Genomic DNA, 576,716 nt, shown 5'->3' on the forward strand with positions numbered 1-576,716 from the left:
GGAGGATGTTTTCCCTGGTTGGGGAATCTCGAACCATTGGACACAGTCTCAGGATACGAGGTCTGGGGACTGAGATGAGGAAACATTTCCTCACTCAAAGGTTAGTGAACCTGTAACATTTTCCACCAGAGAAGGCTGTGGAGGCCAGAGGCCAGGCCACTGAATATATTCAAGAAAGAAATAGATTTCTTTTAGATTTTAATGGCATCAAGCATTATGGGGAGAAAGCAGGAAAATAGCCCTGTTCGTAACTAGCATTAGTGATCTGTCCTGTCGTGGATTTGGTGGAGCAGCTAACGTTCTCTTTGGCAGATTCAGATGTGACATCATGGCCAGAAGGTTTATCGGCTAATGGTGTCTCTATCCCTCTCTTTCAGATGAAAAAAACGACCCATAGATTACATGCAGCTTGTCAAGAAAGAGTGTGAATCAACTTAGTAGAAAGGGAAGGTGAATTGGGGCTAATATACCTAGGGCACGCTGACCAGTTTATTGCCTCATGTGGTCATACTGAACACTGCATAGAGAATATGTATTTCATTTCAGAAAAAAAAGGTCAGGGAATCTTTACAAAATCGATTTTGGTGACCCATTTTTATAAACATCCCATGACTTACTCGAGGGTCGGTCGCAACCACCACTTTGAAAAAGAATGAGATAGCGGATTGGCCATGATCATAATGAATGGCAGAGCAGGCTCGAAGGACCAAATGGCCTACTCATCCTACTCTGATTATCTTTTTCCATACAGCGGCACGGTAGCACAGTGGTTAGCTCTGCTGCTTCACTGCTCCAGGGACCTGGGTTCAATTCCCAGCTTAGGTCACTGTCTGTGTGGAGTTTGCACATTATATAGAATAGAATAGAACAGTACAGTACAGAACAGGCCCTTCGGCCCACGATGTTGTGCCAAGCTTTATCTGAAACCAAAATCAAGCTATCCCACTCCCTATCATCCTGGTGTGCTCCATGTGCCTATCCAATAACTGCTTAAATGTTCCTAAAGTGTCTGACTCCACTATCACTGCAGGCAGTCCATTCCACACCCCAACCACTCTCTGCGTAAAGAACCTACCTCTGATATCCTTCCTATATCTCCCACCATGAACCCTATAGTTATGCCCCCTTGTAATAGCTCCATCCACCCAAGAAAATAGTCTTTGAACGTTCACTCTATCTATCCCCTTCATCATTTTATAAACCTCTATTAAGTCTCCCCTCAGCCTCCTCCGCTCCAGAGAGAACAGCCCTAGCTCCCTCAACCTTTCCTCATAAGACCTACCCTCCAAACCAGGCAGCATCCTGGTAAATCTCCTCTGCACTCTTTCCAACGCTTCCACATCCTTCTTATAGAGAGGTGACCAGAACTGCACACAATATTCCAAATGTGGTCTCACCAAGGTCCTGTACAGTTGCAGCATAACCCCACGGCTCTTAAACTCCAACCCTCTGTTAATAAAAGCTAACACACTATAGGCCTTCTTCACAGCTCTATCCACTTGAGTGGCAACCTTTAGAGATCTGTGGATATAGACCCCAAGATCTCTCTGTTCCTCCACAGTCTTCAGAACCCTACCTTTGACCCTGTAATCTACATTTAAATTAGTCCTGCCAAAATGCATCACCTCACATTTATCAGGGTTAAACTCCATTTGCCATTTTTCAGCCCAGCTTTGCATCCTATCTATGTCTCTTTGCAGCCTTCTTCCTTGGATCTTATACTATCTCTATACCTTCTTCCTTGGATCGGATATTATCTCTAATTTCCTTTGTAAGCCATGGATTGGCCCTCTTACCCATTTTGCTTTTGTGCCAGACAGGAATAAACAGTTGTTGCAGTTCCCCCATGCGTCCTTGAATGTTTGCCATTGCCTATCCACTGTCATCCTTCTAAGTAACTCTCCCCAATCTATCAAGGCCAACTCACGCCTTATATCTTCATAGATTACTTTATTAATATTCAGCACCCCAGTCTCTGAATCAACTACTTCACTCTCCATCTTGATAAAAAAAACGGTAGCACAGTGGTTAGCACTGCTGCTTCACAGCTCCAGGGTCCTGGGTTCGATTCCCGGCTCGGGTCACTGTCTGTGTGGAGTTTGCACATTCTCCTCGTGTCTGCGTGGGTTTCCTCCGGGTGCTCCGGTTTCCTCCCACAGTCCAAAGATGTGCGGGTTAGGTTGATTGGCCAGGTTAAAAAAAAAAAATTGCCCCTTAGAGTCCTGAGATGCGTAGGTTAGAGGGATTAGTGGGTAAAAATATGTGGGGGTAGGGCCTGGGTGGGATTGTGGTCGGTGCAGACTCGATGGGCCGAATGGCCTCCTTCTGCACTGTAGGGTTTCTATGATTCTATGTTATGGTCGCTCATACTCAAGGGGTCTCGCACAGCTAGATTGGCAATGATTCCCTCCTTATTACACAGTATGCAGTCTAAGATAGCCTGCTCTCTAGTTGGTTCCTCCACATTTTGGTCAAGAAAACCATCCCTCTACACTCCAGGAATTCCTCCTCCATGGCACTGTGGCTAACATGATTGGCCCAATCTATGTGCAGATTAAAATCACCCTTGATCACTGATATTCCCTTGTCACATGCATCTCTAAGTTCATGTTTAATGCCTTTCCCAACATCACTGTAGTTTGATACCCACTAATGTTTTTTTGCCCCTTGGTAGTTCTCAGCTCTACCCATACAGACTCCACATTGTCAGAGCTAACATCATTTCTCACTATTGTGTTAATTTCCTCTTTAACCAGTAATGCCACTCCACCATCTTTTCCTTTATGCCTGTCCTTCCTAAATACCTTGGCACATTCAGTTCCCATCCCTGATCACCCTGCAGCCATGTCTCCATAATCCCAATTATATCGTACCTGTTTATTTCTTTTATAGTGGTTTTTAAATAATGAGGGGCTCGATCAGACTTTATATGATGAATAGATCAGCTCGATAGTCAACATGTTTTCCCAAAGGTAAAGGAGTCTAAAACTAGAGGACATAGGTTTAACTTGAGAGGGGAGAGATATAAAAGGGTTCAGAGGGGCAATTTTTTCCCCAGATGGTGCTGTCTGGAACAAGTTGCCAGAGGTAGTAGTAGAGGCGGGTACAATTTTGTCTTTTAAAAAGCATTTAGACAGTTACATGGGTAAGATGGATATAGAGGGACATGGGCCAAGTGCGGGCAATTGGGGCTAGCTTAATGGATTAAAAAAGAGAATGGACAAGTTCGGCCGAAGGGCCTGTTTCCATGCTGTAAACCTCTATTATGATAAACCCACAGTATTATTTACAATATGATACATTCCTTCCTTTAGCTCCCACTCACATGTACATACTATATTGACGTGGTCAATCTGTCAGGGAGAACAACGGTGCCATGGAGATTACTTTCTGGGAACTGGAACTCACCTTTGGTTCATTTTTGGTGATCATGGCTTTGGCAAAACCACCAATGGTGACCCCCTTCTTGCACACCGTTGGTTGCCAATACCGGACCCCCAGTTTCGTCTGTAGAAGGAGGAGCTATTGGTTCCACGCCTCCCTTTCCTGGTACCCCCCGCTGATGCCATCCGTAAGGACTCCAAAGTTGCTGATGTGACTCACCCCCTGGTGTGGGGCACCAGCAGTTGGTCTGCCAAACTAATACATCCTGTGTTTCCACCATATAGGACAAAGGCCCTGTCTTGGCTACAATCGTGGCTGGAACCCACTTCTCCCCCGAAGAATGGTTCCTGGCAAGTATCAACTCACCCTTCTGGAATACCCTCAGATTGGCATGTTCAGCTCGACAGCCCATCTATGCCTCCTGGTTCCTCTCCACCACTCGTCTCATCAGGCCTCAGTAGGTAAAACATTGTACATATCTCTCAAACATCAATGCCACCAGGATGCATTTAGTTGTTGCATAGGGAGTGTTCCTGTACACACTGAAGAACTGGTTTAATCTTTGCATCAATGATCCCTCTCTCCCATGTATCTTCCAGGGGGTATTTAACAGACTGTATAAAGCACTGTGCTAAGTCATTCGTCTCTGGGTGGTAGGGTGCAGACTTTATATGATGAATTCCAAGCAGTTCCATGTACTCCACAAAGTCCCACTACATGAACTGTGGTCTGTTGTCACTTACAACCTGGTCTGGATATCCAAACCTAGCAAACATTCATCAAGCTTGCAAAGGGTCGATTCTGTGGTCGCCAACTTCATACATTTCACTTACAGCCACTTTGAGTGTGCGTCGATAGCCACCAGCAACACCTGGCCTTCCACTGGCCCTGCAAATCGATGTGGACCTGCTCTCAAGGCCCCTTTGGTCATTCCCATGGGTGCAATGGCGACGTAGGTGGTGCCTTCCGAATTTTTGAACACGATACACAAGAGCCTGCTTTCTCTTCAATGCTCGTATGGACTTTTGGTCACCACACAACTGCAGTCCACCTCTTTCATGCGCACCACCCTTGGGTGCCCTTGTTCCAAAACTTTTCTCCACAAGGAAGGGGGAATGACAATCCCCACATGCCCCACAACAAACAACCGTCTTGCACTGACAATTGCCACTGCTGGCTTAAATGTGGCCTTAGTTCTGGATTCTTCTGTCGGCTTGTTCTTCCATTGCAGAAGAGATCTACCACTTGTGGGATCCTTTCGTGTGGCATGTTTTACCTTAGCAGCTTATGATCTTGTGAAATGTACATGATCTGGATAATCTTGTCCAGGACCTTTTTATTACTAGGCAACAACAGCCTGGAAAAACTTCCGCATTCGCATGATCCGATTGGTGGTAGCAGATTTCATACAAGTGTTCTGATAATATCAACGCCCACCTTTGCAATCGAACTGCGGCCATGGATGGAACCCCTGAATGAGGTCCCAAAATCGTAGTCAGCGGTCTGTCAGCAAGACAAACATCCTATCATACAGACAGAGGTGAAACTTAGCAACCCGAAAAATGATGCCTAGTGCCTCCTTCTTTATTTGCACTTGGTTTTCTTCCACTTTAGAAAGTGATGCAAATGCAAAGGGCTTGTCTTCTCTATTTGCCATCAAATGGAATAGCGTCACACATTCTCCTCGTGTCTACATGGGTTTCCTCCGGGTGCTCCGGTTTCCTCCCACAGTCCAAAGATGTGCAGGTTAGGTTGATTGGCTATGCTAAAAGTTGCCCCTTAGAGTCCTGCGATGCGTAGGTTAGAGGGATTAGTGGATAAATATATAGGGATATGGGGGTAGGGCCTGGGTGGGATTGTGGTCGGTGCAGACTCGAAGGGCCAAATGGCCTCTTTCTGCACTGCAGCGTTTCTATGATAGCTCCTGTGTGTAACATCCTCATGCATGTATTAAACCTCCTCTTATATGTATCAGCGCTATGTAAATCAATCGTTCCATTTGACAGCCAGTCCCGCACTCTGTAAGGAAATTTGTCCTGAGTCCTTCATTTGATCTATTAGACAGTATTGACGATCCCTTGTTTTGGTCTCCCCCATGGCTAATAACTGTCTTCCACATCCTATCAAACCTCTTCATAATTTTAAAGGATCACCTATTACTTTTTATCTTTTCTGTACACGTGCTCAGCCTACCCAATCTTTCAAACAGAACTTCATTATTTACCTTATTTACCTCCTTTCATAACCTCAGGATGTCCCATAACGTGTTCCAATACTTTTGAGTCTTGTCAATAATAGGCAAGTGCAGCAGTTTATTTGTGCAGCAAAACCCACAAACATCAATGAGATAAATAATCAGATTAAGTTTTTAAACATTTTATTCCATCCTTCAAGTTACAAAGTCAATGCTCAGAATGGATCGGGCAGGTCAAAATCCATTCCTTGTTTGCTCCAAAAACCAAATTCAAAATCCAACTGAAGGCTGGTGTTCCTCTGCTCTTCTGGATAGTACATTGGAATCTTCAGTGACATCTCACCCTAAAGATAGCGTCGCCAAGAGGCCAACATTCCCTCAGTATTGGATTAGCCTTGATTCCGTCCTGCAATCTGGCATGGGGCTTCCGTATGAAATCCTCTGATCCCGGTGAATGGAGTCTGCAGTTTGCAATGCGGTTTAACTCTAATCGTATTTTTACACAATGCCAAATGGGTTGCACCCATGAAAGCAGACATTTGAATATGTTGTGAAACGAGTTGGAATTCTGGAAGAGGAGGGAAGCGCAATTTTTAAATAGAAATATGTATACAAAACAATTTTAAAAATGGAAAGAGTTGGTGCGACAAAAAAAAATCCCGCTGGCTCTGATTGACGAATGTGAAACACATTTGTTTAGTAGCAGAAGACCATTACTTCATTTGCGCTGCTCCTTTTATTTGTTGCAGGACACTAAAAAGTTTGATCAATCAATGTATGCTGCCATGCAGCTTCGGTAGTTTGCTGCTGGGACTGGGCGCTCGCTCGCGCGTGTCTCGCGGCGCTGCCGCCGCCGGGAAGCGGAGCGGCTCGAGCTGCGCCCAGCCGCGATTACCAGGCGATTTGGAGCCTGCGTCAGCACGGGAGCGGCGTCAGTGCGAGCTCGAGCCCACAGCCCGAGCCCAGCGGCCGCCGTCCTCAATCCGAGCTCGAGCCCACAGCAAGGCCCCGCCCCGCCTGCCCGCTCGAGTCCCGCGGCGTCTCTCCTCATTCCTGCACTTTTACTGCCAGTTCGCAGATGGCGTCGAGGCGGCGGTGGATCCGAGTGAGGCTGTAAACCGGCTACCGGGGAGAGAAACATACCCGGGAGGGAAACAGACCCGGGAGAGTGAGGGAGGGGAGAGGACAGACCCGGGAGAGTGAGGGAGGGGAGAGGACGGACCCGGGAGAGTGAGGGAGGGGAGAGCGGACAGACCCGGGAGAGTGAGGGAGGGGAGAGCGGACAGACCCGGGAGTGTGAGGGAGGGGAGAGCGGACAGACCCGGGAGTGTGAGGGAGGGGAGAGCGGACAGACCCGGGAGTGTGAGGGAGGGGAGAGCGGACAGACCCGAGAGTGTGAGGGAGGGGAGAGCGGACAGACCCGGGAGTGTGAGGGAGGGGAGAGCGGACAGACCCGGGAGTGTGAGGGAGGGGAGAGGACAGACCCGGGAGTGTGAGGGAGGTAAACCCCGGCTAAGACATTCAGAGATGACGGAGCCAAGGAGGAGAAAAGCAGAGAAGGAGCCGGAGAACCTGAGCGACAAGGTAAGGAATTACCTGTATCGCAAATAGGAATTGCTGTTTGTGTGCGACCAGGTATGAAACCTGATGTAGTTCTTCGTTAACCCTGCTGTACATAAGGAGTTACTGAGAAAATGTGTTTAAAACAGACCTCTAGCCTTACTAATGTAAGTAATTACCGAGGCAGAACAACTATAAGCAAATGAGCGTGTTTGGAACAAGAGGAAACCTTTGCTGTATGTGTTAAATACTGACAATGTCTAAAATCAGTGTTTAACCTACTGTGTATGATGATTAAACAGTCATTCAGCCAATTGTGTCAGTACTGTGAAACTAACAAGAATATCAGCAGACCTATAAATCACTAAGCAATCCAACTAAAAAACAATCTTGGTTGTGCTGTACATTTCGGTAATAACAAGACCGAAAGATAATACAGGGTTCTAGTCTCTGCACTTAGCAACTACCAGGTCACATTTCATGAGACGTTTGTATTCATTACACTTATTGTCACCTGCATTTATAATTTTATATATAAACCACATTAACTTATAGAGTTCCAAGTGAGGGAATGAATTATAGAATATTAAGTATAATTATATTTGTTAAACTTGAGTGGAAAATGATCAACCGTATTCTCTAAAAAGAAACTATTTTCTGATCTGCAGTAAACTTGCAGTGATTATGTTACAGTCTTTAAATGCGATTTGTGAATGTGATTGCCACACTTAGTCATTTTGGACATCTTTAATGTTAATGTTGGTCTTCAAACTTGTCAATGCCTTGAGTAAACATATTGCAGCTGAGGTATCACATTGGACTGGACTTGAAAACTGTGATTCTTAGATAATCAAATGTGATCATAAAACTTGAGTGATTTTTCAATGTTACATGACCCCAATGTGTTGAGTTCTTGAAATACTAGTTTGGTTCACTGGGCTGACCTCTATCACGCTTGGGTTTGTGGTCCCTCAAACTGTTGTTGTTTAGTATTTTGCTGTTTTACTGTTGTCGTGCTGTCTGATTTGATATTAAATTATGGATGAGATGGAACTTTCTGCAACTCATCATTGCAAGACTGATATAAAAGCAAACTTTTGTGGATGCTGGAAATCTGAAATTAAACCAGGAAGTGTTGGAACAACTCAGCATGTCTGGCAGCATCTTCAAAGAAGGAGCAGAGTTAACATTTCAAGTCCAATATGACTTCTCTGAATGGAGTAGAGTCATTTTGACTCTGAGCATTTCCAACTTTTGATCAGTGAGCATGTCTTTCTCTCGGGTTTGATGCTACTTACAGCTATGTTGGAGGAAAAAATGAGTGATAAAAGTATTTGTGATATCCAAATATTCAGTAAGATTATAATGAGTATAATAGCTATTGGTGAGCTGGAGTTATGAGGTGACAAAATTACAAATTAAGTTTATAATGGTAGGGGCTGAGGTAAGGATTGAGACAAACAAAATGATAGAGATGACGGTGGTCAATTTTAGTGAAAGATTGGAACTGGGATTTTAAGCTCTACACAATTGAGCATGTCTCCAAGTGCATTTAGTTAAACCATGACCAAGGATGAAATCGAAATAAATCTGAGAGCTTCTGGGCAGAACCAGCCAACTTCAGTCTTACAATAAAAATAGGAAGTGCTGGAAAAATTCAGCAGGTCCAGCAGCATCTGTGGAGAGAGAAAACAAAATTAATGTTTTGTGTTTCATAAGACACTTCTTGAAAAAGAGTAATTTTCAACTCGGAAAGTTAAGTCTATTTCTTATTACATGGAAGTGTGGTACTATATTGATTTATAAAAGTGAAATACTGTACTGGGAGTCTGAACTAAAAACAGACAATGCTGGAAATGCTCAGCAAATCGAGCTGTGGAGCGAGAAACAGTTACCGTTTCAGATCAATGCCCTTTCATTAGAACCCATGGTCATCGACCTGAAATGTTAACTCCGTTCCTTTCTCCACAGATGCCGCCTAACTTGCGTAGTATTTTCAACACGTTGCGTTTTTATATCAGTTTATATTCATGGTTGTTCTGTCATTAAAAGTCTAATGATGACCATGAAACCATTGTCGGTTGTTGTAAAAACTATCTGGTTCGCCTAATATCCTTTAGGAAAGGAAATCTGTCGTCCTTACCTGGTATGGCCTACATGTGAACTCAGATCCACAGCAATGTGGTTGACTCTTAAGTGCCCTGAAGTATGGGCAATAAATGCTGGACCAGCCGGTGATGCCCACATCCCATGAACAAATTTAAAAAATGCAAAAATTCTTTATTTTCTTAACTTCACTCTGAAAACAATTAAGTAAGGAATATGCTAATTTGTACATCTTCACATTCAACTGTGACTAGTTACCTTCCACGAGTGACATTTTCTTGATCATAGCAGCACAGGAGCCATTCTGTTTCATAATATATTTGCGATTTCAACTTAGACGTATTTTTATGTAGAATCACGTTATTTTAATACATTTTGAAAGAACTTGTGTTCTTCTCGATTTGCTGAGCATTTCCAGCACTGTCTGTTTTTAGTTCAGACTCCCAGTACAGTATTTCACTTTTATAAATTGATATAGTACCACACTTCCATGTAATAAGAATGTGATAATATAAAGACAACATTGCTAATTTCAATAACCATATGGACATTGAAAAAGGATTGATAAGCTGAGGAGTTAAATGTTAATGTAAGTAACTAATAGAGAAAATGTCAAGAGACAGGAACAATGTCTAATGCTATTGTGTCAGAGAAGAAACAAGTGATAAGTATTAGTGATGTCCAAATTATCAGTGAGATTATAATATGATTAAGACTAGGATTTAGGACAATTCTAGCAATGCTCGTAAGCATGTTTATATAGGGAGCATATATGTAGGGAAAAAAAATCAAAATCATATTAACAGTTCTGTTTAGAACGAGAATCTGAGTTTATGTAATAAAAATAATAATACTCTAATATAAAGTATGGGCTATGACACTTGTGGTCAAAATGAATACAATAAGTGAAGCATAAAGATCTTTCTCAGTAATAGAAAAGGTTTCTAGCTTGCTGAGGTGTTTATTACAATTACATACTCTTCATTTCCAATAAAATTATCAAAATTATCTGATTATTAGGGTAATTATATAAGCATTGATACACTTTGATACTTTGATCATTCAAGTTGCTGCTTACCTTTTTTAGATATGAATAATCTTTGCATCAAAAGAATTATTAGCCCTATAAAACGGTAAATCACACCAGAGTCAAGAGAAAGTGAAACTTCAGCACTTTGGAAGTTATAAAAAAATTTTTTTTAACTTTACAATTTTATGAAAGCAAAGTGGAAACAATACAAGTCCATGCAGCAAAATTGTTTTTAAAATTATATTTTGGATTAATAAAATTGATTTTTACTATTTACAAATTAATAAATTGCCAGGTAATGACCATCACCAATAAGAGACACACTAACCAGCGCCCCATGACATTCAATGGTGTTACCATCGCTGAATACCCCACTGTCAACATCCTTGGGGTTGCCATTCACCAGAAACTCAACTGGACTCACCATATAAACACAGTGACTACAAGAGCAGGTCAGAGGCTGGGAATATTGTGGCATGTAACTCGCCTTCTGACTTCCCAAAGCCTATCCACTATCTACAAGGCACAAGTCAGGAGGGTGATGGAATACTCCCCACTTGCCTGGATGGGTGCAGCTCCAACAACACTCAAGAAGCTTGACACCATCCAGCACAAAGCAGCCTGCTTGATTGGCATCACATCTACAAACATCCACTCCCTCCACCACCGACGCTCAGTAGCAGCAGTGTGTACTATCTACAAGATACACTGCAACAATTCACCAAGATCCTTAGACACCACCTTCCAAACCCACGACCATTTCCATCTAGAAGGACAAGGGCAGCATATACATGGGAGCGCATGTTCCCCTCCAAGTCACTCACTGTCCTGACTTGGAAATATATCGTCATTCCTTCACAGTCACTGGGTCAAAAATCCTGGAATTCCCTCCCTAATGGCATTATGGATCAACACATTGCATGTGCCTGCAGTGATTCAAGAAGGCAGCTCACCACCACCTTCTCAAGGGCAATTAGGGATGGGCAATAAATGCTGGCCAGCCAGCGACACCCATGTCCCACAAATGAATAAACAAAAAATAGTTTTCAAGTAGCAAATTGGTTTTTTAAAAATCCTCCTGAATTTGAGAGGGAAATTTCCATATTTTCTCATTATTTTCCTATCAAAATTACAGGTAAGGCCAGTATTTATTGTACATCCCTAGTTGCCCTCAAGAAGGTAAGCTGCCTTCTTGAACCACAACAGTTCATGTGATTTAGAAACACCTGCAGTGCTGGGAGGGCAGGACTTCCAAAATGTTGACCAAGTAAGATTGAAGGAATGGCTTGCAGATGTTATACATTGTTGTCAAGGTGCGCTGATGGTATATGAAATGAATGTTTGAGGTGTTAATGGGGTGCTGATCAAGTGGATTGCTATGTCTTTGATGGTGTTGAGCTGTTTGAATGCTGTTAGAGCTGCATTCCAATCATCCAGTCAACTGGTGAGTATTCACATTCCTGTTTCACCTTGTAGATGGTGGGCAGACTTTGAGGAGTCAAAGGTGAATTACTCACTGTGGAATTTCCAGCCTCTAACTTGTTGTTGTAGCCACTATTTATATGGTTGGCTCAGTTAAATTTCTGTAAATGGTAACCCCAGGATGTTGCTGATGGGGCACTCAGAGATGATCGTGTCATTGAACGTCAGGGGACAATGGGTTAGATTCTCCCTTGTTGGAGATGGTCGTTGCCTGATACTTGTGTGGCGCAAATGTTATTTGTAATTTCTCGGCGCAAACCTGAATGCTGCCCAGCTCTTGCTGTATGCAGATTCAGGTCTGGAGCTGAGGGATCAGCTACCAGGTTATTTGTAAGTGTCACTTAATAGCGGTGGTGATGTGCCTTCTGTCACTTTACTAATGATTGAGAGAAGGCTTTTTGGGTAGTTGGTGGGCAGATTGGATTTGTCCTGGTTTTTGGGCTGTGAATAGCTCACTCATGCTTTCAGCATTGCATTACGTGTTGTGCATGCCATGTTGATGTCATAAATGTGGATTTGATTTTTTCAACAGTGAAAGAAGTGTAAAAAAAAATGTAACTTTTTTTTAAGGAAGACCTGGCTGCGGGAGGGGGGCGTGGTCGGTGAAGCCTGTTTTCAAGCCTACACCAGTACTGCTATAAATCAGCAACCCTAGGAGAATTATGACTGGCGCCTCCATTTCCACACTGATATACCTGAAATGTCAAACTTTGGTCAGTTGGAAATTGAACTTGAATCCCATCAAAATATAGTGCTTGTGCTCCGTGTTCCATGCCATTGTAATGTCTTGAGCATAATTTAATATTAAAGGAGCTACAAAACCTCTTTAAAACTATATATACGTGTTGTACTTTTTAATGATCAATTTCTATTTAAAAAAATTCAAGTAATCTCATTTTATAATGGCAGAAGCCATAATATAGCCTTCTGTCTAGCACGTTCTAACTGTTCTTTTTTGTGGATTGTCTGCCCAAAGTCAGGTCTGACCCATAGCACCGGGACCTCCACCACGGGTAGGACAAGAAGGCAGGATCCGAATCCACCTCAGCCACGACCCCATGCTGTTGGCATTAATCTGATCTACACCAGCTGTCCTGCCAATTGAGATCGATCTGTTTGTAGCCTCAACTCTATGTTTCATCTAACCCTGATAACCGTTGATTCCATCTTTATATTCATTCATGTAATGTGAGCACCACTGGCATGACCAGCATAGATTGCCCATTCCTAATTGCCCTTAACATGGCCTTCTTGAACTGTTGTAGTGCATGGTACACTCACTGCATAGTGATGTTGTTCTCTTGTGCTTATTACCCTGATTCTTCTAGCTAGTAGAGGTCATAGGTTTGGAAGGTTATTGAAGGAGTCTTGGCAAGTTGCTGTAGTTCATCTTGTAGATGGTACACACTACTGCCACTGTATGCCAGTGCTAGGGGAGTGAATGTTTACTATAAATGGGGTGCCGATCAAGTGTGCTGTTTTATCCTAGCTAGTATTAAGCTTCTTGTATAAAATTGGAGCTACACTCATCCAGGCAAGTAGTGAGTATCCTACCACTCTCCCTAGTTGAATTATGCCTTGTAGATGGTGCAGCCAGTTTTTGGGGAGTCAGGAGATGAGTTACTTTCTGCAAAACTTCCAGCCTCTGACTTGCTTTTGTAGCCACATAATTTATGTGACTAGTCCAGTTAAGTTTCTGATCAAGGGTTACTCCCAGGAGATTGGTTCCGAGATGGGTTCCTAGGTTACATCACTAGTTATGTTCCACCAAAGCAAGACATCCTTATGCCCTTACTCTCTGCTTTCTGTCCTTTAGCTAATGCTGTATCCATGTCGCTACTTTACCTTTAATACCCATGCTTTACTGTTTATAAATAGTGGTACTGTATCAAATTTAGTTTCAAAGTATACTACATCTTCTACATTCCTTTATCTATAAGCTTGGCAATTTCCTCAGAGTTGAATTCAATTAGGCAATTAGGATATAAGTAACATTCCAGAAATAGCTGTAAATCAGGAATTGGGAGGGAGGAACACAAGAAAATTACAATCACCAGGCAAGTGGCACTTAGGAAATTTTTGGAACTGCAGGTTGACAAGTCCCTGCGTTCTGATGGATTTTACCCTAGGGTCTTTAAATAAGTGGTTAGTGAGATAGTTGATGACTTGGTTTTAATGTTCCAAAATTCATGAGATTCAGGACAGATTCCATGAGATTGGAAAATAACTAATGTAACTCCTTTCTTCAAAAGGTAGAGAGACAGAAAGCAGAAAACTATAGGCCAGTTAGCTTTTAGTTTGTTTTATTAGTTACAAGTAGGCTTGTATTAACACTGCAATGAAGTTACTCTGAAAGTCCCCTAGTAGCCACACTGCGGTGCCTGTTCGGGTACACTGAGGGAGAATTTAGCATGGCCGATGCACCTAACCTTTTGGACTGTGGGAGAAACTGGAGCACCCGGAGGAAACCGACACGGGGAGAACGTGCTGACTCCGCACAAACAGTGACCCAAGGCCGGAATCAAAACTGGGTCCCTGGTGTTGTGAGGCAGCCATGCTAACCACTGTGCCACCGTGCCATTCTGTCACGGAAAATGCAGAAGCTATTATTAAAGATGATATAACAGGGCAGTTAGATAAATTCATGGTAATGAGACAGAGTCAATATGCTTTTGTGAAAGCAAAATTACATTTAAGCAATATTGGAGCGCTTTGAAAAAGTAACAGGTCCTGTGGATAAAGGGGATCTGGTGGATGTACTATACTTGGATTTCCGGGAAGCATTTGATAAAGTGCCAAATCAAAGGCTATTGTGGAAAACAAAATCTCCTGGTGTAGGGGCTATTATACAGTGGCATGAATAGAAGATTGACTAACTCAGGAAGCAGAGTATAGGCGTAAATAGATCATTCTCTGCTTGGCAGGATATGACAACTGGTGCACCACAGGAATAAGTGCTGGGTCCTCGACCATTTTTACAATTTATATAAATGATTTGGATGACCATTAATTGTGAAATCTATTGATGATACAAAGGTAGGAAAGTAAGTTGTGAAAAGAAATAAGGAGGCTACCAAACTATATAGAGGTTAGGTGAGTGGGCAAAGATCTGGCATTTGGAGTATAATGTGGGCAAATGTGAGGTTATCCATTTTGGTAGGATGGATTTTTTAAAAAGCATATTAACTAATGGTGAGAGATTGCAGTGGGATCTGATGCGTGAATTGCAAAAGGTTCGTATGCAGGTACAGCAAGTAATTAGCAAAACTAATAGGATGTTATCGGTTATTGCAAGACGGATTGAATACAAGAGTAAGGAAGTTATGCTTCCATTATACAGGGCATTGGTGAGACCACATCTGGAGTACTACATACAGTGCTGGTCTCCTTATTTAAGGAAGGATGTAAATGCATTGGAAGCAGTTCAGCGAAGGTTTATTCGTTTAATACTTGGAATGGGGAGTTGTATTTCGAGGAAAGGCTTGAATGATGTGACTTGATTAAAATACCAATGATCTTGAGGGGGTGAATGTGGAAACGGTGTTTCTTCTTGTGGGAGAATCTAGAATTAGGTTCTCTCACAAGAAGAGTTTGAGACAGAGATGAGGGAGACAAAATTATCTGAGAGTTGTGAAACTTTGGAATTGTTTTCCCTAAAAGGTAGCTGAGGCAGAGTTTTACCTACTTCAGGTACTTGATAATCTTTCACCCCCTTGCTGATTGGGAGTAGGCAAGAATGTGAAGTAGATCAGCCATGATCTTACTGAATGGTGAAGCAGGTGGGGCCGAGTGGCCTACTCCTACTCTTCGTATGTTTGTATTTAAAATTAGAATAAATAGTTCTATAGCGTAGTTTGCTGCTGCTTTTATGTTTACTGCATAGGCTTGTTCAAAGATCATGAGAGGTTAGTCTAGTTAACTGTAAATGAGAGAAAGGTGAAAATAGTTGTGGGTAAATTTTAGAAACCAGACAGCCATGGACAGTGTATTGTGCATTGACCCTTACTGAAGTTGTAATAAGAGAATTGTGGTCTGAATATCCTCCTCAGATGTGGCTCCCCTCAGGGTGTCCTTCACCATTCCTTCCCCATCCTCTTTTAGCAGCTTGTCCTGCTCTGTCTCTTTTGTTCATCCTCAGTCATATTCAGTTCCCAGTGAAGCTCTACCTGAATATTCATTATTGGAAGCAACTTATTTTAGTATATGCAAATAACCAAATAATTACTTCAAAACCTATTAGCCATACCTATAAGCTATTCGAACTTTAGACCTGTGTAAGTTATCTCCCAAAACACATGCAATTGCTTCAGCAGCCAGAAGAAATAACACAGCATCTAACCCAGAAGTATACTGTTCACGATCCCTGTAAATATTGGTGAAGGGATGTACTTCATTCTGTTTGATGTAGTGGTCAGCATTCTGAGTTTATGACAGGTTGCTGGCTGGATTATTAAGTTTGAAAGAGATAACACACAAGTACACTCAGCACTTCTCACTGCTTTCATGTTGATGGCAGCTGTTAGGCTTGCACACACATACAAAGCCCTTTACTAAAACCACATGCTGCTCACTCTCATCAAAAGTGTGCAAGTGTTTCTTGGACCCCATTTTCAATTGTTATATGGTCATGTAGCAGCATCTTTAAAAATATGGGAATTACGCAGCCCAATTATCTACTCAATTTATTTGAAAAGCTTAAAATAATAGAGTTGTGAGGTGAATTGGGAAAGACTCTTCCCTTTGGTAAGAGAATGTGAAATGTGGGAGGGAGAAATACCCTTTAGATTTATGCGCTGGTTTTGTATTGTACCAAAAGATTCAATAAAAACTTCCTATTTTTTGCTACTGTCAGAGCTCTCATTTGCTATAATTGCTCACTAATTGAGGAACATCCTGAAAGGGTTGGTAGGAAAGTAAGTTGTGAACAGGACATAGGAATCTGCAAAGGAACATGGGTTAAATGATGGGTGGAGTATAATGTGGGAAAATGTGAACTTGTCAACTTTGGCAGGAAGATTAAAAAAGCAATGTATTATTTAAATGCTAGATAGATTGCAGAACTCTTGAGGTACGAGGGGATCTGGGTGTCCTAGTACATGAATCAGGAAAAGTTAATATGCAAGTACAACACGTGATTAGGAAGGCAAGTGGAAGGTTGGCGTTCATTCTACAGGGAATGGAATATAAAAGTAGGGAAGTTTTGCCTCAGCTGTACAGGGCATTGGTGAGATCAGATCTAGAGTACTGTGTATAGTTTTGGTCTCCTTTTAAGAAAGAATATAAATTCTTTAGAAGCAGTTGAGAGAAGATTTACTTGACTGATATCTGGGATTGGGGGGGGCGGGGGGGGGGATGTTATCTTATGAGGAGAGGTTGGAAAGGCTGGGCCTTATTTAAATTGGAGTTTAGAAGAATAAGATGTGATCTTATTGAAACATATAAGAGGGAGCTTGATGGGGTAGATCCTGAAAGGATGTTTTCCCTCGTGAGAGAGACTAGAACTAGGGGATGCGGTTTAAAAATAAGGGGGGTCTCATTTAAGATGGAGATGAGAAGAGATGATTTTCCCTCTGAGTATTGAGGGTCTTTGGAACACAGGGTAGAGGCAGGGTAATTGAATATTTTTAAGGCAGAGGTGGATAAGTTTATTGGGGTAGGTGGAATGTGGAGTTGAGGCCACAGTCATATCAGGTATGATATTGAATGGCGAAGCAGGGACCAAATGGCCTATTCCTCCTCATTTGTATGGTTGTGTAAACTGCAGACAATCTTCTTCAATCCCATCCCTTTCCCTGTCTTTGCCTCCAGTGATAACTGTGAGGAGCTCATGGATTTCTTTATAATTCAGATCAAGACTAAGCGATCAGCTGTCTCTGGTGCATCCTTCCTACTAACACACAGAGGCCAAACCTCCTTTATAATTCCCACTGCCCTAACCCTGAATGCGCCAGTTTCTCTTGTGTATCTCCTCATGCCATCTCTGAGCTTGTCTTGACTCTGAGGCCCGCAGCTTCTCTCCTGACACTTTCCCACTCAACTTTTCCCCCCAGTCCACACATTAGTTGATATTGTTAATGAGTCGTTCTCTCTTCATGTGCTGCCCCTCTCTCTTTTCAGTCTGTCATCATCACTCCTCTCCTCAAAAAAATACCCGACTGTCCTTGCAAACTACTGGTCCATCTCCAACCTGCCTTTCCTCTCCAAAGAGCTTGAACTTAGCATCGTCTTCCAAATCCTTAACTGGAATGTACTGAAGTGGCTCCAATGACAGTTGTAAATGACACCCTATATGACTGTGACAAAGGGAAATTACCCTCCTTATCCTTCTCAAACTCTGTGGTCTTTGACATAGTTGACCATACCACCCTTCTCCAACAGGTCTTCATTGTCATCCAGTTGCGAAGGAATGTTTTCACCTGGTTTCATTTTTTTTTCCTGATCGTAGTCAGAATATTACTTGCAATGGCTTCTTGCGCCTGCAACATTACCTCTGGTGTCCTCCAAGAGTTTAACCTGGTGTTGTTAAAACTCTTACCGTGTCCTCCAAGAGTCCAGCTTTTGTCCCCTTTTCTCATTGATATGCTGTTACTTGGTGACATTATCTGAAAGCGCAGCAGTAGTTTTCATATGCACACTGAAGCCACCTGCCTCTACCTAAGTACTCCTTCTACAACTCCTCCACTATTGCAAAGCTTCTCTGACATCCAGTACTAGGTAAGCAAAAATTTCCTTCAATTAAATATTGGGAAGTCTGATAGTAAGTAGTGTTTCACTTGCCCCTCTTTCAATTTGGTGTATTGCATTCATTGCTCCCAATGTGATCTCTATGTCGGAGATACTAAACTTAGACTGGGTGATCGCTTTGCTGAGCACCTTTGGTCTGTGCGCAGTCAGGTCCCTGACCTTCCCGTTGCTTGCCATTTTAACACACGATCTTGCTCCCATGCCCACATCTCTCCTTGGCGTGCTGCAATGTTCCAGTGAAGCTCAATGCAAACTGGAGGAACAGCATCTCCTCTTCAGCTAGACATGTTACAGCCGGCCTCAACATCCAATTCAACAACTTAAGATGTTTAGCTCTACCACACCTTGACCCCTTTGTTTTCATTTTATTTAATTTTAACTGTTCTCTATCTTTTATTTCTTTGTCTTTGTTTTTCTTTCCCCCACTCTTCCCCTCTTTTTTATCCCTCTTTTCTTACCTTTTCTCCCCCTTTGCTTCCCTTTCCCCCTTCTCAATTTTACCCCTCTCCCACCGATCTTCCCCCCCCTCCCCCCACATCTTCATCTGTCACAGCTCACCCTCTGATTTCAGCTTCTCTGCCATTTGGCCATTCACATCTTCTATTCTCTTTAGAACCTCTTTACTCTTGTATTTATGGCTATGACTCAGCTTTTGTTCCCTCACACTATAGTATATGTATCTCCCATTTTCTATGCCTTTTAGCTTTGGCACAGGGTCATCTGGACTTGAAATGTCAGCTCTTTTCTCTCCTTACGGATGCTGCCAGACCGGCTGAAATTTTCTAGCATTTTTTCTCTTTTGGAGTGGAGATGCTTCATTTCCATTCTGTCAAATTTGTGCTTCTAGTTTATTGATGACTTCTATATACATTCATAAACATAACACTTTTTTGGGTAGCTATTCCCCCTCGCCTCTTGCACATACAGGCAGGAATTTTACCAGCAGCCTGCCACTGGAATCGGAGTGGTCGAGGAGTGGACAGTGGGAAGTTCAGTTGACCTCAGGTGGGATTTTACGGTTTTGGGATGAGCGAGGCCGTAAACTCCTGCCCATATTGTAGTTCTCTACTTTTTGATTGACAATCATTTGATTGTCTTTGTTCTGCACATTGTTATACAGGTATTATAATATTTTTATTTTTCTTCACTCTTGCTTTTAACAGGTATTTTGTTACTTCTGAAACATTTTCTGTTCCAAAGTATTTAGATTTTAACTTTTCTACCCTGATCTTTGTCCTTGTGCTCAAGATAAGGGGCTATTATTTTTTTTCCACCCCCGACTTCTTTGGGTTTATTGTATTTTTCTACAAATGCTATTTTTTATTTTATTTAGAAATTCAGCCCCTGCCTGTTTCTAGTGTGGCCTGTCCCATTACTGGTGCCAGTTTCTCTTTAAAATAAACTCTCCTTCGAACATCAATCAACCAGAATTACTTTCCTGATCTGTTTATCCTTTTGCCAATTGGTATGTAGTTCAGGTAGCAATCTGGTCATTACCATTGTCAAGGTTCTGCTTTTTCATTTAATATCCAGCTTCAATATTCCATTAGCAGTCGCTCCTCCCCTGTCTGATTCTGATATGGATCTCAATAATTGACTTTTCTCCATTCTTTTTCAGATAATTTGACACATCTCTTGGCACGGAACAGTGTAACCAACATACCCTCCAAGGCACTTATTTGCAATTGCAGAGGATATCCTCAAATGATTAAATCCTCTAACTGCAATTTTTCTTTAATGCTGTTTCTTCCCCTCCTGGCCTGCCTCCTGCTCCATACTGCCTAGGTTAGCATTCTGACTGTCCTCCTCACAACCTTTTCCTTTATCCCATAGGTACCAAGTAAATTGTGATTTCTCCTTTCTTGACCTCACTAAGTTTTTTTTATCCTATTGACTGTAAGTCTTGCACTCATTCCTGTCCCTAACTCTCTGTGGTGTGTCTGTGTTCTGTAATTATTATCCAGACGTTGCTCTCTTTCTTTATATGTTGGAGTGTCCCTAACTTGCATTCAAACTCTGACTGAGCTGGAGACACTCAAGACATAGGCATTTTCCACAGCTGTGGTTATCTAGGATAGCCTTTCCATCTGTGAGTTCACACAATCTGAAGCCCTGACACACTGCTTTTGCTGCCTTTACCCATATATTGATTTAATTATATCAAAGTGTTCATTTGCTTTTACATTAATTATAGTTATTAGATTAATTTAACTTGATTTCTAATTGTTACTCATTGTTCAGTTTAATGTATAAAGAAGCAATGTATAAGAGGTAAGCACAAAAAGCATTTTACCAGCTTTAAGTAATTCCTTAAGCTATTATATGGTTAAATGTTAAAGCTTGAAGGAATAATTGAATCCTTGGCTTTTATTCCTTGGGCACCGCTACTGCTTCCTTCACTTTTCAGATTCTTTGTTGCAGTACTGCCACTGCTACTTTTCTTGCACACTGTTTTAAAATGTTCATTCCAAGTATCGATCACCCCTTGTGTGAAGAAGAAGGGTTTACTGCCCATCAGGAACAGGAGGAGAATGGTCTAGTCTGGTCCAGAAATCTGAAATTTTGTAAAATGAGAATGATCCAGTGAAGGTGGAAATAAATGGGAAGGAAGGGGTAGAGAAAGGGAAAGGGATGATGTCTAGAAAGGTGAAGGATTTTAAGGCTGGACTCTGAGGAAAGGAAGCATAAAGGGGAGTGGACTGAGGGGGTGGTCAGATGTTCTGACAAATGTTGCAAATTGAACCGCTGGGATGTTTATGTTAGAGTGCAGTAGGTGTCTGTTGGGAGGCTGGTGTTTTGTCAGGTTGAATGGAGGGTCTGAACTGGGGAGGGGGTGGTTGGAGGAGGAGGTGAGGATTGGAGTTTCTGTGTACTTGGGTGTGCATTGAGTGGAATGGCACTTGAGAAGTGATAGTTTTGGCTGTGTTTTTTAAAACAAATCTGGATACCATTGTTTTACATGATTTGAAAAATTAAAAATTATCTATTATGAAGTGTAAAATTGAATAGAATTAACAACATTTCCCCAGCTCACCATCATCACCAATTTTTTGCTTGCACCAATGTGCTTTTGTTTCAGTCATTCGTGTATTTTTCTTCTGCAACATTAGAAATGTTGGGCATATCTACAGCTTAAGCTACAAAATGTGTGTAACAATGTGCTTTTGTCAGGGCTGCTGATCAGGTTTTTCTTGATTTCCAGATTGGTATGTATACTTCTGGGATTGCTGATGTCGCTTTCCTCCCTCGGCTCCTGTGCACAGTACCATGGTGCTGATTGAACCTGCAGGTTTAAATAATGGTTGAGTTTAGTTTACTCCTCAGCAAGCAGGCTTTCTCTTGGACTTATAAGCAGGCTTTCATTTTTATAGCGCTTTTCATGACTATTGGACATCTCAAAGCGCTTTACAGCCAATTAAGTACATTTTGAAGTGCTGTTGTCAGTGTTGTAATGTAGAAAACATGGCAGCCAACATTGACGCAGCAAGCTCCCACTGGTGTGACGAACAAAACTATATTGTCAATGAAAAGTTATTTTATCAAAAGGGATTTTAAATACTGCAGTTAAGAACAGAAGTAAATTTGGGCGGCACGATGGCGCAGCTGCCTCACAACACCAGGGACCCAGGTTCAATTCCTGGCTTGGGTCACTGTCAGAGTGGAGTTTGCACGTTCTCCCCATGTCTGCGTGGGTTTCCTCCGGGTGCTCCGGCTTCCTCCCACAGTCCAAAGATGTGCGGGTTAGGTTTATTGGCCATGCTAAATTGTCCCTTGGTGTCAGGGGAATGAGCAGGGTAAATATGTGGGGTTATGGGGATGGAGCTTGGGTGGGATTGTTGGTGCAGGCTTGATGGGCTGAACGAACTCCTTCTGCACTGTAGGGATTCTATGATAATGAAGCAGCAGACACAAGATTGTACCTCACTCCCAGAAAATTCTCAGTTTGGACACCTCATTAGGTGTATTTTACAACAGCACATATTACATTCTATAGTGACATTTGTAAAGATATACTTTAAACTGCACATCATTTTCAATACTTGACGTAGTTTGCAAGTTTTGCTACCCAGGACCAGTTGTACTGTATTGATGAGCAATATTCTTGCATTGGAAAGGCAGAAACTACATTTGGCAAATAGACAGACTATGTGGAACAATGGGAAATTACCAGTCAGCAACAAGATACAGGTCTACCAAACCCATATTTTGCATATGTCACTGTATGGTAATGAGACCTGGACCACCAAAAGCAACCATGAGCAATGACTGAGCTTTTTCCACAGCTGTTTTTGTCATATTCTAAATATCAGTGTTAAGTTAAAGTTCCTGACCAAAGTACTTGAGAAAACTAAGGTGGATTGTCTAATAACTCTTCTCAAACATTGCTGCTTCCAATGGTTGGGTCATCTATATCAGAAGGAAGATAGGAATATTCCAAAGGAAGCCTTGTATGGAGATTTTGTGCGTGCTTCAAAACCAGTGGGCTGATGTGAGAGGAACTCAGCTTAATTTATCCAATTTATGGCTCACAACCAGTCACTTTTGAAGCATTGTGTTGCATCAGGGAATTGAAGAGGCTGAAGAGAAGTGGAAGAGACAGGAAAGCATATTGTTTTTCAAGAGTCAATATTGCACAGACTTATCATAGAGCCTGACTTATACTTGCACCATCGGTGGATTATCACTTGAGATATGACTCAGCTGCTCACATTGTAGCATTGCAAAATAACTGAACTGCTTTGGCACATAGATCATTGTCTTTCAAAATTGATGCCTGCCATATATTCTGGATGAGCTGTTAATTTTTATTCTGAGATAAATCTAACGATGTTATATTGCATCTGCAAAATCTAGTACTAGCAGTTTTTGATTATCACTGTTTTCAGAAATTGCTGCTTGCGTGCATTATTGGTGGCGTTAGGTGTGGTGCATTGTGGCAGATCTCTTGCATGTTCCCTTAAATTCCTCCAGTTGTGCAGGTTTTTTTAACTAAGTTATTCAACTGTCAACTCTGTTTAGTTGAGTAAACTGAAAGTACTGGATGGTTTTTACTTCAATTCTCCTATGTTCTATTTTCTGAAAGCATCTTGGGGTGCATTTCCACAAATACCAGTATTCCTCCACTAACCTGAATTTAAATATTCTAGATTGTTGGCACAGTAAAGTATTAAGCATAATACTGGCTAGGAATTGATGCTTTTCTGCTAATACAAAAAGGCAGTAAAGGCTAAAGGTTTGAAGAATGTAGATAAATAGCTCTTTTCTACCTCCTATGTGTAACAGTTAATGTTAATGGTACTATGACACAATTATCTTGCTAGATAAGGAATACTGTAGATTGCAGTGTCTAAGTCCACTTGGTGTATAAGGTGATCCAATTTTTCTGGCCCCAAAAATCACATTTTTGCATATACTCAGCTTGTATATTCAACCCACCATTTCAGCATTAGTGGTCAGCCTCAATTTTTCATGCCACAAATGGATGTTTTACTTATCATTTCCTTATAACTAGGTGCAAGTGATCAGTCAGGTGACACGGTTGTGTTGAGAAGATGCACAGGAGTGGAGACAGAACGGCCCCTGGGTGCTGAATGAAAAAGATGGCAACCACGCACCCATGCTGGCAATTCATTTTTAAACTCTGTGAATAAGTTGACCTCTGTTTATGGAGTTTTTTTTTCAAGGCTTCAAAGGTTGTCTTATATTTTTGATTTTGATTTGATTTATTATTGTCACGTATTAGCATACAGTGAAATGTATTGTTTCTTGCGCGCTATACAGACAAAGCATACAATTCATAGAGAAGGAAACGAGAGGGTGCAGAATGTAGTGTTACAGTCATATCTAGGGTGTAGAGAAAGATCAACTTAATGTAAGGTAAGTCCATTCAAAAGTCTGACAGCAGCAGGGAAGAAGCTGTTCTTGAGTCGGTTGGTATGTGACCTCAGACTTTTGTATCTTTTAGTGTAAGGAGTTATCAGAATTTAATGCGACTACAGGTCGAATAACCTTTATCCCTAAATCTGAAAACCCAAAACAACTTTCCTTGAACCTAATCCACCTTTAGTGTGGAAAGGTTTAGTTGTTTGGCTTCACCGTTTACTTTGTGATTTTTGTGGTGAACATGTCAAAAAGTAACTTACTGCAGGTACTTTATTATTCAGTGATTCATCTTACTTTTCTAGCCTTTTTACTTCTTTGGACTATTGCTAGCCTCGGCTTAGGCAAGTTTATATGCAGTACACAAAAATCAAAATGTCCTGAATTCCGCAATGTAATTGGCCCTGAGAACTTTGAATAAAGGATACTCTGTTTTGTAGCTTCTTTCCTATGAAGTCCAATGGTTGTAGTTTACACTAAATTTGTGCGTCTTGGCTTCTGTGGTATAGTGCTAGCTTTACTAAGTTTAGAGACCATGAAGATACACCATGAGGGTTCCATGCCAAGGCTCAGTGGGTGGCTCTTTGCCTGAATGTTAGAATGTTGTTGGTTTAAGTCCCATTCTATAGACTGAAGCCCAAAAATCTAGTGTACATCAGTGTTGTGCTACTGTCTTTTGGATGAGATGTTAAACGGACACACCCATTTGTTCCTGTCAGGTGGATGTCAAATCTCCCTTGGCATTATTTAAAAAAAAGAGAAGTTGTCCCTGCCGTCTTTGTCAATATTTATACTTATTGACAAATCTGTGGGGTTTGGATGAAGGGGGAAGATACTGTTCAAAGTACCATATTTGAGAAATACTTAATGTTGAAATAGTAACCTATATGACTATTTCCCTATTGAATATAATTATCTCTTTTATATTCAGTCAATCACAGTTCTTTATCCATGAAGGGATACTGTGGCTTCTCATGGAAGAGCACCAATCTAAAAAGAAAACAAAGCTTTAAAAGAAACTTAAACCAAAATAAAATGACATTCTCTGATGCAATGATCCATTCCAGTAACTAGGGAGTTGTTTGTCACTAAGGTCTTTATTCAGCTAGCAGTTTTGTCAGTTAAACATTTTGCATATAGTAATTACAAATACAAATTCCTAGAGAGCAGGCAACATAAAGACCATTAATCTTGCTCCATTTTTGTTTCTCCCGTGTTCTGCTCTATTTTCAGATTTTTGCTGCTGATGCTTTTGGATTTCCTTTTTCCATAGTCGCTCTTCAGTTCACCCTCCTTGTCAGTTGCAACGTTGATCCTCCTGTTTGTACATTGAACTGTTTGTTTTCTTGGAGGGTAAATGCCAACATGGTTGGGCCAAATGGCTTCAATCTATGATGTATCCTCTATGCATTTTCATGTTACTAGAATTTCTCACTCTTGCCTCTTGAGCTGCATTATTAAGTCCTTAATGACTATATGCTTGAAATTTATATTTTCATCTGTTTGAGTTTTTTGTTTTGAAATTTCCAAACCTGGTGAATTAGAAAAGGGCACTGATTTTTCATGAGTGACATATCAACTTGTTAGCTTCTTGGCAATCCTGACAGTTGATATATTGAAACAGACAATAGAGCATATCTTCTGGCTCCCCAGCATTGTATTTGCGGGGGTACCGCAATGATGGTCTGGGGCATCCCTCTTGGAAGGTCCCAAGTAAGGGTTTACCCAGCAATTGTCCAGAAGGGCTCACATCCCCTGGACAGTTCTGCAGGGCTGGGAACCATTCAGCAAAGCAATATAAATTGCTAACTTTGGATGGTTTTGCCAGTTTTACCCTCATAGTTAATGTGAAAGCGTTAAGAGAAAAAGCACTTCTGACTTCAGAATAACTTTTAAACACCCAGACCAAGCCCCACTCCTCCTGGTCCGAGTGCGCCTCTGGCCCCATTGTGACTCAACTAGTGCTGTAAAAACTAAAACTTGTGACATTCTGATGCATTAGGTGCGCTTCGCTGCATGTACCTCATCTGGTTTGAGTGAAGAAGGTTGGGCGAGACGGGGGCTTTGGAATTTCAACAAGGGTAAACCCCTCCGGAGTTGTGGGTCAATATCAATTTAGATTAGCACCTCCTGGACCTTCTCCCAAACCAGATTTGGACAGTGGTCTTTAGTTTGACCATAATATTTCATAAAGGAATGCAGAGAACTTTTTTTTTACAAATTTAGCAGACAATAATTGTTAAATCTTGGAGATTAGTCAATTACAGGTTGTTGGTGAAAACTGCATACACAATTACAGCTCGGCAAAAACTTCGCCCATGTTACAGTTTTTACATTAGTTGTTGCACAGTAATTGGGTTATTATTGAACATTTAAGATAACAGAATAGCTAATACAAGATTGCAGATTTTTGTTTACAAAAGTGAAGTAGCTGAATACACCAGCTTATTATTGTGTTTTAGAATTTTAAATTTTCATCTGGCAGTGAGGTTTATGCTAAGCTATTCAATTTGGATTATATCTAAATAAAGCTTTAATTGAGACTAATGCAGAGCAACTTAATTAAGATGAATTGCAATTCATGAAGGATAAGAAAAATTGCAAGTTTTCTATTCCACATTTATTTTAAAATCTTGGTTTTAAGGAAGAAATCATGCATTCGCCAAGTTATACATTGATTTGCAATATTTTGATGGAGCTTAATTTATGTAGAACATAGGTGTGTAAGGGAAGTGAATGAACTAATTAGGCTGCAAATGAATGTTTTTGAATATAGTATTGTAACTATTTCCAATGCTTACCAATCAAAATTGAAATTAATTTGTTGAGAGATTCAACAGGAAGAGCAAGTAAATCAAGTAAGGTAGTATAAGAGGATGTGTATATTAATTGACTAAGTGGCAACTTTTGAATCCCTCAATTTATATCTGTACTCCTTGTTGGGACAGAGTAGGGGAAACAAGATGACTGAAACAGGAATATGTTAAAGCTACCCCAGTTCTTCTAATATCACCTTGATGAGCCCTTTCCAAAAGAAAATCCCAAAAAAGTGAAAATTACGTCCAAATACCTAATTTGTTATCCTACAACTAGCTAAGAATACAAATATCCAAATGGTATTTCTGTGGCAATGCTTTCATATTGTGCAGCATTTAGATATAATTCTCATGTCTGTGTTTTGGTTACTGCAATCTGTAATAGTGCATTTGTGCAAGTACTCTTTATATGCTGTCTAGAGCAGGGTTGTCATTTGATTGCCAAAGTTTTGGGAATCCAGATGCGGCTAAAGGCATTTTTGATTAAATGAGCATTGGACATCTTTGGATATGTGATCTCCGTACTCATTCATTTAATGTATGTATATGTACTTAGCATTTTACCAACTAATGTATAAAAGGTTACATTCAAGCGCATTCAAGAGTGGAAACGTTAGCATTGTGTGGAAAGACAAGGTGACGTGGTCAGATTGAACAATTCAAATGACCCTGCCAAGCCAGCAGAAGAAAGCTAACCCAATCAGCAAACAAGTCCAATAGTACATGTGGTAGGGAAGGATAAGAAACATTCAGTTGAATTCTGGATAGAGAGCAGGGACTGACCCTGGGTGAGTCAGCATTCTTAATTACTCTGAGGAAGTCCCAAGTTCTGGTCACAATTGCTGGATGGAAACCTAGAAATTGCACCAAGATTTGCTTCATCTTATAAATAAATAACAAAATTCTTTCACTTTGAAAGAACAAAATTGCAAAACTTTGGACAGGTGAGGTCCATTACTTGCAGTAGTAAACATAATTTGTCTATGAATGAAAAATATGTTCCATGTTGATATTAAGTAAAGAAATAAAAACTTTTGTTTGTACAGTTTTTTCTTTAATGACTTAATGCTATCATGATGGAGCATCTCGACATTTATGTAGTTTACTGCTACAGGACATCGCAAAGTGTTCAGAATAAATGACAGATTTTTAAAGTGTAGCCACTATTGTAATGTCGCAAAATGTGGCAGCCAGTGTATATATAAGCAAGCCTCACAAACGTCAGTGAGATAGAGTCATAGGGATTTACAGCATGGAAACAGGCCCTTCGGACCCAATTTGTCCATGTTGCCCAGCTTTTGCCACTAAGCTAGTCCCAGTTGCCTGCATTTGGCCCATATCCCTCTATACCCATCTTACCCATTTAACTGTCTAAATGCTTTTCAAAAGACAAAATTGTACCCGCCTCTAAAACTGCCCCTGGCAGTTTATTCCAGACAGTCGTCACCCTCTGAGTGAAAAAATTGCCCCTTTGGGCCCTTTTGTATCTCTCCCCTCAAACCTTATGTCCTCTAGTTTTAGACTCCCCTACCTTTGGGAAAAGATGTTGACTATCTACCTTATCTATGCCCCTCATTATTTTATAGACCTCTATAAGATCACCCCTAAGTCCCCTATGCTCCAGGAAAAAGAGTCCCAGTCTATCCAGCCTCTCCTTATAACTCAAACCATCAAGTCCCGAAAGCATCCTAGTAAATCTTTTCTGCACTCTTTCTAGTTTAATAATACCCTTTCTATAATAGGGTGACCAGAACTATACACAGTATTCCAAGTGTGGCCTTACCATTGTCTGTACAACATCAACAGGACGTCCTAACTCCTGTATTCAATGTTCTGACCAATGAAACCAAGCATGCCAAATGCCTTCTTCATCACTCTATCCATCTGTGACTCCACTTTCAAGGAGCTATGAACCTGTACTCCCAAATCTTTGTTCTGTCACTCTTCCCAATGCCCTACCATTAACTGAGTAGGTCCTGCCCTGATTCGATCTACCAAAATGCTTCACCTCACATTTATCTAAATTAAACTCCATCTGCCATTCATCGGCCCACTAGTTCAATTGATCGAGATCCCATTGCAATCCTAGATAACCTTCTTCACTGTCCACTCTGCCGCCAATCTTGGTGTCATCTGCAAATTTACTAACCATGCCTCCTAAATTTTCATCCAAATTATTAACATAAATAACAAATAACAATGGATCCAGCACCGATCCCTGAGGCACATCACTGGTCATAGGCCTCCAGTTTATAACACAACCCTCTGCAACCATCTTCTATCGTCAAGCCAATTTTGTATCCAGTTGGCTACCTCACCCTGGAGCCCGTGAGATTTAACCTTATGCAACAACCTACCATGCGGTACCTTGTCAAAGGCCTTGCTAAAGTCATGTAGACAACATTGAGTGCACTGCCCTCATCTACCACCTTGGTTACCCCTTTAAAAACTCAATAAATTCGTAAGATATGATTTTCCACTGCAAAGCCAAGCTGACTGTCCCTAATCATTCCTTGCCTTTCTAAATGCCTGTAGATCCTGTCTCTCAGAATACTTTCTAACAACTTACCCACCATTGATGTTGGGCTCACTGGTCTGTAGTTCCCAGGCTTTTCCCTGCAGCCCTTAAACAAAGGCACAACATTTGCTACCCTCCAATCTTCAGGCACCTCACCTGTGGCTTTTAATGATTAAAATATCTTTGCTAGGGAACCCACAATTTCCTCCCTAGCCTTCCACAATGTCCTGGGATACTTTAATCAGATCCTGGGGATTTATCTACCTTGATGCACTTTAAGACTTCCAGCATCATCACCTCTGTGTAGTATATACACTTCTCAAGACATCACTGTTTATTTCCCCAAGTTCCCTGACATTCGACGCTTTCTCAACAGTAAATGCCGATGAGAAATATTCATTTAGGATCTCACCCATCTCTTGTGGATTCACACACAGATGACCTTGTTGATCCTTAAGAGGCCCAACTCTCTCCCTCGTTACTCTTTTGCTCTTTATGTATTTGTAGAAGTTCTTTGGATTCTCCTTTGCCTTATCTGCCAAAGCAATCTCATGTCCCCTTTTTGCCCTCCTGATTTCTCTCAACTCTACTCTGACAATCTCTATATACTCATCAAGGGATCCACCTGATCCCAGCTGCCTATGCATGTCATATGCCTCCTTTTTTTGACCAGTGCCTCAATATACCCTATCAAGCAGGGTTCCTTACTTCTATCAGTCTTATCCTTCGCTCTAAAAAGAATGTGCTTTACCCTGAATCCCGGTTAGTATACTTTTGAAAGCTTCCACTTGCTAGGCGTCCCTTTGCCTGCCAACAGACTCCCCCAGTCAACTTGAAAGTTCCTGCCTGATACCATCAAAATTGACCTTATCCCAATTTAGAATTTTAACTTTTGGGCCAGATCTATCATTCTCCATAGCTATCTTAAAACTAATTCAATTATGGTCACTGGTCCCAAAGTGATCCCTCATAACGAGTCTGTCACCTGCCCTCCCTTATTTCCCAAGAGGCGGTCAAGTTTTGTCCCCCCTCTATCCGGGCCATCCACATACTAAATGAGAAATTCCTCCTGAATGCACTCAACAAATTTCTCTCCATCCAAGCCCCTAATACTATGGCTGTCCCAGTCAATGTTGGGGAAGTTAAAGTCTCGTGCTATTATCTCCCTATTTTTTCATGGAGCTATCTGTAATCTCCTTACATATTTGCTCCTCAATTTCCCACTGATTATTTGGGGGCCTGTAGTACAATCCTATCAAAGTGATCTCCCTTCATATTTCTCAGTTCTACCCATAGCGACTCAGTAGGCAAACCCATGGATATATCCCCTCTCAGTACTGCCATGATGTTCTCCCTAATCAAAAATGCAACTCCCCCTCCTCCTCTTACCTCCTGTTCTATCTTTCCTATAGCATCTGTACCCTGGAACATTGAACTGCCAGTCCTGTCCCTCAGCCATGTTTTAGTAATACCTATAATATCCTAATCCCATGTACCCATCCATGCCCTGAGTATATCTGCCTTGCCCGTCGGGCCTCTTGCATTGAAATAAATGCAGTTTAATCTGGACTTCCTTTGTTCTTTGCCCTGCTTTCTTGGACCATCTGTTCTGTCATGTTTTGTACATTGTGTTTTATTTCACTTGGCTTTAATGGACCAATTCACTGAGTTCTCCACAGTCTCTGTACTCTTGTCCTTTTTAATTTTTGTCTTTGGTTTCTCTGCCTTCCCCTTTTCCCCTTACTGCCTTTTGTTTCTGTCCCTGCTTTACTTTCCTCTGACTTCCTGCATCGGTTCACCCTGTCACATTAGTTTAAACTCTACCCAACAGCACTAGCACATACTCCCTCTAAGGCATTGGTTCCAGTCCTGTCCGGATGCAGACCATCCGATTTGTACCTGGTCCCACATGCCCCAGAACCGGTTCCAATCTCCCAGGAATTTGAATCCTCCCTCCTTGCATCATATCTCAAGCCATGTTTTCATCTTAGCTATCCTGACATTCCTACTCTGACTAGCACATGGCAATCCTGAGACTACTACCTTTGAGGTCCTACTTTTTAGTTTAACTCTTAACTCCATAACTTCAGCTTGTAGGACCTCATCCTGTTTTTTTTTACCAATATCGTTGGTGCCTATATGCACCAAGACAGCTGGCTGTTCACCCTCTCTCTCCAGAACGTCCTACAGCCACTCCGAGATATCCTTGACCCTTGCACCAGAGAGGCAACATACCATCCTGGAGTCTCATTTGTGTCAGCAGAAACACCTATCTATTCCCCTTACAATTGAGTCCCCTATTACTATAGCTCTGCCACTCTTTTTCTTGCCCTCCTGTGTAGCAGAGCCACCCATGGTGCAATGAATCTGGCTGCTGCCACCTTCCCCTGGTGAGCCATCTCCCCCAGTAGTATGCAAAACAATATTTCTGGTTTGGAGGGAGATGACCGCAGGGGACCCCTGCACTGCCTTTTTACTTTTCCTTTGTCTGGTGGTCACCCATTCCCTATCTCCCTCAGTAATTTTTAATCTGAGGTGTGACCAACTCACTGAATGTGCTATCCACGACGACTTCTTCATCGTGGACGTTCCAAAGTGAATCCATCCACAGCTCCAGAGCTGTCAAGCGCTCTAACAGGAGCCGCAGTTGGATACACTTCTTGCACTTGAAGGAGCCAAGGATACTGGAAGAATCTCTGAATTCCCACATCGCACAAGAGGAACACGACACAGGTCTGGGATCTCCTGCCATGACTTAACCCTTAAGTTAACTTACAACAACTACAATGCCAAAACGAAAAAAAAAGAAAAGTTACTTATGAGTCACCAGCCAATCACTTACTTACTGGCTGTGACGGCACAGTTCGATCTCTTTCTACCTCTCACTTGCCCTTGTCTCCCTCGCAGGTCCGCCTCTCTGCTCCTCCTGAAGATGAGCACCTCTTTCCCCTCAGCACGAATTCCCACTCCGTTCCAAATTCCCGATACCCTCACTCTGGCTGAATCTCACTCGGGTGCAGTGGGTGCAAGCCCACTGGATAAATGACATTGTATTTTTTAACTGCACTGTATACTTAGTGGCTGTTAACCAGCTACATCCTGCTTGCATTTTAAGCCAAATAATTTTCATTGAACTTAAAATCCAGGAAAATCATTTTGTTTCTGATTATTCAACATTTTGGAATGAAAAGAACAGGACACAACTGGATAGATTTCTATTTTTTGCTGCAGTGTTTTGATTTGTATTTACTTATGGTGATATGATTTTATATTTCACTTGGGACTGTTTAGTTTTTATTTATCATGCAAAAGGCTTGTACTAATATAGCTTTGTTGGAAAAACAGATTCTTCAGGTACCATCTGTCCAATTCTGCTTTCTCCCAGAAGTATGTCCTGTAATACGAATTCTTGTGGTAACTGTTTTTCTTCTGTAATGTACTTTGTGTATAATTAATTTACCTATACATAGAACAAATTTTTTTTTACAACAAACTGTGGAAGTATCCAATTGCACTGTCCATTATCTTATTCTATGTTTGGGTATGTGAGTGTACTCAGCTTGCATATGACCCTATTTAATGAGTAGCCTGTAGGAATGTCAGAAATTGGATATTAAAATGAAATGAATTGCATCCACGATGAACATCAGCAGAGCCCCTGATATTATACAATCCTTGGGGAGGGAGCGGGGGCAGGTGGGAACGCAAATTAAAATAACCAGATTTGCCAGATGAAGAGATTACATCAAGATTTCACTTTTTGTAACTTTTATTTTAAAATACATCAGAACTAATGCAAATTCATCATGAATTAACAAGTAAATGATACTTCAAATAAAAAGGTAAATTTCACTTTTAAATAGTTGGCACAACAAATTTATATCTTGCACATCCATAAACATTCCCTTTTATCATGTATGACATTACGTGGTTACACAGTTGTACAATATGCAATTCTTTATTCACACAGGGTAGGCCAGGAGTCCAATCCAACAGCAGCTATCATCAAGTTTCACGGGTATGATCTTCATCAAGGCATGCTTTTGTGAACCCTCGCTACCTCAGGTCACGACTGTCTAGCTTTCCAGAGTTCTTTTCAACTGACCAACCAATGACACCTTGGTTCAAGATTTGGCCACTCCTTGGAAAACACCCAGCTGTTTAATGCCTCTGAGCTATTCACAGTTTTCCAGGTTTTAGACCTTTTTAGCCAGCTCATGCAGTGCCTCCAAGAGTCGTCTTTTCTGCCAAATCACAAAAAAAACTTCCTGAGAGATATCTGCTGCTTTTCCTCACAAAAACTCAATGTGTTCCTCTTTCTGTCTGCCTGCTTTTTCTTTGTCTGCATATGTGCCCTCCAGCTCTTCTGCTTGCCTTTGTGTCTTCTTTCTTCTGTTGACATTGCTTCCAGGTCATGGTTGCAAGGTCACAAGAACCAGTCTTCTTATCCAAGAAAATTACAATTGATTCCTTTACAATGGATACAAACTCTTCAAACGTTCTTAAAAATAATTAAAGATTCCACAGACTTTATAAAGATATGACAGATTTTCTATTGCTTCTGGGTCAAAAAGTCATCTTGCTGGTTTCAGATGGAAATAACAACTGTCTCAATCTATGAATGTAGCATGTTAGTTCATGGAATGCAAAGTCTAAAATCTGTAAATTTAATTCTACGAGCAAACCTCTAGTTCGTTGTAAACATTTAACTAGTGCAGAATGTTGGAATACTAGTGTAGCATCATGGAGTGGAAGAACTCAGCAATTCAGAACATTGAATTTCTATGTTCATTGCCCTCCTGTGGGGGACCCCAAGTGATGAAAACTGGTGTTTCATTAAACTGCTTTTGCGCAGTCATCAAGGAGTAGGTTATTGGTCTGCATATGGCCTTGGGTGGTGCATTGCCTTCGAATATTGGAAAAGAAGGAAGGTGAAAGGGAATTAACTTGGAATATAAAGAATTTCAAAGATACAAATTTGCATTGTAATTAAGAAAGATTTGGGTTGCACCACATATTGGAAATATTTTAATCATTATTTCTTCTAGTACCTTGATGCAGGTTTCAACACTATCTCTGGTTTGGGTTCAGTGTTTTTTTCTAATTGCACACAACAGTGCAGCTGAGTTTATGTACGCAGAAATTCCAATTGTGGTTAAAAGCTAAAATAAAATTGGCTCAAAAGTCCCCTGTTTGGATAAGATGTGTTCCCTAACATTTTAAGTAGTTAATAAAGTGGAAAAGGAAGAGAAGACGCTGAATCTTCATTGTGGATGTCATTGGTATGGTACAGGTACAGTGTCCCAAATCTGGCACGTTCGGAACCAAGAGCAGAATTTTCTCTGATTTTGGAACCAACTCCTTCAGACAGACTGTCCCTGTAGTACACTCTGTACTGATGATTAATGTCATAAAAATAAGTGGGTTGTAGGTTATGGGACAGGGAGCACTTGTGGGCAAAAACATTGACGATTTAAAAATCTGTTAATCTTACAGTGCAGTGAGTCTTGCAGGCAAAGAGCATTTGCTTGAATTCTAATAATAATGGAATGGCTGATTTCTAATCCTCTTGCTTGAAAGCAACTGGGAATGTTGCAATCAGAATGTTCCCGTCTGAGGAACAGGCAGCTCTGTTGCTCGGGGAATAGATGGCCTGGAAGGAGGCAGCAATAAAGAGCTGCAATGAACTCTGGTCCTGCGTGTGCATAACTCTTGCTGATACCTCTCTCTGATACTCTCTTCATTCCCTTGCACACTCTGTTCCAGGACTGATGCCTGAGAGAAAAATGTTCAGTTTTGGGAGAATTCTGGTTTTTCGATATCTGGGTTTGAGATACCGTATCTCTACAATGATTGCCTTTCCAATATCTTCCCCACCTGTAGGAATTTTATATTATAATTCATGAGGTTTTCAATTTCTTAGCCAGTGTTCTGTGTAAATTGGGTGGATTTATACAATCCTTTCTTTGGTCTTCATGTTGGGTTTTTATAAACATATATTGTTACAGAATTAACAATTAAATAATTGGTAGCTTTTAACAATGCAGTGTATCATGTGACTGTCCATGTGTTGAAATATTTTTCTTCTGCTGTGTTCAATTAAATCTACAAGTTATTTGTTTTCCACATCAGCCAGTGGAGAACATCCTTGAATGAAACTGACAATTTGTTATCTTGATAGTAGTGACCTGGGAACTGAGTTGGTGATTTGCCAGAGCCCTTTCAGAATTGACCATTACATACGCTAGAGTAAAAACCTTGTGTTTTCAAACTCGTGTTCCAGAAATGAATGATTTATCCATTGTGCTAATCTACTGTGCTACCTCGTTCCCATGATGAAACATAGTATTCTCTTGGACCATGCATAACCAATTTTTAAATATACTAAGTTTCTTTAGTTCTAAGAATAATGTAGGATCCTTGAATTGCATGAATATGTGATCATATGCATTGTTTTATTTTAATCTACCTTAAGATAGCTAATGTCACCCAACATTATTGACCTGTTCTTGAACACCTCTCTGAATTGCGTGCAGATTTCATTTGTTTGTTGACTTGTAATGTGTACCATAATGTTGTGCTATTTCCTAAACTGTATGCAGTTGGATTCTGTTAATACAGCTCTCCACTTTTAGTGCTGTATGAGTCATTCTTCCTTAATTTTTTTATCTTTTGCTTCTCCAGTATCATCATTAATGTTTGCTGCTTCATTGTATCTTCTTTTCTCATTAGTTTATTTTTTCTTTCTGCTTCTATTCCAATAACCATGTTAATTAAACTCTCCTCTAGCCTCAACATGTTATCACCTTCTGCCATGTTAGTTTAATCTTCCTATGCTGCTCAGTTTGATTTCTTCGCAAGGACATCCTGCTTTTTGGTGCAGGAGAAAACCATCCCTTTACTGTAACCTTTTAATATTCCACAATTCAGAATCACAGAGTACTACAGTGCAGAAGAGGGCCTTTTGGCCCATTGAGTTGCACCGACGCATGAAAGGCCCTAACCTGTCCACCTAATCCCACTTGCCTGCACTTGGCCCATAACCTTGAATGTTATGGCGTGCCAAGTACTCATCCAGGTACTTTTTCACTCCAAGAATGTGCGCCTTTGCATCATCATTCCTAATTTTCATCTCTTTAAACTTGTGCTTTGTTCACAGATCATTAGAGGCTCTGGCTGTTTTTTTTACAAATTTCCTCATGGCTTCACATTCACACAAGAAATGTAGATAATAAAAAGAAAGACATGCATTTGCATGGCTACCAGAAGTTCAAAGTGCTTTGCTGATATTTGAAATGCAGTTCCTGTATTGTAATATGGAATACGCTTGAACCAATGTGTGTACAACAGACCTCCCCAAACATGCCAAATATATGATAATCAGGCAATCTGTTTTTATGATAATTGAGCAATAGATACTTGCCAGGTAACTGAGGATTACTCCCTACTCTTCGAAATAGTACTGTACCATAGATTCTTTTACATCCACCTGAGTAGGCAAATGGAGCCTGCATTTAATATCTCTTCCAAAAGATGGCACTTTATGCAGTCCAGCACTCCCTCAATTCTGTACTAGACAGATGGCCTTGATTTTTGTGAACAATTTTTGGAATGAGTCCTAAACTCAGACCAACTGGGCCATGGCTGACGGTCTCCAAGATGTGAGGAATTTTGAATTGTTCTATATGCCATGTTTTAAAAAAACTTTTGATTCCTTAAGCAATACATTGCCAATGAATTTATTTGGTTTTGTAATCTAGGAGGTTGATGTTGATGATAAAGCAGGGCTGGAAGTTGATGGCGATCTAGATTTGAAACCTGATTCGGATATTCCTGATGTTCCGGCCTCAAATGACAGCACTCCAGAAGTTTTCAATAAGGCCCTATCAGGGTTATCTTCAAGGTACCATTTTAGTTTGGAGTTTATTAAATGTATTAATATGTATTTAAAACCCTCTTTTATGGAGAGCCATAAAATTTAATTGCTTCTTCTTAACAGTGTGGCAGGAATTCAAAGGGTGAGGAATAGATCATCCCCAAACTATTTTACATAGTGAATCTGTAATCATCTCCTTTGCATTAGTCAGGACTAGGCTATTCAATTTTTCCTCCATTGATACATTGAGCTGGTCACTCAACCCATATATACCTCCAAGTGGCAGAAGTAGTTTGCCTATCACCCGGTCTGTCCCCGAGCATCGCCACCACCCCCATCCCAGCTCCAGTTAGAGTTGTTGTGTGATATAAGGAAGCTAAAAGAGGGAGTACGGTAAGAAAAAGTGGATTTCATAGTGCAATGATTTTAGCTGTTATAACAAAAGTCTTTTTGGTAATTGGAATTCTGGAAACTAGACAGAACTGTAATCCTTTTTCATCTATAGATATTTTGGCATCTATGTCTTCTCTCGCCTTCATTATTAAAGCTACTCCCAAATGTTCCTAAAGTCAAAGGTCATCCAGGATTTGAATTCTACCATCTGTTAGAAAGCTCTTCTATAAAGAAAAAGCTTGTTGCCTGATGGCTAATTCCCCTCGTCTGTTTCTTTGAGTGTTGAACCTCTGTTTCTCCATCCAATCTTTCTTCATATCACTATGATCAATGCTTCTCTAATATTGACCATTTTGCCTTTGTAAATTCCTCCCTACAACCATATGTAAAATTTACATCCTTGTTTTCAGAACACTCCACAGTTTGGCCTTTCTTTATCTCCATAACCTCCACTTTGGCAATGCTTTGACGAAGGGTCATCCAAACTCAAAACATTAGCTCTGTTCTCCTTCCACAGATCTTGTTTCAGATTCCAGCATCTGCAGTGTAATTTGCTTTTAATCCTCTGATATAGTTGTGCTCCTTTACTTAGGCCTCTTTTCAAAAATATTTTAATTGTTCCATTGAAGACTATGCCTTCAGCTGCCTAGGCCCTAAGCTTTGGAATATCTTCCTTAATCCTCTCCTCCTCCCTACTTCCCTTTCCTCTTATTACGCACCTCTTAACCCCAAGCTTTTGATCATCTGTCCCAATATCACCTAAGGTGACTTGGTATCGTGTTTTGTTTCATAATGCCTCTGAAACGCTTTGAAATGTTCTATTACACTTATATATGTGTTGTGTAAGCACCAACATTCATTTCACAATATCCTACTCTGGTTCTTTACTGGATGTATTGCTTCCTCTTGTAATTGTCAGGTTTTTAAAACTCTAGGCTTGTATTACCTAATCCCTGCTTCCTAATTACCCTCCATTGTAGGTGTCCAAAAATATGGCCTTGACTCTTGCATGTTCACCTTACTGTACTCAATTTAAAAAGAATAGTTGCAACCCATGTCCCAATAGAAACTGCTTGTAAGCTACTAGCACTAAAGTATTATGAGAGGTAACCACAAATTTGGCTGGCATGAAAAAATTGAAAAATTATTTCTGGTGCAATAAGAGATCCTATTCTGAGGTTACAGTCAATTAATGCTGCGCAGACAAAGTTGAGGGGCTCTTGATCAACAAGGCATTGCCATGCTGAGTGCTTAATGCTGAAAATGGTGGTGTTTCACAATTCCAGTTGAAAGCCCTGCCTGCTCAGAACCTTCGTTGCAAATTTAAGAGTATAAAGGATATCAGAGGTAGGTTCTTTACGCAGAGAGTGGTTGGGGTGTGGAATGGACTGTCTGCAGTGATAGTGGAGTCAGACACTTTAGGAACATTTAAGCGGTTATTGGATAGGCACATGGAGCACACCAGGATGATGGGGAGTGGGATAGCTTGATCATGGTTTCAGATAAAGCTCGGCACAACATCGTGGGCCGAAGGGCCTGTTCTGTGCTGTACTGTTCTATGTTCTATGATTTTTATGACCATTTGGTCAGGAGATTGTGCAACATGCACTTTGCATTATAGATTGTGCTTCTGGCTGATGAAACTCCTTGCCAATAGAGCAGTGTTGGGAAATAACTTTATTGTCTAAATTCCATTGTTTTCACTGACATCTTTCTTCTTGGGTATGAAAATTTCAGCAGGAATAAAAAATGCTACTACTTCAATTTTTCGTAATAGATGGACATTTCACCCATTTAAGTCCTAGGACTAGGATTTAAATTTATAATCCACACTTAATTGGCCATCTATAAACAACATGGTTGATGTGGCAGTTGCTGTAATGTGGTAGAGCAAAGGTTCATGGAGTTTAGTTAATTGTATCCTGTTCTAGACCTACCAGTTGCCTGTGTATCCCTACCAGCTTACAGGTTTAATATTTTATTCCTTTAATGTCCAAGCATTTTACAAAACTTACAAATTATAATTCATATGTACAACATAAGCAATGTCAAAATAGTAGTATTTGCCAGTAGAAGTGACATGAGATTTTTAGTTTGAACATAAGCACATGTTTGGAGTGAGAGTTTGAGTCAGGAGTTGCTCACTAAATTGGACACTGAAGTTTAGGACAGGATTTTAGCCCCTGATAGGGGTGAGCACAGGGGTGCAAAAATCTTTTTGGCAGGCTTTGAAGTCCTCCTGCCTGCCTGGCCACAGCGGCAGTCACATGCTGCCCCCTTCATAATCTTGACCCAGCTACTGAGAGGATTTTCTAATTAAAAGATTTCTAAAGTTAGAGAGATGCGTCTCAAGACCGAGGTGTCCTCTCTCTCCCTTACCTGAATTGAAGCTTTATGTCTTTCATTACTGGAGGGCTTTCTATTTGCATGTCCCATGTCCTTAGTTGGTAGGCAAACCTCATCTCCGGCCAGGATTTGGTCAGTTCAAGGAAAACTATTGCCAAATGACTGTTCCCCACAAAATGCATGATTATGACCTCCATTCAACTGTAACATGTGCTCCCCAAACAAAATTCTGCTCTTAATGGCAAATCTTTGTGCACTCCAGTTCGGTGAACAAAATCCCATATCCTCACCAAAACCACATTTTTTCACTTCTGTCGAAACTGTCAGCGATTCTTCATCACCGAAGGCTCAAATTATTCCAATCCCAAACACTTCAAACTCCCATTTGTCCAGAGCCCATAGTCAGCACTTGAGGTCAGTGGGCTGGAACAGTTGAGGCTGCTGCTCTGGCAGATCCAGTGAAACCATCCTCTGCCAGGAGTGTCTATTTTTAGAAAACTGCCAGCAGTTGGCAGCTTGGCTCAGTTCTCCAGGTATAAAGCCAAGCAAGTATTGGTCCCCTCCTGGAAAGAGGGTTGCTCCAGGTAGTTTGATAGAGATAGAGCCCTCTGTGGATGCCTTCAATCTGCCGTAGGAAGTTCAGAGTAAGCAGAAGGTTCGCTGGCGACCAAAAGGCCTTTGCCCTTGGGCAAACCTATGCCACATGACCTTGCATCCGGGAGAATAGAACAGGCAGAGAAAACATCCAATGGGAAGCATCCTTTCTTCATTACGTAACACAAGCAATGGAAAAGTAATAAATTAAAAATTGAGAGGAATAAAGTTAAATCTGCCATTAGCTAATTTGTCTTGCACAGCCCAGAGAAGTCTTGTGTACCCTCTCCCTCACTTGAAGTTGAGTTAAGATATTTTTAAAAAGTAAAGAGCTTTAGTTTGCATGTAATTTGTCTTGTGCTTAGTTTGGTGTTGGTTGTGTCTAATGACACCATCCATCATAATTAAAAACATTTTATATTGATACCAGGAAGTAACAAGACAATGATCACCCAACACTTTGCCTGGAATTTGTAATTAGTCTCACATTCAAATTGCACGACATGATTAAGTTTAATGTGTAATTTCATTGAATCATTGTCAGGCAAGGACTAGTGCCAATGCTCCTGAGTTCAGGTAGTGCGCATTGTCAGTGCTCCTGGATTCAAGTAACACACGGTATCAATATTCCTGAGTTCGGGTAAAAATCATGGCTCTCATCCACATATAACTTTCTGACCACAGCGAGAGCCCTAATAAATTAAAAATTATGCATGATCATCTGAAAACTTCTGACATTTAACTGTATTGTTTAGTCTGCTTCCATTAGATGCATCACCAAATACACATCTATAAGCTTTTCAAAGTCATTGCTGGTGTGAAAACTTCCAACTAAGCCAATCACAGTTATGCTTCATAGAAATCATAGAAACCCTACAGTGCAGAAGGAGGCCATTCGGCCCATCGAGTCTGCACCGACCACAATCCCACCCAGGCCCTACCCCCACATATTTTACCTGCTAATCCCTCTAACCTACGCATCCCAGGACTCTAAGGGGCAATTTTTTTAACCTGGCCAATCAACCTAACCCGCACATCTTTGGACTGTGGGAGGAAACCGGAGCACCCGGAGGAAATCCACGCAGACACGAGGAGAATGTGCAAACTCCACACAGACAGTGACCCGAGCCGGGAATCGAACCCGGGACCCTGGAGCTGTGAAGCAGCAGTGCTAACCACTGTGCTACTGTGCCGCCCTTCATATGTCGCAATCATCATGAGTCTGTTCATTCTGCAAGAAACAAGATCAGAAGGCCGTTAAGCCCCTCCAAGCCCAATCTATCAGCCATTTATTGAGACCATGGCTGACCTCTGACCGTTTAGTTAACAAAAAACTTGTCAATCTCAAGAATTAAAATTAACAATTGATCCAGCACCAATTGCTGTTTGCAAAAGGAGATTTCAGACTTCTACAACTGTTGTATGTACAAATGATTCCTAATGTTGTAATATTAGGTTGTTTGAGACTGTAAGGTTTAATGTGGGACTGGGGAAAAATTACCATCCGCATTATGAAAAGGAGAGAGTCACGTGGGAGTAGTAGAATGTAGTGGTTAGTCTAGTAGAAGTCGGCTGTATTCTGTATATATGCATAAAGTTATGTTATTTATAAACCGTTATTGTTCAACCATACAAACCTCTAAACCTCTTCATGAGACAACATACAACCTTACAACAAGTGTCACTTCTGAAAGGTCTGGCTCTTATTTTTAATGATGTTCCCTACATCTAAACTGTTCAACTAGCAGAGATAGTTGTCTATCTATTCCCTTTAATGTTTTGAAAATTTCAATCAAATCCTCTTTTTAACATTCTAAATTCCAGGGGATACAAGCCTTTTAAAAGTTTAAAGTTTATTTATTAGTCACAAGTAAGGTTTACATTAACATTGCAGTGAAGTTACTGTGAAATTTTTATACGTCTTCTAATTTCACCCGTTGAATCAGGAATTGTTCTAGTAATTCTACATTGAAGTCCCTCCAAGGCCAATATATCCTCCTTAAGGTGGTTAGAGAAGGCTGTAAGTCTTCCTTCTCCAATTGTGGTTGAAGACCATTTTCATTTCAAGTGCTTACCAATTCCCTTTTGACATCCACAGTTGAATCTGCCTTCACTACACTCCCAGGAAGTGTCTTCCAGCTCTTAAACATTTGCTATGATTTTTTAAAAAAAGCTTATCTTCATCTCACCTTTGGACCTTTCGTCATCACCCTAAACCTGTATTCTTTGTTTCTGCCAATAAGAACAACTGTTTTTTAACTGCTCGGTTTAGACACTTCAGGATTTTGAACAGTTTTATCAAATCTTATCTCAACCGTCTTCTCTCCAAGGAGAATAACCCCAGCTTCTGCAATCTGTCCATATGACTGAAATCACTCATCCCTGGAACATTTCCTAAATTCTGGTGTCCAGAATTGGACACAGTACTCCAGTTAAGGCTAAACCAGTGTTTTATAAAGGCTCATCAGAACCTCTTTGTTTTTATTCTCTCTGCCTCTGTTTATAAAACTCAGAATCCCATATATCTTTTTAACCATTTTCTCAATCTGCCCTGTCACCGTCAATGATTCGTGTACATATACTTCTCTGTTTTTGCACACTTTTGTTATATTTTATTTGTTTTACATTATATTGCCTGCCTTCATTCTTCCAATCAAAATATACCAGTTTGCATTTCTCTACATTAAATCTGATGTGCTCTGTGTCCATCCATTTCACTAGTCTTCGCCCTCTTGATGTCTATTACTATCCTCCTTGATGTTCCCAGCATATCTTCAGGCAAGACAGAGGAGGAGGCATTGCAGTATTAGTTAAGGAGTCAATTACTGCAGTAAGGAGAGATGATACCTGGGGGAGGGGGGGCATCAAATTAAGCTTTGTGAATAGAGTTTAGGAATAAAAAAGGGGCAGCCACATTGTTAGGTGTTTATTATAGATCCCCAAATAGGCAGATATTGAGGAGCAAATATGTGCTCCGTTTGTGGAGGTGTGTAAAAACAATAACAATAGGGTTATTATATTAGGTGATTTCAACTTTCTCAACGTTAACAGGGCTATACATAGTGTTAAGGGCTTGGATGGAGTAGATTTCTTGAAATGCGTACAGGAGAATTTTTTAGATCAATACGTCGCGGGTCCAACAAGGGAGGGAGCTGTGCTGGACCTAATTCTGGGGAATGAAGCCGGATAGGTGGTGGTGGGGGAACATTTTAGTGGTAGTGATCACAATATGGTACAATTTAAGCTTGTTATGGACAAGGAAATAGACAAGCTGTGAAAAAGGTTTTGGATGGGAGAAAGCGGAATTTAGTAAAATAAGACAGGATCTGGCCAAGGTAGACTGGGAACAGCTACTAATGGGGAAATCTACAGAGAAGCAGTGGGGGGGCATTCAAAAAGGAAATGGGGAGGGTGCAAGCCCAGCATGTTCCCTCTAGAGTGATGGGTGGGAATAACAAGCCCAGAGAACCATGGATGACCAGAGATACTCAGGATACAATGAGAAGGAAAAGAAAGGCTTTTAAAAAGTACAAGGAGAGCAAATCAGTGGAAGCATTAGTGAGGTATAGAAAGTGCAGGGTGGAGCTTAAGTAGGCAATTAGGAAAACAAAGAGGTGATATGAGAGGGCTCCGGCTGGTAAAAGCAGGGAAAATCCCAAGATAATCTGTAAGTATGTCAATTGGAAGTGGATAACCAGGGAAAGAGTAGGGACCAAGGGGGCAATCTGAGGGTGGAGCCAGAGGACATTGATAGTGTTGAATGAATACTTTACATCTGTCTTCACCCAAGAGAATGAGGACAATGGTATGGAATTCGGGGAGAGAGATGGTGGCATAGTGGTTAGCACTGCTGCCCCACTGCTCCAGGGACCTTAGTTCAATTCTGGTCTCCGGTGACTGTCTGTGTGGAGTTTGCATGTTCTCCCCGTGTCTGCATGGGGTTCCTCCAGGTGCTCCAGTTTCCTCCCACAGTCCAAAGAGATGCATGTTAGGTTGATTGGCCATGCTAAATTGTCCCTTATTGTCAGGGGAATTAGCAAGGTAAATACATAGGGATTACGGGGATAGGGTCTGGGTGGGATGGTTGTTGGTTCAGGCTTGATGGGCCAAATGACCTCCTTCACTGTAGTGATTGTATTATATTTAGACTGTGAGGTTCTTGGGAAATTGACATAGGGAAGGACAAGGTATTAGAGACGTTGGCAGCCTTAAAAGTGGATTATTCTCCAGGTCCAGATGAATTGTGCCCCAGCCTGCTGTGGGACACATGGGTGGGAGCTTTAGGGAAGATTTGAGGAAAAACTTCTTTAACCAGAGGGTGGTGACAGTCTGGGATGCACAGTCTGGGATGCACAGCCTGGGTGGGTGGTGGAGGCGGGATGTCTCACATCCTTTAAAAAGTACCTGGATGAATACTTGGCACGCCATAACATTCAAGGCGATGGGCCAAGTGCTGGCAAGTGGGATTAGTGGGCAGGTCAGGACCTTTCATGCTTCAGTGTAGACTCGACGGGCCAAAGAGCCTCTTCTGCACTGTAGTATTCTGTGATTCTGAGATTGCAGGGGCTCTGACCTAAATTTTCAATCCCTCTCTGGCCATGGGGGAGGTACCAGAAGACTGGAGAACAGCTGATGTGGTTCTCTTATTTAAGAAGAATTGTAGAGATAAACCAGGGAACTACAGACCAGTGAGTCTCATGTCAGTGGTAGGGAAACTATTGAGAAATTTTTGAAGGAGAAATTTCATTTGGTGAGGCAAAGCTTGATCAGGGATAGTCAGCATGGCTTCGTCAGAGGGAGGTTATGCCTAACAAATTTGATTGAATTTTTTTGAGGAGGTGACCAAGTGTGTTAACGCGGGTAGTGCAGTCGATGTAATTTGTATGGATTTCAGCAAAGCCTTTGACAAGGTCCCACATGAGAGGCTTGTAAAGAAGGTAAATTCACATGGGATTCAGGGTAACTTGATAAAATGGATTCAAAATTGGCTCAGTTGTAGGAGACAGAGCATGTTAGCAGAAGGCTTCTTTGGTGCTGTGAGCCAGTGTCCAGTGGCATACCATAGGGATCTGTGGGTCCCCTATTATTCATAATTTATATAAATGACATTGATGACTATGTAGGGGGTAGGATTAGTAAGTTTGCAGATGGCACAGATTGGCCGGGTGGTTAACAGTGAGGCAGTGAGTCTTCAGCCACAAGAAGATATAGACGGAATGATCAAATGGGCAGACAAGTGGCAGATGGAATTTAACCCTGAAACGTGTGAGGTGACAACACTTTGGAAGGAGTAATTTGACAAGGAAGTACTCAATGAATGGTAGGACATTAGGAAGTTCTGTGGAACCAAGGGATGTTAGAGTGTTTGCCAACAGATCTTTGAAGGTGGAAGGGTACGTTAGTCGGGTGGTGAAAAAGGCATATGAGGCACTTGCCTTTACCAATCGAGGATTAGGTTACAAAAGCAGGGAAGTCATGTTGGAGTTGTATATAACTTTGGTGAGGCCACAGCTAGAATACTGTGTGCAGTTCTGGTCGCCACATTATAGGAAAGATGTGATTGCACTGGAGGGAGTGCAGAAGAGATTCACCAGAATGTTGCCTGGGATGGAACATTTAAGTTATGAAGAGAGGTTGAGTAGCTTGGGTTGTTTTCGTTGGATCAGAGAAGACTGAGGGGCGACCTGATCGAGGTGTACAAGATTATGAGGGACATGGACAGGGTGGATAAAGAGCAGCTGTTCCCCTAAGTTGAAAGGTCAGGCACGAGGGGACATTGGTTCAAGGTGAGGGGCAGGAGGTTAGGGGGGATGTGGGGAAAAACGTTTTTATCCAGAGGGTGGTGACTGCCTGGGAGGGTGGGAGAGGCAGGTTGCCTCAGACCATTTAAAAATATGTGGATGAGCAATTGGCACATCATAACATTCAGAGCTATGTGCCAAGTACTGGCAGATGGGATTAGGTTGGAGTTCAGGTGTTTCTAACGTGTTGGTGTGGACACGGGCCAAAGGGCCTCTTCTGCACTGTATGATTCTATGATATCGAAGTTTTGTGTCATCTCCAAATTTTGAAATTGTACCCTGCACACCCAAGTCCAAATCATTAACATATATATCAGGAAAAGCAGTGGTCCTAGTAATAATCTCTTGTGGAAATCCACACCATACCTTCCTCCAGTCTGAGGAACTACTGTTTGTTTCCTATTCTTTAGCCAATTTTGTATCAGTGTTGCCATGATCCTTTTTATTCCATGAGCTTCAAATTTGTTGATGACCTTACTAAGTGACACTTTATCAAATTCCTTTTAGAAATCCACATTGACCACATTACTCATCTCCCTTCTCTCTTAACTTGTTAAGAAACTAAAATGAAGTTAATTGAAACAGAAAATGCTGGAAAATCTCAGCAGGTCTGACAGCATCTGTGGAGAGAGAATAGAGCTAATTTTTTATTTCAAAAATATACTTTATTCACAAAAAAAACCTCTCAAATAAGACATTTCAAATGACAGATCCAAAAGTTACAAACAGTCCAATAAATGAATCATTTTTACCCTACAATACAGTGCTTATTTACAAAAACATTACATTAAACTGATAAGAACAGATTTTTTTTTGTACTTTTCCAATTCAATCAAATCAAATCAAATCCAATTCAGAGTCTCAACAAGTTGAGACATTTCCGATCCAGGCTGACAAGACGGGGCGAGCGACCAAATCACCCTGTCCTGGGCCTGATCTACATGAGCCAAGCTGATTGGAGGAGGGAAAGTAATACCTCCTCCAAGACTTGAGCTCATTTGCATCTTAGCCAAAAGGCCGAGATGCCACTTTTAAAAATTGCTTCATATGAAACATATGAAGCTTCAGTGTAACCTAATGACCTCAACCAAGTGCAGCATCCTATCCATACTACACTTGATCTTAGCCAAAAGGCCGAGAAGCGATAGCCTGTAAACTTCCACTCGGCCCCCCCTCACTCCCTTCGACACCATCTTTCACATGCGTCTGGCTGGCCATGTCAAAACCGTCGCCCTGACTAAGTGGTGCAGTTGCAGTGAAAGTCAACAGGGGGCATGCTGTGCGTGCCTCGCCCTAGTCACCCTGACACCAGCTGACCAGCAGGCAGGTGCTGCCACATGTTCTGCTTTTGACATTCTTGTTCCCCCAAGAGGGATGGGCTGGGCTGGGCTGCACCATTCCTGGAGGCACTGCAAGACCAGGCCGATGCGTGGAGTGGAAGGAGCAAGCCCCTCTCCCACCGCCCTGTTCCAAAAATCCGCTTAATATTTGGCCCCCAGATAGGGGACGTATCAGATATTAAACTGATAAGAACAGATTTTTTTAAATTTCAAAAATATACTTTATTCAATAGAGCTATGTTTCGAGTCCAGATGATCCTTCGTCAGAGCTGAAGACAATAGAAAATAGGGTGATATTTATACTGTTAGGTGAGTGGAGGGAATTGACAAAGATGTCATAGACAAAAAAACAAAGGGAATATAAATAGTGGTGATCGTGGCTAAGGGTGTGGATAGTAGCCCACTAAGAGATCAGAATGTGTAAATGGCAGAGCAAAGATAAGCAGAGTGTCAAAGGACAGCCTGAGACATGTAACAAATGGCCCTAGACGAGTGGAGGGAGGAGGAGACCTTAATGGGGGAAAAAATGGAAAACGAGATTTTTAAAGTGGAAAAAATGGATGAAATAAAAATAATGTCTTGGCCTGTTCAGACTTTCTGGATAAATGTATTGTCCCATTTTTGGTTTTAAAATATTTTATAACAACACAACTTGTATTGACACAGCACTTGCCCACTTCCCACTACAATAAAACAGCCCAAAGTGCTTCACAGGAATGCTGCTAAACAAAATTTGACACTGAGCCATGAGACACTAGGACAGCGGACCAAACAACTGGTCAAAGATGCAAGTCCGTAGGAACATCCCAAAGGGGGAGAGATAAGCAGAGATGATGGGTTTATTTTATTGGAAAGTCAGCGTGATGGGGGATATAGGCATATAGGTCACGAAAGACATCACGTCAGGTTGATGAGGCTATTTAATAAAGTAAACTAAAGCTGATAGAATTTTAGGACTTACCATAAAAGATATAGAAATGCAAAAGATAGCCAACAGTAATACTGAGCAGTTATGAAACACAAGACTTCAGTTAGGAGTCTGCAGTGTTAGGCTCTACAGTGCAAGAACACACACATTCACCAGGTATGAGAAAATATAGATTGTGGATCTTTCTCATTAGAACAGTGGACATTAAGGAATGATGGATGTTTTAAATTATGAGACAAAGTAGACAGAAGCAGACTGTTTACAGTGGTTGATCAGTCTAGAGTGGGTTGTCCTGGGTGCAATATTAAATGTAGGAGATATGAAAAAACCGAATTGAGAGTCTGTGGCATTTACTTCCAGGATTAGTGGTTGAGACAAAAATTTCCAGAATTCAAAATTAGATTAGATATTGGGTGAAGGAAAAGTGCTTCAAAGGAATGGGAACAAGGTTGGTAAATAAATGAAAAATAGTTGGTCATGTGTAGGATAAACACTGATGTGTAATTATTTTCTGGATAGTCTGTTTATGTTGTAACTACTGTGTATTACTATGCATCTTTGATCCATTTCCTGAAAGTTTAGCTGATACTGAAAAAATGCATACTTTGCTATTTCATTATCCAAAGAATAAAAAGAGAAAAGGTGGAAATACGTGACATTTCAGATAGCAAATGTGGAGGGAGAAACAAAGTTAATGAGTGTAATCTTTGTAAAAAAAATTTTAAAGTGTCGTCAGAATCTGAAAACATTTTTTGGGCGAGTTCAGCACTGCAATCTTCACACACTCCTGTCAGTTTTTCTGACAGCTGGGAGACTTGCACCGGCGGAGGGTGGGGTGGCGGAGCTGAAGTACGCCAGTGAAGCCGGCTGCAGAGTGCTTGGGTGCCATTGTGCAAGGTGCCCCGATCTACCAGTGAACCAGAAAACCTGCCACTCGCGGACATCGGAACTCTCCACCATCGGCGGCATGTGTGTCCCCCCCCCCGCCACCACCACACCAAACAGGCCGCTGGCATCGGGGATCAGGACCATCCTGATGAGTCCACTGGCGGACCATCTATGCTCCCCCTCCCCTGTTTTTCCCCTCCCACACTGCCATGCCCCGGCCTTTAATGGCCTCTGATCCCCTAGTGTTCCTAAACACACTTTCCAGGGGAAGCAGAGGTATAGTTGTGTTTGCAATTTACAATATTGCACTCATTACTCACATTTGCTCTCCTCTACATTGGAGGGATCAAACACAGATGGGATGACTGTTTTGTTACAACTGTAACGTAATGAAGCTCATAAGCCCATGGCACAGCATCTTGTCTTCTGATTTGGCATTTTAAAGCCTTTGTTTTTATTTCTTTTGAGATTGCATTGGAGATGATTTAAAAATATCCTTCAGATTTTTTATTGCAAATTCAAAACCACCATTTTCGTTTTGTGATACTAATGATTACTAGGTATAGCTGGTATAGTTAATGGTTTAGATAAGGTTTACAGATTTTGTACATAGAGTTTGCTGTAAAGTGGGAACTTCTAAGAACATTGATTTTATTTTTTGTTTGTGTTTTAACTTGCCTCTTGCAATTCACTTTGTCTTTTTAATCATGCTTTGTTTTGCAGATGGAAGAACTGGTGGATTCGTGGGATCTTGTCACTCGCTATGATTTCATTTTTTTTCTTAATCATCTACCTGGGACCTATTGTACTCATGCTTGTGGTTAGTAGACTAATTTAATGGAAATAAATTCATTTTTAAGTTGGGAAAAATAAATTATAAAAAAAATCTTCACTTGCAGAAAACCATTAACCCCTGCATTAAGGGGCTAAATTTGAATTCCAGGTTTGATTATTGCTAAAACTCATCTGCTATCAATAGGTTAATTTTGCAGTTTTCAGCCAGATGAATAGAACATAAGTTGTAATTTAGGAACAATTTTATTTAAAACAAGAGGAACCAAAATAAATTGTATCTGATGAGACTCTTTTGAAAGGCTTAATGTGACATCTGGATTGTATTGGAAGTTAAGCATTGTGATGAGGAGAAGAGAAATAAACAAGATAATTGGCGAATAAAAATTATAAAGTTTTAATTTTTTTTCTGAAAATGTTGCTTCTAATTGAAAATCAATTCCAAATTTTCAGGAGCAATGCTTGTTTTGATTTTGTTATCCCTCATCTTGTTCATTACATTCCACTGCTTATTCTCCTGACTCTTCATCCACCTTCTTTAGGGGTTTGGTGATTTAGTCGTACTTGCAATTTAACATTTTGTATTCACTGTGTTTATTCCCCAGTTTTCTCTCAAAGCTCCAGCCACTATTTCCACCTTTTTATGACCCATCTATTGTAGTTGATTCTCTTAACTATTCTTCATCTGGATACTTAGAATGAATGGATTGTCTTAATGAAGACTGGACAGACTGGACTTGTTTCCACTGGAGTTTAGAAGGGGTGATTTGATTGGACCATGTAAGATCTTGAATGAGCTAGACAAGGTGGATGTGAAAAGGTTGTTTCTTCTTGTGAATGAGTCCAGAACTAGGGGCACTGTTATAAAATTGAGCGTTGCTCTTTTAGGATAGTGATGGAGAGAATTTTTATCAGAGGGTTGAGAGAGTTTGGAACTCTTTGCCTCAGAAGGCAGTGGAGGTGGGGGTCATTGATCATTTTCAAGACAGTGGTAGATAGGTCCTTGTTGGATGAGAGATTTGAACGTTATCGAGAGTAGCTGGGAATGTGGAATTCTAAACAAGCAGATCAGCCAAAATCTAATTGAATCGCAGAGGAGCTGAATGGCCCACTTTTGCTCCTAGTTTGCATGTTCACCTCTTCTTTCAAGACTTTGTCGTGAACAAACCATTCATAATTTCCAACTCCTGTTATTGCCTTGCTGCAGGACACATCTTCACTTTGAAGGTTTCAAATTTAATAGCATGCCTAACATGAAACTCGTCTCATCATGGTTTGCTGATTTAGCTCAGCCACATTTAGTTTTCTGTGCAACATTTTCCTGAGTCAATGTCAAATTCCTGGAGAGTGAGGAAAACCTGGAGCCAGGTTTCCATTTATGCTTTCTATCTTTATTGTGAATTTCTGCTGAGACGCATTTTCATATCTCTGCTGAAATACAGAATTCACTGTTTCTCATTGCTTGCACCTTACACCACTGCACACTTCCACTGGACCCCTGGACTGACTCCCTGTCACACATTTAATCATGGTTAAGATCAAGATAATTCCCCCAGCTATCTTGGCATACGTTTTGTGGGATGTGCCTCTCTGGCATTTTAATGTGCAAGTTCTTCTGCAGAGCTGTTTTATTGTACTACCATCTTCTCAATCCACTTTCCCTCATTTCCTTGATTCTCACCTATAACATCAAGTGCATTTAAGTTAATATCTTTGTCTTTATCACTGCACTTATCTCTCCTATTCCTCATGATTTTGATCTCCTGTATCTTTCTGATTTTAACTTTCTCTGCATCTTCCGCTTTCCTTTGCCGCTTGATGGCAGCATTATCAGTCACTTTGGCTCCATTCTCTGGAACGTGCTCACTCCATTTTTTCCAGTTCTCCTACTATAGCTTGACATTCTTGCATTTTAAATTTTCCCTCTGTTAAATGCCTTGAATTTTTTTTTGTGTTGTTTTGACGCCCATGGAAATCCATCAGTGGGGATGTTCGTCGATGATTGCACAATGTTCAGCACCATTTGCAATGACTCAGATACTGATACTGATGTTCAAATGCAGCAAGATCTTGACAATATCTGGGCTTGGGCTGACAAGTAACATTCATGTGACACAAATGCCAGGCAATGACTATCACCAATAAGAGACACACTAACCACTGCCCCATGACATTCAAATTGTGTTGCCATCACTGAATCCCCCACTGTCAATATCACTGGGGTTACCATTGACCAGAAACTCAGCTGGACTCACCACAGAAACACAGTGGCTACCAGAGCAAGTCAGAGGCTAGGAATACTGCGGCTTGTAACTCCCCTCCTGATTCCCCATCCAGGAAAAAGCAGCCCAATTGATTGACACCACATCTACAAACATCCACTCCCTCCAGCACTGATGTTCAGTAGTAGCAGCGTATACTATCTACAAGATTCCCATATCTACGAGATGCACTGCAGCGATTCACCACAGATCCTTAGACAGCACCTTCCAAGCCTATGACCATTTCCATCTAGAAGGACAAGCGCAGCAGATACATGGGAACACCAGCACCCGCAAATTTCCTTTCAAGCCACTCACTATCCCTATATTGGAAATATATTGCCATTCCTTCGCAATCACTGGGTCAAAATCCTGGAATTCCCTCCCGAGTGGCATTGTGGCTCAATCCACAGCACATGGACTGCAGCGATTCAAGAAGCCGCTTCACCACCACCTCTCAAGGGCAACTTGGGATGGGCAATAAATGCTGGCCAGCCAGTGATGCCCATGTCCCACAAATAAAAAAAAGATAGCATGATGGAAAAGTAATGTCTATGGACCAGATCTCTGCTAATGTTCTTAAAACCACTGTCCACAATTCTACCACTGAGAAAGAAGCCACTTGTATGGGAAGTGATTTTTGGGAATGGTCACTGGTGCACAGAAATTGATTTCCCATGATTTGTACCAAAAAATTGCGACTAAGAAAATATTCCATCTGTGAGACATTCCATTTGGCTGTATGTAGCAAGATGTTATTTATTGGTGCAAGCCAACAACCTGAAGAAGTCTATTTGTGCAATTACTTTGTGATATGAGACTTTCTGGATCATTATGTCGACTCTGTCTGTTGTAATGGAGCTGAATCAACATCAGTATGCCCTGAGTTTCCTGTTTCTCAGGACTCTGTTTCGGAACACATCATGGTGTTGATCCAAATAGAGCAGTTTCTTTGACAAATAGATCAGCTTTGACAAAGGGTCATCTGGACTCGAAACGTCAGCTCTTTTCTCGCCTTACAGATGCTGCCAGGCTGACTGAGATTTTCCAGTAATTTCCCTTTTGGTTGGAGAGCAGTTTCTTTGCTATTTATTGTTAGTTTGATGCTGAATTAATGTTGATGTAAATTCAGCACCAAACTGACATTGTAATAGCAGCAATAGGCAAATGTTTCTAATGTCAGCCAATCAATCTTTTACCCCATCCAGTTGAAGGTTAAGATTTTCAGACTGAAGGCAAGGATTATATGCCTGTTTTGTGATGTAAATTGATTTTTGGAACAGCAGAGACTGGTTCTTTTAGAATCTAATTTAGGTTGTAAACTAATTTATTTTATTATCTTTTAGGTTCTTTATGTTCAAATCAAGTGTTTTCATGAGATCATCACTATTGGTTACAGAGTGTATCATTCTTATGAACTACCTTGGTTCAGAACCTTGAGCTGGTGAGTGTGGTCAAACAGATGAAGGGCTTTTTTATTAATTTGGGGGGGCGGGTAACGGGGGACAGGGTTGGGTGGAACAGGAGACAGAAGCTGCAGAACATCCTCATTAAACATTCTCCGTAAACTAGTAAGAGGAAAACATCACTTAATTGATTCTGAGGAAGCCATGAAGATAGCATCCAAATGAAAATATATTGAAATGTAACAGTGCATTTTGTGTCACAGTTGCTGCTGTTGAATTGGCATAAATTCTCAGTCTGTTCATAGAAGAAAGTTTAAGTTAGAAAGATATAGTAACTTTCCCTGTAAGTAACTTTAAAAAAAAAAGTCCAATCTAGATGACGGGACTGGGAGCATTCTGGCCAAGTTTGCCGATGATACAAAGATAGGTGGAGGGGCAGGTAGTATTGAGGAGGTGGGGAGGCTGCAGAAAGATTTAGACAGTTTAGGAGAGTGGTCCAAGAAGTGGCTGATGAAATTCAACGTGGGCAAGTGCGAGGTCGTACACTTTGGAAAAAAGAATAGAGGCATGGACTATTTTCTAAACGGTGACAAAATTCATAATGCTAAAGTGCAAAGGGACTTGGGAGTCCTAGTCCAGGATTCTCTAAAGGTAAACTTGCAGGTTGAGTCCGTAATTAAGAAAGCAAATGTAATGTTGTCATTTATCTCAAGAGGCTTGGAATACAAAAGCAGGGATGTACTTCTGAGGCTTTATAAAGCACTGGTTAGGCCCCATTTGGAGTACTGTGAGCAATTTTGGGCCCCACACCTCAGGAAGGACATACTGGCACTGGAGCGGGTCCAGCGGAGATTCACACGGATGATCCCAGGAATGGTAGGCCTGACATACGATGAACGTCTGAGGATCGTGGGATTATATTCATTGGAGTTTAGGAGGTTGAGGGGAGATCTGATAGAAACTTACAAGATAATGAACGGCTTAGATAGGATGGACGTAGGGAAGTTGTTTCCATTAACAGGGGAGACTAGGACGCGGGGGCACAGCCTTAGAATAAAAGGGAGTCACTTTAGAACAGAGATGAGGAGAAATTTCTTCAGCCAGAGAGTGGTGGGTCTGTGGAATTCATTGCCACAGAGGGCTGTGGAGGCCGAGACGTTGAGCGTCTTCAAGACAGAAATTGATAAATTCTTGATTTCTCGAGGAATTAAGGGCTATGGGGAGAGAGCGGGTAAATGGAGTTGAAATCAACCATGATTGAATGGTGGAGTGGACTCGATGGGCCGAATGGCCTTACTTCCGCTCCTATGTCTTATGGTCTTATGGTCTTATGTATTCTCATCCTTTCAAGTTTGATTTCAAGATTTGGAGCCTTGGTTGATCTTGGTTGGTAGAAACTTAATCGTGTCTTTATTGCGGAGTGCATAAAATTTGGGTTCATGCTGTTACCAGATCGCATAACAGCTGTTAAACCAATCATGAGGTGCCCCAAGCCCCAGCACCTATGGGGGCAACCTGGGGGCAACCCACCCTCTTGCACCCTGGACATTGGTGCACAGTGGTACTCATCTCCTCGCTCTGCCTTGCAACTGTTGCGCCAGAACCACACTTTATCAGAGCAGTAGTGATTTGCGCAGGTGTGACATTGTGCCGGAGAAGTGGGTGCATTTCGAGGGGCTGTGGGTCGCACGCCAATTTCGCTAATGAGATTGATATGCAGCCAGCTCATGATAATCAGCCTCGCCCACTTTCTGGGTGAGAATTGGCACGAACTGGACTGGAGAAAGGGGCTGGGAGATTTGCAAACTGTTTAGTGCTGGGCGCAAAATGGACTTGTACGCTATTTTCTGGCATTGGCGTGATCTGCTAACGGCGCAGTGAGGTCAGAGATATTCCCCCCCACCCGATAACTGTTGGCTAGGAAATGCCATAGAATTTTGAGCTAGCCTAAGTAGGGACACAGGTCCTCATTTAATGTCCAACCCCAGCATAGCATCTGTAGTATTGTGGGTGTGTTACACTGAAGTGGAACTGCTATTACATGGTAAATAGATTATTTTGTTAAGCACTCTGTTGAATTTCATTACAAACTTCCACATTAAAAGTAAATAAAATAAATTTGTGTATTTGATAATTGAAAAAGGTTAACAGAATACACAGCCCATAGAAATGAAAAGGCAGCAATCAGAGTAGTGCACCAATAATTAGTATATGGCACAAAGAAATGCTCAGAAATTACAGTAGTAGTGTCATAGCTGAAAGTTAACCGAATGATTACACATGCCACAATCGTTTGCTTATTCAAATTTTAATTTTGATTTCTTCTCCCTAACCACTGTCTAATTAAACTGTCCAAAGAAGGACAAGGCACAACTTGGTAGGAATGTGTGGATTTGATTCTAATGTACAATATATATAAAGTCTGTGTGTTAAAATTCACATTTTCATTTAGCAGAATCGTAAATTTAGTGTGTCCTGTTATTGATGATTAGTGATGCACATTTGGACTGCCACAAAATGGCAAGATTCTGGTTTCTGGTCGTAATTCCCTACTGTAAATTGCTGTTACATTTTTTGATGGCAGATCAGATTCTATCTCATTGGGGATAGAGATAAAATTGGAGGGCTGTATCCTGAAGAGTGCCATTGCACTTACCCATTTGTTCAGGAGAAAAACTCCAGATAAAAAGAATCTTTTTATTTGGATTTGTATTTGATGTGAGGTTGTCAGCCCAAAATGCAAATCACTGTCAATCTGGTGGGAGTCATAAAATACAGTTAGTTTAATTTTTACAGTGTATGAAATTATAAAATCAAGCCAGAAATATTACCTAACAAGATAACTAAACATCAAACACTAAAATAATGAAACATCATAGATGAAGCATGTTTGCAAATTTATTGTCTAATTTAATTTTTTGACAGGTACTTTCTTCTCTGTGTAAATTATTTCTTTTATGGAGAAACAGTTGCTGATTATTTTGGTGGTCTGGTGCGAAGGGAAGTGCCACTTCAGTTCCTGGTCCGCTATCATCGCTTCATCTCTTTTGCTATGTATCTAGCAGGTGAGTAAAGGTTTAATTTACTTGGACATTCAATGTGTTGTAGGTCTTTTTGACTTCAATTATTTTTGCTGCACGTCGTAAATCCGACTTTGTTTCTTGTGAAGCACAACTTGGGTGAACTGCTTCCTCCAGTTGCAGAAGTTAATTTATGTTTGATAATCCTACATACTTGCTTTTATATGTCTCCACTTGTAGTAGTGTGAATAGGTCATTGACATTGAGCAGTTCTGCATATTTCTTTTTGATTTCTATTAATATTGGACTATGTTGAGTGGTCTGCAACAAGTCAAGAGTGCCAGAATATGTGGGAGGTCAATTAGCATGTGTAAAGAGAAAAGACCGGTTATAATATTTTGGGTTTTTTTTTAAACCTTTATCAAAATTGAATTTTTTAAAAAAAATCATTCTGCTATGGACTTTGTACCCACCCTCTCCCAGCCAGAGTTTATCCTTGGAATTATTCAATCATATAGAGTCATAGAGCAATACAACATAGAAATGGGCCCTTCGGCCCAACCAGTCCATACCTACCATGGTGCCTTCCCAGCTAGTCCAGATTGTCCGTGTTTGGCCCATATCCCTCTAATCTTTTCCTGTCCATGTACTTATCCAAATGCTTTTTAAATGTTGCTATTGAACCGGCCCCAGCCACTTTCTCTGGCAGCTCATTCCATGTACGCTGTACCCTCAGTGTGAAGAAGTTGCCCCTCGGGTCTTTTAAATCTTTCCTCCCTCAACTTAACCTATGCCCTCTAGTTTTCAATTCCCCTACTTTGGGAAAAAGACTCTGTGCGTTCGTCTTATCCATGCCCCTCATGATTTTTTACACCTCAATAAGATCACCCCCTCATTCTCCTACATTCCAAGGAATAAAACCCTAGCCTGGCCAACAGCTCCCTATAACTCAGGCTCACTAGTCCTGGCATCACCCTTGTAAATCTTCTTTGCACTCTTTCAAGTTTATCAATGTCTTTCCTATAACAGGGTGACCAAAACTGCACACAATACTCCAAGTGTGGCCTCACCAATAACTTATACAACTGTAATATAATGTCCCAATTCCTATACTCAGTGCCCTAACTGATGAAGGCCAGTGTGCTAAATGCTGCCTTCACCACTCTGTTTACCTTTGATGCCGCTTTTAATGAACTATGTACTTGCACTCCTAGGTCCCTCTGTTTCTCAACACTCCCCAGGCCCTACCATTCGCTGTATAAGTCCTACCCCTGGTTTTACTTTCCAAAATACAACACTTCACATTTACCTGTATTAAAATCCAGAGAGAGTTAGCTAATTGGATTTAAAATTGGCTCAATGGTAGGAAGCAGAGGGTGATGGTCGAAGGTTGTTCCTCAGACTAGCCTGCCATGCAGGACCTTGTCAAGGGCCTTGCTAAAGTCCATATGAACACATCTACTGCCCTACCCTCATCCATCGTGTTGGTTACCTCTTCGAAAAACTCTAAAAGATTCATCAGACATGACTTCCACGCACAAAGCTGTGCTGACTGTCCCTATCTTCACGACGCACGACAGCGCAGAGTCGCTGAGTAGAAACTGATAGCCAAGTTCCGCACACATGAGGACAGCCTAAACCGGGATGTTGGATTTATGTCACATTATCAGTAACCCCCACAGCTTTCCCCCTGGTCTTGCAGAATCTCACTAGCTGTTCTGTCTGGAGACAATACACATCTCTTTAACCTGTGTTGAATGCTCCCTCCACCCACATTGTCTGTACCTTTAAGACCTGGCTGGCTGTAGAGATTCGCAATCTAATTAGTATTCTGTAACTTGATTTCTGTGTCTGTGCCCTGTTTGAGAGCAGATATCCACTCCATCTGACGAAGGAGCAGTGCTCTGAAAGCTTATGGTATTTGCTACCAAATAAACCTGTTGGACTTTAACCTGGTGTTGTGAGATTTCTTACTGACTGTCCCTAATCAGACCTTGACTATCCAAAAGTTGGTAGATCCTGTCCCTCAGAATCCCCTCCAGTAACTGACCCTCACTGATGTCAGGCTCACCGGCCTGTAATTCTCTGGCTTGTCTTTGCTACCTTTCTTAAACAATAGAACAACATTAGCCACCTCCAGTCTTCTGGAACTTCGCCAATGAGATTTGATGATCTCCAGTTGATCCCTGTAGATACAGCAGTATGAAATTTCTGGTATAGGGAAAGGAAAATTGGTGACGATTTTTGGCCTCTTGAAAATAGTTGCATACAACATGGAACAAAGCTATATGGCCTATTGTGTTTGTTTGGATCTTAGCTACACCAACGCACAACTAATAATGTTGTGCTGCTGCCTCCCTCTTGTCCCCCTGTGCAGCACTCCATATTTTGTAACAAAACACGTCCCCAAATGGGAGGTATGACTGAAATGAGGCTCTTAATAATATGCAGGAATAAATTTTTCTTTAAAAAAGAAAAGTAATTGTCACCAGAAAATCTGGTCTGGGACTGAGAATTTCTAATTGGCATTTCCTATGAACTAATACGTCGGGTTTCATTGTCTGCTTACTTTTGGGACAATTCAGCAATTTATTCAACCTTGAACAAAAGCAATCAACAGAAATTGAAGTTCATCTAACCACCAAGCCTTTCATTTGTGTGCATGTGCATCTGTATATTACGTTAATCCATTTCATTGTTCAGCATTATATTTTAATAATCTGATAATTGTGGTTAAAAAGAAATCTGAGCCTATCCTTCCATTTGTATTAGAGCTAGTGTACACGTGCATTTGTTTGAATTTGTACTTCGGGTTGTCAAAATTTTGAGTTGCTGTGCAAGTTAATGCCCTCTAAAACTTTGATTTAATGTACTTTAGTTGACTTCTTTGCACCATGTCGAAGCATTTAAACTCTGGGGCACAATCCCTAAAGTCAAGGATTCCCAAACTAGATTCCGCTAGAGGTCGCCAGGGATTTTGCCGAAGACCAGGCTGGCACGTGACCGGGAGTCACACCCGAAATTAAAGAGCAACGCTTCAAAATCAGATGGGCCTATCAGAGCCCGGCCTCTCTGAACATTGTCTGCTGAAAGGCTGACCAGTCAATTAATTTATAAATCATGCATATTTTCCAGAAGGCAGGCATTGGCGATTGCCACCCAGTGTATTGTTTGCCAACAGAGTAGGTTCACAAGATCATGAAGATGAGAGGAAATTTTCAACCAATTTGGTCTTGCCCTTCCAGAATCCCATCCCAACCCAGATTGTTTGAAATCATCTTTTCTCTTATGTGTGTATCATTATTCCATTAGTTTTTGTATCAATATGTTGAATGAGGTTTTATTTTAAAGTAAGACTTATGCGAATTGTATTTTTAAAAAAAAAACACCAAATGGTAATTGCAGAGCAACAATTCAATTTGAAGATACCTTGTGATTATTGTAAATACTGAACTGAAACTTGATGGATGTGTCACTTTACTCTTGACTCTAGTATTCAACTCCAAACTTGAAAGTTTACTTCAGAATCTTTTCGTATAATCTGTTAATTATACAGGTGTTATGATGTTTTTTCCACTTCCATTTTTTATGATCTGCTTGTATTGTCCAAAGTTTAAGGATAGCCAAAATTGCAGCTATGCATCTACCAGCTCTGAAACTGCCATACATAACTTCTGAGCAACTTCCAGTGTTACTTTGAAGTTGGTATGTGAAAGCAGACCTGGCAGGTTCCTTTGCGCTTTATAGTTTGTTAATCTTCCTCTTTATTTGTGGAGAAAACACAAACCCCTAATGAGCATCTTCACATGAAAGTGCAACTGAGATTGCAGATTTGCTATTGAAAAGTTACACACGAAGCCATGTTCTAAAATTCCACAAAATATTCGTGCTTAATTAGATTTAAGTTTTGGTTCCGTTTTTGTCCATTGCAGTCATATTGCTGAACAAACAATTTATAACATAATTGCTGCATTTAAGTTATACAATTTGATCTTAGGATTTCCAGGGGGATCACGAAGAGAGATTTCCATTGCAATTTATGGTCACAAATGGTCAACATAAATAACGATCTTCCCCTTAAACATTCTGAGGGATCAGTAGTATATTATACTGCTATATGTTCTACAAAGTAAATAGTGTTACTAAAATTTTAATTACTGAATCATTTCACTTTACAAATGGAGACTTTTTAGGCAGAGCTGCCTTATTAGTTAGATATTAGGTTAAGATTGGCCAATAATAATGAGTAGTAAAATTGTGGAATTTGCCCAAAAGAGTTGCATGCAATGGTGCATTAGAATAGCTTTCATCATAACTCGTGTATATTTTTTGTCATTTATCGAGAAAGCTAATATATTTCCTGCTATCATTTTTCAGGCTTCTGCATGTATGTACTGAGTTTAGTGAAGAAACATTACCGACTGCAGTTTTACATGGTGTGTATGCAATATTTATTTTGTAGTTATTAACATAAGTAGGAAAATGCTACAAGTTTAAAAAATGTTTTCTGCAGTAAACGACCAACCGCATTTAGATGATCGAACTGGGGGTAGTGGCACAAGGCAAATCTTGGACTTTGGTTTAAGATTAGCACCGAAGAGTATCTTTCTGCCAACACCAAGACTCCTAACTAAAATAAATTGAACCATCTGATCCCTGTTCCTGACAGATGCAGAGTCACAGCACAAAAGTACTAGCAATTTGGCCCAAGTTAGTTCTAAAATTTGCAGCCAATTTTAGAGGTCATAAGAATCATGTGGAAACGGGGAAAGGTTCACTTTGGTGCAGTGCTGTCAGCATGCTTTATTAGGTTAAAGCTAAGACATTGTTGAAGAAAACAGTGTGTGTGGTTGTGTTATATATGCAGTAGTTACATTTTAGACTTGATTAATTGGAAATTTCTAAAATTTAAATCTGACAGTGGAAGTCTATTATTAAAGAGAAATGTTCCTTTTTTGTCTTTGAAAGCAATAGTTATTATTAAATTTCATGATGAAGGAAGCATGAGAATTAAAATTATGATCCCACCTCTTAATCCACTTTTATCCTTGTTCTGTGTCAAATGGCAAAATGTGGCGAATCTTGATCTGCCCTGTGGAAATGCTTCACTCTGGTCCACTTTGAAAGGGTTTCATTTTACAAGACTGACATCCTTGATCCCAATGAACACAGAAATTAGCAAAGTAATTTTAGAAATTAGTTCTAAAATTTGCAGCCAATTTTAGAGGTCATAAGAATCATGTGGAAACTGGAAAGGTTCACCTTGGTGCAGTGCTGTCAGCATGCAAATCATTTTTTAGAAATCAGACCACTGAGAATGATTGAAGTTAGTGGGAGGAGTTCAATCTGTCTCATATGCCTATCTTCTATTGTGAAGTTGTTGGGAGGGGTTCAGTCCTTGTATATCTGTCTGACATTGTGCAAGTGAATGGTTGGTTTGAACTTGGCATCCGGACAACTGGATCACTGAAATTACTGAATGCAAACTTGATCTTAATTGCTACTGTGTTGACTGTTAAACCCATCTAGTCAATTTATGACCTGGTCCTTAACTCATTTGAATCATTGTTAACTATGAAAAGTCATCAATTTATAAACAAGGAATATTGTGAGCCTGTTCACCATTTGAGATGCAAGTATCAGTTTAACTGTGGTGAGGGCTTTATTGTAAGGATGTAACAACCATAGAGTAAGACCTCGTTGGTATCATGTGCATCCACTTTCATCGGCAGCAAACTGATGCTCTGGACTCCCCTCATTTTTAAACTCTACATCCCTGTCCTCCTCACCAGATGCAGCTTGTGGCTCCACCTCTTCATTGAGGTTCTTACCCCTTTGCATCGCCAGGTTGTGCAGTGCACAGCACACGATGGTGATCTGTTGAATCCTCATTGGGTCATACTGCAGAGAACGGCCAGACTCATCAAGGCGTCAGAAACAGGCTGTCTTGCACTAGGCTGCAGAGGTCGCTGATTGTCTCCTCGGAAGTTGTGGGGAAATCTTACCAAAAAATGGCAGTGTTGTTTTTAGCAAGAAAAACAATGTGTTGCTCTACAGAGAAACCCACAAGAGGAAGAATCCTCTCAATGTCTACTTTGTCGGTACCTTTTATCATTTTATATAGCTCAATTAGAAATCTCATTCTTAAACTTTAGAGAGTATGGCCTAAACTGTTCAATCTCTCTTCATAAGGCAAACCCCTCAGAATCATAGAATCCCTACAGTGCAGGAGGAGGCTATTTAGCCCCTCGGGTCTGCATCAACTCTCCAATAGCACTCTCACCCAGGCCTTTCCCCTGTAACCCCACATATATACCCCGCTAATCTTAACATATACATCTTTGGACACTAAGAAGCAATTTAGCATGGCCAATTGGCCTAACCTGCACATCTTTAGACTGTGGGAAGAAACCGGAGCACCCGAAGGAAACCCACTCAGACACGGAGAGAACGTGCAAACTCCGCACAATCAACCAAGGCTGGAATTGAACCAGGTTCCTGGCGTTTTGAAGCAGCAGTGCTAACCACAGTGCCACCGTGCCACCCCTTTGATTCAATCTTGTGAGCTTCCTCTGAACTGCAACTACATCCTTCCTCAAATAAAGGGACCAAAACTGTACACAGTACCCCAGGTGTGGTGTCACCAATGCTTTATATAGTAACAACAACACTTCCTTACTTTTTATGCTCTCCTTTAGCTATAAATGCCAAAGTTCCATTTGCTTTACTTATTAGCTGCTGTACCTGCATACCAGTTTTCTGGGACACCCAGATCTCTCTGCACCCCGTAATCTCTCTCCATTTAGATAATAAGTTGTCTTTCGATTTTTCCAACCAAAATGGATAAGTGAGAGGTTAAAATTCATCTGCCACATTGTGGCCTACTCACCTATCCTATCTATGTCCATTTGTAAATTTCTTAATTCCTCATCGCAACTCACTCACCAATTTTAGTGTCATCTGCAAATTTGGTTATAGCACCTTCAATCCAAGTCATTAATATAAATTGTAAATAGTTGGGGTCAGGGGACCGAACCCTATGGCACCCCGCTAGTTACATCTTGCCAACCAGAAAAAGGCTCATTTATCCTGACTTTCTGCCTCCGTCAGTTAGCTAGTCTTCTATCCAAACTAATAAATTACCCCTTGTGATCTTACCTTGTGATGAACCTCCTGTGTGGCACCTTATCAACTGCCTTCCTGAAGTCAGATGTACTATATCTACAGGATCCCCATTATCCACTTGGCTTGAACTCTAAATTAGTCAACCACGGTTTACCCTTTCTACGACCACACTGACTCTGATGGACTGCGTTTTGACTTGTCCAAATGTCCTGTTATTACTTCCTTAATAATAGATTCTAACAGTTCCCAACAGCAGACTAGTCTATAGTTTATTGCTTTTTGCTTCCCTCCCTTTTTGAAAATGGAAAATTAGCACTTTCCCAATCCACTGGAATCTTTCCCACATCCAGGGAACTTTGGAATATTATAAACAATGGATCCACTATCTCTGTTGCCATTTCCTTTAATCACGGCAGTCACGGGCATTCAGCCTCTGATCTCCGGGTAAGCGTTCTCCAAGGCGGCCTTCACGACACACGACAGCGCAGAGTCGCTGAGCAGAAACTGCTAGCCAAGTTCCGCACACATGAGGACGGCCTAAACCGGGATGTTGGATTTATGTCACATTATCAGTAACCCCCACAGCTTGCCACCAGGGCTTGCAGAATCTCACTAGCTGTTCTGTCTGGAGACAATACACATCTCTTTAACCTGTGTTTAATGTTCCCTCCACCCACATTGTCTGTACCTTTAAGACCTGGCTGGCTGTAGGATTCGCATTCTAATCAGTATTCTGTAACTTGATTTTGTCTGTTTGCACTGTTTGAGAGCACATTTCCACTCCATCTGACGAAGGAGCAGTGCTCCGAAAGCTTATGGTATTTGCTTCCAAATAAACCTGTTGGACTTTAACCTGGTGTTGAGACATCTTACTGATTTCCTTTAATACCAGGGGGCACTGCTAGGAAAATACTGTGTTGGATGAAGTGAAATCCTATGTGCACAATAAATTGAAGCTATTTGAATAGCTTGATGGCAAATGAGTAAATCAAATCGGATGTTGAGATAAATTAAAAAAGTTATTTTTGAGCCAAAATATTTAGGCAAGCCTGCTGCTTTCCAAATCATTGGTGCAACTGCATTTTGAAAATTATCACGAATACGAGAAGAATATTACAGCTATTGAAAGGATGCAAAATATTATGACACTGGAAATATTGAGGGGTGCTATTATTAGGAGTGATTATATATTGAGCAGGTTTGCACTTGGAAAGAGAATGTTGAGAGGCCATATGATTTCTGTTTTTAGGAACTAAAGGGACTAGATAATGTAGACTACGATGAGCTGTTTAACCTTATTCAGGACAGTAAAACCAGTGGAAATGGCTAATGCACGAAGACAGAAATTCAAAACTAATGTGCAGAAATACTATTTCAGTGATAGTGAAAAACTATGGAATTGTCTTTTTGGGGAGACGATGGAAGCAAATGCTATTAATTCATTCAAATACCCATTTCTTTTCCTTGAGAAAATAATTTTGAGTGCATGAGTAATTTGACATATGATTGAAGCATACTTGGGAGGCACAGGTGGCTTTGTTCCTATGGCTTCCACAGCCTTTCACAGCTAAAGTGTTTGCCTGCCCCAACCCTTTGTAGGTTGTAGCCTAATTGACATGAATTACCAAGATATAGTCAACGGCTCCATTTTTGTCAGTGCAAATATCTGGATGGTAGAAGATGAATTGAAATTAATTTTGATCGTTATTCATTTAGCAATTACTTTGTTATTATGAATAAAAAACCAAAGGCTTGCATTTTATATAGTGCCTCTCATAGCCACAGAAGGTCCTAAAGTGCTTCGCAGTCAATGAAATACATGCAAACCATAATTATTGATGTAATGTAGGATATGTGGCAGGCAATGTATGCATAACACTTCCCACAATGTGCTAATGATCAGATCATCTGCTTTGGTGATGTTGATTTGAGGATAACTCTCATGCTGTTCTTCGAAATAGTGTCATGGAATCTTTTACATTCATCTGAGAGGGCAAACTGGGCCTCAGTTTAATGTCTCATTTAAAAGATGGACCGTCAACAGTACAGCACTCCATTTGCACGACTGGCATTTCAGCTTTGATTTTTGTACTCGGAGGTGGAAGGGTGCTGGGTGGGGTGAGGGAGGAGAATCCTGTGGGGAGAGTCCAGTGGGAGATGGCAGGGAACATGGGTGTGGGAGGGGGAGGAGTCCCAAAAGCTAGAAGTGGTTTTAATTCTGTGTAACTATTGCTGTATGACTGTCGGAACCATCCAAAGTTTGTGATTTAAATTGCATTATTGGATTGTTCCCAGTACAGGGCAATTTCCCAAAGAAAGTGCGATCTTTCTGGGTAATTGCCGTGTAGTTCTTTGGGCATTTCTATTGGATTCTCCTTTGCCCTCCATGCTTCAGTGAAAACAGCCCTGGGTTTTCAAGTCTCTCAAAATTTTATTTACTTAACCTTTCTGTCATCCTTTTGATTCTACATTGCACTTTTTTCATGCCTCCAGTATCTTTCTTTGAATTGTTGGCCGAACCAATGTCTTGCGCAGATTTGATTCTCACTACTGTATTTGTATGCAATGTCCTACTTTCCAAAGCTGTTTCTAGAAACCTGATAATTTGCACCTGACTCCTCCTATTCCTTCATTGAGAGTTTTATAGTTTGGGGTAGCCATGCTGAAATGTTTTGTCTTTTATGAGTTGTGTATTTACTTACATTTACAAAATGATGAACAGGGAAAGGTTAGCTGATCCACTGAATCTGCCCCAGGAAATCATGTTGCAGTTGAGCATCATGACCCCCGATGCTGCAAACCATCAGTAACCAAATAATTGCTGGACAAATCCACCCTCCCCTCCTGCCCCCCCCCCCCCCCCCCCCCCCACCCCCCGCTCTCTCTTTCTCGGAACACTTCTCAAAAGGTGATCAAAATGGGTCAAGATACTATAGAGGCTCTTGGGTTTGTCGTCTAACAATATACAAGCTTTGAATACAGAAGTGTCAGTCAGAAACTTGTCTAGTTGCCTTTTGAATGTTTGCAATAAATCTGCATTCACTAAACAGACTAACAACTTGTTTGAGGTCACCTTTGAAAAGAAAATCCTTCTGACATCTAACCTAGTTCTGCAGTTACATATCTCTTACTCATGTTCCCTTGTTTTTTCTGATCTATTTAATTTATCCAGTCTAATCCCTTCCCTTAGTTATTTTAAATACATCAATCACGTCTCGTCGTCTATGCTTTCCAGAAGCCAATAAACCTAGCTCTCTCAGGTTGTTGCGATAACTAAGGACTTTTAAACTTGATATCAATTTTGTGACACGGTGTTTTGAACTGTTTCTAGGGCTCCCATCATGTGGGAGGTTGGTATTGCAATTAGTGTTCAAGATATCATGGTGCTTTTTGTTTAATATTGGATTGCTCTCCCAATACATTTGAGTATTCTGTTAGCCTTTACTAGCAGTCTTTTGAGACTTGCATGTAAAGTTCAAATCAATGTTCACCTTAAATGGTACAAAGAAAAGGGCTGTAGAATTGGACCAAAAAAGGCATTTCTTTGAAGAGCCAGAGAGGCACGCTATGCTGAATCATCTTCTCAGGAACATAAACATGTATAGGATGGGCAAACTTGTATTTATTTAATGCCTTTACTTTAGAGAAATACTTCTGGGTGCTTCATGGGAGTGCAAGGCTGACAAACTAATAGTGTTTGTAGTTTAGAGAGGGAATTCCAGAGAGTAGGTGCAAGGCAGCAGAAGACAGCCCACCCATGGCAGGGTAAAATATAAAGCCATTGCATGAGGCAGGACTCCACTGAATGGACTGTTTTTGGGAAGGGTTGTAACACTGGAGAAAGATAGGAAGGAGGGAAGTTGAGGAAGAACTTAAATTTAAAATACTTGTTTAATAGTTTAATATTGGAGGACCAAGTGCCAAATTGGGTCAGTAAGGACATGAGTGGATTAGTGCTGGATATAGGCTAGGAAATGAGCAGCAAGATTTTGAATGAACTGGTGTTGTTGGAGGGTTGATGGAAGACTAGCATAGAGAATATTGGTGCATTTTGTATGGAGGTGACAAAAACAAGTCTGGTTTCATCAGCAAAATAAAGATGATCTCTGCATTGCTGAGATAGAAGTTAATTGTCTTTGTGATGAAGAGGATGTGGAGTTGGGTGCTCAGCTCAGGATCAGACAGGGCATTAAGGTTGCAAATGAACTAATTCAGCCTGAGACAGTGGCAAGGGTGTGAAGTTTGTAGTAGGGAGGAGTCAAAGTGGTAGCTCCATCCTTCCCAAGTTTTCGCTGGAGGAAATTTCAAATCTATTTCCATTCTTGTTCTTTTTCCTAAAATGTATGATTTTCTATTGATCTGCATCCGCATTTATCATACAGCAGGCCACTCCCCCAACCCAGTGTTTCCCAAACTACTTTCACATTTGAAACACTCTAAAATGACCCTAGCATGTCAACAAAAGCAAAACAATAATAGACCAGCGTAGCGACTTTCATATAAAATTATTAGTTTTCTCATTATTGATCAACATATACATCATATAAATATAAAAATCTATTCTTAACCTTTGTAAAAATGCTATTAGTCCATATAGGTTTTAATCAAGCTCTCCATATTTTCCGGTGACACTAGATTCAGTGAAGGCCCTCTCCTCCTGCTTCCAGGCCCAGAATGGCCGTACACACACCCTGCTGCATTTTGCCCTGTATAAAGATGATGGTCATGCACAGACCCTGCTTGCACCCATATGAAGATGGTGGCTGTAGTTCCCACTGTAAACATGGTGGGCACACATGTGTACTGCTGCACATTGTCCCCCATGAAGGTGATGGCTGTTAACCTGGGCCTGCCACCAGGAGAAACCCCACAGCTACTTTTTCTTTCTCCCACCCCTCGTCCCAGCAAAAAAGCAGAACCAACAGCAGTTTCTTCTGGGTTTGTAGCCAGCATGAGATGTTTATGTAGCCTCTCTGCCCACTTGCAAGGTTCATTAGTCTTTTCTGCCATGCCTCAGAGGGAAACAGTGCTGGTGCAGTCTCGGAGGGAGGGGTAGCACAAACCTATCCACTCTTTCTGCAATCGTTTGGGAAGCTCTGTCCTAACCTGACTATATATTCTCCAAAAATCTCCTGCATTCTTTAGTTTTCCATACTGCCTTAATTTAATACCCACAATTTAGGTTATGTTCCCTGATCTTTATTTCCAAATAAAATATGCATATAGAATGAAAAGGCACATCACAGGGCTTAGGGAATCAAAAAAGAGGGAATGTAAATGCAAGAGTACTTCTTCATTAGAGATAAACAGCTTCCTAAAATATGAACTAAAACATATCTAGATTGTATGGTAACAGAATTTTGACTGAGTTTTTTTTGTGCTTGAACCGACTAAATCAATAAATAGGATGGCAATGCTGTGAAATATTGGAGATTATGTTTTAATCACACATTTAGATTTTGGAAAACATTTTGGTTTGATTGTGTTTACAGTTTGGCTGGACTCATGTAACACTGCTAATTATTGTTACTCAATCTCACCTGGTGATCCAAAATTTATTTGAAGGCATGATCTGGTAAGTGTGATTATTCTACTTGCGTTTTTTATCACCCTAAAGTAAGGTGCAGTATTTTTAAATAACTTTTCTTTCTGTTTTCAATTTGTTATTTGCTCCCATTCCTTTTACTTCAAGTTAGTGTCCTGAATTCACTCTATTCCATTACAGAATAGCCTGGTACAATTGTACGAATCTTTTTCCCCTAATTCTTGACCAGTCTCAGATTATAGTTGATCAGTTTTGAAAGTACAGTTTTAGCTATGTGAATGTGGAAATCTGGCAGGGGGGACATTATTTCTTCTGTTACAATCTCATAAGAGACCAGTAATTTTTAAAGAAATCCTCGTTATTTGCTAAAAGAACAAACCACACGATTCTATGGAGTCAACAAAGCAAATGCTAAATATTCTCTATCCTACATTCTAACATTAAGAATTAACATGAGTTAAACATGAATTAACGGGCAAATTGTGGTTGCCTATAAACTATAAATGACACTAAGATGGATCTTGCAAATTGGCTCACCAGTCCACTCAGATTTTACTGATCACACTTTCTCCTGAGAAATTTCAGCTCCTCTCCTTCTAGGAGTTAGTCTGATCTCATGCTAAGAGCAACACACAAGTAACCTGAGTTCTGTGGGCACAGTCTTCATTATAAATGGCACTTGGTCGGCAAAACCTGCTCAACCCACTTGGATGGAGTAATCGCCAAAGTGTTATCTTCCAGGAACATAAACAGCTGCAGTAACTTGTTCTCGGCTTCTGCATCCATATTCTGCCGCTTTCAACTGGCCTGTTCTGTACCACAGGACTAATCAACTGCTATTGTCCAGCTTGGACTGATCTTTGTCCATATATATCTTTTAATTTGAGTCAGTTTATTCAGAAGTTTTCATTTCCAAACCTCAGTTTGTCTTTATTTCCTTAGAAACTTTGTGGGTCAGTTTTCTTTCTATGTTCACATGTTCTGTTTCACTTTCTTTACCCTCTTAGTTCAGTTTCTGTTTTAGTTAGGATCTACCTCAAAACAATACAAATTAAATTTATCTCACAGATTCCCTTACATTCCCATATCATAGACTCAAAATAAATTGTGCAACCTCCTTGTTTATGGTAATTGCCACTATCAATTAGAAAATAAATAAGAGCAAAATATATTGTGAAGTTCAAGCTGTTTTGTATTCAATGACTGAACCCAGTTTCATTTATTATTCCAGGTTTATTGTTCCAATCTCAATTGTAATTTGCAATGATATAATGGCATATCTATTTGGTTTCTTCTTTGGAAGAACTCCATTAATTAAGGTAAGTCATCCAGTAGAAAATGGTAAGTCAGTGATGCAATTGAACCAAGTAATTTTATTAATTCATGGGATGTGTTCCTCGGTCAATGCTGGTCAATTCAGACTACATCCAGTGCAGTGCTGAGGGAGTGCCACACTTCTGGCAGTGCTGTCTTTTATATGTGTGGTTAAGTCAAGGTACTGTCTGCTCTCTAAGATGGATAGTACAGATCCCCTGACACTAGTTTGAAGAACTGGGTTATCACTAATATCCTTGTAAATTTATCTTTCTCAATTAAATTGGCTGTCACGTTTCCTGCATTAGACATTTACTATACTTCAAATGTAATTAATTGGCTGTAAAGCACTTTGAGATGTCCTAAGGCCATGAAGGATGTAGGGGGTGATCTTGAACCCGCGTTCACTATCCTTGCGAATGTCGGCGGGGCCTTGAGATCTGGAAGTCATAGTTGTCGCCAGCGAAAATGTGATGGGATCTCTTCAACCCCCCCCCCCCACGTCAGCGATGTCGTCAGGTTCGTGCTTATGATGGTTGCGAACCTGCTTTTCATTTATTTGAATATATTTAAATGTTATTAACCCCCCTCCTTCTGGATGTTGAACCCACGCCGTGTATTGACACCGCACTGATGTGATGTTGCATCAGCGCAGTTTACAACAGGTTCACGCAGACGTGAACCTATTGTGGGTGTCTCCCAAGGGTGCAAAGATAAGGTTAGCCCTCCCCGGGAGTGAGGGACATGGCCAGGCAGATTATGTTCGGGTGACCTTTAAAGATGGTGCCCTGATCTTTGTGCAGCCACATTTCACCAGCGTGTTGAGGCACTGCCCCTCTGTGTGACAGTGTGAAACACATACCTTTGATTTTTTTTGGCAGGTATATTCAAGTGAATGTAAAACAGATTTATGATCATTTTCAGGAACTTTAATGAAATGCTACATTTTTAGCAGGTAGCCTAACCTGTCATTCTCTGCTGTTTTTCAGTTGTCCCCAAAGAAGACCTGGGAAGGTTTCATTGGTGGTTTCTTTGCTACTGTTGTGTTTGGATTTCTGGTATGTTGATTGCCTTTATTTTAATTTTTGTAGAAAGTGAGAGATGGTCAATTCGCACTACAATCATCTAACCAACATATAATCTCTTTGTTTTGTAGTGCACAAGCTCTTTAATTTTCCTTTGTGTGGTTGTGTATGCCCACTAAGTTAGAGGAATGACTTGCACGTGGTCAGGAAAGGAACTTTTAGTTGTTGCATAGCCATTCGGCTGTGCAGCTAAAAGAAAACATTGCAGTTGTTTTGTCCATGAGCTGCAGTTGATCTGTCCATGAGCTTGTCGCCTTACTAAGTCTTGAAACGTTTTATGATGAATGTGTGACATCCCTTTATTCTGTCACATGCTTGACCGCTAAGTGGGAAAGTTGAGAGGTGAGAGTGGATCCCCTTTAGGCAATTTTTGATCTTGCTTAGTTTGTCTGTAAGAATTTAACTGTGGGGAAATAGCCAAGTTGCTGAAGTGCAGCTCTGGATTACTAAATGACTGCCCATCTTCCAGCAGAGCATGATATGGATCTCTCCATTGATACTTTGTTTTTCAATCAAGCTGCCTATATTCGGGCAATGCAAAGTTGTACAGAAATCCCAATTTTTCTTTAATGGTCTTATCTAAATGGAATTAATGTTCCAATGCATTTGAGTCAGAGTAGCTTAACATTGCTGGACATTGAGATGCCTGCAGTAAATTAGAGGAATTTGCATTCATTGAGCCAGCTTTTGGAAGTTCAGTAATCATAGAATCCCTACAGTGCAGAAGCCCATTCGACCCATTGAGTCTACATTGACTCTTTTATGCAGCCTTACTCTGTAACCCCATGTATTTACTCCGCTAATCCCCCTAACCTATATATCTTGGGACACCAAGGGGCAATTTAACATGGCCAATCAACCTAACCTGCACATCTTTGGAATGTGGGAGGTAACCCATGGAAACACGGAGAATGTGCAAACTCCGCACAGTCACCCAAGGCTGGAATTGAACCAGGGTCCTTGGCACTAAGACACCAGTTCTAACCACTGTGCTACCCTGTGACCTGTGATTTCCTCTATCTGTACTGTCTCAGCCTTGTCACTCCCTCACTTGCCACTTCATTAGAAAATTATCTTTTCTTGCTTCCCTTGGATATATGGTCAGATCTGATTTGATTCCATTTCATTCATCGGAAACATGTCTGCATGATCTGCTTTAGAAAATCTTTGGATAAATAAAATAGTCAATTTTTCATACAAGCAAAATAATCTCTCGGGTTTTGTGTCTTGAATCAGCCTCCAAATTGGTGTCTTATAATCAGCATCTATTTGGAACATAGCACATGAACATAAGGTGCCTTTGTCTTGTTCCTGTGCATATATTAGGTTTGGTTTGTAATATTCCTCTTCTAACTCTTGGAACAAGCTTGGGTTTGCCTTTTTTTATTTTGATGCAATTACAGCAACTGTCCTTCCTTATAAAATTTTGGTGTCAGATTCAAAACACCAGTTTTAACTACACACAGGGACAGTTTATATCATTATTCCAGGGATAATTTGATTTCCTAAGTTGAGACTTTAATTCCAAAGTGTGTTCTGATCTCGGAAACTAGAAACTTTAAAAAAGAAAATCAAGACATCTCAGGGTGTCACTTTGCCATGGGGAATAGATTGTAGGGAAGTGATTTTTTAACTTTTTAAACAAAATTACTGTGTAAGAATTAGTAACTTAACACTTTCATAAATATTTATTCTTTAAGCCCAAAAATCTTAACAGGACACTTCCCCCATTCTACTTTTATTTCCACCCCTGTACTTTATAGATGATTGAGGGTTTCTTCTTGGGATCAAACCAAGGTGTGCCACAGCTGTTAAGAATTGACTTTGATTCTCCTCTGTATTCCTGTTATTCTCCTTTCACTAGCATCCAGCTGGTGACCCCCCCCCCCCCACCCGCCTCAAAAACTCTCTTTAAGCATTTCATGCTTGTGGACACCCCAGTTCAAGCACAGGCCTCACTGCATTCTTGCTCAGTAATTCCAAAATTGGAAAACATTCTTGGTTTCTGATAACCCTTTGCTTCTGGTCCACAGATCCTGGGAGATTGCACTCTCTTTGCTCGTGTCTGCTGCTGCCAGGTTCTAATTACCACCACCTATTGGAAAACAGTGATAAAATCCCAAACCAAGAAAACCACCTTCCTGCAATCTATTCCCCATGGCAAAGTGGCACCCTGAGATGTCTCAGCTAGAGATTGCAACTCATCTCCCATTCCCAAACATTCCCTCTGTTCTGAGAAACCAAATGAATAATCTAAACCTTTTATGAAGACAACTTAGTGGAGACTTTTTGTCTCCACTGAGAAACTCAAAGGGGTGTGTGTGCCCACTCTCCAACTCTTAACTTATTGAATAAACACAGGCTGTCCTTTGAATTGCAATCAATTCAGGTCAGTTTATTAGCCTCCCAAACCAGATGCTTCTATTGTCTTGTATTTAAATTTGGGGCGGAAAATAAATCAGATGATAGAAAAGGCAATATTACAATAATCATGGGGGACTTCAATATGCAGGTGGACTGGGAAAATCAGGTAGGTAGTGGATCCCAAGAAAAGGAATTTGTGGAATGTCTAAGAGATGGGATTTTTGGAGCAGCTTGTGACAGAGCCTACTAGGGAACAAGCTATTCTGGATTTGGTGATGTTTAATAAGGCAGACTTGATTAGGGAACTTAAGGTGAAAGAACCCTTCGGGAGCAGTGACCACAATATGATAGAATTTATCCTGCAGTTTGAGAAGGAGAAGCTGGAGTCAGATGTAACTGTATTACAATTAAATAAAGGTAACTACAAAGACATGAGGGAGGAACTGGCCAGAATTGATTGGAAAGGGAGCCTAGCAGGGAAGACAGTGGAACAGCAATGGCAGGAATTTTTGAGTTATTCGGGAGGCACAACAGAAATTCATCCCAAGGAGGAAGAAACATGCTAAGGGGAAGACGAGGCATCCATGGCTGATGAGGGAAGTCAAGGACAACATAAAAGCAAAAGAAAAAGCATACAAAGTGGCAAGGATAAGTGGGAAGCCAGAGGATTGGGAAACCTTTAAAAGCGAGCAGAGGACAACTAAAAAAGCAATAAGGGGAGGGGGGGTGGTGAAGATGAAATAGGAGTGTAAGCTAGTTAGTAATATAAAAGAAGATGGGAAGAGCTTTTTACAATATATAAAAGGTACGAGAGAGACAAAAATAGCCATTGGATCACTGGAAAATGAGGCTGGAAAAGTAATAATAGGAAACAAAGCAATGGCAGAGGAACTGAATAGTTACTTTGCATCAGTCTTCATGGTGAAAGACACCAGTGGGATGTCAGAGCTCCAGGAGAGTCAGGGGCACAGGTGAGTATAGTGGCCATCACTGAGGAGAAGGTTCTGGGGAAGCTGAAAGGTCTGAAGATGGATAAATCACCTGGACTGGATGGACTACACCCCAGGGTTCTAAAAGAGATAGCTGAGGAAATTGTGGAGGCATTGGTGGTGATCTTTCAGGAATCACTGGAGGCAGGGAGGTGACAGAGGACTGGAAAGTAGCAAATGTAACACCGCTGTTTAAGAAGGGAGGGAGGCAGCAGATGGGAAATTATAGGCCGGTTAGCCTGACTTCAGTCATTGGCAAGATTTTAGAGTCCATTGTTAAAGATGAGATCGCAGAGTACTTGGAAGTGCATGATAAAGTAGGACTGAGTCAGCATGGCTTTGTCAAGGGGAGGTCATGTCTGACAAATCTGTTAGAGTTCTTTGAGGAGGTAACAAGGAAGTTGGATAAAGAAGAGCCAGTGGACGTGATTTATTTAGATTTCCAAAAGCCTTTGACCAGGTGCCACATAGGAGACTGTTAAATAAGTTCAATGCCCATGGTGTTAAGGGTAAGATCCTGGCATGGATAGATGATTGGCTGACTGGCAGAAGGCAGAGAGTGGGGATAAAGGGGTCTTTCTCAGGATGGCAGCTGATGACTAGTGGTGTACCTCAGGGGTCAGTGCTGGGACCACAACTTTTCACAATATACGTTAATGATTTGCAGGAAGGAACTGAAGGCACTGTTGCTAAGTTTGCAGATGATACAAAGATAGTATTGAGGAAGCAGGGGGGCTGCAGAAGGACTTGGACAGGTTAGGAGAGTGGGCAAAGAAGTGGCAGATGGAATACAATGTGGAAAAGTGTGAGGTTATGCACTTTGGAAGGAGGAATGGAGGCACAGACTATTTTCTAAATGGGAAAATGCTTAGGAAATCAGAAGCACAAAGGGACTTGGGAGTCATTGTTCAAGATTCTCTTAAGGTTAACGTGCAGGTTCAGTTGGCAGTTAGGAAGGCAAATGCAATGTTAGCATTCATGTTAAGAGGGCTAGAATGCAAGAGCAAGGATGTACTTCTGTGGCTGTATAAGGCTCTGGTCAAACCCAATTTGGAGTATTGTGAGCAGTTTTGGGCCCCATATCTAAGGAAGGATGTGGTGGCCTTGAAAAGGGTCCAGAGGAGGATCACAAGAATGATCCCTGGAATCAAGAGCTCATCGTATGCGGAAAGGTTGAGGACTCTGGGTCTGTACTCGTTGGAGTTTAGAAGGATGAGGGGGGATCTTATTGAAACTTACAGGATACTGCGAGTCCTGGATAGAGTGGACGTGGAGAGGATGTTTCCACTAGTAGGAAAAACTAGAACCAGAGGGCACTACCTCAGGCTAAAGGGACGATCCTTTAGGACAGAGATGAGGAGGAATTTCTTCAGCCAGAGAGTGGTGAATCTGAGGAACTCTTTGCTGCAGAAGGCTATGGAGGCCAGGTCATTGAATGTCTTTAAGACACAGATAGATAGGTTCTTGATGAATAAGGGGATCAGGGGTTATGGGGAAAAGGCAGGAGAACAGGGTTGAGAAAAAAATCAGCCAAGATTGAATGGCAGAGCAGACTCGATGGGCTGAGTGGCCTAATTCTGCTCCTATGTCTTATGGTCTTGAATTTCAATCTCCAAACTAAAATTCATTTTCCTGAAACATGTTCACAAAAAGTGAAAGCTTTCTTAAATCTTTAAATGTCTTACAAAAATCAAGAATTTATGTTTGAATTATATCCGTACAATTTTTAGAAGAAAGGCAATTTTTGTCCAATTTTTAAGCGTAATGGTTCTTATTGAAACATATTTTGATCCGTTTTTTATTGATTCTTATCTATCTTCTAGTTTGCCTACACATTATCAAGCTACAATTACTTCGTGTGCCCAGTGGATTACAACAGTGAAACCAACAGCTTTATTGTTGACTGTGAACCTTCACTCTTGTTCCACCTGCAGGAATACATGCTTCCATCTGTACTGCAATCTGTCCTTGGATGGGTGAGGAGTGTATTTTTCATTAACGTTCATAGTATCTAGCAACATTCTAAATTTGTGCAGTTCTCTTCATAAAAAAATTACCAGAGTAATTTATGTGGAAGAGAAATGAATACCATGCATCAAAGGCTGAATTGTGGGTGTGGGTAATTAAGGGCATAATTAAATCAGCATTGAGCAAGGTAGAGGTGGGAGTGTATACTGTTTGAAAATTGGATTTTGGCCACAGATCATAGATAGATAAAAAGCTATTCTCAGTTAAACAGATTGCCGAGTTTCTGCTGCTACTGAATTTATCATGACCATGAAATCTGGAAGTTTGACGGAATGCAACTGAAAGGCACATGGAGGCAGGAACCAAACCAGGAAATATTGTTTATTGACATTACACAGGAATACATTTTGACTTCTCCAAGATTTGATGTTGAAAAGCCAGTTTGAATGTTACAGCAGTAACTTTGCATTCTTTGGTAATACAGAGGCACAGGGTTGGGTGCTATCAGAATATGTGTGGAACCTGACTGTGTGTTTGCAACTTATCTCAGTAAGAGGTACCATGGCAAATATGAATAAAAGGGGATCTGGAGCACTAAAAGTGACTTTCTGCCACAGGAGGAAATATATTTGAGATATATAGTGGTTATTTTGGAAAAGATAAGCGGAACAGTGAGAGAACTGTGTGCAGAAATGGACAATGGAGAAGAATGGAATCGTCATTCATATCACAGAAGGTAGACATGATAAAGAGACATGATGAACTGTTGGTCACAGTGAAACTAATTATCATTGAATCTGTTTTGGATGGATCATGACAGCATTGGAATCTATTCAACAATGGAAAATTGCCCAGGTATGACTTGTTCACAAGTAGTCATGATGTGGAGATGCCGGCGTTGGACTGGGGTAAGCACAGTAAGAAGTCTCACAACACCAGGTTAAAGTCCAACAGGTTTATTTGGTAGCTTATGGTGTTTGCTACCAAATAAACCTGTTGGACTTTAACCTGGTGTTGTGAGACTTCTTATTGTTCACAAGTAAGCAGGGCACATCCAGTCTGATTCAAAAGATGTGCTGGTTAGGTGCATTAGCCTTGCTAAGTTCCCCCTCAATGTACCCGAACAGACACTGGAGTGTGTTGACTAGGAGATTTTCACAGCAACTTCATTAGTGTTGATGTAAGGCAACTTGTGACACTAATAATAAATAAAATAAGTAAATGATCAATTATTGTCTCACCATTCTACTCTTAATCATTAGCAACGTCTATCAGCAGTACTATCAAGTGGCACTTGCACAACAGTAACTTGCTCAGTTTGGGTTCTACCAGGGAACTTGGCTCCAGGTTGCATTACAGCCTTGGCCCAAACGTGGATAAAAGAGCTGAATTCCAGAGCTGACTGTCCTTGACAGCAAGGCACCATCTGACTGTGTGTAGAATTAAGGAGTCTGAGCAGAACTGAAGTTACTGGAAATAAGGGGAACATTTGCCACAGTTGTACCACAGCAAAGAAAGGTGGTTGGGGTTGTTTGAGCCCGATCATCTCAGGCCCAAAAGATCGCTGTAGGAATTCCTCATGGCAGTGTCCTAAGCCCAACCATCTTCAGCTGCTCCCCTCCATTATAAGGACAGGTGGGGATGTTTGCTGATTATGGCACAGTCTTCATTCCCATTTGTGACTTCTCAAATGCTGAAGTAGTCTGCCATACCCGAACAACATTCAGGCTTTGCCTGATCAGGAGCATGTATCATTCATGTCAAGCAATGACCATCTCCAACTGAAGAGAATCTTAATCATCTCCTTTGCTGTTCAGTGGCATTGCCAATGCTGTATCTTTAGTCATTAGTAACCTGAGGGTTGCCATTGACCAGAAACTTAATTGGACCAGCCCTTTAAATACTGTGCCTAGAGTAAAGGTGGGAGGCTGGGAATTCTATGGCAAATAACTCCCCAAAGCCTGTTCACCATCACAAGGCACAAGTCAGGAGTATGATGAATAGGGAAGGTGATGGCCTAGTGGTATTATAGCTAGACTATTAATCCAGAGTTCGGCTCATGTTCTGGGGACCCGGGTTCGAATCCTGCTATGGCAGATGGTAGAATTTGAATGCAATAAAAACAAAACCTGGAATTAAGAATCTACTGATGACCATGAAACCATTGTCGATTGTCAGAAAAAACCCATCTGGTTCACCAGTGTCCTTTAGGGTAAGGCCAGAAGATGCATAGGAATAGCACCACCTGCAAGTGTCCCATTCTGACCAGGATCTGTATTGCTGTTTCTACAGTGTCACTGCATCAAAATTCTGGAAATCCCTCCCTAATGGCACTGTGGGTACCTCATGGACTGCAGTACAAGTGGCTCACTATCAGCTGCTCCAGGACCATTAGCGACGGGCAATAAAAGCAGGCTTTACCAGGGACACTCGCATCCTGTCAATGAGTTTTTTAAAAAAGAAATTGGATAAATTCAAAAGATTAGTGAGTGAGAGAAATATAAGTATGTAATTGGATGGCAGTGATATATTTATGGACCTCGAGAAGACTAATTGATCAGACATGAGACAACATTTTAAGAAAATAAGTGATACAAATGTGAACTTTTTAATAAGATGAATGTTAATTTTTGGATGAAAACAATAATGAGGGAAAGATTGACAGCATTGGTAAGTATGTTTGGAAGCTGGGTGAATTTTTGGTAAGAACTTGCGATCTAGGGAGATATGCTATGAGAATAGAAGCGGAGTTGAGTGTTGTAAGATGGATGTTGTGATTTTAATATTGGAGAACAAGATAGATGCTGGAAGAAAGATCGATCAGCGGCAGGGGGAATTTGTGAAAGTGAATTTGAGGTTGTTCAATGCTCTTGAGGAATGACCCTGGAGTAGTAAGAGGATTTTATACCAGAGAAGGAGTGTTATTGCTTGAGGTGATTAAGCTACTTCTCGCAATATGCATTCAAGCCTATCATCATGAGTACTGTAATCTGTGGCTCACAGGCTTAAGTCTGTGGAGATTACTGCTGGACTGGGAGAATGGTGCACCATAAAAGAACATGACATCTATGGATCAGGGCAACACTGTATTAGAAAAGTTGGAGAAATTTATTTATAATCAGCTTTGTTGATAGATATCTTACTACCATTCCCATTTTATGCAAAAGTTTATATTTTGCAGTAGTAGTGATGCACACAACTTGCCAATTAGTGCGAATAGCATTGTTCTCTGTGATGCATGAATTAAATAACTAGCTTTGAATTTTTTAAAAGCCTGGACAAAGGTGACTGGTGCAGTGGAATTTAAAAGCTGAAATTTGAAAATCTTTCAAAAAATTTTTGCTCACTTCTATATTTGTTTAACCAATGAATTATACTTGTACAATTCTCTTGATTTATTATGCACAGGAATTTAGTTTGACATTAGTTGGGGTTAAACGTAAAACCTTGCTTCCAGGGTACTTGCTTGATACCTTGGATACATTGAGGATTCAAGCTTCCATGAGTCATGCCACCAGCACTGAAGTATTGCATTGCTATACATTGTCACTGTAATGGTACAAGTTCATTTATACTGCTTAATTTAGGTTGGGGAACAATTAAAATTGAGACTGCACTCGAGAGTAGAATCGGAGGTCTATTTTGAGTGAATGATTTTGGCACTTGTGCAGTTTTCCTGTATAAATGAAATTACAGTGGCCTGGAGATGCAACACAACTCTGTTCTTCATCAAAACGCACCCAGAAATCCAAGGAAAATGGGTTCAAGGCAGAGGCCCAAGCATTCATATATGGCAAACCTGCAACTCGATGGTCATTTTAAACCTGAGACATTTTATTTTTCTAATTATTTAGTCTGGATTTTTTTTGTCTCCCCCACACAGGAAACTGTGCACCTATACCCATTTCAGATACACAGCATTGCTCTTTCTACATTTGCATCCTTAATTGGTCCTTTCGGAGGCTTTTTCGCCAGTGGATTCAAACGAGCTTTCAAAATCAAAGCAAGTATCACGATTAAATTAGTTCTTTATTTGTAGCTCAATATAATGTACAATATTTTACGACTATCACTTTTTAGAGGGGTGCACACTTGTAGGATCAACTGTTCTAAATTATTTGTGCATGCATTCAAGGCATTTCAAATGGTCATTATGTTTTGAAAATTATAGTGGTTAAGCATTTGTGCATATTTAGAAATCGGGAAGATGATTATGAAATATTGTCTAAAGATTCATTGTTTCATTTTAACAACTCTACAGCACCAGATTTGATAACGGGATGTGGCTGTCAGGAGTAAAACCTTTCCTGGCTAAAACTCTTGATTTGTGTTGATTATCTAAAGTAGAATTAAGCCATATCTGTACTTGACTGAGCTTTGAGAGTTTTTTTTTGTTTTCCCAATTTTTATCTTTGTGATTGGTTCATGTTTAATATATTTTTGCAAATTCACATATTCAATAATGGTAGTGTCCTAATTAAGAAATGTTTATGTACCAATGAGTGCAGAATTAAAACTATGAACCAGTACCTCATGATTTTCCAATAAGCTGGCTGGCTATGATAGAATAACGATGCTGAGTTAAAGCAAGATGTGTTCCCTGAAAGAGAAGCAAAGGAACATATTGACATTAATCTTCAAACAATAATTGGTAGAAGTTTAGCAACTGCCAAGCTACCTTCTGTCTTGACCTCATCATGGTTAATGCAATGGGGACTGGAGAGAGAAGAAGCTGTTTAAAAATTTAGCATAGAATCTTAGAAAATAATTGGATCAAAATAAGAAAGTAGAAACTAAGGAAAATTTGGACTCTATTGTCAAAATTAACAATTTTTTAAAATGAAGTGTTCACCCTTGTTGAATGTTTATTATTTTCTGTTTTGGTAAGCTTAACTTGTGTTTTCACTAGGATTTTGCTGACACTATTCCAGGACATGGTGGGATTATGGATCGCTTTGATTGTCAATATCTGATGGCTACCTTTGTTCATGTTTACATTACTAGTTTTATCAGGTAAATCAGTTTCCCTTCCATTCTTTTGTGCAGCTATCTATATACATACACAAAACATATTGTTCCCATTTTAAAGATTAATGGATAGAAGTATATATTAAAAAGTATCACTTCTGTTTATTTAGTTTACATAAAGACACTTCCAGCAATTTAGCACTGCCTCAGTACTGCACTGAACTGTCAATTTGGACATTTGTTTTCTTTCTTGGGATGTGGGCATCACTGGCAAGGCCAGCTCTTGTTGCTGATCCCTAATTGCCCTTGAACTGAGTGGCTTGGGCATTTAAGGGGGCAGTAAAGAGTCAGCCACATTGCTGTGGACCTGGAATCAAATGTATGTCAGGTCAGGTAAGGATTGCAGATTTTCTTCCCTTCAGGGCATAGTGAACCACATGGGTTTTTATGACATGCAGTGAGTTTCATGGTCATCGTCACTGTTACATGCTTTCAGTTCTAGACTTGTTATTGACTGAATTTAAACCCCACACCTTGGTGGGATTTGAACCCATGACCCCCGAGCTTTAGCCTGGGTTTTTCGAATACCAGTCCAGTAGTACCACAAGGCCACCATTTCCACGTACTCAAAACTGGCACTTCAGTGACATGAATGCAACCTGTCAATTATCAGTCCATACTTAGATGTTACCCAGATCTTCCTGTAAATTGATATAGGCTGCTTCATTATTGGAACAATTGTAAATAAAGCTGAGTAGGGTGGAATCACCAGAATACAATCCCACTTATAATGGGAGGAGGGTCATTAATAAAGCAGCTGAAAATGGTTGGGCCAGAATATTTTCTTGAGAATTGCTTTCTCCTGCAATAATATCCACAGCATGCATTTCCTAGTCTTCAAAAGCTACAGCATCTTTGTGTCTGAGCACAATAACACAAGAATTAGGAACCGCAGTAGGCCTTTCGGCCTCTCGAGCCTACTTTACCTTGAATTTAGTATAGTTATTTTTAAGTCATAGGTGTGCATAACTTTAGTTTGCTCAATATGATAATGGCACTGTAATTTTACATATAGTGAAATATCTTTGAGGCAGAAAGAAGTGAGTGAAATAATTTAATGGGGCTATAACTTTCTGGCTCTCCAGCGTAGGATTTGGGGTACCATGCGCTGGGGAATCCCTCTTGGAAGTTCCCATGTAAGGGTTTACCCAGCAATTGTCAAGAAAGGCTAATTTCCCCTGGATAATTGCACTGGGCTGGGAACCATCTGCCAAAACAATATAAATCATTAACTTTGGATGGTTTTGCCACTTACTCTTAGCTACCCTGAAAGAGTTAGAAGAAAGAAAGCACATCTTACTTCAGTGAAGCTACTTTAAAGACACCGACCAAGCAGTGTACGAGACACCCCCTACCCTACTGGTTTGACCCCACATGAGCATGACTGTCCTCTCTCTCCCACCAGCCCCCCCCCCCCACCACCACCACCAAGGTTGGTGTCAGAATCCCCACATACACCCCATTCACTTAGCTTTGAAACTTACCTTTCAATGGTCCCTTTAAACTCACCTACTTTATGGCAGTTAGTGGCATAAAAAAGGCGTATGGCCTCCTTCATTTAGCTCCTTTTACACTTCACTACTGAAGCCCATGAACTGCTTCTCCTCTTCAGTCTCACCCAGCCTGAGTTGGGAAGGTCTTACAAGACCGGCACTTTGGATTTCAAGAGAAGGTAAATCGCTACACATTGGCAACTGATTGTCATTTCAAGGAAGTTATGGGCCAAAACTTCAGGCATTCTTGCATCCCTGCTGTTGAAAGAAAAAGCTATATTGTAAAACACCTAACATATTCCATCTTCCTGTGGCACAAATCGAGCAGAGAAGGGCAGATAGGGAATACATCACAATCCCTTACTCTACTTTGCTCCCCTCGCCTGAGTATTCCCATTTGTATTTTCAAAACTAAATTGTAGTGCAATTATGAATATAGTAAAGTCTGTAGTTAATGTTCTTCTGTTTCATTCTGGTCTTTTGCAGAGGACCAAATCCCAGCAAAGTCTTACAGCAATTGTTAGTTCTTCAACCAGAACAACAATTATATATCTACAATATTCTGAAATCTCATTTAATAGAGAAAGGAGCACTTCAGCCAACAATAAGTGAACAATAGCATTTGGGCACCTTCTCTTCATCAGAGTGCTGAAAACTGCATGAGTTCCAAGTCAAGCATCGGTTGGGATTTCTGAAGCACCCAGTTTAAGGTTGTTCATGCTGGTCACAATGCCTAACACTTCTGTGACTGAGACTTGCTTATACTCTCTAACTGTAATGCTTTAAACTTCTGGTAGAAATGCAGAGTCAGAGTCATATGATTGGCAGTCTTTAGTTTGAAATGTACTCAGTAATGTAATCTCGATGAAATATCCTGCAATTGATTTTAATATCTTGGATCCAAACTAAATTCTTCAACGTTAAGGCTTGTATCCTTTCAATTTTGACAGTTGAGGTTGAACTTGAATGTATTATATACATGGAGTTTCACTGCTTTCGAGCATGAACTCTAATGGGAAAATTATAGACACTTCTATGGATCTAGCAATGTAACTGCATCAGAATTTATATTAGCAATGGTGTTAATGTCAAGAAACTTTAGAAGGTAAATTGATTTTAATGGCTGCAAAATAGCGGACTGGTTAACCTCTAGTCTGTTTTGCAAAATGTTGGGAAATTCACCTGCAGTTTGTGTTTTGGAATGAGATTTATAATGCATCTTTTATTTAAAAAAAGTAACTTGAGTTTTTGCAAGAGTGAGCTGATTAATGCCAATAATCTGTGAGGATTAACCTAGTGGCAGATGGCATGGCACTGAGTGTATATAATCTGTAAGTATATATGAATATAAATGCAAGTATGTAACTATTTGAAATGATTTATGAACATGAATGTATTTAAGAAAAAGAAAAACAGTTTAAGTTTGGATTGTGTTGTAAAGCTGAGAGGAATTTTAATTTTATATAGCATGTAGAAATTTGCCAAGTAATAGATGCAGGTGAATATCCACAAAGTGAAATTGGAATGCACAAAATAAGGAATGATTCTCCGATCCAGCAATTCCAAGGGAGAAACACTGCTTATAGGGTCCACATGTTGCGGATAGGGCTATAATATTATAGCCCTGATTCTCTGGCCTGCAACTCCTCGCTGGTAGCATAGAACCATGGATCATCCTTTGGTGAACTATTGCAGTAGTGTGCCTTTAGAAAACAGATTTTTTGATTACTAAAATATATTGTAGAATAGTCTGTGAAATATATTTGGACCACCATTGTTTGGTTTATAGTACTTTCAGCAAGGCAGTACATCTTTCATTGATCTATGTAGGCTGCATTCTAAAAGTATTCAGAATTTTTACTGTATGATGCATCTTTGTTAAACCCTCAATTAATTACTAATCCAGTTTGAATTATGAAGGAAGCTCTGATGGTTCAATTACTTTTGGAAGTTCCCTTTCATAGTTTTATTAGTTTTATCATTGCAGAATTTCTCAATTGTTTGTCTCTCTCTGAAGTATGTTCTCAAAATGCAGGTTTTAAATCCTAAGTGCAAAACAATAAGGTGATGTACTGCTGCAAAAAGAACAATAAATTGATGTAATTTAGAAGTCATTTAGCTTGACCTCACTACATGTCTGTGATGAGGCTTGCATGCACTGATCTCTTGATTTTAAAAAAACATTGTTGTATGGATGTGTATGTAATTGTCTTAAATAATTTAAGACATTTTGCAAGTTGTCTTTGAAACTTTAAGAAACTGTAAACCTGAGTTGGGAGACTTTGCTTAGTGAGGATCATATAATAAGTAAGATGAGCAATTTCCACCAGGGTGGATAAGTGGGTGACAGTTACATTTTTTGCAAGATATACTACCTAGCCCCTTGAGCCCGTTCCCCTATTCAGTTAGATCATGGCTGATCTGTAACTTGCCTTGCCTTGATTCCATAACCCTTAATATACATGTTTGACAAAATTCTAGCCTCAACAGCTTTTTGCAGGAAAAAGTTCCAGATTTCCACAATCTCTTGCTTGAAGAAATGCTCTTTGACGTCATCCCTGAATGGCCTAGCTCTAATTTTAAGGCCAAGTCCTCTTGCTTGAACTCCTTCTCTCCACCCCCCCCCCCCCCCCAATCCCACATCAAAGTAAATAGTTTCTACCCTATCAGCTCATTTGATCATAATCACTTTTACTGGATCACCCCTCCATCTTCTATGTTCGAGGAAAATGTAGAATGAAAGCAATGCAAGTAAATAGTAATGAAGGGTATACAATTTTGCAATGGAAAAGCAAAATACTGCAGATGCTGGGAATCTGAAATTTAAAACAAAAAATATGCTGAAAGTACTCAGCAGGTCAGACAGCATCTGTGGAGGGAAACGGTGTTTAAGTTTCAGGTCGTGATGACCCTTCAGCAGAATGGCCTTTTGTAATGGTTAGGACACTGAACTACAGGCCATTGTTTACTGCATTCTGCTTTTGATTTTTAAAAAAACTAGTCCGCTGTACATTTTGGTTGATTTGCATTTCCATGTTAATTTGTGCAACATTTTCTTAACCTGTTTTCTCTTCCAAAGACTTGAGCTCTTCAAGTTTCTGGGTAGTTTGTCCACTCCTGGAACTTGATGGCCATGTAAAGAAAGGTTTTTCTACTGACGATTTAAATATTTCTTTTTAAGGTGACCTTGTGAGAATGCGAGCAAGTCAAAATCAATATTTAATTTTTGATCCTTTAAATTAAACACAAAGAGAAACTTGCAACTTGGTATATTTTATATACACCAATCAAGGCAGTTTTGATTTTACGTTATTGAAGTTGGTTAACAATGCTTTTGATCTTTTGAGGTTAGAAGGAAAATCAACAAATAGAATTCTGAAGTAAAAATAGGAAATGTTGGCTGACGAGGTAGTTCACGTTTATCTTTTGGATGAGATGTAAACCAAAGTCTACCTGCTCAGGGTGATTGTAAGAGAAGAGCAGGGGACTTTTTCGGGTATCCAGCCAACATTTATTGCATAGCCAACCATGCTAGAATAGATTACCTAGTTATTTATCTTGATCTTTGTGCTATTTTGCTGCGCTTTGAAGAGATTTGGGACATCTTGAGGATGAAATGGTGCGGTATTTTAAAAAAATGTTTGATACAATTTCTTCAATGCAGTGTTTAAAATTCTTTTTGTAATTTGAGTTTTCAAGACTATTATTTAGTGCATTTACTTCTGGTAAAGTGTGACTGGAGAAATATTAGTAAATATGATCGGAGTAATTGTCTGATGTTATCCTGATTGAGGGGGAGGGGGGGGGGGGGGGGGGGGGAGAGCGTTGCCTGGTGGGAGTACATATTAGAAATTAGGTCGTGCACGATGCATGATTTTCAATGCCTGCTGCCAGTGAGTGAGTTTTCACAGCAAAATTGGAACCTAATCTGAAATTATTTGTTCAAGAAACATTTTCTTGGACTTGAAATAAAGCAACTCCATCTTAATTGCTTATAAAATGTTTTTGTTCCAGCAATATCTCCTTACAGAGATTTATGAATTGAGACCTGTAGCAATATGTTTGAGGTTACAGATAGGAGGTAGCCATAAACATCAACAAAAAAATGACATACTTTAGTAGCTGATTAACCAGTTAAAAATGTAAACATTACACCAAATACACAGCAAATATTTCACACTGCATTGAAATATAAATTTTGCATTGTGAAAGAATTAGCACATTAATTTACCAAATAAAATTACAATGTACCCTTGAGCAAAAGTTACACACTCATTAAAACCTGTCCCTCGAGCTCAGCAGTTCTGAGTCAATTCTATCACAATTATCTATTTGTGTTGTGCAGATTGGTGAACCTGTATTTGAATTTTATTTCTTTCTTTTGTGTTGTATGTTTAAACATTTTTAAAATTCTATTTAAAACTACTTATAGAAATCACTTACTGTACACATTTTACTTGTTTCTTTTGGTACAGAATTGTGTATGCCTATTAAGTTTTAAATGTTCGAGCGTATCAGGTTGGGGGAGATGTGGTGGGAGGGGTGTGGGATCCAATTAGGGAACAATAATGTTTTGTTTAAAGTAGGTGAAGTGTGCAATTCAAGACACTTACTAAGTGAAGAAAGCCACAAGATTCCACGGGTGTTGAACAAACAAAAATAAACTTTGCTACATTCAGTTCAGAAAAACAATTTACAATATCCATCTTATACTTTAAAGTTCAGGGTAGGTTTGAGGTGCATGTGAATTAACAGGTGAACTGTAGTCAGACACACCACGCTACAAAATAGATGACAGATGTGACCAAACAGATTTTGTGGATTTCTCAACAAGCCACCCAGTATTTGTAACACTGTGGTACATAATCTCATTGAAACTTTGCCTTTCTTGTGAGGGCTTCCAGTCTCGACGTTTGAAGATCTCGCCTTAAAATCTCTCCAAAAGACGCTCCCACTCAGCTTCAACCAAGACCCAACTTGCAGGGTCTCAATCTCACCTTCCAGGATTATTCTCCCCTGGATCTCCAAGAACATTTGAGCCTCACCTTCCAAGCACTATCTCCCATCTTTGGCCCATGCCAAGCAGAATATCACTGCTCCGAAGGGGTACCTTTGCTCAATAACCTGCAGCACAGAGTCGCAAATCTTGAGCTGCCTTCTCAGATGTTTAGGGCTTCTCATGCTCACTATGCTTAAAGTCTGCTCCCTGCAACTCTTCCTTTAATTAGAAGCCTATTTCTCTGTCCCTTAATTTTAACTTAATGGGACCTAATTCTATTCCCTGCCTTTGTCCTTTACCTAAGACATATTTCTAGGACCTCTCCCTGCCCCCCTCTTCCAGCCTCCCTCCTATGTCCTGCTCCCTGGGGCACCTCCCACAATGGTTCTGCATTCCAAGTCATCTGACCTTTTTTACATTCTCCTTCCTTCTTCTGACAAAGTCCCTCATGGTAGGCTAGTGAAAAAGGTTGGATCCCATGGGATAAAGGGGGAGGTGGCTAGATGGGTGGAGAACTGGCTTGGTCATAGAAGACAGAGGGTGGTAGTGGAAGGGTCTTTTTCCGGCTGGAGGCCTGTGACTAGTGGTGTACCGCAGGGCTCTGTATTGGGACCTCTGCTGTTTGTGATTTATATAAATGATCTGGAAGAAGGAGTAACTGGGGTGATCAGTAAGTTTGCGGACGACACAAAACTGGCAGGACTTGCAGATAGTGAGGAACATTGTCAGAGGCTACAGAAGGATATAGATAGGCTGGAAATTTGGGCAAGGAAATGGCAGATGGAGTTCAATCCTGATAAATGCGAAGTGATGCATTTTGGTGGGAATAATGTAAGGAGGAGCTACACGATAAATGGAAGAACCATAAAGGGTGTAGAGACGCAGAGGGACCTGGGTGTGCAAGTCCACAGATCTTTGAAGGTGACGTCACAGGTGGAGAAGGTGGTGAAGAAGGCATATGGCATGCTTGCCTTTATAGGACGGGGCATAGCGTATAAAAGTTGGGGTCTGATGTTGCAGATGTATAGAACGTTGGTTCGGCCGCATTTGGAATACTGCGTCCAGTTCTGGTCGCCACACTACCAGAAGGACGTGGAGGCTTTGGAGAGAGTACAGAGGAGGTTTACCAGGATGTTGCCTGGTATGGAGGGGCTTGGTTATGAGGAGAGATTGGGGAAACTGGGGTTGTTCTCCTTGGAAAGACGGAGGATGAGGGGAGACTTAATAGAGGTGTATAAAATTATGAAAGGCATAGATAGGGTGAACGGTGGGAAGCTTTTCCCCGGGTCGGTGGTGACGTTCACGAGGGGTCATAGGTTCAAGGTGAAGGGGGGGAGGTTTAACACAGATATCAGAAGGACATATTTCACACAGAGGGTCGTGGGGGCCTGGAATGTGTTGCCGGGCAAGGTGGTGGAGGCGGACACACTGGGAACGTTTAAGACTTATCTAGACAGCTATATGAACGGAGTGGGAATGGAGGGATACAAAAGAGTGGTCTAGTTTGGACCAGGGAGCGGCGCGGACTAATTGTTCCTTGTTTCTTGTGGAAGTGGAAATGACTAGGGTTGGGAAGCATTTTCCGATCAGGGCCATTGTGATCTCCTGGACTCGTTTCGATCGCCTCAGGGGGTCGGAGAGGAATTTCCCAGATTTTTTTTTTCCCCATATTGGCCCTGGGGTTTTTCACTCTGGGTTTTCGCCTCTCCCTGGAGATCACATGGTCTGGAATGGGGGGGTGGGGGTGAGTTAATAGGTTGTAATGAACAAAGCATCGTAGCTGTGGGGGACAGATCGGTGGATAGGATATTGGTATGTAGATAGGCTGGAAAATTGGGCGGGGATCCTGGATTCAGGATTCAATCCTGGACCGGGGAGCGGCGCGGGCTTGGAGGGCCGAAGGGCCTGTTCCTGTGCTGTATTGTTCTTTGTTCTGCACAGGCGTGAAGGGCCACTCCTGACCAGAGGAATGAAAAATACCCAGACTGCATGTGCAGTCAGTTCTGGGCCGGCACCACCGTGAGAGGGCTGAGGTTCATCAGGAATCAGAGTTCCAGACCTCTGAAGAGTAGTTGTCTTAACAAGTTTAAATTCCCTTTGTGTTGTTCATGAGACGTTTTCTATTCTGCTGTGACAAATTCCTTATTTTAGACAAGAAATTTGCACCTCTGTACTGTTGAAACACCTGCTATCTAATTGGAAGTGCATTTGAACAGGATCAGACTTAGCTGTGAAAGCTCTCATCATTGAGCTGTTCAAGATTACATAGAATTGTGTAGAAATTACGGCACAAACAGGCCATTTCCACCCTGCTTCATCTGACCTTAACAAAATAACATCTATTCCTTTCTTGCTTATGTACCTGTCTAACTTTTCCTTTAATTCATCTATGTTACTCATCAGATATCTAAATTATATCTTGCATCATTTTGATTTCATTAACGCAGCCAGTTTGGTTATGAAAATAAACAGCTATATATTTTCATTTAAAAATTATTGCAGGTTCTCATCTGTCCTATATATATGCCCAAGTATAAATCTTGCGACTTGTAATCTTGGCTACATATATCCATTTGCATATAGCACAATTCCCCCTCACCAAACACCTTAGCATTCTGGACTCCAGGGGCCACCTACCCTGGTGCATCCTCCCAAATTCACCGTCTCCACTTGGGCAATTGATTGCCAATGCTCTAAAGTTTGACACCTGTCTTTAATATGAAAGAGTACCTTCCCCAAAGTCATGAAATTTTTAATGCACGCCCAATAGTGGAGGCTGTTTTCAACAAGCGACAGCCTTGAAGTGTGTATTCACAGGAGTGAATCTGCAGTGAATGAACTCTTGATCTTATTACTGACACGCAGTCACATTATCTAATCTCACTGATTTTCAGCTCCAGCCTTTGTCCTTGTTGCTTCTCAGTTCGCAGTAGGTCTGGCTTATGCCTCACCCTTTCCAATCAACAATATATTACACACAATTCACAGTCATTGTAAATGTAGGTAAAAGTCCATCCTGCCACTGATGAAATAGAATTGTGAAATGAAACTTAATGTATAGTAAATTGCTGTACAATAAATATAGCACAACAATAATAATGCACCCAGAGTTTAATGCCTTTTTTCTCATCAGTCTCTGTTTCTGGTGTCCTCTCTGTAATGCCATGTTTGCTGTAACATTGGCCATAATGGGTTATTTCAGTCAGTGTTTGAGTTTATCTTTCACATCAGCAGTAGTCCCAATACCATGAGCCTGCTCTATTCTCTGTGTTTTTCAATCACCAATCTAACCAGTGGCTACAAGTCTTTTTCAGGTCCTAATCGTGAGCTTTCTTGTGCAAGTGTAACAGATAACACCAATACCAGAGTAGGTTATTTCTTTTGTTGTCAGAGGTTTAGAGCCTCTGCCTCCAGGTCTTGGATAGGTGAGCAGGCAAACAATATCAGACATGTAGAAAAAGAGAGAGGCAACAGTGATGAGAAAAAGTTTGTGCAATAAGTAGAGAAGATACCAGAAAAGCTGAAAAGGCAAGGAGGGTCTTGCATGAAGGGGAGAATGAGTGAAAAGTAAATAGATAAAAATAATTATCGGATAGATGAGCAGCAACAGTTAAAGGGATACTTATAAAAAGGAGTCTATTGTGGCATGAGTGGAACTCCAGAAACATTGCTCAAGATGGACGGATTTCTGTTCCCTCAGGAAATCCAGGGATATAGAGAGGAAGTAGGCAGTAGATCAGCCATGACTTTATTGAATGGCGGAGCAGATTCGAGAGGTTGAATGGTCTACTCCCTGGTCCTATTTCCTATGCTCTTAGAAGATGCCCAAGGCTTTAGCTGTCAACCGTGTCTTATTGGTAGCGCTCTTATGTCCGTGTCAGATGGTTGTGGGTTCAAGTTCCACTCTGGATAATATGCTGAACCTTCAGTGCAGTACTAAATAAATATTGCACTTAGATGGTTCCGTCTTTTGAATGAGACATTAAGTCAAATTCTCCTTCTGCCCTTTCAGATGAATTATTTCCCTAATAGCATTGTGGGTGTACCTACAGCAGATGGACTACAGCAGTTCAAGAAGGTGGCTCACTCTCGCCTCCAAGATGATTAGGGTCAGACAGTGTTGGTCTTGCCAGCAATGCTCAGATCCCATGGACACATTTTAAAAAGTAATTTTAAAATGTTAACTGCAGCACATTCATCAGGAGTGACTTTATAGGAAACCTTTGTAATTTCAAAATGTTAAGTAATATCTCATGCGAATGATTGTAAATCATTTTGTATTCATTACAAAGTTTGTAATTTATTTTATGGTCTAGTATATATTCAACCTCCGAAGTAAGACCCATAAACCATCACAAGGCTCATCTACCTGCTTTATTCCCACTGAACAGCAGGCTCAGGCTGCTGTTTTCTGACGTAGAATATCATGGATATACAGGCAGTCCGAATTTTGGGTCAATTCTTTTCTTGAGTTTGGGTCAAAGATGCATGCAAATGTATGAATGAGCTGTTTAATAATAAATGCAATACTTTTAATCAATTCGGCAAATGTAAAACAAAACTGCTCAGAACAGAAATTGAATTGATGAGCAAAAATTTTGTTTGTGAAGGGGAACATTGTGCCTTATTTGTTTATAGCACAGGATGTACAGTGTTCTCAAGATTGTGTTTGGCGTAAAGATTTATTTGCACGGGTTATTGAAGGTATACTTCGGACAAAAGACAGGTATGCAGGACTAAGCACTTCTGTTCTTTCAAGGAGCCAGCATAGGTATGATGGGCCAAATGGCCCCCATGCTCCAGTTTCTATGATTTCATTTTGCAACAGTAATGTTTCACTTTAGGACTGCCCTAATAGGAATGATTGAAAGTATTGAAGCAACAGTAATAAGCAATATTTGCACTGAATGAGATCTCCAGGGATTAGCCAAACCTCAGATGGATTACATCAGTAGTATCCAGGAATTAGGATGACTGTTTAAATTTTTATCCTGTCTATTTTTAGCACTAGTCATCTGCCCTTCTAAGCCCGTAGTGTTGAATACACTTCAGCTATGCAGTAAAAAAAAGCTTTGTCTATAAAATTGTCACCACATTTCTTATTGTCTATCGGTCATGGATGTTGCATTTTTGTTAAACCGATCAAAATTGAGAGGAAATAGAAAGTCCGTGCACAACGAACCCCATTCTACATTTTTTTACATATTTGAATAAACTTCAAAAATATATTTCTTTTGTCAAAGTATCCTGCTGATGTAAAATGAATGTCCTAATTGTAGTAATGGATATTATGATTATGAATTAGTGGGCGCACCCCATTTACCCCCCTCCCCAATCCAATCCCACTCCACCACCAAAAAATGTATCTTCATTCAAATGTACATAGTAGCCTTGACATTGACAGTTCTGCCTAGTGTGCTTACCTGCGTTCTATCCAGCATGTTGGTGTGATAGCATGGTTTGGATGACATAGCAAACAGTCTTATTCTGTAAATTGTTGCTGTAGCTTTTTAATGGTATTATGTTGATAGGGTGAGATAAGTTAAGGTGGGAGAAGGCTCACATTGAGTATAAACACCAGTATAGACCTGCTGGGCCAAATGACTTCTTTTTCTGTACTTGTAAATCCAATGTAACCTCTGCCTTGGACCTTCAAGTTTAGGTTTTCCACTGGTTGCTGCCTCATTTTTTTGATGGTAAGCCGATGCTCTCCAGCAGGGAGTGTACTGGATATTCAAAATGTCAAATTTCTGGCCACGTTAGATTCCACTGCATTTTCCACAACTATTATCAGTAGCCGGCAGAAATACCTGTTCCTTGGCCAGGAGCATGCAAAACAATCGTGTGGGGTTTCATCACATTCACCCATTTTCTGTCTCTTTTCTTTCTTCCTGCCAATAAAATATAGACATCCATGTTTAGTGGAAGGGAATTTAAAGGGCCTCAATTCAACATTAGCAGCTGCCGTTACTTCTGGGTCATGAATTATTTACTGTTGCTAACTATTTTGTCATCTGTCTTGGTGCTACTTGCATGAGAACAAAGAACAATACAGCACAGGAACAGGCACTTCGGCCCTCCAAGCCCGCGCCGCTCCCTGGTCCAAACTAGACCATTCTTTTGTATCCCTCCATTCCCACTCCGTTCATGTGGCTATCTAGATAAGTGTTAAACGTTCCCAGTGTGTCGGCCTCCACCACCTTGCCCGGCAGCGCATTCCAGGCCCCCACCACCCTCTGTGTAAAATACATCTTTCTGATATCTGTGTTAAACCTCCTTGAACCTATGACCCCTCGTGAATGTCACCACCGATCTGGGAAAAAGCTTCCCACCGATCTGGGAAAAAGCTTCCCACCGTTCACCCTATCTATGCCTTTCATAATTTTATACACCTCTATTAGGTCACCCCTCATCCTCCGTCTTTCCAGTGAGAACAACCCCAGTTTACCCAATCTCTCCTCATACCTAAGCCCTTCCATACCAGGCAACATCCTGCTAAACCTCTTCTGCACTCTCTCTAAAGCCTCCACGTCCTTCTGGTAGTGTGGCGACCAGAACTGGGCGCAGTATTCCAAATGCGGCCGAACCAACGTTCTATACAACTGCAACATCAGACCCCAACTTTTGTACTCTATGCCCCGTCCTATAAAGGCAAGCATGCCATATGCCTTATTCACTACCTTCTCCACCTGTGACGTCACCTTCAAGGATCTGTGGACTTGCACACCCAGGTCCCTCTGCGTATCTACACCCTTTATGGTTCTGCCATTTATCGTATAGCTCCCCCCTACGTTAGTTCTACCAAAATGCACCACATCACATTTATCTGGATTGAACTCCATCTGCCATTTCTTTGCCCAAATTTCCAGCCGATCTATATCCTTCTGTAGCCTCTGACAATATTCCTCACTATCTGCAAGTCCAGCCATTTTCATGTCGTCTGCAAGGTACTTACATTCTCTCACTTACCCTGCCCCAGATAGAACACAATACTTTTCCTTTGAGAATTCTTGTTACCTTTGCTTCTAGTGATGCCAGGCAAATGTGACTCTGGGGACATCTGCAACATTAGTGAACCAAAGCACAGATGCACTAAGTGTAGATTCATTATTCTCTGGAGCTAGCTCTTTCATCATCTCAATCCATAGCTAGCAATGTGACAAGACAATACATACAGTCTTAAGGGTAAGTTTTTCAATATTCATGGAGCTTTAGATTGCTCCAATGTGTTGCTATGTACTCCTTTTTCAGCATTGATGTCACTAGCAACACAAAAGGATTCCATTTTCTCAACGTGTAGCTTGTTTGTGAACAGCATCGTGTCATGACGCAAGTGAACACTCCCTTCTCCAGAAGCAGCTACAATGCTTTAATGTTATGGCAGTTCACATAACGCGCTAGCCCAGAAATAGAAATAATTGGGTGACTTCTGGTAGATCAAGATTTGATGGCATCTGTGTGTACATTTCTAGTACACTAGCTAAGCACTGTTTATATCACTGTTTCTTCACTGTTGTTGGGTCAAAATCCTGTAAGTCCCTCCCTAACAGCATTGTGATGCAGCGGTTCAAGAAGGTGGCTCACCAACAAATTCTTAAGCACACTTGGGGATGACCAACAAATGCTGGCCCAGCCAGCAATGCCCACATCCTGTGAAAGAATACAAAAGATGAGGTCCATTCATGTACCATGCAGTTTATAATTGTGTACTGCATAAATACACAACCCTGCCTTAAAAAATGTCTCATTTATATAGGCCCTGATGAGCTAAAACTAATAAGTGGCAAGGAAACTGGAGGGAGGAGAGGCAGCCTGGGTGGTACATGATGGAATTTTATGGCTGCAAGACATATTTCTGCCTTAGTGATACAGAATACCATGTCTTCACTACAATATCCTGCCACTGAATTTTTAGTCCTACGTACATCTTGCTCCTTCTCATCACACGTATACCATTGACTCTCATGATTCCTATTGATATTATGATCCTATTATGAAAGTGCAATCATTTTCATGAAAATCCACACCTTCTGTGAGCCTAGTGCTATTGTTTTGCATATCCATTTAGTGTTGGTCTATAATTCGTAGAATTGTAGGCTTAATTCTGAATTTTCAACGTGTTATCTGTGGCTGGTGTTTATAAGTAGCTTACTGCCTTGTGCCAGTTGGAGTGTCCAGGGAGCGAAAAAGCCAGGTCCCATTCACCCTTCAGGTGAGGGCAAAGAAGGGGCTTGGGGCTCCGAAAGCTCGTGTGGCTTTTGCTACCAAATAAACCTGTTGGACTTTAACCTGGTGTTGTTAAACTTCTTACTGTGTTTACCCCAGTCCAACGCCGGCATCTCCACATCAGGACTCCACACGGACAGTGAACCAAGCCTGGAATCGAACCCGGGTCTTTGGTGCTGTGAGGCACCAGTGCTAACCACTGTGCCATCAAGAGGTTGACTGATCTCCCTCCTTAGGACAGCAATATCTTGCTTCTCATGTGCGACTACCCAACTATTTATGCCCTATTTGTATACTCCCCTTTAAATCATGCTAGAATTCTCTATGGGTGCTACTGAACGGGAGGGAGTGATGGTGTGTGTTGGCAGGGCTAGATCTAATGGTATCTGGTTCTGCCTTTCACTGACCTCACCATAAGAGAAAGCTTTGAGTTGCTAAGAAGCTGAATGGAGAGTAGGGTGCTGTAAGATGAGAAGGAAAATGTAGTCCTAAAGCTTCAGCTGGCATCTGTTCTCCAAATTCCAACTCCCACGCCCCCTCACGCACATATGCACACACCCCCACACAAGTACACATGTGCCCCTGCACACACATGCACACCCTCATACACAGCGCCACTTTGACATTTTATTGCCCCTCTGTCTGATTTGGAGAGTTTCTCCCTGTTGGGGGAAGGAGGCAGCAATTTTCTCTGGTGTTATAGGTTGGCGTCAAATGGAGTGAGAATTGCCTGATTACCATGACCTACAGTAACCCTGGTATGGGGATGTAGCCCATGTATGTATTATGTACAATTACATTGTGAAGTTTTTATCAATAAAGACTGAGGGAAGGACCACTTCTGGTTGAAGTCTGGGAGTATCAAGGGGGCTGTCCCTGCTTCCAGGGTATAGAACTAGGCAGGTAAAACAGGAGTGTGAGGGGAATCATTCTAACTGGCTGATTTTATCAACACATTCTTTCTGTTTCTGCTTACTTAAGCTGGGCTTAATTTTGTTTTGCGTACCAAAGTCATTGCAAGTGACATTGTCACTGACTGCTTTGGTCACAAGACTACGCTGAGCGGCTGGACCTGGAGTCTTTGACACTCTTCTAAATAAAGCCTGACTTCAGCCAGCCTTGTCTGCCATCCTGCAAAGCTGAATTACATTATTTTTCAACATATTTTTCTACTCTGCTGCAAACCTATTTATTGTGCATAACTGCTCCTTTATGCTATGTGCATGCCAGTTCTCTGCCCCCATCAAGAGAAATCCTGAAGTCTGCAGCTTAAATTAGTCTGACCCCAAACACTACAGCAGCGTCAGCCCACTTCATCTCAGACAGACTCATGTTGTACAATGCTGTACTCTTACATAAGCTTTTGCCCAATTTGGTGCCTAAGCTGTACTAAAGAAAATCACGTTCAATAGTACTGTAGCTTATAACTAAAGCTTTTTCACTTCATGTATATTTATTGTAATTTTGTTAATGTCTGTTTCTTCAAAAATGTCAGATAAAACTGATGAGAAGCAATTTTGACAATATGGCATTCGTTCTCTGCTGATGGGCGTTTCAAAAGACTATTTTAATGTGATGAGGAAAAATGTGAAACATATTGTGTAGATGTTTAAAGTTTCCACTAGAGTACCAAATAGATACCTTCAAAGATAGTTTCAAATGAAATTAAGCACTCCAAAACACCACAGTAGCAATAATGAACTTGAATATGAAGCAATTTAAGGATTTTGGTGTGGATTTACTGATTTATGTGTTAACATTGTTTCATATGTGTATATATATATATATATACTGAAAACACACAGCTTTGTGGATATGAAAATTTGTAATTACATCATATGGATTTCCAGCTGAATAAAATTATGAAATATTGTGCACATTGTTAATGTTCTCTCTGAGATAAGAGACTTCCATTTCAATAGTGAGAGGCTAGCCTGCACTTTTTCAAAGGAAAGGGCACTGTGGCACAGCAGGTGCTGGAAGTCATTCTACAACTGATTCAGGCTTGGCAAAGACAGAAGAATGAGCAATATTGGAGAAAGTGTGCCTCAGGATTTGACACTGGAAATGTTGGTCCAGAAAGTGTGAAGGAGGATGCCCGCTTGGCAAACTTCTAGAAGGTAGTAAGATCAGAGCCATGGTGGTCATTGCTAGGGGTCAAACTCCAAGGACCTGGTAGCGGTGCAGCAGAAAGGTCAATGACCCTACGAGTGGTCAAGGTCAGTGAATGCATCTTGAAATAATCTATGCTAACAACTGCACCAATAGACTAAGGCACTTTTAAATGTGCCACATCCCCAGTGTTTGCTAACCAACAATCAATATTCAAAACTTCACCTTCACCCACCACTTGCACACACTATTCAACCATGACAATGACATGACCCAAAACAAACTTCCCTCTCATGCAGAATAAAATAGTGCACAGCCAAAAGTAGCAATTGCTAACCGGACAAGATGCTTCATGTCTTTAATCTTGTTGGGGAAAACTGTTCTCAAGATCACTGGAGCAGCCATTTCTGAGGTGGCATCAGCCATGATGGATGATAACTGAGCTGCTCTTTTCAACATTCTCCTATGATTAGAAACTACAGATGATATAAGCATGCATCTTTCACCTTTCCTCCACTCATTACCTGACTCTGTTTCTTTCCCCTTTCAGATACTCGAGCAGGAAGGTGGTGACGATGAAGGCATGCTGTAACTTGCTGCCACAATTGCAGCCACCTGCTCAGAAACTGACACCACACCTTATTAGAGGATGGTTTAGGACATGAAAGGCATGCAGCCAGTGGAGGGGGCAAGGGTAATATGGATGCCAGCTCCCTGGAGGGCAAGGTTGCACAAGAGTTGTGCTGCAGGGGACTTGGGTAAGCACAAAGCAATATTAGTGCGGATAGATTGAAGAAGCTGGTGTTTTCCTTGGAGAAGAGCAGTTTGAGGGGAGATTTAATGGAGATATTCAAAATCACAAAATATCTCAAAAGAGTAGCTGGGGAAGGGTTGAGAATCAGAGGATACTGGTTTAACGTGGTTGGCAGAAGAACCAACAGCAACCCGAGGAAAAACCTTTCACCCAGTGAGTAATGAGGATCTGGAATGTGCTTTTCAGTGTGTGTGGTGGAGCAGATGCAATCTGGGCTTTCAAAAGAGCACCAAAAGGAAAAAGAAACTACAGTGGTGCAGTGACTGGGATTAACTGAGTTGATCTTACAGAGAGCCTGCATCGACACAATGGGCTGAACAGTCTGCTTTTGTGCTGTCAACTTTCTATGATTCATTGGCAGGCTGTCATAGAGCCTGTATACAATGTTAAAATCTTGGAAGAGTCTGACACCAACTTTGCAAAAAAGTGTGAACCTATCCTTTATAGCATGAAAGTGGTGATCAGTTTATTATCATACTTGTGGACCCAAACACAATGTGGAATGTGGAATCTGATGGCAGATGCCTGTTTCCATTATAGCAGAAGCCAGAGTCACCAAGTGTCTGCTTGTAGTGGATCCACAACTTAGACTTATGTCATGCAAAGTCAGCCAACTGACTTCTCAGACCACAGCCATCATGACTGCAGATGCAACTGTTCAAAAAGGTTTGTCAGGTGTCACAGCAGCCCAGCAATCTGTCATGTAACAGGTTACTAGGATTGCTGAGATTCCACACCCAGGGAGTGGAAGTAGCTGCATGGTATATGAGCCTGTTGTCCTATCTCAGGATGACAAGATTTGTCCCCACCCCAAGTGTACTGCACCAGTTCCCTTGCTGTGCTGTCACAGTCCACACTGCTTTTGTCTGTAGAAGAGGTTGTTAAGGCCAAAGCTTGGCCTTCTAGCTTCTCAGTCATTTCAGCATACCATTGGTCTGCTGTTTCACACTTCATGTGGCATCATGGCTCTAATTGCATGCATGCTGTCTGTTATGACGCAGAGGTTAATTCCCTTTACCTCGCTTCATAATCTGGTAAAAGTGTTTGGGAAGGTATTAACTGTTCTGCATTGATGTTTAGAGGTTCATTAATATAAAGAGCTGACACTCACTTTGGTTAAAATAAAATAACTTGCTAATTATTCACTTAATCAATTAAAGGAAGGTTTGACTGTAATGCTGTTCAAATAAATACAAGGAACATTCATTTACCAAAACAGTAATAACAGAATTTTAGTCGCTCTCAAAAACAATATATAACCAGGCTTGATGGCTTTCAAAAAAGATTTTGTGTTCTTCTATAGTTGTCTGCTGTCTGTAAGCACTGTCTGATTAGGTACTCTTCGCTGGTTAAATGGTGAGTTCTCTTAAGACATATCTGAAGCTGGCAGAGTTAAGAACTGACTTTTGGTTGATTTAACTGCCCATAACTGCTTCAGGTGATCTGGCCCTGGTTCTCGAGATGTTTTTCTGAGATGGCTGTTGCTCTGGCCTTTATACTTGCAATGACCTCACAATTTTCTTACACCACAATTGGTCTGAGGTTGACAACAACAACAAATCCAAATCTAATAGGCTCTTAATAGCCGATTGGCTATCAAAATACAAAATCCTGTTACCAAGGCAACCCTGATGCTTGGTTCTCGAAACAAATGTTGCAACATAGCCTGTCTATACTCTGCATCCAAGCACTGAACTCAAAACCTGCTTTTAAAGGGACCACACGCTGTTTTCTTTCTCTCCAGCATTTTTAGAATTCTTTATATATTTACAAACTCAACTTCAAAACATGTCCATGTATATAGGGGCTGCACACCAGAGCCATGTGGTCAGTAGACAGCCCTTGTTGCCCAGTAGCCACCCTTAAGTTTGGCATGATGGCTGACATGTGTACATGGGACAGTAGACTGCCACAGAATTAAAGCAATCATGACTGCTGCTGGGATATTGCACATTGACTGGTGATTTGCTGCATATGTACTTTGTCCTTGGCACCCTGGACTATTGAAAACCTACTTAAAAGTTAAAAGTTGTGTATTTGCTCCATCTACTGCTTTCTAAGACAAGTAACTATATCATTCTATCTTGCCAAAGATTGCTGAGGTTCCAATAGGAGTATTGCTCCTTGAAACACACTGGGTGAATATGACCATCTGCTGGGAGCCTTTGTTTCCCTCCTCCTTATCCATGCAGCTTGCCTGCACTGTATCACCTCTGCTTCTCCAGTCATGCTGTATTCAAAGGAGAATGCCTAGCATTGAACCCACATTTGGGAGAAATTAGTCTGTGCAGAAGTCTTAAAGTCAGGACCAACTAATTTAGCAGCTGCCATAGTCATTTATAGTTCCTAAAAGTTGCTAAAATCTACAAAACACCAACAGTAGTAGCAGCCAGTAGACATCAATCAGCAACTTGACTAAATAGCTGATGATCTCTTTTAAATTGCATTAGTTGGGGGGGGAATTCTTCCAGCTGCTGAAGATGTGTTCAGTTGTGTTTGATTAAGGGACTGTGTTCATTGGAGTGTTGAGCTCCAAAATAGCAGTGATGGTAATAAATGAAAGCTACCTGCTGATCTGAATCCTGCATATCTCTGGTGCATGCTGCCAGCCTCATCAATAGTGTGTCTGGTATGACTTGTACCAGACTATGGATAGCATCATGAATCTGTAAGGCCATTCGTTGCTTCTGCAAAAAAGTTGATATTTTTAAATTTGTGCAGATGGCAAAAGCTAACACCTAATGTGATTTCATACTTTTGCCAAACCAGCCAAAAATGGAGATGCTGCCAGGAAAATAGAAACATAGAAAACTACAGCACAAAACAGGCCCTTCGGCCCCACAAGTTGTGCCGAACATATCCCTACCTTTTAGGCCTACCTATAACCCTCAAGTCCCATGTACTCATCCAGGAGTCTCTTAAAAGACCCTATTGAGTTTGCCTCCACCACCACTGACGGCAGCCGATTCCACTCGCCCACGACCCTCTGTGTGAAAAACTTCCCCCTAACATCTCCCCTGTAGCTGTGTCCTCTCGTAGCAGCCATTTCCATCCTGGGAAAAAGCCTCTGAGAGTCCACCCGATCTATGCCTCTCAACATCTTATATACCTCTATTAGGTCTCCTCTCATCCTACATCTCTCCAGGAGAAAAGACCAAGCTCCCTCAGCCTATCCTCATAAGGCATGCCAGTCAACCAGGCAACATCCTTGTAAATCGCCTCTGCACCCTTTCAATCTTTTCCACATCCTTCCAGTAATGAGGCGACCAGAACTGAGCACAGTACTCCAAGTGGGGTCTGACGAGGGTCTTATATAGCTGCATCATTATCCCTGGACTCCTAAACTCAATCCCTCGATTGATAAAGGCCAGCACACCATACGCCTTCTTAACCACCTCCTCCACCTGCGGACCCCAAGGTCCTTCTGATCCTCCACAGTACTAAGAGTCTTTCCCTTTATATTGTACTCCTTCATCCCACTTGACCTGCCAAAATGGACCACTACGCATGTATCTGGGTTGAAGTCCATCTGCCACTTCTCTGCCCAGTCTTGCATCCTATCTATGTCCTTCTGCAACTTCTGACATCCCTCCAGACTATCCACAACCCCACCAACCTTCGTGTCGTCGGCAAAATAGAACTTGCAAAATTTATCACTCTGTATTTTGATTCAGTGCAGAAGTAGCAGCATTGATTATTATTGAGATTGTACTAAAAGTGATTGGGTGATGTTACAGGAGTGGAAATAGGTGGTCAGCTCATCTCAAAATCAAATTTGACACGAAAGTTGTGGACAGTCTGTTTTAATCTCACAATGGCTTCAGTTTTCCCAATATCTAGTTGGAGGAAATTTCTGCTCATTCAAACCTGGAAGTTGGGCAGCAAACTCAAAATTTAGCAGCAGTGGTATTGAGCACAGTGAGGAGATGGAGTTGAGTCTTGGTCTTTGGGTGAAAACTAATGCAGTTCCTTTTGTTTGTTGCTTAGGAGCAGTAATTAGATAAGTAAGAATGGGGTCAAGGATAGTTCCTTGGGGAATGCCAGAGGTTATGCTGCAGGAGTGGGAAGAGAAGCTGTGGAAAGTGATATTCTGTGATTAGAACGATAAAAATGCAATCCCACCCAGCTGGTTGACAGTAGAAAGGTATCGCAGGAGGATGGTGTGGTCAACTGTCAAAAGCTGCAGCAAAGTCAAGACAGATGATGAGACATATTAATGTTTCAGGTCTTACCCCTTCATTGTTATCTGGCTTTTAATTTAAACTAAAATGCTTGGAAAGTGTTTTAGGAGACAAAGAACAAAGAACAGTACAGCACAGGAAACAGGCCCTTCGGCCCTCCAAGCCTATGCCGCTCCTTGGTCCAACTAGACCAATAGTTTGTAGCCCTCCATTCCCAGGCTGCTCATGTAACTATCCAAGTAAGTCTTAAACGATGTCAGTGTGCCTGCCTCCACCACCCTACTTGGCAGCGCATTCCAGGCCCCCACCACCCTCTGTGTAAAAAACATCCCTCTAATATCTGAGTTATACTTCGCCCCTCTCACCTTGAGCCCGTGACCCCTCGTGAACGTCACTTCTGAGCTGGGAAAAAGCTTCCCACCGTTCACCCTATCTATCCCCTTCATAATCTTGTACACCTCTATTAGATCTCCCCTCATTCTCCGTCTTTCCAGGGAGAACAACCCCAGTCTACCCAATCTCTCCTCATAGCTAAGACCCTCCATACCAGGCAACATCCTGGTAAACCTTCTCTGCACTCTCTCTAACGCCTCCACGTCCTTCTGGTAGTGCGGCGACCAGAACTGGACGCAGTACTCCAAATGTGGCCTAACCAGCGTTCTATACAGCTGCATCATCAGACTCCAGCTTTTATACTCTATACCCCGTCCTATAAAGGCAAGCATACCATATGCCTTCTTCACCACCTTCTCCACCTGTGTTGCCACCTTCAAGGATTTGTGGACTTGCACACCTAGGTCCCTCTGTGTTCCTATACTCCTGATGACTGCCATTTATTGTATAACTCCTCCCTACATTATTTCTTCCAAAATGCATCACTTCGCATTTATCCGGATTAAACTCCATCTGCCACCTCTCCGCCCAATTTTCCAGCCTATCTATATCCTGCTGTATTGCCCGACAATGCTCTTCGCTATCCGCAAGAACAAGAACAGTAATTAACTCTTCAATTCATTCAACAATTTATCTATTTATCTCTTTATTTGACACTTCCGGTACCAACTCAAACATAAAGTTCAGTAAAACAGTTCAGTTGCAACTGTAACTCTTAAAATAGATACTACCGAGTTTAGGGAAAACCTTGGGTCAAGAAATATCCCTGATGTAGAATCTTCTTGTCGGAGGAAAATTCCTTCAGGGCATCTGTCTTGCAATGGTTAGTCTTTATAAGAGTTGTCGCTGGCAAACAAAAAACTGCAGTGACTTTTATTCACAAATCCTCCACTTGCTTCCAGAAGATTCTTTGTCATCCAGCAACTGAGTAACCAGAAACTGATCACATGGTGTGAACATCCAATGAAATTATTTGTAAATGATGCCATTACACTTACTTCATATGACATACCATACATAACGGTAATAAAATTCGATGCCACAACGTGTCAATGTAAACAACTTCCCTTATTTGACCAGAGGAAGCTTCAGATCACAGCTCCCAGACCAGAATAAATTTATGACCTGCATTGTGATTTAATTCTTAAAAATCCCAGCATGCTCAACTGTCAGCCAGAAAAACCATTGTTGAATCATTATTGTAGCCATTCTCTGTCCACAATCAGAACATCTTATTTTGCTGGCTGACCATAGGGAGGAAGCTGAGCAAACAAACAGAATGAATGCTGGCTAGCAGCAAAAGTTGGAATTACAAAGAATTATTTGGTAAGACTGCCCCCAGTATCTTTCTTTATAATTCTAAGCGCCGAACCAGTGTGAAAACAGGAAGGACACTCACCTGTTTTGTGAGCGAGCTCCCAGATGCAATCACAGCACTTAAGGCAAAAAAAGCCTAAATGTGATTCTCACCAGCAGGGGGAGGAGCTGGAGCATAATCAGTAGTGAGACTGGCTTATTGATTATGGTTCATTTTGAACTTGTTGGGACATTCAATTTAAGGGGTGAGGAAATGTTATTTGTTTTCATTGTTAATGGCTTATTGAGCTCTGCGGTATTAATGTATTCATTGGAAGCAGCATCATAAGTCCCTTGCACGGGAAACAGGCAGAGAAGAAGCAACCGTGTAAGAGAATACCTGTAAATAAAATTCTGTTTTAAACCCTCCATGCTCCCTAGTGTCATTCCCCAATATACAACACAGACCCCTCATGACTTTGAAAACATCTAACAAATCTCCATGGTGAACAGTCCCAGCTTCGCCAACCTATCTTCATAACTGAAGTCTCTCATCCTGGGAAGCTTTCTCATCAATCTTCTCTGCACCCTTTCCAAAACCTTCACATCTTTCCCATTGAGGCTGAACCAGTTTTTTCTGAAGGTGCATAACTTGCTTGCTTTTGTCCTCTATCCTCCACTTATAAAACCCAGGACTTAGTATAAATTATGATCTGCTTGCTCAACCTGTATTGTCACCTGCAATGGTTATGCATGTAAATACCCAGGACCCTCTGCTCCCGTATTCATTTCACAATTCTAATGTCACCTCCTCATTCTTCTGACCAAGATGTGCAACTTCACACTTCGCGACATTAAATTTCATCTGCCCCATTTACCAGCCTGTCTATATCCTCTTGAAGTCCATCACTACTATCCTCCTCACACTTCACAATTCTTCCAAGTCTTGCATCATCTTCAAATATTGAAATAGCGCTTTGTACTTCCAGGTCTAGATTATAAATATAAACCAAGAAAAACAATGTCTCCTCAACATATCCCCCAGTTAGAAGTAAAGTTTTGTGTTTTATAATCAGATTGAATTAAATAGTTGCATAACAAAATTCCAGTTATGCTAATGATTCAAAATACCACATGGTTGAAAATAAAGTGCCTGCCAGCCCTGATATTTTTCACTTAAAAATCAGAATTTCACTGATGTTTGGGGACTCAAATCATTGATACATAGGAAAACAATAATAGATTTAAAAATGACATGGACAACACACCTTCTTAGAGCTCTCACAACTCAAACATTTGGCACTACACCCTTTGTTTTCCCAGATATAGTTGAAGCAGAAACTTTCTATACACCAACCCTCTAAGTAAAGAAATGACTCCCAATCTTCTATTAGCAAGAACTTTAACAGAGGACCCTTCATCACTAACTTCACAACCAGAGGAAATAGAGTGAAACAGGAAAAGACTATCACAATCACTCAATTTTTAATAAGCAACTTTGGATTAAATCTTCCTTTAGCCTTCTCTGCTCCAACTGACACAGTACCAAAACTCTTCACATAACTACAGTATTTAATCTCTGACATAGCTATACTAAATGTTCTTTCGGCTTTCAAAATTCTATGTTGGAATATCACAATCTGCACATTTCTTTACGCTTGTACTCTAAGCTATTTATAAAACCAAAAATGCTATTGGGACAAAATTATAGTGCACTATTTTCAGGGAATTGTTTAACTTTTTAATCTACTGTTTTACACCTTTGTGTCTTCCCATTGAGTACAATCCCATTCCTTGTTCTTTCTCTCTAAATGTACTGACTGCCTCATATTTATCACAATGAATTACATTTGCTGTTTGGTTGTCATATTCATGTCTTTTAGTCAAGTTTCCCTCACTGTTTGACAACCTTCTACTACCTCTGTTAGCAGTACATTTCAAAAATGTGATCCCTGTGCCCAAACAATTTACAGATGACAACACTGTTTGCCCCAGATGTCAGATACCATTGACATCTGGGGCAAAGAATTTGTAATTGTTATACATCTGAATTTTCAAACAAGATATATTGTTAAATTCTTTCATCTACAACATTCCCTTTATCCAAGTAATTTGTTAAATATATCTACCAATTTGTTGAACACAATTTTGCTTTTAGCAACTAAACTACATGGCGGCAGAGTAGTTAGCACTGCTGCCTCACAGCACCAGGGACCTGGATTCGGTTCCTGGCTTGGGTCACTGTCTGTGCATATGCTGGGTGCTTTTTATTCATTCGTGGGACACAGGTGTTACTGGCTGGCCAGCATTAATTGCCCATCCCTAGTTGACCTTGGAGGGCAGTTGAGAGTCAACCACATTGCTGTGGCTCTGGAGTCATATGTAGGCCAGTCCAGGTAAGGACGGCAGATTTCCTTAGTGAACCAGATGGGTTTTGCTGACAATCGACAATGGTACATGGTCATCATCAGATTCTTGATTCCAGATTTTTATTGAATTCAAATTCCACCACCTGCCAAGCTGGGATTCGAACCCGGGTCCCCAGAACATTGGCTGAGTTTCTGGATTTAATATCCTAGCAATAATACCATTAGGCCATCGCCTCTCCTTAGCATTCTCCGCGTTCTCCCTGTGTCTGCGTGAGTTTCCTTCCACAGTCCGAAGGATGTGCTGGTTAGGTGCATCGGCCATGCTAAATTGTCCCTCAGTGTACCCGAACAGGCGCTGAAGTGCGGCGACTAGGGGATTTTCACAGAAAGTTCATTGCAGTGATAATATACTAATAAATAAACTTTATTCTTAATCCACACATTTAAAATGCTTCCTATAATTTTATTTTGAAATGGAATCCAAGACATTACTTCATGGGACGTGGGTATCACTGACTGGGTCAGCATTTGTTGCCCATCCCTAATTACCTTTGAAATGGCTGAACAAGTCACTCAGAGGGCATTTAAGAGTCAGTCATGAGACTATGGATCTGGAGACAAATGTAGGCAAGACCAGGTTAAAACAGCAGGTTTCCTCCCCTAAAGGACATTAGTGAACCAGATGAGTTTTTACGACTTGATAATGGTTTCATGGTCGACATTAGACTTTTAATTCCAGATGTTTATGGATTTCAAATTTCACCATCTGCCATGGTGAGATTCAAACCCAGGACCCCAGAGCATTACCCTAGGTTTCTGGATTACGAGTCCAATGACAATACCAGTACACCACTGCCTCCCCATCAGTCTATTATTTACTCTCTGCATGAATAAAAATAATATAGAAATAAAGAGGTGTTACATTGGTATTGAAGAATAGCCAAGGTACAATCTAGATATTTAAGGATTGAAATATTGTACCCAGAGTCCCTACTGTCTGCTCTTTCAACAGCCAAGAATGTGCTCCAAAAGGACCCAGTAATTTATCCAGCTGGAGACCTGCCTTTTCTTTTTCTGAAAGCAATCAATTTTCTGGTAGCTTTTTCTTTTTTACATTTCTTGATTACTGTCCTAAGTGGTCTAGCTCTAACATTAAGATTGTGCTCCCCTAATTCTTGGTCTCATCAGAAGGGAATTAATGGGGGAAAAAAATCTCTTTTGTTGAGCAATAATTGATGGTAGGGAAAAAAGAGCCGAGATGCAGTTAAAGAAAGTTTGTGTATGGAGCACTTTGGGAAAAGGAGGGGGCATGAAGGAATTGAAGTTGACATAAAGGGCACTGTTAAAAGCATGGCACCTTAAAGCGATTTATTTTCCCATGTGGAAAGGAAGGAATTGCATTGTTTCTGGCATTTCTAACATGAATTTATGTTTATGATTTCACTCCCCCAATCACAGATGATTAGCATCTTCACAGCAAAAGGATGAATATCTTTGAACATAATCTTTTGACCAATATTCATTTTCTTTGGGGACTTACCTGTTCTCAATCTGACCACAATGTTCCATCTCAATAGAAATGCATATTACAGCATCACAGGGAGGGGCTGGACATCAAAACACTAAAATTGCAACATTTACAAAGTATTTAATCTGATTCATTTTCAGTTTTGTAACAGACTGTTGAAGGTAACAGATGAATGGTTTTTAAGAATGGATCTAAATGAAAATTTCAGACAAGTTACAAATTCAGGTCATGGTAGATAAAAGATAATTGCAGGAAATTAGCAACAAAGAAAGAACGTGTAAAAAACATACCAGAACCCCACCCAAGAAAAAAAACTCATTTATTGACAAAGCACGCAAAATATCTATGGGTAATCTAACCCGGTAATACTTCACAATTCAATATTCATTATTATTACACCAGGTGGGCCCTTGATTAATTTAAAACAGTAATCCAATCTTGAGCTGCTTCGTGCAGTTTCACATCTGAAGTCATATCATGAGTATTCAGAACACTCTACTGATAAATGTCTAGTAACTGAAATTCCTCGACAGTTATAGGCAATGTTTGTTTTGATGACCTCAGATTTGTCTGTATTTGTTACAAGATTCTTGCAAGGTTTGCATATTGTGTATTCTTGGACATTCTTTTTTCTTAATGCACAATTAAAAGAAACACAAATAGAACATGTTACATATGCTTCTATTAACATGCTTCACCTTAAAGATATAGCACTGTACTCTGCTATTATATCTCAAGCAGAATGTGTAAAGACCAGACAAAAATATTAGAATTTTAGTAAGTTATACCACAGATAAAACTGTTTCTAGAATGCATCTCACATTCATGAAAGTAAAAATAACAAACTACTAATTAATGAATTACTAACATTTGCTAATGTGATCTTAAAGTAGTAAACAACATTTGGTGGTAAATAGCAGGTATTTATTTAAATGAAAAAGTTTAGTACCAGAACTTGTCTCTATTGCATTAGTTACATATGCATTTGTGTGACTGTAGCTCTTTTGCATTAAAGACAAATATACAATGAACATTCAGATACCACAGTTTACACACTAATATAATGCATCAGTCTAGCACAGGAACCACCAAAACAAGGATTTCAGTTCTCATATATAGTACAAAAATCCCACTCCAGTTCAGCCAGTTTTCTTCATTTCAGATTCATTACTATACAGATAATGGTCATCTGGGGAGGGAGGGGTGCAAGTAATTGATTAATATATTAAACACAACAAAAAAAGTGGAAAACAATATACATTTTACTGACACAAAAAGTCAGCTGTGTTAATCATGCAACAAGTAACAAAACTTGCTGAAATTAAAAATACTTCAAAAACAGTATAATTGCATAAATATTATACAGTTCATTTACTGTAAAGAAATGCTGTCTTTAAAATGATTGAGAAAATGTATATGATAAAATGATTTCTACCAGTTTTATACACAATAGCAAGGTGCAAAATCATTTTTTGTAACTTTTAGTATCGATGTAGACAAGTGTTGCCCTTTAGCAGCAGGTTCTACTATTGTAAGCATGACAGTACAAATTGCACAATACATTATACAGATAAGTACACATGAATAATGTGTTTTACAAGTAGGGAAAAGGGAAGATGAATATGTTAGTTACGCACCAAGAGTATATTTGCTACAACATGGACTGCTCTAAGTGCTTTCTACAGATTATGATATTGTACATGTTGATATGCCCATCACAATTTTAACACAAAAAATTTCATTTTAAATAAACAAGATGATCAGTTACCCTCCTAAGAGGTGATCCTTGCATTGGTAGCAGCATTTAACGTGAAAAGAAACGTTTACTGCCCACAGTACCACTGCAATAGGGCAAGTGGCCTTTAACAGCCAATGAACCTACAATTTAGTCTGATTCCCAGAGACCCTCACTATATTTAACACATTAACAACTACCAGTAGTTGTTTCATTGCCCCAGTCAATGTGCTTACAGACATTGGCTGTTATTTAACAGCAACATTTTTGACAGCTAATATAAAATACTGAGGTTCATTATAAATGTGCTCTGTGAATGGAACTGACTGTAGTATTTTCCTTTTTACCTGTCGTGTTTTTTTCAGAAATTACTACCTGAGCAGCACACCAGCTGTCAGAGTCCGTAAACACTAAACTAACTGGAACAACACAACATTTATCAACAATTTGATCTACAGAGCATGTGGAAACCATATTTTGAAATAAATTTGCTGTTAAAGGCCAGCTGGACAAACAAGATCACTGAATCGCTGCTGACACATGGTGCTGTAATTTTAATAAGTTGAGAAAGATCTAAGAAATTAAAAGGATGTGTTTTACACTCTGCTGTGAAGATTCTATCTCAGGGTTCATTCAACAACTGCAGCTTAACATATCTCCTTGCTTTACCACCACTGGATACATTCGAAAATAACATTGTTTTAAATGATGCTGCTTGACTGTATTATGATTAATATGCCAGATATTGGTGTACAGAGAAAATACTGCTTTTATACTTGCTGGTCTAGAATACATCGACATTTTGTAAACAGCCTGGATAAGGTAGAAATGCAACTACTCAAATTACAATAGCATGACTTTTAATTTATTTCAGTTTTCACTTTACCCTAATTGCAGTGTACTGAGCTTGTGGAACAGAATTTAATGGTAAGGAAGTTACCAGATTTACTTTCTTACTTCCCCTCTGCTCCCAGCCGCTGCCCCACCCTACTTCCCACACACCTCAAAGCTCACATGCAAAAACAAAGTCTTGCATCGTGGTAGTGCAATGCTGCAAGTACCACTTGCATTTCAAGTGTCCTATTGCTCCTAAACAGGATAGGGTTAAATAAAGGTTTGTTAGAACACAGATGCCAATGTTACAGCACGTGAATATCCCCAGATAAATTTTAGTATTTTCAAGAAAGCATGAACACCAAGGAAGCTGTTATTCTGAAAAGAGATGGGTACAATGACTGGTTTGAAACTGCTGCATGCCCCTTTTTCTTCGATACTGTGAACTTACATAATGGAGTAAACAAATAAATTCACAAATCCATTATTGTTTGCATCAAACAATAATTAAAATGGAAAAACACAATGCAAGATATTAATGCAATTTATAATGATTAGCGTTTGCACATTTTCATTAACTCCTAAAATAGTTACTGAGTGATGCTGGACACAACTATTGATTTTTTAAATCACACAATTAGTGGTTATAGTAGGACATCTTGTAACAGGCAATTCAGAAGTTCCTCTTGTTAAAAAGGCCATTACAACTATTTACACTATAAACAAATAGGATTTTTGCGAAGGTGGCAGATTTACATCTAAAATCTTACACGCCACTAGTTCCATGTATATGGGCAACATTATCAAGATGTTTGAAGGATGGTTTAAGTCCAGAACTACCAAAATCATACTCTCAGCACATTCCAGAACATTCAAACCATCTATGAGTTAGATAGAGATATGAGCACATTAACTGCAAGGCAAGTGATCCCTTTCTATTCAGTATATTACAGTGTTTCAACACAGTACAAAGAAATTTATGTAAACTCTTTTTCTCCCCACAAGACTTCCTTTTGCATAAAATCATTTGAAATAGCTGGGAGTAATAATGGTTCTGCTTGACTGGCCACTGATAAATCAATGACCTGCTAGTTCCTGGAGCTCTCCTCAGCCCCTTTCTCCTGCTGCAGGTTGTAATAACAATTCTGACAAACACGGACTGGTGAGGACATTTTCAAGCGTCTGATCTCAGACTGAAATCGACTGCACCTGTAATATAAAATAAAGTACAATTTGTAACTACTGCAACCAGTGTTTTTTTGTAAAATTGTCCCAAACTTTGTTACAAACATCCAAAGATCTTTTTTGGGGTACGCAGAGCAAAAGATGAATTTGAATTGATATTGGGCTACTTCACAAAATGGGGACCTGAAAATCAAGCATGATGTTCTTGACAAAAGACAAGAACTACCTGTCAATGATCTCTTTTACTAACTGCAACCAATATTAGATTACCAGTGAAAGCTAGTTTTTCATATATTTTGGACACAGTTCAACTTAGACACTAAATGAACACCTCTTCATGCAGAGGAACAGCTAAGGATCTTTAACAATTAACAATCTTAGATGGTCTAATTCTTTTTTTTGCCTTTCATTACATTTCAAATTTTCCCCAGGAAGACAAAATGGGATCAAATAATGCGAGAACGCAACATTCCAGGCAAGAAGTTTATCAGAAAACTCCAAGTTTTGTCTAGTTAGGAGAGAACACAGAAGTAGGAAGGAGGGAATTTTATACATCATGGTGGAAGCTTTGTCAGAGAGTCATCTGGACTCGAAACATCAGCTCTTTTCTCTCCTTACAGAGGCTGCTGAGATTTTCCAGCATTTTCTCTTTTGGTATCAATACAAGCCTACTGGCCTGGTTGTGGTGCAGGCCAAAAGACTACTCTGGGAAGCACGGAGAGGGCAAATTACCTTGAAGATGCATTCTGACAGTTTGCCTTCAGTCATTGGGCTGCCCCCAGAACGTGCTACGACCCTGTGACCTGCACCAATCTTGGCAACATGTTTTGATATTGGGATGTCCAATGGTGGAAAGGTGAGTTGGGAAACCAGAAACGGTCCTTTCTGCCTCAGTAAAATAACAGTGGGTCTACATCAACTTCAACCACAGACTTAGTATCACCTACTGGATACACAGGAGGAGCTGTGGGCATGATGCAATGGGGACAAAGTTTTAATCCGATAAGTTCCCACCCCATTTTCCTTTGCACTTCTCCCACCAGGTGCAGTGCAGAGAAAAACCTCACTACCCATATTAAGAAACTGTGCAGATATATTCAATAGCCCAGGATATTTTATGTCTTTGCTATTACACCCGTTAATGTGAATTTAGCTCAGAAATTTTGTGCTTTATGTTGCTATCTCACAGAATCATCAGAAGCCTTCAGTTTTCTATTATTCAATGCCACACAGCCATTTAAATCAAGATCTAACGTCGAGATGTTAATGCTGACATATTAAAGTTCAACTGCAACTGTACTTCACCATCGGATTTAAAATACAGTATATAGCTCATTATGGAAAACACATCAAACAGATTATCCCAAATTCATGCAAAACTTATTATTTCTTACTTTTGACAGAAGAGCTGCCCACAATTTCTGCAGTGATGCCGTCTCTCAGTCAAGGAGAAGCGCACTGAACATCCTAAACAGCAGTCACCTCCGTCATCTTTAATCCAGTGGTCAGCAGCAGCCCTCCCTGGCTGATCACTCACTGACCAGCTAAACACCCGCCCTCGTTCATCACCTATCAAAATTTTACTGTGATCCCTGCAAGAAAGGAAACAAAATAGGAGGACCAACATGACTGCATTAACTGAGTTATTGGTCCATTTAAGATTCCAACTTATAAAAAGTGTATTGTAAACCTGTAACATAGATGAAGCATAATTTCAATGGCCATTTCAATCTATTAAGTTAAGTTTTTATGCAACTGTAGATTAGAATTGCAAGTAATATGAAAATGAACTGAAAGTTGCAAAATTTGAGGGAATTCTTTATCTGATCATTTTACCCATCCCTCCTTGTCCCAACTGCCACTGCAAGGCACAAGAGACAATTAAGAATAATACTAAGCACAACTTTTTTACAAAATCATTTAATTTAAATAAATACAAATTGTTTCAAAATCTCTTTTTCCCCGATTTTCCTTCCAATTATTTTTATTTATTCTAATTACATCTCCCCTTGACTTTAGTTTCCTGCTTCCACTGATATATATGGTCAATTTTGAGTGATTTGGGCCACATGTCTCTGGTTGGTAATGAAGTGGTTTTCTTTTGGCCAATCAGAAGATGGATCTGTAAAATTTCACTTGATTTGATCATTAGAGTGACAGGCCAAATGTATTGGGGTAACTCAGCGAATCCTGTGAAATAAATAAACACAGGGCAAACTAACCTGTCAGCAATAGAAACAATTACCAATATGAACTACCTATAATGGCAAAGAGGGATTGGATTTTTGAGAACTGAGATCTCACCACCCGAACAAAATCAGTACTTCCAATTTTCCATTGAAATCCAATGATTTTATGGAAGAAAGTTACTGTTAAACTTCAGGTATTGAGCTAACCTCAGCCTTCATGGCAATACGTTGGTAATAAAGGTAACATTATCATGGTGGTTTTGGATTTGCAAGGTGAAATGGTGAGTTCAAAACGGAATTGTGAAATCACCTTTAATAAATCTGGCCATTTGTAGGCTGGTCTAGGAGAAACATGATTGAAAGCTGCTGGATTATTGGAGGAACTTAACAGGGAACAGAGCCTGCCACACCTACTCCTGGTGTGGACAAGTAACTCCAATCCATCAATATGTAGTTGTCTCAAAGTGGCCAATTGGAAAAATAATCACTGCAGAATGGCTGCCATCATTTTCTGAAGATAAGAAAAGATGTGTAGTAGATATCACAAAGACCATTTCTTGAGTGTAAAAAAACATTAGCCATGTGCAGCCTCAGAAAGGGAATCCAAGCAATCAGGGCTCTGGGTACTGAACATGACACCGTAATCCAATAGAAAGAAGCATGGATCTTGACTGAAGCTAATTTTAAAAACATTTTCTCTGTGTAAATAACATAAATATATAATACAGAAATCATGCATCTTGACAGAGTGGACACACAAGTATTTGTATGCATTTGTTTGCATGTTCATAATCATCCTGAGAATTGAAGTTTTTGTTAAATATTTCTTCCAATTTTTATTAATCTGAAAGCACTGTAGGGTAAGGTCATGGATCTCTCCATCAGTTTTGTCAGGTGATCATTCATTACACGAGGAACGAATGCAAAACACTGCATTCATTATACCAAGCCCAAGATCCATGCTTCTTTCTATTGGAAGTAAAATGTGCTTACCCAACTTGGTTGGTGACAGAGACAGGACATGTGGTTGATGTGGTGTACACTGACTTCCAAAAAGGCTTTTGATAAAATGCTGTAAAATAGGCTTGCCAGCAAAGTAGAAGCTGAGACATATATTAGAAGCCAAGATATATGAGAGACAGTGGCAGCATAGATACAAATCTGGTTGAGTGACAGCAAACAGAGAATAGTGATTTTTTTTGCACTGGAAGGAAGTGTATAATGGAGTTGCCCAGAGCTCAGTGTTAAGGTCACTACTTTTATGACCTAGCTTTGGGTATACAAGGCACAATTCTAAAATGTAAAGGATGACACAAAACCTGTGAACTGTGGACAATAGTGATAGACTTCATGAGAACAGAGACAGACTAGGCAGATTAAATACAAGGCAGATAAGCGTGAAAAGACTCATTTTGGTAGGAAGAATGAGAAGTGGCAGTATGAAATAAAGGTACAACTCTAAAGGCAGAGCAGGAACAGAGACCTGGGGCCACGCATGCACGGCCGGGGGCGGGGGGGGGGGGATTCTTCAGCTCCACTACCTCCTGGCAGGAATTACAATGGCCTGGGGAATTGGGCAAAAAACACAGCTGTCAATCAGGCCAACAGGTTTGTAAACATTGAGGTTAGGAACAATGAGGGTACAAGAGATGCATTCAAGTTGAAGGGAAAGATCAATAAACACAGAGGACTGGAGCCTGAATAGAAATCCATAAAGCTGTGAATGAAAGCCTACTTCAAAATGTTATGCCAAGGAATTGAAAGAGACCAAAGGTTTTCAATACAATAGAGAGGATTTTGAAGGTTTCAGCTCTCTAGGGAGGTTTAGAGAATTCAAATAAAAGCTATGTGGATGCATTGGGGCGGAGTGAACAACTGAGGGGAACCCCAGCCTCCCCAATGAAATCGACATTTCCTCTCTTTCAGAGAACTTCAAAGGGACGTCCTCACACCTGCAGCTTCTGACAGGGAGAAAGGGAAATCCCTACTGCAGAATGGTGTGGTGCTTTGATTTAATAGCCTGCCAGCTGTCCAGTGGGTATGGAATTAAAGTGCCCTGGCCACTTCAAATATTTACAGCTGAGAGACAGGAATGAAACGAGTTGCCCGAAATCATCATGCCAGAGGTGATCTTCAGGTCTGCCAGGGCTAGAAGGGGCAGCCCAGCTACGGGACCCCCAGCCCGAGGGAGAGTGGCGAGGTCAAGCCGTTGTTCCGAGCCCAGGTCACCCAAACCGAGGATCCTCACTCTGCAGCCTGACAGCGGCAAAGGAGCAAATGCCCACTGGACCTACCTCCTTGACTACGCTCGGGGTCTAAAATGCCAGGCCAGGGTGTCAGTACCATGGTGTGAAGCGGCAGTGCTCATTTGGCACTGCCGAGGCACAAGGCCTGTTGGGGTCTGAGTGGGGAGGGGGGCTGAATGTGTGGTCTGAGTGGGGAAGGGGGGCTGAATGGGGTGTCGGGTCACCCTCATGCTTATGTTGTGTGGGGAGGTCAGGGTTGCTGATCTGTTTTTTTGGGGGGTAGTGGAGACCTCTTTGGTGAGGGTTTGGTGGTGCTCCTTTAGCCAGTTGAAGGGTGGGGGATATCATTTCCGTTCTTGGGGAGGAGGAAACCGGTCTCTGAGCACAGAGATCGGGGTGCCCTCTGAACAGTTGGTCTGCCCGGTGGGTTTCCTGGAAGGTATATATTTGCATTCAGCAGGTGGGCGAATCCTGCAGACGTTGCCAGCACCAGCATGAAATTCTCCTGCTTTCCCACTGGAATGGGCACCTAGTTCTGATTCGGCAGAATTCTGCCCATAGAGTACAACAGCAAGCAAGTTACAATAAACTATATAAAAGGTTAATTAGGCATCAACTGGAGCATTGTGTCAAGGCTTTAGAGAGGATGCAGAAAAAGTTACGAGAATAGTTCCAGGGTTGAGGGGCTTCAGTTGCGTGAAAATTTTGGAGCGAATGGGGCTGTTCTCCTTATAGAAGAGAAGGTTGAGAGGAGAGTTGATAGAACTATACAAAATCATGAGGGATCTAGACATAGATAGAGAGAAAGTGCTCCAATTAGCACGAGGGTCGAGCACCACCAAAATCTCACCAAAGAGGTCCCGCTACGCACAGATTTAAGGTGAATGGCAAATGAACCAGCAGCAACATGAGAAAAATTGTTTTTATGTAACAAGTGGTGAGGATTTCAAATGCACTGCCTGTGGAGGAGACAGATTTACCAAAAGGGAATTGGATATTGATTTGCAGAACAAAGGGCTAGGAGATGGGATTAGCTGATTTGGTCTTGCAGAGAGCCGACACAGACGATGGGTTGAATGGCTTCCTCCTGTGCTGCAACCATTCTATGATTCTAAGTAGATCATCAGACACCCAGAGATTACGGTTCATATCTTATCTGCTAATGTTCAAAATACCTAACACCTTGCTTGCCTGAACATTGAGAAGAAATCATTTCATTAGCAATTTGATCTGTACCTAAATAAAGACATTCAAATAATAGATGAACAACTTCAGTGTTTCTAGTTCCCTACTTAATATTATCTGAACCATGAAGGAGCTTTGCGTGAGTGAGACCAGTTTTCCATCAGACCCAGAAAATAATGGAATGAACTACAACTAAAGAACCAGCCAATATGGAGATTGTGTTACAATGAAAATCCTTCCACTGAAGGGGAAAATACAGATACCACTCACAAAGGAAAAATGTAAACGCTGGAAAACTTAAAATAAAAATCAGCAGCTGGTCAAATCAGTAAATATACAATATTTCTATGGTATGAGAGGCTGTTCTTTTCAGCCCTTTGAAAAGTCTGACCCTATTAGTTCTGATACTTAAACCTGAAATATTAAGTTATCTTTCCCTTTGAGATGCGGATTGATCTGTCACCATTTCTTAAAGTTTCTGCTCATGTCGTCTATCTTGCCACAATACAAGTTCTTCATCCATCAAGAGCCACTATTGGCAGAGATTGACAAAAGATCTGCAGTTCCAGGTTAAAGGTTTAACCTTTAATTTTGGCTTTTGTTGACTGGGATCAGAAGGAACCAATACTGCTCATTATACGATCTGGAGCAGTGGCCAAACAAAAACCTGCTTTAAATGGATTTGATTTACTAACAATACTCACTTTGAAATGCCTAATGCAGTGATTTCTGCAGGGTGACAATTGTCTTTTCGATCAAACGCAGTATGCATAGTTAACTTGCTTCGGAACACCAACTGTCGCTCCCATCTGTATCCTGAAAGCAAAAGGAAAATCACTTGTATACATAGGCTCACAATGGAAAATATAATCTGTCTGTTATTTGTAGCTCAGATTATAAACAGCATTTATGATGATAGAAATATGTGGCAGTTAAGCTAATTTAAATGTTCCAGTTCACTGAAAGTAACAACATTGCTATTTATAGTGAAAATCGAAGGTTTGATATTATAGAAATTTACTGCACAGGAGGCCACTATTTGGCCCATTGTGGCTATGCTGGTTCTGCAAAGATCTGTGCAATTTTTTCCCACATCCTATTTTTTTCTCCATGACCACATACATTTCGATCTCTTCTGGTACATGTCCAATTACCTTTTGAAAGTTCATATGGAATTTGTTTCCATCACTCTCTCAGGTATTGTGATCCTGTTCTTAATAACTCAATGTAAAAAAAAACTTCTACTTTAGTGCTTTTGTCAAGGATTTTAAATCTCTGGTTATTGACCTATTAACAGTAAGAAGTCTCACAACACCAGGTTAAAGTCCAACAGGTTTATTTGGTAGCAAAATCCACTAGCTTTCGGAGCACTGCTCCTTCGTCAGGTAAGTGGGAGTTCTGTTCACAAACAGGGCATATAAAGACACAAACTCAATTTACAAAATGATGGTTGGAATGCAAGTCTTTATAGGTAATCAAGTCTTAAAAGTGCAGACAATGTGAGTGGAGAGAGCGTTAAGCACAGGTTAAAGGGATGTGTCTTATCTCCAGACAGGACAGCTAGTGAGATTTTGCAAGCCCAGGCAAGTCATGGGGGTTACAGATAATGTGACATGGACCCAAGATCCAGGTGGAGGCCGTTCTCATGTGTGCGGAACTTGGCTATCAGTCTCTGCTCAGCGACTCTGCGTTGTCATGTGTCGTGAAGGCCGCCTTGGAGAACGCTTACCTGAAAATCAGAGGCCGAATGTCTGTGACCGCTGAAGTGTTCCCCAACAGGAAGAGAACACTCTTGCCTGGTGATTGTCAAGCGGTGTTCATTCATCCGTTGTCGTAGCGTCTGCATGGTTTCCCCAATGTACCATGCCTCGGGACATCCTTTCCTGCAGCGTATCAGGTAGACAACGTTGGCAGAGTTGCAAGTGTATGTACCGTGTACCTGGTGGATGGTGTTCTCACGTGAGATGATGGCACCCGTGTCGATGATCCGGCACGTCTTGCAGAGCTTGCTGTGGCAAGGTTGTGTGGTGTCGTGGTCACTGTTCTCCTGAAGGCTGGGTAGTATGCTGCGGACAATGGTCTGTTTGAGGTTGTGCGGATGTTTGAAGGCAAGAAGTGGGAGTGTGGGGATGGCCTTGGCGAGATGTTCGTCTTCATCAATGACATGTTGAAGGCTCCAGAGAAGATGGATGACGAAGGGTACTCTGTCCGCCGTGTCCCGTGTTTGTCTTCTGAGGAGGTCGGTGCGGTATTTCGCTGTGGTGCGTCGGAACTGTCGATCGATGAGTCGAGCGCCATATCCTGTTCGTATGAGGGCATCTTTCAGCATCTGGAGGTATTTGTTGCGATCCTCCTCATCTGAGCAGATCCTGTGTATAAGGAGGGCTTGTCCATAGGGGATGGCTTCTTTAACGTGTTTAGGGTGGAAGCTGGAGAAGCGGAGCATTGTGAGGTTATCCGTGGGCTTACGGTACAGTGAAATGCTGAGATGACCGTCCTTGATGGAGATGCGTGTGTCCAAGAATGCAACCGATTCCGGAGAGTAGTCCATGGTGAGTCTGATGGTGGGATGGAACTATTGACCTATTTGTCAGAGGAAACAGTTTCGTCCTATTTGCTCCATTAAATTTCTCATGATTTTGAATACCTCTATTAAATCTCCCCTCAACTTTCTCTGCTCCAACAAGAATAATCACAGTTTCTCCAATCTCTCCCCTTAACTGAGCATAGATGTCATGCTTAGCCCCTGTAAATGGTGGAAATGTTCAGACAGTGCATACAAATAACACAAGGTTATGGGCCAAGTGCTGGTCAATGGGATTAGGTGGGAGGTCATGATTCTATGATTTTATAAATGTGTGCTTCCATTCAGAAACAGCTAATTTCAGTATTGAACAATTCTTTTACGGTCAGTTATACTACACAGTGAATCAATGCATTTTACATAAACAGACACCCTGCCTAAGAGGACTAAGAACAAAAACTACAAAAATAAGATAGTCAGAAGAACTATTTTAGGAACTGGGTAGGCTCATTCTGTGGAGAAATTAGAGTTAGAGTGAACTTTTTCTTCTTCAGATTGACCATGTCATACATTGTGCGTTGCCACACGGCGATTTATATCTTTTCTGTTTTCAACAGAATCAAGAGAATAGAATGCTACTCCATTTTTGCCATCTTCAGCATCAAATTTAATCAAGTACTTTGGAGTTGGATCTGGAGTAGAGAATCCTCTACAGAACCCTGTTAACATCTCAGGAGAATAACTCCTGCAACACCAGTGCAACAGCATTTTGTTACATGTATTATAGCTGTGGACTGTCAATTTAAGAATGAGAATCCAGAACCAAATTATGGGCAATTTTCTATTGTTGAAATGTACCCACTGACTCTTACAAGGTTGGATTCATACTTAGGTCTCATAAATGAAATAAAAAGCAGTTTCACTATGCCTGCTGTACTGTTATATGCATGACCGCCTCCTTCAATATCACTTAAGCAATAAATTATTTTTCTTGTTTTTACTGGTTTATGGGTGTCACTGCTACGAGTTGCATTTGCTGTCCATCCCCAATTGCCCACAAGAAAGTGGTGGAGAGCTGTCTTCTTGACCTGTTGCAGGGCATATAGTGCAGGTAACACATTCAATGCTGTTAGGAAGTTCATGATTTGATTCAAAGGCAGTGAAAAAATAGGGACATATTTCTAAGTCAGGATGGCGTGTGACCCAGAGGAGAACGTGCAGGTGATGGTGTATCCAGGCCTCTGTGCCCTTGTCTAAGTGATAGAGGTCACAGATTTGGAAGGTATTATTGAAGGAGGCTTGCTGAGTTGCTTGCCAACGAATCTTGCATCTGGTGCACAATGCTGGCATTGTGCACTGGTGGTGGAGGGATTGAACACTTAACAGGGTGGATGTGGATCAAGTGGATCCTTTGTCCTGGATGGTGTCAAGCTTGTTCAGTGCTGTTGGAGTTGTACATACAGGAACATAGGAACAGGAGTAGGCCATTCAGCTTATCGAGCCTGTTCTGCCATTTAATGAGATCATGGCTGTTCTGTGGCCTAATGCCATATATCTGCCTTTGGCCCATATTCCTCAATACCTTTAAATCTGAGACAGATAAATTTTAGTGAAGCAAAGACAGCAACCGGTCTATCATTAACTGCAATTGTGGAACAATGTTCCAGGCAGATGGAGAGTATTCCATCACATCCCTGATTTGTGCCTTGTAGATAGTTGACAGGTTTTTGGGAGTCATGAAGTAAGTCATTCACTATAGAATTTTTAGCATTTGACCTGCTCTTGCAGCCACAGTATTTATATAGCTGGTCCAGCTCAGTTTCTGGTCAACGGTAACCACCAAGATGTTGATAGTGGGATTCAGTGATGATAATGCCATCAAACTTCAAGGGAGATGGTCTCTCTTGAAGATGGTCATTACCAGGCAGTAATGCAGCATGAATGTTACTAATTAGCCCAAGCCTGAATGTTATCAAGGTCTTGCTGCATTCAGGCATGCACTACTCCAGTATCTGAGGAGGTGTAAATGGTACTGAACACTGTTCAATTATCAGCCAACATCTTCATGTCTGACGTTATGATGGACATAACATCACTGATGAAGCAGCTGGAAATGGTTGAGCCTGGAACTTATCGTGCTCTTCATTGCCCGGATACCTCATGTTTATGAGTAATGAGTGGGACCGGGGCTCCACATTTAACATTCACTTGTTAAACTTGAAGATTGCAAATCCAGATGCAAACACAACCTGATGTTATGATGGTCTACTGCAGGAGTTCAGATCAGGACATCACTTTTGAATAGGACTGGCACAGTCATATTGATAAATAACCCAAATCTCTTCAACCCAATGTGAAAAGATGCAAGACAATCACAACCTAAGAAACTTGTGCCCATAGATTCCAACAATAGTACTAATATTATTATTGGAGGGCCGAAGGGCCTGTTTCCTGTGCTGTACTGTTCTTTGTTCTTTTAAAATTAAGGTAACCTTCTTGTACACTAATCTTATAAACTCCAATTGAAGATTATAATTTGTAGATGCAAGAGGAAAAATGTTATCTTGCTAAAGGAAATAATGAACACAAAGAATGAATGCATTTGTGCAATTGATGCACCATCCAGAGTTATTAACTTTCCATCAAGGTTATTTCAAAAATCGTACAGGAATGTCCGTCATTTTCCTGTTGAAACTCAATATTCTTCACAAGAATGCCTCTCTCTGGATTCCAAATCCCTCAATTTCTTGCTGTAATATCTATATCATCCCCTTATTCGGTCTCTTAATTTCTTCTACCAGCTCCCAGTTTCATTAACACAATCTCTGGCCCACTGCCCAGATGTTCAGTACACCGTTGAATTCCCTTCATCCCCAGCTCATGTCTATCTGCAGTCAAAGTTTTGCACAGCCTTTGATTAACTTCTTCCAAAGCACCCTTTACCCCAGTTTCTGACTTTACCTTTTCCTTAAACAAGAGTCGTTTTCCTCCCTTTGCATAGCAGCCTTAATCAAACCAGAAAACAGTACCAAATCCAGCCGTTGCAGGCTGCAAAATCATGTAATTTTGTAATATGAATCTGCTGACAAACTAGGGCTATCCCTAACTTGTAGGGAAATCCACAAAAAATAGACATATGCACTAAGCAGCCTCCAACTAGAATGTAAACACTCCCTCCACAGTTTATTTAAGGTTTGTAATGTTCTCGCTCGGTCAGTAGTAGTGCTACTGAGTCATTCTTGGTGGCATTGAAGTCCCCCACCCAGAGTACATTCTGTGCCTTTGCTACCCTCAGTGCTTCTTTCAAGTGATGTTCAACTTGGAGGAATTGTTCCACCGGAGCAAAGTAGAGAGGGAGCGATTCGTGTCAGTAGTGGCTGAGGGTAAGAGTGATTTTTAAAAATCTTACTTTATGGCGGAGTTTTTTTTCTCAGTTAAATGGGAAACCGGAAGTAGGCGCGGGGAGGCCTGGGAAGGTTTTTTTTTTCTTCCCAATAAATTTGAACGGGGAGGTAACCAGAGAATCTACATGGGTAGAGTCCCCCACCCTCCCCCTCCTCTAACCTAAAAAAAAGACTCGGAGTGAGAGCAGGTAAGCTATTTTTTTTCTCTCTCTTTCATTTCTTAGTCAGGGAAGTAGCAGGGATGTCAGTGCAGGCAGTGCAATGCTTTTCCTGTGGGATGTTTGAGGTGAGGGACACCAGTGTCCCGGCTGAGTACACCTGCAGGAAGTGCACCCAATTCCAGCTCCTTGAAGACCGTGTTAGGGATCTGGAGCTGGATGAACTCAGGATCATTCGGGAGGCAGAGGCAGCTATAGATAGAAGCTACAGGGAGGTAGCTACTCCTAGAAATTATGATACGTGGGTGATGGCTACAAGGGGTAAGAAGCAGTCAGATCAGCGATGCCCTGGATCCCCTGTTCCTCTGTATAACAAGTATTCCATTTTGGATACTGCTGGGGGTGACGACTTAACAGGAGTAAGCCATGGGATACAGGTCCGGAATAAGGTGGGTGAACTTGCAGCATGGGTTGGTACCTGGGACTTCGATGTCGTGGCCATCTCGGAGACATGGATAGAGCAGGGACAGAAATGGTTGTTGCAGGTTCCGGGGTTTAGATGTTTCAGTAAGAGCAGGGAAGGTGGTAGAAGAGGTGGAGGTGTGGCATTGTTAGTCAAGGACAGTATTACGGTGGCAGAAAGGACGTTTGATGAGGACTCGTCTACTGAGGTAGTATGGGCTGAGGTTAGAAACAGGAAAGGAGAGGTCACCCTGTTGGGAGTTTTCTATAGGCCTCCGAAAAGTTCCAGAGATGTAGAGGAAAGGATTGCAAAGATGATTCTGGATAGGAGCGAAAGTAACAGGGTAGTTGTTATGGGGGACTTTAACTTTACAAATATTGACTGGAAAAGCTATAGTTCGAGTACTTTAGAGGGGTCAGTTTTTGTCCAATGTGTGCAGGAGGGTTTCCTGACACAGTATGTAGATAGGCCAACAAGAGGCGAGGCCACATTGGATTTGGTACTGGGTAATGAACCAGACCAGGTGTTAAATTTGGAGGTAGGGGAGCACTTTGGTGATAGTGACCACAATTCGGTTACGTTTACTTTAGCAATGGAAAGGAATAGGTATATACCGAAGGGCAAGAGTTATAGCTGGGGGAAAGGAAAATATGATGCGATTAGGCGAAATTTAGGATGTATAGGTTGGGGAAGGAAACTGCAGGGGATGGACACAATTGAAATGTGGAGCTTGTTCAAGGAACAGCCACTGGGTGTCCTTGATAAGTATGTACCTGTCAGGCAGGGAGGAAATGGTCGAGCGAGGGAACCATGGTTTACTAAAGAAGTTGAATCTCTTGAGAAGAGGAAGAAGGAGACTTATGTAAAGATGAGTCGTGAAGGCTCAGTTAGGGCGCTTGAGAGTTACAAGTTAGCCAGGAAGGACCAAAAGAGAGAGTTAAGGAAAGCCAGGAGGGGACATGAGAAGTCTTTGGCAGGTAGGATCAAGAAAAACCCTAAAGCTTTCTATAGGTATGTCAGGAATAAAAGAATGACTAGCGTAAGATTAGGGCCAGTCAAGGACAGTAGTGGGAAGTTGTGCGTGGAGCCCGAAGAGATAGGAGAGGAGCTAAATGAATATTTTTCATCAGTATTCACGCAGGAAAAAGACAATGTTGTCGAGGAGAATACTGAGATACAGGCTATTGGACTAGACGGGATTGAGGTTCATAAGGAGGTGTTGGCAATTCTGGAAAGTGTGAAAATAGATAACTCCCCTGGGCCGGATTGGATTTATCCTAGGATTCTTTGGGAGGCTAGGGAGGAGATTGCAGAGCCTTTGGCTTTGATCTTTAGGTCGTCATTGTCTACAGGAATAGTGCCAGAAGACTGGAGGATAGCAAATGTTGTCCCCTTGTTCAAGAAGGGAAGTCGAGACAACCCTGGTAATTAGAGACCAGTGAGCCTTACGTCTGTTGTGGGCAAAGTTTTGGAAAGGATTATAAGAGATAGGATTTATAATCATCTAGAAAGGAATCATTTGATTAGGGATAGTCAACACAATTTTGTAAAGGGTAGGTCGTGCCTCACAAACCTTATTGAGTTCTTTGAGAAGGTGACCAAAGAGGTGGATGAGGGTAAAGCAGTTGATGTGGTGTATATGGATTTCAGTAAAGCGTTTGACAAGGTTCCCCACGGTAAGCTATTGCAGAAGATACAGAGGCATGGGATTGAGGGTGATTTAGCGGTTTGGATCAGGAATTGGCTAGCTGCAAGAAGGCAGAGGGTGGTGGTTGATGGGAAATGTTCATCCTGGAGTTCAGTTACTAGTGGTGTACCACAAGGATCTGTTTTGGAGCCCCTGCTGTTTGTCATTTTTATAAATGACCTGGATGAGGGCGTAGAAGGTTGGGTTAGTAAATTTGCGGATGACACTAAAGTGCAGAAGGTTGTTTCAGGTTACAGCGGGACATAGATAAGCTGCAGTGCTGGGCTGAGAGGTGGCAAATGGAGTTCAATGCAGAAAAGTGTGAGGTGATTCACTTTGGAAGGAGTAACAGGATTACAGAGTACTGGGCTAATGGTAAGATACTTGGTAGTGTGGCTGAACGGAGAGATCTCCGTGCCCATGTGCATAGATCCCTGACAGTTGCCGCCCAGGTTGATTGGGTTGTTAAGAAGGCGTACGGAATGTTAGCTTTTATTGGTAGAGGGATTGAGTTTCGGAGCCAGGAGGTCATGTTGCAGCTGTACAAAACTCTGGTGCGGCCACACAGAGTATTGCGTGCAGTTCTGGTCACCGCATTATAGGAAGGATGTGGAAGCATTGGAAAGGAGATTTACTAGGATGTTGCCTGGTATGGTGGGAAGGTCTTATGAGGAAAGGCTGAGGGACTTGAGGTTGTTTTTGTTAGAGAGGTCAAGAGGTGACTTAATAGAGGCATACAAGATGATCAGAGGATTAGATAGGGTGGATAGTGAGAGCCTTTTTCCTCGGATGGTGATAGCTAGCACAAGGGGACATAGCTTCAAATTGAGGGGTGATAGATATAGGACAGACGTCAGAGGTAGGTTCTTCACTCAGAGAGTAGTAAGGGGGTGGAATGCCCTGTCTGCAGCAGTAGTGAACTCGCCAACATTAAGGGCATTTAAATGGTCATTGGATAAACATATGGATGATATTGGAATAGTGTAGGTTAGATGGGCTTTAGATTGGTTTCACAGGTCGGCGCAACATCGAGGGCCGAAGGGCCTGTCCTGCGCTGTAATGTTCTATGTTCTATAATACTGATCCATCAGGTGGGAAAGGGCAATCGATGATAATTAACAGGAGGTTTCCTTGTCCATGTTTGATTTGATGCTATGAGACATCATGGGGTCCAAATGTAATGTTGAGGACTCCCAGGGTCAGTCCTGTCCATAAACCACTGTATACCACCACCTTTGAGGCAGGACATAACCAGGGATGGAGAGAGGGGAGTCTGGGATACTCATAGAATCCCTACAGTGCAGGAGGCGGCCATTTTGCCTATTGAGTCTGCATGGGCTCTCTGACAGTGTATCTTACCCAGGCCCGCTCCCCTGCCCTATCCCCATAACCCCACACATTTACCATGGATAATCCATCTAATGTACACATCCTCCTGTGGGAGGAAACTGGAGCATCTGGAGGAAGCCCATGCAAACACAGGAAGAACGTGCAAACTCCACACAGTCACCCAAGGCTAGAATTGAACCCAGGTCCCTGACACTGAGGCAGCAGTGTTAATCACACAACCAATAGGGCGGCACAATGGCTAAGATATGATTTGATAATTATGACCATGTTAGGCTGTTGCTTGACTAGTCTGTAGTTCATTTCTCCTAACTTTGGTACAAGTCTCCAGATGTTAATGAGGAATACTTTGCAGTTGCTTCTGGTTCTGAGGTCAATGCCAGTTCTATTCCTTTTTAACTTTTTTGCAACAGTTTGATACAACTGAGTGGCTTGCCAGGTTATTTCAAAAAGCAGTTAAGAGTCAACCACATTATGTGGGTCTGCAGTCACATGTAGGCCAGACTGCTCCAGTCCTTCCGTAAAGGACATTAGTAAATCAGATGGGTGTTTATGACAATTGGTAGTTTCATGGTACCCATTCCTGAAACCAGCTTTATTATTCCAGATATATTAATTGAGTTTAAATTCTAGCAGCTGCCATGGTGGGATTTGAATTTATAAAACATTAGTCCTGGCTTCTGGATTAAAAAACTATAAAGTATTTGTACTCTTCAAAAACACAATGTTTTCACCCTGCTATATTAATATATTAAATACAACAACAAAATACATTTGTGACACAATTTCATTTTGGTCAAATGACTCAAAGGGAAAGAATAAAATAACATTGACATTTATTAACCCATAATCATAACCAAAGGAAAACTTGAAGCCCTCTTGTAGCAAAGAACAAAGAAAATTACAGCACAGGAACAGGCCCTTCGGCCCTCCAAGGCTGCACCGACCATGCTGCCCAACTTAACTAAAACCCCCTACCCTTCCGGTGACCATATCCCTCTATTCCCATCCTATTCACGTACAAAGAACAAAGAACAATACAGCACAGGAACAGGCCCTTCGGCCCCCCAAGCCCGCGCCGCTCCCCGGTCCAGGATTGAATCCTGAATCCAGGATCCCCGCCCATTTTTCCAGCCTATCTACATACCAATATCCTATCCACCGAGCTGTCCCTCACAGCTACGATGCTTTGTTCATTACAACCTATTAACTTACCCCCACCCCCCCATTCCAGACCATGTGATCTCCAGGGAGAGGCGAAAACCCAGAGTGAAAAACCCCAGGGCCAATATGGGGAAAAAAAAATCTGGGAAATTCCTCTCCGACCCCCTGAGGCGATCGAAACGAGTCCTGGAGATCACAATGGCCCCGATCGGAAAATGCTTCCCAACCCTAGTCATTTCCACTTCCACGAACACCATATGAATCCCCTGCCCCCGAGACAGGTTCCCAACTATCCGCAGTCTCACTCTGTACTGGCACCAGCAAGATGATCGTAGAATGAAGCCTTGAAACGAGAAACCAGGAACAATTAGCCCGCGCCGCTCCCTGGTCCAAACTAGATCACTCTTTTGTATCCCTCCATTCCCACTCCGTTCATATAGCTGTCTAGATAAGTCTTAAACGTTCCCAGTGTGTCCGCCTCCACCACCTTGCCCGGCAACACATTCCAGGCCCCCACGACCCTCTGTGTGAAATATGTCCTTCTGATATCTGTGTTAAACCTCCCCCCCTTCACCTTGAACCTATGACCCCTCGTGAACGTCACCACCGACCCGGGGAAAAGCTTCCCACCGTTCACCCTATCTATGCCTTTCATAATTTTATACACCTCTATTAAGTCTCCCCTCATCCTCCGTCTTTCCAAGGAGAACAACCCCAGTTTCCCCAATCTCTCCTCATAACCAAGCCCCTCCATACCAGGCAACATCCTGGTAAACCTCCTCTGTACTCTCTCCAAAGCCTCCACGTCCTTCTGGTAGTGTGGCGACCAGAACTGGACGCAGTATTCCAAATGCGGCCGAACCAACGTTCTATACATCTGCAACATCAGACCCCAACTTTTATACTCTATGCCCCGTCCTATAAAGGCAAGCATGCCATATGCCTTCTTCACCACCTTCTCCACCTGTGACGTCACCTTCAAAGATCTGTGGACTTGCACACCCAGGTCCCTCTGCGTCTCTACACCCTTTATGGTTCTTCCATTTATCGTGTAGCTCCTCCCTACATTATTCCCACCAAAATGCATCACTTCGCATTTATCAGGATTGAACTCCATCTGCCATTTCCTTGCCCAAATTTCCAGCCTATCTATATCCTTCTGTAGCCTCTGACAATGTTCCTCACTATCTGCAAGTCCTGCCAGTTTTGTGTCGTCCGCAAACTTACTGATCACCCCAGTTACTCCTTCTTCCAGATCATTTATATAAATCACAAACAGCAGAGGTCCCAATACAGAGCCCTGCGGAACACCACTAGTCACAGGCCTCCAGCCGGAAAAAGACCCTTCCACTACCACCCTCTGTCTTCTATGACCAAGCCAGTTCTCCACCCATCTAGCCACCTCCCCCTTTATCCCATGGGATCCAACCTTTTTCACTAGCCTACCATGAGGGACTTTGTCAAACGCTTTACTAAAGTCCATATAGACAACATCCACGGCCCTTCCTTCGTCAACCATTTTGGTCACTTCTTCAAAGAACACCACCAGGTTCGTGAGGCATGACCTCCCTCTCACAAAACCATGTTGACTATCGTTAATGAGTTTATTCCTTTCTAAATGCGCATACATCCTATCTTTAAGAATCTTCTCCAACAACTTCCCCACCACGGACGTCAAGCTCACCGGCCTATAATTACCCGGGTTATCCTTGACGTACTTGTCAAGACGCTCTTTAAAAGTCACTACCGTATCCGCTTCCACTACCTCCCCCAGCAACGAGTTCCAGGCACCCACTACTCTCTGTGTAAAAAATCTGCCTCATACATCTCCTTTAAACCTTGCCCCTCGCACCTTAAACCTATGCCCCCTAGTAATTGACTCTTCCACCCTGGGAAAAAGCTTCTGTCTATCCACTCTGTCCATGCCTCATAATCTTGTAGACTTCTATCAGGTCTCCCCTCAACCTCCATCGCTCCAGTGAGAACAAACCAAGTTTCTCCAACCTCTCCTCATAGCTAATGCCCTCCATACCAGGCAATATCCTGGTAACTCTTTTCTGTACCCTCTCCAAAGCCTCCACATCCTTCTGGTAGTGTGGCGACCAGAATTGAACACTATATTCCAAGTGTGGCCTAACTAAGGTTCTATAAAGCTGCAACATGATTTGCCAATTTTTAAACTCAATACCCTGGCCGATGAAGGCAAGCATGCCATATGCCTGCTTGACTACCTTCTCCACCTGCATTGCCACTTTCAGTGACCTGTGTACCTGTACACCCAGATCCCTTTGCCTATCAATACTCCTAAGGGTTCTGCCATTTACTGTATATTTCCTATCTGTATTAGACCTTCCAAAATGCATTACCTTACATTTGTCCGGATTAAACTCCATCTGCCATCTCTCCGCCCAAGTCTCCAACTGATCTGTATCCTCTGATGGTCCTCATCGCTATCCGCAAATCCATTAACCTTTGTGTCGTCCGCAAACTTACTAATCAATCCAGTTACATTTTCCTCCAATATATATATATTACAAACAGCACTGATCCCTGAGGAACACCACTTGTCACAGCCCTCCATTCAGAAACGCACCCTTCCACTGCTACCCTCTGTCTTCTTTGACCGAGCCAGTTTTGTATCCACCTTGCCAGCTCACCTCTGATTCCATGCGACTTCATCTTCTGCACCAGTCTGCCATGAGGGACCTTGTCAAAGGCCTTACTGAAGTCCATGTAGACAACATCCGCTGCTCTACCCTCATCAATCATCTTCGTCACTTCCTCGAAAAACTCGATCAAGTTTGTGAGACACGACCTCCCTTTCACAAAACCATGTTGCCTCTCACTAATATGTCCACTTATTTCCAAGTGGGAATAAAGCCTGCCTCGAAGAATCCTCTCCAATAATTTCCCTACCACTGATATAAGGCTCACCGGCCTGTAATTACCTGGATTATTCTTGCTACCCTTCTTAAACAAAGGAACAACAATGGCTGTTCTCCAATCCTCTGGGACCTCCCCTGTAGCCAGTGAGGATACAAAGATTTCTCTCAAGGCCCCAGCAATTTCCTCCCTTGCCTCTCTCAGTATTCTGGGGTGTATCCCATCAGGCCCTGGGGACTTGTCTACCTTAATGTTTCTCAAGAACCCCAATACTGCCTCCTTTTTGATCTCAACATGACTCAAACTATCTACACATCCTTTCCCAGACTCATCATCCACCAAGTCCTTCTCTTTGCTGAATATCTACGCAAAGTAATCATTTAATACTCGCCCATTTCCTCTGGCTCCACGCATAGATTCCCTCCCTTGTCCTCGAGTGGGCCAAACCTCTCCCTGGCTACGTCTTGCTCTTTATATGTGTATAAAAACCTTGGGATTCTCCTTAATCTTGCTGGCCAATGCTTTTTCATGACCCCTTTTAGCCCTTCTTACTCTTTGCTTAAGTTTCTTTCTACTTTTCTTGTATTCCACACTTGCTTTGTGTGTCCCCAGTCTCCTCGCTTTGACAAATGCTTCCTTTTTCTCCTTGACTAGGCTCACAATATCTCTCGTTATCCAAGATTCCCAAAACTTGCCATACTTATCCTTAATGTGCCGGTCCTGAATCCCTATCAACTTACACTTGAAAGCCTCCCACATGCCAGATGTTGATTTGCCCTCAAACATCTGCCCCCAATCTACATTCTTCAGTTCCTGCCTAATGTTGTAATTAGCCTTCCCCCAATTTAGCACCTTAACTTGAGGACTACACTTATCTTTATCCATCAATACCTTAAAGCTTACTGAATTGTGGTCACTGCTCCCCTACTGAAACATCGACCACCTGGCTGGGCTCATTCCCCAATACCAGGTCCTTCCCGAGTGGGACTATCTACATACTGTTTCAGGAAGCCCTCCTGGATGTTCCTTCCAAACTCTGCCCCATCCACGCCCCTAGCACTAAATGAGTCCCAGTCAATATAGGGAAAATTAAAATCCGCCTACATATCTGTTCCTCAATCTCCCGCTGGCAGTTGGGTGGCCTATAGTAAACCCCCAACATTGTGATTACACCTTTCCTATTCCTGAGCTCTACCCATATTGCCTCGCTGTATGAGCCCTCCGTGGTGTCCTCCCGGAGTACAGCTGTGATATTCTCCTTAACCAGTAGTGCAACTCCCCCACCCCTTTTACATCCCCCTCTATCCCGCCTGAAACATCTGTATCCTGGAATGTTAAGCTGCCAATCCTGTCCTTCCCTTAACCAAGTCTCTGTAATGGCAACAACATCGTAGTTCCTAATATTAATCCAAGCTCTAAGTTCATCTGCCTTACCTGTTACACTTCTTGCATTGAAACAAATGCACTTCAGTCCACCACACCCTCTCTGATTAGCAATCCCATCCTGCCTGCTGTTTCTCTGAGTATTACTGGCCCTACTCCCTGGTTCCTCTTCAGCTAATTCACCTTTGCTTTGGTTCCCACCTCCCTGCCAAATTAGTTTAAATTCTCCTGTGTGACACTAGCAAACCTCCCGGCCAGAATATTTGTGCCCTTCCAGTTAGATGCAACCCGTCCTTCTTGTACAGGTCTCATCTGCCCCAGAAGAGACCCCAATGGTCCAGATATCTGAAACCCTCCCTCCTACACCAGCTGTTGAGCCTTGACAGACTTTTGCTGAGGAAAATAAGAAAAGCATGCATCTAAACTAATTGATTTAAATGTCGAAGCAAAAGTTTATCAATTAATTTTGGATATGTTAAAGATCATTTATACTTATATTTAATATTTAGAGATTGAATTAAGATACCCCTTCAATAAATCCTATCCTCAGTGGAACAGGTCATAAAATAAAGCAAAAATTATGACTAACAGTTACTGAACTAAGCTTCTAAGTGGAACACATTGTGAAAATAGTTACCTTGTCTTAGCTGGTTATGGCGTTTTATTTCATTCTGCATTGACTGTTGATGCAGTTGGTGATGGTGAAGTTGAATATGACTTTGAACTTGAGGCTGCAGTTGAGTTTGAGAGTGCAGTTTAGGCTGGCCTTCGGAGTAATTTACAAAAACAAACCCATCCTTCTCATCCAAGCTGAGTTGATCTGCCCAGCGTTTGGATTCATCCCCATCAACAAACCATGCTGCTCGCCCCGACATGCCTTTTGCTTTATTTGTTGCAGTGGCAGATAAAGCTTGCTTGGGTTTTGGATCCTGGATGCTGCTCTGATCCTCGAGGTCTGAATCACTGCTTTCCTCATCCTGGGCATCTCCATCTAAATTACAAATATAAATTAAATATCCAATAGCCATACAATTACAGCAACACGAAAAAAACAAAATCCAAAATCCTCTACGGGATTGGTATACGTAATTAGACAATAGCTGCAATTTATTTTGTTACTTCCAAACTACAATTCCAATCAACATGATATTGCATTTCTCAAATACATTTAGAGCAGTTTTAATCAACAAGGGGCTTTGATTTTATCAACAGCCAAAAGAAGGAAGCTAGAATGTTGAGGTGCACAGCTTTGACCACAAACAATCTTTCGTAATTATAAAATACCATTGTGCAACTCAGCATTATGTAATTGAATGGAGATTTTTGCCAGATGATGAAATGAGACCAAATGGGAAGTTAAGGGTTTTACTGAAGAATTACTCAAATATAAAGACAGTGCATTCCGTGTAAAAGTTTTGAAAGTATTCAAGTTTGAAGATGTCCTGTTCAAGTCCTGAAAGCCTGGACCAATGTTTCCAACCAATCCATAAAAATGCACTACGTAGAAATTTTTATTCATCTTGCACCATTAACAGAAAAGTCCAAGTTCTTCCTCGGAGTTCTTACAATCAAACATACAAATACATACATGAATTTTATTAACACTTCATTAGGATTTCAATATTTTTTTGCCATTAGCTCAGTATTAACTGCATTGGCCCCGAGAATTCACAGGCTGGCGAACTTATGATGGGATAACCTACTGGGACCATCAACCACAGACACTGGTGAGCTTTCCAGGGTCAGGCAGAAACTCCCTCAATTATTTGCAAATGATGAGCATTTGCACTTAGATCTAGGGCAGCCACCATAAGTCAAAACCAGACATCAGGAACAATGGGCAAACCTGGCAGATTACTGAGAGTTATGAACAAAGTCATAGCCTGGACCATAGGTGGTTCTCACACGCTTTTCAGAGATAGCTTGCACCTGGTAGACATGCCTAAGCTAACTGTATGCCAGGCCCCTTTAAGGGCTGAGTTTGTGGGAACACCTTGTTGCAGGGAATCTGCCTCCACAAGGTTATCCAGGAAAGTTTGTCATAAATAGTTTTTAGCAGGTACATTGGAAGCATTCTGAAACAGTGGAGGATTTTTGAGCACATTGTAGTTACACTCTGCTTTAAAATGTGTCGCATTTAAGTGCACAAATTTTTACAGTTCAATCAACAAATTAGGCACAGCAGCCAAGCACTACTCATCTCAGACAAAACTTTGGCAGAAGAGATAAGGAGAGAGAATATAGATGAAAATGACTGTCCTAAAGAGTGTGCAGGGACAGCGGAGTTGTGGGTTCATGGGTATGGATCTTTGAAGCTGGGAGGACAGATTGAGAGAATAATTAGCAGAACATAAAGGATCTTATCTCCATTAGATAGGTCTGAGTGGACAGCACTAGTATCAATCTACTTATAGTGCTTCTGGGTACGGCGACACACCCTGCTTTAAGTCTGCACCAGTTTAGATGTAAATTTCAGAGATTAACAAGTCACTGCGTATTTAAACTTTAATAGCACAAACTATTGTTCAGGTTTTCAAAAACTTTACACCTAGAATCAACTTTTGAGTTTTATCCTCTCACGTTGAGTGCTTAAACTGTTCACACCTGTCCATGACGACCTCTCCTCTTATGCATTATCATCAATATCACTGCTTCACCGGAGTTTGGCTGTCAGTAGGTAAACAGACACTGAGGATTTCTTTGTTTGAACTTAAGAATCCATTAGTTTCATATTGAATACCTATCCTTGCTGTTCCTCTTCTCTTTTGAATAGTTAACCGGCCACCAGATCCCCACTCCATTCCTAAGATGTTTTTACAGCTTTCTCTCCTAAGATGTCACTTCAATTGCTCCTGTTCTGCTGTCAAAAAGCCAGCTTCGGAGTATTTTGCCTGAGTCTTTTTTGAAAGATATCCTTGATCTGCACTCAAGACCAGACCAAAACCAATCTGGTTTATATGTTGCAATAAAATGTAACATAAATGGAGGTCACTCTGCAACGCTTACAAGTTTGGAAACTACCATTTTCCAGAATCCTTTATTGCCCGTCTTTCAGTTAACTGATGATCATCACTCAAAGAACAAAGAACAGTACAGCACAGGAAACAGGCCCTTCGGCCCTCCAAGCCTGTGCCGCTCATTGGTCCAACTAGACCATTCGTTTGTATCCCTCCATTCCCAGACTGCTCATGTGACTATCCAGGTAAGTCTTAAACGATGCCAGCGTGTCTGCCTCCACCACCCTACTTGGCAGCGCATTCCAGGCCCCCACCACTTTGTGTAAAAAACATCCCTCTGATATCTGAGTTATACCTTGCCCCTCTCACCTTGAGCCCGTGACCCCTCGTGATCGTCACCTCCGACCTGGGAAAAAGCTTCCCACTGTTCACCCTATCTATACCCTTCATAATTTTGTACACCTCTATTAGGTCTCCCCTCATTCTCCGTCTTTCTGGGGAGAACAAGCTCAGTTTACCCAATCTCTCCTCATAGCTAAGACCCTCCATACCAGGCAACATCCTGGTAAACTTTCTCTGCAACTCTCTCTAAAGCCTCCACATCCTTCTGGTAGTGCGGTGACCAGAACTGGACGCAGTACTCCAAATATGGCCTAACCAGCGTTCTATACAGCTGCAACATCAGACTCCAGCTTTTATACTCTATACCCCATCCTATAAAGGCAAGCATACCATATGCCTTCTTCACCACCTTCTCCACCTGTGCTGCCACCTTCAAGGATTTGTGGACTTGCACACCTAGGTCCCTCTGTGTTTCTATACTCTTGATGGCTCTGCCATTTATTGTATAACTCCCCCCTACATTAGTTCTTCCAAAATGCATCACTTGGCATTTATCTGGATTAAATTCCATCTGCCATTTCTCCGCCCAATTTTCCAGCCTATCTATATCCTGCTGTATTGTCCGACAATGTTCATCGCTATCCGCAAGTCCAGCTTCTTCCAAATCATTTATATATATCACAAATAGCAGTGGTCCCAGTACAGAGCCCTGCGGAACACCACTGGTCACAGACCTCCAGCCGGAAAAAGACCCTTTGACTGCTACCCTCTGTCTCCTGTGGCCAAGCCAGTTTTCTACCCATCGAGCCACCTCTTCTTGTATCCCATGAGCCTTAACTTTCTTAACCAACCTGCCATGAGGGACTTTGTCAAATGCCTTACTGAAATCCATATAGACGACATCCACGGCCCTTCCTTCGTCAACCGTTTTTGTCACTTCCTCAAAAAACTCCACCAAATTTGTAAGGCACGACCTCCCTCTTACAAAACCATGCTGTCTGTCACTAATGAGATTGTTCCGTTCTAAATGCGCATACATCCTGTCTCTAAGAATCCTCTCCAACAACTTCCCTACCACGGACGTCAAGCTCACTGGCCTATAATTATCCGGGTTATCCCTGCTACCCTTCTTAAATAATGGTACCACATTCGCTATCCTCCAATTCTCAGGGACCTCACCTGTGTCCAATGAAGAGACAAAGATTTCCGTCAGAGGCCCAGCAATTACATCTCTTGTCTCCCTGAGCAGTCTAGGATAGATACCATCAGGCCCTGGGGATGTCAGTTTTAATGTTCCCTAAAAAACCTAACACTTCCTCCCTTGTAATGGAGATTCTCTCTAACGGGTCAACACCTCCCTCTGAGATACTCCCAGTCAACAAGTCCCTCTCCTTTGTGAATACCGATGCAAAGTATTCATTTAGGATCTCCCCTATTCCCTTGGATTCTAAGCATAATTCCCCATCTTTGTCCCTGAGAGGTCTGACTTTTTCCCTGACAACTCTTTTGTTCCTAACATATGAACAAAATGCCTTAGAATTTTGCTTAATCCTATCTGCCAAAAACATTTCGTGACCTCTTTTTGCCCTTCTAACTCCCCGTTTGAGTTCTTTCCTACTCTCTCCGTATTCCTCCAGAGCTCCATCTGTTTTCAGTTGCCTGGACCTAACGTACGCCTCTCTTTTCTTTTCAATCAGATCCTCAATTTCCCTGGTTATCCACTGCTCTCAAATCCTACCTTTCCTATCCTTCCTTTTTACAGGCACATGCCTGTCCTGCAGCCTTATCAACTGTTCCTTAAAAGACTCTTTATGACATAGGGCCCAGTTTGACACATTTCTTGCCCAGCTTTCTGGAAGTTCGTGTCAATGACATTAACCATATCTTCCACCTTTGTCTGCACTGTCATCCTCTTTTCTTATGCAGGCCTACAGCAGTTCAGATTGCTCCTGAAGATAGGAGTATTGATGAGAAATTGGGGAAGGTCACATGACCGAAACAGTTGCATGATGGTGATTTTTAAAAAATCACCCCTGTATAATCCCTGGTTAACTGTGGATATTGAATAAACCAGGAAGAATACATGCATCATTCTTCAGTAACTAATCCGTAATTTCTGTCTCAGTTCAAAAAGTCTAAAGTAAACCAATGAAAAATGCAGCCAGGATTCTTAGCAATGTTTCATTCCATTCCTCGAGTAAAATATCGAAGCAAATCATCCCGATAGTTCTGTACCACACAGTGCTCTCACCTATTTGTGCATCAGCAGAAGACTCATGAATGTTTTCTGGAAGTTTGATAGTCTCCTCTGGAGCTGGGGTTTCTGGAACCTGCAGAAACTCCATTCTCCAAAACTACAGAAAGAAGAATATGTACATTAACAAAGACCAATTAGAAAATAAAACCGCAGTAAACAATTCATTAAGAAGCCTTCATATTGTGCCTTTATTTCACTCCCCACAGAGTTAAAAGTCCAAAATATAGGGAATAATGAAATAAATCTTGAGCACATGCTTGCAATAAGTTTATAATGTACTGCAAAAATAAGCAATCCTCATGGTGAACAATTTAAATCAATATCTCATAGTAAAATCTCATTTTGAATGATCTGGCAGGTAGGAGTAGAAGCAAACATGTGTTCAAAATGCAGCTTAATATTACTGAGAGAATTAGGATCCGAGATGGAGGTGGTTCAATGGATTGAATGTCTATTTATTATCATTGATTTTTATTAAAATCCATGATTAGATTTGTAGAGGAAAGGTAAACATTGTCAAAGAGACTGATTATTTGCTACAATGCATCCTTTAGATTGTACCTACTGCAAGATGTAGCTTGTGGCACTCAAGAAGCTGTGTTGGTAGATCCCTTGTTTTCCATATATTCATAAATAACATGAACACAGAGGGATTTGTCAAAATTTCTTTATGATACCATGTTAAGAAATACAGCAAACTGGGCATAAGAATACAGGAGATGGCAGGATTTGCATAGATTAGTGGAGTGAGCAGATAAATAATTTAACAGGTAAATGTGATACTACATTTAGGAAAAGGGGACAGAAGCTGGAAATATGACTTGTATGTTAATGTTACCCATGGAGTGGAAGAACACAAAATTAGGGAACAGGCAGACAGATTTTTCGAAGCAAATCTGAGGGAAAATGTCTCAACCCTTAAATGGAATGAATCGCAGGGTCTGCAGTTTCCTCTGGGCACAAGCCTAATTTAACATCTGACAATGCAGCCCATGTTGTGTCCACTTTGATGATATTAAGTAATGTTCAAGTAATTTTCCTAGTCTCATCAGAAAATTCCTTACCCACACTATATATTTCAAGTATGAAAATTTAAGTTTCCACTAATTTAAGCATCAGTTTAAAAAAAAAATTAAACCATGCACATCAAGCACAGCACATTTAGGAATGTGCAACTGGAGAAGCTTTTCCATTTTTATTATGACATATCTGTGCCATAAAATTACATTCAAAGAAATACCAAATTGGGTATGTTTTAAAAAGAATCAATTTCATTTTTTAAACACTGCATTACACAGCAGCAGAATGATTTTCTTTCCCATTGCCATCAAAAATCTGGTAGCAATCCTCCAATAAGCACAGATAGAGAACATCCGTCTCAGAGTTGGGGAGTGGTCAGTTTTGTGGGCATAGATTTATTTGGGCAAAGGGTCGATGGATAATCTATAAGATTGAGACTGATTAGTTGGCACACCTAATATTCTGCAATCATTCAAGCCACATAATTGGTTTATGTCCAGGTAATGTCGCTCTGGGTGCAAGTTCAGTGGGATGTCTTGGCCTAGCCCCTGATGCTTGGGGCTTTAAATGCAAAAGTAAAATAATTACAAAGAATTTTGACAAAGACACTGGGTAGGGCAGTTGCAGCGTATTGCAGTTTTGGGCCCATGATTATGGAAAAATATATTGGAGTAATTGATAAAGTGCCAGATGATGTCAGAGATGAGGTAATATAATTACAGTAAGAGACTTTAAAAACTAGCATTCATTAGATCAAATGTAATTAAGGGAGGATTTAACAGCTATTCAAAGCTTATTTAAAGATGCCTTCCAAAAAAGTGAAATTGTTTGAAGGGATAAATATTTTTCTTGTCAATCATTCAGTAATAAGGGAACATAAAACGCAAGATCAGTACCAATAAGGTATAGTGAAAGGTTAGAAGATTTTTCAGGCAAGTGATATTACACTATGGAAAGCATTATGGCAAATGTCCAGTGAAAATAAATGCTTGAAGAGGAAAGATATTATGGGATATGGAGTGTTTGAGGACTTCAAAATACTCTGCGATTTAAAATACTAATAAAGACTATTAGAACAGAGTGGATTATTTTAGGATTAGAATCACAGACTGTTTTATACATATATTTTACAGAGGTACTATCTGCATAGAGAATTTAAACATGTATTTTTGAAAGTGTGTTATTGAACAGGCATACATCTTGGCTAATGGCACTGGGTTCTAAGGCATCATGGGAAATAGGCCAGTAAAATGAACCACATTCCTTACAATAATACACACATAGAAGCATAGCTCTTATCAGCATGGGTACCAGACATCTCAGTGAGCAAGGACAAGCTAGTGGTTCCAGACAGCTGAATGAATAGGCAGAGTATTAAACCAGGTAAGAGTTCAGAACAGGTGGCCATGGGAAAGTCAGGCAGAAACCACGAGAACCTATTGTTCCCATGCTGTCAGAGAATCTCTGTAATTGGCCAAGGTATATGACATTTAGTAATGATGATTGGCTCATGATGAGTCAGAAGGCAGGTAAAATGTCTTTTGGAAGTTGTATAATCATATTGCCACTGTGATGTAACTTCAGAGAAGTGTTGGATTGCCCAGCCCTTCTCTCCCAGCATGCGTTGGTCAATAAAGAAACGTCTTTCACCAGGATACTGCAGTCGCGGGGTTTTGTATTAGCTAAAGTTAAGTTCAATACTTAGCCTCTGATAAAAAACCCTCCATGGAGAAAGAGGAGGTATATGAGATTAGTGGACAGCATGGATGTTGAGGTGGCATTGGTATAGACATTTTGGGCCAACTTCCTGTTTTGAGATTGCTCGAAATTTATGCAATTTACTGAGACTAGGAGTGGAATTGTGACTAGAGAGAACTAAAGAGTCAATATGTCATTCTGGATCTTAAATGTTGGCAATGGCTCTGCATGCTGGCAACTGTACTTTACTCTTAGAACATCAAAAACTGGTTAAAAAAAATCCACGCTTCCAAAGTCAGGAATTGGATCAGCAGATTGGAGATAGCTGGTATGCAATGTATGGGGGAAAGAGAGAGACTAAAGGAGCAGTAACAAAGAAATAGAGTCCAAGAGGGCATGCAACTGAGCTGCAAGTATGGAGTATAGCTGAGAATATAAAACCACACAATGCAGAGACAGCACTGGAAAGCACTCCAAAGTAAGGGAGGTGTGCAAAGCAGACAAATCCAAATGACAAAGTTTGAGTTTTAAATGTAGCGCAGGTGCAGGGAAATGCACATTGCTTTAGGAAAGATCCCAAAAAAAATTTGCAAGGAGCTCTGACTGCTTGACAGAGAATATAGAGAAGAAATATAGATTTCAGAAGCAATCCTCAATAGGCTTATCACAACTCATCCAAGTTGGAGGATAACACCAAGCATTGACCTTGGTTATGACATCACTATCATCAAGCATGGTTTCACATCAAACACTTTTTATAAACTTAAAAAGCTATTTTAAAGAGAATGTGGTACCAGCTTGAAAGATAATAGGGGTTGGTTGTCACCTCAAAAAGGTAAAAGCCAGCAGTACACTGACCCTATATAATAAGACTTCCATTTATATAGTTCTTTTCAAGACCTCAGCATGTCCCGGAACACTTTACAACTATAGTATTTGAGAAGTATATTTGCTGTTATAATTTAGGAGAAACAGCAGCTAATTTGCACATAGCAAACTCCTACAAACAGCAACGTGATAATGACCAGATCATCTGTTTCAGTAATGGTGGTTGAGGGATAGACATTGGTTATCGTTTGATAGAATAGAACTCGAATATTGCTGAAAACAGAGACATGTCGAAGCTGTGTGTCTTGCATTAAACAGAACACTTTGCAATAATACTCATAAATGGGAAAACAACAAAGTATACTGAATGAAAAGAGAATGCTGACTGATTGGCAAGAAGACTAATTGATAGAGGCGTTGCCATGGAGAATGCACGGAGTGAGTGACTGTTAACTGCCAAGCATTGTTTGAAATATAAACCAGGCATTTTGACTCTGATTGGTCAAGGCTGAGGAGTAAGTCAGCAAATTGCTGTCACTTATTTGGTTTAGCTGAAAGAGAGCTACCCACTACACCAATAAACAACTGAATAAATAGCGAGTTTTCTAGCACAAGATAAACATAGATGAAGGAGGCCACCTGTCCTATCTCAGTTCGGTTCTCCTATTATGTCAGTTAACTGGATAGCGGAGATGAAAACCTCAGGACTGTTTGAAGGTTAAGGTTTATTATATTTATCAAGTACCTGATCAGAACATCATTAATGCATCGATCATCTTCCTATTGCAACTATCCTAGATTGTTCTTTTCATAATTTTTATCTATGTCATCTTGTTCCAGTATCTGGCATACCGTGAAATCGTTTTCTGGGATTATTTAATGCCATTCTTTTAGAAGGTCCCTTCTTGGTCACCTATGTTTGAGTCTGAATAGTCCCAGATTATCTACCCTTTGATCACCCCTCACCCAGAGATAGGCCTAAGGATCTTCTCTGCACCAGCTCTAGGATTTTCATGTTCCCCTTATGACATAGTGGTAAAAACTGATCACCCTACTCAGAGTCATAGTTTGATCATGAGAGCACAGTTTTAGCAGGGCATCTCCAAATTTACATTAAACTGATCTAAGCGTCCCTTAACCTTCAAAATTCTAAGGACAAAAGTCCTAGTTTGTGTACTCTCTCATGATTTTGCTAATTGCTTAATTTTAAGTCATAATGTTCCTACAAAGCACCTTGGGACTTTTGTGTTAAAGGTGCTATAAGTTATTGTTGTACTTTAACCTTGGAGTCCACATGTCATTCTGGTAAATTTATGTTGCAATCCTTCCAAGGTGAATATGTCCTTCCTGAGGTGCAGCGGCCGAGAACTAAATACTGTACTCTATGTATGGTCTAAGGGTTTGGATAATTGCAGCATGAGTTCTACCCCAATTATTCCAATCCTCTTGGTATAAAGGCCAACATTCAATTAGTCTTTTTGATTTTAGATAGGGACTAGAATAATAAACATTACATAACACACTTTATAACAGAAATGTAAAGTTTTGTAAGTTTCCATGAGTCCTCACTCTAAGATAGTCATGTAAGATAGATCAAATGATTTGACACACAGCAGAATACAGTACTTACCCTGACGACACCATCTGAATGTCCTGAGACTATGACGTTCTGTGTGTCCCATTCATTCATCTCAGATACACAACAGCACAAAATCTGCTGACTGCGTCCCGTAAATGTATTTACATTCACCACTGGGTTTCCATTGATGTTCCATACATGAATGTACGTGCCAGCACAAGATACAACGTCCCCCTATTGAAAATTATTTAAAATCAACAAGACTTTAGTAGAAGTGAAGTAACATATCACACTTCAACCCCCAAATAGAAATTAGAGTTAAATGCTTTAAAGTAGCACTAACCACCCATCATTTATTACATTACATTCTCTATGGCCTCGAAGTTGTGTGACAAAAGAAAGCTTATTCAAATCCCAAATTATACATGTCCGATCTCGTGACCCACTAACTATTATACGATAGGCTGATGAAGCAGTCAAACAAGTGACTGCATCCGTGTGCCCATGGAGTGCCTAAAATGTGGCAATATCAATAATGCCATATCCCGAGAAGGAATTAAAAAAAACTTGGACAAAATATTATATACAAAAATCCTTCACTGAGACGAGTATTATGTACATCTTTCTTTCATGCAGACAAATCGCTAAATTTTGAAATATAATATTCCTATTCAAAGCAGTGATCTTGTGCAAGCAACATGATATTATTTATACAAGATCACTGCTTTCAATAGGAATTACAAAATTAAATCTCAGGCATATTGTTTAGGTGAGTATATTGGTCTTCTTAGCCTTAGCGATTACTAATTTAAGGTATTTATACTACTATAAAATCAGAAAATACTGCACAAAGGTGGCAATGTTACATTAAATTTGAAGTTGCTGATTAGCAACCACAACTTGTAGTATTAAGAGGAGGTGGAGATGAAATCCAGTACTTACCGTTAATTCATTAATGCACAAAGCAGATACTGGTGCCCTATGGCCTCGAAGTTGTGTGACAAAAGAAAGCTTATTCAAATCCCAAATTATACATGTCCGATCTCGTGACCCACTAACTATTATATGATAGGCTGATGAAGCAGTCAAACAAGTGACTGCATCCGTGTGCCCATGGAGTGCCTAAAATAGAGCAAAATTAGATGTTATTGGTTTTATACAACTCACTATAAACTGAATTTTAAAGTTTGTAACAAAAACAAAATACTACAGATGCTGGAAATTAAATTAAAAAGTGAAAATGCTGGAAACACTCAGCAGGTTAGGCCTGCAGAGAGAAACAGCAACATTCCAGGTAGTCAACCTTTCGTCAGTAATCAGTCGTTAGTTCTGATAAAATATAGTTGAAATTTTTGAAAAGCTCACAAGTAAGGTAGTTAGGACATTGTTTGTGATGCAGTGACATAGGATGAGAGTTCAAAAGCAGGGCTTCTCAACGTCTGCATCTGACGCCCTCTCTATCATGTTATAAAAATTCCACAGACCCCATAACCCACAGAAATATTTATTTCTATATAAAAACTATACTGTTCATTTCATTGCATTGTTGTTTAGGGCCAGATTAGTTAAGGCAACAGGCAATTTGGGACATAACCACAATAATGCATCAGTGTTGAGGCATTTAACAAGTTATTTCCTGAATGTGAAAAAATTCAGAATGATTGCAATATTTAGAAATACGTTTTGAAAGAGTAAAACTATCTTTAATATTCAAAAAGTTGCTAAATTTATTTATTACACAGATAATTTAAAATTCAATAGTGCTAACTCAACCCCATTAGTCAACGATTGGAAATTAAAAACAATTTTCGACTGCTATCAAGTCCAAGATAAACACTGGATATGACCTGAACCAAGCTCTAAACTCCAGCAATAATAGTACCCTCAGGAGTGAGTGGGTGTGAAGCAAAAACTCTCCTTTGGTGACCCCATTGCTACTGCTGGTTATTTATTATTCACTCACTGCTGCTCCTCACTCAGTGGAGGGAACCTGATATCTTTTTGATGATGCTGGGGATAACCTCAATATAATCCCTGTTAGCCCTGCCCTGGTGTATTTCTCTCTCTGCATGATTAACTTGCTCCACTTTGTTTAAAGCACAAGATGTACCCTTGACCTGTGGTGGGAGTCGGGGGACCAGCGGCAAAAGGTGGTGGGCTGGAGACAGGAGTCGGGGGGTTGGAGGGGGAGTCAGAGGATCGGGGTATGCTTGGAGGGTTGTGGTAATGGGGAGAAGTCAAAGAGTTGTAAGGGGGCAAAAAGAGTCAGAGAGCTGGGAGAGTGTCAGTGTGGAGTCGGGGCTCCAGTTGCGTAGTTACCCATGAATTAGATGTGGTTTTCTCTAACATTTCCTGGATGACTATCCAGGTAAGCTAGTCGGAACCCTCCGAAATCTCCGACAAACTCAGATTGTAACCATCTCAAAGAATTCTGGACTCGGTGGAATTGCCCAACAAAAGCTGAAATTTCCCGAGCAATTCCTCTGACCATCCAGAAGATCTGGGCATACCTCTTTTTAAGATTCATTGTTTTCCCTTCAGTTCCCGGTGAAGAGTTGCTAACATTGACTGGATCATTGCGTCGTGATATGTCTAAAGAGACTAAAAGACCAACCCAAATACCATGCACAGAATATACTGGAAGGGAATTTTCACCAAGTAACATACCACTTTAACACATCATAGACACAGAACGTGACAGAACATTTCCAAAAGATGATAGCAAAAATTAGTCTATGGTATTGGCTTGCCGACATTTACTTTTATAAGACCCAACACACACAATACTTTATTAACAGTCACCTGTTTAAGGGTCAGAGCTTTAGCTTTTTCCTTGGAAGTACCCATTTCCCACACACAGATTGTAGTACTTGTTCCTCCAGTAACCACCAACTTAGGGTTGGGACAAATTGTGCAGAAAATCTGTCCCCATTCACTCAGGCATTCATATACTATCAAAGCCTGTAAAGAAAATAGGAATTATATAATAGGTAAAAGCACACCACTCCATATTTCAAACACTAGTGCAAATCTCAAATCAAAACGTAGTGATTCCAACTGTTAAAAAAAATTCTCAATTTGCAATTTCATTAAACACAGAACAGGAGCCATCCTTTTTGGTTCAGTGACAGCACTCTCATCTGCCCCACGACAGAACTTGAGCACATAATCTAGGCTGATATTTCAGTGAGGGAGTGCTGCACTTTTAAAATGTGACTGAGGGCTTCTCTGCCCTCCAATGTATCCCATGGCACATTTTCAAGAGGAGTAGAAAGCGTCTCTCCCATGTCCTAAGAAGACTTTATCCCTCTTTCAACATCATTAAAACACAGGAACATTGGGACAGAGGATTTAGGCCCTTCAGGCCTGCTCTGCCATTCAATATGATCATGGCTGATCTAATTGTGATCTTGGCTCCACTTGTTACAGATCCCTCTGTATCACTGAGTTTCGCAATATTTCTCCATTTAAATAGTACACTGCTTTTTTAATTCTTCCTGCTGAAGTGAAGTAGTTCACGTTATACTCCATCTGCTGAATTTTTGCCCACTCCATTAAACTGTTGATATCCCTTTGCAGATTCTCTACCTCCGCTTGACAACTTATTTTCCTACCTATCTTGGTATCAACATTTTAGCTCCCATCCCTTCATCCAAGTCATTAATATAGATTGTGAAAAGTTGAGGACTCAGCACTGATTCCTGCGGCACTCCACTAGTTACCGCTTGCCAATCTGAAAAAGACCCATTTATCCCTAATATCTGGGATAATTAGGGATCCCTAATTTCACTACAGGGTCACACCCAGACCGCTGTCTTTCAAATGCATAGTTTTCAAGCAATCAAATTACATTAATGGTCGTGTGATAAGAGGGCTAATACTATGCAGCCAAAAGCACAAATGAGGTGACATTACTGGATGAGCAAGTTACAAAGTTTCGTGACACTTGAGTCAGTGGAGAGCTGTAGGTTGCCTATTGTGTGCCAGGTAATTAATTTACAGGGTGGGGAGGGAACTAAGTCTGCACAGCTTTTCTCTTGACTTATAATGTTGATCTAAAACAGGGTGAAGTATGGTGAGCCTCCCTATGTCTCCCTGGGTTGCTTTGGTTACTGTGAAAGTCTGTTTAGGAACCCTAGAAACGCTCAGCAGATTTCGGCAAACAACGGCAAAAGAGACAAAGGAAGGTGTAGCATCTTAAAGGCTGTTCTGGTGGACGAAGGCCGCAGCAAAACAAAACTTCTGAATCTGTAAATCAAGAGGCATTCTGGAACTTTCTGCTGAAGTACAATGCCCTCCAAAATTCATTACTACCCTTTGCATGCTTCATAATATGAAAGCATTGATCCTCAATATAGATCCATTATGGCCCCTTTTGATGTTACGGTGGGAGTAAAACAAGGTTGCATCTTCGTTCCAACTCTTTTTTTAATCTTCCTGGCTGCCATGTTCTGTCTGAATAGAGCCAAAGTCCCTGCTGGAGTGCACCTCATTTATCAAATAGACAGTAGACTATTTAATCTTAGACGACTCCAATCAAAAACCAGCCCTAACATGCTGATGATGCTGAAGTTCTGTGTCTGAAACAGATCTCAGGAGAATTTTCAATGTATTTACTAAGGCAAATGAGAAGATGGGGCTTACACTCAACATTCAAAAGGCTAAAGTCCTGAGTGGCAAGCTCCAAATGCACACACCCCAGCCCCATTGATTAGGATTCACAATGAGTGCCTGGAAAATGTGGAACACTTCCAGTACCTTGCACAGAAGGTTGACATCAGCAAATAAATTCTGATCACCTGAAATGTGCTGGGACAGTCTTTTGGTCACTTGTGAAAGTAAGTGTTTGAAGACTGTGATGTGAAAACTGAAACTAAGCTCATGATCTACCATGCCTTCATGATCTCTTCCTTGGACAACATATAGGAGGTCCCTCAAAGTATTGGAGTCAATGCCGCCCTCAGAAGATCTTATATTTTGGAAGGGAGGCCAGATGGAACACAACATGATCTGAATTGAGAACACAACAAGATCCCTCACGACAACAACTATCCTAAAAGCCATAAAGTCTGCCTCATAAGCCATCTTTGGAATTATGGAAGGCAGCAAGGGACATCCAATACTAACATTAATTTACCCTTTAGAGCCCCAATTTGCATCAAGGTCAGGGGCCTAAACCAGTCAAGCACAACGTTTTTGCACAGGCTTCCACATATTTTTGCACTCATCAGTGTTAGTGTGTATTGCAGGTATCCTTTACTCCTGATTTTCCAGCACCAGTCATGTTACATACTATCAGCCCCATTGTTTGATTTCACCATGCTTGAAAATTGCTCACTGGTGGCTTTTGCTACCAAATAAACCTGTTGGACTTTAACCTGGTGTTGTTAAACTTCTTACTGTGCCTCTCAAACATGCATACCCAATGCTGATAATTTCAATTACACTATTTACTTCATGCTGTGACACTTTACAGTTTTGATTATTTAGCTGATACCTGTGCTCAAATGCAATACTCAAAACAAACATTTTCATAGCTTTGTTTTGGAAACAATGCTTTTTTGGGCTTAGGCTAAGTTTTCAAAATTAAAGTGCTGAACACGGTTAAGTGGAGTAAAACACTCCCATTTGTATAGATATTTTTAAAATTTAGAGAAGTGAAAGGTAATTTTAGTTACACACACATACACACACACATCAGGAAAATCACTTCATCCAAGATCCAAAGAGTTTGAACTTTAGAGCTACAATCATTCTGTTATGCAGCAGTTTAATTTTATGTGAAGACATTGGTGGCATTATGATCACAACTGTTCATTTTCTGTAGATTTCAAAACACATAAATATGCACCAAAAATTGAGAATCTTTTAAAAATTCACCCAGATTGAAATGACAAAAGCACTTGGAAGAGAACAACCCATTTCATACAAGCTTTGGGCAACACAACCATTTTTCTCATGTCTCGGAGAATTGCACTATGTTTAATAATTCTGGTTCCATACCTTGTCAGATTCGTAATTTGCAACTCTGCAACTGAGATCTGCAAACCCCCAAGCAAATGTTTTGTTCCAACTGGGAGGAATCAGCACTTTGTTTTGTTCTACCGCAAGAACACCTTTATCTGTGAAAATGATCTGTCCCACTGGTTCCTTGAGTTCTATAGAAAAAATGATTAGGAGAGTTTTTTTAAGCTTGTCAGCAAAATATATTTCTGTTTGGCATTACAGACACAGACGGGCAAGTTGTATAAATATATGAATTGGAAAAGCATACTTTACAGTTCATACAAAGGCACAGAACTGAACTTTCAGCTGGGAGATGAGAGCACAAAATCTGTCAGGCAAAACATTTGAATAGTCTTACTTGATGGAATGGGTGGCATTCCATTGCACTTTTTGTTGTACCCATCAAGGAGCATAATTAACTGCAAGCTTTGGTGTGGTAAACAAATTGGCATTTAATCTCTGAGAACAATTGTGTGAAAAGTTTCCATCTGTTTGCTTTACGAGTCCGATGTGCTGTAGCGTTTGTGTTGTCACAATCCAGTTTCACATCGGCACAAATCTTAGAGATACCCACAGGTAAATAGAAAATGTTATACTTGTAGCTGAAAGATCTGGTACCTAACGGGACCGAGTACAATACTACCAGATGTTGATGTGAGAAGGTACATGACCTAGAGCTACGGTCAGTCCAGAGGTAGGTAGCAACATGCAAGGTCCTGGTATGAGGTCCTCTCCATACCTTTACCCTTTATGGAACTATGTAGATATTTACATTGTCAAAAAAGACTTCATAGAATCGCTATAGTGCAGGAGGCGGCCATTCGGCCCATCAAGCCTGCACCGACAACAATCCCAACTCGGCCCTATCCCCATAACACATATTTACCCTGCAAATCCCCCTGATACTAAGGGGCAATTTACCGTGGCCAATCAACCTAATGCACAGATCTTTGGAGTGTGGGAGAAAACTGGAGCACCCGGAGGAAAACCATGCAGACATGGGGAGAACATGCAAACTCTACACAGACAGTCACCCAAGACTGGAATTGAACCCGGGTTCCTGGCGTTGTGCGGCAGCAGTGCTCACCACTCTACCGACTTCTTTGTAACTTCAACAAGACTGCTTCATGGTGTCCAAGCAGTACACATCACAAGTAATGACAACAAAAGAGTTTAGTACTGATGCAGTTGGGCTCAAGCATTTCAAACTAAATTGCAAATTTTGCAAAGGACAATGCTGGATGACAGTTCATCAGTGTCATATTTAAAATACAATTAGATTCTTTATCAAACAGAAATACACTACTACCTATAATAAAAACAGAAAATGCTGCATAAATTCAAAACTACTAGTTGTTCTTAAAAGATAATTTCTCTCTGTTGTCACCTTTAACAGGCGTCAAAGATGGTCTGAGATTATCCAAATGATGAAAGAAGATCTTATCAGTGGCACAGCTGAGAGAGGTTTGTACACCAGAAGATTCCCCATTATTCCGGCTACGGGTTCGTTTTGGTGGATGAGGTTTTTTAAATAGCTGTAAGGAATGATCATAAATACGTTTAAGTGCAAAAAAAAATATTTAATTTCATTAGTACAATATTTTATGCCTTTTCTGTACTTCTTGCTACAAATTACTTGGTCTCAAATATTTAGAAGACTCTCGTAGGTGATTCACGATTTCCAAAGCTTCGGGAATGTGCACACTGACATTGAGATCCAGCAAAGCTTTTGGCAATGTACCCATGGTAACAGAACAGGAAACCCCTTCTGTTAATTATTTTTTAATCATTGGAATTTCTCTCTCTTCAAAAGCAGGCAAGCATATTAGACATTTTATATAACTATTAAAAACTCAACTAATAAATAAATTAACAGTTTACATTAGAAAGTATATTATCTTTTGCTGGGTGGAAAACAAACAATAGAAGAACTGGAATCTAAAGAAAAGCCAATTCTTTATATGTAGATAATATATGGGGAGGCACGGTGGCTTGCATTGCTGCCCCACACGCCAGGGACCCAGGTTCAATTTTGGGTCACTGTCTTTGTGGAGTTTGCACGTTCTCCCCATGACTATGTAGGTTACCTCTGGGTGCTCCAGTTTCTTCCCACAGTCCAAAAGAATGCAGGTTAGATGGATTAGCCATGTTAAACGTGTGGGGTTACTGGGATAGTGTGGGGGAAAGGATGTGGGTAAGGTACTCTTCAGAGAGAGTTGGTGCAAAATGAAGGATCTACTGGCCTCCTTCTCCACTGTAGGGATTCAATGTCAAGTTCTTCTCTTGTATTTTTTTTCTGACTAGGGTGAACTGGCATGTCGATGACAATTTCCATCAGTTTGGCTATCTTTCATGAGTTTCTTCATATTTTTCATTGGTTTCTTGTCTGAATTTTCAAAATTGACACCGATTCAAAAAAAATTGCTGTGTGTTTTTTAAACATTATTTTATTCCTTTCATAGAATCATACAATCCCTACAGTGCAGGCCTTTCGGCCCATCCAGTCTGCACCAATGACAATTCCACCAGGTCCTATCCCCGTAACCCCACGTATTTAACCTGCTAATCCCCTGACACTAAGGGGGAATTTAGCCAATCCACCTAACCAGCACATCTTAGGAGTGTGGGAGGAAACCGGAGCACCCGGGAGGAAACCGACGCAGACACGGAAAGAACGTGCAAACTCCAGACAGACACACCAAAGGCAAAAATTGAACCTGGGTCTCTGGTTAGCACTGCTATCTCATGGCATCAATGTGCCACCATGCCATTCTTACTTTTTTTTATTCATTCGTGGGATATGGGCGTCGCTGGCTGGCCAGCAATAATTGCCCATTCCTAGTTGCCCTTGAAAAGATGGTGGTTAGCCACCTTCTTGAATCAATGCAGTCCATGTTCTGTGGGTTGACCCACAATGCCATTAGGGAGGGAATTCCAGGATTTGGACCCAGTGACTGCGAAGGAATGGTGATATATTTTCAAGTCAGGATGGTGAGTGGCTTGGAGGGAAACTTGCAGGTGGTGGTGTTCTCATTTATTTGCTGCCCTTGTCCTTCTAGATGGAGGTGGCTGTGGGTTTGGAAGGTACTGTCAAAGGACCTTTGGTGAATTGCTGCAGTGAATCTTGTGTTTGGTACACCACTGCTGCTACTGAGCGTCGGTGGTGGAGGGAGTGGATGTGGTGCCAATCAAGCAGGCTGCTTTGTCCTGGATGTTGTCAAGCTTCTTGAGTGTTGTTGGAGCTGCACCCATCCAGGCAAGTGGGGAATATTCCATTACATTCCTGACTTGTGCCTTGTAGATGGTGGATAGACTTTGGGGAGTCAGGAGATGAGTTATTCGCCACAGTATTCCTAACCTCTGACCTGCTCTTGTAGCCACTGTGTTTATGTGGTGGGTCCAGTTGAGTTTCTGGTCAATGGTAATCCCAAGGATGTTGACAGTGGGGGATTCAGTGATGGTTACACCATTGAATGTCAAGGGGCAGTGGTTAATGTGTCTCTTATTGGTGATGGTCATTGCCTGGCATTTGTGTGGCATGAATGTTACTTGCCACTTGTCAGCCCAAGCCTGGAATTGTCCAGATCTTGTTGCATTTGAACATGGACTCCTTCAGTATCTGAGTCGTCGCGAATTGTGAACATTGTGCAATCATCAGCAAACATCCCCACTTCTGACTTATGATGGAGGGAAGGTCATTGATGAAGCAGCTAAAGATTGTTGGGCCTGGGACACTACCCTGAGGGACTCCTGCAGCGATGTCCTGGAGCGGAGATGACTGACCCTCCACAACCACAACCATCTTCCTATGTGCCAGGTATGACTCCAATCAGCAGTAAGTTTGCTCCCTGATATCCATTGATTCCAGTTACACTTGGGCTCCTTGATGCCACACTCGGTTGAATGCGGCCTTGATGTCAAGGGCTGTCACTCTCACCTCACCTCTGGAATTCAGTTCTTTTGTCCACATTTGAACCAAGGATGTAATGAGGTCAGGAGCTGAGTGACCCTGGCGAAATCTAAACTGGGCGTCACTGAGCAGGTTATTGCTGAGCAGGTTGCTGCTTGATAGCACTGTTGATGACCTCTTCCATCACTTTACTGATGATCGAGAGTAGACAGATTGGACAGTAATTGGCCGGGTTGGATTTGTCCTGCCTTTTGTGTACAGGATGTGGAGATGCCGGCGTTGAACTGGGGTAAGCACAGTAAGAAGTCTAACAACATCAGGTTAAAGTCCAACAGGTTTATTTGGTAGCACAAGCCACATGCTTTCAGAGCACTGCCCCTTCATCAGATGAGTGGGAGATGTGTTCACCTTAACCGGGATCTTGGGTTCATGTCACACTATCTGTAACCCCCACGACTTGCCTGGGCTTGCAAAATCTCACTAACTGTCCTGGCTGGAGACAATACACATCTCTTTAACCTGTGCTTAACCCTCTCTCCACTCACATTGTCTGCATCTGTAAAGACTTGATTACCTGTAAAGACTCGCATTCCAACCATTATCTTGTAAATTGAGTTTGTGTCTATATATGCCCGGTTTGTGAACACATCTCCCACTCACCTGATGAAGGGGCAGTGCTCCAAAAGCTTATGGCTTGTGCTACCAAATAAACCCGTTGGACTTTAACCTGATGTTGTGAGACTTCTTACTCTTTTTGTGTACAGGACATACCTGGACAATTTTTCACATTGTTAGGTAGATGCCAGTGTTGTAACTGTACTGGAAGAGCTTGGCTAGGGGAGTGGCAGGTTCTGGGGCACAAGTCTTCAGTATTATTGCCAGAATGTTATCAGGGCCCATGACCTTTTCAGTATCTAGTGCCTCCAACTGTTTCTTGTTATCACGCGGAGTGAATCGAATTGGCTGGAACTGGCATCTGAGATGCTGGAGACCACTGGAGAAGGCTGAGATGGATCATTCACTCGGCACTTCTGGCTGTAGATTGCTGCGAATACTCCAGCCTTATCTTTTGCACTGATATGCTGGGCTCCTCCATCATGGAGGGTGGGCTATTTGTGGAGCCTCTTCCTCCAGTGAGTTAATTGTCCACCACCATTCTCGACTGGTTGTGGAAGGACTGCAGAGCTTCGAGCTGATCCTTCGGTTGTGGGATTGCTTAGCCCTGTTTATCACTTGATGTTTTTGCCATTTTCCCTCAGTCCTAAAGATGCTGTCAATACTGACAGCCTGCAGCTATTTTGAAGTGCTGAAAGGCTGAAGGAGGGACCTCTGCCCCTCAGTTTTTAGGATGTCCCCCACTCAGAAAGCCACCGGCAGCTCTTTTGATGACCATGCCTTCAATCCTCTATGATGTGGTGAAGGGAATGTGACATGCACAAGCGATGGAAGAATGCAATATTCTTAGCTGGCTGAAGAAGGTTAAACAGATAGAGGGGGCAAGGTTAAAAAAAAATTTGAACACAAGGATGAGTATTTTAAAATTGTGTTGAGACAGAAACCTAATGTAGGGCAAAAAGCACAAATGATGGAACTTGACGTGATGCAGGTTAGGATGTTGATAGCACAGTTTTAGATGAGCTCAAGTTTATGGAGGCTGAAAGATGGGAGGCTGGCCAGGACAGCATTGGAATAGTTCAGTCTGGAATTAACAAAAAGTATCGATGAGGGCCAGAGTTGTGGGTTATGCAATTGATCCCCTGTAACTGGCTGCTCTATTATGTGGTAAGCACAGTAAGAAGTCTCACAACACCAGGTTAAAGTCCAACAGGTTTATTTGGTAGCAAATACCATAAGCCTTCGGAGCGATGCCCCTTCGTCAGATGGAGTAGTTATCTGTTCTCCAACAGTACACAGACACAGAAATCAAGTTACAGAATACTAATTAGAATGCAACTGATAGCCAAGTTCCGCACACATGAGGATAACCTAAATCGGGATGTTGGATTTGTGTCACATTATCAGTAACCCCCACAGCTCGCCACAGCTTTCCCTCTGATCTTGCATAATATCACTAGCTGTTCTGTCTGGAGACAATACACATCTCTTTAACCTGTGTTTAATGTTCCCTCCACCCACATTATCTGTACCTTTTAAGACCTGGCTGGCTGTAGAGATTTGCATTCTAATTAGTATTCTGTAACTTGATTTCTGTGTCTGTGTACTGTTGGAGAACAGATAACTACTCCATCTGACGAAGGGGCATTGCTCCGAAAGCTTATGGTATTTGCTACCAAATAAACCTGTTGGACTTTAACCTGGTGTTGTGAGACTTCTTACTGTGCTTACCCCAGTCCAACGCCGGCATCTCCACATCATGACTATTATGTGGTGCCAGACAGCACATGCATTCAGTATGTTGAGTTACTGATCTCAGGTTGCTAACGTGGTGCAGGCCCAAAGCCATATAAGGGAGGAAGTACAAAATACTGGTTGGTTCTAGAGTAACCTTGGAAAATATCATGGAGGAAGATGACTTTGGGCTCTCTCCACTCCCATTGTTTTGTTTCTTAAAGACTGGATTAGTTGTAAGTATTCGCATTCCAACCATTATTCATGTAAATTGAGTCTGTGTCTTATAAGTTCTGTTTGTGAACAGAATTCCCACTCACCTGAAGAAGGGGCTCAGAGCCTCGAAAGCTTGTGTGGCTTTTGCTACCAAATAAACCTGTTGGACTTTAACCTGGTGTTGTTAAACTTCTTACTGTGTTTACCCCAGTCCAACGCCGGCATCTCCACATCAGATCTCAATAAGCCAGCGAGTGAATATATGGAAAAGAATGAGGGGCACATATCCTCAAGAAATTTCTTACCTGTTTTGGAATTTGTCCAAAATTATTGATGAAGCCAATAGTTGCAGTTTCCTTGAGTGGATCATTGATATTATAAATGTCCACTTGCCCTTCATAAAAGAGATGATGGAAGACATTGACTGCATCTACTGCAGGTGCACCTTGTTGTTTGTAACCAAAGATCAAGTCGATCCATTCATGCAAGTGTGAACTAACATAGTCACATTCCAGTGCCTAGAATAAAGGCATAAATTAAAATAACAAAAATGTAACTGGTTAGACAAGTAAAAATCAACATTTATTCAAAACGTTAATATCTGTCTGTTTATATGCAACAATTGAAGACTTTTACTTAATACTAAAGAAAACTAGTGTATTCAAAGCACAAAAATGATATAGTTTTGTGCAATTATTCAAAATGTTGAATCTTTGAATTGTGAAAACCAGCAAAAATACCGCCAACCTATACAATCCTGCCTGCCAATACTGCTGGTGTCAATAGGAGTATTTAATGTAAGGTGGGTCAGTTTTCCACTAGATCAGAAGTCACATTTAGCGGACCAGCTAAAATACTGTAATGGAGCTGCCAGACTGGAATTAGAAACAGAATAGCAGATTCCCGCAATCCACCACTATAAAGGGATTTTATCCAGCATTCCAGGGCACAGGTGCAACCTCCAGATGTAGCAGGCATCCTGGTAACTCAGCATCATGCAAATGTAAAGACAGTGCTACAATAACTTAGCAACCACGCTACTTAAATATTCTAGATACCGTAATAACACCTCAGCTAAATATACCAATTTGATCAATGTTGTTTGGAATGGAATAGTGAACACCCTTCATTCTGAAACTCAAACATTTAAAATTAATTTAAGATAAATGCATATAAATATTTTGAACCCAAGAATCTCAATGCTATGTAATACACAAAATAGATAATCAAAGAAAAATTACTGCCACTAATACATTACCTGACGATGAACTCTGATGAATTCTCTTGGGTCCCCTTTAGCCCATGCTGGCAGCAATACATCACCCAATTTTGTACCATTCTGCTTGTAACCTAGATGTAGAAAATTATTGATTTGTAAATACAATTGCAAAGTATTTCCAATTTTACATCCACTGTGTTAGTTCATTCAGATAGAGAACCACATGCCAGGCTCAAAGGTTCCAGCAGGGAGTTGGCTTGTGTACACGTGAAATCCTGGGCACATGACTAAATATTTTACATAAATAAAATGGGAAATTTATAGGTTGCGCACTTGCAATTTTCTGACATGATCCTTGCAAGCACAGTTCCTCAGTGGAAACAGTGGATTTTGAAATTGACCCTAAAAGGCTGTTCTTGCAGAGGTGAAATGCAAATAATGTTGGTACTTGGCATTATCAACACCAATATGCCTCAGAGTTTTACTTGAGCACACCAACTTTAATATTATGCAAAATCCTTTTTTCGTGAGAAATTTAAACTTATAATTTTAAAATTCTCCCATCACAGCCAACAGCTTTTTCATGAAGGTCACGAGGCTGAAAATTCTGTGAAAATTTATGGTGTTCAATGATTCTTACTATGCTGCACAACTTTGTAAAAATTTGTATTCTGTCCACCATATTCCTCACATGATCCACCTTTTACTGTCTAATTAATCTGCAGGTTTCCAAAACATCAGATATGAATGTGACAAAGTTTAGAGAACCACTTAATATCACCAATAGCAGTTTAATTCCTTGCTAGTTTTCCATTCCCTTCTTGACGGTAAAACCGACAACTGCACTGTGCTCTGGTCAACTAAGGTCAATGATGGGAGTTGAGGTGTGGTGTTGCCTGTATCTTGGACAGATCCTCTTTTGCCAGCTTCAAAAAGGTAGTTTCAACATGGATTGTTGATTTGCTCCCATTCTCCTACCAGAGAGTTTTTATATATTCAGTTAAATATTTGCATGTTTGCTGTTCCAGATCAGTCTACTGGTTTTTTTTTCAACCTCAGTGCAAATTATATCCTTACCGCACAATATATGGCTGAACCATATAAAATACTATTAGACCCTGTTCTCACCAGCAAAAACTGCTTACTACTCCAGGATCACCCAAGAATGTAACGATAGTTCCTGGCTTCTTTTCTCTGCAAATTACAATTCCACTTTCCCCTTTCTCCTCCAATAAGTGCGAGGAGCCCATGGATTGCTTTGTCACCAAGATTGAAATCATCTACTCAGTTGCTCTGCCACTTCCCTCCCTTTTCCTAGCCCACCAGCCAAATTTCTTTTGAGCTCCCCTCTGCGCTAGTCCTGAACTTGCATCTTTCTTTCATTTCGCTCTCATTTCTTCTTGTTCCCTCTCCGAGTTCAGCTTGAGCATGAGATTCACCTCCTGCTCTCGACTCCATTTAATCATCCACCATCCCCTCCTGGCTGTCATGTTAGTTGATATTGTTAACTATTCTTTCTCATCAGGTGCTGTTCCCCTCCCTTTCAAATCTACCATCATCATTTGTTTGAAATACCAACCCGATTCCTCAATTTTATAAACTAACCTTTTCTGCCCCAAGTCCTTGAATATCTGGTCACCTCCCAAACTTGAAACCAGCTGTCCCAGAATTACAGGAGCGATTGTTCCAGTGCAGCGGGCGGGAGACATCAGCAGAGGCCATTTAGCAGGCTTCCCGCTGGGCACCATGGCCGCCGTGAGATTTCCACCGTTGTCAGCTCAGAGAGGAGCTGATCTCCATATTTTAATCACAATTTAAATGTGAGTAGTGGGCCAGGGACTGAAGTCTCTGGGCCTGCTAGCCTCTACCCCTCCCGCCAGGAGAGTTCCACTCCAGCGGAGTTTACAACAGCTTCCCATTAACAGGGAGCTGGCGGCCGGAGCCCGCTAGAGTGAAGGGGGGCCTTGGAGCCCCTCCCAGGGGTAAGGAGGGGGGTGCCCCTGGGCATTGTCAGCCTGGTCCCCTGACACTGTCCAAGGGGCAAAGTGGCAATGCCCAGGGGCACCTTGGTACTGCCCACCAGGCATCGATTCGGGCAATACCAAAGGGGCAGAGCCTCTGGGACGATCAGTGGGGGTGGGGGCCTGTTGCCACTCTGCCGTTGAGATCGGGGGGGGGGTTGCTGTGCTGGCCACTGATTAAGCTGGTCAGCAATGGGAGGCTGGCAGTGCGGGATACTGCGCATGCGCTGATCTCCGCTATGACAGATTAGCACATGCGCAGTGACCCGCTCAGCACTATGCTGCCGGCCTCTCCAGTGGGAATAGACCCTGCCCCCAGATTTTTTGAATGATTCATGCTAGGGCACTCTGTGATGCACAGAGTGTGGGAGATCCATTTTGAAAATCTCGTTAAAAAAACAGCAGGATTTACTCCAGTTTTTACGCAAGTTCGGCACTTAGAAGTTTCCTGGCAGAATCCCAGCCTACATGTTTAAAACCGTCCAATCACAATTAGAGAAAAGTACCCCATCAGACATCTGCCATACTTCAAGGGTACAAGTGCTCCACTTTGGGCATCATTGATTTACATATATATATATTTTTAAAAACTTAATTGAGTATCCCTGTGGGTGAACACAATCTACATTGAAACATCGAGATGACTTTTCAATTCAGAAAAGTTTACCATTATCTTTCAAGGATGCTGCAGAATTTCAGGTGAGGCATTAAACCATGGCCGCAACTGTCCACTCAGGTGGATGTAAATATTTTACATCACTATTCCACAAAGGGTCCTGGTGTCCGTTTCAATATTTATGTCTGAACCAACAGCACTAAAACAAATTATATGGATGGTACTTCTTGCCAAGTGCAAACTGATTGCAACAGTGACTATATTTCAAAAATACTTAATTGGCTGTAGAGCTTTTTTGGGCTGTGAATAGCTTTGTACAAATGCAATTTTTTTTCTTTTATTATGTGATAAAATTCAATATTTATAAATGTTAAATTCATAATCCTACATTTCTTGTAAGAAAAGCTGCTCGAACAAACTAGACGCTTGGAAATTAGATGTAGCATATAGCAGCACTATTTCCGAATATGGTCCCTTCAAGTACAGCTTACTGTCGATGATATGGGTCAGTGAATCTTTTCTATAATCTCTATGTTCACATGCACAGTCATACCTAGATCAAAGTTGTTGGAGTTTAGGAGAAACTCCGGAAGGTAAAAGAATTCTGGAATGAGCTCTTTTACGTCAGCCATGTTGTGTTTCGATGCTGAGTACCAGGCCTCTCGTACACTGTGAAACATCCGATCAGCGAGATCAAAATGACCACCCTAAGAGGGGAAAATGACAAGCAAATAACATGATGAAAGTTCAGCAATGAAAAAATTATCTTTCCAAGAATTTAAAACCAGATGCATTGCCTGAAGTTGGTGCTAAAATAATTATACATTGAATTGCACATTAGTTACCTGGAGTCGGAGAAATATTTGAGTGAATGGTTCCATTCTTACTAAATATGAAGCAACAATCATAGCAGAAGAATAGTGTGTACCATAATGATATGCTGGTGTTTCACCTAGAAATCAAAAACAGGACACAAATTCACAAATTACTCACAATCAAATTACATTGTTTGCACAATAATTTATTCCAAATAAAAAGCAAAAAACAGTACTATTTAAAAAAATACAAATTAAAGGAATAATTTAATCAAGGTTAATGCTTTTTTTAATCAGTATCACAACTTGCAACACAAGTGCTCAAGAAAATTCGAGTGACAGAAATCCAAAAAACTGCAAGCAACAGACAGTTTTGCATAGAAAACACTACTTATATAGCATACAAGTAAAATTATACTTCCATCTCTATAAATTTCTTTACCATTTGGATCTTCCCAGTCCTTGTAACGTTTCTTATACTGAGCCAATCTCTCATCAGTCTGAGCCCCCATTGGTTTAGCCAAGTTCCTAAATGTTTTGGGATTTGTAAGATCAAGTTCCTATATGAAGAAAAGGGAATTACTCTCAAACATTTGCTTTTGGATTTTTCAGCAAAGAACTCAGAAGTAAAATGATTGTTTTGAAGGGTAAAAAGAAAAAATAAATTAATAAAAGTTCAAAATAAATCAATATTTAGCAATTTAGTCTTCTATTATTACAATTCAATCTCGCATACTCTTTGCTCATGAAGTCTGGATCTGATCAGCATTACTTGCTAAGGACTGTATTTAAATTATATCCCTAAATGGGCATGCTGAGATTCAGGGAAGTTAGAAAACTTGTCTAAATATTCCTAATATTCTCAGGGCTCAGGGTAATGATTACAGTGAACTATTAAGCCAGAGAACCTGAGTTCAAGCCATCATGGCAGTTTGAGAATAAGAATCCATTTTAAAAAGCGGAAATAAAAATGTGGCTAAAAAAACCAACTGGTCCACAATAGCTTAAATTTATGTAGTGCCTTTAACGTAGTATGACGTTCCAAGGTGCGTCACAGCAGTGTTATTGAACAAAATTTGACTCAGGCAAGTACACATTAAAGTAGTTGACCAAAAATTTAGTTAAATTTGTTTTAAAGGAGAAAAGTGAGGTAAAGCTGAAGAAGTTTAGGGAGAAAATTTCAGGGCTTATGGCCTTAGTAGTTGAAGGCATGACTGACATTAAAATCAAGGATGCACAAGAGGCCACAATTGAAGAACCGCAGGTATCTCAGAGGGTTTCAGGATATTACAGAAGTATGGATGGACAAGGCTATGGAAGGGGATTTGAAAACATTAGGGAATGAAATCTGCCCATCAACGAGATTGACACTTAACTAACTTTGATGTGATTTAGTAAGCAAGTGGGCTGTATCAAACTGTGCTGAGCAACTCGGGATGAATGGGCCTTGTCAGAGAAGCCCAAATTTCGAAAATGAAACAAAATTACAATGAGGTCGCAAACATTTTTAAAATAAAACTCAATAAGGTATAAATCAATTTTCCTTCTTAAACACTTTTAGAATATTGATTTCAAAAGCTTTCATACCTCAGAATCATAGTCTGCAAGGATCCATGGGAATACTGGATACTGCATCAAGTCATTGTAGGATCTGCCCGCTAATGTGTTTAGATGCATGAGATATTGGAAATTACTGATTTCTCCTCTCTAAAGGAAAGGAAACAAAGAATGTAATGATGTTGTTTCCTTTATTACAAACACAAAGCAACCAATTTATTATTTTATTGATATACATTAGATAGATCAAGGATGCCCAACCTTTTTGGGTCATGTATTCTGCACGTCAAAAGTCAGTGGCCAGTTTATCAGCATGTTAAATACAAGACCACCTTACGCAAAAAATGTGAGGGCCCATATTATCACAAAAATGTGACATTTGAAACTTCCCACATGGGGAAAAAATTGAAGTGCTGCTTTCCCCATCATGCATTAAAGTGAAAGGTCTCTTGATTTAATTGAAATATAGCATGGGTTTAATCATTTGTACAAAGAAACCTTGCAGGAAAAGTGGGAAGAGGTAGTGAAGTTCAGATTAATAGGCGCTAAGGTTTGGTGTAGTGTGGCTCAGATAAAAGGATGGAGAATGTGTGACTAAAAGACTCATGTGGGAAGGAGAGGATCCATTTCATGAAACACAAACTAGTATTGAGACTGGACCTTCCGGGAACGGAAATAGCCGGACCTGCTAGGAACACCTCTACTGGAGTAGAGGATAAATATAGCGCAAGGCTCGGGGTCTTCACTCACCTTCCAGGAGCGGATAGCTGGACCTGCGATGGATACCTCTAATGGGGCAGCAGGCTGAGTTTGAAAAATCAGGAGTGACGTCACAGGAAAACGGTAATTTCATTGAATGGTAAGTAACTGATAATTTGAATTACCTATTCTAAATTGCTTTACAGGTCAAAAAGCTAAAAACCAATTGAAAATTTTAGAAAAACAAATTAAAATTAAAAAACAAATTAAATTGGAATGGAGGGCCAGGTGAAGTGTTGTACCTGCATGACGTGGGAGCTGGTGGACTCCATTCTGTTCGCAGTGAACATATCTGTACTAAGTGCTGGTTGCTCGAGGAACTTCAGCTCAGAATTGATAAGCTCCAGACACTGCGACACATCAAAGAGGGGGCAAGGTACCTGGACCCTGTGTTTCAGAAAGCAGTTATACCCCTTAGATTAAGTACCTTGAATTCAGCCGGTGGTCAGGGACAGGAAGTTGTGACTGAGTGAGGCAGGTAGAGGGATTCAGGAGGTAGGGTTGCAGGAGCCTCAGCCCTTGTCCGTGTCCAACAGGTGCGAGATTCTTGCTCCCTGTGTGGACGAGAGTGGGGACTGGATGGAGGATGAGAAAACTGACCAAAGAACATTGGTACAGGAGCCATACAAGGGGGAGTGAGGGGGGGGGAGAAAGAGAAAAGTCGTCTTAAATGGGGATAGTATAGTTAGGACATAGACACTGTTCTCTATGACCAGGGTCACAAAATTGTGTTGCCTACCTGGTAGTCATGATGTGGAGATGCCGGCGTTCGACTGGGGTAAACACTAAGAAGTCTAACAACACCAGGTTAAAGTCCATCAGGTATATTTGGTAGCAAAAGCCACTAGCTTTCGGAACAGGCTTCTCCTACCAAATAAACCTGTTGGACTGTAACCTGGTGTTGTTAGACTTCTTATTGTGTTTGCCTACCTGGTGCCAGGGTTCAGAATATCTGCAGAGGAACTTTGAATGGGAGGGTAAAAATCAGGTTGTCATGGTCCACGTAGGTACCAGTGACATAGGTCAAACAAGGATACATTTCTGCTGAGGGAATGTGAGCAGTTATAGGCTAAATTAAAAAGCAGAACCAAAAAAGTAATAATCTCCGGAACACTACCTGAGCCACGAGCTAATTGGCAAGGACGAAGAAGATTAGAGAGATAAACGGTTGGCGCAAATGTGGGAGAAATGGGTTCAAATTCATGGGACATTGTACAAGTAGTGGGGAAGAAGGAAGCTGTTCCGATGGGTCAGTCTTCATCTGAATCATGCAGGGATCAGAGTCACATAACTAGGGCTGTGGGCTTTAAACTAAGTAGAGGGTGGGGAGTTTCTAGTTGCATGAAAAATTGGAAAATCAAAATTCAAGGAGAAGGTAGGGGTGCAGGTTAGATACGAGGCGGTTTGTTACCAAAAAATAAAAGGGACAGGGCAAACAAAACAAAAATAGAAAATGCTGGAAAATCTCAGCAGGTCTGACAGCATCTGCAAAGGCTCTGACGAAGGGGGTCATCCCGACTCAAAACATTGGCTCTATTCTCTCTCCACAGATGCTGTCAGACCTACTGAGATTTTCCAGCATTTTCTGTTTTTGTTTTAGATTCCAGGATTTTGCCTTTATTTTAACAGAATGTATGAACGTAATTTTGCAACAAGGAATTATACAAGAGTAGGGACATTTGATAATAGAACAAACTTAAAGGCTTTGTGTATGAATGCATAAAGTATTTGGAATGAAATTAATGTGTTAACAGCACAAATAGAGACAAAGGGGTATGATTACAGAGACATGGCTGCCAGGAAGCCAGGTCTGGGAATTCAATATCCAAGGGTACCCAGTATTTTGGAAGTTTAGACAAAAAGGAAAAGGAGATGGTGAAGGAAGGGATCAGTGTTTTATTGAGAAATGATGTAAGCACTGGAGATCAAGATGTAGAATCAATCTGGGTAGAAATAAGAAATAACAAAGGAAAGAAACCCCTGATGGGAGAAATCTATATGTTGCCAAACAGTAGTTCTGCAGTGGGGCACAGTATAAACCAGGAAATACTGGGAAAAGTATAGCAATAATCATGGCTGATTATAATATGCATGTAGACCAGACTAATCAAATTGGCAAGAGTAGCCTCAAGGGAGAATTCATTGAATGTATTCAAGATTGTTTCTTGGAGCAATATGTTGTGGAACCAACCAGAGAGCAGGCTATTCTGTATTTGGTATTGTGTAATGAGCAGGGATTAATTAATGACCTCATAGTTCAGGATCCTCTAGGGAAGTGTGATCAGAGTATGAGAGAATTCAAAATTCAGTTTCAGGGCGAGAAACTGGAGTCCACACTTGCATTCTGGAGTTAAACAAAGGTAAGCATGTAGGCATGAGGACAAACTGAACAGTGGCAGTTTTTTAAGGAGATATTCAATTCCTCCCAAGTAAAATATATTGCAGAGAGGAAGAAAGACTGTAGGAGGGGAAAAACATCCACGGCTACGCAAGGAAATTAAAGACAATACAAAAACTAAGGAATACCATAATGCAAAAGCCAGATTGCAAAACTTTTAATGATCAGAGGGTTACTAAAAAAGTAATAAAAAGAGCAAAGGTAAATTATGAGAGAAAACTAGCACAAGATATAAGAAAGGATGGCTGAAGCTTCTATAAGTATGTAAAGGGGAAAGAGTAGCTAAAGTGAATGTTGGTCCTTGGAGGATGAGATCAGGAAGTAAATTGGATCAGCAAGTTTGCTGATGATACAAAGATTGGAGGTGTAGTGGACAGTGAGGAAGGTTTTCAAAGCTTGCAGAGGGATTTGGACCAACTAGAAAAATGGGCTGAAAAATGGCAAATGGAATTTAACGCAGACAAGTGTGAGATATTGCACTTTGGAAGGACAAATCAAAGTAGAACGTACAGGGTAAATGGTAGGACTCTGAAGAGTGCAGTTGAACAGAGGGATCTGGGAATACAGGTACAGAATTCCCTAAAAGTGACGTCACAGGTGGATAGGGTCGTAAAGAGTGCCTTTGGTACATTGGCCTTTATAAATCGGAGTATCGAGTATAAAAGTTGGAGTGTTATGGTAAGGTTATATAATAAGAAGTTTAACAACACCAGGTTAAAGTCCAACAGGTTTATTTGGTAGCAAAAGCCACACAAGCTTTCGAAGCTCTAAGCCCCTTCTTCACTCACCTGAAGAAGGGGCTTAGAGCTTCGAAAGCTTGTGTGGCTTTTGCTACCAAATAAACCTGTTGGACTTTAACCTGGAGTTGTTAAACTTCTTACTGTGTTTACCCCAGTCCAACGCCGGCATCTCCACATCAAGGTTATATAAGGCATTGGTGAGGCCGAATTTGGAGTATTGTGTACAGTTTTGGTCACCTAGTTACAGGAAGGATGTAAATAAGATTGAAAGAGTGCAGAGAAGGTTCACAAGGATGTTGCCGGGACTTGAGAAGCTGAGTTACAGAGAGAGATTGAATAGATTGGGACTTTATTCCCTGGAGCGTAGACGATTGAGGGGAGATTTGATAGAGGTGTATAAGATTTTGATGGGTATAGATAGAGTGAATGCAAGCAGGCTTTTTCCGCTGAGGCTAGGGGAGAAAAAAACCAGACGGCATGGGTTAAGGGTGAAAGGAGAAAAGTTTAGAGGGAATATTAGGGGGGGCTTCTTCATGCAGAGAGTGGTGGGAGTGTGGAATGAGCTGCCGGATAAAGTGGTAACATTTAACATTTAAGAAAAACTTGGATGGGTTCATGGATGAGAGGGGTGTGGAGGGATATGGTCCAAGTGCAGGTCAGTGGGACTAGGCATAAAATGGTTCGGCACAGACAAGAAGGGCCAAAAGGCCTGTTTCTGAGCTGTAATTTTCTATGGTTCTAAGTTAGTAGTGGGAATACAGAAATGACGGAGACACTACATCAATATTTTGCCTCAGATTTCACGTGGAGGATACTGGTACCATCCCAATAGTAACAGGTAAGAGGTAATAGAAAGGGAGGAACAATCATCAATAGGTAAATAGTACTCAACAAACTATTGGAATTGAAGGCAGACAAGTTCCCAGTGCCTGATGGCCTACAACCTAGGGTATTAAAAGAAGTGGCAATAGAGATAGCGGATCCATTGGTTATATTGTTCCAAGATTCTCTGGATGCAGGAAAGATTCAGTGGATTGGAAAAATGCTCATGTAACACCCTTATTCAAAAAGGGAGGAAGGCAGAAAGTAGGAAACTATGGACTAGTTAGTTTAACAACTATTGTTGGAAATTGTTAGAATCCATTATTAAGGAAATAATAACAGAATATTTGGAAAGTCAAAACGCAATCCATCAGAGTCAGCATGGTTTCATGAAGGACAAATAGTGTTTGACAAATTTACGAGAGTTCTTTGAAGATGTAAAAACCAAGTGGATAATGGGGGTCCTGTAGATGTCTAAGGGCAGCATGGTGGCACAGGGGTTAGCACTGCAACCGCATAGCACCAGGGACCCGGGTTCGATTCCAGCCTTGGGTGACTGTGTGGAGTTTGCATGTTCTCCCTGTTTCTGCGTGGGTTTTCTCCGGGTGCTCCGGTTTCCTCCCACAGTCCAAAGATGTGCAGGTTAGGTGGATTGGTCATGCCAAGTTGTCCCTTAGTGTCCCAAGATGTGGTTAATATATGGGGTTACAGGGATCAGGCAGGGGTGAATCTGGGTAAGATGCTCCGTCAGAGAGCCAGTGCAGACTTGATGGGCCAAATGGCCTCCTTCTGCATCATAATGATTCTTATATTCTATTCTTTATCTGGCCTTTAGGAAGGTGTTTGATAAGGTTAATACACAGGTAAGATCACATTGGATTAGGAGTAATTTATCAGCTTTGATAGCAGGCTGGCGAACTGACATAAGGCAGAGAGTCGAGATAAATGGGTCTTTTTCTGGTTGGCAAGATGTAACTAGTGGGAAGCCACAGGTTACGTCCTCAGACCCCAACTATATACAATCTATATTAATGACTTGGATACTGGGATATAAGGTACTATAAACAAATTTGCAGATGACACCAAAATAGATGGGATAGTATGTTGCAATGAGGAATTTTTAAAAATTACAAATGGATATAGATAGATGAGTGGGCCAAAATGTGGCAGATGGAGTTTAACGTGGATAAGCATGAGGTGATCCAATTTGGATAGAAAAAATGGAAAGGTAACTGGTTATCTAAATGGAGAGACTTTGTGGTTGACAGGGCTCTTGACCGCGTCTGACCCATCCCCCGGGCCAGTGCTCTCACCCCCTCCCCTCCCTCCCAGAACTAGGAGGAGGCCCCCCTTGTCTGCATTTTTCACCCCACCAGCCTCTGTATTCAAAGGATCATCCTCTGCCATTTCCACCAATTCCAGCATGATGCCACTACTCAACACATCATCCCTTCACTCCCAATGTCAGCATTCCACAGGGATCTGGTCCCTAGACACCTTTGGGAAAGTATGGCACCCTCCGGGTGAAGTAAGGCACTCTTTGGAATTGTTAAAAGTAAACATGAATATGTATTGCGTAAAGAGTGCATAAATTGTAAATGTCAAGCTGTTAAAGAATTGTTAATCTGTCAAGGAAGCTGAAAAGAAATGAAGGGGATAAGGGCAAAGAATGGTGGGTGAAGGGCATCGGTTGGCATGGGAATACAAGGCGCCAGTGGGATGGGTATGGAGCATGAGATGGCATAGATTGGCATTAATGGGGCATGAGTGCAGGGACAGCGACAGCTTTTAACATATTTAATTCAAAACAGTGCTGGAGCATCTGGCAGCCTCTGCATTTATTCCAGGGACGGCAGGCCCAACTTCCAACCTGACCCCAGAAAGAAAATCTGACTTGTGGGCAGCCAATTATAAAGATTGGGTTTGCAGGGTCATGAATTCACCCAACCCAAGAATGAAAATCTGTTCCAATGTTAGCTTGTACAGAACCTTGGTTATGACCATACTTGGAATATTGGGAGCAATTCTGGCCACCATATTAAGAGTGAGATACAAACCATGGCCCTCATAATAAACATGAGGCAAATAATCAAAAACAACAAATGCTAGGTCTAATCTGTAATTTAGATGCTAATTAACTTGATTGCAGATTCAATGATGCTGCCTAACATGACAGTGATTGAATGGTGGCATTGTGAAACCTTTGCTGCATGTTCTGTTGTTATATTTACAGAGTCAGTGCGAGAGAGGTAATGGAATCAGTGGAGGGAGTTTAGAAAATTTACAATGATTTGGAGAAATATCCGATGTGGGCAGGTGAAATTTAATGCAGACAAATGCCACATAAGGAGGAAAGAAAAGTGAAACACATACTGTGAATGGTGTTGAAATGGTTAAGTATGGCACCAAAAAATGACTTAGGAGTCTTAGTAGGTGTGGCTCTTAAAAAAAAGTCCAACCAATGAGGGACAACACGACTGTCAAAGAATATTAAACTCCATAAATGAAACAGCCTACAGGCTAGACCGGTCAAATGATACCTTGTGTACTTTGTCCAGTTCTGGTTGCTGAAACACAAGAAAAATTCTAGTGCTGGAGATTGTGCAAAAAGGAATTATGGAGTTAACCTTCGTGTTAAGGGTTAAACTACAGAAAGCTGGGATTTTCAGATTGGAATGGAGGAGGTAGAGAGGTGATCGTAGACGTGAACAAGATAATAAAAGTCAATCAATAATTTTTACGCTAAGTTAAATTATGAGAGTAGGTCAAGGGGACAAAAGTTCAAACTGGTAAAAAAACATTAGGAGGTTTTACTTCACACAGAGTGATCAACATGTACAATAAGCTTTCAGAAAGATCGTGGAGGCAAAAGCTTTGGAAACATTTAAGAAACAACATGATGCCACAATCAGGAAATACTAAGTTTTATCTGCATGAATTAAGATTATCAAGTACATTTATTTCACACCATGAACACTGTGACAAATGTTAGACCATCTAGTTTAGCTTTCTGTTCTGTCATCCATTTTTACTTGCCTCCCATCTTTGTGTTACAGACTTCTCTCCAACCAATGTACTAAGCAAACCGGACCTGGGAAGAGATAGCACAGTGTTCTTACCTTTTACTTAGAATCATGAAGAATTGCACAAACACAAATTAAAATCAAGAAAATTACCTTCATCATGGTTGGCTTAAATTTTAAAACTTGTTTTCTGCTTGAAAGGCTTCAGTGACTTACTTTAGTGTTTGTAGCTTTCTTTCCCATACTTTTAACAGAATATGATAGCAAAAATAATTATACTTAATATTTTGTTCTGCTGTTGGTTACATGAATGCATGATGGTCATTTAATCTGCTATCTAATTTTATGATATACGGTACACACATAAACTGCTAACTTCTTCCAGAGGTGGCAATGAGTGCCAAAGCATCATATGGATGTGAAAAGGATAAATCCTAAAAGGACAGTGGTAGTAGACAGCATTTTATAAGGAACATTTGGGTTTATGACAACTGAATGGCCCAACAAAATAAAACCTCTACTCTAAACCATAAGATCATAAAATTTATTTTAATAAAAGCCATTTTACAATTCTGCACTAATCCTAAAGGCTGCTGTTAACCATGCCCACTTGTTTGAGTGACTAAGCAGTTAAAATGGCTGCAGCAATTTGTTGCAAATTTTTTTTTTTTGATTCCTTCTGGACAATGAGATGTGGAATCCTTTGGGTCCCACAAAGAAATCTAAGTCATCCCCACCCCAGACATCATCCTCCTCCCAACTAACCATTAACCTAAGTGTGGGGACTATTCCTTTGGATTATGTTGCCTAAAATGCTGCTTTCAAATGTTGGCTCGCTTGTGCTTTCCACCGGGTTTGGACAGGGAAGGGAAGAATGATAAAGTCTATGCAAATGAGGCCCAGGAGCAGAAATCTCCCGAGTCTTATACTACACTGACTTGACAACAGCTTCTTTCCTGCTGCCATCAGACCTTCGAATGGATCTACCATATATTAAGCAGATCTTTCTCTCCACCCTGTGACTGCAGCACTATATTCTGCTCTCTCTCCTTTCCTTTTCCCCTATGTATTCTATGAACGCTATGTTTTGTCCGTGTAGTGAACAAGAAACAACATTTTTCACTGAATCCCAATACATGCGACAATAAAAAATTAAATACAGGTACTTGTCAGTTCACCATCTAGCTTGACCCCCCCCGTTGAATTGTTAAAGAGTCATCCAATGGCACTCAATGGATCTCAATGAATCTGTTCTGGGACCCTTGCTGTTTGTCATTTTCACAAATGACCTGGATGAGGAAGTGGAGGGATGGGTTGGTAAGTCTGCCGACAACACGAAGGTTGGTGGGGTTGTGGATAGTCTGGAGGGATGACATAAGTTACAGAGGGACATAGATAGGATGCAAGACTGGGCGGACAAGTGGCAGATGGACTTCAACCCAGATAAATGCGTAGTGGTCCATTTTGGCAGGTCGAATGGGATGAAGGAGTACAATATAAAGGGAAAGACTCTTAGTACTGTAGAGGATCAGAAGGACCTTGGGGTCCGGGTCCATAGGACTCTAAATCGACCCCGCAGGGTGGAGGTTAAGAAGGCATATGGTGTGCTGGCCTTTATCAATCGAGGGATTGAGTTTAGGAGTCTGGGGATAATGATGCAGCTATATAAGACCCTCGTCAGACCCCACTTGGAGTACTGTGCTCAGTTCTGGTCACCTCATTACAGGAAGGATGTGGAAAAGATCAAAAGGGTGCAGAGGAGATTTACAAGGATGTTGCCCGGATTGAGTGGCATGCCTTATGAGGCTAGGCTGAGGGAGCTCGGTCTTTTCTCCTTGGAGAGACGTAGGATGAGAGGAGACCTAATAGAGGTACACAAGATGTTGAGAGGCATAGATCGGGTAGACTCTCAGAGGCTTTTTCCCAGGGTGGAAATGGCTGCTACGAGAGGACACAGGTTTAAGGTGCTGGGGGGTAGGTACAGGGGAAATGTTAGGGGGAAGTTTTTCACACAGAGGGCGGTGGGCGAGTGGAATCGGCTGCCGTCAGTGGTGGTGGAGGCAAACTCAATAGGGTCTTTTAAGAGACTCCGGGATGAGTACATGGGACTTAATAGGATGGAGGGTTATAGGTAGGCCTAAAGGTAGGGATATGTTCGGCACAACTTGTGGGGCTAAAGGGCCTGTTTTGTGTTGTAGTTTTTCTATGTTTCTAATTCTAAACTTTCAACAGTAGCTGAGAAAAATCAGACAACAGATCTCATATCTTCATATAAACATAACCAAACAATTTATATAATATTAATTTATAGCTCAATCTCATTAAACATTGAACAACCAACCAGTAAAAGACAGAAAATTTCCAGGACACGGTGGTAAGCTTTACTTACCCTTGTTCCACACTTGTATTGGGCCGTTGGCCAGAAACAGACTCAGAGCTGTCAGTCAAAGAGGGAACCACAGCTAAAAATCTGAAACACATTTAGCAGATTGAAATGATTGTATTTGGATAATAATTAGCCTCAAATAATCATGTCACTGAGCTTTACTGAAAAATATAACAGCCGATTAATAGAAGAAATGCAAAAAAGGAAAGTTCAAATGAAAAAATAAATTGTTATATAATTTCTTATTCGTATTGTGGTATCACATGGAACTGAATCACATTCTTTACAGTCACAGTTAGATTTAAAAATCAGTTAGATTTAAAAATCAGTTAGAATCATAGAACCCTACAGTGCAGAAAGGAGGCCATTCAGCCCATCAAGTCAGCACTGACCACAACCCTACCCAGGCCCTATCCTCACAATCCCATTTACCCAAGCTAGTCCCCCTGACACTAAGGGGTAATTTAGCATGTCCAATCCACCTAACCCGCACATACATCTTTGGACTGTGGGAGGAAACCGGATCACTTGGAGGAAACCCACGCACACATGGGGAGAATGTGCAAATTCCACACAGTCACCCGAGACCGGAATTCCACACAGTCACCCGTGACCCTAGCGCTGTGAGGCAGCAGTGTTAACCACTGCACCGTGCCACCCCAAAGTTCATGAAGCAAGTCTTCACATGATTATTTAAGCAACCATTTTAATTTCATGGTCTGCACAGATACATAAACAACTGGTAGGTTTAGGTTAGTGGTTTTTTTTGTTAATGTAGAAAGTGGGGGCAGGAGTAGGTCATTCGGCCTTTCGAGACTGCTCAGCCATTCAACATGGTCACAGGCAATCCTCTATCTCAATGCCATACTCCTGCACTCTCCCCATACCTCTTAACGACTTTAGAGTCTAGAAATACATTTCCTTCTTAAACATATTCAGTGACTTGGCTTCCACAGCCTTCTATGGCAGAGAATTCCACAGTTCACCTCCTCCGAGTGAAAAAATCTCTCCTTATCTCAGTCCTAAATGGCCTGCCCCATACCCTGAGACTGTAACCCTTGTTCTACACTCCCCAGCCAGAGGAAACAACTTTCCTGCATCCAATCTGTCCAGACCTGTCAGAATTTTAGAAGTTTCAATTATATCTCCTCTCATTCTTCTAAATTCCAGTAAATTTAGGCTTAGTCAACCCAATCTCTCCCCTACGACAACTCTGCCATCCCAGGAATCAGTCTGGTGAACCTTCATTGCACACTCCCCATGGCAAGCATATCCTTCTTAGTAAAATGCATTAGCTCACACACACTTGCTCTGAATTTCACCTGCCATGTGTCTGCTCATTCCACCATTCCATTCAGGTCTTCCTGAAGTCTATCACCAATTTTTAACCATACCTTCAGGTTTTGTATCAGCTGCAAACCTCGAAATCATTCCCATAAAAAGATTCTGAAAGATTTGCTTCAGCCTCAGACAATTGCCAGGGAGACAGACAGAGTCAGTGGCAGGGGAACTGAGATTGTGGCAGAAGCCAAAGAAAATGGTTTTGGTCTTCCCACTATTTAGCTAAATTTCTGCTCATCCAATTTTGAATCCAGGATGAGCAGTCTACAATTTGGACACAACAATCAATAGAGTATAGATCAATATCTCTGGTGAGGCAGAGCTGGGTATCGCCAACATAAAAGCAAATTACTGCGGGTACTGGAATCTGAAACCAAAAGAGAAAATGCTGGAAGGTCTCAGCAGGTCTAGCAGCATCTGTAAGGAGAGAAAAGAGCTGACGTTTCGAGTCTGGATGACCCTTTGTTAAAGGTCGCTTTGACAAAGGGCCATCTGGATTCGAAATGTCAGCTCTTTCCTCTCCTTACAGATGTTGCCAGACCTGCTGAGATTTTCCAGCATTTTCTCTTTTGGTTATCGCCAGCATAAATGTGGGAACTGAAACTCTGCTTTCTGTTGAGGGGCAGCATGTAAATGAGAAATAATGGGAGGCCAAAGGCGCTGGAAAGGGAAGAACAATCATTATAGGTGATTCTCTGGCTCCAACTGACAGATACGAATGGGACCAGGCAAGAGCAGTTCTACCCAGCTGGATAATGATGGAAACCCCTCAGTGGAGGATGGCATGGGTCAACTATATCAAAGGCTGCAGATGGAAGAAATAGGAGGGATAATTTACCTTTGTCACTGTCACATTAGATGTCTTTTGTGACCTTGATAAGAGCAGTGTTGATACATGAGCAGAAACCTAACTGGAGGGTTCTGAGAAAGGTGGACGTGAAGTTTGGAGGAAACAACATGCTAAAGACACTCAAGAGAAAAGAGAGGTGCGAGATGGGTGACATTTTGCAAGGACAGAGGGGTAAAAGGCTGGCTTTTTGAGGAGAGGTTCAATTATGGCAGATTTGAAGGAAAAGGGAACAGTATCTGAGGAGAGGGGAACAGAATCAGCCAACATGAGATTCAGTAAAGAAAATTGGCTGGTCAGCAATTACTGAGATTAGGGTTCATGTAGCATGAGATCATTGTCATGGACAAAGTTAGTTCAGAATGGGAATGAGGAGAGAAAGATGCAAATTCTGGGCAAGGACAGAAGGGAACCTTAAACGAAGTCTGGGGCAACGCGCTAGGGAAAGGGAGGGAAAGAAGCAGCTAATTTTCGCTAAGATTGAGATCATCCAGAGAAGTCCAAGAGTTGTTTGCATTTGTTTGGTGTAATGGAAATGAAGAAAAGAGCCTTGCAGTTTCATTAATTACACTATGCTTTCTGTGAATGTTAGATGGAAATTATATCCATCTGAAAAGTTAGACATTCACTACCAAGGCAAAGAAACAAAAATCATTCAATTATTAATTGAAAGATAACAAACTATTGCAGAATGTTAGATCAAAAGACCAAAAACAAGCCTTTAAATGTCAGGTGTTGTTCACTTATACCAAATTGAACTTGCCGTGAATCAACTTGTCAAATACATGGTTTAAACTCTTATTTGTTGTGTTTTATTAATAACAGAGCAAAAATGCCTTTTCCTACCTTTGATACACTTTATTTCGAACTCCCTTTTGGAAGGCCAAGAGGTAATTTCGTCCATCACCAGAGAAAACTTCAACTGCAATAGGCTGAAGGAGAGATTCATTTATAAGAGAGTAGAACAATTTAACTAAATAAGCAAATAATAGATTACTCAAAAGACAATGGGGGGGAGCGATTCTCCCAGCCCACTGCACCTCTCTAGCAGTGCAATGGGCCGGGGACATCAGTGGAGGTTGTTCTGCGGTCTTCCTGTTGGTCGCCACAACCTCCACGTGTCTCCGCAGCAAAGATTTTCAGAGTTATCAGTTCTACATCGGAAATCGGCATGGTGCTATTTACTATATGCTAATTGGCATTTCCATTTCATTAGTGGCCCAGGACCGCCGTCTCTGGGGCCGCTAGCGTCTACCTCCCACCAGGAGTGGGTCACTAGCTGGGTTTACAACTGCTCCCCACTAACAGGGAACAGGCGGCAGACCCTGCTGGAGTGAAAGGAGGCCATTGAGCCCCCCCCACCCTGCCCGAGGAGGTTGGGAGGGGGGGGAAGGACAGTAAGCGGGGTGCACCCTGGGCAGTGCCAGCCTGGCCCCCTCGCACTGCCCAAGGGGGCAAACTGGCAATGTCCACTGGGCATTGGCCTGCTCACTGCTATGCTGCCAACCTCTCCAGCGGTAATAGGCCCCACCCCCTGATTTTCAGAGGGAATTCTGCTAGGGCACTCTGCAGTGTTCAAAGTGTGGGAGATTCAATCTGAAAGTCCTGCTAAAAAAAAACAGCGGGAGTTACTCCCGTTTTCACGCAAATTGGGAATTTAGAATTCTTTTGGGAGAATTCCGGCCAACATGATTCTGACCTGCAGTAGATAACGTCTCTTATGCACTTCTTTGATGTCCTCATACGCAAATTTACTGCAAGTCCTCTTCAGCTGACTCTGTCCTTGCCGTGCTCCTCTGGGTATAATAGGCTCATGCATGCTGGAAAAGTCAGACAAAAAGTAAACTAAAGCTAGGTATGACAGAGTTTGTGTCTCCCTAAGCCAGGCCTACTTAATTAATAAATCATATCTCTCCCCTCAGGAGTGGTGTTGATACCAATAAAAATTCCGTATGTGATACTTCACAAACACTACGGCACAAAGAAGCAAAGAATAATTCCTGAAGACGTTGTTTTATAACTAATTTAAATTAAGAAAGACTTTACAAAGCACACTTGGTCACTCAACCAAATTTCAATAGACGACATTATAATTAGTCTCAGCATTTCTGGGTTATAAAGTAAAAAAGCAATTAGGGTTCCTTTTCTAGTTTTTATCCAGCAAGTCCTGCTGGAAAGTGCGTGAGTGAACTATACGAATTTCAGCAAGGCTTTTGACAGACTGATCAGAAAGTAAGAGCCCATAGGATCCTAGAACAAAGTGGATTCAAATTTAGCTCAAGGGTAGGAAGTAAAGCATTATGGTTAGCAGGTGTTTTGCGGCTGGAAAGCAAGGTACAGGAAAATATCGGTAACTCATCTTGCTCCAGAAATGTAAATTGGCAGTTAATCAGAAATTAAAAACACAGAACCGCCAGTCGCCAGAGATCTAAGGCAAGTTCTTATCCAAGGAGAAAGCTCCAGGATGATCATGCAAGTATTGAGTTTTCACGAGAGCTGTGGGAGTGCACAAACAGAGTGATGGTGCGAGGGGAGATGGTGCTGCAGAGCAGTGGGAGGCTGAGACTGGCGCTAGGAAAGGTTGCCAAGAATTATTGCAGGTGAGTTTGATATGTCAAATCAAAAAACAGATCCAATCCCAGAATTCTGATTTCCAGATTGCTGGATCATAGAAACTTACTGTACTTGGGACTTTCACGGTACATGGGGGGTGGTAGTGGTGGGGAGCAGATTGGGTTCACGATTAAGAAGTCTGCAGTCCATACAGAAGTTAGTTGTGCAGTTGTTAGTGAGGAAGAAAGATGCAAGCAACAGAAATATATTAATGACTGGTCAGGTGGGCAGAAAAGTGACAAACGGAATTCAATCCAGAGAAATAGGAGATAATGAATTTGAGGAGGGCAAGCAAGGTGAAGTACATAATAAATGGTATGATATTGAGAAGTGTGGAGGAACAGAGGGATCTTGGAGTGCATGTCCACAGATCCCTATAGGATGTGATTGAGGTAGTATATGGGATATTTTCCTTTATTAGCCAAGGCATGGAATAAAAGAACAGGAGGCTATACTCAAACTGTATAGGCTACAGCTAGAATACTGAAAAAGATCTGGTTACCACATTTCAGGAAGGATGAGATTGTACTAGAGAGGATGCAGAGGATATTTACGAGCAAGTTGCCAGAAATAGAGAGTTTTAACCATGAGGAAAAATTGGAGAAGTTGGGGTTGTTTTCTTTGCAACAGGAGACAGGGAATGGAGATTTAATTGAGGTGTATAAAATTACTTTGATTTGGATTTATTATTGTCACATGTATTGGTGTACAGTGAAAAGTATTGTTTCTTGCGCACTATACAGGCAAAGCATACCATTCATAGATAAGGAAAGGAGAGCGTGCAGAATGTAGTGTTACAGTCATAGCTGGAGTGTAGAGAAAAATCAACTTAATGCAAGGCAGGTCCATTCAAAAGTCTGATGGTAGCAGGGAAGAAGCTGTTCTCGAGTCGGTTGGTACGTGTCCTTAGACTTTTGTATCTTTTTCCCTTTGGAAGGTGGTGGAAGAGAACATGTCCGGGGTGCGTGGGGTCCTTAATTATGCCAGCTGTTTTCATGAGGCAATGGTACGTGTAGACAGTGCCAATGGGTGGGAGGCTGGTTTGAGTGATGGACTGGGGCCAGATGGAGTGGACTTGAAGCAAGGTCAATAACTAGGGACATAGATTTAAGGTCACTGGCAAAAGGATTAGAAGGCAAATGGGAAGAGGTTTGGAACCAACTGCCTTAAAGCCGCATTGCATTTAAAATGTATTTGGATATGCACTTGAAATGCTGCAACCTATAGGGCTTCGGGGAGCTGGAAAGTTGGATTAGGCTTGATAGCCCTTTTGACTGCAGATAAAATGGACCAAATGGCCTCCTTCCATGCTGTAAATGTTCTGAACATTATGTGAGGACAAGATCAGGTTCAGCTGTGTTTATCCCCCGATGGTTAAATAACCTGCTAACACTCACTACTAAGTTCACATAGAAAAGCAGGCAATATTAGCAAATCACCAGTTGGTAGCTAGGACCCAGATGACCATACTCTGATCCAGGTGAATGCCTACACAAAAAAATTAATTAACTTACCGGATAAAATACATTCTAGATTCAGAAAAATGATACCACACAAAATATCTAATCATATGCCTAGAATTCATGTCAACTCACTGTGAACATCAATACCAAATGTGGGAAGAAATACTAACAGTAGAAAGTAAACCTAGATGAATTCCAAAAGATGATGGAGACCACGCGAAATATAAATGAGATACAGTGTAAACCGACACATTCCTTTTTAAATTCAGAATCTCATCCCATACATGCCATTCTAGGAATCCTTGAGAACAACATATACAGCCTCCATAAAGCTGACGACCCAAGAACAGCCCTGATATAAGCCTGTCACATGTGAAAACAAATTATGTCACTGGATTTGTATTTAACTTAGGAGCAGTGTTGACAGAAGATGGATTTCTTCAGTCTGCTCACTGCCTGAACAAGCTACAAGCAGGGCTGAGTTAAGAAAGGCTACACTATGTTGGGTTTTGTCAGCCAACATTACAACACTGGCTCTCAAACATTTGTCAATGTGTTATCTATGACATTGTTAAGGTTTGTGCATGCCAATTAGATTGTAAAGGTTTGTGAATGTCAGTTATATTTTTCAGGAGAACGTGAAGACATATAAATAGGGGACACCTGGGGCACTGAGGATGTGGAGTGCTGACATTGAACAAAGTCAATAATTCTCTAATCAAAGAAATGTTCTGTGCTTTAATTTTGACTTCACCATCTGGTGTGGATCCAGCTAACAATATCGACTGTCAACATGAAATGTTGATGGTTGACATGTATATGTATGGATTTTTGGAAATCTTCAACTCTATAAATTCTTCCTTACAGTTATGTTCATCATTTATTGATAAGCATTAGAAAAGTAGCATTGAAACTGGACTTTTTAATGTAAAAAAAAAATTGTTATGCTTTATTTTGTTGAGAAAAAGTAATTACATTTTTAAAAAGAAATTGGAACAAGTTTGTAGCCACAGAGATACGATAGAATTACTGAAGGGGGAATGGAAATTGAAGATAATTCCCAACAGTGAAGTTTTAGTGCCACCATCTTACTGCAGATCAGCATCACTGCTTTCTTCGAAAATGACAATATAAAACCATGAAGTAGAATAAATAACACATTGGAGAACGTAACTATGTCTTAGCGTGTACAGAGCATTAATCTAATTTTTAAAAAAAAATCAAGAATGTTACCAACGCACAATTTAAAATAATTTTAGTGAACTTTTTTGAACATTTACAGAAAGCAGAATAACTTACTCCTAGTAAATACAGACTTGTGGTAAAATAGCAGTGACATGATTTTAGTGAATGGTAGAGTTGACAATACTCCATGATTATCCTGCATTTTCCCACAAGTGAACATTAATATCCCAGACACTGCTACAAAAACCAGATGCAAAAGCCATTAAGGCATTAAAGTTTTGCGTTTGTTTTTAGCTCCTTTGAGCACTTTAATTATTTGAAAATATTGGAGTTGGGAAAAGCTACATGACTGTGGGGCAGTTAACAGTCATATGATAAAACCTCCAGAAATATACCAAATAAGAGCTGACAATCCTAATAAATGCTCATTATGAAACCTCGAGAACACTTTTTGGTCATTAAGAGACAGCTCTATGTTTATCATGTTGAGTGTGAGATTGGATCAGACGATTATGTTTTAAAGCATCTCTTTTAATTCAAAATAAAATGGAGCCCCTACTAGTTCTGCCTTGTGATAAGGTGATATTGATCTCGTTGCCATGGGGAAAGGAGGCTCAGGTCAATCCCTATTGAAACCCAAGTGCCAGAATTAATACCTGAACACGAAGGGAAATACAATGATTCTGGCTTGGCTGGGAGTCGCCGCCGCCAGAGTGGACCGTGTTGCTGGCAGCTGGTTCAGGGATTCTCAGAAGACAGAGAAATGACTTTTGACAAACATTGGACTTATCAACCCCAAAACAGGGAGAGGCAAGCTTATTGGAAGCTGAGAGTAAATTTGAACAGGTTTCTGTGAAGACTTCAATTCCACAGAGCGCGCTGGCGTGAAGTTATCAGTCATTTTAGGAAATTATAAAGGAATACCTGTTACGCAATTTAGAATATTAGTTGCTTAAGTAATGTTTAATAGTTAATTTTAATTTATTTATTATACTAAAAGTCTTATAACTTGAAATTTTGTGAGATTCCTTTAATTTGGTCACTGGGAATTCAAATCTCTTTTTAAAAATTATTAATCTCTACGAGGATCACCGAATTGTAATAGTGCAGGAGAAAGTCACTTGGCCCAATGTGTCTAAACCGGCTTGCCTTTAATATATTTTTAAAAACTCCATGGAATTTTCCTTTATTTGCCCACCAGTGTTTTCTTCTCATGCTCTCTCTTCACTCTCCTAATTTTATTTTTAAGAACCTCCCTGCACATTCGATACTCTTGTTTTGAGTTCCCTGAGTCTGCCATAAGCCTCCCCTTTTTTCTTTATCCAATGCTGTTTTTGCCTTGATACCCAGGGTTGTCTGGACTTGTTGGGCCCATCCTTTGCGGAAAAATGTTGGCATTGTATTCTCTCTACTTTTTTGAATGACTCCTACTGTGTTGATGCAGATCTTCCTACAAGTAGCTGCTCCCAGTCCACTTTGGCCAGATCCTGGCTTACCCTATTAAAATTGACCTTCCCAACAATTCAGAAACCTTACTTCCAGTCCATCTTTGTCCCCTTCCATAACTACTTCAGATTTTACCAAGTTACGGTCACTATCACCAAAATACTCCCCCACTGACACCTCTAACACCTGCCTGGCTTTCGTCTCTAAAATTAGGTCAAGTACCGCTCCCTCTCTCAGGACTTTCTAGGAGTTGGGTCAAAAAACTCTCTTCATAGAATCCCTACAGTGCATTAGGAGGCCATTTGGCCCATCGGATCTGCACCAAAACTCCGACAGATCATCTTGTCCAGGCCTCCCCCTTGCCCTATCCCTGTAACTCTACATGTTTACCCCACTAATCCTCCTAACCTACACATCTTTGGACACCAAGGGGAAATTTAGCATGGCCAATCCACCTAACCTGCATACCTTTGGCCTGTGGGACACGTGGACATGGGGAGAAACTCCACACTGACAGTCACCCAAGGCTGCCCACTTTAAAGTAAATAAATTGAAATTTTTAGCAATGCTGGGATTAAAGCCTTTACAAACCTTTACAAATATTACTACTCTGTATTCAGTGCCTTAGACTTCTCACCAATGCTACCAGCATAAGCAATTGTTGTCAGTTCTGGTAATGCCAGTGAACACAATCAATGGAGTCTGATTGGCTCTCCTAGATGAAATTTAAGAATTCCGCCCTCCCTAAGCCTTTCACACTTTGCCTATTCCAATTAATATTTTGAATTACTGGTATTATCTTACTATGTTGACCTTAACTTTGCCTTATTCCAAGTGCCAGTTTTTCACACATTGTCCCTTAGACTGAGCACTTACCAGCCAATCAATTACAGGTTTCCTCAAACTTTCTGACATGTCAGTTTCACAAATCATAGATAAAATGCAATATAAATGTGAGCTACTTACTAAGATAAATGAGTGAAAACTACGTAGGTAGTGTCTTTTTGATAGGCATATCCACAATTAGAAGATGGATAAAGTTGTTTATTTTTAAAATATTCAATAAATATACAACTTAGAGATGACAATAAACATTTAGTCAATACTGCAGCCAAATAAAAGAAATATACTCACTTCAGCGGCAGCGTCTCAATGTCACGGATCTCCCTAGTGGCAGTCATTGTGAAGCCATCAATCACATAGAAATGCTCTTTGCCAAACAAGAGGAGTCCTTCACTGGTGTCCAGCCCTTGTACTCTAGCACATCTGTACATGTGCTGAATCTATAATGGGGTCAGATACATATTGATGTAGTTAAGATAGTTAATATTTGACAGCACTAAGTCATTTCGTAAATTTGCAATTAAACACAAGCACCAGTCACCACTGGGCATCCTTATTACTTAAAAACTTTTGAAATTGATATTTAACCAAGTGCAATATTTTCCTCTTTCTATAAATGCTACCTGATTTTCTGCACGATTGCAGCATTTTCTTTTATTTCAGATATCCAGCATCAGTAGTAATTTTGCTTTTGCATTAAAATATAATATTTCCCACAAAAACAGGAAAAGTTAATGTTCTCGGAATATAGACATTTACCTAGCTAAAATTCTATTGAATGGAATTGATAAATTCATTGGTGAATCATCATTATGGATGCTGACACATTTGAGTAACAAACAACTTGTGACTTTCAGCTAGAATTATAAGAAGTGCTCCAGATCACGATTGTGATGAACGCTTTAATACTACCTCACTAATCTAGCCATCCGGTATTTCACATACAATTTATTTTATGAACATCGATATTTCTACAATAGGTTAAGTTTCCAGTGTCATGCTCATCTGCTGGAAATGCATTTTTGGAAATGGTGGATATAGAAGACCAAGATTTTCTGTCCATTTGGAGTGGAAAAATTAAAGTTTGCTTTCTATTTCCTGATGTGTGCTTTCAGTGAGTATAACTTCACATTTGGAGCTCAAATTGAAAAAAATAACCTCATTTATAGAATCATAGAATCCTACAGTGCAGAAGGAGGCCATTCGGCCCATTGAGTCAGCACTGACCCCAATCCCACCCAGACCCTATTCCTATAACCCCATGCATTTACCCTACTATAATCCCCCTGTCACTAAGGGGCAATTTACATGGCCAATCCACCTAACCCGCACATCTTTGGAGCGTGGGAGGAAACCGGAGCATCCGGAGGAAACATGCAGACAATTTGATTACTTACGGAGGGAAATTTGCTGATAGTTATAAATACATTAAGGGGAGATATCCTTCCCAGTTACTCCCCTATCCTTTATTACCATGTTTTCTGCTTTACAGCTACTAATTAGTAGTTTGAAATATTATTTTTTTTGTTCCTATCCTTTATACTTGCTTACTCCATTTCAAAATCCAATCCTACATAGATAAACTCGATATTCAGCTGCATTAGGTCTCATATCTTTACTTTTGACCTCCATTGTTGTTTTTCCATCCATTATGTGTTGGTCAGTTCTATAAAAAGAGTTCTCGCTGGATAATAAATGTTCTAATGACAAGAAGTCACTAAGCGCACTTCTCTTTCAGACGCCAATTAATTTCTATATTTTCAGCATTTTTTCTTTTCACTTTACATTTGTTATTTTCCTTCAATTGTGTACAATTTCCCTGATGTAAAATTGACATTCCGCTGCAGTATTTCATGAATGAGTACAGCTGCACACAATCCACAGACCCTTTTCAGATCAATTGCAAATAAAAAAGCATCTAAAAGAGCAAAATACTGGAGATTAAACTATTGGAGAAAGAGAGAAATAACTCAAATCAATTTAATTGTGATTAAAGATCTGTGTTATTTATATTGGTACACTTAGAGGAATATATGCTTACTTTTGAATACATTATTTATAGAACTATAGAATCCCTACAGTGCAGGAGGCCATTCAGCCTATCGAGTTTACACTGATTCTCTGAAAGAGTATCTTACTCAGGCTAAACTTTAGAACCTAATTAAGTTTAGTGTAAAAAAAAAATCTTGATAATGAAAACTCTAGTACCAGAACTGCACATGCTTCTGTATGTCACATTTCTGTTTACCCAGTTTAACCTGACTCTTGCAATGTGATAAGAAATTGAAAGTTAAAAGATTAGTGATAGCAGATCATCTGACTTGCTCAAAGAGGTGGTGAGAAATAAACACCTTGATTTTGTTTTGTAAAGTGTGCAAAGTGTGTTCAAAGCACTGTTCCGTGGTTCTAAAGGAACCAATAAACCACTCAAACCTTGATCCTGAGCTGATGATAATAGGGGAGCAGGGCAAAGAGCAGCTACTTTTGACCATAAGACATATGAACAGAATTAGGCCACGGCATCTTTCCTGTCCCACTCACCCTTCAACATCCTCTGTGGACATTGCCGGAGGATAAATAATCACTGTCTCTTCTCACTTTTCCCTCCAAAATGTTTGTTCACTTGTGGATCAGGTCTTTGTCATCCATGACCTTATTTTGGAAGATTGCACTGACATTAGGGCCTTGGCAGAAACTTGGGTCAGGTGATTATACTATGTCCCTTACTGAAGCCTTTCCAACAGGCTTTGTCTAAATATGGCCCTCATCACCTAGGCTGCTCTTAATCTGTCTCCTTGCTTCTTTTCATTTAAGCATCCTTCTTTCTCTATCATCCACCTAAGCCCTATGCTGTTTCTCACCAAGATATCCTCACTACCTTCTTCCGACTGCACCAAGCAACTTTTCTCCCTACAGCAAAGGGAAGGAGAGAAAATTCCATTCAAGTAGAAGTTTAGATCACAACAAAAAAGTAGCTTGGTGGAGGGGAAGAGCGTGGCAGAGCCCAGGCTCCCCCGAGGGCAAGGGAAGGGTGTGGCAGAGACATGGTCCTCCCTGCCCCAGTCTTAAATTTTACTTATTTAATCTTCTTTCTCTTCTTATGCTCTCACCAGGTTAATTTTTCTATGAGGCCCACCTTTTGCTCTCTTGACCCTTTTACCCGCTATACTGACCACCCTGCTTCCCTCCTCGTCTTCATGATATTGTAAACAGTTAGGAACACCAGGAGCAAAAGAAGTGGGCCATTCAGCCTTCAACTCTGCTCTTTTGTTTAATTGGATCACAACTGATCTGCACCTCAGTTCAATATTTCCAGCTTTGCTTCATTTCCCTTGATACCCTTACCAAACAGAAGTCTATCCAGTTCCACCTTGGGACTTCCTATTCTTCTCACATTGATAACCTTTTTGGGGAAGGGGTCACATTTGCTACACTTTGTGTGATGAAGTGTTTCTTGATTTTGCCTCTGAATGGCCTACTTCAAATTTTAGAATGATGTTTCCTTGTTTTTAATTTTCCAACCAGAGGAATAATTTATTCATCTAACTAATGAACTACTGAACACCTCGCACAGATCAGCAATAAATCTCTTACACTAAAGGGAATACAAGCTAAATTTACCTTACCTGTGCTGCTAATTTAATCCTCTAAATCCTGGTATCTATTTCCTCTCCTCAGTATTGTCCTCCTCCCATTCAAATCTCCTCTACAAAAACACCATTTACTCCTCTTTTCTCGCAAATTATAGCCCAAATTTCAAGCTTCCTTTTCTCTCCAAAGTTTTTGAAAGCATCCTCTCATCCCAAATCCATACCTATTTTTCTCATAACTATGTTTAATCTCTCCAATTAGGTTTCTGCCCTTGGTCAACACAAGTCTCTCTTGGCATTTCTTCACAGATTAAAGTTTTTTGGACGGTTGTATTTTTCTTCATCAGTTTCAGGTCTGTGGCTAGTCAGGCCTATCCGTGACCGGCAGATTCAGAACAAAAACAGCCCTCATCAAAATCACAAATGAGAGCCTCTGTGACATTGACCATTTTGCAGAATCCTTCTTTACCCTTTATTTGACCACACCAGAAAACATCCTGCAATGGTTTCTCTCCCTGCACTGTTATTTCAAGTGTCCACAAAGGATCTCTCTTTAGACCTCTGCTATTTCTCACCGATATTCTGCCTCAGGCAACATCATTCAAAATGAGATTTCAGTTTTAACATGTATGCTGATAGCACCTAGCTGTATCGCAACCCCTCCACTGTCTCTGTGATGTCAGATGAATCCTGGATGATTACAATTCTATTAAAGTCAGAGGAGGTTGTTTCAATTAAAATTAACATAAAGGAGAACCTTGTGGGGTGTATAATGGTCAGCTGATCCACTACTATGAGCTTTACAACCACCAAAAGTGAAAATTACCCGATTTAGAGTGCAGTAAAATATTTAACAAAATAATTCAATCTTAGTTGAAGACAAATGGATCAAGCCACTGTACCTTTTCCCCCTCCTCTAGTAATCGTAGCAGAGTTTGGTTGTCTGTCTTCTCTTCTTCATCCATTGAACTTCCCTCAGAGATCTGGTCAAGGAAAGGTTCTGTGTTGTCTTCATCACCACCATCAGGGGCAGAACGTGAACGTTTTAGTGGAGGCTTCACAATTCCTAAACAATTATATTTTATATTACTCTACAAGTTTAATGAAAATGCACTTGAACATGTCAAATCCAATTTTACTTTAAAATAACTTATCTTTCGTAAATATAATTAGTACATTGCTGCAAAAATATTTAGTGCTACAGTGCAGACCACATGAACATCCTCATATATTTGGTTATTAATTTAATGCGGTTTTTTTCCTGCAATTTTTATATTCTTCCTCAAAACTTCCCTGGGTAATCTTTCACTGTTGTAGGTAAAAGATAAAGTTGCCAGCCTCCCATCCATTGACTGTCTACACTTCCCGCTGCCTTGACAAAGCAGCCAGCATAATTAAGGACCCCATACACCCGGGGCATTCTCTCTTCCACCTTCTTCCATTGGGAAAAAGATACAAAAGTCTGAGGTCACGTACCAACCGACTCAAGAACAGCTTCTTCCCTTCTGCTGTCAGGCTTTTGAATGGACCTACCTCATATTAAGTTGATCTTTCTCTACACCCTAGCTATGACTGTAACACTACATTCTGCACTCTCTCGTTTCCTTTTCTATGAACAGTATGTTTTGTCTGTATAGCACGCAAGAAACAATACTTTTCACTATATGTTAATATATGTAACAATAATAAATCAAATCAAATAGTTCCCCTTTTAGAGGGAGAGCTGACCAGTGGTGATTTAACCTGAGGATCACATCTCCAGCAAAGGTTGAGAAGGCGTTCATGAATAATTTCAGTTGGTACGGGAATTGAACCTGTGCTGTTGGCATCATTCTGCATCATGAGGCAGCCATCTAGCCAACTGAACTAACCGGTCCCTGTTGTAGGTATGTCTCTGTTAAGCATCCAGGCAAGTATCAGCTTCATAAATCTACTCTGATTGCTTTGCAAGTGTGTTATACTGTACGGACTTTGTGGACCACTTCCTGACAGTTGAGTAAATGAAAACTATGCCGTTTCACTCCATAACACATTTGGGTAGACATATGCCTTTAGCTTAAGAGCTACAGGCAAGAATGACCCGATTAAGATTTAGACTCGTTGTTTAGAGCGTCAGAACCTTTTATATCTTAGGTTCACAGGGTTAAATCAATGGCAAGTTGCATAAACTTGATTTGCATCCTTTTGAGTTTAGAAGGTGGAGGGTGACCTAAATAAGATCCTTAAAATGATGAGGTGATTCAATAGATCTGATAAAGTGAAATGATTTCCTCTGACAGGAAAATCCAGAACAAGGGGCAATGATTTTAAAATGAGTGCTCGCCATTTAAAACTGTATGTTTTCACAATGTTTCTAAAATCTCAAACTCTCTCCCTCCCAATCAAAAGGCTGGGGATGCTCGGCCATCTGAAATTTTCAATTTTGAGATCAATATTTTAAAAAGGCAAGGATATCAAGGAATACGAAACAGATGTGGTTAAATGGAGTTTAAACACAAATCAGTCATGATTTAACTGAATGGCACAACAGGCTCAAGGATATGAGTGACCTGTTCCTGTTCCCATGTCATAAATAAATTCAAAATTGATAATTTCTTCCAACAACACATTACAGATTTAAAATATATAATTAACATTATCAATTACTGAAAAACACTGGAGCTCCTAATATTTCCATTCTAGTAAATGGAATACTTGCATTTATCAATGCATTATGACACTGGGACGTCTTAAGATGCTTCACAGAATTGCTTTGGAGTGTGACAACTGTTATTACATAGAAATGTCCCAGCCCAATTTGAGATGGTGGGATATGTCACAAGAAAAAAAACATTCATCGTTTGGTTATATTACAAAAAATACACAGTGCATCAGTTTTGTAAAATTACAGTAATGTTGTTTTTTATGTTACATAATGTCCGGAACATAGGCTCAGTCCTGCTGCTAAAGGAGCTATATGCACATCTATAAATTGCAGATAATACAATGGATTAACCTTTGACTCTTGCAATTGTATCTTCTCCATGCTCTGGTTCGTGCTGGGTGGTTTCACCCTCTGAGCTCTCTTCAATTGTATCTGGATACATGGTAGGATTTCCAGCAGACAGCCGCATATAGTATTCTTTACTGTCATAGCTTATAGCTCTACGGTATCGAGCAGGTTTCTATAAAACCAAAATACAAAGAGTATGTTTCTGTGCACGAGATCGGATTTTATTAAACAAAAAGATCCTGAACATTGCTCAGGAGATTTCACCACGCACCATATGACAGACATAAAAGGTGTTCGCATTGGCCAGCCATAGGCTCATGATGTGTGAGGCAAACAATCAACTGCCAAAACACGTGAATATTCACAAGTGCTTTATGCTGAATATCACTTTGGTAACATGCTTCTGCAAATTCTGTGCTTTTCTTTGTGAAACAATAACTAAAACTGAAGTTAAGGATATGATACAAAAACTGCTTAAAATTGTGAGGAAGTTAGAAAAATGCTATTATATTTTATCTTTTTTGGAGAGGTAGGGGAGAGAGGAAGGAAAAAGGACAGACTCAACTCAGACATTTTTCTGCTGAACTTGGTTTGAAACAATGCAGCTTAAATCACGAGGCCACAAAAATAGCAATGATGTTATTTCAAGTGCTAGGGTGAGACTCCAGCCTAAGAAAGCCTGTTAGTGTGCAATATAAAACAGTCTACAAAGATCTATTTTGGTGACAAGTGCAAAGAAATAACAAATTCTGTCGTGAAGAGTGAATCATCATTTTATAGCTCAAAAAGATGCATCAGGAGAAGCCAATCATAAAGCTATGTTACAATGCCCACCATGCAGGTTCATTCACTTTCATTTCTTAATGGGCATAGCAACCATTGCTTTTGATACTTTTTTCTCGTTTACCTTCTCAGAAACCATATTGTCATCATCAAACCAAGGCACCTCAGGCAGTTTACTAGCGATGACTGACTAAAACAAGGTATTGAGAATAATATAGGAAATACTCATCAGATTTTCAGCACAGTGAAGCAACCATATTAAGTACAGATACACACAGTAAACATTACAAGTAGGTGGCAGTGCAGTTTAGAAATTACTGTTGAAAATTCATGTGAACTCAAAGGTAAGCAGATTTCATATACAGCAGTATCTGAAAACACACGCATCATATATATTCTGAAGGTCAAATTATAATTGGGTTATTATATTTCATTGACAATACCAAACTTGTCCAAAGCAAACATTAGAAAATATAATCAACTTTAAGTGCAAAGGAGCTTTATTGTAAGATATTGGCCCAGACATTACAATCTCAAGAGCAGTGAACACTAGCACCATAACTTTCAGGAACCCACTTAGGGACCAAAAGAGGAGTTGCAATTAAAACCAGATACCAAAGGTCTGCAGATGGACAATTAATTCAGAAGCTGTCACAGAGCTGAAGACAGACCTCAAGGGGTGTGTCTTCAGCTCGGACATTTCTGATGCCACCAGACCTCGCCAGTCCATTCCTGCAGCCGGGAGAGCAAACAGTAAGCAGGTCTGAGTTTCAGATTTTATTTCAGTAGGATTTAGTTTGGCCGTTAAACCTGACAATTCTGTACAAACATCTGATCTAAAAGAAGTTATTTTGTGATTTCAAAAGCTGCTGCCAAACTTTGCAACATGTTAGTACACTAACCACTAATATTGTAAAGTAGCAACTGACCAGTAACAGATTAGTAGTGTCTAATTGAAGAATAATTAATCAGATAGTTAATATGAGTTGGATTGTATTTATTTCTATTTTTTTTTACTAACAGTCCTGTCTGTACTTTAAACATGCTGAGAGTATGTGGGAAGCAACTACAACTGCACTATTCCAGCAAAGCCCTGAGAGGAACATATTGTCCTTGACTATTCTAGCATCAGACTTAATGAATTAGGAGCCTTTCCGATATTGAGATAAGGAACACACATTGAAGTATTTCATTGCTTTCATGTATAAGGCAAAGTGCGCAGATGGACAGACCCAATGGAATTAACCCGTACAACATTATTGACTGACTAATTGTTAATAATTTTTGATCAAGATGAGATAATGCCTGGTTTCAGTCACCATCTTATTCGCGTACAACAATTAAAGGGACCCTATATTAGGCTTTGGAGTTAAGAATGAATGATGATCTAATTGAAACATATAAGATGAGGGGATAGAGGCAGATGGCAAAGTGAAATTGAGCCAAAACTAGATCAGCCATAATCTCATTGAATGGGGAAGCAGACTCAATGGGCTGAATGGTTTATTCCAGCTCCTAAGTCCTATGTCCTCTCAGGGCATGAATAGTTAGCACTGGGCCCAGGAATAGATGATGTGGAGAGGCCGGCGTTGGACTGGTTAAAGTCCAGGTTAATATCCAACAGGTTTATTTGGTAGCACAAGCCACTAGCTTTCGAAGCACTGCCCCTTCATCAGGTGAGTGGGAGTCATGTTCACATGCCGTTTGTGAACACGACTCCCACTCACCTGATGAAGGGGCAGTGCTCCAAAAGCTAGTGGCTTGTGCTACCCAGGAATAGAGGCAGACTTCCTGTTGGTGTGGATACTGGACAGTGCAGTTTCCTTCTAAGACAGAGGCAGAATTCCTGTTGGGGAGGAGGATTGAGACGGTTTGCCACTTCTTCTTTACTGGCCATCCACTTGAAATCAGGAAGTCTGTAGAGTATTAACGATGAGTATACTGTTTTGTTTTTTTGTTCCAGCGATTGGGAGGCAGGCAGTGCAGAGCCACTGTGCATGAGTTGATCTCGGCGCTGATAGGTTGGTGCATGCACAATGGCCCGCTCAGCGCTGTTGCCAGCCACTCCAGCGGGAATAGGCCCTGCTCCCTGAATTTCAGCATGATTCACGCTGAGGCACTCTGCAGTGCAGCATGTGGTAGGTTCATTTTGAAAATCCCATTAAAAAACCAGCGGGATTTACTCCAGTTTTCTCCACGAATTCAACACTTAGAATTTTTTTGGGAGAATCGCCCCCTGGGTCTTTATCTGATGGTTATATCTGTGTCAAACTAAATAGGTTTAAAGAGTTAATTTAGAATACAATAATTAGGCTGCATTAGGCTGAATTATATCAGTCTAAATTTATAAAAACTCTTAAAAATATACAAAATTCCCACTGTAGAGGGCAAGAAAGGTTGCAATATAAACAGAAAATGCTGGAAAGACTCAGCAGGTCTGACAACCTTTGTGGAGAGAGAAACAAAGTTATTGAGGGTTACAAGTTAGCAAGGAATGAGCTGAAAAAGGGGCTTAGGAGAGCTAGGAGGGGACACGAGAAGTCCTTGGCGGGTCGGATCAAGGAAAACCCCAAGGCTTTTTACTCTTATGTGAGGAATAAAAGAATGACCAGGGTGAGGTTAGGGCCAGTCAAGGACAGTAGTGGGAACTTGTGTATGGAGTCAGTAGAGATAGGCGAGGTGATGAATGAATACTTTTCTTCAGTGTTCACCAAGGAGAGGGGCCATGTTTTTGAGGAAGAGAAGGTGTTACAGGTTAATAGGCTGGAGGAAATAGATGTTCGGAGGGAGGATGTCCTGGCAGTTTTGAATAAACTGAAGGTCGATAAGTCCCCTGGGCCTGATGAAATGTATCCTAGGATTCTTTGGGAGGCAAGGGATGAGATTGCAGAGCCTTTGGCTTTGATCTTTGGGTCCTCGCTGTCCACGGGGATGGTGCCAGAAGACTGGAGAATGGCGAATGTTGTTCCTCTGTTTAAGAAAGGGAATAGAAATGACCCTGGTAATTATAGACCGGTTAGTCTTACTTCGGTGGTTGGTAAATTGATGGAAAAGGTCCTTAGAGATGGGATTTATGACCATTTAGAAAGATGCGGATTAATCCGGGATAGTCAGCACGGATTCGTGAAGGGCAAGTCGTGCCTCACAAATTTGATAGAATTTTTTGAGGAGGTAACTAAGTGTGTTGATGAAGGTAGGGCAGTTGATGTCATATACATGGATTTTAGTAAGGCGTTTGATAAGGTCCCCCATGGTCGGCTTATGATGAAAGTGAGGAGGTGTGGGATAGAGGGAAAATTGGCCGATTGGATAGGTAACTGGCTGTCTGATCGAAGACAGAGGGTGGTGGTCGTCGATGGAAAATTTTCGGATTGGAGGCAGGTTGCTAGCGGAGTGCCGCAGGGATCAGTGCTTGGTCCTCTGCTCTTTGTGATTTTTATTAATGACTTCGAGGAGGGGGCTGAAGGGTGGATCAGTAAATTTGCTGATGACACCAAGATTGGTGGAGTAGTGGATGAGGTGGAGGGCTGTTGTAGGCTGCAAAGAGACATAGATAGGATGCAAAGCTGGGCTGAAAAATGGCAAATGGAGTTTAACCCTGATAAATGTGAGGTGATTCATTTTGGTAGGACAAATTTAAATGTGGATTACAGGGTCAAAGGTAGGGTTCTGAAGACTGTGGAGGAACAGAGAGATCTTGGGGTTCATTTCCACAGATCTCTAAAGGTTGCCACTCAAGTGGATAGAGCTGTGAAGAAGGCCTATAGTGTGTTAGCTTTTATTAACAGGGGGTTGGAGTTTAAGAGCCGTGGGGTTATGCTGCAACTGTACAGGACCTTGGTGAGACCACATTTGGAATATTGTGTGCAGTTCTGGTCACCTCACTATAAGAAGGATGTGGAAGCGCTGGAAAGAGTGCAGAGGAGATTTACCAGGATGCTGCCTGGTTTGGAGGGTAGGTCTTATGAGGAAAGGTTGAGGGAGCTAGGGCTGTTCTCTCTGGAGCGGAGGAGGCTGAGGGGAGACTTAATAGAGGTTTATAAAATGATGAAGGGGATAGATAGAGTGAACGTTCAAAGACTATTTCCTCGGGTGGATGGAGCTATTACAAGGGGGCATAACTATAGGGTTCGTGGTGGGAGATACAGGAAGGATATCAGAGGTAGGTTCTTTACGCAGAGTGTGGTTGGGGTGTGGAATGGACTGCCTGCAGTGATAGTGGAGTCAGACACTTTAGGAACATTTAAGCGGTTGTTGGATAGGCACATGGAGCACTCCAGGATGGTAGGGAGTGGGATAGCTTGATCTTGGTTTCAGATAAAGCTCGGCACAACATCGTAGGCCGAAGGGCCTGTTCTGTGCTGTACTGTTCTATGAATGTTTTGTGACCATTTGACTCTTTTTCAGAGAAAAGTTGCAACATAGTTGTATATAGAGTCAGCAGAGTAAACTCCGCTTTGCTGCTAAACCACAAAATCAAATCCAAGAATCTGGTTTAAGATGCAGCATTAAATAATTGTGCTTTCCTTGTTTAATAAAATAAAACATTCTTATAAAGTAGTTACTCTGAATTGATTAGGTAACCAGATCTAAACCAATGATCAAAATCAATTACACATCCTGGTTTTCTGTCTTAAATTATAATGCGAGCTACAAAATTCAGAGAACTAGAAAAGTGCTTACATCATAGGATACAGAAAGAAAAATGGAAGATTAGAACCTTTCCTTCCACATACAAATGAGAGAGACTTCCACTCTAGTGCCTTAACCATATATTTAGAACTTACAACCAAAGAACAGATGTGAACATTATTTGTACATGCATGCATTGCTTTTGACTATCACTATGGTAAAATAAAACATGCAACCGTAAAAATCACTAAGTTAAACATCATTAACTGAGATATAGCCTCACAAAATGAGAAAAAATGTCAGCTGCAGGGCACCGTATCTTGAATTCTAGTTTTGTAACAAAGCAATCACTAAAATTTGATTTATAAGTTTTTAGGAAAGTAGAATCTTTTCGGACATGCATAAGAATAGGAAATACTGTGCGTTTTAATTACCTTGACATAACGCTTTGTGTAAAGAAAAATATTAACCTATATAAGGTTTTCATTATTCCATTCATGAAAATTATATTTGGAAAGTGTTCTACAAATTGTAGTTGATATTGCTCATGAATAGACCAGGCTTTCACTATCATACTTGTCAGAGAATGGCTTTGTGTTTGACACATTCAAATAATTTAGCAAGTTGATCTCAGAAGAATAAACCACTTCAGTCTTGAATTTTACATTGAGTTTCTCAATATCCTACATGTAAAAACTGACAGAACATGCAAATTAATGCGCAAATGTCACTGATGAAGAAATTTTCAATTCCATTAATGAAAATATATATATTTCAGTGACAATAGACAGCTATGGTTTACAGGACAATTTTTGAAGCATGCAAAAATAAGTTCTTTTTTAGCACCAATTTCTGAAGACTCACCAACAGACTGGTAGACTCCTGTTCATTTTCTGGTACATATGGATAATGTATATAAAACATGTCATTTCGCACCATCTTCTTTCTCATTCGGCAGGGTCCCTCTGGCATTTCCAACATCCATTTATCGAGATGTGATCCGATTGGAGGCCCCCATAAGCCTCTCTCTCGCAACAGCTCATACTCTATCTGAGCCCATTCTTCAGTTACGTACTTCAGGGCATTTTGCTGACGCTGCAAATGAGAAAATTAATTGTTAACAACCGTGAAGAGGGAGGGGGAAAATATATAAACAGTGCGTTATCAATACATACTCATATTTTAACATGTTGCCAGTTACCAGATACATCAACACATAGCAGCAATATAAAATTTCAATACAACTGCTCAGGCCCAATTGTTAAAGCTCAAATGTTGATCATCAATATGCAATACAATTAATATTTTTATCATGTCACTGGCTGGTGTTTGTGAACTCACAATGACACAAAATACTCCTGATGTGCAAATGTTACAGAAGAAAAATTATACTTCCTTTTCTTACTGATTTCTTCCTCACTGTTCCTCTCAAAAATGTTACCTGAATGTCATAACATGATTTCACAGCTGTTTATTACCCTTTGGCATCACTCACAGATAACATTATTTGAGTATCAACCTTGACAGAGTAGTGGCAAATAATCCAATTGTGGGGAGGGCATCAGTTCAATCCTTCTTCCCAGCATCCTCAATTTGTAGTTGATATTCCTCTTGAATAGACCAGACTTTCACTATTATACCAACTGAGAGGTGGCTTGATATCAATGAGGAACCCTGGCAGATCTCTCATTTCTTTCCCAGGGATACTAATTTTTAAAAACAATTCATGGGATGTGGGCGTCACTGATTGGGCCAGCATTTAATGCCTATCCCCACTGGCCCTTGAACGGAGTTACTTGCTAGACCATTTAAGTGCCAATTCTAATGCTCTTTCTGTTGCTGCAACTAAGGTCTTGGGACGGCACAGTGGTTAGCACTGCTGCCTCACAGTGCCAGGGACCCGGGTTTGATTCCGCTCAGGGCACTGTGTGGAGTTTGCACATTCTCCCCGTGTCTGCCTGAGTTTCCTCCGGTGCTCCGGTTTCCTCCCACAATCCAAAGATGTGCGGGTTAGGCAGATTGACCACACTAAATTGTCCCTTGTCAGGGGAACTATCTAGGGTAAATGCACGGGGTTATGGGGATAGGGCCAGGTGGGATTGTGGTCAGTGCAGTCTCGATGGGCCGAATAGCCTCCTTCTGCACTGTCGGATTCTATGATTCTATAAACTAGCTAACTCAACCCAGAACCATATTCTCTTTATTGAAAAGGTAAATTTAAAGGGTAAAGCCAGTAATATTAAAGGATAGTACCTCTATCAGCTGTCAGTTCCTGATGTTACTGCAAACAGTCTATTTTCTGCTATCCTCCTTCCAACATCACCTTCCCTTCCCCTCACCAAACACAAATCTCTGGTGAATGTACATTCAACAATGATTTGACCCATTAAAAAAAATTCTGTTGAATACGATCTAGAGTTAAGTACTCTGTTATTACGCTCTCCCTGACCAAAACATAAGCATTGCAGCAGGTTTAACATTTGCGGGGAAGTAAACTGAAAATGTAACAGGCACAAATCGATGGAAAACAGACTTCTTCATAATTGACATAGAGCCTTCAGTATGTACTTAAAATAAAAGTTTATACTTTTAAAAAAACTCAACGGCTCATTGGTGCATCAGGTTATTCCAGCCCCAGCTAAACCAAGCAACAATTACATATTAACACAGGAGGCCAGCTGACCAATCATGCATGTGCCGGCCCTATGAAAGAGCTATCATTCTCTTTTCCCATAGCCCTGAAAATCATCGTTTTTCAAGTATATATTCAATTACCTTTTGAACATTACTGAATTTGCTTCCATCATCTTTTCTAGTAGTGCAATGCAGATCATAACTTGCTTCATCAAAAAAAATCTTCTCTATTGCTTATTTTGTCAATTATCTCAGATCTGTGATCACTGGTTATCAACCCTCATGTCAGTTTCTCCTTTTCTATCTCATCAAAACTGCTCATAATGTTGAATTCCCCTGAACTGTCTTGCCCCAAGGAGAAAAGTCTCAGTTTTTCTATTTTGTCCACATAACTGAAGTTCCTGACACCATGTGTCATTCTAGCAAATCTCCTCTAAGGTTTTGACATCCTTCCTACAGTTTTGTGCTCATTAATGGACAACTTCAATACGCCAATTGAGGCCTAACCAATGATTCATAAATGTTTTAGAATGATTTCCTTACTTTTGTATTCTATTCAGAAAGTCCATACTTGTAACATCTTTATTAACTTCCCTGACATTTTTCAAACAAACTTCCATACTTTACACTTATTTATTCTTTCCTCTTGACACCATGCAGTCCTAGAGCAGTGGAGTGGACAACCAGCACCATTACTGATGCTTTGAATGCTGACTCTCTTATTCTCCCAAATGCTTCAATGCAACAAAACAGTTTCATTCATAGAAACATAGAAGATAGGAGCAGGAGGAGGCCATTTGGCCTTTCGAGCCTGCTCTACCATTCGTTAAGATCATGGCTGATCATCCAACTCAATAGCCTAATCCTGCTTTTTCCCCATAACCTTTGATCCCATTTGCCTCATGTGCTATACCCTGTAGCCTCTTGAATGCATTCAATGTTTTGGCATCAACTACTTCCTGTGGTAATGAATTCCACAGGCTGACCACTCTTTGGGTGAAGAAATGTCTCCTCACCTCCGTCCTAAATGATCTACCCTGAATCCTCAGACTGTGACCCCTGGTTCTGGACTCCCCCATCATTGGGAACATCCTCCCTGCATCTCTCCTTTCTAGACCGGTTAGAATTTTGTAAGTCTCTATGAGATCCCCCCTCATTCGTCTCAACTGCAGCGAAAACAATCCTAACCTATTCAATCTCTCCTCGTACATCAGGCCCGCCATCCCCAGAATCAGCCTGGTAAACCTCAAACATTTAATACAGCAAAAAGCCTTTTTAAAAAGAAAAACTGGTGTCCATTTTTTCACATACATTCTCAACCCAAACATCAAGCTGCACGGTGAAGATATTTTCATATTTGTGCGCAAAGTTACAAATACATTTGGATGGACTATCCATGATGGGTATATACCATACTAGGCATTCTCCCATCATTGGGTTACTATGTTGAAACAACAAGCAAGATGGAGCTAAGTGATCCCACAAGCAACGGGTCAGATCAAAACACTGCAGTCCTGTCACATTCAGTCGTGAATGGCAGTGGACAATTAAACAACAGGAGGAGGAGACTCCACAAACATCCCAACCCTCAATGATGAGGAAGCTCACCACATCTTGTTCTCCTGCAATCCCCAACATCACACATCAGTCTTCAACCAATTCAATTCACTCCACATGTCGTCAAGAAATGGTTGAAGGCATTGGATACTGCAAAAGCTATGTGCTCTGAGAACATTTGAGAACATTCCAGCAATAGTACTGAAGACTTGTGCTCCAGAACTACCCAACTCCATAGCCAAGCTATTCTAGTACAACTACAACACTGGCATCTACTTGAAAATGTGAAAAATTGTCCAGATATGCCCTGTGCAGTAAAAACAAAAGGACAATTCTAACCCGGTCAATTACTGCCCCATCTGTCGAACTTGGATCATCAGCAAAGTGATGGAAGGGGTCATTGACAATGCTATCAAGATGCACTTACACAAAAATAACCTGCTTACTGACACTCAGTTTTGGCTCTACCAGGGCCACTCAGCTCTTTACATCATTACAGCCTTGATCCAGATGTGGGAAAAAAAGAGGAGAGTGAGGAGATTGACTGCCCTTGACATCAAAGCAGCATTTGACTAAGTGCAATGTCAATAAGCCCTAGAAAATCTGATGTCAATGGGAAAATCTTCACTAATTTGGAGTCATACCCAGCACAAAAGATGATGGTTGCGATTGTTGGAGGTCAAATATTTCAGTCCCGAGACATTGCTGCAGGTGTTCTGCAGGGTAGTGTTCTCGGACCAACTATCTTCAGCTGCTTCATCAATGACCTTCCCTCCATCATAAGGTCAACAATGGGGATTTCACTGATGATTACAGTGTTCAGTAGCATTTGCTACACTTCAGACACTAAATCAGTCTTTGTCCATATGCAACAAGGCATGGACATCATTCAGGCTTGGGGTGATAAGTGGCAAGTAACATTCATGCCACATAAGTGCCAAGTAATGACCATCTCCAACGAGAGAGAATCTAACCATCTCCCCTTGACATTCAATTGAATTACCATCACTGAAGCCCCATTATCAACTTCCAATGGGTTAGCATTGAGCAGAAACTGAACTGGGCCAGCTATTTGTGGCTGCTAGAGAAGGTCAGAGACCGGAAGTTCTGCAGCAGGGAACTCACTTTCCTACTCAGTTTCCTACTGTCCACATCTATAAAGATGTCCACATCTATAAAGCACAAGTGAAGAGTGTGATGGAAGATGCTCCACTTGCTTGCATAAGTGCAGCTCCAAAAACACTCAAGAAGAAAACACTTGACAAAATACCCAGGACAAAGCAACCCACTTGATTGGCACTCCATTCACCACTTTAAGCATTCACTGCCTCGACCATTAACACACAGTGGCAGCAGTGTCCACCATCTACAAGATGCACTGCAGCAACTCCCCAAGGTTCCTTCAACAGTCCTTCTAAACCCTGCAGCACAATGTCAGCAGATGCACTGCCACCTGCAAGTTGCCCTCCAAGGCACACATCATCTCGACTTAGAACTATATTGTCATCCTTTTGCTATTGATGATATTCTCTTTCTAATAGCACTGCGGGTGTAGCTAAATCACATGGGTCATAGGCGGCAACTCATCATCACCTTCAAGGGCAATTAAGACTGGGCAGTAAATGCAGGCCGAGCCAGTGACACCCACATCCCATGAAAGAAATAAAAAAGCACACTTTGAATAATGTTTTGGATTAAACAGGATAAACAACTAAACGCTTGAATGCCGAGATTGTGAAAAGAATCAGATAAAAAATAAATAGCATTTTTACCTCCTGATATTCTTTATATTGCATATCCACTAAATCCCGCACAACAGCAATATGTGTGAACATCCACTGGGAAATTTCCTTCAGGGAGAAAAACAAATCAATAGCAGTGTTCATGGAACAAATGTCAACATTTTATAAGGCAACAGAAACATTCTGCTCCTAAAAGTAGTACCTGCTTGACAGGGATCATAGCAAAAGCTGGGTACAATATTGAGCCTATTTCTCAGGCCTGTTAATGCAGCTTATGGGGAACACTTGCACTTTCGTATGCATTCAAGTCACCTTCCAGAATAAACAAAAGCCCAATAGCGTAGAACATAAATAGTTATACCTATTCCTGCGTGGCAAGAAGATGACTCTTATAGTCCACTGCCAGGTAACATTGGTATGTACGTAAATCACAGAAGCAGCCCCTGGAGTTGGCCTACTTTATACCGTCACACTTCAGGACTAAATAAGCTTAAAGAGATTGTGTCTTAAGTTTTATTCTGTCCAAGTCCGTACTTATTTCGACCTCTAAAACGCAATATAGCTTTGGCATCAGTTGAGGCCCACAGGACTGCCAAGCAAGATTCCTTGAAATATTCCTCTTTTTCCTTTGAGCATTCTTCTTGCTGATATTAAGTGAAGTTGTATACTATTGGAAGGAGATCGAGTTCTTATTTTACTTAATATTTTTCTGGATTTCTCAGTTCACCAAATTGTACCAAAAATTAACTATTATTGCAATGACAGACATATGGGATGCAGACTAAAATGAAGTTAAAGGGAGAAACTCTACCTGTGAAGTGAGGTTATTTTTACAGATTCCACTTTCCTTTCTATTTCGCCTGGATCCAGTCAACTTTGACAGGCCGAACCCACTGCTCACTCGTGACAGTTTTGACTGTGTTACAGGAGCTATGGTTGTTTCTCCTCGACTAATATACTTCTTCTCATGGGCTATCCAAGAGAGAAACAAAGCAAAAATGAATTAAATTTCCAAACAGTATGCCAGGATTTTCAACAGTACATAAATATACATTAGCATTCCATTAACCCTTGTGTAGCAATATCATAAAAGCCAAATTAATGCTGAAATAAGAAAACAGAATCTATAAATATCAAGCTACATTATTTCAATAATAGTTTTTCTCATCACAGGAGATAGAACAAAGCAATATTTACAGTTCATCCAATATTAACCAATTTATGTACAAAACATGGCAGAATCTAATTAAAGATGAACAAGCAAAATACTGTGAATGCTGAAAACCTGAAATAAAAACAGAAAATGCTGCAAATACTTAAGGCAGGCAACATCTGTGGAAAGAGTCACAGTTAGTGTTTCAGGTCGACAACTATATATGAGAACTGGGTAAACATGATCTTTCTCCATTGGATGCAAGAGCCCCATCATAAAATTACTTTGGACAGTCCTAGCTGGCAACAGTCAACAGCATAAAACTGCACATGATGTGGCAATTTCATCCAGAAGCCTCAACGAAGGCTTGCATGTGAATAAGAATTGTTTACACCAGCACAGTGGTGATACAGTACATTTTTACGGTTGATATAATCCTGGCAACAGGTGAGGCATACAAGATTGCCAAAGAAGGTTTCTTGAAAATTTCCCTCAGCAGCTGTGCTCAAAGAAAAACTGAAATCTGGGAATTGGAGTGAGTGGCAAGGGCCCTCCACTGCTCCACTGGCTGGAGTCATACCAAGCACAAAGGAAGATTATCTCAACACAGGGAACCCTTCGAATAGTGTCCCAAGCTTGATCAGACCTTCCCTCCATTATAAGGTTAGAAGTGGGATTTTCACTGATGACTGCAGTGCTCAGTTCCATTAGCAACTCCTCTGATAATTAATCAGTCCATGCCCATATCCAAGAAGACCTGGAAAACATTCAAGCTTGGACTTATAAGTGGCAAGCAACACCGGGTGATGCCAGACAATCACCATCTCCAACAAGAGCGAATCTAATCATCGTCCTTTGACATTCAACGATATTATCATCACTGAATACCCCACCATCAGCTACTGGGGGAGGTGATCATTTATTCAAAACTTAACAGATCAGCCATATAAGTGCAGCTACAATAGCAGGTCAGGTATTCTGCGAGAAGTAATTCAATTTCTTGACTCCCCTGAACCTTGCTACCATCTAAAAGATGCAAGTCAGGCATGTGATGGAATGCTCTCCAATTGCCAGAATGAGTGCAGCTCCACAACACTCAAGAAGTTCAATACCATCCAAGACAAAGTAGCAGACTGACTGGCACCCCATCCATCACCTTAAACAGTCATTTTCTACATCACTGCCACACTGTGGCTACAATGTGTACCAGCTACAAGATGCACTACAGCAACTTGGCAAAGTTTCTCTGACAGCACCTCCATAACCTAGGAAGAACAAACAGCAAGCTCATGGCAACACCATTATCTGCAAGTCACCCTACAAGTCACACACAATTCTGACTTGAAAATATATTTCTGTTCCTTTATCGTTGCTGGGTCAACATCCTGGAACACTCTTTCAAGACACAATGTTGGTGTAGCAACACAGCATGGATAAAGCATTTCAAGAAGATGGCTCACCATCGCCTCCTTAAGAGCAACTAAGGATGAACAATAAATACTGATGGTAAGGCCCACATCCCCATGAACGAGTAATAAAAAGAAATGCAAGTGCTGCTTGTTGTCAGCTAAAGGGGGTGAAATTAATCATTAATAGCATCACTTTTGGCACAATATAAACATATTCAAAAATATTTCAGTAAATAAATATGCAATACTGAACAGGATGGTTAGGACACCCTAACCTGGTGTTGTGAGACTTCTTACTAGGACACCGAAACCAGAGGAAAAGACATAAGCGGAAAAAACATTTTCTGGAACTTCCTCCGTTATGGCAGACAACTGAGAGATTCCCCCATAGAAATTTACATTCCCCAATTTTAAAAACCAAGAATAAAAATATATATATTTTTTCCTTTAACAGGGTGTTTTTTCTATTGGTCACATTTTATGGGCAAAGAACATGTGAACATGCCCTTGTTAGATATTCATAGTAGCTCCCTTGTGTGAGTTTGCCTGTCACAGAGCTTGCTGGTTTGGTGCTGCAGCACCTTCACAGTCTTTTCTTTTGCTCAAAAACATTGTGAATAAATAACAGGGTATCACCATAGAGCCCAGATTTGTGAATGCAGCGAGTGATTGCTTCAAGAGATGCAGCAAAGGAGGTCTGATACACGCACTACCACTAGTATGGCAACTTGGATGTTATTCTTTGTGCTTCTGACATTTTCAACATCTGAGCATTACTTCTATACTTGCAGGAAAAGGCACAATAGAACAGAAATTAGGGCAGAACTGGAGACTGGCTCCTCAGTGAAAACAGGATGAATGCCTTTAAGGAAGTCATACAAAATCCTATGCATTAGTGGGAGTAAGTGAAGCTGCAGCTCAGCAGTAGAGAGCTCATACTATCAAAATTTTCCTCTGACTACTCATTACATCTATGGGACACCATATTTTCCCATAATTTGCTTAGGTTTCACCCAACAATCAGTTGCATCTTTCACTCTCCATTAAAAAAATCAGTACATCTACAGCAGAGTACTCATTTCAAGACTGGCAGCATATTCGGTGGCCTCCGAACCTCCCTCTTTTCTGGTTTGAACTTGCTGGCGAATCAAAGAAAACTATTAAACAAGATTTCACTAATTAGATGAGATCCTGATGTAATACTCTCACTGACTGCAAAGCTCTTTCATGTAGGGTCATGGTCAGTGTCATTCTCTATCCTACCCCCTATCCAAGCCATTAGCATTGGACCATTTATCTTTCAATAGCCACAGACTGTTGTATCTGGGATTAGACCCATACAATGGGATAATGGCCAGAATAACCCAAACATTCTTAGCATTGCTTCATTCATGATCCACTCTCAGATCCATAAAGAAAGATCGAGGAGTACTGAATGCTAGATCTGATTTGATTTTTTTTTCACAATTAAAAAAGTAGCTCCTGAAAAGATAAAATGTTAACTGATCTGAGAGGACTGGAACAGGCATTAGCAACATGAAAATATACATCTCTTTCTGAGCCTGAGGTTACAAATGCCGACTTGACTATCACTCATCTTTAATGCCTCCTTCACAAAATTGTTATGAGAAAGGAACAAGGAGCTTACAAAATGTGCCATATTTCTAATTTCTCAATTGCTGTGTACCTGGATCATGCCTGTTGGATGATCTACACCAAAGAATTCTGTACGATATTCCATCTCTATATTAAAACTTACAGTATAGTTTATATAAGATGCATGACATATTACAATATTTCAAAAAATAGCACAACATTCACTGCATTATTGCTTTCATGTTAATCCTGTTACTTAAAGTGCTTAAAAATATTATTCGAGGATAACTTAATTAGGATAACAGTCAGTCACTTCCAGTTTATGCAAAACCTCCGACAGTGCCAGATGCTGAAACAGTCTCTGCTCCATTAATCTCTTTCCTTATATTATAGTAGGGTATCGAGCATTGGGAATCAGTTAATCTTGCTTCTGCTTATAGTACTGATAGTTAGGATATGTACAAAAAAGGGATTCAATTAAAGCTCAAACACGCAAAAATCAACAATTTTATTAAGCAATTCTGACAATGTGCAATATAGCCCTAAAAGAATATATATTTTGTTATTGCTTTTGGATATTTTAATGATCCACTGACTGAATGGGTGAAGGATCAAGGAATACATAGAAAATAAATAATGCTTAATAAGCATGTAGGACTCCACGTGTTACCTTTGAATGCTTTTAAGAGGTGAGGTGCATTAGATGTAGTCATGAGTCATGAAATAGATCAGATAGATGGAGTAATAATAATAGCCTGAGACACAATGTCAAGTTTTGGTCTTCTTATTTGAAAAAGGTTACAACTGTGTTAGAAGTAGTTCAGAGAAGGTTCACTCAACTCCTTGGGATGAAAGGCTTATCTCAAGAAGGAAGGTTGAATAGGCTGGACCAAACCCATTGTGATTTGGAAGAGTGAGGAGTGATTTTATTGAAACATACAAAATCCTGAAGGGACTTGTTTGGATGGATGCCCAGAGAATTTCGCCTCTTGTAGAGGGGTCCAGAACAAGGGAAGTAATTTAAGAATGAGAGGTCTCCCTTTTAAGATGGAAGTGCAAATAAATTTCTTCTGAGGGTCATTGGCATGTGAAACCCTGTTCAAACAGAAAGCCACGTCATTGAACTTATTCAAGGCTGAGTTAGATTTATTTTTGACGGACAAAGTACTCTAGGGTCATGAGGGGCAGACAGCAAAATTAAGTTGAGAGCACAACCAGGTCAGCCATGATCTTATGAAATGGCAGAGCAGACTTAATGGGCTGAATGGTCTAATCCTGCTCCAAAGTCCCACACGTGAACTTCAGGGGTGTTGACCACCATATGGGAAGTTTTGGGGTCCCAATGAAATTTTCAAAATTCATATTAAAAATACAGGCACAAGATTGAAATAGGGCAGATTTTAGGAAGATGAAGAGTGAGCTAGCTGGGCAAAAAAACATGCCAGATGAAATGTATATCAGTAAATGCGGGGTGGCAAATTGTAGTTAAAAAGTTCATATTTCTAATGGATGAAAGTTGATTGATGTGATGAATAGAAGGACTTAAGAGCTCAGGTTCACAGAACTTTAAAACCAGTATCAAGTGGATAAGTTTATTTAAAAAGCTCATGGAATTCTAGCTTTTATAGCAAGGAGTATTGGCCCCAAAATTCCCATCCGGAGTTAACAGACACTTTGCAGATCCCTAAAATTTTCCATCCTGCCCACTGTGATGTCCACGGTAGATGGCACTGGAAAATCCTGCCCAAAGAATATAAATGCTGAGATGTAATGCCCACGTTTGGAATACTCAAACAATTTTAGGTGCTACATTCTGGAATAACATTGGGGCAACAGAATTAGGACAGCACTAGAGATGCTGTTTTAGATGAGTTAAACAAAAAGGAACAAAATCATTTTTGTTAGAACAGAGATATTATTAACAGGTTACTCATGTTGCTAACTACTCAGGACAGAGGTGGCTCTGAGCTGACAAGATAGTCAGTGAATATTATGAATGGATGAGACCTGGTGGGAAGAGACAAATTGCTCATGATGTGTGGGAAGTCTGAAATAAGATAAGAGAATGCATATACAGTGTTAAATGTAAAGAATTCAGAACAATGGTAGGAGAAACTAGGCTATGAAATGCACAACCAGGCTAATTGAGCTGGATTAACAGGGCACCACGGTCCCCAACCACTCTCTTCCCCCCACTCCTCCCAGCCAGTTTAAAAAGTCAGGGTGGAGCCCACTCATAATCCTAATGGTTGCCCCATATCAGTTTAACACCGGAAGCCGCAATAACTGCTGTCAGGTAAGGTACTCGGGTATCCGGGAGGAAGGCCTGCCTTAGAGAGTTGCTAGTCAACCAAATGACTGGCAGCTCTGTTGTCCTAACTGTTCTTGTTGGGCATGGTGGCCATTGCTGGGATGACATGCAATCTTACTACACTGAGAAACCTAGAGGCCAGGAGTCTTAGCTGACGGACAGTCAGTTTCAAGAGGTCAGGCGAGGTGGGTCAAAGGTGTGGAAATGCCACTGATGGGTTTGTGAGCCCACAAAGGAAGTCCCACCTGTTTGGTTATCTTCAAACCCTCTAGCAGGGGAGCATAAAATCTCCAATTGAATCAAGCAGAGACCATGACAATATTGAAGAATAGGCTGGATCGGTGGTTGAAGTAAAGGGGGATAATGAAGCCATGGTTGGCACATGAATTTCTGACTATTTAAGAGGATAAACTCCAACATGGCTTGGTTGGGCCACAAGGGCAGCTTAAATGTTGTAACTTAATGCAATTCTCTTACACTTAGTTTAACCATTCTTCTTATTCTACTTGGGTAATCCCTTGGGATCGAGGATGACTTACTTCCACTACAGTTCCATGAGTTCTGAGATGGCTGATAAGTTCAATGAGGCATATGTAGACTGCCAAATGCAAGGAAGGTGGTGCCTTCAGGGTCAGATAGAAGAGTTGTGTGTTCGCTCCGACCCCTTGACTTCGCCTCTTTGTATTCCTGACAAACTCTCTTGATGCGTTCAGCGCCTTCCCAAATGAACCTTCACTATTTCAGTAGGCTATGGAAATTTGACATGTCTATGACTCTCACCAACCTTTACAGATGCACCATTGAAAGCATCCTTTCTGGATGTATCACAACTTAGTATGGCTCCTGCTCTGTCCAAGACTGTTGGCATAGTGGACAGTGAAGGTCATCTCGGATTGCAACGGGATCTTGATCAATTGGGCCAGTGGGCTGACGAATGGCAGATGGAGTTTAATTTAGATAAATGCGTGGTGATGCACTTTGGTAGATTGAACCAGGATAGGACTTAACTCAGTTAATGGTAGGACGTTAGGGAGAGTTACAGAACAAAGATCTAGGGTACAGATTCATAGCTCCTTGAAAATGGAGTCACAGATGGACAGAGTGGTGAAGAAGGCATTCAGCATGCTTGGTTTCATTGATCAGGGCATTGAATACAGGAGCTGGGACATCTTGTTGAAGTTGTACAAGACATTGGTAAGACATTGGTAAGGCAACACTTGGAATATTGTGTGCAGTTCTGGTCAACCTTTATAGAAAGGACATTATTAAACTAGAAAGAATACAGAAAAGATTTACTAGGATGCTACCAGGACTTGATAGTTTGAGTTATAAGGAGAGGCTGAATAGACTGGGACTTTTTTCATTGGAGCGTAGAAAGCTTAGGGTTAATCTTATAGAAGTCGACAAAATAATGTGGGGCATAGATCAGCTAGATAGTCAATATCTTTTCTCAAAGGTAGGGGAATCTAAAACTAGAGGGCATAGGTTTAAGATGAGAGGGGAGAGATACAAAAGTGTCCAGAAGGGCAATTTTTTCACACAGAGGGTGGTGAGTGTCTGGAACAATCTGCCAGAGGGAGTAGTAGAAGCGGGTACAATTTTGTCTTTTAAAAAGCGTTTGGACAGTTACATGGGTAAGATGGGTATAGAGGGATATGGGTCAAATGCGGACAATTGGGACTAGCTTAGGGGTTTAAAAAAAAGGCAGCATGGACAAGTTGGGTTGAAGGGCCTGTTTCCATGCTGTAAACCTCTATGACTGCAAAAAATTACAAAGGGTTGTGAATGAAGCCCAGTCCATCATGCAAACCAGCCTCCTATCCATCGACTCTGACTACACATCCTGCTGCCTCAGAACAGCAGCCAGCATAATTAAGGACCCCAGGCACTGGACATACTCTTTTTCACCTTCTTCCGTCGGGAAAAAGATACAAAAGTCCGAGGTTACGTATCAACTGACTCAAGAACAGCTTCTTTCCTGTTGCCATCAGACTTTTGAATGGAGCTGCCTTATATTAAGTTGATCTTTCTCCACACCCTAGCTATGACTGGAACACTATATTCGGCACCTTCTCCTTTCCTTCTCTATGAATGGTGTACTTTGTCTGTATAGCATGCAAGAAACAATAATTTTCACTGTACATCAATACATGATAACATATCAACACCAGACCACAATAAATCAAATCAAAAGGACTGATCAACAACTAAATCTTGTGAATTTGAGGGAATGGGATAGTTGGCCTTTCTTAACAACCTATTCCAACCTTGGATGTCTGTCGGTGACTTTGTACGAGTGATCTTCAGAGATTCTAGATTTAGACTTGAGGAACAGGGTGGGCCCTGGAGAGGGGGGTACACGTGCTGCTAATCACTGGTGCCCAAGCAGTCAGGGGACTTGGGCTCAGATAGAATTGTATTTCTTTCAAACGGTTGCCTTGCCTCAACGTGCTCGCTAACAAACACATGGTGGGCATTCCACTCTGGGATAAAGTTCAAATGCTCAAGATCTGATTGTCCTGGAGCAAGAGTCCAAATCTGTGTGGCCTCTTTTTTGAAAGTTGGGTCATGTAGTACACGCCCGCCCATAGCTATGCTCTCGCCCTCCCGTACAAGCACTGGCCCACTAAAGGACACCGTGTGTTATTTTCAGAGCACACGCTTTCCCCATTGTAACAGAAAAATATATGGTGACTGAGCTTGGCACAGTGAGGATGCAGGTAAAGTGATGTGGTGCAGTGAATAGTGTTCCTGCTTCTGAGCCAGATGTTTTAGGTTCAAGTCCCGTTCAGTACAGCACAGGAAACAGGCCCTTCGGCCCTCCAAGGACTCCAGGACTCGATGATCAAGGAAGGTGTGTTAGTAATGTGGCCATCAGGTTGAGTATCAGCCGACAAAATAGGAACAGGAATAGGCCAAACGGCCCATCAAACCTGCTCTGCCATTAAATGAGATCATGGCTGATCTGTGACCTAATTCCATATACCTGCCGTTGGCCCATATCCCTTAATACATTTGCTTAACAAAAAAATTATCTATCTCAGATTTAAAGATAGCAATTGATCCAGCATCAAGTGCTATTTGTGGAAAAGAGTTCCAAACCTCTAACACCCTTTATGTGTAAAAGTGCTTCCTAACATATCATAGAAACCCTACAGTGCAGAGAGAGGCCATTTGGCCCATAGCGTCTGCACCAACCACAATCCCACCCAGGCCCAGCCCCCGTATCCCTACATATTTACCTGTTAATCTCTCTAACCTTCTCTTCTCTTCTGAATGGTCTGACCCTCACTTTTGACTATGCCCCTAGTTCTAGAATCCTAAACCAATGGAACTAGATTATCTATATCTACCCTGGCAGTTCCTGTTAGTGTCTTGAAGATTTTAATCAGATCATTCCTTAACCTTTGAAATTCTAGCGAAAGTAGGTCCAATTTGTATCTCTCCTCATAATTAAACCCCTGAAGTCCAGGTATCAATCTTGTAAACCTACATTGCATTCCTCCAAGGCCAATACATCCTTTTCTAAGGTGTGATGCCCAGATCTGCTTAAAGTACTCCCGAGTGGAGTCTAACCAGGGCTTTGCACAATTGCAGCAAAGGCCAATATTCCATTAGTCTTCTTGATTATTTTCTACACCTAATGATGGGATTTTAAAGATCTATACATCTGAACCCCCCCAAAATCATTATGGAGAGATGGTGGTGCAGTGGTATTATCACTGGACTAGTATTCCAGAGACCCAAGGTAATGCCCGAGTTCAAATCCCACCATGGTTGATGGTGAAATTTGAATTCAATAACAAAATCTGGAATTAAAAGTCCAGTGATAACCTTGAAACCATTGTCAGTTGTGGTAAAAGCCCATCTAGTTCACGGATGTCCTTTCCTGTCTTACCCCATTATCCTTGATTCCGTTACTGATTAAAAATCTGTCTATCTCCGTCTTGAACAGACCAGTAAAGAATTCCACAGATTCACTACCTTCAGAGATGAAATTCCTCATCTCTGTCTTAAATGGGTGACACCTTGTTCTGGATTATGTCCCTTTGTCCAACAAGAGGGCAGACTCTACCCTACTCTCCCACAAAGGAAGTAACATCTCAGCATTTACCCTGTCAAGCTCCCCGAGATTCCTATGTTTCAATAAGGTTGCCTCTCATTCTTCTAAAATTCTATGAATACAGACCCAATCTACTCGACCTCTCCTCAAAATAATCCCTCCATACCCAAGATCAACCTAGTGAATCTTTTCTTGATTTCCTCCAATGCCAGTGCATCTTTCCTTAAGTAAGGGGGTCAAATCTGTTCACAGTATTCAGCTGCCACTGTGCATTGACGATGGAGGAGTTTTCAAATCAAACAGACTGCAGTACTTTGCTCTTCTATTATCTGCTCCATGCTGGACTTTTGTAAGTGTGGTCAGTTTCAATTTAACATGAGAAAACATGTGTCACTCAATGCAAAATATAATTTTCTGTTAACAAGGTCCTTTTGTGTGGCTAGAAAATGCACATTATTACAGGTGAACTGGTTGGTGCTAATTTACTGGAACGCTCAGCCATTTTAAAACTTGGAAGTGAAAGCAGGAGTCATGCGCCAATTGGACATGTCACTGTTAGTTCATTTATACTCAGTACTGATGTTTGCAGTGCTTATTTAATCTTTTGGATGCTGCTGTCCAGATATTGCATATGGCTAGGTTCAAAGAAGTGTTACTGGTTGCATTATATCAATAAGTTGTGTGTAATTGTCTTGACAAAGCAGTGGTTGCAAAGTGTATCATACTGAAACCTGAGCTTTTGATGGGTTTTATAAATAGAGGAATAGAATACAAAGCCAAGAAGATTAGTTAAACTTATATAAAACAGTTTGACTGCATTGTGACTCTGATTCCCAATTCTGGGCACCCAAAAGACATGAGGAGAGGGTTAAGGAGTGGGGAAGGATAAGGCAAGGGTCCAGAAATAGGAGAAGCATCAGGGACCATGATTTTGCTTCCTGGGCCTGGGCTGGACTTGTGTTGTATTATTTCAGAACATTGTGTGTCAGTGCTCCAATCCTTCTAATGCTCCTATTCCTGACTGCTATAGTGAAAGTAGGAAGGAACTTAAACACAGAATTAGGAGGGCTAAAATGGGCCATGAAATGTCTTTAGCAAACAGGGTTAAGGAGAATCCCAAGGCTTTTTCTGCATACATTATGAGCAAGAGGGTAGCAAGAAAAAGAGCAGGCCCATTCAAGGACAATGGAGGGAAGTTATGCGTGGAGTCACAGGAAGTGGGCGAGATCCTTAAGTATTTTGTATCGGTATCTACCAAGGAGAAGGGCATAACAGATGTTGGAGGTCAGGCATTGGTGTGTGAACGCTCGAGAGAATGTCAACATATCAAAGGAGGAAGTATTAAACAAGTCCCCGGGGCCGGATGGGATCTATCCAAGGTTACTGTGGGAGACAAGGGAAGAAATAGCTGGGGCCTTAACAGATATCTTCATATCTTCTTTGACCACAGGTGAGGTTCCAGAGGACTGGAGAATAGCCAATGTTGTTCCCTTGTTTAAGAAAGGAAGCAGAGACAAATTATAGGACAGTGAGCCTGACATCAGTGGTTGGCAAGCTTTTGGAGAAGATACTGAGGGATGGGATATATGCACATTTAGAAGAAAATGGACTGGTTATTGACAGGGAAGGTCACTTCTCACCAACTTGATTGAGTTTTTTGGAGAGGTGACAAAGATAACTGATGTAGGAAGGGCTGTGGACGTAGTTTATATGGAATTTAATAATGCGTTTGACAAGGTCAATGCAGACTGGTACAAAAATTAAAATCACATGGGATTCAGGGTGGGCTGGCTAGATGGATACTGAACTGGCTTGGTTATAGAAGACAGAGTAGCAGTGGAAGGATTTTTTCAGAATGGATATCTGTAGCTAGTAGTGTTCCGCAAGGATCAGTGTTGGGACCTCTGATGTTTGTAGTATATACAAATGAACTGGAGGAAAATGTGGGTGGCCTGATTAGAAAGTTTGCAGATGACACGAAGATTAGTGGAGTTGCTCACAGTGCCGGGTATTGTCAAAGGATACAACAGGTTATAGATAGATTGGAGACTTGGACACAGAAATGGCAGATGGAGTTTAATCCAGACAAATGCGAGGTGATGCATTTTGGAGGATCAAATTTAGGTGTGAATTATACTGTAAATGGCAGAATCCTTAGGAACATTAACATGCAGAGTGATCTGTATGTGCAGGTCCACAGTTCCCTAAAAGTGGCAACACAGGTGGCCAAGGTGATTAAGAAAGCATATCGCATGCTTGCTTTCATTAGCTGGGACACTGAGTAAAAAAAGTTGGGAAATTATGTTGCAGTTATATAAAACCTTGGTTAGGACGCATTTGATATTGTGTGCAGTTCTGGTCACCACACAACCAGAAGGACGTGGAAGTTTTGGAGTGTGCAAAGAAGCTTCATCAGGATGTTGCCATGTCTTGAGGGTATTGGCTATGAGGAGAGGTTGAATAAACGATGATTGTTTTCACTGGAAAGACGGAGGCTGAATGGAGACCTGATAGAGGTCTACAAAATTATGAAAGGCATAGACAGGTGGATAGCCAGAGGCTTTTTCTAAGGGTGGAAGTGTCAATTACAAGGGGGCACAAGTTCAAGGTGAGAGGGGGCAAGTTTAAGGGAGATGTGCAGGGGAGGTTTTCCATGTGAAGAGTGGTGGGTGCCGAGAACACACTGCCAGAGGAGGTGGGAGGAGCAGGCGGGAGGAGCAGGCACATTAGCAACATTTAAGAGGCATCTGGATGGGTACATGAATAGGGAGGGAATAGAGGGATATGGACTGAGTGAGGGCAGAATATTTTTTTTGGTTAAGTTAGGGCATCATGATCAGCACAGGCTTGGAGGGCCAAAGGGCCTGTTCCTGTGTTGGTATTTTTCTTTGTCTTTTGCTCTAGAGAGCATAGATTCAAAACATTGGCAAAAGGAGTGAAAGCGATGTGAGGAAATTGTTTTCAAACGGGAGGGTGGTTGGAGTCTGGAATGGACTTTCTGGTGGAGGCAGGCTCAATCAAGGTAGTCAAAAGGGAATTGGATCACTACCCGAAAAAAAAGAATGTGCAGGGTTATGGGGAAAAGGCAGGGGAGTAGGATGAGACAGAATGCTCTTTCAAAGAGCCAGTGGCAGACTCGATGAGCCAAATGCCTCCCTTCTGCACAGGATTCTGTCCCAGTCCTTGTCTTTTCTCAGATTGCTTTGTTGGCTCCCTCTACTGTTTTCATTACAAAACTTAGTTCTAGTCTTGGCTTCCACTGACATATCCCAGTGGCTCTCAGCTTATGCTACTGTTCTATGGGTGCTGAAGTAAATCACCTTAATTTGTGCATGATCAATAGTACACAAATTTATTGGTTTGTTTTTGCCTCTAAATGTTCCCACTTTTCTCACCTAACTTTTCTGCTTTCCTACATTTACTTTTCATGTTTTAACTCATTCCCACACATGCTGAAGATTTGCAGCATGAATACAGCTGCCACCCTGAAGAGTGGATAGAAAAATGTGAAACAAGGATGCTAATTTCAACTAAACATTAAATACAGAAGACCTTAACTTATCCAAAGCATAGCCAAGAGGCATTCTTAGTAATACCTATAGAAACTGACAACAGGCAATTAAAGTTTTACTGCCAAATTATAATTTAAAACATGATGTAAGAAAACTATCCAATAAGGTTACTGGAATTAATTTTGCAAAGTGGTTTCTTAATTTGTGTGTGTAATTTAATTGAATATTGTACTTAATTCACTCATAGTTTTAAACTTCTCTGAAGGTAAGATTGATCAATATAATTCTGTGTGAAGTGTAACTAATTTCAATATTATTGTATTTTGAGTAGCTTTATTAAAGTACTTTATTGAATGCTAAATATCAATCCATCATCAATTCAGCAATTTTGTCTTCACATCAACAAATAGGAGATGAACCCCATAATTGATCAAAATGTAATTTTATATTTCCTTGACTATAATTTTCTAGGTGGAATAAGGCAGATTAGTCTTCCCACTTTCAAGACAAAGTTATCACAGCCTTTCTAATGAAAAAGCCATTATTATATTATTTGATTTTGAAATAATGAATACTGTCGGTTGACCCAACAACAAACTCTGGTGGGGTAACATTTTAAAACGTATGGTACTAAATACAGCGCGCCCAGCAGAAACGTATGGAACAGTCAATGCTCAACTATCATATACTGATCAAGGTGAAAAATCTCAAAAGATGTCAATACTGCAGAATGAAGCATTTTGATTAAGAGCATTGAATCATTTTTCAAAATACTGAAGTTTTTTTGAAAAATCATACATAAAATATTGTTTTGAAACTGGCAATACTTTTTATCTCTTTACTCAGCTACCAGTCTAATCCAGACGACAGGATCAGATTAGTCAGAAAGATACTTATGCCATTTTATTTTCAAGCAATTCTCCATTACTAAATGTAATGACTTATCTAAAATATCTCACCCATTGTTGATCATAGGTGGCTCGTTTGGCCACACAGCTAAGATGGCGATTTTCAAGAGGACGCTGGGATAACTGGACAAGTACAGAAACAGACAGGCAGCAGCCTCAAAATAAATTGGACAGAGATTAACAGGCTGCAACTGCAGACGTTGGAATACACAGGATATAGGCCATCTCAAGGACAAATGGATACTTTCTGGTCAAATCGAGTTGTTTACCAGGCACAGGGGTGCTTTAACCCCTTATTTGGGAGAGAGGTATGTGACCTACGTGCCTCCAGCACCTACAGGCATGGCTGTTGGGCACATAGTAAGAAGTTTAACAACACCAGGTTAAAGTCCAACCAGGTTAAAGTTGGACTTTAACCTGGTGTTGTTAAACTTCTTACTGTGTTTACCCCAGTCCAACACCGGCATCTGCACATCATGCTGGGCACATACCCAGAGATCGGTGTGGCAGCACCTGATTGGACTTGATCGATCAGGGTGATCAAGCCCTGATTGATTGATAATAACCAAAAAGGGCGTGAAACCAATGAGATATAAAGGGTGCTGTACAACCGAAGAATCTCTCTCTCTCCCCAACAAAAGAACAACAACAATGGTGAACATTGTCAGCAATGACCAGCATGAGGAGAGCCACACACCAAAGGAAGGAAGGAAGACCAGAGCCAGAGTATCAGACCAGGCCAAATGGCCAGACTACGCAGAGGACTACAGAGACCAACTCGCAGAAAAAGGCCAATATCTGCCTGGGCACTTGCCAGTCACTCAAAAGTTAAGTCAAAGTCTAGTATTGGACTTGAACACTAGTATTCTGTAAGATAACTTAGTATTGATTGTGTGGGTGATTAATAATTGTGAGAGAGAATATATATTACTGTACTAACAAGAAGTCTACTCGCAATTCTTTGTCCATCCTATAAAGGGTTAAAAACAGACTGTGCGGCAGGCACAGGCACAACAGCTATAATTACTTATTTTCCTTTAACACTATTTTTAAAAACTCTAGCAGATCATAGAATTTCTATAATGAATTCCAATTAAAACTCTGCAGTAGTTCCTTACCCATATGATTTTGCCAGCATTTTGAAGCAGCATCCTCAATGAATGGCCGTGCAGTTGACAGATCCACGAGTCCACGTTCATTTGTAGGTAGTGTTACTTTGAAAATCTCCTCCAAAGCTTGTTTCTTATTGACAATTAGTTCAGTCCAAACCCGATTCACAGCTTTGAGGAGAAGTTGCCGACCTAAAAATGGAAGTTCCAAGTTTAAAAAAAAGGTACAATGTTTATATTTTCTGAAATGCTGTAGACGTAAAAAGAAATGGGCTGAAATAAAAGTTGGTTTGCAACAAAAAGATGCTAACTTATTCATTTTCCTCAGACATCCTGTTCCTATGCCTTTTTATTTGCACAAATCAACATATTAGAAGAAAACATTGATTTCAATGAATGCAAATTAGATTTAAAACCAATATTAGTTTTTTTAAAAAAAACCCAAGTGATGATACTTTATTGGAATAATTTGTCATACCAGTTAAGGGCTAGGACATGAGGGAAGTTCAAAATGGAATAAGTTACCAATTTGGAACCGCTATGTACTAAATTCCACACTTAACCCAGAATTTTCTCACTTCACCCTTTCTCTTCTGAAAGTAACAATCAATAGAAACTGCAGGATTCCATCTACTATTTATCAGGAACTGTTCTCTCCATAGAATCCCTACAGTTCAGAAGGAGGCCTTTTGGCCCATCGAGTCTGCACCAACTCTCCAAAAGAGTATCTTACCTAGGCCCACTCCGCCCTACCCTATCCCCATAACCCCATGCATTTGCCATGGTGCATCCACCTAACCTATACATCTTTGAACAGCAATGGGCAATTTAGCATGGCCAATCCAGCTAACCTGCATATCTTTGCACTGTGGGAGGAAACCAGAGCACCCAGAGGAACCACATAGACATGGGGAGAATGTGTAAACTCCATACAGTCATCCAAGGCCGGAATCAGACCTGGGTCCCTGGCATTCTGAGGCAGCAGTGCTAACCACTGTGCCACCATGTCGCTCTCTCCTCCCTTTTTGAATGCAACAACTTGTTGGTGTACAGTTTTATAGGTGGTGGTTAGCATGTTGTATCTTTCCCAATTAATATGTAAAACTCAACAGTGCTACAAGTCATTTGACTAAGGAAACATAACAACCAAGTTTGGTTTATGACATACACAATTCTAGCTGTGACTAATGGGCAGCATACATAATTAGGAGCACTGATTAACTTTCTTTTATTTTTGGTGTGCATAGCTTCGCTATTTACTGAGGACATCGAGTGAGTCTTTAGTCAAGACCCACATTGTGATCCTGACCTAATCTTACTCAAAGATTGAAACCACAACTAAAAATAAGAGTTCATACTTGGATACCTCCAGGAACTGATATACATTTGACACTTTTGATACATGTAATACATATATCCATAGATGGATTTCCTTATAAAAGTGGGACAGCTCCTGTATGTATGATCCTTGATGCATGCTTGAAATCTGTTGTGATTGGTAGATATAAAAATTGAATAGATATATACAGTTTAGATTGTGTTCTTCAGAGACTGGGGCATCTCATTTTGGATAAATATTAAAAACATGACGGAATAATGACTAAAAATTTGGAGAGGCAACCTGTAATGGAGTGTTGGGGCAAAAAGAGGGAGAAAAAAACATTGGGAGGTTGGCGGGTAGAAGAGGGGAAACTAGGTTCAGGACGGGAGGGGAAACTGGGAGGGGAGGAGGCAGGGTGGAGTGATTCACAGAGGAAACAGAGGAAGAAATTTTGATTACCCCACTATCTAATAGCAACACATTTACATCATATTCATAACTAATAGTAAAATAGTAACAATCAGGCTCCCCTCATAATCATACATCACTGATTGATCTTATAACCTGTTGATATGCACCATTAAATTATAGCTCGAAGCATCTTGCACTGAACCATGTGCAGTCAGGATCCCCTGTCGATGTCACTTAAAACAGGCCTGATCCCTCTCCATGTTGAGAATTCATGTGATGGTGACAGCTCTGAACCGAGCGCCTCAATCAGAACGATCTGTATTTGAAAGTTACATGTTCTTGATTCCCTATTCCCCTTCTTTTGCATGGACCCACCATTCTCCCTGTCTCTCCCAGAGTTCCATTCCCAGGTCCGCATCTTTTCCCGACCATCATTTCCCAGTCTCCATTTAATCGTCCAGTCTCCACCTTCCTCATTCTAACTGGAGTCCCTCTGATTTTAGAACTCCTCCAGAATTCAGGCTCCTAATAATTTCTGAGCACCACCTCATCCCTAACTTCAGAGCCCTTGCATGGTTAGGGACTTTATGACTCCATATACCTGTCTCTCCAATTTCCTGCTGCCTGCGTCCCAAAGGGTTGCAGCTCTCTGTTGGCGGTCGGGTGATATCACTGAGCGTGAAGCTTTAGAAGTGGCCAGTGATATTGTGGAGCATATGCACTGCGGAGGAAAATTAAAATAGCTGACCTTAAGGGTTTGCTCAAGGTACAGCAGGGGAGAGGTACCTCTGATTCCAGGAAATTCCTGAGCATTCGGGAGGGTTAGGAACTCTATTGTCTATATGCCTTCCTTCTGTTTTGAAATTTGTACAATTCTACAAAAAGGAAATAACTATGAATGCAGCAAAAGCTGGATGTAATGCATCAATGAAGAACAGATGAGCCATTTACATCGAAGTGTCAGGATCAGGAATAACTTAGTTTATTGCATTTTTGTTAGTGTTAATCATTCTTTGTAACAATCTTTTTTCTCTAAAATAATGATGATCTATATACTTAAATTACAGAATGTCCTTTCTGTTCTATTATGTCTAATATTTAAAAATTACTGACTATGAGTCTCATCCTGTTGATTACACAAACAATTGGGTCAGTCAAAAAGTAAGATAGAATTGAATTAAATGATTACTTCGGTAATATATTTTACCTTCACTGATATCTTGGCTGTGAGTTCCATCTGGTTCAAGATCAGAAGGTATCATGATGTGCCATGTTGTCATTCTGGCTTCTGCTTCCAGGCCAAACCCTTCAAGGTTACTGTGTTAAAAAAATATACACAATATAAATGTGGCCATGCCAAATGTGGAAATAAAAGACAAGTTTTTATTATCTGATTTTGTTAAATGTAGATTAATAAGTGATACATAAATCTGTCCCTAATCTTAAACTACTGAGTAAGCTATGTTAATGGCAAAAGATAGGTCAGAGTAGCTTTTTTTTTGCAATCTTATCAAATTCATGCAAATAGTTAAACCTCTTCGAGACACACTGTGGACTGGATTTTACTTGCTTTCTATGGATGTTCAGGGGGCCAGTAAAACATTGGCATGCCTTTCATTTTCTCGCTGCCAGGATATCTTATCAGCAGTGGGTGGCTCTCCCATTCAGAGACCAATTGAGCCACTTCGGAGGGAAAATAAGAGCTTCTGCCCACTTCCACTAGCGCTTAGCTAGTAGCTGCTGGGTGAAGGAGGTGGAGAGACTGCTGCCATGTGGAGAGTCAGCCAGGTAAGCTCTGCCAACTTCCTGGGGTGGGGGGGGGACCACACAAATGAGCACCTTGTTATTTGGGAACAAGGCACTCTTTGACACAAGGAAGGGCCCCCAGCAGCAATGGCTATCTTGAATGGCAATGATGCCACCTGTCCTAACCAACCCCTCCCCACTGCTGCAGCCTGCTCAACAAGCCCTGGTGCTCCCAGACCTCACTTACCCGATTACCTGAGGGAATAGAGTGAAGGTTTACCAGGCTGATTCCTGGGATGGCAGGTGTGTCATATAAGGAAACACAAAGTCGGTTAAAATTATATTCATTGGAATTTAGAAGAGTGAGAGGGGTCTTATAGAAACTTATAAAATTCTAACAGGGTTAGACAGGGTAGATTCAGAAAGAATGTTCCCAATGGTGAGGAGTCCAGAACTAGGGGCCATAGTTTGAGGATAAGGGAGGATAAGGTGAATTTATGGAATTCACTAGCACAGAAAGTAGTCGAGACCAAAGTATTGTGTGATTTCAAAAAGAAATTAGACATAGCTCTTGGGGCTAAAGAGATCAAGGGATAGGGGAGAAGGCAGGATCAGGATATTGAATTTGATGATCAGCCATGATCATAATGAATGGCGGATCAGGCTCGAAGGGCCTGCTCATGCTTCTAGTATCTATGATTGTGAGGCCACACTATTCGGGGCGGCACAGGGGCGGCACGGTAGCACAGTGGTTAGCACTGCTGCTTCACAGCTCCAGGGTCCCGGGTTCGATTCCTGGCTCGGGTCACTGTCTGTGTGGAGTTTGCACATTCTCCTCGTGTCTGCGTGGGTTTCCTCCGGGTGCTCCGGTTTCCTCCCACAGTCCAAAGATGTGCGGGTTAGGTTGATTGGCCAGGTTAAAAAAAAATTGCCCCTTAGAGTCCTGAGATGCGTAAGTTAGAGGGATTAGTGGGTAAATATGTGGGGGTAGGGCCTGGGTGGGATTGTGGTCGGTGCAGACTCGATGGGCCGAATGGCCTCCTTCTGCACTGTAGGGTTTCTATGATTTCTATGATTTCTATGATTCCAGGTGCAGAGCCCCAGCAATTGCTACCACTCCCAGGTGCATTGCTGAATTACTGGCCTCAGATCGGCTGGCAGTTCTTTGGAGAGGCGGGGGGGGGGGGGGGGGGGGGTACATGAACAGCTGACCTCTCTACCATGGTGGCAGCTGATTAAGAGGGAGCACCAGGTTCTGCTGACTACCAAAGTAGGGTTATCCACATTTTTAGGTTTGTTGGTGGAATCCCCACTGTCCCCTCCAAACTCTGGCCATAATTTTCATCATCTTACAGCCTGACTAGCTCACAGTTAAACACGTGAATGACAACAACAGCAATGTGCATTAAATTGTACCTTTAACATAAAAAAATGGCCGAAAGCACTTCACAAGTGTGATATCAAATAAAATGTAACACTGAGCCACATAAGGAGATCTTAGGATAGGCCTATCGACTTGATTAAAGAGGTGGCTTTTAAAAAATGTTTTAAAAGCAGACAGGTGGAGAGGTTTAGGAAATTTATTTCAGCTTGGGACCTGGGCAGTTGAAGTCACACCCATCAATGGTAGAACAATGAAAAATTGGATTGGCGAAGCAGACCAGGATTGAGAAGCGCAGAGATCTCAGGAGGTTATAGGGCTGGAGGAAGTTACCAAGATAGGAAAGAGTGAGGTCAACAAGGGATTTTAAACAGCAGTAAGAATTTTAAAATCAAGACATTTTTGGACCAGAAGTCATTGAGCACAGGAATAAGGGGTGAGCAAGAGTTGGTGCAAGGTAAGAAACAGGCAGCAGAGTTTTGGATTTGCTTTGGTTTATGGAGGATATAGGCCCAGAGGTAAAAAGTATGAAGGTTTCAGCAGCAGATGAGCGGAGGCAGGGGTGATAACAGATGTTACAGAAGTGGAAGCTAGTGACCTGGTGGAGAAGATATGGAATCATATGCTCAGCAGAGTCAAGAAAGAGGGCAAATGGATTGGTTCAACTTCAGATAATGGCCAAGTAAATGGATGAATGACTTGTAAAAAGTGAACAACATCACCATTTATTTCTTGGATATGGACAAAGTTATTTCAAAATGGGATACACATTTTTAGATTGGCTTTGAACACTTCATAAAGTAGAAAACAGAAAAAGAATCATGTTTTGGCTAGAATATTAACACTTATGATTGCATTGCTGTTCTTAGTTCATTCATTCCATATACTTCTCATTACAACTTTTAATAAAGACCTAAATAGTTAGAATGAATGATTACAATATTTTTAGTTATGACCTGGTAGTAAAAGTGTTCGTTAGTTTTTTGAATTTAATTGTCTGCATAAAAAGTCACAACACTTCAAAATAATTTTGACGTATGCATGAGACATTTGAAAAAGCATTGTATATAATTCTAAGATTTACTTTCTATTTACCAATAGTAAGCACTGTTGATTTTTGATCAAACACATTTTGTTCTGAAATTCCATTTTAGTTCATAACCATTTCTCAACCTTCATCATACATCCTCCAGTCATCATTTTGGCCAATGATGTCAATGGCTACAGAGCATCTCAGTCACAAGTTGATGGGGCTCATAAGTTTAAAAAAATGTGGCTTCTTTCATTGCAAAAAAATTGAATATATTTACTTGGCAAGATGAATTTCAGAGCAACAGTAGCAATATAAAAACAAATCTGAATTATGTATTTGTTTAAAATTTGCAATTGCAAATTTTCATTGTAGTGTTTCTGCTCAGTTGTGCTTTATTTTTTCAGCATGAAAAGCTTGAAATTGGCCAACTTGTGCAAAATATCAGGGTATTGCAAGTGCAACTTACATCCAAAAGAAATAAAGTTTCTGTGATATTGTGTGTTAGTTTTGAAAAAATTGTGCTGGAAACTGGCTCCGCCCACAAGGCTTCCAGTAACCCTGTTACAATATAGGAAGGACGTGAATGCACGGGGGGGGGGGGGGGGGGGGGAGAGGGTGCAGAGGAGCTTTACCAGGATGCTGCCTGGGATGGACCATTTATGTTACAAAGAGAGGTTGGATAGGCTTGGGCTGTTTTCATTGGAGCAGAGAAGACTGGGGGGCCTGATTGAGGTGCTCAAGATTATAAGGGGCATTGACAGGGTGGATAGGGAGTAGCTGTTCTCCTTAGTTGAAGGGTCAGTTACGAGGAGACGCAAGTTAAAAGTGAGGGGTGGGAGGTTTAGGGAGATTTAAGAAAAAACTTTTTTACTCAGAGGCTGGGTGACGGTCTGGAATGCACTGCCTGGGAGGGTGGTGGAGGCGGGATGCCTCACATCCTTTAAAAAGTACCTGATGAGCACTTGGCACGCCATAACATTCAAGGCTATGGGCCCAGTGCTGTGATTCTGCGATATGTTGCAGGCTGGGGTGAACACCATGACAGGTGAAGGAGGGAAAGGGTTAATGTTTTTTTTGTACTCAATGTATTTTGTACCTAAAAGGTTGAACTTTGTACCTGGAATGTATCACAAACATAACCCTTCCTTATGGCTAGTCTCCCCTTTGTTTATATTGCTCCTGGTAGTAGTATAAGCCATTTGTTCATGGTTTCATCTGTTACTTTTAGTAGTACAAGCCATTTGTTCATGGTTCCCTCGCTTGTTTATATCATATTGATAAAACAGACAGTTAAATGTAAATGTTGGGTGGTAAGTCTTACGTTTCCCGTAGGCTTGTATATGATTTAAACAAAGGAAGCAGCTACCAAATGGTAGAGTGCGAGAAACATAGAAACATAGAAAAACTACAGCACAAAACAGGCCCTTCAGCCCCACAAGTTGTGCCGAACATATCCCTACCTTTTAGGCCTACCTATAACCCTCCATCCTATTAAATCCCATGTACTCATCCAGGAGTCTCTTAAAAGACCCTATTGAGTTTGCCTCCACCACCATTGACGGCAGCCGATTCCACTCGCCCACCACCCTCTGTGTGAAAAAACTTCCCCCTAACATTTCCCCTGCACCTACCCCCCAGCACCTTAAACCTGTGTCCTCTTGTAGCAGCCATTTCCACCCTGGGAAAAAGCCTCAGAGTCTACCCGATCTATGCCTCTCAACATCTTATATACCTCTATTAGGTCTCCTCTCATCCTACGTCTCTCCAAGAAGAAAAGACCGAGCTCCCTCAGTCTATCCTCATAAGGCATGCCACTCAATCCAGGCAACATCCTTGTAAATCTCCTCTGCACCCTTTCAATCTTTTCCACATCCTTCCTGTAATGAGGCGACCAGAACTGACCACAGTACTCCAAGTGGGGTCTGACGAGAGTCTTATATAGCTGCAAATGGCCGTTTGAAGGACGGCTCCCACTGGGACAGCTGCAATCGCACACAGTCACTTCAAAGGAAAGGACGCGGGAAGAGCAGGGGGACCAGAGGTTGCATCTTGACTACAACTACCAGGAGAATTGTGCTTTATGACCCAAGGATACCAGTTAGTCTCTAATCATAAACCAGAGTGTATCAGAAGCTGTTAAAGGAACTATAATTTATGATCAAGGACTGTTAACTGGACTTTGCTTTATGGCTTGTATTGGGAACCCTGATGTATAAATGTCCACGCTTCTTGTGTTCAGAGAGAACTTTGGCTTCCGCTTTCAAGGGGTCAAGTTCTCCCACAAGCTTGTGAGAATAAAGCTTACTCTATTTGGACTCATACCAGCCTCAAGAGGTATTTTTACCGACTTCAACAGGCTAAGACATACAAAAGACAGGAACCTCGAGAAGGGCAAGTACTTGACTTTCGTATGGACTAATGAATGGATGGTCTGATTTAAAAAGTTGGTTTGGAATATTTGATTTGTGGCGGCTTTTATTTTAGTACTGTGGCCAAGAAATTGCTGTGCTGGTCAGTAACAGAAGAAAGATAAGTTGTTGGACTTTTGGTGAATGGGGAATTGGAGTCGCTTCCACTGGTACCTTCATTCAGTCAAGCCAATCACAGACAGTCAGACAGAAACCCTTGATTGTAACTTCGGCCCCATTTTTTGCTTTCTTGTTTGGTGGCTTCTTTTGTTTTTGGATGGCAGCTGTTCATGATTCTGCCGTTCATGCTTCCTCTAGCTAAATCTTATATTTGTTTATTGACCTATTCCAACTTCCTTTTGCCTTGCACCACCAATCCTTTTGCCGTTTACTCTCTCCTGCTGTCCATCCTACCACAGACCCTCCCTTTTCTTCTTTATCAACCTCTCTCTTTCACTGCTTCTGTAATAATATTAACCAATTACATCTCTAACTTTTCCCATAACCTGAAACATTAACTTTCTCCATTGATGCTGCTAGACCTGCCAAGTATTCTAAGCATCTTCATCTTTTCTTTCAGGAAGGGGACATTTTGTTTGCCTCGTCATTTCCCGGTGGCATTGGCTGTGTCTGTGATGATGATCAGATTGTGCAGGATGCAGCAGACAATGACAAGTTGGGACACAGGTTCTGGTGGGAACTGCACAGTTATTTCCAAGAGGTCCAGGCAGTGAAAGCATCCCAATTGTCTGCTCAATCACACCTTATGTAGCAGCATGGTTTTCATTATATGCATGTTTCACCCTTGTGTGTGAGTCACACATTAGAATCATGAGCCAAGTGATTAGTAATTAGCCCTCATCACCCAAAAATTACCCCTGGTTTGTCAGGATGGCTCAAATGCAGAAATGTGATCTCTTTTCTGATCCAGTTCCCCCTTTAAAATTGTACCACTTAGTTTATATTGCTTCTCCTCCATTTTACCACTCTGTCAACATCCTCTTGAAGTTTGCTAGTATCTTCCACACTGCTTACTATACTTGCAACTTTTATATCATCAGCTCCATTACCAAAGCCCAGATTAGAAAGAACAGTGGTTCTAATATCGACCTCTGGGGGATACTACTACACACATTCTCCCAGTTTGAGAACAAACGGTCCATTGCTACTCTCTCCAATTTTATACTAACGCTGTTACTACATTACCCCTTTAATTTCATGGGCTTCAAGATAATGGGTTCTCTAGCAATGGGAGTAGCTAATTAACCAGAAACACATTTTAAAACCAACTGCCTTCACATGAGGACTATCATATTTAAATAACTGGAGAAATCAAAAATCCAAACATAATTAAATTATGGTTTGATGACATTCATGCATCATGCATCATAACACCCGAAAATAATTTCTATGTTAGACTTATAGAAATTAAGATACAAGGAACTGAAATATTATGAATGATTAAAAATAAGTTTTTGTGCAAAAACCCTGGACTTTTATTAGAACAATACTATGTTGGCTACTTTGACATAGCTACCATACAGTTTAAAAGTTTTCAAAATTATTTCTGAAGACTTACCTTCCAACATAGAGACTAATTAAACAATGGGCCAGGCAGCCAATGAATTCTTGATCATGATTGCCAGGTCCGAGTATAAGCGTGCGGTTGACTGTCAGGATCCGTAAAGAGTCTAAAAGAGCAACTTGCTGAGGAACAGTCTTATGTGGTCTCGATAACTGGTAGAGTATTGTCCGATTCAGACAGTGGTAAATTGGGTCCAGAGACAGCCCTTGGGACCTCCGTTTAGACTAGACAAAAAAAGACCAACATGAATTATTATAGATCTTTAACGATTGGAGGATTTCAATATTTTTTACTTTGCTGTGGCTGTGAAGAAATGGAAGTTAGAAATCACCAGTTTGCCAGCACACTGTAGATTCTGATTGAAACATAGCTCTACAAAATTGAAATCAATTAAGTACAACAGAATAAGATTAAACATTGAAAAGACTAATAGGCAGTAAATGCTCATTTCTGTTTTGCATTTGTGCATTCAATGTATGTTACATATATATTACATAGAGCTTCATGTGATAGACTGATTGTTGGTCCATTTATGCTGTACAGATCAAAAGGCAATGTATCGACAAAGCCTAAAAAGATATTGAAAAACTATGCATTATTCTACATCAATTTCAATAAACTAAGAAAATATTAAGCAGACATAAGCTTTTTAAAATTTTTAAATCACATTTGCTTATTGAATGCCTATATAGATATTTCAGATTTGCCTTTCATGTTTAGCAGTTCTCATGCTACTTATCCTTCGAACATTCACTGGCAGTCACCTTATGTTAAATTCTTTCTGGCAACATGACTTTCAATGTTGTTCCAAACCAAACTTTCATCTTTCATTAGAACCAATTTCTTGATGTCAATGGACAGTTTTTTATTAGTTCAATTTTCCTTAAACACGCCATGTTATTTCATGCATCATACTTCATTTACAATAAAGGGGAATTTCAAAGAAGTTGCCTCCAGGTTACAGGGGAAAAAAAAGTCATTAAAAAGATTTGCTGGTTGAGGAAGACAGATGTGCTGTGCCCTCATTGTCTGTTGCATCTACGTAGTCCCAGAAGTAATTTATTTCCTCTGGCAGAAAACAAAAATCTGTAAAATTTCTCAAATCTACATCAAAAGATACAATAACACATAAAATGCTTCAATTGCCTCTAAGTGTTCACTATACTCTTTGAGGAAGAGTTGAATGTGTAGCCTTCAGAAACAGGCTGAGCATTTCACTTTTAATTTGGAGCCTTTGAATTTCTCTAAATGTTTCACTTTTCTGTGAGGAACTTGGATGACAAATAAGCCATTTTTGACTTTCTCAAACTTGGCTTTTTAATTGGCTGCTAACATTTCAATGCAGAAGTGTGAACTGTACCTCTGTGCTCATTTACTTTTACACTAAATATTGTAAGGCAGGTATTTCAAATGTAAAAATGTTGCATACAATGCACCATTATTATTTAAGGGGACTATGCTTAGCAAGTTGTCAAACTGAAAGAAATCTCTCTAAAAGTTAAAAACCTGGGGGCCAAGGTAAGTAATTGTTTCAAGTGAAACTGGTGACTTCATTCCCTACCTTCAATTCAACTATCTCCTCCATGTTGCAGTTGTGATATCACTGAGTACCAATAATTTACAGACCTATTTACACAAAATGCAAGGAAACACTGCTTGAATATAATTAATCTGCCATGACATTGCACACATGGGGCTGGATTTAATGAAGCAGTGGAGGCCCCCTGCTCCAGTAGCTCACCCTAGAGTCATTTAATACTCGGAGGGATCGTCATTGTTTTGAGGAACGACTTCCACCCCAATCTGGGAGGAAGTCCTGCCTCTGGGCTATTGGCCAAGCCCATGTAGCACTGCCACCTGGGGTAGTGGCCACTGCAGTGTGTGCATGTAGGAGGGTTGGGCATGGCCAAAACAGCTCAGAGGTGGGAAAACATGCCCTGTGCAGTCAAGTCCTTTTGCTCTTCTTCAGCAACAGGCCTACTTCCAGTCAGAGTATGATTATCATTTTTTTTAAATTCCCAAAATATATCACTACACATTCAATTACACTGAATCCTAACTGCCACTTTTTAGGCCCTTCTCAGAAAGAGTGGATTGTTATGACACAAGAGGCGGCCATTTGGCCCATTGTGTCTGCACCAGCTCTCCAATGAGCATCTTCTTCTCTCACCTTATCATATCACTTTGCAGTTGCCCTTGTTCCTGTGTCTGTCTGTGTGTGAAATTTTAAAGACGTCTTGAAGAACATGACAGACAAAATATTATACTATCATAGAACAGAACATAGAACAGTACAGCACAGAACAGGCCCTTCGGCCCACGATGTTGTGCCGAGCTTTATCTGAAACCAAGATCAAGCTATCCCACTCCCTATCATCCTGGTGTGCTCCATGTGCCTATCCAATAACCGCTTAAATGTTCCTAAAGTGTCTGACTCCACTATCACTGCAGGCAGTCCATTCCACACCCCAACCACTCTCTGTGTAAAGAACCTACCTCTGATATTCTTCCTATATCTCCCACCACGAACCCTATAGTTATGCCCCCTTGTAATAGCTCCATCCACCGAGGAAATAGTCTTTGAACGTTCACTCTATCTATCCCCTTCATCATTTTATAAACCTCTATTAAGTCTCCCCTCAGCCTCCTCCGCTCCAGAGAGAACAGCCCTAGCTCCCTCAACCTTTCCTCATAAGACCTACCCTCCAAACCAGGCAGCATCCTGGTAAATCTCTTCTGCACTCTTTCCAGTGCTTCCACATCCTTCCTATAGTGAGGTGACCAGAACTGCACACAATATTCCAAATGTGGTCTCACCAAGGTCCTGTACAGTTGCAGCATAACCCCACGGCTCTTAAACTCCAACCCCCTGTTAATAAAAGCTAACACACTATAGGTCTTCTTCACAGCTCTATCCACTTGAGTGACAACCTTTAGAGATCTGTGGATATAGACCCCAAGATCTCTCTGTTCCTCCACAGTCTTCAGAACCCTACCTTTGAACCTGTAATCCACATTTAAATTAGTCCTACCAAAATGAATCACCTCACATTTATCAGGGTTAAACTCCATTTGCCATTTTTCAGCCCAGCTTTGCATCCTATCTATGTCTCTTTGCAGCCTACAACAGCCCTCCACCTCATCCACTACTCCACATCAAAATATTGGCCAGAAATTTATTGGAGTCTGGCATTTTGCAGTCAGCGCAATGAAACAGATTCTGTTCTTCATTCTTCTGCTCTAATTTTGCAGTGCAACTTGCTGCAAGTGAGAGTTGGCAATGGTGCAGTGAGAGCAACAGCAGTTGAAAACTTGGTGAATAATGGGACCACTAGCCTTCCTCCGTAATCAATGATAGATTTGATTGGTTGACAAAGCTCTGAAGTGGCAGCTTGAACACCAACACCATGAATTACATGTTGTGAAATATTATTTTATTTTTTTCTCTACGAAACATGACACATGGGGAGATGGTGGCAGAGGGCGAATGTCATTGGATGAGTTATTGAGAATCCCAGGCTAACTTATTACACAAGGAATGGAGTATAAAAATAGGGAAGTCTTGCCAAAACCATACAAGGCATGAGTTAAACTACACCTGGAATATTGAATAATTTGGTCCCCTTATTCAAGGAAAGATTTACTGGCATTGGAGGCAGCCTCGAGAAGGTTCATTCGGTTGATCCCAGGTATGGGACAATTTTCTTAAGAGGAGAGGTTGAGTAGGTTGGGCCTGTACTCACTGGAGTTTAGATGAATGAGGCACAATCTTGAGATATATATTATTCACAGGGATGTAATAGATGCCACGAGGTTGTTTCTCTTGAAATCCACTCCATCTGACCAAGGAGCAGTGCTCTGAAAGCTAATGGTATTTGCTACCAAATAAACCTGTTGGACTTTAACCTGGTGTTGTTAAAACTCTTACAACCTTATCATGACCCAGATCTACAGCTATGTGGTTGACTCTTAACTGCTCTTTGCCTACCAAACCACTCAGTTAAGGTCAAATAGGGACGGGCAGCAAACGCTGGCCTTGGCAACAACACCTACATTCTATGAAAGAAGCAAGCAAATAAACATATGAATTCGATAGATCTTGCCCAGGATCGAGATTATTATATTTTAATTCAGGGATCTAAGGCAGTCTGCTGTCTGCATACAGAAACTATATATTTTCTATCAATTCAAAACATGATGTTACTTGTGGAATCACCATAATGATTGTTGGTCTGAGATTGTGGTGGTGCTAGGAAGTAGTGATGTGGAAGTAAATCCTGCCAAAATGAATTTAGGATTGACTACTACCCCTAGCCAGAATCTACAACAAACTGATTTCACAAATTAGTTCAATCACTTAAACATATCAGTTTAACTAGAATCCTGGATGTATACTTTGTGACATGGGCAAAATAAATGATCACTTAATTGCTAAAAGGTTCCAAAAAGTGAAAGACCATTGGAAGTATAAATTACTCCGTTAACAGGGTCGTCAAGCTGTTATAACAATTTTAACTTTCTACAGTAAGGTAATTCATATTTGCAGCACAAATGCTACAATTTCTTGACACTAGGTAGGAGATTGACAGCAAGCTACTTTTTGGGGAGGTTCATTGTAAAGTCGCAAAAATTATTTCAAAATTTGTTGGTTTGCAACTTGTGGTGCATTTCATTCTTGCCTCAACGCATTGGATTGATTTTTTAAAAATAAACCACATGAATAATGGCACTTGCCTTGAACTTATTTTGTCAACAAATTCTGAACCGTTATCTCATCTCAGATGCTGAATGGTCTCCAATGAACGTCCAGTATTCTGTATCTCCCCTTTTCATTTTACTACATCTAAATATAATTAGTTCCATTTTATATTTACATATTGGAACATCAGTTTACTTTTTCTTTACACTCATTCATGATATCAACTTACCTGTCCTATCAATTGAACAATAAAATCAACCACCAGTTTGGACTCCTTGCTAAATATGCCTTGCCAAAGCTTATCCACAAGTCGCTGTGTAAAGTAAAATACATTGTTCACTAATATGTTGTAACTTCCTCCACTGGTAATAGGTAATGTTGCATCTTCACCTGCAAGTTATGAAAAAAATACCAAAAATATTCTGTTATGCTACAGAATGATGTATGATAGTCACAGCAGAATACAGCATAAAGTTAATACATGCATTCATTTCAATACCATTTCTATTCAAGACTAAAATTTGTAGCTATGTGTTTTGTTTTAAAATGGCAAGTTTTTCTTTGTAAGATTATATTGAGATGAGGCATCAAAATTATCATTTCCTTCAATACTTTTCAAACACTAAGTTTATCTATTTGCCATGTTAAAAGTTGCCCTGGTTAGGTGTGCATGAAACATTTTGATAAAAATACCCGGTCAATAATAAGAACATTTGGCATTGTTAAACATTTGCATTGCTTCTTTTAATCCATGGAGCAGTACTTTATATTAGCTTCATTAAATATTGCAACATCATATTTTGAATATGACCATGATTACTGAACAACTAGAATTTTAAGTAACTGGACTGTATTATCCATTTCGGGAGATGACTTAAATTCACCGACAAGGGGTATAAATACATAAATGCACAAAATATTTTTGCAGCAGCTGTGACTCAGAAGCAGAAACAAAGTTCAAGATTGTATGCCATGAACTCCGTGAAAATGGCCAGTGTAGAATGAACAAAAATATCATGATCATAGAGAAATACCAACTGCATTCAATCTTTGAGTTTTTAAACAAAATCTGGATTCTCAGATTTTTAAAATTTATTCATGGGAAATGGGCATTGCTGGCTAGGTCAACATTTATTACCTATCCCTAATTGCCCCTGAGAAGGTGGTGGTGAGCTGCCTCTTGAATTGCTGCAATCCACGTGGTGTACGTACATGTACAATGCTGTTAGGGAGGATTTTGACAGTGACAGTGAAGGAATATTACCAGGTCAGGATGGTGTACGGTTTGCAGGTGGTGGTATTCCCATGCATCTGCTGTCCTTGAACATTATCGTGTGAGAAGGGTGAAAGGGTGCAGAGGAGATTTACAAGGATGTTGCCTGGATTGAGTGGCATACCTTATGAGGATAGGCTGAGGGAGCTCGGTCTTTTCTCCTTGGAGAGACGTAGGATGAGCGGAGACCTAATAGAGGTATATAAGATGTTGAGAGGCAAAGATCGAGTGGACTCTCGGAGGCTTTTTCCCAGGGTGGAAATGGCTGCTACGAGAGGACACAGGTTTAAGGTGCTGGGGGGTAGGTGCAGGGGAAATGTTAGGGGGAAGTTTTTCACACAGAGGGTGGTGGGCGAGTGGAATCGGCTGCCGTCAGTGGTGGTGGAGGCAAACTCAATAGGGTCTTTTAAGAGACTCCTGGATGAGTACATGGGATTTAATAGGATGGAGGGTTATAGGTAGGCCCAAAAGGTAGGGATATGTTCGGCACAACTTGTGGGGCCGAAGGGCCTGTTTTGTGCCGTAGTTTTCTATGTTTCTATGTTTCTAAAAGCTGAAACATGTTATTTTGCCGAAACCTGTGGGCAATTTTCTAAATTGCCAAAAAAGCATTGGTATTTAAAAATTATGTAAATTGAGCAAATGTCACGTTAGTGACAATGGAAACCTATTTTCATATGTGGTCTTTAATTCAGCACTAGAATGTTTGTGATTGCTAAACCTTAGATTATCACACTTATTTAAACTGTGCATTCATACAACTTGCTACTGACATCTACTGGTAGGCTTTGTATTGTCAAAGGTGTTCAAAACCAAAAGGTGTTCCACGAAAACAACTCCACTTTATAAGTAAAGCCAATAAAACCAAGATATAAAATAACCTGAAAGCACAGATTCATACATATTTAGCACTTTCTCTGAACAACATTTTGTTGGGAAATAAGGCAGTTTTTCTTCAGCACTGGCTGAAGGAACATTATTCAGACCCACCTAACAAAACGTCTGCTGCGAGTAAGTGATCCATCACACTGTCCAAGATGCAAGTTTGAAATTCTTTTTGCTGAGCCCGCGTTGATCTATCAGGTGATGCCTTGTAAACAAAAACAAAAGTCACAATTAAGCTTTTCATTTTCAATAAAGCACATGCCACAGTTGTTGTTGAGAAGAAAATCACTGTTTAATATTAGACAATAGAACATGTTTGAGGAAAACAAAAAAATGATGGAAATATTCAGCACCTGCAGAGAAGGAAACAGAGTTAATGTTTCAGAACATGGAAAAATTAGAAACGTAACAACTTTTAATGAGGCGCAATGAGGAATGTGGAAAAAAAAGAGGGAAGATCTGTGATTGGGTGAAAAGATAGGAGATGGGGACAGTGTGGTTGATCATTTACTAGCGCAGATGTTTTGTTAAGTGGGTCTGAATAAAGTTCCTTCAGCCAGTGCTGAAGATAAACTGCGTAATTTGCATAGATTCCAACAAAACATTGTTCATGGAAAGTGCTAAATATATATGAATCAATGCTTTCAGATTATTTTGTATCTTGGTTTTATTGGCTTTACTCATTTAAAAGTAGAGTTGTTTGTATTGCAGGTGCTTTTGGTTTTGCATGAAAAAAGCCAATCATTTTGATAGCCTGTACCAATACAAAGCCTACCAGTAGGTGACAAAAGGGTTGGTGGAAGTGAAAGGGAGTGGTAATGGGACAATAAACAAAGGATGGATCCAGAGGAGGTATATATGGCAAAGAAAAGCAAAAACAAGAAAAGCAAGATCAAGAGCGAAAACTGCAAAGGAAAGGAGACAAAAAGGTGGGGGAGGTGGAGGGGGGGGGGGGGGGTGGAGGGAGGGTGGGGGTGCAGGGTCGAGATTATGGTATAAAATTAATGAACTGTGTTGAGTCCAGGGGCTACAAAGCGACTAATCAAAAGGAGAGGTGCTGTTTCTTAAGCCTGGTGTTGAAAGAAGCACACAAACTGCTGCTTCGTTTGAAGGGGTGATTGGCACCTTAGGAGAGGTAACATGACAAGTATTACATTGCCTGCACTTGCATCGAAAGGTGATGTAAGAAGAGCCAAGGCTTTGGAGATGATCAAGGGGTGGATCGGTGTGTTACAGAGGAACAATTCTTTTAGAATGCTGAGAGAGGAAGGATGATGTGCTTGGTGGAGGGTGAACTTCTCAATATACAGGCTGGTAGAGTTGAAGTGGAGGAGAATGGGAACACGATAGTGGTGGTGGCAGTGGTGGTGGGGGGGGGGGGGGAGAGAGAGAGAGAGAGAGAGAAAGAGGGGGGACGGGAGTGGAAAGGGTGAGAGCAGCAGTGTTAGAAATGGATCGGACATAGTTGAGGGCTATAAAAATCATTGTTGGGTGGGTGCAGGGGGAATCCTTGGTAGAGTGAAAAATAGGACATATCAGAGGCGCTGGTATGGATCAGAAAGGATGCAACAGAGACAGAAAAACTGAGTGAATGGAATGCAATCCTGAAAGGATATGAGGTATCATTAGTGTGATGATATTGTGCCTTTGACAAATGCATTTTATCATGTTTCTTGTGAAGGGTATGTTTAAAATTCAGCTCTGTTTTACAGTGCCGTTTTGTCTGGGCAAGAGTCAGCTCCAATGTTGAGAATGCAGGATAATGACTGATTTTAGCTAGCGGTGTGTTTGTCTAAACAGAGTTAATGCACTTGTGTTTACTTAGGTTTCCTTTGGGGTTTCAGAGAAGGTTTTGATTAGGTTGATTGACAAGATTCAGGTTAATTTATGTTCTTTAGGGAAGCAAATCTGCCGTCCTTACCTGGTCTGGCCTACATGTGACTCCAGAGCCACAGCAATGTGGTTGAGACTCTCAACTGCTCTCGGGCAACTATGGGTGGGCAATAAATGCTGGCCAGCCAGCGACATCCATATCCCACAAATGAATAAAAAAAGAGACAGTCATGTGCTAATGGGAGGAGCTAAGCTTGCAGGGAAGATGCGCAGTTTCTCTTTTATTTTAACACAGCTGGTTTTCTGCCTGGTCCTGCAAGAAGCGAGAGGTGCCTTTCTGTTTCTCTCTCTGGAGGCTGTTGTTTGGGGCTATCAGAAGACAGGTGTCTCTCCGTCTCTCTCCAAAAAGCTCTAGGACCGCTCACAAGTGCAATCATGTAAGCCTCTGATTTTTGCTAACTGACTTTGAGGAAGAGTTTTAAGTCTACAAGAGGAATGTTGCTAGAATTGGAACTCAGAGATAGGTTAGCAGTTAAGAACTGTATCTTGTCACATTTAAGTATTGTTCAATTAAGAAATGTTAAACTAATTTATGCGTTACAGTTAAACAGCATTGTTAAATAAAATTTGTTTTGCTAAAAGCTTCCTAGTGTGTCAATAGAAACACACCTGGAGTGAAATGCATTAATGCAAAAACAGCAAATAGTTGGGGTCTATTCTAACCTCCTGATCGCGTACCTTAACATAAGCAATTTCTGAACTTTTACTGACTTCCAAGATTCAAGTCAGTTGAGAAATAGTCAATGGTCTGAGCACTGAACAAACGCACACATGCGCATGCACACACACAGTTCCCTGTTTTATTCAACCTGACACTGTAGCTCAATTTTGTTGACCAGATATTAGTTTGTAAACTGGTTGAGGTTTTAGTTTGATCAAGTCAGCTGATCTCTTATTTAAGCACTTATTGATGGAGGTGAAAGAATGAGAGGAGTATCTAAATGGTGAAGTAAACAGACAATTGGCGATAAAAGATTTACTTATACATTTATTATTTTAGATTAATCAACACTTACCTCTAAAAGCAGGTCTATGAGAGTAGTCTGTTTACTAGCAGGTGCAAGACATAGATTTTCTATCACAAGGACACGCATGAAGTCGAAAACAAACTTCCTGGCAGGATGGTTGGTGAGGAAAGTCTTTGCTCCCACATTACAGTATTCTGATTGACTCCTGTTCATGCCAGTATCACCTGCAAATGCCTTGAATTCTTCAGCAGGAGAGCCAACATCATCATCAAGATCACTTACCTGAAGAAAGACAGCACATCATTTTATAACAACTTCAATTTATATTGCATCTTTAATATAATGAAATCATAGAATCCCGACAGTGCAGAAGGAGGCCATTCAGCCCCATCGAGCCTGTACCGACAACAATCCCACCCAGGCCCTATCCCTGTAACCCCACGTATTTACCCTGCTAATCTCCCTGACACTAAGGGGCAATTTAGCATGGCCAATCCACCTAACCTGCACATCTTTGGACTGTGGGAGGAAACTGGAGCACCCAGAGGAAACCCATGCAGACACGGGGAGAATGTGCAAACTCCACACAGATAGTGACCTGAAGCCCAAATTGAACATGGGTCTCTGGTGCTGTGAGACAGCAATGCTAACCGCTGTGCCATCATGCCGCCCCTTATTAGAATTATCCCAAGGATAATTATAAAATTAAGTATGACACCGAACAACATAGGGTGATATTAGGTCAGATGAACAAAAGCTTGGTCAAAAAGGTAGGTTTTAATGAGTGTCTTTAAGCGGAAAAGCAAGGTAGAAGGTGGAAAGGTGTGAGAAGGGTATTTCAGAGTTTGAGGTCTAGGCACAGCCATCAGGTGGAGCAATTAAAATTTGGGATGCCCAAGAGGCCAGAATTAGAGGAACGCAGATCTGAGGATTGTGGGGTTGAAGGATACTACCAAAATATGGAGGGGTGAGGCCACGGAGGGTTTGAAAACGAGGGTAGACATTTTAAAATTAAGGGGTAATTTGATGGCGGAGACATTTAATCGTGCTGAAAAATAGCTAGTGGGAACTCCACCATCTTCTCACTTCTACTCTGATTAAGTCTGTGGCAGGAAGGCTCGTGCACAATTTCTCTACCCTATCAGCAATTGAGGCCCTTAAGTGGGTAATTAATGTCACGAGGTACTCACCATGTGGGAAGCCTAAAAAGTAAATCTTTGCAGGCTTCCAGGGATGTCCCTCATTCAAAGGCACTCAGGGCGGAATTTTCTCACCCTGCCAGTCATGAGAATCGTAGCAACGGTTTACTGACCTCAGGTGGGAATTTCCAGCCTTGGGGCGAACACAGCTGGAGGGAGAAGGGGGCCCATTGAGAACCACCCCCTGTCCTTGCTACCAACCCTGCAACTCCCCACCTCCAAGACCTGCAACCCCCCACTCGTCATCACTTGATCTATGACCTTGATCCTGTGATGGTCCTAGGCCATTATTGGCAGCAACCACTGCCTTCTAGCGGCACTGTCGAACAAAGAACAATTTCCCACCCACCAAGAGCAGAATCCCAGGGAAGGCTCGCCCAATTGCCTGCATTACTGTCCAGGTAAGTGAGTGACTGGCACTTAATTTGGTGGGTCTTCTTGACAAGAGGCAATGCAGAGCTCTCGCCTGCTCTCCAGAAATTAGGCGAGGCTCCTGTCCTTTACAATGAATTTCTCCCAGGGTGTTGTTTGACTGGGAACCAATGTCGGGCAGAGAGCATATGGGTGATAGGGAAACAGACTTGTCGTTAGATGCAACATGAGGAACTGATCTTTGGTTAATCTCAAGTTTACAGAGTGTAGAATGTGGGAGACCAGTCAGAACTATGCTGGAAAAGCCAAGTGTACATGAAGGAACAAATGAGGCTTTCAGAAGCAGATGAGCTGAGCCAGGAGCAAACGCAGACGATATTACAGAGGTGAATTGGTGTTCTTGGCAATGGCATGAATAGGAGGTCGGAAGTACATCTCAGGATCAAATGTGACACCAAGATTGCAGACATCTGGTTTAACCTCAGATTGTGGTCGGGGACAGGGATGGAGTCAGTAGCTTGGGAACAGAGTTCTAAGCAGAGACTGAAAACATTGGTTTCAGTCTTCCCAATATTTAATCGGTAGAACTTTCTGCTCATCCAGTACTGGTTATCAGATAATCAGTATAATAATTTTGTAACAGTGGAAGAGTTGAAACCTGCAACCGCTACCACCTAGAAGGATAGGGGCAGCAGGTGCAAGGGAACACCACCACCTGCAAGTTCCTCTCTAAGCCACACACCATCCTGACTTGGAACTATAGTGCCATTCTTTGACTATTGTTGGGTCAAAATCATGGAACTCCCTCCCTAACAAAACTGTGGGTCTTCCTCCAACACATTGATCTTCTCAGGGCAAATGAGGGATGGGCAATAAATGCTGGTCTAGTGCCCCAGCCAGATGTAGTGATGGATGGCTAAACCATATCCTTTCAGATTTGCATCCCTTGTACTGAGGCAACAGCCAGGATGAGAGTAATAGCTTTATTAGGACTAGGATATCAAAGGTGGTGGTGAGGATGTGGTTGAGTAAATCAGTAACTGCTGAAATTTTGCAGTAAACAGAGAGCCAAAGGCTTGATGGTTTGGATTTTGAAAGCGCAGCTGTAATTGAGGAAATGCTTTTCTAGAGATGGATACAGGAGGTAGGTTTGGGGCAAGGAAGGGAGATGTGGGTGGTGAGTGATTTAGGTAACAGACAGCTTTACCCGAGATTGATACAACAGGATTAACAGGACCAGAGGATGACGTGATCATAGGATAGCCATGAAAGTGGGCTGAGGAGTTTATACGGAGAAAGAATGAGGGCAGAGAACTCAGAGGAAAGAGAACAGAATGAGTTAGAGGCTGAAATCACCAAGGATGATGTGTCATTCAGTGCAGAGGCTGAGAGAGGCAGTGAAAATATATTGTTGTGAAAATATTAGTTGTATATCTTACAGGTCTGTAATAAAGTTTGCATAATACTAATATTGGGTGACTCCGTGGAGTAGGAATGTTCTCGCCATGTCTGCATGGGTTTCCTCCAGGTGCTCTGGTTTCCTCTTATAGTCCCAAAATGTGTAGGTTAGGGGGATTAGTGGGGTAAATGCGTTTGGTTACTGAGATAGGGCAGTTGTTGAGCCTAGGTAAGATGCCCTGTTAAAGAGTTGGTGCAGACTCGATAGGCTGAATAGCCTTCTTTTGCACTGTAGAGATTCTATGAATATACTATGTTTGTAGGCTTAATGAGATCAAATTTAGTGCAAGTTTCATTCTCCCAAATGGTAAAAATGAAGTTGTGGTAAATAAACTTAATTTCAGCTTGTCAGACATTTGGTTAACAAGTTAATGGAATATTCATCACAACAATTGCATGCAGGCCAATAATAAATTATAAACTGTGCCAGTTTGGGACCGAGGTGCAATTATCCATAAGGAGATTTTTCAAGTTGAAGAAACTTTAACGACATAATAAAATAATCAAACATTCAAAATCTATCATGGTGCTCAGTTAATAGAGCACGGATAACTACCCAAATGACAGTGATTATGCTCCCCCACTCCTGCCTTTACCAAACCATCCCAAGTAGTCAGTTTCAAGTAAGCAATTGGATGGGAGTGGCAGGGGAAGGTAATTATAAAAGTATTTCATTTGTGAACAGTCCATTAAAAGTTTTTATCCTGTAATTTTTATAATGCACTTTATTCTCTCTCTTGGCTGCTTAATTAACTGACAGCTTAATAGGGGCTGTTGCCCTGGTCAAAACACTTTCCTTTTCTCAACATGTTTAATAACTCTGATTTTCCTCTGGCCAATCAGGTCTCCTTATCCACATTACGTTCATCACCTATGTATCTCAATACCAGGATGTAAGGGAGACATAAATTAATTATGTGGCAATTAATAAAAAAGAACGATGCACTGTTCACAATGCCATTACATCTTCATTTCATTCACTTCGCAGAACTTTGTGACAATGACTTAATCATTTAACAGAAGTTAAACACGCACCATTTCCGAATACGGCCTGATGTTAAAGGGAAAGACTGTCGCTGCAAAAGCACAAAGAAATTCTGGGCTTGTCCAAAGAGGAACTAGATCTGGAACATTGTGATACAAGTAACGAAAAAACTGCATCAAAGTAACTGGGTATTCTCTAAGCCAAGAACCTTCTTCTTCAGACTGCCAGGGCTGTGGAAAGAAACAACATATAAATACAAGGAAAAATCTTTAATATTTAGTATAAGTTGGCTCTCAATGTTTCTCCTATCAAGCTTGTCTAGATTTACAATGTAATTTATATTACATAGTTTGTTGATAGGATTCAGACCAATTCAAGTTGAAGTGTGCTGTTTTTGCATTCAATTTTCTGAGGATAACTTATTTTTCTTTACTTAGGGTACAAATCTTAGCTGATACAGGAATATGAGAATGGCACCAGAATTAAATTGAAATGTTAGAATAGGGTCACAAAAATTCTGACAGCTTTGGAAAACATCCAGGCAAAACTGAAATAAAAGGAAACACCAATTGCACACTAGTGACTTGAGTAAAATGCCCAAATCCTGTTTAATAGCTTGTGAAGATAGTGCTGGATGAGGAAGAGTGTTTTCTGTGCAATTCCACGCCTTAAACAGAGAAGCAAACTTTGGGTTGTAGTTGGTCATTTCTGTCACAGCTTGTGCTGAATGATCTTTGCAGCCAGCCTTGTAGCTGATAGCAAGGCTCTGTATCTTACCCTTTGCTAATTCAGAACCTGTAAAGACAGTGCCCTATTGGCACTGCCAGTTGAGTGCACCAGAGCCTGCAGATGGAATTGATGGCATTTTGGCAAGTACAACCAGATTATAATACTTCTGAGGAAGTATGGCTGGTAGCCATTCATATATCTTTGTGGTGTCATGTTGTCCCAGTTTCCTTTGAAAAGAGGAGCCCCAATGTGTAATAATTGGCCAGACTCTTTCGGCCTGTGTCAGCAGTCCACCTACTGGCGCAATCTTGTGGGAGATGATCAATTAATGTTCACTGTTCAATCATGGACAGTGGGTGGTATATGGGTGCTGTTAGTCAATGAAAGAGTCTGACAGAAGGGTTGGTCAGCAGCCGCACTGGGAGATGCAAATGCTGCTGAGGAAGCAGGAGATCTAGGGTGCTCCTCGAAATGGGACTACTTACAAAAGTGTCCACAGGGAGTAATAATAAAACACCACTCAAAACTGTGGGGTTGCTTAGTGTAGAGCAGTGCAGAGCCACTGGAGAATCCTGCTTTGCATCACTCTTAGGAAATGGATGTAAATTGGGACCTTAATCACCTAGACTGCCTGCCTCCATCGACTGGGTTGCTGATTCCAGAGGCAACCTGCCTCCGTAAACTCTTCTGAAGGCAGGACCACGTGAGGGAGTCAACCCTTTGGATTTCCCCTGCTTTCTCAGTCCCACTTCCACAAATCCCATCTTGAAGGGACGGGGAAAGTTTTGGTCATCGTCTCCTAAACTGCAGATGGGGTGTGTTGGGCACAGAGTATCTTACATGCATCTAAACCTGCCTGTCCTAGGTCGCCAAAACATCATCTTCCAAATACCACAGATTAAGGAAATTCCCATTGAAAAATCCACTAATGGCAAAAAAACCCCAATTTATTTATTTTTTTACAAAGGTTCACAAGAACTCCAGTGTCTGCAGGAAACTAAATTTACACGCAGTTGAATAGGTGATTTAAAATATTAAACATTAAATATATTTATCTGGGCGACTGACATCAGTTCCTGATACAGCTGAGACCCTAGTAGTGATGGATGTCTATTTCAAACTGGTATTTTTAGACATTTGGCCCTCTATACTTGATCAAAAGACGACATGCAGAACAAACAGACACTCTGTCAAATGAACATGTACTCAAAGTTACTCAACCCTGTTCCTAAGAAATAAAGCTACAATGTAGAATGAAGAACTGGTGGGAAATAAACCACCCCCATTTTCAGGTATCAGCCATGCGATTTACACACTAAAATGGGAAGCAGCAAAAAATCTAGGCTGATGCTAATGGACCAATATCAAATCTAGTCTCAATATTAGATGAAACAACATTCTAACTCAAATAATGCATTTCAGAATATAACTTCTTGAATATATGTTTTAGTTAAGGCTAGAGTGAAACTATTTTTGACTATAAAGCTTTAGATGCTTCCTAATGCATTTGCTCGGAACTGTACTTGTGTATTTTGGGCTGGGATTTTATATCAATCAACGGAAGTGAAGAACCCCATCAACCCAATGCTTATGGATGAAATACGGCAAGATTGGATATGGGTTGAGACAGATTAGACTGAAGCAATGAGCATACATCTTCAAAATCAAAAAGTTTTACTATTTTATCCAAGTCTTTGCGGTTAGGAAGGTCAATTTAGTTTTTGCATACTTACAAGATTGAGCATACTCCTCAGCATTCCCAACAATAAAAAAGCAGATTCTGAACATACAGTGTGAACAGATGCAACCACTGTCCCACTCGAAGCAGGAACACCGAAGATAAACGTCCAGATAGAATCCAGATCAAACTGTTTTAAGAAAGCACATGGCAATATATTTAGCTACCATCGTGAACACCTTTTTCTTAAATCTAAGTATGATGCTACTTAGTATTAAAATTATTTCATTATTTTTCAAGTAAACGTATTATTTACAGGCTACTTTGTTTTTAAGTTCCAATGATAGGAAACTAACTTCAGAGCTCAGAAAATTGTCATTTTTACATGGGTCAACTGGTTTAGTACAAACATACCTACATTGTTTAATAGTTAAACTTAACTCAGATTATTCTAGCCATCTTTTGCTATGGTGGATATTAGAATTTATATTCACATTTTTATAATAAAACTATTATTGTATGTTGTTTTAAAAAAAGGGGAAAAGTTGGCACACCATGTTTTATTTGGGTCAATAAGCGATATTGGCAAAAGGCACAACACCAACTTCTATTTATACTGCATCTTTAATGGAATGAATCATCCCAAGGCACTTCACAGGAGCATAATAAAACAAAGTATGACACTGAGGAACTCAAGGAACTATTAGGTCAGAAGAACAAAAGCTTGGTCACAGGAAGTACGTTTTAATGAGTGTCTGGGAAAGAGTGGTAGAGAGTTGAAGACGTACAGTGAGGGTATTCCAGAGCTTGATTCCCAGGCAACTGACGGCACTGCCATCGATGATGGAACAATTAAAATTTTATAGACAAAAGAGGCCAAAATTAGAGGAGCACAGATTTCATGGAGAACTGTGGGATTGGACGAGATTACAGGGAAAAAAAGAGGCAAAGCCATGGAGGGATGTGAAAACAGGGATGAAAAGTTCAATATCAAGATGCTGCTTGACTGGGAGCCAGTGTCAGCAAGCAGTGGGGAATTTGCTGCAAGCTAAGACAAGGCTAACAGAATTTTGGATGACCTCAAGTTTGCATAGAGTAGAATGCAGGAGGCCAACCTGGAGCATGTTGGAATATTCAAATCTACAGGCTACTTCTACCTAAACCTGTTGCGGTACATTTAAATTTGAAAGTGAAACAGGTGGAGTAGAAAGTCATGTAATTTTCTGTGGGGATGCTTGTTCATTCTGCAGTTCTTTCTGAAATTATTTCTCAGAATTCCAGCAGCTTCTTCGGGAAATACGTTAATTTAATTGCAAGTCCAAATTGTATTGGCATAACAGCAACAGCTGACTGACACAAACCTGCTTTATTTTTGCCATATGCATGAAAACAACACTAAAATGCACTTGGACGGTCTAAAAGAGATAGTATATTGATCTAATGTGGCTGGAGAAGTAATAATAGGAAACAAAGCAATGGCAGAGGAACTGAATAGTTACTTTGCATCAGTCTTCACGGTAGAAGACACTAGTGGGATGCCAGAGCTCCAGGAGAGTCAGGGGGCACAGGTGAGTAGTGGCCATCACTAAGGAGAAGGTTCTGGGGAAACTGGAAGGTCCGAAGGTGGATAAATCACCTGGACCGGATGGACTACACCCCAGGGTTCTAAAAGAGATAGCTGAGGAAATTGTGGAGGCACTGGTGGTGATCTTTCAGGAATCATTGGAGGCAGGCAGGATACCAGAGGGCTGGAAAGTAGCAAATGTAACACCGCTGTTTAAGAAAGGAAGGGGGCAGCAGACGGGAAATTATAGGTCGGTTAGCCTGACTTTAGTCATTGGCAAGATTTGAGAGACCATTGTTAAAGATGAGATCGCAGAGTACTTGGAAGTGCATGATAAAGTAGGACTGAGCCAGCACGGCTTTGTCAAGGGGAGGTCATGTCTGACAAACCTGTTAGAGTCCTTTGAGGTGGTAACAGGAAGTTAGATAAAGGAGAACCAGTGGACGTGATTTATTTAGATTTCCAGAAGACCTCTAACAAGGTGCTGCATAAGAGATTGTTAAATAAGTTAAGAGTCCACAGTGTTAAGGGCAACAACCTGGCATGGATAGAGGATTGGTTGACTGGCAGAAGGCAGAGAGTGGGGATAAAGGGATCTTTTTCAGGATGGCAGCTGGTGACTAGTAGTATGTCTCAGAGGTCAGTGCTGGGACCACAACTTTTCACAATATACATTAACGATTTGGAAGGAGAAACTGAAGGCACTGTTGCTAAGTTTGCAGATGTTACAAAGATATGTAGAGGGACAGGTAGTACTGAGGAAGCGGGAGGCTGCAGGAGGACTTGGGAGATGGGCAAAGAAGTGGCAGATGGAATACAATGTGGAAAAGTGTGAGGTTATGCACTTTGGAAGGAGGAATGGAGGCATGGACTATTTTCTAAATGGAAAAATGCTGAGGAAATCAGAAACACAAAGGGACTTGGGAGTCCTTGTTCAAGATTTTCTTAAGGTTAATGTGCAGGTTCAGTCGGCGGTTAGGAAGGCAAATGCAATGTTAGCATTCATGTTGAGAGGATTAGAATACAAGAGCAGGGATGTATTTCTGAGGCTGTATAAGGCTCTTACCCCATTTGGAGTATTGTGAGCAGTTTTGGGCCCCATATCTAAGGAAAGATGTGCTGGCCTTGGAAAGGGTCCAGAGGAGGTTCACAAGAATGATCCCTGGAATGAAGAGCTTGTCATATAAGGAACGGTTGAGGATCTGGGTCTGTACTCGGAGTTTAGAAGGATAGGAGGGATCTTATTGAAACCTACAGGATACTGTGAGGCCTGGATAGAGTGAACATGGAGAGGATGTTTCAACTAGTAGGGAAAACTAGAACCAGAGGGCACAACCTCAGGCTAAAGGGACGATCCTTTAAAACAGAGATGAGGAGGAATTTCTTCAGCCAGAGAGTGGTGAATCTGTGGAACTCTTTGCCGCAGAAGGCTGCGGAGGCCAGGTCATTGAGTGTTTTTAAGACAGAGATGGATAGGTTCTTGATTAATACGGGGATCAGGGGTTATGGGGAAAAGGCAGGAGAATGGGGATGAGAAAAATATCAGCCATCAGCCAGACTCGATAGGCTGAGTGGCCTAATTCTGCTCCAGGTCTTATGGTCTAATGACAAATTTAATACCAATAAAACAAAAAATAAATGACTCTTTTTGTTTTGATTTCAAGAAATACTAGCAATTCCTAAATTGGCTTCGGTCTGTTGCCATATTTTCCACTCAATGCCATACTGGACTTGTACACTTTAAAATGGAACACCAGTAAAACAGGGAAATAAGAATACTGCAACTGTTTTTTTCTTCTGGGTCTTCTGTGCTCTGCAACCTAGCAGTACCACTGGGGAGACGTTGGCTGCTGCTTATATAGCCACCTGAGGCTTTTGATCAAGGATGGACCCAGGTACAGGCGAGTGATAGCAGAAAGGAGATTGCAGGGTGGGGGTTATTGAGGGAGGGCACCACCACTCACTACCTCTGTGATCCTGCAGCCTGATGTCACAAGTTTTTTTTCTTCTTTTGGTTTCAAAGATTGGAACTGCCAAGATTTACAGCATTCATTAAGGCTTCGCCCTAAATGGCGAAAATAAAAAGCCCTTGTTCATTTGTCTAAATCCAACAAAAAAGTTTGTTTTAATTTTCCAGATTCAACATGTTCAAAGTTCGACAAACATAGTGAAAATGTTGGGCAGAATCCTGTGTCCTTCCCATGAAGAGTTTGGTGATGGGGAGGCATTTAATTGGGAAGGAGAGTGGCAACTTCTTGCCTCAACCCTAATGGTTGGGGAGCACAATAAGCAAACTCCAGCATCTTTGGTTGCATGGTCTCAGGGACTGAGGTGGGATGGGGGAGAAACGGTTCTGTGCCCATGTTCAAAGGCACATAGTGTGTTATCGAAGGACCCAGCATTGGGAAGGGGGTTGGTGGTGAGAACCACACTGGCTGCTTCTTTCTGCCATCACTCACCTGCACCTGGGTCCTTCCTTGATTAAAGGCCTCAGGTTGCTGTACAAGCAGCAACCTACAGCTCCCCAATGGTACTGTTTGGTACAGAAGACCAGAGAGGAAAAAGCAATTCCAGTATTCTTATTTCCCCATTTTCTTGGTGTTCCGTTTTAAGGTATACAAGACCAGTTCAGGCCAGTATTCTTATTTCCCCGTTTACTGTTTTTTCTTCTGGGGAGCTGCCAACCAAAGGCAAGAGGGTCCTTCATTCCTGGGATCCTTGGCACTAGTCTAAGTGGCTGTGTGGCACAAGATGCCATTGACCTTCCCAAAAACAGACCACATAATGTCCCTGCCAGCAACCAGGACATCCATCGCCTCTACTGATTAGTCTATTACTCACAGAACAAACAGCAGCAAACTTTTAACAATAAATGTACAGACATTGAAGCAAGAGAGTAACTTGTATTCCTGGCAGTTTATAGGATAAAATATCTCCTGACTAGTCACCCAATGCAGATACCAGATAGAATTAGAATGTCATTGGTGCTGCATTATAAATGAGGTGTAAGAATTTCTATCTAGGCTTTAAAATTAAGCAGGTAAATTATTAAATGTAGTCACAGTTCAAAGCACTTAATTGCACTGGATTGAAAAATAATTTGCCATTTCCTATTCCATTTGATTGCCATATAAAGTCATTTTCATCCTTTAAGTTAAGCCCATTTGCTAAATGTCTTATCTCATAATTGAATAAGTTACAGATCCCATACAATTTCATCATTTTCAAGGACAGGATGGAAAAGAAAATACATATTATTCCATGTTAACTGGTTAACATGTTAACTAGAGTTATGACTCTGACACAGTCATAGTACTTTAAATGGATAAAGAAATGGAGTCCAAATTTTAAACTAAAATGAATAATGATTAAACTATGAATTATATACCTGCAGATTTTCTGGCAGTTCAGTAACTGGCTGCTGGAGGAAAAGAGCCATCAACAGAAAATATAGTTCAGGCACATTGGTATGTTTGGGTAAGAACGACTGAAGAATAAAGAAACCAGGGACATGACAAGCATCACGGTTTATTTCACGCACTGTTGATCTACCACCAGCAATTCTGCCAACATTGAAACCTGAAAATGACAAGTTAAAGATATTTTTATAGAAAGATCAGTGGCTTTTCTTTTGCTACATGGTATTTTCTAAGACAAAATTATCTCTCTTCATTTGAGAGAAACATATGACTTCTGCTCGATACTTCATGCCAGCATATCAAACAGAAAATTTAAATTGTCGTAAATGAAGAAACTTTTTATCCTAACATGGTGTGCAGATCGTACCCGCATTCAAGCTGAATGAAGCAAGATCAGTTTTGCATCAAACCAAGTTTTTGGAGTGGGTTCGTAGCTTTTGGTAGCCACGACACGCATATCCCAACTTCAGGGATATTCTTACAAATTAAGGAAACCTACTACACTGAGTTGAACCAGACTAATTACTTTCTCTGGTCACAAGAGTGTTTCTACAATTGCACTTATGAGCAACTGCCATGCAAATGCTTACCTGTGAAGTTCTGAGAGGGATTTCCAAAAGCACCATTGGGCTTACACCCCCCCCCTCCATCCCCAATAGTCAGAACATATTGCTGTATCTGTTGCAAATTTAAGCCAGTTTGTGAGGTAAAACAGGGTTCTATATATTCAGGAGATATCTTTATAAGGCAGCAAATCACTTTTTTTATTTTTCACAATGTGAAGGTCATTGGCAAGGTCAGCTTGTATTGCTCACCTCTAGCGTTAACAAAACTGGTGTGGGAATGGAATTACATACAGGTCAGACCGGGCAAGGATGACAGTGTTCTTTCCCAGAAGAACATTAATGAATCAACTGGGTTTTTACAACAATCTATAGAACTTCACAGTCACTTTTAGAGATTATTAGTTTTTTATTCCAGATTTATTTTTCCATAAGCTGAATTCAAATTGTTAAATGATCGTGACAGGATTTGAACTCGTGTTATCTGGATTCGTAGTCAAGACCTTTGGATTCCTCATGCAATAACCTAACCAGTACACTATGGTACTCCACACTTGATTCCTTTAAGAGAAACTACACAAAAGTTAATACATCATATGCAATGCAGAAAGCAAACAGGCAATATTCCAGATGTACCAGCTACACTGTGCAATAGAAAGATTTCACACATACCTAATACAGTGCCAATTTTATTTGTGAGAACAGAGTCAGTCTGGTCGAGCCAGCCTCCTCCAGAAAGCCCTTCTTTAAACTTGGCAAGGATTGACTGATTGCTCAGCAATACAACAAGAATTCTCATTGCTGCAGTGACAGTAGTGGGATGTAAATGTTCTTCCATGAACATCAGAAGCCAGTCAAAACCCCAAATCTTCACCAATTCTTCACATGCTCTATGGTTTGATGTTGCAGGTGTTTTGAAAGGAAAAAAAAAACAAGTTCAAATCTCTAACAAGAAGAAATGCACAGAATGTGGGTAAAAATATTTAACTAAAATAATAGAAATGCAGATGGCATGTGTAGTATTTAGACTTAAACAATACCAAAATTAGCAGCCATGAACCTTGGACATTCATGAAGAGCATGTGGCCAGCTGCAAACACAATAAGTCAGAGTTTCTCGATGTTAAGCTGGTTGTTGGTATTTACACATACCCAGGAGGTAAATTTTCTGCTGTTGCTGCACTTAACAGCCAAACCAAATCACAAGTTATCAGGGCAAACTGGAAGTGCAAGTTAATGTCGCAGCCACTGCTAATTAATATTTTGTGGGACACAAACACATAACACTTATTTAATAAAAGATTATAAGATCTAACTTTATTTACTTTTGTTAAAAATAATTAAACTGTTAAATCATGAAACAATAATACTGTTTCAATGTTCTGAAAAGACTAGTAGAAAATTTTGAAAGTAAAATTTGTTTTCAAATTTTAAATCCTCTACCTGCTACTTAATTCCACCCACGGAGATCACACAACTCAATGTGATTTGTATTTAAGCATGCAGTGCAATAGTAATAAAATTAGACAGTGAGCAGTGCATACAGCACAGATATAGTGTTGCAGAGTCATATTACATCTTATATATCTATAATACAAACAGATAACTCAAAAATCACAGCAAACAACTTTCATGCACTTCAAGCAATACTCACTGCGGATTTACAGAGTTCTTTTCTTTTGAAATATATAGTAGCTTTAGCAAGATATCTAAAAGTCTGTTTCTCAGTAGAATGGCATTAGCTGAAACAAGGCCGCCAAAATCATCATCAGCACCTGGTAGACATGTGAAATATACATATCTTCAAAACTGACCTCAGGGGTGGACTTTTAACAAACTATATTTTTACACAGGAAGGCTTGAAAAGATTAATGAGCTAACTACTACTTCTTTACCTGTAACAGTATTAAATAACATTCACAAAGGACTCTTACGATGCTGAATGGTCAAATTTGGGTGTTGAATCAATTAAAAAGGTTACGAAACAAAGCCAATGATAGGAGAGGCTTACAAAGGAAAATATAGTGGTGGAGGAGACTAGAGTAAGAGAATCAGGAAGTAGACAACAAATAGAGAAACTGTATCAAGTGATCCAAGCACAAAAAAAGCACCAGGCAGCTCTAGTCAACCTTTAAGCCACTAATATTGGAATAGAGCAGATGGTTGAATGTGCATTGAGACTAATCAGCAGAACTCTGAAATAATGGTGCTGCTGCATGATACAATTCTCAAATAATGTACCAATGTGATTCTGGCATTACAATTGCAGCATGAACAATTGTGAATTGTTCTCAACAATTGGGAGGTTTATTGCAATCCATTATGCAGTACACTGTTGATCCATAGTGTGCCAAACGAAAGAGGCTAAGTTAATCAAATATTAGAGTATGTTATACAGTCAACATACAAAGAGGTTTTTAAACTAGAGATACATTGCTCACCTTCTTCCTTTTCCTCACTATGAGCTTCCATGACAATAAACTTCTCACAGACTGCAAACGTGGGTAATGTGGAAGAAAGGAACTGACCAAATCTTGACACAAACAAAGAAACTGGAAATTAGTAAATATTTATTTGCAGCTTAGGATTAGCATAGGCACTTCTCATTTACTGTAATTCGGTCACTGCCACCATAGTCTTAGTGCAGCTGTTGGCATTGTCTTGTTTCTTCTCTGGCTTTCTTCAAGCCTCCCTCAGTCCACATTTCAATGTTATTCACTTATTTGATTTTTCTTTTTCCTCTTCTGCTTTTACTCTTAATTATTCCTCTAATTGTGCTCAGATAATGCTATTGGGTCTTTGCCTCTGATATCCGTACTTGGCTATCTTAATTTGTCACTCCAAATATATTTAGTAACTCTCTTGATTCTTGAATGTAGTTGATTTTTAACTACCCTCTGAAATGGCCTAGCAAGCCACTCAGTTCAATGAAAAGAATAAAAAACTTCTGCTCCTGATCTAACCCACACATTTGTCTTCTATCCATCCAGTTCATTCTGAGCATCCTTCGCAGTACCTGTGTTTCAAAGCTGTTATCCTCCTCTCATTCTCTTTCTTCAGAGTCCAACTCTCGCATTCATAGGGTATAACATTCCACGCACCTGACAGTAATAGACATGTTTTCAGCTTCATGCTGAAGCTTTTGGACTTCTGAATGCTACTTAAGTTGCTGGTCAGGCCTCTTGCCACAGCTAATCTAGCCTGGATTCCATTCTTGAATGCTGCTTTCTTACTTAAATAAGGAAGAACCGTCCATTTACTGCCATCCCAAAAATCAGGTTTCCAAGTATGTTTGCATATTTTTACACTGAGAGACTTTTAGACTGTGATAAGAAAAAACAATCTTCTGCTCTCTAGTGGAGTATTTACTTTCCAGTGACCAAAATCTTGTCACATGAATTTGTAAAAACATATGCTATAAGGTTCCATGTAAATCATTCTGAACAACAAAAATAAATGCACACAATCTTTGGATAGGGGTGAGGGAAAGAAATTGCAAAATAAGTGAGAAGTGAACAGCAAGTTATATATTCCATGAAATGTAAAGGGTTTTCCCTATGTGGGTGTATATTTTAATGGTTCCCAACCAGTGTGCTGCGAAGAACCCCCCCCCCCACCCCCAAGTGTCCCACAAAAAATTTCAAAATTATATAATTAAACTAAAACTAAACTTAGTCTTCAGCTCTGCGGTTGGCATCTTCAAGACCCAAAGAATCTTAGGCCTCCCCCATATGCTTTGGCTGGGAAAGAGCCACACATGTGTGGTTTAGATTGTCAATGTACTACTCACCCTTGTTAAGAGAATTGCCAGTAAAACTTGTAACATCGATAATGTTATAAATAGAAACAGCTGCAACATTTTGGGGGTTGAGCTCCTTGTATGCCTGCAGCTCTGAAGTAGAGGCTTACAATATAACAGTTTGAACTTAAAGACAAGTGTGAAGTGATTCTTCCACCACAACCATTTATGGTGAGTAATATAGATTTTTTAATGTTGGTCGGGCCCACACACATGACCAATGGGACTTGGAGCTAAAGAAAAGATCCAACGCGCCCCCACAAAAAGCAAAAATTCAAAAAGGCTGTCAAAACCCTGGGAGAAGCGAGAGAGACATGGAGAAGTTTTAAAAAGAAAGGCGAGAGGACAGGGAGAAGTTAAAAACCAAGTTTCCAGTAAGGGAAGAAGACAGAGAAAATAGGAAGTGTGGCCCCATTTCTTTCCCCCAAGTATAGAGGTGTGCCACGACATATAAAAGATTGGGAACCACTGGTAGATAACACAGACTCAGCTGCATTTTGCTTACATTAAAGCAATTAACTTAAAGGAATATACAATTATCACAAATATGCATATGGCAGAGACCAGTTGTAGATTTAAAATATGGTTGCTTGTACAATTATCACAGGTCCATTTGAAAAACTAGCAAAGTGCTATATATTTTACTGAAGTTGGATTTCATTTTTTCCCCTGTCCTTGCTCAAGGAAATTCACTCTCACATGAAGATAACCTAGATGACATCTCCAAAGATGCAGCATAGAACTCTAAAGCAAATTAAGCAACTCTCAGAAACACTATATAAGAACATATGAACTAGAAGCAGGAGTAGGCCATCTGGCCCTTCGAGCCTGCTCCGCCATTCAATAAGATCATGGCTGATCTTTTCGTGGACTCAGCTCCACTTACCCGCCCACTCACCATAACCCTTAATTCCTTTACTAGTCAAAAATTTATCTATCCTTGCCTTAGAAACATTCAATGAGGTAGCCTCAACTGCTTCTCTGGGTAGGCAATTCCAGATTCACAACCCTTTGTGTGAAGAAGTTCCTCCTCAACTCAGTCCTAAATCTGCTCCCCCTTATTTTGAGGCCACGCCCCTTAGTTCTAGTTTCACCTGCCAGTGAAAACAACTTCCCTGCTTCTATCTTATCTATTCCCTTCATAATCTTATATGTTTCTATAAGATCTCCCCTCATTCCTCTATGCACTAGTTGCATACCTTTTCATTAGATTGAAATACCAACAATGCACCTCACTGCTATACTTTCAGCGACTAAACTCCAAGTCCATCATTTCAGGATTTCATCTTTTAAATTGTAAAGCATTCGCAGTACTCAAATGGTTTGCTGTAATTCAATTCATTGATTACTTCAACATTCTCTATAGTATTTGGATTCTACCTGAGCAGATCATTGCTGTTTGGAAAGCCTTGTAGCAAAAGGCTGAGCACGTTACTGATAGCTGCAATGGTTGGCTGTGACAAAGATGTATCTCTCAGAGTAAGCAGTAGTTTTGGTATCAACTGGAATTCCCTCATTAACTTGGCATTTCTAGAAGCTTCACTGTAAAACAGAATCAAAGGAACCCTTTTATTTCTAAAAACTTAATTGAAATATAAATATTTTAAAAGTATTTTGAAAGAAGTTAATACCTTGATTCAGTCAAAAGTTCAATAAAGTGCTCAAACAGTGACAGATGAAGTTCATATGGTGCATTAAGCCAGACCTGTAAAAATAAGGTAATGTTAAAAAAGTCATCAAACTTCAACAAAATTAAAAAAAATTCTTGTCAGTTTTAAGTAACTTGTAAATGTTCTGAGTGGGGAGTTGTACGACCGAAACTATTGTCGGCTAGGACCACTGTCCTAACTAACCTAGCAATGATCCTGTCCCAAATTTTAGGAACATGCTCGTTTGCATTAAACAAGTGCCACCTACATCATTTGTTGAAGGTACTGAAATTCCAGAGTTACATCTTGTCAAATACATTTTCTTTGCTGAATGATGCACTACTTTCCTAATGGATCTCTCGAGGAACAATTACTATTGGGATTCAGTATTGTGAGGTGCAATATGGTGAATACACTGGAAAGAAGTTGGAAGGGAGCCTGACATTCTCCCAGGTATTGTGACATTACAACATGGGATAGATAGCAGAAACCCGCACCCTATCAGAATTTCAAGATGAGACAATTTTAATGGAAATCAAAAAAGTAAAAGAGAATTGGTAAGGCATGAATCTATGTTGTCTTCACATTCTAAGTTATTGTTGCACTACTTTTTATTCACATCTTACTTCAAAGTCACAAAGCAAATCCTGAAATCCATTGGAATTAGGAATGATACTGGTCTCATGGCCACTGTCGACAGTTCCCACTAATGAAAACGTAAGATGGAGAATATGACTGTTCAACAGAGTCCGTTTCTTCTTCAGCAGCATTGCCAGGAGCTAAAACAGAAAACAAATCTTCATCAATCATATTTGGAAACTGATATTGGTAAACTTGAAATGACAGTCGAAGGAGAAGAGAAATCAAGGGAAAGAAAACGTATTCACTTCAAAGATCTCTGGTACCCTCGCGCTTTTATTTGTGCATTCAACTACATTTTAAATATATGTAATATCCTTGTCACTGCTACTTTCCCTGGCAGATTTTTACTCATTATTAATAGGGGATTTTCACAGTAACTTCATTGCAATGTTAATGTAAGCCTACTTGTGGCACTAATAAATAAACTTAAATATAATGTGGAAAGAAGTTTTTATAATATCCACTTTTCTCAAATTTAAATTTATGCTCTCCAACCCTACTCTCCCACTTCAATTAGAAGCAATTCTTGAAGGCTCACCCCATCTATACAATCTGACATTTTTTATACACTGTGATGTGGTTCAATCTTAAACAGTTTTCTTTCCAGAATGTACAGCTTGGCCTTCTGTAATCTTTCCTCATTGCTCAACACCTGTGAATATGAGATCAATGTTGTTACTTTTCTCTGTACCCTCCCCAATATCTATATCTGCTTCTTACTTCCATGAGGACCAAATTTGAACATTCTTCAAATATGGCCTGACAGCAAATTCTAAAACTCCTAGTATATCCAATAAAAACACATTCAACATTAATCCTCCCATTTCACTCGGTGGAGATTCTATTATCTTTTCCTGAATTCCAATCAAAAAATGCAACTACAAAAACAAATGAACATGTGAACAGTTCTGCCCACAATCTGAATCCATGCATATCCAAATATTGAATCACAACGAATGCATAATTATCCAAATTTTCCAAGATTTGTTTTATTTATCACTTCATCTGTTGGTAAACTATCCCAAAAATGCCCAAGTCTCTGCTTCTTCTGTGCTTTTTCCTTCACTGGCATTATCAGACAAAACCACTTACAAATTGTTCTTTCCTAATCTACACATGTATAATGTCTGTTCCCCTAATCACAAGTTACAGGGAAGCTCTTACTTGATAGCCCTTAATCCTCTCCATCTCTTTGCTGGCCAGTGCATTACTTTTTACCACACAGACTAGAGCCTTCACAGCAGCGTAGAGACCTTCGACATCTGACGCCATTGCAACCAAGCCTAAAATAGCAGCTGCTCCACCGATGTACTGGAGAGTAGTGGCAACAGGCCTAGGAACAGAAGTTCTCACACCTGGCAAAAGAAATTGATGTCACTTGAACAAAATATTGCAAGAAAAAAAACCTTTGTTTTGTTTTATAACACTGTGTTTTGGTATTTTTAATAATGCAATTGTGAAAAGAATGGCTGAAGTGTGGCTAGAAGCTCAGTGAAGTTAATATGGAAAAGGCATAATCATTTAATAACTTTCTAATAAATTATACAGGCAACGTCTAGTTGAGACTGATGGTGAAACCTGCTAAATATCACATTTCAGGATGGTGTTCTTTTAAAACACTTATACCAGGAAAACAGAACTGGATATTCAATTCAAAATGCAATTGATAAATTCTAAAAATCCAAATTTTTCAAAGTACTCTCCAATGTTAGATTACCATTGATGCCAGTCAAACTGTGGGCCATTAGGTAAGCATGGGTCCAATGTGGCAAATGTCATGTCAGAGTCCATTTTAGCTCCCAGGTCTCATTTAAATGCACCAGGATGCAAACTCACTCTAATCTTGTCAATAAAGTGAGGCCGATGAGAGGATGTTAAACAGGGCAGCAGGAAACCTGGAACTGCTGGGATGGTGCCAAGATCGGTGCAAACATGCACCCAAATTGTAATTGGAGGAGATTCAACTTATTGTTGTAGAGATTAAGTTCCGGAAGTAAGCTTTATGCATTCATACCACACTCAGCATTTAAACAAACAATGCGTTCAACAGCAAAGATGTCCTAAAATGCTTGCCAAATGGAAACGGAGAGGAACAGACACCAAGAGTTAGAGCAGGAGACAGAAAGTTGGATCAAAGGTGGATTTTGAGAAAGTTTTGAGATAGATTATAAACTAGAGGTATATTTAGGAAGGAATGCCAGAGCAAGTAACTGAAGGCTCCACAATTAAGGGCAGTCAAGATAAGTGGTGGATTAGTGGCGACGGATGGAAGGTATGTAATTGTATAGGCTGGAGAGGCACTCCTATTCCTCCTGCCCAAAATAGAAACTGGGCCTGCTGCTCTTTCACACCTAGTACCTTTAGTTAAGTTAATGCCAAATGGATACTGCAGCTGACCGAAGTTAAAATATAGTCAGGGTATGAATTGTCATTGGGTAGACTTTCATATTTCAGTGAGGCCCTTTCCTGTATGGTGAGTAAACATCACTGTTAGGAATCAGAACATACACCTTAAAATGCTGTAAACCAACTGGATTGGGCAAGCAGGCTTCTGCAAAGATTTTAGCAAGTCCCTACTCTGCCACGTCCTGTTTCTGACAGGAATCGGGGTCTATAATCGTGGTTATGAACAACAAGAATAAAACAAAAAGCACAACTTTTGAATTGTATACCTATGAGGAAACCTGGATTTGAAAATTTCCAGCATTTGGCTAATATTTAAACAGAACAACACAAGTCTTGTGATTAACACCATACCTAGGTATCCTATAAGAGCTGCACCAATAGTTCGCGCTGGTCCATTTAAATACCCTGCAGCATTATGCAACAGTTTTACTGGTGTAGCATTTTCATGTGAGGAAATGGCCATCTATACAATACAAAACAAAATGTTGAAATTAGTGGCCAAGAAATTCCAATTTTACTTATTTACTTTAAATTCTGAAATATGAAGTGCACCAACAATATGCCCAATCGTTGTCACTGATCCAAAAAAGCAAGAGGAAGCTGTTAGAAACATTGACTATCCTACCATCCACAGAGCATTTTTATTTATACTACCAACTTTATTTGTAGTGGACCCGCTCTTTCTTTCAAAGCAGAGGGGAAAGACAACCTTGTGCCTTACAACCACTCAGATCCTGACCTCATCACAGCCTTGGTTCAAACATGACCAAAAGAGCTGAAGTCCCGAAGGGAGATGAAAGTAATTGTCCTTGATATCAGGGCAGCATTTGACTGGAAATGGCATCAAGCTGCGCTAGAAAAACTGGAGTCAATGGGAATCAGGGGGAAAATCCTCCACTGGTTGGACTCGTAGCTGACACAAAGGAAGATGGTTGTGGTGGTTGGAGATCATCTCAGCTCCAGGATGTCAGTGCAGGAATTCCTCAGGGTAGTGCCAACCAATTTCAGCTGCTTCACCAATAATCTTCCTTCCATTAAAAGGTCAGACATGGGGTTTTTTGCTGCTGACTGCACAACGTGCAGTACCATTTGTGATTCCTCAGATATTGAAGCAGTCCATGTCCAAATGCAGCAAGATGTGAACAATATCCAGGCTTGGGCTGATAAATGGCAAGTCACAGTTGTGTAACACAGGTGCCAGGCACTGACCATCTCCAGCAAGAGGAGATCTAACCATTTTCCCATGATATTCAATGGCTTTACCATCGCTGAATCCCCCACTATCAACTTGCTGGGCGTTACCATTGAACAGAAACTGAACTGGACTAGCCATATAAATACTGTGGCTGCAAGAGCAGGTCAAAGGCTCAGGAAACTGCAATGAGTAACTCAGCTCCCGACTCCCCAAAGCCTGCCCACCATCTACAAGACGCAAGTCAGGAATGCAATGGAGTCCTCCACAATTGCATGGATGAGTGCAGCTCCAACAACTCTCAAGAAGCTTGAGATGATCCAGGGCAAAACAGCTGCTTTGATTTGCTGCCCCTTCCACAAACATTCAGTCCCTCCACCATTGACAAACAGTGGCAGCCATGTGTGCTATCTACAAGGTGCACAACAGGAACCCAAGGTTTCTTAGGCAGCACCTTCCAAACCCAGGAAAAAGCAGCTGATACCTGACCTGGGAACACCACCACCTAGAGGTTCCCCTCCAAGTCACTCACCATCCTGACTTGGAAATATATTGCCTTTCCTTTACTGTCACTGGGTCAAAATCCTGGAGCTCCCTCCTTAACAGTACTATGGGTGTACCTGCAAGGACTTCAGCAGTTCAAGAAGGTAGTTCACCATCACCTTCTGAAGGACAACTAGGGATCAATACAGGTCTAGCCAGCAATGTCCACATCCCGTAAATGAGTAAAACTAAGATGACATAAGTAGCAGTATTACGAATGGACAACAGCTTGCACTTTCATAGAACAAAGAACAGTACAGCACAGGAAACAGGCCCTTCGGCCCTCCAAGCCTGCGCCACTCCTTGGTCCAACTAGACCAATCGTTTGTATCCCTCCATTCCCAGGCTGCTCATGTGACTATCCAGGTAAGTCTTAAACGATGTCAGCGTGCCTGCCTCCACCACCCTACTTGGCAGCGCATTCCAGGCCCCCACCACCCTCTGTGTAAAAAACGTCCCTCTGATATCTGAGTTATACTTCGCCCCTCTCACCTTGAGCCCGTGACCCCTCGTGATTGTCACCTCCGACCTGGGAAAAAGCTTCCCACTGTTCACCCTATCTATACCCTTCATAATCTTGTACACCTCTATTAGATCTCCCGAAGCTTGAGATGATCCAGAACTTCATTTGGAAAATTAAACTTGCAGAGTAGCAGTTTTTGTTGCAACATTTAACAGTCCCTTGTTTCTTCTTAAAGATTTTTTACTGCCTCCCTCAAATGATGGAGACATATGCTACAGAAATTCGCCTTCAGCAAGAATTCCGTTATTTTTTTCAATGACCAATGTTAAGCTGACAGATCTATAACTCCCTGGACATGTTCTGTCTTCTTTCTTAAATATAAGAGTAACATTAGCTATTTGTCAGCCCTCTGACACGACACATTTTTCTTATGAATTATTGAACACAAGTATTAATGCCTCCATCACTTTCATAGTTTAAAAACTTGGATGCAATCCATCTGGACCTGGTTCTTTGTCTTCTTTTGAATTTGTTCAAACATCCTATTTTTAAAAAATATGTTTTAAATACACTTACTTCATCATTCATTCAACATCCCGTCTGCCTGTTGTACGTCCCAGGTAAATAGCGAAGCAAGATAACTATTTAATTTTTCCGCCATCTCCATGCCCCCTTGTCCGAGACTTCCCATCAGAGAGTTTCTCACCTTCTATCCTTTCAAACTCCTAAAAGCCTCAGTCAAATCTAAACTGTCCATATTCTTAGGAATGCAAGCACGATTTATGTAATCTCTCCTCACAATTCAGTTCTTGAAATACTGGTAATATGCTAGCGAATCTGAACTGCACACACTTAAAGGCAAACGTATCCTTTTCTAAGATATGGTCCTCAGAACCATACAGAATACTCAACATGTAGTCCAACCAGAGCGTTTTATAGCTCTTGAAAATCTTCCCTTTATATTATGGCCCTCTTAGAAGACTAGCATTTCATCAGTCTTTTTGATTTTTTTTGAACCCGAGTACCTCATTTTAGTGATCTGTATACACGGGCTCCTAAATCTCTTTGGGTCTCTGTTGTTTCTAGCTTTTCATCATTTCAATAATATTCAAATTTGTTCTTCTTTGTTCCAAAATGGATCACCTCAGACACTGAAATCCACTGACAAAGTTGTTCCCACTCCTTAATCTGTCAATGTCTTTGTAATTTTATGCTCCAGTCTACATTACTATATCGCCAATCTAGGTTTCATCTGTAATCTTGGACATATGACAGTCTGTGTTATCTCATTCATTAATATAGTAAATAGTTGAGACCCGAGCACAAATCCTTATGGAACACCACTAGCCACTTCCTTCCAATTAAGGTAAATGCCCATTATCCCTTAATTCTACGTTCCACACCTAACATCAATAATTTGCCTTGGGTTTTAATTCTAGCCAACAGTCTCTGAAATGCAACTTTAGTGAATGCCTTCTGGAAGGACTATCCTTTATAAGTAAAAAAAAAAGCTGTAAATACTCAGTCTGGCAGCATCTCGGTGAAGAAAGACATGCGCTTATAAGGCACTTTTTGCAACTGTCAGACATCTAGAGGCATTTTACTGTTAAAGTACAGCCACTGTTGTAATCTAGGAAATGTGGCAGCCAATTTACACACATTAAAAAATTTTTTGTGATGTTGATTGAAAGATAAAACATTGGCCAGAACACTGGGGAGAGCCCCGTTTCTCTTCTTCCAAATAGTGTCATGGCATCTTTTATATCAATCCAAGAAAGCAGATGTGGCCTTGGGTTAACGTCTCATCCAAAAAATGGCACCGCTGATAGTGCAACATTCCCTCAGCCTTGCACTGGAATGTCAGCCCAGATTTTTATTCTCAAGTGCTAGAGTGGGATTTGAACTCTGAAACTTCTGACTCGGAGGCAAGAGTGCAACCAATTGGACCGCAACTGACAGTTCTGATGCAATGTGCTAAGCCTGAAATACTAAATCTGTTCCTCTCTGCACAGATGCTGCCAAATCCATTGAATATTTTCAATATTTTCTGTTTTTGTTTCAGACTTCCAGCATTTTACTTTTGTACACCTTACACAAATCCACATTGGCTCGCCCCAATCAGCTCAAATTTCTTGAAGTGCCCAATCACTCTGGTCCTCAATTACAGAAAAGTGTTTCGCTAACTGGTCTATAACTTCCTGACTTCTTTCTTCATCATTTTTCTTACATTTGCTAAGCAGTAGTTACATTTGTGCAATTTAGCATCACAGTTGCACAATTTAACACAATACACATTTTGCTGGGAACTATAACCATGTAAGGTGACATAACTTCCGGTCTTCAGGATTTCAACTGGAACTCAAAATGTACGAAACACATAAATGGATTGCACTTCAGAGCAAATCACATTTAAATGTATATTTTGCATTAACTGCTCACCTGTTTGGCTATGGTTTTACTGTCCACTTTGTTGTAATTCTTCCTAATTCTGGCCACTGTAAGTGAAGAGACTGACTGTGCATACAACCCAAAAGAAACTTTCTCCTCAGGAATCAGGCTGATGGGAGATGGAATGACCATTTCAGATTTTGAATCTTTTGAATCTTTATAAAAGGAAGAAAACAGGTTAGCAATGTGCGAATTGGAAAAAAATAGGAAGGGAATCCTGAGCAATGCCAAGTTCATACACAGGAACAACTTTTAATAATAAAAATATGACCATGCCAAAGATCCTTTCATAAGTCTGCTCAGTATTATTCATGCAAGAAAGATTACTAGCTTTAAAATTCTACCTAAGTTGGCATTTATTTTTATGTAAACATTTGACAGAAATTAAAAATTGATTTAAACTCTAACAAGGGCATATACTTCCCACATCTGATCTAAATGGAATGTGTGTCCTGTAATACATGCAAAGTCATGGATGCTATTAGTGTCCTGTGTCCTAGATGATCATATGTGCAGGAAGTGCTGCCAGCTGCAGAAGCCTGAGTTCCAGGTTTCTGAGCATGAGTGGTTGAGCGAGTCACTGTGGCGCAGCCACGAGGTTGAGAACTATATGGAAAGCACACACAGAGGTGGTCACGCTACAGTTTAAGGGCCTGGAGGCAGAGGGGGAATGGGTGACCACCAGGCAGTCCAAGAGAACTAGGTAGATAGTGCAGGAATCCCTTGGGAGATCTGCTCACAAATTGGCTTTCCGTTTGGAAGCTGGTGAGGGCGCTGGTTCCTCAGAGAATACAGTAAGAGCTTTAACAACACCAGGTTAAAGTCTAACAGGTTTACTTGGTAGCAAATACCATTAGCTTTCGGAGCACTGCTCCTTCGTCAGATGGAGTGGAAATGTGCTCTCAAACAGGGCACAGAGACACAAAAATCAAGTTACAGAATACTGATTAGAATGCGAATCCCTACAGCCAGCCAGATCTTAAAGATACAGACAATGTGGGTGGAGGGAGCATTACGCACAGGTTAAAGAGATGTGTATTGTCTCCAGATAGGACAGCCTGCAAGTCCAGGAGGCAAGCTGTGGGGGTTACTGATAATGTGACATAAATCCAACATCCTGGTTTAGGCCGTCCTCATGTGTGCGGAACTTGGCTCTCAGTTTCTGCTCAGCGACTCTGCACTGTCGTGTGTCGTGTAGGCCGCCTTGGAGAACGCTTACCTGAAGATCAGAGGCTGAATGCCATGACCGCTGAAGTGCTCCCCCACAGGAAGAGAATAGTCTTGCCTGGTGATTGTCAAGCGGTGTTCATTCATCTGTTGTCGTAGCGTCTGCATAGTTTCCCTAATGTACCATGCCTCGGGACATCTTTTCCTGCAGCATATCAGGTAGACAACGTTGGCCAAGTTGCAAGAGTAGGTACCGTGTACCTGGTAGATGGTGTTCTCACGTGAGATGATGGCATCCATGTCGATGATCCGGCACGTCTTGCAGAGGTTGCTGTGGCAGGGTTGTGTGGTGTCGTGGTCACTGTTCTCCTGAAGGCTGGGTAGTTTGCTGCGGACAATGGTCTATTTGAGGTCGCGCGCTTGTTTGAAGGCAAAAAGTGGGGGTGTGGGGATGGCCTTGGCGAGATGTTCGTCTTCATCAATGACATGTTGAAGGCTCCGGAGGAGATGCCGTAGCTTCTCCGCTCCGGGGAAGTACTGGACAACGAAGGGTACTCTGTCCATCATGTCCTGTGTTTGTCTTCTGAGGAGGTCGGTGCGGTTTTTCGCTGTGGCGCGTCAGAACTGTTGGTCGATGAGTCGAGCGCCATATCCTGTTCTTATGAGGGCATCTTTCAGCGTCTGGAGGTGTCTGTTGCGATCCTCCTCATCCGAGCAGATCCTGTGTATTCGGAGGGCTTGTCCATAGGGGATGGCTTCTTTAACGTGTTTAGGTTGGAAGCTGGAGAAGTGGAGCATCGTGAGGTTATCTGTGGGCTTGCGGTACAGTGAGGTGCTGAGGTGACCGTCCTTAATGGAGATGCGTGTCCAAGAATGCAACCGATTCCGGAGAGTAGTCCATGGTGAGTCTGATGGTGGGGTGGAACTTGTTGATGTCATCATATAGTTGTTTCAGTGATTGTTCACCATGACTCCAAAGGAAGAAAATATCATCGATGTATCTAGTGTATAGCATCGGTTGAAGGTCCTGTGCGGTGAAGAAGTTTTGTTCGAACCTGTGCATGATGATGTTGGCATATTGAGGTGCGAATTTGCTGAGGTCACCGTCCTTAATGGAGACGCGTGTGTCCAAGAATGCAACCGATTCCGGTTCTTCACCGCACAGGACCTTCAACTGATGCTATACACTAGATACATCGATGACATTTTCTTCCTTTGGACTCATGGTGAGCAATCACTGAAACAACTATATGATGACATCAACAAGTTCCATCCTACCATCAGACCCACCATGGACTACTCTCCGGAATCGGTTGCATTCTTGGACACACGGATCTCCATTAAGGATGGTCACCTCAGCACTTCACTGTACCGCAAGCCCACGGATAACCTCACGATGCTCCACTTCTCCAGTTTCCACCCTAAACACGTTAAAGAAGCCATCCCCTACGGACAAGCCCTCCGAATACACAGGATCTGCTCGGATGAGGAGGATCGCAACAGACACCTCCAGATGCTGAAAGATGCCCTCATAAGAACAGGATATGGCGCTCGACTCATCGATCAACAGTTCCGACGCACCACAGCGAAAAACCGTACCGACCTCCTCAGAAGACAAACACGGGACACGGTGGACAGAGTACCCTCCGTCGTCCAGTACTTCCCCGGGGCGGAGAAGCTATGGCATCTCCTCCGGAGCCTTCAACATGTCATTGATGAAGACGAACATCTCGCCAAGGCCATCCCCACACCCCCACTTCTTGCCTTCGAACAAACGCGCAACCCCAAACAGACCATTGTCCGCAGCAAACTACCCAGCCTTCAGGAGAACAGTGACCACGACACCACACAACCCTGCCACAGCAACCTCTGCAAGACGTGCCGGATCATCGGCACGGGTGCCATCATCTCACATGAGAACACCATCTACCAGGTACACGGTACCTACTCTTGCAACTCGGCCAACGTTGTCTACCTGATACGCTGCAGGAAAGGATGTCCCGAGGCATGGTACATTGGGGAAACCATGCAGACCATCCACGACAACGGATGAATGAATACCGCTCGACAATCACCAGGCAAGACTGTTCTCTTCCTGTGGGGGAGCACTTCAGCAGTCACGGGCATTCAGCCTCTGATCTTCAGGTAAGTGTCCTCCAAGGCGGCCTTCACGACACACGACAGCGCAGAGTCGCTGAGCAGAAACTGAGAGCCAAGTTCTGCACACGAGGACGGCCTAAACCGGGATGTTGGATTTATGTCACATTATCAGTAACTCCCACAGCTTGCCTCCTGGACTTGCAGGCTGTCCTATCTGGAGACAATACACATCTCTTTAACCTGTGCTTAATGCTCCCTCCACCCACATTGTCTGTATCTAAGATCTGGCTGGCTGTAGGGATTCGCATTCTAATCAGTATTCTGTAACTTGATTTTTGTGTCTCTGTGCCCTGTTTGAGAGCACATTTCCACTCCATCTGACGAAGGAGCAGCGCTCCGAAAGCTAATGGTGTTTGCTACCAAATAAACCTGTTGGACTTTAACCTGGTGTTGTTAAAGCTCTTACTGTGTTCACCCCAGTCCAACGCCGGCATCTCCACATCCTCAGAGAATAGCAGTCAGAACCAGGTTTGTGACACCACAAGTGGCTTGGGGAGGAAGAAGGAGGGAAGAGCAATAGTGATAAGGGATTCATTAATGAGGGGAACAGAGCCATCATTCCAGGATGGTATGTTGCCAGCGTCAGGGATGTCACAGAGCTGCTATAGGATATTCTTCTGAAGATGGGTAAACAGCCAGAAGTTGTGGTTTACATTGGTATCAATGTCTTAGGTAGGAAGGGGGATGGGGTCCTGCAATCAGAATCTAGGGAGCTAGACAGAAAATTAGCAAGCAGGACCTCAAATGTATTAATCTTGGGATTCCTCCCAGTGCCACATGAAAGTGAGTACAGAAATAGGAGAAAAAAGCAGATGAATGCCTGGTTGGAAAGATGGTGCAGGAGGAAGGGCTTTAAATTCCTGGGACACTGGGACGGGAGAGAGAGAGAGACACTGAGTTCCTTGCAGGGCATTTTGCTAGTGCTGCTGGGAGGGTTTAAAACTAACTCGGCAAGGGTGTGGGAACCAAGAGGAATTATTAGAGTGGAAAATCAGGATGTACGAAATACTGGGAGAGACAGAAGGCACTACTATAGAGAATAGTCAGTTAATACGTGATATCAGAGTCAGAGTAAGGGAGAAACTAATGACATCTAAATCAGAGTTACTCTGCAGGTATGTAAATAAGGTTGGGGAGTTACAGGTGCAGTTTGCAAGGTGGAAATACGATGTTGTGACGGTAACAGAGACCTGGGTCAAGGAAGGGAAAGACTGTGTATCAAATATTCCTGGGTACAAAATGTTCAGAAAATATAAGAAACGAAGGGGGAGGGCTGGCAGTATTGGTTAGGGAGCGCATCACAGTGCTGGAGGAAGAGAATGTCCCAGAGGGTTCAAAGATAGAATCAATTTGGCTACAGCTAAAGAACAAAAAGGGTGCAATTACATTGCTCGGTGTAGTCTATAGACTGCCAACTAGCGAGAGGGATGTAAAAGAATAAATTTGCAGGGAAATTACAGAGACATAAGCATTGTAAAGTAGTTTACTGGAGGACTTCAATTACCCGAATGCAGATTAGGACAGTGGTAGTGTAAAGGCAGGAGAGAGGGCAAAGGTACCTAAATTGTGTTAAATAATTTTTTTGAGAGCAGTGTGTGTCCAGTCCAACGAGAAAGGATGCCATGTTGGACCTGTTTCATTGAAATGAGGTGGGCCAAGTAATTCAAGTGTAATTGGGGGAACATTTATGAGACAGCGACCATTGTATTTTAAGTTTATGACAATGACAGAAAAGGAACTAAATACAGAGCAAAAATAATTCAAGGGGCAAAAATGGAGCTGAGCCGGTTAGACTGGAATGAAAGGTTGTTAGGAAAAACTGTAGCTGAACAGCATGCTACCTTCAAAACAGAGATGGTCCGGACACAGTCAAGACACATGCCCTTAAAAGGGGAAGGCAAGACAAACAAATTTAGAGCTCCCTGATGAAAAAGGGAGATAAAAGTGCACTTATGACAGGTGTTAGGTAGAAAATACAGTTGAGAATCAAGGGTAGTACAAAAAGTTCAGAAGGGAAGTGAAAAAGCACACTGGAGAAGCAAAGTGGGATTATAGAAAAGACTGGCAGCCAAAATTAAGGGGAAATCCCAAAGTCTTCAAAAGGCATATAAATAGTGAAATGGTAGTAAAGAGGAGTAGGGTCCATTAGGGATTGAAAAGGGTATTTACACATGAAGGCTGGGGCATGGCTGAGGTATTAAATGAATACTTTGCATGTCTTTCCCAAGGAGGTTGGTGCTACCCAGGACATTGTAATAGACAAGGAAACTCTGCCCCTAAAAGGGTTCACAATTGATGAGGTTAATAAATTCTGATCCTGAAAGATAAGGCACCAGGACCAGATGTGATGAATCCATGGATATTGAAGGAAGTGAGAATGGAAATTGCAGCGGCGCTGGCCATAATCTTTCAATCTTCTCTCGACTCAGGGGAAATGCCAGAGGACTGGTAAATTGAAAATGTTATACCCTTGTTCAAAAAAGGTTGTCAGTTTAATATCAGTGCTGGACAAGCTTCTACAAACAATTATTTAGATAGAATTAGTAGTCATATGGAAAAATGACAGTTGATTAGGAAGAGCTCGCATGAATTTCCAATGGGGAAACAGTGTTTAACTAACTTGGATTTTTTTGAGGAGGTAACAGGAAGGGTCAATGAGGGTAATGCTATCGATGTACATGTATTTTCAGAAGGCCTTCAATACAGTGCTATGCAACAGGATTGAGAGAAAAATTACCACAAAACTTGGGAGTATTGTAAACTTTTAAGAGGACAGTAAAGAAGCTCAAAGTCATGGATCAGTTGGTGGAGTGGACAGAAAGTGGCAGAAGAATTTCAATGGGGAGAAGTGTAAGGTGAATCATTTTGGTGGGAAGAACCCAAAAGGACAATATAAAATTCTTAAAGGGGTGCAGGAGCAGTGGGATCCATGTGTAAATGTGCATAGATCATTGAAGATGATAGGACAGATAGAGAGAGTAATTAATAAAGCATATAGTATTCTGGGCTTTATTATTAGGAGCATTGAATACAAGAGCAAGGAGAACTTAAACATGACACTAGTTAGACCACAGCTGGAATATTGTGTACAGTTCTGGGTGCCACACTATAAGATGATGTGAACGCACTAAAGATAGTGCAGAAGAGGTTTACAAGATTGGTTCCAAGGATGGGAAGCTTCACTTATGAGGATAAATTGGAGAGGTTAGGCCTCTTCTCCTTGGTGAGAAGAAGGCTAAGAGGAAATTTGATAGAGATGCTCAAAATCATGAGGAGGCTGGACAAAGCAGATCGGGAGAAATTGTTCCTGCTCAAAGGATCAAGAGCAAGAGGCTGCAGATTTAAAGCGATTAGCAAAAGAAGCAAGTGTGATGAGAGGTTTTTTTTCACATCATGAGTGGTTCAGGTCTGGAATGCTCTGTCTGTAAGTGTGGTGGAGGCAGGCTCAATCAAGCATTCAAGAGGGTATCAGACGGTTACTTGAACAGAAACAATGTGCAGGGGTGCAGGGAAAGGCACTAAGTCATGATGCTCATTTGAAGAGGGGGTAGACACAATGGGCCAAATGGCCTCCTTTTGTGCTGTACCAATTTTGAGATTGTTTTCTTCTTAATCCTCTTCACTTTGAAGCTGTGACTCATACTATGTTCAACAGGCACTAACAACTTTTCCAAATGCTCATTTGTCATTTATCCAAAGTTGATGTCATCTAATATTCTCCAATTTAGGGATGCTAATGCCATCTTTAAAGCCACCATCTTGGCTGACATAATTAATTCAGCAAGGAGCAGGAATTAAAATAGAATCTTTCTGAATTAAGGGTGAAATTTACATACCCTGCATTTACCGAGACATTGGTAAGTGTGATCCCAGTGCATCTCACATTTATCCTGTTTTGTGTGCTACTTATTGTTGCAAGTTATCTCAAGTATGGTAAATATGTTTTCTAATTTTCATAAGTTTCAAAATATTAATTTTAAATGAAGTCACGTATTATTCCTATAAATGCCCCAATCAATATTCTGGTATCAACATGTGCCAACTACAACATTCATATAATTTGTATTGTGTATTGCTGAAAAAAGACACATTATTGAAGTTTCTTATCTTGCACTCATCAGGAGAAGAATGCCAATGTCAGGAGAAACAACAACTTTATGCTGTATGAGAAAGGAGCGCTGATTGTTTTTTAAATTCATTTGTGGGACATGGGCATGCTGTGGGTTGACACACAATGCCATTAGGGAGAATTCCAGGATTTTGACCCAGCAAGTCAGCGGGCCACAGCAGGTTTGTAAGTGAACTCTGTTTGGTGGAGGCATTGTCATAGAGAATGAACCAGTTGATGACTGACAGTTAACTGTCAATAATTGTTTGAAATTTAAACCAGCTTAACTCTGGTCACAGCATTGCTCTTTGGAATGAACTAGCGAATGGATATCATTTATTTTGTTTAACTGAACCAGTGCAATGTGCATGTTCTTTCAGTCTGTAAGGAACAGGGCCCTGCGTCTTAATATATGTAGCTTCCAATACATGCAAATACACCACATGCGAACCTGAATGGCAATCTTAAATTGGTTGGCAGAGTAACTTTTTGCATTTTTAGGAAAAAGGTAGCAACGGCTTATATTTATAAGCTCATTAGAGAAAAGACTAGTGCCAAAGAGAGCTAATATGCTATCTACAGTTAAAAATGGAATAGGATAATTATTTTTAATGTAAGAATATAAATTCTTAAGATAGCCTTGGAAACGAGTTTACAGACTGTACTTGAGGCAGTTTCTTAGAACAGCACATTGTGGAATCAACAAGGGAACAGGGCATTTTAGCTTAGATTGGGCAACTCCGTTGCACAATATCTATAATAAGAAAATTGCGCCTTATAGACTCCCTTTACCGGGGCATAATTTCACAGGCACCAAATGTCCTGTTATTCCACCCAAGTAGCTATTACACGTCAGTCTTGACAGTCAGCAAATTATTTTCCACACAGCTGCATTTGTTCCGAACTACATTTGGTATCTGGCAAAAATCACTGTTTAGCATTAATGGGAACTCTTGCTTTGCCTTTAAAGGGAGATGGGAAAAATGCATGTGTAATAGCTACTTGGGTGGGATAACAGGACATTTGGTGTCTGTGGAATTGGAAAGATAGAGTTGATAGAGTTAACAAAATGAGAGAGGAATTTTAATAGACAAATGGATGATTCATGTTGTTGTACTGCTGATCTTGTCATTGTTGCCTAACCTAGGAGTACTGAGGCCAACTCACTGAACCTTGGACCTTCCTATTTTGAATACCTCAGCTACTGACTTCAGCTGCCAAGCCACAGGAAGTTGAACTTCCACCATTTTTTAAACAATGCTGAAGAATGTTTTAGTCATAATCCATAACTGAAAAAGTAACGCCAAGGACTGGTGTTGGAACATCGTGTTTAAATCAATGTGACAAAAACAAGAAAATAAAGTGAGAAGTATTTTTCAACAGACACACAAAAAGCTAGGGTAAATCCGTTGTGTGTAAGACCACTGACACGTGTATTTTATCTCTACGTAACAAGCTCTTTCTTACTTGCCAGAAACCCTATTTAGCTTAATTTTGAACTTTACAATTTGACATCAAAAAATATTACTTACATGGAACACACACAGCTTGGAAGCTACCAACATAGTTTGGTCCTAAATCATAGATGACACTGATACTTGAAGCAGGTAAAACTTCCTCCAAAAAATGAGTAGGTCCTAGACGCCATACTAATGATGAAATCTGGCGCTGAGCTGGAGGTGTTCCAATGAAGCCGTACACTGTGCTAACAACTGGCAGATTTGTTGATCCTGATCCACCAGGAGAGCTGTGGATATAGTGAAGCTACAAAGACAAACAAAAGAAAGCTGATCATTGAGAGTGCCCGCTCTACAAAAAATACAGCTGAATCATAAAACACAAATTAATATTTGCATTTTCCAGTTGTCTCAACAAAGATTGTTAGTGCAAACTAAAAGGCAGAATTACAAATCAAGGATTGTGTGCATACAATGCACATATTTTTAACAATTGCAATTGCTTCAGTGAAGGCGATCTTTATAACACTACTTTGTCCCATTAATGGAACTTTGGAACACATTAAAATGTTATCGCCCACTGAACACAGTATAGCTTAAAACATTCACCACATGAAACGTGGATATTGTCAGAAGTCTGGGACTAAAGTATGTACATAAATTCTTCAGTTACATTTCTTAAAAAAAAAGTCTAAATGGTGGCATTTGTAAAGTCGTTCAGTTATTGCACATTCTTTATAATAGGTATCCGGGATTAATCCATTAATGTTGTACTCTACAAAAACTCTGAAAATTTTTGAAAGAAGAAAACAGCTTGACAACATTTTGAAAGGGCAATTTGCATCATTTCCATTATGGAAGTTAACACTAGGTTCAATTAATCAATCCTATTTACATCATCAGAGTTTGGTCCAAACATGCTGACATCAGTAATGGGTACTGTGCTCCCTTGTAGTTTCTTTGGCCAGCTGGAGCAGCAGTGTATGAAGGTTGTCATTGTTTGAAAATAAAACAAAGTTTACTACTGAAAAAGCCATAAAGTCAGGAGAATACTGATCAATTGAAGTTTATGTGAAGGAAATCTTAGCACTAAAACTGAAATGAAATGAAATTCAGAAGTTATAATAAATTTAATGATGTACTTGATACTCATTAGTCGTTATACAAATTAAAATAATTGGGAATTGAATTTATATGTTATATAAATATGATAACATTGACTGAGTTTTGGCTATTACATGGAGGTGTCACACTGCTGTCGTCGATTTCTAGATTAAAAGGCAACATCATGGAAGACGTTTTAGTTCCAATGAATGTTTCATCAGTTCTGAATTAATCTTTCCTGGAGAATCCAGCAAGCATGATTTGAACAAGTTCTATCAACTGCAAAAACAAACAGAAGAGATTGTCCAAAAGTGTTTTCATTTAATTTATTAAGTCAAAGTACTTGCTCTCGGAAAAATGGAAGTCTGAACAATTCTGAATTGAGTTTTTGTTCCCCATTTTTTAAAGCCTGTGCCACAAGCTTTCATCTCCATATTGTGTGGCAAGATGATTTCATCGCTCTGTGCAGTGAATTAAGTAACTGAGAATAAAATATAATCTTGCGTTTTATACAATATAGAAAATATAAATTCTAAGGATCACTGCAGCAATATGGTATTTAATTGGTGTTTCTATAGTTATTTTAATGAATACTGTTGATTTAATTGAAAAATTATAGGGAAATGCAGTTTGGAGAGCTTAATTGTGACAAGCAAATTAAGCCTTGAAGTGAATGCATTATATATATTTAAAATACTACCTCTTCACTGATTCAAATACCTTACTGAATAATCAAAGCCTGGAAAAATATTTTTTAAACGAGGTGGCAGGGTGTCATTAACAAATTGCAAAGAATTTATAAGCATGATTATCTGAAGAAAAAATTTAATTTTAAAATAAATAAATGAAAGCAGCAGCAAAAGCAAGCTCAACAGATAAATTGAAATTCATCCCCTCAAAATCTTTAATCTTGATGCCCCTACTCTCAATAAAATAAATTGGCAAATTTTAATAATACTAAGTAATTGTAATTTGATTGCTTCAACCTTTCTAGTCTACATTACAATCACAAGTTAAGGGTTCACAGCTGAACCTGTGCATTCATACCACCTGGTCATTAGATAATCATTTGGGACATAACATTTAAATTAGCTACTAAAAGCAAAAGCTCTTCTGGGGATTGGTATCCATTGGCCAACCAATCTGCTTTCTTGGTTTTGATTAGCTAACGGAAGTTATATCTGCCCAGGAACAAAAGATCTCCCACAGGATGAAATGTGAAGACAAAAACCAGAAATAACCATGACACAAAACAATCTTGTTGACGGAGACCTCAAATTGCATTCCTTGAACAATACAAAGACCTAACTGATGTTATGGTGATGCATCAACTTAATTATCCTGGGTATAGTGAATCTGTGATGTCATTTTAAAGGGAACACAGATCAACCTGCAGCAGAAGGAGATAATATGAACCAAAAAATCAGTTGTTAAAAATGGCACTTAAATTGGTTTTGTCGTTGCAACTTTAGCCATGTGCTCACAGAACACCATACCTTTACTGTGTTAACGTGCTGACCATCCACATATAACGTAGCAGTGCTGTTCTTTAACATGCCTTTACTCATCACAAGCACCAGGTGATGCCACTGTCCCTCGTTGATCAGGTCATTGCAGCGAAATCGTGCACAGCAAGGAAGAATTTCATAAAAAGATGATTCCTCATTGAAGTCATCAACTAAAAAAAAGGAAAAACAATTCAGCCCTAGTTTCATTGTTGACATTGCTCTGCACTGCTGCACCTCATAGCAGTACTACATTTCTCAGCAGCAGCGCTCCGCTTGCTACAATGAATTTTTATATTGTGCCTTTAATGTAACAAAACATCCTAAGGCATTTCAAAGAGACATTATGAAACAAAATATAAAACCGAGTCACTTAAGGAAATATTCAGGCAGGTGACCAAAGTTTGGCCAGAAGTAGGTTTTAAGGAATGTCTTAAAGGATGCAAGAGAGGTAGAGAGATGGAGAGTTAGAGAAAGGGAATTCCAGAGTTCAGGGCCTGTGCAGCAGAAGGCCTGAGCTCCAATAGTGGTGAGATTAAAATCAGGAATCCTCAAAAAAGCAAAATTAGAGGACCACAAGTATCTGAGGATTGTAGGGCTGGAAGAGATTTGAGATAGGGAGAGACCGGAACAAAGAAGGGGAATTTTCACTCTAATAATGAACTCAGCTGTATTTCAACAGTGGTCCAACAGATGGAAGAACAATACCTAACTCAATGCTGCACATTTATCGAAAAAGAACTCAATATTAAATAATTTGATGCAACACTGAAGGAGGCTAATTAGCCCATCAAGGCTGTGCTAGTTCTTTGTACGGTTATCCAGTTAGTCCCATTTCCCTGTCCTTTTCCCCATAGTCCAGCAACTATGTCCTTTTCCCCATAGTCCATATCTATGTCCTTTAGTTACTGACCTTTCTGCCAGTGGAAACAACTATACCTCACTTCATGAAAATCCTTCAAGATTTTGAACACGTATTAAATCTGCTTCTAGTCCCTCCACATAATGAAGCTCCATATCTTTGATACCATTTTGGTGAGTCTCCTCTACTCCCTTTCTAAGTCCTTATTATCCTTCTTAAACTGTGCTGTCAAGAATTGTATACAATGGCCATGATTTTGTCGCAAAATTCAAAGTTTGCAATTAATACAAAATGTGGAAATGTAGCAAACAGTGAGGGAGATAGTAATAGACTTCTGGAGAATAAAGACAGACACATGGCAGACACAATTTAACGCAGGGAAATAAATTATGCATTTTGGAAAAAAGAATGTCGGGGGGGGGGGGGGGGGGAATACAAAACAAAACAATATTACAGGGAACATGGAAACCTGGGGGTGTATGCACACTAATCTTTGAAGGTGGCAGGACAAGTTGTGAATGCTGTTTTAAAAAAAACCATGAGCCTGGGCTTTATAAACAGAGGCATAGAGTACAAACACTAATAAATTATGCTGAACCTTTATAACTCACTGGTGAAGTCCCAGCTGCTTCCAACTGCATCACATTATGCTTCTCTGTGAAATTGCATCTGCCATGTGTTTGCCCATTTCACCAAACTGTTTTTGTTCTCCTGAAGTTTGTTTGCTACATTGCCAAATTTTGTCATCAGCAACTTTGAAATTATGCTCTATATACCTATATCTAGGTCACGTATACATCAAAAAAATTAAAAATTGACTGCCTATGTAATAAATTATTACATTTCCTTTCTCATTCAGATTTCATAATTTTTTCTTTGACACTTCACACCCATTTTTCAAATATTTGTTGGCCACATTTAAAATATATAGATGAATTTTCAATGAGTGTTGCAGTCGAACAGTTATCGGAATCTTTCATCATATATCATTTTACTGCAAAAATTAACCAAATTAACAGGTATCTCTGCTCCAGATATTTAACAGATCAGGCAGCTTCAACAACTGAAGTTAGACTGCCATTTTCCAGTAAAACACTGCTCAATATGAAAAAGTGTGTTTTTCAATGTTAACTTCAATGTCAGAAAGATAAATGTATCTCTACATTTACACTGGAGTGTTACAGTGTCATTTATTTCCTCCACCAAACGTGTTCAACAGCACTTTTGTGCCATTACTCACCATAGTTTTGCAGCAATTCTTCCTTAGTTGAAACTAGCAAGGACTTGTCTTTCCCAGAAAACACAATGACAAGGCAAATGAAGTGCTGGTCAGATGAGTTTGATCTCCGCACAAGGGTAAGGAGCTTAACTGGATGATTGTTCAGAGGAATACTGAGCCTCTCAATACAAAACCAGGTTGAGTAAGTAAGCCCAGATGGTGGTGGAAAAAATCGTTCACCTGGGAAAAAAAAATTCAAAGGATATATGTATAAATTCTCTGCCATATTAGCACCATAAATGCAAATTAAAAATCTGATTCATTGTTCACATGCATAGTGAAACACAATGTATATTGTTGACATATTATGAGCTATAAACAATACTTAGACTTTCAAGCCTTGCACATTAAATGCACCTATTTTCATGATACACAGGCAGTGCTAAAACATTGAAATAAGTTGGCAAAAGCAGTAGCTTAATAATCCTATCTCAGTGATGCCCCACTGGAGTGAAGCAAAGCAGAATCTGCCACTTTAACCCAATGGAAATTGCATTCCAAATCCTGGGGCCATGGTCATTTAGATAATGGGATAGATGTGTGCATCTACACCAACTCAAAGATGCATTTGGAAACTTAGAGCAGGATTCTACTACTAAGAAGGGAAGAACTAGTGCCAAGAGTAGATTGAAAAGAGGTTTAAAAACAAAATTCTCAATTCTTCAGAGGGTATGGCCCTTGATAAATAAATTGAGGCTTGATACCTGCACTCAGTAGGCACACAAAATATGTTGGGTGACTAGCCCCCTGCCTTCCTGCCCATCCCTGATCCAATCTGTATAATACGAAGGGGGCTGGAATAGGTGCCCCACAAGCCTACCCTTTAAGGGCCTTAAATGGCCAATTATTGCCTTTTTCAGGCCCTCAATCTACCTCCACTACCATAATACACTGGTCAGTGTTCGATAGGCAAAAGTGAGAAGTCGATTTCTCTTAACAAATTTGCTGAGAGGGTGGGAAAGGAAGTGGGGTACATCATTCAAGGGGTGTCCTGTGCCCCATCTCCCCTAGATGTCACCCCCACTTTGTACCTCCCTACCAGGCCTTCAAAACCTGCCATGCCGATCGCTTTTGTTTGCTCCGTAGGGGCCCCGATCCCTCTCTGTCCAAAGAGCCTGGGACTGACCTGGGTGCAGTTTAGGCCACCCAGAATGTGGCACCTTTGTGACGGCTGCCATGTTTAAAGTCGGTCAGTATGAAACCAACCCCTCCTCACCCTACTTTGCGAAATACAGCCCCATCTGTCAAGGGGGAAGGGCAAATACAAGGAAACATATCTTCATGACTATTTCTCCAAGGGGACATTGCATCAAATTTCACATCTACATTCCTTCCTTTAATGCTCTATCCTGCCCTAACCCTACATTTCTCTAGTTTCTGTCCTATCTTCCTTCGTACCCTCTGAGCTCTCACGCTAAAGAGACCCACCTCCTGTTCCATCGATCCAATTTCCCCTAAACTGCTGATGACCCAACTTTCCTTCCCAGCCCCCATATTAGCTGATTTTGTGAATGGTTCTCTCTCTTCGCTTACTTAAATCTGCCATCGTCACTCCTCATCAAAAACCAAATCTCAACCCCAACATCCTTGTCAACTACAATCCTATCTCCAACCACCCTTTCATCTCCAAAGTCTTTACTGTTGGCTTTCATATCCATGTCTATCTTCCCTAGATCTCCATGGTTAAATCCCTCCAATCAGGTTTCCATTCCTATCATAGTATTGAAAGAGCTCTTAACCAAGTTAAGAATGACATCCTATGTGACTGTGACAAAGGTTAACTTTCCCTCATCTTTCTCAGCTCGTCTGCAGCCGTTGATACAGTTGACCACACCACCCTTCTCCCCTGTCTTCTAACCTGGGTGGGATTGGTCTCACCTGGTTCCATTCTTACCTAATTGTAGCCAGAGAATCACTTGCAACGGCTTCTCTTCCTGCTTCCTTACCATTAGCTCTGGTGTTCCCCAAAAATCTATCCTTGGTCCCTTCTTATTTCTCATCTACATGTTGCTCCTTGGTGACATCATCTGAAGGCGGCGTTAGTTTTCACATGTACACTGACAATGACACCCCACTCTACTGCATCATCACCCCTCTCGACTCCTCCACTATTTCTAAATTAGATTGCCGAGCCCATATCCAGTACGGGATGAGCAGATATTTCTTCTAATTAAATATTGGGAAGACTGAAGCCATTGATTATGATCTCAAACCAAAACTCCACCCCTCTCTTTGGCAACAGTCTGAGATTAAACCAGTCAGTTTACAACCTTGGTGTGACATTTGATCACAAGAGAAGCTTCTGACCTATTCAAGAAGCTTTTGAACTATTGAAGTATTCATGCCATCACTAAGATCACCTATTTACACCTCTATAGCATCAGCTTACTTTGCTCCAGCTCAGCTCAACTGCTGCTGAAACCCTCAGTTGGTTACCTCCGGACTCAACTCTTCCAATGCATTTCATGCTGGTCTCCCACTTCCCATTTACTATAAACTTGAAGTCATCCAAAACTGCCCATGTCTTAACTAACTGCATGTCCCGTTTCCCCCATTCCCCACACTGGTTCTCAGTCAAGCAAAGTCCCGAATTTAAAATTCTCATCTTGTTTTTGAATCTCTCCATGGCCTTGTCCCTCCATATCTCTGTCATCTTCTCCAACCATCTGAGATATCTGCACCCCTCTAAGTCTTGCCGTCTGTTCATCCCTGATTTTAGTTGTTCCACTTTGGTGATTGAGGCTTTATTTGCCTGGACCTCAAGCTCTAGAATACCTTCCCTACATCTCTATTTCTTCTCTTAAGGCACTCCTTAACACCTAACTCTTTGACCTAGACTTTGGTCATTCTCCTAATTCTCCATATGTGGCTAGGTGTCTTATTTCATTTTATAACACTCCTGCCAAGTGCCTTCATTTTGTGTTTCATTTTGTTAAAAACACTATTTCGATAAAAGTTGGCATTGTCATTTGTTGTTGATGGTTGTTGTGTGCATTTGTATCTGTTGTGCTTTTAAAAATGCAAATTAATTATACCACACACTTAATCCTTTCGCCCCTGCCACTAAAATATAACTGCTGATGCCAAACATTTTTTTACCTGTACCAAGTCCACTGGTAACAGTTCCATCATTGACACCTCCTGCAGTGGGAGCAGCATTGTTGGGTGCATTGTGCGGAGCCAAACTAGGCAAGAACAGGCAGCTAAGCGGAGAAAACAGAGCACCTATGAATGCACAGCAAATAGAAACAATGACAACTTCCATTATCAATAACATCTGTGATTACAACTCAAGATAATCAATTGGCTGCAAATACTCTGAAATATTCAATGGATCTGAGATGTTTTTTTTAATTCATTCTTGAGATTTAAGCATCGTTAGCAAGGCCAGCATTTATTTCCCATCATTAATTGTCCTTGATCCTGTGGTGGTGAGATGGTGGCATAGTGGTAATGCCACAAAACTAGGGATCCAGAGACCCAGGCTAATGCTCTGGGGACACGAGCTCAAATCCCACCACTGCAGCTGATGGAATTTAAATTGAATGAATAAATCTGGAATTAAAAGCTTGTTCCAGTAATGTTGATCATGACAGCTTGTTGGAGAAATCCATCTAGCTCACAAACATTGTGTCCTTGAAGCAGCACACATCCAGGCAAGTTGAGAATATTCCTTCACACTTTACTTGTAGTTTTTTGATGGTTGACAAGCTTTGGGGAGTCGGGAAGTGAATTACATGCCACAGAATTCCCAGTCTCTGACCTAATCTACTGAGCAACCACAGTTTGGCTGGCTCAATGGTGATCAATGGTAATCCCCAAGATGTTGATGCTGGGGATTCAGCGATGGTAACATCATGGAGAGATTGTTTCTTGCTGGAGATGGCCATTGCCTGGCATTTGTGTGGAATAAATGTTAGTCAGATCTGTTTCAGATCTAAGGAGTTGTGAATGGTACTGAACATGGCAATGATCAGCTAACATCCCGACTTTTAACCTATGTTTGAGGGCAGGTCATTGATGAAGTAGTTGATGAAAACAGCTGAAGATGGCCACGACCCTGAGAAACTCATGCAGCAATGTCTTGGGACTGAGCTGATTGGTCTCCAACAACCACAACCATCTTCTTTTGTGCTAGGTATGACTCCAACCAGGGGATTTTTCAGCTGATTCCCACTGACTTCAATTTTGTTCGAGTTCCTTGATACCACACTCTGTCCAATGCTGTTTTGGTTTTAAGTGCAACCACGCTCAGCTCATCTCAGGAATTAAGTTCTTTTGTCCATGTTTCAAGTAAGGCTGTAATAAGGGCTGGAATGGAGTGGCCCTGGGGGATCCCAAACTGAACACCAGTGAGCAAGTTGCTGAGTAAATGTTACTTGATGATGCTGGCAACGATACCTTCCATTACTTCACTGATGAGTCAGAGGGGACTGATGTGGTTCTAATTGGCTGGAGGGAGGGGAGGGGGCAAAAGGAAAGACCCTCCCAACGGATAAATGGAATTTGTCAGATGATCAAGTGTCCTCAAATTTTGATCTTGTGTATTGGTCCAGTAATACATCAGACTCAGAAATGAAGGCAGGTACAATACAAATAATAAACTTGATTCATGTCCCACAGGTGATTATTGGTGGTGCAATGCATCAATTCCTCATGCAAAGTTCTGTGCATAACAGTGCAGACAAACGAAACACACATGAAGATTTCACTGTTCTGCACTCTCAGTGCAAATGTCTACTTTTAACAATTGTTTCATTAAAATTTGTGCTTACAATTCATACAAATTCACACAAGATTGACAGTGGTTACGGAAAATTATTTCTGAACCCATGGACATAAAACTGAAAATATTTATACTTTACAGTATTGACCATGCTTAAAAAATTAGTGCCTTTATTTGAAATGCATAAATTTTTGAATGTGCAGATATAATTTAACTACCTGAAATCGTTTGTTGCTGGATTCATACGAATTCTGAACATTTTTCTATGAAACTAGTCCCACATGCTTTATTTTAAATAAGCCATGATACGATAAAAGCATAAAAAATCAGGATTAGTAGATTGTAATAATGTCTAATTTTTTTTCGTCAAGGTTACCAAGCAACGTAGTACTTACCCAAAGCCTTCCAGAGCCGTATCAAACTCCACAAATGCTGGGGTGACTGATGAACCATGAAGCCTAATATCATGCGGCGTTGTCATGGAGACCAAGCACTTCACCCTGGTCAGAGGTACTGTGCTTCCTTCTGCCCCTTTGAGTAAGCTTTTGCTAATCCTGTAGTGAGAGTTATCTTCATTCAAGCTGAATACAATATCAGGACCAAATCCATCCAGAGACGTGATCATACTCCCTGAGGTGCATCATTACAATGTAAAAAAAACACAGGGGCTCGTTAAAGACATTCAAATAGTAGGGGATATAACTAGGCACTTCTTTCTTTGATGCCAATTCACTCGCACTCATGCACGCACAACACAGCCACCTTGTAATCTGCTGTAACAGATCAGGTATCCATTGTAGAAGCTGCCTGATTTTAGTTCTCTTAATTCCAACAGAACAAGAATTAGAACATAGAACATAACAGCGCAGTACAGGCCCTTCGGCCCTCGATGTTGCGCTGACCAGTGAAACCAATCTAAAGCCCCTCTATTCTACACTATTCCAATACCATCCATATGTTTATCCAATGACCATTTGAATGCTCTTAATGTTGACGAGTCCACTACTGCTGCAGACAGGGCATTCCACGCCCTTGCTACTCTCTGAGTAAAGAACCTACCTCTAACATCTGTCCCATATCTCTCACCCCTCAATTTAAAGCTCTGTCCCCTCGTGTTAGCCATCACCATCCGAGGAAAAAGGCTCTCACTATCCACCCTATATAATCCTCTGATCATCTTGTATGCCTCTATTAAGTCACCTCTTAACCTTCTTCTCTCTAACGAAAACAACCTCAAGTCCCTCAGCCTTTCCTCATACGATCTTCCCAGCATACCAGGCAACATCCTGGTAAATCTCCTTTGCACCCTTTCCAACGCTTCCACATCTTTCCTATAATGCGGCGACCAGAACTGTACGCAATACTCCAAATGCGGCCGCACCAGAGTTTTGTACAGTTGCAACATGACCTTCTGGCTCCGAAACTCAATCCCTCTACCAATAAAAGCTCACACACCGTACGCCTTCTTAACAACCCTATCAACCTGGGTGCCAACTTTCAGGGATCTATCCACATGGACACCCAGATCCCTCTGTTCATCCACATTACCAAGTATCTTACCATTAGCCCAGTAAATTCATGTTACTCCTTCCAAAGTGAATCACCTCACACTTTTCCGCATTAAACTCCATTTGCCACCTCTCAGCCTAGCTCTGCAGCTTATCTACTTCCCTCTGTAACCTGCCACTTCCCTCCGCACTGTCTACAACTCCACCGACTTTAGTATCATCCGCAAATTTACTAATCCATCCTTCTACGCCCTCATCCAGGTCATTTATAAAAATGACAAACAGCAGTGGCCCCAAAACAGATCCTTGCGGTACACCACTAGTAACTGAACTCCAGGATGAACATTTCCCATCAACTACCACCCTGTTTTCTTACAGCTAGCCAATTCCTGATCCAAACCACTAAATCACCCTCAACCCCATGTGTCCATATTTTCTCCAATTGCTTACCATGGGGAACCTTATCAAACGCTTTGCTCAAATCCATATACAGCACATCAACCCGCTTTACCCTCATCCACCTCTTTGGTCACCTTCTCAAAGAACTCAATAAGGTTTGTGAGGCACGACCTACCCTTCACAAAACCGTGCTGACTATCCCTAATCAAATTATTCCTTTCTAGGTGATTATAAATCCTATCTCTTATAATCCTTTCCAAAACTTTGCCCACAACAGAAGTAAGGCTCACCGGTCTATAATTACCAGGGTTGTCCCTACTCCCCTTCTTGAACGGGGACAACATTTGCTATCCTCCAGTCTTCTGGCACTATTCCTGTAGACAATGACGACACAAAGATCAAAGCCAAAGGCTCTGCAATCTCCTCTCTAGCCTCCCAGAGAATCCGAGGATAAACCCCATCCGGCCCAGGGGACTTATCTATTTTTACCCTTTCCAGAATTGCTAACACCTCCTCCTTATGAACCTCAATCCCGTCCAGTCCAACAGCCTGCATCTCAGTACTCCCCTCAACAACACTGTCCCTCTCCTGTGTGAATACCGACGAAAAATATTCATTTAGTGCCTCTCCTATCTCTTCAGACTCCACGCACAATTGGGTGTACTTTAAATGCATGAGTGATCTGCTTCTGCCAAGGTACCACATGGATAGCAAACTTGAAAATTGTGGGAGGGCTAAAAAAGTAGGGGATAAATGAAAAAGGGCAGGGTCTTAAACATCACGTATATAAAGACTGGCTTTAAACGCAGAGGGTGCAAAGCACTGACCTCATATATTTCCAGTGTTTTGCAAGAGGAGTCTTCAAAACAAAAACGGAGGAGCCAAATGAATAGCTGGCAGCATTTGAGAGTACACCTGGAATATTGTGTAGAGTTTTGGTCTCCTTACCCAAGGAAGGATACACTTGTCATAGACATTGTGCAACGAAGGTTTATTAGACTGATCCCTGGGATGGCAGAATTGTGCAATGAGGACAGATGCAGGGGATTGAACCAATGTTCTCTAGAGTTTAGAAGAGTCAGAGGTGATTTCATTGAAGCATACAACATTCTTACAGAGCTTGACAGGGTAAATATGGGAAGGATGTTGTCCCTGGCTGGTGAGGCTAGAATCAGGGGACACAGTCTCAGAGTAAGATGTTGGCCATTAAGGATTGAGATGCAGAGGAACACCATCACTCCAGGGCTGGTGAATCTTTGGAATTCTCTACCCCAGAAGACTATTAAGATATCAAGGGGTATGGGAACATTGCGGCTGGAGGGGTCTTATGGCCTATGCTACCCCTACGTAACAATGCTACCTTCATAAATAACCACAAAATCCATAACCCTAACAAATAACACAGAAGAGACAGTCTAAACTTAAACCAGTGGAGACAAAGAGACCTGTATGAAATATTAAGGCTGCAATAAAGAATAATTTAAACAGATAGATGGAAAAGGCAGTGAGTAAGCCGGATTCCAAATGATACAGATCATCAGGTAATAAGTATGGACATAAAAATGAAAAATGTACTGAAGGCAACAAATAAGAGATGATGATAGGAAATAAATCTAAAATAAGATGTAAGCACGTAAGCATTAGAAATACAATACTGATACTGGAGACTGATGTGACTGTTGAGAACTATAATATGCTGGGAATAGCAAAAGCATGGGGAAATCTAGAGAATGAGAATTAGCATAACATTCAGGATTCAAGTGCTCATAAAAATGGAGTAGATGAAACAAAAGGAAATGTAGTAGCTGGTCCTGTTGTAGATAGAAATCTTTAAAATGAACGACTCCACAAAGAAATCTCAATTGCAAAAAAAATCCAATCTAACCCAGGTCAGCTAATTTGCCCATTGAAGAATTAGGAGTATACTTTAAAGGGAAAGTTACTTCAATCTAATATAAACTGGGAAAAAGGTGTGATTTAGAGTCAGAGTTGGTACATCATAAAAGGCATTGCTCATCATGATTCAATATTAATTATAGACCCAGAAAATTCTTGAACTAGTGAAGAACAGCAACCGCAAGATGAGAAAATCTAAACATGATTTGGGAGTTAGAAATACCCAAGACCAGAAGTCAGGTTGGTAACTTTCATAAGACTAAATTCAACAAAGAACAAAAACAATAAGAATGGGAGAGGTTGTTCAACAACTCTTCAGGAGAGCACACAGCATTATACAGATGAAGATGTTCTCAGATGCAGGAAAGTACATTTGCAAAAACAATAAATTCAGACTAAATAAATGTGCTCCTAAATGGATGAGTAAATAAATTACAAGATAGAAGGAAACAAAACCTGTACAAACCTTATAAGGAGAATAGAGAGAATGGAATTATTGGGAGGAATAAAAGAAAATGCAGAAAAAATGAAATGAATGATCAGAGGTGAAGAGAAACATCCAGGAAAAAGAACAGCAGTTGACACCAAACACAAATTTTACAATGTCACAGCAGCAACAAGACAGTCAGAAAAGGGGTAAAAACTATGCAAGATGCAGAAAAGTTCAAATCTTAGACGGAGAACAAAAAAGAGCAAATATTTTGTAAATATACTTCCTCCAGGTATTTACAAGGGAAGTGGACTAACTGAACTCTCCATCAAAATATCCCTAGTAAAACCAATTACTTTTAGAAAGTAGATGAAAGTTGTAGAAAGGCTAAATTGGTTCATAAAAAAATTCCCAGGGATAGATAGCATTTATCCCAGAAGAGAGACACTGGGAACACAAGAGTTCAAAATGCAGACTCCTGCCAGGTGGTGCTCTGCTCCAGAAGGACAACATTTGGAAAGTCAGCCTGATAATTTTCACATTGCATCTTCCAAGATTAAATGATTTTGTCCAACTCATGTAGAGGCAAATATTATAATTATGTACTCAGCGCAGAGCTATACTGGATGGAACTACATAATGGGATATCAGGTGTGGAGAACAGTTCACTAATGTTTGGCCCACATTATTTTTTGTACAATAATTCATAGTGAACCATGTTTCTCCTGTTTCTTTAAATGTACCTCTGTTGACATAGAAATAATGTGATAACTTATTCAGTGAAAGCAACATTGGAAGAGTGGCAAGGCAAATTCAGCCAGGAAAAAAAACCATTAAAATACTTTCTTTTAAATGCATTTTTAAAAATATTTTAAAAAAACTTAATTTTAACATTAAATAACTTTAGTCACAATTTAATTGGGCTGTTAGCCCAGAAGTTCTGGAAGTGGGCCATTAAACCAGGGATCTCGAGTTCACATCCTGCTACTACAAATTGGGGAATTCAATACAGTAGAATTCTGGTGAAATAACCACAGAAGCTGCCAAGCTGTTGTAAAAACTTAACTGGTTCACAAATGTACATCAATGAAGGAAATCTGCCACCCCAACCTGCTCTGGCCTACATGTGATTTTAATCTCACACTGATGTGGTTGACTCAGAACAATTATGGATGGGTAGTAAATGTGGCCTTGCCTGTGTCAGCCACATCCAGAAAAGATTGTTTTTAAAATGAACACTAAGATACGATTCAAAACAAATTTGAAAATTATCAAGTTCCATTTAAACACTTCACAAGAGAGAGAGATTATACAATTTATATCTTGCGGCATACCTCTCATATCTGATTCACAACTTAAAGAGCTTGGTTTGTGGACCCTGTACACACTTATCAACTTCTTATCCCAGGCCCCGCAATTCAATGGGTTACCAAGACGGAGAAACTCCCTGAAGGCAATCAATGCAGATGTAATCAATATCAACAGAACAAAACAATAACATCTTTAAACATTATAAATTAATCACTTAAGGAAAACTGCATTTCCCCTCTTCATGTTACAGAATAATTGTTTATTGTTTCGATTTACTTACAAATACATCCAACCCAGCAACCAGTTTCATCATTTTTCATAAACTAACAACAATTAAACACTATATATTTTTAAGGGACAAACCTGTCTGTTGTTGAACTATGTCCTGGTCCAGGCTAATTAGAACAGAGAAAAATGTGACAGGCAACTTGCCTCCACCAATGTCATTTTTCACTATGGATGAATGAAAGTGAACATGATAATCATCCCTTCAATTTTCCTCAGCTTCCTGAGGGACTACCAGGGTTTTGGTCAATATTTCCCATACCAATGTATCTTGAGTGTGGGTGAATGTGGCTACAAATGTATTTGAATATAGGAATAGCTTATCTCGGATAAGCAAGTGTTAAACCCCTTCAAAAACATTGTTCTTACAGACTTGCATATCTACTCTTGATACTCTTTCTGGTAATATTCTGGTTAAATGTCCAATATATTTTAGCTAATCCAGTAGCTTGTTTTGATAATCACTAAGTATCAATTCTGTGGAGAATTCTACCTCATAATTCAAATATCAAAAGAGCATCATATATGCTTTAAAAGAACATGCACATTATGGCATTTAAAAAAATCTATAATAAATATTTTAAAAATATTTCAATATATACTCCAAGGGGAGTCAAAGGCATAATCAAAAAAATGGATGCTAACATTGCAAAAAATGTTTGGAGCGGATGACAAAACACTTGACCAAAGAGGTGGAATTAAAGAGGTTCTTAAAGGAGAGGTTTGACTAGGGAATTGGTTAAGGGCACCAAGGAATCATCAATGGTGGAATGATGGGAGGGATGGATGCACTAGAGGGTAAATTTAATAGCCTGGCACTTCTTGGATTAGAGGAAGTTGCAGAGATCGGCAAGTCCGTGAAGCTGCCCAAGTCATAGCGAGAGAGGAAGGTATTGAGATACTTATGGTAATAAAATTGATAAAGAGGAGGTACGAGATAGGTTGCTGTATTTAAAGCTGATGAATCACCAGTATGGATAAGATGCATCCGATGATACTAAGAGGGTAGCACAGTAATTAGCACTGCTGCCTCAAAGTGCCGGGGCCCGGGTTAGATTCCGGCCTCAAGTCACTGTCTGTGTGGAGTTTGTACATTCTCCCTGTGTCTGCGTGGGTTTCCTCCGGGTGCTTCAGTTTCTTTCCACAGTCCAAAGATGTACAGGTTAGGTTGATTGGCCATGCTAAATTGACCCTTAGTGTCAGGGAGAATAGCAGGGTAAATACGTGGGGTTACGCGGCCTGGGTGGGATTGTGGTCGGTGCAGGGCCGATGAGCCAAATGGCCTCCTTCTGCACTGTAGGGATTCTATCCTATGATTCTATGAAAGAAAGAATGGAAATTGCAGAGACATTAATTATAATTTTCCAATTTTCCTTAGATAGATGATTTCAGAGAGCTGCAGAATTGCAAATCTTCCACCCTTGTTCCAAAAGGGCTACAAGAATAAGCCCAGAAACCAGTCCAAACTCTGGTGAGAAATATTTTTGAAATGAAAATTCGGAACAAAATTGGCACTTGGCCAAATCTGGATTAAGGAACACAAGCACAGAATTGTTAAGGGCTGAAGGGAGGTTTATAGAGGGGTTCCCCAGATGTCAGTGTTAGGTCCACAAATCTACATGATACAGAATAATGACATGAACTTTGATGTAAAATTTGACATGCGACACAAAGCTTGCACATATTGTGAACAGAGATGATGCTAAACTTCAAAAGGATGTAGACAGGTTGGTGGAATGGGTAGACAAATGGCAAATGAAATTTAATGTAGAGAAGTGGTAAGTGATTCATTTTGGTCAGAAGAACAGGGAGAGACAACATAAAGTAAAGGGGATAAAAGGCAAGACCTGGAGATATGTACGCACAAATTGATGAAGTTAACAGGATGGGTTGAGGGGTGCAGTTAGCAAAGCATATAGGATCCCGGGAGAGGCAAGTGATTGTCCTTAATATCAAGGCAATATTTCACCGAGTAGGACATCAAGGAGCCTGAACAAAACTGGAGTCAATGGGAATCGGGGAAAACTGTCCACTGGTTGGAGTCACACCTGGCATAAAGGAAGATGGTTGTGGTGATTAGCAATCATCTCAGCTCCAGGACATCACTGCAGGAGTTCCTCAGAATAATGTCCGAGGCCCAACCACCTTCAGCTGCTCCATCAATCACTTTCCATCCAACAAAAGGTCAGAAGTGGGGATGTTTGCTGATGACTTCAAAATGTTCAATATCATTTGGGACTCTTTAATAATTGAAGCAGTTCATGTCTAAATGAAGCAAGACCTGGACAATATCCAGGCTTAGGCTGACAAGTGACAGGTAACATTCACATCACACAAGTGCCAGGCAATGACCATCTCCAACGAGAGGGGATCTAACCACCGGCCTTTGACATTCAATGGCATTACCATCGCTGAATGTCTCACTATCAACATCCTGGGGGTTACCATTGACCAGAAACGGAACTGGACTAGCCAGATAAATACTGTGGTTACCAGATAAGGTCAAAGGGTAGGGACCCTGTGGTGAATTACTCATCTCCTGATTCTCCTGTCTATCATCTATAAGGCACAAGTCAGGAGCGCAGTTGGGTACCACACACTTGCCTGGGTGAGTGCAGCTCCAACAACACTCAAGGAGCTTGATACCATCAGGTCAAAGCAGCCCGCTTTGATTGCTACCCCTTCTACAAACATTCAATCACTCCACCACCAACAAACAGTGGCAACCATGTGTACCATCCACACGATGCATTGCAGGAACTCACCAAGGTTGTTTAGGCAGCACCTTCCAAACCCACGACTAGTACCATCTAGAAGGACAGAGCAGCAGATACCTGGGAACATCATTACTGGAGGTTCCCCTCCAAGTCATTCATCATCCTGACTTGGAAATATATGGCCATTCCTTCACTATCACTGGGTCAAAATCCTGGAACTCCCTCCCAAATAGCATTGTAGGTTTGCCTACACTTCAGGGACTGCAGCGGTTCATGAAGGCAGCTTGCCACCACCTTTTCAAAGGCAACTGGGGATGGACAATAAATGCTGGCCTGGCCAGCAACACCCACATCCCATAAATGAATTTTAAAAGTACAAAAACAAGGAAATGATAAACCTGAAGATTTGGTCTCAACTAGAGTATTGCATCCAGTTTTGGGCATCACCCTTTAGGAAGGATGTGAAAGCATTGGGAGTGAGCACAGAAAAGATTCACAAGAATGATTTCAGAGATGGGCAGCTTCAGTTACATGGATAGATTGAAGAATCTGGGGCTGTTTTCCTTGGAGAAGAGAAGGTCGAAAGGAGGTTTGATAAGAGGTGTTAAAAGTCATGAGGGATCTGGACAGAATAAATAGAAGAAAACTGTACCCATGAATGAGAGCCAGAGGACAATGCTTTAATGCAACTGGCAAATCAAACAACAGTGACATGGGGAAAAACGCTTTTACAAGTGGTTGTCTGGAGCGCATTGCCCGAGAGCATGGTAGAGGCAAATTCAATCATGGCTTTCAAACAAGAATTGGTTCATTACTTGGAGAAAGAAAATTGCAGGTCTACAGGGAAAAGTTGGAAGAATGACACGAGGTGAACTGCACTTAAATTTTGAAGTTTATTTATTGGTGTCACAAGTAGACTTGCATTCACACTGCAATGAAGTTACTGTGAAAACCCCCTAGTCACCACACTCCGACGCCTGTTCGGGTACACTGAGGGAGAATTTAGCATGGCCAATGCACCTAACCAGCACGTCTTTTGGACTGTGGGAGGAAACCGGAGCAGCCGGAGGAAACCCATGTGGACAAAGGGAGAACATGCAGACTCCGCAGCACTTGACCCAAGCTGGGAATTGAACTCGGGTCCCTGGTGCTGTGAGGCAGCAGTGCTAAACACTATGCCACCATGCCACCCCATTTGTTTGTGTTAGAAATAAGGTATAGTTTTAAGTTTGAGTTTGGTTTGTGTATTTGTATTTGTAAAAGCTTTAGTTTAGCTTCATGTTAAAAAGGTAGCCTTGCATCCTAGGGCAATCCTGGAGCAATGGATAATTTGGCAGAGGACAGTCAGACTCTGAGTTCAGTTGGCAACATCCTCGCCTGAGTCAGAAGGCTGCGGCTTCAAGTCCCAAACCAGCACAAGAACCTAGAGTGACATTCCTGTGCAGTACGAAGAGAGTGCTGCACAGTGGAAGGCAGCAGCTTTCAGATGAGGCAATAAACCAAAGCTCCTTCTGCTCTCTCAGGTGAACATAAAGAATCCCATGTCATTGTTTTGAAGAGGAGGGGAGTTAGCCTTAGTCATCAGGCCATTAATCATTCCTCAATTTCACTAAAAACAAATCATCTCTTCACTATCACATTTCTGTTTGTGGGAGACTGCTGGGCCCAAATTTGACTGCCATGTTTTCTACAACAGTGACTGCTCTTCAAAAATATGACTGGACTGTAAAGCACTTTGGGTCATCTGAAGTGATTTTTTTCTGTTGTCCAAACAGATTTGCTGATGGGTTAAAACAATTCTTTGCCGGATATTCTCAAGTATGTCTGGTGGGGGAAAGGCAAGTTGTTGAGGAAGAAAAAGGGAAAGGGGAAAAAAAAGTCAAGGGGCAATTTCAATTTTCATTTGATCAATGGGGATGTTGAACTGCTTTGCTTCGATCCAAGCTTCAATTGGGGAAAAGAGGAAGAGATTGAATCTTTTCTCCTGCCAACCGTCAAATTTCCAGTCAATGCTGGTGGTGGCAGTTGGATTAAGCTAAGCTACATATATTTTCGCCATCAGCTCTGAAATTGGTCTTAGCAGCGGACCATGCTTGCACATTTATTCAGGGAAGTGATGCTGAACCGTGCCGCTTTATAAATTCCGCTTATGAAGTTAAAGTACCAGGAACAGAATGTTTGCAAGTTAGTTGAATTTGGTGTAAACACGATGATGGTGGGTCAGAAGCTGGTTTGCCTTTCTAGTAATGTTAACTCAGCATGGAGGTTGAAATCCAAAGGATAGTTGCATTTTGACATTCATTCCTGACAGTTATGGAAGATAAAAACTGTTGCTGCCCATCAGGCAGCTACTATCTGAATATTGAGAACATTTAGCTGAAGATTTTTTAACTACAGTAAATCAAAGCCAACTATTCTAACATTGCTGTAGTAGATTCCCAATGGATATCAATAACTTAAACATTCTAAATGAATTACCAACTTTACAAGTACAGTATTTATACATCCTACCTAAGGACCATTGGTTCTAATGATTGCGAAGCCAATCTCTCAAACATCCTCTGGAGTGGTGGGTGTAGAGGATGGTCTTCATCAGACAAAGCAGAACTACACCTTTGTAGAAGCCGTGCATGAAGTCCTGCTTCACACATTACTTGTTGGTTTCTTTCCGAATGGATGAGTGACTGCAAGATATTAGCCACTGCAAGCTGCAGATCTAATGCATGCTAAGACAGACAAGAAAGAAAGGGTTAGAAAGAAAATACAGGTTAAAAATCAACCAACTGAACTTTATACCGAGGAGGATTAATCCATGGTTTGCAACGTTTTAGCTTTCTGTCAAGGTGGAAAATTTGCAAGTGACCCACTGTACACAGGATAAAAAAGGGAATTTTTTTTAGGAAGAATCCCTGGTTGTAATCACTAACCAGTTATCTCTGAAGAGAGTGTTTAAAATCCAATTGTAATAGCGCCCCATCCCTCACCACGTGATCTTTTCAAATATTGGAATAATCTTCAACAGGAATTAGTATAATTTTCTTGCAGCAGTTTACAATAATACTTACAACATCTCCATATTTCTGGCATTAAGTAAACTTTTTCAGTACTGAGTTCAGTCATAATGTTTGCTTTAATTATTTCTGAAGCTCCGGTAAATTTTGTAAATACATACATTTGTAATTTTGTAAATACAGACATATTTAAAATGTCAGTATTCACGGGGGAGGTGCCGGATGATTGGAGGGTGGCTCATGTTGTTCTGTTGTTTAAAAAAGGTTCCAAAAGAAATCCGGGAAATTATCGGCCAGTAAGTTTGACGTCGGTGGTGGGCAAGTTATTGGAAGGTGTGATAAGGGATAGGATCTACAAATATTTGGATAGACAGGGACTTATTAGGGAGAGTCAACATGGCTTTGTGCGTGGTAGGTCATGTTTGACCAATCTATTCGAGTTTTTCGAGGAGGTTACCAGGAAAGTGGATGAAGGGAAGGCGGTGGATGTTGTCTACCTGGATTTCAGCAAGGCCTTTGACAAGGTCCCTCTTGGGAGGTTAGTTAGGAAGGTTCAGTCGCTAGGTATACATGGGGAGGTAGTAAATTGGATAAGACACTGGCTCAAGTGGAAGAAGCCAGAGAGTGGTTGTGGAGGATTGCTTCTCTGAGTGGAGGCCTGTGACTAGTGGTGTGCTGCAGGGATCGGTGTTGGGTCCATTGTTGTTTGTCATCTATATCAATGATCTGGATGATAATGTGGTAAATTGGATCAGCAAGTTTGCTGATGATACAAAGATTGGAGGTGTAGTGGACAGTAAGGAAGGTTTTCAAAGCTTGCAGAGGGATTTGGACCAACTAGAAAAATGGGCTGAAAAATGGCAAATGGAGTTTAACGCAGACAAGTGTGAGATATTGCACTTTGGAAGGACAAACCAAAATAGAACGTACAGGGTAAATGGTAGGACTCTGAAGAGTGCAGCTGAACAGAGGGATCTGGGATTACAGGTACAGAATTCCCTAAAAGTGACGTCACAGGTGGATAGGGTCGTAAAGAGTGCCTTTGGTACATTGGCCTTTATAAATCGGAGTATCGAGTATAAAAGTTGGAGTGTTATGGTAAGGTTATATAAGGCATTGGTGAGGCCGAATTTGGAGTAGTGTGTACAGTTTTGGTCACCTAGTTACAGGAAGGATGCAAATAAGATTGAAAGAGTGCAGAGAAGGTTCACAAGGATGTTGCCGGGACTTGAGAAGCTGAGTTACAGAGAGAGATTGAATAGGTTGGGACTTTATTCCCTGGAGCGTAGAAGATTGAGGGGAGATTTGATAGAGGTATATAAGATTTTGATGGGTATAGATAGAGTGAATGCAAGCAGGCTTTTTCCGCTGAGGCTAGGGGAGAAAAAAACAAGAGGGCATGGGTAAAGGTGAAAGGAGAAAAGTTTAAAGGGAATATTAGGGGGGGCTTCGTCACGCAGAGAGTGGTGGGAGTGTGGAATGAGCTGCCGGATAAAGTGGTAAATGCTTTTAACATTTTTAACATTTAAGAAAAACTTGGACGGGTTCATGGATGAGAGGGGTGTGGAGGGATATGGTCCAAGTGCAGGTCAGTGGGACTAGGCATAAAATGGTTCGGCACAGACAAGAAGGGCCAAAAGGCCTGTTTCTGAGCTGTAATTTTCTATGGTTCTATGCTTCTAACTATTTTTAAACCTTTCATTTGTAACATAGGCCAGCTCTAAAACATTTTTTTCAAGTTTTAATTTTGTCAGAATGTCAGCTTAAACCTCTGTGCTTTGTGAGCAAAGCTAACTGTAGAATTCAGTGTAAACTGATCAGGATTTACATTACGACCTTATTTAAAAATAAAAAGAATCATAACATGACTGTAGTACAGGCTTCAGGACATAAACTCTGTTGGTGATGCACCTTTTGGATTAAACAATTTGCTTTTTCATGCAAACAAAGTATGTAGTTGAGAGAAGAACAGGACAACTCTCCCAGTGTCCTGACCATCAATCACCTCTCAACCGACATTACTCAACCAATTATCTGGTTATTCATCTAACTGCTTGTGGGATCTTGTGGACAAATTGGCTACCACACATTTTAACATGACTACACTTTCAAAAATACTTAATAAGTTGTAAAGCAATTTAACAAAACAGTGGCTGCGGAACGTACTACATATATGGCAGCCTTTTCTTTTCTCAGTTATTCTGAATTCAGTGATCTCAGGAAGGAGTCAATCTGAGCCACCCATTCAAAAAATTGTTCATGGGGTTGAGAGAGACAAAGAGGACCTTTGATGATATAATGGATCGATAAATAATATAGCAATGTTGTGGCAAGGGAACTTAAAATTAGTTATAAACAATTGTCAGGCCTTTTGCATTCTCAAATCACAGCTTGCACAGATGGCATTGATGAGCAAGAATTAACCATCAGTTATATTACTCAAATTAAGGGGCTTTCGAATCTGAAATTGTCAACATATGTCTTTTGAAAAAAAAAGTCAAAAATAAAAGTCAGTGTTAAATGCTGGAGATAAACAGCTCCAGGATAATGGTTTGCGAAGCTGTGTATGTACTTCTTTTATGTTAAAGTCACAATTTGCAACTAAATCCACTCTGAAAGGTACCATATTGGAATTATCTCAAATGGTCGACAAAATGTTTTCTTAATAATCTAGCAGGTGGAAAGTTTTAACATTTTTGTGCACATGCCAATTCTATGCAATTAGTCTTATTTGAACATCAATGTTGAGTGGATGTTACTTTGCATCAGGAATTTTTTTTATCCCACAACACTGAAAATGCCCTTTATGCCAACTAATCCCATCCACACAAGATAGTTGATTAGAAATCCATTTAACATTAAGTAGAGGTATCAAATGATTTATGCAAATCAATTATAAGTGGTAATATTTCCATACCCAATAGATTGCCTGAACATACATCATTCAAATGTGCCTAATAGGGTGAAATAAACTGGTTTTATGAAAATAATCTGTATTTTTATATCACATTTGACTAATGCTTTCAGATACTTAAATACAATTTAGGTTCAAATGCAGGACACAAATGAGGAATAGAAATGAGAAATGGTGATCACAAGTACGGGGTGATCACAAGTACGGGACGATCTCATACCCAGAAATTACAGCAGTTCTGTTACTTCCCATTACTACAAGAAGTGGATCCCAACACTAGTAGGAGTCCCCTGTTTCAGTACATAAAGGTTATAATTTGAAGTAGGACTGAACCATATGGATGTGAAGATGACAAGTTCAGTTGCTCTCAGCTAGTAAGTGAACATGATGGCATCATTGGATTCAACACCCTTGGTTCGGAGGGTGGAGGAGTTGGGTGAACATGTAATAACTTAATTTTGCTAGAGTTATTTTTTACTAAAAAGTGTATGCACCTTCATGTTAGATGAACACAGTATTGGATCTGGCCAGGGTGAATCCCTTGGTCATACCGCCAACATCTGTGGAACTCATCTTTCCCTTTAAAGGGCAAAAAACAAAAATCACAGAAGGGGGAAAATAAAATGGTAGATCTGAATTAATTTTCTACTGTCTAAATACATTTCTTAGAAAACTGATGCCATTCAGCAGTTTTGTGACTTATCCAATACTGTAATTATCATCTGGCAAAAAGATCAAAAGTTAAAATTCATTTAAGGGAACTATTTTATCCTGGTGTTCCTCTGATTATAACTGCCATAACTTAACAAGATGCAGGCCTCCTCATGCTAGCTTCAGGCGGGCAGCAGAGGTAGTGCATCCACTCACGTCTGTTTCAGGCAGAATTGAAGATTCCCCCACAAGCAGTTATAAAATTATTATTAACACACGTATAAAGCAGTGCTGAGAAGATCGTTTTTTTTTCATAAGCACAGAAAGGCTTTTGAAGCGAAGTGTTTCATAAAAATTAGGACGGTATTCGATAAAGATTTAGTGGGAAAATATCTAATATTAGGCAAAAATAGAGAAATATGTTTGGATTTTATTTCAATTATTTTCTCTCAATTTCCCCCCAATTTTAGCTCAGCTGAATCTTATGAACAGGTTTACATACATATATAACCATAGCAGATCTAAATTGGTCAGTGGTAATATTACTAATATTTCAAGCAATTGTTCTCTTTTTGAATCCCATCTTATCTACCTCAGATTGTTCATTGGCACTGACTGAGGCCAAGAGGTCTAATGTTGCAAGTGCAGCTCCTGGATGTATTATGACAGGATCAGAAGAATGCAAGGATGTCAGTGCATTGTGTAGCTTCACTTCTGTGACAGATTTGGCTGGAAACACAGGTGGCGTCGAAACGGTGTGATAGCCTGGCCTACATAAAAAGCAAAATTATATGCATCACTCTGTAGTCATGGTAGAGTAAACAGAAGCAAAATAAAAATTCAAAAATCATGTTTCTAAACTATTGAATATGTATAAAATTAAAGCATAAAGACTTGCACATTTCTATGACTGTACATTTAAACCATTCTGAAGTCAAAATGCAAGTTTTTTCTTTAATTACCCAACCGTCCCTGAAGAATAAAATGCTGCAAGGCTGCTGTAGCTTGTCATATAATAGTACTATTTTCAAAGATTATAAACAGCAAAATATTTAAAGAGCAATTCCTATTTGCAAAATACATCGCTTCAATTCTTCAAAAGGAGTCAGTTGTATACCCATCTTTCTTTCATGATTAAATTTCAGGAGAAAATTGTCCCTTAAATATTTAAGAGATATTACTCTGTAAACAAGGAGGAATGTATTTAAATACATCTATATTTGAATCACCAAATGCATTTTATTATCTAGATACCATACTAATGTATCAACATCTCAGACAACTTTGGAAAGAAAATTTCTCAGACAACTTTGGAAAGAAAATTATCTTTAAAAGTTTAACCGGCTGTGATTTATCAATATTCCGAGGCTTCAAGTTGCAATAGGTGAGAATATTCATTAAACATGTACCTCTCATTCTTAAATGCCTAGAGATGTTTTCTTTCAGGATTAATGATGCCAAACTTAGATCTGTATGGTTTCTACTCTGAACATATCATAGCACCTGGTAAGCCTATTTTTTTCTCAAACTGCAATCAATTAACAAAAGGGGACTCTTCAACCAACAGTATCAAGTTATGAACTGCAAATAAATCAATCCCATTTATCATTCACAGCATAATAGAAGTAGGTTTTTGTGAAATATAATATACATTTCTATTGTAACATGCAAGATAAGATGTGCAATCATGCACACCATCCCCCTTGATTTATTTTGAAAAGGGGAGAAATAATTTTTATAATTCTTCAGTTCCAGATTTAAGCTCTTGAAATGTTAGGCATTTTATCCAGTGAAAATAGGTGGACGTACATACGAATACAAATTAGCAGGTCATTCGCCCCCTTCAGCCTGCTCCGCAATTTGACAAGAAAATGGCTGAGCTTTTTTATTATTCATTCACTGGATATGGGTGTTGCTGGCCAACCCAGCATTTATTCAGTGATAGTTCTGCCATTGAAGGGTAGGTGGTTAAATTCTCTCTTGTTGGATATGGCCATTGATTGGCATTTGTTTGTGGCAAATCTTTTTTTAAAAAATGAATTTATAGGACGTGGGCGTCGCTGGCCAGGCCAGCATTTACTGCCCATCCCTTGAACAGCTGGAATCCCTGAAGTGTAGGTACACTCATATTGTTAGGAAGGGAGATCCAGGATTTTGACCCCGCGTCAGTAAAGGAACCGCGATATATTTCCAAGTCAGGATGGTGAGTGGTATGGAGGGGAACTCCTAGGTGGTGACATTCCCAGGTATCTGCTACACTTGCCCTTCTAGATGGCACTGATCATGGGTTTGGAAGGTGGTGTTATGCTTTGAGTGTTATTGGAGCTGCACTCATCTCGACAAGTGGACAGTATTCCATTACACCCCTGACTTGTGCCTTTTAGATAGTGGACAGGCTTTGGAGAGTCAGGGGTTGAGTCACTCGGCACAGGATTCCTAGCCTTTGATCTGTTCAGGTAGCCACAGTATTTGTATGGCTAGTCCACTTCAGTTTCTGGTCAATGGTAACCCCTAGAATATTAATAGTGGGGGATTCAGTGATGATAAAGGTCATTGAATGTCAAGGGGCAATGGTTAGATTCCCTCTTGTTGGAGAAGGTCATTGCCTGGCACTCGTGAGATGAAAATATTACTTGTCACATGTCAGTCCAAGCCTTGATATTGTCCAGATCTTGCTGCATTTGAACATTAACTACTTCAGTGCCCGAGTAGTTGTGAAACGCCATGGCAGCTGGTGGAATACTGACTAAATTCTTAGATCCGGAATTAAAAGCTAGCCTCAGTAATGATGGCCATGAAAACAGTCAATTTCTGTAAATACCCATCTGGTTTTAGGAAAGGAAATCTGCTGTCTTTACCTGGTCTGGTCAACATGTGACTGCAGACCTACAGAAATGTGGTTGACTCTTTAAATATCCTCTGAAATAGCCTAGCAAGTCAGACAGTTGTACCAAACCACCACAAAGTCTGAAAAAATTAAACTGGATGGACCACATGCATTGGCCAAGGCACTGGAAATAACAACAGCAAACCCATGATGATGAAGTTGCATGGCATCTGGTCAAACCTGCTGGTTACCACTTCCCGCTCCCCCCCTCAGCTGATGAAATAGTACTCCTCTATGTTGAATACTAATTGGAAGAAGCAGTGAGGGTAGCAAGGACACAGAACCTATTCTGGGTACGCTCACCAAGAGTGGATTGATAGCATCAAGCTGGCTGTGTCCTAAAGGATACAGCTGCTAGGCTTGGTTTATAGCAGGTGAGGAGGCAACCAACAAAATGGAAAAACCTACTTTTTACTTTATTCATTCAAGAGATGTGTGCTGCGCTTCCTAGGCCAGCATTTAATGCCCATCCTGAATTGCCCTGGAGGTGGTGGTGGTGAGCTTCCTACTTGAACCGCTGAAGTCCACGTGTTGTTCGTACACCCACAGTGCTTTTTGGGAGGGAGTTCCAGGATTTTGACCCAGCAACAGTGAAGGAATGGCAGTCAATTTCCAAGTCAGGATGGTGAGTGGCTTGGAAGGTAACATCCGGGTGTTGGTGTTCCCATGAATCTGCTGCCCTTACCCTTCTAGATGTTAGTGGTTGTGGGTTTGAAAGGTGCTGTCTAAGGAGCTTTGCTGCATTCTTGCAGTGGGTCTTGTAGACGTAAACACAGTAAGAAGTTTAACAACACCAGGTTAAAGTCCAACAGGTTTATTTGGTAGCAAATGCCACTAGCTTTCGGAGCGCTGCCCCTTCGTCAGGTGGACTTCAACTGACGAAGGGGCAGCGCTCCGAAAGCTAGTGGCATTTGCTACCAAATAAACCTGTTGGACTTTAAACCTGTTGTTAAACTTCTTACTGTGTTTACCCCAGTCTAACGCCGGCATCTCCACATCTTGTAGACGTACACAGTGCTGCTACTAAGCATCAATGGTGAAGGGAATGGATGTTTGTGGATGGGCTGCCAATCAAGCAGGCTGCTTTGTCCTGAATGGTGTCCAGCTTCTTGACCTTGTCCTCACTAATCAGGAGACCAGGATGTCGAAAATTGGTTTGGGTGGTGAAGAAGAATAGTAGGAGAAATAAATCTCTTGTGGGAGTGAGTGGTCTACAGATCCCCTAACAGTAACCACAAGGTAGGACAAAATATACAAGAAGAAATATTGGATGCTTGCGATAAAGGGACAGCAATAATCATGGATGATTTTAACCCTAGTGACAATTACAATGTGATTAAATTTTACATCCAGTTTGAAAGAGTGAAGAGTGGGTCAAAGACTGGTATCTTAAACTTAAATAAGGGCAACAATGTGGGCATGAAAGCTAACAAGCTGAAGTAAACTGGGATACAAGGCTAGGAGATAGATAATTCGAGAAGCAGTGACAGACGTTTAAGGGGATATTTCAGTATACTCAGAATAAGTATATTCCTACAATAAAAGAAAAAATGAGAGGCTCCACCATCCCCAGTTAACTTAAGAAATTAAGGAAAACATCAAATTTAAGGAAAAAGCATACAACATGCACAAAGATGAATGGCGGGTCAGATGATTGGTCAGAGTATAAAGTATGGCAGAGAATGACTAAAAGGTTAATCAGGAGAAATAAATTAAGAGTATGAGAGGAAGGTAGGTCGGAATGTTAAAACCATCACCTTATGAGGTTTCTGCAGGTATTTAAAAAGGACAAAAGTAGTGAGTGTTGGTGCTCTAGAGAGTGACAATAGGGAGTCAATAGTAGATAATCAGGAAACAGTGAATGAAATGAACAAATATGTTCCTTCCTTCTTCACTGAAGAGGACACAAAAAACATTTCAAGTAACAACTGTAGATGTGGGAGGTGGGAGAGGGGAACTTGGTAAAATTACAATCATTAGGGAAGCTGTACTGAAAACTGATTGGGCTGCGGGCTGACAATTCTCTAGGTCCTGATGGACTTTATCCTAGGGTCTTAAACGAGGTATCTAATGAGGTAGTAGATACGTTGGCGTTAATTTTCCAAAATTTGCTACATTCTAGAAAAGTTCCATTAGATTGAAAAATAGCAAATCTGGCCCTTCTATTCAAGGAGGGAGGCAGGCAGAAAACAGAAACTATAGGCCAGGTAGTTTGATGTCTGTTGTGGGGAATGTGGTAGAATCACTGTCGCTGAGGAAACTCCAGACATCAAAAAAAGCCTGTGTCTTGGCAGAGCTTGGCCTCCACAGTGGAGGAGCTTAGCAAAGCTATTGACATATTTGCCATGAGTCACGCTTCAGGTGCTGGTGCTATGCCACTTGAACTTATCAAGCGAAGGAAATGGGCACTCCTGCAGCATCTGCCTCTGCTGGAGGCAAGAGACAGTGCTCCAGAGTATGCGTGAAGATGATAGTGACTCTGCTCAAAAACAAGGGCAACCACAGTGATTGCAACAGCTGCTGAACATGACAAGAAAAATGTTTGCCCATGTTGCCCTCGTTAGACAGCAGATCATGGCTGAACTCATCTCCCTTCAATCTCAGTGTGATTTCAGGATTGAAAGATCTACAATTGACATAGCCTTCTCAGTCTGGCAGGTGCAAAAGAAAAGCCGTTATGAGAGGAGACTGATATACATTGCCTTCATTGATCTCACCAAGGCAATAAGCCATGCGAACAAAGAAAGTCTATTTAAGCTTGTAGCGAAAATTGGCTGCTTGCCAAAGCTGCTGTGTGATTTCTTTCCATGACGATATGATGGACAAGGTCAGCTATAATGGAGCAACATTTTTATTATTTTCCGATACATGGCAGGCTCAAAATGGGTGGTATTATTTTGCTGCTTGATATGCTTTCAGGTCACCTATAGAGGGTGTTTACTTAAATGCCACATTGATGGAAAGTTGTTCAGCTGTGATCCAAGACAAAGGTGCACCAAGTCTTCATCAGGTACCAAATAGACAGACACACACACACCTGTGAAGCGTTTGGTGCACTCCTCCACATTGGTGAAAACTGGACAACATATGCTATGCAAGAGAAAACGCTGAACCAGTTTTCACCTTTGCTGTCTAAGATACATCCTCGGCATTGCAAGGCAGGCCAATATCACCAATTCAGAGGTCCTGGAATGAGCTAATTCCATTGGCATATGCTAAGCCAAAAATGACTGCACTGGTTTGGCCATGTCCATCAGATGGATGATGGCCAAATACCCAAAGACCTTCTGAGTTGGCCATGGGGGTCATGATCTCCTGGACATCCATACCTACACTACAAAGACACTGCAAGCAATTTATAAAGATGGCAGACATTGATATGGACAACTGGAAGACAGTTGCTTACAGCCATGACCTCTGAAAGCTGACTGTTTGGAAGGACATTGGAAAGGCGATCAGGAACGAAAAATTCAGCTGGCAGAGAAGGCGGCCCAAAGAAAATCTTGTGGCTAATGAATCGTGCAGCTTCCCAGCCCACCTTCATCCTCTACAGTAAATGTGGCAGAGACTGTAATGCCAGATGTAGCTGCTGAGCCACACCAGGCAACGCTTAACACAGAGTTGACCACAAACCATCACCTTATGAGGTGGAAGGCTATCATAGATTGGTCATTCTCTCATGTACAGCAACCTCTGTTATCAATTTGCATCTTTCTTCCAGCAAGATTCACACTTGAACAAAGGAAGTTTAAATAAAATGACTTTGGGAAAAGTTCTTAAGTTGGCCAGCTCACATACTCCATTGTTAGAACACTGGACTGCACATATTAAGAATTAGGATTTGCACCTCTACTTGAACTGGCGATTAAATTAGGATATCTTCCAACGACCAAATTTTGCAGGGTATACAATCAAACTGCTGGTCAGGCACCTTGCAGCCAGGTGATCATTCACTACTCCACAGATGGGTGACGGTGAGAGGGGCTGGGAAGAAGCAGTCGGTGCAGGGATCCCCTGTGGTCGTTCCCCTTAGCAATAAGTATTCCGCTTTGGATACGGTTGAGGGGGACGACATACCAGTGGTGAGCCGCAGTGAGAGGATCTCCAGCACTGAGTCCGTCCCTGTGGCTCAGGAGGGTAAGGAGGAGAGCGGGAGGGCAATAGTTATTGGGGACTCATTAGTTAGAGGGATAGATAGGAGGTTCTGTGGCAGCAAAAGAGACTCGAGGATGGTTTGTTGCCTAGCGGATGGCAGGGTCCGTGACGTCTCGGACCGTGTTTTCCGGATTCTTAAGGGGGAGGGGAAACAGTCACAAGTCGTGGTACACATTGGTACCAACGACATAGGTAAGAGAAGGGACGGGGATTTAAAACAGGAATTTCGGGAGCTGGGCTGGAAGCTGAGAGCAAAGACAAAACATGTGGTCATCTCTGGTACGCTACCGGTGCCACGTGATAGCGAGTTGAGGAACAGGGAGAGAGTGCACTTAAACATGTGGTTGCAGGGATGGTGCAGGAGGGAGGGTTTCAGATACGTGGATAATTGGAACACGTTCTGGGGAAGGTGGGACCTCTACAAACAGGACGGGGTGCACCTGAACCAGAGGGGCACCAATATCCTGGGAGGGAAATTTTCTACGGCTCTTCAGGGGGATTTAAACTAATTTGTCAGGGGAGTGGGAAAAGGAGTTGTAGTCCGGAAGTCAGTGTTGAGGGTGGTGAGATATTGGGGAAGGTATCAAGGTCAAGGGTGGGTACCGGTAGACAGGAAGATGGGTTGAAGTGTGTCTACTTCAATGCAAGGAGCATCCGGAACAAGGTGGATGAACTTGGGGCGTGGATTGCTACTTGGGACTACGATGTTGTGGCCATTACGGAGACGTGGGTAGAACAAGGACAGGAATGGTTGTTGGACGTTCCGGGGTATAGATGTTTCAGTAAGTGTAGGGAAGCTGGTAAAAGAGGTGGAGGAGTAGCATTGTTAATCAAGGATAGTTTAACGGCTGCGGAAAAGCACTTTGAGGGGGATATGCACACTGAGGTAATATGGGCTGCAGTTAGAAACAGGAAAGGAGCGGTCACGTTGCTAGGAGTTTACTATAGGCCCCCAAATAGTAATAGAGATGTGGAGGAAGAAATTGCAAAGCAGATTATGGATACGTCTGGGGGTCACAGGGTAGTTGTCATGGGGGACTTTAACTTTCCAAATATTGATTGGAACCTTTGTAGGTCGAATAGTTTGGATGGGGCACTTTTTGTGCAGTGTGTGCAGGAGGGTTTCCTGACACAATATGTGGATAGGCCGACAAGGGGTGAGGCCACATTGGATTTGGTACTGGGAAATGAACCGGGCCAAGTGTTAGGTTTGGTTGTGGGAGAGAACTTTGGAGATAGTGACCACAATTCGGTGTCTTTTGTTATTGCAATGGAGAGGGATAAGGCCGGACGGCAAGGCAAGGCTTACAATTGGGGGAGAGGTAATTATGATGCGATTAGGCAAGAATTAGGGGGCATAAGATGGGAACAGAAACTGTCAGGGAAAGGCACTGATGAAAAGTGGAACTTTTTCAAGGAACAAATACTGGGTGTCCTTGATAGGTATGTCCCTGTCAGGCAGGGAGGAAATGGCCGAGTGAGGGAACCGTGGTTCACAAAAGAGGTGGAATGTCTTGTGAAAAGGAAGAGGGAAGCTTATGTAGGGATGAGGAAACAAGGTTCAGATGGCTCGATTGAGGGTTACAAGTTAGCAAGGAATGAGCTGAAAAAGGGGCTGAGGAGAGCTAGGAGGGGACATGAGAAGTCCTTGGCGGGTCGGATCAAGGAAAACCCCAAGGCTTTTTACTCTTATGTGAGGAATAAAAGAATGACCAGGGTGAGGTTAGGGCCGGTCAAGGACAGTGGTGGGAACTTGTGTATGGAATCAGTAGAGATAGAGGTGATGAATGAATACTTTTCTTCAGTGTTCACCAAGGAGAGGGGCCATGTTTTTCAGGAAGAGAAGGTGTTACAGGCTAATAGGCTGGAGGAAATAGATGTTCGGAGGGAGGATGTATTGGCAGTTTTGAATAAACTGAAGGTCGATAAGTCCCCTGGGCCTGATGAAATGTATCCTAGGATTCTTTGGGAGGCGAGGGATGAGATTGCAGAGCCTTTGGCTTTGATCTTTGGGTCCTCGCTGTCCACGGGGATGGTGCCAGAGGACTGGAGAGTGGCAAATGTTGTTCCTCTGTTTAAGAAAGGGAATAGAAATGACCCTGGTAATTATAGACCGGTTAGTCTGACTTCGGTGGTTGGTAAATTGATGGAAAAGGTCCTTAGGGATGGGATTTACGACCATTTAGAAAGATGCGGTTTAATCCGGGATAGTCAGCACGGATTTGTGAAGGGCAAATCGTGCCTCACAAATTTGATAGAATTTTTTGAGGAGGTAACTAGGTGTGTTGATGAAGGTAGGGCGGTTGATGTCATATACATGGATTTTAGTAAGGCGTTTGATAAGGTCCCCCATGGTCGGCTTATGATGAAAGTAAGGAGGTGTGGGATAGAGGGAAAGTTGGCCAATTGGATAGGTAACTGGCTATCTGATCGAAGACAGAGGGTGGTGGTGGATGGAAAATTTTCGGACTGGAGGCAGGTTGCTAGCGGAGTGCCGCAGGGATCGGTGCTTGGCCCTCTGCTCTTTGTGATTTTTATTAATGACTTAGAGGAGGGGGCTGAAGGGTGGATCAGTAAATTTGCTGATGACACCAAGATTGGTGGAGTAGTGGATGAGGTGGAGGGCTGTTGTAGGCTGCAAAGAGACATAGATAGGATGCAAAGCTGGGCTGAAAAATGGCAAATGGAGTTTAACCCTGATAAATGTGAGGTGATTCATTTTGGTAGGACTAATTTAAATGTGGATTACAGGGTCAAAGGTAGGGTTCTGAAGACTGTGGAGGAACAGAGAGATCTTGGGGTCCATATCCACAGATCTCTAAAGGTTGCCACTCAAGTGGATAGAGCTGTGAAGAAGGCATATAGTGTGTTAGCTTTTATTAACAGGGGGTTGGAGTTTAAGAGCCGTGGGGTTATGCTGCAACTGTACAGGACCTTGGTGAGACCGCATTTGGAATATTGCGTGCAGTTCTGGTCACCTCACTATAAGAAGGATGTGGAAGCGCTGGAAAGAGTGCAGAGGAGATTTACCAGGATGCTGCCTGGTTTGGAGTGTCGGTCTTATGAGGAAAGGTTGAGGGAGCTGGGGCTGTTCTCTCTGGAGCGGAGGAGATTGAGGGGAGACTTAATAGAGGTTTATAAAATGATGAAGGGGATAGATCGAGTGAACGTTCAAAGACTATTTCCTCGGGTGGATGGAGCTATTACAAGGGGGCATAACTATAGGGTTCATGGTGGGAGATATAGGAAGGATATCAGAGGTAGGTTCTTCACGCAGAGAGTGGTTGGGGTGTGGAATGGACTGCCTGCAGTGATAGTGGAGTCAGACACTTTAGGAACATTTAAGCGGTTATTGGATAGGCACATGGAGCACACCAGGATGGTAGGGAGTGGGATAGCTTGATCTTGGTTTCAGATGAAGGTCGGCACAACATCGTGGGCCGAAGGGCCTGTTCTGTGCTGTAATGTTCTATGTTCTATGTTCTATGTACTCACAGCATATTATATTAATATAAAAATCCAGAGCATCTCAAGCATCACCTAATATGGAGAAGCTATCAAGAAACCTGCAAGCCACATCATCTTGGCCTCGCTGGAGTCATAGTTAGAGAGTCATGCAGTACAGAAAAGGTCCATTGAGTCTGCATTGAAGGCAGTAGCATAGGAAAAAGCAAGGCACAAAGTTAAAAAGAAAAATGAGATATATATATATATATATATTGATCCATTGACAGATCTAAGTGTGAAAGTTATACAACAACATTAGAGAACATTTTGAGGTGAATCAGTGTTAGAAAAACTAGGCTAAATTATTCCTACTAGGCTAGTACCTTTTCCTGGACAAAGCTGGAGTACCCCAAGGAGAGGGAAGGGAAGTCTCATGTGCCAAGCAAGGCGGAACTTGTTCAGCCAGACTATAGACAAAAAAAGCAAATATTGTTGGACAAGGATTGTTAGGAAGAAGTAAGCACAAGTTTGTTAGTACATTTACCGCTAAGATCGCAAATTGGTTTAAGAAAACAACATGAAAAGCAGGACAAAAAGCAGCAGCTTAAAGCACTGGTGAATGAAAAACCAATGGAAATAGAAAAATAGTGCAAAGATAAGAAACAAATCAAGTTTCTCAGTAAGTTGGCAAGATTTACAATTATACTCAAAGTTTACAAGAAATATTTACATACATATTACATTACTAAATCCATATATTAAAAATTGACAATGGTTTTAAATGCATCAAGGAATTCATTTAACAAACTTTTTAATGATGCAACCAAAACACTTTTTTTTTAAAAGACTACCTCTTGCAATGGGAGCATATAATTCACTTACTGCAGCAATCCAAGTTTGCATAAAACAAATCTAAACATTGTCTATCAAATGCTGTTATCTGAAATTAGGCTCAACTGGTAGCACACTCGCTTCTGGATCACAAGGCTCTGGGCACAAAGCACTTTGAAATGCCCAATGCCTACGAAAAGCACTATAAATGCAAATCTTTCATTTTTTGTTTTGGTTGAAACCATGGCAAGCATCCTTTAAAATCTCCATTCTTGAATATGGTTGACTCCTAAATTACTAACGTACTAACCACTGCCAGTCTATATTCAGCCAATAAGAGGTCAAATGCATGTACCACATTGAGTGTAAGTGTTCCAAGGTTTTTTTTTTCCGGGAACCTGAGAAAGCTAGGGCAGCAGAATTTCTTACCATCTGAGTCTTCTAAACAAACACTTGGATTAATTCCCAAAGCAATAATCACTCCAGTGTAAGTGATATGGGGATAGGCAAGATTATACAGGTGCTTTGTGACATTTCACAAAGTAACTCCTGCAATGACTCCTGGGGTTGTGATGATTGGTGTATAAACTAACTTCCACTAACAGCAAGTCCAGCCACTATAACATTTCCACTTTGAGCCCCATTGAACTCAGCTTGGCTGCCACATACAATGCCGCTGATTTCAGGAACTTACCGTAACCCTCAAATTGCATTACATTCTTAAATCTTAAAATGTTTTTGTTTATATTCTCGCTGCTTACTTCCATCAGTTATAGTACCTACCTTCGATGCCATTAGCATTCATCAGCCCACTGACCCACCCTATCCTGGTGAGGCAACAAATTAACACAAGTCACATCTACAGAATTACATATTTCAGCCATTGTGTCAGACTACACCATTCCCATCCCTGGGAATGTCAAGTCACATGGGCTGGACAGACTCACCGGAGGCAATAGCATACTGTTATACAATCAGAAGGGAGTGGCCCTGGAAGTCCTGAACATTGACTCTCAAGCTCATGAAATTTCATAGCATCAGTTCAAACGTAGACAAGCAAACCTATGGTTGATTACCACTTATGATCCTACTGAAGAATTAGTACTCGTCCATGTTGATCACTACTTCAGAGGCACCATGAACAGCAAGGGTTCAGAATGTCCAAATTGTCTGAACCAGGCGCTAATTGGTATTGGACCTGACAGAACAGGAGAACTAACACAGAGTTGAAGAGCTGGAGTGGAAAGGGGGGTTTTCATGGGACTTTGACACCAGCTCTGAGACATGAAGGGATAGGTTCCAACTGAACTGGGATGACACCTGTGCCCTGACAGAAAGCAGAAATAGGGAGGTGGCAAAGTCTTTAAACTAAAATGGGGAGAGGGATCTATAAAAAATATAAGCAGCCTAAATATAAACAAAGCAAGGCAGAACATAAGAAAGGATATGGTGTAGTAGGTCTTCATTATAAGTTGCCCTGCTTATCATTCATTTTAATGTTGTTTAGCCCATTATGAACTCTGCGCCAGCCACCATCATGTTCATTTAGTTGATGGAGCCGCTGACGTAGTCACCAGAAAAAGAAAAAGTAGAGAGACACAGACAGAGTGGGAAGGGCGAGAGAGACAGATAGGCAGAGTGGGAAGGGAGAGAGAGAAAGATAGAATTGGAAGGGAGAGAAAGATAGATGGAGTGAGAAGGGAGATAGACAGTAGGAAAGGAAAGCAAGCTAAAAGTTGAGCTGAGTTTCAGGACTGCTGTAGGTGAGACAGAGGCTGTGCCAGTCCGGGTTTTGTTTGGGCAAATTAGTGTTATCTAATTTCAATGCATGTAGTATTTGCATTAAATTCAGTGATTTACTTTGTTTTGCAAATTATTCCAGCTAAGAATGCATATTGTTGTACATGTACAATGCAGTATTTCAACCTGTACATTGCTTTTTCCAGGCAAGAAATGTTGAAAGACCGTAACTCAGGCTTTGGCATTTATTCCTATTGATTCACGTAAAATTGGTCCATTTAAAGTCTCGATTTTCAGGAACGGAACTACAAGTGAGGTCTTACTATAAAGAAGGACATTGACGACAAATGAATAAGTAGACTTATAGAACAGGAGTTTAAAATGATTGTTAAACACAAAGTGAGAAAAAGTCCTCGTAAATGGGGGGGTGGTCATGTGATGCAAGCATGGGAACGGCTGCATTTTTGCACCACTCATTTATTAATCTTTTCATTTATCCTGATGCACACTCCATAATTATCTAATCCTGGAGTCTATACTCCATACTATGTTCCGGGAAGATCCTGGTTAGATTTGGGTGACGGGGAGCCAAGCAAAGTCAATCCTTGTTTGATCAAGGCAGTCGGAGACAGCCAGGATGGAGCCTTGTTCGCAGTGGTGGATTAGCTGGTGAGCAGGCTCACGCTCTAGCAAGTTATAAGTAAAATGTCAGGCAATGATAATTCCCCACAAGAGCCTCACCACCTCCTCCAACATTCAAAAGCACTCCCATCACAAATCCACCACCATCAATTACCACTGACTTAACTGGACAAGTCCCAAAAAATTGTGGCTACAAGAGCAGGTCAAAGGTTGTGTTTACAGTAGCAAGTAGTTCACCATCTGACTCCTCACAGCCTGTCCAACATCTACAAGGCACAAATCAAGAGTCTTAAAGGAATACTCTCCTCTTGTCTGGATAAGCACAGTTCCAATGACACTCAAGTTCCACACCAACCTGGAAAAAGCAACCCACTTAAATGTTCACCAACTTAATCGTAGAATCATAAAACGGTTACAGTACAGAAGGAGGCCTACCAAAATTCTTGTGTCAGTGCTGGCTCTTTGCAAGAGCAAATAAGCTAGTCCCACTCCCCAGCAGCTCTGCAAATACTCTCTTTTCAGATGCATAACCAGTTCCCTTTCGCAAGCCATGACTGAATTTTTCTTCACCACAGTCTCAGGTAGTGCATTCTAGATGCTAGCCACTCAGTCCACAGAATGCCTTTCATGCTGCCTTTGGTGTTTTTGCCATTAACCTTAAATTGGTGTCCTTTGGTTCTAGACTCATCTGCCAACAGGAACAGTTTCTCCCTACCTGCTCTATCCAGACCCCCGATGACTTTGAAAGCCTCCATAAAATCTCAACTTTTACTTCTCCAAATACAACAACCCAAGCTTCTCCAAAGTGTCCATCCAACTGAAGTCTCTTATCCCTGGAGCCATTCTCAATCATTTCTGTACCCGTTCTAATGCCTTCATATCCATTCTGCAGCGTGGTGCCCAAAATAGAACACAATATTCCAGTTGATGCCAAACGAATGTTTTATAAAGCACTAGTCACTTGATTGTACAGTGTTTGAATGGCTCCATCATTTTATTCTTTTTAACCATTTTTCAATCCTTTGCTGTGAATATATGTGAACAAAGTGCTTCTCATTTCTTTTAATACTACTGGCTATCCACTTCCTAATTTAGCTCTCTTTACCACCTTTTAACTATTTGTTCAGCCCATTATGCTGCTTGTAGTTTTCATTTTCATTCCTCAGATTATTTCCACTGTTTCCATTATCAATCTCCTCTTCTTTTAAACCCAAATTCCTTGGTTATATACATCTCCTTGAATTCCTTTTGTAGAGTTTCTAAACTTTACCGACTTTTATTCCATGTCTTTCCCCCTGGACGGCATGTTTCACAAGAGAAATTCTTTGGCACACAGCAAAAGCATTAATTGTTCCATAAAGAAAGTTGGAGAGGCGTTTATGTACTTGTCTGCACAGCATTGAATGTCTAGATGTAGCTGAATGCTAAAATTAAAAATTTTCTGAACTGTTAAGGAATGTAAAAACAAAATAAAAATCTGAAGATAAAATTCCTTTCCTTAACCGATCTGGTTCACTACTAAACTACTTGTGTGCTTACTACATGGTGATGCAAAAAAAATATGGCCCAGATCTTTTGCTCAGCATTAGAGGTTGCATCTGATGCTGACTGCGATTTAATCTGCCCACTTGCCATTTTACACTACACTTTTGGACCTTCAAATTCCAGCTCTAGCAGGGACAAAGAACAAAGAAAAGCACAGCACAAGAACAGGCCCTTTAGCCTTCCAAGCCTGTGCCGACCATGATGCCCTAACTAAATAAAAATCTTCTACCCTTATTCAGTCCGAGTCTCTCTATTCCCTCCCTACAAAAAGTTGATTGGCCAACTGTTGAGCATGATCAGGCCAGTCATACCCCTTTTTCTCTCTTGAACTGAAGACACACCCCTTAAGATTGGTCCTTACTTCATTGACTTGCACTGCTTTAAATGAAGTGGTCAATCCCAACATTGCAGTTTCCCCTCACCCAACAAAGTTCATCCTCCCCACACCTGTCCCCGGCAATATTCAACTCCACTCAATCCATCACCTCTTGATAATGCTGACTCTTCTGACATTGCCAGAGAGGATCAAGGGATTTTGGAAGGTGAGTTAAGAGAGGAGAGTGCAGGAAGCATGAGTAACATCTGCGGGATTGGGGATCAGCACTGACCGGGGAAAAGGAGAGAGAAAGAGAGAGAGAGAATTGTCTGATGGTGGTGGAGGTGTAAAGATTTCCAGGAGGGGATTAGCATTGTCAAGAGTGGGATGAGTGTGTCCACTGTCGTAGGCAGAGGGTTTTGAATAGTACTAGGAGGAGGGGGTGCATTTCCAAATGTGTGTTGGAGTGCCCTGACACACCAGCTGATTGACCTAGAGTTACACTGGCTGGAATTTGTTTGTGTAACAGCAAACCTCCGATGTGGGTTTCCTGGCAGCGGGGCATGTATAAAACAGGAAACTCCTTTGACAGCAGAGGATCAGAAGATCTGGCTGCAGGCCAATGGCAGGCCACCACCATTGCCTCTAAACACGAGGTGGGAGGCATAGAAAATCCTGCCCACTGGCTTTATGCTTGCTATGAAAATCTTTAAGTCCCTGTAAAAAGCAGGATAAGATGGGGCCTAAGTCAATAAATGTTTTGGAGAATCTTTGGAGAAAATTCAAGCAACTTAATTCTACAAAATAAAGCCGTTAGAAAGGAAGCAGCTATTTTTCTCCAAAATTCTGATTCCAAGATGTGTGTCACATTTGCCTTGGTCAAAGCAATTCATTCCCAATAAATGAAAATTATTCAATCTTCCATGGTCATTTTCTGCAGGATGAAACCACATAGAAAGGCAATTAACTTGAGAAATAAAAGTGAGTAGTTTGATGAAAAAACCTTATATAAATGACTCAGTAAGTAAAAGCCAGTAGATGGAAGGAAAAATTGCCAACAGTTATTAGATAGATTCTGATATGTTTAAATGCAGAAGTTTTAAACAAAGGGAGATATTGTTCACATTAGGCCCCTCATGGCAGATATACACGTTATGTAAACGCCAATTATTTGTTTAAATGTGGAGGTCAAAATCCTAAGAATTATTATAGAATTTAAATTGTTTTGAGGAGATGCTCACTTCAAGAGTTCAATATACAGTATAGCAATTATCCTGCTATTCTAATAGGATTTATCGACTAAGGAATAAAAGCATTTCAATTAATATTTAGTTACTCAACTATATACCACAATTTGATACAAAACATAAAAAATTCCAAAATATTTCAATTAAACCCACTATAAAATATGTAATAAAACTTAACCAACTACACTGAAAAATATACATTTGCTCTTGAGCATTGTTACCTTTAAAATAATGTTTACATTGGAAACTTGACAACAGGAAAGGTCAAATTGATTAACTTCTTACCTGTCAAAAGAGTCTGTGGCCATTTTGTAGAGACAAGAGAAAAGTTTACTACAATATTTCAGTGTAGGAGGAACAGATTCCAAAGATGTATCATCTTCAAGCATTCTCTGAAATGGTTGGGTATTTGAAGGACAGGAAGTAACTGAACCTAATTGTCGGGCATTTGAGAAGCAGCCAAGCAAACGCACAGCATCTGCGAGTTTTTCATACTGAATTTCAGTTTTGAAAAAATGGGAATTAGCAGGTTCATAACGCATTGCTGCAGTTAATGTACAAATGACTGTATGCACCAGTTCAAAGACTTGGTCTGAGTTCACCTTTTCCCACACTCCCTTCGGTTCATGACTCAAGGAGCGTTCCATGGCAACCAACAGTGACGTGACATAAACAAATCCCCCAACTTTTCGGAACACTGTTCGTGTGCGATGACTTTCTCTCAGCACAGTAAGGAGGGCCTGTGGAAACATGCATTTCAACAAAATAAAAATGGAGATCATGGGTATTATTCAGTGCTGTCAATTGAAACAAAATTATGGTTAGGATTCATAAAACAGATTTATTCAGACCTCATTTTTATTAGCACGAATAATGCAACGCCGATAATCACCTTAGCTAGTTTCAAGGCTGAATGCTACCTTTGGCTGATATTCTAAAATAACTGGCAGTCAGTTTTACCTTGATCGATGAGATGGTAAATTGAATCAAAGTTTGGCTTAAAAAACGGCACAGTTGTGGTTTTAAGCAGTGGGTGCGTTTAAAACAGGGAACAGTCATGGAAAACAGAATCTAAAGTATGAATACAATATACTTACTGTTAGAATATCAGTTTTGAGTTGCAATTCTGTAGATGAGGCTGTGTGCATCAGTCCTAACAATGTACCCATATCATCTTCACCACTGGGGGACAAAATTAGCTGCTGTATAATCATCAGTGCAGGTTCTCGACACTGTGGATATCTAACTATGTTATGCACACATCGCGCTCCTCCAAACTCCCGGAAAACACCTGAAAAAACATACAATAAAAAAGTTTTAAATTACTTAATCCCTACATTCACCACACTTATTATTTTCTCACAAAATTTCCTTTTTTTTCCAAGAAAAACTTTGAAAATCATGCACAGCTCTGAGCAACTGGTTACAAAATGACGTATGTTTACATCTAGAACTAGGTTGTGTCCGTCATCTAGGCAAAGGTTTGACATGGGGAATTTGAAGCCGGAGGGAAATGAACTACAAACATTTTTCAAAATTCAGAAGGGCAAGACTATTTAGTGATGCATAGTAAGAAGTCTCACAATACCAGGTTAAAGTCCAACAGATTTATTTGGAACCACGAGTTTTCGGAGCAATAAACCTGTTGGACTTTAACCTGGTGTTGTGATACTTCTTACTGTGCCCACACCAGTCTAATGCCGGCATCTCCACATCTTTAGTGATGCAAACTATCATTATTTTTACAGCAGCACCATCTCCATGTAAAATGTTTGACAGTCTTCTTTGTTGGAAGAGGAACAGGCCAGAAGAGCTGAGTCGCATATCAAGCAACTGATTTATGGATAGCTATGACAGTAACACTACATTCTGCAACCTCTCCTTTCCTTCTCTATGAATGGTATACTTTGTATAGCGCGCAAGAAACAATACTTATCACAATATACTAATACATGTGACAATAATAAATCAAATCAAAAATCAAATCAAAAGATTCCGTTGATGTGAACTTGTGCTCAATGGAAATTGGAGTCATAAATGAGACAAAAGATGATTCTTAGGTATTAAGCTGCTTAGCTCCACAACAGCACTGTAGGAATTCCTCATAGTAGCTTTCTAAATACAACCATCAATGCTTCATCAATAACTTTCTCTCAATTATCAGATTGGAAATGAGATTATATGCGTTTGTTGGCAGTGTTCACAGATTTTCCATAATTCCTCAATTAATGAAAGTCATGCATCCAATCAGGGTTGGGCTGATGAGTGGCAAGTAATATTTCTGCCACAGATGTTGATCTCCATCTCCAATGAGATAGGTAACGGTTTTCTCTTGACATTCAAAAGCATTTTCATTACTAAGACACCCATGTTCAACATCCTGGAGTTCTCCATTGATGCAAAATGCAGTTAGATCAGCAGACTAGGTGTTCTATGCTAAGGAGTTCGCTCACTCCCTGATTCCCCAAAGCCTTCTTATGTATGACAAGTCAGCAGGGTGTAGAAATACTCTACATTTGACTGCAGGGGAGAATTTTCAACATTCACAAGCCAATGCACAATTCATAAAATCCCTATGGTGCAGATGGTGTAATCTTCACCATCGAGCCTGCACTGACAACAATCCCATCCAGGCCTTATCCCCGTAACCTCACTTATTTACCCTGCTAATCTCCCTGACACTAAAGGTCAATTTAGCATGGCCAATCAACCTAATCCACACATCTGTGGACTGTGGGAGGAAGCCGGAGCACATGGAGGAAACCCATGCAGACACAGAGAGAACGTGCAAACTCCACACAGACATTCACCTGAGGCCAGAATAGAACCCAGTTCCCTGGCGCTAAAGCAGCAATGCTAACCACTGCACCACCCTGGTCACTATGCTCTTTCTAACCAGCACTTCTTCAATTGGAACACTAGCGACAGCATGTGCTACCTTTAGGGATGAACAGCAGTGACTCATCAAGGATTTGTTAGCAAACACTTCCCCACCCATGACTCCCACCAACTAGAAGAGCAAAGGCATAAGATGCATGGGAACAGTACAACATCATAATTCCTTCATTATCCATGGGTCAAAATCCTAGGCCTTGCTGCCTTACCAATGTAATGGGAGCTCCTTCACCACATGATTGCAAAGGTTTAAGAAGATTCAACAGCATCTTCTCGTGGCATTTTGAGACGGATGGACAATGCATGCTGGTCTTGCCACTGATGCCCACATTTTAGGAATGGATAGTAAAGAAAGCAGGGAATTTGGAGCTTGAGTGCATACAGAAGTATAATCCCCATTTGCTGTTTGGAGATTACTTTCCCCTTTTAAAAAAACATTGTCCTCATCAATAGTTAAAGGATAGTATGAAGACTTCAAATATTATGAGTACAGTCGCCAAGTAATAAATAGCTTTTAAAAAATATCTTTTGAATAAAATTGTTTTTAAAAACTCTACCAAAAGTTGCGAGAATGGACAGACAGGGATCAGCTGATTGAATAAAACTCTTATACCACTGCTACGTAGTGTGCCAAAATCTATATGCTGATACAGAATCGAGTATCTGTGCCACTGAGGTAGAATTTATTAACAGATCCTCCAATTACCTGCATTTGTGTTGGATCCTTGCAGCAGTACTGTCAGAGTCTCCATCACTAATAGGGCAAGCTGTTTTCGGTCCTCGAAGGAACAATTTGCTTTAGATTCCACTTTAAAAAAAAAACAAATTTTATAGTTAAATAATTTCAAGTTTAAAAAAATTACATTCTTAAAAACAAATTTGTTACTGCAATGCTTACATGCACACTAATGCATGCAGTTCTGGTCACCATTGAGGCAGTATAGAGGGAGCAGACAAGATTTACAAGGATGATACCAGAAATGCATAGGTTTACTGACCATGAAAGAATGGAAAGACTATTTATTTTCTCTTGAAAAATGCTGAGGGGCAAGCCAATTGAGGTCTTTAAAATTCTGCAAGGTTTTGCTACAGTAGATACAGAGAGAATGTTTCCTCATGGGGAAGAACATAACTAGAGGTCATCAATACAAGATAGTCACAAAAAAAATCCAATAGGGAATTCAGGAGGAATTTCTTCACTCAGTGGTGAGTGTCGCTACCACAGGCAGCGGTTGAAGAGAATAGCTTGGATGCATTTAAGCAGAAGCTAAACACGCATATGAGGTAGAAGGGAATAGAAGAGATTTTCATTTTTTATGGGATGTGGGTTTCACTGGCAAGGTTCCAACGAGGAGATCCAGATGGGAAAATATAGGAGGCTTGAGGGCAGTGTAAATGCTGGTATAGATGATTGGGCCAAATTTCTATATCTCCTATGTAATCATTGCTATAAATAAACCAAAAAACTCTCATTATACATAGGCTCATTTGCTCAACGCCAAGCATGCGCATTCAATGCTGTTGTCCCCTTGCATCATACAGAGCAATGGAGTCGGCAGTGGCCAGGACCAAAAATGGTGCCAAATAACCACAGTTAGGCCTACATATCTTAGGGGAAAATCACGAGGATGGAAATAAACATGTTCAATAAGTATTCAAGTCCACAATACATATTCATGTTAGTGTCTCAGTTCATTGCTACAAGTAACATTTTTTGCTTCTTACAGATCAGTAATGATATAATATCAATCCTGGCATCAGGAAATCCGTTTCTTAATAACTTTTCTCATCTTATTCATTTGACAATAATTCATTGTTTTCTGGATGTTATCTCTCGTTTTTTTTTAATGTGGGCAGGGACCAGCAAATAGCCTGAAGAATCTTTACTGAATAATTTTATTCTTAGAAGTATTCTAAGCTCTTGGGTTAACCCACGCATGTTTCGAGTATCCCTTATGTTGTAACAAAGGCATTAAGTGATACATTTATGGAGTATAGAGACTCATTCATGTATGACAAGTTTAAAGCTGGTTTGTGTTCAGCCACTTAGCCCCAATTACATCTGTATATTGAAAATGTCTCTATAGCTAGAGAAAATGCAAAAATACATCTGATTTCTCTTCCTAACCTTCTAAGTTGAACACGTTCGAGTACAGCTGGTAAAACAATGTGAAAGTTAAATTTCATTAATGTTATTTATCAACAGTCTCTTACAAATAGCTCTGGAGCTTCAGAACTATTCATGCATATGCAGAGGCGTACTGGCAGGCTGGGTGCAGCAGGACAATGTCATTCATGTTCCTCAAATGCTCAGGCCCGTGGCACATGTGCAGACCGGACATCTTGGGTGAAACGGTGACACAGTGGTTAACACTGCTGCCTCACAGCTCCAGGGACCTGGGTTCAATTCCAGCCTTGGGTGACTGTGTGGAGTTTGCACATTCTCCCCATGTCTGTGTGGGTTTCCTTCGGGTGGTCCAGTTTCCTCTTACAGTCCAAAGATGTGCAGGTTCAGTGAACTGGCCATGCTAAATTGCCCCTTAGTGTCCCAAGATGTATAGATTAGATGGATTAGCCATGGTAAATATTAAGGGTGTGGAGATGCTGGCGTTGGACTGGGGTAAACAGAGTAAGAAGTCTCACAACACCAGGTTAAAGTCCAAGAGGTTTATTTGGTAACAAAAGCCACTAGCTTTCGGAGCAGCGAGCGCTCCAAAAGCTAGTGGCTTTTGCTACCAAATAAACCTGTTAAAATATTAAGGGTTACAGGGATAGGGTCTGGGGAAGATACTCGGTCAGACAATAATTGCAGGCTCAATGAGCCGAACGGCCTTTTCTACACTGTAAGGATTCTACAATCTTGCATTGATAGGAGTTAGTATTAACTTGTTTTCATAAAACTACAATTCAGTGAATCTATGCACAAAATTGCAAAAACAATAAGAACATAAGAACACATGGAAAGGAGTCCACATGGCCCATCAAGCATGCCCTGCAATTCAATGCGATCATGGCTGATCTTCAGCTTCAATCCCACTTTCTCATCTGCTCTCCATTATCTCCGGATTCCCTGAGATACCAAAAATCTATCTATACAGCCTGAAACATATTCAGCAGTTAAGTATCCACAATCCTCTGGGTTAGAAAATTCCTAGAAAATTCCAAAGATTCACAGCCCTTTGAATGAAAAAATTTCTTCTCATTGCAATCCTAAATGATCGACCCCCTTATACTGAGACTGTGTTGTGGATTCTTCAGCCAAGGGAAACAGCCTCTTGGTGTCATCTCTGTCAAGCCACTTCAGAATCTTGTATGTTTCAATGAGATCACATCTCATTGTTCTAAACTTCGGAGAATGTAGACCTAATTTACTCAGTCTTTCGTCATAGGACAATCTTCTCATCCCAGGGACCAACGTGGTGAACCTTGGCTGTACCACCTCCAATGCAAGTGTATTAGTTTTTAAATATGGTAACCAAAACTGCACACAATATTTCAGCTGTGGTTTCACCAAAGCCTTGTATAATTGCAGCAACGCTTCTCTATTCTTGTAATCGAATCTCCTTGTAACCAGACTCCAACATTTCATTTGTTTTGCTTCTCTTGCCAATTATATCCGCTCACATCTCCTTACTGAGACACAGTTGCAGTGTCCTCTGGCATGTTAACCAGAGAAAGTCTTGGCCATCATAGGATATTTGACTAAAAAGCACAACATTATTACATGCATCAAAAACAGAAAATGCAAGAAAAACTCAGTGCGTCTGGCAGCATCTGTGGAGAGAGAAAATAGAGTTAACGCTTCAAGTATGTATGCATGGATTACATACTGTAAGCAAAGTAGAAAGTCAGTGATTGGTGGGAAGTAGGAGGGAATGCAAGAAAGATGTGTAGGTCATAAGGCAGAGAAAGCATTAATGGCAGGAGTAGGTGCAAGTAGCTGCATAAAAGTTAAGATATCAGAATGCGTTAATGGCAGAATAAAGGTCAGTGCTCAGCGAAAACAAAAAACTTAAGGGACAGATAGCCCAGGAGACGGTGGAGGGGGCATTTACATTGGGTCAAAAAATGTTTTCAAATATTAATAAAAAGGGTCAAAATGGAGGAGAAAGATCGCAGTTTAAAATCGTTGAACTCAATGTTCAGTCCCAAGGGCTGTAACGAATGTGTGCTTCCAACTGGGATAATTGGACAAGTGATCAAGTGCTGGGACCAAAGATCAGTTCAAAAGTAGTTCAAAATTGAAACGTCATGAGCTCAGCCGGTAGCTACTTCATCTGTATGGATCAACTACACACATGATAAATCATTGGCAGCTCCGTTGTAAAAATAACCTTTGTCTGTGGGATGTGGCTGTTCCTGGTGTGGACAGAGAAAGAACAGCTACAACAATAATTTAATAACAATAATGGCAATAGTGGCTTTAAAATGGCTATTCTGGCTGAGTGAAGCATGTTGGGATTTTTGGTCAATTTATAGATTAAAACCAGGTGCAGGTCGTAAAGAGGCTAAGGTCTGGGAGCTGTGATCTGAAGCTTCCTGTGTTGGTCAGGTCAGGGAAGTTGTTTACATTGACCCAAACATTGCATCTCCAATTTTTATGGCTGTTATGTATGGAGTACAATAAGTCGTCTCACAACACCAGGTTAAAGTCCAACGGGTTTACCTGGCAGCACAAGCTTTCAGAGTCTCAGGCTCCTTCTTCAGGTGAGTGAGGAGTTGTGTTCACAAACAGGGCATATACAGACACAAACTCAATTTACAAGATAATGGTTGGAATGCGAGTCTTTACAGGTAATCAAGTCTTAAAGGTACAGACAATGTGAGTGGAGAGAGGGAAAAACACAGGTTAAAGAGTTGCGTATTGTCTCCAGCCAGGACAGTTAGTGAGAGTTTTCAAGCCCAGGCAAGTCGTGGGGGTTACAGAGAGTGTGACATGAACCCAAGGTCCTGGTTGAGGCCGTCATGTGTGCGGAACTTGGCTATCAGTTTCTGCTCAGCGATTCTGCGTTGTCATGTGTCGTGAAGGCTGCCTTGGAGAACGCTTACCTGAAGATCAGAGGCTGAATGCCCATGACTGCTGAAGTGTTCCCCGAGTGGAAGGGAACACTCAAAGAACAAAGAACAGTACAGCACAGGAAACAGGCCCTTCGGCCCCCCAAGCCTGTGCCGCTCCTTGGTCCAACTCGACCAATCGTTTGTATCCCTCCATTCCCAGGCTGCTCATGTGACTATCCAGGTAAGTCTTAAACGATGTCAGCGTGCCTGCCTCCACCACCCTACTTGGCAGCGCATTCCAGGCCCCCACCACCCTCTGTGTAAAAAACATCCCTCTGATGTCTGAGTTATACTTCGCCCCTCTCAGCTTGAGCCCGTGACCCCTCGTGATCGTCTCCTCCGACCTGGGAAAAAGCTTCCCACTGTTCACCCTATCTATACCCTTCATAATCTTGTATACCTCTATTAGATCTCCCCCCATTCTCCGTCTTTCCAAGGAGAACAACCCCACTCTACCCAATCTCTCCTCATAGCTAAGACCCTCCATACCAGGCAACATCCTGGTAAACCTTCTCTGCACTCTCTCCAATGCCTCCACGTCCTTCTGGTAGTGCGGCGACCAGAACTGGACGCAGTACTCCAAATGTGGCCTAACCAGCGTTCTATACAGCTGCATCATCAGACTCCAGCTTTTATACTCTATACCCCGTCCTATAAAGGCAAGCATACCATATGCCTTCTTCACCACCTTCTCCACCTGTGTTGCCACCTTCAAGGATTTGTGGACTTGCACACCTAGGTCCCTCTGTGTTTCTATACTCCTGATGACTCTGCCATTTATTGTACAACTCCTCCCTACATTATTTCTTCCAAAATGCATCACTTCGCATTTATCCGGATTAAACTCCATCTGCCACCTCTCCGCCCAATTTTCCAGCCTATCTATATCCTGCTGTATTGCCCGACAATGCTCTTCGCTATCCGCAATTCCAGCCATCTTCGTGTCATCCGCAAACTTGCTGATTACACCAGTTACACCGTCTTCCAAATCATTTATATATATCACAAATAGCAGAGGTCCCAGTACAGAGCCCTGCGGAACACCACTGGTCACAGACCTCCAGCCGGAAAAAGACCCTTCGACCACTACCCTCTGTCTCCTATGGCCAAGCCAGTTCTCCACCCATCTAGCCACTTCTCCTTGTATCCCATGAGCCTTAACCTTCTTAACCAACCTGCCATGTGGGACTTTGTCAAATGCCTTACTGAAATCCATATAGACGACATCCACGGCCCTTCCTTCATCAACCGTTTTTGTCACTTCCACAAAAAACTCCACCAAATTTGTAAGGCACGACCTCCCTCTTACAAAACCATGCTGTCTGTCACTAATGAGATTGTTCCGTTCTAAATGCACATACATCCTGTCTCTAAGAATCCTCTCCAACAACTTCCCTACCACGGACGTCAAGCTCACCGGCCTATAATTTCCTGGGTTATCCCTGCTACCCTTCTTAAACAATGGGACCACATTCGCTATCCTCCAATTCTCCAACTCCTGCCTGGTGATTGTCGAGCGGTGTTCATTCATCCGTTGTCGTAGCGTCTGCAAGGTCTCCCCAATGTACCATGCCTCGGGACATCCTTTCCTGCAGCGTATCAGGTAGACAACGTTGGCCGAGTTGCAAGAGTATGTACCGTGTACCTGGTGGATGGTATCTTCACATGAGATGATGGCATCCGTGTCGATGATCTGGCACGTCTTGCAGAGGTTGCTGTGGCAGGGTTGTGTTGTGTCGTAAGGGCGGCATGGATAAGTTGGGCTGAAGGGCCTGCTTCCATGCTGTAAACCTCTATGTTTCTATGAACTGTCCTGGCTGGAGACAATGCACACTTCTTTAACCTGTGCTTGGCCCTCTCTCCACTCACATTGTCTCCACTCACATTGTCTGCACCTTTAAGACTTGATTACCTGTAAAGACTCTCATTCTAATCATTATCTTGTAAATGAGTGTGTGTCTGTATATGCCTTGTTTGTGAACGCAACTCCTCACTTACCTGAAGGAGCCTGTGACTCCAAAAGCTTGTGTTGCCAAATAAACCTGTTGGACTTTAACCTGGCGTGGTGAGATATCTTACTGTGCTTACCCCAATCTAACACCGGCATCTCCACATCATGTATGGAGTATGCAGTTTGAACCAAGTCTAATGACATTGTTCAAAAGTAATTTCATTGTATGTTCAAGTCACATGATCCATTTCTGATTACACAGTTGGCTGGATGACAGAGAATCTTCCGGGAGCGAGTGGAGAATTGTGGATAAAAAGACATGCGATCTTTTGTTTGGCAGCAATAACTCAAAGAGCAAGGTTACAAGACCTTTGCCCTGAAGGATGCTTCAGAGAAGAGAGATTGATTTTACATCGAACATATTTCTTGGCCAAGGTCCTAAACTTGGTAGTATCTATTTTCAGTTAAACAGTTAAAGTTGATGTTTATTTAAAGTTGATGTTCAATTAACGTTAATATGCAGTTTAAGAGTTACAGTTCAATTGAAAGTTGATGTTCAGCTAGAGTTAAAGTTCAGTAAAGAGTTAATGAGTCACAACTGTTGATGTTTGAGTTGGTACTAGAAGTGTTAAATAAAGAAATAATTGAATTACTGTCCTTGTTTGTCTCATTCAACTGGAATGCTTGGAAGGTATTTAAATTAAAGCTGCACAACACTGGCTAGGCCAACATTTTTTGCCCAGCCGTGCTGCCCTTGAGTTGGTGGTGGTCAGCTGCTTTCCTGAATCTCTACAGTCCCCGAGGTGTAGGTAGACCCATTGTACTGCCACAGAGGGCGTTCTAGGAGTTTGACCTCGTGACAGTAAGCAAACGGTAATTTCTTTCCTAGTCAGGCTGATGAGTGGTTTGGAGGGGAACTTCCAAACCATGTATCTACTGCCATTGTCCTCAGGGTAATGGTTAAGCGTTAGGAAGATCTGACCTGAGGAGCCTTGTTGAGTTTCTGCAGTGCATCTTACAGATGGTATCCACTGCGCATCAGTAGTGGAGGGAGTGAATGTTTGTGAAAGGGGTGCCAGTGGAGCAGACTGCTTGGTGTCAAGCTTCCCAAGTGCTGTTGGAGCTACCTTCATGCAGGCAACTTGTGTATTCCATCACAATCCTGACTTGTGCCATGTAGATCATGGACAGGTTTTGGGGAGTCCCTCGCCACAGGATTCCAAGCTTCTGACCTGTTCTTGTAGCCACAGTATTTATATGGCTATTCCAGTTCAGTTTCTAGTAAGCGGTGACACGCAGGATGTTGATAAGGGAGTTTCAGTGACAATAATGCCACTGAAGGTCAAGTGATGATGGTTAGATTCTCTCTTGTTGAAGATGGGAATTACCATCTATGTGGCGTAAATGTTACTTACCACTTGCCAGCCCAAATCTGGATTTTGTGAAGGTTTGCTGCATTTGGGCATGGACAACTTCAGTATCTGAGGAGCTTTAAATGGTGTTGAACATTTGGCAAGCATCAGCGAACATTACAATTTTTTACGTTAGAATGGAAAGATGGTCATTGATGAAGCAGCTGAAGATGGATGGGCCTCGGGCATTATGTTGAGGAACTCCTGTAGTTATGTCCTACAACTGAGATGATTGACCTCCAACAACCACAACCATCTTCCTTTGCGTTAGGTTAGACTCCAACCATCAGAGAATCTTCCCCTGAATTCCCGTTAACTCCAGCTTTGTTATAGCTCCTTGAAGCCACATTCTGTCAAATGCATTCTTGATGTCAAGGGCAGTCACTCTCCCTTCAGCTGTGGAATTCAGCTGTTTTGTCCAGATCACCCATGGTATTATTAAACAGCAGAGCAGGCTTGAGGGGCCAAATAGCCTACTCCTGTTCCTTGTTCACATGCACACATTTGAACCAAGGCTACAATGAGATCAGAAATTGGGTGACCCTGGCAGAAACCCAAATCAAGTGCCATTGAGCAGGTTATTATTCAGCAAGTGCCACTTGATAGCACTGTTGATAACCCTTTCCATCACTTTACTGATGATCGAGAAGACTGATGAGACGGTAATTGGCCAGGTTGGATTACTCCTGATATAAAAGCAAATTACTGCAGATGCGGGAATCTGAAACAAAGACAGAAAATGCTGGACATTTTCAGATGTGGCAGCATCTGTGGAGATAGAACAGTCTACACGACTCTGTCAGTGCTCTTGCTTTGTGTGCGCAGGACATACCTGGGCAATTTTCCACATTGCTGGGTAGATGGCTTTGTTATAGCTGTACTGGAACAGCTTGGCTCGGGAAGCAATGCATTCTGGAGCACATGGCTTAGGTACGATTGCTGGAATATTGTCAGGCCCCTAGCTTTTTCAGTATACAGCGCCATCAGCTATTTCTTGATATCACATGGAGTGAATCGAATTGGCTGAAGACTGGCACTGTGATGTTAGGGACTTCCAGAGGAGACCGAGAGGGATCATCCACTCAGCACTTCTGGCTGAAGATTGCTTCACATGCTTCATGTGATATGCTGTGCTCCCCCAGCATTCAAGATGAGGTTATTTGTGGAGCCTCCTCCTCTAGTGATTGCACACTGGCATTCACGACTGGACATGGCTGGACTGCAGAGCTTAGATCTGATCTGTGGGTTGTGAAATCTGTCCATCACTTGCTGCTCACACTGATTGGCACACAAGTAATCCTGGAATGTAGCTTCACCAGGTTGACATCTCATTTTTAGGTATGGTTAGGTATGCCTAGTGCTGCTGTTGACAAACCCTTCGGCACTCTTCATTGAACCAGGGTTGATCCCCTGCTTGTTGGAGTGGGGGGTACGCCAGGCCATGAGGTTAGATTGTGGTTGCATACAATTGTGCGGCTGATGGCCCACAGCACCCTATGGATGGTCAGTTTTGAGTTGCTAGATTTGTTCGAAATCTATCCCATTTAGCGTGGTGGCAGTGCCTCACAACATGATGCAGAGTATCCTTAATGTGAAGACAGAACTTTGTCTCCACAAGGACTGTGTGGTTGTCACTCCTACCGATACGGTCACGGACAGATCCATCTGTGGCAGGTAGTTTGGTGAGAGACGAGGTAAAAAATGTCTTTCTCTCTTATTGGCTCCCTTATCACCTAGCAAAGACCCAGCCTAGCAGCTATATCCTTTAGGACTCAGCCAGCTCGGTCTGACGTGGTGCTACCAAGTATTCTCGGTGTTGGGCACTGAAGTCACTCACAGAGTACATTCTTCACCTTTGCCACCCTCAGTGCGTCCTCCAAGTGGTGTCCAATATGAAGGAATAATAAATCATCAACTGAGGGAGCACAGTATGTGGTAAAGAGCAGGAGGTTTCCATGGCCATGGCTGACCTGATGAGACTTCATTGGACCAGAGTTAGTGTTGAGGTCTCCCAAGACAACATCTCCTGACTGTATACCACTGCCACCTCTGCTGGGATGATGATGATGGTGTCCGTGACACGATCTGTAAGGTATGATTCTGTGAGAATGACTATGTTAGGATGTTGCTTGACTATAGCCTGTAAGACAGCTCTCCCAATTTTGGCATAAGCCCCAGATGTTAGTAAGGATGCCTTTGCAGGATCACAAGCTTCTGTTTGCTCTTGTCGTTTCCAGTGCGTAGGTTGTTTGCTCGTCATTTTCAGTGCCTAGGTTGATGCTGGGAGTTCTGTCTAGTTTCATTCCTTTTTATTAGCTTTTTAGTGGTTTGATACAACTTAATAGCCTGCTCGGCCATTCAGAGGGCATTTAAGAGTCACATTATGGCAGATCTGGAGTCACATGTAGGCCAGTGCAGGAGGATGGCAGATTTCCTTCCCTAAACAACATTCATGACCCAGATGGCTTTTTTCAACATTTGACAATGGTTTCATGATCATTATTAGACTTTTAATTCCAGATTTGTATTGAATCCAAATTCCACCATCTGTCATGGTTGGATTCGAACCTTGGTCCTCACAGCATTTTCCTAGGTCTCTGGACTACCAGTCCAGTAACAATACCACGAAAGCCACCACCTCCCGAGCAGGTAGTTCTAATTGCAACTTACGTGCATTGTCGCGCTATTGCAACTAATTCACCTCCCGCTGCTTTAATAATTACAACTGAAGTGTGGTCTAACACGCAGACAGTTCTTAAAAAATTAAAATCACAAAATATTCATTGTAGTCTAATGAACAGAGGTAATTAACACTTACAGTATTGACACTAAAGAATGCTTCACATTCAAGTGCTCGTCAAAACAAATTATCTAATTTTATGGCAAAGATTGGCAGGTAAAACGCAGTTAAATAATTTCTAAAATATAAAATTTTGCATGTCACTATAAAGTACAGCTTTGAAATAGAAAAAAATGTCTTGCTTTTGTTTGCACGTAACAGTACAACTTACCAGATTTTTAAAACCCCACCAAAAGAGAACGCTCATTTTATTTTTACTTTAATTGGAAGTGAGCATGCAATATGGGAACTCCGCATTTAATATATATTCCCTATCACTATAGCAATGCTCAAAGTCCCTACAGTGCAGAAAGAGGCTATTCGGCCTTCGAACCTGCACCGACAACAATCCCACCCAGGCCTGGGTGAGATTGTCATCATTGTAGGCTCAACAAGCTGAACGACCTCCGTCTGCACCAAAGGAATCCTATGATCTTATAACTCTATTTAACTTCCCTCTCCTATAGGACTGTCCCCAAATTACACAGTCTCTCCCTTCATGGTGACCACGTGCTTGCTCACATCTCTAAATCTCCTCCTTTGGTTCAATGGTTTTTTTCTTTATGCCTTAAAAACACCTTGGGATACGAGTTCCATGTTCGAGATCAGGGGTCCAAATTACATTTTATATTAGTTTCAACTGGAATTCATTAAAATTTGTACCAAAGTACTGAATTGAATCTTCAAACATTGGTCAAAATCCCATCGAACAAAAATTGGAATTTGAGTTATCTAGTGATTGTAGTGGTCATGATTTTAAGAACTACAGTATTTAAGGGTCTTCTCTGCTGAGTCACTATTGGACAAAGACATCCACATTGGCAATTGATTGAAATATTAAACAAAAATTATGCAACTTTCATTAACAAGTGAAATGAAGCATGCAATAGTCCCAAACTATTGTGACAGATGTTTACATTCACATGAGCATGGGATCAAATTCCAAACATCATTTTTGCAAAGGGACTAATTCGGTATGAACCATCTTTATTGTATTTAGACGGCTAAGCCTCCATTTTAAAACAATATTAGAAGTATAGAATGAGTTATAAAAAATGCTTTTCAAATACCGATGAGTGTTCCATACTTTTGTAAAGCATGAAAACGGGAAAATTATGGGCAGGCAATGATCACTCGATCCATCAAGCCAGGCCCACATTTAGATGCTTGTTGTGTTATGACTGGACACTTCCTACTCCCCAGCAGTCACAATCTCCTGGGGGAAGCAAGACAACAGGACAAGTAACCCCAAACCTGAAAGAAAATCCAGACAACAGGATACTTGGCATATAATGGCCATCTCAATATTGGACCTTCAGTATTTAAAGAGAGCATTCACATTAATATAGATAAATAAAACATTTACCTGGTTCATGAAAACTCTGAATGGGCTCTTTTAATAGAGCAGCATATTTGTGCAGAAGATTAACCATCACCTCAAGCAATCCAACCTCTCGATATACATCCCTAAAAATAGGATCATGGCGAGCAAATTTCAAAAGGGTCTTCATTGCAGTGATGCTACATTGGTAAGAGGTGCTGGACTTTAACAAGATGCTGATACTTATTAGTTCTTTACATGGAATATAGTTTAAGCTGAAGATAATAAACTCCAACATTTCAAAGTACTTGGGTTGCACCTCAGGTGCTTTGGAAATCTTCTCAGCAAACTGTGAAAGTGTGTGCTGAGATTCTAGGATGAAGTAATTAGCATTATCTGCGATGTAGAGGTCTGAAATGGCATCGAGAATGATTCTGGCAAGATGGCTTGATTTTGCTTTTAAAAAGGCAATCTGAAGAACAGAGAATGCTTGAATATTTTTTACTGTGCGACCTAGTTTAAGAAAAGAATAACAGTATTTAATACACTATTTTAATAACTTCTTCCCAAATTCAGAAAATGCATTCAATATATCCAAATTTATACCACCAAGTAACTTTAACATGTGAATTTCAAGGAAGTGAAAAATAACAGCACATTTCATCATATAGTTAAATAACAATTGGTGTCCCTGTGGAATTTAATATCCTAATGGGTTTCATGAGCAAAATGCTGCCAATTTCCTTCCTAATACTGGCTCCTGAATCCTACGTACCATCTTAAAATTTGGAATTATTTTCCAAAATTTAGTAACTCAGTAAGCTTTTTCTACTAATGTCCATTTTCAAATACGCAGGTTCTCTAATTTTATTACTACACTTTTCTACTACTGCCAACTGGTCAAGTTTTCCCTTTTGATATTGCATGGGAGAAAAGGAAAGTATCCAATGTGACTTTGACAGTTAATTCTACCATTTACCACATCTCATTATGAGAACCTGTTATGCCAATTATTGCATTTAGAGGTAACAGCTCTTGGCTGTTCCTAAATACAATTGCCTAATTAAATGCATGCACAGTTTATTCATTTTCCTTCATATAGAGGAATACAATCTGTTCCAGTTTAAAGTTTGTCATTATTTAAAATCAGGTCTTAGAATGCTTTCAGGAGCCTAATGAACACGAATAAACATAAGTTATGCATTTTTTTATGCAAAAACTATTTTGCTGTAAAAGAATAAGAAATCACCATAACACAATAGTGAAAGACGGTACATAATTTAAAGGCAGACAGTCTGCATTAAAGTGATATGTAAACTTACCTGGTGATAAAGAATAGAAACAGAAACTTTCTTAATGGTGTGGGATGCAACTAATGTGGTTGACATGAATAAAGGTCATAGTGTCACATTTTCAAAATAATGAAAAAAATGTTTGCTAAAGATATTACTCTAACTCAATATTGAGAATCAACTGATAGCATCACCTTTGCCAGAAGGTTGTGGCACTGCAAATCCTGGCAGGAGAAAAGGTGCTCCACTAGTTGTGCCAGTTGATCTCAATTCATTGATCCCATATATTGTCAATGAGGTTACCAACTGAACCAAATCTTTCAGGGCCTCTTTAGCATCAGGCTCTTGTGCTTGCTCCAATCTAAAATGCACAAAGACATTACCATTAGTTTCTACTAGCAACTGTTGTTGCCTGTATAAAATGTTAAGTAGCAATTACATAGAGGATAGGGACTGTTGACAAAGAAAAAGAAAAGGCTTAGAGGGCATGCTATTAACAGTGTGTTCCTTAAATCTCTCCAAAATAAAAAAAAGGTTCCAATGTGGTCTTTTGAACACGAGGAGCTCAGCCATTTTGATAACTGGGCCTTACTTAAATGTAGTTGCCAAATCGTCCACATGGTTAGAGTACCAACAGGCTGATCGTTCTTATGGGATGGCAAGAAATCCAGTGTGGCAGCCACTCAGCATGGACTTCAATAACTAAAGGGGCTAAAGACTTTGTAAAAGCTGCATTGAGAAATCCAATTAAACGTGAAGGTTTGAAACTGCCAAATCAATTTTTTAAAAATATTTTCAGATATGCTTCAAACTAAATGTACACTGCACCTGGCCACTTCTTAAGTACTACTGCCCATACCAATGCATAGAGCAGCAAGCCTAAATGACTAAACTGAGGCACACTTGAAAACTGCATTGGACAGAAACCTTGGTTTTTTAAAATGGTTTTTCTTTACACTACTAATCGTCTCGCATTGAAAAAAAATGATGGTTGGGAAACCAAAACAACCCACAATATTCCCTATTGCAACAACTTAAATGTATACAGGGACTTTCATGCAAAGAAACATCCAAGGTGCTTCACAGAAGCATGATGCCAGAAAGAGATATGTCAAATGACCAAAATCTTGGTCAAGAGTTAGGTTTTAAAGAACGCTTTAAAGGAGGAAAGAGAGGAGAACAGGTTTGGGGAGCGGAGAATTGTGTTATCAATACGACATTTTTTACACTTTGTAATAGAATGTTGGCTAACATGACTGTGTCTGCAAATAATCAGATTAAGCACAGTGGCTAATTATACCAACCAACATGGCATTGTTCAAAGGAATCTGGATAGGTTAGGTCAATGGATAAAGAACTGGTAAATAGAGATCCACGCAGATTAGAAAAGTCACAGGTTTAAGCAGCAGCTGGAACATGAAGCACATGTTAAATGATAATATTAAATGTTAATTATATCAGAGTCGGAAAATGATATGGATAAGTCGTCAAAACCATTGATGAAAGAGTTCACAGCAATTGAGCAAAGCAAATACAATCCTACAATGTATAGTTTTGAGAGCACCTGGCTTTGGTGAAATTATATCTGGAAAACTGTTCACTTTTTATCTCGAAATTACATAAAAGATCAAGTATTACAGGAACAAATTCAGAGGAAAGCTATTCACTGCCTCCGGTACTTAAGGGAATTGGATTTTGTTGCACCACTGTCTATTCTAGGATTTTATTCTCAAGAGGAGGAAGAAAAATACAATCCAAGAAAGCTACCAACTCTCCAAAAGAGCATCTTACTCTGCTTCCCCCCTGCTCTATGCTCATAACCCCACGTATTTACCCCACTAATCCTCCTATACTACACATCTTTGGACACTAAGGAACAATTTAGCATGGTCAATTGACCTAATATGCATGTCTTTGGAGTGTGGGAGAAACAATTGCCACCTGTGTCTTCAATCTCCTTTAAAGTAATCTCCAACTCTATCTTCAATTTAGGCACTCTTCACTAAGATTAGATTTCAGTTATTCATGCTTTGAGATTCTGTGGTCCTTCTTCTGCTTCCCTGGGATTTTGGGTCCATCCTTCATTGGCACCATGTTGTAGGGTTGATTTGGTGGTTCACTAAGAGGTCTTGAGGCTTGTACAGTTAAACATAACCTGTTAATTGGTAACTCTTAGCTGTAATGATTGCTGTCTTCATGCTGGCCCCTTCCAAACTCTACACTATCATGTGACTCTCAACATCATACTGTGGGCAATAACATTCTCTAATCCCATATTCTGCCTGAACACACTTATATGATGACAAAGTGGTTCGCACTGTTGCCTCAGCACCAGGGACCTGAGTTCAATTCTGGTCTCGGGTGACTGTGTGGAGTTTGCATGTTCTCTCCGTGTCTGCATGGGTTCCCTCCCGGTGCTCCGGTTTCCTCCCACAGTCCAAAAATGTGTGGTTGGGTTGATTGGCCATGCTAAATTGCCCCTTAGTTTCAGGCGGATTAGCAGGGTAAATACATGGGGTTACAAGGGTAGGGCAAGGGTGGGATAGTTGTCGGTGCATGCTCTATGAGCTGAATTGCCTCCTTCTGCACTGTAGGGATTCTATGATACTACATAAAGCACCATTCCTCTCAAATCCACCATACTCTTTCAGGAAATCCTTATAACTGAGTTTTGGTTGAAAATATTTTACTCTCACATGCAAAAGAAAAGCTGAGCATACTTGTTGTACTATATATGCAATATACTTAAATGCCTTTAGGTTTTAAGGTAGAAACCATGGTCACATTACTCGATTACACAGTTAACCATATGCATTGATGTCAAAACAATGGTGCTACCACAACTGATGACAATGCAAGAAGAAAACACAATTGTGTCATGAACTTACCTGAGTAGAAGATCACAGAGGAATTGATAACCTTGGCAGGACCTAAAATCATCTAAGAGAACCTGCGATATATCACTGGAGTCTTTCAGGAAGCAGGACAACCCAGCAAACATTTCAACAATTTCCAGGGGTAAAAGATCTTCTGATTGCTGCATGTTCTGGATACAAGTGGCAACACATTCTTTTTCTGTAAGTAGATCAGTACAAACAGCTTGGAAAGTTGCTATTGTGCAATCCCCTATTCTTTTTTAGCAGCTATAAAGGAGAAAAATGTTCAAACCTAAACAATTGTTTTTAAACTTCATTAGGCTCTTCAAGCAACATTAATGCAATTGAAATTAAAATATAATTCTTAGAATTAGAAAACAGGTTGACATTTTCTGGACCTGTTATTTAATGCAGGTAATCTTGAAAAATACTTGCTTTTAAATCAGTTGCATAGCTTAAAGTTACCACCAATGTTGTATTCTTCCCCCTGCATCGTAGAAGTTTTAATTTAATGTTTTCAATCATACTTTACAGCAAATAATGAGATCAACTTTCAACAAGACAAGATGCACTTTTTTGCAGAAAGATCAGTAAAATTAGTCACCACCTTCCATTACAAATTCAATTCAGTAATATTTTCCAGTTTAAAGTAATTAAATTATTACAGAAGTATCTTTGATGTCCAGCTTTGACAAGGGCATGTGGATTACTAAATTGCTTATCAAATGTTGTACATATTGTTTAACAAAGATGCTTTTATTTAATGTACACCTCATACTAAACTAAGTTAAATGGAAGACTTGTATATATTTCCAGCACTCACTTATTTAGTCTTCAAAATGTTTCCACTGCTGGGTAATTTATAATAATTTGGATGCAGAATATCCAAATGATCAACTGTAGATTATGACTGGATAATCTGCAGCAGTGACACTGCAGTGATTAATCCTGATATGTGCTCATTAAACATGCAAAAAGGATGCACATACAGTATCCGCATCAACAGTTTCTGTCAATGTAAAAATTAGGGAGAATGCGAAAGGTTTATGGACAGGTGAAGATTTAGAAGCATGTTGGAAAGAATGATGAATTTCAGTTCCGTGGGCAAATAGGAGGTTGGGGTTGTTCTCCTTCCAGAAGGAAAGTTTGAGAAGAAATTTGTTTGAAATTTTCAAAATCATGACAGCAAAGTCTGTAGAGAGAAACTGCTTCCATTGGCAGAAGGGTTAAGAATCAGAGAATACCAACACAAGGTGAATGGCAAAAGAACCAATGGCAACATTAGGAAAAACCCATTTTAACACAGCAACTGGTTAGGATGTGAAAAATACTGCTGGACAGTGTCGGGATCTAGATTTAATTATGGAATTCAAAAGGAAATTAAATAATCACCTGAAAGGAAAAAAACCTCTATGGATCACTGAAACAGGGCTGAGAAGGAGAGCCAGCTGATTTGTTCTTATTGAGAGCCAGCATGGAAATTACAGGCTAAATAGCGGCCTCCTGCGCTGTAACTATTCTACAGCTCTGCAGCAGAGTGACTTTGGTCTATAGGTACACAAGTCTTTGAAATTGGTAGGGCAAGTTGAGAAGGCTTTATTTTTTTTACTTCATTCACTGAATATAGGGATTAGTGACAAGGCTAGAGTTCATTGCTGATCTCTAACTGCCTTTGAGAAGGTGATGGCGATCTGCCTTAATACCAGAGTGACACGTTAGCCTATTTTACAGGGTAGTTAAGAGTGAAATACATTGCTGAGGATCTGGGATCAGAAATAGGACAGACCAGGCAAGAACAGCAGATTTCCTCCATAAAGGGCAATAATGAACCAGATGGATTTTTACATCAAGCCAGTAGTTACATGGTCACCATTACTGATATCAAGTGTTTGTTCAGGTTTAAATTCCCCATTTGCCATTGTGGAATTTGAACTCATATCTCTGGATTCTTCGTCCAGGTTTTTGGATTCCAAAGCCAGGGAAAATAATCATTATGCTACTGTTTCCAACAATAAAATGGTATATGGGATACTTGGCTTTATAAATGGAAGCATCAAATAGCAAAGCGAGGAAGTGATACTGAGCCTTTATAAATCATTGGTTAGGTCATAGCTGGAGTATATTGGCCAATAACATGCCATGTCTGCCACTTTAGGAAGGAATGTTAAACCTCAGAGAGGGTGCAGATTAAATTTACTAGAATGGCACCAGCGATGCAAAGTCTTGGGTTACATGGGGAGAACAGAGAAATTGAATTTGTTCTCCTTCGAGCAAAGACAGTTGAGAGGCGATTTGGTGTTCAAAATCTTCAAGGGTTTTGGTCGAGCAAAACAGAACTGTTTGCAATGGTGGATGCAAAGGGACACAAATTTAAGGTAACTGGCAAAGGAACCAGAGCCAAATGGGAATTTCTTCTCCTGTAGTGAATCATAACCTCAAATGCACTGACTGACAGGCTAGTGGAAACAAATTTGATAATAACTTTTAAAAGGAAATTGGATTAATATTTGATGGGGAAATATTTGCTGGGTAGAAGGGCAGGGGAGTTGGGCTAATTAAAAAGCTCTTTCCATACAGAGACAATAGACTGAATAACTTCTTTCAGTGTTGTAGCATCCATTGATTATAAGAAAATCTGATAAGTGCAGCCAGCAATATTTGAAGACAAACTTCTAATTCAGTGCCCAATGTCTGCCAAGGCTGGTACAAAAACAATGTTAAATGAAAACTATCTCGACTCCAGCTCCTCACATTCCAGCTCCTGTAAGAACTCCATCCCGTTCTCCCAGTTTCTCTACCGCCATCACATCTGTTCTGACGGTGCTATCTTCCAAAATGGCGCTTCTGCCATGTCTGCCATTTTCCAAAAGCTATACAGGCTCAAAACTTTAATTTTACTTATCTTGCCACAGATGCTGCAAGACCTGCTGAGTTTATCCAGCATTTTCTGTTTTTATTTGTAATCTTTTATGTTAAGGAGTTAAACATTTAATATTTATTGGAGCAAAAAGGAGATATAACAATAAGTGCAATCAGGGACTGGAAGAATTACTAGAAATACGGAGAAGGAAATTAAAAGGTCATCCACATGTAGAAAGTATACCTTACAAATGGTAACTGAAATTAAGTCAATTATGACATAAAAAAAGTTAAAACTTTAAGAAAAATAGGTCAGGGAAAAAAGTGAAATGCAATGTGTGTAAATAACTCTGATATGGAGGAGCATTAGCTTGATTGAATGACCATTTTAAAATTATTTGATAGTCAAAACTCTGCTGTTAGTACAAAAATATGTGCAAAAGACAATGATGATGAAGGGATGTTGCAGGTACCTACCATGAATGTACTTGACAACATTGAGACTGAGCCCATGGCGAGAAATGGTCATCAGTACCTCTCCTGCACTCTTTCTCCAAAGGATATTGTGGGGAGGACACCAAGAAGTAATCGCACTGAACAGAAGCTGGAGATCATCTTTCTGGGCTAGCTCTTCTGCTGGTGACACATATTTGCAGAGTTTCACCAAGATCTAAAGCCAAAATAAAATTGTTAGCGATGGGCAGAATTGCAGATTAGGTAATGGCACTTACACTTCCAGGACCAAGGTTCCGTTCTAGACAAGGCTGATGATATAAAAGCTTCATCTGTCTCAATGTGGATTAAACATCGATTTTTTTGCAATATATTTCTGAAGTGTTGGCTGACAGCTATGTGAGTTTCACAAATAGTTGTTTTAAAATATCTTATAAAATTTTAAATTGAGAAAAGATAATTTATACACTAAAAGTTAAAACAATGAATAATTTCTACGTTTTTGAGATACCATAATAATTACAATTATGATATTTTTGTATCTTTGAGTTTTGAGGGCTGCACAGTGGCTCAGTGGTTAGCACTGCTGCCTCACAGCGCAGGGACCCGGGTTCGATGCCCAACTTGGGTCACTGTGTGCGCGGAGTCTGCATGTTCTCCCTGTCTGTGTTTTTTTCTTCCGGTGCTCTGGTTTCGTCCCACAGTCCAAAAGATGTGCTGGTTAGGTGCATTGGCCATACTAAATTCTCCCTCAGTGTACCTGACCGAACAGGTGCCGGAGTGTGCTGACTAGAGGATTTTCACAGTAACTTCATTGCAGTGTTAATGTAAGCCTACTTATGACCTTAATAAAAATAAACTATAAAATTAAAACTTATGTCAATCCATTTAGTCACATTATAATACTGTAGTCAACAAAAGCAGGGCAAAACAAGTAACTGCATTTGACATTAATATACATTTTTAATCAGGAAATTATGTGACATCATAATAATTAGCATCACATTTGATCTCGAGATGAGCTGCAACTTCATATCCACGGCGCCACTAAGACAGCCTATTTGTACCTCTGTAACATCGCTCGATTTCACCCCACCCCAGTTCACCTGCTACTGAAAACTCTCATTGATGTTTGTTAGCTCTCGACTCAACTATTCCAATGGAATCCTGGCTGGTCTTCCACATTTCACCTTCCTTAAACTGGAGGCCTTCATCCAAAACTCTGCTGCCTCTGTTGTAAATTGGAGGTTTTCATCCTTGTTTTCAAATCTCTCCACGGTTTTGCCCCTCCACATAGTCTGTAATCACCTCCAACACCAAACCCCTCCAAGATATGTGTCCTCTAACATTGGTCTGTTATGCATTTCTTTTTATAACTGCTCCACCACTGATAGCTGTGCCTTCTGTTGTCTAAGCCCCGAACTCTGAAATTTCCTCTGAATACCTCTTCACCTCTCTACTGCACATTCCTCCTTCAAGACACTTATATAAACAAGCCTCTGTGACCAGGCTTTTAATTATCTGATCCAATGGGCAGGGTTTGCAGGTAGCCAGGACAGATAGGGATAAGGAAGATTACCCTCAAGTCTTCCTGCTGCTCTCACATCCACCCTAGCCTCTCTGTAATTTCACAGGGATTGGTGTGTATTTGCTCAGGCATTGGGTTGGAGGTGCATCTCTATTACTAGCTCCCATTTAAGATCAGGCAATTCCCTCCTCCAAGGTCTGGGCCCACTGGTGCTCCCTTCCTCCCTGCCCATCGAATCATGACACCCACTCCCAGCCCCAGGCCTCATCTCTCTGCTGTGATACCTCAGCCTTCCCTGTATACTTGGGTTCTGGCACTTTGACTTGTGGATCTGCTTGTGGCCAGACAACCAGACTGGTTGCAGCTCTAGGATGGACATCCTCCCGAGTGAGAGGCAGATGTTTCACCTCCAGTCAATTTACATTCCTCAAAGCGTGAAATGGCTCTAGGGCAGCCCTCATCAGTAAGGAGGCACTCCCATTGACTTCTCTGGTGGCGAAACATTGTCATCTTAAAAATTCTACCTAATATTCCCTCATGCTCAATAATGTTTCAGTGAAGCGTCTTGGATCATGTCATTACGTTAAAGGCACTCTGTAAAAGTAAGTTGTTCTTATTGTACAGCCACCAATTGAGGATGATTGTTCAACTCCGATCAGTTTAATTACCTCTGCCATAAACAGTACATCTCAAAAACTAGTCGACTGTTTTCAACAAAACTTGATACACACACAAAGTATGGCCTGAAGAACTGGTTAGTTTTTGACAAAAATCCAGATCCAGAAACTGGATTTTTTTATAATTTACATTAGCATCACAAGATAAGCTGAATTGACTTTTGAGAAAATATTGTATGTTGTTTTATTTAGAAAGTTGAGTGTTTTGGGATGTTGTGGATTGTCTCAGCTGCAGTGATGGAATTTGTCACAGCTGTCAAAATATGTGCAGAGTTTTCAGAGCAGGTTACTGGATATGGATTGGCCTGAAACCCCCTCAGTGAGATGGATGCTTTTAATATAAAGATTTATCTTTTCAAATTTGTAGTTATATATCAACCAGGTAGGGAAAAGCTCAAGGAAAAGCTGCAAAATTGTAATAATATTGAGTTCACACAGCGTGGCAAAGGTATGTGGTCCGAGTGTCCTCTTGTTTAATGGTCGACACTATCAACAGACAGCTGGCCAAGGGTGAAACCATCACATTAAAAATGTAATTAAGGAATCATAGAATAAATGCTAAATAGATTCAAATATAACAATATTTCACCTGTACAAACACCTTCTGCAATAGTGCTCGTCGTTCACTAAGTGGTAAATCTGACTGAGCTCCCCCAGGGACATCAGGCACATGTGGAAGATCGAAGAACAGGTAGAGGCATTTAACCAGCGTTGAAGGCAAAGACATTGTAGTCATATAGTCCACAGTTTTCTGTTTAAAAAAAGAAAAGACCATTTTTATCAACATTTAAATAGGACCATAATAAATAGGAACAGGAGTAGGCCATTCAGCCCCTCAAGCCTGCCCTGCCATTCAATAGTATGGCTGATCCAACATTCCTCACGTCCACTTTCCTGCCCTTTCCCGATAACCCTTGATTCCCTTCCTGATCAAAAATCTATCCATCTCAGTCTTAACTATACACAATGACTCTGACTCCACAGCTCTCTGTGGCAAGGAATTCCAAAGACTCGCAACCCTTGGAAGAAACTCATCCTGATCTCAATCTTCAATTTATTTTGAGAATGTGCCCTCTAGTCCTAGGCTCTCCCATGAGGGTAAACATCCTCTCAGCATTGACCCTGTCAAGCCCCTTAAAAATCTTATATACTTCAATGAGATCACCTCTCATTGTTCTAAATTCCAATGAGTAGAGTTCTAATCGTTTAACCTTTCACATCCTAGTGAACATTTTCTGAATTGCCTCCAACAAAATAATATTTTTCCTTAAATAAGGGAACCAAACTGCTCAGAGTACTCCAGATGTGGTCTCACCAGTACTTTTCATCTGGCATTTTCAGTCCCAGAAATTCAAGTACACCTTAAAACAGACCTCAGCAGGTACCACAAGCAATAAAGCCAGCGACACCTAACCAAGTCACAGGTCTGAGGTCTCATCCACTTAATTCACTCAATGAAGTCTGGTCATTCCTCAATTATCACATCAAATTGCCCATTGAATGGGCGAACACATAGTATTCCACACTGGAGAAATTGTCTTCTGCTGGTCACTAACTGGAAATTATTTTCATTTACCAATTTTTCAGTGTCCTAGGTTCAACAATTTTCAGCTGCTTCACCTATGACCTTCCTTCCACCATCAGGCCAGAAGTGGGGATGTTCGCTGATGATTGCACAATGTTCAGCACCATTTGCGTCTCCTCTTATACTGAAGCAGTCCATGTTCAAATACAGCAAACCTGGACAATATCCAGGCTTGGGCAGACAAGTGGCAAATAACATTCACACCACACAAGCGCCTAGCAATGGCCATCTCCAACAAGAGAATATTTGACCATCGCCCCATGACATTTAATGGCATTACCACAGCTGACCCCCCACTATCAACATCCTAGGCGATACTATTGACCAGAAATTCAACTGGATTAGCCATATAAATACTATGACTACAAGAGCAGGTCAGAAGCAAGGAATCCTGCAGCGAGTAATTCACCTCCGGAATCCTCAAGCCTGTCCACCAGCTACAAGGATGTAATGTAATACTCTTCACTTGCCTGGATGTGTGCAGCTCCAACACCACTCAGTATGCTCCACACCATGCAGAACAAAGCAGCCTGCTCGATTGGCAGCCCATGCACAAAATTCACTCTTTCCACCACCACAGTGGCAGCAGTGTGTACCATCTACAAGATATGCTGCAGCAACTCATCAATGCTCCTTCGACAGCACCTTTCAAACCCACAACCACTACCATCGAAAAGGACAAGGGCATCAAATTCATGGGAACACCACCTCCTGCAAGTTCCAAACCATACATCTTCCTGACTTGGAAATATATTGCCGTTCCTCCATTGTCACTGGCTCAAAATCGTAGAACTCCCTCTCACGTAGCATTGTGGGTGTGCCTACACCACATGGATTGCAGAAATTCAAGAAGATGGCTCACTTACACTTTCTCAAGGGCGATTTGGGTTGGCTAATGAATGCTGGCTAATGAATTCAAGAAGATGGCTCACTACCACTTTCTCAAAGGCAATTAGGGTTGGCTAATGAATGCTGGTCCAGCCAGCAATTTCCACATCCCAAGAATGAGCAAAAACAAGCTTGTCAAATGTAGGAACTTTGAAAATAAAAATAAAGTTCAAACTTCCGAATGTTTCACTTTTGTATTGGAATTTCCACCTATGCTTCATGTCCAAGGCTAATTCTGAAAACAGAATTTCGCACTCATCTCGGCCTCCTCGCATCCACGCTCTCGGTATGAAGGCAACTCTATTACACATTTATTCCTCCCCCAAATATGCTCCAGATTCCTTATATTGACTAACTCAAAAAGTGGAGAGAAAAACTTCAATTATAAATACAACTCTGAGGCCTGTTATATAGTAGGTGAACAAGAAACTTGACTAATCCTATAATTTTCTCTCCTGTTGGGGAAGCATATTCACTCCAAGCAAGCAGTTCATATTGAAATAAACTTGACAAAAAGCAATAATTCAAACAAAATTCTAATTTTTCCCCATTTCAACACTTTCCTTGATTTTCTCAATTTGATTTTTGTGAAATTCAAAGTAAACAATCAGAACAAAGAACGTTAGAGCACTGGTACAGGCCCTTCGGCTCTCCAAGACTGCCTGGCCGAAATAAAACCTTCTACCCTTCCGGGGACCATACCCCTCTATTCCTAACCTATTCATGTATTTGTCAAGATGCCCCTTAAAAATCACTATCGTATCTACTTCCACTACTCCCCCAGCAGCGAGTTCCAAGCACTCACCACCTGTGTAAAAAAAAACTTACCTCGTACATCTCCTTTAAACCTTGCCCCTCGCACCTTAAACCTATGCCCCCTAGTAATTGACTCTTCCACCCTGGGAAAAAGCTTCTGACTATCCATTCTGTCCATGCCCCTCATAACCTTGTAGGCTTCTATCAGGTCACCCCTCAACCTCCATTGTTCCAGTGAGAACAAACCAAATTTCTCCAACCTCGCCTCATAGCTATTGCCCTCCATGCCAGGCAACATCCTGATAAATATTTTCTGTACCCTCTCCAAAGCCTCCACATCCTTCTGGTAGTGTGGTGAGCAGAACTGAACACTATATTCCAATTACATGAATAGAGGAATGGTCAAGGGACAGGGAAAAATGAGCAATAAATGGATCTTTTATATAATTGGTAAGAGATGACCAGTACAATGCACCAGGCCTTTGAGATGATTGTTTTGCAAAATCTTGCCCTGGACATCCCCCTTCCCTCACACTTTTAATTTTTTATATATTTTACATAAAAACTCAGAATCTCAGGTTTTTTTTAATGCACATTTCCATCCTTAAGGACCAATGCCCTCCAGGATATCTCTGTTCCCCCACTTTGTTAGGAGTTTATTCACTTAAGGTATATTTCCTTCCACTCCTCTAACCAAAATAGCCTGATATCGTTCACCTTTGTTAACCCATACTTGAGAGTATTGTGCATAGTTCTGGTTGCATCTTTTAAAAAGGATGTGGAGGCACTGGAGAAAGTACAAAAGAACTTGACAAGGATAATACCAGAAATGTGAAGTTATAGCTATTAGGAAAAGACGAACAGGCAGTCTTTCTTCTATTGGTAAAAAAGGCAATAGTGGTGACCTAATTATGAAAGGTTTGGATAGGAGCAGACACAGTGTTTGCACGTGGGGAAGGGCAAAAATTAGAGGTTATCAATATTAAAGTCACTAAGAAATCAAATGGGGAATTCAGAAAAAAACTTATTTATCCAAAGATTGGAGAGAAAGTGGAACTTGTTATCACAGGGAATATTGAGGCATTTAGTAAAGATACATTTCACAGAAGGCTAGATGAGCAAAACCTGGAGAAAGGAATAAATTACAAGGGCTAATTGAGGAAGGATGAGAGGACACTTGAGTGGAGTGAGACACAGTAAGAAGTTTAACAACACCAGGTTAAAGTCCAACAGGTTTATTTGGTAGCAAAAGCCACACAAGCTTTCGGAGCTCTAAGCCCTTTCTTCAGGTGAGTGGGAATTCTGTTCACAAACAGAGCTTATAAAGACACAGACTCAATTTACATGAATAATGGTTGGAATGCGAATATTTACAACTAATCAAGTCTTTAAGAAACAAAACAATGTGAATGGAGAGAGCATCAAGACAGGCTAAAAAGATGTGTATTGTCTCCAGACAAGACAGCCAGTGAAACTCTGCAGGTCCACGCAACTGTGGGAGTTACAAATAGTGTGACATGAACCCAATATCCCGGTTGAGGCCGTCCTCGTGTGTGCGGAACTTGGCTATCAGTTTCTGCTCAGCGACTCTGCGCTGTCGTGTGTCGCGAAGGCCGCCTTGGAGAACGCGTACCCGAATATCAGAGGCCGAATGCCCGTGACCGCTGAAGTGCTCCCCAACAGGAAGAGAACAGTCTTGCCTGGTGATTGTCGAGCGGTGTTCATTCATCCGTTGTCGCAGCGTCTGCATAGTTTCCCCAATGTACCATGCCTCGGGACATCCTTTCTTGCAGCGTATCAGGTAGACAACGTTGGCCGAATTGCAAGAGTATGTACCGTGTACCTGGTGGATGGTGTTCTCACATGAGATGATGGCATCTGTGTCGATGATCCGGCACGTCTTGCAGAGGTTGCTGTGGCAGGGTTGTGTGGTGTCATGGTCACTGTTCTCCTGAAGGCTGGGTAGTTTTCTACGGACAATGGTCTGTTTGAGGTTGTGCGGTTGTTTGAAGGCAAGAAGTGGGGGTGTGGGGATGGCCTTGGCGAGATGTTCGTCTTCATCAATGACATGTTGAAGGCTCCGGAGGAGATGCCGTAGCTTCTCCGCTCCGGGGAAGTACTGGACAACGAAGGGTACTCTGTCCACTGTGTCCCGTGTTTGTCTTCTGAGGAGGTCGGTGCGGTTTTTCGCTGTGGCGCGTTGGAACTGTTGATCAATGAGTCGAGCGCCATATCCTGTTCTTATGAGGGCATCTTTCAGCGTCTGGAGGTGTCTGTTGCGATCCTCCTCATCCGAGCAGATCCTGTGTATACGGAGGGCTTGTCTGTAGGGGATGGCTTCTTTAACGTGTTTAGGGTGGAAGCTGGAGAAGTGGAGCATCGTGAGGTTATCCGTGGGCTTGCGGTACAGTGAGGTACTGAGGTGACCGTCCTTAATGGAGATGCGTGTGTCCAAGAATGCAACCGATTCCGGAGATTAGTCTATGGTGAGCCTGATGGTGGGATGGAACTTGTTGATGTCATCATAGAGTTGTTTCAGTGATTGTTCACCATGAGTCCAAAGGAAGAAAATGTCATCGATGTATCTAGTGTATAGCATCGGTTGAAGGTCCCGTGCGGTGAAGAAGTCTTGTTCGAACCTGTGCATGAAGATGTTGGCATATTGAGGTGCAAATTTGGTCCCCATGGCTGTTCCGTGTGTCTGGATGAAGAACTGGTTGTTGAAGGTGAAGATATTGTGGTCCAGGATGAAGCGGATGAGATGTAAAGTTGCATCTGGAAACTGGCAGTTGTTGGCGCTGAGCACTGAGGCCGTTGCAGCAATGCCATCGTCATGGGGGATGCTGGTGTAGAGTGCCGAGACATCCATTGTGACAAGGAGCGCTCCTGGTTCAACTGCTCCATGTGTGCCGAGTTTCTGTAGGAAGTCCGTCGTGTCGCGACAAAAGCTGGGGGTTCTTTGTACAATGGGTTTCAGGATGCCCTCGACATAGCCGGAGAGGTTCTCGCACAGGGTCCCATTGCCCGATACGATGGGACGGCCGGGTGTGTTTGCCTTGTGTATCTTCGGGAGGCAGTAGAGATCTCCAACGCGGGGAGTACGTGGGATGAGAGCACGGAGGGTGCTCTGAAGGTCCGGATCAAAGGTCTTGATCAGAGTGTTGAGTTGACGGGTGTGTTCTTTGGTCGGATCTGCAGGTAACTGTCTGTAGTTTTCCTCGTTGTTGAGTTGTCGGTACACTTCTTTGCAGTAATCCATTCTGTTCAGTATGACGATGGCCCCTAGACTGACTGGGCTGAAGAACCCATTTTTGGAATGAATATTCAATGTAATTCTGTTTATATGTCAGATTTCCTGCAGCCACAGTGTTTGGTGTGCTGCATCTGTTCACAAGTCTTGAAGACATTGAAAGGCCATTTAACATTCCAAATATCATTTATTACATACATGAATCAATTCCAACATGGATCATGACGGAGTTAAACTGGTCAAGTGTGGCAGAGGGGAGAAAGAGAGAGAAAAAAAGTTTTCAGTTCAAAAACCAATACTGGAGTCAGACTTGGGGGGGAAACAAAGAGCTGTGAATGCAAGAAACAGGCATCCAATATGAAGCAGTTAGGTAGCAAAGTCCTGCAAGATTGAAAAGGCAGGACACTGAAAAAATAGAAGTTCTGCTCTTGGTTGTAGAAGGGTGCAAAAAAAATTAGAAAACAATCTAGGTAGGAGCATGAATAGACCATCGAGTCCTTTGATCCTATTTTGCCATTTACTAAGATCATTGCTGATCTACCCAGCTGCATCTTCTCACACTTTTTCCATATCTCTATTCCCTTCGTATGCAAAATTTGATGAATATGCATCCACAGTTCCCTAGGATAAAGAATCCCAAAGTTTCACAAACCTTTAAGTATTTTTTTTCCACACCCCAGTCCTAAAAAGTCAAACACATTCTGAAACTCAAACTTCTAGTTTTGTCTTCCCCAGTCAGGGGAAACATCCACCCAGCATCTACACTGTCAAGCACCTGAAGAATTTTATATGTTTTAATTGGATCACCTTTCATTCAATATATACATAGCCAACTCAATCCCTCTTCGTAGGACATCCCACGGATCAGTCTTGTGCATGTTCACTGCACTCTTTCTAACCATTCTGAGATAAAGATACCAAAACTGCACACAACTTAAGAACTATGAAGCATGTTCATTTTGTTTACATCATTGCGCAAAGAAAGGTGTTGATGGAAAGATGTATACTCTATTTTAATTATGGTTTGACATTTTTACCCAATGAGGATAAAGCAGCATAATAAATTCAAATAAAGGCTTATATCTAATTCTTGATAATTTGGCCTGCCACTAGAGGGATTGAAGACACATGCTTGCGCAAGACACAAGTTTCACAGTATCACAAAGGAAACTTTGGTGTGTATATTTTTGAAAAGCAAGTTGTAACTGATGTTTTTTGTTGTAAAATGGCAAGTGGGAAGCACAATCTTAAGTATATTAATTACTTTTATTGTAACAAAGCCAACTAAGGAAAGTGTTTTGTGTAGGAAACCATCCACTTTGTTATTAAAGGCAACATGCTTGCATTTACCCTTTAGCCAATTATGGACCCATCATTGATGTTTTATGGGCAACACTGGACCAATGTAGAATTAGAATGGCACAGGGGCCCATAATGTCCATGCCAGCAAAAGCAATTTAATTATTCCCACACACCCACCTTTTCCAGAACCTTGTAAACATTTTCTACTCAGATCATTATCCAATTCTTTTTTTTGAAAGCCATGCTTGAATAAATTCCAGAACATTATTAAGGATTGCATTCCAGATTTTGACCACTTGCTGTGTAAAAATGTTTTTTGTCACATTGCCATTGCTTTTTTGCCAAATCTGTGTCCTATGGTTTTCAACCTACCGCCAGTAGGAAAATATTCTCCCAATCCACTCTGTCACCCTCATGATTTTAAGCACCTATATCAAATCTCTGCTTCTTCTTCTCTCTAAAGACAACATCCAGTTCCTTCGATCTATCCACAACATGTCCCTCATCCCTGGAACCATTCTCATAAATCTTTTCTTCATTCTCCCTAATGCCTTCACATCTCTCCAAAAGAGTGGTGCCCAGGATATACTCCAGCTGAGGCCAAACCAATATATTATGCAGAATGACTTGCTTTTGCACAGCTTGTTCCTATTTATAAACCCCAGAATCCTGTATGCTTTATTAACTGCTTTCTTAATCTGCCCTGCAACCTTTAATGATTTGTACACATATGCACTCAGGTCCCTCTGCTCTTGCACCACCTTTAAAATTGTATACTTTATTCTAAATTGCCTCTCCTCAATCCTCCTATCAAAATGTATCATTTCAAACTGATCTGCACAAAATTTCATCTGCCGCATGTCTGCCTGTTCCACCAGTTTATGTCCTTGTGAAGTCCATCATTATCCTCCTCACAATTCACAATACTTCCACATTTTGCTTCAACTGTACATTCTAAAATTGTGCCCTGCAATTCCAAGTCCAGATCATTAAGCTCAAAAAAGGCAGTGGTTGGTCCTAATACTTACCCTTGGGAAACCCCACAATATACCCCCCTCCAGTCTCAGAAACAATCATTCACCATTGCTCTGTTTCCTGTCACTCAGCAAACTTTTAAATCCATGCTGCTCCTGTCTTTTTATTCCATGGGCTTTAATTTTGCCATTAAGTGGCACTTCAAATAATCTTTGGAAGTCCATGTCCATCAGCTGTATTACTCTCTCTGTTACCTCATTAAAAAAACTCAATCATGTTAGTTAAACACAATTTGCCCTTCACAATTCTGTGCTGGCTTTTCTTAATTAATCAGCATTTGCCCAAGTGATTCTTAATTTTGTCCCAGATTATCTTTTCTGAAAGATCTCATACCAGCAACTTTAAACTGACAGGCTTGCAGTTGCTATGCTTATCCTTGCATCCTTATTTGAATAAGTTTACTTATTAGTGTAACAAGTAGGCTTCTATTAACATTGCAATGACGTTATTGTGAAAATCGCACGGTCACCACACTCCGGCGCCTGTTTGGGTACACTGAGGGAGAATTTAGCATGGCCGATGTACCTAACCAGCCCGTCTTTCGGACTGTGGGAGGAAACCGCAGCATCCCAGAGGAAACCCATGCAGACAGAGAACGTGAAAACTCCACACAGACAGTGACCTAAGCCTGGAATTGAACCGGGTCCCTGGCACTGAGAGGCAGCAGCACTAACCACTGTGCCGCCCTGGTGCAACATTTGTAGTTCTCTGGCCCTGCATCGAAAAAGGATTGGAAGATTATGGCCAGTGCCTCCACAATTTCCGTCTTTACTTCCCTCTATAGCCTCAAATAGATCTCATCTGGTCCTGCTGACTTAACAACTAAGTACAGCCAGCCTGTCTAATGTCAACTCTTCATTAAATTTTAGCCCACCCAGTATCTCAATGCCTCCTCTGTCATGCGAGTGTACCTTTAGGAAAGGTTTTTTTTGAAAAATCATGCAGCTTACAGCTTCAGCGATGTCATTGGGGGGGGGGTGGAGCTAGGTTGTGGCAGTCAGGCGATAGGGCTTTCAGTTTTGTTTTGGGCATGTTGGAAGCAGTGAAGCAGCAAGCTAAGAAACAGCCTCTCTCCCCTGTTCTTCTCTTTAAGAAGCTGTGTTTTGGGAAACAGATTCGACTACAACCTCTTCTGAGTTTCTTCACAAGGGATTTTCAGCATTCAACCCGGGAGGCTGGATACCTGTAACTAGTGGGCATTAACCTATGCTGTATTATTTTTATTTTGAGGGTTTTGTGTATTGGATGTTGGCTTTGGTAGGAAAACATTAGAGATATTTCCTCAAGAGTTACACATTATCGTGGTTGTGTTTTTTGTTTATAATTGTTAAAAGTTCTTGTTAATTGTCTTACTATACATGTCAACAATATTCTTAATTAAACTTTGTTTTTGATAAAAGCTCCTCGTGGGTCAGTTGAATCACATCTGAAGTGAAACCTCTCATGCTCATCCTAGCAAAATGCAATGTAAAACATTACAGATCAAAAGAGCTTCTTAGAACACCTTGAAGTATCCAACCTGACTTATAACACCTCTTTCATTATGAGCTGGGCAGCAGCATTTCTTTTGGTAAAGACAGATACAAAATACTTATTTCATACCTGAGCTATGCCCTCTGCCTCCATGTGTAATTCGCTTTTTTGGGCCCTCTTTGGCCCCAACTCCTACTTTTACCACCTTTTTGCAATTTGTACGTCTACAGAAGGATTGCCTTTAATGTTATCCGCCTCAATTTTTCATACACTGTCTTTGCTAATCTTATTTTCTTTAACTTCCCCTTCAAGCTTTCTATATTCACCTTTATTATCAAACTGATATCTGTCACGTGCACCATCTTACTTTCGATCTTATTTGTCATCCAGGGAGCTCTGGCTTTGTTTGCCTTATATTTCCCACTCGAAGGAATGTACCTCGATTGTACCCAAACTATCTCCTTTTTAAAAGGTAACCTATTGCTTTGTTCCCTTTGACCAGTCAAACTTTGATGGCAATTAACCTGGACCAGACAATTCTCGCCATATCTTGCCTCAATTAATTATTTTCATTCTGGATTGTTCTTTGTCCTTTTCCATGATCACTGCACCGTCCCATAGAACTTTCCTTACTCACACTTAATCCACCTCATTCCCCAGAATCAGATTCGGCAAAGCCTCCTTTCTTCAGGCAGAAGAATACTGATTCAGAAAATTTTCCTGAACACAATTCATGAACTTTACCCCTCACTATCCACTACACTAAAATGATTCCATTCTATATCAGAAGAACTATTATTCCCACTATCGGTCCCACGAAACACATCTCCAAACTTTGTGGCCTGGGCCTCCCTCTGCAACTGGATCCTGAACTTCCTAACTCTCAGACTACAGTCAGTAAGGATAGGCAACAACACCTCCTCCACGATCATCCTCAACACCGGTGCCCCACAAGGTTGTGTTCTCAGCCTCCTACTATACTCCTTATACACCTAGGACTGTGTGGCCAAATCCCCCTCCAATTCGATTTTCACGTTTGCTGACGACACCACCGTAGTGGGTCGGATCTCAAACAATGACGAGACAGAGTACAGGAATGAGATAGAGAATCTGGTGAACTGGTGCAGCAACAATAATCTCTCCCTCAAAGTCAACAAAACAAAGGAGATTGTCATTGACTTCAGGAAGCGTAAAGGAGAACATGCCCCTGTCTTCATCAATGGGGACGAAGTAGAAAGGGTCGAGAGCTTCAAGTTTATAAGGTGTCCAGATCACCAACAACCTATCCTGGTCCCCCCCATGCTGACACTATATTTAAGAAAGCCCACCTACGCCTCTATTTTCTCAGAAGACTAAGGAAATTTGGCATGTCAGCTACGACTCTCACCAACTTTTTCAGATGCACCATAGAAAGGATTCTTTCTGGTTGTTTCACAGCTTGGTATGGCTCCTGCTCTACCCAAGACCGCAAGGAACTACAAAAGGTCGTGAATGCAGCCCAATCTATCATGCAAACCAGCCTCCCATCCATTGACTCTGTCTACACTTCCCGCTGCCTCGGCAAAGCAGCCAGCATAATTAAGGACCCCATGCACCCTGGATATTCTCTTTTCCACCTTCTTCCTTCAGGAAAAAGATACAAAAGTCTGAAGTCACGTACCAACCAACTCAAGAACAGCTTCTTCCCTGCTGCTGTCAGACTTTTGAATGGACTTACCTTGCATTAAGTTGATCTTTCTCTACACCCTAGCTATGACTGTAACACTACATTCTGCACTCTCTCGTTTCCTTTTCTATGAACGGTATGCTTTGTCTGTATAACGTGCAAGAAACAACATTTTTCACTGTATGTTAATACATGACAATAATAAATCAAATCAAACCAAACTAAAGCATCCCATTATAACTATTCCATAATAGCAATTTCTTTACACCTTTGTTCCTCTATATCTTTCCCACTAGTGGAGGGCCTATAGAACGTACCCAATAGTGTGACGGTACCTCTATTGTTACTTAGCCTTAACAAAATAATTTCAGTCCTTGACATCTTTTCCCAACAGCAATGTAATGTTTTCCTTAATCGATACTGCTACCCCACCTCCATTCTTTCCTTTCCTATTTTGTCTGAACATGTTGTATCCAGGAATACTTAGTTGCCAGTACTGCCCTTTCTTGAGCCAGATCTCAGGTATTTGTGCCTGCAGCTCACCAATCTTATTTTCCACACTCAGCCATGCTCAGTAAACCTAATTTAGTCATTATTACATTCCCTTTTCCACTGACTCCATCTAATATTTATACTATTTCTTACATGAGTGGTATCTTCAAGGAACAAGTTAAAAATTCGATGGAATATTCTTCACTTGCCTGGATGAGCGCAGCTCCAATAACACTGATGAAACTCGACACTCTAGTGGTACATGTCACTCCCAATTTTTTGTAACCTTGCTTTTTCTTTCTGTTACATCCTGGCTCCCAAACCCCTGCCAAATTAATTTAAGCTGTCACCACAAGCAATTCATTCTGCAAGAACACTGACCCCAATTCTAGCCAACTGCAAACGATCCAGCCTGTGTAAATCTCAGGAATCTAAAACGCTTTCCCCATCCACCACATCTCCAATCATGCATCCATACTCTATCCTCCAATTTCCAAACATGCCTGTGTGTGACACTCCAAGTAAACTGGAGATTATTACCTTCAAGATCCAGTTTGTAGGTTCCTTCCCTAGCTCCCTAAAATCTGCCCTGCAGGACTTAAACCTCGTTCTACCTGCATGTTTGGTACCAATGTGGACTACAATCTTTGACAGTTCACCCTCTCCCCTCAGAGTGCTCTGTAGCTGCTCAGTGATATCCTTAACCCTGGCACCAAGGAGACAACATACTATCTTGGACTTTTGTCTGCAGAAACACCCATCTGTTCTCCTAAGTACTGAATCCCAGATCACTATTGCTTTCCCAATTTTCCTCCTGCTCCCTTGTACAGCTAAGTCAGTGGTGGTGCCAAGGATTTGGCTCTGGCTACACTCCCCAGAGGAAACATCACTCTCACTAGCATTCCGAACTGAATACTGGTTGCAGAGAGAGATGAACTCAAAATATGCCTGCATTCCCTTCTTAGTCCACTTGATTGCCTAATGGTCACCCATTCTCTCCCTGTCTGCACATCCATAAACTGCAGGGCGACCACATCTATAAAATCTCAGTCATGGGTTCAGGGCGGCACAGTGGCACAATGGTTAGCACTGCTGCCTCAGTGCCAGGGACCCAGGTTCAATTCTGGCCTCGGGTGACTTTCAGGAGTTTGCACATTCTCACTGTGCCTGTGTGGGTTTCCTCTGGGTGCTCTGGTTTCCTTCCACACTCCAAAGATGTGCGGGTTAGGTGGATTGGCCATGCTAAATTGACCATTAGCATCAGGGGGATTAGCAGGGCAAATACATGGGGTTACTTAGATAGGGACTGGGTGGGATTGCTGTCGGTGCAGGCTTGATGGGTTGAATGGCTTCCTTCTGCACTGTAGACATTCTATGATTCTATGGCTGCATCCCAGTGATGCCAATTCACCCACAGTCTATACAGAACTAATGAACTCTGCAGTAACAATGACGTGTGGAAAAGCTTAAAAACCTCTATTGATAACTTCCTTTAAAAATCTGATGGTATTACAATACTGAAGAGTTAATTAACCAGACCTTCAAAGTATCAATAGCAGAAAATGCAAGCACTTTGTACCTATCTCTTTTGTATAAATAAACATTGATCCATTGACAAAGTAGATTGAAAAGAAAAAGTTGTCAATCCAGCAACATAAGTGTAGGTTAGATGGGCTTTAGATTGGTTTCACAGGTCAGTGCAACATCGAGGGCCGATGGGCCTGTACTGCGCTGTAATGTTCTATGTTCTATAACTCCTTGTGTGCACCTGTTTCAATAGACTAATGGATGCCTGGGCTCTACAAATATCAGTATAAAAAACAAATATTGAATAAAAAAGCAGGCTCCACCATATTAATGTTTTGTCTGTAGATTTGAAAATTTAAATGCTATTTCATAATTCAGCTTCACATGAAATTACAATCAACCACCAAACAGGAACACTGTACACATTTATGATTCAGCAAATTTTGAAGACAATTCTGCAAGATCTATATTTATTTGAACAACCTTAGATATGTCCAGCCATAATGGTGAATAATCCAATTCTGTTTACAATTGAGTTTCAACTAACCTGTCCAGAAGATGCCAGCAAGTTGATTGTAGTGAGTAGCATCCAGCCTCTACTTGATTCTTCACTTTGATTAATCTCCAGAAATTGGACAATAGCACGACTAGCTGCCTCTATTAACAGAAAATGATTAATAAATAGACAGAAATAATCATTGTGGCAATAACAAAAAGACTGTTCAAATGTCAGCAGGAGTTTTGTATGAATACTGCACACAGGATGTTCCATCGTTTGATAATCATAATAAAATACTTAGCACAAAAATGGAATGCTAATGTCACAAAATATCACAATTGCAAATGCTAGAAATACCATCCAAGCAATTTGCTGTACACAAAATTAGACATAAATTGGACAAATACCTACAGTACAAGTAATATACATAGAACATAGAAAAGCTACAGCACAAAGAGGCCCTTCGGCCCACAAGTTGCGCCGAACATGTCCCTACCTACTAGGCTTACCTATATAACCCTCTATCTTACTAACTTCCATGAACTTATCCAAAAATATCTTAAAAGACCCTATCGAATCCGCCTCCACCACCACTACCGTCAGCCGATTCCACGCACCCACCACCCTCAGTGAAAAACTTACCCCTAACATTTCCTCTATACCTACTCCCCAGCACCCTAAACCTGTGACCTCTTGTGGCAACCATTTCAGCCCTGGGTAAAAAGCCTCTGAGAATCCACTCTATCAATACCTTTCAACATCTTATACACCTCTATTAGGTCACCTCTCATCCTTCGCTTCTCCAAGGAGAAAAGACCCAGCTCTCTCAACCTATCCTCATAAGGCATGCCACCCAATCCAGGCAACATCCCTGTAAATCTCCTCTGCACCCCCTCCATGGCTTCCACATCCCTTCTGTAATGAGGCGACCAGAACTGGGCACAGCACTCCAGGTGGGGTCTGACCAGGGTCCTACACAGCTGCAGCATTATCCTCCGACTTCCAAACTCAATTCCCCCATTGATGAAAGCCAGTATTCCATATAAAAATGTTGAGCCTGTTATTACATTGCAGTAGTGTTGAGCAGTCAGCAGTGCTCAGCAAGTCCACGGAGGTTACATTTTTCTAAAAGTTACAATATCAACTGTTTGTCCACATACCTGGTGAATGAGGTTAGGACAAACTAAAAGGCCTTTCTGAAATTTCTGCTCTTTTCAAGAAATATCAAGAGCTGAATGACATGATACAATGATCTCATTAAAGTGTGATGGCAGCACTGGAGAAATACTTGCGAAGGATGACAACGAGATTGAAGAGAAGTGCATCAGATCTGGATGCTGCCCTGAGAAATGCAGAGTAGGTTTGAAAGTGCTACTGTAAGGGGAAAGCTTGCAGCAGAGGTAGTTTGTAGCAAAGTGTAATGGGTTTGAATTACTGAAGGTGCTTGAGAATGGATTGGATGGAGCTGGAGTATTGCAGCTGCACATTTGCAATTGGAGGGTAACAAATAGAACATAGAACAGTACAGCACAGAACAGGCCCTTCGGCCCACGATGTTGTGCCGAGCTTTATCTGAAACCACTCCCTATCATCCTGGTGTGCTCCATGTGCCTATCTAATAACCGCTTAAATGTTCCTAAAGTGTCTGACTCCACTATCACTGCAGGCAGTCCATTCCACACCCCAACCACTCTCTGTGTAAAGAACCTACCTCGGACATCCTTCCGATATCTCCCACCATGAACCCTATAGTTATGCCAAATCTGGAGTATTCATGTGTAAGGAGCTAGATAGGAAGGTAAACACGTGACACTGAAATACAGTGACAGAATCACTGTAGAATAGAAGGAGACACAGACACTGGCTGTTGGATAGAGACACACACACACTGACTGTAGGATAGAGAAAAGCAAACTGACAGAAATACAGAAGACAGAGGAAGACAGAGGCGGACAGGGATGGGGCGGGGTGTTGAGGGAAAGGGAGAGAGAAGACATATGGTGATTGTGCAATTCAGAGACACAGGAAAAGACACCATGATGTGTGCACGTGCATGCAGTTATTTTAGAATCAATTATTAATACTAAATCAATTATCAATACCAAAGTAGTCTATGTCCATACGCAGCAAGATCTGGACAACATTCAAGCTTAGGCTAAGTGGCAAATAACAACCATGCCAGACAATAACAATCTCCAATAAGATATAATGAACCATCTGGCATGTGGGAGGCTTTCAAATGTAAGTTGATAGGGATTCAGGACCTGTAAGGATGAAGGATAAGTATGGCAAGTTTTGGGAACCTTTGATAATGAGAGATATTATGAGCCCAGTCAAAGAGAAAAAGGAAGCATTTGTCAAAGCTTGGAGGCTGGGAACACATGAAGTATGGAATACAAGGAAAGTAGAAAGAAACTTGAGCAAGGAGTAAGAAGGGCTAAAAGGGGTAATGAAAAAGCATTGGCCAGCATGATTAAGGAAAATCCCAAGGCTTTTTAGACATATATAAAGAGCAAGAGGGTAGCCAGGGAGAGAGAGTTGGCCCACTCAAGGACAAGGGAGGGAATCTATGCGTGGAGCCAGAGGAAATGGGCGCGGTATTAAATGAGTACTTTGCGTCAGTATTCACCAAACAGAAGGCCTTGGTGGATGATGAATCTGGGAAAGGATGTGTAGATAGTTTGAGTCATGTTGAGATCAAAAAGGAGGTGGTATTGGGGTTCTTAAGGAACATTAAGGTAGACAAGTCCCCAGGGCCTGATGGGATATACCCCAGAATACTGAGAGAGCAAGGGAGGAAATTGGTGGGGCCGTGAGAGAAATCTTTGCATCTCACTGGCTACAGGGGAGGTCATGATGTGGAGATGCCGGCGTTGGACTGGGGTGAACACAGTGAGAGTTTTAACAACACCAGGTTAAAGTCCAACAGGTTTATTTGGTAGCAAATACCATTAGCTTTCGGAGCGCTGCTCCTTCGTCAGATGGAGTGGAAATGTGCTCTCAAACAGGGCACAGACACAAAATCAAGTTACAGAATACTGATTAGAATGCGAATCCCTACAGCCAACCAGATCTTAAAGATACAGACAATGTGGGTGGAGGGAGCATTAAGCACAGGTTAAAGAGATGTGTATTGTCTCCAGATAGGACAGCCTGCAAGTCCAGGAGGCAAGCTGTGGGGGTTACTGATAATGTGACATAAATCCAACATCCCGGTTTAGGCCGTCCTCATGTGTGCGGAACTTGGCTATCGGTTTTTGCTCAACGACTCTGCGCTGTCGTGTGTCGTGAAGGCCGCCTTGGAGAACGCTTACCTGAAGATCCAAGGCTGAATGCCCGTGACTGCTGAAGTGCTCCCCCACAGGAAGAACAGTCTTGCCTGGTGATTGTCGAGCGGTGTTCATTCATCCGTTGTCGTAGCGTCTGCGTGGTTTCCCCAATGTACCATGCCTCGGGACATCCTTTCCTACAGCGTATCAGGTAGACAACGTTGGCCGAGTTGCAAGAGTAGGTACCGTGTACCTGGTAGATGGTGTTCTCACGTGAGATAACGGCCTCCGTGTCGATGATCCGGCACGTCTTGCAGAGGTTGCTGTGGCAGGGTTGTGTGGTGTCGTGGTCACTGTTCTCCTGAAGGCTGGGTAGTTTGCTGCGGACAATGGTCTGTTTGAGGTTGCGCGGTTGTTTGAAGGCAAGAGGTGGGGGTGTGGGGATGGCCTTGGCGAGATGTTCGTTTTCATCAATGACATGTTGAAGGCTCCGGAGGAGATGCCATAGCTTCTCCGCTCCGGGGAAGTACTGGACGACAAAGGGTACTCTGTCCACCGTGTCCCGTGTTTGTCTTCTGAGGAGGTCGGTGCGGTTTTTCACTATGGCGCGTCGGAACTGTTGATCGATGAGTCGAGCACCATATCCTGTTCTTATGAGGGCATCTTTCAGCGTCTGGAGGTGTCTGTTGCGATCAGGGGACGTCCCAGAGGATTGGAGAATAGCCAATGCTGTTCCTTTGTTTAAGAAGGATAGCAAGAGTAATCCAGGTAATTGCATCAGTGGTAGGGAAATTATCGGAGAGGATTCTTCGAGACAGGATTTATTCCCACTTGGAAATAAGTGGACGTATTAGTGAGGGGTAACATGGTTTTGTGAAGGGGAGATCGTGTCTCATGAACCTGATCGAGTTTTTCGAGGAAGTGACGAAGTTGATTGATGAGGGTTGGGTAGTGGATGTTGTCTACATGGACTTCAGTAAAGCCTTTAACAAGGTCCCTCATGGCAGACTGGTGCAGAAGGTGAAGTCGCATGGGATCAGAGGTGAGCTGACAAGGTGGATACAAAACTGGCTTGGTGAAAGAAGACAGAGGGTGGCAGTGGAAGGGTGCGTTTCTGAATGGAGGGCTGTGACAAGTGGTGTTCCTCAGGGATCAGTGCTGGGACCTTTGCTGTTTGTAATATATAAATATATAAATGATTTGGAGGAAAATGTAACTGGATTGATTAGTAAGTTTGCGGACGACACAAAGGTTGGTGGATTTGCGGATAGCGATGAGGACCATCAGAGGATACAGCAGGATATAGATCAATTGGAGACTTGGGCGGAGAGATGGCAAATGGAGTTTAATCCGGACAAATGTGAGATAATGCATTTTGGAAGGTCTAATACAGATAGGAAATATACAGTAAATGGCAGAACCCTTAAGAGTATTGAAATGCAAAGGGATCTGGGTGTACAGGTACACAGGTCACAAAGTGGCAATGCAGGTGGAGAAGGTAGTCAAGAAGGCATACACAGCATGCTTGCCTTCATCGGCCGGGGTATTGAGTTAAAAAATTGGCAAGTCATGTTGCAGCTTTATAGAACCTTAGTTAGGCCGCACTTGGAATATAGTGTTCAATTCTGGTCGCCACACTACCTGAAGGATGTGGAGGCTTTGGAGAGGATACAGAAAAGATTTACCAGGATGTTGCCTGGTATGGAGGGCATTAGCTATGAGGAGAGGTTGGAGAAACTTGGTTTGTTCTCACTGGAGCAACGGAGGTTGAGGGGAGACCTGATAGAATTCTACAAGATTATGAGAGGCATGGACAGAGTGGATAGTCGGAAGCTTTTTCCCAGGATGGAAGAGTCAATTACTAGGGGGCATAGCTTTAAGGTACGAGGTGCAAAGTTTAAAGGAGATGTACGAGGCAGATCTTTTACACAGAGTGGTGGGTGCCTGAAACTCGTTGCCAGGGGAGGTAGTAGAAGCAGATACGGTAGTGACTTTTAAGGGGCATCTTGACATGTACATGAATGGGATGGGAATAAAGGGATATGGTCCCCGAAAGGGTTGGGGGTTTTAGTTAAGTCGGGCAGCATGGTCGGTGCAGGCTTGGAGGGCCGAAGGGCCTGTTCCTGTGCTGTAATTTTCTTTGTTCTTTGTATCTCCCCTTGATATTCAACTGCGTTATCATTGCTAAATCCCTCACTATCTACATCCTAGTGCAGTGTCAGCATTGTGCACCATTTACCAGATACAATGCCGCACCTCACCAAGGCTCCAACAGCAGCATCTTCCAAACTCATGACCTTATGCCACCAAGAATTTTGTCATAGAATCCTACAGTGTGGGAGCAGGCCATTCAGCCCATTGAGTGCGCTTCGGCTTCCTCCTATAGATCATCTTACCCCGACCCTACCTGCATAACCCCACGTATTTATCCGACTAATCCATCCAACATGCACATCTTGGGACACTAAGGGGCAATTTAGCATCGTCAATCCATCTGTGCTACGTATCTTTGGACTGTGGGAGGAAACCGGAGCACCCGGAGCGAACCCACACAGTCATGGGGAGAATGTGCAAACTCCACAACGACAAGGTCACCCAAGGCCAGAATTGAACCAGGGTCCCTGATACTGTGCCACCATGCTACCCTGGAAGAATAAAGGCAGCTGATGCTCGGGAATATCACCACCTAAAAGCTCCTCTTAGAAACTGATCGCCATTCTTTCACTGTCACAGGGTCACAACCAGAGAACCCTTCCCATGAAGCACTGTGGGTGTACCTAAACCACACAGACTGCAGCAGTTCAAGGCAGTGACTCACCACTACATCCTCAAGGGCAATTTGGAGTGGATATAAATGCTTGCCTTGACACTGACATATACATCCCATGAATGAAAAACAAACTCACATTTTCCCTATGACAAGACAGAAATCTGTCACAGCTATCGGCAATTATTTGCTTTTCATCTTGCATGATGATCAAACCTTCAAAGTTGGTATGTTTTGCTGATATTCAGCTTACCATAAACTTGTCTTGTCCCATCGTGATTTTTACATGCACATTTGACTTTTAAAATGTTTAGCCTTTTTTAGCATTTAAAGACAGTAATATTCTAACTAACTGTAAAATTCAACAGCTTATGGCAGCTTCAACATAACAGAATATTCCCAAGTGTTTCACAGGATCATTATAAACAAATCTGACACTAAGCCACATGTTAGAACACTTGACTAAAATCTTGATCAAAAAGGTTGATTTAATGGGGTGTCTCAAAGGAGATAAGAGTGAGAGAGAAATTTAGGAAACAAATTTCAGAGTTTAGGGCTTCAGCAGTTGAAGGCATGGGCACCAATGATGGAAGAATTAAAATTGGAGATGCTCAAAATTTAGATTTGGAAGAGCACTGAGATCTTGGAAGATTTAAAACTGGAAAAGGTTACAAAGACAGGGAAAGGCAATAAAATATTTGAAAACAAGGATGAGAATTTTTAAATTGAGGCATTGGTAGGTCAGAACCAAAGTAAGCTAGTAAACAGAGCGGAGATGAATGAATAATCAGTGTGCACCAACAAGATACTGGTCCAGTGGGAACATCCTAGTCCACTCAGAGAGCTTATTCTTACAGTCAGAATGGCTTTTCAGTTTGCACAACTGTCCAATCATGACCTGATCTATGCAATGTGCTGAAATCATACCGGACATTAAAAAAACAATTTCTTTTCATTATTCTTACAAATTCTACATAATTATTGCATAATTGATCATCACCAGTACTCTTTAGGAATTTAGCATGAAGTGCAGAATGTTTCTACAGTCCGTTCATGACAGCAAATTTCTGAAATAGCTTGCAAAACTCTCCTAATATGCAATCCATTTCAACTAGAGATTTTAACTATCATTTTGTTGAGGTAACTTGTGTGCAAAACAGAGAGAATCAATTGAAAGAAAAAGCACTATGAAGGAAGTTGATTCACAGAATGCTCCAAGTAAGGCTTATTAGAATTTTGGCATGAAAAGGAAAATGTAAAAAAGCTGTTTAATAGGTCAGTGCAATACTAATCTGAACTTGGCTTCTATACAGCGTCCAGCACAGTTGGGGAGCACAGCATTTGATGGGTCTTGCTCCATTTTAGAGCACTTTAAAATGTACCATGTCCCATGCACTAAATCATATCTAAAAACACAAAACTTTTCAACATCTTCTCTTCCTGGCCTGGACTAAGGAGGATTTTTGAGCAGTTTTATGCTTATTTGACATGCCAGTCTGTTGTGGCTTTCCAGGCTATCACGCAGGAAACATTCAACCTAGAAGTCCAGTCCACTGGTGTGCCTGTAAGTCTACCAGTGTCTAATTCTGCTATACTTCTGCGAGACATGTCGTGGGACGATAAATTGTCAACCCAGGAGCAATTAAAATAGTTCGCATGCAAGTACCTGTATTGTGTAAAGTACCTTAAAAACAAATTAGCAATTAAGTAGTATACTGTAGGTATTATGTCTATTTAAGGAATAGTGAAGAATTCAGTATAAGTATAATTCAAAGTTAGGAAGATATGAAACATTGACGTTTTACTGCAGATAACTGTTTGTGGTTTCCTCCTGCAGTCCGAAAGACATGCTGGTTAGGTGCATTAGCTATGCTAAATTCTCTCACTGTACCCAAACAGGCGCCGGAATGTGGTGACTAGGGGATTTTCACAGAAACTTAACTGCAATGTTAATGTAAGCCCACTTGTGACACTAATAAATAAACTTTAAAAAAAAGCTTAAGGTGAGTGAGTTACTTAAATTGATGCTTACTGTTACACGATCTAATTAGGAATCTTTTCCGAACATTATGAAATCTTGGTATGTTACCTCCCAATGACCTTCCTTCCACCATAAGATCAGAAGTGGAGATGTTTGCTGATGATGGCACAATGTTCAGCACCATTCACGACTCCTCAGATCCATATCCAAATGCAACAAGACGTGGGCAATATTCAGGCTTGGGCTGACACATGGCAAGTAACAATCATGCCATACAAATGCCAACAAGAGAGAATATAACCATTGTCCCTTGACATTCAACGGCATTACCATCACTGATAGTGACCATCACTTGATCACTATCAACATCTTGGGGATTAACACGGACCAGAAACTGAACTGAACTAACCATAGCCTCTGACCTACAAGAGCAGGTAAGAGGCTAGAAATTAAGTGGAAAGAAAAAGCATATAAGGAGGCAAAAGTCAGTGCTAGCCTCAAAGACGGGGATAAATTCAAAATCCAGCTAAGGAGAACGAAAAAGATAATAAAAAGAGAGAAAATAAACTATGAGGACATACTACTGAAGAACATAAAAACTGACAATAAGAGCTTCTTTAAATACATAAAAAGGAAGAGAGCAAAGAGAACATAGGCCCCTTAGAAATTGAATCCAAGGAGATAGTTATGGGGAACAAGGAATTGGCAGGGGAGTTACAGATATTTTGCAGTCTCTACGGTGGAAGATACTCCAAATATGCCATTAATACTAAATGGGGGGGGGGAGAATTAAGTACCATCACCAACACTAGAGAAGACATTAGACAAACTAACGGGGCAAAAGACAGCTAAGTCCCCTGGCCGTCATGACTTGAGTTCTAAAAGTAGCTGCTTTAGAGGTAGCGGATGTATTGATTGCAATTTTCCAAAAATCCTTGGATTCTGGAAAAGTACTGGAGGATTCAAAAACGGCCAATGGGACACCCCTATTCAAAAAGTAAGGGAAGCAAAAAGTGGATAACTATAGGCTGATTAGCCTACCATCTAATGTTGCAATCAATTATTAAGGAAGTAACAGCAGCACATTTGGAAAGTCAATCTTGGAGAGGTTGAACAGTTTAGGCCTATATTCTCTGGAATTAAGAATGAGGGGAGATCAAATTGAGGTATACAAAATGATAAAAGGTATGGATAAAGTAGATGTGGAGCGGATGCTTCCACTGGTAGGACATTATAGGATGAAAGGTCTTAGGATAACGGGTAGCAAAGTTAAAACAGAGTTGAGGAGAAACTACTTCTCCCAAAGAGTTGTGAATCTGTGGAATTCACTACCCCAAAGTGCAGTAGATGCTGGGGCAGAGAGTAAATTTGAGGAGTTAGACAGATTTTTAATTGGTAATGGGTTGAAGGCAGGGAAGTCAGGATGAGGAGAATATCAGCCATGATCGAATGGCGAAGCAAACTCAATGGGCTAAATGGTCCAATTCTGCTCCTATATCTTATGAACTTATGATAATCTGCTCAAGCAGAGTCAGCATGGCTTCATGAAAGGGAAACTGTGTCTGACTAAATTATTAGAGTTTTTCGAGCATATCTCAAACAAAATGGATAGAGGGGTACCAGAAGGTGTGTTATATTTGGAAATCCAGAAGGCATTCAACAAGGTACCTCATAAAAGATCAAGTCATATGTTAAGAGCCCATGTATTGGCATGGATAGAGAATTGGCTAATGGGCAGGAAATAGCATGTGGGGGTAAGGGGTATTTTTAAAGGTTGACGACCTGTAACCAGTGGGGTTCCACTGGGAATCAGTATATATATATATATATATATATATATTATAACACAATATATATTAATGACTTGAAGATAGGAAGCAAATGTACTACAGCCAAATTTGCAGGAGATACAAAGGCAAGCTGCGAGAGGGATACAAAAAGAGGGATATAAAAAGATATTGATAGGTTTAGTAAGTGGACAAAAAGTTGGCAAATGGAGAATAATGTGGGAAAATGTAAAGTTGTTCATTTTGGAAGGGAGAACAAAAGATCAGAGTATTAATTAAATGGAGAAAAACTGCAGAAAATTGCAACACAAAGGGGCTTGGGGGAACATGTGCACAAAACACAGAAAGCTAGTACACAGGTGCAGCAGGCAATCAGGAAGGCTAATGGAATGTTGACTCTTATTTCAAGGGGGTTGGAGTATAAGAGTAGAGAAGTCTTGCTGCAATAGTACGATGTATGGTGAGACCACATCTGGAGACTGAGAGCAGTTTTGGTCACCTTATTAAGGGAAAGATATTATTTACTTGGAGGCAGTTCAAAGGTTAACTAGGATGATCCCTGCTATGGGAGGATTAAATGGGTTGTCTCTCATTCGAATTTGGAAGAATGAGAGGCGATCTCATTAAAACATATAGGATTCTAAGGGGCTTGACAGGGTAAATGCTGAGAGGATATTTCTCCTCATGGGAGAGTCTAGGACCAGAGGGCATAGTCTCACATTAAAGGGGTGCCAATTTAAGATTGAGACAAGATGGAATTTCTTCTCAGAGTTGAGAGTCTTTGGAATGCTTTGCCACAAAGCTGTGGGGGCAGAGTCCTTGTGTACATTTAAGGTTGAGACAGGTAGATTCTTGATCAATAAGGGAATCAAGGGGTAGGGGAAAGCACAGAAAAGTGGACGTGAGGAATATTGGATCAGCCATGATCCGATTGAATGGTGGAGGATGCTCAAGGGACCGAATGGTCTACTCCTATTTCTTATAAATCCTACAGCAAATAACCCACCTCCTAACTCCCCAAAGCCTTTCCACAATCTACAAGGCACAAGTCAGGAGTGCAATGGAATATCCTTCACTTGCCTGGATGGGTGCAACTCCAACAACATTCAAGAAGCTTGACATTATCCAGAACAAAGCAGCCTACTTGATTGGCACTTCCTCCACAAACATTCACTCCTTCCACCACCGACACAAGTAGCAGCAACATGTTCCCCTTACATGATGCACTGCAGGACCTCACCAAGGCTCCTTGGACAATACCTTCCAAACCCACAACTACTACTATCTAGAAGGACAAGGGCACACCATGACCTGCGAGCTCCCCTCCAAGCCACTCACCATTCTGACTTGGAAATATATCACTGTTCCTTCATCGTCACTGCGTCAAAATCCTGAAACTCCCTCCCTTACTGCACTGTGGGTGTACCTAAATCCATGGACTGCAGCGGGTCAAGAAGGCAACTCACCAGCACCTTCTAAGGGGCAATTAGGGATGGGCAATAAATTCTGGTCTAGTCAGCGAATCCCACATCTCTTCAATGAATAAAAGGAAACCCAAAATCCAAATGTGCCATACCTGTGGATTTGTTTGAGGCTCTTCTCCTGATTTCAGTTACCATTAAGCGTGATACCTGGGCAGCAAACTGCAAGAGATCTGAAAATTTTTCCGTCATGGTGCCAGGAGGAGCATTTCCAAATACCTGAAAGGTGAACAAAAATAAAGCAAGTTTTACAGAGAAAAACATAAAACAATTGTACAATTTGCAAGAATTGACAAGATCAATTTTTGTTATTAGTCTCTACCCTTAGCTTCATTCAACATTTATTCGTATTTCTGCCCAGATATCACTCGGCAAAACCATAATTTACCTACACAGTGACTTATGTACTTGCAAATGACAATACCTTTTTTTAAAAATTGCATACGTCTTCAAACACCTGCACTTTAAATCCTTCTTAAATTCTGTGGCAGTGTATGCATCAATTTCTTGTCTTACGCTAACAGTCGTGTATGGCTCACTCCTTGGTATTTCAACATTGAGTAGTTTATCATTCATTCACCCTGCTCATATGCAAGTACACTATTCCAGTGGAGCAGTTTTAAAAAACATAAATCATTGCTAAACACTATTCCTCCAACTGCATGTTTTTCTAAGGATGAGCAATAAGATATCATGCTCTTTTCTTTGAATTCCAGCTGGAGTCTTTTTCATAGCCTTTTTAAAGGTCATCGGCCTGAAATGTTAGCTGTTCTCTCCAGAGGCTGCCTGACCGGAGTATTTCCACCTTCCTTTGTTTTTATTTCAGTCTTTTTAATAGCTTATTTGAGTAACTGTTTGTAACTAAAAAACGTACACCCTCACTTAACTTTACATTTAATTTTAACATTAACTCGATTTGGCTTTCCCTCCCACCCCCACTGTAATTTTTTCTCCTCCTTCACAGTGGTTAGCACTGCTGCCTCACAGCACCAGGGACCTGGTTTTGATTCCGGCCTTGGGTGACTGCGTGGAGTTTGCACGTTCTCCCTGTGTGTTTGTGTGGGTTTCCTCTGGGTGCTCCAGTTTCCTCCCACAGTCAAAAGATGTGCAGTTTAGGTGGATTGGCCATGCTAAATTGTCTCTTCATGTCCCAAGATCTGTAGGATAGGGGGATGAGAGGGGTAAATGCGTGGGGTTACAGGGATAGGGCAGGAGAGGGCCTATGTAAAATGCTCTCTCAGAGTTGGTGCAGACTCAATGGGCTGATTGGCTTCCTTCTGTACTGCAGGGATTCTATGATTCTAATATCATGGGCATCCATCAAAGTCAAAAGAATGCTGAGCGGCATTACCAAAAGAATAGAATGCTTGTCAAAAGAGGTGCTCTGCTCAGCCAACATCATATATCAGTTGTGATAAAAAATTACTGACTTGGACATTATTTCTTTCTCTATAGATGCTGCCTGACCTGCTGAGTATTTTCTGTTTTTATTTCAGATTTCTAGCATCCACGGCTTTTTGCTCTGGTATCATGAATAATGTGTCAGTACTGGTTTCCAAAACACAAAGTAAAAAATAAAGCACTGGCAACAGTGCAGAAAAGAGTATTTGATGCAGTGTTAAAAGCATGAAAAAGTTAGAAAGAAAGAATAGAGGTACATAGAGGGATTGTGCCCAAGGGTCTGTCCTTAATGTATGATCTAGTCAAGTGCCAGTCAGTTATTTCACTAAGGTATTAGGATCCTGACTGCACACATACATTTTCCCAGAAGGGGTCATTGGATATTGATCATAGAATGTTACAGCACAGAAACAGACCATCAGGTGGCAGTGTTGCCACCACTTCAGAAGTCTAGCCTCATCCCACTTTACTGCTTGCAGTCTGTAATCTTTAATCATGGAAGAATCATAGAATCCCTACAATGCAGGAGGCCACCATTTGGGCCCATGGAGCCTGCACCAACAACAATCCCACCCAGGTGTTATCCCCGTAACCTCAGGTATTTACCCTGCTAACTCCCCTGACACTGGGGAGCAATTTATCATGGCAAATCAGCCTAACCTACACATTTTTGGAGTGTAGGGGGAACCAGAGCACCCGGAAGAAACCCGTGCAGGCACAGGGAGAACATGCAAACTCCACATAGACAGTTATCCGAGGCCAGAATTGAACCCAGGTCCTTAGCGCTGTGAGGCAGCAGTGTGCTAACCACTGTGCCACCCTTCTTTTTCCTGCAATTCAAATATTCGGTACATTCTGCTTTGTAAAATAATATATGGACTCTGCTTCAATAATGATTTGTGTTAGAGAATGCTACATTGTAATTACCTCCATTTTAAAGGTTTTATTTTGACTAAGAACTGGATATTTCACTCGTCTGTTCTTGTTACCTTTCCAACCAATGAAAACAAATGTCATAATTCTTCAGAATCTTAAAGACAGAGCACTGCATAACCTTCTCAGCTCCACTAAAAAAGGTCTCAACTTCCTAAGCTTCTCTTCATAACTATCATTTTCATTGTTTTTATATTCTGTATAAATAAAAATATAAAACTATATACGGGGATCCAATCTTTTTACATTCTTAGTGTTCAGATACAAACTCATTACACTGGCCTTTTATGGCCTTGCCATGAAACCTTCAATTACCTCGGCATTTGAATACCAAAGCCTCTCTATTTCAGTTGTACCATAATTTAAAGTGTAAATTTATTTTCTCTATTTTTACTCCAAATGGATTGTCATTTTTTTTTACATCAACCTGTATCTGCTCCTATCTATCCAATCTGCAACCTGTTACCTATGTTCTCTTTCAATTCTTCATATTTTGGGCGGCACGGTAGCACAGTGGTTAGCACTGCTGCTTCACAGCTCCAGGGTCCTGGGTTCGATTCCCGGCTTGGGTCACTGTCTGTGTGGAGTTTGCACATTCTCCTCGTGTCTGCGTGGGTTTCCTCCGGGTGCTCCGGTTTCCTCCCACAGTCCAAAGATGTGCGGGTTAGGTTGATTGGCCATGCTAAAATTGCCCCTTAGTGTGCTGGGATGCGTAGATTAGAGGGATTAGCGGGTAAAATATGTAGGGATATGGGGGTAGGGCCTGAGTGGGATTGTGGTCGGTGCAGACTCGATGGGCCGAATGGCCTCTTTCTGTACTGTAGGGTTTCTATGATTTCTTCTATGATTTTCCATACATCAAATTTGGTAAAAGTATTGTTCCTTTGATTCCAAAGTTCAAATCATTTCTGTATATTGTAAGAAAGAGTGGTTTCAATACAGACATCACTAAGTCTTCCATTTTTCACAACTCTTTTGCCTTTCACCCTGCCCTCCATCTCTATCCATCTGGCCACAATATCCTCAAGGGGAATATCATGATATATGGAATTAAGTTATGGTGGTATCTTATCAAACGTCTTCTGAAAATTGGTATGAACCACATCCACTGAACTTACTTTATCTATGCTATTTTATGGTACTGCACTAACTAATTTCTCATTGAAATACTACATCTCATCTCCAGCAAAGTACCCACAGGTGTGGAGATAATCTACAGAACAGATAGGAAACTATTCAGCCAATTTTGTCTCCAATCCAAAATCACTCCAACCTCAATCTAGAGCTTCAGTATGCAGATAATGCTTTTGTCAAAGCACTGAAGTACCATCAGTAGTGCCTGAGCAAGATCCCCAAATCCGCCCCCCCCCCCCCTCGCCCCCGCCTCCTCCTGCCACCCACCCAACCCAATCTTTGGATGGCTCCAACTGTCTTACAGCACTGGTTGCACTAAAAGAAAGTTAGAAGCATTAAGCTCACTTTTTCTTCTGAGTAACTATTGGAATGATTTCTGTGACCCTTCATGAGACAACTGACTACCCCAATTCCACCAATACATCCATCCAACACCCTATGGGACCTCCGTAACCCCAGACTCCTCCCCAAGGACCGACTACTCCCCCTGACCAACCCCCCAATCCCTCCCCACGTCCCCTGTAACTCCAGACCCCTCTCCATGGACCACCACCAACTGCTCCCCCCCCCGGCTAACCCTCCATACACCCCAGCTGTACCCAAATCCTCCAACCCCCTGACCGTCTACACGCCCCCCCCCCCCCCCCCCCCCCCACCAAACTCCAGCCTGAGTCAGAAAGCCGGGTGAGGCAGGAGCGGCTGGATTTCTAGGTAAGCAATTACAAGCAGAGTAGCAGTCCGCCTCAAGTACCACTCCACTGGATGTCACGGCGATTTTTGCAAAACAGCAACAAAAGTTAACAGCACGATGATTTCAGGTACATCGTTCTTAGTTGGAAGGAACTAATTTTAATACATCAATCACTGGCAGGAAACAAAAGTACACAAAAGAGAAATCTCAATCTGTGACAGAATTATTTATAACATCCGAACAGAAAAAAACTACTAGAATCATACAGCACAAAAGGAAGCTATTTGGCCCATGTACTGGTTCTTTGAAAGAGGAAGCCAATTAGTGCCACTCCCCTTTTCATTCCCAACAACATTGCATTTTTTTCTCTGGAAGTTAAGCATCTTCCCTTTGGAAAGTTACTGTTAAAGTTGCTTCCACCACCTTTTCAGGCAGTGTATTCCAGATCATAACCGCTGCAAAAGTTTTGCTCAGTAATTAAAATCTGAAGGAATAAAATTCCACCCTTGATTTTCACTGGCAGGGAGGTTGGTTGGGAGCAAATACTGCACTATCAAAAATTTACTTACACTGAAATGGACAAATGCCAACTTCTTAAAAATTCACTCAAAGGATGCGAGCATCTCTGGCAAGACTTGCACTTACTGCCCATCCTAATTACCCTTGAAAAGTTGGGGCTGAGTCTCCTTCTCAAACCTACTGCAGTCCACTTTCTGAAAGTGCTCCCACAATGCTGTTTGGGAGGGAATTCTAAGATTTTGGCCCAGTGATTATGAGGAAATAGTGAGATAAAGTAGCAAGATATATCCAAATAAAGGTGTTGTGTGATTTGGAGAACTGTAGGTTTGCAAATGTTACACCCCTGTTCAAAAAAGGGGAGAGATTTGGAGGCAAACTTGCAAGTGATAACGTCTCCATGTGCCTGCTACACTTGTCCATCTAAGCGCAGTTTTGAGAGATGCTGTTGAGAAGTCTTGGAAAATTGCTGCAGTGCATCTTGTAGATGATGCACGCTGCTGCCAATGATGGAGGGAGTGGATGTTTAAGGTAGTGAATGGAGTTTCTGGGTGTCTTTATTGGGTAGCCACCACATAAGTACAGCAACTTCTTGCTTTTCAATGTGTTTCAATGCCAAGTCTCTCATCGAAATACAATAAAGCTTCTGGAGAAACAGGTCATCTTGGACAGCAACTTCTTGATTTCCATAACTTACTCTAATTACATTGATCACTACTGTTACTGTAACATCCAGGTCAATATCAGCAGAGCCCTTATCAGGAGTTTATACAGATTTAGCATAAATTATTATTTTGAACCCTATGCCTCTATTTATAAAGCCCAAGATTTGATATGCTTAAGAGCATCAACTTGTCCTCCAAAATTTCATAAACCTGTTAATGTGAACTTCATAGATTTCTCTGCTGCTGTATCCCTGATAAGTTTATACCTTGTCCCATCTTTCCTTCAAAATGAATCACTTTACACTTTTCTCTGCATTAAATTTCATCAACGTATCAATGTTACGAATCTATGTCCTCCCAAAGTCCACTATTACCTTCATCACTGTTTACTACAGTTTCAGGTTTTGCATCAAATTGAAATTTTGCAGTTTAGAGCCATCAAAAATAGCTGTGGCTAAAATACCAACTCTCAGGGGAAACCACTGTGTATTTTTCTCCAGTCTGATAAACAATCTTTCATCATGACCCTTCTTCCCGTCTCTTAGCCAAATCCATAACCACACTGCCATTGAATTCCAATGGCTTTCATTATGCTAATGTCCTTTATGTGGCACTTTGGTAAACATGTTTAGAAAGTCCATACATCCAACATTAACTGCATTGCCTTCAACAACCCTCTATGCTTATTTCATTGAAGAACTCCATCAGGTTTATCAGACATTAACCTTTGGCTATCATTTATTTGTCTGTGTTCTTCCAAGTGACAGTTAATTTTATCTCTAATATTAGGCTGTCTGGTCTACAGTTACTGGGTTTATCTCTCTCCCCTTTTTTGAACAGGGGTGTAACATTTGCAAACCTACAGTTCTTCGGTACCACTTCTATATCCAAATAGGATTTCAAGAATATGGCTGGGTTTCTGCTATTTCAACCCTTGCTTCTCTTGAAAACCAGGGAAACATCCTTTCTAGAATGGGTGACTTTTCTATTTTTAAGCACCAACAACCTTTTAAATATCTCCCATTATCCCATTCTTTTTCTCCACACCCTTCTCCAGTACATGACATCATGTTCATTTATAAAAACTGTAAAGCACTCATTTAATAGATCTGATTCCACAAGATGATTTATTTTTGGTTTCTAAATTTCCCAAAGTTCTGTGCCTACCCTTTTAAACAAGTAGTAATTTTTGGTTATGTATCTTTTTCAAATGAATTTTTTTTACTGACAGCACAGAGAACCAATCAGCAATAATTGGCGGACACAGGTATCAGAAGGGGAAGCATTTAGCGAGAATAAGATCAAATGAGCAGGAGGTGGGTCTCTATTCACAGTAAGTTTGTACTAAAACTAGCTCGGTTTTCTTATAGCTGCAGGTTTTCAAATGTTCACACCTTAACATAGAGCAAAAAGATTATACATAAATTAGAACTTTTAAATCAAAATGTATGTAAATCAATTTAAAAAAGAGTTAAGAAAGTGTGCGCTTTCGCTATTTTGGGAAAATGCCATTATTTACACAATTGAGATTTGAAGGACAAAGACAGAACTATTTCTGTGCGACATAAATGGTACTTACCATCCTGCAGTAATTAAACATGCTAAAATACAGTAATTAAAAGAGGCGGATAGTTACAGGCAATTAGTGTTTACCTAACCCTCATATTAAGGCACAGGAATTACATCTCAAGCTTTAAACAAATCAGAAGACCTCCCCCCTTCATCTCCTTGCTGGTAAATGATCAATATTGCAGAATTGACTAGAAAAAGAAATTAGCTGATCACCAAAAACATTCGTCGCCAATATCCATTTCAGCTTTTAGTACTTCTTCTACCTCCATTGACAATGTTGCAGTTATAAAGGGTCATTATTCCATGGAATCTCAGAGAGGTGCTCACAGAGCAAGAGAACAGAAACAACCATTGTCTCTGGTGGTCCCAGAATCCATGTGTACACCACACATGTATGTGGCGCACCTGACCTTGGTCACAGTTGGAAGGGAACTAACTGGTGAATCAATGAAGTGAGCCAAAGTGGTCTAGGTCCACTTGATGAAAATGCCAGAAGAGACTAATTGAAATGTAAATGAAGAATGCTCACCAAGGAGAGGGGTCATGTTTTTGAGGAAGAGAAGGTGTTACAGGCTAATAGGCTGGAGGAAATAGATGTTCAGAGGGAGGATGTACTGGCAGTTTTGAATAAACTGAAGGTCGATAAGTCCCCTGGGCCTGATGAAATATATCCGAGGATTCTTTGGGAGGCAAGGGATGAGATTGCAGAGCCTTTGGCTTTGATCTTTGGGTTCTCATTGTCCACGGGGATAGTGCCAGAGGACTGGAGAGTGGCGAATGTTGTTCCTCTGTTTAAGAAAGGGAATAGAAATTACCCTGGTAATTATAGACCGGTTAGTCTTACTTCGGTGGTTGGTAAATTGATGGAAAAGGTCCTTAGGGATGGGATTTACGACCATTTAGAAAGATGCGGATTAATCCGGGATAGTCAGCACGGATTCGTGAAGGGCAAGACGTGCCTCACAAATTTGATTGCATTTTTTGAGGAGGTAACTAAGTGTGTTGATGAAGGTAGGGCAGTTGATGTCATATACATGGATTTTAGTAAGGCGTTTGATAAGGTCCCCCATGGTCGGCTTATGATGAAAGTAAGGAGGTGTGGGATAGAGAGAAAGTTGGCCAATTGGATAGGTAACTGGCTATCTGATCGAAGACAGAGGGTGGTGGTGGATGGAAAATTTTCGGACTGGAGGCAGGTTGCTAGCGGAGTGCCACAGGGACCAGTGCTTGGTCCTCTGCTATTTGTGATTTTTATTAATGACTTCGAGGAGGGGGCTGAAGGGTGGATCAGTAAATTTGCTGATGACACCAAGATTGGTGGAGTAGTGGATGAGGTGAAGGGCTGTTGTAGGCTGCAAAGAGACATAGATAGGATGCAAAGCTGGGCTGATAAATGGCAAATGGAGTTTAACCCTGATTATAGTGAGGTGATTCATTTTGGTAGGACTAATTTAAATGTGGATTACAGGGTCAAAGGTAGGGTTCTGAAGACTGTGGAGGAACAGAGAGATCTTGGGGTCCATATCCATAGGTCTCTAGAGGTTGCCACTCAAGTGGATAGAGCTGTGAAGAAGGCCTATAGTGTGTTAGCTTTTATTAACAGGGGGTTGGAGTTTAAGAGCCATGGGGTTATGCTGCAACTGTACAGGACCTTGGTGAGACCACATTTGGAATATTGTGTGCAGTTCTGGTCACCTCACTATAAGAAGGATGTGGAAGCGCTGGAAAGAGTGCAGAGGAGATTTACCAGGATGCTGCCTGGTTTGGAGGGTAGGTCTTATGAGAAAAGGTTGAGGGAGCTAGGGTTGTTCTCTCTGGAGCGGAGGAGGCTGAGGGGAGACTTAATAGAGGTTTATAAAATGATGAAGGGGATAGATCGAGTGAACGTTCAAAGACTATTTCCTCGGGTGGATGGAGCTATTACAAGGGGGCATAACTATAGGGTTCATGGTGGGAGATATAGGAAGGATATCAGAGGTAGGTTCTTTACGCAGAGAGTGGTTGGGGTGCGGAATGGACTGCTTGCAGTGATTGTGGAGTCAGACACTTTAGGAACATTTAAGCGGTTATTGGATAGGCACATGGAGCACACCAGGATGATAGGGAGTGGGATAGCTTGATCTAGGTTTCAGATAAAGTTCGGCACAACATCGTGGGCCGAAGGGGCTGTTCTGTGCTGTACTGTTCTATGTTCTATGTTCTAGATGTCGTGCGAAGTTACAAAATCCGAAAATCCTGGAACTGATCTTTTACATGGTGAACTTGTCATGCAATGAGAGGAATTGAATTATAATTGTGCGATCCGAGGAGTTCCCAGGCAAAAACTGCATGGGAATTGCCCTGAAAGTTTAAACTTCCAATGGACAATTACTTTGCACATGGTACCGCCTGAAACTCCAATTTAAATCAGAAATTTCAGGTGGTTGCACCTCTTAGCAGACAGTTACCCAGGAAACGTTAGAAGGATTAAAACTACTTCTCATGCCTGGATAATTACGGTGCTGACTCTGTCCAACCCCTAACTACCCCTCTCGACTAGACTACCCTCCCAATGCTCCCTACTCCCCGACCATCTGACACCCCCTAACTTCACCCCCAATTATCCTACCAACCCATCCCTGCTGACTACACTTCCACTCTCTCACTACCCCTACCTTCCACATTATCTCCTCAACACTGACAAACCCCCATCCTGACTCCCTCCCCCACCGACAAATTCCCATCCCAACTCTGCCTCACCTCTGGCAAACCCTCATCCTGACTCTCCCTCACTCCCAACAAACCCCCATCCCAGCTCCGCTCACCACTTCCCCCACCGAGACTCACCCCCACCCCCCAGTACAGAATGCCAGACATACCCAGCAGGTCAGTCAGCATGTGAAGAAGGACACATTCAGGTTGATGACCTTACATCAGAATTGGCAAAATCTAGTAATGTAATGGATTTAAAGCAAGTACAGAGGTAGGGAAAGAGGGGCAGTGGGAAACAAACAAAAGGTAAATTCTGTGATAAGAGTGGAAGGCAGGAGAGATTAAATGCTCAAAGGGATGCTGCTGCAAGGTAAAAGGGTATGGGTAATGGGACAGGACACAAAAGATGGGTCTAAAGAGGTGTAAATGAGAAAACAGACTTGTCATCAACAGCTGCAGTCTGAAAAAATGTGGACAGAAGTAGGAACAGAAGTGGACCATTCAGCCGGTCAATCCTGTTCTGCCATTCAAATAGATCAATCATGCCTGGTCATCAACTTCTACGCCATTTCCCCCCACTATCCCCATACGCTTAGATAGCATTAGTATAAGAAGATAAGAATGAGGAGCAGGAGTAGGCCATTTGGCCCCTCGGGCCTGCTCGCCATTCAATAAGATCACGGCTGATCTTTTTGTGGACTCAATGTTGTGTCTGTAAAATGCCTAACTGAAAGTTGATGTGCTATTCTTTAAGCTTACTTAGAGCTTCACTGGAACAAAGATGGAGGCCAAGGTCAGTGTTGAAGCAGAGAATTAAAATGACAGGTGAGCAGTAGTATCAGGTCACATTTACGGACTGAATGGAGGCATCCTGCAAAGCAGTTGCCCCAGCTACATTTGGTCTCCCCAAAGTACTGAACAAATACAGTACACTAAAGAGGTACAAGTAAATCACTTTAACCTTCAAGGATTGTTTCTCACATGGGTGGCGAGATTATTTTGTAAAGTCTGGCTACAGAGGAGGTCCCAGAGGATTGGAGAATAGCCAATGTTGTTTCTTTGTTTAAAAAGAGTAGCAAGAATAATCCAGGTAATTACAGGCCGGTGAGCCTTACATCAGTGGTAGGGAAATTATTGGAGAGGATTCTTCGAGACAGGCTTTATTCCCACTTGGAAATAAGTGGACGTATTAGTGAGAGGCAACATGGTTTTGTGAAGGGGAGGTCGTGTCTCATGAGCTTGATCGAGTCTTTCGAGGAAGTGACGAAGTTGACTGATGAGGGTCGGGCAGTGGATGTTGTCTACATGGACTTCAGTAAGGGCCTTTGACAAGGTCCCTCATGGCAGACTGGTGCAGAAGGTGAAGTCGCATGGGATCAAAGGTGAGCTGGCAAGGTGGATACAAAACTGGCTCGGTGAAAGAAGACAGAGGGTAGAAGTGGAAGGGTGCGTTTCTGAGTGGAGGGCTGTTACAAGTGGCGTTCTTCAGGGATCAGTGCTGGAATCTTTGCTGTTTGTAAGAGATATATAAATGATTTGGAGGAAAATGTAACTGGATTGATTAGTAAGTTTGCGGACGACACAAAGGTTGATGGATTTGCAGATAGCGATGAGGACCATCAGAAGATACAGCAGGATACAGATCAATTGGAGACTTGGGCGGAGAGATGACAGATGGAGTTTAATCCGGACAAATGTAAGGTAACGCATTTTGGAAGGTCTAATACAGATAGGAAATATACAGTAAATGGCAGAACCCTTAGGAGTATTGATAGGCAAAGGGATCTGGGTGTACAGGTACACGAGTCACTGAAAGTGGCAATGCAGATGGAGAAGGTAGTCAAGAAGGCATACGGCATGCTTGCATTCATCGGCCGGGGTATTGAGTTTAAAAATTGGCAAGTCATGTTGCAGCTTTATAGAACCTTAGTTAGGCCGCACTTGGAATATAGTGTTCAATTCTGGTCGCCACACAACCAAAAGAATGTGGAGGCTTTGGAGAGGGTACAGAAAAGCTTTACCAGGATGTTGCCTGGTATGGAGGGCATTAGCTATGAGGACAGGTTGGAGAAACTTGGTTTGTTCTTACTGGAACGACGGAGGTTGAGGGGCGACCTGACAGAAGTCTACAAGATTATGAGAGGCATGGACAGAGTGGATAGTCAGAAGCTTTTTCGCAGGGTGCAAGTGTCAATTACTAGGGGGCATAGGTTTAAGGTGCGAGGGGCAAGGTTTAAAGGAGATGTACAAGGCAGATTTTGTTTACACAGAGAGCAGTGGGTGCCTGGAACTCGTTGCGGGGGGAGGTTTTGGAAACGGATACTGTAGTGACTTTTAAGGGGCGTCTTGACAAATACATGAATAGGATGGGAATAGAGGTCCCTGGAAGGGTAGGGGGTTTTAGTTCAGTCGGGCAGCATGGTCGGTGCAGGCTTAGAGGGCCGAAGGGCCTGTTCCTGTGCTGTAATTTTCTTTGTTCTGAAGACTGAAACGAAATGCCATTGTAATTTTCCATGTAGTGCATAGAACATGCCCCAAGGTGAGGTTGCCTTCCAAACAGATGAATGCAGGAATACAAGAAAAATGTTGAATTCGCTTGAAAACATCGTTTGGAAAAATTACCATTCTATGACTTTATTTTTTATTAAGAATGCATTCATCCCTATTCTCAAAATCCTTCATTTCTTACACTGAATTTTAAAGCAGCTGCTCAATATTTTTCTCCTTAATACTGTACTTCTAACATGAATATGTTTGTGTTTGAAATGGTGATATTTTTATATTTCCAAGTTGATCTCCCATGATTTTATAAATTGCCAGTTGTATCAAAATGTACTTTATGGGTGCTAGAGTTTGAGGGTAAAGGTGGGGAAGGAAAAGTGGACTGTGGGAAAATAACGGACTGAGGGTCGAGTCATTGTGGCACAGGAGACCTTCATTCAGCCCATCAAATCGATGCCAGCTCAGCTCAGAGAATTCCAGTTCGTTCCATTGCCCATGCTTTATCCCTGTAACCCTGCCAAATAATTTCCTTCAACTGCTCATCAAATGTCATTCATTGGTCTCAGGTTCCACTACCCTCATAGGCAGCAAATTCAAGGTTGTTACCATTCATTTCATTATGTTAAAAAGTTCCTCCTTACAGTCCCTGCATCTCTTGCCCAAAACCTTAAAATTTGTGTTGCCTCGTCCTTGTACCATCAGCTAATAGGAAAACTTTGTTTTTGGTCTACCTGATCTAAATAATGATAGATTGCTCTGAGGGATTCAGGAAGTGGGTGTGCAACTATGTAAGGTCACCCATTATGCTGGGGACAAGGGGGCAGGGGGGAGGGGGATGGGAGAAATCAAGTGGGAGAAATGGGCAAGTTAACTATACCTAGCTCTATTAATTGGTTGAAGTGGTTATTGGGGTGGAGGTGGGCCTATTTTACTGCTTTGTGTAGAGAGAAGATAGGAATTGCACATGATCCCATGTTAGTACCCTCAGAAATATAGGAAGTAGGAAGAGAAGTAGACCTTTCAGCCGGTCAATACTGTTCTGCCATTCAAATAGATCAATCATGCCTGGTCATCAACTTCTACGCCATTTCCCCCCACTATCCCCATACGCTTAGATAGCATTAGTATAAGAACATAAGAATGAGGAGCAGGAGGAGGCCATTTGGCCCCTCGAGCCTGCTCGCCATTCAATAAGATCATGGCTGATCTTTTCGTGGACTCAGCTCCACTTATCCGCCCGTTCACAATAACCTTTAATTCCTTTACTGTTCAAAAATTTATCTATCTTTGCCTTAAAAATATCCAAAGAGGTAGCCTCAACTGCTTCACTGGGCAGAGAATTCCATGGCTTCACAACCGTTTAGGTGAAGAAGTTCCTCCTCAACTCAGTCCTAAATCTGCTCCCCCTTATTTTGAGGCTATGCCCCCTAGTTCTGGTTTCACCCGCCAGTGGAAACAACCTCCCTGCTTCTATCTTATCTATTCCTTTCATAATTTTGTGTTTCTATAAGATCCTCCCTCATTCTTCTAAATTCCAATGAATATAATCCGAGCCCACTCCTCATAAGCCAACCCTCTCACCTCCAGAATCAACCGAAGTGAATCTCCTCTGCACCCCCTCCAGTGTCAGTCTATCCTTTCTCAAGGAGACCAAAACTGTACACAGTACTCCAGGTGTGGCCTCACCAGCACCTTATACAGCTGCAACATAACCTCCCTGTTTTTAAACTCCATCCCTCTAGCAATGAAGGAAACTTATCCTGAAATCTATCTATTTCTGTCTTGAACATGCTCACTGATTGACCTTGCATATGCCCTCTAGGGTAGAGAATTTCAAAGATGCACCAAACTCCGTGAAGAAATTCCTCCTCATCTCAGTCATAAATGGCCTGCTCCTTATTCTGAGACTGTGCCCCCTGGTTCTTGACTCACCAGCCAGGGGAACAGTTTACCCACATCTACCCTGTCATGCCTTGTAAGAATTTTATAAGTTGTACTTATTTCATTTCTCATTCTTCAACACTCTGGAGAATACAGGCCCAGTTTAGTTAATCTCTCTTCCTGAAACAATGTGTGATTGTGAAGATATGGAGTGCATCAGTAGGGAATTAATGATTTCTTTGCTAGGTGACATTTTGATGCTCAGTGGAGGGTGGCTGATGTATACGAGGCCCCATCATTCCTCAGCTGGTGAGAGCTGTGCCAGGTTAGACTGTTGCTGAGTTGTTGAATGAGTTGAACTGATAAGATTTCAATAATTGATTGAAAGTTTGTTGTCAACTTTCGAATATCGTTACTATTCCTCCTGGGTCAAGTTTAACAAAGCAGCAGCAGACTTCAAAGCTCACAAAGTCATGCCAAATTTTAAAATGAGCACATTACTGGCGTATCCTAATCAGTATTAGCTTAAAAGGACCATCAAAGTGGTAATCACAATGTTGCAACTTTTTCAGAGTCAAGGGTAGAATTTACATGATCGCTGAAGATGAGGTCAATGTTGGACCCAGAATGAAAGATCCGACAAATGTATGGGAGAAATGAGTCATCCAACCATTAAGCTTTTAAAGAATAACTTTTTTTTTAAAGAAACAAGATAGGAAGCTATTGGTCAACACAGTGAGTCTGTCCCATAATGTTGGTTGAGTCTCAGCATACTTAATGAACTATCAAACATGACCCTAACAGCGCCAACCACAGGCAGAAGACCCAAGAGATGTTGCAATCACTCACCATTTTTAATGTACAATTTTAGGTATCAAATATACTATTTGGAAGATTCAAAAATGAACTCTGTAATAAACAAACCACTCTAAAATATTCAAAAATATTGTTTTGCCAGCAAAAGAATTAGTCTAGTCCTCAGAAAAAAAAGCTTTCAATTTTCAAGAATAGATAAGACATATTGTAATACCAAAATGCACTTTGATATTATTTCCACGAAAAATAATTTACAAGCATTATTTACCGGTTGTTTACAGTTCAGTGGTTCAAAAGCATTATTGTATATTTGAAAAATATGGTAGAAAACATTCACAACAAATTTTAAATACTTATAGTGGATTTTCAAGCTCCCAAAGTGGATAAGATAGATCTGATCATCAACTGCAAATCTGATCATCATAGCCTCTGCCACAATTTAACTTGAACTATTTGAATTATCTTAGAATTGCTACAGTGCAGAAGGGGGGCATTTGGCCCATTGCGTCCATACCAGCTTTCCAAATAAGCATCATGACTTAGTGCCATTCCGCTCGCTGCATTTTCCCCATAGCCGTGCACATTGTTTCTATTCAAATAATCATCCAATTCCTCTTGAATGCTTTGATTGAACCTGCCTCCACAAATCTTCCAGGCAGTGCACTCCACACCCAGACCAGTTGTTGTGAGAAAAAGACTTTTCCTCGCATCATATTTAGTCCCTTAGCAAATTACTTTAAATCTGTGCCTTCTCATTCTTGACGCTTTTATGAGTGGGAGCAGTTTCTCCTTGTCTACTTTGTCCAATCCTTTAATGATTTTGAACATCTCTATTAAATCTCCTCTTAGCCTTCTTCTCATCAAGGAGAAGAGTCCACCTCTCCAATCTATTCTCATAACTGAAGTTTTTCATTCCTGGAACCATTCTTATAAACCCTTGCTGCACTCTCTCCAATGCATTCTCCTTCCTATTGTGGCATCCAGAACTGTACACATTATTCCAGCTGAGATCAAACTAGAGTTTTGTACAAGTTGAGCATCACCTCCTTGTTCTTGTACTCTATGCCACTATTAATAAAATCCAGAATACTACATGTTTTATTAACTGTTCTCTCCACCTGTCCTGCCATCTTGAATGACGTATGCACATGTACACTCAGGTGTCTGCTCTTGCACCCCCTCAAGATTTTTACCCATGTCTCTCCATGTTCTTGCTACACTTCTTCACATTGAACTTTATCTGCCACCTTTCTGCCCACTCCACCAACTTGTCCTTTTGAAGCTCCACACTGTCCTCCAGGTTACAATAATTCCAAGTTTTGTGTCATCCGTAATCTTCGAAAGTATCTGTTCTACACTGTTAGACATTTTATTTATACTGCCAGATTTCCTCTTAGAAATCTTCTTCTTTGGTTTAAGTTTTCCCATTACATTCTTATAATGACTGGAATCGACAAATTAATTTCAGTAACCTAACAAAGATGTTGCTTACTTGTCAGAGAAAAAGTCAAAAGGTTTATTGTTTTAAAATAATTAATAATCCTGATTGAATTAATGCTGCATATACTTTTCTTATAAAACCCTTTCCCACAACAGTGACGACACGTCACAAATCCTTCAATGGCTTTGATGTCGCGTGGGATGCTCTGTGGTGTTGAAAGTGCCGTATAAATGCAAGCCTTTCTTTTCCAATTTCAGCATATATATTGCCAAAGAAATAATGACATTATACTTACAAAAGATTCATCATGTCTTCTAAATATTTATGTTATAGCAAAACACACTCTGGGTGCCCTCCCGACTGGCGACTTTGGTGGGGGCAGGATGCATTTATTCAGGCAGGCGGGTAGCAGATGGGGACTTTTTGCCTCCATCCTGATGAAGTCTGTGGTCCGTAATGGCAATACAACGATTCTAGGACTCAGGTTGGCACCATCCAGCAGCAGCCACTGCCTCCTAATGGCACTGCAATTCCATGGAGCTACTGGCCTCCAACTGGATGGCAGCTCTCAATTGGCAGGACTTCTGCCCAAGTCCTTGATCCCAGGAAAAGGCCCACTGCTAGCCTGTCAAGTGTCTGAATGAAACAACATGCGTGGGCCATTCCTAAAAGAAGGGCTGCAGGGCTTTCACCAGTTCTTTAGCGAGTGGTTGAGGTCAGAGTTGCCTTCACAAGATTCCAATCTCTGTTCTCAGGCTACATCTTCAAATTAATTAAAACAGCTAAAACTCCCTAGTTTTAGCTGTTGTAATATACTTTAGACAAGTAAGCCACAATAATGTTTAGCAGCAATACCTTTCCTGCAATAAGCACAATTATGCTAAATATTCATGTAATCAAGACAAATATCAAAGCAACTGTAACTTTAACATGGTGGAGTTGGTCATTATGCAACAGTTGTGCAATGCATTATGCTACAGCAGTCACCCACAAATTCCAGAATTATTTATATGCTTTCTTCCCTTATTTGTGAAGGTCACATATCTAATAAATGAAATTGGGTGTAAGCCTATCCTTATCAAAATCGGATCCTTGCTTCAGTTATTTATTAATACACATAGCCCAAATGCAACTGGATTTGGATAATAACCATTGAAAACTGGCTGCAGGAAGGAAGGTTCAACAGCATCCTGAGGCATAAATCACGTGATTATTCATGTACAAACTTTTACATGGGTTACAAGGGCAACAATTTATCCAGCCAGAGCTTTTCTCATTGACTTTGGTTTTCTCGCAGAGGTTATGATTCCATGGTAGTTGTCAATATCCAATACCTTACCTAAGTGGTCCCATTTATATGTGAACCGTGGCAATTTAGCGTTGGCAGAATATTTGACAGTGGAGATCATCATAATTAATCTTGGGGTAGTTAACAGCCACATATTCACATTTGTGGACGAAGGGATAATCATCGGCAGCGCGAACCCTAGATGTCTTTTTCTTGTGCAATCAAGGCCTTCTGCAACTCTTACACAAAGCCAATTGTTGTCCAAGTTAAAATCAGCTAACTTGGTACATACAGATAATCATCTCTGGGGCATTCTTTTTTTTAATGCTCAAGAGGCAAGATTAAATCTCAAAGGCATTGGCATTATCCCCCTCTCCTAACTATTTTGAAGATCAAATTAAAATGCTTTTCATTTTATGATAGCTCAGGTTCAGTGATAGAATGCTTGCTTCTGAGACAAAGTCAACAATTCAAAAATCACTCCAGGTATTGATAATGTAATCAAGTGTAACACTTCAGTACAGTAGAGGAATGCCATATTGTTGAAGCTGCTGTCCTTTCATTGTGGTGTGGAATCAAGGCTGTGTCTGACCAGTCAGTGGACATAAAAGATTCCACAGTGGCATTTAAAGAGAAGCAGGGTATTTTCTCAGGGCCCTGGCCAACATTCATCCCTCAAACAACACAACTTAAAATGGATCAACTGGTCACTCATCTTATTGCTATTTATGAAATCATGCTGTAAACAATTTTTGACCCCCATATGTAGCAGTGGCAGCATTTCAAAAGTGATACATTGGCAAGGAGGTTTTTTTTGATATCTTGAAAACAGGAAATGCATTATATAAAAGCAAGTTTGTTCTTTCTTTTTATTCTTGATATCGCATGGCCATCGCAGAGTGACAGAATTGTTACAGCACATTTGGTCTGTTGTATCTTTGTTGGCTCTTTGCAGGAGCAGCTAGCCGCATTCCCCAACCCTGCAAATTTTCTCTTTTCCAGGTGTTTATCCAATTCCCTTTTGAAAACCTCAATTGAATCTGCCTCCAACACACCCTCAGGTAGTGCATGCTAGGTCCTAGCCACTGTGTAAAAATATTTTTCCTCATTCTATGTTGCTGCTCTTTTGCCAATCACCTTAAATCAGTATCCTCTGGGTTTTGACCTTTTCGCTAATGGGAACAGTTTTTGTCCCATCTACTATTGCGATACCTCATGATTTTGAATTTATATCAAATCTCCCCTGAATCTTCTCTTCCCAATTTAAGTCCCTCATCCCTGGAACCATTCTCATAAAACCTTATTGTATCCTCTCTAAAGCCTTCATGCCCTTCATACGAACATCTCGCCAAGGCCATCTCCACCCCCCATTTCTTGCCTTCAAACAACCTCAAACAGACCATTGTCCACAGCAAACTACCCAACCTTCAGGAGAACAGTGACCACGACATCACACAACCCTGCAAGATGTGCCGGATCATCGACACGGATGCCATCATCTCACACCATCCACCAGGTACACGGTACATACACTTGTGACTCGACCAACGTTGTCTACCTGATACGCTGCAGGAAAGGATGTCCCGAGGCGTGGTATATTGGGGAGACCACGCAGACGCTACGACAACGGATGAATGAACACTGCTCGACAATCACCAGGCAGGAGTGTTCTCTTCCTGCCGGGGAACACTTCAGCGGTCACGGGCATTCAGCCTCTGATCTTCAGGTAAGCGTTCTCCAAGGTGGCCTTCACGACACACGACAGCGCAGAATCGCTGAGCAGAAACTGATAGCCAAGTTCCGCACACAAGGACGGCCTCAACCGGGATCTTGGGTTCATGTCACACTATCCGTAACCCCCACGACTTGCCTGGACTTGCAAAATCTCACTAACTGTCCTGGCTGGAGACAATACACACCTCTTTAACCTGTGCTTAACCCTCTCTCCACTCACATTGTCTGTACCTTAAAGATTTGATTACCTGTAAAGACTCACATTCCAACCATTATCTTGTAAAGTGAGTTTGTGTCTATATATGTCCTGTTTGTGAACACAACTCCTCACTCACCTGAAGGAGCGACACTCCGAAAGCTTGTGCTACCAAATAAACCTGTTGGACTTTAACCTGATATTGAGAGACTTCTAACTGTGCTTACCCCAGTTCAATGCTGGCATCTCCACATCTTAAATTTAATGGACCACATAACTGGTCATTCCACCAGCTGTTCACTATTACTCTGTTCCCTGTCACTCAACCAAACTTTGCATTCACACTGCTACTTTCCCTTTTAGGCTTCAACTTTGCAGTGCCTTGTGCAGCACTAAATCAAACACCAAAAACACATCAATTGCATTCACCAACCCTCTCTGTTCCTCATCAAAAAACTTAATTAAGTTGGCAAAACTCGATTTGCTTTCAACAGATCTGTGCTGACTTTTGTTAATTAATCCACACTCGTCTGAGTGGCATGAATTTTGCGCTGGATTACTGTTTCCAAAAACAACACCCAGGATGAAATGTCTGGCCTGTAATTACGAATAGCAATTTTAGAATAAAGGAACAATCTACAAAAACATGCAACGTAACAAAAGGTTTTCATAATCCAAAATTAGTGATGTACAAATACTATCTTTTGTCAAAAATCTAATTTTCTTTTAGCATTCATAAGAAAGAGAAAATGAAATATTGTATGGAAGAGAACAGTGCCACACAATTAATTCAGCATCGATTTATGAATGTAATCCATTTGTGAGGCAGTCTGTCAACATTAAAAAAGTACTGTGTAGGAAAAGTAAATAATCCTGAAAGCAATTCTAACTTCAGCACATTCCTTGATCATCCCTTACAGATCAAACCAAGACTTATGGGACTCATCACATTTGTGGGCATAAACAAACAACAATATAAAATTGAACAGTTCCAAAGGAGGTCATATTGGACTCAAAACGTTAACTCTGTTTCTCTCTCTATAGATGCTGCCAGACCCGTTTTTATTCCAGATCTTCAGCATCCACAGTATTTTGCTTGCATTCGAACATAAAATTCCCCAATTATTCATCTTTTTCAATTCTGCCCAAGTTGTAGACAAAGTTGCTCTTGCCTAAAGGTCCAGGTTTTCTTACCTGACCAGCAGTTCTTCCCTCTACCAGTGCTAACGGGACACCTGTACTCACCCTGTTGAAAACTGGCAGCATCATGTAGAGCTTTTCTTCCTGTTCTTTTTGTGTCATGTGCCTTGGTGAATGACACAGTTCCATGAAGAGGCGACGCAAGTGCATAAGGCCAAGTGCATTATCCTGAGGACTACATTCTTCCTGCCGTGGACGGCCCATGATTCTCTTCACCATGTTCATTTTTCCCAGCTTCCTGAAAACACGGCCAACCCTGTTAAACAACAGTTTTAGTGTTAGTGTAGCTAATTTGAGGTCAGACATTTTTACATTTGTATTTACATAGTAAATGGTTTAGCAAAATAATTCTAAGATTTTACGTTAGGTATTTGACAAAATCTTTAATAACTTCCTAGAAATTTCTGAAATAAAATTTTCTGTACAGGAATTTCAAGATGTTTTCTAAGCTTACAGCATTGATTAAATATTAAAAGACAATTGATCACATTTTTTACTTTTGTTCAAAAATGTTACAGCATTCTGGGAGGGTCAAAGTCAGGATCAATGCAGACCACAGCTCATTAGGGCTTGAATATTGGATTTCATAGAACATAGAAAAGCTACAACTCGAACAGGCCCTTCGGCCCACAGGTTGCGCCGAACATGTCCCTACCTACTAGGGGCGGCACGGTAGCACAGTGGTTAGCACTGCTGCTTCACAGCTCCAGAGTCCTGGGTTCGATTCCCGGCTCGGGTCACTGTCTGTGTGGAGTTTGCACATTCTCCTCGTGTCTGCGTGGGTTTCCTCCGGGTGCTCCGGTTTCCTCCCACAGTCCAAAGATGTGCAGGTTAGGTTGATTGGCTAGGTTAAAAAAATTGCCCCTTAGAGTCCTGGGATGCGAAGGTTAGAGGGATTAGCGGGTAAAATATGTGGGGGTAGGGCCTGGGTGGGATTGTGGTCGGTGCAGACTCGATGGGCCGAATGGCCTCCTTCTGCACTGTAGGGTTTCTATGATTCTATGATTCTACTAGGCTTACCTATAACCCTCTATCTTACTAACTTCCATGAACTTATCCAAAAGTCTCTTAAAAGACCCTATCGAATCCACCTCCACCAGCAGCCGATTCCACGCACCCACCACCCTCAGAAAAACTTACCCCTAACATCTCCTCTGTACCTACTCCCCAGCACCCTAAACCTGTGAACTCTGGCAACCATTTCAGCCCTGGGTAAAAGCCTCTGAGAATCCACTCTATCAATACCTCTCAACATCTTATACACCTCTATCAGGTCACCTCTCATCCTTCGCTTCTCCAAGGAGAAGAGACCTAGCTCTCTCAACCTATCCTCATAAGGCATGCCACCTAATCCAGGCAACATCCTTGTAAATCTCCTCTGCACCCTTTCTATGGCTTCCACATCCTTTCTCTAATGAGGCGACCAGAACTGGGCAAAGTACTCCAGGTGGGGTCTGACCAGGGTCCTATACAGCTGCAACATTATCTCCCAATTTCTAAACTCAATTCCTCTATTGATGAAGGCCAGTATTCCATATGCCTTCTTAACCACAGCCTCTACCTGCGACGCTGCTTTGAGCGTCCTATGAACCCGGTCCCCAAGATCTTTCTGATCTTCCACACTGCCAAGCGTCTTACCCTTAATATTACATTCTTTCATCCTATTCGACCTGCCAAAATGAACCACCACACACTTATCTGGGTTGAAGTCCATCTGCCACTTCTCCACCCAGTCTTGCATCTTATCGATGTCTCGTTGCAACGAGACAAAACGAGTAACGGTGTTAGAAGATGTGCCAAGAAACTGTTTTGACTCTAGGTTTAGAGGACATTTTAAAAGATGCCAAAAGTTGATCATGACATTTGTTTGGAGGTAGTCACCACACAGCACCAAATAAATCTGGCTTATTTCAAAATATTAAACTCTCAAAATCTAACTTCAGCAAAATATGACGAGCTCTCTCCCTTCTCCTCTCCCCTAACCCCCAACTACAACAACGGCATATTTATTCCCATCAACTACAAAAACTTCATTCGGTTTGCATCAGAAAAAAAGCATAATGTTTTCAGTTTTATTATATAATGGAGGTTTAAGAAAGCTTACTCAAAATTATTTTTTCAAATTGAAAATTTATCTTGCAACATGCTCATCAGACTTCCCCTTGCCCACACAAAATATAGACAAAATAATCAATTAAAATATGTACAACAGGACATTGCAGAAAATGTCCCAACTTCATTATTCTGACAAAGTTCCCACCAAACAGTTGATCAAAGAACTTCAATTCCTGCCTCCCAAGTCAACTAGTTTTAATAGTTCTCCTTTATCAGGTTCAATTCCTGGCTTGGGTCACTGCCTGTGCGGAGTTTGCACGTTCTCTGTGCGTGGGTTTCCTCTAGGTGCTCCGGTTTCCTCCCACATTCTGAAAGACGTGCTGGTTAGGTGCATTGACCCGAAGAAGCGCCAGAGTGTGGCGACTCGGAGAATTTCACAGTAACTTCATTTAAGCCTCACTTGCCACTAATAAATAAAAAATACTGTCCCCCTCCACTTCAAATCTGTTGTCACCTTCCCTCTTCCTCCTCATCACATTTATTGATTTTCAGGTATAGCTGTCTGCTTTGTCATTCTAGCGAAGGTTCCAACCCAAAATACAGATCCTTCTTTTTCAGGCTCACCTTGTGCCTCTATCCTTGGCCAACCACTACAATCTTTGCTCTTCCTCCACCAGCCTCCTCTCTTTCACTGATAAGTTCCCCGACTCTATTAGTAGGTGCAGTTTAGCCTGAACAATGCTAACTTAGTTCAAACCACCACTAGTCATGCTCCAGTTATGCCTTTTCTCAGCTTCTAAGCGAGTTCTGGATGTTCTCGAATTTGACCTTCCTTGAGCATCAAGGCTACATTTTTGCACTGAACTAGAGGTTTTCAGAATCACGAGGGATCTGGACAGAGTCAATTTGGAAAAACGGTTCCTGTTGATGGAGGCATCGAGAAGAAAAGGAGAAAAATTTAAGATAACTGGCAAAAGGGGCAATGGCGACATGAGAAAAAAAACATGTTCATGCAGCAAGTAGTTTAGATCTGCAATTTACTGCCTCAGTGTGAGGTGAAGGGAGATTGAATTGAGGCATTCAAGAGGGAACTGCATTATCTGAAAAGGAAGAATGTGCAGGGCTATGGGGAGAAGGCAGGGGAATGGCACTCGATACATTGCGCAGATATGACAAGCCAAATGGCCTCCTTTTGTGCTGCAACAAATCTGTGATTCTGTGAAATCTGTGATATCACATGGAGTAGATCGAATTGACTGAAAACTGACATCTGTGGCGCTGGGGACTTTAGCAGGCAGCCAAGATCTATCATCCATTCAGCACTTCTGGCTGAAGGTGATTGCAAATGCTTCAGGCATGTATTTTATACTGGCGTACTGATCTCTACCATTATTGTTGAGCCACATCTTCCAGTTAGTTTTCAGTTGTCTACCACTGTTCACCATTGGATGTCGTAGGACTGCAGAGTTTTGACCTGATGTGTTGGTTGTGGGATCAATTTGCTCTGTTGTATGCTTCTTTCACCATTTTAACATGCATGCCTTCTGTTGCAACTTCATCAGATTACCATCTCATTTTTAGCTATGCCTAATACTGCCCTGAAATGCTCTCCCACACTCTTAACTGAACAAGGGCTGGTTCCTTGGCTGATAGCAGTAGTAGCAAGGGATACAAGAACATAAGAACTAGGAGCAGGAATAGGCCATTTGGCCCCTCTAGCCTGCTCCGCCATTCAATAAGATCATGGCTGATCTTTTTGTGGACTCAGCTCCACTTACCCGCCCGCTCACCATAACCCTCAATTCCTTTACTGTTCAAAAATCTATCTTTGCCTTAAAAACATACAACGAAGTAGCCTCAACCACTTCACTGGGCAGGGAATTCTACATATTCACAACCATTTGGGTGAAGTTCCTCCTTAACTCAATCCTAAATCTGCTTCTCATTATTTTGAGGCTATGCCCCCTAGTTCTAGTTTCACCGGCCAGTGGAAACAACCTCCCTGCTTCTATCTTATCTATTCCCTTCATAACTTTATATGTTTCTATAAGATACCCCCCCTCATTCTTCTAAATTTCAGTGAATATCGTCCCAGTCTACACAGTCTCTCCTCATAAGCCAACCCTCTCAACTCCAGAATCAACCTCATGAATCTCCTCTGCACTCCTTCCAGTGCCAGTACATCCTTTCTTAAGTAAGGAGACCAAAGCTGTACACAGTACTCCAGGTGTGGCTTCGCCAGCATCTTATACAGCTGCAACATAACCTCCCGGTTTTTAAACTTCATCCCTCAAGCAATGAAGGACAAAATTCCATTTGCCTTCTTAATTACCTGCTGCACCTGCAAACTAACCATTTGTGATTCATGCACAAGGACATCCAGGTCCCTCTGCACAGCAGCATGCTGCAATTTTTTACCATTTAAATAGTAGTCCATATTGCCGTTATTCCTACCAAAATGGATGACCTCCCATCTACCAACATTGTACTCCATCTGTCACACCTTCGCCCACTCACTTAAACTATCTATATCCCTCGGCAGACTTTCTCTCCTCTGCACACTTTGCTCTACCACTCATCTTATTGTCACCCGCAAACTTTGACACACTACACTTGATTCCCAACTCCAAATCATCTATGTAAACTGTAAACAATAGCGGTCCCAACACTGATCCGAGGCACACCACTGGCCACTGAATAACCAGAAAAATACCCATTTATCCCCACTCCTTGCTTTCTGTTAGTTAACCAATGCTTTATCCATGCTAATACATCATCTGTAACTCTGTGCACCTTTATCTTATGTATCAGCCTTTTGTGCGGCACCTTGCCAAATGCCTTCTGGAAATCCAGATATCCAACATCCACTGTTGTCCACCACACTCAATGTCCTCAAAGAACGCCAGTAAATTAGTTAAACATGACCTGCCTTTCATGAACCGATGCTGTGTCTTCCCAATGGGACAATTTCTATCCAGATGTCTCGCTATTTCTTCCTTGATGATAGATTCAAACATTTTCCCCACTACAGAAGTTAAGCTAACCAGTCTATAGTTACCTACCTTTTGTCTACCTCCTTTTCTAAACAGTGGCATCACATTTGCTGTTTTCTAATCTGATGGAACCGACCTGGAGTTCAACAAAGTTTGGTAAATTACCATGATCGCATTTGCTATTTCCCCCGCCATCTCTTTTAGCATCCTGGGATGCATTCCATCAGGGCCAGGAGACTTGTCTACCGTTAGCCCCATTAGCTTGCCAACACTGCCTCTTTAGTGATAAAGATTGTTTCTAGGCCCTCACCTGCTATAGCCTCCTTGTCATCAATTTTTGGCAAGTTGTGTGTCTTCCCCTGTGAAGACTGACACAAAATACCTGTTCAATGCCTTGGCCATTTCCTCATTTCCCATTATTAAATCCCCCTTCTCATCCTCTAAGGGACCAAATGTTATCTTAGCCACTCTTTCTTGTTTTATATATTTGTAGAAACGTTTGCTATCTGTTTTTATATTCTGAGCTAGTTTACTCTCAATCTGTCTTACTTTTCTTCATAGCTTTTTTCATGGCTTTCTGTTGACCTTTAAAGATTTCCCAATCCTCTAGTTTCCCACTAATCTTTGCCACTTTGTACGCATTATTTTTCAGTTTAATACTCTCCTTTATTTCCTTAGCTATCTATGGCTGATTATCCCTTTTCCTACAGTCCTTCCTTTTCACTGCTATATCCTTTTGATGAGCATTGCAAAAGATTACTTGAAAAGTCCTCCACTGTTCCTCAATTGTCCCACCATAAAGTCATGCCATGACATATGCCATGAGGTTACAGACTTTGGTAGTGCACAATTCTGCTGATGGCCCACAGCACTTCATGGCCAACTAGTTTTGAACCGCTTGATCTGACCTAAATCTATCCCATTTAGCACAGTGGTGGTGCCACACAGCACGATGGAAGATGCCCTCAATGTGAACGCAAAGCTTTGTCTCCACAAGAACTGTGAGGTGGTCATTCCTGCCAATACGGACATGGATGGATGCATCTACAACAGGGATATTGCTGAGGATAAGGTCAAGTAATTGTTTTCTCCCTTTGTTCCCTCACCATCTGCCACTGACCCAGTGAGGCAACTATGTCTTTCAGGAATCAGCCAATTCAGTTAGTTGTGTTTTACTGAATCAGTCTTGGTGATGGACACTGAAGTGCCCCATCCAGAGTACATTGTGCCCTTGCTACCTTCAGTAGTTCTGCCAAATAGTGCACACAGTTGAGCATTGATTCATTAGCATACGGTGGGCCACAGGTGGTAACTGACGGGCAGTTTCCTTGCCCACATTTGATCTGATGCTATGAGACTTCATGTGATCTGGAGCCAATGTTGAGGACTCCCAGGACCACTGTCAACCAACTGCATACCAGCGTGCTGACACCTTTGCACATGCTCAGGCAAGCTGGAGAAATTTGGGATGTTGGTTGAAGGATATGATTCAGTGACAAAGACGACACCAAACTGTTGCTTGACCAGTCTGTGGGAGAATGATCCCAATTTTGGGATTTAGAGCTCTGACGAAGGGTCACCTAGACTCAAAACATTGGCTCTACAATCTCTCTCTCTCGAAGTAATTTGCCAACTCGCCATCATTTTTTAATAAATGTTTACAAAAAGCAAAAGGAAGACTGGGACACACGTTAGCCACTGAAATATCTTTTTATTAAATGTATTTAAAAACTATGGAATTACGATGGAAAATTTTGATATTACACAAATACAAAAATAATCTAACAGGGCCAAAGAGGTTGTTCCAACAGTAGTTAGGATACATATGTATTAAAAGCCCAGTTATAATTCATCAACAAAGTGTAACTTTATAAGGGGGTCTTTAACTGAGTGTGTAAATAAAGTTTAAAGTTTCTTTATTAGTGTCACAAATAGGCTTACATTAACACTGCAATGAAGTTAGTGTGAAAATTCCCTAGTCACCACACTCCGGCACATGTTCGGTTACACTGAGGGAGAATTTAGCATGGCCAATGCACCTAACCAGCACATCTTTCGCATTGTGGGAGTAAACCAGAGCACCCAGAGGAAACACGCAGACACAGGGAGAATGTGCAGACTGCACACAGATAGTGACCTAGCTGGGAATCAAACCTGGGTTCTCTGGCATTGTGAAACAGCATCGCGCAATACTGTGCCACCAAAACGGATAGTTTCAACTTTCTCTTTCGCTCTCTAAAAACTGCAATCTGTGGGATTTCACCAGCACACCCTATGGAGAAGCAGGAATTATCCATAACAACTTCTGGCACTTCTACCAGAAGTTGCTGTCAGTTTCACAGGGTGATTTTGAATGCCAACTGTTTCACCATCATTACAACCCTGTATTTTTTTAAAGCACACATAGCAAATAACGTCAGTGTCAAGACAGCAACTCCAGCAACCAGTGATCTAACAACCAAAAACATACTTGTGAACAAGACAGTAAAATTAATCCTATAGTCAAAACAGTAAACTCTTCACAACATGTATTTCAATATTTCTTTTGGCATGATGAGGGAATAGGAAAAATATTCTTTGTTCTCATAGTTATCATTCTGAGCCACACCTAAAGAACCAGGGCACTAATCAATGATGATTTGTGTTTTCTGCGTGAAGCAAGTTATTCTTCAACCGAGCCAAACAGATGAGCATTTTGAAAATGAAATTCAATTGTTACAGTACAACAGCAACATGCATTTATGTAGCACCTTTAGTGTCAAAAATTGCCCCAATCCCCTTCAGAGACACAAACAAAAACAAGATTGAATACAAACCAACACATTAGGGATGGGCAACAAATACTAGCTTTGCCAGTGAAACTTAAACATCCCATAAAAGAACACAAAGAATTATAAAGTGCAGTCAGGTGTCTGGAGCATTACACTGTATTTGGACAGAATCTGACAGTTTACAGATTTCAGTCGCAACATAAATACTTTTTTGGAGAATAAAATGTTCAGATTTGGAACCAGCCAATATTCATAAAATTATAAATGTAAGGTAGCATTCAGCCCAAAAAGTGCATCAAAGTTACACTTGGTTAATATAATTCCAACCCTCCAACTCCACCCTTCGAATCCAATAATGAAATTTGTTGCATCTTCGTCCTGGACTGCGCAGACGTCCCAACATTGCCAGCTGAGAAAGGGAGATGTAGATACAGCTCCAAAACATCATGGCCATGGGGTTCTAAAAGTTCACGTTCTCTATCATTTCTGCAGAGAGTTTTCACCCTTCAAGAAAAGAACTAGTTTAAGGAATTAAACGATACTCTTAAATTGCAATGCTTTTCTGATTAACTAAAATTTTACTCTAATACTGTCACACAAACACTAAAAACAGGGCCTTGCGCAAGAGTTCGTGCGCCAATATGATACTCAAAATTTCCACCCACCCCATCCAAATATGTGTTAATTTAAAAAGTTCCCTAAAGTAGTCCCTTACACTTGCATGTTTTTGCTTTTTTACATGTAAATAGATAACATAACATGATAGTGTTATCAACTGATTATATAAACCAGGATGTGGAGATGTCGGCATTGGACTGGGATAAGCACAGTAAGAAGTCTCACACCAGGTTAAAGTCCAACAGGTTTATTTGGTAGCACAAGCCTTCAGAGCACTGCCCCTTCTTCAAGTGAGTGGGAGTTGTGTTCACAAACAGGGCATATACAGACACAAACTCAATTTACAAGATAATGGTTGGAATGCGAGTCTTTACAGGTAATCAAGTCTTAAAGGTACAGACAATGTGAGTGGAGAGAGAGTTAAGCACAGGTTAAAGAGATGTGTCTTGTCTCCAGCCAGGCCAGTTAGTGAGATTTTGCAAGCCCAGGCAAGTCGTGGGGGTTACAGATAGTATGACATCTCATGTGAGAACACCATCCACCAGGTACACAATACATACTCTTGCAACTCGGCCAACGTTGTCTACCTGATACGCTGCAGGAAAGGATGCCCCCAGGCATGGTACATTGGGGAGACCATGCAGGCGCTACAGCAACGGATGAATGAACACCACTCGATAATCACCAGACAGGAGTGTTCTCTTCCTGTTGGAGAATACTTCAGCAGTCACGGCCATTCAGCCTCTGATCTTTGGGTAAGCGTTCTCCAAGGCGGCATTCACGACACACGACAACGTAGAATCGCTGAGCAGAAACTGATAGCCAAGTTCCACACATGAGGACGGCCTCAACCGAGATCTTGGGTTCATGTCACACTATCTGTAACCCCCCACGACTTGCCTGGGCTTGCAAAATCTCATGAACTGTCCTGGCTGGAGACAATACACATCTCTTTAACCTATGCTTAACCCTCTCTCCACTCACATTGTCTGTACCTTTAAGACTTGATTATCTGTAAAGACTCGCATTCCAACCATTATCTTGTAAATTGAGTTTGTGTCTATATATGCCCTGTTTGTGAACAGAACTCCCACTCACCTGATGAAGGGACAGTGCTCCAAAAGCTTGTGGCTTGTGCTACCAAATAAACCTGTTGGACTTTAGCCTGGCGTTGGGAGACTTATTATATAAACCAGAACAGTGGCAGCTTTTAGAATGCAGTGATTATCTTTTTCAGTGCTGATCTCTAAAGGATGATAGCAGTGGAGTGCTCTTCAATGAAATGTTCACTTCTCTACTGGCAGAAAAGGTTAAAATTCAGGGTTGGTGTTGAAGATCAGCAGCAAGTCTCAAGAACTTAAAAACACTGTGGTAGATACCTGCAAATCCCTTGGGATCCAGATGACAAACTGTGAAAGTTGCATGTGCTGGGGAACTGCTGTCTCTATCCACATCCTCTCTTTTCCCCCCTCTCCACCCCCAGTGGAAACTCCCAGATAACAGACAAGCATTGCACAGCAATCGTCCGGGAAATGCAAAGTTCCAGTGGGCAATTCCCCTGCACTGGGAATCATCAGGTGACTTAAAATGGCAAACTTCGAATGGTTCTGACTTTTGCACCAAAAGTTAGAGAAAAAGTTGGAAGAGTTAAAACTGAATTCATCCCCCACCATTAGATTTCATCCCCTATCCACCCCGGAACTCCCCCTATCCCGTGACTATACCTGCTCACATGGCCCTCCACTGACCCCTCTGCTGGACAGACGGAACTCCCCTCACCACCTCCCCTCCTGACCCCAACCGCCTATCTGACAAGACGTTCAATCATCACTAAAATGTCAATGGTGCTGTTATTTCCTGTCAGGTTTCAAAAATATTAGCCACATCATTTTGGAAGTGCTCAACAATTTTGTTTCCTTTTAAACCTTTGGGTAGCTTTTGAACATTGCACAGATTCAAGTGACAGGCATTAGGCTTAATTCTGCTGTGGGAATAAATATTGCTTGTTTACATAACATTACCAAAAGTTACAAATACAGGGTCAGAGGTAAACACAAAAACATAGCTGAAAATATCTTCCCAAGTGAAGCTTTGTGCAGGAATTTGAAATATCAGTTTCAAGTAAATAAACTCAAAATGCAATCTGCCACATAAATGTTCAATGTTACATTGTTGTGCATAATGCTTTAAGAGTAAAGTTTTTTGTGAAGCTTTGAGTTTGGTGTCACTGCCTAAATTTGACTTCAATACTTGTTCACACTATGCTTACATAGTGATAGTGCACAAGAGAGTAGTGTAGTTTATATTTAAGGTGGTTCAAGTCTCCACAATGGTGATATTTGAGAAAGTACTGACCTGGAATCAAAAATTAGGATTGGATTGGTTCATCCACAGCAGAACCAATTTTAAAATTCAGACTTTTCTTTCTCAAAACTGACCAAAACTACAAAAATTACATAGGATAGGACAGTTTCTCAGCAGACACCAGTTTCCTCCAAATAAGATTAGATTGCTTGGAAGGAAAATGTCCTATTGTGAACAACTGATGCTTTTGCAATCTCTTCATACATAGACTCGAAAACAATAATAGAATGGGATTCCTCAGCTATTTTACAACATAAGTTAGTATCATTTTGTCAGAAAATATTTCCTGGTCATGAGAAAATTCCAATAGGAAAAATGGAAACTATTTTAATTATTTCATAATATAACACTACTGTTTCCAACTTCCAAATAACTAAAACATGTGCATTAAACTGGGATGACTTTCCATTGAATTCGTCGTAAAAACACAAAGATTTGTTAAGATCACTTTTGTTGCCCTGTGCTGTGCACTTTTTGCAGCTGAGACACCAGGAAGGTGACTTGCTTTACAGTCACTGCCAATGTTACCCTATGTTTGGCATGACACACTGCACGAGCACAGCTTGGGACATAGAGGTTTCCTTTTCATTTCTCCTCCCAATGATAAGCTCCAAGTTCAACTCAGCATTACTCCAAGCTGCAACCAAAAGTCACTGTGTAGGTAATCAAAACCACAAATGAACATGTTGCCTCTTTGCAGCAACACATGCTGCTGCTTCATATGTTGCTGTTTTACGTTACTGCTTTCCAGTTCCTTATCACCTGCAAGTTTTGCTAGTATTTATTACATTGCACTTTTATGTGGACAAAACTAGTTATGTAGTTTGTACATAAAGTTGGACAAAATCATTATAATTTCATAGAAATATAGAAAGAGTCGGTCATTTGGCTCTTTGAGCATGCTCCACCATTCAATATAATCCTGGCCAATCCTCTACCACAATATCATACTCCGGCACTCTCCCCATACCCCAGTGATTCCCTGGCGTGTCATGAAGACCGCCCTCACCCCACAAAGTGTGCTGTGAAAAAAGATTTTAAATGATTAAAAATTCTTTTGATTAAAAACTAAACTTTGTCTTCAGCTCAGTGGTTGGCATCTCCAAGACCCAACACACCTCAGGCCTCCCATGCGTGTGCCAGCTGAAAAAGAGCTGCACATACGTGGTTTATTTTTACGTTGGTCAGGCTCATGCACATGACTAATGAGACTTGGAACTGAAGACAAAAGGCCCCATGCACCCGCACAAAAAGTGAAAACTCAGAAAGAGCACAAAAATCTGGGGAGTAGTGAGAAAGATGGAGGTAAAAAAAATGACATATGCTGTTCTGAAAAATCACAATATTGAAACCATAGCAATAATTTGTATCGACAGTTATGTTTAGCTAATGCCTAGAAATGAGATTATCATTATGCTGAGACTTCTATTCTGCACTTCAGCTTTCACTTCTTTATGAAATATGGTACCACTTTTTTCCCTCATATTTAATTTTTCTACCTGATGTAATTGTACTCAAAAGCAAAATACTGCAGATTATAGAAATCTGACCCAAGAAGAAAAAATGCTGAAAAAACTCAATCAGGCAGCATCTGTGGAAAGAAACTGTCAACATTCATGTTGATGACCGTTTCAAAATATCAAACCTTGGATGAACTGGATAAATTATTTAGAATTGAAGCTATCAATACTCAGCATTATTACAGTAGAAATGAGATTTTTGGCATCCACATATACACAGTAAAACACGCATTTCCCAATTCTCTCCGGTTTTTCAGCCCGCATTGCTGTTCTCTCTGGTGGTGAACGCAGGCTGAACATCGCTCAAGGGAAGGTCAGAAAAAGTAGGTGTGCGCCTCATTTCTTTTTGTAATATAGAGGTGTGCTGTGATGTATAAAAGGTTGGGAACTACTGCCATATCCCTTGACACCTTTAGAATCCAGTAATATATTTATTTCCTTCTTAAATATATTCAATGACTTGGCCTCAACAGCCTTCTATAGTGAATTCCACAGGTTCCCCACCCTCAGTAAAGAAATCTCTGTTCATCTCAATCGTAAATGGCCTCCCTCATATCCTGAGATTGCGGCCCCTTGCTCTAGATCCCAGCCAGGGGAAATATTCATGTATCCTGCCTGTCCAGCCTGGTCAGAATTTTATACATTTCAATGAGATCCCCTCTTGTTCTTCTAAATTATAGTGAATACAGACCCTTGTACAATCAATCCGGTCATCAGTCTGGTGAACCTTCACTGCACCTCCTCAATCTCAGATCAGAAGATATAGTTAGCTACATCTAGTTTGTACTGCCAGGCTATAAATGCAAGTTTCCGCCAGGAAAATCTCTACACTCAAGCATATGCAGAACTTTATGCCTTACTAATACATTTTAAATATAATGGAAGCGCGGTTGGGCATGTCATTTACCATCCCAAGTTAACAAAGCAGCCTGGAGGCTCAATTTAAAAGAAATGTTTAAAGTTTTAAGTTCAATATAGCACTCCATGTAATGAAGCTACAGCCATTTGACACAGTCTCTTCCAGAGGGTTTCACGCCACTCCAGAGTCAAACCAGGACCTGCTTTGCAACACAAATGCCAATATTTAACATCCTAAAAACTCTATATGGAATAGTATTTCTCATTACAACCTAGTTTTGTATTTGTCATAATAGAAAAAACAGTTTGATAGATTTTACAGTACACTTGGTCTGAAAAGAATGTGAACCTTCAAACTAAAAGTGAGCTGCTTGAGGTGGGGGGGAATACTGCTTGATGCCATCAAAATCTTTTAAAAATCTTTCTTAAATACATTCAGTAACTTGACCTCCACAGCCTTCTGTGGTAGAGAATTCCAGAGGTGCACTACCCTTTGAGAGAAGAATTATTTCCTCACCTCAGTCCCAAATGGTCTACTCCCCATCATGCAACTGTAACGTCTGGTTCCAGATTCCCCAACAAGGGAAAACATCCTCCCTGAATCTAGTCTGTCCTGCCCTGTTAGAATTTTTTACCTTTCAATCTCCTCTTATCCTTCTAAACTCGAGTGAATACAGCCCAGTCAAACCACATTCTCCTCATACGACAGGCCCACCAACCCCAGTATCAGCCTAGCGAACCTCCGCTGCACTTCCATTATATCTTTTCAGAGGTAGGGAGACCAAAACTGCCCGCATAATTGCTATAAGACATCCCTATTCCTGAATTCAAACCTCTTGCAATGAAGGCCAAAATACCATTTACCATCCTAATTGCTTGCTGCACCTGCCTCTACACGTTCACTGACTATTGTACACCCAGATAGATCCCTTTCTACCTCCACACTTTCCAGTATAGCACCATTTAAATAATATCTTCCTTTCTGTTTTTCACACCAAAGTGTGTAACTTCACATTTAGCCACTTTGTACTGCATCTGCCATGTTTGCCCACTCTCTCAACTTGTATAAATCACCCTGAAGTCTCCTTGTATCCTCTTTACAACTCAGAATTTCACCCACTCTTGCGCCAAACAGGAATAAACAACTTTTGGAGTTCACCTATTCATTCCTTAAATGTCTGTCATTGCCTGTCCATTGTTCGTCCTTTCAGTAATGTTTCCCAGTTCCTCATAGACAATTCATGTTTCATACCACCATAGTTACCTTTATTGAGATTCAGAACCCTGGTCTCAGAATTAACTAAGTCATTATCCACCTTGACAAAGAATTGTATCATGTTATGGTCAATCATCCTCAAGGGCTCTCTAACAACTAGATTGTCAACTAATCGTTTCCCATTGCACAATATCCAGTCAAAGATGGCCTGTTCCCTTGTTGGTTCCTCAACGTATTAGTCCAGAAAACCAGCCTTTGTACACTCCAGAAATTCCTCCTCTAATGCACTGTGACTAATTTGACTCTCCCAATCTATATGCAGATTAAAGTCACCCATAAACATAGATGTTCCTTTAACACATGCATCTGATTTGCTGTCTAATACTACTCCCAGCATTACCACTATAGTTCGGTGATATATACCCCACCCCTACACAAGTCTTTTGCTCCTTGGAATTTCTTAACTCAACCCGTACAGATTCCATATCGCCTGCGCTAATACCTTTCCTCAATATCTTCTTTAATCAACAATGCAACTCCACCACCTTTTCCTTTCTGTCTGTCCTTCTTAAACACTGAATATCTCTCAATGTTTAATTCCCATCCTTGGTCACCTTGGAGCCATGTCTCCGTAATGCCAACTACATCACACCTCTTTATATCTATCTGAGCAATTAATTCATCCATTTTGTTCCGAATGCTCCAAAGGTTCAGGTGCAAAATCTTAAGGTGAGCCCTTCAAACATTTCTTGTTCTGGTCCTACTATTTTTTTTACTGTGTTCTCATCTAAAGTCTGGCCCTGGACTTCTCTGCCTATTACTTTTAATTCTCCTTGCTGTCTTTTCCTCTTGTTCTTGATTCCTCCTGTTCTGAATCCTTACATAGGTTCCCACACTCCTGCCATATTAGTTTAAATCCACCCCAACCATTCTACCAAGTAACCCCAACCCCCAAGGACATCAGTCCCAGTCCTGCCCAAGTATAATCCAACCAGTTTGTACAGGTCCCACCTCACCCAGAATTGGTCCCAATGCCCTAGGAATCTGAAACTCTCCCCCTCACACCATCTTTTCAGCCATGTGTATTCATCCTATATATCCTGCTGTTTTTACTTTGACTAGCATGTGGCACTGGTAGTAATCCTGAGATAATTACCTTTGAGGTCCTACTTTTCAGCTCGTTTCCAAGCTCCTTATGTTCTGCTTTTAGGACCTCATCCCATTTTTTACCTATGTCATTTGTACCATTATGCACCACGACCCATTGGTTGTTCTTCACTCTTCCCCCTTCAGAATGTCTGCAACCGCTCCGAGACATCTTTGACCCTAGCACCAGGGAGACAACATACCATCCTTGAGTCTCTTTTGCGGCCTCAGAAACACTTATCTATTCCCTTTACAACTGAAACCCCTACGATCATTGCATTTCTATGCCTTTTGCTTCTCCCTGTGCAGCAGAGTCAACCATGGTGTTACGAATTTGGCTGCTGCTGTTATCTCCTGAGAGGCCATTCCTCTCAACAGAATCCAAATGGTATGTTTTGCAAGGGAATAGCCACAGGAGATTCCTGCACTGCCTGTCGAGCCCTCTTGCTCTATCTGGAGTTCACCCACCTCCTGCCTGTGGAGTCTGAGCCGACGGTTGTGACCACTTTTCTATACGCGCTATCCATGGTACTTTCTGTCTCGCGGATGCTCCACAGTGTCCCTGGATACCGCTCCAGCTCTGAAACATGGGCATCCAGGAACTGCAGCTGGAGACATTTCCTGCACATGTGCACACTGGAAATGTGCCTGACTGCCCTCATGGAGCACGAGGAGCCGACCACAGTTTGGAACTCTCCTGCCATGTCTTAGCCCTTTAAGCTAAATTAATCCCTCTAATATCAAATCCTTTTAATATCGAATTGAAGCTGCTGCTGCTCTCCACTCCAGTAACAATTTCGCAAACTTAATCTGCTACTCACCAAAAACAGTTTCCTCACTCTCTTTTGGTGTGTACAAAACTCTACAGCATTCTGTTCCTACCTGGACTGAAACTGAGCACTGCACTCGGTCCTTCAGCTTCACCTTCTCTCTGTCCCACCAACTCCCAGTTTAACCAAACTCCAAGCACTCTAGTGCTAAGCAGCACTCTAGTGCAAGCCTACTTACATTTGGCTGCTTCATCGAGGTCATTTACATATGTCATTAACAGCCAAGGTCCAAGCACGGATTCCTACGACTAAGGGATTTTCACAGCAACTTCATTGCAGTATTAACATAAGCCTACTTATGACACTGATCAATAAACGTTAAACCCATTAGTTACTGCCTGCCACTCAGAAAAAGAACTATTTATTCTCACTATTTCCTGTCTGTAGTTCCAGACTGCTCAACAAGCAGGCCCACCAGTCAAAGTGCTGGAGCCCGTACAATTTTGTCTTTTAGTGGGTACAATTTTGTCTTTTAAAAAGCATTTGGACAGTTACATGAGTAAGATGGCTACAGCGAGATATGGGCCAAATGCAGGCAATTGGGAACAGCTTAGGGGTTTAAAAAAAAAGGGCGGCATGGACAAGTTGGGCCGAAGGGCCTGTTTCCATGCTGTAAACCTCTATGACTCTATGACCAGGCAGGTACACAGTCTTGCAGTGGAGACAGGGAGGGAGATTTGGAGGGTGAGGGAGAGGTGTGCAAGGTTGTAATGACAAAATCAAGTTTGGAGGAAGCACCGGGGGTGGGCCCCACTGCCTGCAAATCTATCAGCAGGGTCCATAAAACTCTGAGCATGGAAGTTTGAAAGTGGAAAGAATGGAGAGAATTGACCATTAACATAAAATCTATTATTAATTCAAGAAACATAAAGAAACCTTTGCATTTAGGCCTCAATGCAGAACAAGGGTATTAGGTCAATATCATATGATTTGGAGCAAGTGGGCAGAGAGATAGCAGCATTGGTTACTCTTAATGATTATAGTTAATGTTTCAAACTTGCTGAAGTTAGATAGTGCTAGAAAGTCCAATCGTGTTACTATTAAAAATCTCACAAAGGTCTAGAAACTTTAATGGGCAGATCTATAGCTTTAAAAATAAATAGCTTTGATCACAATCCTCTCATGTATTTGGCAGCAGATCTGAAGTCCCAGTCTGCAAGTGTTCATTAATGTCTTGTGCGGCACATTTTTCTCCCCCATTTTGTTATGAGTGGAACACCAAAACTGAGAAAAATCCTACGACAGCTGAAAGTAGCTGTGTAATAAGGACTAACAAAACGTAATGCAATCTTCATTATCTAATATTCACAGGGAATGGGTGGTGCCAATCAAAAATGATGGTTAACAGAGCATTCCATTTACCAATGGAATACAGCACAATACTCACATTAAATAATATGTAAGTACTCAGGAAGAACAGTATTCTTTTCACTTCTAATCTTTAACAGTACATTCAAACACAAAGTAAAGCATCAAATAATAATACACAGATACAGGTTCATAATACGATCATAAGATACAGGAGCAGAATTAGGCCACTCGGCCCATCAAATCTGCTTCACCATTCAATTAAGGCTGATATTTTTCTCATCCCCATTCTCCTGCCTTTTCCCCATAACCGCTGACCCCCATATTACTCAAGAACCTATCTATCTCGGTCTTAAAGACACTCAATGATAGAAATCATAGAAACCCTACAGTACAGAAAGAGGCCATTCGACCCATCGAGTCTGCACCGACCACAATCCCACCCAGGCCCTACCCCATATCCCGACATATTTTACCCACTAATCCCTCTAACCTACACATCTCAGGACACTAAGGGGCAATTTTGGCATGGCCAATCAACCTAACCCGCACATCTTTGGACTGTGGGAGGAAACCGGAGCACCCGGAGGAAACCCACGCAGACACGAGGAGAATGTGCAAACTCCACACAGACAGTGACCCAAGCCGGGAATCGAACCCAGGTCCCTGGAGCTGTGAAGCAGCAGTGCTAAGCACTGTGCTACCGTGCCGCCCACAGCGGCATGACCTGGCCTCCACAGTCTTCTACAGCAAAGAGTTCCACAGATTCACCTCTCTCTGGCTGAAGAAATTCCTCCTCATCTCTGTTTTAAAGGATTGTCCCTTTAGCTTGAGGTTGTGTCCTCAAGTTTTTCCTACTAGTGGAAATATCCTTCTCTCCATGTCCACCCTATCCAGGCCTCGCAGTATCCTGTAAGTTTCAACAAGATCCCCCCTCATCTTTCTAAACGCCAATGAGTGAAGACCCAGAGTCCTCAACCGTTCCTCATACGACAAGCTCTTGATTCCAGGGATCATTCTTGTGAACCGCTTTTGGACCCTTTCCAAGGCCAGCACATCCTTCCTTAGGCACGGGGCCCAAAACTGCTCACAATACTCCAAATGGGGTCAGATCAAAGCCTTATACAGCCTCAGAAGTACATTCCTGCTCTTGCATTCTAGCCCTCTCGACATGAATGCTAACATTGCATTTGCCTTCCTAACTGCCAAATGAACCTGCACATTAAACTTAAGAGAATCTTGAACAAGGACTCTCAAGTCCCTTTGTGCTTCTGATTTCCTAAGCATTTCCCCATTTAGAAAATAGTCTATGCCTCCTTCCAAAGTGCATAACCTCATATTTTTCCACATTGTATTCCATCTGCCACTTCTTTGCCCACTCTCCTAACCTGTCAAGTCCTTCTGCAACCCCCCACTTCCTCAATACTACCTGTCCCTCTACATATCTTTGTATCATCTGCAAACTTAGCAACAGTATCTTCAGTTCCTTCTTCCAAATCGTTAATGTATATTGTGAAAAGTTATGGTCCCGGCACTGACCCCTGAGGTACACCACTAGTCACCGGCTGCCATCCTGAAAAGGACCCCTTTATCCCCATTCTCTGCCTTCTGCCAGTCAGCCAATCCTCTATCCATGCCAGGATCTTACCATTAACACCATGGGCACTTAACTTATTTAACAGTCTCCTATGCAGCACCTTGTCAAAGGCCTTTTGGAAATCTAAATAAATGACATCAACTGACTCTCCTTTATCTAACTTCCTTGTTACCTCCTCAAAGAACTCTAACAGATTTGTCAGACATGACCTCCCCTTGACGAAGTGTGCAGACTCAGTCCTATTTTATCATTCACTTCCAAGTACTCTGCGATCTAATCTTTAATAATGGACTCTAAAATCTTGCCAATCACCGAAATCAGGCTAACTGGCCTATAATTTCCTGTCTGCTGCCTCCCTCCCTTCTTAAATAGCGGTGTTACATTAGCTACTTTCCAGTCCTCTGGGACCCTCCCTGCCTCCAGTGATTCCTGAAAGATCACCACCAATGCCTCCACAATTTCCTCAGCTATCTCTTTTAGAACCCTGGGGTGTAGTCCATCCGGTCCAGGTGATTTATCCATCTTCAGACCTTTCAGTTTCCCCAGAACCTTCTCCTTGGTGATGGTCACTACACTCACCTGTGCCCCCTGATTCTCCTGAAGCTCTGGCATCCCACTGGTGTCTTTCACCGTGAAGACTGATGAAAAGTAACTATTCAGTTCCTTTGCCATTGCTTTGTTTTCTATTATTACTTCTCCAGCCTCATTTTCCAGTGGTCCAATGGCTACATTTGCCTCTCTCTTACCTTTTATATATCGAAAAAAACTCTTCCTATCTTAGAGTCATAGAGGTTTACAGCATGGAAACAGGCCCTTCGGCCCAACTTGTCCATGCCGCCCTTCTTTTTTAAACCTCTAGGTTAATCCCAATTGCCCGCATTTGGCCCATATCCCTCTATACCCATCTTACCCATTTAACTGTCTAAATGCTTTCTAAAAGACAAAATTGTACCCGCCTCTACTACTCCCTCTGGCAGATTGTTCCACCCACTCACCACCCTCTGAAAAAATTGCCCCTCTGGACACTTCTGTATCTCTCCCCTCTCATCTTAAACCTATGCCCTCTAGTTTTAGACTCCCCTACCTTTGGGAAAAGATATTGACTATCTAGCTGATCTGTGCCCCTCATTATTTTATAGACCTCTATAAGATCACCCCTCAGCCTCCTACGCTCCAGAGAAAAAAGTCCCAGTCTATCCAGCCTCTCCTTATAACTCAATCCATCAAGTCCCGGTAGCATCCTAGTAAATCTTTTCTGCACTCTTTCTAGTTTAATAATATCCTTTCTATAATAGGGTGACCAGAACTGTACACAGTATTCCAAGTGTGGCCCTACCAATGTCTTGTACAACTTCAACAAGACATCCCAACTCCTGTATTCAATGTTCTGACCGATGAAACCAAGCATGCTAAATGCCTTCCTCACCACTCTGTCCACCTGTGACTCCACTTTCAAGTAACCCTACCCAACGCCCTACCATTAACTGAGTAAGTCTTGCCCTGGTTCAATCTACCAAAATGCATCACCTTGCATTTATCTAAATTAAACTCCATCTGCCATTCATGAGCCCACTGTCCCAATTGATCAAGATCCCGTTGCAATCGGAGATAACTTTCTTCACTGTCCACTATGCCACTAATCTTGGTGTCATCTGCAAACTTACTAACCATGCCTCCTATATTCTCATCCAAATCATTAATATAAATGACAAATAACAGTGGACCCAGCACTGATCCCGGAGACACACCTCTAGTTTGAAAAATAACCCTCTACAACCACCCTCGGGCTTCTGTCATGAAGCCAATTTTGTATCCATTTAGATACCTCACCCTGGATTTAACCTTATGCAACAGCCTACCATGCAGTACCTTGTCAAAGGCCTTGCTAAAATCCATGTAGACAACATCAATTGCACTGCCCTCATCTAACTTCTTGGTTACCCCTTTAAAAAACTCAATCAAATTTGTAAGACATGATTTTCCATTCACAAAGCCATGCTGACTGTCCCTAATCAGTCCTTGCTTCTCTAAATGCCTGTAGACCCTGTCTCTCAAAATACCTTCCAACAACTTACCCACCACAGATGTGAGGCTCACTGGCTTGTAGTTCCCAGGCTTTTCCCTGCAGCCCTTTTTAAACAAAGGCACAACATTTGCCATTCTCCAATCTTCAGGCACCTCACCCGTGATTCAAATATCTCGGCTAGGGGACCTGCAATTTCCTCCCTAGCCTCCCACAATGTCCTGGGATACACTTCATCAGGTCCCGGGGATTTATCTATCTTGATGCGCTTTAAGACTTCGAGTACCTCTTTCTCTGTAATATGTACACTCCTCAAGACATCACTATTTATTTCCCCAAGTTCCCGAACATCCATGCTTTTCTCAACAGTGAATACGGATGAGAAATATTCATTTAGGATCTCACCCATCCCTTGTGGATCTGCACATAGATGACCTTGTTGATCCTTAAGAGTCTCTACTCTCTCCCTTGTTACTCTTTTGCCCTTTATGTATTTGTAGAAGCTCGTTGGATTCTCCTTTGCCTTATCTGCCAAAACAATCTTGTGTCCACTTTTTGCCCTCCTGATTTCTCTTAACTCTACTCCCACACCCCCTTTCTCTTCAAGGGATTTACTTGATCCCAGCTGCCTATGCACGTCATGTGCCTCTTTCTTTTTCTTGACCAGGGCCTCAATATCCCGAGTCATCCAGGGTTCCCTACTTCTGCCAGCCCTCCCCTTCACTCTTCAATCTTCTTTTATATTACTAGCTAGCTTACACTCATATTTCATCTTCACCACCCCCCCCTTATTGCTTTTTTAGTTGTCCTCTGCTCGTTTTTAAAGGCTTCCCAATCATCTGGCTTCTCACTAACCCCTGCCACTTTGTATGCTTTTTCTTTTATGCTGTGTTTGACTTCCCTTGTCAGCCATGGATGCCTCGTCCTCCCCTTAGCATGTTTCCTCCTCCTTGGGATGAATTTCTGTTGTGCCTCCTGAATAACCCTCAAAAACTCCTGCCATTGCTGTTCTACTGTCTTCCCTGCTAGGTTCAGGATAACTTCATAATTGCTTCCGGATGGTAAAGTGAAGATTCATACCATCTCAGCGTGACCTCATGCTCTGTGATCTGAAATAATCCCTTTACATGATGCCTGCAAACCAACCTCACTAATCGTGTCCAGCCAACCTATTGAACAAAGCTTCATAACAATTACTTAAATCAATAGGAACTAAACATGCAAAAAACAATTATGATCGAAATAATTGAACCCATATAACTAGACTTTGTCTAATGACAAAATAATAAACACAGTACATTTTTCCCATATCAGTGTCAGCCTTGGCTCAGCAGTCATACTTGGCTTAATCGGTCGGTTCAGACATTTGAATACATAATTCATGCTGACACTTCGATGCAATTTTCAAAGTGTGCTGTACAGTCAGAGGTGTCCCCTTTTGAGTGAAATGTTAAACTCAAGTGAATATAAAAGATCCAAGGCACTTGTCGAAAAATATCAGGGGAGCCCTCCCAATTTCTTGGCTAAAATGTATCCCTTAACCAACACCACTAAATCTACTTATCTAATCATTATGCTCAATTGTTTGTGGGGCCTAACGGAGAGCAATTTGGCTATTGTCTATGTCTACATTGTAACTGGGACTACAATGCAAATGCTGCATTGTTGTTATGTGCTTTGGTAAATACTGAGGACATGGAAGGTACTACATGAATCATAAGTGGCTTACTAGTGGATTACCTTATTTGACTTAAACAGAATAGCGTCTATCTAAATAAAAAGAAAGGAACATCCAACATTAGAAATATTTGGTCAACACCCGTGGAGTCAACAAACAGATTAATGTTTATCCAGTTCATCATAACGGGAAAAGAATTACAGATTTTTAAAAAGAACAGAATAAAAGAACAAAGAATGAACACCAACATGCAAAATAAAAGAATTGGAAGATTTTGAAAGTGTTCCGAAGAAAAACAGGATTTTGAATGGCTGAAGTAACATTTACATGGTAAAAAAAAACAGCATAATTCAAATAATGACATGAAAGAGGTACAAGAAATATGTGAATAGCAGAATGGGAGGGGTGGTAAAGGCACATCTGAAATAGTCGTGAGTGGGCAAAACTGGGAAAAATGGAACAAAATAAAAATGCACTCAAAACTTCAACTTGTGTACCTCTAAGAGAGAATAACACATCCCTCCCACGCTGCCACCATCTGCTGCTACCAAAGAAGTGGGAACTAAAGGCCTGATGTTACTAAATTCAATACTATGGTTCAACAGAAAAATGCTATTCCTCAAACTAAATGAGCTCCATTTAAAAAGTGGAAGGGGTGAGGAAGAATTCCAGGCCAAAGAAAATGCTTGCACTGTTACGATTGGGAGATCCCTTGCATTGCACAAGGGTAGTTTGAAAAACAAAAGAAAGGGGAACTACAGAAAGTATAGAACTCAGGAGCAGGTAACTGGCGGGCAAAAGTGGTGCCATGAATGCACTTGATGAAGACAGACACTCAACTATTCCCAAGCAAATCAAATACTGGATGACCTAAACGTTACAACATTTCTCAGTTTAGGAGGACATAAAACTTTATGTTACTGCAAAATCTAGTCCATCCAGCAAAGCTTGGAGTTAAAACCTATTGTTGAACTGGCAAAGGTTTTCGAAAAGAATTCCTCACCAAAACATTATTGCAGAAAGGTTTAGGTTCCACCACCAAAGCCAGAATGAAGGCAAAAGTATTTCACAGTTTGTGGCAACCTTACAAAGGCTAGCTAAAAAATGCAAATTTGGTACGACGCTTGATGATGCTCTTCACAATAGGTTGGTATGTTGACTCCGAAATGAAGCTACCTGGAGCAGGCTGCTCACTCAAAGTACACTGACTCTTAAATCAGTAGTAGAAATTGCAGTGTCGATGGAACTGGTTGCAAAAGAGACTTCACAGATAGGAGTTGGGGCAAAGGTCCACAAAATGGAGACCACTAGAAAAAAATCTGCAAAGTTACAAGCATGTCACCAAATTGCACAAGTTGAACACTCAGCAGACGAACTCTGGAGTAGGGAAAACAAGAGCATGAATTGTGGCAAAAAGGGCCCATTACCAAAGCATGCTGGGCATGGCAAACTTCCTCTACACAAAAGATGTGCAAGAAAAAGAACATATCAAAGCTTCCAAGAATAATCTACAAGACGGCTGCCGAAGATGAAGACACCTTAGAAGATAATGTGCCAAGACAAGTTCATGAGCTGAAGCTAGGCATCTTGTTGGACAGAGCGATTCACGTTTTTGGGTATTCCCAAAACTCAATGGTAAATTAGTCAAAATAGAGATTGATACTGGGGGTGCAGGATCATTGACATCTGAGATAATCTATAATCAGAAGCTAAAGCATCTGCCGTTGAAACCATCAAATGTTATTCTATGAATGCACACAGAAGTCGCCATACCACTAAAAGGATACGTTAGGGTAAAAGTGAATGGACAAACAGCGGAGTTGTTTCTTTGCACTGTATTTGGGAACTTTCCTGCTTTACTTACTAGAGCATGATTGGGTAAAATTATACTCAACTGGTCAATGGGAAGACTGACCTACAGCAACTCCTGGAAAAGTACAAACGTGTGTTTGAAATTTCACTGGGCTCAATGACAGGAGTTGAAGCCAACAGGACACCAAAATGTCACAAAGCCAGAATAGTACCATATGCCATCCAACCCAAGATTGAAGAACTAGAAAGACAAATCCAAACAGGAGTCATTGAACCAATCACTGCAAGTGATTGGGCTACATTAATAGTGCCTGTACTAAAATCTGATGGCTCAGTAAGGATATGTAGATATTTCAAGAGTGTTAACCCAGGTTTGTGCACTGAGCAGTATCCCCTATTGCTGATTTGCTGGACTATCTGGAGGCCAGAAATTCAATAAAATAGATCCATCACAGGCATACCTGCAAATGAATGCGGCTCCCAAATCACAACTTTTACTAACTATTGTGACACAAAGGTCTGTTTCTATACAGGAGACTTCCATCTGGGATAACATCCGCACCTGGTTTATCTCAGAGATCCATGGTTCAAACTTTGAGTGGCCTAAATGGTGTACAGTGTTATTTAGAATACGCGTCACAGATTCAAGTGAACAAGAGCACTTGAAGACCGTGGAATCTATACTGGAACGTCTGCAAAAATATAATCTCTGCATCAAAAAGGAAAAGTGTGACTTTTCCAATACATCCATAAACTATTTGGATCACATCATTGGTAAAGATGATGCACAATGAACTCAAAAAGATGATACTTTTAGAAGCACCACATTCTCAAAATGTGACGCAACTGAGATCATTTCTAGGATTGATGAACTATTATAGTAAATTAATTCCAAATTTAGCAACACGATTAAAGCCATCACACACTTTGCTATGTGTCAAAACAGGTATGGCACTGGACAAAGGAATGCGACAGCACATATGAAAGGGTGAAAGAAACTTTAAAGAAGTCAGAGGTATTGGTTCACTTCAATCCCAAGCTGAAGATATAACTTGCTTGAGGTGCTTCACCCTATGGAGTAGGCACAGTCATCATGCCATCAGAAGAGAGACCAATAGCCTTCGCTTCACAAACTCTCAGTAGAGCAGAAACAAATTATGCTCAGCATGAAAAAGAAGCTTCGAGATTCGGAGTAAGAAGATTTCATCAATACCTTTACAGGCATCACTTTACACTTTTGACAGATCACTGACCCTTGACAACAATCTTTGAGCTGTATAATGATATCCCTTCTTTAGCAGCTAGTAGGTTAGAGATGATCTTTGATACAATCGGCACACACCTACAATATTAAATATCGGAAAGACATGCAAATACTGATGTTTTGTCAAGATTGCTGTTACTAACAGCAAAATCTGAAGAAAATTTCATCAACATCCTATATTTCTCACAAGTGGATAGTGTACCAGCAACTTCACCTCAAGCTTACAAGAAATGATCCAGTCATGGGGAAGGTTATGTATCTGGTCATAAAATGAACAATGACAGATGTACATCGTAAAAAAATAGAATTCCAGCTCTACATCACAAGGAGACTTGAACTGACAGTCCAGAGTGGAGTTTTATTATGGGAAATCTTGAGTGATTATTTCTCCATGCCTGCGTGGAAGAATCCTTCATCAGCTACATGATGGATGGGACATCCAGCTGTGGTGAGAATGAAGGAACTGGCACACAGTTATTTTTTGATAGCCAGGAAAGGAGTGGCACAAGGTCAGTCCTGTGCAAAACTAAGAAACACTCCACCACTACAACCCTTACATCCTTGGGAATGGCTAAAACAGCCCTGGCAGTGAGTACACATAGATATGCTGGTCTAATAAAGGGACACATGTTGTTAGTAGTTGATGATGCACATTCAGAATGGTCAGAAGTAATGATCATGAAATTCATGACAGCCGAACAAACTGAGAAGCTTGATGAAATTTTTGCTAGATTTGGTAGACCAGAGCAAATCGTAAGTGACAATGGGACACAGTTCACTTCCAAGGAGTTCAAAAACTACTTGAAAGGAAATGGTATACAACACTTCAAATTGGCTCCATACCATCCATCCACACATGGATTGGCCAAATGATTCATACAGTCAAACACTTAATCCAGGCCTTAAAGGACCAAGATACATTATGAAGACGAGTAAATAACTTCTTGATATCAAACCGGAACACCACACATGCAATGACACAGATCACCAGTGATGCTGTTTTTAAAAAGAAAGCCAAGAACAAAGTTTGACGTTTTGATACCACCTGATACTTCAGAGATTGTCAAACAACAACACCCATGGAAAGAGAACTCTCAACAGACATCCAGAAACCAGAGAAAAGATTACAGGTCATTTAGATTTGCATGTCGCCACAGTATGCATGTACTGACTATAGAAACGTTTTCCATCAAAATGTTTTGCAAAACTCTAAGAGGTACATCACTCTTGGATTCTTCGAGCACAATTAATACAGAAAAATGAGGCGAGGATGAGTGACTGTCCCTAAAATAGTCCTCCCAATAATTTTTAGTAAACTAGTTTAAAATGAGTAGAAAATTAAATGACTCCATGGAGGGGTAACTGCTCCCTATATGATTTTCCTGTATGCACTGCACCAAGGAAATGTGATAGTAAAATAAACTTGTGAATGTGAACGCCAACATCTTCCCTAATGCATGCATTTCAGCATCTTTGCACAAAACACCCATTCCATTTTCTGATTTTTCCTCCAAAAATGCACATTTATCAGCATTTAACTGCATCTGCCATCCATCTACCCAATCTACTATACTTCATAATCTTTTAAGTTTTCTTAACACCCTACTTTTGTGTCATCAAGAGATTTCAATATCACATTCCTAGTGATCAGAGGACAAAAATTGACCCAGAAGTGACCCCTTCTAATTACATATCAAATGTCTTCTAATCGGAGGAGCATCAATTAACTCAAACTTTTTTTTTCCTATCCATCAACCAACTTTCAAACCATGCTATTACATCTTCTCTTATGCCACATGTCTGAATCCCTAAAACAAGCCTCCTGAGACCTTAGGCCTGCTGCAGAGCGTTAATGAAGAATTGCCATTGCATCTACCACCCAAACTTTCAGATTTTCCTCGAGACCCCTGAACTTTATAGAATGGATTGTTCAGAGATTAACTGACAACACCATGATTCTAGGAAAACTGGTGAATATCATGATAGTACATAATGAATTAATATTTAGATTAAAACTGGAACCATAGTATTAAAAATAATGAATGCCCATATCATAATGAAAGATAAAACACTTCATTTAATATTAATTTTGCAAACTTTCAATTCTGAGTTAAGAGGTACTGAATGGAAAAAACTTGAAAACATGCACAAACATTTTACACTGAAAACTCTCAATTCAAATTAGGTTTATGTATTTATTTTACTAGAATTACCGCTGTAGCTTTTAGCACTTTTTAAAAATATTAGTGGCAAAGATTTAAATTACTGGAATCACTACAATGAAATCAAATAACCAATACCTATGTTATTCAAGTGGACTGCATGCAACTCACATCTATAATCAGTTCTGCATGTATGAAGAGAATAATAGCGGACAACACCCTTCACTGCAAACAAGGCACAAATAAGAAAACAAGATTTCTCTCCACTACCCGCCACCAGCCACTGATAAGTAAATAAAGGTCTGCTCTCACATCCTGCTCCAATTGTAGGCAAAACTCAGCACTTTGTGGGAAGATGCTGAATGGCCACCAATCTGTTTGGCTTAAAGTCAGGACACAGCTGATTCATCAGTCATCAGTGAAAGGCTTGCTCTGTCACACCACAGAAAGGAAGAAACCATTTACAGTTCAGGCAGGGGGAGCCATAGTAGCTGAGACTTTACTATACGACTAGAATTTATTTAACCTCTTCATTAGTCATTTCTTGTTTGACTATTAGCCAATGCTTCTTCTGCCTCCTTCAGGATGTTTCAAATTCACTTCCACTACTATATTAAAACCAAAATTAGTTGTAGTTATGCCATTATTAAACTGAAAATTTTAAATAATCAAAACTTAAAGCAAATGGATTACAATTATTTCACAATGCAAACTAGTGTTTAAACCTGTACTGTAGCATCAGTTTACATTTATTAAATGTATATTGCTATCCCTTTTATTTCTCTTAGACTGAACAGTGAAATGAGCAAATTAGAATGGTAGAAAATAAGATGTCTATGGAAATCATTCTTAAAGCAAGCAAAATTAATTTGAGGCAATTAAGTAGCATCTGAACATTTGATGAACTATAAAAAGCAAACTTGTTTAAAGAAAACACCGGTCCTGGCATTTTAAAAACAGTATTCCACTAGTCTTTTGCTAAAGTTACAGCGAGATAGTGTGTTTCAGAGTTGCTATATACTAAACAAATGTATTTTACCAGTTGGGTTGCAAGGCCGTTCTGATGCACTTTGTGTTTCAACATTGAAGAAACATACTACTTATTAAGCCACACACAGGTATGTGATATTTACTCAAAAACATTGTTGAATAAAAGTATTTATGTATATGAACCATAATGCTATGCTATTACCTTTTAAATGAACTGGTTGTATTCGTATTTACACAGAAAGATGTTGACTGCTCTGTGGTATAGTTGAAGGCAGTTTGCACAGCAGGAGCAAGCTGTAGTGGACTTTTGTCTTCCAGATGTTTAGCCTAAAATCCATTTTTTCATGAATATGACGATAGCTGGAGCTTGGCCTTGGAGTGTGCGCATACATAAGTCTTGTCAGAGTACCGCAACACAATGACAGAGGTTGGGGTGATGTTGGTTGTGCAACAATGGTTATATCAATGCCAATACATTGATATAATCTTGTGAGACCCCAGTTTTCACTCACATAGGGTCTGTGGCAGATCCATTGGGAAGGATCATGGCTTGCATGGTGATGAATTCTGCCGCCAGCCATATTTGAGGAGGATGCTCCACAATCCATGCTCTGCGCCCAGTCGCAAAGTACTCTTAGCACAAATACATGACCTCATCAGGAAGGAGGACAGCATGCCAGAGGATTATAGACACCATAATGATGACCATCTTCAAAACAGGAGGCAAGACCCAACTTTGGAACTATAGAGGGATGTCTCAGCTGTCTGCCACAAGGAAGGTCACTGCCACAGTCCTTCTCAATAATCTCTGCATAGCTGAAGAGCTCCTACTGGAGCCGCAGTACAGATTCCGTCCATCAAGTGGCACAATGAACACTGCAAGACAAGTCCAACAAAAAACGCAGAGAGCAACAGCAACCTCTAATCGTGGCCTTCTTTGATCTCACATAGGCTTTTGAATACCAACTGAGGGAGATGGTGGAGCATCCTCAATTTTGGCCTTAAAATTGCATTTATCATCAAGGCCCTGGGACACGACCCATGCTGATATGGCTATATAAATGATAGCAATGCCAGTAGTGACAATAAAATACAGTTCAACAAGAAAGGGTGCCTTCCCCACCCTAACATACACGACCACTCATGCTCCCCAGACTCTCCCCATGTTGACAGACCAGCACAGAATGCAACAAGCTGCTACTTTGCGCTAGCCAATCAGAATTCAGCTCTCAACTTGACCATTAGCTGTTGTTACAATTTTGTAGAGTGCGATAACTGGATGAAAGGATGACACAACAAGATTTCACGTTTTAAGATATTTACCCTGAGAACAGATCAAAAGCACCACTGACTAAACACTATTTTGGAAGGCAACTTATATTTTAATCTACAGACCAGAACTTTTAAGAGCTGAAAAAAAACCCCAAACCATTGGGCATACTTTACACTGTCCTTTAAGTGGACATTCAATTCTTGCAGAATGAGTCCAAAGTGCTTCCTAGCTCCCAAGGGTTTACTTCTGCTCAACAGAACAGTCATGCATGCTGAGAGTTCATGGAGATCCTCTCTGCAGTGCAAGCTGGGTGAATCTTGCAGCTTTGTTTTAGCTCCTCACCTGTTTGGTCTTTTCAATGTGAGCACAAGCTTCCATTGCGGTGTACTGAGCCATACAGACTTTGGCCTCTAACTGCCCTCCCCCTCACCTGAACCACAGCAGACTAAACTGTCTGGATATACATTGATATTTTAGGAAAGCCTGTGTTATATTGCTATATTATTCGTAAAGAGCGAAGAGCTAATTGCAATATGAAAAAACATGAGGTGCCACATTTTACTGTTGTATTGCCATCATGCGCCAAGTAGCAATGTATCAGTCTATCAATCTACCAGCTATGTGGAGAGCAGCAAGAAATACAATCGATGAAGCTTCAGCATCTTGAGTTTAAAGCGTGATTATTTCGAACTTACAGGAACACCTTCACTCAACGGCAAACATGACCCCAACCTTCCTGTCACTTGCACACTCAGCTCAGCATCTTGCTCTCATTCTCACCTGTCCATCCTTGGCCTGCAACAGTGCTCCAGCGAAGCCCAACTCAAACTGGAGAAACAGCACCTCATCTTCCGATTAGGCACAATGCAGCCCTCAAGACTCATTGAGTTCAACAACGTTAGACCGTGACTTTTCTCCTCCATCTTAACTGTTTTTATATATCCCTAACATTTTGTCTCAGTGCAAGAATGCTCCCTCCTCCTCCAGCTGTCACTTGTTAAGTTTTACTATATCTTTGTTGCAATCTCTCCTCGCTGCCACTAATCACTGACCGTCTACTATGTTTAAACTGTTCCACCATCTTATACTGTATATAATCCAACACATTTATCCCTCTCTTCAACTCTGAAGAGTCATAAGGACTTGAAATATTAACTTTTGTCTCTCTACTGATGTTGCCAGGCTGCCGAGTTTTTCCAGAATTCTCTGTTCTTGTTTCATATTCCAGTATCTGCAGTAGTTTGCTTTTATTCTCAATAGTTTTCTGGGACTTTGGAGACTCTCAGTCTAACTACTGTTAGCATAAGTACTTCTGCCATTGTCTCCGAGTGTAAACACCTTGCATCTTCTTTAAAGGAAAACAGTCAGGTTTCCATTAATTTCCAACAGTCAATCCACCCAGCTTGCTGTCAGGCAGACTTAAGAACAGGTCACACAACCCCCTTCATTTTACCTTAAAGACTGTCCCAAAAAATCATGACCGTACAAAGTTCATAACTATAACATTGTCAGTTGGAAGCCAATTTGATTCATTCCTCATCACATCAAGAAACAGCTAAATACAGGAAGGCTAGGGGCCTCAATTACCTCTTGGCTGCCATGTTGAAGAATGGTGCTCCAGGACTAGCCATGCATCAAACCATGTTACTCCTCCACAGCTATGGAACTGATATCTACCTGAAAATTCAGAAAATTGCCTGCTAATTCCTGTCCACAAAAAGCAGGACAAATCCAAACTAACCAGTTACCAGACTATCTTCTCATTTATCAGTAAAGTGATGGAAAGCGTTATTAACAGTGATGCTAAGAGGCACTAATGCACCAATAACCTGCTCGCTAATGCTCAATTTAGGCAGCTCCCTAATCATGTGATTTCAGAATTCAATGCTGCCTGGGCCCAACTTGCGTACAAGACTTCAATTCTAGAGGCCAGGCTCACTAGCTTTGACATCAGAGCAGCACGTGACCAAGTCTGGCACTGAAGTCAATCAGAAATAACTGGCCGAAGTAATGTCTCGTGCAATGAAACACTCTTGTAATTGATGCAGGCTAACCATTTTAGCTCAAGGACAAGCTGCAGGAGTTTTTCAGGGCAATGTCCCAAGCCCAATTTAGCTTCAGCAATGGACATCACTCCATCTTAAGGACAAAGTGGAGCTGTGTGCTGATGAAGGAAGGGCCGTGGATGTCGTCTATATGGATTTCTATATGGATTTCAGTAAGGCATTTGACAAAGTCCCACATGGCAGGTTGGTTAAGAAGGTTAAGGCTCATGGGATACAAGGAGAAGTGGCTAGATGGGTGGAGAACTGGCTTGGCCATAGGAGACAGAGGGTAGTGGTCGAAGGGTCTTTTTCCGGCTGGAGGTCTGTGACCAGTGGTGTTCCGCAGGGCTCTGTACTGGGACCTCTGCTATTTGTGATATATATAAATGATTTGGAAGACGGTGTAACTGGTGTAATCAGCAAGTTTGCGGATGACACGAAGATGGCTGGAATTGCGGATAGCGAAGAGCATTGTCGGGCAATACAGCAGGATATAGATAGGCTGGAAAATTGGGCGGAGAGGTGGCAGATGGAATTTAATCCGGATAAATGCGAAGTGATGCATTTTGGAAGAAATAATGTAGGGAGGAGTTATACAATAAATGGCAGAGTCATCAGGAGTATAGAAACACAGAGGGACCTAGGTGTGCAAGTCCACAAATCCTTGAAGGTGGCGACACAGGTGGAGAAGGTGGTGAAGAAGACATATGGTATGCTTGCCTTTATAGGACGGGGTATAGAGTATAAAAGCTGGAGTCTGATGATGCAGCTGTATAGAACGCTGGTTAGGCCACATTTGGAGTACTGCGTCCAGTTCTGGTCGCCGCACTACCAGAAGGACGTGGAGGCATTGGAGAGAGTGCAGAGAAGGTTTACCAGGATGTTGCCTGGTATGGAGGGTCTTAGCTATGAGGAGAGATTGGGTAGACTGGGGTTGTTCTCCTTGGAAAGACGGAGAATGAGGGGAGATCTAATAGAGGTATACAAGATTATGAAGGGTATAGATAGGGTGAACAGTGGGAAGCTTTTTCCCAGGTCGGAGGTGACGATCACGAGGGGTCACGGGCTCAAGCTGAGAGGGGCGAAGTATAACTCAGACATCAGAGGGACGTTTTTTACACCGAGGGTGGTGGGGGCCTGGAATGTGCTGCCAAGTAGGGTGGTGGAGGCAGGCACGCTGACATCGTTTAAGACTTACCTGGATAGTCACATGAGCAGCCTGGGAATGGAGGGATACAAACGATTGGTCTAGTTGGACCAAGGAGCGGCACAGGCTTGGAGGGCCGAAGGGCCTGTTTCCTGTGCTGTACTGTTCTTTGTTCTTTGTTCTTTGTCTGTGCAGTATTCAATTCTATTTACAATTCCTCAGATAATGAAGCACTCCAGTTCCGTATGCAGCAAGACCCTAAACAGCCATTCAGCCTTTGGTTGATAAGTGGCAAGTAGCTATTCTGCCAGAAAAATGCAAGGTAATAACCATCCCCAACAAAAGTCAAACTACTTTCTCTTGACAATCAATGATATCACCATTGTTGAATCTCCCACCATCAAGATCCTTGGGGTCATTAATGACCGGAAAAATCAGTTAGACTAGCCATATGATGCCATGGCTACAGAAGCAGGTTACAGGCTGAGTATTCAATGGCAAGTATCAAACCACTACAGGTTCAAAGGAGTGAAATCAGAAGGACCAACAGACATTGACCTAGGCACCAGAAATGACAATGGCAAACCCACTCCTGTTGGCCCTATAAAATCATCCTTACTAATATCCAGGGCTTGTGCCAAAATTGAGAGCTATCACACAAGCTAGTTGAGCAACAACCCGATATATTCATACTCATCAAATCATAACTTACAATGTTCCATGCATCACCATCATCACATCCTGGATATGTGCTGCCACACCAGCAGGACAGACACACCAGAGCTGGTAGAACAGTGGTAAAAATCAGGAGGGATTTGACCTGGGAGTCCTCAACATGGACTCCTGACCCAATGAAGCTTCATAGCATTCGGTCAAAAATGAACAAGGTAACCCCTGCTGATTACCACCTTGCTCCCTCGCCAGCCCTCCATTAACTGATAAATAATGTTGAATACTAATTGGAAGTAGTACCGAGGGTGGCAAGGGCACAGAACGTAGTCTGGGTGGGTAACTTCAATGTCCTTTACTAAGTGTGGCTTGATATCACCAGTATTGATGGCGTGATCGAGTCCAAAAGGACGTATCTGCGAGACTGGGTCTACATCAGGTTGTGGGGGAAACAACGGGAAAGAAAAACCTACTTGACCTCATCTTCATCAATCTGTCAATCACTTCTGTCCATGTCAGCACAGGCAGCAGTGGTCACCATATAGTCCTTCTGGAGATGAAATTCCATCTTCACATTAAGAATATCATTTTGCATGGTGCTACCACAGTGCTAAATAAAATAGATTTCAAACAGATCTAGCAACTCAAGACTCACCACCCATGAGACATGGTCGGCCATCAGCAGCAGAATTGTATTCAACCACAATTGATAACTTCTTAGCCGTCATATCTCCACTCTAGCTTTATCACCGAGCCAGGGGATCTACCCTAGTTCAGTGAGGAGTGCAGGAGTACTTGCCAGGATCAACATCAGGCGTACTTAAAAATGACGTGCCAACCTCGTGAAGCTACAACAAAGGACTACTCAGATGTCAAACAGCAGAAGCAGCGTGTGAGTGACAGAGTTGTGATCCCACAACCAATGAATCCGATCCAAGTGCTGCAGTCCGGCCACATCCAGTCGTGAATCTTGGTGGACAATTAAACAATTCACCCTAGGGAGAGACTCTCTAACTATCTCGATCCTCCATGATGGAAAGTCCAGCACTTCAATGCAAAAGTTAAGGCTGAAGCATTAAGTGCTGAGTAGATGATTCATCTCACCCTACATTGACGTCCCCAGCATCAGATGCCAGTTTTCAAACAATTCAATTCACTCCACTTAATATCAAGAAATGGCTGAAAGTACTGGATACTGCAAAGGCCATGAGCCCTGAAAATCAATTCCAGCAATAGCACCCTAATGCTTCAGAATGAGCCATACCCCTAGACAAGCTGTTCCAGGATAACTACACACTGGCATCTAACCAGCAATGTGGAAAATTGCCGGGAAATGTCCTGTCCACAAAAAGCAGGATAAATCCAACCCAATTACCACCCGATGAGTCTACTCAATCATCAGCAAGGTGATGGACAGGGTTATCAACAGTGCTATCAAGTTACATTTTCACAGCAGTAACCTGCTCACTGATGATCAATTTAGGTTCTGCAAGGATGACTCAGCTTCTGACATTACAGCCATGGTTCAGACATGGATAAAAGAACTGAACTCTGGTGGTGAGGTGAAAGTGACTGCCCTTGGCAACAAGGAGCCCTAGCAAAATTAAATGTGAAACAGGGGGAAGACTTTCCACTGGTTGGAATCATACTTAGCACAAAAGAAGATGGCTATTGGAAGTCAATCATCACAGCCTCTGGGCATCACTGCAAGAGTTCCTCAGGACAGTGACCGAGGCCCAACCATCTTCAACGGCTTCATCAATGACCTTCCTTTCATTCATTAAATCGGAACTGGAGATGCTGGCTGATGACTGCACAATAATCAGCACCATTTACGACTCCCCAGATATCAAAGTGGTCCATGTCCACATGTAGCAAGACCTGGACAGCATTCAGGCTAGGGGTGTTAAGGGGCAAATAACATTCACACCATACAAGTGTGATTTCTAGTGCAAGTAACTCAAAACCTGTCCACCATCTACAAAATACAAGTCAGGATTGTGATGGAATACAAGCTGACAGCTTGATGAGTGCGACTCCAGCAATATTCAAGAAATTCAACACTATCCATGACAAAGCAGCTTCCTTGACTGGCACCCTGTCCACCACCTTACATCGATGCACAATATGTACCATCTACAAAATGTTCTACGGCAATTGGCCATGGCTCCTTTGGCATCACTTTTCAAACTTGCAACCTCTGCCACCTAGATGAACAGCAGGTGCATGGGAACAACATTAGTTCCCCTCCAAGTCAGACATCATCCTGGCTTGGAACCGCACTGCTATTCCCTCATAGTCGCTGGGTCAAAATCCTGGAACTCCCTTCTTAACAGCAGCTTGGCTGTACCTACACCACATGCACCACAGCAGTTCACCACCACCTTCTCAAATGCAATTTGGGATGGGCCATAAATGCCAGAGTTGCCCACATGAATGAATAAAAAAAATTGTTATACATTTAAATGGTTGCATGATTGCGTTAAGAGCCAGTCACATGATTTGATGGTGATGGCATTAGGGTGTTTCACAGATTTCTGCTTATATTTTCAGTGCAGTGCAGAAAACATCTCTTTCAGTAAACCTGTTGTGTTATTTTGAATGTGTGCGCAAACTATGTCTTTTTCTTTTTTGTTTAAAATCCACAACCCCTAACATAGTTAGGACAATACAAAAGTGACTCACCTTCCAGTTCAACAAAGCTTCTCTGCCATCTACAAAGCACAAGTCAGGAGTCTGTTGAAATACTCGCCCTCTCTCGATGAGCTGAAGTTCAAAACCATGGAGGTCAAAGTGATATGATAGACTGACCTTTAAAGCACCAGGTAAACATACTTCCACTTCAACACTGTTATGTTGTGGCTGCAGTCACAGCAGCTTTGACAGGGCCTCCCAAACCTGCAACCTCCACATATAATAGGACAAGGGATGCAGGTGCATGAGAACACCATCACCTCCAACTTCCCCTCCAAGTCACGCACCAATAAGACTTGGATATATTTTACCATTCCTTCACTATCAATAAAAATCCTGGACCACCCTATCTAATAACATTCTGAAGGTGGCCACAAGAGGCAACAAATCATGGGCAATAAATTCTGGTTTTGCCACCTCTATCAACTGACCCCATCACTGCATCAGCTTATTTGCCACCAAAAGCTTCATTCATGCCTTTGTTACATTTAGATTTGGGTTAGGGTTAGCCCATATCTTGCAGCTAGTTTCAGGCACCCAACCCCGATGTACACCAACTCCAGGTCTGACAATGGTTCAATTTAAAAGCTTCACCCTCATTTTCAAATTTCTCCAGAGTCTCGCTCTTCCCTATTTATAACCTCATCCAATCCGACAAGTGTTCAAGATATTGGTTCTCTTCCAAAGTTGGCCTCTTGCACATCCACCTTTTAGTTGCCTTGCCCTTGAACTCTGGATTTTCATCCCTAATCTTCTCTACCCCTCTTCTCCTGTGACACTCCCAGAACTCAGAACTCTCATATTTTTCTAGGTAACTCCTTCTGTGGTTTGGTGTCAAAAATGTTTTGGACATTTGGATATGTTGCAACATTACATTTTGATTCAAAGTGCTTTATAACTGCAAGTTGTTGTTGTTGGCTTCTGCAGCAATACCCACATCCCAAAAATGGGGATGAAACTAGATTAGAGGGGCTTTAGATTGGTTTCACTGGTCGGCGCAACATCGAGGGCCGAAGGGCCTGTACTGCGCTGTAATGTTCTATGTTCTATGTTCTAAACCTATACATTAGCAAGATCAGACTTGAGCAGCTGCTTCGGTGTTACCAATAATGCTCTAAAACAGGGAAATTCACAATGATCTTTAACACAATGCACGGAAGCAATGCTACATTGCAAATGCATTACAAGTATTCAATTAAATAAAATGTGCATTTCAGCATCATTGCTCTGTTGAGAAAAAAAAAATCATGTAATCTTAAAAAAACAAGATGCAAGTTGGCCTTTTTGCTATGTTAAGCAGAAATCTGATCCATTTAAAACGGTGTTGCCTTTAAAAAAGCTTTACTAAGACTATTGTATGAGTGCTCGAAACTCAATTCTCTCAAACTTCATAACTATGTGCATTAACTCTCTGTTCAGTCCCAAGTTTCAGTTACCCAGAATAGCTACACTTTACAATTTAACTCAGTTTTATGCAGACCCGACAGCTCAGAATATAAATGGTTTTTAAGTGATTTGTAAAGTCAAGTCAAAATCTTAACAGATTTAAGGTTAAGTAGATGTAGCTTCTTTAGCTCTACATCAATTGTTTGAGAACAATTTGAAGTTTCTGTTTAGTTCATTACTTAAATGAAACTTAATATAGACACAGCAAGAATTTGAAAAAAATGGTTTCTGGGCTGCTTCTACTCTGCAATTTCAAAACAATAACAAGGAATGATGGACAGATATTAATTAATTAGATTTTATGGTTAGTGGCAAATAAACAGTACTTGACGCCAGCCTCAAAGTAGAGTGCCCACAAAGTGACAACGATGCATGGAGCTCTGTAGTGCGGACTGTCCCTTTCCCAAAGGCTGTGTAAATTGGCACCAAATCAATTAGTAAATTTGCAGTTGATACAAAAATTGGGGGAGTAGCAGATAGTAAGCAGAATTGTCAGAGGATACAGCAGGATATAAATCGGCTGGAGAGCTGGGCCATAAGATAGCGAATAGAATTTAACCGGACAAATGTAAGGTGATGCGATTTGGAAGGTCTACTGCAGAAGGAAAATATACAGTAAATGGTAGAGCCCTTAGAAATATTAGCCTTCAGAGGGATTTAGGCGTGCAGATCCACAGTTCCCTGAAGGTGGTAACTCAGGTGACAAGGTGGTCAAGACAACATATGGCATTCTGGCCTTCTTTGGTCAGGAATTGGAAAATCATAGGAATTGGAAAATCATTTTGCAGCTGTATAAGACTTTGCTTAGGCTGCATTTGGAGTAGTGTATGCAATTCTGGTCTCAACACTACTGGAAGGAGGTTGATGCATTGGAATGGGAGCAGAAGAGATTTACCAGGATGTTGCCTGGTTTGGAGGATATGGACTATGAAGAAAGGTTGAATAAACTTGGATTGTTTTCATTGGAGCATCGGAGGATGAGGGGGGGGACCTGATAGAGGTTTACAAGATTATGACAGGCTTGGATGGAGTGGATAGTCAAGAGTCTTTTTCCCAGGGTCGAAGGCTCAATTACTCGGAGTGAGAGCAGGTAAGCATTTTATTTTCTCGCTTTCGTTTCTTAGTAAGGGAAGTTAGCAAAGATGCCAGTACAGGCAGTACAATGTTCCTCCTGTGGGATGTTTGAGGCGAGGGACACCAGTGTCCCGGCTGAGTACGCCTGCAGGAAGTGCACCCAATTCCAGCTCCTTGAAGACCGTGTTAGGGATCTGGAGCTGGAACTCGAACTCAGGATCATTTGGGAGACAGAGGCAGCTATAGATAGAAGCTACAGAGAGGTAGCTACTCCTCGAAATGATGATACATGGGTGACGGCTAGAAAGGTAAGAAGCAGTCAGAGCAGCGATCCCCTGTATAACAAGTATTCCGTTTTGGATACTGTTGGGGGGGATGACTTAACAGAGGTAAGCCATGGGGTACAGGTCTCTGGCACAGAGTCTGTCCTTGTTGCTGAGAAGGGAAGGGGGGAGAGGAGTAGAACATTAGTTATTTGGGGACTCCATAGTTAGGGGGATAGATAGGAGATTCTGTGGGAACGAGAGGGACTCGCAGTTGGTGTGTTGCCTCCCAAGTGCCAGAGTCCGTGATGTCTCGGATCGTGTTTTCGGGATCCTTAAGGGGGAGGGGGACTAGCCCCTAGTCGTGGTTCACATAGGCACCCAAGGCATAGGTAGGAAAAGGGATGGGGATGTAAGGCAGAAATTCAGGGAGTTAGGGCGGAAGCTGAGGGCGAGAATAAACAGAGTTGTTATCTCTGGCTTGTTACTTGTGCCACGTGATAGTGAGGAGAGGAATAGGGAGAGAGAGCAATTTAACAGGGATGGTGCAGGAGGGAGGGATTCAGATATCTGGACAATTGGGGCTCATTCTGGGGTAAGTGGGACCTCTACAAATGGGATGGCATACACCTGAACCAGAGGGGTACCAATATCCTGGTGGGGAAATTTGTTAATGCTCTTCGGGGGAGGGGTTTAAACTAATTCAGCAGGGGAATGGGAACCTGAATTGTAGCTCCAGTGTACAGGAGGTTGAGAGTAGAGAGGTCATGGATAAGGTTTCAACGTCGCAGGAGTGTACTGCCAAGCAGGAAGGTGGTTTGAAGTGTGTATATTTCAACGCCAGGAGCATCCGGAATAAGGTGGGTGAACTTGCAGCATGGGTTGATACCTGGGATTTCGATGTTGTGGCCATCTCGGAGACATGGATAGAGCAGGGACAGGAATGGTTGTTGCAGGTTCCGGGATTTAGATGTTTCAGTAAGAGCAGGGAAAGTGGTAAAAGAGGTGAAGGTGTGGCATTGTTAATCAAGGACAGTATTACGGTGGCAGAAAGGACGTTTGATGAGGACTCGTCTACTGAGGTAGTATGGGCTGAGGTTAGAAACAGGAAAGGAGAGGTCACCCTGTTGGGAGTTTTCTATAGGCCTCCAAAAAGTTCCAGAGATGTAGAGGAAAGGATTGCAAAGATGATTCTGGATAGGAGCGAAAGTAACAGGGTAGTTGTTATGGGGGACTTTAACTTTGCAAATATTGACTGGAAAAGCTATAATTCGAGTACCTTAGAGGGGTCAGTTTTTGTCCAATGTGTGCAGGAGGGTTTCCTGACACAGTATGTAGATAGGCCAACAAGAGGCGAGGCCACATTGGATTTGGTACTGGGTAATGAACCAGGCCAGGTGTTAGATTTGGAGGTAGGTGAGCACTTTGGTGATAGTGACCATAATTCAGCTACATTTACTTTAGCGATGGAAAGGGATAGGTATAAACTGAAGGGCAAGAGTTATAGCTGGCGGAAAGGAAATTATGATGCGATTAGGTGAGATTTAGGATGCATAGGATGGGGAAGGAAACTGCAGGGGATGGGCACAATTGAAATGTGGAGCTTGTTCAAGGAACAGCTACTGCGTGTCCTTGATAAGTATGTACCTGTCAGGCAGGGAGAAAGTGGTTGAGTGAGGGAACCGTGGTTTACTAAAGAAGTTGAATCTCTTGTGAAGAGGAAGGAGGAGACTTATGTTAAAATGAGACGTGAAGACTCAGTTAGGGTGCTTGAGAGTTACAAGTTTGCCAGGAAGGACCTAGAGAGAGTTAAGACCCAGGAGGGGACATGAGAAGTCTTTGGCAGGTAGGATCAAGGAAAACCCTAAAGCTTTCTATAGGTATGTCAGGAATAAAAGAATGACTAGGGTAAGATTAGGGCCAGTCAAGGACAGTAGTGGGAAGTTGTGCGTGGAGCCTGAAGAGATAGGAGAGGCGCTAAATGAATATTTGTCGTCAGTATTCACGCAGGAAAAAGACAATGCTGTCGAGGAGAATAGTGAGATACAGGCTATTGAACTAGATGGGATTGAGGTTAATAAGGAGGAGGTGTTAGCAATTCTGGAAAGTGTGAAAATATATAAGTCCCCTGGGCTGGATGGGATTCATCCTAGGATTCTCTGGGAGGCTAGGGAGGAGATTGCAGAGCCTTTGATCTTTATGTCGTCATTGTCTACAGGAATAGTGCCAGAAGACTGGAGGATAGCAAATATTGTCCCATTGTTCAAGAAGGGGAGTAGAGACAACCCTGGTAATTATAGACCAGTGAGCCTTACTTCTGTTGTGGGCAAAGTTTTGGAAAGGATAAGAGATAGGATTTATAATCATCCAGAAAGGAATAATTTGATTAGGGATAGTCAACACGGTTTTGTGAAGGGTAGGTCGTGCCTCACAAACCTTATTGAGTTCTTTGAGAAGGTGACCAAAGAGGTGGATGAGGGTAAAGCAGTTGATGTCATGCATATGGATTTCAGTAAAGCGTTTGATAAGGTTCCCCACGGTAAGCTATTGCAGAAAATATGGACGCATGGGATTGAGGGTGATTTAGCAGTTTGGATCAGGAATTGGCTAGCTGTAAGAAGACAGAGGGTGGTGGTTGATGGGAAATGCTCATCCTGGAGTTCAGTTACTAGTGGTGTACCGCAAGGATCTGTTTTGGGGCCACTGCTGTTTGTCATTTTTTATAAATGACCTGGATGGGGGCGTAGAAGGATGGATTAGTAAATTTGCGGATAACACTAAAGTTGGTGGAGTTGTGGACAGTGCGGAAGGATGCTGCAGGTTACAGAGGGATATAGATAAGCTGCAGAGCTGGGCTGAGAGGTGGCAAATGGAGTTCAATGCGGAAAAGTGTGAGGTGATTCACTTTGGAAGAAGTAACATGAATACAGAGTACTGGGCTAATGGTAAGATACTTGGTAATGTAGATGAACAGAGGGATCTGGGTGTCCATGTGCATAGATCCCTGAAAGTTGGCACCCAGGTTGATAGGGTTGTTAAGAAGGCGTACGGAGTGTTAGCTTTTATTGGTAGAGGGATTGAGTTTCGGAGCCAGAAGGTCATGTTGCAGCTGTACAAAACTCTGGTGCGGCCACACTTGGAGTATGGTGTACAGTTCTGGTCGCCGCATTATCGGAAGGATGTGGAAGCATTGGAAAGGGTGCAGAGGAGATTTACCAGGATGTTGCCTGGTATGGTGGGAAGGTCTTATGAGGAAAGGTGACGGACCCGAGACTGTTTTCGTTAGAGAGAAGGTCAAGAGGTGACTTAATAGAGGCATACAAGATGATCAGAGGATTAGATAGGGTGGATAGTGAGAGCCTTTTTCCCCGGATGGTGATAGCTAGCACGAGGGGACATAGCTTTAAATTGAGGGGTGATAGATATGGGACAGATGTCAGAGGTAGGTTCTTCTCTCAGAGAGTAGTAAGGGGGTGGAATGCCCTGCCTGCAGCAGTAGTGGGCTCGCCAACATTAAGGGCATTTAAATGGTCATTGGATAAACATATGGATGATATTGGAATAATGTAGGTTAGATGGGCTTTAGATTATGTTGCACCGACCAGTGAAACCGGAGGGCCGAAGGGCCTGTACTGCGCTGTAATGTTATATGTTCTATGTACTCAGGGACACAGGTTGAAAGTAAGAGGGGGAAAGTTTAAAAGAGATGCAAGGGGCAAGTTTTTCACAGAGGGTGGTGAATGCCTGGAACCCGCTGCCAGAGGTGGTGGTGGAAGCAGATTCTATAGCAACGTTCAAGAGGCATGAATAGGCAGAAAATAGAGGGATATGGACCACATAGAGGCAAGAAAATATTAGATTAGAGAGGCAGCTGCGTCAGCACAGACCTGATGGGCCGAAGGACCTGTTCCTGTGCTGTACTGTTCTTCGCTTGTATCAAGAGGATCACCAGGTTTGCAACAGCAGTAATGTCAATAGGTAGCTAATCACACTAAGTATTCTCACAGACAGCAAACGTGGAAATTAAATTACTTTCTCCTTCACTGTTAATTTAAATTTTCAGATTGCAAAATAATTATGTTTAGATTAAGGGAGAAGTTAAAATATAAAACAAACAAACACCAATGATTAAATTATGAAATTTGACATTCCTTTAATATAAAAATGAGCATTTCAGGGCCAGTAAGGGTGTTCAGCAGTAATTAAGTTAGAGTTAAAAACCTAATTACACTTTATTCAAATAAGGTGCAACTTATTCCATGAGTTTTTACAGCAAGATTAATAATGTAAAGGAGCTGGTTTCATCAAGTCATTAGTTGTTTCAAAATTACACTGGGGGAGCAGAGGGTGGGGGGAGGAATGAAGGGTGGAGCAGCCTTGACTGTGCACCCTCTGGAGCAGCGTGTGGGCACCTGATGTTGTCAGGTTTGGTAATAATGACAGGGGAGGCGGTGGCCTAGTGGTGTTGTTGCTAAACTATTAATCCAGAAACTCAGCTAATGTGCTGGGGACCTGGGTTAGAATCCCACCAAGGCAGATGATAAAATTTGAATTCAATAAAATAAAATCTGGAATTAAGAATCTATTGATGACCATGAAACCGTTGTCAATTGTCGGAAAAACCCATCTGGTTCACTAAGATCCTTTAAGGGAAGGAAATCTGCCATCCTTATCTGGTCTGGCCTACAGAGCCACAGCAACATGGCTGACTCTCAACTGCCCTCCAAGGGCAACTAGGGAAAGGCAATAAGTACTGGCCAGCCAGCAACGCCTATGTCTCATGAATGAATAGAAAAAAAATGTTTTCTCCCCATAACCTTTGATCCCGTTAGCCCCAAATGCTATATCCAGCCACCTCTTGAATACATTCGATTTCATTCCCAATTTTAGGAAGAGACCAATTCTTGAATGTTGATTCCAGTGTTTACGAAGCTAAACTCAGGTTTTTTGAAAGCTTAAGTTGAATATTGGAGCCTCAGGTAGAATTAAGAATTAATACATGAAATCTCTGTTGGATCTATAAATAAAGATGTTTTTGTTGAAGATGGAAAAAAAATGCTGACAGTTGTGTCATCATTACTCCTGCAAAGTTCAGGCTGATAATTCTACAGATATATCTTTTTCTATAATTTAACATTATGCATCAACTTTCCTCTTCGAGCTACTTGGAGTTTCAAACTTGGTCTCCCATTAATTTTTTTTAAAGTTTTTTTTTTAAAAAGGTGTTTTTTTAAAGCATGATGTACTTCCAGGAAAAATTACAAGAATAACCATCTTCAACAAAAACATCTTTATGTATAGATCCAACAGAGATTTCATGTATTAATTCTTAATTCTACCTGAGGCTCCAATATTCAACTTAAGCTTTCAAAAAACCTGAGTTTAGCTTCGTAAACACTGGAATCAACATTCAAGAATTGGTCTCTTCCTAAAATTGGGAATGAAATCGAATGTATTCAAGAAGTGGCTGGATATAGCATTTGGGGCTGTCGGGATCAAAGGTTATGGGGAGAAAACAGGGTTGGGCTACTGAGTTGGATGATCAGCCATGATCGTAATGAATGGTGGAGCAGATTCAAAGGGCCAAATGGCCTCCTCCTGCTCCTATCTTCTATGTTTCTTTTCTATGTTTCTGAATGCAGAACTGTGTAACTGCAACCTATTTAGCAGCCATTAATGCAGTCATACCTGGACATTCTGGAATTGACATAGTATCCTAAGTCCTTAATTCAATTTTCACCGAACAACCATAATGTAAAGAACTCGGTGAACTCCAATCACCCTGAATATGATGCAATTCATACCAGTAGCAATGTCAACTTATATTCCTTGTAAATATGACAGAATCTGGTCAGATGTCATTAGTTTCTGCACTACATTTTCACTTTGTTGCTCTCACTCTACCTTTTTGAATGGATTTTTGCAGAAGATTTATTATTGAAAACATTATGACATATCAATTTTCAAATCTTTCTGTTGAAACATTTTGTCAGGAAGATTTTGCCAAAAACATTCAGTACCTCTATAAACACACATTTGCAGAAAATGCAGAACACATCAGCTATTGCTTACTCAAAACAAACTATTGTTATATGCACTTCTCGACAGCTAACTTAAACTTAGCTGGTCTACGACGAGGCTTGGTCCAGTTCAATCACCAAGTTCAAATGCACCAGTTCTCATCCCATGCAAGCTTCTTTGGTATCAGCATGGCTGCCAGGCCAGCAAGAGAAAGTGGGGGGGAAAACATAAAAATGATGTAGTCACCATGTACAGTAGTTTGGCTAATAACATGTACATCATGACCAATGACAAATTGTACAATCACCTTCAGATCTGACTCTTGGATACAAGCTTTAAGGTTGTTTCATGACTGCAAATTAAACGCTTTTGCAAAGCAGTTTGTACTTTGCAGCAGCACTAAAATTACAGCATGGTCAGAACTCAAGCTGACTCGAGAAAGAAACAAGCAGTCCCTGGAGGAAGTGGTATCAATTCTTGATACCAAAGCATGCAACTCCAATGTTTCAGGAAACAGAGATAGCTTTAAGTCATCTAAAGTTTAAAGTTTCTTTATTGGTGTCACAAGTTGGCTTACATTAACACTGCAATGGAGTTTCTGTGAAAATCTCCGAGTCTCCACACTCTAGCGCCTGTTCGGGTACACCGAGAGAGAATTTAACATGGCAGGTGCACCTAACCAGCACGTCTTTCAGACTAGGGGAGGCAACCGGAGCACTTGGAGGAAACCCACGCAGACATGGGGAGAATGTGCAGAGTCCACACAGACCCAAATCGGGAATCAAATCCAGGTCCCTGGCATTGTGAGGCAGCGTATACGTTTGTATTGTTGGTTGTTCAAAATATTGATGTAAGGGAGTTTAGTGTTTCTGTGCACAAAAGGGTTATAACTTCAGCAAGATTCAGGTTAACAAAGGTGTTTGCACGTATGGGGGTTGGCTTCATTTCAAACTGTGTCTGTACCATGATTAGAGAGTTTATGACGTGATTCCGAACAAGTGTGAAGAAAGACTGAGCTGTTGTTGAACAATCAGGGGCCACCTTTAAGTTAGAAAGACCCTTCAAGTTTAGTTTCAACTGGACCCAAAGCAGTTGGAACTTAGCAGCTAGAGAGGAGAGAGTTCACAGCTCTGCCAGAAGCAGAAATAATACAATTGAGTAATGGGAAGAAAGTAAGTCCCAGAAACTAAAGAACAGATAGGGCACCAAATCAGGGAATGAAGAGAGAGGTCCCAGGAAGATTGGAGTCAAAGGACAAAAGGAATTGGAACTGGAACAAGGTACTGTTCATTAGAATTCAAAGGCAGAGGAAATGCTCAAGTTAAAGGACAGCAAGAACCAGATTTAAAGTGAGGAACCAGACATCCGAAATAAATTAAAAGTTGTATGACATCTTACTACAGCCTGTTAAACAGCAGTGTTCCACTAGCATGGCTAGTACCTGAGAGACTGTGTGGAAGCTTGAATGTGTGTAGCTATTCAAGGTAGAGAAATATTGAGAGGAAAGTTGGAAATTCTGAAAGTGGATCCTTGCTGGAAACAGCTGAGAAAACATTTGAAAGAAGATTCTAAAGCATGTCTTTTCAAAAGTACAGTTTGGAAGCATTCGTGTGTAGGCCAAAGTCCAGTTGGCTCATTGTGTAATAATCATCTGGGCGAATTTGATGAGAACTCCACAGAAGTTTGACTGGGGTCAGGTGGATTAGCAGGGTAAATACATTGGACAGTGGCCTGGGTGGGATTGTCGGCACAGGCTCAATGGGCCAAATGGCCTCCTTCTGCACTGTAGGGATTCTATGATTCTATGGGGTGGCATCTGTCACTTCGTTTCAGAGTAGGAGTGTCTGACCACAGTTGATCTATTGGAACTGTGTATTTACTGAGATTATAGCATAAAATACATTTTGTGATTTGTGTTATTCTTAAAATCTGCATACATTTGTGAAGGTATAGATGAAGTAAAGGAGGATTGAATTATAGTCAATCTTTTCATGTTTAGTAAATGTATTTTTTATTGTTAAAAGCCAATTGGCAGTTCTATGACTGTGTTCATCCACATTTTTGAAAAATAAGTAAAAGCTATGGTCTTTTGAGCCAGGATTCCATTCTGGGATCATCCCGCCCAGTAGTATCAACTGGGATTGTAACAAATGCAGTATCAAGGCAAATTTACAACTGCTTTCATTTCAATTCTTTCTTTAAACCTTTTCCATATTCTCAATATCTGTGCAATTTTAAAATCACATTTTTGGTCAGATGGTCACTGACTGGAGCATATGACAAGCCTGATTGTCCACTGATGACTACTGTCATCTAATTCCACACTCACCTTTCCATTAACTTCCTATTCAAAATCCTTTAATCTGTTATTGACCTTCCCACAGAAAAAGACTACCATAGTTAGTCAACTCTTCTAAGTATGGCAATAATTCACAAAGCCTTCTCTTCTTCAACTTGCATAATGCTCAGTCAACTAATCCATCCTTTGCCAAACTTTCTTCCTGTCATTGCTTTAGCTTGATTCCATTCCAACTTGCCCGACAAAGTCAACACATCTGCAATGGCCTCTTTTTCCCAGCCTACAGGGTCACCTCTGGTGTATCCAAAGCATCGAACCATGAACTTCTCCTTTTCCTCATTCATTCTTCTCCTTGGTAACAGTTCATAGGAGCATCCAAATCTGCCATCTTCCTCAATGCTCTGAAATCTCAATTGATAGTCAATCGATAAGTAAACAATGGCCCAATTCTTCTGGTCTCTGATCGGTCAGAGGCTGAACATGCGGCTGAAGAGGCGTGTCAAGATCCCATTAAAATCCCAAAGCACTTACCTACCAGGTAATTATCTGGGAAGTTTAAACTTCCATCTGGCAATTACCCTGCTGCCTGGGATCATCTGAAGGGGCCCCAGACTCTGGGCTAACATTACCAGGGAAATGTTAGACAGTTTAAAACCTAGCAATTGCACAATTGGAATTGCACCACCCGACCCCCCCTGCAATTGCCCAATTCCTCACCCCCATCCCCCAAACTCCAAGCCATCCAATTACCCCATCTGACCTGACTACCTTCCTGACCAGACTCAGACTATCCCCATCCCCAGATCTGTCTAACCCCCCTCTCAACCTACCAGACTACTCACCCACCCACCCGCATATCAGGAGCAGAACAGATTTAAAGTTGAATTTAGATGATTAAACTTGCACTGCTCTGCAAAAGTTATCTGAAATTAACACAGCCACTAAATAACACAATCACTATGGGGATACGGTGGTGCAGTGGTAACGTCACTGGACTCTCAATCCAAAACCCAGGCTAATGCTTTGGGAATACAGATTCATATCGCACCATGGCAGCTGGTGAAATTTGAAGTCAATTCATAAACCTGAAATTGTAAGCTACTCCCAGAAATGGTGACCATTGAATGTCACAAAAACCCATCTGGTTCACTAACATCCTTTCGGGAAGGAAATCTGCCATCCTTACCCAGTCTGACCTTCATGTAACTCCAGATCCACAGTAATATGATTGTCTCTTAACTGCTCTCTGAAATGGCCTAGCAAGCCATTCAGTTCAAGGGTAATTAGGGATGCACAACAAATGTTGGTCTTCCCAACAATGCTCACAACTCATGAAAGAATGAAGAGAAAAATAAACTGAGCCAAAAAACACTTGCTTCTAATTACTCAATACACTCATGCAGCACCACACGGTCGTCATGACATAGCTAAAGTCTCTGCACAGTAGTTCTGGGGACAAAACGTCACAACTTCACTGAATAAGATCATACTTTTGCAGTTGGAATTCCAGAAATAAAGTTTTCTCCCCAACAATATTTGCAGATCATGTCATAATCAGTCTGACAACATCCCACTGATATGGAGTAAAACAGCAAGGTCAAAGTCAGCAAGTACAGTTATTTATAAAGATCATTTAAATTTCGCTTCAACAGGCAGACTTCCCCTGCCCTGCATCCTCTATACTGATTACTGTATTAATTGCAATATTAGCATCCATTTTTACTTGAATTTAAAAAAAACATGCCCTTTCCATCCTAAAATGCAACATATCAATGTCATTAATCTAGGCCTGTCCTAGACATTTAATCCTTTGTCTATGGTAGACAAGTAATCATTAAAACTGATACCTGAAACAAATTCAACATATGAAATCTCAACCTTTAATGCTGCAAATTACATGTAAATAATTTACCCCAACTGATCTGATTCTATTTAATGAAAGCAAAGTATTGCAGATACTGGAAATCCGAAATAAAAACAGAAAATGCTAGAAATACTTAAGAGGTCTGCCAGGAAGTCACAAGTTGTAGGTTTGAAACATTTAAGTTTTCATGAGTGCCTGTCTCACCCAACCTTCCTGACTCAGGCCGGGTGAGACTCTGGCAGCACAACACATCCCTGGCTCCAGCCCTGAAGTCCAAAAGAAGCAAAAGAGGATATATTACTGCAGTAACTGCTGTAAAGCAGGTGAGTTTAAATCTCCATTGAAAATAACATGCCAGGGAGAGAGTGGGTGTCTAAGGTAGGTGGATAAGTGGACTGTGGGTTGGGTGGGAGGTGTGTGTCAGACAATGAAACAGAAAATAGGAGGAGGCCATTCAGCCCTGAGTCTGCTCTGCCATTCCTTATGATCATGGCTGACCATTCAATTCAATAGCCTGATCTCGCCTTCCCCCATATCCTTTAATCCCCTTCACCTCAATTGCTATATCTAACTGCTTCTTCAAAACAACGTTTTGGGCTCAACTGCTTTCTATGGTAGTGAATTCCATAGGCTGACCACTCTCTGGGTGAAGAAATTTCTCCTCATCTCTGTCCTCAATGGTCTACCCTGTATCCTCAGACTGTGACCCCTGGTTCTGGACACCCCCATCAAGAAGATCCTCCTTGCATCTACCCTGTCTAATCCTGTTAGAATTTTATAGGTTTCTACAAAATCCCCCCCGCTCATTCTTCTGAACTCCAGCAAATACTATCCTGACCAATTCAATCTCTCCCCATACGTCAGTCTGGCTATCCCAAGAATCATGTTGGTAAACCTTCTCTGCATTCCCTCCAGAGCAAGAATATTCCTCAGATGGAGACCAAAACTGCACACAATATTCTAGGTGTGGGCTCACCAAGGCCCTGTATAATTGCATCATGACATCTCTGCTCCTCGAATCCTCTTGAAGGCCAACATACCATTTGCCATTTTTATTCTCTGCTGCACCTGCATGCTTACCTTCAGTGACTGGTGTACAAGGACACCCAGGTCTTATTGCACTTTCCCCTCTCCTAATTTATGGCCAGAGAGTAATGTGCCTTCTCGTTTTTGCCACCCAAGTGGAAACCCCACATTGATCCAAATTATACTGCATCTGTCAATCATTTGCCCACTCAACTTGTCCAAATCACAAAGAAGGATCTCTGCATCCTCCTCACAGCCCACCTTCCCACCCAGCTTTGTGTCATCTGCAAATTTGGAAATATTACATTCAGTTCCCTCATCTAAATCATTGATATGTATAGTGAATAGCTGGGGCCCAGCACTCAACCTGCGCTACTCCACTAATCAATGCCTGCCATTTGGAAAAAGACCCGCTTATTCCTACTCTTTGTTTCCTGTCTGCCAACCAGTTTTTTATCCATCTCAACACACTACCCCCAATCCCATGTGCTTTAATTTTACACACTAATCTTTTATGTGGGATTTTCTGAAAGTTCAAATAAACCGCATTCAGTGGCTCCCCCTCATCAACTCTACTAGTTACATCCTCAGAGAATTTCAGTAGATTTGTCTAGCACGATTTCCTTTCATAAATCCATGCTGATTCTGTCTGATCCTGTCACTGCTTTCAAAGTGTATTGCTATAAAACAGTTCATAATGGATTCTAGAATTTTCCCCACTACCAACGTTAGACATGGGGAGATCAGACATGCCAGGGGTTTACATGGGGTGAGGTGAAGGGGGTGTCAGACATTGGGGGTGGGGGGGGTGTCACTCTTCAGAGGAAGGAGGCTGGACATCAGAAGGGGTTGGGTTGATATAGAGGAGTGGAGGGTGATCTTCAGGTTGGGTTGGGTCGAGTCAGGTAAAGAGAGGGTGATGGGGAATACCGTGGTGGAGTTGGGGCGTCCCTTGGCAATCCGGGAGTGTGAGGGGAGTCTTGTGTGGAGAAGAGTTTGTGCATTTAAAATATTTACATCCAAGTTCGAAATGCTTTTATTTCTTCTATCTCTTTTTCAGAGTAACTATTAGTGTAACACTGGCAGGACCATCCAATGTTAACAATTTAAATCACTTTGTCAGATGGTTCCCAGCACAGTGCAATTGCCCAAGGGAAGTTAGCATTTCTGGACAATTGCCACAGAAAGCCTTACCTGGATTCTTCCAAGATAGATTCCCCACCACATCTTTGGGTATCCCCAAATCCGAGGCTGGGGAGCCAGGAAGTTACAGGCCAATATATATAATTTTATGAACAAGTGTTTAACAAACATGAAGATGAAGCAATAGGAATTGGAATGGAATTCAGCGTCTCAGGATGAAAAGAGTACAGACTCAATTTTCCTACTCTATTGATTGACAGCTACACTGTTAAAAGGTGGTTTCAAGCAGAGGACAGATGACATAATGGGGAAAGAGATCTGGTGCCTCCTGCTAGAAGGTGATTCAATGAAGAGTAGAACTTTCCAATGTCTAGTTTAAAATGGGAAGTGTGCAAATTGGTGAGTGCGCACAGGGCAGAAAAGGGATTTGAGTCATTTAAATAACTTACTAGTGCTCTTCCTGAGCAACATCCTGCCAGCAAGGTTATTGAAATATATACATTGTTGCTACTACTTGCTCATTTTATCATACAACAGGATACAAGAATTCAAAATAGCTTGCAATTAAACCTGTTTCTAAATATACAAGCTGTTTTCCTTTTCCTGTTCCATATAAAGAAACAGGTTTACCAATGCTTAGCCGCATACCAAAAAACAAACATCACGCTCCACCCTCAAAATATGCACAAACGCAAGTGGCCAAAGTTAGATTTGATCTTGTTTTGAGGGGTTCAAATACAATCCTGAAGAGACCAGGATTTCCAGACTTGAATGATTTCCAATATTCTTCCGATAAAATGCTGTGCGTGAAACTTGATGAATATTTATATATGTACATATCTGCTAACACTTTCCCATTGTTTTGTTTACACCAAACTATTTGTTTCAATGTGTATGAAGTTTATGGAGATTTAAGGTCACTGCAAAAATTGCATAAATTTCCTTATTAAAAAGAAATTCTATCTAACTAATCAGTCCAATTGTCCCTCCTTCATTACTCAAAAGAACATTATATTAAAAATGCACAAGTTATAGCAAAGGAAAAACCTGTGAATATATATTTTTCCAATTAGCTTTTAATTATCCAAGCTTCCACGGGCCCTGTTAGTTTTATGATCCAGATTTCAAAATTTACATTGAAAAGCTTACTTGATCTCCTTGACAGCGAACACGAGTAGTTCACTTCACCAGGTTATAATAGGAGTGAATAAGTAAGAAAAGGTGAGAAGTGGCAATAGTGTTGAGGGAGGGCATACGTGCTACAGATTCACACAAAAATCCCAAATAAAACAAAATCAAATTGGTTAGACATCAAAGCTAAAAAATACTCATACTGACGAGTGCTTCAACTACGGACCCCAAATTGAAAAGCAAAATCAAATTGAAAAGGATAGATCAGGGAAACGAGTGGGAACAACAAAATTATTGCTCTCATATCTTTATTACCTATCCCTATGGACTTGGAGCAAATGGAAACAGGGAACAATACTTTTTACATTTGTGTGGCATTCGTTCCACAGAATGTAGGTTTGTATGCCTGTAATGGGATCAAGTTATGAATAAGGAATAATGTCAAAGAACAAAACAAAGAACAAAGAACAGTACAGCACAGGAAACAGGCCCTTCGGCCCTCCAAGCCTGTGCCGCTCATTGGTCCAACTAGACCATTCGTTTGTATCTCTCCATTCCCAGACTGCTCATGTGACTATCCAGGCAAGTCTTAAACGATGCCAGCGTGTCTGCCTCCACCACCCTACTTGGCAGCGCATTCCAGGCCCCCACCACTCTCTGTGTAAAAAATGTCCCTCTGATATCTGAGTTATACCTCGCCCCTCTCACCTTGAGCCCATGACCCCTCGTGATCGTCACCTCCGACCTGGGAAAAAGCTTCCCACTGTTCACCCTATCTAAACCCTTCATAATTTTGTACACCTCTATTAGGTCTCCCCTCATTCTCCGTCTTTCCAGGGAGAACAACCCCAGTTTACCCAATCTCTCCTCATAGCTAAGACCCTCCATACCAGGCAACATCCTGGTAAACCTTCTCTGCACTCTCTCTCTAAAGCCTCCACGTCCTTCTGGTAGTGTGGCGACCAGAACTGGACGCAGTACTCCAAATGTGGCCTAACCAGCGTTCTATACAGCTGCAACACCAGACTCCAGCTTTTATACTCTATACCCCGTCCTTTAAAGGCAAGCATACCATATGCCTTCTTCACCACCTTCTCCACCTGTGCTGCCACCTTCAAGGATTTGTGGACTTGCACACCGAGGTCCCTCTGTGTTTCTATACTCTTGATGGCTCTGCCATGTCTGGGCAAGCAGTCACCATACGATATTGAGGTCCAAGTAGAAAGGATGCAAGTCATTAAAAAAAGGACCCCAAATTGGAACTGAGCAAATTTCAAAAAAAGGAGTAGGCTGGCTAACCTAGGGTGAAAAAAAAAGCTGGCGCACAGAACTGTATTGTGCAATTCAACAATGAATAGGAGGAAGAGGCTTGGCAAACATCCCCATCCTGATGACAGGGCTCAGCACGTCAGTGCAAGAGAATCGCTTGCAACCACTTTCAGACAGAGGTGTCGGATGGATAATCTATCTCAGCCCTCTCCGGAGGTCTCCAACATCACAACCAAATCAATTCACCCCGTGATAACTAGTTACAATCTTGGCACCTAAAGAACAATGTGGAAAACGTTCAATTATGCCCCGTCCACAAAAGCAGGACAAATCCAACCACTGATTTCTCGGTCTATCAGTCTACTCCCAAAAGTGATGCAAGGTCTCATTGACACTGCAGGTGTCCTACATCACATGGCTGCAGCAGTTCAACAATGCAGCTAAACACCCTCTTCTCAAGGATGATTAGGGATGGGCAATAAATCCCAAACTTGCCAGCAATGCCCAATTCCCACAAATGAAAAAATGTTCTTCGATATTCACCAGGACCACTTGACTCGAGACCTCATTGCAGCGCTGGTCTAACCATAGATAAAAAAGCTAAATTCTGGAGATGGAGTGGAGTGATCTCCCTTGACCCAGGGCCATGAGATGCAAAAACAGAAGCAAGCCATGTGGCCCATCGAGTCTGCTCCACCATTCCATGAGATCATGACAGATCTAATATAGTCTTCGACTACTTTCTCACCTTATGCCCATAACCCTTGATTCCCTTACTGATTTAAAATCTGTCCATCTCAAACTTGAACAGGCTTAACGACTCAGCCTCTGAAGCCCTATGCGCTGAAGAACAATACACATCTCTTTAACCTGTGTTCAATGCTCCCTCCACACACATTGTCTGTACCTTTAAGACCTGGCTGGCTTTAGGGATTCGCATTCTAATCAGTATTCTATAACTTGATGTTGTGTCGCTGTGCACTGTTTGAGAGCACATTTCCACTCCATCTGACGAAGGAGCAGCGCTCCGAAAGCTTATGGTATTTGCTACCAAATAAACCTGTTGGACTTTAACCTGGTGTTGTGAGACTTCTTCTTGTGCTGAAGAATTCCACAGATTCACTACCCTTAGAGACGAAATTCCTCCTCATCTGTGTTAAATGGGTGACCCCTTACTCTGGTATTATGCCCCCTGGTCCTGGACACTTACACAAGGGGAAACAACCTCAACATCTACCCTGTCAAGCACCCCGAGAATCTTGAATGTCTCAATAACGTCGCCTCCCATTCGTCTAAACCCTAATCAATCAGTACACGCCCAAGCTACTCAACTGCTCTTCATAATAAGATCCCTCCATACCCAGGATCAACTTGGTGAACCTTTTCTGGCCTGCCTCCAACACCATTATATCTTTCCTTAGGTAAGACAACCAAAACAGTTCACAGTATTCCAGCTGTGGTCTAACTAATGCCTTGTATAGTCCTCACAAGACTTCCCTATTTTTAGACTCCATTCCCTTTGAATAGAAGGCCAACATTCCATTTGCCTTGCTTATTAACCTGCATGCTAACTTTTTTGTGATTTATGCACGAGGACGCCCAAATCTCTCTGTGCAGCAGCTTCCTGCAGTATTTCTCCATTTAATATTCAGCTCCTTTATTCCTATCAAAGTACATAACTTCAAATTTTCCTACATTACATTTCATCTGCCAAGGTTTTCCACTCACTTACCAGTCTATACCCCTCTGTAGACTCTTTCGATCATTTTCACCATTTGCCTTCCCACCTATTTGTGTGTCATCCACAAACTTGGCAATAGTATAATCACTGCGCTTGTCCCAAGTCATTAATATATATCGTAAATAATTGTGACCCCAGCATTGATCCATGTGGCACTCCAGTAGCTACAGGCAGCCATCCTGAAAATACCCCTCATATCCCAACACTCTGCCTTCTATTAGTTAGCCAATCTTCTCTCTCTATTAATATACAACCCCCAACACCATGGGCTCATATATTGTTAAGTAACCTATTGTGTGGTACCTCATCGAATGCTTTTTGGAAATCCAAGTATATTACATCTACTAGTTCCTGGCATCTACCCTGCTCATTACCACTTCATTAGAATTCTAATGAATTTGTTACACATGATTTCCCTTTCAATGAGCCGAGCTGACTCTCATTAAGACAGCATTTGATGGAGTGTTGCATGAAGAAGGCCTCATAAAATCAGTGTTAATGAGAACTGGGTGAAATTCTTCACTGACTGGAATCATGCCTAGCAAAGGGGAAGATGACTATGGTTGTTGGAGGTCAATAATTTTAGCCCCAGCACATTGCTGCACGGGTTTCTCAGGGCAATATGCCCCAGACCCAACCATCTTCAGCTGCTTCAATGACATTCCCTCCATCATTAGGCCATAGATGGGATATGTGTACTGATGAAAGCACATTGTTCAGTACCATTTGCAGCTCCTCAAATACCCTGAAACTCATTTAGAAGTGGGCTCATAGGTGTCAGTTCACATTCATGCTACTCAAGTAACAAGCAATGACTATCTCCAACAAGAGAAAATCTAATCATTCCCCCTTGAAATTCAATGGCACAACCATCACTGAATTCCCCACCTTCAACCTCCCAGGGATCACCATTGACCAGAAATTTAACTGGATCAGCCATATGAATACTGTGGCTGCAAGACCAGGCAAGAGCTTGGGAAGTCTGTGGCAAGTAACTTATTTCCTGATTCTGCAAATCCTGTCTCCTATCCACAGAGCACAAGTCAGGAGTGTAATGATACATTGCCCATTTGATTGCTTGAGCATAGCTCCAACACCTTCTTCCAGGACAAAGCAGTCTGCTTGATAGGCACCTAGGCACCCCATCCACCACCTTAAACATATACCAGTCCTCTCTAACAGCTTTACATAATAGCTGCAGTCCTTGCTCCCATTCACACAAGTTGCAAGAACCACAAACGTGTTGGACAATTGCAAGGGCTGATGCTCTTCCATTGTAATGTATTGGATCTTTGCCTCTCTCATAGTCACACCCTCCTGTTCCTGACCACAGACCATATATGAAGTACACAGCCTAAGGGGTGTGACTGCCTCCTGGAACAAATAGTCCAGTAAACTTTCCCCCTCCCTGTTGCATCACTGTGTTTGAAGTTTGGACTCAAATTCATCAGCTCGGAGTTGAGGCTCTGGGAGCTGCAGATACTTGCTGCAGGTGTGGTTGCTGTGGATCACGCTGGTTAGGAAAAGCAAAATAATGTTGACACCATCAACTCAAATTAGAAGATAAACTTTTAAAAGTCAAGAACTTTGCTTAATAAAAATAAGTTGCTATTTTTTAGAAATAAACAAATATAGAATGACAGTTGGTTTATGAATTCCATTTGTGGCTTGTTTAATCTCAACAGGACAAAGCTCTGTGCTATATTCCCCCTGCTTGGGTGTAAAGAGACCCAACTAATAGGATGCATGAACGTTCAACCAAAGATTGAGTCAGACCATTTTACGTAGGTCTGTAGTAGCTGCCTAGGACATGCATTTGGCTCCTTGCATAGACTGATAACTGGCATTAGACCTCATTTAGAACCCCTTGGAGGCCAAAATGGTCTGCCCAAATGTTATTCTTTCATGGCTCAGAGTCTTCTCTTTGGGATCTCTCTTGAGTGTATGGGAGGTATCTGATGGAAGACTCAGTAGTCTCCTTCTCCCCACCCTTCCAATGGGAGTCCAGTGGTTCTACCCAAAATCCCAAAGCTCAAGGATTGGCACATGGCTGCCTGACCCCAGAGTTTCCTGGCTCTTGGTTTGAACAAGACTGGAATTCTGAATCGCTCCACCTCAAGAGTTATTAGGAGGTTCCGTGCAGCAGGCATGAATATCCCGAGATTCACTCACAAGTCTTTCCTTGCCAGCTCCAAGATAACTTTGGGGCCATTTGCAATGTCCTCCTGTAATTCTCAAAATACCTCAGTGTGTAGCTCTAGGTACCCCATTGTCAGTCGCTCAAGGCTCAATGAAGCAGTGTGCTCCTGCAGGCCCCCACTTCTGCTTTCCTCTCCATTTGGCACTCCGGAGTCAAGAGTATGTGCAACGTGATCCGCACTGGAGAAGGAGAGTTAAAGAACTTGAGTTTTAAGTATCCTCTCAACCAATCAAAAGGGACTATATTTGATTGCGAATTCAGGTCTTGTGTGATCAGTTCGTGAGATTTATTGTCTCATGTCTGTGAGCATGAGTGCTTCCCTAAGCCCTGTTGATTCCTTTGGTTTCCTCAGCCCTGACTTTGCCTGTCTCTCCCAGGGCTAGTATTATGTATTAATTCCCCTCCTCAGCATTAATGTTGTGCTAGGGACCATAACGTTTTGTCCAAGGCACCCTCAGGCTGCTGATCCAATTTTGCCTTTGCCCGCACGCCCAAATATCACTCGCACACAATTTAGTTAGGAGACTGTCTTACCTTATTCAAATGAGGATGGTAGGTAAAATGATCTGTGCCTCATGTTGAAAACCTCAACCTCAATTTCTCAGACCTTTGGTAATTTTTCCCTAGTGTCCTTTCAAGTTCTTTGATGCATCCTGTTGAATATTTTGCCTTTCTTTAGTTTAACAAATTTCATTAGTACTTTACTTTCATTATATTTATGATTTAATTTTCACTAATCCTTTAAGGGTTTACCACCTACCCAATATCCTCTTTCGTAAACACTGATACAAAGTTAACATTAAGTAGCTCAACCAAGTTCTGTTTATCTGCTACTTACTGTCTTTTCCTTTAGCAATGCCATCTCACATTTGATAATTCCCATTTTAGTGTTGTATTTGTAGACCTTTAATAATTTTTTTTAAGCTTCTGTCCTATTCCTTCTGTGCTTCTCTTGTGCCCTTTTAGCTTCTTTCCTTAGTTTCATATTCTCTCATTTTTATCACAGAGAGGCCTCAGTTGTCCTCTTAAATTTCACTTTGGTTCTCACTTTGTTATGCACAGAATCCTGAAACTTGGATTGAGACTTTTTCAATGATATTTGTTTATTCTGAAAATTTGCAACTTAAGAAAACATTGTTTATTTTTTAAAGATTATTCAATGGATGTGGGTGTCATTGGCAGGAATAGCATTTATTGTGCACTGTTGATAGCTCTGCGGCAGTCCTCTATGTGGGTACAGCCACAGTGCTTCTAGGGAGGGAACTGCAGGATTTTGACCCAGTGACAGTGAAGGATGGTGATATATTTCCAAGTCAGGATGGTGCTGTCAAAGGACCCATAGGAAGTTGTTGCAGTGCATTTTTTTATAGAAGCTTTTACAGTCTGTTTTTATGTTTTGAGCTAGTTTACAGTAATATTATAATTTCCTTTGCTTTATCAATTTCCTGGTCCCCCTTTGGTGTAGTCTAAAAATAGATCATGATGGATCTGATTGTGGCCTTAACTCCCACTTCCCTGTTTGCCCACCATTGGTGATGCATCCTCATCTCTTTCTTGAATAGGAAGTCCCTTATTTTGAAATCATCTCGAGTTCTAGATTCCCTCATGAGAGGAAACATCCCAAACCTTAGGTTGACTATTTCTGGCAACTTTATAGGCCTTTACATAATCCTTAACTTTGTCAGCCACAATTGACTAACTTTTCTTCTTTAGAGTTTTGCACCTTAAAGGAATGTATAATTACTATAAACTATGTAATGATTCTTTGAATGCTGTCAAGTGCATAGGTACAATCATACCTTTGAATGTATTTTCCCAATCCACCTCAGCCAATTTGTTCCCATAACTTCAGAATTTCCTTTGTTCAAAATTGACACCCTGGCTTCAGATTGAACAACTTCACTTTCAAACATAATGTAAAATTCCATCATATATGGCTATTCATCAAAAATGGTTCTTTTTACAAAAATTATTAGCCTATTTTATTTCATAATGCTAAATCTAAAATAGCCTGTTCTCAACTCCAGTTGGTTCCTCAACATATTACTCTGGAAAACCATCCATAATACATTTCAGAAATACATCTTCCACAGTATTAGCACTCATTTTTTAACCTAGTTTATATGCAGATTGAAGTCACCTATGATTACTGTATTGCCCGTGCTACTTGCTTCTCTAATCCTGATTAATACCATGTCCCACACTACCACTACTCCTGCCCCTTGCTTTTCTTAGCACCAGCCAAACATTCACATTTTGTTCATCCAATCTGAGATCCTCCCCTACTAATACACTGATCCCATCCCTTATCAGCACACCACCTGCTTTTCCTTTTTGTCTGTCCTCCCTAAAATGTTGAATATCCTTGAATATTCAGTTCCGTGTGTTGGTCACCCTGCAGCCATGTTCCCACATGGCAATTAGATCAAAGTAATTTACCTCTATTTGTGCCTTTAAATTATCTCCCTTGTCGTGAATGCTGTATGCATTCAGGTAGATTGCCTTCAAGTCTTTTTGACATTATTACACATTCTAGGTTTAGTTGATGCTTGCCTTCATTTTGCTTGCTTTCAGTTTGATATGATAGCCATTACCGAGACATGATTATAAAGCGAACATGGCTTGGACTTGAATATTCAAGAGTACCTGATATTTTGGAAGGACAGGAAGGAAAAGGTGGGTGGCTCTATTAATAAAGGTTGCTTTTAATAAAAGATGTCAGTACAGTAGTGAGAAGTGATCTTGGTTCAGAGAATCAAGAGATAGTTTGGGTGCAGTTAGAGTAAATGCTGGGAAGATGTTTCCTCTCATGAGGGAATCTAGAACTCAAGAGATGATTTCAAAATAAGAGACTTCCCATTCAAGACAGAGATGAGGATGCATCACCAATGGTGGACAAACAGGGAAGTGGGAGTTAAGGCCACAATCAGATCCATCATGATCTTATTGAATGGTGAAGCAGGCTTGATAGGCCGAATGGCCTACTCCTGCTCCTATTTTTTATGATCTTATGAAAGAGTTCTTTCAAGCCAAGTATTGCAGATGAAGGAGGACGATGGGTAGTGATGGTGTACATGTCAACTTACTTAATTTCTTTAAAGAAGTTTTACACAGGAGACTGTTCAAGAAAATTAAGGGGTATACAATTAAGGACAGATAGCAAATTGGATTGTATGGAATAAACAGACATTAGGGGTTAAGGATAATTGCTCAGTGATCAGAAGTGGGTGTCAATATAGAATCATAAAATTACTGCACTGAAGGAGACCATTTGGTGGTCATTCCCATGCCTACTCCCTGCAAGACCAATTTAGCTAGTCTTACTCCCCTCTTCTTTCCAAACAGCTCCACACATTTATTTTCTTCAGCTGCTTATTCAACTCCCCTTTGAAAGTTATGATTGCATTTGCACTCACAGGTTGTGCATTCAGATCCTAACCACTCTCTACATTAAAGCTTTTCATGTCATCATTAGTTCCTTTGCCAATCACCTGAAATTGATGTCCCCTGATCCTTGAGTGTTCTGTCAATTTTCTCCTCATCTACTTGCTCCAGATCCTCGGCTGAAGGGTCATCAACATGGAACATTGATTCTGATTTCTCCACAGATGCTGCCTGATATGCTTAATGTTTCTAAATTTCAGGTTACCTTATAAATTTGGGCCATGGGATGCACAGCAATAGATCAGACGTATTAGCAACTGGCTAGTTGATAACATAGTGGAGCATGAAGTGGTATCTAGGTATCGGCCATGGCATAATGCTAAGGTGTGGAGATGCTGGCATTGGACTGGGGTAAACACAGTACGAAGTTCAACAACACCAGGTTAAAGTCCAACAGGTTTATTTGGTAGCAAAAACCACAAGCTTTTGGAGGCTCCGAAAGCTTGTGGCCTTTGCTACCAAATAAACCTGTTGGACTTTAACCTGGTGTTGTTAAACTTCTTATAATGCTAAGGTACAGAGCAATGTTGGGAACACAACTACTTGTAGTTTTTTTCATTTAAATTATGTGAAGTATGGAACTGTAGCCATGGTGTCCAAAGACCGAAGTGTGAAAAGTGAATACAGTGGCAAATGACATCATTGTATACAATTCCAAACAAAAACTAGAGAAGCTATATAGATAGAAAAGTGGAGGGGTAAAAATAATGATTCCTAGCTAAACTACCCCGAGTTACTCAAACAGGCTGAGGGGCTTTGGTACATTTACTTCTGAGCATCACTGACATATGCAGGTAGTTGAATTGACAAAGGTCTATGAAACGTCTGGATAACATGCCTGTTGAGAGATACTCCAATTTACCAGGTTGGGGAGGAGGAGGGGACAAAAGTTTAAACTTTGCAAAACCAGTGATTTATTAGATGTTATGCTCTTCTCCCTATTAAATCTCTGGAATACATGGACAGAATATTCCCAAAATTTGTCAGTGCCAGGTTCTGACTGAAAACCAGTGTGCTTTTCTCCACAAACACAGCCGAGTTTTCAGGCCAGATTTTCTGAAGGCATGGTTGACACCATCACTCTGACAAGGCGGGACTTGATAGGTCCAGGAAGGCCGACTCGGCTGCATATAGAAAACAGGACGCCATCTTTACAGGGCTCCCCGATCTGCATTTAAAATACCACCCCAGGGACACAGGACCACCACCACCACAAGCATCGGGGCAACTCCACACCACAGAAGTATCAGGGGCACTCTCTGCCCACCACAGAAGTATCAGGGGGACGCTTCCACCCTCCACAGCCATCACCCTTTGCCCCTCACAGGCATCAGGGCTCTCCTCTCTCCACATCCCCCACCCCCCTCCATGGAGGAGAGTTAGACCCTCACAGGCGCCCAGTTGACAGTGTCCCTTCATGCACAACCCCAGCTGGAGAAAGGTCATGGACGAGCGTTACGGTGTAAAGCCCTTTAATTATACTAAAATGTATTCAAATGCATGGAAATCAGGTTCATGCCCTCATTGGGCATGAACATGGTCATGTCACCGGTGGTGGTGGTGGGATCTCAAACCGAGAGAAAGAGAGAGAGATTAATAAACTTAAACTTTAAGGTTTGAAGGACCAGCTTTTTTTTTCTACTGATCAATGTTGTAGGTTCATGGGAGGAAATCAATTCTGAAATATTGTTGAAGTACAACTTGCAACTGAACAAAGAAAATAAAATTTAATCTGGCCTCTCTGATACTACATTTGGAATACTGCGTACAGTCTTAGGTTTTCTTTTTAAATAGGGAAACTATTGGAAAGAATGCAAAGGAAAGCAAATAGATTTTCCAGAATTAAGAGGAAGGAGGTATGGTAAATTAACTTACCTGGACTATTTTGATCTTGAAAAATGTCAGGGATGATTTCGATTTGATCAAAACTTATATCTCTGATGGGGGTGGATGCACGAGGCGAAGTTGTTTAGACAGAGTAAGTTTTACTCCTGTGCAAGAAGTTGCAAAAAGGTCTATAATTGTAAACAAATATAGGGGAGATCAAGACATCTCGACAGTAAATAGTTGATAAAAATGTGCAGCAGAACACCAACAAGGATGACGGAACAAGAAATGACAGGGTCAAAACACATGATTCAGGATTATTCGACAGTTAGAAACAATCTAATTATTAAAATAAAAACAGAAAAGACAAAAATTCACAGTAGGCTAAGTTTGCATCTTTAAAAGAGAAAAGATGTTTTATGATAATTGTGTGCACTTCATTTTTATTTTCGATTTCTAATATTTGCATCTTTCTATATTGCAGTCCGATTCACATGACTTGATAGCATGCATTTTCTACTGCAATGGTAAAACCAGGAGCTCTGGGGCTCAGGCTAGTTCCAGCAGCCCAATAACCAGGGGTTTCTGTTTATTTTTTGGATACTACATTAGCAGAAAGCTATAGCAAAGTCATACTCAAGAGCTCAGTACAAGAGAGCTAGCATAAGATGTGACATCGGATGGCAAACAAGAACTGTTTGTTGATGCCCTAAAAATATATTGCCTGCATTTTCAATTTCCCCCCTTCTCATTTTTTATTGAATCTTTTCTTTATTCCTCTTTTACTGAGTGAATGGTTTTAACAATAGCAAGAGAACAATATTCTTTGCCTTGCTGCCAGTTGACCAGATAAAAGAATAGCCACCCTCTTCCCCCAATCCAAAGAGCAGAGAAAAATTGCACACTGGGAGTTTCAATCTCCATTTGCTGCTCGTTAGCTATCATTTTCAACTTAAAGTAACACATAGCATGCAGCTATAACAGAGAAATAGCCTATGCAAAAGGATAATGATTAAGTGCAATGTAGAGCACTGAATATCAGATAAACAGTCTGATAATTTACCAATGAAGAGAGCTTGAAATTAGGTAGAACTGGGCATCATTAGCATACATGGGAAAGCTAACCCTGTGCTTTCAAAAGATGTTATTGAGTAGCAGCATATAGATGAGAAATAGGAAGAGGGCCAAGGATTGATCTTTGGGAAATACCAGATGTAATAGTGCAGGAGGAGGATCAGCAGTCATTTCAAGTCAATACTCCGGCTACAATTAGGTGGATGGGAATGGAACAGGTGAGAACGGTATCACCAAGCTGAACAACAAAGGGAAGGTATTGGAGGAGGATAATATGGTCAAATGCATCAAAGGCTGCAGACATGTCAAGAAGGAAGAGGAAGAATGTCTTTGCCAGAGTCACATAGATATCATGTGTGATTTTAAGAGGTGTTTTGATACTGTGGCTAGAACAGAAACGATGTGGAGATGCCGGCGTTGGACTGGGGTAAGCACAGTAACGATGTGGAGATGCCGGCGTTGGACTGGGGTAAGCACAGTAAGAAGTCTCACAACACCAGGTTAAAGTCCAACAGGTTTATTTGGTAGCAAATACCATAAGCTTTCGGAGCAATGCTCCTTCGTCAGATGGAGTGGTCTCTGTACAGTAACCACAGAGCTCCAGGAAAGATGGACATTGATGTGGAAGATGACAATCACTCAAGGACTTTGGAAAGGAAGGTTGGAAATGAGACAGGTGTTTGTACGGACAATGGATTCAAAGGTTTTTTTTTGAGGAGAGGGATGATGACAGCAGATTTAAAGGAGTAACATCTGAAGAGAAACAACAGATAACAATATCAGCTAACGTGGGGATCAGGAGATGATGGTGGATGGTCACAGCAATGATCATTGGAGAAGCAAGTGGATCTCGTGGATAAGATGTGCACACAGAGTAAGAGGAGAAACCAAAGAAGATTGCAAGTTGAAGGGGATACTTTGCAGCAAGTGTGGCCTGGAGAGCTAGGGTAAGGAAAGGAGGAGGGTGGGGAAACATGGTAGAGGCAGCTGATTGGAGGATCTCATTCTTGTTGATCGAAAAAAATCCATGAATTTTTTGCAACTGTATTGGAAGTGAGGGGAGAGAAGACAAGGGAGAGAAGTTTGTCACAAGACTTTCAACTTCTGACTGACTGGAAATGCTGCATTTGAACTAAGTCAGAGCAAACTGCTTAAGACCACATTCCAAAGTGAAGGTGAGAAACCAACAAATCACCCTCAGGGGAGTGTGAAGAGAGATTTCCTATGATCCATTGAAACTCGTAACTGTTAAGGAAGTGACATTAAAAATACAAAGTACTGGGTATTGAAACAATGACTGCCACAGACAGACACACCCACAATTGCTTGGAAATACACAATGGGGTAAGGTATTTCAAGACATGGTTGCCGAGCTGCTAGAAAGATTGCAAGCGACGCAGTCACTGTAAAGAAAGTCTTCAGCAAAAGAAACAAACTTTGGAATAAGTGTGTCACCTGGTTCAAGAAGCTAGCTCTATCAGAAACCTGTCAGCGAACTGAGATTTTGAAATAATTGCAACATCTTTGACATCTGACCTCATCCAAGAAACCAACTAATCTAAATTGATCATGGTATTTAAAATCTACACCACAAGGACAAAGGACATTTAACTGTATATTTTTAATTTTTTTTTCATTGTACTAACTACCTTTATTTCTGATAGGTGCGCGTGTCTGAATGAATGGATAAGGGTCAAATGCTCAATGTCGCATTTTTATTATTTTTCTTGGGTATCGTGGTTAATGACATTGCTTTTTGACTCAAAAAAAACTTTGTCTGATCAGCATCTTATTGCTCACAGCTTAAATAGTTAAATAAATCCTGATTTAGAAAAAGCATATCCTCGTCTATAAGAAACTTAAACCTTTCCTGCGACCAATTGAGGAGGTTGAATAGAATTTCTCTCTTATTTGGTCATAACAAGTTTAAGACTGTTTTCAATAGAGATAAGAAGCTAGGAGTTATCTTTGCATTCCAGGATGATCATGGATTCATGAGCAGTTTCAGCAGAGAAGAGCAGAGCCTGATTTTGTTTTATGTAGTCCAGCCAGGTTTGATGGTTAAACCAATTATCCACCATACCCTTTTAAGTTTGTGCCACTGGGAAATAAGGGGGTGCAGATGTGAGCCATGCCTGGGAGATGGCCTGCATGAGAGAGTAATGATTTTATTGGGGAAAGATGAAGCTGAGAGTGCAGCTGAACAAGTCGGTAGCTGCAGAACTGTGGGGCAAATGGAAGGCCAGAGCATCCCCCCCCCCTCCCCCCCAGAAGCAAATACAGGAGGAGGTATGGTTGAGATGCAGAAGAGGGGTGTGGCGAGCAAGTCCTCCACAGAAGTGAGAAGAGATGACCTCATCTGTGATGGGTACATTTAGGCGAGCAAAATGACATGGTCAAGAGTATATGAAAATGGATTGGTGAGTTTACATGAGGGAGAAATTTATTCAGGATAAGATGGCAGTTAACATAAAATAGAGGACATGATGGGTTGAGTTGGAGATTGAAATGACCAAGGTGAGAGGTTGTTTGGTGCCGAAGCTGACCAAGGAAAGCAGTGAAGTTATCTCAGTGGTTAAATTTTGATTGTATTTTGAAGATCTGTAGAGAAAGATAATTTTAAATATGAAATGTGAGAGGTGGAACAACAGAGATGCTCAGGAGGAGGACAGGACAAGGTGTGATCTGCTGGTAAACGCCAAATTGCCAATGCGATAATCTTGATGGGGCACTTGGTAGAAGATAGAATCAGCAGGGAGGTTTCATTTAGAGCAAAAACTGTAATTACTCCTTAGCCAGATTTCTCTTAAGGTCATGCTGTCAGTGCAATAGGCCAAGTAAATTCATGCTTAGCAAGTGAACAGACACTATGGAGGGCGATACTTAGAGAAGCAGTGAGAGCTAATCCATTGGCTGAGTCCACAGGGTCAGTAATGGGAGCAGTGAATTAGATTGGAAGGAGATTGGCAAAATTAATTCCCACATAGAGCAGCAAGGTTAATGCAAGTGCCGGATTGGGCAATTAGGGTTGCTGTTCACAATGAGCCAGTGCCACATGCCTCCATGAGCTCAGTAAAGGATGAGAGGCACAGAAAACTGTAGTGTTATCCAAGAGGGAGTCGACAACAAAAGAGGTGCAAGGTCAAGTACTGCAGGGTTTGATAAGGAATTGGGAGCACATAATACTGAGAAGGATGGTGTTAAAGGAGGCATAACGATACAAAGGGGTCCAAGCGGAGTAAACATGACAGTGGAGTCAACATGAAGGATCAACAAACTGCTGTGAATTCAGAGACAAGTGGAACAAGTGGAACAAATCAAGTTCAGAGTTCATTATGGACATCAACCCCAATTGATCAATCCCAACTCAGGTTAATCCATCTGTCCTATTGGCCAACTGGGGACTAATTTGAATCCAGCTCATAAATTATTTGAGGGTAGTATCAGAAGGTGCACAGAGCAAAATATTTTCTGGGGAATTGGAACACAGGTGTACAGAGTCAATTTCAGGGTCAGAAAAGGGAGCAAAGATTTTCCTCTTTGGCCCAAGCAAATAATTTTCTGGTCCGCAACATAATGAAGCTGAAAACCAATATAACAAGTGGCTAATCACAAGTTCAGCAGAAGATTGATATTAATATATTTTAATGAGGTCCTTCCTGTAATTATCTCCTTTTTAACCTTCCATTACATCATCACCCCCACTTTAGAATTGAAATCAATTTTGTCACTTATGTGAGCCTACCTCAATGTGGCCATCTCTTTTGTGCTGTGAACTGCAGAATGGATTATTCAATACATAACATCTCAGCATAATCTCTGAAGACTTAAACTCCATTAAAGACATCAGAGCCTCAAGAATCCACATGCTAACCTCAAAAAGACACTGCCAGTTATCACGCCTGAAAATGTTATATTCGTAAAGTAACAGATATAGTGGCCTGGATTTTGCAGTTAATAAAGTAACAGCACCAGGTGTTCATTGCTCTCAAGCAGTTCACAGACTATCTGTAGGTTATTGATCTGCAATGTGTTGTTGCTGGGTAACTGATCAGGCATGGCACCATCTACAGGGGATCTATAGTGCAAGAACAGGGAAAGCAACAAACCATCTCTTCAACCAGATTGAAAATCCCTTATGGGGTTACAGTGTCTAAACTAGGAAGTATAAATTAGTCTTAGGTCAATGCCAAATTATGTACAGGAATAAAATAGAACAGGAAAGAAAGATGGGCGTTTAAAATGTTTAATAGATCAAACAATAATCAAAATCTGATGGAATGTGACTCCACACTAGTAAAAGTTAATTTTCAGGACCAAAAACATTATTTATCAGCTATTAAGATTTATCATGCTATTAAAAATTCACTTACACCCAATTGCAACAATCTGAACATTTTCTGGTGCGTTTAGTCTATATCTAGGGGCTATTTAGATGCAGAGTCACTTAGCAAGTTTCTGATGTAGTGCAGCTTGTGGAAGAGCAAGGCAAATGGGACATTAACTTCCGGATTTCCACATTTAAACACCGAGGCGCTGACAACAGGTTACTGTCCAATTTTCTCCTTAATAACGTTGAATGCATAAAGGAAAAAGTGGTGGAGTGGCACTGCTGGTTAAAGAGGAAATTAACACAAAGTGAGAAAGGATATTAGCTCTGACAATGTGGAGTCTGTATGGGTAGAGTTGAGAAATACCAAGGGGCAAAAAACATTAATGTGCGTCATATACAGACCCCCAAACTGCAGTGGTAATGTTGGGAATGGCATTAAACATGAAATTAGAAATGCACGTGATAAGGGAATATCGGTGATCATGGGTGATTTTAATCTGCACACAGATTGGGCAAATCAAATTAGCCACAATGCCGTAGAGGAGGAATTCCTGGAATGTATGCGGGGTGGTTTTCTTGACCAATATGTGAAGGAATCAACTAGCGAGCAGGCCATCTTAGATTGGGTACTGTGTAATGAGAAGGGAATCATTGTCAATCTAGCTGTACGAGACCCCTTGAGGATGAGTGACCATAACATGATAGATTTTTATCAAGATGGAGAGTGAAATAGTTCATTCAGAGACAAGGGTGCTGAATCTTAATAAAGGAAACCATGAGGATATGAGGCATGAGTTGGCCTTGATAGATTGGGGAGAGTTACTTAAAGGAATGACAGTGGATAGGCAATGGCAAACATTGTTTATTCCTGTCTGGCACAAAAGCAAAATGGGTAAGAGGGCAAAGATGTGGAGATGCCGGCGTTGGACTGGGGTAAACACAGTAAGAGTTTTAACAACACCAGGTTAAAGTCCAACAGGTTTATTTGGTTGCAAATACCATTCCTGGTGTTAAAACTCTTACTAAGAGGGCCAATCCATGGCTTACAAAAGAAATTAGAGTATCCAATCCAAGGAAGAAGCATACAGAGTGGCCAAGAAAAATAACAGGTCTGAGGATTGGGAGCAGTTTAGAATTCAGTAAAGAAGGAACAAGGAATTGATTAAGATGGGGAAAATACAGTACAAAAGTAAGCTTGCAGGGAACATAAAGACTGACACTAAGAGTTTCTATAGATACATGAAGAGAAAAAGGTTGAAGACAAATGTAGATTCCCTACAATCAGAAACAGGGGGGGGAACAAAGAAATGGCTGAGCAACTGAATGCATACTTTGGTTCTGTCTTCACAAAAGAGGACACAAATCAGAAACCAGAAATGCTGGAGAATGCAAGATTTAGAGAGAGGGAAGAACTGAAGGAGATCAATATTGATAGAGAAATGGTGCTGGAAAAATGATGGGATTGAAGGCAGATAAATCCCCAAGGCCTGATAATCTACATCCCAGAGTACATAAGGGAGTGGCTCTAGAAATAGTGGATGCATTGGTGGTCATCTTCCAGGAGATTGGAGGTTAGCTAATGTCACTCCAATATTCAAAAAGGGAGGCAGAGAGAAAACAGGAAATTACAGACCAGTAAGCCTAATATCAGTAGTGGGGAAAATTCTCGAATCCATTATCAAGGACTTTACAGCGGAGTATTTAGAAAGCAGCGGCAGGATCAGACAGAGTCAACATGGATTTATGAAGGGGAAATCATGCTTGGCAAATCTGTTGGAATTGTCTGAAGATGTAACTAGCAGAGTTGACAAGGGGGAGACAGTCAATGTGATATGTTTGGACATTCAGAAAGCGTTTGACAAAGTCCCGCATAAGAGATTATTGTGCAAGATTAAAGCACATGGGATTGGGGGAAGTGTGTTGAGATGGATAGAAAAATGGTTGGCAGAAAGGAAACAAAGAGTGGGAATTAATGGGCCCTTTTCAAATTAGCAGGCATTAGCTAGTGGGGTGCCACAGGGATCGGTGCTGGAACCGCAGCTATTCACAATATATATTAATGATTTGGATAAGGGAACAAAATGTAACATCTCAAAGCTTGCAGATGATACCAAGTTGGGTGGGAGGGTGAACTGTGATGAGGATGTAGAGATCCTTCAGCATGATCTGGACAGGTTGGATGAGTGGGCAAATCAATGACAGATGCAGTATTTGATTAATGTGAGCTTATTCACTTTAGAAGCAAAAACAAGGTGGCAGATTACTACCTAAATGGCTGCAAATTGGGAGAGGGGAGTGTGCAGCGAAACCTGGATATCCTCGTGCGCCAGTCGCTGAAGGTAAGCATGTAGGTGCAGCAGGCGGTAAAGAAGGCAAATGGTATGTTGGCCTTCATAGCGAGAGTACAGGAGCAGGAATGTGTTGTTGCAATTATACAGGGCCTTGTGAGGCCACACCTAGAAAATCGTATGCAGTTTTGGTCTCTATCTGAAGAATGTTCTTGCTCTCAAGGGAATGCTACGAAGGTTTACCAGCCTGATTCCTGGGATAACCGGACAGACATATGGGGAGAGACTGAGTTGGTTAGGATCGCATTCGCTGGAGTTCAGAAGAATGAGGGGTGATCACATAGAAACCTATAAAATTCTAACAGGACTGGACAGGATAGATGCAAGGAGGATGTTCCCAATGGTGGGGGTGTTCAGAACCAGGGGTCACAGTCTGAGGATACAGGGTTGACCATTGAAGACAAATGAGAGAAATTTCTTCACCCAGAGAGTGGTCAGCCTATGGAATTCACTACCATAGAAAGCAATACTAGAATATTGTGCGCGGTTTTGGTCTCTTTTTCTGAGGAAGGACGTTCTTGCTCTCGAAGGAGTGCAGCGAAGGTTTACCAGGCTGATTCTGAGGATGGCGAGACTGATGTATGAGGAGAGATTGACTGGGTTATGATTGTTTTTGCTGGAGTTCAGATGAGGGGGGAATCTCATAAAATTCTTAAAAGACTTATAAAATTCTAATAGGTCTAGACAGGGTAGATGCAGAGAGGATGTTCCTGATGGTGGGGGAGTGCAGAACCAGGGGTCACAGTCTGAGAATTCAGGGTAGACCATTTAGGACGGAGGTGAAGAGATACTTCTTCACCCAAGGAGTGGTGAGCCTGTGGAATTCATTACCACAGGAAGTAGTTGATGTCAAAACATTGAGTGTATTCAAGAGGCGGTTAGATATAGCATTTGGGGCGAATGGGATCAAAGGTTATGGGGAGAAAGCAGGAATAGGCTATTGAGTTGGACGATTAGCCATGATCGTAATGAATGGCGGAGCAGGCTCGAAGGACCAAATGGTCTCCTCCTGCTCCTATCTTCCTTGTTTCTATGTATCTATGCTAATCGCCTCATTGTGATCAAGAAAAATTTGGAATTAACAGCTAAACTAGCTGCACACTATGAATACTCAAGTTTGCATCCCATGGACATGAAGTGAAGATGAAGGTCACAACAGAACAAATGACCAGTATGGGAGAGGGTAAATGTTTAGAACAGCAGAGCAAGTATGGAGGAAAGTGGTCGAGGTTGCCAGCTGCAAAAATATCTTGTTGAATGAGTGCCAAAAGTTGGAAATTTAAAAGTGCAATTATAAGTTACTTTTTTTTATTCATTCGTGGGACATGGCGTCGCTGGTTGGCCAGCATTTATTGCCCATCCCTAGCCTACTTGTGATAAACATAAAAAACATATTTCTGGATCCTGAACGCAAGCAAGTAACCCACTGGTATAAAAAAAAGTTTCTAATGGAACACTGAAACGTGGACAATTTTTACTCCTCCCTCTCCTTTCTTCTCTGACAGCATAAACCCTATCAGAATCTTACCTAACAGGGGTGAAATTTTGGTTAAGTGCCAAAGCATTCTGGTTTCCTGAACTATACAAATGTGAGATGGGCACTGGAACTGTGTCAACCATATTGTTGTGGCTCTAGAGTCACATGTAGGCCAGACCAGGTAAGGACAGCAAATTTCCTTCCCTAAAGGGGCATTAGTGAACCAAATGGGTTTTTCCGACAATCGACAATGGTTTCATGGTCATCAGTAAATTCTTAATTCCAGATTTTTTTTATTGAATTCAAATTTCACCCTCTACCGTGGCGGGATTCAAGACTAGCTGAGTTTCTAGATAATGATAATACCACATCACTTGCCCACTTGGTTGAACAGATCTTTTTTCTAGCTATGGGAAAAGAAAGAAAGTTCTGAATGAAGGTACAGGGACATGTGTGGTTAAGGAGACAAGAAAATTGTCAGAGATGATCTAATCTGTGACAGAGACCATGGGAGTAGGGAACTACATGAGATGGCAAAGACGAGCAAGTTTTTGTGAGGAGCACTGCTTCAACAGATGAAGATGTTTAAAGAGGACAGGAGTACAGCGAAATTCGAAAAGGAAAGGCAAGATGAGAGCAAGATGGGAAATGAGAGAGGAGAGCATAAACTCAGCCGTACAAGACCTGACAATGATTGACACTAACACCGGGTGAACAAAATTCAAGCGTTCCATTCTTCAACATGATGATATTCATCTTGATGAGAAACTTCTGAAAATCTGATGTGCAAAACACCAGATCTGGAACGAATAATCAAACCTTCTGCCCTGTTAAGTCTGGAAATTCTATGGTTTTCTTATAGTTTGGCAGTTACTGAAATGAGAAAACTATTCTCCCCAGTCCTAAATATTGATCTATTGCTCCAGAGGTTCTATTGTTATAATCCTAATTGCCAAAACTAACTTCACCTCGGTGGCAAAAACTTATTTCGCTTTTCAATAACTCTTTACTGTCTATGAAACACCAAATCCAAGTGACAGTTCCAGTGCCCATCTCACATTTGTATAGTTCAGGAAACCAGAATGCTTTGGCACTTAACCAAAATTTCATCCCTGTTAGGCAAGATTCTGATAGGGTTTATGCTGTCAGAGAAGAAAGGAGAAGGAGGAGTAAACATTGTCCACGTTTCAGTGTTCCATTAGAAACGTTTTTTATACCAGTGGATTACTTGCTTGCGTTCAGGATCCAGAAATATGTTTTTTATGTTTGATCACAAGTAGGCTTACATTAACAAGGCAATGAAGTTACTAAGTTACTGTGAAAATCTTCTAATTGCCTCACTCCAGCGCCTGTTCAGGTACACCAAGGGAGAATTTAGCATGGACAATGCACCTGATTAGCATGTCTTTCGGACTGTGGAAGGAAACCGGAGCATCTGGAGGAAACCCACACTGACACAGGGAGAACGTGCAGACTCTGCACAGATAGTGACCCAAGCCGGAAATCGAACCCGGGTTCCTGGCACTGAGGCAGCAGTGCGAACCACTGTCCCCAAATTGTGTTTGTCATGCAGGGGTGGGGTTGCATACTCATGGGGTGAGGTGTTTAAGAAAGGTGGAGACAATATTTTTCAAACTCTAACACTAAATCCCATACCACAATTCCTACAAAACAGCTGTACCTATACCATGCCCATTTTTATGGTGGTGGTCTACTTGGAAGTGTGCAAAAGTTCATATATATCAGGCCATTTATCAACAACTGGTATTTAAATAGAGCCTTTAACATAATAAAATATCCTAAGATACTTCGAAGTAGCATTATTGGAAAAACAATTGACAGACCACATATGAATATTAGTACAGGTGGCATATAATCTTTACTTTAATGTTGTCTTAAAGAAAAGGGTAAAGGCGGCAAAAGATTTAGGCAAGTAATTTCAGAACTTAGATCCCAGGCAGCTGAAGCTGTTTGTGGGAAGAGGTGAAGGTCTTTGGAGATGTGGAAGAGGTCAGAGTTGGAAGAACGCAGAGCTCTGAGGGTCGTAGGGCTGAAGGATGTTACAGAGAAAGGGATGGGTAAAGAGAGATTCGCAAACAAAAATTGAAAATTTGAGGCATTGCGGAACCAGTAGCAAATGTAGCTCAGAAAACACAAATGATGATTGAATAGAACTTGTTACAAGTCAGGATATGGACATAAGAGAATTGGATAAGTTAAAGCTGACAAAAGGGTGTGTGTGTGTGTGTGTGGTGGCATTGTTGGTCAGGGAAAATGTTACAGCGGTACTCAGGCAGGATAGATTAGGGAGCTTGTCTACAGAGGCCTGATGGGTGGAGCTGAGAAACAGGAAAGGTATGACCACATTAATGGGGTTGTATTATAGACCACCCAATAGTCAGCGAGAATTGGAGGAGCAAATCAGCAGAGAGATAGCTGACAACTGCAAGAAACACAAAGTTGTGATAGTAGGGGATTTTAATTTTCCACATATAGATTGGGACTCGCATACTGTTAAAGGTTTAGACGGGGTAGAGTTTGTAAAATGTGTTCAGGAGAATTTTCCACATCAGTATATAGAGGTGCCAACTAGAGAGGATGCGATATTGGATCTCCTTTTGGGAAATGAGTTAGGGCAGGTGATGGATGTGAGTGTGAGGGAACACTTTGGATCCAGTGATCATAATGCCATTAGTTTCAACCTGATCGTGGATAAGGATAGATCTGGTCCTCGGGTTGAAGTTCTGAACTGGAAAAAGGCCAAATTTGATGAAATGAGAAGGGATCTGGGAAGTGTGGATTGGCACAGGCTGTTCTCTGGCAAGGATGTAAATGGAAAGTGGGAGGCCTTCAAAGGAGAAATTTTGAGAGTGCAGAGTTTGTATGTTCCTGTCAGGATTAAAGGCAAAGTAAATGGGAATAAGGAACCTTGGTTCTCGAGGGAGATTGTAACACTGATTAGGAGGAAGAGAGAGTTGTATGAAATGTACAGGCAGCAAGGAACAGATCAGATGCTCGAGGAGTATAAAAAGTGCAAGAAGCTACTTAAGAGGGAAATCAGGAGGGCTAAAAGAAGACATGAGGTTGCTTTGGAGACAGAGTGAAGGAAAATCCAAAGAGCTTCTATAGGTATGTTAGGAGCAAAAGGATAGTGAGGGATAAAATTGGTCCTCTTGAAGACCAGAGTGGTAGACTGTGTATGGAACCAAAAGAGATGGGGGAGATACTAAATGGTTTTTTTGCATCCATATTTACTGAGGAAACGGGCATGGAGTCTACGGAAATATGGCAAACAGGTAGGGAGGTCATGGAACCTTTACAGATTAAAGGGGAGGAGGTGCTCGCTGTCTTGAGGCAAATCAGAGTGGATAAATCCCCAGGACCAGACAGGGTATTCCCACGGACCTTGAGGGAAGCTAGTGTTGAACTTGCAGGGGCCCTGGCAGACATATTTAAAATGTCAGTATTCACGGGGGAGGTGCCGGATGATTGGAGGGTGGCTCATGTTGTTCCGTTGTTTAAAAAAGGTTCCAAAAGAAATCCGGGTAATTATAGGCCAGTAAGTTTGACATCGGTGGTGGGCAAGTTATTAGAAGGTGTGATAAGGGATAGGATCTACAAATATTTGGATAGACAGGGACTTATTAGGGAGAGTCAACATGGCTTTGTGCATGGTAGGTCATGTTTGACCAATCTATTAGAGTTTTTCAAGGAGGTTACCAGGAAAGTGGATGAAGGGAAGGCGGTGGATGGTGTCTACCTGGATTTCAGCAAGGCCTTTGACAAGGTCCCTCATGGGAGGTTAGTTAGGAAGGTTCAGTCGCTGGGTATATATGGGGAGGTAGTAAATTGGATAAGACACTGGCTCAATGGAAGAAGCCAGAGCGTGGTTGTGGAGGATTGCTTTTCTGAGTGGAGGCCTGTGACTAGTGGTGTGCCGCAGGGATCGGTGTTGGGTCCATTGTTGTTTGTCATCAATGATCTGGATGATAATGTGGTAAATTGGATCAGCAAGTTTGCTGATGATACAAAGATTGGAGGTGTAGTGGACAGTGAGGAAGGTTTTCAAAGCTTGCAGAGGGATTTGGACCAACTAGAAAAATGGGCTGAAAAATGGCAAATGGAATTTAATGCAGACAAGTGAGAGATATTGCATTTTGGAAGGACAAACCAAAGTAGAACGTACAGGGTAAATGGTAGGACTCTGAAGAGTGCAGTTGACAGAGGGATCTGGGAATACAGGTACAGAATTCCCTAAAAGTGACGTCACAGGTGGATAGGGTCGTAAAGAATGCCTTTGGTACATTGGCCTTTATAAATCGGAGTATCGAGTATAAGAGTTGGAGTGTTATGGTAAGGTTACATAATAAGAAGTCTCACAACACCAGGTTAAAGTCCAACAGGTTTATTTGGTAGCAAATAAACCTGTTGGACTTTAACCTGGTGTTGTGAGACTTCTTACTGTGCTTACCCCAGTCCAACGCCGGCATCTCCACATCAAGGTTACATAAGGCATTGGTGAGGCCGAATTTGGAGTATTGTGTACAGTTTTGGTCACCTAGTTACAGGAAGGATGTAAATAAGATTGAAAGAGTGCAGAGAAGGTTCACAAGGATGTTGCCGGGACTTGAGAAGCTGAGTTACAGAGAGAGATTGAATAGGTTGGGACTTTATTCCCTGGAGCTTAAAAGATTGAGGGGAGATTTGGTAGAGGTGTATAAGATTTTGATGGGTATAGATAGAGTGAATGCAAGCAGGCTTTTTCTGCTGAGGCTAGGGGAGAAAAAAACCAGAGGGCATGGGTTAAGGGTGAAAGGAAAAAAGTTTAAAGGGAATATTAGGGGGGGGCTTCTTCACGCAGAGAGTAGTGGGAGTGTGGAATGAGGTGCCGGATAAAGTGGTAAATGCGGGGGTCACTTTTAACATTTAAGAAAAACTTGGACGGGTTCATGGATGAGAGGGGTGTGGAGGGATATGGTCCAAGTGCAGGTCAGTGGGACAAGGCAAAAAATGGTTTGGCACAGACACGAAGGGCCAAAAGGCCTGTTTCTGAGCTGCAATTTTCTATGGTTCTATGATGACGTAAAATTTCCCTGTTAAAATATCAGAATATAGTGCCTGAAGATTAGAGGATGGCAAATGTTGTGCCATTTTTTAAGAAGGACTGCAGGGAAAAGCCTGGGAACGACAGGCCAGTGAGCCTAATGTCTGCAGTGGGTAAGTTTTTGATTTGATTTATCATCATATGTATTAGCATACAGTGAAAAGTATTGTTTCTTGCCTGCTATAAGACAAAGCATACCGTTCATAGAAAAGGAAACGAGAGACTGCAGAATGTAGTGTTACAGTCATAGCTAGGGTGTAGAGAAAGATTATTTAGTGAAAGGTAGGGCCATTCAAAAGTCTGATGGCAGCAGGGAAGAAGCTGTTCTTGAGTCAGTTGGTACATGACCTCAGACTTTTCTATCTTTTTCCCAATGGAAGAAGGTGAAAAAGAGTATGTCCAGTGCCTGGGATCCTTGATTATGCTGGCTGCTTTTTTGAGGCAATGGAAAGTATAGACAGAGTCGATGGATGGGAGACTGGTTTGCGTTATGGACTGAGCTTCATTTACGACCCTTTGCAGTTTCTTGCGGTCCTGGTCAGAGCAAGAGCCACACCAAGCTGTGATACAACCAGAAAGAATGCCTTCTATGGTGCATCTGTAAAGATTGGTGAGAGTCATAGCTGACATGCCAAGTTGTGGGAAGGTTTGATTTGACTTATTGTCCCATGTATTATACAGTGGAAAGTGCTATATCTTGCGTGCTATACAGACAAAGCATACCGTTCATAGAGAAGGAAATGAGAGCGTGCAGAATGTAGTGTTATAGTCATAGCTAGGGTGTAGAGAAAGATCAATTTAATGCAAGGTAGGGCCATTCAAAAGTCTGATGGCAGCAGGGAAGAAGCTGTTCTTGAGTCGGTTGGTACTTGGACCTCAGACTTCTGTATCTTTTTCCCGATGGAAGGTGGTGGAAGAGAGTATGTCCGGGGTGTGTAGGGCCATTGGGAAGGTATTCTGAGGGACAGGATCTACACCCATTTAGAGAGACAAGGACTGATTAGGGACATATTTTGATGCAGTCAGCATGGCTTTGAAAGTGGAAAATCATGTCTCACGAATTTGATTGAGTTTTTTGAAGGGGTAACCAGTAAGGTAGATGGCATTGTCTACATGGACTTGAGCAAGGCCTTTGACAAGGTACCGCATGGTAGCTTGTTGCATAAGGATAAATCTCATAGGGTCCAGGCTAAGGTAGCCAATTGGATACAAAATTGGCTTGAAGAAAGAAGATAGAAGGTGGTTATGGAGGGTTGTTCTTCAAACTGTGACCAGAGGTATGCTTCAGGGATCGGTGCTGGACCCACTCTTGTGTGTCATTTATATGAATGATTTGGATGAGAATTTAGGAGGCATGGTTAGTAAGTTTGCAGATGGCACCATGATTGGTGGCATAGTGGAGAGTGAGGGTTATCTAGGATTGTAACAGGATCTTGATCAGTTGGGCCAGTGGGCTGATGAATGGCAGATGGAGTTTAATTTAGATACATGCGAGGTGATGCATTTTGATAGATCGAACCAGGGCAGGACCTGCTCAGTTAATGGTAGGGCATTAGGGAGAGTTATAGAACAAAGAGATCTCGGGGTACAGGTTCATAGCTCCTTGAAAATGGAGTCACAGTTGGACAGGGTGGCGAGGATGGCATTCAGCATGCTTGGTTCCATTGGTCAGAACATTGAATACAGGAGTTGGGACATCTTGTTGAACTTGTACAAGACATTGGTAAGGCAACACTTGGAATACTGGGTACAGTTCTGGTCACCCTATTATAGAAAAGGTATTAAACTAGAAAGAGTGCAGTAAAGATTTACTAGAATGCTCCCAGGACTTGATGGTTTGAGTTATAAGGAGAGGCTGGATAGGTTGGGACTTTTTTCCTTGGAGCATAGGAGGCTTAGGGGTGATCTTATAGTGGTCTATAAAATAATGAGGGGCGTAGATAAGGTAGATAGTCAACATCTTTTCCCAAAGGTAGGGGAGTCCATAAGTAGAGGGCATACGTTGAGAAATACAAAAGGTCCAGAGGGGCAATTTTTTTCCCCACACAGAGGGTGGTGAGTTGCCAGAGGTGGTAGTAGAAGCAGGTACAATTTTGTCTTTTAAAAAACATTTAGACAGTTACATGGGTAAGATTGGTATAGAGGGATATGGGCAAAATGCAAGCAATTGGGATGAGCTTAATGGTAAAAACTGGGCACCTGACTCTAATAATGCAGTTTATACCTTTACTGTTAGAAATGCTTTTTCTTCATATTTCTAATATTCACAAATTATTTAACAACTCGAATAGCCTGATTACGTTTCACATGCAATGCCCATTTATATTTGAAAAAACATTTGATGCAGGTCTTTAAAGTATTTCTCAAGTTCTTGTATTGTAATTTCGTGTTTTTTCTAAAGCTTATTGTATAACTAGCATCATAGAATCCCTACAGTGCAGAAGAGGTCACCTGGCCTATCGAGTCTGCACCAACTTGCTGACAGAGCATCTTACCCAGGCCCTCTCCTCCGCCCTATTCCTATAACCCCACACAATTGCCATGGTGAATCCCTCTAGCCTACATATCTTTGGACTGCAGAAGGAAAGGAGCACCCAGAGAAAACTCACACAGACATGGGGAGTGTGCGTAAAATTCACAGTCACCCAAGGCCGGATTTGAACCCAGGTCCCCGGAGATGTGAGGCAGCAGTGCTAACCCCTGTCACCATGCCGCCCATTGATTAATGTTTCTAATATTAAAAGTATTAATTATAAATGTGATCCTTTGTAATCTTGTCTCCAGCTTCAGATAGATTTGTCAAATCAAATACCATACATATTCACCTCTAGGCCATCTGGTCAACTATCACTACTGTTTGCACAATGTTCGTACACATTGTGATACTTGGTCAAATGTACTTCCTCCCATAGCCACCTTAGAACGATGTTATGCTTTTGTAAAAATGTCAGATTAAATGGATGATCATTAACGCAATGTTGGAGAGTCATGCTCACTTTCTTATTTAATTCAAAGGGATTACTATCATCCGTAAGTGTGGGGTTCAAAGGCTTTCCCTTTTTAATTGTTTGTGAATGCAACATTGAAGCACTGCTACTGAAGCCAAATCATGAGACACTTATTTTGGTGTATATTTTACTTCCAATATTTACCAATGAAGACAAATGTACAAAGTTGGAAGAAATTACATTTAAAGTTCTTTATTCAAGTTTTATTTATGAGTGTCACAAGTAGGCTTACGTTAACACTACAATGAAGTTACTGTGAAAATCCCCTAGTTGCCACACTCCTGTGCCTGTTCGGGTACACTGAGGGAGAATTGGCCAATGCACCTGACCAGGACGACTTTCGGTCTGTTGGAGGAAACCGGAGCACCCAGAGGAAATCATACCGACACGGAGAGAACATGCAGACTCCACACAATCACCCAAGTCGGGAATCAAATCTGGGTCCCCGTTGATGAGAGGCAGCAGTGCTAACCATTGTGCCACCATGCCAGAACACAAGGCAGTCTATCAAACAAACTAGTGATGTCTTGATTCCAACAGCATTGTGCCTGAATATTGTGCAAAAACAGTAAAGGCTGACCAGATGGCCTAGAAGTGAATATGCATGGCGCTTGATTCACCAGTTATGTTCAAAGCTACAGACAGGACTGGAGCCTGAACTTCCTAACCAACAGACCGCAATCAGTAAGGACAGGCAACAACACCTCCTCCACAATCTTCCTCAACACCAGTGCCTCACAAGGCTGTGAATTCAGCCACTTACTATACTCCTTATACAGCTATGACTGTGTAGCCAAATTCCCCTCCAGCTCGATTTTTAAGTTTGCTGATGACACTGCGTGGGACGGATCTCAAACAATGACAAGACGAAATACAGGAAAGAGATAGAGAATCTGGTGAACTGGTGCAACAACAATAATCTCTCCCTCAATGTCAACAAAACGAAGGAGACAGTCATCGACTTCAGGAAGCATAGTGGAGGACATGTCTCTGTCGACATCAATGGGGACGAAATAGAAATGGTCGAGAGTTCCAAGTTTCCAGGTGTCCAGATCACCATTAACCTGTCCTGGTCCCTCCATACTGATGCTGTAGTTAACAAAGCCCACCAATGTCTCTACTTTCTCAGAAGACTAAGGAAATTTGGCATGTCCACTATGATTCTCGCCATCCTTTACAGATGCACCAGAGAAAGCATTCTGATTGCATCACAGCTTGCTACGGCTCCTGCTCTGTCAAAGACTGCAAGAAACTACAAAGGGTCGTGAACGAAGCCCAGTCCATCACTCAAACCAGCCTCCCACCAATTAACACTGTCTACACTTCCCACTGCCTCGGAAAAGTAGCCAGCATAATTAAGGGCTCCACGCATCCCAGACATACTCTCTTCTACCTTCTTCCATTGGGAAGAAGATACAGAAGTCTGAGGACATGTATCAAATGACTCAGGAACAGCTTCTGCCCTGCTGGCATCAGACGTTTGAATGGACCTATCTTGCATTAAGTTGATCTTTCTCTACACCCTAACTATGACTGTAACACTACATTCTGCACTCTCGCCTTTCCTTCTCTATGTTCAGTATGCTTTGACTGTCTAGTGCGCAAGAAAATCCTTTTCACTGTATACTAGTATATATGTGACAATGATAAATCAACTCAAATTTACAATTAATACTTAAGAATGCCAGAATCACAGCACACTTGCATGAAAATTTAGTTCAATGGCAGTTGGAAATAGTTGTAAAATAAATGAGAGCAAACCCTGCAATTACTATCGTAAGAAATCAGATTGTAAATAAAATAAGTAATCACTTATCTGTTGGGTTGGACGAGCAGTTACCACACCACAGCAAATGCAGCACAGTAATTATACTCATTCAACAATACAAAAATACATTCAGAAATCCCACAGTGCAAGCCATTATTTATACTTGTACTTATGTCTATCAAAATGTTTCATAAACAATAAATTACTTTTCTGGAGCACAATGTCCACTGTTATGTAGGCAAACATGACAGCTATTCTCTCATTCTTGCACAGGACTGTCAGTGTAGATTGTGACTTTAGGTTGTTGTTCAGGTCAAACCCACAATCTACTCGTCCAAAGATAATTGTGACAATTCAAAAAACTAAAAGTTTAAAAGACAAGATGCCACATTCAAATAAATTGTACCCCATACATAATAACAGCTGTTCCCACTTTCTTAAAAACACAAAAGTCACCTCCTAAATTCATAGTTCTGATTTCCCCATTCCCAATAGGTTTTGACTTAAAATTCTGGCCAAATTTAAGAAAACAAGTGCACAGTACTATTATAGCAACATTGAAACTAATTACTGTAAAATATTACTGCCCACAGAAAAGACATGAGGTTACATTTTGTAAAATACAAATGTACTCGAAATCTTCAAAGAAAAGTTTGTAAAGTTTAAAGTTTATTTATTAGTGTCACAAGAATGAGTTGTTTATGACAAATACAAAATAAATACTTGAATACTCCTGTCGAATGAATTAAACTTCAAAAGTGCATGCAGGATGCATAAATAATGCATAAAAATGTTCACTTGTCAATATTCACCACCATAAATTATAATGTTAATATTTCCCTTTTAAATATGTAATATGAACAGTATAACTATAGACTCTGGCCTTGAGACAATTTTGTGCATGAAGTGCTAGCATAGAATAGCTATGTTAAACCATCAGTCGGTTAAGGATAAAGGCCAATTTGAAAGAAGAAGCAACAGTGGAGAGTTATGAAGGTGATCTGATCATTAAATTGGAGGACATCAGCTCAATAGGTTCGGTGGCCACCCGGGGGTCCTGCACAGTTAGGCAAATTCAGAGACCGTGCTGGTCAAAAAATAATATTCTTACTCTAATTTATCCAGAAATTAATCTAGTTCCATTTTTAGTACCTTCTCAAACTAGGGAACTTTGGGCTGATTCCTCAAAAAGTAACTGCAACAGATTTAGTACATTCATAACTGAGCAAAGCAGCAATATTCAAGTCAACAATTTCTTGGAGGATTAACTGCGACAAAAACTGAGTTATTAAAGCCATTGTCATCAGGTTACACAGGGCCAGACACCTTCCAGTTGAACAGCATTATAGACCTCATTGGCATAAGCGCCAATAATTAGTCTCAAATTACATCAAGGAAGGACCATTTTAAGAGGAAAATAAAACTGCAGGTCATTCAACAGTAACTGGTACAAATAGGAGTGAGAAAGATAATGACGGGAACAATTCTCCACACTGTGTTCCAATCTCCAGAGAAATGTCAAATGGAACAAAGATACTAATTACTCCACAGGGAAAGCTTCATTCCTGACTGGTCTTACATATCCTCTTTTATGCACTTCAAAAATCTTCAGGTTATTCTGAAACAATACCTCATCATATTACTGCTATACTATCTGCCATATTTATATTACATAGCAGATTTTATAGCAGCTGGAAAAGAAAAACAATCGCTCAATCTTGGCTGGGGAAAGCTTGGTGCACACCAGTGAGCACAAAATGGATCTGCCAACTTATTTTGGAAGGTGTCGTCACACATCTCCTGGCAGACAGTAAACATAACTGGTTCCACCTCCAAAAACCCAGATTCTGCTTACGTTGCCATCGAGGGCAGTGCCATCTCCAGATGCCATCTCTTTTGGTTATTCTCAGAATCTCTAGAGACTGCAACCCCAACATGTTTGCTTTGATACATGTTGTCAACAAACATTAAATGTGGAACTAACTGCCAACTTCAAAGCAACATTAACAAAAGTATGGAAGCATTGATTGGCTGCCCCCTCAACATAAGCAGAAAATGTCCCTAAATAATTAATTTGATGTTCACAAAATCTTGTACGATTCCCTGCACTTCAGCAGAAAATTGCTAAAAATGTGTATCTTAGTGATGTGGCATCTTGATTTATCTGGGCCAAATTGAAGAATAGCCAATTCACTGTATCCAGCAAATTGTTGTTGAATCTTCCTCACTTAATACCACTATGCTAACCCGAACATTTATTTTAATGGGAACCTGCAGTCAGCATAATATAAAATAAAATACATTTAAAGCTGTAACAGTGTTAAAATTCAAAGGACATTCCCAGCACTACTTCTGGTCAAAGACAACTTGATGAAATATATCGAAGAGAAGGCTAAATATATAAAAATTGACACTGAGCCAAAGATATTAGGAAAGGTGACTAAAAATGTGGTTCAGAGATAGCATTTAAAAAAAGAGAGGAAGATGGAAAAACAGAGGAGTTCAGAGAGAAAGCTTGATGCTGAGACACTAGAAATCACAGACAGCAACAAAGTAGCAAAGTAAAAACCAGTGTAGACTAAGGAGGTTATTCGGCCCATCTAGTTTATTCTTCCATGGATTTCTATAAACCACCATCCCACTACATTTTAAATTGCTCCAGATGTCTTACATTCACACTTTCCAAGTTACCAGCTGAATTATTCCACTGTAACAGTTGCAAGGACAATCTAAATTAATCTATATATTCCAATTTTGCATTAAACAGACTGAGTCCAAGTAGTTCAGTCCAGTAGTATTCAAAAAGAGCTAAAAGTTTTTCAAGTCAGGGGATGTCTGAACTTATTTTACAAGAAATACACAGCTATCTTCATCTATTTTGATTACTCTTCATTTGGACAGGACTTAACCCACCAAAATACTTTCAGAATGAGGGGGTGAGGGGTGTAGATTATGAGGAGAGATTGAGCAGATTAGGTTTGTACTCGTTGGGAGTTTAGAAGGCTGAGGGGTGATCTTATAGAGGCATATAAGATAATGAAGGGGCTGGATAGGGTAGAAGTGGAGAGATTCTTTCCATTTAGAAAGTAAACCAGAACTAGAGGGCACAGCCTCAAAATAAAGAGGGGGGGGGTCAGTTTAGGACAGAGTTGAGGAGGAACAACTTCTCTCAGAGGGTGGTGAATCTCTGGAATTCTCTGCCTACTGAAGTGGTGGAGGCTACCTCGTTGAATATGTTTGAGTCACGGATAGATGGATTTCTGATCGGTAGGGGAATTAAGGGTTATGGGGAGCAGGCGGGTAAGTGGAACTGATTCACTTCAGATCAGCCATGATCTTATTGAATGGCGGGGCAGGCTCGAGGGGCTAGATGGCCTACTCCTGCTCCTATTTCTTATGTTATGTTCTTAATGGAGTGACAAATTCTGGATCATCATTAACGTGCCATCTAAATCTCAGTTTCTCCTCTCCCTCTCCCAATGGTTTAGTAAGCAGTCCCAAGACCTCAACTTCAATCCATGGTCATTTATCAGATTTCACTCAGGTTAGTGACAAGTTCAGCTGAGTTTCTTCCCTACTGTCAAATAATATACTGATATACATCCAAGCTTACATAGAGAAAGTCAGAGAATACAAAAACTAGGGTTCACTTCTAAAAAAAAGTTCCCATAGGGAATGCATTTAATCCATATTTCACAAAACATACAACTTCATTAATATTTGCTATGCACATAAATTTCAAGTGCATCTTCTACCTTTCACAAATAATGAGAATCTCGTACCTAGAAAATAATTATTGGACAGGAAAGAATAGATATGGAATTTTCTCACGCCAACATTAAGGGCACTTAAATGGTCATTGGATAAACATATGGATGATATTGGAATAGTGTAGGTTAGATGGGCTTTAGATTGGTTTCACTGGTCGGCGCAACATCGAGGGCCGAAGGGCCTGTACTGCGCCGTAATGTTCGATGTTCTATATTTGTGCCATTATTTTCATGTTTAACCTGACCCACTCAGCATTTAATTGACTTGACCACTATCAGTTACTGTGAAGCTTTTGGATCTTCAATATTAGCATCTAGCAAGGACCACAACACAAGGAAGAATGAATTTCCAGACAACTGCAGCAATCTACTTCCCATAGAAGTAGGCATTAGCCAGTTGCAAAGCCGAGTTTGGATACCTTAGGGCTTCAAAGGGGAGGTCTTGTCAGTTTAAAAGTAAAGTCTTAGACACATGCTGGCAAGACGAATGTTTCCCCAAACAAACAAAAGCTTATCTAACAACAATGTTACAATTTTGCAACCAGCACTAGGTGACACTATTTGAAGACATGACAGATTTGAGCAGATCATCCCAAATCTCAAATAATGAACAATAAACCAATTGATATAAATGTGGTACGAAGTATGCAACTGACAAAGGCATTACACAATTCTAAAACGGAAATGCACAATTGCAAAAGATTAATTTGCAACATTTCTGGCATTTCCAACTATGATCCGTCTATAATGGGTGCTTATAAATGTTCATTTGGATGCAGTGTTGCCTTTTATTATCCACATTCAAAGATTTCTCACTCAAGATTATCCTAAGATTTTAAGTTTATGACAGAAATTACTATTAAATCCTCCCAAGAAAGTCAGAGTAATTACTTTACATTCTTGAGCTGTAGTAGAAAGAAAACATTTAGCTGGTAATGGGAATTATCAGATGGCTTGAAAAATGAATTAATATTTCAACCTCCTTCCAAAGACAAAACAAAAACATTCCACGAAAGCAGTTAACTTTATAGAATGTCTTCAGCCAGTACCCAATCAGGTAACTGGAAGAATTATTACCTAGAAAGTCAACCATGCATTTGTAAACTATCACTGATTATTTTTTTCTGTGATTCAAAGAACCTATTCTTTTCTAGGCCAGTTATTTCAGCTTTATAATGCCACAAATGTTGTCCAATGCTTTTCACATCCCAATCACATAAATCAGCATAAAATTATAGAACCAGTAACAAGAGAAAGAGAATTGTTTCAACAGAATGGCATTTTCCAAATGATATGTTTTATCCAACTTGCTCTCAGCCCTCGTCTCATTTCTGTTATTTTCTGTGCTACTGTATTTTGCAAGGGAATAAGAACTCTCAAAGAGAAAATAAAGCTGGCTGCAGGAATATGGGTTACAGCAATATAAAAGAGGAAAATACAAAAGTTGATAACTGAGGCAGCTGATAAATTGAGTTCCTACTTGGTTCACAACTGCCAAATCAAGATTTGATTTCAATATGGCGCAGGTTATACAGATTATGCTTCAGTGACAGCGCCAGAATTATGTATTGATCCTAGTTTCAGAAGTATGCAGACGCATTATACATTACCAATTTCAACTGAGTGTAAACAATGGAAAACATACTGCGTTGCATAATTAGACTTCCTCCAGTAATTGACGGAGAACATCAGAATTTGTTTGGCTGCAACCTGCTTTCAAATATTTAAATCTTTCATTTGGTTTTATTTATTGACTCGTAAATCTTGAAAGGCCAACATCTGCAATTTCATACGTTGGCACCTATGGTACAACAAATACTCCAGGGTGGATGGATAACCGGAGTTCATACGCCACCCTTCCATCCACAATAGTTATAAAAAATATTGAATGAGGAAAAATTACATAACCTGCTAAGCAGACTGGTGGGACATTTTTAGTGATTACAACGGTGCTGCCAAGATTGCAACGTACCCACAACGGTATGGTGCTAAAACGGAGATTCCACCGAATCGATATGACATGAAGTTGGTGCCTCTTCCCCCAAAATAAAGCAGCTTTCGGTCATTTAAAAAAAAAATCCATGGGTGAAATGGGTGCTGCTTTATGCTGAACTGTGTGTTTTGCTTTGCGATGAGCCGGGATTGTTTCCAGCGGGGGTGGGGGGGGGGGGTTGAGAGCGGCCTAAAACCGAGTGAACCCAAGAGACAAGTGAGTGAGTGAGGGGCAATGGGGGTGTGGGGGTGTGGGTGAGTGGGGGGGGGGGGGGGGAGCAGGTGCGCCTCCCCCCGGGCTGAGGGGCGGCCTGGGGGCCGTTAGCCACCCGAACGTCGGCTCCATTTAAACCCCAGCACCGGAAACCCACCCCGCCGGAAAGAGGCAGCAACCGACCAGGGGGAAGGGAAAGGAAAATAAATAAAGCGCCTGGATAAATCTCAGCCCAGCATCAAACGGGCAACATTTCGGGACACCACCCCTCCCTCCAACACAGGGTTTCTTTTATGTGAAGTTAAATTGTCTTTTAAATCAACTCACCAGAAAATTGAAAGGTCTCGAGCGGACGAAGGAGAGATGAAGGTTGGTGTTTTTTTTTCCCACCTCCTCCTCCTCCTTTTATTATAGAAATTTATCCTGTGAAGCGCCGCAAGACGATGGCGGAAGGGGATGACAGAGCTGTCGGGAGGGTTGTGCCGCTGCTGCTCTTTCTCCTGGTGGCCATTTTCACCCGAGGCTGAACTGAGGAACCCTGAGAGTGACAGTGGGAAACATCGCTGGGGCTCCGCTCCGCTCTCCTCTCCGCTCCCTCCACACAGGCGCCGGGCTCCACTACCCGGAGCGACTTAGCGCGCCCCCTCCGCTAGCGACCGCTCACTGCAATTCCACCTCCCCCCTTCCTTCGCCCATGAGCAGCCACTACGCATGCACACCCTCCTTCCTCGCCGGGAGAACCTTCCCTTCCCTTTCCTTTCCCGTCCCCTCTGCCGGCGACCGCTCACTGCAAGCCCTCGGCCCCGGGGTCGACTCTGCGCCTGCGCACACTCGCAAGTCGAGGGGGGTAGAAGCATATGCCATCTACTGGTGGGTGAAAGCTTTATGTATTCTCGCAACACAACCCTATCTCTAGACTATTAATCCAGAAATCCAGCCAGTGTTCTGGGGACCCGAATTCGAATCCTGTCAGGTAGAATTTGAATTCAATAAAAATATCTGGAACTAAGAGTCTACTGATGACCATGAAACCATTGTCGGAAAAACCCATCTAGTTCGCAAATGTCCTTTAGGGAAGGAAAAATTGGTAAGTGCATAAGCAGACATGCTGAATTGGCAGTCCAGTTGGATGTTGAAGAGCCCAAGAAAGTGTGGCCGAGTGATGGCCATACCACCAGGCAATGACCTGGTGGTATTATTGCTAGACTATTAACACCAGAAACTCAGCTAATGTTCTGGGGACCCGGGTTCAAATCCCGCCACAGCAGTTGGTAGAATTTGAATTCAATAAAAATATCTGGAACTAAGAATCTACTGATGACCATGAAACCATTGTCGGAAAAACCCATCTGGTTCGCGAATGTCCTTTAGGGAAGGAAATCTGCCGTACTTATCTCATCTGGCCTACGTGTCACTCCAATGTGGTTGACTCTCAACTGTCCTCTGAAATGGCCTAACAAGCCACTCAGTTCAAGGACAACTGAGGAATGGGCAATAAATGTTTGTAACTCCCACAGTTGCGTGGACCTGCAGAGTTTCACTGGCTGTCTTGTCTGGAGACAATACACATCTTTTTAGCCTGTCTTGATGCTCTCTCCACTCCCATTGTTTTGTTTCTTAAAGACTTGATTAGTTGTAAGTATTCACATTCCAACCATTATTCATGTAAATTGAGTCTGTGTCTTTATAAGCTCTGTTTGTGAACAGAATTCCCACTCACCTGAAGAAGGGGCTTAGAGCTTCGAAAGCTTGTGTGGCTTTTGCTATCAAATAAACCTGTTGGACTTTAACCTGGTGTTGTTAAACTTCTTAATAAATGTTGGCCAGCCAGCGACACCCATGCCCACAAATGAATTCTTTTTAAATGGCAAGCAGCAATCGCAATTATGATTATGGCATTTATTTTTGGGAATTGTTGGGAATGATTTTGTAAATCTAACATTTAACATTTTCTGAACTTATTTGTTTTACATGCGAGCTTGGAACTTCTACTCTTAATAACAGCATTTCAACTTTATTTGCATGCAGTAATGTCAACCACATAAATCAGAAGACAATCTTTTAAAAATCAAACATTTGGTACAAAACTAATAAATTAAGAAAGCAATCCCAGGAATTTAGGCTCTGGGGATTACTTGCAGTCCCAGTCCTGTCCACTGCGGTTTCAATCAGATTGTCCAGCAGTTTCTGAGGCTGGACTTCCTCCTGGTTGAGGGGCAGAACGATAGGGCCTCAACCACAGAGTTGCAGACAAGCAGACTGAATCACACCACTGAAAACGGAGCCAGGTAAGGTTAGTTCTTGCTCGAATGTCCGGAGACGTTTACCCTTTAAATCATCACGCGAAAACTCGGTGACGTTTATTAAAGCAAAACTACAACAGTACAATTGGCAACACAACAGAACAAACAATATTTACAGTAACGTATGATACCCTACTCGCGCAACCTGGGAGTAGTACTGCTCGCAGTCTTACCACTCCCGACCCTTCGGGGTATGGTAGACTTTAGTCTTTAATGGTAAAGTCTTTAAGTTCCTGCGAACCTTCTCCTTGTCCTCCAGCTAATTAACGCTCCATGAAGCATTAAATGGCAGCAGGGCAGCCAGTATCGGTGGCGGTGTACTGGCCACCTACACTTTGGGTTGTGTGGTGAACCATAGATGGTTACCACTATGGGTACTGAACCGTAGATGGTTATCACTATGGGTACTTGTACATATGTTACTCTTGTTACTGTTGGGGTTAGGGTTGGGGTGTTCCACCTGTTAGCATTGTTCTGTGGTACACTCCGGTTGGCTCCGCCTTCCTATAGGAGTATAAAGGTCACTGCACTTCCTAGTGACCCTTTAGTCTGGGATTGTATTGTTAAGCAGTATGCTCTATTCTTGTTGCGAATAAAAGCCTTTATTCCTGGGTACGATCTAGCCTCCTGAGTGAATTAATCACGCATCAATTTTATTCGCAACAAATTTTGTTCTGAAACAAAAATGGAGCAGATGCTGAAACCCGATCGGCTAACCTTAGATCCGCGTGCCGCTGGAGCGTCGAACACTTTCGACCATTGGTTGAAGTGTTTCCAGGATTATATCGACGCCTCAACAGCAATCCAAAACGACGCCGACAGATTGCGGGTCCTCCACGCAAGGGTAAGCGACACTGTGTATGCAACAATCCGTGATTCCCAAGACTACAAAGAGGCCATCGAATTACTCAAGAAGCTGTACCATAAACCGCCAAACGAGATTCATGCTCGTCACCTACTAGCCACTCGACGGCGGCAGCCCGGCGAAACGACGGGACAGTACCTGCGCGAACTTCAGCAGCGAGCCAGAGCCTGCAATTGCAAGCCAGTGTCGGCTACTCAATACACTAACGATCTGATCCGAGATGCGTTCGTGGCGGGAATCGGCTCATCCTATATTCGCCTGCGGCTGCTAGAGCAAGGTAACTTGGACCTGGCTAAGACGGTAGAATTGGCTGATGCGATGGAAACGGCCTCCAGAAGTCTTGAAACTTACCCCACCGACCACGTGGAAACATCGTGGCAAGTACAGCCACCGACTCAACTCAACCCAGCGGCTCCTAGGAACTGCGCGATCGTGCTTTCAACCTCGGACCTGACGGCTGCGGCAGCTCCAGGAGGCCCACGGTGCTATTTCTGTGGATTGGCGAAGCACCCTCGCCAGAGATGTCCGACCAGGACGATATTTTGCTCCGCTTGTGGAAAGAAAGGGCACTATGCTAAAGTGTGCCGAGCGAAGCCCCCTTCGAAGCCAAGCAGTGCTGTGTGTGACTCCCCAGGATCCGTCTCCTCATCTCCAGCTTCGTCGATGTCTTCAACCACGTGCGATTCACGGGCGCCGCCATTCCTGATGACGACGACGCAAGACACGTGCGACCTGCAGGTGCCACCATTTTCAACGTCACCGACCACGTGCGATCCATGGGCGCAGCCATTTTGGTCGACACAGGCCGCAGATGACCAGCAGGGGTCCTCATTGTCAACCATCTCAGCTGCCTGCAGTTGCACTCGGGATCCAACAGTGGCGTCAATCATCCTGGACCAGGCCAAGCCTCACAGACTCGACAAGTCCATGATGGACGCCTGATACATTGTCTGTTTGACAGCGGGAGCACGGAGAGTTTCATTCATCCGGATACCGTGAAACGGTGCACTCTCCGCGTACAAACTGTCAGGCAGACAATCTCTATGGTGTCGAGGTCCCGATCTGTTACCGTTCTTGGGAGCTGCGTGGTAACTCTAACGGTGCAGGGCACAGTTTATGAGAACTTCAGGCTCCTCGTGTTGCCGCACCTTTGTGCTCCGGTACTCCTTGACTTTATGGTCCACCTGAGGAGTGTGACCCCGCAGTACGATGGGCCACTCCCTCCACTTTCAGTGGGAGAACAGCAGCCTCCAAATTGCCCAGCGCGCTCCACGTGCAGTTTCTCGACACTCAAAATTACCCCGCCTTCTTTATTTGAAAATCTCGTGCCAGGCTGCAAGCCCATCGCAACTAAGAGCAGGCGTTACAGCTCTGAGGATCGGATCTTTATTCGATCTGAGGTTCAGCGGCTCCTCAAGGAAGGGATCATTCAACCTCGCACTAGCCCATGGAGAGCACAAGTCGTGGTGGTCAAGGCTGGAGACAAGCCCCGGATGATCATAGACTATAGTCAGACCATTAATAGGTACACGCAGCTGGACGCGTACCCTCTCCCGCGCATATCTGACATGGTCAACCAGATTGCGCAGTACCGGGTGCTCTCCACCGTCGACTTGAAGTCAGCCTACCACCAGCTCCCCATTTGCCCAGAGGACCGAAAATACACGGTCTTTGAGGCGGATGGCCGTCTCTACCACTTCCTAAGGGTCCCTTTTGGCGTCACTCATGGGGTCTCGGTCTTCCAGCGTGAGACGGACCGAATGGTGGACCAAAACGGGCTACGGGCTACCTTCCCGTACCAGGACAACGTCACTATCTGCGGCCATGACCAGCAGGACCACGACGCCAACCTCCTGAAGTTTTTACGCACTGCGTCTCGCCTGAATCTGACCTATAACAGGGAGAAGTGTGTATTCAGCAAGCACCGCCTAGCAATCCTTGGATACGTGGTGGAAAACGGAGTCATCGGCCCCGATCCAGACCGTATGCATCCCCTCCTTGAACTTCCCCTACCCATTAGCATCAAAGCACTGAGAAGATGCTTAGGCTTCTTCTCGTATTAAGCACAGTTGGGTTCCCAATTATGCGGACAAAGCCCGTCCGCTCATAAAATCTACCTCTTTTCCCCTGGCAGCAGAGGCTCGCTTAGCCTTTGAAGGGATAAAAGCTGACATCACGAAAGCCACGATGCACGCTGTCGATGAGTCCATCCCCTTCCAGGTGGAGAGTGATGCATCGGATTTCGCCCTGGCCGCCACACTTAACTAGGCGGGCAGGCCCGTCGCCTTTTTCTCTCGCACTCGCCAAGGCCCTGAAATTTGGCACTCCTCTGTGGAAAAAGAGGCTCAGGCCATTGTGGAGGCCGTACGGCATTGGCGCCATTATTTTGCTGGAAGACGATTTACCCTGCTCACGGACCAGCGGTCCGTGGCATTCATGTTCAACAACACGTTAAGGGGAAAAATTAAGAATGATAAAATCTTGAGGTGGAGAATCGAACTCTCCACCTACAACTATGATATCATGTACCGTCCGGGGAAGCTCAGTGAGCCCTCAGATGCCCTGTCGCGTGGAACATGTGCCAGTGTGCAGGAGGACCGGCTACAGGCCCTCCACAATGATCTCTGCCATCCCGGGATCACTCGGCTCTTCCATTTTGTAAAGGCCCGGAATCTGCCCTACTCCGTAGAGGATGTCAGGTCGATAACTCGAAGCTGCCAGGTATGTGCTGAATGCAAGCCGCACTTCTACCGACCTGACAGGGCACACCTCATTAAGGCCACTCGCCCTTTTGAACGACTGAGTGTTGATTCCAAGGGCCCCCTTCCTTCGACAGATCAGAATGTGTATTTCCTCAACGTGGTTGACGAGTACTCCCGATTCCCTTTTGCCATTCCCTGTTCTGACATGTCCGCTGCCACGGTCATCAAAGCCCTGCGGAGTCTTTTTACCCTGTTCGGCTACCCCAGTTATATCCACAGTGATAGGGGTTCATCGTTTATGAGCGACGACTTGAGGCAATACCTGCTCTCTAAAGGAATTGCCTCAAGTAGGACTACGAGTTACAACCCCAGGGGTCTGGAAGGCTGTCTTACTGGCGTTAAGGTCTAGGGGTCTTCCAATCTCCCGTTGGCAAGAGGTACTTTCTGATGCGCTCCATTCAATCCGGTCCCTCCTGTGTACGGCAACCAATGCTTACCCCACATGAGCGGATGTTTACCTTCCCTAGGAAGTCTTCCTCTGGGACCTCACTGCCGTCTTGGTTGACGTACTCAGGACCTGTCCTCCTGCGGCGGCATGTTAGGACCCGCAAGTCCGACCCTTTGGTTGAACAGGTCCATCTCCTCCACGCCAACCCTCAATATGCCTATGTGGCATATCCTGACGGGCGAGAGGACACGGTCTCTATCCGAGATCTGGCGCCTGCAGGGGACCTGGAAATCCCCGTCGCTCCCGCACCCCTGGTTAGGGTTCCTTTGCCCATTCTCTCCCCTCCTGACACGGCGCGGGCAGTATCGGGACCTCCACTTAATCCTCTTACTCCCGTGTACAGCTTGCCTGAGTCCAGGAGATTGTCGCTACCTCGAGGTCCACCCGTGCGTGAGGAACTGGAGGAGTCACTGGACACCACCTTGGAGAGAGGGACACCACGGTCACCAGAACCAGCACTACCGCCAGTGCTGCGGAGGTCGCAGAGACGGTGCGGACCTCCGATACGACTGAACTTGTGAATATATGGACAGTTCGTACTGTTTTTTTGCCCCACCGGCCTTTGTTTTTAAAGGAGGGGTGAATGTGGTGAACCATAGATGGTTACCACTATGGGTACTGAACCATAGATGGTTATCACTATGGGTACTTGTACATATGTTACTCTTGTTACTGTTGGGGTTAGGGTTGGGGTGTTCCACCTGTTAGCATTGTTCTGTGGTACACTCCGGTTGGCTCCGCCTTCCTATAGGAGTATAAAGGTCACTGCACTTCCTAGTGACCCTTTAGTCTGGGATTGTATTGTTAAGCAGTATGCTCTATTCTTGTTGCGAATAAAAGCCTTTATTCCCGGGTACGATCTAGCCTCCCGAGTGAATTAATCGCGCATCAGGTTGCAGGAAGGGAAACCCCACATTCCGAAACATCCAGGCCTTGATTGCTCATCCACATCTCTGCAAATCACACCCGCACCCCAAACACCCCGAATTCCAGGCCCTCATAATAGAGATTGCCAATTAATGCTGGAATAAAGATAGTTTTGCACTGTAAACTTATGCCCATGACTAAGTGGATAGAGACTGCCCTAAGACATCTCTCATTGGATCCTTGCAGATGAGGAGATTTTTGTTCATTTGTCTGGGCCAGATTGGAGTCTTGGTTGTTGAGGTGAAAGGACAAGGAACAACCAACAGCCAGTTCTACCCTAATTTATTGTTGTCATAAATTTCTCTTTTGTTCTCTATCCATTTGGTCTACTCAGGCTATTTCATCTTCCAGTAATCTGATTGGTCGGTGACAATTATGTTACTATGTATAAAAGACTTGCATTTATTGAGTGACTTTCATTATCATAGAAAGCCCCAAAGCACTTTGCAGCAAATGAAGTACTTAGAAGTGTTGTAATGTAGGCAACTCATAGTACTATTTAATTGATCTGTAGGTGTTTACAAATTAATGCTGCTAGTCCAAAGCCATTGGATGAAAAATTATGTGTGCCTGCTGACTTCTTCTTTCTCATCATATAAAATTGTTTCCTGCATGGCTTTCAGAGGTGGACAGACTTTCTTTTGCTCCTCTTTCCTAGCCCTCATTTCATCTCAGTTTTACTGACATGGTAACCAGGGTCTGGATTTTCATCTTTGAGTCGTCGGGAAAATTCCTACTTGGCCTGCCCATCTTAAGGAGAAAGTGCCCGTGAGCACGGGACTTTGGTTGCAGCGGTGGTGATGCAGGCTGTAATTAGGCCAATCAATGCAGGCAAAGCTCTGGAGACAACCATAGGCTGCCAACTGCTGAGGTGGGCTGTTTAAAAGACCCAACTTGGTGCTGTGGGACTTCATCCCAGCTAAAATAAAAAGAGAAAGGCTCTTCAGCCATTACCTTCACACCCCTCATACATTGCTCATGGTGGGGCAAGAATGTCATCCATAGCTTTCTGCCAAGGACTTATAGAGTTGGAAGCAGGAAGGTGCCAGATTCCCCACACAACACCCTCTCACATGAGTAAATGCACTCCACCCCACCAGCAAAGGGGAAGGCACAAGGTTCCACCCTTCGGGTATCTAGTTTGTTTGTGTAGGGTAGTTGAGTGGGTCAGAATGAATACATAATGAACATCAGCTGTATAACAAGACATTTGTCAGACGACTGACTCACAGTGCATTTTCTGCACAAGGACAGCTGCAGTGCAAGCTTTCCCTTCTTTGAAATACAAAACAGGTGTCATATCAGACACCAGACACATAATATTCTGATCTGTTTGACTGCTGAAAATAGCAGTGATGGTGATACTATAAAAGCACACACTATATGTAACTTTTATTAATTCGGCTGATTAGAAATTCACTAACTTGAAACATTTATTCTCTTACTCCTGATTCTCTCCTTCAAATCTGTTTTTCTCTTGCGCTCCCTTTCTTTCATTTCAGTTTTTCTCTCTCTCCATTTCACCACTGATTTTTTTCCCCCTCTTTTTTCAAACCTCAATACCCTCACCTCACAAAATCTGTCCATTTCGGATGTGATAGCAGAGTAGTTCTGTTTGTGAACTCATAATCCAGAGGACTGAACAAATAATCTGGAGATGTGAGCTTGAATCCCACCACAGAGGTTGATTAATTCAAATCCGGTTAATTAAATGCATTTGGAATAAAAAGCTAGCATCAATAATGGTGATAATGAAACTATGGGTGGGATTTTCTGCGCAAGCTGCCATGGCAGGCGGCGGGATCTGAAGCTCCGGCCACTGTCAATGGGGTCTCCTGTTGAATGCCCCCCCCTTGCTGCCATGAAACCTGTGGCGGGATGCACCATCAGCGGGACCAGAAGATCTCGCTGATATGAATGGCCAGAAAATTTGGGATCGTTGTAAAAATCCAATTGGTTCACTAATATCCATTAGGGGAGGAAAGCTGCCATGCTCACCCCCTCTTGCCTGTCTGTGACACCAAACCCATAGTCCTGAGGTTGATTCTTAACTGCCCCAGAATTGGACCAGCAAGATATTCAGTTGTATCCAAAACTGCTACAATGGATTGTAGTCATTACAGAAGTCGCTCATCACTTTCACAAGGGCAGATAGGGATGGACAATAGCACAGACCTCTCCAGTGACATTTAATGAATGAATAGTTACAAAGATAATCAAATTCTTCAAAATCTCAATTGACTCAGCACCTGTAGCCTCAGAGAGGGAAGAGTTCCAGATTTCTACTTCCATTGTGAAAAAAGTATTTCCTGATTGCATTCTTAAATGACCATTCTCTAATTTGTAGGTTATGCCCTCTTAGAGTTTTAGAATGTACGATGGCACAGTGGTTGGCACTGCTGCCTCACTGCGCCAAAGACCTGGGTTCGATTATCTGATTGGGTCACTGTCTGTGCAGAGTTTGCGCGTTCTCTCCATGTCTGCGTGGCTTTCCTCCGGGTGCTCTGGTTTCCTTCCTCTCACTGTCGAAAGACGTGCTGGTTAGGTGCATTGACCATGCTAAAATTCTCCCACAGCGTGCCTGTACAGGAACCAGTGTGTGGCGACTAGGGGATTTCCACAGTAACTTCATTGCAGTGTTAATGTAAACCTACTTGTGACACTAATGAATAAACTTTAAATTTTAGAACTTTAGTCATAGAGTCGTACAGCGCAGAAAAGGCCCTTTTGGCCAATTGAGTCTGCACCACCAGTAACTACCAATAAAGTTGCGCTAATCCCATTTTCTTGCACTTGTCCCATATCCTTAAATGTTATGATATTTCAAGTGTTCATTCAAATACTTTTTAAAAGTTGTCAGGTTTTATGCCTCCACTATCTTCCCAGTCAGTGCATTCCAGATTCTCACCACCCTGAGTGATTTTTTTTTCTCAACAAATCTCCTCTGAATCTCCTGCCCTTCATCCTAAAACTATGTCCCCTTGTGACTGACCCCTCAAACAAGGGGAACAGCTGCTTCCTATTCATCCTGTCCAAACCTTTCATAATCTTATACACTTCAATCATGTCTTCTCTGCTTTAAAGAAAACAATTCAAGCCTCTTCTTATAGCTCAAATACACCATCCCAGGCAACTTCCTGATGAATCTCCTCTGTACCTCCTGTGATACAATCACATCCTTCCTATAGTGAGGTGACCAAAAGTGCACACAGTACTCCAACCAAAAGAGAAAATGCTGGAAAATCTCAGCAGGTCTGGCATCATCTGTAAGGAGAAAAACGAGCTGACGTTTTGAGTCTGGATGACCCTTTGTCAAAGCTGACTTCCAGCATCCACTGTAATTTGCTTTTATACAGTATTCCAGCTGTGGTCTAACAAACGTTCTGTACAGTTCCAACATGACTTCCTGTTCTTATACTCTATGCCACGACTGATAAAGTCGAATGTCCCATATGCCTTCTTAATTACCCCATTTATCTGCTTTGCCACTTCAGGGATCTGTGAATAAGTATCCCAAGATTCATTTGTTCCTCTGAGCTTCCATCCGTTAAATACTACCATCCATTAAATACTCCCTTTTCCTATTCTTCTGAAGTGCATCACCTTGCACTTATCAGGATTAAATACCATATGGCACTCCTCTGCCCATCTGACCAACCCATCTATATCTTCCTGTAACCTACAACCTTCTTCTTCACTATTAACCACCCTACATATCTTGGTGTCATCTGCAAAATTACTTATCATTCTCCCCAACATTCTCATCTATATCATTTATGTATATAACAAGTAATAAGGGACCAAGCACTGATCCTTGTGGTACACCACTGGACACCAGCCTCCAGTCAATCAAACAACCTTCTACTACTACACTTTGTGTCCTATTACTAAGCCAGTTTCAGATCCATCTAGCCAAGTTTCTCTGAATTCCATGTGCATTTACCTTTTCTATAAGTCTCCCATGTGGGATCTTGTCGAAGGCTTTGCCGAAATCCATATATGTTACATCAACTGCACTACCCTCATCTACACAGCTGGTCAGCTTTTCAAAAAATTCAATCAAATTTGTTAGACATGACCTTCCTCTGACAAAGCCATGCTGACTATCCCTAATCAACCCATGCCTTTCCAAGTGGAGATTAATTCTTACCTTAAGAATTTTCTCCAATAGTTTCCCTACCAGTAATGTGAGACTCACCAGTCTGGAATTCCCTTGTTCATCTCTCCCACCTTACTTGAAAGGTGGAACCAATTACCCATCCTCCAGTCCTCTGGCACCATCCCTGTGTAAGCGTTTTAACAACACCAGGTTAAAGTCCAACAGCAATTTGCTACCAAATAAACCTGTTGGACTTTAACCTGGTGTTGTTAAAATGCTTACTGTGTTCACCCCAGTCCAACGCTGGCATCTCCACATCATGACCACCCCTGTGGCCAGAGAAGAATTATTTATAAAATTCTCCATACTGGGAAGCAGTCACACTTCTTAGGACAGGGTCTTCTGATTTGGTCAATGGTCAGGGACTCAGAGTGAGTGCAGTTGAGGTAGGAAAGGGGACTCAGAGGGCAGGAGCCTCAGCTTCTACAATTGTCCAATGAGTCTGAGGTTTACTCAGTTTGTTTAGATGAGAGCGGGGTCTGCAGGATGGATGAACTAGCTGACCATGGCACAGTGGTGCAGGAAGCCATTCGAGTCAGGGGAGCAAAAAGCAATGTTGTGGTAGTGGAGGCTAGTATAGTCAGAGAGATTGACACCATTCTCTGCAGCAAAGAGCGTGAGTTCAGACAGATGTGTTTCCTGCCTGGTGCCAGTGATCAGGCCATCTTCTCTGGCCAGAGAGGAACTAGCACTGGCAGGGGAGGACACAGTTGTGGTCCATGTATGTACCAATGACATAGTTAGGACAAAGAAGGAAGTTCTGCATAGTCAGTATGAGGACCAAGGCAGCAAATTAAGAAGCAGAACCTCAAAGGTCATAATCTTTGGATTATTAACTGAGCTACATGAAAATTGGCATAGGACAAATCAGATTAGAGAAATGAATGTGTGACTCAAAGACTGGTGTTGGAGAAGTGGGTTCTGGTTCATGGGGCACATACACCAGTATTCAGGGAAAGCATGATCTGTACTGTTGGGACCAACTACATGCGAACATTCTAGGACAGATGTTCTTGCAAGCATATAACTAGGGAAGTAGAGAGGGTTTCAAACTAAGTAGTGGGGGCCACGGATTAAATTTGGAAAATGTGGCATATCAAAGAGTAGAGCCAAGGCACAAGAAAATATGTTATCACAGTGTGCTTCCTCTTGTGGGAGAATATATCACTGTTTATCAGTAAGGGGTCACCCATTTAAAACAGGTATGGCAAAATTTTTCGCTGAAGGTTTTGAGTCTTTGGAACTCTCTTCCTGAAAAGGTAGGCAGAGGTGGGTAGATTCTTGTTAAGCAAGGGGGTGATAGGTTATCGGGTGTAGGCTGGGTGCAGATTGAAGGTTCCTATAAGATCGCCCATGATCTTATTAAATGGATTGAGGTGCTGAATGGCCTATTCCTGCTCCTTATTTGTATCTTCTAGTGTGATATGTCAACATTGTACACTATAGAGAAATGCAGAATCACGGACTTTAAATGTCTGGATTTCCATGTTTAACTGTGTATGTGGACTCCAGAAATTGCTGTCAGTTTCAATGTGATAATGACAGTGAATGCTGACAGTTTTGTCACCATTACTGCAAACTCTGTGCCATTAATAGCTTGAGGATCACAGGAGGAACATTTCAAAATGCACAAGAATGTATGAAAAATAATTAACAAAATGCAGACTAGCTTTAACCACAGAAACAATTGCAGCTCAGCTCTGAAAGTCGAAATCAGAACAATGGCATAATGCTGTGCTAATGCAACCTATTAAAATAGGAGTCTTATAAACAGTGGTAATGGTTCATATGAAATGATATACACAAATGTTCAAAATAAGCACAGAAGTTTGTTATACCAATAATTTAAACTTGTGAGAAAGCACAAATCTACGTCTACAGAAGGCAATAATGTTAAAATTAAAGTTTCAGTTTGCTCTACATTGTAATTTTTAAAATCTTTAATAAAAGTCTACTAAATTTTGAATTCACAGATCTGGTAGATTGATATTAGATCTTATTAGGATTTAAGTGAATCACATCCTCCACATCAGCAGACAGCTGAATCTGTACTTATTTGATTTTGATCTACTCAAAATCTCATTTTTCCACGTTTAGATTTTATTCCACTGTTCTTGTTTTAATTTAAAAAAACAGCCTTTGCACCAGGGTGGCCCTCCTGTCAGCACCCTGGCCGTCTACCCCCAACAGTGCTCAATTTTATTGAAGGTGGGCAAAGTCTTGGACAGCCCTCTTGCCCTCATCCAACTGGGGCCATGAAGTAGCCAATGGCCACTTAAAGGCCTCTTCCCACCCAACCTCAATTTTATGGCTGGCTGTAGAAGGTCAGGAATGGGGGTGTAACCCAACAAGTCACCTTGCTTCCAAGGGGTGGGGGCTGCCTCCCTCACTGGCTCCCTTTCCATAATGGACATCTGCTTCCAAGGTCTGCACCTACCCACTGGAGTGCTCCCTCTTCTTCCCTCTCCACCTGGCCTTATCATCAGCTCACCCACCCCTTCTCCCTGGTGGTGTTGCAGGGACTACAGTTCTGCCGACCAATGAGTGAGAGGCAGAAATCCCACCTCTAGCTAATCATCACTCCTCAGAGCATCAAAATGCTGCAGGGCAGCTGGCATCAGCAAGGATGAGATCCTCCCCCCGCCGGCTCTTTGAGTGTAATGATGGACTGAATTATAGATATTCAATCGGAGACAATTCTTGCTTTTCACGATAGCTAACTTTAAACAATAACTGCAGTTACTGTGAAATGTATATTGTAAGATGTGTGTCACATTTTTCAGTATGTTTACAAATGCCCCAAATATTGAGAAACATCTGTGCTCTCGCTTGAATTATGCATTAGATTTTATGTAACTCCAGTGTAGTTTTCTCATGCAACAGTTGATATATAAGTGAGTAACAAGTTCAAACACAAATATTTTAAGGCAATGATACGCATTTGTCATTTAAAACACATACAAAGACATTTTTGTAATAGCAATTATTACCATTATTACAGACAGTCAGCATAGCATTGTGAGAGGAAAATCCTGTCTCACGAATTTGTTTGAGTTTTTTTTTGAAGGGGTAACCAAGAAGGTAAGATGAGGGCAGTGCAGTCAACATTGTCTACATGGATTTTGGAATGTCTTCGACAAGGTGTTGCATGGTAGATTATTGCGTAAGGTTAAATCTCACGTGAACCAGGATCAAGTAGCCAATTGGCTTGATGACAGAAGACAGAGGGTGGTTGTAGAGAGTTGTTTTTCAGACTGGAGGCTTGTGACCAGCGGTGTGCCTCAGGGATCAGTGCTGGGTCCACTGTTATTTGTCATTTGTATTAATGATTTGGATGAGAATTTAGGAGGCAGATGACAGCAAATTTGGTAGCATAGTGGACAGTGAATAAGGTTATCTAGGATTGCAACGGGATCTTGATCAGTTGGGCAAGTGTGCTGATGAATGGCAGATAGACATTAATTTAGATAAACGCGAGGTGATGCATTTTGGTAGATTGAATCAGGGCAGGACCTACTCAGTTAATGGTAGGGCATTGGGAGAAGTTATAGAACAAAGAGATCTAGGAGTACAAGTTCATAGCTCCTTGAAAATGGAGTCACAGGTAGGCAGGGTGGTGAAGAAGGCATTTGGCATGCTTGGTCAGAACATTGAATATCGAAGTTGGGACATCTTGTTGAAGTTGTACAGGACATTGGCAAGGCCACACTTTGAATACTGTGTACAGTTCTGGTCACCCAATTATAGAAAGAATATTATTAAACTAGGAAGAGTGCAGAAAAGATTTACTAGGATGCTACCGGAACTTGATAGTTTGAGTTATAAGGAGAGGCTGGATAGACTGGGCCTTTTTTCCTTGGAGCATAAGAGGCTTAAGGGTGATCTTATAGAGGTCTATAAAATAATGAGGGGCATAGATAAGGTAGATAGTCAACATCTTTTCCCAAAGGTAGGGGAGTCTAAAACTAGAGGGCAAAGGTTTATGGGGAGAGATACAAAAGGGTTCAGACTGGCAATTTTTTCAAGCAGAGATTGGTGAATGTCTGGAAGGAGCTGCCAAAGGTGATAGTAGTAGAGGTGGGTGCAATTTTGTCTTTTAAAAACATTTAGACAGTTACATGGATAAGATTGGTATAGAGAGATATGGCCCAAACGCGGGCAGTTGGGATTAGCTTAATGGTAAAAAACTGGGCGGCATGGACAAGTTGGGCCGAAGGGCCTGTTTCATGCTGTAAACCTCTGTGACTCTATTATGATGGTGAGTTTGCCATCAGCATTTTGAAATTTGGCTTAATAAAACTCATGACATGCAGATAAACTTCAGCTAGTTTTTATTGTGCCAGTTGGTATTCTGACCCTTAAATCAAATTAAAATTGATTTATTTCAGCGTTTTTTGCTAACTTTTACAAATCTACAATACCTGTGCCCTGCTCAGTTGAAATTTTGCAGACATTCCAATTATATTGGCTCCAGATACATCCATCTCATTTCTAAGTGGTTTCCTGTACATTCCTGAAACCAGCTGCTGTTCTCATGTCAATTTATATTTTACGTGTTGATATGGCTGTAAAACATTTTTCTTTTGAATAATATCATCAAGGAAAAGGATGAAACCAGTATTCTTTGGTGCCAGCTTTGCTGCAGGAGTTGCCATTAGATTACGAACTGTGGCACTGCACTGAAGATATTCTGAGGGTGATCTTGAGCCTGCACACTCTGTCTTTGGGAATGGTGGCATGTGCTCAAAATCCGGAGAGTGTGATTTGCACCGGTGAGTTTCTGAGTTCTGTTCCTGCTGGTGGAGTGGTATTAAACACTCCACGGGATTGCAGAAAGCTCATTTAATACATAATGTCATTAGTGAGCACTCTCTCCAGGACTTCCCCCTCACTGGATATTCAGCGGGCACCAGGGTGACATTATGTCAGAAATTGAACTGAGTAGAAGCCGGGCAAAGCTGTGTCCTCCACTGGTTACCTGTCCTTCAACCAAAACGTTGCACCTATGGACTAATGGCATCTTTGACCATGCCCTGGGCTTGCTCTAAGTGACCCTAGACCTCCATTCAGTATGCCTTGACCTTCCTTTTATCTTGCCTCAGTTACTCTCAGACCTTTCCTCAGTCACCCTTGGGCGGCACGGAGGCACAGTGGTTAGCCAGGGACCTGGGTTCAATTCCCGGCTTGGGTCACTGTCTGTGTGGAGTCTCCACGTTCTCCCCTTCTCTGCATGGATTTCCTCCGGGTCCTCCGGTTTCCTCTCACAATCCAAAAGACTTGCTGGTTAGGTACATTGGCCATGCTAAATTCTCCCTCAGTGTACCTGAACAGATGCCGGATTGTGGCGACTAGGGGATTTTCTCCGTAACTTCATTGCAGTGTTAATGTAAGCCTACTTGTGACTAATAAATAAACTTTATCTCCCCTTGGTCACCCTCGATCTTCCTTTGATATCCTTAACTTGCCTTGCGATTCTTCTCAGCCTCCTCTCCCCTCTTCCAGCAAATTCTCCTAGTAATGACAGACAGCTCCAACAGGCTCACCTTCCACCTTGAAGACTGCCTCATCTGTTCCACACCAGTTTTAAACAATCGTGAAAGTGGAAATCCATGTTTCCCATACACACCTAACGTAATCACAAAGGTAGCATTTCATCACAAAAACTTGTGTTTTAATAAATATCCATTGCATGCAAAGCCATGATAATTAAAGTTTTAAAGTTTATTTATTTATAAGTCACAAGTAAGGCATTGCAATGAAGTTACTGTGTAATTTCCCAAGTTGGAATACTCCGGTGCCTGTTCGGGTCAGTGCACCTAACCAGCACGTCTTTTAGACTGTGGGAAGAAACCGGAGCATCCGGAGGAAACCCATGCAGACACGGAGAACGTGCAAGCTTCTCACAGACAGTGACCCAAGCCATGAATCAAACCCGGGTCCCTAGTGCTGTGAGGCAGCAGTGCTAACCACTGTGCCACTGTGTCCCTTCACATTGCGTGCCAATGGCACAGTTGTCCCAACTTCCAACCACCACAGGGGGAATTTGATGCCTCTATCCTGACTTTGGGAACTTGAAACTTTGCTTCCTGCCCTATTCAACACCCCCGCCCACCTCTTTCCTCGCTCCCTTGCCCAGTGTTAAATTCTACCCAATGTTTCACAAAAAGTTTTTTTTTCAAAAGTCTTCACATTCATTATCAAAAGGAATGTATTTTTATTGTGAGTTTTTGTTGGAAGAATGAAGAAATAGAAAACTGAAAAGATAATCTTACATCTTTCGTTTTTACCACATATCCCTATCTTCGTACCAGTATAATCAATCATGTAACATGCAGGGATTCCTTTCCAAACCTTTCTCCAAACTGAAATAACATTGCAATTCTTCCAAATAGTCATTTTTTGCACTTTCTGTTCTCTCAGCAATGAATAACAATGCAGCTGTTTCAAACCATTCCAAAAGATTGAAGTGTCTGCATTGTTTAATTTTTATAGATTTTGAAAAGGTACAAATTTTCCCATGCAGCATTTTTGAAAATCAAGCAACCACTTGGATATAAAAACTTCCTGTGAAAGTTAAAGAGTATGAGTCCATAAATGCTGCTAATGGACTTCTATGCAAATGTCACCAGACCTTGCAGGTATTTTCAAATTATTGCAGCAGACAATTTAAGTTAATGGAAAAAATCCTAAGGGTGCCACTTCATGCATATAATCCTTTCTGCCTGACTTTTGTGATGTGCTGCATTCAGGTATTCCTTTAAGCATTAGAAGAGGACAATCTACTCCATTGTCTGTGCTTTTCAATTTCATGATATAAAAAAACCAGAGGATGGACAGCATGCCGGCAATATTCCTGAACTTAGAATCCATAGACCTAATGCTGCAGATACATGAGTTCAAATCCCACCATGGTAACTGGGAGAATTTAAATTGAATTAATTAATCAGGAATAAAAAGCTAATCTCATTGATAATGATCATGAAACTAGTGAATTGTCATAATTTCAATTCTCACTTCTAATCTGTATGAAGGTATATGCATGTGTTTTACCATTTTTTCCCTTGCCTTTTAATAGTTAATAAACTCACTCCACCTTTAACTCAAGAAAGCCTGGTTAAATTGGCTCCTTTTAAGACATAAATATTGGGTCTGGGAAAAGGTATCCACTAAAAGTGATCCTTTTTACATTAAATCCTGTTGCTACCAACAGGTTGAATAATGACAAGGAGACAGTTCATCCTTCTCACCCAGATTTGTAATAATTTGGGTATGTCCCAGCCAGATTGGTGACAACTTAAGAGTTCTCATCTGGGTCAGTAACTTGACTGATCCAGACGAGGGGACCTCACCTGGGGGCTAGTCATAACATTTAATTCTGAAAGTTTTCGGAAAGGGTGCAGCAAACCATCAACAGCTATAGAAACTAGCACTGGAGTGCAGCTGCACCACATGGACTGCAGCAGCTCAAGAAGAAGGCTCACCATCACCTTCTCAAGAGCAATTAGACCTGTGCAATAAATGTTGGCCTAGCCAGCGATGCTCATATCCCAAGAAAGAATTTTTAAAAATCTGATGCCCGTTTTACAGTGAACCTGAATGGTTCCAAATGGATTTTGCACTCGTGCAAATTTACAGAGGCCAGCTGGTTATCATAATTCTACATATTTTCATGTGAAGATCTGAATAGATAAAGGAAGCATTATGGAAAAGTGCCCCTAAGAGAAATTTCAAGTGTTGCAGACAATTAAATGAAGGCTATACATTGTGATACCACATGTCCCTACCAAATTGGAGTTGATTGGGTAACTTCCTCTGGAGTAACTAATCTGTATTATGTACCTGTCCTCCAATCCCTGCATTTCGATGAAGTAATAATTCTATAATATGGGGAGGTACTTTGTTGTAATTTTGGTCATGAGTTCAGAAACTGTAAATTACAACCATAAGTCCTGGCCCAACCCCAATTCATTGGTTGACACAGTGGCAATACTCACATTAGAATGAAGTGTCAGAGTAGGGGGTCTAAAACTGTGAAAACGTTTTGAAAGGTTTAAAAACCATCTCAGCTCATGAGCAGTCTTTACAAAGGCTGAAGAAGATCAGGACTGGAATTCTCCGACCTTGCCTGTGGCTGGGATTCTCTGGTCCCATTGCAGTGAATGGAGATTTGGCTGAGCGTCAAAGTCTCCGTTCTCGCTGGCAGTGGTGGCGGGGAGTACGAGCTGGAGAATTCTGGCCCAGGTCAGACTAGAATATGAACGGGACGGAAACCCATGGGTGCAGTCACAAGTCTGTCACTGTGAATTGAGCAATCCAGATTGTGAAATTTCTGGTATTTGAGGAACGGCTGAAAGAAACAAACTTCCTGTCAGTGAAGTGAAGCTAACAAAAAATTAATTTGAACCTTAAAAGACTGATCTCTGACTCACAATTTCATATAATATGGACAAGAGTGCCTGGAACTAATTTCCTATCACACAAGGCTGCAGAAGGGCAATTTAGTATAAACATAGTGAAATACCAAAAAAAAGGCAAAATGATAGCCCGCAATTCAAAAAGGGAAGTAGAAAGAAAACAGGGAACTATAGAATAGTGAGCCTATTGTAGGTACTGGGGAAGTTGCTTGAGTCCATTATCAAGGATTTCATAACTCAGTATTTGGAAAGCAGTGGTATAAACAGACAAAGTCAGCATGGATTTACAAAGGGGAAATCATGTATGACGAATCTATTGGAATTCTTTGAGGATGTAACTGGTGAAATTGACTGAGGAGAATCAATGGATGTGGTTTATTTAGACTTTCAGGAGGCTTTCAACAAGGTCTCACATAACAGACTACTATGTCAAGTTAAAGCATTTGGGATTGAAGGTAATATCTTGAGATGGACAGAAAGCTGGTTAGCAGATAGGAAGCAAAGAGTTGGCATTAATGGATCTTTTTCTGATTGGCAGCCAGTGACTAGTGGGGTTCCGCAGGGATCTGAGCTCGGACCCCAATTGTTCACGTTATATATTAATGATTTGAAAGAGGGAACTGAATGTATTATCTCCAAATTTTCAGATGATACAAAGTTGGGTGGGAGGATGAGCTGTGAGGAGGATGCACAGATGCTTCAGCATGATTTGGACAGGCTGAGTGTGTGGGCATATGCATGACAGATGCAGTAAAATGTGGATAAATGTGAGGTTATCCACTTTGGCAGCAATAATAGAAAGACAGTTTATTATTTGAATGGGTGTAAATTGAGAAAGGTGAATACTCAGCGAGACCTTGATGCCCTCGTGCATCAGTTGCTGAAAGTAAGTACGCAGGTACAGCAGGCAGTAAAGAAGGCAACTGATATTTTGGCCTTCATAGCGAGAGGATTTGAGTATAGGGATAGGGATGTTTTGCTGCAATTGTATAGGGCGCTGGTGAGACCACACATTTTGCCTTTTTTTTGGTATTTCACTATGTTTATCATAAATTGCCCTTCTGCAGCCTTGAGTGATAGGAAATTAGTTCCAGGCACTCTTGTCCATATTATATGAAATATAATATGGTGTGCTGTTTTGGTGTCCTTTTCTGAGGAAGGATGTCCTTGCTATAGAGGGAGTAAAGCGAAGGTTTACCAGGCTGATGCCTGGGATGGCAGATCTGTATTATGAGGAGAGACTAAGTCGGTTAGGATTATATTCACTGGAGTTTAGAAGAGTGAGAGGCATCTCATAGAAACTTATAAAATTCTAACAGGATTAAACAGGGTAGATGCAGAAAGAATGTTCCCGATGGTAGAAGAGTCCAGAACTAGTGGTCATAGATTGAGGATAAGGTGTAAACCTTTAGAACTGAAGTGAGGAGAAATTTCTTCACCCAGAGGGTGGTGAATATATGGAGTCCACTACCACAGAAAGTGGTTGAGGCCAAAATGTTGACTGATTTCAAGAAGAAATTAGATATAGCTCTTGGGCTAAAGGGATCAAGGGATATTGGGGGGACGGGGGGGATCAGGATATTGAATTTGATGATCAGTCTTGATCAAAATGAATGACGGAGCATGCTTGAAGGGCCAAATGGCCTATTCCTACTTCTAGTTTCTATGTTTCTAAGGCAAAATACTGCAGATGCTGGAATCTGAAACAAAAACAGAAAATGTTGGAGAAATGCAGCAGGTCTGACAGCATCTGTGGAGAGAGAGTAGAGCCAATGTTTAAAAGCATTGGCTCTGTTCTCTCTCCATAGATGCTGTTAGACCTGCTGAGTTTCTCCAACATTTTCTGCTTTTGTTACGATAGTGTAATACCAGGCATCTGTAGTCATGGAATTCAAAATCGCCAAACCAGTTCAAAAGCAAGCAAATTGCCTTTGTCAGCGCTGCTCTGATGAAAGGTCATCTAGGCTCGAAATGTTGGCTTTATTCTCTCTCCACAGATGCTGTCAGACCTGCTGAAATTTTCCAGCATTTTTTGTTTTTGTTCCAGATTCCGGCATCCACAGAATTTTGTTTTTATCCAAATAAATTTGCTATTGTTTTGGAACAATGGAAAGGTCAATTTAAAATGAATGACAGAGAGAAGAAAATTAAATTTGTGCTTTTTACATCCAATTACACTTTAAGCAGAGACCTATTTCAGCTTATGACCTTCCATAAAGATGCACCTTTACAGAGATAATGGCCGAAAACCTACCACTTTGTCCGCTCTGGAATCGGGGCAGACAATGTTCCCAGAACGGAAATCTTCATTGGCCTTGGGTGAGATTTTACGATCTCGCCCGAACGAGGCCGTTATATCCCACCCAATGACCACAATATTAGCTCGAAGCCTAGAACTGAGCAGGGTTAGGGGTGGGAAATGATGGTTGTGAAGCTCGGAAGATTGTGGGATTTGTAGGGAAATGTCCAATCTTAAGGAGTTCCCTCATTATAATTTTATTCTGGTTTTTGCATTTCACATGAGTGAACCCATAAGGTGTAATTTCACCACCGCACAAATACAGTTTGGAGAAGTTTGCTTCATTTTCTGAAATAGGAATTAAATCAGGGAAGCAGAAAAGCTGTACCCCAATTTAATGAGCATCCCTTGAAATAATGTTGGTGCAGGAAAGGCTAAAAAGGTGGGCAACAGAAGGAGGTGATGTTGATGTGAATCTAGTGCAGAAAGCATTTTAGTGACCTAACCAGATCAGTAAGTATGAGCAAAGTTGCAAATTCACCTATACCCTGTAGTGCACCACCTCATCCCCTGCTCCTTACACTGCCTTTTCTAGTGTGCTCCATAATATCATTCTTCACACCCACTTAACATTTTGACAGCACCCCTTGTTCCGCTTATCCCTTCAGCAACCCTTGCCACTCACCTCAATTCTAATGTAATATGATCCCATCTTAGTCAGCTCTCCAAATACTTAGCACACGTCCCCAAATGGCACTCCACGACACATTTCCCAAATGTAGGCCTTTGCCACTCATGATGCATCTGCCTGATTTTCACCCTCACTGAAAGCACTACATCCAGATGCAGACAGGCCTTATAGACAAACATTGGTGTATTGTACCCCCTTTCAGGAGAAGAGAGCTGAAGATAAGAGGAAGAGGACTGGAACTGGATCACTGAGATTGTGGAGCTTCTGTCCTGGCACATTCAACACTTCCTTTGTCAGGTACAGATGGTTGTATTTGCCCTTTTCTGAGAAGTGTGAGCAATGTGCCAGAAATATTTTCACACAGGCAGGATCAAGCAGTTGAGGACCTGTCAGAAAAAGACGATTGTAAATGATATGCTGATGTGTGATGAAGGTAAAATTTGAAAAAGAAAATAGCATTCATGGTGACAACAGAAAACTTTGCATAGAGATAAATGTCAGTGACTGTCGGTCTTTAAAGGAATGAATATTAAATATACCAAATGGAAATGGTCCTCCATCCACCACCAGTTGAACCAACTCCAGCAGCTGGCACCACCATCAAGCACAACAATATGGTGGGAATAGTTATCTGTAGATGTTAGCACTGTAGATCACTTGGAGACACATTGAAGAAACAGCTGGACCTGACATCTGGACTTCAGAGTTTCTATCCTGATAGATCAGTGACTATCTTTGTGTCATCAGCAAATTTATCAACCATATATTTCTTCATTCTTTCATGGGATGTGAGCTTTGCTGCTTGGGCAGTATTTGTTGCTGATGGGCTGGCGAGGCCATTTCAGAAGGTAGTTAAAAGTCAACCACATTTCTGTGGGTCTGGATGGCAGATTTCCTTTCCTGAACCAGATGGGTTTTTACAACAATCGATGATAGTTTTTTTAGTCACTGAATTCCAGATTTTTATGAACTGAATTTAGATTTCACCAGCTGTCATGGTGGGATTTGAACCCTTCTCCCCAGAGCATTAGCCTGGGCCTCTGAATTACTAGTCAAGTGACATTACCACTATGCCACCATCTTCCCAGTTCTTTCATCCAAGTCATTTATGTAAATAGTAAATAGTTGAGGCCCCAGCACAGATCCCAGTGGCCCTCCACTAGTTACATCTTGCCAACTCAAAAATGACCCATTTATTCCTATTCTCAGCTTCCTGTTAGCTAACCAATCCTCTATCCATGCTACTATCTTATGCCCTACACCATTAGGCCTTAACTTTTGTAATAACCCTTAATGTGGCACCTTTTCAAATGCCTTTTGGAAACCCAAGTATATCACATCTATAAGTTCCCCCTTATCAAAGTCGCTTGTTGCTTCCTCAAAGAACCCTAATAAATTAGTCAAGCATCATTTCCCTTTCACAAAACCTCATTGATTCTGCTTGATTGCATTAACATTTTCTAAGTGCCCTGCTATAACCTCTTTAATAATAAATTCTAACATTTTCATTATCATAGATGTTAGGCTCATTGGCCTGTAGTCTCCTAATGTTTGTCGTCTCGTTTTTGGAATAGAGGAGTTAGATTTATTATTTTCCAATCTGATGATACTTTTTTTGAATCGAGGGAATTTTATAAAATTAAAACCATGCAGCAACCATATTAGCAGCCATTTCTTTAAAGACCCTATGATGATATCCATCAGGATCTTGGGACTTGTCAGGCGATCATTTTCTCAGTACCGCAGGACAGGTGATGTGACAAGTCTGTAGTATGTAGGAGCTCCTAGATGCCAGTGTGATCCAGGGGAAACATGTTTGCAGGAAGCGCTTGCGGCTCAGGGAATTTTGGGTCAGAGTCATTGGGCGTAATTTTACCAGCATGTCCACCCGAGCTTCGTATAATCCCACCCGAAGCCAATGGAGAATGCTGTTCTCCAAGCCTTGCGCCCCACCAGAATTGGGGCGGGCGTGCCGGTAAAATTCCGGCCATTGAGCCAGAGACTGAACTGCAGACACTGTGACACATCAGAAAAGGGGAAAATTACCAGGAAGCAGTTACACCACTTAGGATAGGGTCTTCTGATTTGGTCCATGGTCAGGGAAAGGAGGGTGTGACTGTGGCAGGAAGGGGATCCAGAGGATAAGAGTGTCAGCCTCTGTATGAGGAAGGGCATCTCAAGAATAGCTGGGTGAACAGGGTGGCACAGAAACATCAGTGTCATCTGCAATTTGGCCAGGGCCCTCCAGGTCTCGCCCCCCCCCCCCCCCCCCCACCCCCAGGGGACGGCCGCTAAGGGCATCACAGGCAACGGAGTGTGGACCACAGCTTGACCCCTCCCACCTCCGATGTGCATCCTGGAAGAGCACCTACTCGAAGCAGTAGGCCGCACAAGATTAGAAAGTTGTAGGTTCACTAAGAGAGCATGGGTGAAGGTCCCTCGCTGCCCTGCCGGACACCTGCCATCGCCGCCTGTCCTCCATCCTCCGGCGCCTTCAATGGCAAGTTGTCGAACCCTGCCTGATGCCAATCCTCCTCCTCCAGCTGGTCTCCCCGCTGCTGCGCAATGTTGTGCACGCACAGGCCTACACAGGGTCATACTGGAGGGCACCCTCAGAGCGGTCCAGGCACCAGAATCACATCTTCAACAGGCCTATGCAACGCTCTACTACAGACTGGGTGGCAGCGTGGGCCTCATTATAACGGGTCTCTGCACTAGCATCATCAGCCATGACCTCAGCGCGTAGTCCTTGTCCCAAGTGAGCCATCCCGGCAGCCTGGGCTGGTCTTTAAAGAGCCCAGGGATGTCCGACTACCTCAGGACATAGCTGTAATGGACACTCCCTGGGTGGCGTGCACAGACCCTCATGATGATCAGCCAGTGGTCACAAACGATTTGGACATTGAGGGAGTGGAACCCCTTTATGTTAATGAATGGTTGTCCCTCACCTCTCAGGGACCACAGAGCGATGTGTGTCCCATCCACTGCCCCCTGCACATAGGGCGTCCCAGCAATGGTGGCGAAGCCCGTAGCCTGGGCCTCCTGGTGACCCTGACCAACATCAAAATGGATGTATTGGCCTGCCCGGGCAAACGAGGCATTCGCCGCCTGGCAAACACATCTGTGGACTGAGGCCTGAGAGATTCCACAAAGGTCCCTTCTGGGTGCCTGAATCGATCCTGTTGCATAGAAATTCAGTGCCGCCCTGACCTTAACTTCTACCGATAGCGGGTGGCAATCCTCCCCTCAGATGCCAGGTGTACGAGTACCTCACACAGGTGCCGGACTCTGTCCTTAGATAGGCGGAGCCGGCGATGGCACATGATCTCCGACAACCTCTCAAATGATGTCCTGGTCTCGTACCACCTAGGCCCCCACATCTTCCTTCTCCTGGCCACTATTTTGGGAGACTGGTCCCCTACTTCATGGGCATCACTGGCAGCCCCCTGCTTTCCTTCCTGAGGGCCTGCCACAGGCTGCTCCTGCGGTGGCCTCCCCATGTCCTCCTCCTCCTCAGCCGCCACCATGATGGCCAGCTCTAAATCAATAAGACCGAGATCCATTCTGTACGGTGGGGGTTAGAGAGTGGAAGATTGGTAGATGCATGTAACTTGCAACTTGCGGCTTGCAACTAACACAGCACCGCCACTGCCCCTTCACCCCTCCCCCACCCCCGCCACCCCAAACAAACACACACACATACACACACCTCCACCCTTCACTGGAACCGGTACCCCCACTTGTGGGTGCTGGCAACACCACATAATCTGTGATTAGGTTGCCTGCCAATGGCATCATTAACACGGCAGGCAGGGAGACCATGCAGGTTGGTGTGCGGGCGTGGCCATTGTGCTTCCTTGAGCCATTGCCATGAATGCAACTACAGCATTCCCTTCCAGGCATGCGTTGCAGGTCAGGGACACGGGGCAGGGACAAACTCCTAGTTATCACAAGATGGGTTCCCATTCACTGCAGAGTGCCTACAGTATGTGTGTCTGTGATAACCTGAGCACCTCTGCTTGGAACACCAACTGTCAGAACTGATCAGCCCTCAAGCAGCATATGGTGCGCCCCCCCCCCCCCCCCCCCTAAAACCCCAGCACTCAGTCCAGTCCCTCACCACAGCCAGAACAATGTAACAGCCCAGTGGCTGCAGACAGCAGCCTGACCAGCACTCAGCAAAGGACCCCACCCCACCCCACCCCACAGAGACTACATGGAACATCCCTGAGCCTGGGGACAGCACTTCCAGCTCTCCAGGGACCTCCCCACAGCAAGCAGAAATTTTCTAGTCCCTGCCTCCAACCTCCCCTGCAGAGCAGGGGTTGCAGCTCCATAAACTTTACCTCCTTACTCCTGTTCAGCACTGCCGTGGCAGGTCCCGACTTTTGGAGGGCAGTTGTAATCCCCGCCAGCGTGATGTCATGCCAGAGTGGGTGAAGACGCTGGCGGGGTTCTAGTCACGGACCTGCTAATTAGACGGTCAGGTATGTAAACACATGCTAATATCCGTTATGCTGATTTTCAGTGTGGATCCGTCAATGCCAAAAAATTTAGGCTGGGAGACGCGCTCAAGGCCGGACGGCCAGCACAAAACGTGCAAATCGGGTGCCGCTTGAATTTCCTGGCCCGTTGCACTCAAAAATCGCCCCCATATAACCAAGGAAGTTGAGAGGGCTTTAAACTAAATGTGGGGGCAAGGGGTCAAATGTGGAAAGATGTGGTATATCAATGAATAGAGACAAGGTAAAAGGGAGAAGCTGGTAATATGGGAAATGAGGGTAGAGAATGGCAGGAAGGGACAGAGAGAAAAAAGCCTCAGAGTGACCAACACTCAAGACTATGTTGCAAACATGACAAAAAGACAAAATTTAAGGCTCTGTATCTGAATGCGTGCTGCATTCATAAAAAAGTAAAGAATTTGATAGCGCACATTGAAGTAAATACATATGATCCGGTAGACATTACGGTGACCTGCCTGCAGGATAACAAGCATTGAGTCCTGAATATTGAGAGGTGGCACATTTTTCAAGGCATATTCAGAATACTCGGAACGAATATATTCCTACTGTGATGAAAAATTCTAAAGGGAGAACCCACCATCCGTGGTTAATTTAAGAAGTGAGAGAAACTATCAAACTTAAGAAAAAAGCATATAACTGCACAAGATGAGTAGCCAGAATATAAAGAACGGCAGAGAATGACTAAAAGGTTAATCAGGAGAAAGAATTCAGGAGAGAAAGCTATCTAGAAATGTGGAAACAGTCAGCAAGAGTTTCGACAGGTATTTGTAAAGGAAAAGGGTAAGTAAAGTGAATGTTGTTCCACAAGAGAGTGACAATTGAGAGTTAGTGAATAATAAGGAAATGGTGGATGAAATATTTTGCTTCACTAGAGAGGATACAAAAAACATTCCAGTAATAGCTGTAAATCAGAAGGTGGAAGGGAGAGAGGAACTTGATGAAATTATAATCATTAGAGAAGTGGTACTGAGCAGGCTGATGGAGCTGCGGCTAACAAGTCTCCGAGTTCTGATGGACTTCATCCTAGGGTCTTACAAGCGGTGGCAAATGAGGTAGTAAATGCATAGGTGTTAATTTTCCAAAATTCCCTAGATTCTGATGTGGTTCCATCAGATGGGCGGCACGGGGGGCACAGTGGTTAGCACTGCTGCCTCACAGCAGCAGGGACCCAGGTTCAATTCCAAGCTTGGGTGACTGGCTGTGTGGAGTTTGCACGTTCTCCCCGTGTCTGCGTGGGTTTCCTCTGGGTGCCCCAGTTTCCTCCTACAGTCCAAAGATGCGCAGGTTAGGTGCATTGGCCATGCTAAATTGCTCCTTAGTGTCAGCAGGATCAGCAGGGTTAATTTGTTACAGGGGTAGGGCCTGGATGGGTTCTTGTTGGTGCAGGCGCGATGGGCCGAATGGTCTCCTTCTGCACTGTAGGGATTCTATGATTCTATGAGATTGGAAAGTAGCCAATATCACCTCTCTATTCAAGAAGGGAAGGCAGAAAACAGGAACCCATAGCCCAATTAGCTTGACATCATGTCATAGGGAACATGTTAGAATAGATCAGTAAAGAGGGTATAGCTGGGCATTTCAAGCAATTCAAAGTAATTGGGAAGAGTCAGCATAGTTTTGTGAAAAGGAAATAATGTTTAACCAATTTATTAGAGTTTTTTGAAGGATTAACGTGTGCTGTGGATAACGGGCAGCGTGTAGACATATGGTATTTGGATTTCCAGAAAACAGTTGATAAGGTGATACATTAAAGGTTATTGTGGAAAATAAAAGTTCATGGTGTATGGGCGAACATATTAGCATGGATAGAAAATTGCCTGACTGCCAGAAAATAAGAGTATGCATAAATGGGTCTTTGTCTAATTGGCAGGATGTGACTAGTGGAATCCCTCAGGGGTCTTTGCTGGGCCTTCAACTTTTTGTATTTACATCAATGACTTAGATGAGGGGAGTGAAGGCATGATAGTGCCATTTGCAGATGACACAAAGATATATAGAAAGATATGTTGCAAAGAAGACATCAGGAATTTGCTGACAGATATAGAGAGTTGATCGAGTGTGCAAAGTTATGCCTGATGGAGTATAATGTGGGAAAATGTGAAGTTGTTCACTTTGGTAGGGAGATTAAAAAAGAGCATTACTTAAATGGAGAACAACTGCAGAATTCCGAGGTGCAGGGGGATCTAAGGTGTTCTAGTACATGTCACGAAAGGTTAGAGCACATAATCAAGAAGACTAATAGAATGTCATCCTCTATTACAGGAGGAATTGAACATAAAAATAAAGTTGTTATGCATCACTTATACAGCGCATGGCGTGTCAAGTTTTAGTCTCCTTATTTAAGGAAAGATGTAAACACATTGGAGGTGGTTCAAAGGAAGTTAACAAGATTAATACCTGGAATGAGCAGATTGTCTGATGAGGATATTTTGGACAGACTGGGCTTGTTTCCACTGGGGTTTAGAAGACTGAGGAGTTAAGAATTGAAATGTATAAGATCTTGAATGGTCATGGCAAAGTGGATGTGGGAAGAATGTTTCCTCTTGTGGGTGAGTCCAGAACTAGGGGGCACTGTTTTAAAGTGAGGTGTCACCCTCACCCTTTTAGAACAGAGATGAAGAGAATGTTTTTCTCTCAGATGGTTGTTCAGCTTTGGATTCTGTGCCTCAGAAGGTGATAGAAACAAAGTCATTGGCTACCCTTAAGGCAGAGGTAGATAAATTCTTGTGAACATAGAAACATATCAACATGTGAAATAGGAACAGAAATAGGCCATTTGGCCCCTTAACTCCACTCTGTCATTCAATAAAATCATGACTGATCTGCTTATGCTTTAACTCTACATTCCCATCTACCTCTGATAACCTTTGATTTTCTTGCCTAACACAAATCTACCCACCTCTTGCACACAGTGTTCAAGTTTTGGTCTCACCAATGCCCTGTATAATTGAAGCATAACATCCTTACTTTAATATTCAATTACACTCATAGTAAAGGATAGCACTCCATTAGCCTTGTTAATTACTTGTTGTATCAGCATAGTAATATTGTGTGACTCATACACTAGAATACCTCGATCTCTCTGTATCTCGGAAATCTGCAGTTCTCCATTTAAGTAATACTCAGCTTTTTTTATTCTTCCTGTCAAAATGACCAATTTCACAGTTTCCCACATTATATAATTAATCTGCCAAATTTTTGCCCACTCACTCAACCTCCCTATAACTGTCTGCAACCTTCTTATGTCCTCTTGAAATATATTTTCCTATCTATCTTTGTGTCAACTGCAAATTTAACTACCATTCCTTCGCTCCCTTCATCTGAGTCATTGATATAAATTGTAAAAAATTGAGGCTCCAGCACTAACCCCTGCACGTCTCTACTCATTATATCCTGCCAATTAGGCAAGGCAATTAAAGGTTATCAGGGGTAGATGAGAACATGGAACTTGAAACACAAGCAGATCAATCAACATCTTATTGAATGGCAGAGCAGGCTCATGGGGCCGAATGGCCTACTTCTGCTCCTATTTTGTATGTTTGTATGTTCATACGTATGATTTTCCTGATAGTTGTAATTATTTTAAGTTCCTCCCTCTCTTTCACCTCTTGATTTTCAATTGTATCTGTATGACAGTTTTGTCTTCTATAGTGAAGAATATCACAAAATATCTATTTAATGCATCTGCCATTTATTCTTTCCCTTTATGAATTTCCCAATCTAACTCTCTAGAGAACCAATGTTCACTCATTATTCTTTTCTTTTTTTGAAACTGTGTTCTTACTGTCTTTTTTTATATTTCTTGCTAGTTTTCTCTCAGACTCTAATTTCTCTATTTTTTTTTAGTAATTCTTTGCTGTTTTTTATATTCTATCCAGTTTTCTGACCTGCACCAATCTTTGTGGAATTGTACACATTTTCTTTTCTCTCCCTCAAACTGAATGTGGCTGCATGTGCTCATCATCTCTGTGCGAATGTCTGGATATGGATCTTTTTAATGCTCTTATGTGATTATGTGTGCCCTTCAGCTTAACAATTATATTGCTGAGTAACATTGCCCATATGCAACACTTGCATTGATTAGAGCTGTATTGTTGAAGTGCCAATGGCTCTGATGATATTGAGTTGGAGAAACTTAGCTGTTGATCAGCACATCCTATGTCGCATGGGCATTCAGACCTTCCTTTGGACTACCCGTTGTGGTTCACCCTCCTCTTCCTATGACTCCTCATCAGAGGACTGGCCTGTCCCCTTCAATTTTTCCTCTGACCGGGTTTCTCTGGACAGCCAGGTTGTGCACAGCAGATGGCTACCATGAGAGGGACCCTGGCTGGTGTCTATGGTCTGCTCAGTGGTGGACCTTGTTGTTGAATGGCTTTCGTTGTAACGAGAAACTTTGAGTTTATTACTGCATGTTTTTAATAAACAAGGCATATTGCTATTTAATTTCCATCCTTCAAGTTGGAGTCATCAGCCATTTCTGCAGGGTTCCAATCAGCCAACCATCCAAAACATCCAGGGTCATAATCATGGATATATGATTCGTGGCTGCTTCCTGGGTACCTTGCACAAACCTGCATGGTTCTTGGATTGTGGTTGCACACAATCTGCACATTTCATAGAATCATAGAATCCCAACATTGCAGAAGGAGGCCATTCGGCCCATCGAGTCTGCGCCGACCACGATCCCACCCAGGCCCTACCCCCACATATTTCACCCGCTAATCCCTCTAACCTACGCATCTCAGGACTCTAAGGGGCAATTTTTAACCTGGCCAATCAACCTAACTCGCACATCTTTGGACTGTGGGAGGAAACCGGAGCACCCGGAGGAAACCCACGCAGACACGAGGAGAATGTGCAAACTCCACACAGACAGTGACCCGAGCCGGGAATCGAACCCGGGACCCTGGAGCAGCAGTGCTAACCACTGTGCTACCGTGCCGCCCCATTTATGGAGTGGTATTCTTTGCAGTTGATGACAGCCCTGCCAGTGCTTTGATGCTAAACGTGTACAATCAGTAACCCCTTCTATGGGAAACCAGCCATGTCTGCAAAGCTTTTGGTCCTTTCCTCTTGACTGTTGTTTTTTTTTCTAGTAAAGGAAATATATTGCTGTGCATTCTAAGACATGTTTTCAGTGAAAACCTTTACGTGCTGCAGGCTGGGCGATACCACAAATCTCTAAGGCAGTCTGGTATGAACTGGAGACAAAGAAGTTCAAGGCCACTGATTTTTAAGCATCGAGTGGCCACCCACACAATTGGAGGCTATGACAATCGCCAGCATCTTAGGAATATGGAAGTCTCCCCTGAAAGGTCAAGTCGCTGGAGACACTTCGCTGTGCCATCTGTAGGTAAGACATTTGGATGCTGTAAACTTGATTGGCAGGATACAACCTCTGGCTATATCTGTGGGCCTGCTGCTGCCTCCCCTCCGCTCTCTATTGCTCCTCAGAAGCTTCTTGATCTTTCTGCAATGCATGTCACACCTGGCACTGGCTAGCTGGCCTCTTCCTTCTGCTTCCTATCCTCCCGCAGAATATATACTGCCTATAGGGGACATAGGTTCACACCACATACGGTGCAGTGTGTTTAGATTTAGATGGCCAGAAGAAACATTTCAAAAATACCCTGAAAGCCTACTGAGGAAGATTGGCTTTGACTTCAACAGCAGGGAAAGGGGTACACACTGGACCACCCACAATAGCAAGTCCAGTTTTTTCAAGGTGTAGCTGGCTTTGAAGCAAGTCAGATAAGAAGACTGTAGATGTGAGAATGATAAGAAAGCTCAAGAAGTCATGCAGCCTCTCAGTGACCATGGACTGACCAACTAATAACTGTAAGAAGTCTCACAACACCAGGTTAAAGTCCAACAGGTTTATTTGGTAGCAAATACCATAAGCTTTCGGAGCACAGCTCCTTCGTCAGATGGAGTGGATATCTGTTCTCCAACAGTGCACAGACACAGAAATCAAGTTACAGAATACTAATTAGAATGCAAATCGCTACAGCCAGCCAGGTCTTAACTAATAACTGACAGCCGATAGGGAATATTATTTTCCCTCTTAATGCTGTTTCTACCTTAACTTTTCACCTTCCCCTTTCTATCTCTTTAACCGTACACTGATCTCACTCCAATCTCTTACAGTTTCTCTCTCTTTTTCTTCCTCTACCTTTCTCTTTTTCTCTCTAGGACTCTGTAGCAAACATCCTCTTCAATTCAAGGGATAGCCTTAAGTTAGTAAGCAGATGAATTAATTTATAAGTACAATTTATTCTTTAGTGTGACTGAGAAGACCTATTTAGTTACTCATGAGAAATGTAAGTAAAATATATTCTGATTGCTCCTTCATTATCCTAATTTTGATCATGTTCCTTGTGCTGTGATTGGAGTTTCATGTGATTATTGATTACGAATTGATGTTGTTAAAAAATACGTTTTAGTCTTTGTGGTTCTCTGTTCTATCACAGTTATTATTTATGTATTCACTCATGGGATGTGGGTGTCACTGGCTGGACCAGTATTTATTGCCCTTTCCATTGTCCTTGAACCGAGTGGCACATTTAAGAGTCAACCAAATCGCTGTTGATCTAGAGTAGTGATGGGCAACCTAGACTAGTGAGTGGGCCGCACTAGTAGCCCTCCTTCACCTCAGTGGGCCACAAAATTGAAGTCAGCTTGTTCATTAACCCCCTAGCAATAAGGTTGAATACATTTAATACACACCGAATATTTCGTAACGAGATATAAAAATGTTTAATCATTCATATATTAATAGAACTGTCATCAACTTCAGATGGTAAAAACAAAATAAATATTTACACGTTGGACACCGAGGGAGTGCACAGCTCTCACAGTCAATGTTGTGTGTAATCAGCACGCACCTCGCTTCACTGGATCTTATTTAATGTGTGCATCACTTCAGTCATACCTGTGGGAAAAAAACTATGTGGATGGAAATCAGCAGAATGTGGCAACTCTGTGCTTGGACAACAGTCAACAAAATGTATCATGGGCTGCATTCAGATCCCTAATGGGCCGCATGTGGCCCCCACTTGCCCTGATCTAGAGTCACATGTAGATTTTCTCCCCTAAAGGGCATTAGTGAACCCGATGGATTTTTACAACAATTGACAATGGTTTCATGGATATCAGTAGACTTTTAATTTCAGGTTTTTATTGAGCACAGATTTCACCAACTGCCATGATGGGAATCAAACCCAGGAACCCAGAGCTGGTCCAGTGACAATACCACAATGCCTGTCATCCTGTGCCCATGGAGACACAAAACTCTGGGCCTGCTTTCAAGTCAGGATGATATGTGAATTGAAAGGACACTTGCAGTTTGTGATGTTCCCTTGTTTCTGTTGACCTTGTCCTTCTAGGTAATAGAGGCCTCAATTATGGAAGGAGACTGGACAAGTTGCTGCAGTGCATTTTGTGGATGTTACAAACAGCTGCCAGTGTATGTTGGTGGTTGATGGATTGAATGTTTAAGGTGGTCGCTGGGGTGCTAATCAAGCGGGCTGCTTTGTCCTGGATAGTGTGGAGCTTCTTGAATGTTGTCGGAGCTGCATTTATCCAGGGAAGAGGAGAGTGTTCCATCACACTCCTGACTTGCGCTTTGTAAATGGTGGCTAGGATTTGGACAGTCAGGAGGTGAATTCTGAGACTAAACATGACTGTTCGTACCCTTGACCCTGAGAGTTTCCGACTATATATTCATAGAAGCACGAAGACCATTTGAAATGCTTTTCTATACTTCTCATTGAACCAGGGTTGGCCCCTGGCTTAATGACAATGATACTGAGGGATATCCTGAGCCTTGAGGGTACAGAGTGTGGTGGAACGCAATTCTGCACTGCTGATGGTCCACAGAACCTCATGGATGTCCAGTTTTGAGCTGCTAAGTTTAAGTTTATTTATTACTGTCACATGTAGGCTTACATTAGCATTGCAATGAAGTTACTGTGAAAGTCCCCACACTCCGGCATCTGTTCGGGTACACTGAGGGAGAATTTAGCATGGCCAATGCACCTAACCAGCACATCTTTCAGATTGTGTGAGGCAACCGGAGCATCTGGAAGAAACCCACGGAGACGTGGGGGGAACATGCAGATGCAGACTCTGCACAGACAGTGACCCAAGTGGGAATCGAACCCAAGTCCCTGGCGCTGTGAGGCAGCAGTGCTAACCACTGTGCCACTGTGACGCCCATAAGACATGTTCTGAACTTACCCAATTCAATGCAGTGGTAGTGTCACACAATGTGATAGAACTTATCCTCAGTGTGAAGATGGGACTTGGTCCCCAAAAGGACTGCATGATGATCACTCTCACCAGTAGACACAGTTACATCTATGACAGCTAGCTTGGTGAAGATGAAGTCAAGTTGATTTTATCCCCCTGTTGGTTCTCTCACCATCTGCCACAGACCCAGTCTTGTAGATAAGATCTTAAGAACTCCACCAGCTTGGTAAGCAGTGGTGTTACCGAACCAGTCTTGATAAAGGGCATTGAAGTGCCCCACCCAGAGTACATTCTGTGACCTAGTAGCTCTCAGTGCATCTTCCAAGTGATGTCCAACATGAAGAAATACTGAATCATCAGTCGAGGGAGGGTGGTTGATGGTAATCAGCAGGAGTTTTCCTTGCCCATCTTTGATCAGATGCCATGAGACTTCATGGGATCCAGAGTCAACGTGAGGACTCCCAGAGTCACTTTTTCTTGACACTACATAACAATATGTCGCCACGTCTGGTGACTCTATTTTGATGGTGGGACAGGACAATTCTCAGGGATGGCGAGGGAGGTGTCTGGGACCATATCTGTAAGGTACGATGGAGCGACTATGGTAAATCAGACTGTTACTTGACTAGTCTGTGAGACAGCTCTCCCAATTTTGGTACGAGTCCCCAGATATCAAAGAGAATAATTTGTGGGATTGATTGGGTGAGGTGTACCTTTGGTTTGCGCAGATCCAGTGCCTTGATCGAAGCCGGTTGGTCCATCCGATTTTATTCTTATTTTAGTTTTCATAGCTATCTGGTACAATTGAGTGGCTTGCTAGGCCATTTCAGAGGGCATTTAAGAGCCAATTACATTACTATGCATCTGGGGTCACACGTCGGCCGGGCCGGGTAAGAATACCATATGTCTGTCCTGTAAGGACAATTGTGAACCAGATGGGTTTTAAAGTCAATCCACTGATTTTATGTTATCATTAATGAGACTAATTTTGTATTCCAGATGTATTTAATTAACTGAACCCAAGTTCCCTAGTTTCCATGGTAATACTGATACGATTATTTTATTTAAAAATCATTTTAAAATTTATGCCAAAGTCAAAGAGCATAGGATTGTACTTCCAAATTCTGTACAGTAGGGGGCTTCACAGGATCACATTTTACAAGCACTTTAACATTAATGTTTAATATTAGAGGCACGTTTCCATTGCAGAATGTTCAGTGTATATAATGGAAAAGGTGTTGTAGACAATTGAAGTAACAACGTTTCAAATGTCAGCTGACTATTAATAAAAGACCAGTCAAGATCCAACATTGTAAGATGTTTCTCTCCTTTCAAAATAGCAATCATTGATCAGTGCTTGGAAATATGTGGTTTTCACTGTTCCAGCAGAGCATGTGGTCACTTGTGTAAAATCAATGAGAGGTCTCAAATTATTATTGGCTTTTAGTGTTGGTGGTGTTGCACTAAACCCCATTTTTATACCAACGGTTGATCTTTTTAACACTGCAGCTTATTGGAATAATTGTAGAATTCCATTAAATCCCTACAGTGCAGAGGAAGGCGATTCAGTCCATCAAGTCTGCACCTAGTCTCCGAAAGAGCATCTTACCCATGGCCAACCCCCTCCACCACCCTCCCACCCCCAATCCCATCTCTGTAACCCCATGCATGTACTATGGTTAATCCACCTCACCTACACATTTTTGGACACTAAAGGGAATTTAGCATGGCCAATCCACCGAATCTGCACTTCTATTGACTGTGGGGTAGAAATCAGAGAACCCGGAGGAAACCCACGTAGACACGGGGAAAGCGTGCAAACTCCACACAGACAGTAGCCCAAACCAGGAATTGAACCCGGGTCCTTGGCACTGTGAGGCAGCAGTGCTACCCCACCGTGCCACCATGCCGCCCATGGACTCCATATGGAGTACACAAAAGCGGAAAATGTGGCATGCAGCTGATCTAATTAGGTGGGATGCAAAATTTTGATTTCCCAACAGCAGTTTGAGATGCAGCAATAAAATTGGCGATGTGTTTACGGCGTGTCCGAAATTACGCCGGCGTGTGGCAGGTTCATATTTGTAATGCATTTTTATGCCATGAACACTCATTAATGTTCAACTGTTTGTAATGATATCCTATCTTTGGGATTAAGCACAAGCATCTCATGGTTCATGACCATTTAAAGGTGACATGCACCAGTTGGCTTTGTGCAGTTGTGACTAAGGTAAGCAGGTTTTCACATTGTGGCACAATGTGGTAGGATTTAAACGTTTGGTGTTTGGGTGCAGGGAGGTGCAGTGGAGGGAGGGGAAAGTGGAGCGAGCGTAGTGTTCATGTAAAGGGTGTTTCAGTGGAGGGAAAGGCCTTGTGTCCTGTGTGTGGTGGTCATGTAAGGATATAGAGTTGGATGGGTCAAGCAGTGATTTAAAGATGGATGAAAAGCCTAAAGGGCGGAGTCAGTGCTATAAATGGTAAGGTCCTGAGGGTTGAATTGAGAGTGCTGGGTAACAGAAGGAATAGTCACAGTCAAAGGGGAAAGTTGTATTCAGTATGGGGCAAGTACAGAGGCAGATTCAGGTAATGGAAGGGAATGAACAAGAACACAGAGAAGGAAGAAGGATAACGGGAGGGTTCAAGGACAGTGCAGGCATTGGGATGTTCGCAGGTGTAGAGGAAGAGGGAGCTGGGAGCGATGGCACATGCAGAGAAATGCTAATGGGATCCAGGGTAATGGGGGGAGATTGAAAAGGGGAGAGGAAACATTATGCTGGATGGGTCAAGAGTGATGGGGGCAAGTGTGAGGGTGACATGGGGAGGGTGGAAGGTACAGGAGGAGGTTTCAAATGTGACTTGCACTATTGTCTGTGGCTTGTTGATAAAGCATGTTCAGTTGCAAGGATTGCAGATCGAAGTGGGAGGAGGGCCTTTTGGGTGAGTGAAATTCATGTTATTTTGGGTGGGTTAAATTCATGTCACAATTGGCCAATTAAAAGGACTCTAATAATTAGTTAAATGGATGAGAACCATGGATGGACATGCTGTCACATGTATGTCTGCCCTTTTTACATAGTTTAATGACTGTCGCAATCATGGCTCTCATTCACCTGTGTTATGAGGATGAAAAAAGTTATTAGGGCAATTTTCCGGCCTCGCTGCACCTTGTGCGGATCGCACTGATCCTGGAAAATAGCGCGCAGGCCTAAAAATCGGTTCTGTGCCCAGCGCCAAACAGTTTGCAATCGTCCCAGTCCCCTTTCTACCGCCGCAAACTGGTTCATGTCCAGAAAGGATGTGAGGCTGATCAGCATGAGATTGACTGGATTTCAATCTCATTAGTGAGTTCGGCATGCAATCGTCCCCTCTCCCAGAATGTTCCCACCTCTCTGACAGGATGTCACATGAGCGCGAATCACTACACCCTTGAAGTGTGGTTCAGGCGCCACCATTGCAAGGGAGAGTGAGGAGTGAGTCCCACTTAGCACCAACCTCCAAGATGCAAGAGGGAAGGTCAGCCGCTGCTATGGTGCAGGATGGGTTGGGGGGGCCTTCCAGGATGCAGGGACTTTGGGGGAGGAGGAGCATGGGCTGGGCTGGAGTTCCTCAGGTCGGGAGTTGCCGCTGGGTTGGGACTCATGTGGCGAGCAATTTCCCTTCCCACTGAAAAACCCCTGAGGATTATCATTTGAGATCGAGTTCAATTCCCACTATCTTGTACTGGTTACATTGCCATCCATCTGCTGGACAGGCTGTGTGGTTTATTGGTGACATTCCATCCAGGCCCCATTAACAGTTACAACACCAGGTCTGGCAGCTGTTGCCTCAGTCAGGGGAGCTTGGCAGATATCAACACAGCTCTTCACACTGCGTGCACTCTGCGGTGCTCCCTACAATGGGCACCCATCACATGAAAGTCACGTGGGCTTCTCCCTACCGTCTGCCTGAACTGCACGCCATGTCTGGAAGCAAGTTTACACCATACATCCAGGTGGGTGCACAAAGATTTATGCTACAAGGTTTCCTCAATGAGGACCTTCCCACAGCCACCCTCATGCACTCCGTAAGCTCCAGATCGCTGAGCCCAGTCTGCCAATGTGGTATTAAGGGTCCATATCCAGGGGGACGGGCTTGTCATCCAGAAGGGCAATTTTGAGCCACTCACCAGTGACCACGCCATTGCACTGTAACCACAGAAGAAGAATAATGTGGGCTGTGCATGTTTCCCAGGGATCTTGCCATGATGCATACATCTTGTGAAACTCATGGCTCCCAGAGCTTTATGAAGCCCCAGTCTAGGTTAATGGATGGCTCTTCAGTGACACAGGCTATCCCCAGTGCACATGGCTGTTGATGCCAGTGAGGCATCCCCAGAGCGATGCAGATGAGCACTATAATTAAGCTCATACCTCCACTGAATCGTAATAGATCAGGACATTGGACTTTGCTGCCTTGACCAATCTGGAGAGATTGTGTGAATCTGCAATACACACTCCAGAAGGTGTCACAAATAGCAGTGGTCTGCTGCGTGCTGCACCTGGTGCTGCAGTGCTGACAGCTATAATGAAGGGGAGAGTTCAAGGAAGATTGTTGTTCCCTTTGAGATTTGGTATTCTGGTGAAGCTGTTCTGATGAGTGCAAGGTGAAAAGCTTTGACAACATGGGTGGGATTTTCCAGCCGCGCTCACCCCAAAACCGGAAAATCCCGCCTGAGGTCAACAGACCTTTGTATGGTCTGCCCCCCACCCGCTATGACTCACATGGTGGGTGGATGGGAAAATTCCTCCCCCCCCCACCCCCACGTATCTCTTGTTGCAGCAATACTCAAGTTCAATATTACCATGTAACTTTTTATTTTCCTCAGGAATTCTCTCTTTAGATTGGCAGATGGCTGCAATTCATTGGTTCCTCTTCAACATTAGGAGAAAGCAGGAGCAAAGCCCAGCTTTTTTAATTGACCTAGAAATACACAGTGGCTCAAATTAATCTCTGCTTAAACCCAACACTGTTCAGGATTATGTATATGCTGTGAATACCTTATTAAACACAAATTAAGATAATTAATTGTTAATGAATTCCAGTGCTTTCTTAGCCATCCTTTGAATATGAATGAAAAATGCCTAAGACTTACAGCATTCAGCTGGTTTGTCTCTCAGGTTCTTGTAAATAGCTCTGCTGATTATGGATCAATTTAACACTATTCCCAGTTTAATCCAAAATGCCCTGTATCCTCAGTAATGTATTCTCCGCAGTGACCATCTCTGTTCGTCTGTTGAGGGGCAGCACTGTGGCACAGTGGTTAGGACTACTGCCTCACAGCATCAGGGACGTGGATTCAATTCCATCCTTGGGTGACTGTGTGGAGTTTGCATGTTCGCCCCGTGTCTGCATGGGTTTCCTCCAAGTAAGATGCTCTTTTGGAGAGTTGGTGTAGACTCGATGGGCCTCCTTCTGCACTGTAAGGATTCTATAGATTTCCTCCCATCATCTGTGAATGGTATGTTCAATTTGCAACCCAATAAGACTAACACCAACTTGCATAATTTTAATTTTGCACAACTTTAACTTAATAAAACATGTCATCCAGCTTCATTATCAAGCAGGATCAGGAAACTTTAGGACAGACAACCAGAAGATGGAAGAGGAAGGTTTTAAGGGGCATCTTGAAGGGGAAAAGAGAAATAGAGTGTTCAGGCAGGGAATTTAGCAACTTATGGTCTCAGGAACTGAAAGCACAGCCACTAATGGTGCAGCATTTGAAAATTTGGGATACTCAAGAGGCTGGAATTGGAGAAGCGCAGATACCTTGGAGGATTGTAGGTATGGAGAACATAGGAAGAGGTAGGGAGGGGCAATGCCATGGATGGATTTGAATACAAGAATGAGTTGTATGGGATTGGCAGAGAGTGTGGGTTAGTGAGCACAGTGCTGATGCGGAACGATGTGGTGGAATTTATGATATGGACAGCAGAGATGTTGCCAATGCTGCATTGGAATAGTCAATTCTCGAAGTAATAAAGTCATGGATCAGGGTTTCGGCAGCAGATGAGCTGAGGCAGGGGCAGAATTGGGTGATGTTATGAGGTGGAAATAGGTGCTCTTAGTTTCCCCAAATATGTGGTCAGAGGTTCAGGTTGGAATAATGTATCAATATAGGTGGAGGGTTGCCTAAATAGCAGGAAACAAAGAGTCAGGGTAAGTGGGCCATTTTCAGGTTGGCAAAGTGTAACCAGTGGAGTGCCACAGGGATCAATGTTGAGGCCTCAACTATTTACAACTATGGGGGCGATTCTCCCATCCCGACGCGTACGTTTTCTGGCATGTCGGGATGGAAGAATCGTGTGTTGGCCATTTGACGGGATTCGCGCATGTGTTCCTGACGCATACGCGTCTCCCACAGCCAGAGAACAGGTGCAGCCAGGACCACACTGGAAACCGGCGGGAAGAGAGCTAAGTTATTTCAATCTAATTTTAATGTATTTTAAATGTGATTATCAGGCCCGGCACAGAATTCTCCGGGCCTGATAGCATCTCCCACCCCGCCAGGAGTATTTCATCCCAGCGGGGTTTAGAGTAGCTCCCCACTCGTGCGGAATTAGCGTGAGACCCCGCTGGAGTGAAGGGGGGCAATTGGGCCCCCCAGGGGGTTGAGGGCGGGGGGATGGTGCCCCCTGGGCATGGGCACCATGGCAGTGCCACCCTATGCCCTCTGACACTGCCCAAGGGGCAAAGTGCCCAGGGGGCACCTTGGCACTGCCTACTGGGCATTGGGGTGTGCCAAGAGGGCAGGACCAAGGGGGTGAGGCTAGGGGAGCGGTGGAGCCTATTCTGGGTGAGGCCAAGGGGTGGAGCCTATTGTGGGCAGGCCTAGAGGGCAATCGGTGAGGGTGGGAGTCCCGCTGCCACTCTGCATTGGGATTGGTCGGGGCTGGAGGGAGACCAGCGATCGGGTTTGCCAGGGGTCTGCCTCCCATGGTGGGGCAGGGTCTGCCGGGATGGGGGGATCGCCACTGCTGCGGGGGGGGGTTGGAGATAGGGGGGGGGCTTCAGGAGTGGGGGGTCGGGGCTAGCTCGTGAATAAACAGGGGAGCCACGATCGGGCCATGATCGAGCTGACCTGCAAAGTGTAGGCTAACAGTTCGGGGCCACTGCGCATTCACAGAACTCCAGAGCTGTCAGACTCCGGCATGAATAGGCCCCACCCCCTGAGCTTTTAATGATATTCACATTGTGACCTCTGCATTGCACAGAGTGGGGAGATTTGGGTCTGAAGTTGAACTGAAAAAAAGTCAAGATTTACACCAGTTTTCTCACCAATTCAGCACTTTTGGGAAAACAGCCCCCTACATTAATGACTTGGATGAAGGAACAGTGCGTGTTGTAGTGAGATACACTGATGATACAAAATAGGTGGGAAAGCAAGTTGTGTGAAGGATGCAGAGTTACGAAGGGATATAGATAGGCATAAATTTGGGAGAGGGGGTACAATCTGGGAAAATGTGAGGTTTTCCATTTTGGTATGAAGAATAGAAAAGCAGAATACTTTTAAGTGGAGAGAAACTACGGAATGTATAAAGGGATCTGGATGTCCTTGTACGTGAATCACAAAAAGTTTATATGCAAGTAATTTGGAAAGCAAATTGAATGTGGGTCTTTATTGCAAGAGGAATGGAATATAAAAGTAGGGAAGTTTTGCTCCAATCGTACAGGGTATTGATGAGACCACACCTAAATGTTGCACACAGCTTTGGTCTCCTTATTTAAGAAAGGGTATATATACTTGCATTGGAGGCAGCTCAGAGAAGATTCGAAAGATTAATTTCTGGGATGGAGGGGCTAGCTAATGAGGAAATGTTGAGCAGGTTGAGCTTATACTCATTAGAGTTTAGAAGAATGGCAGGTGATCTTATTAAAACATAAAAGATTCTGAGTGGGTTTGATAGGATAGATGTTGTGAAAATCTTCCCCCTCCTGGGTTAATCTAACACTTACTAGATTATTAGAATCTCTATTGTGCAGAAGGAGGCCAATCGTCCCAAGGAGTCTGCAATCCCACCCAGGCCCTATTCCCGGAACCTCATGTATTTACCCTGCTAGTACCCCTGACACTAGGTCAATTTAGCATGGCCAATCCACTTAACCCACACATCTTTGGACTGTGGGAGGAAACTGGAGCACCCAGAGGAAACCCACACCGACAGACACGGGGATAATGTGCAAACTCTACACAGACAGTGACCCGAGGCCGGAATTGAACCAGTGTCCCTAGCACTGTGAGGCAGCAGTGCTAACCACTGTGCCACCTTGCCGTCCAATAGGGGGCACAGTTTCAAACTAAAGGGTCTCCCATTTGAGATGGAGATGAGGAAGAAGTGCTTCTTTCAGAGGGTCATTAATCTTTGGAATTCTCTTCCGCAGAGAGCAGTGGACATTGGGTTATTGAATATATTCAAGGCTGAGTTAGACAGATTTCTGATTTACCCTGGACTCGAGGATTATGTGGGGGGTGAGGTCAGGCAGGAAAGAGGAATTGAGGCCAGAATCATGACTTTATTGAATGGTAGAGCAAGTTTTAGGGGCCTATTCCTGCTTCTATTTCTTATATTTTTAAGTACTATGCCAAAGTTGCAAAATGAGACTTTGCTCAGATAGTGGCCGAGGAAAGGGATGGTGATGGTATCTTGGGAAGAAGTTCTGTGGTAGGGACTGAGGACAATGGCTATGGTCTTTCCACTAATTTCTTTGGGAAAATTTCTGAACTTTAAAAAAAATTTTTGAACAAGTCATGCTTTCTTTCTGCTAATTTTAAGTTGTGGATGATCAAGTATTAATGTCAAAGTGCCTGTCAAGTAAGAAGGAAAATGGATCACTTTTGACAGACTACTTAACATTCTGCTACTACTTAACTGGATGTCAGACAAGCAGTCTGACAATTTAGAGAGAGTAGAGGATTCATAAGGGGTGGTCGTGAGACAGAACTGAGTGTTGTTAGTCTACTTATGAAACCTGACGTGTTTAAGATGGTGCTGCTGCAGGGCAGTATGTATATGAAATTTTGGAGGAAGCCAAGGATAGTTCCTTGTGGGACACCAGAGGTAGTGGTGCAAGAGCAGAGAGAGAAACAATTGCAGGCGATTTTCTGGATAGATAAAAATGGAATGAGGTGAGAGCAGTTCTATCCAGCTGAGAGGCTGGTGTGTAGGAAGATGATGTGATCAACTGAAGCAAAGGGGGCAAACAGACTAAGAAGGATGCAGGCTAATTGGCTCCCATGGTTACAGTCACATAGATTGTAATTCATGACTTTAAGAGCTGTTTTGGTATTATGGCAGGACTGAATTGGAAAGATTCAAAGTGGAGTTCTGGGAAAGTTGGGCATGAAATTGGGAGTAAAAGTATGTTCAATGATTTTGGAGAGGAAAAGAAGATTCGAGACGGGCCAGTAGTTTGCAAGGATAGAAACGTTAAAGGATGTTTTTGAGGAGCAGGATTAATACAGTTGGTTTGAAGGAGATGAGGTAGCACCTGAGGAGAGAAAACCATTAACAACATAGCTAACATGGGGGCCAAGAAGGGACGTTAGGTGGTGTGCAGTTCAACGAGAATAGGTTTGATATAACTGGTTGTTGGTCACATGGACAAGATGAATTAGGAGAGGATCTATGGAGAGACACCTAGAATCCACCCCAAATAGGTCCAAACAGATCTGTACTACTGTTTCTGAGAATGCCAAGCCCATTCATCTTGTCAAACTTCCTTGATGCATTTCATAATATCCTCCATCAAGCCTAAATGATTACAGGGCCTTCATATCTTCTTGAAAGCTATCACCTTTTGGAGTGTGACAATGGGGGATTTTCACAGTGGATTCATTGCAGTGTTGATGTAAGTCTACTTGTGACACTAATAAATAAACCTGAAATCTTTCAGTGTGACAGTTCAATGAAAAATTGCCCATTAAATGCTTATATTAAACCATTTTCTCTCATAGTGATTTTCCTATCTTTGTATTGACAGATATATTGTCCTGCATACATGAAAACCAAAAGAATCCTGTAAGTATATTCAACCAGGAAAACATTATTGGGCTATGAATAAAATGTGGAGGAAATGCATTAGGTGAAATGTCATTGCAGAGAACTGGCACAGACACAATGGACTGAATGGCCTCCTTCTATGCTGTAACCCTTTTCTGACTCTATGACTGTACAATTGTCCCTAATGTGTACATAATTACTGTTAAATTATCGATTAATGAAAATAATTCTTTGCATAATGATCTGGGAAACTTCATCTGCACCGAACAAGACATGGACAGTTTTTTATAACCAAAGCTTTCTTATTATTGAGCATACTTTGAACTAATTGTGAAAGGATTTTACTGGTTTAAAAAAGGAAATGAAAGGTCGATCTACAACCTACAATGAGGTCCCAGGGGAGCTGATGTTCTGGCAAGGCCAGAGGAACAAGTCCCCATGTTTAAAATATCATGATCACCATTATGAAGGCCCCATTCAGGTACACATTCCTGTTTCATTCTGCTCAGAAATCAGAATGGTTCCATCCTCTCTTCTCCCGGCCTTCCTGCAAACATACCTGCTGTGGGATTAACATCACTTACTCCTTTCTTGCCCCCTCAGCCCACTCGCCAAAGGCTCTAGGTCTCTGCTGGGTAAACAATCACTGTCCATCTTTGAAATCATCTCCAAGATACCAATTAATATGTGAAAATGCATTTGTCATTCATGTTTTATGATGAATATCCCTGATTAACATCCTGGCTTTGGATGGAACATAGAATACAGGCAGTGAGTGACACCTTGCCCCTTACTGGAGCCTTCCCATCTGGCTATGCTTTCCATGACATCCCTTACCCAAAAAGTGATGATGATAGTATAGCCCTTATCATCAGTCACACCTTGGCTTTCCCTTCGTCACCTTCTTCCCACACCTCACCATATTCCATTCTTCCTTGTATCTGTTGCCCCTCCAGCCCCCTACCCCTACCTGAAGTTTCCTCCCTCAGCCTCGCGACTAAGTAACTCCTCATCCTCAGTGGTTTCAACTTCATTCTCAGCCACCTTACCTCCTCTCCTCTGTATTCACTGCTCCCTCTTGCTTCCCCTAAACCTCTCGGTCTCCTTTCCATATTCATAGCCACCGCCCCAGATTCGCATCTCTCTTGGCTTCTCTACTCCTTGATCTTAACAGCTGACAAGACTGTCTCCAACCACTTCCTTATAACTATCCCACTTCCTCTGTGTCTTCCCTTGGAAAAAAGCTCTCTTTCAAGTCCTTTACAGCTCTCTATTCATACATATAACCATAGCGTTCCACCAGTGCAGAAGGAGGCCATTCAGCTCATCTCATCTGCAAGTCATCGCACCCAGACCCTCCCCTCACCCTATCCCCGTAACCCCACACATTTACTATGGCCAACCCACCTAACCTGCGCAACTTTGGACTATGGAAGGAAACCGGAGCACCCAGAGGAAACCCACGCAGACATGGGGAGAATGTGCAAATTCCACACAGACAGTGACCCAAGGATGGAATCAAACCCAGGTCCCTGGCGCTTTGAGACAAAGAATGTGAGATGTTTATAGATTTATTTTTCCCTAAGGTATAGATACTATCCATTTAATTGGCTCTGCTGCTTCCTCGCATTCCTGTTTCTTGTCAAGACTAACCCAAGCTCAGGTTTCCCCACCCGAGTCCTCAATCCCTGTCACTCTCCAGTTTGATATTTATGATTATGCTAATTTTATTTAAATCTGTGCTATTTATTTCAAAGCAACAATACAAAAATAATGAATACACTTGTCCACAACAGTCTGTCATCTTGCTTAATTTAAAGTAGCTCCTAAATGCTCTCATGCACTTTTCTCCTGACCCCTGGGTGGCACAGTGGCACAATGGTTAGCACTGCTGCCTCACAGCGCCAGGGACCATGGTTTAATTCCAACTTAGGTCACTGTCAGTGCAGAGTCTGCAAGTTCTCCCCGTGTTTATGTGGGTTTCCTCCCACAGTCCAAAGATGTGCAGGTTAGGTTGGTGGCCATGCTATTATTCCTCTTTAGTGTCGGAGGATTAGTAGGGTAATTACATGGAGTGGTGGGGATAGGGACTGGGTGGGATTGTTGTCGGTGCAGGCTCGATGGGCCGAATGGCCTCCTTCTGCCCTGTGGGAATTCTATGATTCTGATTCTATAATTCTGAACCCAGCAAAAGCTAATCTTTATGGGTTTATGATTATAGAAATCATGCCAAGTATTAGGGTTCCTGTCAGTTTTTAATCTTCCTGTGTTCACAAGCAGAATAGGAGACCTGTTAAACTATCCTTGCTGAGATTCCAGGATCAAGGCACTGCCAATGCAATGGGTGTGGGATGACTATTAACGACTGAGATAGGCTGGCATACTTTGGAGAGAATAACTTCAGTCTGTGGACCAGGTGTCGGTAACCCTTTTAATCTGAAGAGTTTTTATAAAAATATTGCCTAAAATAGAAACCATTGAGAGCCAGAAGATAAAAACTCAACATTTTGAAATCAAATATATCTCCAATTGCCCTGAAGCTCTGGTTGAATGTATAATTTCCATATAATAAATAAAATGTAAGTACTGAATTTATGTATTAATAAAGAAAAAAATCAAGATAAAAGCAAAATATTGCGGATGCTGGAATCCAGAACAAAAACAGAAAATGTTGGAAAATCTCAGCAGGTCTGACAGCACCTGTAGGGAGAGAATAGTGCCAATCCAGAGCTCTGACAAAGGGTTATCTAGACTTGAGTGCCCGATTTTACCATCAAGTTGCACCCATTTTCGGGGGCGGAAACTTGGTAAAGTCGGGTGTGAGGCGAGTAGCGCGATCAGCGACTGCCTGCGTGGTTGTTCCCCCCCTTTGCCAATGGCTGAAAATGGTGGCGATCGGGACCACGCCCAAAATGGGCTCGGCAGCAATTTAAATGCATTTGCATTGTATTTAAATTGAATTAATGGGCTGGACGCCCAACTTTACTGGCACTTCCCACCTTACCACTGCATTCGCCCATCCAGATTCGGCGTGAAACAGACATGGTCCGCAAAGGTCCAATTCGGGCGCTCCAGCTTCTGAGGAGGTAAGTTCAGAGCTCCCTGTGGCTCTCTGACTCAGATCGGTGGTGCGGAATGAGGGGGGAGGGAGGCGGGTCAGATGGCTCTCTGGTGAGGGGGAGGGAGGCGGGTCAGATCGCTCTCTGGTGGGGGGGAGGAAGGCAGGTCAGATTGTTCTCGGTGGAGGGGGTAGGGAGGGGCGGGGGTAGGGGGGTCCGCTGCCACTCTGCCTGCGATCGGTGGGAGGAAGGAAGCAGACGGCAGCGATCGGTCTGGGTAGCAGGTGGTGAGGGGATAAGGGGACAGTAATGTTGTGGGGTGAGGCAATGTCTTTGGGGGCCAGGGGGGAGGCATTATCCGGCCCGGGAGGGACGTGGCAGGGGAGTGTTTTTCTATTTTATTTTCCTGTGCACGCGCAGTTGAAGGCGCTAATCGGAGCTGCAGGATTTCGGGCGCGTTAAGCCCCACCCACAGGCTTGTGCAGTGCGATTCAGAATCACTGATTTTTTTTCAGGCAGAGTGCGTATGGGGGCACTGGAGAACGGGTCTAAAAGTCGGATCTGAAACACTCCCAGATTCAAGTCCACCCAGAACTGAAAACCAAAATGGTAAAATCGGGCCCTAAATGTTAGCTCTCTTCTCTCCCCACAGATGCTGTCAGATCCGCTGAGATTTTCCAGCATTTTCTGTTTGTGTGAGAAAGGCATGAACTAGACTTTACTCTGAATTATTGTGGCTTTAAAATATTTTTGAGTATTTTTTATATTTTCCTTTGTATTGCCACTTTATCCATGCTCAAGTGTTCAGATTAGCCTTTTAACCCACAATAAAAAAGACACTTCTCTTGATTTAATTTTTTTTGGATGTTTTTTGATGAACAACCGCACTTCACCTTTCCCCAATTGATAGATTTAGCTGATTTATTTTAGGCTTTTCACAGGACAAGAGAAAGCCATGGGAAATGGAGAAGAAGCAAAGGATTCCTTTAAAAGCCTATCAACAATTCCCCAAAAATTTAATAAAGGAAATGCTCTCACCAAGTATCTAGATATCTCAGCACCCAGATTTTCCAGGCCTCCTGACAGGATATAAAACTTAGGAATGGATGGATGAAAGGCTAACTTGGGGTCAGGAGGAGAAAGTAAAGTTAAGATTATCAACACGTTTTGAGAAAAACATAATCGGATCAGTCTGTGAATTTTCCCACTTGCTCCCAAATTAATATTGGATTGAACAGCAGGAGATTTAGATAGAAATAAATACCAGCTGTCTTGGTTACAGAAGATTGAGCAGCGCCTCAATGTAACTTGAATAGAATGATGGAAAATAGCTTGCAATGTGATAAAATAATTTTTAGCCCAGTGCAAACATTATTCCATTATGTTCTATCTTGATAAGCAGAATAACCTGTAGACCCAGCAAGCTTTCCTTACAATGAAACGCCTGATGATTGCACAACCTTTGTTTCCACCAGAAGGTTCCTTTGTATTCTCAAAACTGATATTTTATCTACTTATGGAGCAAGCTTAATGTCTAGAGCATAGCCGTTTCCACTTGTTACAATTTGTGTTGCTAATGCTATTTTGCAGCTTGCAAATTAAATTCCTCCCATTAGGAGTAATTAAGGATGTGCATGCAACCACTCTAAGGACCCGAAACAGGCACAAAATCGTGGTAAAGTTGGGCGTCGGGCCTAAAACGCGGTCCAGACCCGACCCAAGGCCAATCACGCCTTTACCAACGGCCGACCCGGGTGCCAATCCGGCGCCCGCCCGAATCGGCCAGCGGGCCGATTTAAATGCATTTGCATGCATTTAAATCGGCATAATGAAGCCCACGCCCAACTTACCCAAGGATTCCCACTTTACGAGGCTCTGATCCGATCAGCGCCCGCGCATTTATCGTGTTGCTGAATTCAAGTCCGATAGGGCTTCAACTCAGCAACTGAACCGCCGAATCGCCCCCGACCACCCTTCGCGGACCTGATGGGTAGGATGACGTCTCTTCACTCGGGGGGGGGTGGGGGGGGGGGGGTAGGTAGGGGGGGGGATGTGACATCTCTTCCCTGAGGGGGGGCGGTGGTGGGGGGGGGATGTGACGTCTCCTCCCTGAGGGGGGTAGGCGGGGGGTGACATCTCTGCCCCTGGGGGGGGGGGGGGGGGGGGGGCGGAGATGTCACATCCCCCCCACCCCCCCTCAGGGAAGAGATGTCAGAGCCCCCCCCTACCCACACCCCCCCTCAGGGAAGAGACATCACACCTCCCCCCCCCCCCCCCCCCCCCTCAGGGAAGAGACGTCACATCCCCCCCTGCCCCCCCCACCCCCAGGGAAGGGACATCACATCCCCCCCCCCCCCACTACACCCCCCCCCCCACTCCCTCAGGGAAGAGACATCAGATCCCCCCCTACCACCCGCCCTCAGGGAAGAGATGTCAGATCCCCCCCACCCTACCCCCCCCTCAGGGAAGAGACGTCACACCACCCCCCTACCCCCCCTTCAGGGAAGAGACAGCCCATCCCCACCCCCCCACCCCCCCCCTCAGGGAAGAGACGTCACACCACCCCCCCCCCCCACCCCCCCTTCAGGGAAGAGACATCACATCCCCCCCACCCCCTCCCTCAGGGAAGAGACATCAGATCCCCCCCTACCCCCCCCACCCCCCCTTCAGGGAAGAGATGTCACACCCCCCCCCCACCCCCCCTTCAGGGCAGAGACGTGACATCCCCCCCCTGCCACCCCCTCCAGGGAAGAGACATCACAGCCCCCCCCCTACCCCCCCCCCCCCTCAGGGAAGAGATGCCAGATCCCTCCCCCCCTCAGGGAAGAGATTTCACATCCCCCCCTACCCCCTTCCCCTCAGGGAAGAGATGTCCAATCCTCCCCCTCCGCCCCCCCCCCCCCTCAGGGAAGAGACGTCACATTCCCCCCCCCCACCTCAGGGAAGAGACGTCACATCCCACGGCCCCCCCCCCAACAAGGGAAAGTCAAAGGCAGTGCAGACAGCAGTGCTGTCAGCGCTGCCTTTGACTTTCGCGCTCTGGCGCGCTGAGTGCTGTCGGCTTCGAACTGCGCATGCACAGTTCGGTGCTCCGACAGATGCAAATGCGCTAGGCCCCGCCCACTGGACCCACACCGAAAAAAGGTGTATGGGGGTGCTGGAGCGCGGCTGCCGGGCGCGGGTCTGATTTACGACCGCACCCGGCACTTAGAGTCAATTTGGTAAAATCGGCCCCTAAGAGTAGATGAGTTCAGGCATTATCGTATTTCTACTATTTTCAGGGACTCTGTAGTTATCAAGACAACATTTGACAAGGTACTGCATGGTTCGTTGTTGCATAAGGTTCAATCTCATGGGATCCAGGGTGAGGTAGCCAATTGGATACAAAATTGGCTTGATGACAAAAGACAGAGGGTGGTTGTGGAGAGTTGTTTTTCAAACTGGTAGGCCTCAGGGATCAGTGCTGTTATTTATATTAATGATCTGGATGATCACTGTTATTTATATTAATGATTTGGATGAGAATTTAGGAGGCACGGTTAGTAAGTTTGCAGATGACACCAAGTTAGGTGGCATAGTGGACAGTGAAGAAGGTTATCTAGGATTGCAACGGGATCTTGATCATTTGGGCCAATGGGCTGATGAATGGCAGATGGAGTTTAATTTAAATAAATACGAAGTGATGCATTTTGCTAGATCGAACCAGGGCAGGACTTACTCAGTTAATGGTAGGGCATTGGGGAGAGTTATAGAACAAAGAGATCTAGGGCTACAGGTTCATAGCTCCTTGAAAGTGGAGTCAGGTGGATAGGGTAGTGGAGAAGACATTTGGCATGCTTGGTTTCATTGGTCAGAACATTGAATACAGGAATTGAGACGTCTTGTTGAAGTTGTACAAGACATTGATAAGGCCACACTTGGAATACTGTGTACAGTTCTAGTCACCCTTTGGAAAGGGTATTATTAAACTAGAAAGAGTGCAGAAAAGATTTACTAGGATGCTACTGGGAATTGATGATTTGAGTTATAGGGAGGGGCTGGAGAGATTGGGATGTTTTTCTCTGGAGCGTAGAAGGCTGAGGGGTGATCTTATAGAGGTCTATAAAATAATGAGGGGCATAGATAAGCTCAACATCTTTTCCCAAAGGTAGGGGAGTCTAAAACTAGACGGCATAGGTTTAAGGTTTATGGGGAGAGATACAAAAGGGTACAAAGGGGCAATTTTTTCACACAGAGAGTGGTGAGTGCCTGGAACGAGCTGCCAGAAGCAATAGTAGAGGCGGGTATAATTTTGTCTTTTAAAATCATTTAGACGGTTACATGGGTAAGATTGGTATAGAGAAATATAGGCCAAACGTGAGCAATTGGGACGAGTTTAATGGTAAAAAACTGGGCGGCATGAACAAGTTTGGCCCAAAGACCTGTTTGCAAGCTGTAAACCTCTATGACTCAATGGGTGGAATTTTACTGTTGCTTTACGCCTCTTTTGCAGTGGGAAAATGCCATAAAACCGGGCATAACGTGGCTAGCGTGAATGGTGCCGGTTTTCACAATCGGTATGATTTTACGACACACGCATTTCTGGTGCGGTCAGCTTCTCACTGGAAATGAGTGAGAGGCTGGTTAACTTATTGAAGTTTATGTAGATGTTAATTTCAATGTGTTTAGCGATCCCGGCGCTCAATTATCCGGGCTCACTTGCCTTTATGGCCTCGCCAGGAGAGGTTTTCTCCAGCGAAGAAAACACGTGCTTCCCATGAACAGGGAACAGTCGTGTTGGGCTCACCAATGGCATGTGGCATAACTAAAGGAAGGGGAGGAGAACAAAAGGAGGGAGATAGAAAATCCTTGAATAAAATAGACATGGAGGGAACTTTGGGTTACATAGGAGAGATTATGTGGGGAGGCGATGGCCTAATGGTATTATTGCTCGGCTATTAATCCAGAAACCCAGATAATGCTCTGGGGACCTGGGTTCGAATTCCGCCACGGCAGATGGTGGAATTTGAATTCAGTAAAAAATATCTGGGATTAGGAGTCTACTGATGACCATGAAACCATTGTCAATGGTCAGAAAAACGCATCTGGTTCACTCATGTCCTTTAGGGAAGGAAATCTGCTGTCCTTACCTGGTCTGGCCTACATGTGACTCCAGAGCCACAGCAATGTGGTTGACTCTCAACTGCCCTCTGAAATGGCCTAGCAAGCCACTCAGTTGTAACAATCGCTACAAAGTTTCAACAAAGAAATGAAACCAGACGGACCACCCGGCATCGACCTAGGCTCCGGAAAAGACAACAGCAAAACAGTCAGCCCTGTTGACCCTGCAAAGTCCTCCTCACTAACATCTGGGGGCTAGTGCCAAAATTGGGAGAGCTGTTTCACAGACTAGTCAAACAACAGCCTGACATAGTCATTCTCATGGAATCATACCTTACAGATAACACACCAGATACCACCATTACCATCCTTGGACAGCCCCAGCAGAGATACAGCACAGTGGTGTACAGTCGAGGGGGAGTTGCCCTGGGAATCCTTAACATCGACTCCGGACCCCATGAAGTCTCATGGCTTCAGGTTAAACATGGGCAAGGAAACTTCTTTCTGGTTATCACGTACCGTCCTCCTTTGGCTGATGAATCAGTATTCCTCCATGTTGAACAACACTTGGAAGAAGCACTGAGGGTGGCAAAGGTGTGAAATGTACTCTGGGTGGGGGATTTCAATGACAACCACCAAGAGTGGCTCAGCAGCAGCACTACTGATCGAGCCGGTCGGGTCCTAAAGGATATAACTGCTAGACTGGATCTGCAGCAGGTGGTGAAGGAACCAACAAGAGGAAATAACATCCTTGCCCTCATCCTTACCAATCTGCCGGCTGCAGCTGCATCTGTCCATGACAGTATTGGTAAGAGTAATCACCGCACAGTCATTGTGGAGATGGAGTCCCGCCTTCACACTGAGAATAGCCTCCATAGTGTTGTGTGGCATGATCACCGTGCTAAATGGGACAGACTTCGAACTGATCCAGCAACTCAAGACTGGGCATCCATGAGGCACTGTGAACCATCAACAGCAGCGGAAAATTCTCCAGCACAATCTGCAACCTCATGGCCCGGCATATCCCGAACTCAACCATTACCGTCAAGCAGGGCATCAACCCTGGTTCAATGGAGAGTTCAGGAGGGCATGCCAGGAGCAGCACCAGGCATACCTAAAAATGAGATGTCAACCTGGTGAAGCTACAAATGGCAAAGCAACAAGTGATAGACAGAGCGAAGTGATCCCACAACCAACAGATCAGATCTAAGCTCTGCAGTCCTCCCACATCCAGTCGTGAATAGTGGTGGACAATTAAACAACTGACTGGAGGAGGCAGCTCCACAAATATCCCCCAACGCCAATGATGGAGGAGCCCAGCACATCAGTGCAAAAGATAAGGCTGAAGTATTCGCAACAATCCTTCAACCAGGAGTGCCAAGTGGATGATCCACCGCGGCCTCTTGCAGTGGTCCCCAGCATCTCAGATGCCAGCCTCCAGCCAATTCGATTCACTCCACGTGATATCAAGAAATGGTTGGAGGTACTGGATACTGCAAAGGCAATGGGCCCTGATAACATTCCAGCAATAGTACTGAAGACTTGTGCTCCAGAACTTGCTGCTCCCCTCGTCAAGCTCTTCCAGTACAGTTACAACATTGACATCTACCCAACAATGTGGAAAATTGCCCAGGTATGTCCTGTACACAAAAAGCAGGACAAATCCAACCCGGCCAATTATCGCCCAATCAGTCTACTGTCGATCATCAGTAAAATGATGGAAGGGGTCATCAACAGTGCTATCAAGCAGCACCTGCTCAGCAATGACCTGCTCAGTGATGTCCAGTTTGGGTTTCGCCAGGGTCACTCAGCTCCTGACCTCATTATAGCCTTGGTTCACACATAGAAATCATAGAAATCATAGAAACCCTACAGTGCAGAAGGAGGCCATTCGACCCATCGAGTCTGCACTGACCACAATCCCACCCAGGCCCTACCCCCACATATTTACCTGCTAATCCCTCTAACCTACGCATCTCAGGACACTAAGGGGAAATTTTTAACCTGGCCAATCAACCTAACCCGCACATCTTTGGACTGTGGGAGGAAACCGGAGCACCCGGAGGAAACCCACGCAGACACGAGGAGAATGTGCAAACTCCACACAGACAGTGACCCGAGCCGGGAATCGAACCCGGGACCCTGGAGCTGTGAAGCAGCAGTGCTAACCACTGTGCTACCGTGCCGCCCCTGGACAAAAGAGCTGAATTCCAAAGGTGAGATGAGAGTGACAGCCCTTGGTTCTCTGCTAGTTGGAGTCATACCTGGTACATAGGAAGATGGTTGTGGTTGTGAAGCGTCAGTCATCTCAGCTCCAGGACATCTCTGCAGGAGTCCCTCAGGATAGTGTCCTAGACCCAACAATCTCCAGCTGCTTCATCAATGACTTTCCCTCCGTCATAAGGTCAGAAATGGGGATGTTCGCCGATGATTACATAATATTGAGCATCATTCACTACTCCTCGGATACTGAAGCAGTCCATGTTCAAATGCAACAAGATCTGGACAATATCCAGGCTTGGGCTGACAAGTGGCAAGTAAATTCGTGCCACACAAATGCCAGGCAATGACCATCACCAATAAGAAACACTCTAACCACCGCCCCTTGACATTCAATGGTGTTATCATCACTGAATCCCCCACTGTCAACGTCCTTGGGGTTACCATTGACCAGAAACTCAACTGGACTCACCACATAAACACAGTGGCCACAAGAGCAGGTCAAGGACTAGGAATACTGCGTCGAAAACTCACCTCCTGACTCTCCAAAGCCTATCCACCATCAACAAGGCACGAGTAGGAGTGTGATGGAATACTCCCCACTTGCCTGGATGGGTGCAGCTCCAACAACACTCAAGAAGCTTGACACCATCCAGCACAAAGCAGCCCGCTTGATTGGCATCACATCTACAAACATTCAATCCCACCACCGCCGACGCTCAGTAGCAGCAGTGTGTACTATCTACAGGATGCACTGCAGCAATTCACCAAAGATCCTTAGACAGCACCTTCCAAACCCACGACCACTTCCATCTAGAAGAACAAGGGCAGCAGAGACATGGGAACATCACCACTTGCAAGTTCCCCTCCAAGCCACTCACCATCCTGACTTGGAAATATTTGCTGTTCCTTCGCAGTCGCTGAGTCAAAATCCTGGAATTCCCTCCCTAACGGCATTGTGAGTCAACCACAATGGACTCCTGCAATTCAAGAAGGCAGCTCACCACCACCTTCTCAAGGGCAACTAGGGATGGGCAATAAATGCTGGCCAGCCAGCGACGCCCATGTCCCATGAATGAATTATAAAAATTAGATGACAGTTTTGTGATTGTAAGTAAAGTATAGGGAGAAGTTGATCTGAAACAATCCAGTGTTAAAGTCTGGTGGCCAAGAGGTTATGGTGGGTGAGCACAAGGCAGCTTGGAGGAGTCGATGTTTCAGTTGGCATCACCAGTGGAAAGGGGATGATCCAGGAGACATTAATGGACCAGAGTATCAACTGAGGTGCGAGTGAAGATTGTCCAGTGCATTCAGAGAGCAGAGGGGCAGCAGAAAGTTAACCACAAGTCAGCAAAGATGATCATTTGATCGTGATCCATTAGGTCCATGACCTAATTGAATGGTGGAATAGGTTTGAAGGGCTGAATGGCCTACTCCTGGTCCTTTGTTCCTATTTTGGGGTCCAACAGAGGTGTCTCAGATATTGTCAGTGCAATCAGTAGAAGAGCAAGAAGCAGTGAAAGTGAAACTCGGGGACCAAGATCACTGAAGATTGGGATCCGAAGGAGTTAAGTATAAATCCAAAGTGTCAGTGTCGATGGGAAAGGTGGCCCAAAGGAGCAGCTAAAGGGTCATGAGGAACAAGCACGATAGGAGGCTGGAGGAACTGGTCCAATTCATTAATGTTACCCTCATGTCTTTTAAAAATGTAACTTATTTATATCCATGTCATCTGATCAGCAAAGTCTTGCATAATTTCTACCACAAAACCCTATAATCATAGCAACAACAAAGTGTCATAAATGGAAAGACAAAACCCATAATCCACTAAGATAACCTCAGTGACTCCAATGAATTTACAATGGATGTTAAACTTCCGACGGGCTTATTTTTGGAAATAGGCAGTTTATTATGAATATATGCAAACTAATTTACTTGAAATGTAATGGAGAATCACCAGTGGAAATAGAATATTAATATCCTGAACATGCGGAGTTTCATCAAAAGCCCAAAGGATTCTTAACTAATCAGACAAAATGTTCACAGGAGGTTCTGCCTTTTAGGAAAGACAGTGCCTGCAGTCATTTAAATGCTTTGCATTCTGATAGCTTAGCAAGCAATGACACAACTAAAAGATGATACGCATAGAAAGAAGGAAGGTATCTATGGATTTGGGCCAAGCCTCAAAGGTATGATATATGAGCTATAAATATGGAAAACTGAAGTTCTTACAATCAGAAGTAGATTCAAGCCTGCTTAATGTAAATCATTTTCAGTTTGAACAAATAATGCTACACGCAGATTTGAGGATGAGAGAGATTGTTAAGTATATAGATTCAAAATGAGTAGGGGGGGAGGTGAGAGGAGATTTGATAGAGTTTTGCAAAATCATGAGGGGCTGGGACAGAGAAGATAGGGAGAAACTGGTCACATTGGCAGAAGGGTCGAGAACCAGAAGAAACCAATTTAAGATCATTGGCAAAAGCACCAGAGGTATCGTGAAGAAAAGCTTTTGAATGCCGTGAGTGGTTAGGATCCAGAATGCATTGCATGGGAGCGTGACAGATGCAGATAAAATTTCAAAAGAGAATTGAATGAATCACTGCAGAGAAAAATTTGCAAGGCCACAGGGAAAACATGGGGGAGTGGGACTATCTGAGTTGTTCTTACACAGAGCCAGCATGGACACAATGGACTGAGTGGCCTTCTTTTGTGCCATAAGCATTGTATGATTCCATGATTCTACAAAGCTTTGCCCATTCAAAATATCATCCTGACTTTTGATTGCATTTTTATTGTATAACTATTTCCTGTAAGTATTTGCATTGTTCCAATGATTGGACCGAAAGGCAAAGAAGGATAATCATGCTTCTATCGCTTGTTTACTTTTGTGTTCATTGGCCAACCAGCCAAGTAGTGATCCACTGCCACCACACGAATGCCACTCATCTATGTTGTTAGTCCAGACCCCTTTGGCCATTAGCACTTGGTGCTAGTGCAAATAATGAACCCACACATTGTTTTTCCCTATGCCAGCCTTTGGGTAGACACATGCCACACGTGCACTGCTGGAGGACCACCAACAATGGATGGGCACTTTCATAGGTTTCAGACATTTATAACATTAATCATTGCATACAAGCAGAGAAGAATTGACAGTCTAATCATCTGTGAGATCCAAGTGCAACTAATATGTTTTCTTCATTCTTTTACAAATGGTCCTGCATGCTGCCAGCTGTGGTGTAAGATTAAGGTTTGTGAGTTATAGAGTATTCAAAAAGTAGGTCAAGCTCATAAATAGTTTTCGAATAGTTTATTTAATAGATTATTAAGAAGGAACAGTTTAAAATGATACATAAGCTAATTAGACAGGCATATGATCTGTGACAGGTGAAGCCAGTTTACTGGGCCTGGAGGGCAAATGGACAGAGGAAGCCGATTTATTAAGTCTTGTCTGTTCTGTTTGCAGCCTTCCCCTGTTTTGTTCTATTCCTTCTCAAGCTATCCCAAGCATTAGGAAGCGCTCTCTCCCATCTTCCTGGGCCTGAGGAAGATTAACCAGCATGGATCACTTTGAAAAACTCTTTCTTGTCCAAAGTGATACTTTCCCACTTGAGAGTCTGTTTTTAACCTCTTTCTCAAATGATTGGTTGGTTTGCATATGGATCATCATGTTCAACCACATCAGGAATGTGTCCTTGGCAGAGATTGTAGGCCTTTCCTGTGTTTTTCAGCCAGCAGGCTGTTTTCATCATAAGATTTCTATTATATCCAATAAATTTCTTAAGATATAACAAAGTTATCCCGTGGCCTGGGATAATCTAGTCTGCTGTCCTCTGCCTGCCCAAGACCTAGAGGGTCCCATCAAATAACCCTAGATGATAAGTGCCTTCTCTTCGTAGTGGTCAATTTGTGAATATTGATCTCTTCTCATGGATTTTGTGATGACTCATTTGCTTTGGGGAAAGACCGCAGTTTCTTCTTGTGCAATCTCCCCCTCAAGACCAAAGTGAGGCTGGGGAGTATTCTGAGAGGGCAGTAATTGGTTTCCTGCTTATGACAGCATTTGGTTCCAAGAAATATCCATATGACCAAAGTAAATAGAAAACGAATTGCAGTGGTGACAGGTTCCAGGCTGTTTTGATGGGAGGCAGTTCAAATCACAGGGTTTGAGTGAGAGATAATAAGAAAAGCCTTCTAATAATTGATTGATTTTCTGTTTGGCAATTCAGAACGGACCCTGATGGTGAAGCAGGGCTCTGAAAACAGAGCAGGGATGATGTTATTAAGTGTGCCATAGAGTTGCAAAGGATAGAGAGCTGATGAAAGGGAGAGCAGAGGATTGTGGAAGACCCACTACTGCTGTTTCTGTGTTTCTAGAGTCAATCAGACTGTTTCAAGGAATCAGAGAAGGGAATATCTGGGAATTCTGTGCCAGCAAGACTGAGACAGGATTAGGAGACGTTTGCCTTGGGTAGGGCGTGCTGCTGGAGAAGGGCACTAAGTGGTGGGTAGGGTTCAGAGGGAGGTGGAAGGGATTGATGAATCCTGGGGAACAAAGTGAGGGAATTGGTTATATGATTGAATAGAGACTGTTATAGGGGACAAAGGTATGTGGTAGAGTGTGAGAGTGAGGGCCCTGCAATGACTGGTGGTTAGAGTTGTTGGAGGAGACACAAAATGAAATGCGGATCTTTGGGGTGGGAATGACAAGGGTGGACATTTTCATGGTGGCTGGGTGGGCTCTTCATGAAGGAAGGACATATGGATCGTGATTATGATGGGCCAAAGGGTTATGTCTAGGGTTCAAGGATGACCGTGGGGAGGTTGACTGTGATAGTGGGTGGGGTGGCTGGTACGGTGGGAGGGTAGAAGGTATTGGAACAAGTTTCAAAGGACATGCGGACAGTGACTGCTGTGAACCAGATACTGGAATGCTGGAAAGGAGTTGGATCATCAGGTGGATGGAGCTACAGGTCGGCTCAAGTGAACAACTGAAGGGGAACCCCAGCGTGTAGCTCTGACTATGCTGAAGCATTTGGCTCAAAGAGGATGAGAAGGGCAAAGGAGCAGCATATTTAGAAGATTACTCGCACATGGCTCACCAGGACTCTGGCAAAAATTGATGGTCTTCCTACGTATACATGATTCCAAGGGGACATAGAGCCAGCCTGTGTTGACCCCTTGAATATAGGGGGTTTGCACAGGTTTAAAACTAGATGCAATAAAAACTTAATTCCTCCTTGCAGTGCAAGTGTACATATATTGACAACTGTGCATCAACAATGAATAATGAGAATGCACCCATGTTACTATTGTGAAATCAGAATGCCTTAATATTTTGTTGTCTGTCACTGTGTCTAGGTTCTTCCCCGACATCTGCAGCAGTGGTGGAGGCAGACTGTTGACTACTGTGCCTTGTTATCTTTGATGACTTTGTCCGATGTCCACTGGATCTTCGAGGCTTGGAGGGCCCCGTTTACTCTGGGTCTCCTGCTTTGGTGCATGTGGACCTTCTGTGATTACAAAGGCTGGAGCTAATGGGATCACAGACAAAGGGGATTTGGAAAGGCCAGACATCCTGAGTGGAGCTCCCAGGGGTGTCCGCCTAATGCTCCTCTTCCCTTTGGTTGCCTAAGGAAACTTCCCTGACTCTGGAGCAGAAGGGGCACCTGAAGGGAAGTCGAGCTGCCCCATACCCCTCTTGTGTAGCCACTGCCAAATCTTGCCTGTGGCCAAAGCAATGGAGTGCAGGCCTGCGCACATCTCCTGCAGAAACTGGGCATTCTGCTGGACCAGATTCTTCATGACGTCTACCATCCTTCCCATGGAGACTTCGATGTGCACACGTCAGCACCACTTTGTCAGCCAGTAGGTGGACCATCTCACTTGCCTCTCCTATGAGGGCCTCTGACACATCTGCCTGATGTTCCCCCAATTCTCGCTGCATCTTGAGTATCTTTTCTCGGGCCGCTTTCTGAGGCTCGTCATTTGACTCAGACTTCACAGAGGAGTCTTCCCCAGCAATCCTCTGAGTACCGGTGATCTTAGCTGTCCCTGCCTCCTCCTGCTGCACACACATGTCCATGTGGTGACCTGAATTAGCTCTAGCACCCACCAAGCTGGGTGCCTCTGGGCAGGTGGAGGGTGCAGGTGACTGCTATGATGGCTCAACAGGGGCACTTTCATCATTTTCATCATCCTCCTTACTCCTCTGCAGGCTGGAGTTGGAGCTAGACAGGGATTCAGGGTCTGGCTTAACCCTCTGCTTGTTGGCACTTATAATGGAAAAAGGATAAAATTAGTTCCTGCAAGGCCTGCCTCTAGCATGGCATCCAGCATGATCCTTAGGTGTCTATATGGGAGACCCTCAGTGGCCTCCCTAACTGAAGACTGCATGGACTGCAGTGGGACAATAAGCCATTGCTTTTATGCATGGGCAATGCAGATAGTGACCTTGCCACTGAGGCCTATGTCCATTCTTATTCAGTGAGGTGAGCATAGGCAGCAGAGCGTTCTCTTACCTTGGTGGCACGGATGAGGTCGTTCATCCTTTTCCTGCACTGAAGGGCGGTCCTCCTTTGTGTGGTGTTGGCACTCACCACCCTGGCCACTGCCTCCTATGCAGGGATGGTGAGACTATTCCTCAGAAAAAGGACAATCTTCTTTTCCTACACTGCATTCAGCAGTGTTTCCAGTGATGTATCGCTGAATCTGGGGGCAGGTGCTCCTTGACCTCTGTGTGCCATGCCCTGGTTGTAAATAATGAGATAACAGTGGCAGTCTGGTTGCCTCTTAAATATGGTGGCTGGATATGAAGGCAGGACACATGACACTCTGTCTGTTCTGTGATGAGAAACATCAGGAAAACCCAGGCTGCATAATTAATGAGCCTAACATTGCACAATTCAATGTAATTTCCCTCAGGGCTCTGTGGCAGAAAGCACTCTCACTTCCTGCCCCCACCATAGAACTTGGGCCCGGAGCAGAAAATTCTGCCTATTAATTTTGTCAGAAGGATGACATACGAGGTGATTTCAGTGAGAACATCAGGGCATTAAGCAGTGCATTTACCTTTCCTAAATCTGGTCAAATTATTTAACTTTTCCTTGCATCACATTTCTGACCTGGAGTTTATGCATTTGTTTCCGGTCTTCTTCCATTGTGTCCTCACTGTGACATGAAACAGTCTCTTCTGGGTATCAAATAAAGCCACTTGCTTTGTATGATAATTTGGCGACTACTTTTTCCTTCTGGGAGCCATAGTTTCAACTCTGTCCAAGGTCCAGGTACTTCCTTTTTTAGTTAATTCTTTAGCAGCTTCAGTCCTGCAGATATGAATGAAGCCAATCCCTGGTAGGAGTCCAGCAGCACCTGTCAACAAATATGCATCCTACTGACCCTGGGAAAATGTCCAGGATGAGCAGCACAGTCAAGGAGCAGGTGGAGGTGCACACCTTCTGAACTTCTGCCAATGCAACAGAATGACAGTCAATGTAAGCCTCGGCCTTTCTCAGGTTGCAATCATTAATACGTTGTGTTCCATTGTACAACACTGTTCTTGTGATCAACCAGCATATTGCCTCAATTACCACCATCGACAATCTATTAGTTGTGACCAGAATCCAGTTTTAAATAATCTAAATTGACTCAAAGCAAAAATATCCTTTAAAATTACATTTTAAAATCAAACACCTCTAAATAATAAACGAAAACAAAAAATGCCGAAAATATGCGGCAGATCAGGCAGTGTATGTGGTGAGAGAAACCAAGTTAATGGGAGCAATTCACTGGCCCCACTCACACAGACACAAATCCTGTTACAGTTGGAGACTCTCGTGAGAGGGGCTATATCATAATTTGAGTCGGGAGAACTAATTTTAAGATTCTCCCTGCCCCCGGCCGGCGACGTAATCTGGTTCACTCCCAGCGAGTGCATAAACCAGATTATTTAAATCTTCATTTAACTATGCAGGATCTGTTTTAAGCCAGATTCACCTGGCTCTTGGAATTCACCCACCCGCTGGGCGCATCATGAAGTCGGTGGGAATCACTACTGGTCTGCACAAATGGAGATCAAACATGATGACCTTGCTGAGGGCTTGGATGCCATTGGAGCCAATGAGTGGTCAGGGACATGGCTGAGCAGTGCCCTGGCACTGCCAGTCTGGCACAGCCAAGGTGCCAGGTTGGCACTGCCAAAGGAAGGGGCTTGAAGGAGCTGGGCCCAAAGGGAGCAGATCTGAGTCAGTCTTTGGCAACCCCATAGTGGAGTATCACTCACTTGAGGGTGGGAGAAGCGGGAGGGAGGGGGCATGTCGATATCGTCAGTTGGGGGAGGCCTGAAGCAAGGATTGGAGGGGGGGGGGCAGTCTGTAGCGGTGAGTGTGGGGGGAGGGGTCTGTAGTGTTATTTTGAGATTGGGGTGTCAAGGAACTGCCCTTACTGGCGTCTTTAGGTCCTGCACATCTCTTTCATAGAGCAAATCACCCCGACCTCAAAGAATTGTTTAAGTGTAGGTGGATTGCAATCGGAATTGCGTGAACCCACCCGATGGGAATCATACCACCTTTCCCACTGGAGAGCTCATTGAGAAATCTTTGGGGGGAATTGCATCTGTTATTTTAGGTTATTGGATTGAGGAAATGTTGTAAACATAATGTAATCTGAGCAAGGGGTGAGTGCACCAAAGACTGAAGGAAGGTCTGTGATAATGTGGAAGATGGGAGAGGCTGAATGGCAGAAGAAATGGTCTTACAGCACCAACAGGATGGGGCTGGGGTGGGGAAAGAAACAAAGAAACAAACAAAAGATGTGCCTAAAGCAAATGAGGGACCACCTGAAAGAAAATATAAGGGAAAAAAACCACAACACGGATAGAACAGGAAACAAAATGGTGACGGAGTTTACAGGCTGAAATTGTTCAATTCGAGTTAGGTTCGGAAGACTTTAAATAACCCAATTAAAAAATGCAATATTTTTCCTGGAGCTTAAATTGGGCTTCACTGGAACAGTACAGCAGGCCAAGGACAGAGATGTCAGTGTGAGAGGTAAGTGGAGAATTAAAATGATAGGTCACCCGAGGTTGTGTATCATACTTGGACTAAAAGGAGATATTCTGCAAAGTGGTCATTCAATCTATGTTTGGTCTCCCCAGTGTAGAGAAGATCACATTGTGAGAAGCGAAATTGAAATAAAGTACTTGCTGCCACACCAGGAGGGAGTATTTGGGGCCTTAGACAGTGAAGAGAGAGAAGGTAAAAGGGCAGGTGTTACTTCTCCTGTGTTTGCATAGAAATGGGTCTTGGAAGGGGCAGAGCATTTGGGGGGTGATTGAGGACTGTACCAGGTTGTCGTAGAGGGCATGATCCCTTTGCAATGCTGAAAGAGGAGGGAGGGGAAGATGTGTTTGGTGGTGGCATCACGCTGGAGGTGGTGGAAATGATAGAATATGGAAGAAGGAAGGGATGGACAAAGGGAACCCTACATCTGGGAAGGAGGGAAATGTGTGAGAAATGCAGCAGACACATTCAAGGGTCCTGTTGACCTCCATGGCTGTGGGATTGAGGATAAAAGAAGATATTTCAGAAGTGCGATTGAGGAAGGTTGCATCATTGGGACAGATATGAGGAGACGGAGGAACTGAGAGAATTAATTGGAATTCCTACAGGATGTAGGATGTGAGAAAGTCTAATGCAGGTTGTCATGGGAGTCGGTGTGCTTTTAAGGAATATTAGTTGATAGTTGGCTGTCAACAATGGAGACAGAGAAGACAAGGAAGAGATGGACCTAGTCAACCAATAGTCATTGAGAGGGACAAGGGTGAGACTTGCAAAGATAACTACAGGTGGGAACATCCTTCCTTGCGTGATTGTCGGGCTGAGCATGGTTCAAACATTAAAGCAAGTGAAAAGGAACAGCACTTGTGGGTATTGATTGAAAGTAAAGGAAACAGGGTACAGATAGTTATATGTTATCAGTGTTACAATAGACAGTTGAAAGAAGATTGAGTTGTGTGCTGTGACACTTTATCCCCACCTTTTCAGATTTAGGCTGGACATGAGAATTAGAGTGTATGAGGGAAGGCACCTACCTACAAATTTAGTGGCACCCACCATGGGATCGAAAAGGGGGAAGAAAGAAAGGGTGGAACAGTGTTGGGATAAGAAATTAGTTTTGAAAGAGAGATGAGTACGAGTGATCACGATTGCATCCGACCATCTAAAAGAAGCTAAGGAATGGGACGAAACTTGCATGACCAAGAGAAAAGCAAAGTGTTGGCTTATGTGTGAAAAACACAAATTAGCTCAGGGACAGTGACGATATGAAGGAAAATTACAGAAGAAGGATGAAAGGCTGTAAGAAAAGGATGTGGTAACAGCGAGATTGATGAAAAAACTGTCAGAGGCTAAACAGGAGAGAAAAGAAGAAAGGAAAGAAATGGACACAAGGAGCAGTTACCTCAAAGTACATGCAGTTGATCAACAGCAGTGTAGACAACTGAAGGAAATTGATAGTCAACAGCAAGAAAATAGTAAGATGTCTCAGGAGACTAATGACTTAAAGGTGATATTTTTGCTGCTGGAAAAGAATATACTGTAGTAATTACATAACTCCTGCTACTCCACATCTTCCTTCAAAGCAGTCAGACCTTTCTCTGGTTCATTTGCTCCTCCTCTTCCATCTCATTAAGGAAGGCCACACACAGAATTGTGGCAATAAGGTCAGCTTCACAGACCTCATTATTAAGTGCTTTTGAATTCAAAACTTGAACTGACTGACAATAAATGTTCTCCTGATATAAATGTTCTAGCAAGAAATTAAAATCTCACCTTTCTGAAACAGAAGTTTAATTTTAGCGTTTTTCAACAACCTTCACTAAAATGTAAATGCTGACACCTGGGTCCACATATTCTAGACTACCAGACCTTGCCGGCAGTGTATGGCAGGTCCAGATAATAAGAAACCTCTGTCATCCCATTCTTATTTTTAAACAAGTACTGAGTTTGTGGCGAGCCTCAGCAGCACAGTCAATGGATAGAGAACCTGATAGACACGGGTGTAATTTGGATGGAGTCAGTTTGCACCCATGCTCACAGCTTGTGCACTGATCATAGAAACCATCATAGAAACCCTACAGTACAGAAAGAGGCCATTCGGCCCATCGAGTCTGCACCGACCACAATCCCACCCAGGCCCTACCCCCATATCTACCCACTAATCCCTCCAACCTACGCATCTCAGGACACTAAGGGCAATTTTTAGCATGGCCAATCAACCTAACCCGCACATCTTTGGACTGTGGGAGGAAACCGGAGCACCCGGAGGAAACCCACGCAGACACGAGGAGAATGTGCAAACTCCACACAGACAGTGACCCAAGCCGGGAATCGAACCCAGGTCCCTGGAGCTGTGAAGCAGCAGTGCTAACCACTGTGCTACCGTGCCGCCCACGGATGTTTGGCAAAAATCCAGAACTTCATTTTGGGCTCCAGTTTATTTTTTGAAAATTGAAAATAAGGAAAAAGGACTTTTTTTGTTTTTAAGATGTGTAACATTGGTCAATGGTTCTAAAATCCTAGTTTGCTGACCAAGCTGATTTACAGAGTGTTGGATGGGAGAAGAATGTAATTCTGGGTTGCACAGTGGTTAGCACTGTTGCCTCACAGTGCCAGGGATCTGGGTTTGATTCCGGCCTTGCGTGACTGCCAGTGTGGAGTTTGCACGTTCTTTTCGTGTCTGTGTGGGTTTCCTCCGGGTGCTTTGGTTTTCTTCCACAGTCCAAAAGATGTGCTGGTTAGGTGGATTGACAAATACTTCAATATGTAAGAAAGTGGATTTGAATTGTGTGTAATAATTTTCAGCTAAAGTCCAGTTGGATTTTGCTACCTATTTTAAGCAGTGTTGTGTATCCCAATTTTAAGATTCTCCTGATGCAGTGTTAATTCTTAGAAACCTCTTAGGATATAGGTTGAAATAAGTTTTACATCTACAGTGGGAAATATGCAGGTTGGTTATTTCTAATGTTTTGTGCAAGTCTCCTGTAAGCTGATGTGAACTATCTCTCTGATAGGTATAGCAGAATCTAGTGTAGATTGAAAATCTGGAGTCATGTTCCACCACCGCTGGTACATCACACTGTTCGCTTGGCTTCTTAAAATCACTGAAGTTCTTTTGAGGCTTCGATGTAGGCACAGAGACCATGAGAGAAGAGTCAGGCTACATGTAAAATGTACAATTAATATGTCCAAATCCTCCCATTCCCCTCCCCTCCCCTCCTGACATCCCTCCCTCCCTTCCCTCCTTGTTTACAAAAAGAGACAGCAGAACTGTTGTGTTAAAGTAAAAAGACAGTTAATTGATTGTTGTGTTAAAGTGAAAAAATATATTTTATTGCAAGAAATTTGGAAAAGGTGAGGTCATTAAACAAAATGTCATACTGCAGTTGCTAAATATAATTGTTCAGTTAAATGTTAACATGGTCTCAACATTTTATATTTATAACATTATTTTTGTTCTTAAATGTTTTCCATTAAACTTTACAAAATTCTGCAACTGCTTTATTTAAATATCAAAACACCACATTTAAATATGAAATGATATAAATGCTTTTGTTTAAGGATCTAGGCGTACAGGTGGATAAGGTGTTCAGGAAAACGTACAACATACTTACCTTCATCGGCTGGGGCATCGAGAATTAAAGTTGGCAAGTTATATTACAGCTGTATAAAACTTCGGTTAGGCCGCATTTGGAATATTGAGTGCAGTTCTGGTTGTCACATTACCAGAAGGATGTGGATGCTTTGCAGAGGGTGCAAAGAAGGTTCACCAGGATGTTCCCTAATCTGGAGCGTTTTAGGTATAAGGAGAGGTTGGTTAAACTTGGATTATTTTCACTGGCAAGACGGTGGCTGAGGGGCATGGTGGCACAGTCGTTAGCACTGCTGTCTCACAGCACCAGGGACCCAGGTTCGATTTGCAGCTTGGGTCACTGCCTGTGCAGAGTCTGCACATTCTCCCTGTGTCTGCGTGGGTTTCCTCCGGGTGCTCCGGTTTCCTCCCACAGTCCGAAAGACATGCTGGTTAGGTGCATTGGCCATGCTAAATTCTCCCTAAGTGTACCCGAACAGGCACCCGAGTGTGGCAACTAGAGGATTTTCACAGTAACTTCATTATGGAGTTAATGTAAGCCTACTTGTGACACTAAGCAATAAACTTAAAACTTAGCCTATTCGGAAAGTTTGGAGGAAGCTGAAGAACTTTGAGGATAACCCAGGAGGGGAGTGGGCGTGCGTAAATACCATCTGACTGTTTTTATTCCCAGTATCGGGAGTTTCAATATTTTGTCACAAAATTTAAGCAATAAGAAAGTAATTGGACAGCTCATTTCAAAGAGTTGGCACAGGCAGGGTGGACCAAAAGGCCACCTTTTGTGGTGTGAGCCTTAAGCCCTGTTCTATCCAGGGAATTTGATTCAGATTCATTCAGGGACTTGGGATTGCCAGGGAAATGAGCTAATCTGTCCCTCACTCTGTCGTCTCATCCAGTCATAGAAGATTCATAGAATCACTACAGTGTAGAAGGAGGCCCTTCGGCCCAGCGAGTCTGCACCAACCACAATCCCACCCTGGCCCTATTCCCGTAACCACACATTTTTACCCTGTTAAGCCGCTGACACTAGGGTCAATTTAGCATGGCCAATCCACCTAATCCGCACACCTTTGGACTGTGGGAGGAAACCAGAGCACCTGAAGGAAACTCACGCAGACACAGGAAGAAAGTGCAAACAGATAGTGACCCGAGGCCGGAATTGAACCCGAGTCCCTGGTGCTGTCAGGCAGCAGCACTAACCACTGTGCCACTGTGTTGCTCCTGTAGCTCTCGGAGATATGTTTTCTTCTAATTCCAACCTCTTTCCCATACCTATTTTCAGTTGCTCCATCATTGGCTGCCATTCCTTTCATTCATAAGTCGCTGAGCTCTGGAATTCCCATTTAATCATCTCTGCCTTATGATTCCCCCTCATTGTAACATCATACAGAGTCAACGACCATTGCCTGCTTCATCAGTTCCTCCGTACCCTATGACTCCCCCTATCTCTTTTACCCGCTCCAGTCTATCTAACTCTCTCTATATCTGTTACCAACTCGAGCCACCACAATCCTCCCAATCAATCTAACATTTTCCAACTGCTAGAAGCCTCCATTTCTCTTTAAGATCCACCAAACCTACAACCCTTCCAATCAGCATCCTGCATACAACCTATATCCTCCAGCACGTACAAACCTCCCTATCTCTGTTACATCCTCCAATCGGCACAACTGTCCCTCTTTCTGCAACCTCAATCCTAAGCCCACAACACTCTCTATCTTTGTAATATTCCACAGCTCCGATAACCCCTGCAATCCTCCCAACCTCAGTAACACCTGTTAGAACACCCCCAGGCTTTTTTAGCTCATCTGACGTCCAAGAGTATTCTCTTGTATCTCTCCCCTGGGACAAGACATCCTATCTCAGTAATCCTCTCCAGTTCCTACAAACCTACATGCCCTATAACACGCCCAATCTCTCTAACCTCCTCCAGCTTCTACAGCCTCTCTATCTGCTGTAAAATCCTCCATCCCCCACAGTGCGCTCAATGCTATAATCTTGCCCAGCCTCTGAGATCCCTCTGAGAGTGGAGCGATCACAGAGACTGAGTCTGTGAGCGATGCCATCAAAGAGAGTGAGACTGAGTGGAACGGACACTGAGACCGAGGCCATGAGTAAAGTGTTCCGTTCACAGAGGCTAAGGCTGTGCGTGGAGTAGCATCTCTCTCCCAATTGCTCTTTCTTGTTCATTCACTCTATCTCTCTCTTGCTCTCTCTATCTCTTTTTGTCGCTTTCTTTCTCGCTCCTTCATTCTCACCCTTGCACTCTCTTTTTCATGCTCTCTCTCTTTCACTTTTTCCTCTCTCTTTGAGTCTATAAATGAAGCTGGTGTGAGCCTTCACATCTCATCATCATAACACAAGAAGGCATGTAGGGCTAAGTCTGCAGCTAAACATTTAATCTGACATAATATAATAATTTAATGTAATATAAACTTAGATCAATGAACTAATTAAAATCTAACAATTAAGATAACTTGATTAAATACTTAACCATATAAAATCTTATCTTATACATTGCATATGGTGAAAGTAAAAGTTTTAAGTTAGCTTACATAAAACTTCATCTAAATGCAGACATTATTTTAAAAACTCTGAAAGAAGCTATGTTGAATTAGAGAGTTCAGGCTTTAGGGAGAGAGGTGAATAAAGATATTGGGTGGGATTTTTTCACCTCGCTGCGATAATCGAGTAGTATTGCGGGGCAGGAAAGATGAGCGAGAGATGAAAATTTGGGCTCACACCTGATTTCTCACCTCTCCCGATATTGTCTGCCCTGTTCTGCTGGCAAAATCAGCCTCACGCCTGAGCAGGACACGAAGCTGGTTTCAATATTAATAAGAACATTTTAATATCATTATTGAGCCCGGGACGTAAGAGTGCAGGCTGACATAGTCTTCTGACCTTGTTGATGGAGGTCCACACTGGAGAGGATCACAGATGGTCCCCATCAACGGGGCCAGATCTGATGGCCTAGTCGGTGGAACTGGAGTCTATTGAAGCTCCCCAGGTGGTTGGGGGAAGGGCTAGCAGTGCCCCTTGAGCCTGGCACTGCCAGCATGGGACCCTAGGCAGTGCCAAGGGAGCAGTTCCTGTATGGAGGTGGGCCTGAGGGGAGCAGGGAATGACGGGGGTGACTTCTGACAAGGGCAGAGCCACACAGGAGGAGGTGGGGGGTGGTCAGTAGGAGAGGAGCAAAGGGGGGAATTTCAGCATTGGGACTGGGGGTTGGTTGCGGGGATTGCCGAAAAGGGATTGGGGCCAGCGATTGGGGGTTGGTGCTGACATTCAGGGGACCAACGATTGGGGTGCTGGTGATCACGGGGGGCCTGCAATTGGGTGCAGATCTTCTGTAGGGAGGAGGGGATGTGGGATCAGGATGGTGGCATTAGGGGGCTCCGTGGGGTGATTAAGTGGGTGATATCCATGTGGGGAGTTTGACAGATCTCCCAGTATACTGTATATATTTATGCACAGTACACTGGGAGATCAGGGCACATGAGCAATAGCGTCCCTAGCAGTCTGCTGCTGGCTTCCTGGCCTGAATAGTCAACACCCCCCGACTGGCAGGAATCAGTTTACGGCCTCTGTATTGCACAGAGCACCCTAAACTTACGATACTTACTTCGCTGGATAAACGGGCAAGAAAACCTCCCGTTTGACACTGAGGACTTTTCTGTGACAATTCTGTCCACTTATGGTGACACAACCACTATGGAAGGAGCTGATTGGTGGACAGCTGGTGAACATTTTGTTTCAGCTCTTAAGATTGTTTCTGTTCAGTTAGTTTAATAATGTCAGTCCGGGAACATTTATGTTGGCTTTCTTCTTTCTACAGGAGAGGATGGACAGACAACAAACAATCCATTTAGCTGCAGCTTCTTCATTCGGTGGCTGTGAAGCCAATTCTTCAGAAGCAGCTTCCTCCATGAGTGCTGAAGATGAAGCTGCCAAGTGCATTCTCTGGCTTGTTACTCGCAGCAAATGATGGCGGCTCCTCTTCCATCCGATGAAGAGCTGCTGTCGCCGCTCTTTTATTCCTTGCTGCTACTCTCCGCATCACTTAGGGAACACTCAAAATAAGAACATATCCGAGTTAGATAATCACTGGAAAAGAAGAAGAAACAATCCAAAATGAAAATATTTAATGGGAACAGGGCCAATTTTGTGGGTTGAGAATAAATCTATCCTGGATTAATTGGAACAAAAGATTGGCAGCAAAACTGTAACGGAACAGTGAATCCCCTTTAAGGATGTGGTATTCCTGGTAGTGTGTGTTCATTCACACAAGAAGGAAAAGCAGGACAACCAGTTGAACTGCCTGAATTACAAAAGGACAAGGGCGGCACGGTGGCACAGTGGTTAGCACTGTTCCCTCACAACGCCAGACATCCGGGTTTGATTCTGGCTTGGGTCACTGTCTGAGTGCAGTTCGCATGTTCCCCGTGTCTGTGGGGGTTTTCTCCAGGTGCTCCAGTTTCCTCTCTCAGTCCAAAGATGTGCGGGTTAGGTGGATTGGCCATGCTAAGTTGCCCCTTAGTGTCAGGTGGACTAGCTAGGGTAAATGCATGGGGTTATGGGGAGAGGGCCTGGGTGAGATTGTGGTCGGTGCAGCCTCAATGGGTCGAATAGTCCCTTCTGCACTGTAGGATTCTATGATTCTATGAAGAGTGCAAGATGAAGCAGAAATGGGGTGACAGATGTTAGCTTAATAATCAGGTGTGAAGCAATCTGAATATAGAAATTTCAGAGGAGAATTGATAAAGGAAATAGGAATGAAAAAGAGAGAGTATGAGAAGAAACTGGCAGCTAAGTTTCCAGGGAATCCACAGGACTTATATTGTCATCTGAATAGAAAAAGATAGAGTGGAGTTGATTCACATCAAAAAGGAGATTTGTGCATGAAGAAGGGCATGACTGAGGTACTAAATGGATGCTTTGCATCAGTCTTTAACAAGGAAGAAGATACTGTCAAAGTCGTAGTGAAAGAAGAGGCTTTTAAGACACCAAATGAGTTTAAAATTGTTGGAGGAGATATTCGATTGGCTGCCTGTACGTGATGTTGATAAATTACCCGCATGTATGAGTTATGATTTTCCAAGATTGCTGAGATTCAGGAACAGTCCTATCAGATTGGAAGTTGGTAAATGGTAGACACTTACTGAAGAAAGGAGGGAGAGGAAACAGTGCACAGGACACCAGGCAGCCGAAAATCATACAAACATATGAACACGTGAATTAGGAGCAGCAGGAGGCCATTCGGCCCCTGCAGCCAGAGGGTCTCCCACATCATTGCAGTCTGCTGTGCTCTCCACAACTTGCCGCTGCAAAGGGCAGACCACCTGGACTTGGAGGTGACGGAGGAGCGCACATCACCTCGGATGTTGAGGAGGGTGGTGAGGGTGACCACGCAGAGGAGGAGGTGGAAGAGCCTTGGAAATGGACAGGGGCCGGCCGGGTAAATGTGCTTAGGATGGAATCATCGTACCTCGTTTCGGGATCGAGCAGAACTCGGGAGCGAAGAGCACTCAAAACATGGGAACTAACATCTCACCAGTAACGTGGTGCCAGCAGTCTGCTCCCATACTGTTGGGTGGTCTCAGTGACCTTTCAGCTATGACTGGCCCCATTCATGCCAGGGGTTCTGGTGTTCACATCCATCTTATAGCCCAGGTGGGCAGCCTGGCAGCATATTAAATTAACTGGACACTTCTGTGTTACATTCTCTGGCAGCACAAAGTATTTGTATGTTTAATAGTGAAACCACTATGATAATTACACAAACAGAATAGACTGTTAAGAATAAAGGAAAAACGTTAAAGGAAAAATTTGGGTTTTTAGCCTTTCCGGTCTGGGCTAGTGTCTGCTTAATCTGGTGGAGATTTTCCCAGCCGTCTGTGTAACTTGGCTTGTATCCGTGACTGCCAGTTCTTGAACCACACAGCGGAGCGCTCGAGGAAGCGCACTGTGGCTGCAGGGACCTGTCTGTTCCACTGTTCTCGTTCTCTCTGCTGAGATGATCTAGTGTCCATCCAAGACTGGAGTTGCTGCATTGATTGCTTCAGAAATGGTCTCTTTGCTGATGGAGTGACGGTGAATGTCTGCTCATTCTCACTGTGACACATGTCAGACCTCAGTGAAATCCAGATGGAATCGCTGCTGTCTGTGTCCGAGTCAGTTTCAAGATTGATGCTGTTCCAATCTGTGTCGTGGGGGAAATGTCCATGTGCACTCTTTGTGATGTCACTCTCCATTGTGAATGCTTCCATTTCAAATCTCTGCTCATTCTCACAGTTACTCGAGTCCTGCGTCCATGCAGGTCTGATGGATTTGAAGCTCTCTGTGTCCAAGTTGGTTTTGAGACCGATGATGTCCATCTCATTGTCGTTGGGGAAATATTCATGGTTGCTATTTGGGATCTCGCTGTGCACTGAGACAGACTCAAAGAGAGTCATCAGCGAATTGCTTTCCTCATTACATCTGGTTTCTGGGAAATGGAGTGCTCTTCCCCAGTGGATGTTTCGATCCCATCGGCACTGCCATCCAGACTGATCTCATCCATTTCTAATCGGGCTTTAACATCTGAAGGACTCAGAATTGCAGCAGGAGACTCCAGCACTGATTGAGCTGCCATCGTCAACCAATCCAGCACCGTCGTGTCTCACACCTTCACTGTTTTCCAGTTGTGGTGATGTTCCAGGCTCTTCTTGGCAACACTGAATGACCTGTTCCTGGTTCTCCATCCTCCAAGGCAGTTGAGTTTTAATGGTTGTCAACAAGTTGTGGGGACTCAGGCCTGTTTGTTCCAAGTTCAGATTTTTCAATGGGATCTTCCATCTTCCCACTCGTTAGGGCTGGTTGAGACGACGCAGTGATATCTGAGGATTCTGTGTTGTTCAATTGCAGCAAATTTCCTCTTTGGTCATTTTCTTTAAACATCGGCATTTCTGCTTCATTCACCGTTGTTGAGATGACAATGGAAGGCATTGGTCCATTTATCCTTTCACAGCCCCAAGAATAACTTATCCACATTGTGACGATCTTTGCTGACATTGGGGTGTCCAATGCTCACTGACAATATCTGTTTGGCGTATCGACAGTTGGCAGGTGGAACACCAAATCGGTGGTAAACATTCTGTTAGCAGCATTTAAACTTGGTAACTATGGAAACGGGTAAACAGGATGATGTCACAAATATGGTGGGTACCATGACTACACAGGACTATGTAACAATAGCTTCATACCAGAGAGTGTGATGTCACCAGCTTCCAGAATTCCCCAATTTACAGACACAAGTCAGGAAACAAAGACCAAAGTGTTAAGACAACGGGAATTCCGTGTTAAGACAGCGCAGAAGAGAAAAGACAAAGGATTTTTGTTTCCATAGAACACATCACCATCTCAGTATGTTGCAAATTACAGCCAATGAAATACTTTATTCAGAGTGTGTTGTGATGCAGTGTTGTGAGCGAAGAAGGATGGAAACAATGAGATGGAAAATGAGATAATCCCTGAGTTCTGACATCAGGAGTTATGATGATGAGGAAAGACTGAACAAGCTGGGGTGGGAGCTCTTTTCTCGAGGAAAGAGGAAAACAAAGGAGGAGAATTCGAATCTCATTGAAGGACTTTCTCGTCGTATGTTCCCCCATATTGGGACGTGATGTCACCAAAGTTTACAATAGGTTTGTTGGTTGAGTGTCCATATATGTAGGGGTGGGGGTGGAGGGAGTTTTTTGTTTCGTATCGTTGTTCGGGTAACCTTTTAAAATGCCGGCAGCATCTCCTGGGTTAGAAGTTTATTAAAGGACTTCCCCACTAAGTGTTCCCCCCACATTGGGACGTCACATCATTTGGGGATACTCTCCTTGGGACCCCATCTCCAATCTCTGCGGAAGAGGATGGCCCTCCTCTCCTCCACATGGTCGAACTGCCATCCCAGCTCCCCCTCCATAAACTGTGGGGCAGCTTTACAAGGTGCCATCTTCGTGGCGTGACTGACTATGTGTGCATCGTTAGTGTTTAAATGGAGCTGCTGCTGCTTAACGGCGCACAGCTGCAGCCACTTTGGGCCAGTCTCACACCTTGAGCCTCCATTCCAGCATGAATTACATGGAGGCTCTTTCACTGCTCTAAGTGTTGGGAGATTGCAGTGCGGGGCACGACAAAAAGACCGGCGTGGTGGAAATCTGTTTTCTCACTGTGATGATATATTTTTTTGGGAAGTTTCTGTCCATAATTTTTTGTTCGTTTACAACTTTGTTTAGACATATTGTTAATTCCACCTAGAAAATACTTTGATATGTAACAAAGTGGATTTGAATTGTCTGTAAACATTTTCAGCTAAAGTTCATTTGAATTTTGCTACCTATTTTAAGCAGTGTTTTATATCCCAATTTTAAGAGTCACTTGAAGCAGTGTTGATCCTTAGAAACCTCTTAAGATATAGGTTGAAATGTGTTCTCCATTTAGCATGGGAAATATGCAGCTTGGTTATGCAAGTCTTTATGCTTTATGCAAGTCTCCTGTAAGCTGATATGAACTATCTCTCTGATAGGTATTGCAGAATCCAGTGCAGATTGAAAATCTGGAGTTATGTTCCACCACCGCTGGTACATCACACTTTTAGCTTGGCTTCTTAAAATCACTGAATTTCTTTTGAGGCCATGATGTGGAGATGTCAGTGTTGGACTGGGGTGGACAAGATGAGAGGTCACATGACACATGTCATAGTCCAACAAGTTTATTTTAAATCACAAGCTTTCGGAGTGCTCAGGACTTCACCTGATGGAGGAACAGCGCTCTGAAAGCTTGTGATTTCAAATAAACCTGCTGGACTTATACCTAGTGCTGTGTGACCTCTCATCTTGTTCTTTTGAGGCTTCGAAATAGGCACAGAGATCATGAGAGCAGAGTCAGGTTACATGTAAAATGTACAATTAATATGTCCAAACCCTCCCCTTCTCCTTCCCCTCCCCTCCCCTCCTTTCCCCTCCCCTCCTTACATCCCTCCCTTCCTTACCTCCTTTTTACAGAAAGACAACTGAACAATTTAAGTTTTTAAGTTTTAAAAAAAGTTTATTTATTAGTGTCACAGGTAGGCTTCCATTAACATTGCAATGAAGTTACTGTGAAAATCCCCTAGTCACCACACTCCGGCGCCTGTTCGGGTACACTAAGAGAGAATTTAGCATGGCCAATTCACCTAACCAGCACGTCTTTCACACTCTGGGAGAAAACCGGAGCACCCGGAGGAAACCCACGTAGACATGGAGAGAATGTGTAAACTTCACACAGTCACCCGAGGCCAGAATTGAACCTGGGTCCCTGGCGCTGTGAGGCAGCAGTGCTAACCACTGTGTCATTGTGTTAAAGTAAAAAATAATTTCATTGATCGTTGTGTTAAATCACCTGTCACCTGATCCCCCCAAGCAAACTAGACCACACACCAGGCCTCAAAGTACACACCCTTCAAATTGTTTTTTCTGGAAGGAGTCTGTGTTTTGAACAAAAATACAAAGGTCACCATCATTTCCCAAAGAGCATCTTTTCACTAAAGCACCCTTTCCCAAAATCTTTAGTCTATTCGGAAAGTTTGGAGGAAGCTGAAGGACCTTGAGGATAACCCGGGAAGGGAGTGGGAGTACGTAAATACAATCTTAGTGTTTTTATTCCCAGTAGCGGGAGTTTCAATATTTTGACACACAATTTAAGCAATAAGAAAGTAATTGGGCAGCCTATTTCAAAGAGTTGGCACAGGCAGGGTGGGCCGAAAGGCCACCTTTTGTGGTGTGAGCCTTAAACCCTGTTCTATCCAGGGAATTTGATTCAGATTCATTCAGGGACTTGGGATTACCAGGGAAATGAGCTAATCTCTCCCTCACTATGTCATCGCTTGCTGTCCTGTAGCTCTCGGACATATCTGTGTTCCTCTAATTCCATTCTGTTTCCCATATCTGATTTCAGTTGCTCCATCATTGGCTGTCATTCCTTTAGCTCCAAAGTCTCTGAGCTCTGGAATTCCTATCTAGACATCTCTGCCTCATCCCTCCCCATCACTGTAACATCATACAGAGCCAACAACCCTCACCAACTCTGTCAGTTCCTCCGAACCCTCTTACTCTCCTTATCTCGATTACCACCTGCAGACTATCTTCCAGTTAGCATCCAGAGGCTACAACCTTTATCTGCCAATTCCTACAGCCCTCCCTATCTCTGTAACATCCTCCAGTCTCTACAACTGTCCCTACTTCTGTAACCTCATTCAGACCCCACAATACTCTCTATCCTTGGAATATTCTACAGTTCCTACAACGCCTACAATTCTGCCAACCTCAGTAACACCCGTTAGAATATCCTCAGTGAATTGTAGCTCCTCTGGCCTCCTCTGAGAATCCTGTTGTCGCTCTCCCTGTGAGAGAAGACATCTAGGCCGGTATATTACCATCCCGCCCACCACGGGAATCAGAGCGGGTGACGGACGGACCATGGAAAGGTACGTTGACCTCGGGCAGGATTTCATGGTTTCCACACGAGCGAGCTGTAAAAGTCCACCCCCTATGTCAGTAAACTTCTCCAGATCCTACAAACCTACAGATTCAATAACCCTCCCAATCTCTCTAACCTCCTCCAGCTACTACACCCTTTCTATCTCCTGTAAAGTGCTCCATCCCCCACAGTGCGCTCAATGCTATAATCTTGCCCAGCCTCTGAGCTCCCTCTGAGAGTGGAGCGATCACAGAGACTGAGTCTGTGAGCGATTCCATCAAAGAGAGTGAGACTGAGTGGAACGGACACTGAGACCGAGGCCATGAGCAGAGTGTTCTGTTCACACAGACTGAGGCCATGCATGGAGTAGCATCTCTCTTCCTATCACTCTTGTTCATTCATTCTTTCTCTCTCTTGCTTTCTCTCTCTTTCTCACTTTCTTTCTCACTCTTTCACTCTCGCTCTTGCACTCTCTCTTTCATGCCCTCTCTCTCTTTCACTTTTTCCTCTCTCTGTGAGTCTATAAATGGAGCTGGTGTGAACCTTCACATCTCATCATCATAACACAAGGCGGCGTGTAGGGCTAAGTCTGCAGGTAAACATTTAATCTAACATAATATAATAATTTAATATAATATAAACTTAGATCAACTAATTAATTAAAAACAAACAATGAAGACAACTTGATTAAATACTTAACCATATAAAATCTTATCTTATACATTGCATACTGTGAAAGTAAAAGTTTTAAGTTAGTTTACATAAAACTTCATCTAAATGCAGACATTATTTTAAAAACTCTAAAAGAAGTGATGTTGAATTAGAGAGTTCAGGCTTTAGGGAGAGAGGTGAATAAAGACATTGGGTGGGATTTTTTCGCCCTGCTGCACTAATCGAGTAATGTAGCGGGGCAGGAAATATGAGCGAGAGGTGAAAACTTGGGCTCGTGCCCGATTTCTCGCCTCTCCCAATATTGCCAGTCCCGTTCGGGTGGGGCCCGATCAGGGCACGATGCTGGTTTCAATATTAATAAGAACATTTTAATATCATTATTGAGCCCAGGACGTACGATCCAGGCTCACATAGCCTTCTGACCTCGTTGATGGAGGTCCTCACTGGAGAGGATCACAGCTGGTCTCAACTAAAGGGGGCCAGATCTGAAGGCCTCACCAGTGGGACTGGAGTCCATTGAAGCCCCCCCAGGTGCTCGAGGTCTGGGCCATGCCCCTTGGGCAGTGCCAGCTTGGTACTGCCAGCCCAGGAATCTGGGTAGAGCCAAGGGGGTGTGGCCTGATTGGGGGTGGGGCCCGATCAGTGCAGGGAATGACAGGGATGACCTCTGACAGCGGAGGAGCCAAAATGTTGGAGGCAGTGGGGGAGGTCAGTAGGAGGGGAGTAAAGTGGGGATTTCAGCATCGGGGCTGGGGGCTGGTCAGGGGGCATCACCGATCAGGGGTTGGGGCCATCAATCGGGTGTTGAGGCCAGAGATTGGGGGTTGGGGCTGACAATCGGGGGTTGGAGCTGATGTTCAGGAAGCCAGCGATTGGGAGGCTGGTGATCGGATGAGGGGTCCGTGTAGGGGCGGGTGGCGATCGGGGTGATGACGATCAGTGGGGGTCCATGGGGGGGGATTCGGTAGATGATGTTCTTCAGGGGGTTTTGACAGATTTCTCATTATACTGCGCACACTTGTACACAGTATACTGGCAGATGAAGGCACGTGCGCAATAGTGCCTCTGGCATTCAGCAGCTGGCTTCCTGGCCTGAATAGGCTCCAGCCTGCTACTGCCGGGAATCTGTTTACAGCCTCTGTATTGCACAGAGTGCCATAAACTTATGATCCTTACTTCGCTGGAGAAACGGGCAAGAAAACTTCTTGTTTTCTCACCCATTTGACACTGAGGACTTTTCTGTGAAAATTCTGTCCACTTATGGTGACACAACCACTATGGAAGGAGCTGATTGGTGGACAGTTGGTGAACATTTTGTTTCAGCTCTTAAGATTGTTTCTGTTCAGTTAGTTTAATAATGTCAGTCCAGGAACATTTATGTTGGCTTTCTTCTATCTACGGGAGAGGATGGACACACAACAAACAATCCATTTAGCTGCAGCTTCTTCATTCGGTGGCTGTGAAGCCAATTCTTCAGAAGCAGCTTCCTCCATGAGTGCTGAAGGTGAAGCTGCCGAGTGCATTCTCTGGCTTGTTACTCGCAGCAAATGATGGCGGCTCCTCTTCCATCCGATGAAGAGCTGCTGTCGCCGCTCTTTTATTACTTGCTGCTACTCTCCGCATCACTTAGGGAACACTCAAAATAAGAACATATCCGAGTTAGATAATCACTGGAAAAGAAGAAGAAACAATCCAAAATGAAAATATTTAATGGGAACAGGGCCAATTTTGTGGGTTGAGAACAAATCTATCCTGGATTAATTGGAACAAAGGATTGGCAGCAAAACTGGGTGTTTTACCAAATGGGTGCTTTGCATCACAAGGAAGAAGATACTGACAAAGCCATCGTGAAAGAGGAGGCTGTTAAGAAACTAGATCAGCTTTACAATTATGAGAGGAGATATTCGATTGGCTGCCTGTACGTGATGTTGATAAATTACCCGCATGTACGAGTTATAATTTTCCAAAATTGCTGAGATTCAGCAACAGTCCTATCAGATTGGAAGTTGATAAATGGTAGACGCTTACTGAAGAAAGGAGGGAGAGGAAACAGTGCACAGGACACCAGGCAGCCGAAAATCATACAAACATCTGAACACGTGAATCAGGATCAGCAGGACACCATTGGGCCCCTCCAGCCTCTTCCGCCATTCACCAAGATCATGGCTGGTCTGATTGTAACCTCAACTCCACATTCCATTTACACTCCTGGTTGTTCCTTAAATATGTTGAATGGCTCTGCTTCCACTGCCTTCTGAAGGCGAGAGTTCCACATAGACACCACTCTCTGAGAGAACATTATTTTCCTTATTATTCTGCCTTAAATGGGCAACCCCTTATGGTTTAATAGTGACCCCTATTTCTAGATTCTCCCATAAGAGAAAACATACTTTCCACATCACCCCTGTCAAGACACCTTTTTGAAACTTCAGCAGATGCAAATCTGGCCTGTTCAAACTTTCCTCGTCAGATAATCCACACAATCCAAGTATGAGTCTAGTGAACTTTCTCTGAACTACTTCCAATACATTGACATCATAAGGGAGACAATACTGAGCCTGCACTCTCCATCTGCAGGAATGGTGGTGTGTTCAAAATCCAGACAGACTTGGAAAGTGCGATTCACGCCAGTGAGTTTCCGAGTTCCGATCTTCCAGCCATCTCACCGTAGAGGTGCACAAAACATGGCGGCCTCACAGAAGCTCATTTTAATACATGAGCATGTCTATCATCGCGCACCCCATTCAATGTTATGATGGGGTGCATTGGCGAGGTCCCCCTTCAGGATGCAAACTCTGGTCACATGCAGCCACTCGTCTGCCCGCTTACATGACACCAGTCTTCTTTGTGGGGGTTTATGAACTGGGGGAATGTGGGCATTTGGTGCCACTGAAAACCTGGAGGGTCAACGTGCTGCATCCTGCTGGAGTTGACAGGGAGCAAAGTGGAACTGTGTCTATGGTGTCCGAGTGGAGGGCATGAGCGATTACATTGAGGCATCTACTGAGTGTGTTGCCATTGGATGGTAGTCCCAGACGAATTGAGGGAGGAGGGTCAGTCTCTCTCACAAAACGTTATGGCTCACTATGCTTTTCTCTTCTTTACTTACAGTACATGGTCTGAACAATCATGGAGCCTGTCAAGTTGACTATATCCTCCCTGTTGTTGTATCGCAGCGGCAGCAACACTGCCATGCCCTGACACCAGGCCAGGACCAGTGCCCTGCGGAGCAGGGAGAGACTGGGTCTGTTGCTGGGAGGGAGAGGAGGGAGAGACTGGGTCTGACCGAGGGTATTCTGACGTCAGTCTTTGTACCTGCCGATGTCAGAGATGCAGTGCCCTAGAAGGCTTGATTGTCTCGGGGGATGGTGGACCACTTCTGCCAGACCCTGCAGGAGCTGGCACCACATTCAATGAGAGGACATCAACTGCCCCTGAACTGCCCTTTAACTTACAGCGGCTCTACAAGGCCAATCTGTGTGGCATCTCCCAGTTAGCCACACACAAATGCATCCGGGAGGTCAGAGATGTCCTTTCTGTTGGGGTTCACATGTATATAAACTTGGACCAGGACCAGGTAAGACAAGGCGCCTGGGCAATGGGCTTCGCCACCTGAGCAGACTTGCCCCAGGTGCAAAGTTGACTGACTGCACCCATGTGGCCCTGCACGATACAGGGCGACACATGGCTCCATTCAATGTGCAGCTTATCTGTAACCACACGATGTGCTTCATGTTAGTGTGTGCCCATTTCCTGGGGAACATCCATGATAGCTACATCTTGGGGTACTCTCAGATCCCAACTGTCTTTGAGGGAGAGCGGCGGCTGGAGGGATTGCTCCTTGGCGACAGGAGGTACCCACTCAGGAGGTGGCTGATGACACCAGTGTGGAGACCACAAACACCAGCAGAGACTTGTTCCAGTGAAGCTCACCCTCCAATGGGCGTGCTGGTTGAGCAGGCGATTGGCCTGCTGGAATTGCGTGTCAGGTGCCTTGACCAGTCAGGAGATGCCTGACAATTTACCCCAAAGTATCTCCCGCATCATTGTAGTCTGCTGTGCTCTCCACAACTTGGTGCTGCAGAGGAGAGACCACCAGGACCTGGAGGAGATGCCACATTTCCTCGCATGTGGAGGATGTTGTGGAGGGTAGTGAGAGTAACCATATAGAGGAGGAGGTGGAAGAACCCCGGGCAATGGACAGGGCCTGGCAGGAGCGACGTGCTAGGGACGGTCTCATAGGCCGGAATTTTTCAATCCCGCCCGCCACTGGAATCGGAGCGGGCGAGGTGCAGACAAAGGGAAGGCCCATTCACCTCGGGTGTGCTTTTATGGTTTTGGCACGAGCAAGACCATAAAATTCCACCCATACTGTCTTACTTCGGGATCGAGCAGGACTAGGGAGTGAAGAGCACTCCCAACATGGGAACTAACCAGTAACATAGTGCCAGCAGTCGGCTCCCATGCTGTTAAGAGTCATAGAGTTATAGAGGTTTACAGCATGGAAATTGGTCTCTGCGGGAGAATGATAATGACTTACATTGAGGGCAGAGCGAAGATCCTCTCATCCTCAGTGATGTGTCTGACTCCAGCCTGAAAGACAGTGTAATGTGTCCTTCCATTGAATGGGCTTATCAGAGGGCTCCTAAATGCAGGATGCACAGCATCAGCTATAACAGACCCCACCCATGTCAGCGGTCCTGGTGTTCACATGCATCTTACAGCCCAGGTGGGCAGCCTGGCAACACCTTAAATTAACTGGACACTGTTCTGTGTTACATTCTCTGGCAGTGCAAAGTATTTGTATGTTTAATAGGGAAACCTCTATGATAATTACACAAGCAGAATAGACTGTGAAGAATAAAGGAAAAACATTAAAAGAAAAATTTAACGTTAACTTCCCTCTGTTGGGTTTTTAGCCTTTCCGGTCTGGGCCAGTGTCTGCTTAATCTGGTGGAGATTTTCCCAGCCGTCTGTGTAACTTGGCTCGTATCCCTGACTGCCAGTTCTTGAACCACACAGCGGAGCGCTCGAGGAAGCGCACGGTGGCTGCAGGGACCTGTCTGTTCCACTGTTCTCGTTCTCTCTGCTGAGATGATCTAGTGTCCATCCAAGATTGGAGTTGCTGCATTGATTGCTTCAGAAATGGTCTCTTTGCTGATGGAGTGACGGTGAATGTCTGCTCATTCTCACTGTGACACGTGTCAGACCTCAGTGAAATCCAGATGGAATCGCTGCTGTCTGTGTCCGAGTCAGTTTCAAGATTGATGCTGTTCCAATCTGTGTCGTGGGGGAAATGTCCATGTGCACTCTTTATGATGTCACTCTCCATTGTGAGTGCCTCCATTTCAAATCTCTGCTCATTCTCAAAGTTACTCGAGTCCCACGTCCGTGCAGGTCTGATGGATTTGAAGCTCTCTGTGTCCGAGTTGGTTTTGAGATCGATGATATCCATCTCATTGTCGTTGGGGAAATATTCATGATCACTATTTGGGATCTCGCTGTGCACTGAGACTGCTTCAAAGAGAGTCATCAGCGAATTGCTTTCCTCCATCACATCTGGTTTCTGGCAAACGGAGTGGTCTTCCTCAGTGGATGTTTCTATCCCATCGTCACTGCCATCCAGACTGATCTCATCCATTTCCAATCGGGCTTTAACATCTGAAGGATACAGAATTGCAGCAGGAGACTCCAGCACTGGTTGAGCTGCCATCGTCAACCAATCCAGCGCCATGTCATGTCTCACACCTTCACTGTTTTCCAGTTGTGGTGATGTTCCAGGCTCTTCTTGGCAACACTGAATGATCTGTTCCAGGTTCTCCATCCTCCAAGACAGTTGAGTTTTAAAGGCTGTCAACAAGTTGTGGAGACTCGGCTCCTCTTTGTTTCAAGTTCAGATTCTTCGGTGGGATCTTCATCTTCCCACTCTTTAGGGCTGGTTGAGACGACGCAGTGATATCTGAGGATTCTGTGTTGTTCAATTGCAGCAAATTTCCTCCTTGGTCGTTTTCTTTGAACATCGGCATTTCGACTTCATTCACCGTTGTTGAGATGACAATGGAAGGCATTTGTCCATTTATCCTTTCATATTCCCAACAATAACTTATCCACATTGTGACAATCATTGCTGACATTGGGGTGTCCAATGCCCACTGAAACTATCTGTTTGGCGTATCAACAGTTGGCAGGTGGAACACCAAATCAGTGGTAAACATTCTGTCAGCAGCATTTATACTTGGTAACTACGGAAACGGGTAAGCAGGATGATGTCACAAACATGGTGGGTACCGTGACAACACAGGACTGTGCAACAATAGCTTCATATCTGTGAGTGTGATGTCACCAGCTTCCAGAATTCCCCAGTTTAGAGACACAAGTCAGGAAACAAAGACCAAAGTGTTAAGACAACGGGAATTCCGTGTTAAGACAGCGCAGAAGAGAAAAGACAAAGGATTTTCATTTCCATAGAACCCATCACCATCTCAGTATGTTGCAAATTGCTTCCAATGAAATACTTCATTCAAAGTGTGTTGTGATGCAGGGTTGTGAGTGAAGGAGGATGGAAACAATGAGATGGAAAATGAGATAATCCCTCAGTTCTGACATCAGGAGTTATGATGATGAGGAAAGACTGAACAAGCTGGGGTGGGAGCTCTTTTCTCGAGGAAAGAGGAAAACAAAGGAGAATTAGAATTTCATTGAAGGGCTTTCCCGTTGTATGTTCCCCCTACATTGGGACGTGATGTCACCAAAGCACAATTCGTGCCAGCCAATTTCCGAATTCCGATCTTCCAGCTACCCACCAGTGGAGGTATGGGAAATGCAGTGGGCCCTCGGAAGCTGATTTTAATACATTAGCAGGTCTATCATCACACACAGCTGCAACGGGCATGCTGGTCCAGCAGGTGATTGACCTGCTGGAAATTTGGGTCAGGGGCCTTGACCAGTTAGGGGATGCCCCACAATATACCCCCAGAGGGTTTCCTGCATCATTGCAGTCTGCTGTGCTCTCCACAACTTGGCACTATGAGGGGTGATCACATAGACCTGGAGGAGATGGAGGAGCACCTCATCACCACGGATGTGGAGGATGTTGTGCAGGGTGGTGAGGGTGACCACGCAGAGGAGGAGGCAGAAGAGCCTCAGAAATGGACAGGGGCCGGCTGGGCCAATGTGCTTAGGATGGACTCATAGTGCCTCGCTTTGGGATCGAGCAGGACTAAGGAGCGAAGAGCTCTCCTCACATGGGAACTAACATCTCATCAGTAACATGGTGCCAGCAGTATTCTCCCATGCTGTTGAGTGGTTTCTGCGGGAGAATGATAATGACTTGCAGTGACAGTAGAGCGATGCTCCTCTCATCCTCAGTGATGTGTCTTACTCCAGCCTGGCAGAGAGGTTAACATGTCCTGCCTTTGAATGGACTTATCATAGGGCTCAGAAACGTTGGATGCACAGCCTCAGCTACAACTAGCCCCACCAGTGTTGGGATACTGGTGTTCACATCCATCTTATAACCGAGGTGGGCAGCCTGGCAGCGCCTTAAATTAACTGGACACTTCTGTGTTACATTCTCTGGCATCACAAAATATTTGTATGTCTTAAAGTGAAACCTCAATGATAATTACACAAAAACAACAGACTTAAGAATAAAGGAAAAACATTCAAAGAAAAGTTTAACGTTAACTTCCCTCTGTTGCGTTTTTTATCTTTCCCGTCTGGACCAGTGTCTGCTTAACCTGGTGGAGATTTTCCCAGCCGTCTGTGTAACTTGGCTCGTATCCCTGACTTCCAGTTCTTGAAGCGCACAGCGGAGCGCTCGAGGAAGCGCACGGTGGCTGCAGGGACCTGTCTGTTCCACTGTTCTCGTTCTCTCTGCTGAGATGATCTAGTGTCCATCCAAGATTGGAGTTGCTGCATTGATTGCTTCAGAAATGGTCTCTTTACTGATGGAGTGATGGTGAATGTCTGCTCATTCTCACTGTGACACATGTCAGACCTCAGTGAAATCCAGATGGAATCGCTGCTGTCTGTGTTCGAGTCAGTTTCGAGATTGATGCTGTCCCAATCTGTGTCGTGGGGGAAATGTCCATGTGCACTCTTTGTGATGTCACTCTCCATTGTGAGTGCCTCCATTTCAACTCTCTGCTCATTCTCACTGTTACTCGCGTCCCGCGTCCATGCAGTTCTGATGGATTTGAAGCTTTGTGTGTCCGAGTTGGTTTTGAGATCGATGATGTCCATCTCATTGTCGTTGGGGAAATATTCATGATCGCTATTTGGGATTTTCCTGTGCACTGCGACAGACTGAATGTAAGTCATCAGCGAATTACTTTCCTCCGTTACATCTGGTTTCTGTGAACGGAGTGGACGTCCCCAGTGGAAGTTTCTATCCAATCAGCACTGCTATCCAGACTGATCTCATCCATTTCTATTTGGCCTTCAACTTCAGAAGGACTCAGAATTTTTTTTTTAGTCATGCAAATGTTTATTAACTCTTGTAGGCAACTGAATGTGTATTTTATTAACTTTATCTGTCAGCAGCTATGAAGATGCAAACATTGTTCATTAGGATAATTGAAAGGCAGAACCAAACCTTTTCGGAATGCTCTCAATGGATGGTGTTTGAGCCAACAGCTTGCGCTTTTCCTGGCCGGTTGAAACTCTGGTGGTTAGACAGGGTGGATAGTGAGAGCCTTTTTCCTCAGATGGTGATGGCTAGCACGAGGGGACATAGCTTTAAATTGAAGGGTGATAGATATAGGGCAGATGTCAGAGGTAGGTTCTTCACTCAGAGAGTGGTAAGGGTGTGGAATGCCCTGCCTGCAGCAGTAGTGGACTCGCCAACGTTAAAGACATTTAAATGGTCATTGGATAAACATATGGATGATATTGGAATAGTGTAGGTTAGGTGGGCTTTAGATTGGTTTCACTGGTCGGCACAACATCGAGGGCTGAAGGGCCTGTACTGCGCTGTTATGTTCTATGTTTATGTTCTATGGTGGGTGGTGCACCAGGTGGAGGATTTCTCGAAACAGGCATCCCCATTTCATGCGTACTTTGGATTGGATCTTCTTGATGAGGTGTTGGAGCAACTGCGTTATCCTCAGATTGGTCATCACCACCACTGGTCTTCTGCATATAATATAGGTCTTCATTGTTTTCTGCCTCCCAAGCTGAGAAGTGTCCAGCGCTCATCCGATGTTGTACGGGAGTCTTTGTTATTCTGTACTTGCAACTTGTCCCGGGAGTGAGTGATGGCAATATTTTTGGAGATAAACTCATTTTTCTTTTCGGAATGCTCTCGATGGATGGTGTTTGAGCCAACAGCTTGTGCTTTTCCTGGCCGGTTGAAACTCTGGTGGTGGGTGGTGCATCTGATAGAGTTATTGGTGATCTCCTTTCTAAGTAGTTGAATATGCGCTTTGCTGAAGGGCTTTCACAGATGGCAAACTTTGAAGATCTCTTTGGGGGTTGCTTTACAGGGTATCTGATACTCGTCATTTCTGGTGTGGACTTTTTGAAATCGTTGGCAGGTACATTATTGCACTCATGTACGAATCACACCTCGGAAGTATGTTTTCCAAATGACTGGCATCAATTTTGTCTCCTGTTGAATTTACAATCAGATTACATATGTGTCTTGAAACAACATTGTATATATTGGGTTTTGCAGGGTTGTCGATGTATGCTCTCCCCTTATTAACTATAAAAGGTGGAGGATTTTGAGAAATAGGCATCCCCATTTCATGCGTACTTTGGATTGAATCATTGATCGCACCCAGCAGTGCATTGCGATCAGAAGAAAAATCCCCACGAATTTCAAATGAAAATATAGATCGAACCTCCTTTCTACGAATATAGACAGGCTTTTGGTAGTAATCAAATGGAACAGGCTGTGGTTTAATTGAACAACTAAAACGTCTCATTTTTGTTTCACTGAGTCTGAAATAAAGCTGGAACCGATCACCGGTCAGCAACTCAGAATTACAACAGGAGACTCCAGCACTGGTTGAGCTGCCATCGCCAGCCAATCCAGCGCCCTGTCGTGTCTCACACCTTCACTGTTTTCCAGTCGTGGTGATGTTCCAGGCTCTTCTTGGCAACACTGAATGATTTGTTCCATGTTCTTCATCCTCCAAGACAGTTGAGTTTTAAAGGCTGTCAACAAGTTGTGGAGACTCGGCTCCTCTTTGTTTCAAGTTCAGATTCTTCGGTGGGATCTTCCATCTTCCCACTCGTTAGGGCTGGTTGAGGCGGCGCAGTGATACCTGAGGCTTCTGTGTTGTTCAATTGCAGCAAATTTCCTCCTTGGTCGTTTTCTTTAAACATCGGCATTTCGACTTCATTCACTGTTGTTGAGATGACATTGGTCCATTTATCCTTTCATCCACAACAATAACTTATCCACATTGTGACGATCATTGCTGACATTGGGGTGTCCAATGCTCACTGACAATATCTGTTTGGCGTATCGACAGTTGGCAGGTGGAACACCAAATCAGTGGTAAACATTCTGTCAGCAGCATTTATACTTGGTAACTACGGAAACGGGTAAGCAGGATGATGTCACAAACTTGGTGGGTACCGTGCCAACACAGGACTATGTAACAATAGCTTCATACCAGAGAGTGTGATGTCACCAGCTTCCAGAATTCCCCAATTTACAGACACAAGTTAGGATACAAAGACCAAAGTGTTAAGACAACGGGAATTCCGTGTTAAGACAGCGCAGAAGAGAAAAGACAAAGGATTTTCATTTCCATAGAACCCATCACCATCTCAGTACGTTGCAAATTGCAGCCAATGAAATACTTCATTCAGAGTGTGTTGTGATGCAGGGTTGTGAGTGAAGAAGGATGGAAACAATGAGATGGAAAATGAGATAATCCCTGAGTTCTGACATCAGGAGTTATGATGATGAGGAAAGACTGAACAAGCTGGGGTGGGAGCTTTTTTCTCGAGGAAAGAGGAAAACAAAGAAGGAGAATTCGAATCTCATTGAAGGACTTTCCCGTCGTATGTTCCCCCATATTGGAACGTGATGTCACCAAAGCACGATTTGCACGAGCGAATTCCGATCTTCCAGCCACCTCGCCAGTGGAGGTGTGGGAAACTCAGCAAGCCCTAGGAAGCTCATTTTATTACATTAGCGTGTCTATCATCACACACAGCTGCAACAGGCGTACTGGTCGAGCATGCGATTGTCCTGCTGGAATTGTGGGTCAGGTGCCTTGACCCCTAGTCAGGGGATACCGTACAATATACCCCCAGAGGGTTTCCCACATCATTGCAGTCTGCTATGCCCTCCATAACTTGGCACTACGCGGGGTGATCACATGGACCTGATGCGCGTTATCACACACGAGGCTTGAGATACTCTGGAAATAAAGGCTTTTATTTGCTGTACAACGAAGCTACTAATTATATACACGGTCCCAGACAGAGCAGAGACCTTTATACCTCACCCAGGAGGCGGAGCCCGACTGGGATGTACCACAATAACCATAATACAAGGTGTAACAGCCCAACCCTAACCCCAACGGCAACAAGTAGAACAACCCATCCCTAACCCCAACAGCAACATATATACATACTTGTAGTACTGGCCAGACCCTGGCTCAGTACTATCTAGTGGGAACCAACGATGGTTCACCACAGGACCTGGAGGAGATGGAGGAGCACCTCATCACCTCGGATGTGGAGGATGTTGTGCGGGGTGGTGAAGGTGACCATGCAGAGAAGGAGGTGGAAGAGCCTCGGAAATAGATAGGGGCCGGCCAGGCCAATGTGCCTAGGATGGACTCATAGTGCCTCGCTTCGGGATTGAGCAGGACTAGGGAGCGAAGATCTCTCCCAACATGGGAACTAATATCTCATCAGTAACATGGTGCCAGCAGTATGCTCCCATACTGTTGAGTGGTCTCTGTGGGAGAATGATAATGACTTGCATTGATGGCAGAGCGACGCTCCTCTCATCCTCAGTGATGTGTCTTACTCTAGCCTGGCAGAGAGGTTAACATGTCCTGCCTTCGAATGGGCTTACCATAGGGCTCAGAAACATGGGACGCACAGCATCAGCTACAACTAGCCCCACCAACGTCGGATACTGGTGTTCACATCCATCTTATAACCGAGGTGGGGGCAGCCTGGCAGTGCCTTAAATTAACTGGACACTGTTCTGTGTTACATTCTCTGGCATCACAAAATATTTGTATGTTTTAAAGTGAAACCTCAATGATAATTACACAAAAACAACAGACTTAAGAATAAAGGAAAAACATTCAAAGAAAAATTTAACGTTAACTTCCCTCTGTTGGGTTTTTAGCCTTTCCAGCCTGGGCCCGTGTCTGCTTAATCTGGTGGAGATTTTCTCAGCCGTCTGTGTAACTTGGCTCGTATCCCTGACTGCCAGTTCTTGAACCACACAGCAGAGCGCTCGAGGAAGCGCACGGTGGCTGCAGGGACCTGTCTGTTCCACTGTTCTCGTTCTCTCTGATGAGATGATCTAGTGTCCATCCAAGACTGGAGTTGCTGCATTGATTGCTTCAGAAATGGTCTCTTTGCTGATGGAGTTTCGGTGAATGTCTGCTCATTCTCACTGTGACACGTGTCAGACCTCAATGAAATCCAGATGGAATCGCTGCTGTCTGTGTCCGAGTCAGTTTCGAGATTGATGCTGTCCCAATCTGTGTCGTGGGGGAAATGTCCATGTGCACTCTTCGTGGTGTCACTCTCCATTGTGAGTGCTTCCATTTCAAATCTCTGCTCATTCTCACTGTTACTCGAGTCCTGCGTCCATGCAGGTCTGATGGATTTGAAGCTCTCTGTGTCCAAGTTGGTTTTGAGACCGATGATGTCCATCTCATTGTCGTTGGGGAAATATTCATGGTTGCTATTTGGGATCTCGCTGTGCACTGAGACTGGCTCAAAGAGAGTCATCAGCGAATTGCTTTCCTCCATCACATCTGGTTTCTGGCAAACGGAGTGGTCTTCCCCAGTGGATGTTTCTATCCCATCGGCACTGCTATCCAGACTGATCTCATCCATTTCTAATCGGCCTTCAACATCAGAAGGACTCACAATTGCAGCAGGAGACTCCAGCACTGGTTGAGCTGCCATCGTCAACCAATCCAGCACCGTCGTGTCTCACACCTTCACTGTTTTCCAGTCGTGGTGATGTTCCAGGCTCTTCTTGGCAACACTGAATGATCTGTTCCAGGTTCTCCATCCTCCAAGACAGTTGAGTTATAAAGGCTGTCAACAAGTTGTGGAGACTCGGCTCCTCTTTGTTTCAAGTTCAGATTCTTCGGTGGGATCTTCCATCTTCCCACTCGTTAGGGCTGGTTGAGGTGGCGCAGTGATATCTGAGGATTCTGTGTTGTGCAATTGCAGCAAATTTCCTCCTTACATTTTCTTTAAACATCGGCATTTCCGCTTCATTCACCGTTGTTGAGATGACAATGGAAGGCATTGGTCCATTTATCCTTTCACATCCCCAACAATAAATGAAGAATGATAATGACTTGCATTGAGGGCAAAGCGATGCTCCTCGCATCCTCAGCGATATGTCTGACTCCAGCCTGGCAGAGAGGTTAAAATGTCCTGCCATTGAATGGGTTTAACCATAGGTCTCAGAAATGTTGGCTGCAACCAGCCCCACCCATGTCAGAGGTCCTCGTGTTCACATGCATTCTGCAGCCCAGGTGGGCAGCCTGGGAGCACCTTAAATCAACTGGACACTACGCTGTGTTACATTCTCTGGCAGTGCAAAGTATTTGTATGTTTTATAGTGAAACCTTTATGATAATTATGCAAACACAATAAACTGTTAAGGATAAAGGAAAAACATTAAAACAAAAATTTTACATTAACTTCCCTCTGTTGCGTTTTTAGTCTTTCTGGTGTGGGCCCTTGCCTGCTTAATCTGGTGGAGATCTTCCCAACCGTCTGTGTAACTTGGCTCGTATCCCTGACTTCCGGTTCTTGAACCACACAGCGGAGCGCTCGAGGAAGCGCACTGTGGCTGCAGGGACCTGTCTGTTCCACTGTCCTCGTTCTCTCTGCTGAGATGATCTAGTGTCCATCCAAGATTGGAGTTGCTGCATTGATTGCTTCAGAAATGGTCTCTTTGCTGATGGAGTGACGGTGAATGTCTGCCACATTCTCACTGTGACACATGTCCGACCTCACTGAAATCCAGATGGAATCGCTGCTGTCTGTGTTCGAGTCAGTTTCGAGATTGATGCTGTCCCAATCTGTGTCGTGGGGGAAACGTCCATGTGCACTCTTTGTGATGTCACTCTCCATTGTGAGTGCTTCCATTTCAAATCTCTGCTCATTCTCACTGTTACTCGCGTCCCGTGTCCATGCAGGTCTGATGGATTTGAAGCTCTCTGTGTCCGAGTTGGTTTTGAGACCGATGATGTCCATCTCATTGTCGTTGGGGAAATATTCATGGTTGCTATTTGGGATCTCGCTGTGCACTGAGACAGACTCAAAGAGAGTCATCAGCGAATTGCTTTCCTCCATCACATCTGGTTTCTGGCAAACGGAGTGGTCTTCCCCAGTGGATGTTTCTATCCCATCGGCACTGCCATCCAGACTGATCTCATCCATTTCTAATCGGCCTTCAACATCAGAAGGACTCAGAATTGCAGCAGGAGACTCCAGCACTGGTTGAGCTGCCATCGTCAACCAATCCAGCACCTTGTCGTGTCTCACACCTTCACTGTTTTCCAGTCGTGGTGATGTTCCAGGCTCTTCTTGGCAACACTGAATGATCTGTTCCAGGTTCTCCATCCTCCAAGACAGTTGAGTTTTAAAGGCTGTCAACAAGTTGTGGAGACTCGGCTCATCTTTGTTTCAAGTTCAGATTCTTCGGTGGGATCTTCCATCTTCCCACTCGTTAGGGCTGGTTGAAATTAACTCTCCCACTATATGAAGCTCTTTGTCTAATTCCGCGAGGGCTTTTAGAATCACTAGTCATGAGGTGGCGCAGTGATATCTGAGGATTCTGTGTTGTTCAATTGCAGCAAATTTCCTCCTTACATTTTCTTTAAACATCGGCATTTCCGCTTCATTCACCGTTGTTGAGATGACAATGGAAGGCATTGGTCCATTTATCCTTTCACATCCCCAACAATAAATGAAGAATGATAATGACTTGCATTGAGGGCAAAGCGATGCTCCTCGCATCCTCAGCGATATGTCTGACTCCAGCCTGGCAGAGAGGTTAAAATGTCCTGCCATTGAATGGGTTTAATCATAGGGCTCAGAAATGCGGGCTGCAACCAGCCCCACCCATGTCAGAGGTCCTCGTGTTCACATGCATTCTGCAGCCCAGGTAGGCAGCCTGGGAGCACCTTAAATCAACTGGACACTACGCTGTGTTACATTCTCTGGCAGTGCAAAGTATTTGTATGTTTTTATGCAAACACAATAAACTGTTAAGAATAAATGAAAAACAGTAAAACGAAAATTTTACATTAACTTCCCTCTGTTGCGTTTTTAGTCTTTCTGGTGTGGGCCCTTGTCTGCTTAAGCTGGTGGAGATCTTCCCAACCGTCTGTGTAACTTGGCTCGTATCCCTGACTTCCAGTTCTTGAACCACACAGCGGAGCGCTCGAGGAAGCGCACGGTGGCTGCAGGGACCTGTCTGTTCCACTGTTCTCGTGCTCTCTGCTGAGATGATCTAGTGTCCATCCAAGATTGGAGTTGCTGCATTGATTGCTTCAAAAATGGTCTCTTTGCTGATGGAGTGACGGTGAATGTCTGCTCATTCTCACTGTGACACGTGTCAGACCTCAATGAAATCCAGATGGAATCGCTGCTGTCTGTGTCCGAGTCAGTTTCAAGATTGATGCTGTTCCAATCTGTGTCGTGGGGGAAATGTCCATGTGCACTCTTTGTGATGTCACTCTCCATTGTGAGTGCTTCCATTTCAAATCTCTGCTCATTCTCACAGTTACTCGCGTCCCACGTCCATGCAGGTCTGATGGATTTGAAGCTCTCTGTGTCCGAGTTGGTTTTGAGATCGATGATGTCCATCTCATTGTCGTTGGGGAAATATTCATGGTTGCTATTTGGGATCTCGCTGTGCACTGCGACTGGCTCAAAGAGAGTCATCAGCGCATTGCTTTCCTCCATCACATCTGGTTTCAGGCAAACGGAGTGGTCTTCCCCAGTGGATGTTTCTATCCCATCGGCACTGCCATCCAGACTGATCTCATCCATTTCTAATCGGCCTTCAACATCTGAAGGATTCAGAATTGCAGCAGTAGACTCCAGCACTGGTTGAGCTGCCATCGTCATCCAATTCAGCACCTTGTCGTGTCTCACACCTTTACTGTTTTCCAGTCATGGTGATGTTCCACGTTCTCCATCCTCCAAGGCAGTTGAGTTTTAAAGGCTGTCAACAAGTTGTGGAGACTCGGCTCCTCTTTGTTTCAAGTTCCGATTCTTCGGTGGGATCTTCCATCTTCCCACTCGTTAGGGCTGGTTGAAGCGGCGCAGTGATATCTGAGAATTCTGTGTTGTTCAATTGCAGCAAATTTCCTCCTTACATTTTCTTTAAACATCGGCATTTCCGCTTCATTCACCGTTGGTGAGATGACAATGGAAGGCATTGGTCCATTTATCCTTTCACATCCCCAACAATAAATGAAGAATGATAATGACTTGCATTGAGGGCAAAGCGATGCTCCACGCATCCTCAGCGATATGTCTGACTCCAGCCTGGCAGAGAGGTTAAAATGTCCTGCCATTGAATGGGTTTGATCATAGGGCTCAGAAATGCGGGCTGCAACCAGCCCCACCCATGTCAGAGGACCTCGTGTTCACATGCATTCTGCAGCCCAGGTGGGCAGCCTGGGAGCACCTTAAATCAACTGGACACTACGCTGTGTTACATTCTCTGGCAGTGCAAAGTATTTGTATGTTTTATAGTGAAACCTTTATGATAATTATGCAAACACAATAAACTGTTAAGGATAAAGGAAAAACATTAAAACAAAAATTTTACATTAACTTCCCTCTGTTGCGTTTTTAGTCTTTCTGGTGTGGGCCCTTGCCTGCTTAAGCTGGTGGAGATTTTCCCAACCGTCTGTGTAACTTGGCTCGTATCCCTGACTTCCAGTTCTTGAACCACACAGCGGAGCGCTCGAGGAAGCGCACGGTGGCTGCAGGGACCTGTCTGTTCCACTGTCCTCGTTCTCTCTGCTGAGATGATCTAGTGCCCATCCAAGATTGGAGTTGCTGCATTGATTGCTTCAGAAATGGTCTCTTTGCTGATGGAGTGACGGTGAATGTCTGCTCATTCTCACTGTGACACATGTCAGACCTCAGTGAAATCCAGATGGAATCGCTGCTGTCTGTGTCCGAGTCAGTTTCGAGATTGATGCTGTCCCAATCTGTGTCGTGGGATGTGCACTCTTTGTGATGTCACTCTCCATTGTGAGTGCCTCCATTTCAAATGTCTGCTCATTATGTGATGTTCGTGTACTTTTAAGAAAGGTTTTTTTTCTTTTCTTTCTTCGAACCAGCTTCAGTGGTTTCTTAGCTCACAGCTTCAGTGATGTCGTTGTTGTCAGCTTGACTGGAAATGTCCTTTTATTGCTTCTTAAGTCGCTTAAATGGTGTTGTTTGTGTTTAGCCTGGGATAAGTTTTACGATCCTGCAAATATAGGAGGACAGTCATGTGTTTTTGGACAGTTTTCTTTTCATTTTCAGTTTGTAGCTGCAGCTTTGATTTTTGGTTTTAGAAGGGACAGCAAACTAAAAGTAAGTGTATTCCCTCTCTCCCTGTTGTTTTGAAAATTCAGTTGGTTAGCTGAAAACAAGATCCTGTTTTCCTGAAGCGGCATGGTGGCACAGTGGTTAGCACTATTGCTTCACAGCGCCAGTGGCCCAGGTTCGATTCCCGGCTTGGGTCACTGTCTGTGTGGAGTCTGCACATTCTCCCCGTGTCGTGTGGGTTTTCTCCAGCTGCTTCGGTTTCCTCCCACAGTCCAAAGATGTGCGGGTTAGGTGGATTGGCCATACTAAATTGCCCCTTGTCAGGGGACTAGCTAGGTTAAATGAATGGGGTTACAGGGATAGGGTCTGGGTGGGATTGTGGTTGGTGCAGATTCGATGGGCTGAATGGCCTCCTTCTGCACTGTAGGATTCTAAGGTTCTATGACGGGTTAAAATCTGCTGTTGTTGAGGGCTGGACCAGAGTCTCTCTGGTGTTTTGGGGTAGCTGTCTTTTCTTCAAACTGTTTGGAGTGAATCCAGAGAGCTGCAGACTTCAAGGACTCAATTTCCATTGTTATGTGAGCAGTAGACTTTGCTGTATTGAACCTGTCAAAGGGTTTTGTCTATGGCAGGGCTTTTAGTTTGATTGGAACACATTAGATATCTTTAGTCATTATAGTGATTGTTTTGTTTTTGTTTGTAATTGTTAGAAGTTTTTCCTAATATTCTTGTTGAGTATACATGTTGATTATATTCTTTAATAAACTTTGTTTGATAAAAGCTCTCTCACGTGGCCTTTTAATCATACCTGAAGTGAAACCTATCATGCTTATCCTAACCAAAATCAAGATACAAATCTTATGATCCAGGCGGGTTCCATAAAACACTTTGGAGTTTCTGACCTGAACCATAACAATTGGGATCTCTTGTGGGATTAACATCTATATTTCTTGATTGATTTGGGATTATTGAACCCAAAGACAGTGAGTGGTCAGCATATTGCTGTTTCCTTTTCAGGTGTTGTATTCACATTTAAATAGGGAGTGCCTTGTGGAATAATTGCTCTTTCAGAGGTACAGAAGTTTTGGGGGTGGAGGAAGGTGCCTTACAAAAGATGGTTAAAACAAAGCTTTTGAAATTGGCAAAAAACATTGCAGTTGACGTTACCTGACAGTGTACAGAAAGGGGAGATAATTGTGGTAATAGCTCAGCATTTAAAATTGCCAGAATCAGTCAGAATCATTGGAAATGGCTAGAATTCAATTACAAGTGAAACAGCTTGAACATGAAAAAGAATTAAAGCAGCTTGAATTTGAAATGAAGGAAAGAGAGAGAGTAGCAGAACAAGAAGCCAAAGAAAGGAAGGTAATTGCAGCAGAGAAAGCCGGAGAAAGGGAGAAATAAAAAGCACAAAAAATTAGACTGCTTGAATTTCAGCCAAGGGAAAAAGATAAAGAGTTCTGACCAAAACTAAAACAATTCTCACTACTACTTGAGTCAGGTGTCCATGCAGGTCTGATGGATTTGAAGTTCTCTGTGTCTGAATTGGTTTCGAGATTGATGATGTCCATCTCATTGTCGTTGGGGAAATATTCATGGTCACTATTTGGGATCGCACTGTGCAGTGAGCATACCTCAATATCACTCATCAGCGAATCATTACATTTGGTCTCTGGTAGACGGAGGAGACTTCCCCAGTGGATGTTTCTCTCCCATAGGCACCGCCACCCAGACAGATTTCATCCATTTCTAATCAGCCTTCAACATCAGTCGGACTTATAATTGCAGCAGGAGACTCCAGCACTGGTTGAGCTGCCATCGTTGACCAATCCAGCGCCCTGTCGTGTCTCACACCTTCAGTGTTTTCTGGTCGCGGTGATGCTTCAGGCTCTTCTTGGCAACACTGAATGATCTGTTCCAGGTTCTCCAGCCTCCAAGGCAGTTGACTTTTAAAGACTGTCAACAGATTGTGGAAATTCAGCTCCTCTTCATCTCCAAGTTCAGATTCTTCGGTGGGGTCTTCGGCACGGTGGCACAGTGGTTAGCACTGCTGCCTCACAGCTCCAGGGATCTGGGTCCGATTCCCGCCTTGGGTCACTGTCTGTGTGGAGTTTGCATGTCTGCACGTGTTTCCTCCGGTTGCTCTGGTTTCCTCCCACAGACCAAAGATGTGCAAGTTAGGTGCATTGTCCATGCTAATTTGCCCCTTAGTGGCCCGGGATGCGTAGGTTAGAGGGATTATAAATATGTACGGTTATGGGGTTAGGGCCTGGGTGGGATTGTTGTTAGTGCAGACTCGATGGGCCGAATGACCTCCTTTTGCACTGTCGGGTTTCTATGATTCTATCTTCCACTCTTTAGAGCTAGGTAGACAAATTTGAAATACCCTGGAACTAAAACACTAATAAAGACTATTAAAACAGAATGGATTAATTTAGGATAACAATCACAGACTGCTTTTTACATATATTTTACAGAGATACTGTATGCATAGAAACACATATAACGAAAGTTAGAGAATTTAAACATGTATTTCTGAAAAGTGTTATTAAAAAGACATACAGCTTGGCTGATGGCACATTCTTTATAACGATACACTCACAGAAGCCCAGCTCTTATCAGCATGGACTCTAGACAGTCGCTATGAATAGAAAATTCATAAGCCAAGGACAAAGCTTGCAAACTCAGACAGTTTAATGAATAGACAAAGCCTTCACCCAGATTAAATTGTCTGCAGCAACACTTGATTTTGTGTCTCTGTGCCCTGTTTGAGAGCAGATTTCCACTCCATCTGACGAAGGAGCAGCGCTCCGAAAGCTAATGGTATTTGCTACCAAATAAACCTGTTGGACTTTAACCTGGTGTTGTTAAAACTGTTACTGTGTTTACCCCAGTCCAACGCCGGCATCTCCACATCATGGCAACAACAGGTGGCCAGGGAAAGACAGTCAAAAATCACTTGTAACCACTGTCCCCATGCTGTCAGAGAATAAATGTAATTGGCGAAGTTATATGACATTTACTAATAATGATTGATCTGTACTAATGATGATTGGTTCCTTTCCAACTGGATGAGCCAGTGGGCATGTAAAATGACTTTTGGAAGTTGTATAATTGCATTGTCACTGTGATGTAACATCAGAGAAGTGTTGGATCACCCAGCACTTTTCTCCGAGCATATGTTGGTCAATAAAGAAATGTCTTTCACCAGGATACTGTAGATGCGAGTCTTTGTATTAGCTAAAGTTAAGCTCAATTCGTAGCATCTGAAAAAACCCCAACAGATCTGGTGCAGTCGGCAGGATCATTCACAGGAATCCAGCAGCATAAGAACTCGGAATAGGAGTAGGCCATCTGGCCCCTCGAGCCTGCTCCGCCATTCAATAAGATCGTGGCTGATCTTTTCATGGATTCAGCTCCACTTACCCGCCCGCTCACCATAACCCTTAATTCCTTTACTGTTCAAAAATTTATCTATCCTTACCTTAAAAACATTCAGTGTGGTAGCCTCAACTGCTCCACTGGACAGGGAATTCCACAGATTCACAACCCTTTGTGTGAAGAAATTCCTCCTCAACTCGGTCCTAAATCTGCTCCCCCTTATTTCGAGGCCATGCCCCCTAGTTCTAGTTTCACCTGCCAATGGAAGCAACTTCCCTGCTTCTATCTTATCTATTCCCTTCATAATCTTATATGTTTCTACAAGACCTCCCCTCATTCTTCTGAATTCCAATGAGTGTGGCCCCAGTCTACTCAGTCTCGTCTCATAAGCCAACCCTCTCAACTCTGGAATCAACCTCGTGAATCTCCTCTGCACCCCCTCCAGTGCCAGTATATCCTTTTGAAAGTAAGGGGACCAAAACTGTACACAGTACTCCAGGTGTGGCCTCACCAGCACCTCATACAGCTGCAACATAACCTCACGGTTTTTAAACTCCACTCCTCCAGCAATGAAGGACAAAATTCCATTTGCCTTCTTAATTACCTGCTGCACCTGCAAACCAACTTCTTGTGATTCTTGCACAAGGACACCCAGGTCCCTCTGCACAGCAGCATGCTGCAATTTTTTACCATTTAAATAATAGTCCATTTTGCGGTTATTCCTACCAAAATGGATGACCTCACATTTACCAACATTGTACTCCATCTGCCAGAACCTCGCCCACTCACGTAGACTATCTATATCCCTTTGCAGACTTTCAGTGTCCTCTGCACACTTTGCTCTGCCACTCATCTTAGTGTCATCTGCAAATTTTGACACACTATACTTGGTCCTCAACTCCAAATCATCTGTGTAAATCGTAAACAACTGCGATCCCAACACTGATCCCTGAGGCACACCACTAGTCACTGATCATCAACCAGAAAAACACCCATTTACCCCCACTCTTTGCTTTCTGTTAGTTAACCAATCCTCTATCCATGCTAATATATTACCCGCAACACCGTGCACCTTTATCTTATGCAGTAGTCTTTGGTGCGGCACTTTGTCAAATGCCTTCTGGAAATCGAGGTATACCACATCCACAGGTTCCCCATTGTCCGAAAAGTTCCAGAGATGTAGAGGAAAGGATTGCAAAGATGATTCTGGATTGGAGTGAAAGTAACAGGGTAGTTATGGGGGACTTTAACTTTACAAATATTGACTGGAAACGCTATAGTTCGAGTACATTAGAGGGGTCAGTTTTTGTCCAATGTGTGCAGGAGGGTTTCCTGACACAGTTTGTAAATAGGCCAACAAGAGGCGAGGCCACATTGGATTTGGTACTGGGTAATGAACCAGGCCAGGTGTTAGATTTGGAGGTAGATGAGCACTTTGGCGATAGTGACCACAATTCGGTTACGTTTACTTCAGCGATGGATAAGGATAGGTATATACCGCAGGGCAAGAGTTATAGCTGGGGGAAAGGAAATTATGATGCGATTAGGCGGGATTTAGGATGCATAGGATGGGGAAGGAAACTGCAGGGGATGGGCACAATTGAAATGTGGAGCTTGTTCAAGGAACAGCCACTGTGTGTCCTTGATAAGTATGTACCTGTCAGGCAGGGAGGAAGTGGTCGAGCGAGAGAACTGTGGTTTACTAAAGAAGTTCGATCTCTTGTGAAGAGGAAGAAGGAGACTTATGTAAAGATGAGACATGAAGGCTCAGTTAGGGCGCTTGAGAATTACAAGTTAGCCAGGAAGGACCTAAAGAGAGAGTTAAGAAGAGCCAGGAGGGGACATGTGAAGTCTTTGGCAGGTAGGATCAAGGAAAACCCTAAAGCTTTCTATAGGTATGTCAGGAATAAAAGAATGACTAGGGTAAGATTAGGGCCAGTCAAGGACAGTAGTGGGAAGTTGTGCGTGGAGTCCGAAGAGATAGGAGAGGCGCTAAATGAATATTTTTTGTCAGTATTCACACAGGAAAAAGACAATGTTGTCGAGCAGAATACTGAGATACAGGCTATTGGACTAGACGGGATTGAGGTTAATAAGGAGGAGGTGTTAGCAATTCTGGAAAGTGTGAAAATAGATAAGTCCACTGGGATTTATCCTAGTGTGAAAATAGATAAGTCCACTGGGATTTATCCTAGTGTGAAAATAGATAAGTCCACTGGGATTTATCCTAGGATTCTTTGGGAGGCTAGGGAGGAGATTGCAGAGCCTTTGGCTTTGATCTTTATGTCATCATTGTCTACAGGAATAGTGCCAGAAGACTGGAGGATAGCAAATGTTGTCCCCTTGTTCAAGAAGGGGAGTAGAGACAACCCTGGTAATTATAGACCAGTGAGCCTTACTTCTGTTGTGGGCAAAGTTTTGGAAAGGATTATAAGAGATAGGATTTATAATCATCTAGAAAGGAATCATTTGATTAGGGATAGTCAACACGGTTTTGTGAAGGGTA

The 576,716-nt window shown here is 42.0% G+C and overlaps 2 protein-coding genes and 2 pseudogenes across 9 annotated transcripts; 1 reads left to right on the top strand and 3 right to left on the bottom strand.

Moving 5' to 3' along the window:
* Positions 1-6,627: 6,627 nt before the first annotated feature.
* On the top strand, positions 6,628-87,952 carry cds1 (CDP-diacylglycerol synthase (phosphatidate cytidylyltransferase) 1). 3 transcript variants are annotated; one of them, XM_078213905.1, is made up of 14 exons: positions 7,073-7,162; positions 12,327-12,469; positions 37,475-37,617; positions 50,604-50,700; positions 54,280-54,377; positions 57,265-57,404; positions 61,737-61,795; positions 69,977-70,059; positions 71,261-71,348; positions 72,333-72,401; positions 77,605-77,757; positions 81,633-81,752; positions 82,659-82,762; positions 84,757-87,952. In XM_078213905.1, exons 2-14 carry the CDS (start codon positions 12,419-12,421, stop codon positions 84,887-84,889), a joined length of 1,338 nt encoding a protein of 445 aa, XP_078070031.1. In that variant the 5' UTR covers positions 7,073-7,162; positions 12,327-12,418; the 3' UTR covers positions 84,890-87,952. The 3 variants fall into 3 exon arrangements, with proteins under 3 accessions (XP_078070024.1, XP_078070040.1, XP_078070031.1); XM_078213898.1 differs by lacking the exon at positions 12,327-12,469 and having other exon boundaries at positions 6,628-7,162; XM_078213914.1 differs by lacking the exons at positions 12,327-12,469; positions 37,475-37,617 and having other exon boundaries at positions 7,064-7,162; positions 84,757-86,493.
* Positions 47,667-47,870, bottom strand: LOC144502024 (U2 spliceosomal RNA; annotated as a pseudogene).
* Positions 48,109-48,283, bottom strand: LOC144501820 (U2 spliceosomal RNA; annotated as a pseudogene).
* A 22,344-nt stretch (positions 87,953-110,296) lies between the features above and the next one.
* wdfy3 (WD repeat and FYVE domain containing 3) lies at positions 110,297-473,955 on the bottom strand. 6 transcript variants are annotated; one of them, XR_013498143.1, is made up of 66 exons: positions 473,610-473,955; positions 384,459-384,669; positions 363,848-363,971; positions 352,516-352,625; positions 338,584-338,745; positions 335,814-336,006; positions 332,490-332,676; positions 329,796-329,962; positions 328,355-328,822; positions 316,435-316,536; positions 313,931-314,124; positions 313,119-313,573; positions 296,616-296,793; positions 291,959-292,173; positions 286,469-286,581; positions 281,297-281,531; positions 279,275-279,378; positions 276,137-276,355; positions 274,026-274,207; positions 271,501-271,732; positions 262,525-262,688; positions 258,239-258,350; positions 256,646-256,836; positions 255,466-255,618; positions 254,822-254,895; positions 254,571-254,732; positions 251,833-251,924; positions 251,046-251,166; positions 250,065-250,282; positions 248,799-248,989; positions 243,902-244,036; positions 241,490-241,669; positions 237,474-237,707; positions 234,670-234,769; positions 232,636-232,796; positions 227,702-227,931; positions 220,762-220,871; positions 217,832-218,014; positions 202,573-202,733; positions 201,792-201,869; positions 196,693-196,923; positions 191,321-191,386; positions 190,417-190,585; positions 188,324-188,487; positions 184,123-184,271; positions 177,981-178,101; positions 177,128-177,213; positions 174,097-174,177; positions 171,721-171,775; positions 163,996-164,115; positions 162,851-162,968; positions 162,439-162,545; positions 162,147-162,300; positions 158,996-159,087; positions 158,043-158,255; positions 152,650-152,797; positions 151,260-151,414; positions 148,059-148,217; positions 146,199-146,378; positions 145,308-145,490; positions 140,126-140,228; positions 135,213-135,566; positions 120,267-120,378; positions 115,337-115,534; positions 112,910-113,966; positions 110,297-112,875 (listed from the first exon to the last, which is right to left on the bottom strand). XR_013498143.1 is itself a non-coding variant. In XM_078213969.1 (66 exons), the coding sequence occupies exons 2-66, from the start codon at positions 384,636-384,638 to the stop codon at positions 113,846-113,848; spliced, it is 10,593 nt and encodes a 3,530-aa protein (XP_078070095.1). In that variant the 5' UTR covers positions 384,639-384,669; positions 473,610-473,955; the 3' UTR covers positions 110,297-113,845. The 6 variants fall into 6 exon arrangements, 5 of the variants coding, with proteins under 5 accessions (XP_078070095.1, XP_078070062.1, XP_078070053.1 ...); XM_078213969.1 differs by adding an exon at positions 306,896-306,979 and having other exon boundaries at positions 110,297-113,966; XM_078213936.1 differs by adding an exon at positions 448,243-448,382 and having other exon boundaries at positions 110,297-113,966; positions 473,610-473,883.
* Positions 473,956-576,716: the final 102,761 nt, after the last annotated feature.

Source organism: Mustelus asterias, chromosome 1, assembly GCF_964213995.1.
Source record: "Mustelus asterias chromosome 1, sMusAst1.hap1.1, whole genome shotgun sequence".
In the NCBI taxonomy this organism is placed as follows: Eukaryota; Metazoa; Chordata; class Chondrichthyes; order Carcharhiniformes; family Triakidae; genus Mustelus; species Mustelus asterias.

What these genes read in the sequence shown, in the direction of transcription:
- cds1 (XM_078213898.1), top strand. Translation starts at nt 7,106, where the DNA reads ATGACGGAGCCAAGGAGGAGAAAAGCAGAGAAGGAGCCGGAGAACCTG. An exon ending in CTATTGTACTCATGCTTGTG is followed by an intron (nt 50,701 to 54,279) that starts GTTAGTAGACTA and finishes ATTATCTTTTAG; the next exon opens with GTTCTTTATGTTCAAATCAA. An exon ending in GAAGAACTCCATTAATTAAG is followed by an intron (nt 71,349 to 72,332) that starts GTAAGTCATCCA and finishes GCTGTTTTTCAG; the next exon opens with TTGTCCCCAAAGAAGACCTG.
- wdfy3 (XM_078213969.1), bottom strand. Translation starts at nt 384,638, where the DNA reads ATGAACATGGTGAAGAGAATCATGGGCCGTCCACGGCAGGAAGAATGT. An exon ending in TACTAGAGGAGGGGGAAAAG is followed by an intron (nt 184,272 to 188,323) that starts GTACAGTGGCTT and finishes ACCCCATTATAG; the next exon opens with ATTCAGCACATGTACAGATG. An exon ending in ATCTTTGACGCCTGTTAAAG is followed by an intron (nt 151,415 to 152,649) that starts GTGACAACAGAG and finishes TTTTTTCTATAG; the next exon opens with AACTCAAGGAACCAGTGGGA.